Raw genomic sequence first — 421,046 nt, 5'->3', positions numbered from 1 at the left:
CTTTGGTTTTAAAACAGTGGTGAGACTATGAAAGACTGGTGCAGGAGAATTGTCTGTATTCTGTCAATCATGTTTCAAATAAACGCTGATTGGCCAAGCAGGAAATATAGGCGGGAAAACTAGAAAGGAAGTAGAAATGTTGTAATGAGAACAGGAGAATTCTGGGAAGGAGGAAGCTGATTCCTCCCACTCCTACACAGACCACCAAAGCAGCAGGATGTGATCTGCCCCACTGAAAAAAGGTGCTGAGCCAAATGGCTAACAAAGATCAGAAAAATGGGTTAATCAAGATGTGAGAGTTAGCCAGTGAGAGGCTAGAGATAATGGGCCAATCAGCTTATAATTTATGGGGACCTATGTGTGGTTTTCTTTGGGGCTAAACAGTTGTGGGGGACCTGGTGGGAGGACAAAAACCCCAACAACAAACAAGCCAGGGCCTGCTCATGTTACAAAAGACTAAGAAGACTTCTGGAGTTAAACTAAAAACATTTTATGTTATGGTATAGCCACAAGACTGTGGGGGCCAGGGAGCAGAGTGTGGTGGCTTAAATGAGAAATGTCCCCTACAGGCTCAAGTGTTAGAACTCATGTTCCCAGTAGGTGGCGCTGTTTATGGAGGCTGTGCAGTCTTGCTGGAGGAAGTTACATCACTGGAGCAGGGCTTTGAGGGTTTAGAGCCTCACCCCTTCCCAGTTCTCTTTCTGCTTCGTGTTTGTGGTTGTAGGTGTGCTTTCTCAGCTGCCACACCTGACAGTTGGTGCCACGCCTCATTCCCACCATGATGGGCTCCTATCCCTCTAGACTCATAAGCCCAGAATAAACTCCTTTTTTGTAAGTTTGCTTTGGGTCGTGGTATTTTATCACAGCAATAGAGATGTAGCAGAGCCTCTGTAGTCCAGGCTGGCTCCAAACTCGAGGCTGTGGAGTTCTAAGATTACAGGCTTGTACCATGTCTGTCAACCTTCTTTGACTGCCTGCCCTCCCCTGCCCCCGCCACAAAATGTCATGTAGACAATGCTGAGGATGATTCTGAACTACAGCCTCTCCTGTCTCTACCTCCTGTGTATTGCCAGTACAGGCTTGTGTGATCATGCCCCATTTTGTGCTATGGCTAGGAACTGAATGCAGGGCCTTTTGTGTGGCTGCCAAGCTAAGCTATACCTGCAGTTTTGTCCTGAGCCTCACATGTGTGTGTGAATGGTTGAGAGAAGTCTGCACTCAGGACCACAGTTCTCAGATTCTGCAGAAAGAACCTCCAGGGTAGCCTTTTAGCATGTCAAGTGCAAGAAGCAATATGGTTTGCATTTTGTTGTTTGTTTGCTTTGATTTGGTTTGGTTTTGGGTTTTGTTTTGTTTTGTTTTTGAGACAGGGTTTCTCTGTGTAGCCCTGGCTATCCTGCAACTCACTCTGTAGACTAGGTTGGCTCCAAACTCAGAGATCTGCCTGCCTCTGCTCCCCTCCCCGCCCCAGTGCTGGGATGAAAGGAGTGCGCCACCCCTGTCCAGCAACATTACAGTTTTAAGATCTCTTGACTTTCCAGGAGGTTGCAAGTGATTCAGACTGGCAGCAGATCGGAGAGGCAGTGGCTCGGCCAGGTCGCAGGGTGAGAGCCTCCTAGTTCCTTCTGTTCCTCCTTCTCTCAGAACCTGCTCTGCCAGTCCTGCAGCTTCAGGAAATGTAGCTGGAGCCAGAGCCCAGGTGCCTTAACGTGGGCTCCTCTCTTCCCAGGCTGTTGAGAGTTAAAGATAATGTGTGTGAAAGCGCCCCGGGCGGAAGGCGGGTGCTATTATTTGTAATTTACTGATGAAGAAACTGAAGCGCTGAGGCCTTGCTTGAGCCCCAGTCTGGAGTCCTGGGAAAGATGGTTTCCAAAGAAAATACCCAGGGCTCCCTTGAGCTCTGGAAATGCCTTCAAAGGTGACGTTTGGTGGAGCTGCTGCTGTGTAGATTACCTAGAAAGAAGACTCGTGAGATGAGACACAACACTTTACCCCTCCCCTCCACACCCCCAGCTCCTTAGGCACTGGCCTGAATCCATGCACAGGGAACAGAATGAAACAGGGACCCCCAGTGGCTGTCCCTTGTGCACCTACACACTGCCTGGCAGACTTGCCTTGCGACCCTTTGCCTGTTTTCATCCCCAGCTCTTTCTTTATGCCCTGGGTCAAGGGACGTGACCTAGAGGTTCTCAGTCAAGGCCGTTGTCACTTGGCTGTACTTCATTAGATCAAGGCTTAGGGGCTCTTAGGCCCAAGGGAGTGTCCAGGACAGCTGGAATAATATTTCTCCATCTGAGACTATCAACATTTGGAATAGCTAATTCTCTTTGTGGGGGGCAGTGCAGGGAGGTGGGTTCTGCTCTACCCACCAGATGCCAGCAGCATTCCAGTCGTGACAACAAAAATGTCTCTAACCAGGCCTCGCCAAATGAGAATCTCTGACGGAAGAGCTCCTTTTTCCTGCCAGCGCGTGGAAAGGAGGCGTGGTGTTCCCTGTGTGTCAATACGGATTTATTTTACACCTTTTCGGATTTAAATTCACAGCAGAAAGCATTACCCTGGAGTATTTCAGCTGCAGATGGACCAGACAGGGATAGGAATGGGATTTTCTTCTTCACAAAAGGCCACAGAAAAGCCCTGAGAGCTTCAGCCAGGGACAAGCCCTCAACTCAGATGACTCGGGGTGACAGGTGCCCAAGAAGATCCCAGACATGCACAGGGACAGTTCTGGCTGTGCTCCTACCGCTCTTCATTCCAGGGTGGACGGCTCTTAAAAAAAAAAAGTATTGCATGTATTTGTGTGTGTGTGTGTGTTCGCGTGTTTGTGCACCCACATGCCATGTCGCATGTGGAGGTCAGAGGACAACTTGCCGGAGCCCGTTCTCTCCTTCCACTATATAGGTTTCCTGGGTCAGGCTTGGCGGCAAGCCCCTTTGCCATCCTCCAAAAGATCATTGTGGGACTCCCGAGTGGGCCTTCGGTACCCTTTGATGGAAAAGCAAATTTCAGTGGCCAGGGAAGGGAAGACCTCTACTTTGGAAGGAGCATACATCACCCTGCACACATGGAGGTGACAGAAGGAAAATGTGGTAGGGAAAGAAAAATGTCAGTATTTGTTACCAATGGAGTAAAGAAGGGGTTTCAGGCGATTCCTCGTTTGTTTGCTTGTCTTGACGTCCCTCCCCCCCCCCCCCCCCCCCCATTTCTGGCTTGTCGGTGAAGTTGCTTGTAGCCGGTCGTCCACAGAGCTTCTAGGGGAAATCATCACTCTGGTGCCAAGGCCCCTCCTTTCAGATGTGTTGCTGGCTATAATGAGGGTCAGAGTATGCCCGCTGCACCCAGAAGAGGACAGGGTTATCCAGGAGCTAGAGAAGAGAGGGAACCGAGAGGCGACCCCAGCAGGTGATTGCTTGGAGTGCCACGGTGCTTTCCAGGCGGAGATGTCACCAGGAGGGCTTGTCCTGGGAGGACACGGCCCGCCCTCCTCCCCAGGCCGTGAATCCACGCTTGGAGTGGCCTGTGCGGGGATCCGGGGTGTGGCCAAGGACTGCTACCAGTGTGACCCGGGGCCTATGGGCAGATCGGTGGTGAAAGTGTCTTGGGCGGCTCTAGAGCGCTTTACCTGGCTTAGTTTTCCAGGTTCACGGAAAGAGCCCGCACAGCCAGTCATGGCCTCTGGGCTCGGGCAGCGCCCCCTATCGGTCTTCACGCTTTATGGTCAGGGCCGGAAGTCCCACGTCCTGCCCCACCGCAGCAGCCGCCTGCCCGCAGCTCGGCCGCCCTCTGCTGGCAGAAAGCCTGAACGACACACGGCGTTTGCTGCTGTGCCCTTGAAAACAGGGAGAAAGCCGGGAGCCTGAGAGGGTGGATCTTGTTTGCTCTAATGTCCTTGTGGGACTTTCAAGGAGTACGACAGGATGCCTACCCGTCCCAGGGTCCCTCTAGGTCTGTGAGTGGCCTGCTAAACAAGCCCAGCTGGTGTGCCAAGCGCCCTGCAGCGGTGTGTGGGAGCAGGGGTGCATGGTCCTCGTCTGGGATGTCTTCGAAAAAGTGCTACAAACCGAGAGGGTTAAATATCATATCATATTCAAAAATGAGTTACTTCCTAATATCGCTCTCTGAAGGCTCCAGGGAGGGTCACTGGCAGACCCAAATTTGTCCCACGTGACTTTATCCCTGAGCCCACCTTGCGTGTCTTCTCTGTTTGTTAGGACTGTGGTTGTTGCAATAATCAAATATAACTTCATCTGAATTTGATTATCTCTAAAATGTCCCTGTCTCTAAAATAGGTTACAAGAAGGAGGGGCGGGAGTGTAGGATGACTTCCCAAGTCTCACCTCAAACACGACAGGTATGTACCCCATGGACATGGAAAGTGCTGAGGGCGCCGCGGGCTGGTCTGCTCAGAGACAGCACTGAGGGCTGACCAGTGAGCCTGCGCGGCAGTGGGCAGGCAGTACTTGAGGTGGAACCTCGGCAAGGAGAAGCAAGCATTTCTACGTCCTTGTTTGAGGCATTGGCCTACTTAAGGGAGTTAGATCCATCGGCAACTGTAGGCAACGGTATTTCTTAAATTCTCAAAATGAGTACAAGACTGTCATCATTTCTGTTGCTGTGATAAAAACCATCCCAGCCCAAAGCAGTGTAGTCGAAGAAGGTTTTGTTGTTGTTTGTTTGTTTGTTTGTTTTTTGGCTTAAGTCACAGGTTACAGGCTATCATTGAAGTTAAGGCAGGAATTCAGGTAGTGAGTCATGTTGCGTCCACAGCATAAAGCAGAGAGAAGCGAATGAGACCTTGCTTGCTTGCTTGTGCGGTTGAGTTAGGTCGCTCTACTCTTAAATAGCCCAGGGGTCCAGTCTGTGAAATGGTGCTTGTTCGGTCGCAGGCAGTCCACACATTCAAGTTAAAGAACTGGCTTGCACGCTTGGGCCCCTAGCTCCTACCCTGTCCCCAGCTTTGTCTTGCATCCCACCCTTCCTGGACTGCCGTGATGTCGCTTCCCAGCTAAGAAGCAGCTACAGAAGAGTCTATGCTATCTATCCCTTACCATCAACAAAAGGCTGGAATGTTAGATCCCAGGCTGTCCTAATATCCAGAAATGAACTCAAACTGGTATATGAACTGCCTGAGACCCGAGAGAGCTGGTCACAAGGCTGGATCTTTCTTCATCTTTCTGCAATCTGGACCCTCCTCCACAGATGTCCCACGGGCCAACCTTCCTGCAGCTAGGACGATTGCTATCCTTTTGCAAATCCACTTTCTAGGCTGACATGAGAGAGGCCTAGCATGTGGTGACAGAAATCTGTTAATCTCAGCAACTAAGAGGCAGAGGCAGGAAGATCTTAAATAGCTTAAAATGCGACCCTCAGTTAGAACTGGGTGACTCTCTGGGAAGCTGTTATTTTGTTCATGTGGTTTAGAGGAGGAAAATCAGACTCACAGAGCTGAGTCCAGGTGAGCCTGGTGAAGGGTGCCCCAGGTGAGAGAGGTATAATCATGGTAGGTAAATAAGATCATGGCAGAGGGATGGACCAATCAGCAAGCTCCAGAGAGGGTAGACATGGTAACACGGACCACCTGGCCAGGATCAGGGATAAACTGGATACAGAGAGTATTGAGGCAAAGGCACCAAAACCATGTCTTTGGTGGAGCTGGAGAGATGGCTCAGTGGTTAGGGGCTCATGCTGAGGACCAGAATTCAGTCCCCTTGTAACTCTGGTTCCAGTGGATCTGACAACTATAGTGGTCAATTATTTGTGTTTTAATAAATAAAGCTTGCCTGACGGTCAGTTCAGAGCAGCCACACTAGTCAGCCATGCAGGCCAGACAGTGGTGGCGCACACCTTTAATCCCAGCAGCCACACTAGTTAGTTGTAGAGGCCGGGTGGTGGTGGTGCACACCTTTAATCCCAGCCCTAGAGAGGAATATAAAGTGGGATTAGACAGGAACCCGTTCTCTTTCAGTCTGAAGATTTCAAAGAAGAGTCCTCTAGAAGTCTGCCTGCTTTGCTTTTTCTGATATTCAGGTTGAACCCCAATATCTGCCTTGGGTGTTTATTACTCGGGCTACAGATGCCCTTTTCTGGGCTCCAAGGGCATTCCCTCATGTGCAGACGTCCACACTCAGATACGTGCATACCCACAGAATTAAAAGTAAAATCTTTTTTAAAAGAACATTTGTGAATAACCCGTAGGAGCTGAGCTTGTCTTCTGGTAGCAGTCAGGGCAGAAAGCAGGGCTTCACGGTGGCCTGAAGGAACCAGACCAGATGGGAGGTACCAGGTGTGTGTGTACCCAAGCGCAGGTGTGTATTTCAGTTTCATCGCGGCAAATAGGAAAATATCTAAAATCTCATAGGATAATACTTCACAAAACGATAAAGGCCTAAAACAAAAACATCGTTCATATGCTAATTCCCCCAGTTTAGGCTTCTTAATCCAATGTCCAGATTTTAAACAACACTTGCCTGAGGGGGAGGTGGGGCCTTGTGAAAGGCTGTGCTAAACCCTGCTGCTTGTCCTAGGAGGAGTTAGGGGCCTGGGCTTGTAGCAAGGCAAGATCTTTTATAGAAATGAAAACTTAAAAATATGCTGCTGCACAAGATGTTTTGTGTTGAATTTATCTCGAATGCCAAGTCAGGATTTCAGATACCTCCCGAAATAAGAAAGCGACAACGGCAAGATTTCAGAGTCTTTATTTTTATTTATAATTTATACCCTGTCGGCTTCTAAACAGACCAGAGGCAGCTTCCAATAAAAGACGTGTGCACAGTGAAGTTGCTAAAATGGGTTGAGAAAATGGAAAACTGGCACAGAAGGAGGAGGAAGCGGAGAGCGGTGGAGTCTGCATGAGTCAAGATTCCGTTTAGTTGGGAGCTTTGTGGTGGCTGAAGCACGGATGGGAAGAAGAAGCCTGGCCGGCCTTCCATCATCTGAGGAAATAAAGTCCTCAAGCAGGGAGGGGGCTCGGTCTGCAAGGCCTTCCAAGAAGGGCCTCTGAGGAAGGCAAGGGCTGGGCATGCCCTGCCTAGGGTAGCAGGTGCAGGAAAGGGCCTGGCTGAGGAGAGAGACTTGGGTACTCTAGGCTGGGCAAGGGATTCCAAGGGCCCTGCTTATCTGGCTTCCTACCCCCAAATCCTTAAGGCCAGGGCTTTAGAAGCCCACGGGTTCATATGACTGGGACTGAGAAAGGGCACAGAGGGTGGCGAGGGCAGCAGAGGGCTCTCGGAGGACAGGCTGCTGTCAGTACAGATGCGCAGCGGATGATGGAGTCAGAGCCGAGGGGGAGGGAGAAATTGGTCCAGGGTTGGGACCACCTCTGCCTTACCATCATGTCCCCTGGGCCTATGAAGAATATGAGAATTCTTTTTTATCATCCTTATTTAATATTTTAGCATTTATGTATTATTACAGGAACAGGGCGCTGACGTGGCACACACGTAAAGGTCAGAGACAACATTCTGGAGTGAGCTCTCTCCTTACACCTTTGTGTGAATTCTAAGGATTGAACTCAGGTCACTAGGTTTGTATGGCAACCGCCTTTTACCCAATGCACACCCCCAGTCCTCCACACCATACCTGTCCTGAGCCTGACGATCCCACGTCTTAATGTGGTTCTCTGAATTATGATGCTATATTTGGCAAGGAATCCAGCCGAGTATATTGTGCTTGGCAGTGTGTTACCTGGACCTCTAAGAGCAATTAGATGGGCCTGCAGTACCTGGGCCTCCGTTCCATTCTTGCCCTTGGCCTGGCAGATACAGGCATTTCCAGGTCACCTTGGTTCCTTTCTCATCTGCAGGCTTCCCTGTGGGAGAACAGGGCTGCTCTGAAGGCCAGACATGGGCTTAATCTGAGCCACAGCGTGTATTAGATGGGTGACCTGGGACCAGTTATTACAACTGATTTGAATATCAGCCCCGTGACTCTGGAAGGATGTTTTATTTTATTTTATTTTACCTTTTCCAGGCTTTGCTTTTCCTCTCCTTACAGTGATGATGATGACAACAATGTCCACGTTGCGAGACCGTATGGGACAAAACTTTAAAAACAATTCCTGGAAAAAAAAAAAAGAAATAGTTCCTGATCATAGCAAACACTACTCAAGTATTAGTGCTATTCTTATCACTAGGGCCGGCCCCTGAGCGCCCCTCCTATCCCTTGGGACCTATCTAATCGCCTCCAGTGGGACTCAGAATTGCCCAGTCTCCCTGTGTTTGGCACCCTCGCAGCCATACTGTCGTTCAAGCCTACATCTCCACCCAGAGAGCCCAAGTGGAGGCCCCGCTCAGTTACAGCTGGGACATTTGTTCTCCTTTGCTCCCCTCTACCAGAAAAAGAGGGGGCTCCAGGGGGCTCTTGGAGGTGCAGTCCAAAGCCCAGCTCTCCTGTTCATAGCCTCAGCATCCCTTGGGTCAATCCCGCCGGTCTCAGCGCCCCCTGCTGGCTGCTGGCGGTGGTGCCTCGCTCCCTCCCTTGCCTCATTTTGGTGAGAAACACCAAGTTTTTACTGGAGGGCTGTCTAGTTGTGCCATGTCCTCACTTAGTGCCAAACATAATAATTGTGCCTTTGATGGAAGGAGGGAGAGAGAGAGGGAGGGGAGGAAGGAAGGAAGGAAGGAAGGAAGGAAGGAAGGAAGGAAGGAAGGAAGGAAGGAAGGAAGGAAGGAAGGAAGGAAGGAAGGAAGGAAGGAAAATTCTTGGTCAGCTAAGAACGCTTGTGCCTTACCTTCTGGTGCTCACTCGTTATTTCAGCCCCTTCCCCATTGTGTGTGGGGTGCTTGCTGTCAGATCCTTTTGCTCTGCCTCACTGCCTTTAACAAAAGGAGCGTAGCACCGGGGGCTCTGTGGGGGTGCATTCCACAGCCTACACCCTCAGCCCTCAGGTACCAGCCAGTCAGCCCGTCTCTCAGTCACTCTGGCAGGGCTCTGCGCCCTCTGCTGGCACTGCGGGGCAGGTGGAGCTGGCTCCCTAGGACCTAGTAGCTGGGATTAAAGCGACTATTTTGTTATGCTGCCCAGAAAACCAACTCTGGAAGTAACTAAGGCTGGCGACGGATACAGTGACACTAGATTGGTTATTTTCAGGTCCGTGAACAGGTTTTTTTTGTTTGTTTTTTTTTTTGGGGGGGGAAGCAGAATTCAAGAAGGATGAGGCTGCAGTGAGTTTTGCTATCTAGGAAAGTTAATTGTTGGTAACAAGAGAATTTGCATCACGCTGCGCTCCCGGGACGCAGGGCAGACAAGCGAATATTCTCAGGCTCTGGTCACTGCGCTTGCAGTACCAGCCTCCCAGGGTTTTTGGCAGAACATGTGAGCCAGTCATGGACCCCAGAGCTCAAGGCTCCTACGGAAAGACTGTTGAACTCAATTGGCCACTGCCTTGGTGTTATTGGCAAGTTGCTGTAAAATCACACCAAGAGATAGCAAACACAAGCCTGGGTAACTTTGTGAGATACACACTCACTCAGACACCTCCCCAAGTGGACCCTAATTCTGTGTGAATTCATTTTCTCAAAATCACGGACGGACGCAGCACAGACAACGGCAGTGCCCACATTGCCCCTTCCCTCACTGGAGTGAACTGCTGGGAGGGCTCTATTCGTGCCAACATGGAGGGATGCCAGCTCTCCCTTGTGTTTCCTAAGATGCTCCATGGTCTCTCAAAGCTCAACTATATATAGCAGAAGTAAGAGTGCCACCACCGATGCCCAGCTTGCCAGCAGGCATGACTCTAACACACTGGGGAATCCTGACAGCCGATGAAATGGAGCCTGGGGACTGGGCTCTAAGGGAGCTGAAGTGATGGGGTGATAGGCATCCATACAGGATGGGGTGGGTGGCTGCTGGGTGGTAGTGCTAACTGGCCCTCCTCTGCCTCAGTGTGCCAGTAGTGAGGCAGGGGTTGGGAGAGGCGTGAGGTACGTGTTGCATTAAGCATGTCACACACTATCCACTAGTATGGCGATGCAGGGTTTCTTATTCCAATTTCAGAGATGAAGGGTCTTTGATGACTGATTCCCATGACCAAGTCGACACAAACTAGAGTCACCGGAGAGCTTCAGAGTGGGACTGTCTATACCAGGCTAGCCTGTGGTGGATTGCCTGGATGGCTTTAACAGCTGTGGGAAGATCCACCCTGAATATGGGTGGCACCCTCCGGTAGAGCCCAAATGAAAGGACTCGGGAGAAGGAGAGCTGTCTATCCTGTGTGCTGCCTCCGCAGTCGCGGATGCTACAGCTGTCTATATGGTACATTCACTGCCATTGGAACCAGCTTTTCGGGTGTCCAACATGAACTGAAGGCCAGCCTTTCTCTGAGACCACTTGGGCCTTCTGCGTTACAGCAGGACTCCTGAGGTACCCAGCCTCGTAGACTGAACAACTCCCAAGCCTTCAGCTTCCCCTGTGAGAGACAGCAGTTGTTGGTCTATTCTGCAGTATCGTATAAGCCCATCTGACGAGCTTTCTTTTCCTATATACTAATTCTATGGGTTCTGGATCAGCTAAGCTGTGCCTTCAGGTGGAGGAACCTGAGAGTAGGAGGCTGGAGCCAGGGAAGGGAGGTGCTGGTGACGAGGGGTTCAGTGGGACTCCTCACCCTTCCAGGGCGGACTGCCTGGTTCCACGGGGGCTACGTGAATGTGAGGATTTGCCGCCATTTGTGATGAATTATTTGTGATGATTAGCCACAGAGAATATTCTTGGTGTATCGTGGTGTAGACCAGTCTACTGATAGCTGTTAGAAAATGGATGAGGTCTGGAAATGAACTATGTGGTCTGTGACATTTTCAGATGTTTTCTGGGTTAGGCATTGAGGTTTTCTAAGAAGTGCAGCTGAGCTGCTGGAAATGCATTGGCCTCTCTTGGCCTTCCTTCCTAGGTCTCTCTGAACCTCCTTGGGCCTTCCTGGGCCTCTCTGGACCTCCTTGGGTCTCTCTTGACATCCATGGGCCCCCTTGGGCCTCTCTGAGCCTCTTGGGCCTTCCTAGGCCTCTCTGGACCTCCCTACACCTCTCTGAACCTTCCTGGGCTCCTTGGGCCTCTCTGGACCTTCCTGAGCCTCCCTAGGACTCTCTGAATCTTCCTGAGCCTCCTTGGGCCTCCCTGGGTGTACCTGGGGCTGAATATTACCACACAGTAGCAAGTTGCTGGACTCCCAGCCCCAGACCTCCATGTGGTGCAGCTACTGAGCTGCTGACATTTAACTTGGAGAGTGATTTAGAAATTTGGAGCCAACAGGAACAAAGCCATTGCACAGGTCACAATGGCGGCTGAGGACCTAGAAGATACTTGTCCTGCCCTGTGTTTGAGAATGAGCAGGCAAGATAGTTTTAATTTGAGTGCTTACTGCCCAAGCACAGAGCGGGCTTCACACACGGAAACTGAAGGTACATTAACCTGGCAGTTGAACCTTCCTGATAATTCCCACCGCATCCTGGCAGACACAGCTCCGGAAAACAGCTGACCTGGGAGTTTGTCATGCCGTGGAATTAATGTGTGATGGCACTCAGCTGAGAATGATTTAGTGACTTGAAAAAAAGTAAGGTAGGAGGCGGAGGTTTACACAAAGGTGCAAAATGAAGAGTCTGGATGGAATTCGTGGTCTTTCTGGGGCACTGTGGGTTCAAGAGAAGCGAGTAGCTGGTTGGTTTGCGTAACTTATTCCAGGAATAGCTCTGCGTCCAGGGCATTGCTGGGTGCCCTTCTTGATCGTCGGTACTCCCGGGGTGAAGCTTCAACTAAGGCTGTCCGGATACAAAACAGACCCCTCCACCCTGGAGATTAGCAAAGAACCTGAGGCTCCATGTTCTCTCAGTACTACAGAGGGGCAGGGCAGCTTCAGAAATAAAAGGAGGTCCATTTGCTAGGGACACGGTTCTGGGCAAGGCTGCCTCACACCTGGGTGGGACTCCAGGTCACTTGGAAGAACACTGGTCAGATCTTCATCTAACGTGTTCCTTCCCCTTCTAAGCTGGCGAATGTCATAGCAGCTTGACATTTTGAAGCTGGAGTTGGAGATCCCAGTCCCAGGATCCAGGACCCAGTGCTTCAACATTTTGATGCAATTCATTTTCTTGAGATTTTCCAGGCTAAGAAAGGCAAATTTCACGTTTACCTGGACCCGGCTGTACCCTAAGTACAGACATGAAGACCCTGCCCCATCTTCCCTTCCTCTGCCTTCTTTCTTCTCTTTCTCCTGCATTTCTTCTTTCCATGTAATTAATTTGTGATTATAGCAGACTTAGGCCTGACCCTGAGCAAACCAGAGGGTGACGCTCCTACCTGCTGGGTGTGTGGTGTTTCTCTGAGTTCTCCCTGATCCTGGGCTTTTTAACCCAAGCCTTACCTCCCACTCCCGTGGCAATATTCAGAACCCCAAGAAGTTTGGCTACCCTACGCCTGCACAGAATATACATATTATTACTTTCTGTGTTAGTCAGTCTCATTGTTGCTGTCACCAAAACCAGAAGCATCTTGTGGAAGGATGTATTTTGGTTCATGGTTTTAGAGGGTTTAGCCGTCATGGTAGTGTATGTTGGAATAAGAGTGGTCTGCATGTGACAACCAGGAAGCAGGAAGGTAACAAATGCCAGTGCTACTATATCCCCAAGGACCCACCCACTTTGTTCTACTTCCTACACCCCAGATTCACCTCCTGTCTTTCATCACACATATACACTGTGGTACTATTGTGAGTCCATCAGGAGATTATGCTAGAGCCTTCCTGATCTAGTAGTCATCCCTGAAGATACCCTGGCATATACCCATATCTGTAGTCATCCCTGCAGATACACTGGCATATACCCACATCTGTAGTCTCATATACCCACATCTGTAGTCATCAACACAGATACCCTGGCATATACCCACATCTATAGCCATCCCCACAGATACCCTGGCATATACCCACATCTGTAGTCATCCCCACAGATACCCTGGCATATACCCACATCTGTAGTCATCCCCACAGATACCCTGGTGTATACCCACATCTGTAGTCATCTCTACAGATACTCTGGTGTATACACACATCTGTAGTCATCTCTACAGATACCCTGGCATATACCCACATCTGTAGTCATCCCCACAGATACCCTGGTGTATACCCACATCTGTAGTCATCTCTACAGATACTCTGGTGTATACACACATCTGTAGTCATCTCTACAGATACCCTGGCATATACCCACATCTGTAGTCATCCCCGCAGATACCCTGGTGTATACACACATCTGTAGTCATCTCTACAGATACCCTGGCGTATACCCACATCTGTAGCCATCCCCACAGATACCCTGGCGTATACCCACATCTGTAGTCATCCCCACAGATACCCTGGTGTATACACACATCTGTAGTCATCCCCACAGATACCCTGGTGTATACCCACATCTGTAGTCATCTCTACAGATACCCTGGTGTATACCCACATCTGTAGTCATCTCTACAGATACCTTGGTGTATACCCACATCTGTAGCCATCCCCGCAGATACCCTGGTGTATACACACATCTGTAGTCATCCCCACAGATACCCTGGTGTATACACACATCTGTAGCCATCCCCGCAGATACCCTGGTGTATACACACATCTGTAGCCATCCCCACAGATACCCTGGTGTATACCCACATCTGTAGTCATCCCCACAGATACCCTGGTGTATACACCCAGAGGCATGCTTCATCATCTGCTGTTTTCTCACTCCACTCAACTGGGCAATCAAGATTAGCCATTACAGCCAAGTGGGGGTGGCACATACCTTTAATCCCAGCACTTGGGAGGCAGAGGCAGGAGGATCTCTGTGAGTTCAAGGCTAGCCTGGTCTATGGAGTGAGTTCCAGGACAGTCAGAACTACATAGAGACCCTTGTCTTGAAAAACCAAACCAAACCACCAACAACAACAAAAGATATCACAATTCCAAATTCATACATTAAATTCTGATGTCTCCTAGGGGAATGACCTCGTGTGTGGGAGACATTTGGAAAACACAGGTGCAAGGAGTGTCAGTGACATGTCTGGTGGAGCCACGTGCCGGTGAGTTGATGTGCTTTCTGTCCCTCCAATTCTGGACAAACCCAGATGGGGCTCAGTGTGACTCACTGATCTTCCCAGCAAGGGTTGTGTTTCAGAAAGCCAGGATTGCGCGGTGCGACAGTGTGGTTTCTCAGATACCTTGCCACAGTCATTTGTAATAAAGTCTGGACGGGAAGCAGCGCTGCCCACAGGAAGCCGAGAGCCAGGGTTTCTCTAAGCGGCCCTCTCTTCTGGTGGGAGCTCTTCCTTTAGCCTCTGTGGAATCTGCTACACTAGGCTCTTGGCTCTGGCACCTGTCGCACCTTCCCGAGGATCTCTGCAGGGCTCTGGCCACCAAGGCCAAGGAACGTGGTGACCCTCCTGTGTTTTCCAGAGGGGGTGGTTGCTGTGGCATATGGATGCTGCTCCAAGTAGAAATGGAATTTCTCAGAGCAGTAAAATAAATCTGTCCCCATCATCAGCAGAACAAAGGGGCGAGCCGCAGTGCTGGGCCGTTCTGCAACCACTGGTGAGAATTCAATACAAGCCATTTTGTCAGCTTTTTCTTGAGCTGGAGACCGAGACTGAAAGCCCTGAAGTTCACACCTCTTAGAGATGATTTGTCCAGGGTCACCTGATGGACTGCAAGCCTAGACAAACAGTCTCAGCCTGAGGCGGCAAGGGCAGCACCAAGAGTCTCTTCTGTGCTTTTCAGATGAGCAGGTAACAGGTATTATAAACACACCATTTGCTCAGCCTGCCTGGCTCGGCTTCTTGGGAGAACCTGCCAAGGACGGCCTTTCTGGCAAGCGTTTACCCTTATGCCGGTGAGCATACCCAGACAGTCACCTGCCTGTTTACAGATCAGTTATCCATCTCCTCTTTCTTACATGTGCTACACAGCACAGTGGAGGTCGGAGGACAACTTGTGGGAATCTGTCTCTCCTTTCAACACGTGGGCCCGCAGGATCGAACTCAGGTCATCAGGCTTGGCAGGAAGTGACTTTACCTGCCGAATCCTGCCAGCCCTCACTTGCCTGTTTTTTTTTTTTTTTTTTTGTTGTTGTTGTTTGTTTGTTTTGTTTTTTGGTATATGTGGGTTTGTTTGTTTGATATGGTTTCTTTTTAGAATGTGATCATAGCTCATTAAAAGGCAACATGGCAAAGGACTTAATCCAGCTTACATAAGAAAATATAAGTTAAGGTCCTAAGTCACTGTTAATCCTGAAACTATATGCTTCTCCCAAACTGAGTTATCTGCCACCAGATGGAATTTTCTCTGGCCTCATTGTGGTGAGGGGAGCTTGCTTTCCTCTTGGGTTTTCACAAAGCCCCAGCCTTTGACAGTGCTAAGGACAGCAAGAGACTCCAATGGTTGCTGTACCACTCAAAGACTTTCGGCTGGAAGGAAAAACGCCTCAACTGAGCATGATAAAATACTATTAAAATATGAATTGCACCATCTCTCATGGGAAATTTAAGTATTTGAAGAGTTTTCTTTCTTACTTGTACCCCACTCACTGTTTCAAAGAAACACATGAAAATGAGAAAATAAACAATATTCTTTCTGAATTAAACCTAGGAGAGATTAAATTTTGTCCCAAGTGAAATAGCTACATTCAGTGGATTTTAATTATCTTTGTCCCCATCTCCCCCTTAATTTCTTTGTTTCCCTCTGAAGTTGCAATGATTAGTTTGCGACTTTGGTCCACACTGAGTTTGAGATCACATGGATCGATGTGGTGTGACAAGCTTGGCTCCTCCTTTTGGCTGAGCAGGCGGATGAGGATGGCGACAGAAGTCACCATGACCCACCTCAGCTCTTCTGGGCTTAGGGCAGATGCTTGCTCTGAGTTCTGTTGGAATCTGTGTTCCTTCTAGTCAAAGGCTCAATACCTTGAGTGGTGAGCCCTGCCACACACCTTCCCTGCCCAGGGTGTGTCTCTACTCTGAAGTGCTCTGGGTGAGCCAACTGTATAGCAGGGCAGTGCTAACTTCTCGGTATGGGTGTTTTCTGGTAAGAATCCTGAGGTCTGCTCCTCTCTGTCCACCGTGTTCTCTAAGTGCGGCTTTCTCCAGCAGCTGTGGGCTTAAGTTCTAAGAATAAAGCTTAACATGCACGCAACGGAAGCCACATCTTACCGAAAGCCTCCTTAATGTTGGCTTAGATGGGAACGGGAAATGGCTGTGCTAACCATCCTCTAAAGCGTTTCCAGTGCTCAGTCTCCATGAAATGGATTGCTTATGGGGAGATAATGTCTCCTCTATTCCTTTTTAAGTCTGTGAAAAATGTCATCCTGGTTAATAGGGTGATTAAAACCCTTTATGCTCCAGGAGATAAATGTGATTATGTTTTTCATACTCTACCCAAGATAAAGACAGCAAAGAAGGCAGACGTGAAATCCCACAACACTTCCTCTCTTCCGCATCCGGGGACATTCAGGACGCGTACACAGATGGTTCCTCACATAAAGAATAACATTATCTCTTAAACATTTTTCCTTCCCATTAACCAATTTAACAATACGCCTCTGGTAGGAAAGAAACAGACAAGACTAAATCCTCTGGCATCTGAGTTCTGTGGAAAACACTTCAGTGACATCACTCGCCTGTTCTGAGTTTTCATCTCCTTTGCCCCAGTTTTTGCTTGTAAAAGGCAACTGGTGCCCATGCCTTCCTCTTCTAGGAAAGTTGTCCCTGCCAGCAGGTGACCCAAGTTATTCCTATGGGGACATGAAGTGTAAGGACAGGGCTCCAACACCGGCATGCCGCAGAAGCAAGTATTCCGTATTCCGTCATCCTCTAACACGTTCCTTCAGTGCCAGTGGAAACAGCGTGTCCCTTGCGGCCCCTAGTTCCGGCCTTGGCCTGGCTGCCATCTACAGCCCCTGTGACCGGCGCTGCCACATTTACAAGGCTCTACCCTCAAGGAGCTTTCAGAGACTCACAGTTAATAATGGTTTCTCTTTTTATCCCTTCAGCGGATACAGGAAGTCTCATTTTCTCCTATCCAGTGGAGGTCTTTGCGTGAGGGGTTGTAGGCAGTGCCCACTCCACACACCCATCAAGCTGCCTACTTTTCTTCTCTGCATCCAACCAGGACTGGTTAGAGAAGATGGGTAAGGATTTTTTTTCCTACTCCATACTTGCTGATCAAGCTCACAATCTTTTCTTGGATTTTTAGCAGGTCACATGTGAATCTCAGACACCGATTACACCTGTTTAATTAACAATACAGCAATTTTAACAGGGCAATGTGGTCTAGAGAAAAATGTTACATTATGCACTTGACATTTCATTTAAAGAGTTCCTTTAGAACTAAAAGGTTTCACTGTAGCAGATTTTGAATGCACTTTATGGAACACGGTTGCTGACTAATTAGGACCCAGGTAATTCTAAAGGAACTACACTCCTGACATTCAGCCAGAGGGTTTCTCTAGACATATTGACATACTCGAGTTTTTCCTCCTTAACTATGTGCACAATCACTTCCCATCAGCTTTCTGTAAGGGATCACAGAGCAAGCACACAAGGGGTTGGATTCTTAAGAATTAACTTCATTAAGAGGAGGCATCAAAGGCTGGAGAGATGGCTCAGAGGTTAAGAGCACTGACTGCTCTTCCAGAGGTCCTGAGTTCAATTTCTAGCAACTACATGGTGGCTCACAGCCATCTATAAGGAGATCTAGTGCACTCTTCTGGCCTGTAGGCATACATGAAGGCAGAATGTTGTATACATAATAAATAAATAAATCTAAGAAATGAAAGAAGAAAGGAAGGAAGGAAGGAAGGAAGGAAGGAAGGAAGGAAGGAAGGAAGGAAGGAAGAAAGAAAGAAAGAAAGAAAGAAAGAAAGAAAGAAAGAAAGAAAGAAAGAAAAGATAGAAAGGAAAATAATTGGCCCCAGTGCCCAGGTGACTTTCTGGCTACCATGGTTTCAGATAGGCAGCAATTCTGCTCTATTTCCTTTCACCACTGGGATGACATTACAGACGTCAGTCAGAGTACAGGGACTCAGAACCAGTTTCACAACAAAGTGCATTCTACAGCCGTGATGTTGTCATTACCACTTCTGCACAAGTGTTCCTGTCTGGGTCACCATCCTCTGTTGCTGGTGTGTTGTCCCATGTGCAAGGATCTACAAGTCCTTCGAGGGAGGCCCTCAGCCGTGTACCAAGTCGAATCAGACTGTGTTCAGGACAAGCTGCACCCGTTTCCAGTACTGGGTTCACTGTCTTGGAGATTGGTCAATAGGAACACACTTCCCAAGTTCTTAGTCATCTGAGATAAGATAGGCTTTGAAAATTCATTCAATTAGATATACTCAGGTCTGTACTGCTGTTAGGAGTCTGTCTGTCATGACTTTTTTCTTATTAAGAGTTTTCTTTTGAGAATTTCACATATGGGAACTGCTTGCATCATTTTCAGCCCTCCTCTCCCCACTCCACTCCTTCATTGTCCGCCCTTGCTCACTTTAAATCCACAACTTCTTCACTATTGTTACACATGTACACAGGTGTGTACACACAACCTACTGAGTTCCTAAAAATATTTAGCTTTAGTTTTTAATTGTGTACGCATATGGGTGTGTTCACAGGTTTAGTCAGGTGCCCACAGAATTCAGAAGAGGACATTAGATGCCCTGGAGCCGCAGCTCAGGTGGGTTTGAGTCACCCAGAGTGGTGGTGGGGAAATGCCCTGGGATCCTCTGCAGGTGCACTGTGTGCTCTAATCACAGTCAGCTCTCCAGCCTTTACAAAAATGTTCTAGCTTACTGGTTTTGCAAATATGAAACATGGTTTATTGTTCTAAACAGAAATATTTCCTCTGGGACCCCTCCTCAAGGGGAACGTCTCAGTAATTAAATAGTTGTCTTAGCTTTAGGAAAACATTCCTTCCCTGCACCATGGGCAGATGGCTATGGCTGTGGCCGTGGGTTCGCCGGCCATCTGCACGTGTTCCTAGAGAGAAGTCACCCAGTCCTGTTCCGATGGGGGTTTCCAAAGCTGCCATGCCTGCCGCGATTCTCAGGGAGCTGTCCACACCCATCTCACTTAGACTCCAGTACTTCCTCCCACTTAACAGCTGACTCGGAGTTCTTGGGAATCGTTGGAAATATGGATTGCATCTTACTTCGAAAGTCCTTCATCTAGAAGAAAAAAAGTACCAAATGTCAGAAGGAGGGAGGGATAGATGAAGTGCTTAGAGGCAGCATCTTGCTGAGCGGGGGACACCCGGTTCGCACAACTGCGGAGCAGATAGCAGCAGTGAAGCTGAGCGCTGTGTTCAGCACCGAAGAGAACACTGCTCTTCCAAGAGTGAACCTGCTAACTAAACAACAGACAGCTTCACTCCTGGTCTAGACGGCGACACGTGTAACTCAACAGACTCCCAGGATGCGCATCTACAATCTACAGTGCGCATCTACAAGGGGACGCATGGTGGCTTCCATTTATAGAGATGCAGTGGGCAATACAGTTTCTGTCCATCTAAATACATGATTATACTCAGACCATTCAACGTCAGAAGTTTAGAGCTGGAGAGAGAGAGAAAAAAAAAAACTAATGACAAATATATTAGAATATTCTCATGTGCCAGTATGAAAAACCCACACTGAGATTTCACCAGTGAAAGGGGATTAAAGCCAGAGTCAAGGAGGGGTGTGCAGACCTCTGTGCAGGGCATCACTGATGTGGGGGAGGGCAGTCTCCCTGGGTGCACACTCGGTGCATCTGACCCTGCCCCACAGACCCCACCAGCCACACCCAGTCACATCTTCCTCTGGATGCAGGTGCTGTGCTGGTTCACAAAGCTTCCAGGACTCTGCAGCAACCAATCATTTCCGAAGGAGGCTATTGGAGATACAGGTAATTTTTCTTTTGCTGTTGATGATACATATTTATTTCAAATGGAGGTTAAATTTGTACCCTCTTGCCAAATTCAGGGTTTACATCGTTTTCAGTCTTGTAAATTCTAGGCTAGCACACAGCCTCCGTAGCATACACTTGGTGACATGGATGCTGGTGTTGGAGAGCCCACTGTTCAAATACCAGCCACTGTCGTTTTCTCGCCAGCATCCACATATGCAGAAAGAAGACAGCATATACTCGCCTGAAGAGTTGTGAGGATAAGCTGGGCGGTGCACACAATGCACAGCCCCCCCCCACCTCACAGTGAGCACTCAATCTGAGGCCACGGCCACTGTAGCATTATCCAAATGTATATGCTGGATTCTGAAAACAAAGCTCGCATGGGTGTGGACATCATGACGTGTTATGGACCATTTGGTGTGACTATTTTCACCATTTATGGAATCTGTAGGAGGCCAACTGTCTGGGTCCTCTAGATCCACATATCAAGCTTTGCATACTTAGGCAAACACTCTGCCACTGAGCCCCGAAAGCACATTTCCCAGTTCCCATCTTGTGTTAGGCAAATATGAAAACCACTGCTCACAGACACCTGCCAGCCAGACAGGTGTATTCAGCTAATCTTGAATACACGCATGGGCATTGCCTTTCCTTACCATTTTCTCTGGACTGTATTATGATGAGCCTTCATGAGAGACTCTCCGCGAGCACCAGCAACAGTGCTACATCCATGACATCTGTGGAGAGGGACTAGGACAGAGGAGGGGACTCTTCTGTGGTCACAGATGTTGTGACTACCATATGCAAGTGGTCGTAGAGGTGACCCAGATGCTGAATACCCAAGATTCACATAAAGAGCGGCTTGATAAAAACACCAATCACAACCTATGAAAGGAACTTCACAGAGATGTTTGGGTTTGAAAACTCAATGCCTCTCTGGCCACGGTTTGCAGTATGCTGCTCCTTGCCTTTCTGACTGATGTATTTTACAACTTGTGTTCAACTGTCTAGCACTGAAGACCAAGAACAATTGCTTTCCATGGTTCCTCATCAGTGGTAACTGTGGTCAGCTGCTAGGAACAAGGCTAGGAGGCACAGGTGATGCTAGGAGCGCTCTCTCTCTCTCTCTCTCTCTCTCTCCCTCCCTCCCTCCCTCCCTCCCTCCCTCCCTCCCTCCCTCCCTCCCTCCCTCCCTCTCTCTCTCTCTCTCTCTGTGTGTGAGTGTGTATGAGTGCGGGCACTGCTCTATCCCCCACCCCTGACCTCTTTGCCTGTCTCTCAAGCCTCAAGGGCTGTATTATTATTTGTTCCTGAGGTCGTGAGTTCCTAGAAGACTTCCAATGTGGACACTGAAGACACAGGACAGAGGACCCTGCGAGCCCTGTGCCTTCCAACTGTGGGGATGGAAACCCAGAGTCCACTTTATGTAATAAACAGACTCCCAAGTTGCTTCAAATAATGGGGCTCCATGGGGTTCCAAGATGGTATTATTTATATGGACAGTATCTATCAAATATGTATCAGTGAAGGCCATACAAAGGTCAATAAATTATTCCCATTTAAAGATGCCCTTGGAAAAAAGATTTAAGAGTGAGTATCACTAAGTTTAATCCGAACCTAAATATACTAAGGAAAATTCACAGCTACTGCCATGGAACTTTCCCTCAGCCCCCAGAATTGATGACTGTGAGCATGCTGATCACATTACTCCAAAACGAAACTCTGGGATCTCCTCTGCTCTGCTCTTGTTGGTCAGGGAGAATGTTTTTTTATGCTATGGGTTTCAGGGTCACCCTTATAAGCACAGTCTGTGGGCCGCCACAGGCTGTTTCTGGGAGTGTTCTGTGCAGGGATTAAGGCATAAAAGGCATTCCCTAGAGTATCAGGCCCCAGAACCTTGTCCTGAAATACTGCTGTCCTCAGAAGCCATTATTGGAAATACGGACATTCAGAGAAGGGGTCTGACTGATACTTTAGATGTTAGAATTGAACAAAGATTACGCCTCTAATAATGATCTCGTTCCCACTCCAGCAGCTTCCTCAGGGCTATGGAACCAGTATGCCAGGAACAAGAACACCAGCGGTGTGGCTGGTGTATTTATCATTTACCCCTCAAAAATGAGCACCAGACGAGTGTGTCATGCAGTTGGGGAGGCAGGTCTGACTGCATGGCTGTGTCTGCACATCTGCCCTGCAGCCACGTGCACGTGGGTGCTGCCCCCCACTACCATGGCACGTCTGGGCTGTGGAAGAAGAAACTGAAAACCATTTTGTCTAATGCATTATATATTAAAAATTTGCTTAAAATATTCAGGTTCTCTCTAATCGCAAAAATCCTTACAGAATCAATTCTAACAGGCAAGTAGTTGTTGCCACTAAAAGCTGAGTTTGAAATAGTTTTTTTTTGTGTTTTTTGTTTTTTTTTTGTTGTTGTTGTTGTTTGCCTTCTTCGTTGAAAGGCTCATTCTGTTTGTTTCCTGTATAAGCTCTGCTAGTCAGTCCTGCCTACAGTCTGACCATCAAGGCTTCCATGTTCAGTCTGCTTCCTTCCCATCTCCTCTCCCACCCCTCCCCCGCTCTTGAAGCAGCTGCAGTCCACATTTCGTGATGCCTCTAAACAAATATATGTAAAAGTATATTGTCTAATGTATGTAGAGTACCACGTGGGTGCTGGAAACTGAACCTGGGTCCTCGCAAGAGCAGCAGGTGCCACCCTTCCTGTCCCCTTCATAATATCTTAATGGCTCAGGGAGGCCATTCTAAGACAAGGCAGTCTCAAAATGTATCACAAAAATTTTTACATAATTTTATTTTTAAATGCAGGCGTTAATTTGTTTCTAAGACTTATTTTATATATGAGTATTCCATCTGCATGTACACCCTTAGGCCCGAAGAGGGGATCAGACCCCCATTACAGATGGTTGTGAGCCATGATGTGGGTGCTGGGAATTGAACCCAGGACCTCTGGAAGAGAAGCTAGTGCTCTTAACCTCTAAGCCATCTCTCTAGCCCATATGAGTTACTTTTTAAAATGGCATAGGAGTGGATATAAATGTACCAACCAGAATGGACCAGTATGTGTTCTTACGAATCAATTTCTTGAACACCACACCAACAGGCAAGAACCAGTACTTGAAACACCAAAAATACCTTTAATGCAGTCACTCAGAAACTGAAAAGGCAAAGTCACCTGGCAGCTGGATGCCACACAACAGAAGACCAAACCAGAGATCAAAACCTTCAGAACCCCCCGTTCACGCCGCATCCGCAATACTGCATCTGTTGTCTTCGGCATCTTTACAGGGCTGGCCTAAAACTTGATATCTTTCTGAATTTTCCAAAGTGTTTCTGCACTCTTCACCATCTGGGCTTCCTCTGTGGGGCTCAGCTTCACCTTTATAATATCGGAGATGCCATTTTCTCCCAGGATACAAGGCACGCTGAGAAACACCTCTTCTTTTATTCCGTATAGACCTTTAACTTTGGTGGAGACTGGATGTGTTTTCCTGAGATTCCTCAGAATACTTTCTGCAATGTCAGCCACAGACAGGCCAATGGCCCAGGAGGTATAGCCTTTCATTTTGATAATCTTATAGGCACTGGTAATCACTTCTTTGTGGACATTTCCCCACTGCTCGGGGTCTTTGCTAGTTCCTATGGCGGAATTCAGCTCTTTCAGAGGCACCCCAGCGATGTTCACTCCACTCCACACGGGGACACTTGAGTCTCCGTGCTCCCCAAGGACCCACCCGTGGCAGCTTTCAGAGTGAATCCCAAGCCTCTCGCCAAGCATGTAACGGAAGCGAGCAGTATCTAGGTTGCAGCCACTTCCAATAATACGGTTTTTGGGAAACCCGCTCAGTTTCCAGGTTACGTACGTTAAGATATCCACTGGATTGGAAACGACAATCAATTTGCAGCGGGGGCTGTGTTTGACAATACTGGCGATCATCACCTTAAAGATGGCTACGTTCCGCTGGACTAAATTCAGGCGCGTTTCGTCTTTCGCCTGGCGCGCACCTGCTGTGATAACCACTACCTCCGAGTTGGCAGTGACACGGAAATCTTTGCTGCAAACAATATTTGGCATTTTCATGAAGACGCTGCCATGCTGGAGATCCATTGTCTCACCCTTCATTTTTTCTTCATTACTGTCAACAAGGGCAAGTTCATCAGTCAAGCCTTTCGCTATAATGCTGATGGCACAGGCCATGCCGACTGACCCAGTTCCTATAATGGAAACCTTGTTGTGGAGAATGGGCTCTTCGGAGCTGAAGTGCTGGATAAGTTCACCCTTCAGGGTCGACATGGTGGAAGTGGGAGTGACGCTCCACCAGGCCCGGCTGAAGGGCACACGCAGCACCCGACTGGGCCGCAGAGCTAAGCTCAGGTCCCTGAGATCCACTCCAGCTGCACTCACTCTTTTGCTGGCTCGCAGGATCCCCGCAGCCCAGGCCATGGCTGCTCATTAAGGTGGATGAAGTTAACCGGGTGAGGAAGACGGTTGATGCCAGAACGGTAGGTCGTTGCCCTGTAGTACAGGCCCAGACCCTCCTACTGCGGCTGCGCAGCCCCCACCCAACAGCGCTGCGCGTGGGCTAAGCTCAGTTTGGGTCTTCCAGCTCCGCCAACAGCAGGCCTGCAACAAGGCTTAATAAAGGGCTTTTGCCCGCAGCAAGGAATATTGGAGTTAGTTTTACAAACTCCTACTCTCTAATGTTGATATACAGAACCCAACCCTGACCCCTGGAATTAATTGTTTCCTATTCTCACTGTGTTTATGACGAATAGTTTTGGCAACAAGAGAGAAGATAGATCCTTGAGCCACAACAAAGGTGGCCGTGCTGTCTACCAAGAGGCAGCATGGCGGGAGGAACAGGTTCCTCGTTTAGTGTATTCAGCTGGAGATCCTGCTTAGGAAGGATTTTTGCCGGTAGCCTAACTGTGGGGCATGCCTGGACAGGGCAGGAGTGAGAGGCAGAGCGTGCCTCCTCTTTCTCCGGCCAAAGGTCTCGCGATCGAGTCCAGATTAAAAAACAAAGCAAAAGTTTTGCTACAGCTATAAATTCTAACGTAAATATCTGATATGTGAGCCCCAAAGGAGTCATGACGCAGGGGTTGGGAACTGCTATCTAGACTGATGACAACTGCCCACCCCACTGTATATCCCCTCCACCTGGACTCTCCCTGCTAGCCCTCTGCCTTCCCTCCTTTCTCAGGAGTCTAGTCAATGCTCTCCTATAGCAGATCTGTCAACCTTCTAAGCAGAGTGAATCTTTAAAATGCTGTGTTACCACTGTGCCCTGCAGCCATGATCGGTGTGCTACAAACAGTTAAATGTAAAAACCCACGGATGTGCCAGAGGGGGCTACCTTTTTCTGTCAGCACAGCCCTGTCCTCTAGGACATATCTGAGTGCAGGGACAGGGATCCAGTGAGGGCTGTGAGGGGCAGAGCAGGCCAGGTCCTCAGGGAGCTAGAATTCTCAGGGCAGAAGCTAATAAGGTGGGTAGGTGAGGCCCCTTAGGGCCTGTTTGGAAAACTAACATGAAGAAATTCCAGAGGAAGCTAGGGTTAGTTAGGGATGTCTTAGCTACTTTCTTCAGCTAGGCCTTTCCCAAACCTCTGCCACATTAAACTGGAGCAACAGCAACACCCACAGCGCTGGGAGCACAGCAGAACAAAGCGTGGGAGCAGAGAGCACTTCACTCCTTTAAAACTATTTCAGAGTTGAGAACTCTTGAGCATAACCAGCAGAGGAAATCCTCAGTGAGGAAAAGAGAAGCTGAGAGGGCCAGGCCAGCGCTGTAGCGGACCTGGAGGCTGCTGCAGTGCAGTTCCGGCAAGGAAGGTGCTCCCCGTAGAACAGAGCAAGGAGGGTGCTCCCCGTAGAACACAGCAAGGAGGGTGCTCCCCGTAGAACAGAGCAAGGAGGGTGCTCCCCATAGAACACAGCAAGGAGGGTGCTCCTCGTAGAACACAGCAAGGAGGGTGCTCCCCGTAGAACACAGCAAGGAGGGTGCTCCCCATAGAACACAGCAAGGAGGGTGCTCCCCGTAGAACACAGCAAGGAGGGTGCTCCCCGTAGAACACAGCAAGGAGGGTGCTCCCCGTAGAACACAGCAAGGAGGGTGCTCCCCGTAGAACACAGCAAGGAGGGTGCTCCCCGTAGAACACAGCAAGGAGGGTGCTCCCCGTAGAACACAGCAAGAAGGGTGCTCCCCGTAGAACACAGCAAGGAGGTGGCTCCCCGTAGAACACAGCAAGGAGGGTGCTCCCCATAGAACACAGCAAGGAGGGTGCTCCCCGTAGAACACAGCAAGGAGGGTGCTCCCCGTAGAACACAGCAAGGAGGGTGCTCCCCATAGAACACAGCAAGGAGGGTGCTCGCTGTAGAACACAGCAAGGAGGGTGCTCCCCATAGAACACAGCAAGGAGGGTGCTCCCCGTAGAACACAGCAAGGAGGGTAACATGAAAACTAGTTTTAAAAACAATTAAATTAAAAACTGAATTGTGCTGCTCACAGATTCAGGTGATCCTCAATGAGGGTATTTACAAGTCTTAGCCTTCCATGTGGAACACAGGTATAGAAGACCACCAGAAAGGCACCCAGGCAGGAGGGCTGTTTAAGAATTAAACACTAAAAAATGAACTGGCCACTCTTCTGATAAATTCTCCAAATCACATTTTTGCATCATCATATTCATTTTTAAAAAGATTTATTTATTAATTACGTACCCAATATTCTGTCTGCATGTATGCTGCAGGCCAGAAGAGGGCACCAGATCTCATCACAGATGGCTGTGAGCCACCACGTGGTTACTGGGAATTGAACTCAGGACCTTTGGAAGAGCAGTCAGTGCTCTTAACCTCTGAGCCATCTCTCCAGCCCTATCATCATATTCATAACTGCTGATTCAATGTGAAAGAACAACTCAGATTAACCAGTAAAAGGAAAGGGATTTATGACTTTAAGTGTTTGGTTTGTGTAACTATGTACCCAGGGTCACGAAAACATTTCTTAGGGAAAAGGGTGGAGAGGGGAAAGAGTTAAGAAGCCCCATGCTACAGCCCTGAAGAAGCTGGCTGCACTGCAGAGCAGCAGGTGGGGGTGGGCAATTGTGCGTGCTCACGAGTTAGAAGAGACAATCCCGGGCTGTCGACTGAACTGGGGGGATAAGATGATGAAGGCATCTCCTCAATGGGCAAGATCAAGGGAAGAACACTAGAGAACCGGGAACTCTGCCCAGTGTGGGCTGTCATCAGACACTACGAGACAAGTAGGTGAAGATGGTCTGTGTGCATCTTGGAGGAAGGGAGGGGGGGAGTGGAGGACAGATACTGGAGAATGAGAAAACATGGTGGGATGTAATTATGAAAGGCAGTCTGGCTTTCCTTCCGGGCAGCTTTGGTGATGCTGGCATTCAGAGGGAGCGTGACTGATGCACAGGGTGCAGGTTTGGAATAAATGAGTTCAGTGGGGAGTAAAGACATATGACACCTACAGTGTGTCCAAGGTCACCCAGTGCTAGAACCCGACACAAAAAGATGAGGGCCAAGGGAAGGGCTGTGAGCACCACTGTGCGCTCAGTACGTCTGCGCCAAGGCAGACGTGAACAGAACTGCCAGGAAGAGCCAGACTAGAATCCAGAGAAGAAGGAACCTTTTTACAAGTGCAAACAACCGACATTAGCCATCAAGAACAGGTTGTCATATTCAGCACAATTCACAGAATGAAAACAGATGTAGCACATTAAAAGTTAATTTGTTTTTGAAAGAGGGTCTCCTTACATAGCCCAGGCTGCCCTTAAAACTAGAAGAGTCATGTATGGGATTATAGTCATGTGTAATATCATAAAGATTAGCATACAAATAAATGAATAAGGAGGAGCCGAGGGAACGGCCCAGTCCGTAGAGCGTGTCCTGCATAAGCATGAGGCCCTAAGTGTGGTCCCAGCACCCATGGAAAAGCTGCTGCAGCAGGGTGCACCTGAAGTCCCACGACTGGGCAGGATATCTGAGGTTTCCTGGGCAGTCTAGCCAAATTAGTACACTTTAGGCTGAATGAGATGGAGAGAGATTGAAGTTGTCTAACATTGACCTTTGGGCATGCACACACACACACACACACACGCACGCACGCACGCACGCACGCGCGCACGCGCGCGCGAGGCATGCACGCACACGTGCACACACGCACACACATTTTTTAAGTATTCTGGAAATCTCTTAGTTAGGAAAATCCAGTTTGAGAGAATGCTTCATTTTCTGTATAAAACTGAGAAGCTAATAATTACAGACAAATCTATCAACATATGTAATGTTTCAGAACTCTATCTGTAAGAGACTGATCGATAAGAGGTGGCCTTCACATGAAGTGTAAGGGAGGCGACAGTGTTAACTCGGTACCCAGTGCTGTGTTTAGAAAGAAGTGCTCATGTGAACCCAGTGAGCTCAGTGACCAGAACCAGGAAACTCACCCCCCCCCCCGTGGGATCCACGCGGGAGCACTGAGGTGCCTAGGCCTGGTTCCTGTCGGGCTCCGCACACCTCGGCTCTTCCAGAGCCGCTTATCTCCCGTGAACCGGCGCACATTCCCCCGTCATAAAATGCGCTCAGGCCCAATCTTACTTATAAAAAGAAAACGGTACTTTTTTTTAAAAGAAGTACTTTGGAAATGTACTCAAAGAGCAGATTCCCCCTCCCTATACTTAAATACTCCAAGTCATTATCCCCCACTTTAAGCTGAGCAAGACCATGTGATTCAGACCCTCTGTCTCCAAACTGCTCTTCCACATTACATCAACTGCCTCTCCCCAGCTCCAGCTAGGTCACCCGAGCTGCTGCTGTGGAACAGGAAATAGGGTGACGGACGTTCCTGTCACCTCAGACTTCCACGGTGCTACTTCCAATTCATTTTTAAATGACTCCGGGAAACTATTCCTCAATCTGCAAGGCTGACAGAAGAAACAGCTGCCAGGTCGCGATGACTGTGCTGCAGCTCCAGCAGATACTGTCAGAGGCGGAAATGAGGCAGAGGGGAATCAGAACAAGAAACCTGCTCTTCTTCCCAGGGCAGAGCATCCGATCAGGCCACTCCAAAATGGCTGCCATTAAACAATTTGCCAGGAAATTCAGGTTTGCTTTTCACCTTTAGATGAACCAGTGAAAAAATATCCAGCACTGAGAAGCCTATTTCCCTTCTTAGACACCTTCAAAGTTAAAACTTGGGAGTCTTCCCACAGTTTCACGTAACTATGGGCAGTTGTTTCATCTGAGACATCAGAGTGAATGGAGGAGGGGTAAATGCAATAGTGAGCAACACTGGCAGACAGCACACGCATGTCCTGGTCCCTGGCCAGACAGACACAGGCATGTCCTGGTCCCTGGCCAGACAGACACACGCATGTCCTGGTCCCTGGCAGACAGACACAGGCATGTCCTGGTCCCTGGCAGACAGACACAGGCATGTCCTGGTCCCTGGCAGACAGACACAGGCATGTTCCAGTAAGAGACACTGGGGAGACAGACACAAGCATGTTCTAGTCACTGGCAAGTTCTAGTGAGAGACACTGGTGAGTACTGATGAAATTAAAATTAGCAAAGAGGACAAAGGAAGAACCCACTGTAGTTAGTGAAGGCCTCACAATGGCATAAGGTTTAGAAGTAAGCCTAAGATGCTAACATAAAAATTATGTCTCAAAAATAAGAGAAATCAATTTATATATATATTAGCAGTTACAAAAAAGAACTGGAGAAAATAATTTTTTTGAAGCAGTCTTGCTCTATGGCCCAGCTGGCTGGAACTTAACAGCCCAGGCTAACCTCAAACTCCCAGGTACTGCAGGTGTAGGTGTGTGCCAGCTTGCCAGGCTGGGCAAATAAACAGGCCAGAGTGCATCCTCTCCGTCCTAGCAAAAAGAAACCACTTCCCAGGGTCTCTCTGGATAGAAAACAGCTGCAAGGTGCTTCATCCACACATAGAGCTTTTTGGGTTTGAAGAGGAGGAGGCTGGGCTCTTGGGAGAGAAGCAGGCAGGACCCAGGGGACTGTGCAAGCTTCCAGACACAGCTGTCTCCAGGTGGACCTTCACTGCCAGAGACAGCAGATGTTACAGAGAAAGACAAGCCACCAACAGCCCAGGGGCTAGGAAATATATGCGCCCTTAGCTTCTCAACTTCTCAACCTTTCTACACAGCCTCTTAAAAGCGCACATCAAAAACATTAAAAAAAAAAAAAAAAAAGGCCCTTGCTTCAACATTAACATTTTCGGTCTTTACAACAATTTTCTTCATCGAGAAAAGTGCACTAAGATGTATGTGTAACAGGTTCACTATAACACCAGGGAGATGTCAGTCGCCAGGCAGGGCTGATTAAGCAGATGATAGTAGCTAATGGGGTACCATGAAGTCATTAAAAGTGAAGATTTATGTACTCTACTGTGTGAAGATGGCCCCACGACTGTTCAGTGAAAAATAACCCCAGAGTAGCACATGCAAGCAGGAGTATGTTCATCTGACACTATGGATGTGTCCTCAGACGGAGAGGACAGGTCTGATAGGAGGCCCCATGTGATGTGGGAAGGTCATTTGTCAATCTGTTTTGAGTTGATTTCATTGGTTAATAAAGAAACTGCCTTGGCCCTTGATAGGACAGAAAATTAGGTAGGCGGAGTAAACAGAACAGAATGCTGGGAGGAAGTGAGGCAGTCGCCATGCCTCTCCTCTCTGGGACAGACGTGATGAAGCTCCGACCCAAGAAGGACGTAGGCTAGAATCTTCCCTGTAAGACACCACCTCATGGTACTACACAGATTATTAGAAATGGGTTGGGCAAGGTATGAGAGTTGGCCAAGAGGGGGCTGGAAATAATGGGCCAGGCAGTGTTTATATGAATACAGTTTGTGTGTTATTATTTCGGGTGTAAAGCTAACCATGTGGGAGCCGGACAGGACGAAAAGCAGGCCTACCCGCAGCTCCTTCTACACCCATGCTATGGACGCGTCCTCAGACGGAGAGGACAGGTCTGATAGGAGGCCCCATGCTATGGACACGTCCTCAGATGGAGAGGGCAGGTCTGATAGGAGGCCCCATGCTATGGACACGTCCTCAGATGGAGAGGGCAGGTCTGATAGGAGGCCCCATGCAATGGACACATCCTCAGATGGAGAGGGCAGGTCTGATAGGAGGCCCCACTCTACCAGTGATTATAATTCCGTGTGGTGGGGTGGGTGGGCGGGATTCTGTTCTACTTTTTATATGGAACAATAAGTAGTTTTAAAAAACATGAATTATTAAAAGATATTTTAAAAACATAGGCTCTACATATTTGACACACATACATATTCACCCATAATGGATTCCACATGTTCTCCAGAGGTTCCAGGCTAGTGGATGGTGGACACGTTGGGAGGAGGGGCCTAGTGGAGGAGGCCCAGGAGGCACATAACAGAGATCGTGCTTTCATTTCCTCCCAGTCACCCAGACCCGAATAATCACACAAATGCTGTATTAATTACAACACCATTTGGCCAACAGCTCAGGGACATTCCTAGCTAGCTCCTACATCCTAAATCAACCAATTTCTATTATTCTGTATCTTACCACAAAGCTCATGGTTTGTTACCTCACACTCTGCTTCTTGGGCACCTGCATGGCGTCTGCCGGACTCTGCCTTCTTTCTCCCTGCATTCACCTTCATTTTCCCACCTGGCTATATTCTGTCCTACCATAGGCCAAAGCAGCTTCTCTATTAACCAATGGAAATAAAACATATTCACAGCATACAGAGGGGAATCCCACATCAGAGGTCTGCTGGGAAGGGGCATTTGGAATGTGGACTGTCTAGTCTTCCTGTTTCTTGACTTCCTGTTTCTTGACTGGTGGTGTGAGTGGTTCACTCCACTGGGTGTGCCTGCCACGGCTCTCCATCACTCCACAGGAGCAGAGGGCAATGGGGCCACTCAGCCATAGGCTGGGACTTCCAAATCCATGGGCTGAATAAGTCTTTCCCAAAGGAAATGAATGCCCTTAGGTACTCTGTTACAGTAACAGACTGACTCAATATGTAAGACAAAGCCCTCCTTACCCAATAGCAAAAAAAAAAGTAATGCAGTTAAATCTCCATTTATTCATTAATTTAAAATAAAATCTCTGGATAATTTAATTTGCTACAACAGAGAACATTTTCGTTCCTGGTTTTTTATTACAATTGATGTTTAGCTCCTATAAAGGCAACAGCAGTAAACTCTAAATTTCTACCAGCAGGCATCATCAACACATTCCATACAAGCTATGAGAGAAGCCAGTTTCTTAGAAGCACAGAAACATCGAGCCTAAGACTTCTGGCCTGGGAGGAGCATCTGCACTGCCGTTCAGCATGATACAAGATATGATATGAAAGATTCCACAGTTTCACATTCGGCACCGCCAGTTGTGGTGACTGCTGGGCCGAGATGACAATGGCGCAGCACAGGCCACAAGCAGACCTCCTTCTATACAGTATAACTGCAAGAGTCAAGAAATAGTGGGGCAGCTAACAGTTCACCTTCCGAGAAAATAAAGGACAATGTAGTCTAGTTATGAATAAGGTAAGCCTCTCTGAAATCCTCTGACCATCAATTAATTCTCCGTAAATAATAAAAGGAGACTAATGACAAGAATAACAAGGCATGGCATAAGTAACATGCCAATAACTAAATGGCGGTGTGCTTTCTTCCACAAACAGGAACCGCTGCTTATACTGTATCACTCTCAACTATCTGCTAAGCCACCTGCCCTGATCACAATCTAATCACACTGTCCCCAGTGGACTTGTCTGGGCTGGACGGGCAGTCTCATGTAATCATGTGCACAGCAGGTTTAGCCAGGTGAGAGGAACCTACAGGGAAATTTTGTGTTTCCTCCTCCACCACAGTAAACTACTGAGATGAAATATCACCTCAATAATACTCAAATGCTAAAATACTGTAATGCAAAATGATCAATGAACTCACATAGTGAAATCAAGCTGTACTTGCTGGCTCAGTAGTGGTCAGGGCACTGGGGTGGCTGGAGCTGAACTTGGAATGGTTTCTAAGGGCTTAACTTTTAACCCTGAGCAAGGCCAGTGCTTTGATCAGCTATGCAGAAGCTTTCAGAAGCTGTTGTTTTGGCAAATCTCTGATTAAATTCTGCATCACTATATGAGATATTTTTTTTTACATTTGAGGTATTATATGAGTTTCTGTATGATGGAATTTCAAAATACTATGTGCAAATAAATAAAGTACAGCAAAAATATTTTAAGACACTGAAGGTTTGACTTGAGTAATTTGTACATGTTGCCTCTCAGACCAGTAGAGATAGCTGTGAATTAAAACAGGAAGGCAGGCGTTTTGGGCAGTGCTCACAATCAGCCACTAGATGGCAGGCAAGGGGAACTGGGTCTACAGCAGAAAGAGCTCAATTCAAGGTAACTACTGGCAATTTAGAGACAATGGAGTTGATTTTGAATTATCTGCTTTTATCTAGGAATGACCACCTCACCTACATACTGGGTGCAGAGGCGTGGGTTATTCTGCTCACCATCTGCTGAGATTGCCACTTTAAATTGTAGAAAAATGGCACTTCCCCAAATGAGGCTGGACACACAGATCCAAGTTCACCAGCAGTCACAGGGCAGCCTCCTGCCTTCACTCAACAGGCACAAAGGGAGCCTCCCAGTTTTCTAGGGGCCTGGCACCTCTGAATGGGAGGGAAGGTGTTAGCATTCTCCCTTAGGACATTAACACGCAGTGTCAGAGTCCACGTGTTTGTGCATGATCTAATGCTAACCAGAAAACACATTTTCTCCCTCAGATGTTTTACTTAGGTAATAATCCTCTTATTGGTGTCATAAAACAAAGTTGTTCATGATCTAGAAACTAAAATAGCACAATCTAGCCCACGAAGCCAAATCCTCAGGAGTGTAATAACCTACTTCTGTTGGTCTATGAAAATTTAGATTCATTTCTTTTGATGACCCTTATTTTTTCCTTTTATTGAAAATAGACTTTTTTCCTTACATAATCTATGCTGATTATAGTTCTCTCCCTCTGCTCCTCCCAGTTCCTTCTTCCCTCCTCCCCCATGTGGAACCACTCCCTTTCTGTCTCTCATTAGAAAACAATCTGGCTAAGGGATAGTAATAAAATAAAATAATAAGACAAAAACGATCACGTTAAAGTTGGACAAAACAGAAGGAAAAGGGCCCAAGAGAAGGCACAAATCAGAGACTCGCTCATTTGCATACTCAGGAATCCCATAGGAACACTAAACTGGAAACCATAATATATATGCAAAGTACTAGTAGGGTAAAAAGAGATTAAAAATATACATAAATAAAAGTAAAAAATAGTATTTTATTTCTTTTCTTTTTCTTTCTTTTTTTTTTTGAATTTTTGAGACAGGGTTTCTCCGTAGCTTTTGGTTCCTGTCCTGGAACTAGCTCTTGTAGACCAGGCTGGCCTCAAACTCACAGAGATCCTCCTGCCTCTGCCTCCCGAGTGCTGGGATTAAAGGCATGCACCATCACCGCCTGGCTAAAAAATAGTATTTTCTTAAAAGAAAAAGTCCTGACCTTGTGAGACAAGAATCCTCCAAAGATGCTATATAGCATTTGGTTTTTGTTGATCATCCACTGCTGGGCGTGCAGTTTGCCCTTAAGAGGAGTTTGTTTCCCAGGCAGACCCTAAATTCTCATTTGCAAGAACTTATCAATTAAAGATGGCTTCTGGGTTAGGACTGGGGTATGTGTCCGCTCCTCCTGCAGCCCTGGGCTCCATTCAGGCCCTATGCATGCAGCCTCAGTTTCTGTGTTAATCATGTTGAGTTAGGGGACCTTGTTTTCTTGGTGTCTTACATTCTTTCTGCCTCCTCTTCCACAGGGTTCCCTGAGTCCTGAGGGAGGGACTTGATAGAGACATCCCATTTAGGCTGTGTATTCCATGGTCTCCCAGTCTCTGCATAGCATCTGACTGAAGGTCTCCGTATTTGCTCCCATCTGCTGTAGGAGGAAGCTTCTCTGATGACTGGGGAGGAAGGCGCTGATCTATGGGTACACAGAATGCCATTTTATTGCTGTGTTTTTGTTTTTAGAACCACAGCATTTAGTTATATTCTAAGTCCCTGGGCTACTTAGTCTCAGGTTCTTGGTCACCCAAGCAGTGTCAGGAATGGGTTTCAATTAAGGAGTGTGTCTTACATCAAGTCAGATACTGGTTGGTTATTCCCACAAGCTTTGTGTCACCACTGCCCTAGTGTATCTTGCAGGCACATCAGCAGCATAGATCAAACTCATGGCTAGTTCGGCGTTTCCATTTCTCCTTTGGTAGAGTGCAGAGCACTTTCCTGTACAAAGATACTAGCAGGTAGTAGGGAAGGTTCTCTGTAGGCACCAGTTCAGCTTCTCCATGTTCAATGAGTTGTGTAGATGTTGTCTTCAGCAGTGGGGCCGTGCGTGTGATGACGCAGAGCACTCGAGTCCCCCACCTCAGCTCTCACCCCGCTGATGCCTGCAGCACTACACACCAGGGACGCTAGCTGTCAGCACCATCAGGCCATTGCAAAGCATCAATGGCTGTCACTTCCACAGGAGCAGAAGTATCTTCAAACAGACCCCATGCAGGTCAAGGAAGTCTCCTGGGCTCCTAGGCAATTGTGCTTTATTTTTGGTACAAAGTAATAAAAATAAAATCTTACATAGATGGGGTGCATTGGGAGGTAAGAGTAATCTGTGCAGTTTTTAGAGTAATATTGACACTATACTAATACTTCTAATTCTTAGAGAATTATTTACCCACAGTCTATTATCCGTTCACGTATTTCTGTCAACATTCTCCTGCATGGGTTTTCAGCCACCACCCTCTTGTTACACACAGCTGTAAATCTTTTCTTCCCCTGCCCCTGGAGCCTCAGCATTTTACTGCTTCAGACAGTGCCTTAAGACGTCTCTTCTACAGGAGAAAGGCCAGTCTTGTAGGAGACTGACGCGATTTAGAAAAGCTTGTGGAGCTACCAAAAATCATGTGGATCGGATCAGCCAAATCCATCACTCTCTTTCCCTTCCCCTATTTTATTTCCCCTCTTAGCTAGTAGAGGTAAAATTGGAAAACCTAGGTCCTAAATAGTCAGAGCGAAATCCCAAGCTCCAGTCCTCCTGGAAGAGACCTATGTGATAGTAGGCAAGTGACTCAACCTTACCACTCCCCAATATTAGCATCTTCTAGATGGCTATGTCTCCATGGCCCAGTGTCTGAAGTGGGAGAAAATGGAACAAACACCACCAATCATTGACAATCCTGCAGTCCGAGTTTCTGGCTTTTCTAAGGGGTCCCCAATCTGCTGTGAGAAAAGCTGAAGAGGAATGGTGACTGCAGGAAAGGCAGGAGGCAAGAACAGCTGCCATGTCTCCAGTGTACTGTGAGCGCAATGCTCGTCTTTAGTTAAATAAATGTGGAAAATGCTCCGTGTGTAGAAGGCTGCTGTGGCAATTCCCCCAATTCAGTCAGCTACCAATCCTCCCACTAGAAAACAAAACCACCAGACTTCCCTGCTCTCCACTCTTCTAGCTATGACCTCATCATTCTCTTCACAGGGAGCCCAAGGCTTGTCTAGACTTACTGCTTCCAATGTCTCCCTTCTGTTCTCTTCAAATCCATCCCACTGAAGCTTTCTACCCGTGTCCTGACGAAGTCCACAGGCTGAGCTCAGTGACCACTCGGTGTTCCTCCATGTATCTTCATCAGCATGTAACACAGCGACTCTTACTATTTAGCACTCCGCATCACCATGCAGGCTCCCCAGTCCACTCCAGCACTTTCTGCTCATTCTCTGGCCTGCATGCCGCCATGCTCCCCACCATGGCAATAATGGACTAAGTCTCTGAAGCTGTGAGTAAGACCCCAACTAATGCTTTCCTTCATAAGAGTTGCCTTGGTCATGGTGTCTCTTCACAGTAGCAGAATAGTGACTAAGACAATATGCCTATCTAACACACAGCTCAAGCTCACAAGTCCCACACTGAGTCCGTGATTCTACCAAAACCTGTTCCAGCCACAACGTCCCCTTCCATTTTCCAGATGCTCTATCCAATGCTAGGAGAAATCCCACATCCCATCACCCGCAGCCACCCCTGCCGACTTTAAGTATGAGAAAGCTCTTTCTATCCACGCCACTAACACCACCTCTGCAAACCACCACCCCTCCCATCTTTCGGTACAGCCTGGTCCACAGAGCTTCTCACTGACTATTTAAGAAAAAGGGAAGAAACCAGTCATTCCTAGTGTATAGTTTTTAGTTCAGGGTATCTATTTTATACCACGCAAACACGTGTGTGCATGCACACACACACCCTTAGAACCTTTCTCTGAAACGTACATGTTAATAATTTAAGTAATTAATTAAAATGCCTTAAAACTGTTTATGTATATGGATGTCAGACAATATAGAAAGCAGTTTCAAGTCAGTGACTTTATTAAACAGGTAACAGCAATTCATACAGAATGAGCATTAGCTCTGAATCAGTCACTAATTATATTTGAAAATCTTCAGTTACTAGCAACGGGAAGTTTGCTTACATATTGGTAAGAATTTAGTCATCTTCTATGTCATTACTACAGAAGAGAAATTATATGCAAATCTAAAAACCAGAAAGTTTAGACAACACAAAATCAATAGCCAGGTGCCAATCACCAGGCTGGTTACTTACACTGTGAACCCCTAAAGCTTTCCAGACTGCAAAGCTGATCACGCCGACCCCACACCAGGCATAAAGAGATCCCCAGCCCAGGGCTCGCAGAGCAAGGGACGACCCACTCTCTGGTAAGGCAGCCGTGGCCATAGTGCCCTGGAATGAACACAGAGAGCTTGGGTAAAACACTCAGTAAATGTACTGGAAGCGTTTGCAGCAGATTACAGTTCTCCCTGTGTAATAACCTGACCTAAGAGGCCAGCCCAGCCTAAGCTCAAATGGCAGCTTTGCTACCTCTCTAAGCATGTGAGTCTCTGACAGATGGATATTGGAATGTGGGGCACTGTGGTCGTTTATCCTTTCCGAAAAACCTGGAACATTCTATTAGGCTCGTTGGCATTTTCATGAAAACAGCATTAGAGTAAATGCTAATTTGATGAGGAATGAAGGATTTACAACACTGTCTTCCACTTGGAAAGATTATTTCACTTGACTAAAGCTCTTCCTGTTTTTAGAGTGGTCTGTACACTGCTGAGCACACTCAGTGTGGCCTTTTCTATGCACATACTGTGTGACGGCAGGCGCTAGCCCCAGCATGGACGCCACTCTGCTAACCTGCTTGCCCGCAGCCTAACATCAAGACCCGACTGGTGGATTCTCCCTGCTCATTTATTGACACTTTCAGTAGAAATCTCAGACCTAACGGGTTCCTGAAATCCTTCTTTAGCCATTTCCTATTATAAACACAATATACTCCAGTATTTTGCTCCTTTTCCACACTGTGGCAGTTTTTGGGTTTTGCAGGCTCCACTGCACCATGACTTTGAACTGGCCTCAATCCCTACCCAGAAGCAAGGACATAAACCAATATTATTCTGTTAGGATCAGTTCCTATGCTTTGCATTATCTTTTTTTTCTTTTTTTTAAAGAAACAGATCAAATAGCCATTTCCCTCCTGGAAAAAACAGGAATTCTACACACACACACACACACACACACACACACACACACACTTCAAGGTCTACATAAACCCGCATTTATTTTACTAAATCAAATACAAAGATAACCATATGAAAATAACTCAAGATTACATAGCAATATTCACAACAGAATCTCAAATTTTGCCTCAGATTTTTAAGAATAGGTATGCCATGTTTGTGATCAGTCACCTAGTTTGTGAGTTGAAAACATTAATTATTGTCTCCATATTTCCAAAAGTGAATTTTAGTAGAAGCTTGATGTTGAAGACTGATCACGTTTTTTTCTTCTGAGAGAAAATACCAAATGCTGTTCACACTCTCTGTTCAAAATGTTCTAGATAAAGTTGACTCTCTGCAAAAAAAATTTAACTCACCATAAATGGTATTTTATAAGAACATAAGACATAGCTATACACATAGTCAGCGTGTCTTGTGTGCAGGCATATGTGCATGTGTGTGCATTGTGTACTGGCATGAGTGCATGTATGTATACATACATGTTTTTAAAGCTCCATTTCCCTTCACTGCCACATTTTTAAGTTAAAATTAAGGCTTCCATATTTGGAAGTTAAACTGACAAATCACAGCAGACAGCTCTGTAATCTTGAGATATGGGCACATAACAACAGGCATGTATTTTTCATGGACAGCATTACATTTAGTCTCATAGTCATGTGATAAAACCTGTGTAAAAAGTACAGGTTTAAAAAATAATCTTGGAGGGATGGATATAGCTTGTTGGTAGCATGCCTAACTAGCATGTCAGCCCTGGGTTCCATTCCCAGCACTTACATGTGCACAAACATGTCTGTCTTTCTGTCTATCTGTCCCCCATACCTCCTCTTTGTATCTCTTTGATGTATGTGTGCATTAACAGATAAAAGAAACTCAAGGGAATAATTTTTTTACTTTAGTTTGCACTTTGCATTTTCCCCTTTCTCTTTCTTCAAGAAATTGCAAAGAAAAATATATGTTCTCTCAATACTATTCTTTACCAACTTTCATCTTCCTAGTATAAGACTCAGCAATTAGAAAATAAAGCACTAAGGGAATGATTATCCCCCTGAAATAGAAAAAGCGTAGGCAGTTCCCAAATGAAAGGCTGGTCATTTGGAGGTCCTTTTGGGTTGCAATTTGAATGTTTCCAGGGTAGAGCACAGATTATTTGAATAAGAGTATTGCTAAGAACAGTACCATTTATTCCTCAGGGGGACAAAGAGGGAGAGTGCTATGTTAGACTGATTGCTTAACCCAGCATGCCTCCGTGTCTTGCTATTTAGTGGGAACAGCATCCAATGCCTTAGTGGCTGTGTGTGTTAAATGAGTGAGGTCCTTGGAAGAGCGGCTAACACACAGTAAGCATTCAGATGTTAGGAATTAGTACTGTGAACATGACAGGAGACTTCCAGGTGGTGACTGCACTACACAGCCGAAGGGTACTTCTTGAATGGGTGCTCAGTACAAACCCAGTAACTGGATGCTGTCAGGCAACTGTCTGGTAAGTGGGGATTTGCTAATTTCAATGTTTCCCCGTGTGGGAAGCTTACATAATATTTTAGCCACTCTATGCAGTGTTTCTAAAGTTCTTTTATACATGAACCCCAAAGATGTTCAATTATGTGGGTCTTATTAATATTTAACATACTAGAAATTAAAACAGAAATTTATCCTTCATTCATTTTAAAATGCCAAATCTATTATATATTGCTACAAATCCATTTTTATATTTAAATAATTATCTTTCCAACTCCCAAAAAAGCACAAAGATTGCCATTTTATGCTTTTGTTAATGTTATAAATGTCCAGCCTAAAAAGTGGCTTTTCATATCTATAATTGATCTTTTATAAAATGTTTTCTTATATTTTTCATTGATAGCTGGAATATATGAATAAAACTCTGGCCTCACACAGATGTGTGGTTAGAAAAAGAAGTATTTGATTAGCTTTTCTTCTTTGTAATATACCAGTACTGAACAAAAAGCCTTCTGAAGGTTGTCACATAGAGACCTATTAATGGACATTTTTTTTTGTTTGTAACATTCAAATCACTAGTCAGCTTTGCACTGTGAATGGATATCATTCCACACAGAGTGACTGTTCAGAAGGTACTACCTTACTAAATTATACAGATCTTCCAGCTGTTGATCTCATGTGCTAAACAGTATTTTAAAAGCGTCACTGAAATCATAACATCTCACCGGCAAAGCTGCTGATTCTGAGAAGCTGTCAAGCTCATGATGGTAGTTACGAGTCTAAATGTTTTCGCTGACAGTGCTTACTATCAGTGGCAACAAAGATTGACAGCCGCTCTCCTGAAGAGCCAGTTACTCATGTGTTTAAGGAAATGTCTGCAATACCCCACTTTTGGGTAGCTGACAGCCTGTCAGCTGTTCCTTCACGAAGAAGATACTCCTCGGGGAAGACGTGCTGGTTCAGCGCATGAGGAAACTGTTTTTCTAGAGAAAAACATCTCACGTCACTGTGAAGCAGGGGTGCTTCATGCACACTTCCCACCTCCTCATAGGAAACTTAAAAGTCGGGCACATCCAAGTCTCATTAGCGAATATAGTAATTTTACTGCTTCAACAATAACATTTACCTAATGCTGGTTCATCTGCATTTTGTTTCAATGTACTGGGGAATTACAATGAAGGACTTGATGAATGCAAGGACAGTCTTACCATCCTCAGCACTGCTGCCATGATGATGCCAAAGGACGGAGTGTCCGCTTTAGTACACTACCACCCACGGCTCTAAACACGAATAGGAAAACAGTTGTCTCAAGGACCATCGGGACTCTGGGGACCACAGTGTAAAACTGTGTTAGACCACAAAAGGCATGTGTGATGAGCCAATCCCAGAACAAAACAGAGCATCAAGCATCAATACGTAGGAACATGACAATACCTAGTTTTCATCAGATTCTTAAATAGATCCCTGACCCAAGGGTTAGTATAATTATAATTGTGGTTTGGAAATCAACACAACTGTTAAACACCAGTATTGGGTGGGTCTTAATGATATCTGACACAAAATAAATTTCTTCTCTAAAAATACTGCATGATGGAGGGAGAAAACGACCCATAAGAGCCACAGAAATGATCTTAGCAGCTCTATATGCCTTTGGAATATTGAGAGGGAACTGAAAGGCATTTTACATACAGTCTCTTGTCATTACAGTATTCGTAAAGCTTAAGAATGATTATTACAGACAAGTGGGAAGGGAATTGGTTTATGGTTTTTCACGAAATATTCTTCCATAGCACACATCAAACCAACTGCATAGTTATCTGTGTGAATATCTAATTTTATCTCTCACAGCAGACAGTTTCCAGAGGGATAGACATGCTGTTGATTTTTGTACCCTTTCCACCTTTAATAGTAGAGTGCCTGAAACATAAAAGATCCCAAGCACACGTTTGCTGAAGTGATGAAGTAATGAATAAATCAGCCATGTGGATGGGAGAGGAAAAGAGGAAACATAACAAGCAACTACAAATAAATATCAGAGCATTTCCCACCGACCAGGGAAAGTAAGTGCATGACCTCACACAGCGAATGTACGCTCTGGCTCAGAGAATGAGGATCTTCTGTCTCAAGAGGGTTACAGCTATCCATCCAATGCTTTCTGAGCATCTGTGTGCCAGGAAATTTATAGGGACTGAGGGTGAGCAACGCTTGACCCTTGCGTTAAAAAAGACAAAATTTTGACTCATTTTAAAGAATGCTAACATTTCAAAATGTATGAAATAGACTTATTTCTTGCAGCTAGCATCAACAGCTTAAGTGACAGGGTCTCTTGTTATCAATAATAAATTACCAAGTCATGCTGTGAGTTGGAAAGGCAATGGATGCGTTTCCAAAGTTTGTTCTGTTAAGAAAGCACACGAAAAACGTCAAGATTGACAACTTGTATACTTTTAAATCCATAAGATTTTGTGGATGTGCTTTTAAAAACAATGCGAAGGTTTCACTATTTTTTACTATGCAAAATAGCCATCCTTTGTTAAAAATAACAGTGCTGCGAATAGATTTTGGAGTCACAAACCTTATTGAACCACTCAGGGCTTTTCTTTTTAGCTAATGATAATGTTGTTACAAATCCGGCCAGCATTCCCGCTGCTGCTGCAGACCCAAGGAATATTCCACCTGCCAATAATTAGGAGAAGGTATTTAAAAATAAGTTTAAAGTAAAAAAAATTGTCTAAAGGAAGTCTCAGATTGCATTCAAAATGTGAAACATCAAGGCTAAGAAGCTCTCGAGAAAACCTGTGACCTCACGACCTCTGGTTCCCGCGGACACTCTTAAGCACGGCTCTTCAGAGCTTAGATTGGGTGTTTTCCCTCCCCCCGTCCTCTACGACAGTAGTGCGAAGTTGCTCCACAGGAAGAAGAGATGGTGGCAATCAGAAAAGGGCAGGATACCAAGAAAATCTACAGAGAGGGTGGGTAAATACAGCATGGACCGGAAACTAGATCTGCCCGCCCCTGCCCAAGGAGACTTCACCCGGTGACGTATGGGCCCCATGGACTGAGTTCGGGGTAAAGCACAAGACAAGGGCTCTCAGAGCGGAATGACTTCGAGAACATTCCATTTCAGCGCGGGGCAAGCATACCTTTAATCAGGAAGAGCCTATCGTCCGGGGACCCTACAGCCTCTAGTGGAGAAGGCTCGCCAGGCTCTGAACCTGCGGTCTCCATGTTTAAAGTGTCCTCTACGGTGTCCGTTTCCTAAGAGGACCGAGTGGAAGCGCAGGGGAAAGAGAAGAAAGGTTCCGCAGAAGCGTTCCCTGTGCACGCTGAAGATGGGTCCGGATCACCGCGGTGTCCCCCAACACTCGTGAGAGAAACGAGAGGATTGCTCTCTGTGTCCCCAGCCCAGAACAGAGGGCGGCGTCCTGCAAGGAAGCCTCCAGGGGAGCATCACTCGCCTTCTACAAAGTGATGACTTTTTGGACTTTAGAATTTTTGTCTACTTGAAAGAATACTCAGCTCCGACTCTAGGAGGCAGTGAGGGGTCGCAGATGGAGCCAGGAGCCCAATTTCCGCCTGGCGTGGATCCTGGAGCTCAGTTCACCACTAAGCCATACACTATATTAAAGGGTTTGGCCCACGCTAGCATGCCACGATTGTAACAGGCAAGCCTCAGTATTTGCCCCGTTTCTTTCTGAAAAATTTCGGAATAGTTGTTACTTTAGATTTAAGTGACGTGCCCAGTCCTGGAAGAGAACCAGCCTACTGACTCCGATGGACACGCCTTCCCGACGATCTGATTTGCCCAGCAACCTGATTTGTCCGCCGGCAGTGGGCGCGCTGCGTTAGCTAAATGACTGAAAGAATGGTACCAGCCCAGACAGCAGAGCACAGAGGTGTGCTCTCAGGGCTTGATATCACTGGCTCCAAGGCTACCCTGGGGTTGATGGGAGCCATAGCAGCCTGCAACCCGATCATTACAGTCTGGGAGGACGGTGTGCCAAACGGCGATGGATTGAGTAAATGACCATTGAGGGAAAGAGGCTAGTGGGAAGTTGCAAGCGTCTCTCAAAAGTAGACAGGAGACTCATGACATCATCTTTTAAAACAAAGCCAGCTCATTTGCCTCGATCTTTTTCTGGTCACTCTAGGGCATAGGCTTCTTGAGGGTGGAGGTGGGGAATCTATATTCATTTTGTATTCCCCTTCTCTCAGCGTATTATCTGGTCATGTATAATAAATGAGCGTCAGGAGAATGAGAAAAATGAATGCATTGGGTTTTGCAGCAGTTAAATGCATCTATTTAGCTCAAACCTGCGTTCAAAACCCAGAGCACTTCCCATCTGTGCGAACTTGGTGTTATACAGCTTCTCATTTCCTCATTTCCTGCATTTGTTAAATATGGGGACAGTACCTCATAGGATTTCTGTGAAAATTGAATGAAGGTAGATGTGTGTGTATTGTACATTCCTCTCAACAAGTGGATCGTAAGTTCAAATCTAGCCTACGTAACAAAACAAAACCCAGTTCCTTCCTTCCATTCTCTCTTTCTTTCTTTCTTTCTTTCTTTCTTTCTTTCTTTCTTTCTTTGTTTTTTTTGAGGTGGGGATGGGTGTGATGGAGTTAGCACAGTGTCTGTCATAGATAGTAAATGTTCTATTTGCTGTTGCCACTGATTCCAGTAGTGACTTTTAACTTTTGCCCAGTTTCTCCCACTGGAGATTATATCTCTGAAAGTCTGGGACAGCATGAGATTCTGATGCTTGACTGGATTGAGGCACATTGCTCTGTTTCTGTGTGGATGGGATCACATAGAGTGTGTTTGACCTTTGGGTTCCTTGCAAGCCATGTTTCAAAGTCTGGGGTGGCCTGTTAAGAGCAGGAAAATGCTGTGCTGACTTGTTCAAACACGTGAGGACTTATGTATTTTCTTTCCTGTCATATGACAGTGACCATAGCTGATGCATATCGGGTGCTTCCCATATGACCTTACTTTATCTTTATGAATCTCTGTTCAGAGGCGGTAGGGCCTTTGAACTGTGAGGCCTTCTGGGGAGCCCTCATGTCACTGTGAGGCATGCTCAATAGATCCAGCTTTGGCTAATCAAGAGGAACTGTGGGATCACAGCCTCTCCTTCCTTCTGTCCTTATTCCCTTTAAGACAGCATGCAGGTGAGTTCCAGAGCAGCCTGGTCTACATAGCAGGTTCCGGGCTAGCTAGGGCTACACAGAAAGACCCTGTCTCCCCCCTCAAAAAATACATGAGTGGTTTTGTTCTGTTACCTGTTTTCACCATGATGTGGCCGAGCAAGGACCCTTGCCCACAGCTGTGTTTCTTGTTCATTTGCACAGGTGGGATGGAATCCTCCTTATCTGTGCCAACTGATCATGACTGGTGCCCCCAATACTGAGCAATGTGAATGACCTTAGGTGTTTTGTTGTGGCAACGGGAAACTGTCTAACAAAGTACCACACTACACGTAGTACTTCAAATGCATTTAATTCTCTCTATAAACCCTGAAAGAATAATGCACTCAAGTGTACACCGCTGTTGAGGGGGCAGAACCTGGTTTTAAGGCAGGTTCTTACCGATGAGCAGGTGCTCTTCACCTGAGCTTAATCACGGGCGTTCCCTGGAAGGGCTTGGTGATCACAGACTACTGGCCCCATCCCAGAGTTCCTGAACTGGGTAAGGCCTAAAAACTTGCATGTCTACAAATAATTTTCTTTTTCTTTTTTCTGTTTTTTCTGTGTCCCACCAAAAGCACAAATGAATTTTATTTTAAGGACTATATTATTGTTTACCATAAAGACTTGAATGTTGTTGTGGCACATTACTTTAACTATGTAAAGATGTGTTACATCTGTTTATGTTGTGACTATTACTTTAACTATGTAGAGGAGTGTTACATTTGTTTATGCTGCATTTGTTTAATGATGTAAAGATGTGTTGCCTTGCCTGTCTAAGGCACCTGATTGGTCTAATAAAAAGGTGAACAGCCAATAGCTAGGCAGGAGAGAAATAGGTGGAGCGGGTAGGCAGAGAGGATAAGTAAGAGAAGGAATCTAGCCTCTGCAGGAGAGGGTGGGAGAAAGAGAGGGAGGCACCCAGGACTAGCCAGGCAGGCAGCTCCCCGTCAGCCAAAGCTGGAGTAGGACATATAGAATGAAAAAAAAAAGATAAAAAATCCTGAAGCAAAATGTAGGTGGAGAGAAACAGGTTAAATTAAGTTATAAGAGTTAGTGGGGCTGAACTTTCATAATTGATAATAAGCTTAGTGTCTTGATTTGAGAGCTGGTTGGGGGTCCAAGACAGCTGGCTTCAGGAGACTATATTTAAATCTAGGGAACTTGCAGCCTCCTGTGCCCAGAGCCTGTCTCATTGTGTGAGTGCCTTCAAACCCTGTGTGACCCCAGTCTGGGTTTATAATGGTGCTGGCACTGGGGCTGGCTCCGTGACAGCTTTCCAGAACCTCAGAAGCCCTTGAAGATCAAGGACAGGAATTCCTGGCTCTGTGGCTGGGACCACATTCCAAGCATCCCAGTGAAGACACTGAAGGGAAACATTTCTTGAAGATAGTGTTGTTCAAGGTCTTTGGTGTCCATGGTGCACACCATCGGGAACTTCGTGTGCAAGCTGATGGGCTGGCTTTATGAATTTTTAAAATTTATTTTTGTTTTCATTTGATGTATGTACCTGTGCAAGTATATGCTCTGTGTATGTGTGTACGTATGTGTGTGTGTAGGAGGTGTTCAAGGAGGCCTGAAGAGGGTGTGGATCCCGTGGAGCTGGAGTCACGGGTGGTTGTGGGGTACCTTACATGGGTGCTGGGACCAAATGGGTGCTCTAAAAAGCAGCACGTGCTCTTAGCCCCTGAGGCACTCTAGCCTCCGCTTTAAGGGATGTCAGTATCCCACTTTAACTCGCCTCTGTGGGAAGACAGGAGACAGGCTTCATGTAGGGGATTCGCAAGCCTCCAGCAGTCTCTAGTCAGGTGGTAGACTTTCTCTGTACACAGCAAGACAGCATTTCCCTGAGGGGGATGCAGGGGTGAGTCAAAGGGCCTTGGTGCACCCTGATGTGCCAGTGTAACTGTTAGCTCAACGGGTGCATGATTCCCTTTTAGAAACATGCAATGAGATGGCCTGCTGGAGAAGGTGCTGGAAAAGGGAATTTATCCCATGGAAACATTCTTGTTATCCTGGTGCTTGGTTGAGTCAGCTAAAAGTCCACACCAACAGTAACTCTGACCATGCAGGTTCTACTTTAAATTTCAACAGCTAAAAAACTTGTTTGGCATCACTGTTCCCGGAATTTTGGAAGCCTTAGCTGTAGCTAGTCTCACACACCAACGAACTTCTTTTCTTTCTAATCATCAATTTTTAAGACATTTATTTGGAGTTTCAGAAATTCTGTGTATAAAGTCTGAGGCAGAATTATTTTTAAAATAATTCTGTTGTGGTCATGTATTGGCCACAACAGTTTTAATGCTGCTTGATGTGAAATTATTGTCACAACTCTGGGGCAGAGGTCTCTAAAAGTCATTGCCTAATTAAGGGCACGCATAGAGAAAGTCCTGCTGGATTTGAGTCCCCGAGTTTCCTGTGAAGGAAAGGGGAAGTGAGTTTTCTGTCTGTAATGCTGGGCTTTCTACACTTGTAAAATACCGGCCAAAGCAACGTGTTCATGTATTTACTCACTGTTGGGAAACATTGTATCAAGGGACATGCTGGAACAATAAAGAAGACGTGCTTTAAAAAATGTACTACCTTGTATAAAAGACCAATTTTCTGGTTTAAATACAGGCTTCCAGGCTAGCTCATCAAATCGGTCCTGGTGACAACGTTCCTGGAAAGCAAGGAACTGGAAGCAGTGTGTCATGAGGAGGAAGCCTGGGCTGGCTGCTGAGCCCATGTGGTCCTCGCCTCCCCCCATCCAGGGTTCTGGATTCCCAGTATCTGCATGAGCTCCCCAGGGCTGTACCTACCTTGCAGTGCACTACAGCAATCAATACACTGCAACAGCAACGGTAAGTACAGTCCTAATCCCCCCCCTCCCCGGAGTGAGCCGAAGCCAAGGCTCATTATTCATTTCCGGTATCTCCGTGCTTAGCTTTCAGAATCCCATTCTGTAACTCTCCCAGGTCTAGTAATCTGTCTGCTTCATCACGGGAAGTGGAAGTTGCCGTAGTAGAGCCTTGCTTTTCACTTTTCTTTACTGCAGAGTGTGTCTTTCCTGACTCTTCCTGTGAGATGATTTAACTATGACTCTTAATGATCATTCAGGAATCCTCTTGACAACTGTCATATTTCATAATTCACCAGACATTTTCCTACAAAAGAGTGATGCATACCATTTCCTCCAGCTGCTTGCCTTTCTCTTCTGAGAATCTGTTGTGTAGGACTATCTTCCAAGCCACACTGCCACCATCTTCAGTTCTACTGAACCCAATTTCAAAAGATAATTACAGCTGGGCCTGTGGGCTATTTTTATCCCCTCATAGCAGGGAGGAAGCAGAGGCCATTGAATCCTTCCTGAGTATCCAGGCATCTCTCCCAACCAGTTGTATGTAATTTTTCCCTAGTTATGTGTGGTCTTGGGGGAGGAGATAGAGGATGTAGGTGGGGAAGGATAAGGGGACAGGGTTCCATCTATGCCCCTGGGGAAGCCACCAGCCTTGCTGTGTGGCTATTTTAAGGTCATCTGTGCTCCTGCCTATAACCACTTACCCGTTACTCTGTAATAAGCCTGCCCAGTAAACTCACTGATTCCCAGGGTGAACTCTGGTACAGTCAGACATACTTGCTGTTAAAATCTATGATATCAGCCGGGCGGTGGTGGCGCACGCCTTTAATCCCAGCACTCGGGAGGCAGAGGCAGGCGGATCTCTGAGAGTTCGAGGCCAGCCTGGTCTACAAGAGCTAGTTCCGGGACAGGCACTAAAGCTACAGAGAAACCCTGTCTTGAAAAACCAAAAAAAAAAAAAAAAAAAAAAAAGAAAAAAAAGAAAATCTATGATATCAACCACTGTGTCACTAAGAGGTTATTATGTGTATTTTATTTATATTAATGATATATCCTAACATGATATAATAGAGATTATAACCTACATAAGATACCTGGAATCCTAACACTTGGGATGTAGAGGTGTCAGGAGCCATTTTCCAGGGATGATGGCGGGGACTATTGTCCTAAGGATGTTTGCAGAGAGCCCCACACCCCAACTGTATTGAGAACTGTTTGTTGGCAGAGCCCACCCCACACCCAACTATGTTGAGAGCTATCTGTTAGCGGAACCTGCCCCACATTCCAACTATCTAGAGAACTGCTAGTGGTTGGAATCACAAAAGGAATGATTCCTCTTGCATAGAAAACTAGGTGTGTCGACTTGTGACCTCCTGACCGAGGAATCGTGACCTCCTGACCAAGGACTCGTGACCTCCTGACCAACGACTCGTGTCCTCGTGACCGTGACCGACTCATGACCAAGTGCCGGCTTGTGACCATCGCTGCAAGATCCCTTCCTGCCCTGGCCATGGCCCTGCCCCCATCCCAACCCAAATTCCTTATCCAGGGGCTACATAAGCCATAACCATGACGCTAATAAATGGAGGCTTTGACAACAGGTCTTGTTTGGCCTTCTTCCTCTTTCCCGCCCATGTCTTTTCAGATAGCGCCTCTCTGAGACCCTGGAATAACTGACCTGCCAGGCGGGTTACAACCCTACACTAACTGACCCGCAGGGCGGTTACATAGAGGCAGGAGGATCAGGAGTTCAAGGTCATCTTTGGCTGCTAGTGAGTTCAAAGTCAGCTTGGACTACATAAAACCTTAAAATAAAACAAAGCAAGCTTCAGTCTCATGTGTGATGATGACTACATTGTTGACATTGGCGTTGCTTTTCCTGTTCACAGCATGTGTTTTCAAAGCATCCTTTATGGTCCTAGGTTCTGGGTTTGCTCTGAAGTGCAGAAACTCAGAACTTTCCTTGCTGAACCTCACAAAGCCAAGCTTTAGCTTTCTAAGGTGTAGGACTTCCCTAGGACTGCCTTTGTCGTTGATATTGATTTTAATTGAAAGTCTTGTACTTTATACCTCCATAAGTAAAGGTGGTTTGCTCCTGGCTTATAAAGTCTGCTTCAGCTCTGAACTTCAACTACCAGCCATGTGCCTACCGAAGACCAGGAGATGGGTGTGCATAGGTACTGAACCTGTGCTGTGTGTGCTCAGAATGCAGAGGGCACAGCAGGAGAACAGGCTAGCTCCTGGAAGTAGGTGTGGCAACTTGGATCTGCGTCAAATACCTAGAAGCAAGTAGGGCTTCTCCTGTGGGGTAAAGCTCATGCTAAAGGGTCAAAGCAAGAGAAACTGTCAGTCAAAGTACTCTTTTTGTGAGATGAAATAAGATTTCTATATAAATAATGTGGTGATTTGAAAAAAAAAAAAAGGCCCCCAAAGGGAGTGGCATTATTCAGAGGTGTGGCTTTGTCGGAGTAGGTGTGGTCTTGTTGGAGGAAGTGTGTCACTGTGGAGGCGGGCTTTAAGGGTTCATATATGCTCAATCCATGCCCAGTGAGACAGTGAACTTCCTGTTGCCTTCTGCTGGTGTATCCAGCACCATGTCTGCCTGAATACATGTCTGCCATGGTCCCCACCGTGATGATGATGATAATGGACTGAACTTCTGAACTCTAAGCAGCCACCTCAATTAAATGTTTTCCTATATAAGCGTTGTCATGGTCATGGTGTCTTTCCACAGCAATAGACATCCTAACTAAGACAGATAATGTGGTGTCATGGATCCCAGTGCAGGACCACTGGTGTCACATTGGTTCATAGGTAGCAGGTCCCAACCCCTAGGCAGAACTGATGACCTAGAGATGGTAACCCTAGGTATTTGCAAGACTTAAAGCCAACCACAAAGAGCTCGATTCCAAAACCCAGTTATCAGACTTAGAGAGTGGGAACAGAGTTAGCAGACGCTGACACTGGGTTCAAGGCCCATGGGAAACCACACGGGAAACACATGCTGATGAGGACCAGGATGAACTGGATCAGCCTGACAAGAGCGGAGGACACAGGAGATAGAGGGGACAGGCAGGGCCTTTACCTGTACAACCGGCCATTTATTTATCTGCATGACAGAGAGGGGGTATACATGGGCCTGAAATCCAGTTTGCATTCTGTTTGCCAAGTCCTGTACTTCGGAACTGGGGTGCTTGCAGAGAAGGGACACCTTTTCCAGTTCACAAAACAGTATCTCTTAGGCTAGTACTGGCTTTGGGAAGTGGTACATGTCCATTCTCGGGCTAGAAGCTTATTATAAAGTCAACTGTTGGCGTTTGCCATTGCGTCCTGTACCTCAGATATATTTTCTCTGTATCCCTTCCTCTGTGTGTGTGTCTCTGTATCCCTCTCCTTCTCTCTCTCTCTCTCTCTCTCTCTCTCTCTCTTCCTCCCTCCCTCCTCCCTCCCTCCCTCCCTCCCTCCCTCCCTCCCCTCTCTTGATTCTGCAGTGTTTGTGCTAGAGGCTCAGAGCAAATGTTGAGTTAAAGAAACTTGTCATTAGGTCTTAATGGTTTGTATACAATGTTTCTTCTCAAACTACTTGAACTTTTATTATTGGGGTGGAGGACATAAGGTAGCCTTTGGAAAGTGTTTCTAAATAACGTTGGGTCACCCAGCCGACCTCTCTGCATCCCCAGAGAAGTGTTTACAGCTGCCTTCCACTAGGGCTGCCTGCTCCCAGGCCAACAGCGCTTTGTTGCATCTGGACTCCTTTGATTTACTCTCGCTTGTGGAGTGATACCCTCTGAGACTATGATGATACAGCCTCCCAGGATATTTCAGTCCACAGTAAATTACATGCCAGCTAGACACTGGTGTTTTATGTAGGTCAACTGTGCAGGGCCCAATGCCCTTTAAAAAAAAAAAAGTTTAAAAGCGTTTGATGGATTCATTGCTGAGTGCACTATAAATAAATGCAACCTCGAATTCCAGACAGTGAAAATGTGTATGAAGGGGCTACATCAGGGCTAGCTCTGTGGACAATGACCCTTTCAAGGTGACAGAAAAAAAAACAAAAACAAAAACAAAAAACCTGGATCGGTTGTTGGGACTTCAAGGTCAAATCCCCAGCCCTGCTGGAGATCAGGGATCAGCCTGCCTCCATATCTCTCAGTGTATGCTCTATTTTCCTCCTCTGTCATTTGGGGGAAATCACACAGCTGACAACTCTCTCCAAGTATCCTTTGGGGTCATGCCAGTTCCTGAAGCTGCATGTGTTACCTGGAGACACACACACACTCACCTACTTCTCTCTACACCTCACAATGTTTCATAATCAAATACGTTTGACAAACAAAATCTAACAGATTTCTTACTCAGGGCTTCTCAGAACCTTTAGGAGGAGGGTATAGGAAACACGATGATCTCATTAGACCACAGAACCTTTGTCCAGCATCTCATAGCCTTATGTATCCTGTGTGTAGTCCTGGAAAATATAAAACTAGTTGATGGAGCTCTATGAGAGAGAGAGAGAGAGAGAGAGAGAGAGAGAGAGAGAGAGAGAGAGACAGAGAGAGAGACAGAGAGAGAGAGAGAGAGAGAGAGAGGGAGAGAGAGAGAGAGAGAGAGAGAGACAGAGAGAGAGAGAGAGAGAGAGAGACAGAGAGAGAGAGAGAGAGAGGGAGAGAGAGAGAGAGAGAGAGAGAGGGAGAGAGAGAGAGAGAGAGGGAGAGAGAGAGAGAGGGAGAGAGAGAGAGAGAGAGAGAGAGAGAGAGAGAGAACTTCTCTTCTCTTCCTCTTGTAGCTCCTGTCACATCTAATATTCAGAGATGTCACATTCTGCAATTTTTCCTGGTCCAAAAAGGTGGTGGGAATATCAAAGGCCAGATTTCATGATGGGGCGAGAAACTGTCCTAACTTAAAACAAAATACTGTCTCTCTTTCCCATATCCAGTCAGTGAGATTTTAATTTAGAGCCATTCAGAGTCTAAGAAAAGATGAAGTTTTATAGGGGGTGGGCAGGCAAAAATAATCTACTTCATTCCGATCAATTAGGAGCAAAAATGCAGTTCCCAAGGCACATTCTATATAGTGGCACTGAGAGACCAAAATAGACTAACACACGGTAGAATTAGACGCCCTATTTCAAGTCCGGCTGTATGTTTATCCTTATTTGGCTGCTCCTTCCAGAGTTGCAGGACTATGGTAATGGGAATGACCTTGGATCCTGCAGCTGATCATCTCAAATCCAGGAAAGACTGAGCTTCAGTTCCTTTAATCACAAATGTAGCCACAGAGCCAGTATGCTTTGGGAATGCCTTCTACCTTGTACCTCTCCTGAATTCACCAAATGTTCTGCTGAGATGTGAGCAATGCACCATGGGAAATCAACCACACCCTCAGCCTCGGAGGAAAACAACCAGAGACAGTCTCAGTTACTGAGGTCCATTACAGAGGACCGTGGGTCTCATCACACATGACTCACTTGCTCTGGACAAAGCAAATAGATCAGAGTCACCTCCAGACCAAAAAGCAGTCACCTGTAGCATAGCAACTCCATCCGGTGGCAACTGCCTGCTTTGGTGATCCATTAGATCTCTAATGCAGTGTTGTGGCTGTGCCTTCTGTCCTGCAGGTCTATCTGTTCATCTCCCCTGAATACTTCGGTAGTTGTCCTCTGTGGGCTTCTGCCCAAATCTGCTTGCTCCTCTCCGTTGGGGTGGTCTGAATAGTGTGGCCCCAATAGACTCCTGTATTTGAGAGCTTGGCACTATGAGGAGGTGTGTCCTTGTGGGAGAAAGTGTGCCACTGTGAGGGCAGCTTTGAGGTATCATATGTGTTAGCTACACCCAGGTGGCTCACAGTCTCCTTTTGTTGCCTGCGAATCAAGATGTACAACTCTCAGCGCCTTCTCTAGCACCGTTTCTGCCTGCATGCTGCCATGCTTCCCGCCATGGACTAAACCTTTGAAACTGTAAGCCGGCCCTGATGAAATTGTTTTCATTTTTAAGAGCTGCCATGGTCATGGTGTCTCTTCTTCACAGCAATAAAACCATAACTAAGACATTTGGCTTCCAAACTTGCTATCTGTCTTCTCCAGAAATCTCACTGGCCCTCAGGCAATCTTTGCTAGAATGGGGAGACAAACCCTTCCTTGTGTAAATCGCTTGCATACCCACACCAGGTAGGCCCAGGGAAGCAGGCGTACCAGCCATGCCACCTGCTTCCCCTATCACACGTCCTGTGGAAGCCAAGGTCCTCGTGAGGCCAGTAATGGCTGGCCGTCATTTCTCATATTACTGTGGCTAGTTTGGATGCCACTGCTGCGCCACACCCAGTCCTTTGGGAATTCCATTCCCAGAGTCAGATCTAGTCTTTATTTGGCTCTGTGCTCCCTGCCCTACTCCCGAGACAGCACCCAGGATGGACCATGTGATGGGTGGGTTTGGCAACACCAATGTGCAATGGAGTCTGCTCTTCATGTCCTAAACCTCCCTTGCTAACTTTCTAGCACTATTAATCAGGCTGCCTTTGAAGCTAGAAAGCACCTGAGTTCAAAGGATTAACTACAAGTCATGGAAGGGGACACTTGAGACCATGCCACAGTCTCTCTCCCCAGTCATGGCCATTTCAACATGTTATAAGCAGCTGGCACCTAGCGAACTGACTCTGTATCAGAACAATATGTAACTAAATGAATTCAAGTGTATCTGATAGCCAGGCACACAGGGTATTTCAAACCAATGGAGGACATTTTAACAATGTAACAATCAACAACTGTCTAATTATCTAGGGAAAATTTTTATTGTATTTTGTGGAACAAGGAAACCATAAACTAAAGGGGAGAAACCAAGGTGGAATACACCCTTGAACTGGGGGACTTTCCAAGCGTTAACACAAATAAATAAACAATCTAATTTGGTGATATACAAATTTGGAAGGATCTCGCTGGCAGATAGAATTTGAAATCTTCTCCTATTGTTCTCCCTCTTTGTGTCTGGAGTGGTAAGTTCTGGCGGTGGGACACGGCCAGGATAAGCTGGTGCTGTCTCTTCTCTCTGCCTGGATCACAGCCGTGACGGCGAATGCTACAGCAGTCATCTGCTGCCTCTAAGCTGGCAATCAGGAGATGCCAAGAGCGGGCAGGGATGTGAGCCTCCCATTGTCAGCTCTGTGACTCAGCCCAGCAGCAGCCTCTCCATTGGATATTTGCTGTGTGAGAAAATAAGTCCCTCGTTTCGGACAGTAGAGTTGGGCTTTCTGCTGCTTGGCGTCAGATTCCTTCCCGCGCCCCCCACCAGCGATTCCAAACTTGAAGGAAAGCACAAAGAGCAGAAAAAAATGCTTGCAATGTTAAACACAAAAATTAATTTCCTGCAAATATGAAAGCTCCTATAAATAACAGGATAGAGACAGTCTAACCTTAAAGGAGCAAAGGGTATGAATAGGAATGTAAAAAAAAATAAGTAACTCAAACAGTAAGTTCAGTAAACCTCAGCTTTACTAGTTATTAGGAAAATTACAAGTTAGAGCAACAACACTTTAATGGCTTTGCCACCAACTAACACTGCAAACCCGGGAGAACTATACCATCTTCCAGGAAGAAACCTGACAAAAATGCATCAGAAGTTTGGTAATGGCCATCCCCTTTTGTTGGAACATGGTCGCGTGAGGAAAGTCCTGGGCGCTTGTGAGAAAACACCAAGAAATCTAGACGTGTTCTGTGACCTCAGTTTCTTCAGAACACAGAATTGTTCTTGGAATGTGTGTCTGTGCTCCTCCTCCCCAGGTGCAGCAGATAGGAAGGAATTTACTTCAGATCTGGCTATTGTGGGAAAACATGTTTTTGTCACGTGGGCTTTGTCCTTGTGATTGTGTACAGCTTGAACCCACTAGAACTCTGCTCATGGAAAGGTGACTTTTCTTGGCCCTCAGAGTACAAGTTGTCTGAATAAAGTTGGCTATTGCATGAGGCCTCAATTTAGGCTCCACTCTCCCAGGTTCCGCTGCCTTTAGAGGAATGATTACCCTTTGGGAGTCTGTATGAAGTAATAGGTGATGAACTGCAAACATTAGCTATGAGCATATCTTCAGAAGTGCTGTGGGGATATGGGCAAAGAGAGCTTTGCTTAAATGGGTTGCAGAACTGCCCCAAGTGCCCTAAACATGAAGCTTTTAGTCTGCAGCCAGGGTACATTTGTCAATACCCAACAATGCTCATTATTCATTGTTAAGTGATCGGCAGATTGACAGACATAAGTAGGTTATTTTCATTATTGAGTTCACATATTTATGTGTGTCATAAATAGCACAGAAGAAAATATGTTAATATCTTCCACATTATTCCTGGGCTTGGCCCATATTTCCTGTTTATTACCTATATATAAACATGGGTTGCTTATGACTCTTAAGGCTTAAGTGAGTAAGTACTTTTGCCCATAGTTTGACACAGTGGAAGGAGAAAACTCTCACAAGTTTTCACTGATGGCCACATGTGCACCGTAGCACGCATGCATGTACACACACATGCACAACACACACAGATGAATGTGATAACAAAAGCTTTAAGACATGTAACTTTTAAAGCTGGGGATCACAGCACACCCCTATACTAACAGACCTTGAAAAGGGGAAGCAGGAGGAATGTGGGTTTGAGGCCTGTCTTGTTTACAGAGCGAGATCCAGGCCAGTTAGTTCCGCACACAGAGAGACTCTCATTAACAATAGCAGAACATGGATTACTTTTAAATCAGGGAAAACACTCTAAAAGTAGCTCTTGATGACCACAGGGAGATAGGTGAATTCATGGTTTTAGTGCATCTGGTTGAGATAAAGTGAGGTGTTTGGCCCACAGTAAGGATACGAGAATATCCCAGGAGGCTCCTGCAGGTTCCTCCCAGGTGTAGTTAATACAGCATGCACAGTCTGCTTCCCTGTCAGCTTCTGCCCGAAGCGCTCTGTTCTGGACGGTGGACAGTGGTGTGTGCTGTCTATCTGAGGCCCAGCCCTGCTTTCAAGGCGCTCTGCATCTCTCCGTCAGGATCTAGAGCAAATAATTTAAGATTGAACTCTCCAGGAGTAATTTTATTTCTTTTATTTCCAAGCTTGGGCTAGGGGCCATGAGCCTATATATCTCTCCATAGCACCGTAACTCTGGCAGCGGAGTAGGTATTGGGTTCTTCTGGACAGGTAATGAGTACTTTGTCTTAAGAGCAGAATAGGCAGATGAATTTTTTTCCACAGCTGGCTTCTGCCAACCCCTGGGCTGACTTACTGTTTTCCAAATTAGCGTCTTTCCTAATGCATGGAGCCAGGAGCAGGATCGCATCTCGGTTCCTGGATGCCCCACTCTCCCTTCCACGCAATACTGAAAACGACTGTTTCCCTGAAGGCAATCATCAGGAGGACCTTTCAGAAACGACACGTGCCAGCTGGAAGTTCTCCAGGGTTCCTCTTTTCTTTTTAATGAAGGAGAGTATTTTATTAAACTAAGAGCAAGACCGACAGGGAAGTAGGTTGCATGGGGGGAAATAGTGAAATTTATTATAATTACATCTCTCACCCAGGGGCCCAGCAGAAAGTGGAAAACCCCTCAGATAAGTTAACAAGGTCTCTCTCATGAAGGGACCCTTTACAGTGTCTTTGACAGGGTTCAGGGAACCCGGGAGAGGGGTGAGGGCACCCAGAAACTCTCAACTGTTGGGGGGTATAAGTGAGTGGGACCTGAAGGAAACCAGCCAGGGGTGAGACTGAATAGTGACCCCACGTTGTGTCCCTGTTAGAGCTGACGCCACAAAGGATGGCATCACCCCCAGAGTAGGAGCAAGAACATAAAAGGAGCAAGGGGAAATAGTCTACCTCAAGTCCTCTGACCGCCCCCGCTGCTCTTCCATTGGCAAATCCTAGCAGGAAGGAGCAGAGAGGGACCTCATGAGGCTTTCTTTGTAGGGGGAAAGAAAGAAAAACAGAGAAGGGAAGGGACAGACAGGATTCAAGGGGATTTTCCTTCCCAATCAAGGTGACATTTCAAACTGTTCCCTTGTTTGCCATTGTTCCCCCGTGTTTCCTCCAGGTTCAGCTATGTAGGGTGTAAGAATTCAGAATTTTCAAGGGCTACAGAAAAGACCCAGGGGAATCCCAGAGAAACACACTGTTATACTGAACAGTTGTGCCTCTCCAGATGTAGGCATTAAAGTCTTTACCTCCAATATGATGGTATGGGGGTGAGAGCTTTGGAAGGTGATCAGTTTAACTGAGATGGTGAGAGTGGGTCCCTCAGAAAGGGATTTCCCTTGTGGGAATAGACACCAGACAACTGTCACCTCCTTCGCCGTGAGGAGACAGACGTGCACTAGAAGATGGCCATTTTCAACCCAGGAATGAGCTCTCATGAGAACCAAACCATGTTAGTATCCTGAATCAGGCCTTTATCCTCTTGAATCATGAGAAAAATTTCTGTTAAGCCAGTCTATGATATTTCATTATGATAACCCAAGTTGATGAATACATAAGCAGGCATTACTGAAGATGGTAGCGGTTACTATTGATTGAGCATGGGTCTGGGGTCAGTCAGAGTGTCCAGTGATCACCTGCATGGGCTCCTTCAACCCCAGCACCTGCCACAGAGATATTGCTACCCCCTTTGACATAAGCGGGCACTATTGTCTAAGGAATCATTTATCCATCCCCCAAGTCTTGAAGCCATCCAGGTAAAGGTACAATCTTTAGAGGAAATGGTCTGGAAACGACAGTTACAAGTAGACGAGGTGGATGGTATTCTGGAGTTAACTTCAGGTCTCCCGAGGAAGAAACAACGAGATGAGCTGAGGTCCCAGGAATGGGGAGCTGATTGTAACTGGCAGTTACAAATCCAGGGTGTGTGGCTCTTGCTTTCCTCCCATGTTGGTCTTCCTGGAGCTGGCATCCTTCCTCATCATCACCTTGTTTTAACTGACAAACAAAAATTCTATGTATGTATGGTGAGCAATGGGATGTTTTGAAGTATTAGTGTGTGCATACTGTGACGAGGCTGAATCGAGCTATTAATAAACAATTCATATTCATATTCATACCTTGTTATGGTAAGGACTATTAAAATTTACTCTCCGAGAGTTTTCAGGTGTACAGCACCTTGGTCTTAGAGGTCCTCACACAGACTAGCTCTCTTGCACCTGTTCTTCTTGGGTAAATACTATTTTCTTGCCTTTGACCAGCATCTCCCCGAGTCTTCTCTGCCCCTGCATTCTACTGGAAACCATTCTACTGTCTGATGTCAACTTTTTAGCTTCCACAGATGAGGTCATTTGATATTTGTCCTTGGCCAGCATCTCCCCAAGTCTTCTCTGCCCCTGCTCCAAGTCACTGGAAACCATTCTTCTGTCTGATGTCAATTCTTCAGCTTCCACAGATGAGGTCATTTGCTGTTTGTCCTTTTGTCTTTTGTTTTTGAGGCAGGGTTTCTAAACATAACCTTAGCTGTGCCTGGAACTCACTACATAGACTGGAATTAAGGTGTGTGCCCCCATGCCTGGCCATGTTTGTCTTTCTGTGTTTGACTTGTTTTATACAATGTCACCCAAGGATATCCAAGTGCTATGAAGAACCGAATTTCTGCCATTTTCAAGGCCAAATAGTATGCTATTGTGCATATACACTACAGGAAAGCATTTGTCTTTTGATGGACACTTAGGTTCATTTTGTGTGTTAGCTATAACGTCTAGGGTCACAATGAACACGAGAGTGCAGATGTCTTTTTAACATCTATTTCCTTCCTTTACATACATTCTGAGCAGCAGCTGCACTTTTTGGATCGTGTGCTAGTTCTGTGTTTAATTTTTCTGAGAAACCTCCATGATGTTTTCCAATGACTGGAACAAATACAAGCTCAGAATGTGAGTGCCACTAAAAATCAGCTGTCTGGACAATATTTTGACTTCTTGGGGAAGACAACCCAGGCTGTTGGCGTTCCCAATAGGGATGGACAGTATTTCTGGCTCTGTTAGAGTTTAGAATTAGAGGTGAGGCTGAGGAAGTCCTAAATGTTCATACTTTTATGTAAAATTCAAAAAGACACTTGTGGGTCTAGAGAGATGGCTCAGTGGTTAAGAACACTGAATACTCTTCTGGAGGACCTGGGTTCAATTCCCAGCATGCACATGGCAGCTCAGAACTGTCTGTAACTCCAGCTCCAGGGGAATCCAACACTCATGGCAAAACACCAAGGCACACAATATAAAAAATAAGTAAATTTAAAAAGAATAAACTTGCAATTACTGAGACAATCTATGTTTTTAATAAAGGATTGGAGACATTAGAACAAAGACAGGGCTGGGGAGGTGGCTCAGCCAATAAAGTGTTTGCCACACAAGGGTGGGGATCTGAGTCACATCCTTAGCAAAGCTAGGCTCTAGAGCATGCGCCTGTCATCCCAGTGCTAGGAAGGATGGACTGAAGAGTATAGTGATGGTGGCAAGACAAATATGTGTGTGATGACTTGATGGCCAGCCAACCGAGATGAGTCAGTGAGCTCTGGGTTCAGTGAGAGACCCCAACTAAAAAATTAAGGTGGAGAGACTGAGGGAGGCACCCAACATTGACCTCTGGCATCCAGAGCCCTGTATACACACCACGCATGTGCGCATACACAAACACACACACACACACACAGAGAGAGAGAGAGACAGAGAGAGAGAAAGAGAGAGAGAGAGAGAGAGAGAGAGAGAACAAAGACAGTCTACCTTGTGATTTCACTTAAAAGGTGTAATTAAGGAATTGATTTTAGATAGGATTTTAAATTAAATTTAAAATTTGGTTGAATTTATAAACAGTATTGGAATGTTTAAGTGAACTGAGAATCAGTATTGTTTATTGGGTTTATTGCTGATGCTTGAGAGCTGGGAATTATTCTGCTTCTTAGGACAGGCATTTGCCATAGTTCAAAGTAAAATGGAATGTACTAAATTCATAACTGTAGCTTAACATTGACAAGAGGGTTTTAATTAACTGCAGCATAAATGGAAATGATTGTTCAAGGGAGTTTAGTCTGTTCAACTTGACATCACCAGTCATCGATGAAAGAAACTGAAGTTAGTTATTCTTGCTTTACTGCACCTTTAAGTTAAGAGTTATGATTCAGATACCCTAAAGGAGTCACTTCAGGTTTTAAATATTCCATGTTCTGGATCGTGGCTGTGGCTTGGTGGTAGAATACTTGCCTAACATGTATAAAGTCTTCTGTTGGGTCCCCAACACTGCAAAAATATCAGTAAAAAATAAAATTTGTTCGAGTGCTTGCCTAGCACACATAAAGCCCCAGGCTTCATCCCCAGCACTGCACAGACAGGGCATAATGGAACATATCTGTAATCCCAGCTCTGGGGGAGTTAAGACAGGAAGATCCGAAGTTCAAGGTCATCCTGGGCTTTTCATAAAAGAATGAACCTTTAGGATTTCCTCAGTCCTACCTTTAATTCTGAACTCTTACAGAGCTGGAAATACTGCACAACCCTGGAGGGAAACAGCTTCATCGCCCTCCAACAACCTGGGTTGTCTTCTCCAAGAAGTCAAAGGGGTCCAAGGCCAGTTGAATCTACATGAGTCCCTGTCTCAGACAACCAGTCAATCAAAACTGGCATGCAGCATTTCCTCCTCCACATTTGCCTTCAGCCTGTACCCAAGAGGGTGCCCTTCTTTTTGAGGTTAGCTGTGGGGAGCTGCTCAGAAAGGCTGAAGACACTGAAGAAAGGGAAGTCACTGCCTCACCCTAGAAGGCGTGCTGCTGTTTACAAGGTCAGAGGAATGCTGGCTTTGCATCTGGGGAGGATTCACCACAAGAAATCTACACACACACACAGTGGGGGGTAATTTCTCAGCAACAGGGGTCAGCACATTGCTGACCATCATTGGTAGGGCCTGAAATGCATCTCCAACCCCTTCTCCATATTTTTGTTCATATCAACACCTGGTCCTAGAGGAGAATAGCTATTGCTGCTTTCCCAGTGCTACCAGACACTGTTACCATTTCTTAACAATGTTATTCAAAAGCCTGAAGGATCTATGACTATTATTTAAAGGGCTGAATATCACTCATCTGTCAATAATGCATAAGCCTGGAGCCTGATGGAATGCCAGGGTAGACCAGTTATCTAGTTGGAGTAAATAGAAATGGCGAGACATATTTAAGCCAAGGAGTTAAACATCCCCTGAAAGGAAGAGTCGGGGCAGTAAGAATGGTATGGATATCACTTAGTCATCTACCAGGCTTCTCAGCTACACATGTTCTGAACACAAAAATCGCACACAACATATCTGAAGAGATTCACCAGACATAGGAGACAAGCAGTGCCAGCCAGTGACTGACTCAGTGTCTTAGTTAGGGTTTCTCTTGCTGTGAAGAGACACCATGACCACAGCAACTCTTACAAATGAAAACATTTTATTGGGGTGCTTACAGTTCAGAGTTTCAGTTCATTATCGTTACAGTGGGACATGGTGGCATACAGGCAGATATGGTGCCGAAGAGGTAGCTGAGAGTCCCACATCTTGTAGGTAACAGGAAGTGATCTGAGTCTCTGGGCGTGGCTTGAGCATATATAACAGCCCATCTCCCATCACAGTGTGCACCAGATGGAGACAGTGGGTGCCTGGAGCAAACCAGCTGGCTGGACTAGCAGAACTAGGGAACCCTGGGTTCACATGCGAGACCCTGCCTCAGATGTAAGGTGGAGAGAGATTGAGGGCCACACCAGATGTCAACTTATAACCTCCACATGTATGTGCATGCCTGAGCTTCCACACATGCAACCATGTGTACACAAATGCATGCACACCACACAATAAACAAATGTTTAGATAAACAAGTAGATAAATAAAAACCAGAGGGAAATGACAGTAGAGATAACGACGGGGTGATACTTAGAAGCGTTATCCTACACATGTGTGTAGCTCTGTTCCCCAAAGATGATCCGGTGGAGAGACGTGAACTAAGAGCCATTTCCTTTTTCTCCCCCACCCTTCTGGTTTTTTGTTTGTTTGTTTTGTTTTTTTAGACAGGTTTCTCTGTGTAACCTTGCCTGTCCTGGAACTCACTCTGTAGACCAGGCTGGCCTTGAACTCATGGAGATTCACTTACCTCTGCCTCCTGAGTGTTGGAATTAAAGGTGTGCACCACCATTGCCTAGCCTGAGAACCATTTCTCACATGTCATCTTAAGGTAGAAAATATGAGAAGGGGCACTTGATTCAGTGAACGTTTACAGAGTAAAAGTTACACAACTGAGTAACTCCACTCCTAGATCCAGCATTCAGGGACTGCCTTCATGCCTCCATCAGGACTACAATGGATAGTGCTACTATGAACACTCTTGTTCATGGTGTTGATGATTTCCAGGAGTGAAATGTCCGGGTGATGGGATATGGGTGTAGTAAATTTTGAAAGACAGTTTTCTCAAGTGATTTTGTCAATTTGCTTCTACTCCATAACAAAGCACCCAAAATATAGTGGCTTAAACAGTGATTCATGGTACTCTGGGTCATGACAGAGGATTGGATTCATCTAGAATGCTATTCCATGTGTGTCAGCCAATTTGAACCTGCCTTTCAGGTCCTTGGGTAGCTGATGCTCTAGCAAGTCACTGGTTGCCATTAGTTGCAATGGCAGCATAGGTCAATCATCACTGTCTAGATACACTCATCAAACGTACTGGGAGCCATGGCTTCTTCATCGAGGTCATAGGGAACATAGGCTTTCTCGTTAAGGTCATGAGACGCCATGGCTCACGCATTGCCTGGCAGTGCAATCTGGGTCCACTCATATGGTGGTAGTGACAGACCTCTCACGACAACAAAAGGGTGAACTCCAACCTAGCAGCTTCCCCCCGCCTTTTCTTGTGTCACATTTGCACACTTCTCTTGTGTGTTAGTGGCAAAAGCATGTCTCGTGACTAAGTCCAGACTCCAGGAGTGGACAAATAAACCTTATCTAGCTACAAATTAGATATGCTAATTATAGCTGCATATATATTGTGTGGACACTTAGTGGCCATTTAAAAAATTTTGAAAGCATTTTGCATCAACCGATGTTCCCACTGGCCATGATGTGAGATCTGGTCTCCTCACTGAACCATGGCATTGCCACGTCTCTCTCATTTGAGCTATTCCATTGACTGACAGGATCTTTTGATATTATTTTCATTTTTCTCTTGACTAATGCTATCATCCACCCTGTTTGCTTGTGTCCCTCTGCATGTACTTTCTTCAAGAGTCTAATCATGCTCCACTTCTTTATTCTCAATGAGACATTTTCCTTCGCAATTATTTGTAGGGAACACAGACATCATGTGATGATTGATCTTGGTTGCCAACTTGACTGGATCTGGAATCAAATAAAAGGTGGCTAACTGGGCTCTCCTGTGACAAATTTTCTTGATTACATTATCTGAAGTGGGTGGTACTGCGCCAAACGTGGGTGGCACCGTCCCAGGGCAGTCCAGAAGAAGGAGATGGAAGAAGGACATGTTGTGCCTTTTGCCTGCTTGTCTTCGCTCTGGCTGACAGGTTTACATTTTTCATGGCAGTCACTGCTGCATTTCTTCACTGATATTAGTACCTGGGTTGGGCTTTCAATTTGGATAGAAAACCAAGGGTGTTTTAGGAGCCCTCCAGGCCTTCTGTGCCAAATTGGGACTGTTGAGACAACTGACCACATGGACGGATAACTGACCACATGGACTGATAACTGACCACATGGACTGATAACTGACCACATGGACAGATGGACCGCTGGGTTCCCAGTGTCACTGACGTGAGTCAACTGTTGTTGAGCTACCCAGACCCTCTTATGTCAGCCAACCTAGTAAACCCCTTTTAATATATATTCATTATATGGATTCTGTTCCTCTAGGGAACCATGAGGAATACACACATTCTTCAGTCTCATAGAGCTTGTCACATACCATTTCGTTATTCTAATGCTAATCTTTTGAGGAACAGAAGTAGCTTTTAAAATAAGATTTATCTATTTGTGTGTGTGCACACATGTGTGTATGTGTCTGCCTGTGCACACATGGGGGCTAGAAGAAGACATCAGTTCCTCCCCTATCACTCTTCACCTATTCCTTTGAGGCAGGATCTCTCCTTGGACTTAAGCCTGCTGCTTTCTCAGCTATGCTGGAAGCTGGCAAGCTTCAGTGATCTCCCCTTCAGTCTACCTCCCTTGGAGCTAATGTGTGCAGCAGGACGCCTGGCTTGTTCAGTGGGTGCTGGATCCAAGCAAATGATCTTCACAATTGCACAGCAGACAATCATTCCTAATGTTGGGAGCTGTCTTACTCACCATTCTATCACTATGAGGAGACACCATGATCAAGGTGATTGATTATTAGAAAAGAAAGCATTGGCCTGGGGCTTCCTTACAGTTTCAGAGGTTTGGTCCATTATCATCATTGCAGGAAGCATGGCTGCATGATGGCAGGTGCTGGGACAGTAGCCTGATCTGTAGGGAGGGAGGGAGAGGGGATGAAGGGAGGGAGAGAAAGATGTGGGGAGAGAGGGAGGGAGACTACTGTATCTGGCGTGGGGTTTTTAAAACCTCAATGTACACTCCCAGTGACTCTCTTCCTCTAATAAGGCCACCACACCTGTCAATCCTTCTAATCCTTTCACGTAGTGCTACTTCCTGGTGACTAAGCATTCAAATACATAGGCCTAGGGGGCCATTCTCCTTCAAGCCACCACAGTAGCTCTCCATTTTCCCATCTTTTCTTTACATCTAGTGTCTTTGAGTCCCATTTAAATGCTCTGTGTTTACACAAAGGTGGCGAGGCTCTCACCCTCTGTTATTGTCTGGGCACTCCTTTATTCTCCCTTGCCCATGTAAGGGTATGACCCATCTGGAATTGTGCTTTTTCCCTCATTTAGGTCTCCCATCATTTATTGAAAGGATCACTTCTTTTATAATCTTCATTTGATAGAACAAAGGTCTACTTTATGTTCTGTTCATTCATCAACACCGTAGTTAGTTATACTCAACATTTGGAAGTTTTATGCCATATTGGAATTTTATGTGTATAACTGTTTTGCCTGTATGCATGTCTGTTCACTGTGTATGTCTGGTGCCTGCAGAGGTCAGAATAGGGCACTGAACACCCAGGACTGGAGTACAAATGATTGTGAGCTGAACATGTGGGTGCTGGGAATTTAATCTGTGGCTTCTGGAGGAGCAGACAGTGTTCTTAGCCACTGAGCCATCTTTGCAACCCTTTAGACTTTTTAAAATGTACTTATCTTCCAACTTAATTATCTCATCGGCAAGTTACTAAATCCAAGTTCAATTCACTATTCAATTTTAAAAATTAAATAGGTTCCAGTTCTTGGTGAAAACCTCTATAGTTTCATGACCATTCCAATCATATTTTTATCTAAAATTCTAAGCCTCATAAACCCAATGTCTGGATCAAATGTGTTCTCTTTCCATTGTTTTGACTTTTTCCTGTTACTTTTTGGTCACTTGTCATATTTTTTGTTGTGCCTGGTAATAATTTAATTAAAAGCAAGACATTTTGTATAAAAAAAATTACACAGTGTGTTGCTCCCCCTTTTCATGTTAGGAAGTGAACTGATTAAAATTTGAGCTTCAAAGTTTGGTCTGCTTTTAAGAGAGGGTCTTGCTATGTAGCTCTGACAGAACTCACTATGTAAATCAGGCTGGCCTAGAACTCACTATGTAGAGCAGGCTGGCCTGGAACTCACTACGTGTAGCAAGCGGGTCTGGAACTCACTATGTAGACCAAGCTGGCCTGGAACTCACTATGTAGACCAAGCTGGCCTAGAACTCACTATGTAGACCAGGCTGACCTGGAACTCGCTATATAGATCAGGCTTGTCTGGAACTCGCTATGTAGACCAGACTGGCCTGGAACTCGCTATGATCCCTCTGCCTCTGCCTCAGGAGTGCTGAGATGTGTCACCTAGGTGTGACACCAGCATGAGTCACTAACCTTGCTAAGGGTTTCAGGTTAAGCAAGGGCTTCTTATTTATCCTCATTCCAGGCACCAAATCTCTGACAAATGAGATGATGGTTGTTTATTTTCTTGCCTTGCTGACCACACCTGCTTAACTGAAGAACAGGGAATGGCTTGGAGGGAAATTACACAGGGAATGTGGTGCTTGATTTTCTGAGTCCTCAAATCCTTGCCATCAGCTGGCCATGAATTCTGGGCTTTCCCTACCCATCCTAGTAAGAATCTCGCCTGCCATACCATTTTATAATTCATTTGGCTTCCAAGCTCCAGAATATCCATGGAGGAAATAGTGCTGGCATCTCTCTGGTTCACCTCCATGTATTTTCTTTCTCTCCAGGATTTTGGCCCTACTGATGGCTCTTTAGTTACTAATTTTATTTCTTCATTCATTCAGTGTGTGTGTGTGTGTGTGTGTGTGTGTGTGTGTGTTCATCTTCTGCCTTTATGGTTCTATTTGTTGTGGGACTCTGTCTTCCATGTATAGCATGATGACTGCCAGGCTGAAATGAGAATACCGTGATTTCCACAGGAGCCCCTCCCAAGACTGGTCTACTATGGAAGGGAGGAGGGCAAGGAAGTTCATGGAGTCTGCCATTCCCTAGGGGTTTCTGAGGGGTTAAAAAGTGCTTTGGAGTGGGGAACACTTCTTTGGTGTAGCTTCAAGTAAACTGTCCTGGGTCTGGTAAGTAACTCCCGCCACCCTCCTCCTGCTCCTTAAGCAAGCCTGACTAAACATGAGCCAGACCTGGGAAGAATAATATCTTTTGTCATTTTTTTGCCCGTTTTATCTAGGGTGAATAAAAACAGAAAACCCCACAGTGTGTTTTGGGGAGAGGTAACATGTGTGCTAATATTTTTTGTGTGGTAAATATTGTCAACTTGACAGGACCCACAGTGCTTGGGAGGGGCTATCTACATTAGGTTGACTGGGGGTGGGAAGACCCATTCTCCATGTAGTTGGCATCATTACATGTAGGCTCCCACTACCATGGCTCCCCATCATGATGGACTGGGATTCAAAATCACCTCTGTCTTCCTTCTATTGCTTTTCTCAGGTTTGCTGTCAGTAACAGGAAGCAAGTGACTAACACAGTGTGATACGTGCTCCTCACGCACAGGTGGAAGCAAGAGCCCCCATTTGTCATCCTGAAAGACAAATAGTACGTTGTCAGCAGCCAGCATCATGAGAAGGGATGTTCTCTATCTGCTTCCTGTAACAAGGGCTTCCTGCCGCGCCTGTCTTCTCAGCCCTGCAGCTCTATTGGACATGGAGACTTTGACAACTTGCTCACACATTCTGTAGTTTCCCATCAGCCTCTGAACGCATTCCTGGCCCTGGTCTCTAGGGGAACAGAACAGTTGTTCTTGGCTGCTGACAGCTGAGAGCGTGGCTGTGGCAGCACTAGAGGGTTCTGTAGAGAGGTCAGGGGTTAACCTTGACAAACCCACTGGGATAAAATATAGGTCATGTCACTGAAAGCCCAACGAGAGGAAGAGCTCACATAAATAGCCCCCTCTTGAGATCTGGCTGTCGCTGTGTCTAAGGAAATGGTTTCCATAGGAAACGATAATAAAAATAGGATTATTTTTAAGCTGGAAGGAATGACACTTTAGTGTCCTCCAGATTTCAAAATAATTTAAAATATCAGAGGAAATGTTTGGCTATTCACGGTGTCCTTTGTGGTGTCCCTCCTCTTGTGACCAAAAGGAGAAGAGATGGCCCCGCGGCGTGTGTTTGAAAGATGCAGAGACGCTTCCAGCCTCTCCAGGCCACGGCTGTGAATTCCTACTCGGTAACCAGATGTCTCCATCTCAACCTTCTCGGTTGAGTGTCTCCAGCCTTCAACTGTGGAGGCTTCTTTGAGCAGATTGCATTAACAAACTAACACTTGAGTTTTTATCCCCATAGGAAATGATTTGCCTTTAATAAGAACAGTTTGTGCTTTGTGGTACACCTTACATCTTCCTTTCTTTGTATGTTTATGTATATGTATATATATATATGTATATATGCATACATATGTATCTATCTAGTATCTATCTATGTATACACATACACACACACACATACACAGAGAGGGGATTTGTATGTGCAGAGTCTTACAGTGTATCCCAGGCAAGCTTGAAACTATGCTGCCCTCCAACTGAAGCAATCCTACTTCCTCAGACTCAAGAGCTCAAGAGCACTGGGATTACAGCCATCAGCTTCTTCTTCTTCTTCTTCTTCTTCTTCTTCTTCTTCTTCTTCTTCTTCTTCTTCTTCTTCTTCTTCTTCTTCTTCTTCTCCTTCTCCTTCTCCTTCTCCTTCTCCTTCTCCTTCTCCTTCTCCTTCTCCTTCTCCTTCTCCTTCTCCTTCTCCTTCTCCTTCTCCTTCTCCTTCTTCTTCTTCTTCCCAATTGCTTTGTTTCAGTTAGAGCTCAGATGCCACAAGGGAAACACTTGGAGAAAGCAGGTCATCTTGGGGTACCAGGCAGTAGGAAAATGTCTGGGTAAATGGGCTTTCCCATCCGTGTTCCGAGAAGGTGAGAAGCTGAGCCAGTGCTCACAGATAAGGACTTGACAGCTTAGGCCCTCTCTTCTCCTTCTTCAGGGAGATGTTGTTCTGGCCTGTGTTCTGTTGCTGTGATGAAACATTCCGAAAAGCAACCCGGAAATGAAAGGGTTTATTTGTCTTATGCTTCCAGGTCACAATCCATCCTGAAGGGGAATCAGGGCAGGAACTTCGACGGGAACTAAAGCAGAAGCCATGGAGGAATGCTGTTCACTGGTTCACGCGCTGGCTCACACTTGGCTGCTGCTTTATTTTGCCCAGGCGTACCTACCTAGGGATGGTGCGGCCCACAGTGGGTTTGGCCCTCCCACACTGATCAAGCAAGGCAATCTTTTACAGATATGATCACAGGTCAGTCTTGTCTGGAAAAACCCTTAAGTAAGGCCCCCTCTTCCAGGGTGACTCTAGGTTGTGCCAAAAATGACAATAAAAGCTAAGCAGGACAAGAGATGAAGAATTTTCAAACTTGGTGTAGTTGAGAGTAGGTGGAGGTGAATTCTAGTACCATCTGCAGCACGAGACAGAGCTGTGCTCAGAAGTGTCTTCAGGGTGAATTCTGCTGGCTTAGGATACAACCTGACCCCCAGCCGTTTGTTGACATCGAGTGCAAAAATATATACCCAAGGGAAAGCTACTCCTGGAGCCAGGTTATCCTTGCCAGAGCCGCTAGCACTTAGAGCTGCTTTATCATCTGAGGATGCCAGTGCTGGCTATCATTAAGGAATTTCAGTGTCCTGAAGGAAATAAAAGAGAAGATTATAGGAACAAAAGGGTGGGGTGTAAGTGATGCTCTGCTCTTCAGGGAAAGTCTGAAGTCATCTGGGAAGGACTAACAAAGATCAGATAAAATCTGCAGGTGTTTTGCTCTTACGGTAAAAGGCATCCTCCCACTCTTTAATGTGGAATTTTGAATCTATCTCCTTTGAGAAATTTTCTGGTTGCCTCAGACCAGAGTGAACACTGGCCAGGCTTCTTCAGCACCCCAAAATTGCCCTCAAGTGGTATGATGTGATCTCAAGTGAATGGCAGAGCTGTCTAAGCCTCAGCTTCCATAGCAATGAAAAGATTTTGATTCTCAGTTACTTGACTAGGATCAAGAGTAAAAGGAGAGGGGTGGGAGAGACAGCTCTGCAGTAAGAACATGAACTGCTCTTGCAAAGGACCCAAATTTGGTTCCCAAAACTCACAGAAAGGCTTACAAGTGCCTGTAATTCTAGCTCTAGGTAATCTGATGCCTCTGGGGTCCTCAGGTACTGCACTCATTAACACACACACACACACAATAAATGTTTTTAAAAAAAGAGTGAAAAGAGGAGAGTGAGAATGTCTACTTTGAATCGTGTAAAGATTTAACAAAACGAGTCAAGAGAACGTGGGTCTGTTGGGAAAGTATACTGTGCTTTTTCAGAACTACCCAGAGAACAGGAAGGAAAACAGAAGCAGGGTCTGGCACACTTCCCAAGACTCCTCCCCCACACAACCGTTCTGATTAGTTTTTACTGTGTCCTTATCCTAAGGTTGCCCAGCTAGAGGATAGAGAACAAGACAGGAAAGCAAGTACTACAGTGGTCAAGGGAGTTTCTCTCTTGTCACATCAGAGAAGCTTCCCAAAGCGAGCTGTGTTAGTAGCTGCTGTCACCTTATGGTGAAGGAACTGCTCACCATCAAGGCTGCAGCTTATAGAAACATCTCTCCCATTAAGCGGAGACCACAGGCTAATTGACAGATGAAACTAGGATGGGACCAAGAACTTCTTCAGCACAGCGCGTCGGCACATGTTGCTAAGGCGCTCCTCCTAGGGTTTCTAGGGCAACCGTCATCTCTCCACCCTATAAGGCTATTCCTAGCCCGATGATGACATTCAGTTTCTGTACCTGAAGGTCTCCAATTCTATTCACTATCTGTGGCTTCCCTGCCTGCCTTCCCCACTGCACTTTCATCCCATAAACCCTGCCTGCCCCTCACCCACCCGCTGTCCTTCTAATGTTCACGGAGCATGGCGTGACTTTCTGGTGGCCACATGCAACACTCTTCTGCCAACTTCCACATGACTCTTGTCTGCAGTGTTGAGCAGGGTTTAACACCCTGTTCCCTTTAAAGCTTTGCCCTTTCCTGCTTCTTTGCAACTCTGCTCGGGCTTTCTCTCTCTGACTAATGTGTCTCTGTTGGGTTTGCTGGCTTCTGTCCCTTCAATATCACCATTCCCTGAGGTTCTGCCCTGAGCTTATTCGGTCATTGCTCTACATATTCGTCCTACTGAGTCCATTCATTTGCATATATGTTGAAATCATAATAGGCCAAGCTGGGTGTGGTGATGCATGCCTCAAAGGCAGATGGATCTCCGGAAATTCAGGGCCGGCCTGGTCTTTTAAAACGAAATAAAACAAAACAACAAAGGTAACAGGCCAATCATAGGAAAGCTGAGATATACAAGGTTGAAACAATATGGACACAAAATGCTAGACTTAAATGTTAGTCGTCTATCTATGTACAATTGTGCAATTTGGTAAAAATTATATCATCTGTACACATGTAGCAGCTTGCTTTTTATTTTTTATTTTATTTTATTTTTTTGAGACAGGGTCTCACTGTGTAGCCCTGGCTGTTCTGGAACTCCCTAGGTAGAACAAGCTGACTTCAAACTCATAAATACCAATTTGCCTGGGCCTCTTGAGTGCTAGGAATAAAAGTGTGTGCCATTCACACCTGGCTGAAGCCTGCTTTTAAAAAATCCAATAGTGTAGTTTGAATATTTCTTACATTTTCTTTTTATTGCTGTGGCAAAACCCCTGGCCTACCAGCTCAGCGGGAGGGGAGGTTCGTCTGGGCTCACGGTTTCAGCCCATGCCAGGCTGGCTCCAGGGCCATGGCCTGAAAGAGGCTGGACCATTCTTTCTGGAGCCTGTGGTGGAGCAGAACTGCTTCACCTCACGGCAACAGAGAAGTGGAGAGGGGCCTGGGCAGGGACATGTCCTCAGCAATTACTTCTGATCATTCCCACCGCCTCCCAATCTGTGGGGTTACAATTATGGCTACTAATCTATGGATTAGTCTATTGATTTTGAAGGAGTATTTATGATCCAATCATCTTTCAATGATCAGATCCCCTGGCTGAGGACCAAGTTTTCATCCTACTATTTCCAGGGACTCCATAGTCAAACCACAACTAATTCACTAAGAGACCAGTATATCATTGCTGCCACTACTTTGTATTCATTTGCTGGAGCTGCCTTAATCGAACCAAATTCCAGTGGCTGGATGACTTAAACAAGTATTTTCTCATAGATGTAAAGGCTAGAAGTCTAAGATCAAAGTGTGAAGAAACTTAATTTTCAAAGGTCTCTCTTTGGTTTGGCTATCTTCTCCCTGTCTCCATATGGGCTTTGCTCTGTGTATGTCTGAGATGATGAATTAGTGCCCATTATCCTTAAAGGTTCATATCCAAATACAATCACAGTCTGAGTCCCGAGGGCAGAATTCCAATATACGAATTTAATGGTGCTGAAGCCAAAAATCCATCCCATAATACATGCTTTTGTTTAAAGTGAATCTTCATTCATGGTCATTAAAGTCATTCCCCCCTAAATATTTAAACAGTATCTTGCTAGATGTCTATCATCCACAGGGGTAGAATCTTCTTGACTGACAAGAGATTGCATAATGATCTGGGTCAAATGCCAGCCTCCCCTGGGAAACTGCCCACTGGTGCTCATTCCTTCACCTGTGATTCTCGGCCCTGCTGTGGGCACTATCACTGTAGTGACTTTCATTTGTATTTTAATAAATAAAGCTTGCCTGAAGATCAGAGAGTAAAACAGCCCCACTGGTCAGCTTTACAGACCAGGCAGTGCTGACACACACCTTTAATCCCAGTGGCCACACTAGTTGTCGTAGAAACCAGACGTGCATGCCTTTAATCCCAGCCCTAGAGAGGATTATAAAACGGGAGGAAACAGCTCTTAGACACAGTCTCATTCTGAGATTCTTGGAGGCAGGATCGCCATTTTCAGACTGAGGTCGAGGTAAGAGCCAGTGGCTGGCTGCTTTGCTTTTCAAAATCTTCAGGTTGGTCCCCAATTTCTGTCTCTGAGTTTTTATTAATTGGGCTTCAGTGCCCATTTGTGTATTATCCCTGCACAAGAACCCAACGGTGTGTTATGGTTCTCATAAAGTGACAGACACTGGGTCTTACCCATTTGTGCTCCCATAGTTACAACATACGCTCGCACTCTATGGAGATGGGTGAAATCCCACACCAGTCTGCTGTATCCTGGAGCTTAGTGCTTAGAGGGCTTAGCTCTTCTGCCTGTGACATTCAGGCTTCTTTGTTTCTTTTACTTCAGGGCTCTCTTCCATGCTCTTCTGTTAAAACCTCAAGAGACTTTTTTAAAAAAGCTTTACCCCAAAATTTCTGAACATCTGTGTCAATCTAGATGATTGGATCTATGTCACCTTTAAGACACAAGAACTAAGCCGGGCGGTGGTGGCGCACGCCTTTAATCCCAGCACTCAGGAGGCAGAGGCAGGTGGATCTCTGGGAGTTTGAGGCCAGCCTGGTCTACAAGAGCTAGTTCCGGGACAAGCACCAAAGCTACAGAGAAACCCTGTCTCAAAAAACCAAAAAAAAAAAAAAAAAAAAAAAAAAAGACAGAAGAACTAAAAAGTGGAATTACCAGCTTTCCCTTTTGCCAGGAGGATCACACATGTTTAGTGGATGGACGTTGACTGAGATCGAGGAAGATGGAAAGATTTTCTTGTGATGTCCTGACCCGTGGACAGGGCAGAGCATCTCAGAAGACTCACAGTATTTGTGTATAACCACTATACCACTATGTATTTGCTCAAATCCTGTGACTCACCCTGTTTATAACAAAGCAACTGTTCTGTGTCTCAGTAGGAGTACAGGCGTCCTCCAGTAGCACAGGACAAGACCCGAAAGGACGTCACAGATTTCAAGACAAGAAGTGTCGAAAGGGAATTTCCCTTTCATTTGGTGGTTTCCAGAGGGTGAAATCTTTTGTCTGAGATAACACCGTGTTTGAAAACATTTTCACCTATTTCGAAACAAATTGAGGTATGAAAGTAAAGGCATAAATTTTTTAAAAATAAGAAATGTGGCTGGGATTTAACAACCTTAGATAATATGATAAAAATACAATGGTCTCCTCTGTACCAACTATGCATAGTAGAAAAAACAAAACATTATGTTCAATTTAAATTTACAATCTTCTCTTTCATCTTCTTCCCTTCCAGCCTTGCAGAAACAGCAAATAGCCAGAGTTTTATATTTAGCCTCCCTTGAACTTTTTCAGATTTCAGCGTGTGTGTATTTAACCATAAGCAATATATCCTATTATGATTAATATAAAGCATCATAATATATAACTCCAGAAAAATCCTTCATTTCATTGAATGTTATTGAAAAGTTCTTACACTAAAAGTTATTTTGCTTCCCTCATACACTGTTCTACCACGTAAACAAGCCATCATTTTTTTATCTATAATCTCCTATGAATGGATATGCACGCTGTTTCTAGATTTTTTTTGGGGGGGGGCCTGTCTTCCTACACAGAGTGTTCCAGAAGGAGCCATGTGCAAGAGTGCTTCCTCTTCCCTCACCAGGCCTCGGCTTTTCCCTCCTCACCAAGTGATTCTGCGAGGTGGTGGGGAGGAGGTTTGAGGAAACAATTCTCTTAGTCAGTCCAAGCTGCTATCATGAAATATCACCAACCAATGGCTGAAAGAACGTTGGTTTCTCACAGTTATGGAACCTGGATGCCCAGAACCAAGGCACCAAACTGTTGGGTTACTAGCAAGGGTCCTTTTCCTGGACGCCTGGGACCAAGGCACCGAACCGTTGGGTTCCTAGCAAGGGTCCTTTTCCTGGACGCCTGGGACCAAGGCACCGAACCGTTGGAGTCCTAGCAAGGGTCCTTTTCCTGGACGCCTGGGACCAAGGCACCAAACTGTTGGGTTCCTAGCAAGGGTCCTCCTCCTGGACGCCTGGGACCAAGGCACCAAACCGTTGGGTTCCTAGCAAGGGTCCTCCTGGTTTTCAAGCAGTTGTCTTTTCATTGCCTCTCGCATGGCTGGGAGTTTACAGAGGACTTAAGATATAGATATGGTTATAGATAACGATGCTTCCTCATATTTCTTGTTATGCTGCTAATCCATTCATGAGGTTCCACTTCATGACCTAATCCCCAAATAACTATTCATTATATATATTATACATAACAATTGTATATATAATTATATTATATTATATATGATTATATTATATTCATTCATTATATATTATATTATACTCACCAAAAGATCATTCATTATATTAGGATGAGCCTTTCAACGTACGAGTTTGTAAGGGAGGGACAGAGATGTGCAATTTGTAGCCCTTATCCCAAGCCTAAACTGCGCAAATACCTCCCTGAAACAGACATTAAAAAGCCACGTATTAAATTATAAATTCACACACAACAAAGACTCTTGCCCATGGATTGTATTTGGAGGCACATTTAATAAAGATGATGAAAAATTCATTTCCTGTGCTAAATTACACTCAGCAAACACTTATTTGAGTATAAGGATCATACATGTTCAAGCTGACTTTAATAGAAAAATTGCAGCTTGGGTAGTCTGCCATGTCCCCTTCCAAACCCAATTTAACTGCCACCCTTCTACTCCTGACCTGGTGTTACAGCTGAGCTTCAAGGGCCAGAGCTAGCCTCAGCTCCCCTAAGCGTCCAGACCGGAAACTGGTACAAGGCTCCTTCCTTCTGGACAACCAAGAAGGGTCTCCTGGAAGAGGAAAGTCAATGTGGTTGTTCCCTGGAATGGCCTAGTGGGTCCATAGAGCATTTGTAAAGTCTGTTATGTGATTCCAGGCCACGAAAGTAACTATGTGCACGTCTCCCTGCATATAAATGGTTAGAAAACAGAATACAATATAAGAACCAGCTGCTTTTGGATGTTGTATAGCAGCAGAAAGTGAAATGAATTTTCTTTGTCTGGGGGTGGGGTGGGGAGATATTTTGGATCATGGTGCAAGGAGAAGCAACTCTGGCATTCCCTGGACATTCAGCATGCTCCCAAGGACGCCCTCTAGGATTATATTATTCTAGCTTCAGAGTGAAGCAAACCTTCCATGCTCCGGCTACTGTAACCAGTTCATTGTACCACAGAGCAAAGCTGAGGTGAGACGGCTGTGTCAGTGGCTCTAACAGAACAGCCAAGACAATTAACTCAACTGAGGAAAGGCTGGTTTTGACTGTGGTCCAGGGCTGGCTGCCCTGTTGTTCTTGGTCCTGGAGTGAGGCAGTATATCAGACTGGGAATGGCTAGGAGAGCAAGCCTGGAAGCAAAGGGAGAGGATGGGGCCCCAAGTTCTCAGGAGTTCCTGTAATCCTTTCAAGGACACACTCACCTGTTATGACTAGCATTTTTTTTTCTACTAGACTCCATCTCTCAAAGATTCTCTGCCTCATCCCACACTGCTTGTAGCCAGTGACCAGGTCTTCAGTATATGGACCTTTGGGAATACTTAACAAAAGAACTTGAGCAATAACAAAGTCTTGACTCTCAACAATTATGGTGACTATGGTAATAAAAAATTACTAGACATGTAAAGAAGCAAGAAAATGTAACCTTATAAACCAGAAAAAATTTCCAGGGTGGGAACTAGCTGGGAGGTGACTCAGGTGCTGGGATTAGAGACAAGGACCATTAAATAAGCTTATAACCATGATGGAGGAAGGTCATTGGTTAAATAATAAAGAAACTGCTTGGCCCTCATAGGTTAGAACATAGGTGGGTGGAGTAAACAGAACTGAATGCTGGGAGGAAGAGGAAGTGAGTTCAGATGCAGGGCAGCTCCTCTGAGAGACAGATGCCATGCTCTCCTCTCCAGAGCAGATGTGATGAAGCTCCCACCCAGGATGGACGTAGGCTAAAATCTTCCTGGTAAGTGCACCTTGGGGTGCTACATACATTATTAGAAATGGGCTAGTCCAGGTGCGAGAGTTAGCCGAGAAGAGGCTAGATATAATGGACCAAGACCCACGACCCTGAGATTAAGAGTCTCATGCTCTACTGACTGAGCTAGCCGGGCGACCAGGAGCTGGGGCGGTAGGAACACAGCCCGCAGCTCCCCCCAACATAACCAGGCATGGCGGCACTCACCTATTGTCCTAGCACTGGGAGCTGGACCAGGAACTCTAGGTCACACTCTCAGCTGATGTGTTTAAGACCACCCTGAACCACATGAGACATTAGCTCAACACCTTCCCCTTTGCAATTTAAAAAAGGAAAACAACAACAAAAAGGAAGTATATATAAATAAGTTCAAGGGCTTACAGATAGGGTTATAATAACCACATGGGTAGACAAAGCTCAACAAGAAAACCTAGTACTGTGAGACAATGATCTTGTACTCTGTAAAGATTTGTCACTTGTAGTGATTTAATAAAATGCTGATTGGCCAGTAGCCAGGCAGGAAGTATAGGCAGGGTGACCAGAACAGGAGAATTCTGGGAAGAGGAAAGGCTCAGTCTGCAGTTACCACCCAGACACAGAGGAAGCAAGATGAGAATGCCTCACGGATAAAAGGTATCAAGCCACATGGCTAGCACAAACAAGAATTATGGATTTATTTAAGATGTAAGAGTTAGTTAATAAGAAACCTAAGCTAATAGGTCAACTAGTTTATAATTAATGTAAACCTCTGTGTGTTACTTTGGGACTAAACAGCTGTAGGGCCAGGCGGAACAGAAACCTCTGTCAACATCCTAGAGAAAAGCAAAATGAAAAGTTAAGAAATGAACACTAAGCTAGGTGCAGTGGTGGATGTCTATAACCACTGCGCTGGGGAGGCAGAGTTAGGGGGATCATTACAGTAGGTCAAGCTGGTCCAAATATTGAGTTCTAGTCCAACCAGTGTGACTCTGCCACAAGAAAAAACTAAAAATATCTGTCTTAGTCGGGGTTTCATTGCTGTGAAGAGACACTATGACCACATCAACTCTTATAAAGGAAAACATTTAATTGGGGCTGGCTTACAGTTCAGAGGTTCATCCCATTATCGTCATGGTGCGACATAGTGACATGCAGACAGACATGGTGTGGAGAAGGAGCTGAGAGTTCTACATCTTGACATCTGAGACACACTAAGCCTAGCTTGAACTTCTGAGAGCTCAAAGCCCACCTCCCAGTGACACATTTCCTCCAAAATGCCACATCTACTCCAACAAGGCCATATACCTCCAAATAATGGCAGTCCTATGAGCCTAAAGGACCATTTCATTCAAACTACCACAATATATGAAATGGAAAATGCATTAGATTTTTAGTATTATTAGTTACTATTGCTTATGTATTGTTTCTCTCTCTCTCTCTCTCTCTCTCTCTCTCTCTCTCTCTCTCTCTCTCTCTCTCTCTCTCTCTCCCATGGTGTACATAAGGAGGGCAGAGGACAGCTTTTGGGAGTCTGTTCTGTCTTTTCTTCATGGTTCTGGCTCAAGCTTGGGTCATCAGCTCTGCAGAGCCAGTGTCCTTTACTCATTATCCATGTTACCAGCCCTCACTATTTTTCTTCTCCTAATGTCATGAAACAACACAGACATTTAAAGTAAAATTAGTCCATCACATATCACATTTTAAAGTCTTGTATAAATGCAGTTTTATGATATCCATTGTTTTAACAAGGATGAAAAAATTATATTGTTTTGGGATTCTAACATTTATTTTTTAAACTGTCAGAACTGTGGTCATTGTGCATGTTTGAATTCCCAGTGTAACAACTTAAAAACAAGGCAAAGGCAGGTGAAAGCCAGTAGAGGCATTGAGTAGACCCCTGTGAAAAATCAAGAGAAAGCAAGAAAGGAGTAACAATAAGTCCAAACATTAGGTAAGACAAAAACAAATCACAGTATCTATCACATTAAAAGGAAATGTATGAACATCCCATCAAAAACAGACTATCTAATTAAGCTAAAAATAATAGCAAGACCTGCTCACATGCAGTTTTAACGAGTCACCATCTCAGAGAAAATGAAAATCAAATACTGGAAAAACAGATATATTGTGTGGGCAAATAATACACATAAGAACATTAGAGTGGCTGGCATGTTTTGGTTCTAATTGTCAACTTGATGTGTCCACTAGGAAGACCATTCTAATGAGGAATTATCTCACTCAGGTTTGCCCACAAGCATGTCCTGGCAATCCTCTTGACTGTTATTGGATGGGAAGATCCAGCCCACGGCTGACAGGATCTTTCCCCAGGTGGGGTTCCAAAGGCGAAGAGATCGAAAAGGAAGCACAGAAGGGTGGGAGCGCTATTTTCTCCGTGTTCTTGAGTACACGTGATTGAAGTTCCCACTTTCACGGTTCTGGAGCTGTAAGACCAACAAACCCTTTCCGCCCCGATCCTTGCTTCATGTCAGGATATTTGTCCTGGTGACAGAAATGAGGCTCCAACAGGTGGCTAAATTCATACTGGGTGAGACAGGTTCTTTCTCAGACCACCAATGGTCAAAGCAAAATGCAGAGTGGGGAACATGACTCAGTGTTGACCTAGCATACATACAGCTCTGGGTTTGATCCTCAGACACACACACACACACACTTAAGTATATGTAGAGATAACTCATTTAAATGGACAAGAGGAATCACAGACAATTAGAACATACTTTGGATTCTATAACCAATACACAATACGAAAATTTTGAGAGGCATCTGATGTGACATTTGAGGGAAATCTATTGTTTTGAATGTTTCAAACAAGAGAAATGAAAAGCAAAGAGAGAAAAAGAATATATTACAAATAAAAGGGCAAATATAGATGGGATGAAAAACAAACCATAGATTTAGTTAACCAGGCCAAAAGTTAGATTTTCTCTTTTGTCCCCCACTCCCCTCTTGTTCAAGTTCAAGAACGATTTCATTAGAGTTAGAGAGAAACACCAGGGCAGGTGACCGGCCAAGTCTCAGCGGTTGCCCAGTGAGGGAGATGGAGAAAAGGAAGCGAGAAAGCAGCCATGCGTTTTGAGTTGGGGGTTTAACGTGTTCAGCAATAGAGCTGGACGAAGAATGCCCACAAAACAGCTGCAAGCCAGGAGGCATGGGAGGGGGCGTCTCAGAAAGCAAGGAGACAGCATGCTTAGGCTGTTAGCCAGAATCTTAAAGAGAAGAGGTAGAAATGAGGAAAGGAAAAAGTCACCCTTTTCCGGGACTCAGAAAGGCTGGCGGGTTCTGTTATGCTGCCACCGCGCCGCCACAAGCCCCTGTCCCAGAGTTAGGCTTCTAAGAAAATGAATGCAACTGCCAAACCCTAGCAAGACAGAGTAAAAATGTTAAAATTTGCAAGCAATGATCTTACAGACATTAAATGGAAAGTAGGAGAAAATTATGGACAATTGTATAAACATACACCAAACCTAAATAGAACAAATATTGAAAACTGCAACTTGCCAGAAGAAACACAGGGCAAAATTGAATTCCAGAGTAGTTTTTGTTTTTAAATCAAATTTTTTGATAGTAAACCTTAACTTGAAATAGAATGCTAGGGGCCGGGCGGTGGTGGCGCACGCCTTTAATCCCAGCACTCGAGAGGCAGAGGCAGGCGGATCTCTGTGAGTTTGAGACCAGCCTGGTCTACAAGAGCTAGTTCCAGGACAGGCTCCAAAACCACAGAGAAACCCTGTCTAGAAAAACCAAAAAAAAAAAAGAAAAAGAAAAAGAAATAGAATGCTAGGATCAAATGAATTGATTAAGAATTCTGTCAAATATTTAAGAAAGAAAGAACTATCTTATCATAGCTTTTTCAATAAAGTAGATGAGGGATAATTCTTATACTGTTTTATGAGGCCAAACAAATCACAAAACTAGTATTTGAGAAAATCAAAAGCGAGGATATTACTATATAATTATCCTTATGAAAATAGATACAAAATTTCTCCCAAAAAGTTAATAATTAAATTCTAACAATATCTGAAAAACACAGTGCAATTTGATTAAGGAAGGAATATCTAATTGTTGTCACCAAATAACAAAAATCAACTTAGAAAAATAAGAGAACTTTGGCTGATAGTTTGATGGCTACAATACCTCCTGATGGGAGGGCCGGAAGGCAGGGGACTACATGGCAGCAGAGGAGTTTGGTAAGCATTCCTGAATCACGAAGCAGAGAATGAATAGGAAGTGCTGTTTGGCTATCAGACCTCAAGGACTGACTCCACCCTTACATCCCAAAGATCCCCCTCACCCTCTGGGGGCAAAATGTTCAAGCACATGAGCCTATGGGAAGCATTTCACACTCAAACCCAAACATTCAGTAATTTAAATTGTCTTTCAGTACTCAACTCTCAATCAATTCATCATATTTAGAGAACAAGGGAAAACTTAATCATGTCAATAGGTATGGAAGGAACATCTGGGAACAGTCAAACAACCAAACATAAACTCCCAGTAAGCCAGAAATAGAAGACAACTTCCCCAGCTTCATAAAGGGCATCTGTAAATACTAAAAATAGCATTGCATTAATGATGGAGAATTAGATGTTTTCCGTCTAACACTGGGAACAATGCCAGGATGCTGGCCTGTCTGTTTAATGTAGTTGCTACTCTGGCTTCCATGTGTAAGCCCAACAGAAGTTGTTACATCCTAGTCATCCCACCGTCTTTGGCTCAGTTAAAACTTCCCCTCCTGTGTGGTTGTTTCTGATACAGTTGCTTGCTTCTCACTTCCCTAACTCAAACCCCAAAATACCACAGCTTCTAAATGAGCCATACCAGCAACCATGTAAACTGTTTCCCCTCTGCAGGTGTTTTCTGTAAACTAACCTGTCCATAACCCTAAATGCTACTCAGAGGATAAATATGAATAAAGATGTAGTCTCTTTGCTCTCTCTCTCTCTCTCTCTCTCTCTCTCTCTCTCTCTCTCTCTCTCTCTCTCTCTCTCTCTCTCTCTCTCTCTCTCTCTCCTCCCTGTCTCTTTCTCTCTGTCTATATCTGTTCTTGTCTTTTTCTCTCTCTGTCTCCCTCTCTTCCTCTCCAGTTGCTTAAACTCCCTGCCTCTTCCAGACACCCCCAGTAGCCTCCTCTAGTGGCCTTTAGTCTCTCTGGGGCCCTTGCATAGTAAATGTTTTCTGTTTGATGAATATCAGTTTCACTTCCTTATTGTATCTAACTTGCTTGGAGAAGAGCTCAGATGGTGAGGTGTGTGTTTATAACCTTGATGCTGAAGAGGCAGAGACAGGCAGATCACAAGAGTCACTGGCCAGCCAGCCTGGCCTTCTTGTGGAGGGTCCGGCCAGTAAGACTGTGTCAGAATGGTGGATGGTACCTAAGGTTATCCCCTTACTGTCACATGCTGATACACACATGTGCATTTGCCCCTGCAAACACATGAACATATATGAACACACACACACACACACAGAGACAGAAACAGAGACAGAGAGAAACTATAAGATCAGAAACCACAACAGCTGTCTACTATTTTATTTTTTGTTGTTTGAAATAAAAAAGAACTTATTTAATTATTTATCTTTTTTTCTGTTTTTTTTTTGTGGTGGTGTGGGTTAGCAATTCTGAAACCCTTAAAGATATATTTTATTAATGAAGTTTGTTCTCTGATAATTTCATGCATGTATATAATGCAGTCTGGTGACCCTCTCCCACTTCTATTCTTAGGTCCCTTCTACCCCTGCCATCCCCCTTCTTCCTTACAAATCTCTCTCCTGTATTCATTAATAAAGAATCTGCTTTGGGCCTATAGCAGTGCAAAATAGAACAAGGCAGGAATTCCAAACAGAGATAGAAGAGAAAAGTAGGTGGAGTTGAAGAGACACCATGTAGCTGCTGATGGAGACAGATGTTGGACAGGCCCAGAATCTTACCAGTAGGCCACAGCCACGTGGCAATATACAGATTAATAGAAATAGCTTAATTTAAGAATTTAAGATGTAAGAGTTAATTAATAAGAAGCCTGAGCTAATAGGCCAAGCAGTGTTGTAATTAATATTGTTTCTGTGTGATTATTTCAGGTCTGGGCGGCCAGGAAATGAACAAGCAGCCTCCAACTACACGTGTGTGTGTGTGTGTGTGTGTGTGTCCCACAGAGTTTAACCAGGACAGTCTGTGTAACATTGGGTTTGGAACTATTCATTAAAGCCTGATGAGTTTACCAGTCGGTATACAACTAGGTACTATGCCTTCTTCTTCCCAAGAATTTGCTAGATGCCAGTAAATGTCACGGTCCTGTGAGCCCCTTCTTCATCTATATCATACTAGTAGGCAGCCCTAACTTGTGTGGCCTAGCAGGTACAACTGCTGTCATTCATGACTACCAATGTCTCTGGTCTGCTTAGAAGATGGCATTTTCTGTCCCTCTCTATCTTCCACAGCCTTAAGGGAGTGGTATAAAAGTCTTGTTTAGGGCTGAGCCTTCAACTGTCTTTTATTCTCAGTATCTTGTACAGTCGTGGGTCCCTGCATTCACCCCCATTAACAGCAATGAGAGGCTTCTCTAAGCCTCTGAGGCTGAGAGTAGTCCTTGTTTGTGAGTATCCACACAAATATTTGAAAGGTGGTTTGGTGTTGTGTCGATTTAGCAAAGCAGCAGTAGCAGATCCTCCACCTCAGGGTCCAAGATTTCCTTATTCTCAAGTCTTCACTGGTCACAGTACTAGACATGCGCTAATATGAATCAGGCTTTAATTTCAAGCACAGAATGGTTGGTGAGCCCCACAGCAGCTCTGCCACTATTGCCCCAACAGACACATCTTCCCTGGCAGGCTGGTGTTGTAGTTCATAGAATTCATTTTGTATTCTAGGCTTAAGGAAATATATTAAGAATTTTGAGAGGAAAAAAAAATCTACAAACACAGAAAGCAAAAAGCATAGAATACAGATTTGCAGTTTTGAATTATAATTGCACATTAAGTTTAAAGAAATGGCTTTTCATATTAAAAATATATACGTGTGCTCATCTTTGTAGGAAAATGGAAACAGAGAGAAGACATGCATGTATTTCCTACTAAAATAAAGTAGGACCCCTCTTAGAAATGTTAGATGCCAAAGTAAAGACAGGGAAAGTCTAACATAAGCCTGGAAGATGGGGTTGAGTCAGAGAGCGGGAACAAGGGCCACCTTACCGGGGAGTTAGTTGAGGGGCTACTGTTGGTCAAATCTGGAACAACTTAAATATCAAAATAACTATCCATGTTGATAAACTATAACCCACTGAATAAAATCAGTATCTCAGGTCAGTGCTGACACTAACACACTAGAATATACTGACTGTTGATAATGAGACAGCGAACAAATTTCTTTATGGCAGAATGCCAAGAAAGAGAAGCAAGAGTGCAAGGTGAGGAAGGGGGTAGAAAATGGGACAAAGAGTGGAGGGAAGGGGGAGATGAAGAGAGGAGGGAACAGGAAGGAAGCAAGCGAGAAAGAAACGAGCAGGATAGGAAATCCCACGGAGTATGAGATTGGTTATATTCTCACTGGTGCAGCTTTCAATTACAAGGAGAACTAGCAACCTCAAACTGGAAAAACCTTCTTATCCCAGTGTTCAACATGAGTATTATGAAATCCTGGACAAACTGACATCTTTTGGCATGATACTGAGAAACCAGAAGGCATCACCTGGCCCCACACCCCTGCCAAGTGTTTAAATGAGTTAAACAGGGAGGCTGGACGAAACACAGCTTATTGGAAAAAAAAAGTACATCTATTTTATTAAAAAATTGTCAGATCTTTAAAGCCCAAATAACTATGTTGCACTCAGAAATAAACCCAGAAATTAATCTATGTTAGAACAAATCAAAATGCATTCTTATTAAAGGGAAACATTGTATTTACAATAGAAAGCTAATAAATGAAAAAACATAAAAGATATACAATTTCTTTTTCTTAACAAATTATCTATAATTACATGCACCCTTGTATTTTTTATACCTCAGGTAGGAATGATCTTTAGATTTTACTTGCATAGACTTATCAGATGTTTTCAGGGGAGCAACCCATGCAGATTGCCCCTTCTGGATTTTAGTGATCCCATTATTGCTAAGAACCCTGCATGAATAAGTCGGCATTCTGATAAGCATATTAATATTTTCTTTTTATAATAAACATAATGAAAGCTAGTAAATTGAGCACAACAAAAATACAATCAACACCTGCAGGTGAATTTACTGCATACCAGGAACTTCACATACTAAAGACAGAACAAAACATCACAGTTAGTAGGTTTAGTGATGTATAGCTTGAATCCCAGCACTAGCAAGGAGAACCCAGGTGGGTTATTGTGAATTCAAGGTCAGCCAGGGCTTCGTAGTGAGACCCTGTCTTCAAATGATGATGATGATGATGATGACAAATCTACATTCAGCCTTTGAGGTATTCAGTATCAGCTATATAGTCCAATACAATTTCATTCTTGCTAAGTGACAATGGGATGCCAGACATTTCCCAGTCTCCAGAGGACAAAAGAGAAGTGACATGGGTTGCTTTTCTGACTAATTTGAATCCTGATGTCGCAATAGGTGTTTCTCAAAATTGATTTTCTCTTTGAGATAGCCTTTCCATGCAGTCCAGGCTGACAAAGAATTGGCAATTCTCTTGCCTCCTCTTCCCACATACAGGGACTCCACCATGACCAGCTTCTCAAATCCATTCTTTACAGATGAGAGCCGAAGCTTCTAAGATCCACTTTGGGTTCTTCAAGGATTCTCTGGCTAAGCCCAGTTTCTCGAAGGGAAAAGGGTTTCTTTGTTTTGCTTGGGTTCTCTGGCCAGTAAGTGGGTGTGGACTGTGCAGAGCCGGGTGTGGAAACCCAGCACTAAGTTCCGGTTGGAACCTCGGAGCCTTGATGTGTGCGGCTGCCATCTTCCCCGGGCTTGACGTCAGGAGGAGGAGAACCTTCCCTTTACCTCAGAACACGTGATGCTGCTGCACACGTTACAATCTATCAATATCTCCTGGGGCCTTTGCATCTCTGCCTGCCGTGAAAACAGGGTGCATGCCTAGGTCTTCCCGGGGAAGAGCATCTGCATTTGGGGTGCCAGGCTCAGTTAGTTATGCTTGAGCCACACTCGTTTTACCCAGCTCAGGCAGACAGAGGGTAACATACCACACCTTTACACAGGCTTATTCTGAGAACGGGAGGCCCAGAAGCAGCAATCCAACTGGCACAGTACCGTGTACACTCTCAGCAGACCGGGGATGGTTCTTTGCCTACTGCCTGACACCACTTCCCCTGTTAACACAGCTGGAACCTTGTGAGACCCTGCTTCTGCATGCGATCGTGGAGAAACTGTAGGCAAACCCAAATGAATCCTGTTTGCAAAAGCGTGGCCAACCTCTTCCGTGACTCCAAGATGAATGAACTCAAAGGGAGGAGGTATAGTGTTAGGAGGTATAGTGTTCTGTATTAAAGGAGACTGAGTCCGAAAACAAGGTGCAAAGTGAGATTCTTGAGCTGGGAGAAAGAACCCGAGAGGATCTCTGGATCTCTCTCTCTCTCTCTCTCTCTCTCTCTCTCTCTCTCTCTCTCTCTCTCTCTCTCTCTCTCTCTCTCCTCTTTCTTTCACTCTCACTCTTTGGCTTCCATATACGTGTATGTAGTGATATGTCATTTGTATTTTAATAAATAAAGCTTGCTTGAAGATCAGAGAGTAAAACAGCTCCACTGGTCAGCTTTACAGACCAGGCAGTGGTGTCACACAGCTTTAATCCCAGTAGCCACACTAGTTTGCCATAGAAACCAGGTCGTAGTGGTGCATGCCTTTAATCCCAGCCCTAGAGAGGATTATTGAACAGGAGGAGATAGCTCTTACACAGTCTTATTCTGAGATTTCTGGAGGCAGGATTGCCATTTCAGACTGAGGTCGAGGTAAGAGCCAGTGGCTGGCTGTTTTACTTTTTTGACCTTCAGGTTGAACCCCAAAATCTGTCTCTAGGTTTGTATTAATCATACTACACATGTATACACACATGCAGTCACCCAAACACAAACACACTCCAAAAGAAAACATGCAAGATAAAAGCAACAGGCGTGCAATGATTCCATTTTTCTTGCTAAATGGCCTGTGTACATATGTGTGTGTAAAATGAATTATATGGAATGATCTTCATGACTCTTACTTCATGGTGGTGGAATTTGAGTCACCTAATATTCTTTTTTTTCCTAGACAGGGTTTTACTGTAGTTTTAGAGCCTGTCCTGGAACTAGCTCTTGTAGACCAGGCTGGCCTCGAACTCACAGAGATCAGCCTGCCTCTGCCTCTCGAGTGCTGGGATTAAAGGCGTCCGCCACCACCGCCCGGCTTATAGTCTTTCCATTTATGTGTCCTACCAGCTTTCACGGTGCAGCATTATTTCATAAACATACTAAAGCAGCTTTTTGGGGTGAAAGGACAACAAAAATCACTTGATCTAACTTGGTTTTTTATTTACTTTTATTTTGTGCATGAGTCCTCTGCATACACACTTGCATGCTAGGAAAGGGCATCAGATTCTATGACAGATGTTTGTGAGCCACCATGTGGTTGCTGGAAATTGACCTCACAGCCTCTGGAAGAACAGCCAGTGCTCTTAAACCTCTCAGCCATCTCTCCAGTCCCTGAAAAGATTATAAGAAATTTTCACTTTAAAAAGTTCCTGCCTTACCTTGTTTTGTTTCTGTGACATGCTGAGTGTATCAACTTTAAACGTTTTGCCTTTTGATACTAAACGTCTCTAGATACGCTGAGCATGTTCACAACTGTGAGCAGAATCTCTGTGCTGGAAAGAATTAGGAGTCTTATTTTCTTCAGAATTCTATTCAGAATGAAAGGTCTTGTGTTTAGATCAAAATTCTCCAGCGTTCTCCTAGGCCTCTCCCTTTGTCTTAGGTACCTAACCACCCTGAGTGCACATCCCTGCCAGCCCAGAGAGATGCACACAGGAAATCACCAGATCTCCTGGAACCCGAACATGCTGCCTTGCACAGTGAAGAGGGCCTTCTTCCATATTGGCCCCCTCAAGGTATCCTGAGAACCCATGAGGAGAGTTGTGAAATGCTTTGAGCCGCTCAGATGACCTCTGATTTTGTTAATAAAACAACCCTTGTTGCAAGTCCACCAAGTCAGCCAAGAACAGAGAAAGACCACTGGCACCCAAGACACCACCAACAATGCAAGGAAGGTAGTGCCAAGATGGTGACAGCCTGGTGGCTTTACTTGAGGTGGATGGTAAAACTGTACAGTTAACAGACGGGCAGCAAGGGCTCTCAACTGCTGAGTCATCTTTCCACCCCCTTTCCCAGATATAGTTTTAAGACAAACGATTCCTTCCTTTTATATGGAAATGCCAAATATAAAGATAAGCACACATGATGAATAAGAGTGGATCCTCTTACACACTTTGGTAGACAGACTTACCCTAGCGTCCACCCTCCTGAGTTCTCCTTGCAACTTATGATTTGCTTTCTGGCTAAGGGAACATGTACATTTGACTCTTATATAGAGCCTGCTTGCTGGCAGACTTTCCTTGTTGGCTTAAAGAATTCTGGGAAACGCCAAATTGATAATAAACTACAGGTAGCCTCTAGAAGCTGCAGATGCCCTCTGGGAGCTGGGGACAGTTTCCACGGGTCAACCAGCAAAAAGTTGGAGGCATCCTACACATGCATGAAAATGAATTCTGCTAGGAACCCGAATGAGCTTGGAAGTGAATTCTTCTCCGGGTCTGAGAACACAACCCGGGCTCCACCTTGATGGTGGGGGCAGAAGACTATGGACTCGGACACCTGAACCACGGAGGCTGTGGGGTTCACTTGTGGTAAAGGCCCCCCGGTTTGTGACAGTCGGCAATGGCTAATGAAACACAGTTACATTCATGTCGCCACTTTCCCAGAGTTCCCAGAGTTGTTCTTCTGGCTCCTTGTGTGGGAGGCGGAGGCGCTGGAGTGTCTAAAAGCACATTCCAATCTTTCTTCTGTCATCTCGCTCACAAATACTTTTAGCACACATCCCTAGAGGGTGAACTTTTCAACAGTGCCATATGCCAAAAGAAATAAATAAATAAATAAAAAAATTCAGTTTAGTTGAGAATAAGAGTGGGCAAGTATTCTACCACCAAGTTACACTCCTAACCCCCTGGGGGGGCGTTTTCTAATACCAAGACAATAGATACAACAATCAGTTAAAGGATAGGAAAGAACACAAGCTTTTACTTCAAATGCCGGAGAAATGCCAGGTTTTTTTTTGCATAGCTAGCAAGCACTTAGTTGTCTCTGTAATGTTTTTTTCTGTCATAAATATCTCAAACAATTCTAGGGTAATCCCAAATGTCCATTTAAGATCATTTGCTGGATTTGGTGGAACATGTCTCTAATTTCAGTATGCAAAAGGCTGAAGCAGAGAATCGGGACTCGGAGACCAGCCTATGCTACAGGAGTGAGAACTTGTTTCAGAAAGCACACCCATCCACTCACTAAACAAAGAAAAAGCCCTACCCAGCCCCTAAGAATCGCACTTGCTTTTTAACTTCTTGTGACACCACGACCTATCTTAGTACCACTCCTATTCCCACCACTTCCCAGCTGGTCGCGTTCTTTTCCACTTCGTGGTAGCCAATCTCATCTCCCTTTGACACTGCGCACTGAGGTGCGCTTTGTGAGGGAAAAACTGAGCTCTGGGTCCAATGCCATCTCTATTGCTGGACAGCTTTGTAGTGTTGGGCAAGCAGTTTCTTTGAGCTGGGTACAATAGTGTATCGCAGGGTTGTGGTGAGGATTGCCCAGCGAAGGCGGGCAGTGAGCAGGTGCCCACCCTCACAGAGAAAGCACCTTTCCCAAAGCTGTCTTTGTTGCTCTCCAAACGCTGAGCACCAGAACTTCCAGTACCTTGCCTCCCCGCCTTCGTCGCAGGGGATGTAGGGACTTGTAGTTTCAGGTCCCCAAGTCACGTTTCCTCTCAGAGCTGGACAGCGAGAAAAGGAACTACATATCCCAGCGGGCTCCGAAAAGAAAGTAGGGCTCGGAAAATCGAGCATAGCTGCCTGGTGCCTTTTTGCTCTTGGTTACCCTAGTGCACAACCCCAGTAAGCGCTCTCACAGGGCCTCGAAGCCCAGGAGCGCAAAAGCGCGTAGGCGTCTGGAGCTCGGCTTGAGCCCACTGCTTCACCCGACTGTGAGGCTGGGGTGGAGAGAGACGCTCTCCAAGCATCCTCTAGACGTGCGGTCCCTTTACTGTGTGGGAGCTCCACAGGGGGAAGGAGACAGAAGAAAAACGGGAACACTGTGAGCATCAGTGGGCAAAAGTAGAGGATGAGAAGTGGGGGAGGCAGCGAGCCAAACATAGCCTGCCACAAAGGGCTTTTAATCCGAAAGAGGGACCCAATCGGTCGCTGTTGGGGCGGACACAGACCGCTCTTTTTTCCCCTGCCCTTCGAGGTCCTGAAGTCTGGGCCGCTGCTCATCACTCTGTCATCAGGCATTCCACCCCCTCTTCTGGGCTCAGTAGAGTTTCCCCAGCATCTCGGCCACGCGTGGCGCTGGGAAGGAAGAGGACGAGTTGGGGGGCAGGCCAGTGAAGGTCACGTCTCCGCGCCGAGGGTACTCAGGTCCCCGGTAGTTGCAAGAATGGTTTGGCGAGTGGCCGTGAGGATGCGCGTGTCCCGAGGCAGCAGCTGCTGCCAGGAATAGTCCGGAGGAGAAGCCTGTAGCGGACCGAAGTCCGCGGGGAGCGCATGGCGCCTCAGTACAGAGGGTAACGACCCGGTTGCTCCTGGGGCGAAGAATGTCACCGGGAGCCAGGCGTCTTCCTCTGGGTGCGCCAGGCAGGCCCAGTCCCCGAGCCCTGCTCTCTGGCCCGAGAGGACTGGGGCAGGGACCCCGGGGAGCCGGTGCCCCGGCTTCGCTGGCGAAGAGGAGGAGCAGAAGGAGGAGCCCGGCTGTGAGGCGCGGGCGTCGCCGCCCACCCGGCCGCGAGGAGGCGGACCTGCTCGGAGCGGAGCGCCGCGCGCGCGCCGGGGCTGAGCCTTGCAAACAAGTGTCTGTGGTAGTGTCCCCGCGGCCCTCCGGCGGCCCTCGTCGAGCTAGGGCTGGCTCCTCCGAACAGAAGGAACCGAGGAAGCCCCGGGAGCCGCCGCCTCCACCCTCGGTCGGGAGCCCCGTGCAAAGGGCGGCGGACACGGCGTGGCTGCTCCGCTCGTGGACGCGGGGTCGCCGTGCGGGCAGCGCCCGGCTCTTACCGAACAGCTCCCGACAGAATAACGCGCGTGGCTGTCCCCACCCCTGGGAGGGGTTGCCGGTGCCGCGAGCTGCCTCCCAGTTTGCAGCGCTCTCCCCTGGGAGGATCCGCCACCGGGAAGAAGTAGAAGCCACCTGGACGAGGCGCAGAAGTGGCTCTGGAGGGAGCCGGCGTGGAGTCTGCAGCCTAGTGTCCCCTCTGGGCGCGGCGATAGTGGATCCGCGGGCCGGAGCAAAGGCGCAGCCGGGAGCTTGCTGGCGGCTGGGCCAGGCGCACCGCGATTTGGGGGTGTTCTGAACGGTCCCCCGCGCCCCCACGGGGTTCTATAGCCCCGACCCACGGGCTGGAAGCCACGGAGAACCGCTGCCGCGGGCTGAGGACTAGCACCGTACCTCCGGAAAGCGGATTCTGCTATGACAGCTGGGCTCCCCAAGGGGTTAACCTGGGTGTCCTCGGCAAAGTTGTCGCCGACCCGGGAGCCCGTTTAGGGGTCACAGCGTCGCGGCTCGGGGGCCGGCCGGGTGGCCGGCGGCGGCCGTGGCTCGGCGGGACCCGTACGGCCGGGGGGCTTCTGGGGGTGTGCGCCCCCAGCCGGCTGCCCTCGTGGATGCCTCCCGGCGGCGGCGGGCCCATGAAAGACTGCGAGTACAGTCAGATCAGCACCCACAGCTCCTCCCCGATGGAGTCGCCCCACAAGAAGAAGAAAATCGCGGCCCGGAGGAAATGGGAGGTGTTCCCGGGGAGAAACAAGTTCTTTTGCAACGGGAGGATTATGATGGCCCGGCAGACGGGCGTCTTCTACCTGACACTCATTCTCATCCTGGTCACTAGTGGACTCTTCTTCGCCTTCGAGTAAGTGGTGGCTTCCAGATGCCCTGCTCCCCTAGCCTTCTCCTGCCTCTACTTTGGCGACTTTCGTTTTCTGGTGTATATTGTTATATAATGCCAACCCGCTCTCCCTGTTTTCCCTTTAAGGGACTGTTTGATTTTCAGCCCCTTCTTCCTAGGAATAACGCCTTGATGGGCAGGGGTCCTGGGAGTAAGGAAGAGGGGAGTGGGGGCACGGGTAAGCTGTGCCAGATCACAGGCTCCTGAGGATTGGGTAGAACCAGGCAGGTGGATTCCCTGCTCTGAGTTTGGAACTAGCACATCAGCCCAGGTGCAGCCTTCTGGGGGAGGGGTGTGGGAATTTCTTAGATGGGGGGGGGAACTTGACTTATCTCCCCCCACGCCCACCTCCGCCGCTAAGGAAGTGCAAGGCATCTTCTTAAGCCTAGTTGGCTAAATCTTGTAGTCAGTTTGCAGAATAATGAGGACTCTCGGTTGTTTCAGGTTGAAAGTGTGGGTTACTAGCAGTGTCCTGCGGCAATTTCATTTTTTGTTCTTCTTGTGACCCTGATTACCAGCCTGAGTTGAGCGTTTTCCCTCTTAATTTCAAAGAAGTTCCCGTAGAAAATACCCACAACAGATCATTCGGGAACAGGTGAAAGATGTGAGGCCTGGAGAGGAAAATGAGGCACCTCATGGCCCCTCCTGATTCCAAAAACAACCCTTCGGGACTTTATCCTGGGGGTGGGAAACGTAAGTCTTTAGGAAAATCAAATTGGGCGTAAGCAAGATCCTTCTGCCAGCTGAAGAAAGGTCTCATTCATTAGTAGCCATTAGGTAAAGAGTTTAGCCATACTCCAAATCAATAGCAATTGCTCTGATTGCGTTACCCCTCCCCCATTCGATGCACAATAAAAGTTCCAGCCTCTACCCAAACTTTCAGAAAGAGGTATATTTATGGGCAGATTTTCTTTGCGTTGCCCACATCCCATCTATTATAGGCATAATGTTTTCAGCCCTTTCTGCTTCTTCTGGCTAGGGTAATCTAAAACCTAATATGCTAGTTTAGTTTTGTCTTTAACAAGTACTAGGCTCTGATTTTGATGCCCCCAGCTTTCACCTTTTTCTCCCTTTACAGCCCCCGCCTCCATTTCTGATTTTGGATGCCTAGGTGTCTCTTCAGTTAGCTTTTGTGGGTGTTTGAGATTAAACTGATGGCATCTGTTGGGGGGACCTGTGGGCTGGAGGGAAGGGATAAGAGCTTTGTGTACAATGCCAAGAAGTCATACTTTGTGGGGCCCCTGTTGTTTTCTTAGGTGCGCAGTCAGCCAGCTTCTTGTCCCTGCTGACTGGACTGGTGGAAATTGGGGGAAGGGGTGCAGGGGCTCGTAGGGCGCTTGTATTCTACATCTGGATGGGAGTAACGATGCCACATGTTTAACAGAGCACCATCTCCTTTGCAGGGGCTTTAGTTACAGGTGGCTTTAGTTGGAGAGTGTTCAGTATGCCTCTATTGTCATAAAATGCTTCCGGTAGACTCGCATGGGCATTTTAACTCTTTTTTGGGGGTTCTAAGAGTGGAGACAATTAGACAATCTTTGTGTGGGAGTTCCAGAGCTTCAGCTGTGAGTGTGCAGCACGCAGGCTGGTAACTAATCCCTTTTGATGCGCATCCATACTATCACTGTGTGCTGAGGGACCCCCCTGAGTTATTATGCTCTGTCTTCTATTTTCCTGTTCAAATGTAGCTTCTAACCAAATCATCATACATTCATTTTCACTTCTTGATCTCGCTCTGTGTGTCTTTTTTCAAGAGTTCCCCAAAGTCCTCACTTGCAGCTTGTTAAGACCCTCTGCTGTGCCAATGTTGTGCTAGCTGAGAACTGTAGGAAGAACCGTGGGCTCAGGGCTTTTATTAGACCCTATTTGCAGCATCTTTTTATGTCAGCTCTACGGGAGTTGGGGTGCGTATGTGTGCGCATACTTACTCTCCACCATCAGTGTTGCTTCGACTAGACAAGCTGAAGCTTCAAGAAAGGAAGAGGCCCATCCTAGTGTTGTGCTGCAGGTGGAAAGAATCGTAGGTCTGTGCAAACCTCGGCCTGTCACGGTTTGATCAGGCGTTGCCATTGCATTGCATTGTCGTGGGCACTGACGTTGTCTTAGGTTTCTAATCATTGCTAGAGACGGAATGAAATCAAATTATTCTAACCAAGTTAATTTGCATGAGACTCAAAAACCAGCTAGCCTCGCACACAGGAAATGTGATCAAGAGGAAATGCCAATATTATCTGTTCCCACTCATCTTTTTCCTGGTCATCTTTTAATTATTTGTTGAACACATACTCTATGGTTCCCTATTTTGAGTGTTTTCTTTCATGCCTTTGTAGCTTTTCATGTGAACGTTATGTCCGGCTTATGATTGTGGGAAAAGACCCTAGATAAATAACTGAGAGGAAGACAGTGGCTTTTGGCTCACGGTGTCAGAGGCCTCAGCCGCTGTTCATTTGGCCCACCGCTTGCACACCCAACGAGAAGGGTAACATGGCGGCAGGCAAGACCATGTGCTCAAGGAAGGCTGCTTACTTCGTGGCAGCTAGGAGACGGAAGGAAACAGAAATGGGCACCCCGACCTCCTTCCTACGCTGAGGCCCAATCTCCCACCACCTCCCAATGGTGCTGTCATAACTCTGCCCTTTGCCTTCCTCCTTCCCAACCTGGACTGGATGGGTGAGGAAGTGAAGTCCAGAGAAGTGAACTCACCAGAGCTCAGCAACGGGTACTGGTGGTGACTTCAGCCCCCCAGAGAACGGCAGAGGAGAGAGGGTTGTTCCCACAGGAGAGAGGAAGAAAGCAGTCCCAACACTAGCTGTGGGAAGGCTGCTGAGCACAAATCCGACTCTCCTTAGCGTCACACCCATCCTGTTTTCTGCAAAGTGTGGAATCTGCTTAGAAACAGAAGTTTCAGAAGTGCAGATCATAAACTTCTTGCCAGCAGTATGACCCTCAATTAAGTGGTCATTTTAAAATAAACTTTGTATTGGTTAGGGTATTATTATTATTATTAATCAAATTGACACTACCATGGATCACCTGGGAAAAGGAAACCTCAACTGAGAGATTGCCCAGATCACATTGACTTGTGGCCTTGTCTCTGAAATAGTGTCTTGATTAATGATCAATGTGGGAGGGGCCCAGCCCTCTGTGGGTGGCCCCATCCCTCAGGCAAATAAGTATGGGCTATCTAACAGAGAGTGAGTGAGCAGCATCCCTCCATGGTTTCTGCATCAGTTCCTGCTCTGACTTCCCCGAGTGATTGACTGTCATCTGGAAGTGTAAGCTGAAGTAAATCCTTTCCCCCCTAAGGAGCTTTTGCAGTGGTTCTCGACCACCCAAATACCATTGGAAAATATAGCTATTTACACTACGATTTATAATAGTAGCAAAATTACAGTTAAGAAGTAGCAACTCAAATTGTTTTATGGTCAAGGGTCACCACAATATGAGGAACTGTATTAAAGGGTCACAGCATTAGGAAGGTTGAGAACCACTGGGTTAGAGTGTTTTTATCATAGCAACAGACTCCAGGCTATGTCAGGTTGAAAATGAAAGCCAGTTAGCACACCTCAACTTCCAAAATCTACAAAGCGCGATTTGTAATATCTAGCCTTACATGTTAGTATTAAAGGGGACAGTATTCTCAGGATGGTGTCTGGTGTGGAGCAACGTCGACTGCATGGTATGTATTGTTACATTAAACATCCCAAGGAAGCCGCCTACTCCTTGAGAGTCTTGAGGAAGGGTCCATGTGGGTTAATAAGCCAGAGTGTTGAGATAGCGTTATTAGCACGGAGAAACTGTGGTACCGTGCAGTCCCTTATGAGAGCAGCGACCTTTATAAAAGTCCCTCGAGCCCATGTCATCAGTGTCCTGGATCTCACCCCTACAGAGTGGGCGGCCTGCAGGGGTGCTCGAGGAGGTGTCCCATCCACACCCCGATTCTGTCTCCGTTCCGGGAGCTCTCGTCTTAGAACTGTAGACCAGCCAAGAAACTACCGGGAGCAACCAGCTGTAACTTTGCTCTTTCCAAGCAGGTCAGGGCTGCTTATCTTTCGTCTGCCTTTATTGAACATATGGAGCGCTGGTGGAAATGGCAGTGTTTCATAGCTGGCATTTAAGACGGAAGGAAGGGACGCTGATGGCGGCACTGAGACTTCTCCCTGCTCCTTGAAGTTACTAAGAGTCTCCTCCAAGTACCATCATTCCCACAGCCGCAGAATGGGGTTTGAAAAGATCAGTGAACACTGTCAGTTCCTTTGCCTCTGAATTATGCACACATGCATACATGCAGCCTGTTCTGTCATGGCTAAAAATCTGGAAGTGAAAAACCTTTGTTTCTAAATATTGGAATTTCATAGTTACTTCTCACAGGGGTAGAAAGAGGGACCTGAGTAGGAAGCCGAGTGTTTCAGGTTCTCATGTGAGGTGAGGGGAAGCCTGCTTAGATATTAGGCATGACGTATCTCCTTGTGACAGCTTGCAGGTATTGCTGGAGTCCAAATGTGAGAATTTGGGAACACTCTGAAAATCTTTGCTAGAAGCCCATTGGCGTTTGTTTCAAAAAGTGGTGTGGGGCCAGTGAGATGGCTCAGCAAGTAAGGGTGCTTGCAGTCAAACTTGACAACCCGTGTTCGGTCTCTGTGACCCACATAGCTAGGGAGAACTGGCTCCTGCAAGTGGCTGTCCCTCCAGAACACATGGCTTGGTGTGCATGTGCACGCACGTGCGCGCGCACACACACACACTGAATAAACAAATCCTAAAAGTAGCCCACCCTCTTTCTCTCTCTCTCTCTCTCTTCTTTCTCTGCCCACCCCTTCCAGAACCCTCTCCTCTTACTTCTTCCATCTTTTCTTGACTTGTTAATTTAGCTAACCCCCTCTGAACTAAATGAGAGCCATTGGGAATCAGTAGAGCCAGGGTCATGCTTGCCTTAGCAATGGTACTTGGATTCTTTCTTGGTAAATAAAAGTGGAACTTCCTATAACAATGATGTTGTTCTAGGTGGAATAATCTTTATTATCTTGTAAGGTATTACTCCTGTAACATAGGTTCCTAGTTTGTGTTAGGAAGCTCCCCCACCATAGCAAAATGCCTGAGATAACACATGAAGAGAGAAAGTTTATTTTGGCTTGTGGTTTTAGAGGCTCCAGCCCATGGTTTGGTAGACCCATTTCTTTTAGAACTCAGGTAGGGATTCTAAATGGCAGTGGTGGGCAACACATCACAGGACAAAACTCCCCCTTTATGACTGAGAAGCAAAGACGATGAGAATGGAGACCCATAATCCCTTCTGAGAGGATGCCCCAATTATCTAAGGACTTGCCTCAGTCCTGCATCCTGATGATAGCCTCACAACAGTGTTACTCTAGAGACCAAACCTCTAACTCATAGGCCTTTGGGGAGCATTTGGCATCAAGATGTAGCTGAGGCTGCCTTCTGTAAATGATTGCCAGTTCAGTAATGCCTCTGCCATGGATGGGTTAGCTCATTACAGAGTGGAGATGCAGCTCTTAGGACCCCGAGGGACCATCTTCTCTAGCTCCTCCTACATAGAGTGTATCTGGTTTTGTACCTTTCTCTGAAAACATCTACAACAGGTCATATCTTCTTCTGGCCAGATGCTGGTTACATTTGCTCTGCAAAATACCAGAGGACTGAGAGAAATGGCGGCAGTAACCCTAAGGACCTTATAAGGCAACATTCCCTATCTACACAGTGATGGGCAAGGATGTATGTGAATCACAATGGTTCCCCAGGAATCTTAAGTAACTTGAAATCTTCATTATAGGCCGGGCATAGTGGTGCACACCTTTAATCCCAACACTCAGGAGACAGAAGCAGGAGGATCTCTGTGAGTTCTAGATCAACCAGGTCTACAGAGTGAGTTCTAGGACAGCTAGGGCTGTTACACAGAGAAAAACCCTGTCACAAAAAAGCAACAAAAACAAATCAACAAACAAAACTTTATCATAATCTCCTACATGACAAATGCGCACTTCTTTGTGTATGTGGTCACCACATGCATGGTCCCTGAGGGTCCTGTGTGTTCTGTTCAGTGCTGGATTCCCCGGTCCCTACCACAGTAGCAGGTACATAGCCCACACAGCAAATGTGTGTTTAATTAACTAATCATAGACTGGAAAACTTGGAAAACTTCTCTGTGTTTTAGTTTTTGTACTTGAGGAGATTGTATGAATAGAGAAAATGTATAATTAATAATGGATTATAAAATTTTTAACAACTATATTTGATACTTTTAACAACTCTATTTGACGTAAGTCTTCTGAATTCAGAATCAAGCAGCAATCCCTTTTCAAATGTGTCCACTGAAGCCAGAGAGGTTTTCTTATTGGCTTAGGAAGCTAGTCATAGAATCTGGATGTTCATTGGCTTAGACTGCTTTCTAGTATTTCTTTATTTCTGCCCTAAATGTTATAGGCAGAAAAAACCCCACTCTGATATCTATATGTGTGTGTACACACATGTGTGGGGTATTGCACACAAGTGTAGGTCAGAAGCATTGGATCTCCTGGAGCTGAACTTACAGACAGTTTTGAGCTGCCTGATGTGGGTGCTGGGATCCAAACTTGGATTTTCTGCAGGATTAGTGCATGCTCTTAATGGCTAAGCCATCTCTCCAGCCCCAGCCACCCCTGTTTTGTTGCCGTCTGTCTGGGTAGGAAGTGATACTGTGTGTTATGGAGAAGAGATTCATGTAGGTTCCTAAAATAGGGTAGTGATGCTTAATTATTTAATGGACCATATCTGCATATCCTGGAGATTTTTCTTTTATGCAGTATAATCTTGTACATGATTTATTCATGACAGAGTTATTATGTCTTAGCAATAGAATTTAAATGAAGGATTTCAAGGAAGTATGCTGTTCTCTTGTAGCTGGGCTTGATAACAAATTCAGAACTGTTCACATAGATACTTTAAAGTTAGTTGCATCTAGGATATAGGGTCTAATAAAATGTCCGTTTGTTCAGTTGCTCAGGAAAGGGCTAGGAACCCTCTTAGGTTCTTATTTAGTTGTTCCTTAAATGTAAAAGACTGATCCCACTTCAAATATTTTGTTAAATTTGAGTCCAAATCTTATCGTGTGGCACAGGCTGGTCTGGAACTGGAAATCCTCCTGCCTCTGCTTCCCAAGTGCTGGGGTTATAGGTGTGTGCTATACACAACAAGTTCTCAAATATATTTTTCAAAACACTTTTTACTTGAGTTTTAATTGCATTTGTACATTTGTGTCTGTGTGTGGGATTTGCACCGAAGTGCAGATGCCCGAGGAGGTGGGAAGCAGTCATTGGATCCTCTGGCGCTGCAGTGAAGGGTTGAGGGAGTGTGCTTGAGGCTTGTGGTGTGGGTGCTGGGGACTGAACTCAGGTCCTCTGAGAGAGCAGGAAGTGCCCTGAACCACTGTGCCATCTCTCTAGCCCTTCAAACAGATTTTTAAGATCTCTTATAGTTTAATATTTAAGTTAATATACAAAATAATGAATTTCGCTGTATGTTTTTCATTGTACTTTATAAAAATAAATGGGCTTTCTGTATCTCCAGTTATCATCTTTTAAGGACTTACTCGTAGAGAAGATTATAGATAAATATGTGCTCAAGTTTTGAGGTAAAATACTATCCAAAAAACCCCATCCAACTCCCACCCTGCTCAAGAACCACATCATTACCAGTGCTTTTTATGTTTTTAATTAAAAATTTTAATTGACACATAAAACTTACTTATAGATTATCATATAATGTTTTAATTCATGTTAAAATCAGGACAAGTGCATCTGTCACCTTAAACATTAACCATTTCTTTGCTGCCAAAACTCTTCTCATTGCTTTTCTAAATCTTACTGTACTTTCCAGTCTTCTTGAGATGCCTTGGATCCTTTGGCCCAGTCTCAACTCCCTTCCCCGAGGCTGTGGGAAGGAGGAAGCTAGTCAGTTTTAGTACCTGGCCTTTTGCATTCTCAAACCGTAGGATACTTGGTTTCATGTCTCTTCAACCCTCCCTAGTCCCCTTCACACTCACCCCCACCCTGTCCCATTTCTTTCTTTTAGGCCTTAGGCATGCCAGACAGTACCAAACAGGCTACGGCCTCAGCCCAAGCTTTTCTGTATCAACACTCTATCAAGCAATGTGTAGTCTTCCTTTCTGAAACGATAGCGTTGACTTTGTGTCTTTTAAATATAAGGTAGCATCACATTGGATACGTTTACTTGTGCAGATGGCACAACTTTTTAATTTGAAATGATTTCAAGCTTCCGGAAGAGTCGCAAGACTAATTTAGTCTGCTAGACTCTCGAGTCCCATCACTTCTTGATGGATTTCTTGCTCTCCCTTTTCTTCATTCTCTCTGCTGTAATCCCCCCAAACCCCTGAAAATTAAGCTGACATCATGTGCCTTCACTTCCCAGTGCTTCAGCGTGTAATCAGCTTGAAGCATTTTGTTATCTGAGACATGAGGCTCTTGCTAAACAACCCATGTTGGCTTCAAATGGCAGCCTTCCCCTCTCAGTCTCTTCAAACATTGGGCATATAGGCAGGGTCTTTATACTTGGCAACTGTGTAATTTTAAACAACAACAAAAAGATACTTCCTTTTGCCAAAATGGTGATGGTTTCAGATTTAGGAAGCAACATGGACACCACAATCCATTGGCAGTTTGTCATTTGTCCCAGTATAGCCCATTAACTTTGTAATCCAATTGTTCATCTTCCATTTTCCCGGCCATTACTTTGGTTTTTATTTTCTGCCTTCAGCCTTGCTATACATCAATTACATATCTTTAGTTTTCTATTTTATCTTATTTTAAAACTTTAGGCTGTGTTCTTTTGTGCTATCATTAGTGATTGCTTAAGATACTACCGTGTGACCTTTTATTTGTTATAATGCACTTCCAAATATAAGCATTGTACTTCAAAAATAACATATGAATCTTAACACTTTATCATTTCCTTAATCTTTGTACCCTTTGTGTTCTTACTGATCTATCTTTTATATCTATGCATGGTATAAATCCAGTAATAGTATTTTCCAGCCATTAAGAATATCTAAAGGAAATATAAGCCAATGCATAATAAAATGCTTTAGAACAAAACATACTGAAATAAAAACACATGTTTATAAATACGCAAGATTTAAAATGAACTCCGTACTTACCTTTATATGTTTGCAGTCTGGACCACTCTTTGTCTCCTTTATCTTTGGGGCTTTCCTATGTTGGCCAAGCTATATTATCTGTATTATTTCTGTTGGCTTAAAAATATACCACTCCCAAATGGGTAGGGTAGAGTGCTTGGGAGGTAGAGGCAGGTAGATCTCCGCGAATTGGAAGCCAGTCTGGTTTACATAGTGAAGCTCTGTCTCAAAACAACCGCCACTGCCCAAACCAAAAAGAAACCAACAAAAATATCATTTTCTACGTTTCTTATATTGAATCTGCTTTAATATAAAATTCACACATTTCAGTAGATATAGTCTATTGTGATGACATATAGCATGTTTTACTGTGTGATAGCTCTCCAGCTGATTGCCTCTTTATAGGTTGTTCTCAGTAGTTGCTATATGACGTGTGCCTGTGGCTTTCTCTCTATTTATCCTGCGTGGGATTTTCTAGGATTCTCAGATCTTTGGATTGATAACTTTCATCTGATTTGGAGATTTCTCATTCGTTATTTTTTTCAGATATTTCTCCTGTCTTCCTCTCTTTTCTTTCCTATGAGTCTACTTGTGCATCATAAATATGCATTTTATATAGTACAATGCACCTCGCTTTATTTCAGTTTTTTTCTCTTTTTTCCTCTTTGTGTTTTATTTTGAATATTTCCCACATTAATTTTGCTTTGGTTTCCAGTCTTCTGCTGCAGAAACACTCCCCCGGCAAGTCTAGTGTCTGACCTCTGGGCTGGCTATGTCTTTGTCTATGGATTCTGTTTCTTCCTCCTTTGTGGGCCTCATACTTTTTGATTACATGATAGCCATTGTGTGTAAAGGAATTAAAGAAATTGCAGCAATTTACAAAATTTTAATATACTTAATGTGAGGGTTGAGTCAGCCTTATTTGTACAAGTTTAATATCCCTTATCTAAAATGCTTGAGACCAGGGATTTCATTTTTTCTCTAGTCTTACACACAGTCCAAAGGTAACTTTGTAGAGCCATTTTAGGAAGCTTAGGTTTGACCTGGATCCTGCCCGTGAAGTCGGGGGTGGAATTTCCACTGGTGGAATCATGTTGGTGCTCAGAGAGTGGGGGATTTTCGTGCACTCAAAATTTTGGACTTTGGTATGAAGCTTGCTCAGTTGAAATGGTTGTGAGCCTGGGAGAAGCTGCAGTTAGATTTCTTATGTCTGACGTTTCAAGGCTTGGGGGGTCACATCACACTTTCCCTTTAGCTGTGTTTATGATCAGAGCCCTGGTTAAAAAATTTCTTCATATTTTCTAGTCTAGTGCAAGTTTAGTGAACTCTGGGAGATTTGTTTTGGCCTTTTAGCTTGACTGACAGCCTTCTGGTTTTACTTTAGATCCCGCCCCCAGCTTTCTCGGCCTCAGGCCATCTCTTTTTCTTGTTGCTCTGGCCCAGCTCTGGGAGGTCTACAACCACGGCCTGGTTAAGTACCGGAGACTGGCAGACTCCATTTTTAGCCTCTGATCCTAGCATGCCTTACTTTGAGATGGGTCCCAGGGGTCTCTCACCGGTCCTGCCCTCCCCAGCCATTGGTGTGCCCTGGTGTGTGCTGAGTGAAAACCAGCCATTGGTGTGCCCTTGCTGTGTGCTGTGTGAAAACCAGCAGGAAGAAGTTGACAGGCCACGCACACTTCCTCTGAGGCTGAGGCCCTTTGGAGTTCTTATCCATATGACAGTCCACATGTGGCCATTGATGCCAGTTAAAGACTTAGCTGTTTTCTCCTTACTCCTGTCCATTGGCAGATGACTGTCCTTCCTCCTGCTTTGCAAGGCCAAAAGCAACTGTTGGCCCTTTCCTCTAAGGAAGGGCTCTTGGCATTCAGATTTCTCTGCATTGTCAGGTTCCTGACAGATTTCAAAATCTATGCTCTCGTTGCTTTCACAACGTTCAGCCTGTGAGGATTTTAAACTTAATATTGTATTTCTCATATTCCTTGATGTATTGGTTTATACGTACATAATTTACATTTACTGCTGTGATGGTTGATCTGTGTAAACATGCCCTGATTATTCTTGACATTCCTTTGGTTCTTCTCTCTTTGATTCTGATTCTTAGAAATTGCTGACATTTTCTCGGATAGAATACACCAGACTGCCACGTCAGAGATTTTTTTTTTTATTCTTAAAATGTGTCCTGTCTATGCCTATGATATCCAGACAAAAATGCTTCAGTCTGAATTACCGAACATGAGTTTAGCATGGATCCAGTGGTTTTCCATGAATGATAAAGAAAAAATACTTACCCAGTGCTCAGATCCTGTCAATTGATCATTGATCAAAATAGCCTATAATTATCATGAAGGTGTATAGAGCTCCTTACGACAGACAAGGTGCTTTATTCCTAATCTTCACCTTTTACTTTAATGCTATTTTTCTATTTTTTAAAAAATAGGTTTAATATTTTTGCTCATTACTCATGGTACTCATGATACCAGGTCTACTCTGGTTTTGTGCTTCGTTTCTATACAGCCTGTCGTTGTATCTGGTCTTCTGCCCGTGGCTGACTTTGGTTGAAAACCAGAGAGAAGCTCCCCTGATGCGCTGAAGGAGACACATCACTTCCTCTGCCCCACGAGGACCCAGGATGACAGCACTGCCTCCATGCATGTTTCTTGCCCAGGGCTCCATTCCTTCTGTCTGCCAGCATTTTTTTTTTTTTTAAATTTAAACAGTTTAAGCACATCTAAACATTCCGTTAAAAACAAGGATTTATATATAATCACTTCCATATATCTCCAAACTAGTTTTTTTAAGCCAATTACTTCAAAGTCCATGGGAATTAGTATTGTTGCTGAGGACCATGGAAATGTGGCAAGGGTGCTGGGTGCCTGATAGGGGAAGGTGTGGTCCTCAGCGCTGGGGCTGGCGTGCTTAGCCCCGAGATAGCTTTATCAGTGAAGAGATGGTGGTGTAAGTCCCGACCTGGGAAAGACTTTAGCCCTGTGAGTCGGCTCTCTTGTGGTGGTTTCCCCATACTTCCCAAGAATTCAGGGCAACGGTCTATTTTCACACAAAAAATCAGAATCCATAGAAAGCATGAGTCTGGGTGCCTGAGAAAGAATTGCTTCTCCTTACGCTGGCTGTAGAAGTAAGTCCCCCGAAGGTGTGTCCTGGGCCGTTTCCTGGATACGATGTGTCCTCTTCAGTCTCCACTTTCTCCTTCCTCTTAGCATGGGACACTTGGAGGGATTTCTGTTCTCTGGAACTTTTCCTTCCTTTGGCATGCCTAGGATGTACATCTCCTCGGTGTTAGTCTTTTCTCTTCCTCCCGTGCTACATCTGTGAACTTTGTTCGCTCGCCCCCTGCCTTTCTCAGTTCCCCAAACAGCTTTACATCCTTGAGATGGTGGCTCTGTTTTTTTCAAATATGACTTCCAGGTCTCTTTCCTACTCTACTGTGGCACCTGTCCTATCCAGAAGATGCCAGTCACCGAGACCGGGAAACCCAGCGGTCTCCTTTGCATCGGAACCTACTGCTCTCAGTGAAATCTCCTCTTTTTCCTCAGAACTGTAGCCTGGACCTGTCGTCCCTTCTCACCCTCTCTCTCATGTCTTCTTCCATCATCTCCAACAATCTTTTCCTTAATGTCGCTAGACCAGCAGTTCCTAACCTGTGGGTCATGACCCCTTTGGGGTCGCATATCAGATATTTACATTAAGATTCACAACAGTAGCAAAACTACAGTTATGAAGTAGCAATGAAATAATTTTAGGGTTGGGGGTCACCACAACATGAGGAACTGTATTAAAGGGTCACAGCATCAGGAAGGTTGGGAACCATGGCTCTAGGTTGTGTTTATTCTTCCTGTCTCTGAACTTCCAATATACTGACTTTCAAACAGTTTCAGAATTTTCTTTACATTCTTCCTATACCAGCATGGATCCAATCCCTCCTCTTGAATCCGGGTCGCTGTGTGAAGAATGGCATATGGCGTAAAGGATGCTCTGTGATTCCCAAGGCTAGGCTAGAAAGCACAAAGAAAGCTTCTGCCCGCTTCTTCTATGCATGCCCTCCTTTTGTCTTTAGGCACATGCTCCCCTGAGCTCTCAGCGCCAAGTCAGAAGGCCTGGCCACCTAGAAATCTCCTTAGTCCAGAGCTTGTTTAGAATGTAGACCGGACAGAGAGGAAGCCACTTGCTGAATGAACGACATGTCACGTGACTATAATTCTGCTTTACCCTCTAGATGATTCACCCTGAAATTCCCCAATCTCCCCACCCTTTCTTTTGTCCTTTGTCTACTGAAAGCTGAATGCAGATCCCTGCTGAACTCTGCCAAGTTGACACTTTCTGAGTAGAATAAAGTTGTCAATGTTTTAAGCAGTTATGTTTAGGGAAGTTTAGTGTATAACCATAATGACTGGGAAGTTACTATGGCCGGAAGTTCTCAAATGAGATGTCGGGACTGTCTGGCACGTGTCGGGTGGGATGGGGCGGGGTATTTAGTAATCAATATGTAACTCTAATAATTGAAAAAAAGACCTCTAGAACTTCATCACTGTAACTCGTTGCTAGGTATCCGGCCAGCTTTTCTCACTGCCTTCCATTTCAATGGCCATCCATGACTGGGAGGGAAGGAGTCACCACTGATGTGCTCTTGGTCTTTCTTGGAGATGTGGTCCTGGTGGGAAACCGCTTCAGCAATAGTGGCCCTGGCTCTTACACTCCGTGCCAGGAGAGCTGCCTTGCTGCCTCTCCCACTCTGGCTCTGCTCTTCCCTTGCTACGGCTCCTGAACCTCTAAGTTCCCTGCCGTCGGGAACTTGGACACCTCACGTGGGAAGCTAAACCCATGTGACCTGTTTATACCTGGTATTCAAGGCCTTTCTACTACGCTAAGGATTTATTAAGTGTGCTAGGTGAGAAGCTCTGTTTCCTCATGTCTGTTGATTTTGGAGGCGTTTGAATGTCATCATCCATGTCGTAGGCTAGGAGGGCCAGTTTCTCTTGGATTACTGGGCAGCAGGGACCAGGGTTACCTGTCCCTGCAGCTATTACACACTACGGTCTTTTCTGTAATAACCTGTGGTGGCCTCGTGTTCTGCAGAGCTCTCTTACAAGTGTGGATGACCCCCACCTAATGACTCCCAGTGACTTGATCTTTTGAGTGGGCCTCAGATTTGTATAATCAAAGCAATTTGTCTTCTCGAATGGTCCTATTTTAGGGTCTTTTAATGCCACGAATTTCCCATACAGGCTCGATGTCAGATAAGAGCATATTTTGAACATATTAGTCCAAGACCAGTCAGATTCAGCAGCTATATATGGTCTATTTATCTTTCTAAGCAGGGCGAAGAATTCTTTCCTCCAACGGCCTCACACTTAGGAGCTTCATTTGAATCTCCCTGTTTCTCCTTAAGATCACACCCCATGAAAATTAAACTTCGGAATGGTCTCAACACACACATTCAAATGGTGATTGCCACCCTGTTTAGGAGATGTACTGCATCAGTGTTTGTGTTCTCAGACCATTAGCTGTAAGTGAATCTTTCAAAAGGCAGGCTGCTGTCTTTTTTTTTTTTTAAAGGTAAATAACTCCATCCATTTCTCCATCCTTAAATTATTAATCAAGATTAACATGTTTTTAAATTACATTTATTTATTTATGTCTCTCTCTCCCTCTCTCTCTCTCTCTCTTTCTCTCTCTCTCTCTCTCTCTCTCTCTCTCTCTGTGTGTGTGTGTGTGTGTGTGTGTATGTCAGAGGACAATTTTCAGGAGTTGGTTCTCTCCTTCCACCATGCTGGGCATGGGGATCAAAATCAGGTCACCAGACTAGGTGACCAACATACCTACCTGCGGGGCCATCTTGATGCCCCATGGTTTTATACTATAATTCTTATTGAGTTCAAAAAGAAGAAAAATAGAGTCTGGGAGGCATAGCTAATGTTGTAAAGAACGTTTGCCTAGCATGTGTACGGCCCTGGGTTTAATTCCCAGTGTGGGGGAAATAGCATTGCATGTTGAAGGTTAGCTTTGTTGAGTTAGCAAACTGTAATATTCTGTGTTGTTACGTAGAAGCTAGAGCAGCAACCTTGTCCAGTGCCCACTAAGCACACTCTCCTGCCTCTTGTCTGTGGATGTTTATACTGTAATGAGTGGATCCATGAAGATGCTGTCGTGTTCTTGAATGTGATAAAGATTCCTACTTATCCTTGTGCGAACCATCAGTTTGGAGAAGTTGCCTGGGTTTGGATCTGTACCTAGAGTTGGCTCTTTTTTTTTTTTTTTTTCAGTTGAAGTTCTTTGGCTTTCCTGAATAGGACCAGAATCAATCATGTAGAATTAGGCTATGGAAAAAAAGGGAAGCTGCTACCTGTGTCTTCAGTATGGGTTTCCCTTTACAGCCATGAGAAATGACCACAGATTTAGTGGCTGGAGTAACAATGATCTGTGGTTGTACATTCTGTAGGTCACAGCTGCTACTGGTCTAGGCTGATACCAAGATGTCCTCGGGGCTGCATGCTTCTCTGGTAGCCGTAGGGACCATTTTCCTTGCCATTTCTACTTACTACTCTGTGCCTTTGTTCTGTAATCATACGCCCTGGCCTCCCACAGGAGTGGCCCTCCTCATAAATACAAATGAGATTTTCCTGTCCCCCATCACGCAGGATGCACAGGTTCCAAAAGCAGGCTGTGAAGATTTTCAGGGGGCTCATTCCTACATAGCAGTACAGTTGTTCCTTTTACTGGACTTGAGATTCTGAGTATCTTACACAACCTCTGGCCATCTGACCTTATCATGTTACCATGTGGCTTGCTCTGAGGAAGGGCAGACCTTGGTGGTGGTAGCTGTTCTGCTGCAGTCAGTCTCCTGAGAAGGGCTCGGAGAGCTGGCAGAGGCCAGCATTCTCAGCACCTGGGGGCATAGATGTTTCCTTCCCTAGAGCAGAGGCAGCGAGGTGGGACAGAATTATCCATCTGGATGACCACCAGGTCCACTATAGAATGACAGCTGGGTGTCACAGATAGTCAGTCCCCAGGCTTTGGGGAGACAGACCCAGCTGCATAGGGAAGAGTACCTTGTAGCAAGGAGACCCAGACAGACACAAGTGGGTACAGTCTGCATTGTCCAGAAAGATCTGGACAACAACTTGATCTGGTAGAGCTTTGCCTGAACAGGCTAGTCTGTCCATTTAAAGCAGAACCCCCAGGTGCGAGGCTGAGGTTCAGAAAGTACTCGTGTACCCAGGAGGCCAAGAGGAACCAAGAATGCCAGGGCAGGGTGCAGTTCTGAAAGGTGACGAGCACAGCCTCAAATGTTGAGACCATGGTGGCAATGTGGCTAGCAGCACCCGGCATGGTGTCAAGTGGAGAACAGCCCACTGTAGAAGAGCTCCTGAGGGAGGTAGTCTCAACAGTGCTCTGTCTTCCCAGGTCTCATCAAAAGCTTGCTGGGCCTAGCTGCATTTGTGGCGAGAAGAGCCAAGGCTGAGATGGTACCAAATCTAACCTATGACTTCACTTCCTGCTGAGTGTGGGATAGACCTGTTTGCTCCCACAGAAGATTCTTAAATATTGCATTATTTTCCTTGCCTTCTTGTCGAAGACAGAGCAGTGGGTGTTAATTACCCGTGTTGGAGAGGAAACTTGAGGGGCTTCTTGTGAGTCAAGGAAGATGGTGAAGATGTGTTACGAGAACGGTCTTTATTTTAGAGTAGATACCGCCGTGCTCATCCGCTTTCAAGTGTTTGAGTGGAGGAAGGGATTCTGCAGTTAGGATTCCTCTGAGAGCCGATTGCTCTCTGTAACTACACTGAGCAGCGCCCTGGTAGAAGGAGGGCTCTGCTGATAAGCATAATAAACATGGAGTAGAGATTGAATGAATGGCTTGCTTGGTGTAGTAATTAGGTGAGTTTAGCCTCCACAATGGCTTTTCTTAGAGTGATCAAGATGATGAAGCATCTGTGAAACTGGGGGTCTTCTGCTCAGCACTCAATTGACTGAACCCCAGGACAGATCAGACCTCTCCTGATTGGCTGTACTTAGTCCATCAGATGATGTCATCCCTCTGAACAGGAGCCTCATTTTCATTCCTTTTGTGCCACGTGTTTTTCTTGTTGAGTTCTAATATTTTTGCATATCTTTCTGCATGAATCGTTGACTTTTTTTCTTACTTTCATTAGGATTTCTTGGTCTCATGCGTCAAAAAATAGTTACTGAGTTCCATCACATGCTGAGCATATGTATGTGATAAGATATGACACATGTAGCCCCTGTTAATGCCAGATAAGTGGAGTGGCCATTATCTGAGTTGAAGGGAGCATAAGTGTGTGGAGTGTGTAGAGAAACCCCATGCCATGCAGAACATCATGCATGAGCCCTTTCTTCAGATAGGCTTTGAGCTCTCATAATTTGTGCCTTCTATCTCTTGAGAGTTTCCTTTCAAGGTACTAAAGCAGTTGTGATTGTCTTACATTAAATTCTAGAAAGCTAAAGCGTCCATGAGGAAGAGAGATCTGGAAGAAGCTCTTTGGGTTCCCCACCCCTAGAGTGGGGCTCCCTTGCTAGCCAGGACTAATGCACACGACAGCTCTTTTGTATATATATATATTCCTTTTCATATCATGTGGATACCCCCCACCACACCCCACACCCACACATACACACACTGTGGTCCTCTCTCCAGAGACAGGCTACAGGGAGATCGTGATGCTGATGCCACACACAAGTCTGCTGCTTCAAGGGCCAGGGTGGGCTCACAACACCTGCCAGCCAAGTGGTGTCTGGGGCAAGGAGAATTTTGCTCAGCGCCCTTTGGACTGTCTCCATCATGGCTGGATTAAAGCCTTTCAAACCACAAACACTGAAACATCTAAGTGGTCGGCTCCTTACCCACTATCACATGTAGTTTAATACTAACTACATCAAGCAGGGACCTAAGTTTTCCTGTCGCAAAGTCCTGAATACATTTGTGAATGCTGAGGTCCATCCTGGGCAACTTGGTAGAGGTCCATCCTGCGACAGCTTGGTAAAGTTTCATCCTGGGGCAACTTGGTAGATTATCGTTCTCAGCTTTGTTGGGACGGAGCAAGCTCAGCTCAGCTCTGTAAACTTCTGCGACTCTCCTTGCCAATGGCACTTTCTGTGCAAGGATAGGGTGGGGTGGGGTGTGGGTGCTGTCACCCACAGAGCTGCTTCTGTTACTGTGTTTCATCCCCAGAAAGTGGCGATGGGGAGGATTGGATGGCTCCTTGGCGCTCTCCTTCTCAAATCGCCTTTGAACACTTAGAGGATGTTTCACTGAGACTCACCCCCCAGTCCACACAGAGAGGTCTGAAAGTCCTGGGAACCACCTTGACTCTGACTTCATGCAGAGGCCTTTAGTCTAGTCCACTCAGGTGATGCTCTCTGACCTGGTAACTTGATTTCGTAGCCTCCTCTCTACCTCCAAAGCCAAGTTCTCCCACACCCTGTCTTTAACTCTACTGAGTGTTCTGTCCAGCCTCCTACCTGCCTCCAATGGCCACTCATGTTTGCAATTCACACTCAGGCACACATGGCTGAAGAAGGTGCTTGCCTCTGCTCATCATAGCCTGGCTGTGTCTCCTGCCTTCTTTCAGTGACTCTGGCTCTTAGCCACAAGTACCAAGTGGCTGTGTACACTCTCTGGGCTGTGAGTTCTTCGGGTCCATACTCCCTCACGGGTTTGTTCTCCTGTGGGTCCAGTCTGTGTGTGTGATTCACAGTAGGCCCGGAATCCATCTTTATTGAAACACATTACGCCCCAGAGGAGGCGCCAGCCAGAAGTAGCCTTTAAACCGCAGGCATATCCGTTCCAGGCTTCCATGTAGGTGGTCTTGCAGAGGCCTCATCCATTATTAACAGCACGGAAGTAGCTGTTATCTTTCGCCCTGTGTTTGATGGAGAGTTCAAGATAAATATAAACATTAGTGTTATGTAGAATGGACTTCTCTGAACTTTTTGGAAGCAGGATTTGTAAAGATTGTTGCTTTTCAGATGATAGGTTTTTACGTCTTGTTCCGTGTTGACTGCCATCGTCTCTTTTGGTAAACGGTATCTCGGAATTGCGCTAGCTATCCACAGGAACCTTTTCTTTCACTAGAGATCAGATAAAGACAGCGCTGGCAAAAAAAAAAAAAAGTAGTTTCATTTTCTAAGTGAGGAAGCAGAGACCTCGGGGGTTGCATGAGTGACAGGAGACAGCACAGCTGGCTCGCAGTAAAGGCAGGTGAGATGCACGCCGGCCCGAATTTTCTCACCATGCCATCACTTCTCAAAGTATGGAAGAGGACGGATGGACGCTGAATGTTCTGTTCTGACAACGCATCTTGTCACCAGCATGGGATTCTCTTGGCAGCTTCCTGGGTTACGCTCGTGTTTCTTGGGGAAGGTGGTGGGCAGGCTGCTGTTTGAGTTCGGAGTGAAGATATTAATGATTTCAGGATGGTTGAGTATAGGCAGTTGTCTTCTGAACCAGGCTCATTTCCTGGTACAGTGTTGTCTTTTCCCCTGAGGTTTCCTATTTGGCTCTTAGAATTCACAGTTTTTCTTCAGCTCTCTTTAGAGCTCCCAGCCAAGGAAAGGAAAGGTCAATAAGATTCTCAAGAATCTCTCTTGGGTGGCAGAAATGTCTTTGTCTTATTCCAAAATATCATTAGCTGTTTTTGTCACATTTTGTGTGTGTGTGTGTGTGTGTGTGTGTGTGTGCAAACATGCACGTGTGATGGGGATGGAGGGAGGGAGTCAGAGGACAGCCGCTCTTCTCTTCCTTCCACCCTGTGGCTCCAGAGATTAAACTCAGTTTGTCAGCAAGTGCCTTGACCAGCTGAGACATCTCCCAGACTATCATTTTTATATGCTGTAAGGAAGTACACAGTCTGCTGGGTTATAGACCAAAGCCTGCATCTTGTGCCATTTAGTTGGGCTGAAACAGAATAGTCGCTGGTGTATTGTGGCCCCACCCAGCCCCTTTATCATTATTCTTCTCCACATCTTCAGCTCCGAGGACCTAATGCTATTATTGTTCACTGGACTGTCGTATCTTCCCCTGGGATAAAAAGCATTTAGAACCAACCAGACCTTGTGACCTGAGAATGTTGTTTCTGTAGGAAAACTTGGTCTGGATTTCCAACAGTCGACCTGCAGATGAGCTCTGGGGGCTGCCTGCTCGGGATGGAGCCGCTTGTGTCTGTGGAGCTGACGGGCAAAGCAGAGCTCATTCGCTTAGCTCTGGTTAGCCGTCTGATCTCATTAGCCAATGGGACACCTTTAACACACGTGCCCTCAGCCAGCACATTGGCAAAGCGAGAGGCAGGCAGGAAGGCGGACCACGTATCCCTTCCTCCCCTCTGGGAGGCTTGTCTCCTCGCCTTGCCTTCTGCTCAGTGACCGGAACCACATGCAGCTAGACAGGTGACAGAAACAGGCAGCACCCACACAGGTGGGACCTTCTCAGTGTGGCCTGTCCACAAATGTCAAACACCAGACAAGAGGTTTTATCATATGCCATCCTCACACAGTCCAGGACCAGGTGCTGTCTGTGACTGCCAGCCACCAGCTAAGGGCTGACTCTTTCTATACAATCCAAGACTAGGTGCGGTTATTATTGGTTCCGTTTCACAGATGAGAAATCAGATTAAATCATCTAGCAGGAAAGGCTGATGTATACAACCGTTAATACTTGTACAAAGGGACAAAATGACTTCTCTAAAATTAAAAACGTCAAATTAAAACCAGTGTGTGTCTTCCTAGATTAATTTGTTAAGGATTGTTTTTTTTAAAACTGTTGAGATTGCTCTGTGAGTAAGGGCTCTTGACATCAAGACTGATTGATGGCTTGGCTTCCATCTCTGGGACCCACATAGTGAAGAAGAGCACCGGCTCCCTAAAGTTGTCCTCTGACCTCCACGTGTGCCACATGGCGTGGGTACATACTCGCATGCACATCACATGTGTGCGCGCGCGCACATGCACTCACGCGTGCGCACACACACATACACACACACACACACGCGTGCGCGCGCGCGCACACACACACATACACACACCACGTGGCTTACAAGTGGAGGAGGGAACTGTGGAGATGACTTAATTAATAAGCTATTTATTTCACAAGCGTGGCTACCTGAGTTGGGATCTCATGTAGAAAGCACCCATATAAAAAGCAGGGCCTGTTTACACACATCTCCAATCTAGTCCTGGGGAGGCGGAGGCAGGCAGATCCCCGGAGAGTGATGGGTAGCCAGACTGGCAAGACCAGCAAGCTCCAGGTTAAAGAATAGGGCCTGTCTTAAAAAATAAGGTGGACAGCAATTTCAGAAGACCCTTGACATCTAGCCTCCACATGCATGTGCCCACACAGGCATACACAACACTCCCCACAACACAAAATTTGAGTAGATTCCTTATGCATGATTGACATTTTAGAAAAAAGCTATGTAAGCACATTTAAAATCACAGGTGATAAAAACACAGGTGGGTCAGCTAGGCAAAGGTCTCAGAAGTGACAGAATTCAGACTTGGTAGGGAAAAGTGTGTCGGGGGAGAGTATATGGGAATTTTCCTTTGATAATGACTGTGGGTGCTTTGGCCACATGCCCTTGCAGAAGGTCAGAACCAGGTGCCAGTGTGCCCATGCCTGGTGGGATGGCCCCTCTTGCTGGCCGCCTGTCTCTCTATATCCTGTTTATTCCAGGTTGATTGAGATGGAATGCCAGATTAACAGTGAGTAGACTTGGGTGGGTGGGTGGGTGGCCTGGAATGAGAGAGGAAGCCCACTCCTCTGAGAAAGGAAACAGGTGTTTTTGAAGAGAGGTCTCCCATGCTCTTGTACATGCTGCTGTGTTGCTAAGAAATACAAAACCATTCTCATGTTCGTAGATGGCATCAAGTTCTGGGTACCAGGATGAGCAGGAGTGGGGGACGGGGAATGCCTGTGATGCTCTGTTACAGCATCTGAGTTGTATCCTGTGTGTTGGGTCTCCAGTACCCAGGGAACTGCAAGGCCAGCTGAGTCTCAGTTCTGGCCACAGAACCTGTTATTGCTGAAGGCCAGGAAAACATCCTGTGGACTAGCTGTCATAGGGTCAGAAGGCCGTGGGTGTGTTGAAAGCTCATGCAGAGAAGAGGTTGGACATCTGAGGTCAGACTGCGCAGAACATTGGTGGTCCCCAGTGGCCCTTCTGTGGCAGTTTGTTAGGTGTCCTGGTGAGTCCTGCCTTCCAGAGGCTGAAGCAGGGCAGATGGCTGACATCAGTGGCCTGGTCTGTTAGCTGTCTCTCCCCTGGCTGCAGAAGCAATGTAGATACAGTCAACTTACTGTGCTGGTCAGTATGGGGACCACCACACCCTCAAATTCAGTACTCCAAAGATACCCACCGAGTTCTGCCATAAATCAAACACTCGGGTAGAATGTGGGACAAAATGCACACACCATGTCGGGCTTCTGCCTTCACAGGACTGACAGTCTGGGGGAGGGATCAAAGGAACACTTCCTCTCTTTCGTTTTCTCTACCACATCCCATGGAGGTGTTCTTGTGTGGCCTCCCCTTGCTCTGAGGTCATGAGAGGTGCTATTTCCCACCTCTGCTGCTTCTCAGGCAGAGGCCTTCAAGCAACCTACTGTTAGTGGAGAAAGGCTGACAAGTTGCTTGTCACCGTCTGTGACTTGGCCTGGCTGTGCACAGTGGCCTTTGTTTCCCCTGCCCTCTGCCTCATCCTAGGTCTACCAAGCTGCAGTCAAAATATGTATTTCTTTGATTTTACAAACACCTTCCACTGCAGGTGGGAAAAGCAAATGCTAAGTCATGCTCCTCCTGTCTGGACACAGTGAGGCCATGTCTAAAAAAACTGGCCAAATTGTTGTCATGTAGTTTATTTGAAAAGATAGTTCTGACTGAAAAATGTAATTTATTGTGTGTATGTGTGTGTGTGTACATGTGTGTTGGGGTTTGGGGGGGATATTGGTGGCCTGAAGACACAAAACCAATTAGCAGTCACTTTCAGAAGAGCTGGCTGTGGCGTGGAAGCTAGGGTAGTTTTGCATGGAAGTTGAGTCTGAGGAATCCAGGTCCCTCGGGAGCTCCGTGGGAGATGACGGAGGAAAGGAAGCGGTGCTTCTAACACTGCTTGCTTTTCACAAGATCCTTGGTTCCGTCTTCAACACCACAGTCCTCCCTTGGATGGAGAAAACGATATCCGTCACAGAATAAAGGGCAGGGTGGTGATGTAGTGATAGACTCCAGGAAATGTTACTTATTAAAAGCTCTGAAAGCTTTGTGAGTAAGAAAAGCCCGCCTCTAAAGGTTACATGCTGTAAGATGTCATTTATATAATGTTCTCAGAATAACATTAAAGAAGATGGAGAACATGGCTCTCAGGGGCCAGGGGAGGGTGAGCATGTACTGTTTTGGTGGGGACGGGTTTAGGTCTTGAATAATCTCAACATGTGATAAGAGAATCAACATTTATACACAAAGAGAAGCAGAGGATAAAGGAGTGCATTCTGGGAATGGTGTTCCTAGAGAGGTCGGCTGTCTCCTTTGCTGAACTTCACCAGCCAGCTTCCTCTCATTAGGTCAGATGTCACTATGGAGGGAAGTTAGCTGATAGCTACCATCTTAGAAAACAAAGTCTGAAAAGAAGGTTAAGGAAAATAACGCAGAGAAGAGAAAGGAAAGGGCTGAGGGCTGTATAATTTTTTGAGACCTCCCATGAGTCCATGTAGTGATGAGGCGAGCAGGTCTGCTTTTTGTCCCACCCAGCTCCTGCATGGTTAGCTTTACACCCGAAATAACAATACACAAATTGTATTCATTTAAACACTGCTTGGCCCATTTTATTTAGCCTCTTCTTGGCTAACTCTCATAACTTGCTTAACCCATTTCTAATAATTTGTGTAGCACCACAAGGTGGTGGCTTACCGGGAAGGATTCAGCATGTCTGACCTGGCGGCTGGCTCCATTGCATCTGACCCAGAGAGGAGAGGCATGGTGATTGCCCCACTTCCCTCTTCCTCCCAGCATTCGTTCTGTCTACTCCACCCACCTAAGGGCTGCCTATCAAATGGCCAAGGCAGTTTCTTTATTAACCAATGAAATTAACACAAAACAGAAGACCCCCCCCCCACATCAAGTCCATATTTATTTCAGTATGAAAAGTTAAAAAGAAGTTTCCAGGTTCTTCTGATGTGTCACCAATCTAGACCCCTACTGCTGTTGGGATGTGCAATTTAGACCACTCAGCCACTGACAGTTGTTGTGAGTATGAAAGGGGCAGGATCAGACTTGGATTGAGAATACTTTAATAGATGGCTGAGTAATCAATGCACTAGCTTGGAGTAGTCATGACCTTCAAGTCATGGGATTGAAGGTGAGCGGCTAAAATGCGTCTATCAGGGGAGTGTGTTTAACATTTGGTCCCCAGTTGATGGCATTGTTTTGGAAGGTCGCATAACCTTTTGGATGCGAGGCCTGCCTGGAATACATACTTAGGAGGGTTCTAGCTTGGCCCTGCCCTTTGAGTATATACCTGCCTTCTCCATACAGAGGTCCAGGTCTCCTCTTTCTCTCTCTCTCTTTCTCCCCTTCCTGGTTGGCAGAGATGTGACAAGCTCCAGCCACATATCTTGGTGTTATCAACTCTGTCATACCCTTCTCACTACGGTGGAAAACATCGAAACCACGAGCCAAAATAAACCACTCCTTCTTAAGTTGCTCTGGCAGGTATTTGGAAACACCAGTATGAAAGGTTGGCTAACAGCACCTAAAATGGCAGGTAACCAGCAGGGTAAAGGAGGCAGGTAGCTGGTTCTCCTGGTGCTCAGAGCTTGTAAGGTAAGAGCTAACTCATGGCACTGTGGGGCTCTAGGACCAAATGTGCAGAGGACATGAGCGACCCCCAAAGGTGGCAAAGGGGAGTGTGAGAGAGAACAAGGCCCGAAGAATTCATGTTTTTACAGAAGCCCCTGAGGTTTGCTCTGTGACAGTTTCAGATCAGTGTCTGGGAGAAACAGTGGAGTTAGCTTTTGGGGATTGTCACAGAGGCACAAAAGGTTAGCAGCCTCTGTGGAGGTGACAGGGGCGAGCTGAGGAAAACTCCGGCTGTTCAGAGAGGATAGGAGTGTAATCGCTGTTTATAGAGGAGTTCCATACACCCAGAATAGTACCCAGGATGGAGCAGACACCTTTATCGACGTCAGAGGCTTCTTGGAGGTGAGGTATAGCCAATAGCCCGTTAGGTCAAAACTTCACCTTTACAACCGCCAATAACCGGGGGACAATAACTGTAAAACACAGATCTGCTTATGGGTATCTATCTTTGAGAGAGCTCATGAACAGCCTGTCCTCACTCCATGGGTATCTGTGAGAGAGAGCTCAAGAACAGCCTGTCCTCACTCCATGGGTATCTGTGAGAGAGAGAGCTCATGGACAGCCAGTCCTCACTCCTGTTTGGTAGCCTGTGGACAGACCACACTTCCCTGGTTCTGTTTCTTTGAACTCACTGGTGTGATGTCATTGTCCCAGACAATATGCAATTTTCTAGTCTTGAAATTACCTGAACTAGCACATGGCCCTCTTTCTGACTGATGCCCCTTTTAGGTGTCTCTTTTAAGTCAGAAGGCAGCCAAACCGGTTGTCACATTCAGAAAGTTCGTGGGAAGGATGTGTGGGCGCAGAAGAGCTTTCTCCATCGCGTTCTCTGAAATGTCTGTTTCCATCTGAAGTGTGTCTCCATGGAGCCTTGAAACCCTCCTCGACCCACAGATTATCCTTTCCCTTCTCTAGAAAATTTGTGCCTGTGCTCAGAATTGCATCAGCAGTGGGCTTGGGAGTGACGAATTTCCTGGCTATTAATTGTGATTGTACTCTTCCTTCCCCGGAAAAGCAGAGGCACACTGACTCCGTGGGCTGCTAGCCCACAAGTTACCCGGATGTTTCTTTTCGTATCGACTTACTTTTCGTAGAGGTGAATGCATCACTCTACCACAGTGAGACAAAGGTATCAAGTTGCATAGCGACTCTATGCCAGGTGATTGGGAATTTGCGTACTCGGTGACGGTGCAGGAAGTTCTATGCAGATATGCGTGACACTAAGTAAGGAGCATAAAAGGGCAGTGAGAAATTCTATTTTAGGTTCCTTCCAGAATGATCTATGAATTTTTTTTTTTGAGGCAGAGTTTCTTTGTGTAACAGCTCTGACTGTCCTGGAACTTGCTCTGTGGCAAGCTGGCCTCGAACTCAAAGAGATCCACCTGCCTCTGCCTCTGGAGTATTAAAAGGCGTGCGCCACCGCCACCCAGCTCTATGAATGCTTTTATTCATTAATTTCACAAGTGCACACCTGCAATTTCTGTACTAGGCATTAGAAAGTAACAAAAGCAGACAAGATCCTCAAACTCATATGGAGTAGAACTGGAAGAATTAGTTTGGGTCCTTAGAGAAGCAAGTGCTAAGGGATTATATGTGCCCGGATTTTTGGTTTTAGGAGTGTCCCTGATAAAGGGGAGGATCATGGGAACTGGCAACCCTGGGAAAGTCTTTCGACCATCTTAGGAAGGCTGTGTAGAAGCAGCAGCCTGCTTCATGGCTGGGGCTACCCTTGGGAGGTATGGCCTTTCATAAATACCCACAGAGAGATTGCCCAGCATGGCAGGTGGGACCACATCCACTTTGCCTTCTAGAATAGGGGAGCCAGAAAGGAAGCCACAGGCTGCCTCAGGGCGGATAGGCAAAGGTACTGACTTCCAAATGCCGTGAAAGGTGTGAAGAGATGGACTCTGTCAAAGCAAGTGGCACCGTGTTAGATGTAGTGCATCTAATCCAGCTGCCAGTGATCCCTGGGAAGGCACCCCACACTGGAGAGCTGATGTCTGAAGACAGTACAAGCCAACTGGGAGGAGTCAAAGGGTAGGAGTGCTTTCTGGGAAAACTCCTCATAGCCCATTTTAGGAACAGGAAGAGGAGGGCCATGCTATTCTGTTAGACCAGCAATTGGGGAGGGCCCAGGAAAGCATGAAGACGCATACTCTTGAGATGACAATCCTGGCATCAGTGTAGGGATCTGACGGCTGGGGAAGTAGTGGGAAGGCTCTGAGGATGTGGAATGTGGCACAGGAGATGGAGTTGAGTGGGTAGATACGTGGGAGAACTAGAGGGAACTGTACTTAGATAGGACACGAGGAGTGGGGTTGGAGGGAAGGTCCTGGCTTGCAGCATGGGATGGATGGGTGCTAGGAGTGGGGATGCAGACAGAGGAGAAGACAAGGGGGAGGGACTTGCTGGGTCTGAGGTGCACATGGCTTACCCTGGAGTATCTGCGTGTTATAGACAGAGACTACACCTGAGGACGAAGTTTATCTCAGAAAGTGACTATGGGGATACCCCGGGGCTCAGCAGAGGGGGATGAAAAGGATGAAGAAGACGTGGAGAGTGGCAGGAGGAGGAGGGAGAGGAGAAGGAGGAGGGAGAGAGGAGGGAGAGGAGGGAGAAGCACAGGAGGGGAAGGAGGGGAAGGAAGGAGGGGGATAGTGATGGATAATGATTGGATTGCAGCAGGCAAACTAAGGGAAAAGTCTGTGCAGAGGCAGGGTTACCAGTGCGCAAAACAAGCCAGATTTGGTGGCTTACTGCTCATTGTTGACCTTAACAAGAGCTGTTGGGTAGCATGATGGTTGGGGAACACCAGATTGGAATAGGTTGGGCTATGGTGGGGAGCAGGAAACAACAAAGTCTACAAGTTTGGCTGTGAAGGGGAAGCGAGGGGTCATTGTCTAGACGGGAGTCTGAGCTGGGAGGACTTGGGCTGTCGTCATGGTGTTTTGGTCATGTTGTGCTGTTGTTTCCTCTGGGACAGACATGGCTGCTGCTGTGATTACCTGCATGTGACCCCATGAGACTGGGCCTATTAACAGGAGGACCTATTAGCTCATGACGTCCTCACGGGGCCCTTCTTTTCCTGGAGGTTATGTAAGAGGTAACTGGGAGCAATATTTAGTTGTGCAGCTTTCGATGAATTACCCATGTCATGGGTGGGACTGTGCAGTTAGCACTTTACCAACCAACCAAGCTACCTCCCCCGGACCTGGGCTTCTTGTAACATCTCTCTAAAAAAGGTCTCATGACTGGTAGAGACGGAAATAAACTTACAGGGATCAACCGTTCTCAAAGGAAGACTCAGCTCACCTGACCATACAGAGGAGCTAGGAGTAGGCTGGTCCAGAGTATGCAGCAAGCCTTGGCCTTGAGAAGAGGGCCCTTTCTGTGCATCTTGAAGGGAGATTTGGAAAAAAAATCATATATATCAGTTGCTAAAGTTCAAGGCATATCCGACAATGTCAGAAGTCACTTGGAAATCCCCCTGGCACTCCTTGTTTGTTTGTTTGTTTTTTTTTTTTTTTTTTTGACCCGGCTCAGGCTCACATACTTTAATTTTCAGCCTGGATGGGGAAGACATTCCGTGTTGGTACCAATGCATTCCATTAAACGGCCATCAATCATCCTGTGCATTTGGAGGACTGCTACAGTTGATAGTATTTCCTGATGTAGTTAGCCTTAGTGACACAGGGAACAACAGCAAGCCCTTTTTAAAAAAGTCTTTTTAGTTAACCATACTTTTATCTAAACACAATCACAGAACAGTGGCATTGCAGGTGGAACATGCTAGAACAGAACGTAGACATGGCTTTTCACCCAGGGCCCTTCTACCTACTAGCTTAGTCAGAGGACTGGAGCGGAGGTGGGGGTCACTGTTGGGTTTTAAATGGAATGGGGCTAGAGCGATGGCCCAGTAATTAAGACTGTTTGCTGCTTTCCCGGAGGATCCAGGTTCTGTTTCTAATACCCACATCAGGCATTTTACAACTGAGTGTGACTCTAGCTCCAGGGAATCCAAGGCCTTCCTTTGGCCTGCTAGGGTACACACATACATTAAAAATAAAAATAATTCTTTAGATGAATCTAGGACAGGGACCATCGCCCAGTGGCTGAAGCGCTTATTGCACATGCATGAGGACTGGAGTTTGGATCCTCAGAACCCAAGTAAATGTCGGATGGGGTGGTCGCCCCCTTTATCCCAATCTGGACCAAGGTGGCTAGTGAGATTATTCATATCAGTGTGCTCTGGGTTTGATTAAGAGATCCTGCCTCAATCAATAAGGTGAAAGGGCAATGAAGGATGGTTCTGACCATCCACACTTAATGCAAACATGCATATACATGTGTGTGTACCTGAGTGTGCATGCACCATGGGGGAGAATGAATCTGGGACCTCTGTTTAGGCTGTGCACATAGAGTGCTGCTGGTGTCTCATTGTGTTGGCAAAGAGCTTCTACTGGGAATCGATCTGGGTTCTCCTCTCTACCTAGGCTGACGAGACTTCATAACAAAACGTCACTTCTTCTCGCTCCCTTGCTCTGCCCAGTTGTGTACCAAGAATTGAAGACCTAGCAAGTTATCGTCACAGAACTCGGGGTTCCACTTCTTGCTTTTCCTTCCAAAGCCAGAGACGGTTCTAGAAATCATGTGGTTAGCTGAGACATCAGGCTTTGTGTGTGGGATTTAGATTTTGCTTCGTTTCTCTGAGAAAGAAATCCAAAGCAGCTTTAGCTGCCAGGTAGTTCCAGCCTGAGACCAAGTCAGTTCGCTGAAAGAGCCCCGGGTTCTCGTCCTAGCTGCGCATCAACTGTCTGTGTGTCTGCAGCCTTTGCATTCCCCAAGAATTTCTTTTTAATCTTTAAAAATTCTAATGCTCTGTAAGCTTTCCTCTGCACCAGTGATCTGTGTTAGCGAGAGAGTGGGCTGGCATCCCTAATTATGAAATTCACAGTACTTTTCTTCCCTTCCCGCCTATAAGGGAAAAGCCGGAAGGGATGCTTGCATTGGCTCATGTCACTGGGAAGAAGGGAACTTGAGGAGGTGTCTGAAGGTTGATGTTCCCAGGGGGATGGTGTATGATGGAAGCCGAACATCTGGAGTGGGGGTGTCTGTGCCTGCAGCTGGAGAATTTATCCAGGCCAAGATATCTCAAGCTGCGTATGTTCTGGGTCATCCCATCAGGACATTGATGAGTGCTGGAAACCAATTTAGTCTCTATGATGTCAGAGAGCACTTAGCATCCACAAGATCCAGGTGACTGACAGCTTTGGGCAACACCCTGCCCGCCAACCCCTTGCCCAACGTCTCTCCACTATCAAGGTCTTGTTTGGGTAGATACCTTCCTGAAGCCTCTAGCTCATACTCATAACTGTTTGTTTGTTTGTTTTTTCCTCTTTACTGAACCTCTTCAGGACCTGATTAAGTTCTCAATTCTTTTCTTTCTCCCTGCCTGCCTGAATCACACACTTTCTAGATATTAAGTATGAGGTAAGCGCTTCTATACACCTCCATGTTTTTGTCTGGCTCTGTAGTCAAAACTCCAGCTTTACGAGCCTTCTGAGGATCCACGGGCCTAATGAAGCAGATTTCATGTAGAGGATGATTGGAGGATACTGACAGAGAAAGTGGGGCACTGTTAGACTCTACTGAATGACAGCGCCATCCTTCTTACCCCCTTCAGCTTCTCAGTCAACACCTCACCAAATAAACCGGGGACTTCCTGCTGTGTTTTCCTCAGAGTGACTATTAGTTGTCTTAACAATTTATCAATTTTATTATTGTTGGTTTATCGAAGGGTTTTTGTCAGAGGCAGGAGGTTGACCATTCTTCGGGGGATTGATGGAGGTGGGATAGGAAGAAGGGTATTTGAGAACGAGCAGATTCCTCCACTGTGCATACTCTGTAAGGGTTGGTAAGTGGAGACTCCTGGGGCTTGTCGGAAATAAGATGACATCCCCCGACCCTGCCAAGTGCTTTTTAGAAGGATGAACTAAAAGTAAGGCAAAGGTAACTCAAAGGCAGGAATAATTTTCTAATGCAAAACATTTTGCTTGCCTGTTCTCAGCTGTGGAAAAACATTCTCCTAGAGAGACCAATGTGCAATTTCAAAAACTGTAATGCTCCTATACATTAATAGTTGCATTTAAGTGGGAATCTGAGTTTGGTGGGAGAAAGGAAGATCCTTTTCAGGGCTGACACAATTCTCTCACTAATGCTAGTGAAATGGGTTTTCTCCAATAAAAACAATAAAGCAGGATTTTGGCTGTCAAACCACTAAAAGAAAAATTGGAATGGTGTTGGAGAGATGTTTACTCTGTAAGCCTGAGGAATTGAGTATTTCTACTGCACACCGATGTAGAAAGTCAGGTGAGGTGGCACACACCCAGGTCCCTGGGACTTGCTGGCCAGCTAGCCTAGCCAATGAGTGAGCTCCAATCTCAGTGGGAGAACAGTCTCAAAAAAAATGTGCAGAGAACAAAAAATACACTGGATATTGACACCTGAGCTTCATATCTATGTGCCCACACAGAAACACATGCACACGTACACAGAAGAAAAGAGATAAAATAGAGGTGTTTGTGAACAGCAGGCAAAGCTGGACACGTGGGCTGTGATGGCTTTCTACAGAAGGGACATCTTTGTGGCAGCTTTTTCCCGCTCCACACAGCTCCCGATGTTCACAGGAGTGATGCTGCTGCACTGGAGGGTGATGCTAGAACTATCTATACAGATGTGTGTGTAAGAGGAAGGCTTATGCAGGCTTGAGAGCCTTCCATATCCATGTCAGTCAGTCATGTACCTTTGGAATTTTATCTCACACAGCCAGGAACATTTCCTTCAGGAATCTTCATCCTAAACCACCGTTTTACCTCTCCTTCAAGTGAGACAGTTTAGCCCAACTGTGTTAAATGCCAAAACCATTCAGACCAATTTGGCCATTACATATACACTATTAACATCCTCATTTCCTAGAAAATGCATTTATATTTGCATGTACATTTTATCTGCACGCTTGTCTGTGTATCACTTGTGTGGCTGGTGGTTGCAGGAGCCAGAAGAAGTCATCATATCTCCTGGAACCATGTGGCTGCTGGGAATCATAGCCAGTTCCTCTGGAACACTCAGTGCTGTTAAACCACTGAGCTCTCCCTCCAGCCCCATCATGGTTACCCTGACTGCTCCTTCCACCAGTGTATGCCAAAGCCAGCGCATGTCTTCCAGTGGCCTGCAGCACTGATACTTTCATGGCTTGCCACTGGGACCAACCATAGACACGGGAGCTCAGACTCAAAGGGACACCTCCAGTCTCACAGTTTGTGAGCCTTCAGATCACCCCTGTGCCACATTCTGCAGACACCAGGGGAGCAGAGCAAGTGCTCTGTGGAGAAATGTGGCCAGAGCAATGCAGACGATGAAAGACTGTAGTTGTACAGAATGAAGAGGAGGAGATGGGATGAGGGGACGGGGAGAGAGTCCTGGGAGGAAGTGATACCTGAGAGAAGGGAACCAGGGAGGCCAATCTGTGAGAGCAAACCCGGAATCTTAGCACTTCAGAGGCTGAGGCAGGGGATGAATACCAAGCCAACCTGGACCACACAGCAACAATAACCTTTAACAAAGGGCCCCATAGAACCACATCTTTCCTAGAGAAAGCTGTTAGTTTGTTTTTGGCACACAGTAATGTATCAGACCTCAGAGGTTTTTAACCTGCTGAGCCAATTCGAGTTCTGCATCCCCCAAGTGAGGTCTGTGAGTATGCAGGACAGCCTTCGCTGGAGTTCACTAGAGAAGCAGAGGACTCACACAGGACTGATCTGCACCTAGCAAAACCACCCTGGGGATCATCAGAGCCCAAACACTTCCTTACGACTTTGTGTGGTACACAAAAAAACACGTTGTCTGTGGGTGTTTGAAGTGAGTAGGGTTTCGTCCTAACTACATCAAAGCCTCTGCATCTTTCACCTGCATTTCAGCAGCCACAGGCTTTGCCTAACAGCCTTCTTGCATCCAAAACAAACACACAACTTTTCCCCATCAAACACTGCACGCACTGGACTGACTTCTGAAGGTGTTTGAGAGGTGGCTGCTGGGGATAAATTCAGACTAACTTTGTTCTGGTTGAATGTGTGTTGTAAATAAAAAAAAAAGTTGAGCAGGCAGTGTTGCTAGGACGTTGACTCTGGTGGGGCAGTGGGCCAAGGGCAGCAAGGAGCTGACCAATGTGTATGGGACTCACTAACTGACTAAAAAGGAATGAGAACAGGGTACTCGCATCCCACCAGTGGAAGGGGGCATTGACTTAGATGAGTCTGGGATCAAAAACTATCATTGCCCCCTTTTTATCTAGCACAAGTTTGAATCAAGATGAAAAAGAAAAAGGACACCAGGAAGGGAAAGAGCAGGCTCCTCAGGGTCTGTGAGGAAGGTGGTTCTGGTCACAGGTTTTCAAGGACACTTAATCAGCAGAGTCACAGTGCCTCACAGTGCCGAAGCCATGCTCTGCTAGGTCGTGAGCAAACACTTAACTCTCTCTTCCATCTGCTCCATCTCCACACGCCCCGGAGACACTGCCATCAGCAGGATCTAGTTTTAAGAATATTGGGGAAGGGCTATAGGACTTTTGATCAAGGTTTAGGAAATGCTGTAGTCAACCTTGTTCCTTTGACACCTCTCCCTCACCTGCCATCCCCGGTCTCTGTGGAAATATCTCTCAAGTTCATCCTGTTTCTGAATCTCTACCAACACCACCCAGATCCTGGACTCCGAACCCTGACCCAGTTTTCTCCTCAGAACCATGGCTGGGCCGCCTAGTTCATCTCCCACCCCACCTCTATTTTCTCTACATTTTATAGCCATGCTGTAGCCAGAGGAAGCTGCCCATATTAGCTCTAAAATTAGATTGTTCTTCTTTTTTTAAACCATTATTTTTTATTGGGATTACGTTTATAGATTGACCTAGGAAGAAATGACACCATTGTGTTTGTTCACTTATACAAGAATATACGTCAAGTTCTCATTGGCCTCCTCCAATGTGACATAAATGCCCCCTAGGAAGCATGTATGGTTAGTTTTTTTTTTTTTTTTAACTTGATACAAACCTAGGCAGTCTCAGCTGAGGACATGGCTCCCTCAGATTGCTCTATGAGCACAGCTGTGGGGCATTTCCCTGATTGCTGTTCATTTAGGAGGCTCCGCCTCTGTGGGTGGTGCCACCCCCTGGGCAGGTAGTCCTGGGAGGTCCAAGAAAGGTAGCTGACCATGAATCCGGGAACAAGCCAGCTAAGCAGCGTTCCTCCATGTCTTCTGCTTCAGTTTCTGCCTCCAGGTTCCCGCCTTGAGTTCCCGCCTTAGTTTCCCTCAGTGATGGAGTGTGTAACTCAAGCCGTTTCTGATCAGTGTCTTGTCACAACAGAAACCAAGCTAGGTCATAGGCCATAATCTTCCTTACACTGTTAAACATATCATTCTGGGGTGGGGGGGGAGGGCAGAAAGAGAGCTCCGGGGATAAAGGTTTGCATCCAGGCTTGGTGGCATAAATTCAGTCTCTGTGACCCACTTGTTAGAGTAGAGAACCAAGTCCTGCAAACTGTTCTCTGACCTTCACATGTCCATTGCGGTGCGTGTGTACACATGTAGACACATACACACTGATAAACTGTGGTACGTGTGTACACACATACACACATACACACTGATAAATACATGGGAAAGATAGGAGCTTTGAAAAAACTTCCAAAAGAATGTCATTTTGTTGTTCTTGTTACAGATGCACAAAGTCTTGATTCCTACAGATTAATAGGGAGATTTTTATTGACTTTCACATACTAGCTTACTTTATTTTACCTCACTGAATTCTCTCATCTGCTGAGGAGTTTCATGTGGACTCTTGGGTTTGTAAAAATCTTTTAGCACGTCTTGTGCAAACAGTACCAGTTCTAACTCTTCCCTTCTGAGCTCTATACACCTCACTTGCTTTTCTTTCATAAGTGTGTTGGCCAGTTCCTCAAAGGATGATGAGAGGGGACTTTTGTCCTGCTCCTGAATAATGAAATTCTTAAAGCTGAGTTCCAGGGTAACTGTATGCTATTGTGTGGGGGAAACTAGCCATCATGACTTTATTAATCACATAGGTAATTTAAAAAGAAGGCTTGAGACTGCTGTGGCTTTGGTGCTTAAAGGCACTGGTTGCTCCTGCAGCAGACTGGGGTTCAGCTCCCAGAATCCACATGCTGCCTTACAACCACCTGTATGTAACTCTGGCTCCAGGGGTCTGATGCCCCATTCTGGCCTCTGTGGGCATGCAGGTGGCACACAGACATACATTCAAGAAAAACACCCATACACATAAAATAAAAACAAATAGATCAAATCCCCCAAAAATGTTTAAAAAGAGGCAGAATCACATCGCTTATTTTCTTTAACCAGATCTCTTATCTGCATCCTCAGACACAGCACCTGCTGTCCCTGGTCCTCCCTAGCCTCATCTGCCCAGTGTTTCTTCAGCTCCAGACAGATGGCTTCTTTATGGCATTCAAAGCATGCCATGCCCGTGCCCACCCTGGGACCCATGAACACTGTTCATTCCTTTGGCCTAGAATGTTCAGTACTCTGCCACCCCACAGCATCCCAGCTGTCCTTGCCTGACCAATCCTACTGTCTTAGCAAGGGCATTTCAGGAACAGGGATGTGGGGGCCCTTTGACTTCCAGAACTGGAGATTGTTCATATTCTGGGAACCTAGCTACCTACTTTGTGGTTTTTCTCCAGCCTGCATCTGGAACCATGGGGGATGGTTAGTTAGATTCATTCAAGGCTAGGATTTGGCAGTAAAAAAAAAAATGCAGACCCGGGAGGATGGGAAGTCAACAGCACCAGCCAGAGAGAAACCAGTGTGCTGAACTCTGAGGTCCAGGCAACAGAGTGCAGCGAAGGGACCAGAGGCTTATAAGGGGTGTGTGTCAAAATGGGGGAGCCAGGGCTTACCCGGATTTCACTTCAGAGAGGACGGCTATGTCAGAGCTCCTGGTACTATGGGACTAAGATTCTGAAATACAGCAGGAGACTGACCGCTTTCCGTTCACACATAGTGCTAACTTCTCTAGGACTATACAGTCCCCACTACACTGGAGTAATGGGGTTTTAGTCTAGTGATGAAGGAATGAAGGGAAAGTAGGTATTATTAGTGGAGGAACCTCGGGGTCCTTGGAGGCTGCTCTGAACTGCTGCAGGCTGTATTCTCGCACCCTGTTCAGCCTCAACATCGTGTCCTCCAGACAAACTGTTAAAGAGAATTCTGCAAAGTCAATATTCTAATATGACCCAGGTGCTGAACAGCGGCCTTGGTTTTAGGACAGGGAGTCCCAGCCCAGAGCAAGCAAGTGAGAGGGGAAGGGAGGGAGAGAGGGAAGAGGAGGAGAAGAGGGAGAGGGGAAAGGAGAGGAGAGGAGAGGCAAGGAGGGAAAAGGGAGCCTGCCTATCCCATCTTGTGGTGCCTCTGCCTGGCCAGCAGTTCTGCCTGGTAATCTCCGGGCAGCAAACTGGATTGACAAAGCTGGATATTGTCTTTCTAAATCAGTGGTCTGTTATCAGCCCACGAAGACAGAAGATTTAATATGTCATTAGTTAGAACGCTGAGTAATTGAGAGTAAAAATTCCCGTTAAAAAAAAAGAGTCTGTGCAAATAAGGTTCCTTATGTAAAAGGGTGCCATGACTCGGCTTCTTTTTATAGTGGTGCCCCTGAAGGCACTGGCCTGTGGCACCTGTGGAGGAACGCCCCCAGGGCACGTTCAGGCTGGGCACCCCTCCCTGGTGCAGCTTTGCTGAGGTCTCATCCAGGTCTTTTACATATTCAGCCAGCAATCTTCCAGAGATATGCTAGGTGATTAATCAGGTCAATTATAGCTTTTCTTCAGTCATTTGATGCTCTGCCCACACGTTCCGTTGCTTCTCCCTACACAATGCTTGGGCTCTGTGGGGGCCTCTCATTGGTTCCCTGTGTTCTGCTTGTTCGTCACTGCTCTGAGCCCTCTGCTATGATGTCACTCGAGTGATATTTTTAGACATGTACCTGGTCGACAGGAACGTGGGTCACATTTTCTGCACCCTACACCTTTCGGTACTTCCTTCGAGGGCAACAAGCATGCGTTGTATTGGACGTAGTTTATGGTGATCCCTGAAGAGCCCAGGATCCTGAACCTGAGTCAGCTGACCATTGATGGGTAGTGCTAGGGCGCTGTATTGCTTCCTCTGCTCGTAGATGCAGCTGAATACCTGACAAGAAGCCTTTAGGGGAGGAAAGGTTTTGTTCTGGACGATGGTTTGAGGTGAAGGCACCACGTACCATGGCAGCACCGTGTGGCAGCAGGAGTGGTTCTCAGCTTTGAGGTCAGGAGTGTGAGGCTGCTTCTTCATTTCTGGGTGAACCAGGAAGTAGGCAGAGCATAGGAAGTGGTGTTATAAATCTAAAGCTAGCCCCTCCTCCTAGCAACCGTTTCCTCCAATTAGGTTCCACATGGTTGCCAAACAGCACCACTAACCGGAAACCAAATGTGCACACACTAGAGCCCACGGGGAACATTTTGCATCCAAACCATAACTGGTGTGGAAAGGGAGGGTCTAGGATCCACAAAAGCCTGACATACATTTTAGACACACATCTTATCTGGAGCAGAGGAATGGTCACTTCCCCAAAGGCAGGTATCGAAGCTTTTGGGTCAGAATTTTCCCAGCTGAGAGGTTGAATCCATTACTAGGTCATGAAACCAGTTCGTGTTGTTCCTGTTCAGAACAAAGCGTAGAATAGAACAGGGTAGGGATGTCAGCTAGAACCAAGGATAGCACAGGAAGCAAAAGAAGAGTCTCTGTGCTCTTTGGAGTGGCTTAGAGAAATAGAACTGATAGAAAGAATCTCTCTGTCTATCATCTATCTATCTATCTATCTATCTATCTATCTATCTATCTATCTATCTATCATCTGTGCTCAGTCCAACAGTACTCCACTTAAATACAAAATACTGGTGGGTCACTAGTGATTAACAATCTTACGGTAAGACAAACGTGGTAGGCAGAACAGCAGTCTTCAGAGATGCTCGTATCCTACTGTCCAGAAGCTGGCAGAGGGGTGTATGTGTATATGTATGTCTCCTCCATCGCGGATACTTGGTGCTGGCTCTGGCCTTAGCACTGTGAGAAGACAGGAATCATCTCTGGCATGAGACCCTCCAGAGGCTGCCTTCTTATAGAGAAGAATGACTGTTCTGTCGGCCAATGTCCTCACACACACACACACACACACACACACAGACAGATAGACAGACAGACATGGAATTTATTCTAGTGGCTTACAGCTGTGGTCTAGCTAGTCCAACAATGGTTGTTGCCTAAAGGAAAGCATAAGAATCCAATGGTTGATGGGTCCACAAGGCTGGATGTCCCAGCTGGTCTTCACTATACCCTGGAATCCCAAAGATGTACGCTCTAACAGCAGTAAAGGAATGAACTTGCCAGCAAGAGTGAGGTCAAGCAGGCAAAGAGCAAGAGCTTCCTCCATGGCCTTTATATATAGGCGGCCACCAGAAGGTGTGGGCCAGATTTAAAGTGAGTCTTCCTGCTTCAAAAGATTTGACATTAAAGGTGTATCTCCTCAAATGATCCTATCAGGAAAATTTCCTCACAGCTATACCCAGCAGCTTGGGTTTCAATTAATTCTAAGTGTAGTCAAGTTGACAACCAGAATAGCCATCACGATTTCCTTCAGTAAAGCACCAGTCCGGTGTTGTTCTGTGGAGGTTTTATTCTGGTTTCATGTGTATGTGTTGTGTGTAGGCTGTGGTATAAAAATGTATTTATTGCTAGGAAAATCACACTCAGAATTTATGGCCATTAGTTAATGTGCTTTTTGGATTGATAATTCAATTTTGTTTTCCTTGACTCTAGAAGCTTGTCGCATTTATTAGGTCCTCAGTAGTTACTGTGGAAGTTAAGGAAGAAGGAATGAAGGAGGGAGGGAGGAAGGAAGGAGAGAGAAAGGAAAGAAGGAAGGATGAAGGAAGGAAGGAAGGAGGAAGGAGTGAGGAAGGAAGGAAGGGATGATGAAGGAAGGAAGAAAAAAAGGAGAGAGAAAGGAAAGAAGGAAGGATGAAGGAAGGAAGGAGAGAGAAAGGATGAAGGAAGGAAGGAAGGACAGGGAATGAATGAATAAGGGGAACAGAGAGCAAGGAACAAGGAAGGTAGGAAAGAAAGAGAGAAGGAAGAAGGTAGTGATGGAGGAGGAAGATGTGCCCATCTGGTAGATCTGGGGTGCGGTGCTTACATAGCTCTTCATTCCTTAGTGTCATCAGAGGGTCTCAGCAACTTCCTTTTCGAAGTGATCTGAAATTGAGTCAAAACTCACAAGGTTAAGGGGGTGTTTGACAAAGCCCCTCTCCCTAGAGATGGCCAGGGCTTGTGTAATCCATGTTCCAGAGGTTTCCATTGGGTAGTGTGGTGTTAGTGCCATCTAACTGCCGTAAGGATTCCCCACAGCCTTAGTGCAGTGTCTCAGAACGACACAGCTTTCTCTCCTACCTTTCCTACTTCCTTCCTGTCTGTTCCCCTTTGTCATTCATTACCACTGGTGCATTCTGGGTGTTCAGAAACATGCGTTGGGTTTCAGGGGCTACGGTCAAGGTGTAGACTGGACTGTGTCCCTTCTGCTAATGTTAGGGGACAGTCTCCTTCTGTGGGGGGTTTCTGCAGTTGTTAAGTCCTAAAGAAAATCACACAGAGGTCTACATTAGTTATAAACTGATTGGCTCATTAGCTCAGGCTTCCTATTAACTCTTATAATGTATATTAGCCCATTATTCTAGTATATGTTAGCCACATGGCTCAGTGCCTTTTTCAGTGGTGTAGTCACATCTTCCTCCTTCTGTGTCTGGGCAGGACTGCAGAGAGAGCTTCCCTCTTCCCAGAATTCTCCTGTTCTCATTGATCTGCCTCTACTTCCTGTCTGGTTGTCCCACCTATACTTCCTGCCTTGCTACCAGCCAATCAGAATTTATTTAAAACATAATTGACAGAATATAGACAATTGTGCCGCACCATCTTTCCTCGTTCATTCTGACTGCTAGAGCCACACAAAGTCCCATACTTACCTCTCTTCTATGTCCTAGGCTGGCACCATCAGGTAAGATTCTCATACTGCCCCATGGGCTGTCTCTTTACCCCCTTTCTATGCTTTAGGACCTTTATGAATCAGATGGTTCTGACCACTAGTGACCCCCCCCCCCAGTCTTTTATATTTGTGTTGGAGTACCATTGGGCTGGGCACGCATGGTGTGAGCATCTCATGGTGTGACCAGGACAGAACAGGACAGCTGTCCCAGGAGAGAGCCTGGTCTGCTACCTCATGTGGTTGGGTCAGTCATACAGATCAGTCGTGATTTGTTCTAATCTGTTTTTTCCCCAAGGGCAGTCTTCATGTTGCTTATCTGATTAATAAAGCTGTCTGTTAGTAGCAGCTGCCTTTGTCTAGCTCGCCTACCACATCGCGTGTGGCACAGGGTGACAGGTGACAGGCACTGTAGGGGAGGAAGTCCTATCTGAGCTCCTACACCAATCTCTGCTACAGTGACTGAACACCCAGTGGAATACCACCACCTTCCCTGACGAGAGACTCGAGGAGGCTCATGATTCATCTACACACATCACGTGGTTAGTTCGGGACACACCACTGCAGGAACTGTTCTGGCTTCTGATCGCTGGGGATGATGTCATAGCATCACCCACCTGCATAGCAGGGCCATCATTCCCTGTGCTCTACATCAAATACAAGGAGATGTGTTGTTCTTGGAAAGAGCAAAGGAGCCATTCTGTGCTTGTGACTTCTGTTTCGTTTTCTAAAGATTGATGATCCCAGTATGGTGGACACAATAGACCAAGCACCTGCATGTTCCTCCTGACTGGCTTCTGTTGAACTCTTAACTCTAGAGCAGTGGTTCTCAACCTTCTTAATGCTGGGACCCTTTAATACTGTTCCTCATACTGTGATGACCTCCCCCACCATAAAACTGTTTTCATTGCTTCTTCATAACTGTAATTTTGCTACTGTTATAAATCATAATATAAATATCTGCTCTGTAGGATTATCTCATATATGACCCCCTTGAAAGGGTCATCTCACCCCCAGGTTTAGAACCCCTGTTCTAGCAGGTATCCAGGGTATGATAGTATTGGTATTGATGATAGACCAAATAGGTATCCTGGTATTTCCCTCTTTTTTATTGTATTTTAATAAGTCAGAGCAGTAAGTTCACTGGGACATTTTTACACACACACACACACACACACATATATGGTGCTTTGGTCATATTTATCCTCCTGACTGCCTGCACATCTTCCCTCCATTACTTTAATTTTCGTGTTCCTCTCAGGCCCTTGGAAATGTTCAGTCAGTGATAGTCTGATAGCGCAAAGGAGCTTACCGTGGAAAGGAGCAGAGTTTAGCAGCGGTGTTTGTGCTCACCGTAAAAGGTACAGAAGGCACAGTGTGAGGCTTCCGATGTTGCATAGATTTGATTCTTTTTGATAAATGGAAAACACTTCTGGTGAAAGAGAGACACGAACCCCGTCTTACTCATCGTGTCTCTCAGTGCTTGGCCGCTGTGCTGAAAGAATGAGCAGCTTTGTTCACCCTTTATTAGTAAAACGGCATCTGAGTCTGAATCTAGGTTGGATCAAGCGGAGCAGGCTAGAGCCCTTCAGGGATTTAACTGTCCCTAACATGTATTTGTTCATGGTTTTTGAAGGGACATCACTAATTGCATAGAAGTTGTATAGCCGTGGAGGAGTTTATAAGTTCACTGAGGCTTCTCTGAGCAGTTGATTATTTTCCGTCTGCTACCTCATAATAGGAAGTGTTTTTTAAAACCTTTTCCATTATAATTTAAAGTTTGATTTCCATTGTGAGAGAATTTGCCTGCTGAGAGGTAGAACTGTTTTCTACTATTGATCTGCTATTGATCGAATTTGGTAATTTTGTTGTGATCTTTATGAATGACAAGATAACTCTCATGACACTTAAACACTTCCACAGCCGCCTGTTTCGATGGTGGTGACGGCTAACAGCACACGCCATCCAAACACGCGCTGGGAAAGGCGATGTCTCTGGACAGCGCTGGACGCTGTTGACATTTAGACATGTGCAGTTTGGGGGACCAGCTTTATGTTTTGGGATCCAGATGGCTGTTCCCAAAGGAGACAGAGACAAGGCATGAGAAGCAATAAACAAGAGACTGACACCTGAGGTTTTTCTCTGACCTTCACATGCAAAAGAGAGAGACACTTATAAAGTAGTGAGCAAGACAAAGCCAGAGGCACAGGCCCCTGTGATATAACCTTGTGATGTGCTGTTTGGGAGCTGCTAGGTGGGTCAATTTTCCTCCTAGGTGCTGTTTTGTCCCCGTTATGATGGCTGCAGTAGACCAGGTGACGTCAGGGTCTCTCCAGCTGTGTGCTTCAGTGTCTCCCATCCTCTGACTGAGTGACTGCGATTCTCTGAAGAGCAGCACAGAGAAGAGGACCGTGAGCGAGCATGCACACACGCAGATGAGTCTGTTCCTGCATCATGGTTCAACCATGGTCTTCATTGACCCTGGTGAGCATCCTTCTTAAACAGAGATGTCAACAAACCCTGGTGTGGCACGTGCTATAAGCGTAGCAGATGCTTCGACATGAAGCTGGCTCTCATCTTTCCTCAGGGAACCTGGACTTATGGATAGAGAGAAGAAGTGGGCGCTCCCCCACAGTTGATTCCTAGAAGTCTTACATGACCCAGCCAAGTGCACACATCCTAAGTGGCTGCTGACCGTGAGATGTCAGTGATGACACCTCCATACCTGTGCTTTTGATAGTCTGAAGATTCATATTAGGATATTTTAGAAAGACCCAGATCCAAGATTATGCAACCCTTTACAAGAGGAGAATTGGAAGGAAACACAGTATTAGACTTAATTTGTAACTAATTGCTGATCCTTTTAAAAGCTAGTATATAGGACCGGGGAGGTGGCTCAGTGAGTACAGTCTTTCTGTACCTGTCCGAGGACCATGGCCTGTAATCACTGACCTTGGAGTCAGAAGCGGGGGATCCTGGGAGCAAGCTGGCTGGGTACACAAGCTGAAATGCTTAACTCTAGGTTTAAGGGAGAGACCCCGACTCAATGTACAAGGTGGGGAGTGAGCAAGTCAGCAATTAATTATACATTAAGTATAAGACCCTTGATGTGAGCGTCCTGCCTCTACATGTAAGCACACACATGTGCATATACATCTGCAGGCAAATGTGCACCCACTACATGTGAGCATGCATATATAGTTATACATATTACATGCACATATACATGCAAAACAAATATATTTATATAAATATGTATAGACTTATAACTCTGTTTATATGTTTTATATGCTTATGCAGTTCATTATACATTGGACTGTGGAGTTAGCCTTTTGCTAATCCTTCCCATTGGGGGCCCAGATAAGAGCTCCCCTCTACCAGGCAGGTGGGGTGTTCTATGTCAGCCAGTGTGGCCGTCAAGACTGCCTCCTCCTGCATTCTGCTCCAGGAGTCCCCTGCAGGACTCTGTTTGGTAAAGTCATTTCATGTTCACGGTCACTTCCCACCACTTCTAGGTTTCTTCTGGGCCACCAAAAACACACAATTCTGTGAATCATTGAGGCCACAGTAAGAGCTACAGTGGTCCTCACTATAATGTCCTCTGACTACTTTCAAATTGGATCTTCCAACTTCTTTTTTTTTTTTAAAAAAAAAAAAAAACTCAATTTACCAAACGTTTGTCAGTGTGGTTGGGACACATGGGGACAGTCACTGTAGTTACAATTTTTTTCTTTTAATTTAAGAAATGTAGCTCTGGTCCCCTATTGTCATTTTAATATCCAAAGAGCTATTTGCTTAATGAAACTGGACCCACTCCATGCTGGTGAACCCTTCCTCCTGTGTTTAGTCATTGCCCAGTCAAGCTTGGCTGGGGCCTGGGAGGGAGCCCTGCTCAGGGTCTTGCCCCCTGGATGCTAGCAAGGGTTTTAGAGAATGTGACTCCTGGGCTCGTCTTCCCTGGGGACATCCTTGGTCTGACTTCGGTATGGATGGAATGCTAGCAATGAATGCTGGGAGAAGGTTGTCAGCACACACATGTCATCCAGGGAACTGCATGACACAGTCTGGCCTCAAGGTTTCTTGGCCTGCATGGAGCCCCTAAGTCTCAAGAGCTTCACAGATGGGACATGGAAGTCCTATGCCCTATGCAGTCACTGAGTTGGAGGGTGGCTTGAAGGTAGGGGCAGACACTAGGCACTCTTGCACTGGGCAAGCCTTTCTATTCTTGGAGGAAATTAATTGGGAGTGGGAGCTTGGGAAGAAGGCAAGAGGGAAGGAGGCTTCAGGAGTTTGAGCACCCGTGGATGTGTGGATGAGGTGAGTGACATGTCGCTGGAGAGTCTTCGCTGTAGCCACCGTCAGTGGGAGGAACCTTGAACAAGGTTTGTATGCTTGAAAGCAAACATGGCCTGCTTGATTAATGACAGCCTGGCATTGTTTGTAATCTCAGCGAGGCGGGGGGGGGGGGGGGGGCTTGCCTTCCCATCATTCCTTTCTTCGCTGTGCTTGTGTTCATCACCTTTCCTTCACTATAACTTATAGCCGGGGTAAGTCAGCTTATAAAGAGGAAAGGTTTCTTTGGACCCACAGGTCTATGGATTAGAGTCCATGGTCTGTAGTTCGGCAGCTTTGGGGCCTGTGGTGAGCTAACACAGCAAGTTGGACCCGTGTAGAAGAACAGAACTTTTCACCCTGGGGCTATGGAAAAGGGAGGGAAAGAGAAGAGAAGGAAGGTTTCTATCACTTGGGGCAGGAATGGGTTTATTTCTGCCTCTACTTCCACATCATAGCCTATCACCAGTGGAACTCAGGGCAGGAACTGAAGGGGCCGTAGAGAATGCTACTTACCAACTTGCTCAGCCTACTTTCTTACACATCTCCTGACCACCTGCCCAGCAGTGACACTGCCCACAGCGAGCTGGGCCCTCCTATGACAACCGCTAAGAAAGCCCTCCACAGGCTTCACTACAGGCCAACATATGAGGCCATGTTTTCGACTGTGGCCCCTCCTCTTAGACTATCCTATCTTGCATGAAGTTGTAAAAACAAAACAAAACCACAACCAGGATAGTCATGTTCCCACAAAGCCCTTTGAGGGTATCACCCCAATTCCTGAAGACTCACCAGGCTCCCAATTATTATTTTTTAACCCCCCTCCCCATAGTGTCACGATGGAAATGCAGCCTTGACCACACGGGCCTTTGGTGGATAGTCTAGGTCCAAAGTACAGAAGGATTCCTGTACCAGGTGGGCTCAGGTCTAATACATACGGTCCCAATAAACGACTAGATGGGTTTAGACATGGTGGCAGGGGTGTGAGGTGCCCAGGCAGTGCCATTTGCTTGGACTGATCAATGGCCTGGAGGACACTGGGTGGTGGACTTGACAGACAAGAAATATGTGTTTAAGTCACATGATAGGAGCCTTTGTGCCCAGCACAAGAATTTCCAGGTAGCTTTTTTTTTTTTTTTTTTTTTTTTTTTTTTTTTTTTTTTTGAGACAGGGTTTCTCTGTAACTCTAGAGCCTGTCCTGGAACTAGCTCTTGCAGACCAGGCTGGCCTCGAACTCACAGAGACCCGCCTGCCTCTGCCTCCCAAGTGCTGGGATTAAAGGCGTGCACCACCACCGCCCAGCTTCCAGCTAGCTCTTGAACCTAACAGGCATTAGTTTGTGAATTGAGTGACTTTTGTAATGTCTTTGACACTGTTTCTTGCTTATTTGTGAAACAGTAAAGAGAATTGAGGTGGTGTGAAAAGTTCCTAACATATGACCTGTTGATGCCTACCACCTAGGAGCAAAGTAAGTGCTGTCCTTGCTGGTGTGTGTGTGTGTGCGTGCGTCTGTGTGTGTACATGTGTAATGTGTGCACACATGCACATGTGTCTATGTGATATATGCACATGTGTGCATAGGTGTTTGTGTTATATGCATGTGTACGTGTGTGTTTGTGGCAATGCACAGGTGTATGTGTATTTGTGGTATATGAACATGTGAGTATATGTATGTGTGGTGTGTGTGCATCTCTTGTGTGGTATATGTGTTGTATGCACATGTGTGTGTGGTATATGTATGGTATGCACATGTGTGTGTGCTATATGTGTGGTATGCACATGTGTGTGTGGTATATGTATGGTATGCACATGTGTGTGTGCTATATGTGTGGTATGCACATGTGTGTGTGGTATGCACATGTGTGTGTGGTATATGTGTGGTATGCACACATGTGTGTGCGCTATATGTGTGGTATGCACACATGTGTGTGTGTGGTATATGTGTGTTATGTACACTTGTGTGTGTGGTATATGCATGTGTGTATAAGTGTTCAGTAAGTATTTATGTGTGCATGTGTGGACCAGAGGAGGACTTTGGGCATCCTGCTCTGTCATGTCATCTTTCCTTGAGACAGAGTCCCTCACTTAACCTGTATCTAAGCTGACAGCTAGGACGCCCTAGCCATCTTCCTTCTACATCCTGCTCCGTAACTGTGGTAACTGTGGACCTATAGGCGCATGCCGGAGGGCAATAATCTTCCACTGTGTTGGGGAAGAAGATTCTGCCAGGGTCTGTGGACTTCTGAAGCTGCATCTGGACTTTGCTTTATCCCTGCTGCTGCCCCTGCAGAGACTATGCAGGGCACCAGATAGGCTTTCCTTCTGAAGGAGGCCACACCCCCTCAGGAAGACACCTGGATTCCCTCTACAGCCATATTTGGGAATGAATGACAGTGTCCCAGGCAGGCTGGCTTTCTCTGCATCGGGCACTGAGCTGGCATTGAGTTAGTTTCTCTTTACAGTGAAACTCGGGTTCTTAATCTTTTGAAAAGGAGCGAATGAGTTCCCTTTCCAAAAAGCCCTTTGCAAGGTGCTGGTATGCAGCCCTTGGGCCGACTCATCAGGCTGTGGATCCCTCGAAGATGCTTGTCCTAGGGATCCTTCACCGCCCGGACACTTTCTTTTGACGGATAAAAATGACCTTCTATGTCAGGGAGAAATATATATGGTTTGAAAGCTACTACGGTGGTGAGTGACGTCATCTTGGTGGATGTGAAGTCACCTAAGAGGCAAGCCCGCAGGCACACCTTTGAGGGGTTATCTTGATTAGGTCAACCAAAGTGGAAAGGCTCACCCTAAGGGTGGGCAAGCACACTCCCTAGGCTAGGGTCCTTGGCTGTCTAAAGAGGAGAAAGCTAGATGGACTTTTTCTGCTGCTGCCCATGGATGGAAGTAACCAGCATCCTCAGGCTTCCATTGTCGGGACTGCTCTGTCATGATGGACTGTACCCTTGAGCTGTGAGCCAAAACAAGCACCCCTCCCCCCTTAAGTTGCTTTTAGAAGGGTGTTTTGTCATAGCTACAGGAAAAATAACTGAGGCAGTCACTAAGTTTTCTTTACTTCCTTAGTTGATGACTATGGGGTAATATATTTATAAAGAGAGAGCTAGTCCAATGCATGATTCATTCTTCCCCACACGAAATTATGAGATTGTGTAAGTCATAGTTTTTTCCTAAGAAGGGGAAGTTCACGTTGGTTAATTTTATAATTCTGGTATTTCTGCGAAATGGTAGGGTTAAAACAGTCCATTCATGTCTACTTTCTTTTTATTTTATTATTTATTTTGCTTTCTAAAAAGGCACCAAGCTAGCTTGAAAATGGATTCATGTTGCTAAAGGTTATGTGTCCTAAGCAACCATGTAACGTTTTGTTGAGTTAAATTGCACATAGCAGGACATGCAAAACCCTAGCCGTTTTCCAGTGTACAGGTCAGTGGCATTATGAGTATCATGCAGTTTTAATTAACCTGATTGCACAACGTTTCTAAATCTCCCTACCCCAATGCATGAGAAAGTAGGAAACACTGGAAGACAGTGTTTACTTGGGGAAAACATACTCTGTGACCGAATGCCAAGGGGTCACACTGGATTTTCCTGGACATGAAGAAAGGAAGCGTTAGAGATAAGCATGCCTAGTGGAACGTTCCCATAGGTTCTAGAAATAGGATTGTTTTGAAAAAAATGAACTGATTATTTTTATTTCATCAGGCAGTAAGAAAATTTAGGCAAGGTGGCAAGTAGAAGGAGTTCTAGAGATCGGCATCTGGACTTGGAGTTGGCGTCAGAAGTGTGGAGAATTGGTGGGACCTGAGCACAAATGTCCCCGTAGACAAATCTTTCTGGGTTTCTTTCCTTCCTTGAGCTGATGTTAGGAAATTATCTTCACAACTACCTCAAAGTGTAGCACAATGCTGACTCCCCATGGGGATCTGCAAATGTGAAAATCACCATAGCAACATCTATATTAAACTTTCTATCCTAGCGCTGTTAGGGAAAGAGGCTTGTGTGTTCCTAAGACTTTCTCAGTAAATAAACAGTGTGCTCCCTCCCACTCCCCCACACAGTATTTTGTTCCTCTGTATTAGACATTGTTTCTAAAATGCAAAGCTCTGCATGACCTGTTATGGGCAGCCAACACATCAGTGCTGGTCTCGGGGTGTCTGAATGCCATTTCCAGTAGCGGTGGGAGCCAGGGCAGTGGAATTTCTGGGCATCTTTGGTGGCAGAGGACAGCTGGGAAAGCGTCAGATAAATAGATTTGATACATGATAAACTCAGGGTGTTATTTATTGTGAGCCCATTTAGAATCGAGCACTCATGTTGTTAGCCACTCTGCTGTTTATGGAATCATGCTGCCTCTAAAGACTTTATGGTGTGAAGATACTGAATGACTTTTGTTACCTAGAACACCCGTGTAGGTTTGGCAGTATTCCCTATTCAAAGAAACGTTGTCATTTTTTACCCTGTAGAGGACCCATATACCTATCTTATATCCTGTTAAATATTCACATTCCTCATTCTCAGGTCATCTTAGGATCCCCTAGGAAATTACAACTACAATTGTGAAGTGATAAAAATAATTTTTTGGTTGAAAAAAATCAGGCATAGTAATATAAAATTGCAGCTCCAGAACTTGGGAGGGAGAGAAGAGTAGGAAGATCTCTTCAAGGCCAGCCTGGTCAACAAAGCAAGTTTCAGGCTAGCCAGGACTACATGAAGAGATACTATCTCAATAAGCAACCAACCAAACAAACAAAAATGGAACAAGCATTGTTTGAAGGTGTGGGAGGAAGTCTTCATAGATCTTCATGGTTTTTCAAGTCACTGGGATTACAGGCTTGTATCAGTAGCCCTAACTCGAGAGATATTTTCTTCCACCTCAATTCTTCAAGATGATGGTAACCCAAGAATCAATATTGGCCAAAATATTGTGGTGCCAATTGCCTCTGACATCCAGGGCTCCATCACCTCTGACATCCAGGGCTCCATCACCTCTGACATCCAGGGTTCCATTGCCTCTGACATCCAGGGTTCCATCACCCCTAACATCCAGGGCTCCACCGCCCCTGGCATCCAGGGCTCCATCGCCCTTGACATCCAGGGCTCCCTTGCCTCTGACATCCAGGGTTCCATTGCCCCTGACATCCAGGGCTCCAATCGCCTCTGACATCCAGGGCTCCATGACCTCTGACATCCAGGGTTCCATCACCCCTGACATCCAAGGCTCCATCGCCCCTGACATCCAGTGCTCCATCATCACAGGAAAGTTCAGCATTTGCTGATGTTTCTTTGGACCATTGGTGGGTGCTAGGGATCAAACCCTGGCCTGTGCATACTGAGCCTATGGTCTACCATGAGGCTTCACTCTAGACCTCTTTTGGTTTGTTTATTGAGTTCTCAATAGAAAGAAGCCCATAGCAAAGTGCTTAATCTCATGGCCATTTCAGCACTAGTTCTGGCTTTGCTATATGCTTCCAGGTCACCCCACGTAAGGTGCTTCCACGTTCTTTGACTCAGGGTTTCTGTCTGTATACTAGGGCAACATGAGTGACACACCCCCTCCTGGGATGTTCTGAGGAAACCAGGTGTTTGCAGATAACCGTTTGTCCGGGAGTGTGCACATCGTCAGAACACACACAATAGACTGGCCTTTGAGACATAAGAAGAGTGCTAAGTTCATTGTGTTGTTGTTATCTTTTAAACAACAGAAGACTCAAACCTAGATATAAAATGAGTTTAAGGATGATCCATGTACCCTTCACCTAGTTTCCCCAGAGGGCGAAAATCTTACCTAAGCTTTATCTTTGTGAAAATCCCCCACACGTTATCAGATACATATTATCTGCTCCATTTCACAGATATGAAACGAAGGCTCACAGAAGGAAGTTATTAAACTTGCCCCGAGCCACATGGGCTTAGGGGAACTGGGAAATTGACCCTGGCACATATTCAGCTTCTGCATCTTGTTCTTGGGGAGTGGCCTGGAAAGCAAGTCACAGAGGGCAGAGGTCACCCTGCCCATCCTATTCTAACATAGATGGGGAGCCCTCGTTCCTCTGTCTGTGTAAGAACGAGCCTCATCCTAGGGCTTGTGTGAAGGCCAGGCCCAGTCAGCAGGCTGACCTGTGAGGGGCGTGTCTTTCAGGGCTCCCCACATCTTCACACTGCCTCTCTGAGGACCGAGAATTGCACCACACTCCACTTCAGAAGACAGGGGGTGTTGGCCTTGATGGTACTCACAGTCTCCCCTCTACCTTAGAGGACAGATGTCGACAGGATGTGGTGACTGCCACCCCCATGACGGCCGCCATCTCCATCCCAGTGACTTCCCGAGGGACCCCTCCCCGGCCCTCCTTCTGTCCCTCTCTTACCCTTTCCTCTGCCGGACACCAAGAAAGGTCTTTTCAATGGAACCCGAGTTGTTACCCTCCCTTCTCAGAACCACCGGTCCCTCATAGTTGCTGGAAGGTTCTGACACTGCCTGCCTACCGTGACCAGGTAGCCGCAGTTCCCACTTCACCCCGGCCTATCTGCTCCCACCACCTCTAGCTCCTGACCATTTCCCTGCACCACCTCCACTCTCCCTCTTGGTCTATGCACCTCGGTTCACTCTTCTGGGGCTCCTCTTCCTCTAGGTGGACACCTCACTTACTCTCTGGCATCATTCAGGGCTTTTTGTCAAACCTCACTTTCTCTGCAGAGACCTCCATGATGGGCCTGTCTAAAGCAGAATTCCTCCTCTCTCATAGCCTTATTCATATTTTATGTTTATCCTATGATCTCATCAGTATCTAATATAAGACATGCCTTATTTATTTTGCTTATTACTTTTCCAGCTAGGTTATATCCTTAAAGGTAAAAATATTAAGTATGATTTTTTTCCTCTAATGAATCTTCAGAAATGAGATGTAAGTATGATGATGCTCAATTAATACTAGTTAAATGAGCAAATAGCTCATGATAGTCACAATTAGTGTGAACTCCTTGAGGACAGCATCATAAATGCTGGGTGACACACATTTATTTGAGTGTCTCCTATGGAGTCTGTCTGCAAACAGCACACAATACATCCTCAGTAGACATCCAGAGTTCTCAACCTGCTGTTGGCATAGAGAATCTTCTGTCTGGGGAGCCAAACTGCTTGTTGGGAAGTCATGAAAATGGCAGGAAGTGTTATTGGGATTGCTGGGGTCTTGAGCCTTTTTGAGTTGCCAAGGGAACCAACTTGTGGCCCAGATTTTCCTTTCTATCCCTCTTTGGTGACTGTGCTTGTTCTGTGCCTGCAAGTGTGTCACTGGGGTAACTGGAAAGAGGGGACTTCCACCCTCTCCAGGAGGGCAGACTGGGCAGGCAGGTGCAGCAGCCCTTTGCCTGGGTCCTGATGGTGGCTCAGGCCTTTCTGGGCAAGCAGGTCCTCTCCACTTGGTCCTGCAGCTTCCAAACAGGAGATTAGAGATCTCTCCTCTGCTGGAAACCACTTTCAGGAAAACACCAAATACTCATTTCCAAATTTTGGTTAATTTGACTATTTGTTCTCAGTTGCTGTAACCCCACCACTCTCTATATCTGCAATCTGTCAGATTGACAGATGCATTGTGTGGGAGTGAGGAAGGCAAGTTTCCTATGTTAAAGTCTCTCTGATGAGTTCATATGCAAACCTAGGTATGGCCTTTTGTATAAAGAAGAAAAGGAGAGAGGAGAAAAAATTTTGGGGTGTGTGTAACTGCATATAGTATAGGCCACATGTTTCATAGACACTTGTAATAGACTTGATTATCCTCTTCATGTGTACTTTATTAGCAGAGAATGTTGAGTGGAGTTGCTAAAGGGAATGCAGTAGAGATGGCTTCTGCTCGATATCAGCTGTGCACCAGTTACTGACCCTTCTGAGTCCCACTGAGGCTGGCGGCAGCAAGGGCGGGTTGGGTGGTCATGCCAGTGCACCGGAGCCTTTCCGGTGACCTCCAGCAGATTCACAGCGGTGCACCAGTAAGAAAGAACAGCCCCACCCTGAGGGTCTTGGGACCTGGGCAGCTTAAGGAGCACACTGGGCAGCTTCACTTGTGTTGGGCACAATCCAGGAAGTTCAGTAGCTCAGAACAATGTGAGTTTACGTGGACTCTTGCCACACAGGCCGGCTCTTTTGCTGCGGGGCATTGCCTGACTTTATGCATCACCAGATTGGCAGGCTGCGGGAGCAGCGTCGGATTGCTGTCCTCTGACAGGGAAAGGAACCACAACACTGGAGAGAGGGGTACTCTGTGGGTGCTGCGGACGTACCTTGTCTGCCTCTGTTGGCCAAAGGCAGTCCTTTGGCCAGTGCAGACAGTGAACCGCAGGCGGTATGGCAGAGGGCATGGTGTACGCTTATGTCATCTGGGTTGGTGGGAACAGGTCTGACTCTCTGTCTGTCTGTGTGGGCATCACCACCTGTGACTGAGGCAAGGGGTTCGTAAATGTTTTTCACCCGTGTCCTCTAAGAAAGATTTGACACCCTGAGTGTCTGGGTATGTAAATAGGTATACAAATCAAACATCTACTGATAGCAAATCATAAATTATTCTAAAACAATGCCTTGGGCTGTGTGTAATTCTACTGGTTCACATGGAAGCAGATTTGCATGCTAATGAGGTGGGTGTGCTTGCTCATTTTTACATAAAGAATTGACTCTTAGCTGAATACACGATACTTCAGAAAAAAAAAGGACCTTCAAAGTTTTTCAGAGTTGATCGATACTTTCTTTGAATTTGTGATAGGCAAGGCTTAGTCTCCTGGTTTGTATGATGCAAATATCAAGAGTGGCAGACATATATTTAAGGCATTTCAGGAGTGGTTGGAAATTCTGTCCTACTCCTAGGCTAAAATTCATTGTTGAGTTAAAAAAAAAATGAAACCCAAGTCAATAACTCAAAGTACCAATTTGATACTTACATTTAAGGAACAACGATGAGAAAATATGAAAAAATCTATGTCTTTCTTAAGCCATTATGCTCTTACAAGAGCAGAAAACTTGATGTTCGCTGGAGACCTTGCAGTTTAAACCATGCAGTAGCCAGGCGTTTCGGGAGCGTTCCCTGGCATTGCATAGCGTGGAGGCATGCAGAGAGTGAAGTGCACATGCCGAGGGTTCACGTCCAGGGCTGCGGCTAAGCTGCAGCGTGCAGTGCAGGCAGGCTGCCAGAAGGCCCCTCGTCATCACACACTTGATCTTTGGTTTTGAGTCTTCAGAAACCTCGCACTGTCGCTGAATATTTCATGACACACCCCCCCCTCCATTTGGTACAAGCGGTCATAGTTCCAGAAGCCATAATTTAGGCTTTTTAATTTTAAGTTACATTGTTTATTCACTTATTATTATCCAGGTGGGGGCATGAGTACACACAGCACACACACGGAGGACAGGGGATCAGTTACAGGACTCGGTTCTCTCCTTCTGCCATGGAGATTCTGGGGATCAAACCCAAGACGTTAGTCAGACTTGGCAGCAAACTCCTTTACCTGTGTAGCCATCTTGCTGGCCTGATTTAGGCATTTTTTTTTGTCTTGGATTTATGAACACGCTTTATCTGAGATCACAGTTCTTATACCCTAATCTAATCTCCTCTTAGCAAACAGCTTTATGAACCACAGGCAACAGCCAAGGGTGGGTCCTCCCCACCTCTTACCAGACACCCTGAGAACTGGTTCATTGGAAAAGCACAGGGAATATGTGACATTCGGGACCCCTGGGAGATGCATTTCACACCTCGATAGAGACAATAAAACTCTGCTGCCTTCCGATTTAACCTGAGACACAATTTACAGAGCTTTCTGGGGCAGGTGTCTTCTTGAACATTGTAAATAGCTTTACTTATTCCTTTTTAGTGGAAATTACACCAGAATTCAAGATAAGAACTATCAGATAAAATACCCCTTGTGTCCCTGTCTGCCAAGTTCCTTCAGTCCCCCATTCATGGGGTCATTTAAGTCTCCTGTGTGTCTGTCCTTCAGAAGGTCTTTTGTGCACACACATACAACATTGCTTTCATAGGAGAACCTCCTATAAAACGACCCATTTCAGTCAAAATTAAATGTGCTACAAACTGTGTTTTGACTCTTCCAACATGCTTTACTTTTGAGCCTGTCAGTACGAAGATTTTGTTACTCAATATGTACATCTTTTACACATACTTGGGTATATTATATAAACATATACAATACATAACATATATAGCAGATGTATTTTGTGTTAGTATAAGTAAGTCTTCACTCCCAGATTAAATGAGAAGACTGAGTTCATTTAAAAAAGGACCTGTAGGTCCGAGCACTCAGTCTTTTAAACTTTAACCTTGGCATTCCAGTGAAGCCAATGATACTAACTAATCCTTTGTCTTTTGGGAGCTGCTGATGGCTTCACTGTGAAAGGGACCTAACGCTGCTCCTGGGCTCAGCCACAGCAGAGTAGGACCTCTGCTCTCTCTGTTGGTTATTCGAGGTGATCTGGAGACTCGTCGGTCACTTGGAGCAGTGACTTTGGTGGCAGAAGGAGAAGCAGACCCTCATGGAATACACACGTGTTCTCCCTGGCAGTGTAAACACCGAGGTTCCCAAGCCCTTTTCTCCTAGTGTACCTGTTCTCTGGTGGCAAAGTAAATATTTTTATGAACCAAGGGGGGGAAAGCTGCTCACCGCACATCATTTTCTTGGCGCTTGGCCCAGGGCTGTTGGATCTTTGGGCAGAGAGCCTTTCCCGAAGGACACCAGACAATATGCCTTTGTTGCCCCTGCCAAGGTGGAGTCTGAAACCCCAGCAGATGCCACGTTCCTTCTCTTCCAGTTAGCAGGTGCCTTCTTCAGGGCCTCCCCGCACTGGCAGCGTGCCTGTGGGGCTGTTTTTTAAAATAGCAATTTAAAGTCGGCTTCAAGGAAAGTATATCAGAAAACTTGGCCAAAGAAGAGCCCTGGGCAAAGGGAGGCAGTTATTTTCTCTGTTGCTAGCTTGTAGCTAGCTTACAGAGCTCTGTGTGCCTGGGGACCCCAGGTTAAGGGCCTGCTGCCAGTGTGGAGGGCAACCTTGCAGCAGGTAATGCCCAGCATGCTTTTGTCCTGAAATTCTTCCCTCTGCTCAGCTGTAGCCCCGTGAGCCTTGCCATTCATTTGGGAGAGAGGAGCATAGAGTGCAAAGAAACCAAGTTGTGGGCTTTTGTTAAAGCTGGGAACAGAAGTCGGGGGGCAACAGAATGGTTCTCCTGCTGACCAGAGTGTTCACCATTAGTGACGTGATAGTGCCGAGAGAAGCAACAGACATCCACTTCTCAGATGAGTTGTCGGGATTTCCAACTGGGAAAGTCTGCAGAAGATCAGCCTCATGTGGCAGTAATTATGGCTCTTGTTGACCTGAGGCCAGCCCAGGACTCAGTCACCAGCGTTTGCATTCCAGTTCTGACTCTTGCTGGCTGTGTGAGTTTGGGTGGTGTCCACACTCTGGGTTTCAGTTTTCCTCTTTTGCAGGATGGAGATGGCAAAGAGGGTTCATGTTGACTGTCAGCTTTACAGGATCTAAAATCACTGAGGAGAAGAACCTCTGCGTGTGCCTGTGAAGGGGGTTTCTGGATTGGGTTAGCCGAGGTGGGAAGACCCTGAATGTGGGTGGCACCTTTGCATGGGTTGTGGAAAGTCTGGGAGTGAGGAAAAAAGAGACAGCAAGCTGGCCAGTAGTGTGTCCGTTGCCTATCGCTGCCTGAGCATCTTAGTGGTCTTTCTACTGCTGTGACAAGCACCGTGCCCAAGGCAACTTAAAAGGAAGCATTTAATTTGGCTTATGGTTTCAGAGTGTTAGAGTCCACAATGGCAGAGTGAAGGAACTCTGAGAGCTCACCCATTGATCTACAGCACAAGGCAGAGAGAAAGAGAGAGACCCTGAGGATGGTATGAGTCCTTTGAAACCCCAAAGCTAGCCCCCAGTGACATACCTCCTTCAACAAGGCCACACCTCCTAACCCTTCCCTGTAGCATGAATAATAAAAATCCAGAAACAGATATTGGGGTTCAAGCTAAAGATCAGAAAAGCAAAGCAGCCAAGCCACTAGAGAATTCTTATCTCTACCAAGGCTTAGGCAAAGGGGCGATCCTGTCCTCAGCGTGACTGCAGTCTGCAATACTGTCCACCAAACCTCAGACTGCACCCAGACCGCACTTAACTTCTGCCTTGTATAAACTCTAGTGCTGGGACTAAAGACGTGTCACCCTCAGTGGTGGGAACAGAGGTGTGAGCTCTGTTTCTCTTTTAGACTGATTCACGCTCCTGTAGCCCAGGGTGTCCTTGAACTCACAGAGATCCACCTGCCTCTGCCTCCCGAGTGCTGGGATTAAAGGGCTACTGCCTGTCCTCTATGGCTAACTAGTGGCTTAGATGTGTAACTAACTAGTTAGTGGTTTAGTGTGTGTGAGGCTAACTAGTGACTAAGCTCTTAACTAGGTGTATGGCTAACTAGTGACTAAGCTCTTAACTAGGTGTATGGCTAACTAGTGGCTTAGCTCTGCACTCTGATCTTCAGACAAGCTTTGTTTTGTTAGATTACAAACAAAATATCACTATACTTCCCAAACAGTTCCACCAACTGGAGACCAAGTATTCAAATAGATGAGCCAATGGGAGCCGTTCTCAATGTAACCACCACACTGACTGTGGATGTAAGGCGAGCAACTGCCTTACACTCCCACAGCCAAGTCTCCCTTTCATGATGGAGACTGGGAACCAAAGTAAACAGTTCTTCTTGGAGTTGCTTCTTGACAGGCATTTGGCCACAGCAACAAGAAAAGGAACTAAAACTCTGCCTTGTAGAGTTCCGTTTGAAACTGTGTGTTAGCCCACATAAGCAGAAGGGTCTGGCATCAGGAAGGAAGGAGAAGCACACTACACGATGAACCTGGAAAGCTGCTCATCAGGCGCCATCCACTGTGGTTTTGAGACAGGGTCTCTCCTGGCTAGGAGCTTGGCGAGTAGGCTAGCCTGGCTGGCTGGTGACCCTAGGGATCTTCCTGTTCCTACCTCCCCAATGCTGGGGTTACAGCATCACACTTAGGTCCTTGTGGCTGAGAGACAGACAGATTGGAGAGTAAATATTTTCAGCACCTAGAATCTAGAACTTAAGCAGCCAAGGCATGAAATGAATGTATTTCTCCCAGCAAATGCCATAGCATGGGGCCATCTCCTTGGCTGGCTGCTTTTTAACATGTTAGACTCCATATAGCATCCACCAAAAAGACTGAGTCTGGCGTGGAGTACATCAGGGCATTGAAGGTTTTGACAATTGCCCTTTTACTCTAAGTGGGTCAGACCTCTTTTCTCACAGCCTTGCCCACAATGGTTTTTGAGGTAGCCATAGTCTGGACCAAGAAATTTTGTGATCCAGAAATAGTCTTGAGAAACTTATTTTTTTTTACTAACTACTCTATGGTTTTACCCTGTGACACTCAGATCTCTGCAGAAGACATCTGTCCTCTTGGGCCTTCATGCATCCAGGTCCTTCTTTTTCTGGAAACCCACTCAGAGCCATGATCTCTCCTTCCCCCTCTCCTCTCCCTTCTCCTTTCCCTTTCCCCTCCGTGTGTGTGTGTGTGTGTGTGTGTGTGTGCGCGCGCGCGCGCATACGCACGCACACACACACATGTATTATATAAACATGTTCCTGGCAGCGTGTGCACATGCATGCATGTATGAATACGTGGAGGCCAGAGGTGACGGTGAGCATCTTTCTTGGTCACTCTCCCTTATTTGGGGTTAGGGTCTCTCACCGATGCTGGAGCACATTGGTTGGGCTACTCTAGATGGACAGTGAGTTCCAAGGATCTTCCTGTCTCCAGCTCCCCCTGCCAGTGCTGGGGTTGCAGATGTTCTTTGCTCTGCTCAGTGTTTACATGGGTGAAGTGAATCTGAGCTCAGGCTGTCTTGCTTATGTGGCAGACACTTTACTGACTGATGCGTTTCTTGACCCCTTGTTCCTTTCGAAGTCCTGGCGCACTGTATGCACCATCTCCTGGTAACTTGTTAGGTTATGTTGACGTATATGGGCACATGTATGTACATAACTAAGTACATTTATAAACCCATGTTGTCTGGAGGCAATAGTGTCTCCTCTGCTGGGGTTTTATTGTGCACACTACGGCATGGCTGGAGAGGAGGCTCTGCCCAGGCTCTCCCATTGCTACGTGTCGCTTAGTGATAAGAGGAGCCCAAAGGGTGAAGAGGCTAAAACTCACCCTTCTTCTAGAGCTTGCCTGGCTACTCAGGATCCCCAAACTCGACTCACCTTGATTACAAAGGCGCAGGCCTCTGAATACTGTAATCCTTAGGTGTGTGCATCCCTAGCACTAAGCACAAACCGTGGCACTACATGGGGCAGTGGGGTGATTAGCATTTCAGCCTTCAGGTTGAGCTGTCATCATGTAAAGAATGAAGGCAATGTGGGCAGAAAGAAAAGGAAGGCCTGGACTGAGGTGGGTGGGTGGTCCAGGGCTCTAGGAATCCTGGGTGAGAACTGGACCTTCTGAGCTGCCATGCTGGATGATTGTCCAGGAAGGAAGAAAAGCCAGGCGGTTCCGTTTTCTCACCTTCACTCACCATCTTTACATCTTAGACATATGGTGTGGGGGCCTTTTCTGCACACCTGTTGTAGGGGCCAGAAATTTTAGGAGCTTATGTGCACACACACACACACACACACACACACTCACGGATAACTACAGAGCAATGTTTGGTTCTGCCAAACTTTGTGTCTCTGGGGAGTAAATGGCTGTCAAGTCTCAAGTATGGTGGAACAGAGGGGCTAAGAGCAGGTGCTGGATCAGATGTGTAAGGTGAATGCAGCCACTGCACAATCAGATCGAGTGTGTATGGTGAATGCTGCCACTGCACAATCAGATCGAGTGTGGAAGGTGAATGCAGCCACTGCACAATCAGATCGAGTGTGTATGGTGAATGCTGCCACTGCACAATCAGATCGAGTGTGGAAGGTGAATGCAGCCACTGCACAATCAAATCGAGTGTGTAAGGTGAATGCAGCCACTGCACAATCAGATCGAGTGTGGAAGGTGAATGCAGTCACTACACAATCAATTGCACTGCTCCGTGTTCATGTCACCCCAGTGATCAGGGTTTCCACCTCTACTGAATTTGCTTTTGCCTGCATACGCCAACTCCTGCCTCCTCAATGTCATCTTCTCTTGCTACCTGAACATTGTGATCGATGCAGGCACGGGGGGGGGGGGGCGGGGGGGGACACAAACTTGCTTCCTCCTCAGCATCTGGCTGTGTGCTGGGAAGAATGAGAAACAGATGAGGAATTCAGTGAAGCTTTAGGTCTTACAGCTTCAACCATAGATGCTGCAGCGGACAGCTTCTCACGGAACGTCTTCCAGTCATTTCAGAACTCATTGATATATTCAACTCTGCTCATTTATGCTAGTAGTCCTCATTAATTCTGAAAAGGAGACGCTATTATCTTCACTTCCCCTTTTCTGTGATACTCAGAATTGGAGACAGGCAAGAACTCCAATCCCATCTGTTTTATTTATTTATTTATAATTTTTTAAAATTTTATGTACATTGGTGTTTTGCCTGCGTGTGTGTCTGTGTGAGGGTGCTAGATACCCTGGAACTGGAGTTACAGAGAGTTGTGAGCTCCCATGTGAGTGCTGGGAATTGAACCCGGGTCCTCTAGAAGAACAACCAATACTCCTACTAACCGGTGAATCATCTCTCCAGCCCTACTCATCTGTTTTATAAAAGAGAAAAGTGATGCTTGGAGAAATTCAGTGACTTGCCCAAGGCTGCACACCTGCGCAGCAAAGGGCCAGAGCAAGAGAGAAAGTGACCTGACATATGGCTTGTGTTTCCTGACACGCTAGCCTTACCAGTTGCAGACGCTGCTCAGTTGGCAAAGAGAGGACAGACCTAATGATCCTTGACTCAAGAGAAAGTTTGGGCCGCCAAATACATTCGTTTCCTACCAACTGTGGCTTTACCTGAATATGCATTAAAAATAGCAGAGAACGTATGCATAATGTATCATGAAGAGTGTTCAATTTTCTGTTAGAGACCATTTAAAATCAGATTGATTGAGGTCTAATTTCTACCCAACGGGAATTATCACTTGTTTTTCAACTTTAATTTTTGTTTATTTATTTATTTTAGAGACATGGTCTTATGTCTGATGGAGGAGGGTCATCTTTCTATCTGTTGCTTTCATTGGTTAATTAATAAAGAAACTGCTTGGCCTTTAATAGGACAGAAAATTAGGTAGGCCGAGTAAACAGAACAAAATGCTGGGAGAAAGAAGCCGAGTCAGTCAGTCGCCATGATTCTCCCACTCCAGACAGACGCAGGTTAAGATCTTTCCTGGTAAGCCAGCTCGTGGTGCTACACAGAATATTAGAAATAGGTTAGATCAATATGTAAGAGCTAGCCAATAAGAGGTTATAACTAATGGGCCAGGCAGTGTTTAAAAGAATACAGTTTCCGTGTAATTATTCTGGGTAAAGCTAACCGGGTGGCGGGACACAGCCCCTCCGCTCCACCAACATATGTCTCCTAGACTGGCCCTGAACTCACTGGATAGCTGAGGATGACCTTAAACATCTGTCCTCTCACCTCTGCCTGTGGAGGGTTGGGATCCCAGATGTGTGGTACCATTTCTTGTTTATATACAGTGCTGAAAACCAACCCTAAATCTTTGTGCACGCAAGGTGAGCACTCTACCAATGAGTGGCACCTCCGGCCCCAGGATTCTCCTCCTAAGCTGCATGTTCACGACTGGCCAAGTGGGACAGTTGTAGCTGGGAACAAATCCCACAGGTGTCATGGGGACGTCCTATCTTCTTGCCTCACCTCTTGCCCCCTTGGAAGTCAGTTCCTTCCTTCCCCTGGCTTCCAGCGATGGCCAGCCTGCTTTCGGTGTGTTCTGGGCTTTTCTGGAATTCTGTATGGATGGAATTATATGGCGCGTAGTCTATTGTGTCTCTGCGTTCACTTCCTCCCATTCCCGCTTCCTGTCAGTTTTGTTGTTTCAGTGTCTGGGGACATGAACTGGTCTTCCTCTGAATGAGATCAGATGGTGTTCATTTCCTCCTGCGTCATCACCGATGCTAAAATTCATTCAAAAAGTTAGGAACCTCAGCAAGTCACTGTGGCGGCCCCCACACCCCAGCATCCATGGGCTTCGAAGGCAGGATGGGGGCATCTATGGTTTGTATGGAAGCTTCCTGCTTCCTTGGCTTGTGAGCTCTAGCGGTTGTAGTTTCTGCACGTCTTGGTGTTCTTATACAGAGACATACATCATGGAGGAACTTTGAGGACTCCCTGAAGTTTCACACCCCAAACACTTGAGAGCTTCTGGCAGACCATGAGAGATTAATAAGCATGGTGGTGCCATAGGCACAGTCCTATTCTCTGTCTCTTTAGAGGGCTGTGCCTGACACTGAGGGGGGGGGGGGGCGAGATTAAGTAAGCTATTAATTTATGGTATTTCTCAAGACAACCTAATTTGTAGATTTATTCCATAAGAGACTTGGCCTTACCTTATAGTGCTTGGGAGATAAAGATGGTAACAGCTTGGGTAATATTTATAAATATCAGCAAACATGTTTGTGAAGAGGAGGAGTAGTTTGGAATCCATGGGACATACTGAGCTAAGACTTAGTAGGAAGCTGTAGGACTGGAGAGGTGCCTCAGTGGCTGAGAGCATTTATCGCTCTTCTCGAGGATCTAAGTTTGGTTCCCAGCACCCGTTTGAGGTGTCCCATGCTACCTCTAACTCCAGTTCCAAGGAATCTGATGCCCTCTTCTGGCTTCCAAACAAACAAATTGTTTTTTTTTTTTTTTAAAAAAAAAAAGAAAAAGTACACTAAATTGTTTCATGTACTTGGTGAATTCCTCCACAGTCTGTATCCTATCCCTCCACTGCTTTTCGAACTGTTTTCTTTGCGTTCTGAAGGGTCTGGAATGCACCTGGCTGTGAATGGGCCAATTCAGTTTCCTTCAAAAATAAATGATTACTAAGCCAGCTTCTAAAAAAAAAACCTTATGTATTTCCTGCAAGTGTGTCGGTGCTTTTTGACAACTGGATTTCAGTGTTCATCCTTAAATCTGCAAGCTGATAAATACTCACAAGGCAAGACAGACAGGCAAAGATTAACAAACTAAAAAAAAAAAACAAAACAAAACAAACAACAAAACAAAACAAAAAACCTTCTGTTTCACTTAAGCTACCTACGGGGTTCTTGAGTCAGATCTTCTCAATCTGTACTTGTAACTGACATAATTTACAACGTCAGTTATCTCTTCATGTTAAAATAGTTCAGTGCTTTTGTTTATTTGTTTGTTTTCGAATTTCTCCCCGTGTGGGAGAACCTTGACGTGAAAAGTCCAGTACCGTGTCTATCTATGCTGGAGACGCCGTGTCCTTTGAGGTCAGGATTTTACCTCATCTGTGGTTTAGGTGAGATGTTGAGACAATAAGCTACAATGGGAATACCATGCTTTGGACTCCAAGGAAACCAACTCATCTTTGAAGTGTTCTTGAAGGATGCCGACCCTCGTTGCAGCTCCCTTTGATAAATTTAGCACAAATCAATGTCAGAAATAGTAACAGTTTTTTGAGGTGTGTGAAGTGACCTTTGCATTTTCCAGGTTGTGGGATATTCTCCCAGACAAAGAAAGGTGAACTCTGTATCTTATGGCTGACATTGAAAGCCTAGTCATCCCATGACCTTGACTGTGGGCAGCTAGCCTCAGTACCTAGCACAGGGTACACAGTAGGCCCTCTGTTGAATGAACGTTGCTGTAATTAGTGTTTATTCAGTAAGCATAATTTGCTAATAAATGAATGTATGACTCCATTGGGTAATATAATAAACAATTGTGCGATTTGGTAAAAAGAATTATCTAAGAATGTTTGGCTTAGGTAATTCACATTAATTCCTTTAGGGCAGTGAACGAAATCATACAGAAATAAGAAATAAACATCTTCTTCCTTAGACTTTCTGAAAGGCTTGATTTTTGAATAATTGTTATTGAGGATAGCATATGCTTTTGAGGGAAAGCAAGTAATGGGATCAACAGAATAGAAAGTTCCTGCTACAATCATAAGAAATGGATAATGAGCATTGGGGCTGGCAGATGATGCCGGCTGTGTTTGGGTCCTATTTGTTCTAATGAATATGCAGGAGGGATCAGGCCGTGTTAGTGCTTGATCAGTTTTGTATAGTATTGATAGACTGTCATTGAATTCTGAGACCAAATGATGGAGACCCATAGCTCCTCCTTCAACCCAAACTTGACCTTGTGACAGAGTTATACTCTTTGACTAAAGTTATACCGGTATTCCCAAGCTGCACTTTCTGATTTCTTAATACAGTTAGGATTTTTCTGTAAATATATTCTCCTGAGAGGACCTGATTGTATCCATGTGCCATTTAATCACTGGTGTTAGAACTTATCCTTTGGGAAGCACAAGATGTCTCCTCAACAGCCTGGAATCTGTCACCTTCATTTAAGCTTTTATCCTCAGGCAATCGTGTCTGAGAGGTAGAATTCTCTCTCTCTCTCTCTCTCTCTCTCTCTCTCTCTCTCTCTCTCTCTCTCTCTCTCTCTCTCTCTGTGTGTGTGTGTGTGTGTGTGTGCACGCGCACATGTGCGTGTTTGTGCTCATGCATGTGCACTTTTTACATATGCAGCCTACAGGAGTCCAAGTCCTTGAAGGATAACTTTCTCCCCTGGAGCCAGAGCGGTCAGTTACCAGTAGTTCCTCAGCTGGGGGTGGGAGCTCACTGCCCCTCCCTTGTCCATTCTGGAGGTTTAACTGGTTTGATCCTCTGCAGGTCTTGTATAAATAGCCAGAGTGGTTGATGTTTAAATACAGCTACATGCCTTGTACAACCCTGTCACTTTGGGCTACATTTTGGAAGGACTTGCGATACCTTAATTTCCTGTGCTGCCAAGGAAATTTGGACTTAGATTTTATGACCTAATTTGAAAGTAAAGATGCTTGGCAAGCCTCTCATAAAGATCATAGAATATGGGGATGTTCTTTCTAACAAAGATCCTATGAAGACCCTGCAGAGGATCACACAACCCTTTTGCTGTCTCCCCTTCCCTCCTGCTGCCGGTGTTTCACTTTGGACATGACAGAAATCTCCTGCCCTGCAAGCTCCAGTTCTAAGCTGGACTTATTTAGGGTCCCAGTGGGTACTATTGATCTTGGTACCTGCGGGTCCTTCAGAGAGGGATCCCAAAGGGATTCCTTCTTTTCATGTGTTCTCTTTAGATGCAAAGATGCCCTGTCTGTGCATCCCTCATTTATTTTTAAGCGTTGTGAAGCCTGAATGGCAGGTTACCAGTGTGCAGGAAACTTGGCAGTCTGATGGTCCCCTTCTTGTCCATCATAGGATCAAGCTTTCAGTTCCTGTAAACTGGCAGCTCTCCTTCTCCTCCTCCTTCTTCATCTGATGCTACCACTCCTGTCAACCCTCAGAGGACTTGAGTTCTCAAGGTCATTTCACTGCTGAGGATTTCATATCTCTCTCTCTCTCTCTCTCTCTCTCTCTCTCTCTCTCTCTCTCTCTCTCTCTCTGTGTGTGTGTGTGTGTGTGTGTGTGTGTGTGTTCATGTGTGTGTGCTCATATGGAGGTCAGAGGGCATCACATGTTATTCCTCAGTACTGTCTACATATTTTTCTTTTTAAGACCATGTATCTTGCAAAGTTGCTGGCTGTAGCTTGCATACATTCTCAAGACAACCTCTTAGCCCAAGATAGCCGCTATAGCTCCAGCCACTGTGTGGCCACATCATCCACCCAACACTGAAAGGAACAAATAATCATGTGGAAACCGGTGACCCGTGCCCTCTTTGTGCATGGCCTACCTAACTTGCCCTGTCTCCAGATTGACAGACTTGCTTGACAGCACCTGCCAGCCCTGAGGGTACTGAAAAAATATTATCTATTTTATGTATATGAGCATTTTGCCTACGTGTGTATCTGTGAACCATGTGCGTGTCTAGACTAGAGTTAGAAATGGTTGTGAGTTGCATGTTGGTACTGGGGATTGACCCGGGGGCTCTGAAAGAATAGCCAGGTCTTTTCATCACTGAGCCATCTCTCTAGCCTCTGCCTCCTGTATAGTTGATGCTATATGTCACATGCTCTCTTGGCCACAGTGAAGGTACAATATTGGTTTCCGTTGTACCAGAAGTATTCCTTCTGTGGGTGCCTTTGGTGTCTATGGAAATGGGGTTGTTGGATACTTGGGACTGAAAGTAGCCACAGTTTTGGTCTCTCCACTAATTTTGGCTGATGTGTGTGTGTATGTATGGTGTGTGTGTGTGTGTGTGTGTGGTGTGTGTGTGTGTGTGTGTTATGCATGTACACATGAGTGTGGGTGGATGTGCATATGGAAATTAGAGGTTGACATCAGTTGTTTTCCCGTGTTGACCTCCACTTTATTTTTCAAGACGGACTGTTTCATTGAACCTGGAAGTCACTAACTGGCCAGATAGTCAAAAGTCTGGTCTTCACTCTTTGAAGCAGCCTGAGCTGAGGCCGTGTCTTCGGGAGTTCAAGAAACCAGCTGTAGTCTTTACATGGTTGTCTCAGGACATCTGTGGAGCATTCTAGATGGCTGATACTGCCATGGAGTCATTTGTCTGGCTATAACAGTCTTTTTGGTCAAAGAAGCAAAGGAAAACATCTGCCAATTAGGAAGTCAAAATGCATCATCTGCCAATGTATCTGCTTATTTACAGGAAAACGAACATCACGAGCGCGTGTTGATTAATACAGTCTGTTCACTTGACACATGTGTACACATGTGTCTCTGTGGGGGTCGATACACATGCATACAGGTTTCCAAGGAAACCAGAGGTATTGGGTCCCTTGGAACTACAATTACAGGCGGTTGTGAGCCACCAGTATAGGTGCTGAATTCATGAATTCAGGTCTTATGTAAGAGTAGCACACCTTCTTAGCCACTGAGCCATGGCTCCAGCCCAAGGAAAAGAGTCTCAAGGAGAAATTAGCTTGATCACTTTGGCTTGTGGGCATGGCTGTGGGGGTTGTCTTGTGCATATGGCTATGGGGTTGTCTTGTGGTCATGGCTGGGGGGTTGTCTTGATTATTAGTTGAGGTGGGAAGAACCACCCAGAGTATAGGCAGGACCATTTCATTATTAGGGCTCTGTGCTGTAGAAGAATGAAGAGAAGTAACTGAATATGAGCATCAAGCAAGGATTCAGGAATTTATTCTATCTGGACTCTTGACCTTCTGTATAACGCTTTGGCCACCTTAACTCTCTGCAAATGATAGACAGTCACTTGGAGTTGTAAGTCTAATAAACCCCTGTCTCCCCACATTGCCTTTCCTTCGGGCATTTTATCACAGCAACAGAAACTAAGCAAGAACAGTGTGTTTTTGATACAAATTTAAAGAACTCAGCAATAACACTAATGGTGATTTCGGCAGTCCGAATGGTGCTTTAACAGTGCACGACAGCTGTTCCCAGGGCTCCGTCTGCCACAAACAGAACAGGACATTTACTGCAGTATCATTATCTCCCAGAGTTCTCATGGTGTTTCCCAGCCTGCACTAGCAGGACACAGGAGACAACTCAGCAGACGCCTGACGCAGAACGCTGGGTCTTCTTGAAGATGCGTGGTCCATGTGCACAACAGTGATGCTCTGGAGATGCCATGGGGAGGGCAGATGGGTCAGCCATTGTGTCTTAGAGTAGAGGACTGAGGAACTGAAAAGAATGCAACCAGGAAAGGAAGCCTTCTGGTCCTGACATGACCTAGGCATGGGGACATCTGCCAGGCAGGCGTACCCTCATCTTCACACCCAGATGAGACTGGTAAACAACACATGCATTTGCTGGCTTTTTGTAGGGTGAATTTTCTCACCAGCATTTTCCTTGGGATGATGCTTCTGGGCCTTTTCTGGCTCTCCAAGCTTTAGTGTCCTTGAAACCTGCTGCAGATGTTTCTGACCCTTGGCCCTTGCAGCACACAAACCACCGTCCCTCCTGTGAGGCGCCATCTCTGGACCATTGCCGTTTTCTACACGAGGGTGAGAGGGTGAGAGTGAGGATTTTTCTTATAACCAACTGGGAATACAAATGGCTCTTATGAACAAGAAAATGGCCATGGGACACAGCATTTCCCCTCAAATGAGGGAGGCCCTTAGTCCTTGAGAAGAAATTAGGGAAAGAAGCGTGTGGGCCCTTTGTGCTTCTGAGCAGCCCTCCTGCACTTATCTCAGTGCTAAATGACATCCTTTGATTCGGCTGCCACACGCCAGCCCCGCCCCATTAATCTGCCTGGCAGGGAAGGTGGAGAATTAACAGTAGGCTTCAGGGAAGGGGAGAAGGGATGGGAGATTTGCTTTTTTGGCAGAGGCTTTGGTTTCATTGGAATGAAATTGTGTTTGCTGTTGCTGTTGCTGGAGCACATCCTTTGGTTTTCTTTTTTAAAGCATCCTTATTGCCAGAGATGGCTTCTCCTGAGCCCCGCATCCCAGGAAGCCACGGGTGTGTGCTATCCTAGATCCAAGCAAGAAGCTCGTTAGAGCACAAGCAAAGGTGGTCCTAGTAATGTGTCCTCCTGGCCCTCGTTCTCTTGATCCGGCTGATTTGCCTTAATGATGCAGGTGCCAACCACATGGTTGTGGTCCCACTGGCTCTCTCCTTGCCCATGCTGAGCTGAAAACCAGTGGGAAGAGATTGTAGGTTAGCCCCCACAACCCCCACCAAGGCTCTTAACTGTGGTTAGTCACCTTCTGCATGGGGTCATGGGCTCTGTAAAACCGGAAGGAAGTTCACTGTTCGCAGAGCTTTGAGTAACCTAATTTACCTGGCAAAACTTTGTGATCTGTCAAGAATAAAACAAAGGCAGGGTGTTCTCATTCCTCCCCGTGGCAAGTCGAGGTGTAAGCAGAGGAAAGAACCGATGGCCACAGCTACTCTGGTAATCACTGTTTTCTTGGACATTTGCCAAGGCTTAGGAATGGTTTGCAGAATTTGATTGGCAGAATGGTGCATGTTCTCCTCTGCCTTACGTCACTGCGAAGTCAGCTATCATGATGCTTGCTGATGACAGCAGCAGGGCTGTGAAGCAAACCTGGTTGGTACCAGAGCCGGCTGCCAATCAGGACTCAGTGACTGAGAGCTTGGGTTGGGTGAGATTCATGTGTTTTCCACAACAGAGATGGAACCCAGAGCTCTGCTGGAGATTTGGAGCGGTACTGTTAGCCAGTGCTGTAAAATCTGCTTACGCCAGATTAGCCAGTGTCACCTGGGAGCGTGACTTTCCTAGAAGTGGAATATCAAGCAGGAATCTGTTCTAAGAGTTCTAGAGAACTATCGTATGGTATTTTGAAATAGATGGATGTAGGCAGGAGAAATGGCTCAGCACTTAGAAGCACTTTCTGCTCCTACGGAGGACCCAGGTTCTGTTCTCAGCACCCATGTACCAACTCACACACAACCCCCAGTAACTCCAATTCCAGAGGATCAGATGCCCTCTTCTGGCCTCCATGGGTACTGCACACACATGATGCACATAGGCACAGGCAGGCACTTAGATATAACACATAAAAGAAAATAAATGCTGAAGACTGGGTTGCTCTTTCTTCCCATCTTTATCTGCAAGCAAGAAAACACAGATGCCAAGTAACGATTTTGCAACATTCCCCCAGAATCTTACTGTCATGCCCTTTATCGTAGCATATTTTATAAACCTGAAATTATAGAAATGGGACTGCATTGTCAACTGCTGGTAGGCAGTGTGCACCTCAAAAGTTATTTTTCATGGCATTGAGATCAATTCAGTATTGCACACATGTGGTGGCATTTCATTTGTAGTTTAATAAATAAAGCTTGCCTGGGGTTCACGAAAGTAAAACAGCCTTACAGACCAGCCAGTGATGACATACACCTTTAATCCCAGTAGCCACAATGACATACACCTTTAATCCCAGTAGACACAATGACATACACCTTTAATCCCAGTAGCCACAATGACATACACCTTTAATCCCAGTAGACACAATGACATACACTTTTAATCTCATAAGCCACAATGACATATACCTTTAATCCCAGTAGCCACAATGTCATACACCTTTAATCCCAGTAGCCACAATGTCATGCACCTTTAATCCCAGTAGCCACCCTAATTGCCATAGAAACCGGGCAATGCATGACTTTAATCCCAGTGGTGCACACCTTTAATCCCAGCACTAGAGAGGATTATAAAATGGGAGGAGACAGCTCTCAGACACAGTCTCATTCTGAGGTTTCCTGGAGGCAGGATCGCCATTTTGTACTGAGGTCAAGGTAAGAGTAGGGGGCTAGCTGCTTTGCTTTCCAGGTCTTCAGGTTGAACCCCAATTTCTCTCTCTGAGTTTTTACTAATTGTGCTTCACATACACTGATGCCGTCTTGGTTCTGTCTTCTTGGTTTTAGTTACTCCCCGTGAAGTCTCTCCTGCTTCCGCCTGCCTGCCCAACAAAGGCAGCACAGAGAGAGTGCCCACCCTAACCTGAGTCTCAGTTCTCCGCTGACGTGTTAAAGCTAGGGTGCTATGGAAATCTGGCTCTTGAGACACCAAGCGAGATCCAGTGACCTCAGCTTTTTTAACTTCTCACTAGTGGGCAACCAGTCACATCCAGCCCCATCCTGCGTTTCTTACAGCTTTTATAGATTGAGCAAGTTGACCATCTGACAGTGGTCCCTGGGCTCCACGGCACTGAAGGGAAGTTTCTACCATCATTTAAGCAAGTTTACAGATGCAGATGTTGCCATAACCATCAGGACATTCTGTTTTTGGTAAACAGGGTCTTGTTTAATGGGACAGCTGTGTCAGCTGTAGCTTTGCAAACATTTTCTTTCTCAAGATAAGAGGAAAGGGATTCAAGCGAAACAAATCAGGGCACAAGAAGGGAGGACTCACTAAAATTTTAACCCATCCTGCTTCTCTGAAGTCCCGTAGCTCTCAGGCAGAAACGATTAGGCTGTTTTCTTGCAGGGCAGTAGCTGGACTACGCTGGTGCATATTACAACACTAAATGTTTAGCAGATATTTTTCTCGCCTTCTTAAGTGGAGCTGGGCTTCTTTCTGTCTCAGGGGAAAAGCAGACAAAGCAAAACCCACAGCCCCAGGTGTGATGGTTAGTTTATTGTCCCCCTGATGCAAGCAGGCTTTGAGGGAAAGAAGAGGAACTCATGAGTCATCTTCATGCCCCATGCCTGCCCCATCCCGTACACTCAGGTCTGATGTCTTTCTGAATAAGCAAATGTAAGAGCCTGGTGATTGACATTTGTTCAAGCCTAGAGGAGTGTTGAGGGTAGGCAGGAGGGTGACTCTTCAGGGTAGTTTTACATGATTTTAACATCGTCTTTTTCCTTCTTCACAGTTCCCATGGTAATATTTTTTTTGTTCAGCTTAGCATTGATCTTGTGGGTTTTAATTAGACTCTAATAGTCCCCAGGAACAGAGAGTGCTATGATTCGTTAGCATTGAATAGATTTAATGTTCGTTGATGGCTAGACTCAGTTAAATGGTGGAAAACCAATCCTGTTGATATCTGTTACTTGCCTGAGACAATGACGAGACCATCATGAAAAGAGTTAATAATACATCATTTGGGTTTTATTTCTCCTCAGAAGTGGTCATTCAAGATTCCTGTGGGAGTCTTTAGCAGGGGACAGACTCCCTAGTTCCCTAGACTGAGGGCCCCTGCGCCTTGTGCAGGAGAGCTTGTAAGGTCATTGCAAACAGACCAGACTCCAGCTTCATCAATAAAGAACACACTGTGTACCTCAGTACACTGTGGCTTGTGTGTGTCAGGACAGGATTCTAAGCATCCATGAATCCTCATGTTGCCTTATGACTGGACCAACAGAGACACAAGTCCCAGGCCTTTCTGCACACATTACAGATTGACCTCTCCCCATTTTGAGAAGGACTGTTTCCATGTGGTTCAAGATCGCTGTTAACTTGTGGTGATTCTCCTGCCTCGGCCTCCTGAATGCTGGGATTGCAAGTGTGGAACATTGGGTCCAGATTCTATACAATAGCTTTCTATAATGGTTTATTCTCTCAGGAATCAAAAGATATTTTCAACAGTACAGCTGCACTGTAAGGGATGTGCTTTGTGTTTCATTCTTTAAAAGTGGTGTTCCTATGCCTGGGAAGGTCAGGACCATCGCTGCCTGTCACTGTTGATCCACAAGTGACCTTTACAGATATGTAGAAGAGGTTTTTCCCAAGGAACAAATGGTTGATATTCATCGTAACATCCAGATGGTGTCCTTTAGCTCCTGTAACTTCCTTGAAATATTAGAAGTCGACATGGCTGGATAATGGGGGCACCAAGCCTTGCTTGACAAGGATGTATTCTCTTTCTGGTGTCACTTCCTGCTTCTTCCCTCTCAACCTGGAAAATTACCTGACATGATAGGAGAAATGTAATCTTTCCTTTCTGTGTTGGTGAGGGGACACTGTGACTTTGTTGGAGGACCCATGTGAGTTATATAGAGAAAGGCATCTTCTGAGCTGTGATGCAGGGTGTGGGCAGCTTGGGCTGTGCCCAGGTGCCCCCCACTCATAACCATCACCCGTAAACCAACATGAGAAGACCTGGGATTTTAGCAGTTTGCAGCAGAGGTAGCTAGAGAGTGTCTCAGGATCAGAGCCCCCAGAATGAGAAAATTCGGAGAACCTGACAGAGGGTGGTGGCCTGTGTGCACCTGGAGTTGAAAGGTAGCTAGGGGTAATTTGTGAACTTCCTTCATTTGAATTGACCCACCCACACAAAGTTGTGATGTGTCTTTAAAATCCATCCTGTGAGCTCATCCTCCCACCCCCCACCAAGGCTCTGGGAACACCGCCATATTAGAAGGGGCAGACAAGATGGACTAGGCAGAAGATAAAGAGGTGTGTTTCAAAAACACGCCTTCTGGATATGACACAGCCATTGCACTCCTGAGCTCACTGTAACTCTGGTTATCTACATGAGACCTGCGCAGTATTAGGCCCATCAGCATTTCCTCCTGGAACGGGGAGGGTGTAGGAGGCCTCACCCTCCCTGAGGGACTTTTGACAGTTAATGGTGTCGAGGGGAAAGAGTGTTACTTTCTATAGTGATGGAGCCATCAAAATGTTGCCCATATAAGCAACCCTCATGAAACTCTGGGACACACACACACATGCACACGCACACATACATGCACACACACACGCACAGACACATGCATGCACTCACACACGCATGCACGCGCGCGCACACACACACACACATGAGGAAGGGGTAAAAGCTGGAGAAGAACTTTGGAGGAAGGGCTTCAGCAAGGGCTTCAGCATTAGAGGAAGGGGTACAATAAGTATGAAAAGGATTAATTCATTATACATGTTGGACACGGTCAAAGAATTTAGACAAATGGCTGACCACTCCTTTAAGTCACTCTGTGTTATATGTCTATTTCTCAAAGAGTGCTGTTAATGCCTGACTTTTAAAAATGCTTGAATCTAGCAATAAGAACTTTGAAGGAGCTTGCTGCTTGCAGAATAAAGCAATAAGCTCTCCAATGCGGATAGGGGTCATCTGGACCTCCTCTGAGCTGGATTCCTGCTCCAGGCAGAACCCCTTCTGTGGAAAAGCTTCCTGAAAACCTTGAGTGTATGTCCTTCTAGTAGACAGCACCAGTTCCCGACTGTGCATTTGAGCTATACAAAGGCAGAAAATGGTGCAACAAGGCCTGGGGGTGTAGTGTGGTGGCAGAGTGAGACAGGGCCTTGCAATACGGCCCCAGCATAGCGAAAAACAAAATCAAGTCTTGGCACAGGCACACTCCACATGCTTATGGGGGAAATGCATTAGAGACTGGTGGAGGTGTTCACCTGGGCAAGGAGTGCTGGTCATGGGCCTTTTTCCCATCATGTCTGCTATCCAGTTAGTGCAGGTCTGTAACAGTGGGCGCCTTTGGAATCATCCCCCTTTCAATCGATTCTGGTTAGAGGTAAATTGGTGTCTACATGAGATAGAGCACTCCTTTCCTGGCAGATAGCCACATAGGCCGGCTCGGCAAGAGGCAGAGCATGGTCAGTGAAAGCACTCACACGATCGATGTTAGGAGCTCTCATGTCATCACTGTGTGCTCTTGGTTTTGTAACACAAAACCAAGTATTCCTGAAGTAACACAAGCATTCCTGGAGCATGGGAAATTCCCAGGTGGTATGGCCGCAAACGCTTTCTACTGGAATCCTTAAGCTGTGGCTGAGTCCTGTCTTCTAGCCCGGAGCCAGTCAAGGAAGTGTGAGCTATTTGTGGGCAAGGTCTTGAATAGACTTGATGTAAATTTCGGCTCCCCATTGTGAATAATGATTGATACTAAAAACAGCTCTCAAGGAGACATCAGTTATGACTGTAGCAAGACAAAGGACAGGGCAGATGCTGTGGGCTTTGGGACTCTGTGTTCATTGCATGTGCAGTTTGTTGCCAGCCTACCCCATTGCTGGGATGGTTTCAAGGCATTTTGATGGGTTGAACACACACACATACACACACACACACACACACACACACACCCCAAACCCACACAAAACAAGAACAAGGTCTGGGGAAGATGGCTCAGCCAGTGGCTACCATGCACACATGAGCCCCGGAGCTCTCCAGGTATAACTGCATGTGTGTAATGCTGGCACTGAGGAGACAGGTGGAAAGGAAGATCTCTGGGACTTGGTGGCCAGTCAGTCTTGCTGGACTGGCAAGCTTCAGGTTCAGTGAGAGGTCCTGTTTCCAAAAATAAGATGGAGTACAATTGAGGGAGACACCCAGTATTGATCTCTGGCCTCCACCCAACATGTGCACGCACAGATATACACATGAATGCACCCGTATACACACGGGGGTGGGGGGAGGAGCATGCTCCTGGGTCCTGATCCTGAGCTCCTGGTTATTTTTTTATTACAGCTGTGTTTTGGCTCAGTGTCTAATAGACCCCCGTCTCTACCCTTACAACAATATCCTCTTTCTGGGTAGAAAATAAAAAAAAAATTATGAGAATATCTGCTGTGGTTGGGAATTTGTATATATGGAGGCAGAGGTGAAGACTAGAGATGGAGGTGTCAGTGGTGGGTAGAGAAGCAAGCATGTGACCGGTCACTTAGTGGCCCCTGTCTCTGGCCTGCGGGAGTCAACTGGGATCGCATCTTCTGGCAGCACTGACCACAGTGCTGTGGTCTAGGCCTGCAGAAGTAGACATTTGTACCTTGCAAATGTCATCCATGAGGCTTGAGATGTTGATCCTGCCGTGAATTGGGGACCCTTCATGCTTTAGAATAGCAGGAGCCCTGTTGGGTCAGTCTGGTCCTCCACATGACAGCAGCAGCCAGGGATGGCCTTGTGGGACCATCTGACAGCTTCATTTCCCTTGGCACAACTCAGCGCTAATCCCCATCTTGAGAGCATCCCGGAGCATATTTATAGCTCCAGCCTCCTCGGTGCCCTGTGCGATAAGTATCAGGAATTTTCCACTGCCCTGTAAAGTTAGCACTTCCTCAGACGTATTCCGAATCTGCCTCCATCTGCTCTGCGGGGTCTCCCTGGCTCGTGGCTCTCAGAGCAGGGGCCGTACGCATGCGTTCTTTTCGGAATGTGTTTTCCATCGAAACTGGTAGTCTCCATAAGACAGATGACCACCCCTGCCTCATTCTAGGGCAGATCTTGTGGGAATTTCAGCAACAGAATTCCCTGCAAGACTGCCTGATGTTCTGATCCAGCAGGAAAATCCCTTCGTCTCCATGTTGCTGTAGACTTGTCTTTGACCACACCTGGAGGAGATCACAGCACAATGCCTGGGTTTTCAGATATTACTTACAAGGTACAGATCTGGGAATTTTTGGTTAGAGATGGCAGTTTATCCGCTGGCCTCTGAAGACCTCCCGAGAGCTTTTCCAGGGGATCCAGCTCGTCTTTGTTCTTTTCTTCTCAGAAACAAAGCTGCTGTTTGGAGCTCTCCCTTCCAGCTTTGTTCTGATTCTGCTCCTCACCCAGGAGGTATCTATGTTGTCCAGGACCAGAGGAATGAGCAGTGGCTTCTTCTCACAGCCACCACCTGTGGACTGGATTTTAGGGACCCACTGTAGCGTGTTGGGTGCCGAGTGGCTAGGATGGATTTGACTGATATCGCTTAACTACAACTCCACAGCAGTGTTTCTCAACCTTCCTAATGCTGTGACCCTTTAATCAGTTCCGCATGCTGTGATGACCCCCCCCACACACACACCATAAAATTACTTTGGTGCTACGTCATAGCTAATTTTGTCATTGTTATGAATCATAATGTAAATATCTCATATACAGGATATCTACTATGTGACCCCCCCCTAGAGGGGTCGTGACCCATGGGTTGAGAACCGCTGCTCTAGATCCTGCTAATCTGGCCATCAGTATTAAGCATCTCACATGGACTCTCGGAGCTCTGCTGTAAACTATGTAGGTAGAAGAATTTCCCGTGATTTGTCATCGTTGTTGTTGTTTTATAAGACTTCTTTTCCTTGTTCTACTGTGGTTGAAAATTGCCGTAGTCAAGAGTTCCATAGTTTATGCAGACCAAGAATTGCCAGATTGTTCTGATTAGGTATTCTATTTCTTAGTTTTGTCCATAGTGGCATTCAATAAATGCAATTGATTTAGCTAGTGATTTGCCTACTCAATTTATCCTAGAGTTTGACGTCAGTAGACTACAAGTGAAACTAGCATTTGCTCAAATACACAGTTTTTCCCTGAAGATTTGTGGGAAATGATCACAACTCATTTCCTACCTATTTAAATTACCATCATCATTTAACAAATTATCATAAAACTTAGTGGTTTATCTATTTTTAGTTAATAAACTATCGTTTTCTGTTTTTAGTGTGTGTGTGCATGTGTATGTGGTGTGTGTGTGTGTGTGTGTGAGCATGAGTGTACCACAGCACATGTGTGAAGGGCATTGCGGAGTTCTTACCTTCTACCCTGTGAGTCCCAGGGATTGAACTCAGGTAGTCAAGCTCCTCTGTCTGCGGAGCCACCTCCTGGCTCTCTGTTCTCACTATAAAACCATCCTTAATGGCTCCCGCTTTTGCTCCCCTAGTGTTTTGGTTCCTTGGTTTTAGCAGAGCAGGTTTTAGGACTGTTCCGTGTGACTTCCATCCGATGCTGTCACCCCTGGACCCTTGCGCCCACGGCTTCCTCCCTCCTGGGTGCGGTTCCTCGGATGACGGGAAGGAGCACGTGGAGCCCCTCTCATGCTATGAGCCTCCCTGTAGCCAGCTAGTGTTCTCCAGCCTCCAGAACCAGTAATCGGGTAGCAACCGGGTGAAGCTGGAGTTGGCTTTGCAGGTGGCAGAACTGCTTTTACCACATTCCCCAGGCCATGCAGGTCACCAAGGTCAGTCCAGACTCCAGGAGAGAACAATTAGATTTTTATCTCACAGTGGCAGGAGCCAAGAATTTGTAGCCCTTTTATCCCCCTTCCAATCTACTAAAAATAAATTTTTTTTGTTTTTTTGTTGAACCAATGACCAAAATTTTTGAAACCCAAAAGCACATTAATGTTTCCCACTGTGCTGTTCAATATTAAATTATCTTGACTCCTGTTTATACTAGTTTAGTTTAAATCTAAAAATGTCCCCGGAGGGACAGGAGAGATGGCTCAGTGGTTAAAATCACTTGCTACTCCTTGAAAAGGACTGGGGTGCTGTTCCCAGCACCCACAAAATAGCCCACAACCATTCATAACTGCAGGTCCAAGGAATCTAACACTGTCTTCTGGCCTCTGCAGATACCAGATGCACATATGGTGTAAATCCATACATTCAGGCAAAATACATAAAATAAAAATAAGTAAATTTTTTTTAAAATTCATCTGTTAAAGGTTTGGTTCCAGCCAATGAGGATCTAACATCATCAATGGTTTAATCTATTGATCAGTTTACAGTTCATGGGAGAATGGAGGAGCCTAGTTTGAGAAATCAGTTCCTGGGATAAAAGCCTATGAAGAGAATATATTGGCTCATGTGTTTCCTGGCCATTGTGGGGTGAGCAGCTTTGCTTCATCACATGGTCCCTGCGTGTTGTTCTACCACCAGGAACATCAGAAGCAAGAAGCATGGAGCAAACCCTCTGAAAGTGTGGCCAGCATGAGCCTTTCCTAAGTCATAGTCTTCTCAGATGTTCCGTGACCGTGATGAAAAGTCATTAACTAATACCTAAGCTGTCAGAAGCCCGAACGCACACACAGTATCCGAGGCCCCGACTCACTGTTTTTCATAACAGCCGTTCTGAGAATCATATCCTAAGCACCAAACTTTGAGAAGAACGGAAAGTCACAGTGAGAGCCATGAAAGTATCCAAGCCCACGAAATCAATAGCCTCCCCTTAGCAAGGCATTTTCTCCAGAAACCAAAGGGGAAAAAATGAAAGAAAATAAGACAGACTTCTAAGAGCCCTTCATTCCTGAAGGAGCTGGTATGAACCATGGCATCTGGGGTCATTAATCTGAGTCCTTTAGCAAGAGAGGGGAAGGAACGGAACTCTCTCGGGCGTGGTCTCCCAGTCACTGCCATGAGGCTCTCGTTAAGATGGAATGCACAAAGATATTCTCTCCCTGTGGGCACATTGGCCTCTGTGCCTCCATCTCTCCAGATGCCAAACTTGGGCATGTTGAGAGAGGTGGGAAGAGGAGCTTCCAGTGGCCTGGCGGGTAGCCCGAGAATTTGTTCCACCCTGGCCTGATCCTCAGCCACCTGAGTGCCTTCCCACCTAGCTGTGTGAATGCCTGTACCAGTTCCCACAGCAACTCAGACCTCCGTAAGTGCCATGTGCTTGGGACAGCCCAGTGCACACTGTGCCACAGCATCTGCTCTATGAGGACACCAGCCCACTGAAAGAATGTGAACCCATTCCTTGAGGCCGGTCCCTGCCGCATTCCAGGCTTAGGACTCTGGCTAGCACATGGGAGGCATTCAGGAAATGTTTGTTGATTGAGCAGTGAATGGCAGAAGTCCTGTGTGCTTTGAAGGGGGTGAATATGGAATAAGATCCAAAAAACAAAACAGGAAGATTTCAAATCAAACTAAAGCCAATGAAGCCATGAAATGGTTGCCTACCTATGAAATAAGTTGATTGTCCAAATAGCCAAAGTCCCATCACCCTGCCTATGGCTTTAGCCTAGCCTTCTTTGCCTACTTGAATCTGGGAGCTTCAGAAGGTACATCCTACCCATGATTTGTAAATAATGTTTTCACTTATTTTGAGGGAGATCACAAACTTCTAACACTGCCTTATTCTTTTTGGATGGACACTTTAGTGTTGTGCTATAATCCACTTACATTAAAGGTGACTGCTGGTATATTTGGAGTCATATAATCATTAGACCATTTTCATAATTTCCAAAAGAGATCTCATACCCACCATGACACCCTATGTTGTCCCCTTCAACCCTAGGCAGCCACGAGTCCATTTTATGTCTTTCTAGGCTGCCTATGTTGTTGTAAGTGGAGTTGGACACTAATGTGGTCTTTCCTGCCTCACTTCCCTTATCATAAGCAAAGTGTTTTCAGGACCACTTACGTTGGGGCACAAATCAATTCTGCCTTTTACAGCTGAACAATATTCTGTCCTGTGTAGTAAGAGCTGCGGGCCTCTTCCCACAGCCCGGCTCATGGTTGCCTGGCTAGCTTATGCCCCAAAATAACGACACACAAACTCTATTCTTTTAAACACTGCTTGGCCCATTTCTGTTCATGTATGTAGCACCCCAAGGAGCGCTTACCGGGAAGATTCTAGCCTACGTCCATCCTGGGTCAGAGCTTCATTGCATCTGCCGGGGAGAGGGGAGCATGGTGCATGGCGTCTGCTCCAGAGAGCAGAGCTGTCAAGTCTGAACTCACTTCCTCTTCCTCCCAGCATTCTATTCTGTTTACTCCACCTATCTAAATTCTGCCCTATCAGATGGGCCAAGGCAGTTTCTTTATTAGCCAATGACCTTCCTCCATCATTTCCCCTTTTTCTGTTTAAACAAAAAGGAAAGGCTCTAACATAGCAAAATTACATATAGCAAAACAGTTATCAAGTAAGAATTACAGTTACAATATTTACATCTATTTTATCTTTATCATAACTAAAGAAAACTATAACTATCTATCTATTCTTCAACTCCATCAAAGACTCCAGAAGGATATAATATTACCTAAGCAAACAAGAAATAAGCAACTTTCAAACTCTAGAAATGACAGAGACATCTCGCTGCCTTGACAGTCACCCAAAGTTTCTCTGTACCGTTGGGGCATCCATCTTCGGCCTACAGGCCCATAGTTTCCAGAGACATTTCCATGAAGCAGGAAATTTCAAAGTCAGTTCAGTCACTATCTGCTGTGTCCTGCAGAATGTCTCGCAGACTCCTTCATGAATCAGGAACCCCGAAAGATCATCTCACCTTTAGGCAAGTTCAGCAGTCCTCTCTCTGTGGGTTCTCTGTGTCCAGTTTATGCAACAGTCCAGGCAAGAGCAATTTCTTGCCCAAATGGCTATCAAACTCCATAAGGTGCCTCTTCGATGCCCATCTTCTGCTTGAAGTAGATTGGTGCTGCCAGGAGCAGAGTGTCTCATTGTCATGAAAAACCTTAAGTTATTAAAACACTTAAAATGCCATATTTTATAATCTTTGAAAGATATGAAGAATGTCTTTCTAAAATATATCTATGTACATCTAGAAAATCTAACTAACATGACTACAAGCTTGACTATTATTGATAATTATCTATTAACAACCTATATACATTACATTTTTAAGTGAACTACACAATCACAATACCTTAATCAATATCAGAAATACATATACATATAATAAAATTGACCTTAAATCTAAATCACTAAAGCAAAATCCATATCAATGCAAATTATTCATACCTATATCATAACCCCCTTTAAATGTAAAAGAACATTTATAAACAATATATGGGAACATGGGCGCAGTTTTTTCTCTCCAAACTGCTTCCTGCTGAATGGGGGCGCTGTTATTCGGGTCTTTTATGGTATAACCTGTCTGCTAGGTTCATCTCAGTTGGCAGTTGAGCAAAGTAATTTTTTGAAGGTGTTCACAGCAACCCTTCAGGAGGACGTGGTCCATCATACCATATTGGGATAAAGGCAATCCACAGTGTCCCATCCTCTGTGAAAACAAAAGAAGAAACTCTTTTCCAAAGTATCATATCCTTAGATCCAAATTCTGAAGTCAAGGTATTTTGAAAATATCTATCTTGGATTAGTTCAGCAGCATTTATAAACAAATATCTTTTAGCATCTGTTGCTCCTTCCTCAGCATTCAAACAATTCAAAGAGAGCATAATAGCATACAGTATCAAGATTCTCTGTGTATTTTCCATCTTTGTGCAGCTTTATTTTAACTCTATTTTGTTTATTTTTACTTTTGTTTTATATTCTCTGTATATATTTGTCCTGGAATAACTCTGTAGACCAGACTGTCCTTGAACTCTCAGAGATCCTTCTGTCTCTGCCTTCCAGGCACTGGGATTAAAGGTGTGTGCTACCACACCTTGAAGTCACAGAGGTCAATCTCCCTCTGTCTCCTAAGTGTTGGGATTAAAGGTGTGTACTACCACACCCAACTACTTTCTTCCTTTCTGTCTTTTAGCCTGCATATATTTTTTACACACTGTAAATCATTTAGACATTTTGTTTTGTTTTGTTTTTGAGTCTCTCTTTACTGCATATCTCTCTTTTTTTATCTGACCACATGAGCCTTCAAATTACTGAGCAATATATGGGTAGGATTAAAGCCGTGGCTTTGCCAGCAGGTCCAACCCATTCCTTAGCTTTACAGCCTCATGGCAGAGGTACCGGCTGTAGCCATGTTTATCACCACAACTCTGTGGCGTTTCAAGGTCTTTGCCAACAAGCAAACTGCAGCATTACGTCCACAGACAACAATCAAGTCCTCTCTCTGTAGTAGGCCCTCCTGCCTCAAACAGTCAGAGTTTGCCCTGGCAGGATGGCCCAGAAAGCCGGCATTAAACAGCACAACTTTTTTCCTGCTACGGCTGAAAACCAAAAAGCATGCCTTCAGCTTTTCACCAACACCGTTTTAAGTATTTCGTGGCAGGACCTCTTAAATGAGCTGCAAGGTTTCACAGCTGAAGCTGAGTCAGGAAGCCTCTCTTAGATGAGAGCGCTTGCTTGCCTCTAGCAAGCAGAGCAGACCCGAGAAATTGCTGCTACCAAGAAAACACGCTTTACTCTATTCTTTCCCAAGCTTTCTCAGGCTTTCTGTGGATGCAGTTATCCACGTGGGCGCCATCTGTAGTAAGAGCTGCGGGCCTCTTCCCACAGCCCGGCTCATGGTTGCCTGGCTAGCTTATGCCCCAAAATAACGACACACAAACTCTATTCTTTTAAACACTGCTTGGCCCATTTCTGTTCATGTATGTAGCACCCCAAGGAGCGCTTACCGGGAAGATTCTAGCCTACGTCCATCCTGGGTCAGAGCTTCATTGCATCTGCCGGGGAGAGGGGAGCATGGTGCATGGCGTCTGCTCCAGAGAGCAGAGCTGTCAAGTCTGAACTCACTTCCTCTTCCTCCCAGCATTCTATTCTGTTTACTCCACCTATCTAAATTCTGCCCTATCAGATGGGCCAAGGCAGTTTCTTTATTAGCCAATGACCTTCCTCCATCAGTCCTGCGTGTGCATCTGTCATACTGTGTTCAGCCATTAGACATCTGGTTTGTTTGCTTTGTTTGGGTTACTATGAACAACTCCTAAAAGATTAGAACTATGCACCATATGGCCCTTCAGGGACAAGAGAAGAAAACGTTACATCTAAAAAGCTAGGATATGTCATTGGCAGAAAGGTTGAAAATCGTGGCCGTTAGAAGGAGCCTAATGACTTCTGAGTTGCAGAACCTGAAGGACAACACGGAGAAAGAACCCCGAGGAGGGGTTGGGAGGGAACGATGGCTGAAGCTTTGCTGGAGGGATGCTAAGGCATGGGTCCATCTGCACCAGTCTTTCTCAGCCTGCTCATGTAGGAACTGTAAATCCCACTGTATGCTTACATGCATCAGGGCTGAGACAGTGGATTAGCAGCGATGGTAGCACATTCTCAAAAGATCATTTGATGCTGTGCTTTCTCTGAAAGACCCAGCATACAGCATCAGCCCTCCCTACAGCTTCTGCTTCTATGAGTCAGCTTTGAGGCCCTGATGAAGATAGAGAGGAGGTGTGCCTGCCCCAATGGGAAGGAAAGAGGCTGTTTCCCAAGGGTTGCAAGCTACCTGGCATTTTATGGCACCTGCAAACAATAATGTACCTCCAAGGAACTGTGTGCTAGTGATTCTTTGTTCTTGTTTCTGTGGCCCCAAGGACAGAGCAGGGTTTTAAAACTTTGATCTGATTAAAGAACTGGGGAAGGGCTTTCTCTTCTATGGCAAGTCGTAGACTATTGCTGATACCATCTTCACACCTGGACTATTGCTATTACCCCACACCTGGACTGTTGCTGACACTGCACACACCTGGACTGTTGCTGACATCCCCATACCTGGACTGTTGCTGACACCTGCACACACCTGGACTGTTGCTGACACCTGCACACACCTAGACTGTTGCTGACACCTCCACACACCTGGACTATTGCTGACATCCCCACACCTGGACTGTTGCTGACACCTGCACACACCTGGACTGTTGCTGTCACCTGCACACACCTGGACTGTTGCTGACATCCCCACACCTGGACTGTTGCTGACATTCCCACACCTGGACTGTTGCTGACACCTCCACACACCTGGACTGCTGCTGACATTCCCACACCTGGACTGTTGCTGACACCTCCACACACCTGAACTGTTGCTGACACTGCACACACCTGGACTGTTGCTGACATCCCCACACCTGTACTGTTGCTGACACCTGCACACACCTGGACTGTTGCTGACAATGCACACACCTGGACTGTTGCTGACATCCCCATACCTGGACTGTTGCTGACACTGCACACACCTGGACTGTTGCTGACATCCCCACACCTGGACTGTTGCTGACATTCCCACACCTGGACTGTTGCTGACACCTGCACACACCTGGACTGTTGCTGACACTGCACATACCTGGACTGTTGCTGACATTCCCACACCTGTACTTTGCTGACACCTGCACACACCTGGACTCTTGCTGACACCTGCACACACCTGGACTGTTGCTGACACTGCACACACCTGGGCTGTTGCTGACACTGCACACACCTGGACTGTTGCTGACATCCCCACACCTGGACTGTTGCTGACACCTACACACACCTGAACTGTTGCTGACACTGCACACACCTGGACTGTTGCTGACATTCCCACACCTGGACTGTTGCTGACACCTGCACACACCTGGACTGTTGCTGACATCCCCACACCTGGACTGTTGCTGACACTGCACACACCTGGACTGTTGCTGACACTGCACACACCTGGACTGTTGCTGACACCTGCACACACCTGGACTGTTGCTGACATCCCCATACCTGGACTGTTGCTGACATTCCCACACCTGAACTGTTGCTGACACCTGCACACACCTGGACTGTTGCTGACATCCCCACACCTGGACTGTTGCTGACATCCCCATACCTGGACTTTTGCTGACACTGCACACACCTGGACTGTTGCTGACATCCCCATACCTGGACTGTTGCTGACATTCCCACACCTGGACTGTTGCTGACACATGCACATACCTGGACTGTTGCTGACATCCCCATACCTGGACTGTTGCTGACACTGCACACACCTGGACTGTTGCTGACATCCCCATACCTGGACTGTTGCTGACATTCCCAGACCTGGACTGTTGCTGACACATGCACATACCTGGACTGTTGCTGACACTGCACACACCTGGACTGTTGCTGACACTGCACACACCTGGACTGTTGCTGACGACTGCACACACCTGGACTGTTGCTGACATCCCCACACCTGGACTGTTGCTGACACCTCCACACACCTGGACTGTTGCTGACATCCCCACACCCGGACTGTTGCTGACACTGCACACACCTGGACTGTTGCTGACATCCCCACACCTGGAGTGTTGCTGACACCTCCACACACCTGGACTGTTGCTGACATCCCCACACCTGGACTGTTGCTGACACCCACACACACCTGAACTGTTGCTGACACTGCACACACTTGGACTGTTGCTGACAATGCACACACCTGGACTGTTGCTGACATTCCCACACCTGGACTGTTGCTGACATCTGCACACACCTGGACTGTTGGCTGACATCCCCACACCTGGACTGTTGCTGACATCCCCACACCTGGACTGTTGCTGACACATGCACACACCTGGACTGTTGCTGACACTGCACACACCTGGACTGTTGCTGACACCTGCACACACCTAGACTGTTGCTGACATCCCCACACCTGGACTGTTGCTGACACTGCACACACCTGGACTGTTGCTGACACTGCACATACCTGGATTGTTGCTGATACCTGCACACACCTGGACTGTTGCTGATACCTGGACTGTTGCTGACATCATTTTCACAGCTGGACTATTGCTGATACCTGCACACACCTGGACTGTTGCTGATACCTGCACACACCTGTACTGTTGCTGACACTGCACACACCTGGACTGTTGCTGACACCATCCCCACAGCTGGACTATTGCTGACACCTGCACACACCTGGACTGTTGCTGACACCATCTCATACCTGTACTATTGCCGACACCCCCATCTGACTTTTGAATTAAGTCTTAAGAGGGTGCTTGCCTGAAAAGGTAAGTACAATGTATTGAGGACCTACTGTGTGCCAGGGACATCATTAGCCTTTGAAGGACCCTAGTATCTCATAAAGTTCGTGTTTTTATTTCCATTGTTGAACAAGAAGTTTGATGCTCAACTATGGTGGGAAATTCAGGTCATTCATGCTATCTGGCAGAGCTTGCAGCAGCCACAGACAAAGGCTCCAAAATCCAGTCTGTTCCCCAAGGCCATCTCTCAGAAAATGGCATCCCTGGGAGAGAAGAGGTCTCAGTATGAGATGACAGAACCACCTCTTTCTGGTACAAGGTAGCTGTGTGAATTATTTCTCTCCTTGCTGTGATAAATACCTTTGGAAGGCCACCTGAAGAAGGAAGGGTTTTTTTTGTTTTTTTTTTGTTTTTTTTTTTTTTTTTTTTTTTTTTTTTGTTCACAGTTTGAGTTGGTCATGGTAGAGAAGGCATGGTTGCAGGAGCTTAAGGCCAAGTTGAGTTTATGGTGAAAGATAAATCTGGTTCTGAGCTCTCTGCTTTTATTCGGCCAAGGATCCCAGCCCATGAGTGGTACCACCCACATTGGGTGTGGGTCTCCCCTTATCTGAGGGTGGGTACTCTTCTCAGCCTCGCAGACAGGCTCCGAGCTTTGTTTCCATGGAGATTCTAGATCTTGTCAAGTTGACAATCCATATTAACCATCACAATGGCCAAAGGTAAAGTGATGGGGTAGGTAAATACGGCTATACGAAGCAGCTGTCCTCACACCCAGCGCTGCCCACTCTCGAGCTACCATGGGGCACTGACTGGGTTGTATACAATGTCACCCACCCTCCAGAGCCTTTCATGCAAATGGGTGCTTTTGTCAGAAGACATTGCAGGTAAAATTTTGGAGCAGATGCACCCTGGATACCCCTCAAATCTCCTTGTGAAGGAAGCCGATGCTGTGTAAGGAACACAGGCTAACAACGGCTGTTTTGGGAACCCAAACCCTTAGTAATTTAAGATAATAGACGTGTTCTCCTTGCATAGTTACATGAGCAGGGCAGATCTGAGGGTGCCACTTTGGAGTTCTGCTTTCCAGCACGACGCTGATGTGGCAGCTGTCTCCGCAAATGCCTGCAGTCATTGGGGCAGAGGGAGGGGGTGCTGTTGGATCTTACAGTGATGAGATGCTCTGACCTGGAAGTGACTCACGTGGCTGCCATTCACAGCTCAGGGGCCAGAACTGACCTTACAAATTTGCTCAATCACAAAGGAAGCATAGTTCATTGGGTGCCTGGAAGTAGGGCACAGCTGGAATATCAGGCCAGTAACTCTAATGTCTACCACGGGCATCTTGAAGTGCCCCCTGCTTCCCCTTCTGCTCTTTTCTCTTGCCATGAATAACCACAGTGGTCTTGCTCATCCATGGGCATGCTGCCTTTGCAAAATGGGAACTAATGTGCACTCTCTCTCGCTCTGTGTGTGTGTGTGGGGGGGTGGTTTGTGTAAAATAAATTCTATGAAGGCTCTTATAAGAGAGTCTTTGGTCTTTTTTCCCAGCATCCATCCCTGCGGTCCCTCTCTAGGAGAGGGGATGTGGCACTGAGATTTAAAATCACAAACTCTGGAGACCAGCTTTCTAGGCTCCAGCCCCAGCTCTGTCCATAGCTAACTGTGTGATCTTGGGTAGGTTAGTTAACTTGTCTGTGGAGAACTGGGGATACAAGACTTACCTCCTAGGAGTGTTCTGAGGACCCAGTGAATACAGATGCGATTGGCAGGTCATAAGCTCAATGTAGGTGTTTGTTATGGTGTGTCTAAGGATTTTTGACTGTGTTCATATTTCAGCTGGAGCTTCCTGCAGTTGGCAAACTGGTTCCACACACTCAGCCTCCGGCAGAGGGAGTGGAAGGCTCCTTCCTCTCAGGCTCCGGGAGTGCCTTTGTGAGGGGCTCCTACAGAGTTTGCCCCACCCCTTTTCCTTTCTGAACTCCCCGTAGGATTTTACACAGAACAAGCTCAGGTTCAAATGGATCTTTTCACCTTTAGCCTCAGGCATCTGAGCTCACAGCTCAAGCAAGCATCTTGAAACCAGGAACTAAAGAGGCAAGGGGTTGTTTAGCTTTGAACCTGAGCAGGTTTCCAGGTAAACAGGTCAAAGGCGAAAGCTCATCCTTTTTCTGATGTGTAGGAGTTGGGGTCCCGTGAGAAGAACATAATAGACCAGACTCAACTTGGCTTTGTGGTGTGTGTGTGTGTGAGAGAGAGATTCCTTCCTTCCTTCCTTCCTTCCTTCCTTCCTTCCTTCCTTCCTTCCTTCCTTCCTTCCTTCCTTCCTTCATTCCTTTTTTCCTTTCTAGCCAGAGGAGAGGATAGCAGGAAGCTGAGGCTTGTTTGATAGCAGGGACTTCTGTGATTTCCATGTGATTGTCACACAGTGTGACCACCCACCCCTGGGAATCTAAGATGGAACTTTGGTGGCTGGGTCGTATGTGCTCACAGAGTAGAAGGGGAAAGAAGGAAAAGCTGAAGAAGCTCCCAAAGCCTCTAGGAGCTTTGTTTGTGCACAGATGTGAGAGGCCACCTGGGAAGGGGTGGCCTATTTAAGTCACAAGCCGCTTGTTGCTGGTTAGGTGCAGATGATCTAGCATGGGTGGCCCTGCACACCTCTCCCCTCAGCTACTCAAGAGGCTAGAACAGGAGGATTACTTGGGCCTAGGACTTTAAGGCCAGCCAGGGCAGCAGAGCAAGACTCCACCTAAAGCAAACACAAACCAAAAATCAATTGACCTGGTATATAAACTCTGGATGTTGGACTCTGTGGGGAGCTATGTGGGGCCCCTGGAAGTGTGTGTAAGAAAAGGAACATTTTACCCAAGATCTTTCCCAATTGACAGCACAAAGCGGTGCTAACAGCCGCCAGTGTTTTTTGTGGGATGACTCTGCTTGGGTCAGCTCATCCTGAAGATTGCCATGTGGGAAATGGGTTAGGAAAAGGCCAGTTTCAGGAACAGAGTTTGGGCACCACCAGGGACCTCAGGGCAGAGCATCAGGGTACATGCACAGATGACGTTTGAACATGCTCCCAATTATTTATTTATCTGTTTATGTATTTATTCTCAGGTCAGAATCCTGATATGTAGCCATGGCTAGCCCCTGACTCACTATGTAGCCCAGGCTGTCTTTGGGCTCGTATCATCCTGAGTTCTGGGGCTACACGCATGCATCACTATGCTAGACTTTTCCACATCCTTTTTTTTTTCCAGTGAGAAAAGATAGGCAAACTTTCCTTTGTGAAAGAGGCATATATATTCCTTTTCCTCCAGTCTTAAAAATAAAAACATTAGATTATTTTTATTGCTTCATATTGTTTTTTAGTATCAGCCATCAATACCTCATTGTGAAACTAGAGTCACACAGTTGAAATAGGCTCATGGAAACCCTGGCAGTCTCTGGGCTAGAGCACTACCTTCTATTCAATCGGAAAGTCCATCTCTAAAATTCTTCAGATACTTCTGTATGTGCTGTCTCAACACACACAATCACACACACTCATACACACTTATACACTCGAACACATGCACATTCACCCAAATACACACACACACACACACACTCCTACACACTCTCACACTAACACACACTCAATTTTCTGTGTGAAACATCGGAAGACAGTTGATGTTATTATTGTGTTTTTGTAGATGCTCTCTTAAGATAAGAGACATCACTTCCTATAAATGAGCAACTTGTCTCCTAAGGTGGTATCTGCCTTTTTCCCCCTCCTTTTTTGAAAACTGACATAGAAAATTAGCAAGAGATTTGGCAGTTTTGAGCAAATCCTCTGCCCGTATAGAGAAAACAATTGACCAATAAAACAATGGTCAGGAGTGGATAGGACTCCGTCTGCCCTCCTGGCCTCCCCTGTATTCCCAAACTCTCAATGCAGGGACCAGATACCCAACAAAAAGTGACTGAGAAAGAGTTAACTCAGCTCACAGTTTAAAAGGATGCAGCCCATCATAGCAGGACTGCTGGGGTTGACAGTGGCAGGAATGTGGTTGGAACTATGGGCATGTAAGTGGACAGGGAAGAAGAGGCTAGGGTGGAAGAAGGTTGCCTATCACCCCAGGCTCAAGCTCAGTGGCCTACTTCCTGCAATCCAGTCTCGCCTCTTAAACTTTCTACAGCCTCCCACAATGATGCCTCCAGCTAGGGATCACAGGTTCAAACATGTAAACCTATTGGGGACATTTCATATTCAAACAATAATGCCTTAAACTATAAATAACATCTATAAACTATGTGCCATAAACTATAAATGCCTAAACCATAAAGTAGTTCATATTGATGAAACACCTAGAAATGCTTCCCCAACTACTTACCTTTACCCAGAATACCCTGCTGCATCCACCTGAAGCACGCGTCCAGGAAGCTCCCTCTGGGAGACTCCACCGAAGGTACTGAAGCACTCATTCTCAGGTCTCCTTTGTTACCGTCCACTGCTTTCTACTGCAGTGATGAATACTGTCAGAAACAAACCTGGGAGGAAAGGGGTTATCTCGTCTTACAGGTTATTATCTGTGTGTTCCAAGGCAGGAACTGAAGCAGAGACCATAGAGGATTGCTGCTTCTGGCTTGCTCACTGGCTCACTCAGCTTTCTTACACAGCACCCACCCCCACACAGCCCTGCCTAGGGATGCCTCCACCCACAGTGGACTGAGCCTTCCTGGATCAATTAGCAATTACGAAAATGATTCACAGACATGACCACAGGGCAGTTCTTCAGCTGAGGTTGACCTTAGGATTCTGTCAAGTTGAGAGCTGAAGCTGATCGTGATGGTTACCTTCTTACCAGTCACAAATAACTGGATCCCACAGAACAGAACCCCACAGTTTATTCGGCTTACAGTTCTAGGGCTGGGAAATGCCAAGAGCTTGGCATCTGCTGGGAGTCTCCCAACTGCATCTTAACATGGTGATGAGGTGGAGGGAGCAAGCTAGTCACTTTCTACTCCTGATCACCCCTGGCTAGGAGGCGTCCAAGGCCTAAGCGAGTCAGAACCGGTCTATCCAGGACCATGACCAAGGTGTCACACTCTCATGCCCTGCCCCAACGTTAAGGGGAAGGTTCTGGAAAGCTCTCTGCGCTCTGTCACAAAAGAAAGAACCATTTTAGACAGAGGGCTTGAGCCAAAGGTATTTCTCAGTGAGACCGTACTGCTGTTGGGTAGGACTGTCTGTCTGATTGCATAATGTCCAGTCTTTCTTGCCTCAGAACTTAGTGCTAGAACCCTTTCTGCCAAACACTGGGACAGCAGAAGACCCTCTGGGCAGCTCCATGTGATGCTCGGAGGAAGATGCTGGCTCTGCAGAAATATAGGGCAGGGAATCTAGAGAGTGTCTCTGTTCTCTATCCCCACTGTAGCGGAATACTTCCGCATCATCTTCTGTGTGGATCGACGCATTGTTAACAGCGGTTCCTGTATGCGGAGCTAAAAAGCCTTCATTCAGTAAACTCAGTCCTGTGTGATGTGTCCCAGCCACCATGATGGGATGGGTGACAGAGTCCTTCTCCACATGGACATTTAGTTCTGGTCAGTGATGGGTTTCTCAACCACTAAGAAACAAAGTCATTGTGGTTGGGTTTCATCAACGTGACAGATGTCCAAGAGACGCTACCAAAGGGAGGCAGGATTTACTTTGGTTCAAGATGTTGGAGGTTGCAGTCCTTGGTTTGGCAGCGTCATCTCTGTAGACAAAGTCAGGGGGGAGTCATTGTGGCAGGAAGCACCTATGAGAACACAGTCATTTCATGGCGGCCCAGAAAGGCCAGGCAGCCTTCAAAGGCTTGCCCTGCACTGTGGCTGGCTTTCTTTACCTAGGCCCCACCTCCTGAAGTTTCTATACCACCTCCCACAATAGTGCCACAGGCTGAGTACCAAACCTTCCACACATGAAACTGTGGTGGATGGTTTATATTCAAGCCATAACAACTGTAATTATATCTGGGATAAAGGTTATTAAAGCACTATGAAGGGAAATCGGGGACTGTATATTCTAATGTCCCACAGGTACTCTCAGGAAGCATTGTAGACCAGGCTGTGACACAAAGAAGAACATCCTCATCAGAGGGCTTGGTCCAGAGTAGAGGAGGAGACAGCATGTTGAACCCCCCAGGACAGGCTGACTGCTAGGGAATCAGAGGACTGGGCAGCCTGGGGCTTCTGTGTTTCATTTTGAGGAGAAGAACGTGAGATTGCATGAGATTGTCTTGGATAACACCAGTGTGTGGAACGCATTTCTAACAGAGGTACATATTTCTCTGCCTCTCTGCCTCTTCCTTGCTCACTTCAGCTTGCTTTCCTAAGGCTTATAGTGGGTCGGACCAATGCTGTGCACCAGAAGTGAGTAGGGGCAGGCAAAAGGAGAGGTCGGGAAATTCGCTCCTCTATTCTCCCTTTGGGAAACAACCTAGCCACAGATGAAGGTTGATCCTAGGTTCTTGACCAGAGGCCCTTCCTGCTCCAGCAATCTGCAGTGTTGCCAGCCCCGGGTATGTATGTATGTATGTATGTATGTATGTATGTATGTATTTTTGCTGGCTTCTCTTATTTCTGTTTCTGCCTTCCTTCTTTAGACTATCCCTAGGTGCTCCCTTTGAGTACCAAGTATTTCTTGCCATGACTGATCCAGGTGAGGAGAGTCATGTAGGAGATCAACTCAATATTTTGCAACATCTCAGGTGAAAGGTGCTGAGTGGCCAGAGATGTAGTGATGCTGGAGATGGAGGCTGAGAAATTCAGTCCAGGTACATTGCAGAGGTTGGCTGTGTCTCTCTGGGTGTTGTGAAGGTTGGCTGTGCCTCACTGGGTGTTGCGAAGGCTGACTGTGCCTCATTGGGTGTTGCAAAGGCTGACTGTGCCTCACTGGGTGTTGCGAAGGTTGACTGTGCCTCACTGGGTGTTACAAAGGTTGACTGTGTCTCACTGGGTATTGTGAAGGTTGACTGTGTCTCCCTGGGGTAACTATGCCTCACTGGGTATTGTGAAGGTTGACTGTGCCTCACTGGGTGTTGTGAAGGTTGACTGTGCCTCACTGGGTGTTGCAAAGGTTGACTATGTCTCACTGGGTATTGTGAAGGTTGACTGTGTCTCCCTGGGTGTTGTGAAGGTCGAGTGTGTCTCATTGGATATTGACAGTGGCTACCAGCACAGGGGACTGACTATCTGACCAGCACAAAGGAGACGTTTCATTTCCTCACCTTACCTTCCGGCGGGACCATCTAGTGTTCTGTTGAGGCATCATGTGTGTGCTTTCCTCGGTTGTAACACTTCTCTGTCTTTGAACTTGGAGATACTGGCCTTGAAGCACATTTCCATGCAGCTCTGTTATGGTAGTGTGTCTTTCAGCACACCAACCTTTTAACTGTTCGAGTTGCTTTTAGTTTATGTCATTGTTTTAAAAGTAGAGCCGTGCAGGAATCTTGCTTCTAATCTGCTTGCTAAGATGCCAGGGGCGTCTACAAGTCACCCTGGTCACACGCTGAATCTGCTTGCTAAGATGCCAGGGGCGTCTACAAGTCACCCTGGTCACACCCTGGTGTTTTTCTCCGGCCTCTTTAATTTCACCTTGCAGAATCCGGTCGCTTTCAATAATTTCCGTTGTTGGAATTGAACTAGCTCAATACATCTGGGTTCATTGCTCTTTTGTTGGAGTCCCTGTAAGGGCAAAGACTTTATCTGTCTTATTTATTGCTTTGCTGCCAGTCTTTAGACCTGTGCCTGGCTCCTGTTAGGGCTCAATAAATATTAATTGACTAAATATATAAATGAGTTGGCCACGAAGCATCCTTCTGCAGAGGGCTGACCTACCATTTGCTGTAATGCTTGCGTCTGTCCCATAGCCTTCCAACCACAGGTGCTGGCTGGGGTAGGGGACACACCATGAATGGATGTCATGGAAACTGATTTAACAATGGCTAGCACGGTTGTAACCTCATGGCCTCTGAAGCAGCCACGAGAATCTGTGCAGGAAGAGAGGGTATGGTTTCAGAGGACGGATCTCCATGAGCTGATTAAGCAAGACAATTCTGTTGCCATCAGCTTTTAACTGGATTAAAATAGCCAGAGACATTCCCATGGATACGGGCTGACATGACGAAGGTGCCCAGGAAAGTGCACTGTCTTCTGAGAGCTGAGTTTTCCTGGGTTTCATAATATATAAACTTGAACTTCCCCAGTAGCCGATTGGAGATGTTGATCCCAGAGTACAGTGATGGCTTCTAGCAGGTGCTCAGAGCATGGCGGTCTCTGCATTTCATTTACTGTTCTCTCTTCAGAGGTCGCCCTACTGCCAAGCAGATCAACACTCTCTCCACAGCCCTTCAGCGCCCTGGCTTAATTGGCCTGAGCGGTTGCTCTTAGTGTGAACATTTCACTCTATCCCAAAGTCTGAATTTGATGACACCTAACGTTCTCGAAAGCAAATCCAGTCGAGAGGAGTCTGTTCCTACACCCCGAGCCTGCGTAGCACACTGACTGCTTTTTTTAAACACTTTCCCTTCTCTCCAGCATTTTCAGCGTTTCTCTTGCAGGGCTGAGCAAATACAGAGTGAGGTTTGCAGAAGCATAGCAAATCCCAGCCCTTCTTAATCAACTCATTTTTTACAATTTTTTCCCCTGCCCAGGCTCCGTGAGCCTTGCATGCAAGTTCAGTTCTTTATGGGCTCCTGGCATGCCCAGAGAGTAGCAATTCTCACTAGGAACTACGGGCACCGTGCTCTGTTAGGTTTTCATGAAGTTCATCTTCATACGAGAAATGTCCCTAAATTAATCTAAAAACTGTTTCAACTTTATCTCTCATTGCCCAGAAGGTGACACGCTCTCTTTTCTATAAAGCCACAGTGGGAAATGTCAAGTTGAATGGGAAGTCAGTAATAATGATGATGACCGGCCTTAGCCGAGACAGTGCAACCCTTCCAACCATTTCATGGTCATTACCAGTTAATTCCTAAAATCTCTGCTGCGTGGCAATTTTTATTGCTTCTTCCAAAATTACATACAATAAAGAGGTTTGGGAAAACTGACCATGGGTAAAATTCTTCAGTTTCTCATTTAGCCTCCACGTAGTTTTGTGTGCACGTGTGTGGGTGGGTGTGTGGTGTGGGGGGTTGTGGTGTGGCGTGTATTTAGGGGTATGTGGTGTGTGGCCTGTAGTGGTATGGGGGGTGTGGTGTGGGGGTGTGTGGCCTGTGGTGGTGGTGGTGGTGGTGTGTGTGTGTGGTAGGGGTGAGGCATGTGTGTGGCATGTGGTGTGGGGAGATGTAGTTTGTGTGTAGGGAGCTGTGGTATGTGACATGTGGTGTGGTGTGTATTTGGGGGGGGGATGTGGTGTGTGACCTGTGGTGGGGTATGTGTGTGTATGTGTGTGTGGTGGGGGGGAATATATGGCATGTATGTAGGGGGTATGGTATGTGGTGTGTGTGTGTTTGTAGTGGGGGTGAGGCATGTGTGTGGTATGTGGTGTGGGGAGATGTAGTATGTGTGTAGGGGGCTGTGGTGTGTGGCATGTGGTGTGGTGTGTGTGTGGTCAGTCTGGAGGTGTATGACGTGTGTGTGTGTGTCTATGGTGTGTGCTCGCATGTGCACACATACAAAGAGACCAGATTTCTCTATCTTAGATGACTTTACGGCTTATGCATGACTGAGCATTCTCTTCATATATTTTTAGTTGTAGTCTGCCCAAATCTTTCTGTAGAATGAAAAGTAAGAAGACACCTAAGGATTTAAAACGCAAACAATTTAACCCAAGTACAGCCAGAGCCTTTCTGTAAAAACCACTTATTGGGCTTCAGTTCTTGATTGAGGAGCTGACGCCAGTGGGCAGGTCTGGCTCGTAATAAAATAACAGAGATGTTGCAGCCGTAGACTCTCGGGCCTAAAAGTAAACTCGGAGCCCTAACCCCGGCCCATTATGAACTTCTCTAGTGTGGCTGGCAGGTTTGCATGTATGTGGCCATGCGGGGTGGGGGTGGGGTTGGGGTTCTTAGTGTGGAGTATACTGGGAGGGAAAAGCCACTGGGCTTGGGCGGTGCTGGCTTCATTCTCATCAAAGGGTCCTGTCACCCAGGAAGGTCCCCACAAGGAAATGTAGGACGAAGACAGTCTGGGATATCATTTTCCTCGTCCCTCAGGATCCCTTTTATTTAAAATTTTCCCTTCTGAACCTTGGCCAGAAGGTTCTGTTTCTTTTGATTTTATTTATGGGGCTAGGTTTTTGTTTTCATTATTATCCTGGCTTACGGCTTTCCCTGGCTCATCCCGAAATGCATGCACCTTTCACATTGATTTTGTGTCTCCAACAGACGTGCAAATCAACAGGGACTGAATGGGGAAAGCTAAATCTTTTAAAATCACAGTGAGAAACCCACACCCCTGTCCTCCTCTCATTCTCGATTTTTTTTTGTTTTGATTTGTTTTGGAAATTTAAAAAAAAATATCTGTGGGTATATTTCCCAAGGTGGTACCATGATGGCTTCTTCCCTTCCAGCGCCTAGGAAATGCACTGACTGTGCGTGTCCCACATATACTGCTTTCTGTTCCATGCAGTCACATGGCTGAGCAACCCAGAGCCCCTACGCGTCTGTCACCAGAGTCGTCCTGGTGAACACTAAGAGAAAAAAGAGTCTTACGCCCCTATCTGCTGTTGTCATTAGCTTAGCCCCTGAGCTGGCCCCACAGAGGATGTCCTGCCATTCTTCTAGCGGCACATGGGACTACCAGGCAAGGTGTCTCTTGCCCACATCGTCACAGGTAGTCAGCAGGTCTCCTAGTGAGAGATCTTCACCTATTAAGGCAGTGCATGAGACTGGTATCACTATTCCATCTGACTTGGAAGCATTTGCTTATCCTGCTTCTCCAAGCGTATTCCATCCAGCTCTGAAACTGGCTAACCCTGCTCCTCTGCATGCATTCTAACGTCGCAAGTTAGATCAGGGGTCATTTCTGTGCATGGCCAGGGTCACCTCAGCAGGCACGCAGAGAGTATCTGATGATGCGCTGGGACTAGGGTCCAGAAGTAGGAGGTGTCCATCACTCTCCTGAGACAGTCCAGTGGAGGAGCCTGGGGCAAAAGGAACCTGTGGAATGGGCTGGCATCCTGCAGTGGCATTGCACAGCTGCACCCCGTGGATTCCCCAAATGCCTAAGAGAAACTCATTTTGGAGGAGGTCGTGCCAGGAAAGGAACCATGAAAGAGAAATAAGATCCACCTAAGCCAAGAAGTAGGTCAGTACAGGTGAAGAAAGCATGGGCAAAGCCCAGGGAACAGGGTGCATGAGGGGCAGAGAACAGGAAGTGTGGTGGGCTGTAGAACTTGATACCAGGGCGAGGAAGCCACAGGATCACAGCAAGTCCATAGGAGGCGCAGAGGCTGCTACCGACAGCACACTCTGTCCTGCTGGACAATGCGCCAGTGTGAGCATCGTTGTCAAATCTAGATGTGGAAGCTTAGACAACTGGAAGACTTCCTGAAGAACACAAATGTGATCATTTAAAGAGCAGCCTTGAACTTGGGTCTTAGTGGCTCAACCTTTCATCTGTTTGTCTGTCTGTCCCTTTGTGAAGGATGGGGGTTACAGAAACTCCCCTAGTCAGGCTACCATGTGTCAAGGAATATGGGGTTCATGCTGGAGATGATGGAATAGCTCTCAGGGGGGTTTCTAGGCAGGAAGGAGGTGCCACGAGGTAAAGATACTGAAGGGAAGACAACTCCCAGTCAGGGCCAGCCGACCAGTTATACTAGTATGGACGCCCTGGGCAGCTTTTCGAGTCCCACGGGTCTAGTCTTGTGCCTCTCACTTACCTTTAGCCTCTCTCATGGGCTAGGGTATCATTTTTTTTCTGCAAACCTAAAAGAATGAAGGAAAACAGAAAGGGGAAGGGAAAACTGTTGTCCTTATTAAACCTATGCTACGTGGTTTGGTGAGCATCGTGTCCTGAGTCCCTGTAATATCCCAGGAAGCAAAATAACATCCCTAAGGCACAGACTCAGACTCGTCTGAGATCTCCCAGCTAGTAGAGGGAGGTTGGGACTAAGCCATGGATTGCAGACGTCCTTACAGCAGTTAGGGCTCAATCAGAAGTTGGGTATCAGGGATTTTATTGAAAATACAACTATTGTTGTTGTTGTTGTTAGGCAGAGGTCCAAGAGCTAGCCAGGAGCCAAAGAAAGAAATCAGAACCCTGGCTAGCCGCCTCATGACTGGTGGCCAAGGCAGTTGATTGTTCTTGTGTGTGTCCTCCTTCCTCCCTCTTCCCTCCTCCTCCCACCTCCTCTGTCCTCCTCCACCTCCTCCTTCTTCCCTCCTCCCACCTCTTCTGTCCTCCCACCTGCTCCTCCACCTCCTCCCTCCTCCCTCCTCTTCCCATCTTCTCCCTCCTCCTCCCATCTCCTCCCACCTCCTCCCACCTCCTCCCAGGTCCTCATCACAAACTGCCCTGCTTAGAGGAGGGAGGGACACTTCCTTGTGAGCTCCCTCTCCGAGTTACATTCCCTGGGACCCGAGAATCCACAAGAACCCTTCTTGGAGGACAGGTACAGCCCTGCTCATATCTTGCTACCTACATAGCTTCTCTTTCAAACAGAGTTCAGCTGGCAGCTGCCACTTTTTTCTCCATTCTGGGGAGGTTGGAGGGTGGTTTGGGAGATGTGTGTGGATCTTCTTGGCCCACTGTGGTCAGGCTATGGGCTGGGATTCTCCACCAGCAAGCACCTTCCTTCTGGACTTGAACTGCAGCAAGAAGGTCAAGGCTTACTACTATGGGGCTCTTGAACCTGAAATCCACTTTCTCGGCATCTATTCCCCTACCCTAAATTTGCTTTGGTTCTTGGGGAAAGTGCAGACTTATGTCTGCTTGACAAGTGCTATCGTCCCATGGGGAGAGCCAGAAAATTAAATCTGGGATTCAAGGTGTCTGAACAGCACGGTCTTTCCTACGGGCATTTTAGAAGCTTCATTTCCAAATCTCAAACGGAAACCAGATTCCACTATTACAGCGTGTTGCCTGGCTTTGCAGAAGACAATCACATCTTCCTGGGTCATAAAACAATAGTGCAGTCTTCACTACTGGCTAGCGTTTATCTGTCCTGGGCAGATAAGAGTGTAGCCTTTCACAGAGTGGCTGGGAGCGTCTTCCATAGTCTGAGGGTCTCACACATTCTGTGGGCGGTACTCACAAAGGCAGACATAATTACAGGAATGGGGCTATCTGGCAGCCGGCAGAGCATCTTCCCTTCCTTTGTAAGCTGAGCTTCTGCGTGGAGACGCCTTAGCATGGCAGGAGCATCTGCAGCCATCACACCACCAATCCGATTTCCATAAATTAATTGAGCCTGTGTGTTTGGTGAGCGTAGGAAAGAGTTGTGATTCTGTTTTTAATGGGTTGACAAGATGACCCGATACTCTGCTGTGTTTGTTTACTGTTGCTGCTTTATGGTGTTTTGTGTAAGTAAATGGGCTTCTGTCAGCAGAACTCTTGTCTGGAATAGGCAATACGTCTGTGAATTGAGGGTGTAAGCAGCCTGCCTCATCCAGCAATCAACCATTCCCACGAATTCGGGGAATCTCATTGGAGCTTTATTCTCGCTTTTCTCACACAGGAATGTTTAGAGTTGAATTTTTCAGGTGAACCCCACCCCCTGGGTGGTTTAAATTTTAGTGTTACCCCAATATATAAAACAAGACCTGTGTAGCTACCTTCTGTGGGAACACTGTAATTGCAAAAAGCTACGCCAAGGCGAAGCCCTGGTGAGAAACGTTGGATTTTGAATGTTGCAAAAACCGGACAGTTAATTTTCAGTTGCTTCTGTTGAGTGGTTTAAGAGTCACACTTTTATTCTCGCTTCTAAGGTCTTTTGGCTTTTTTGGGTTGGTGAGGGAATCTTTGGTTTTGGTTTTTGAGGTATGATCTCAATTAGCACAGGCTAGCCCCAAACATGTTATGTAATCTAGAGTGATGTTGTCCTCTGACCCCACATCTACTTCCCCAGTGCTGGCATTGGCCCAAATTATCACACGCAGCTCTTAATGCATATGGATTCGGGTGTTGATTGTTCAGGGGGATGTGTTTGTCAAAGTTCTTTAAGCTCTCTCTACCTTTAAGAAAAAAAAACACGCTTAAATAAAAAATATTAAGGGTTTTAAGAATAGGCTGTAAATCTAGTTAAGGCCATGTAGCTTTTGTAGTTGGGGGTAGTTATTCTCAGGTGGGGCTGAAGTAGGTAAACCTAGAAGCCAAAGCACTGCCTCACTGGGCCACTGGACCGAGTCTGTAGCTGACTGTATGGGGGCCTGAGCTCTACACAAAGCTGAGGGAAACAAGGCTCTTTTCCCCCTCTGGAACACAGGGGAGTGTGGAGAGGCAGAACCCCAGACTGACTTGGAGAAAAGGGACGGAGGCACACAGCTTTATAGCATCCATGTGGAGGGCTGGACCACCCCCTGATGTCACTGCACATAGAGGCGTAGTTGTACCTGTGCTCCTTTCTGTCATGCCTTTTCATGGGACAAGTGTCTCATTAGCATGTTGAGGATCTGCTACTGGTGTGATTTTACATGCTAAGTAATGTTATTTGATTGTGTGTGTGTGTGTGCGTGCATGTGTACACGCATGCATGCACGCACACACAAACACAGAGATTTCCAAGTGTCTTTTTCAGTCGCTCTCCATCTCATTTTCTGACACAGGCTTTCTTCTCACGGAGCACAGAGCTCACTGATTTGACTGGCGTTAAGTGGCCAGTGAGTCCCAGGATTATACTCCTGGTTCTGCCTCGCCAGGGCTGGGTTCCAGGCCTACACTGCTCTGCTCAACATTCTCTCTCTCTCTTTCTTTCTTTCTTTCTTTCTTTCTTTCTTTCTTTCTTTCTTTCTTTCTTTCTTTCTTCCTTCCTTCCTTCCTTCCTTCCTTCCTTCCTTCCTTCCTTTCTTCTTCCTTCCTTCCTTCCTTTTTTTTTTTTTGGTTTTTGTTTTTCAAGACAAGGTTTCTCTGTGTAACAGCCTGACTTTCCTGGAACTTGCTTTGTAGACCAGGTTGGCCTTTGCCTCCTGAGTGCTGGGATTAAAGGCATGCGCCACCACTGCCCACGGGCTGTGTTCAACATTTTCAACCTTATATATTGACTCTAGAGAATTTTGGCCCCCATGCAAGGTGATGGCTGGGAAGCAATACAGGGTGAGTGACGTGCCTGGAAATCTGCAGAGCTGGGTACTAACAGGAGGTAAGGATCCTCCGAGGACAGAAGGAGGCCATGAGAGCATCTTCCTAGGAAGAGGTAACGGAGGAAGGTAGAACTGGCAAGACACAGCTGTAGCAGCAGAGAGGGAGAGAGAGAGAGTCAATGGAGCTGTGGGTAGGGGTGGGCAGGTCAACAAAGGACCCTCTGCTGCTTTGCCATTTGCATGGGATGACACGGGAAGACAGAGGAGATAAGGGATGGTTCCAGGCTCCCAGACAGAAAGGGTAGGATGATTACATCATGCACTGGGATGAAGAAGTTTGTGGCAAGGGGAGGTGGTGGAAAGGAGGGAAGCAATGAGATCTTTCACAGGCAGGAAGAATGGCAACAAGATGGCTCGGTGGGTAAAGGTGCTCGCCACCCAAGTCTGGTGACTCGGTAGGACGCTTGGAATCCACACGAAGGTGGAAAGAGAAAAACCACTTGACAAGTTGCCCTCTAACGACTGCCACATGGGTGCTATGCCACATGTGCCACCCTCCCCATAGTAGTAAATAAAACTTTTTTTTTTAAAGAGTATCTTGGGTGTCCCTAAGCACATCTGATTATTCGTACTTCTGTTCTGTTTAAATGCTTGAACTCAAACCAGAAAAATTACTCAAACAATATTTTCCATTAAATATTTGAAATGTGGGGAAAATGTTCTAAGTCCAAGAACACAGTATGTCTGAGATGTGGGGTCAGGGTGGTGACAGAGAAGTAGCCCGTGTGTTTTAGTTTGATGACTATTGCTTTGATAGTCACCATGGCCAAAGGCAACTTGTGGAGGAAATGATTTGTTTGGCTCCCATGTCCTGATCACAGTCCATCATGGAAGGCAGTTGGGGCAGGAACTCACGTGAGTGCAGAGGCAGGAGACTGGAGGCAGGAACTGAAGCAGAGGCCATGGAGGAGTGCTGCCTATTGGCTTCTCTCCATGACTTTCTCAGTTTGCTTTTCATAAAGCCCAGGACCTCCTGCCCAGAAGTAGCCCAGCCCACCGTGGGCTGGGCTCTCTCCCATCAATCATTAATCAAGAAAATGCCCTACATATCTGATAGTGGCATCTTATCAATGTTCCCTCTTCCTAAATAAATCTAGTTTGTGTCAAGGTGGGAAAAACTGACCAGTGTGCCCATCAGCCTTAGAAAACATCTACACTGGCGGAAAAGGTCCCATTAGGGCTACACGAAACCTCAGCAAGTTTTCACTTCTTTTTTTTGGGGGGGGGGGCTTCGACACAGGGTTTGTTTCTCTGTAGCTTTGGAGCCTGTCCTGGAACTAGCTCTTGTAGACCAGGCTGGTCTCAAACTCACGGAGATCCAGCTGCCTCTTCCCGAGTGCTGGGTTTAAAGGTGTGCACCACAGTCGCCCAGCCTAGTTTTCACTTCTTATTATCCAGAATAATTTGAAATAAGCATGTATGACAGTGAGCTTGAAATCTATCTGGGACACAAAGGGCTCATGGCAGAGATAGGCGCATCTGGTCTATGGAGTTCCGTCTCCTGGAAGTGTCTGTTACCTCCGGAGAAGACATGGAGAGGAAGCCCTGGGCTGGAGAGGCGGAGGGCAAGGGAAGAACCACAGGGTGGGGGTAGCGATGAGACCAGGACTGGCAGCTGCCAGCGAATGCCTGGGGGTGCCAGACCTGGGTGAGGCTCTGTAGACACTCAGATCTTAAAATCAGGTCGCACGTTAAGTACCCTTCTTTTATAGATGAGAAGAGGAGGATCAGGGATCAGAGGGGAAGAGAAAGAAAGTGGGAATTGGCAACACAGACTAGGGATGTCAGCACGCCCCGAGGGTCCAACCTGGGCATCGTGGCTGCGGTCATGGCTGCAGTTGCTATATTTCACCGCAAGTCAGAACACTCCTTATTGCTCTGTTTGATGAACACCCCCATCGTCAACCTTGTCCTGTATTGCCCCCATGCAGGGGACATATACATTAATGGAAGGGGAGATGTGTTGAGTGGGTTCAGGCTTATAGTGCTCAAACCACATCCCCATCTCTCATCTTGTTTTTTGGAGACAGGCTCTCATACGGCTCAGGCTAACTTTGAACTCTTTCTACAGCCAGGATAATCTTGAACTCCTTATTCCTCCCACCTCTGTCTCTCAAGTGCTGGGATTATAGGAGTGCACAGCCTGGCCCGGCCACCTTCTTTGCTGGTGGGGTTTTATCTTGCTTTCTGAGTGTTGCCTGAGATCTTTGAGTCAAGGGTAGGAACTGCATTGACTCTGCTCCCCTTAGCCTCTGGCAAAAAGCTTTGTGTATAATGGGTAGTCGATAAATATTTATGGGTTGATTGATTGGCTAAGCCAGTGTTCCTGGAAGTGAAAAGCAAGGAGGGGAATTGGCAAGACTATAGTGGTGAAGCTACAGCAGCTATGGAGTTCGTTGGGAAAGATTTCCCTTTTTCAAAGTCAACTTCTGGGAGTGAGCGAACGCGAATGTCTATAATAACATTCACTCAAACTCAGATGTCAAAGGCTCAGATGAGATGCTCTGACGGGCAGGTACCTGGACCTCCGGCCCCTTTTGGCTCGAGTCCTACAAGGTGCTTTGTTAACAAAAGGCCTTGGTCATCATCTCCTGGAGCAGCTCTGAGTCTATAAACGGGCAGCTCAACAGGGAATGGAGCGGAACTGGGTAGACAGGTGCGATGGGAATGGCAGCCATAAGTGGTAAGCAGATGGGAGGTTAATCCCGAGGATTAGCTGTTTTCATTATTGGATTAGCTCTTGTGCCTATTAGCCCCTTCAGAAGTACTCAGGGACTGTTTCCTCAGAACCAAAGCATCTGCCTGGTGCTTCATTGCAGCTGACTGGCGGGAGCCGAGCTCTCCTCCCTGTGGGACGCCACACTTCTCCACTGTCATGCCAGCACCAGAGTGGATGGCTACCAACCCGAGCTGTGTGTTCATGACATTCGTGCCAGTGTCTGTTTGACTCAAAAGAGAAGCGCAAAGCCCTCTCGCCCCACCTGAACTGGCCATCAGGACCTCCTTCCTGAAAGTGCCTCTGTAGCTAATGATGGTCCTTTTAAGGGTGTGTGTGTGTGTGCATGTATGTCTGTGAGAGCACAAGTGTGTGTGTAGACGTTAGAAGACAACCCAGGTCAGTCCTTGCCATAATTATTTGAGACAGGACCTCTTGTTGTTTGCCTCTGGATGGACAGGCTAGCTGACTCCTGTGCCTCCAGATGGCCTCCCATCCCTTCTCACCACAGGAGCACTGAGATTGTAAAACCTTAGATGCCTGGCTTTGCATAGGGTCTGGGGATTCAAACTTGGGTCCTCACACTTGCTTAGCAAGCTAACCCATCTTCTTAGCCCAACCCTTTCAATATTAACCCCCTACATCTCCATGCTGAGAAGCACTGGGGACAGCTCCCCATTCTTATCCTGCCTCTGTTACCTCAATTTTACCCCCCCCACCCTTCCTTTGTTCTCAGAACCTGGTACTGCTTCCTGCCTCCAGGCTTTTGACCACCAGTTCTGCATGATCCCCTTCCTGGGGGCAGGGAAAGGAGAAGGGGAGTGAGCCCCGAGTGGGGACCCTGTGCCCCTTCTTTTTTGTGTGTGTGTCCCCAGTGTCCAACAATGACCAGCACAAAGATTGAGACACTTGCCCTTGTCTCTTGAAGAAGGGTGGCTTTTGACCCTTCCCAGCCCCAAGGGTTCTCTTCTCTGCCACTTGAGCTGGGATAGGGGTCAGCACCATGGGGTTTGTGTTCACCCATTATGTGTGGTCTACAATGTACCTGTGCCTCCATTCTCTCCTTTTACCCCTTCTCTCTTTGCCCCTGCTTACTATTTTCTGAAATATGGAAACATCCTGATGGAAGTGTTTGTTTTCTTACGTCACCCTCCTGATGTGCGATTGCTCCTTTCTGTGGGGAATCTACCGTCTGTCTGCCTTCTGTGCTTCGTCAAGGTTATGGCCTAAATTAGACCTCCCAGCTGCGCCTGGGTTTCAACACACTCATGATCTTCTGTGCCCTCTGCTCTGCCCTGTGCTTGGAGCAGCTGCATGATAGGAGGGGGAAGACCAGCCTTACTGGGCCTCCACCTTCAGCAGCAAGGAGGCTCGGCAGAAGCTGCCCGGCAGGACAGTGGTGGAGTCCCAAGGTGACAGAAACCACAGGGCAGGGTACTGTGACCATGTGGTCATATACTCTGCAGACAGATAAAATTCAGTAACCACAGGGGTCAGAAAGGGCAGCCTGAGGCCTAGAAGTTCCGGCCTGGATACTCAGGAGCTATCAGAAGAGGGGAAAAGAAAGACTGGGTTACTCTAGGAAGCTCTGCAGAGCCATGCTGATAAGTGTTCCTTTGTGACATTAGTTCATCCTGATAGCTGGTTGTTTGAAATTTCCCTGGAGGAAAAAACACCAAGGATACAGATTTCTGAGAAATGAGTCAACCGTATGTCAGTCCTACCCAATAGCTGAAAGGGGTAACCCAGGAAGGTTTGAACTGTAAGGAAGATGCTGGAACCCAAAACAGCCAGGAGAGCATCTCTGTGTGCCATGGCTCGTGGTCCTCATGTACTTCTGACAGGGAACTTCCCTTCCAACTCCATGATGCTGACCTGTGGGTTGCAAGCCCTTGGAAGTGAGAAGCCATTACTGAGAAGCAGCCTCCTGGTGTCTACCCATACCGAGCCCACCATCTTGAGCCGTGATGGGAGAGCCAACGGAAATCATAACAGTTTCATCTTGTGACTGGTGGAGGTTGGGGGAAGAGTCCTTGGCTGATACATCTGTGTCATTCTGCCACCTCCACCGCTCCTCTTATTCAGTCCCAGACCTTGGTTCTGATTACGAGTCCTCTATTAAGGCATGTCCAGACATCAAAGGTCTGATACTGATGAGAGCTGGAGTCAAAGAGCAGGTTTCATGTGGCTTCAGCATGTGGATCGGGAAGCGGTCCTCTCCCGGCTCTGACTCTGGAACAGCCAGCCTCAGTTGCTCGGACCATGAAAAGAATGGGTTGGACTTGACACTTCAAGGTTCCTTTAAATTCTCTGTCTCTGAGATGCTGAGACCAGCCTCCTGCCGGACTCACCTGTCAGTATTTACTGCACAGATAGGCCCTGCCTGTCACCTATGGATGACACAAGGCAGAAGCTCAGCCTTTTGAGGCCTGGCCCTTGTTGGAGTTTTCCTGTCTTTCTCCCTGAGGTCCTGCAGGTCTTTAGCATGACTCCACAGAGCAGAGAGAATCTCTGGGTCTAGAGGGCACTGGGGTGTGCTGTGGGACAATGGTCTTGTACCTTGTAAAGATTTATCACTTGTATTTTAATAAAATGCTGATTGACCAGTAGCCAGGCAGGAAGTAGAAACAGGGTGACCAGGCAATGAGAACAGGAGAATGCTGGGGAGAGGAAAGGATCAGTCTGCGCTCATGATACAGCCACAGAGGAAGCAAAATGAGACTGCCTCACTGATAATGGTACTAAGCCACATGGCTAACACAGACAAGAATTATGGGCTAATAGAAGTCATAAGAGTTAATAAGAAGCCTGAGCTAGTAGGCCAATCAGTTTATAATTAATGTAGGCCTCTACGTGTTTTGTTGGGACCGAATGACTGTGAGACCGGGCGTGACAGAAATCTCTGGCAACAGGGGTGTTCCATTTCTACCTGGATGATGAGGAGCCCAGGGATTAGGAAGGGCAGCCAGGATAGGGACTAGAAATCAGGCTCCTTCAAAATCCTCATAAGTCCTTATAAGGAGTCATGATCATCTTTCTTTAAAGATTGTGGCCCCTTGGAGAGCACCTATTCTCACATAATATTTTTTTTTAAAAGATTTATTTATTATGTGTACAACATTCCTTCCATGTGTGCCTGAATGCCAGAAGGGGGCACTGGGTCTCATTATAGATGGCTGTGAGCCACCATGTGGTTGCTGGGAATTGAACTCAGGACCTCTAGAAGAGCAGTCAGTGCTCTTAACCACTGAGCCATTACTCCAGCCCTCACATAATATTTTTTGTCTTAATGCAATTCACTTTGTTTCATTAAGGAAGTTTAAATGGAGATAAAAATGTAAGAATTTAATAAATACAAAAAGAGAAATTGTTAATCGCACCTTGTACGCTTTATGGTCTCCAATCCATTTTACTTCCTGAATACATATCCAGCATTTAAATAATGCCAGGGATAGCCAAACCAAGAGTCAAGTGATGAAATCTTGATGGCAACTGGAAAGTTTCTTCGGTTTCATTGGCTACAAAAGAAATATGTATTTCCCTATCTCTAGTTTCCCTAGAAATAATGCAATTTAAAATTAGCATATCACCTTTTAAAAAATATCTTAGTATTCTGTGTGTGGTGTATGCGTGTGTCCACATTTAGTTTTGTTCACATGGGAATGTGTTTGTAGACCAGGGGTATAGAAGGAGGGCCCGCTTGTTTGTCCCGGCTGCCTGACTAGTTTGGCCCCAAAATAATCACACAGAAACTGTATCAATTAAGTCACTGCTTGGCCCATTAGCTCTAACTTCTTATTGGCTAACTCTTACATCTTAATTTAACGCATTTCGATTAATCTGTGTATCATCACAAGGTCGTGGCCTACCAGCAAAGTTCCAGCATGTCTATTTCTGTCAGTGGATCCATGCCGTCTCCCTGACTCTGCCTTCTTCCTCCCAGAATTCAGTCTTCCCCACCTACCTAAGTTCTGCCCTATCAACAGACCAAGGCAGTTTCTTTATTCATTAATGGTATTCAAGCATACACATCACAGGGGTAGACATCAGGCATTTCCCCCAGTCCCCTTCACTGAGGTCGTACATAGACTCTCTCACTGAACCCGCACCCCACCAGTTCAGCTAGACTGGCTGACAGAGAGCTCCAGGGACTCTGCCGTCTACCCCAATGCTGGGGCTACAGAGATGCCCCAGCACATCAGGCTTTTCATGGATGCTGGTGCTCTGAACGCAGGTCCTCTCGCTTGAGTGACAAACATGGTGCTTTCCACCGAGCCATCTCCCAGTTCTCTTATCTTTTCTTTGTGACTGTCTAATGCTGTTACAGCGGGCCAGGGACAGTGTCTCTATAAAACTGTTTTCCTCTCCTTTGGAGATGGAAGTAGGAAAAGTATACCCCAAGGAGATATGCAGCTTTCACAACTAAACGCAGGTGTGATGCAAGCTTGTATGTTCTGGAGCATTTAAACAAGCTCTAATTTTATTGTCCCAGATAACTATGAGTTTTTTTTTTTAAAGAGGTCTAAAATTGGATAGAATACAAGCTTCCCACATTTCCTGTTTTTCTTCATTTAACAAACATTTTTGATGTACATGCACTGGGCAAGCCCTGCAAGCAATGAAAATGTTAACTAGGTCTATTTCTGTCCCTGCGTTCTTTGTAACCAAAAAGACAGGTCATATGTACTTGAATAGCTATGATCCCAGTCAGGGGTGTTGGCTGCCTCCAGGAACAGAGTGTCCTCCCCAGCATCAGCAGGAAGGCAAACCTAGAGGGGCCCAGAGAGTGCAGGGTAGAAGGACCCTCTGAAGGGGTCTATCAGGAAAGACGGTGGGAGAAAGAGTGTCACTCAGAATTGTGGGAAACTCTTAGAAGTCTGGGGGTAATTGATATAGCCAAACTAGGAAGTTTAATATTAGAAAGCAAATTAGCTTCTGTTCCTGGGCGTGGGGAACAATCGGAGGGTTAAGATCAAGGGATCAGCAAATCAGTGCGGGGCTTTTGTGAGATGTGTGTGAGCTGTGTCCTGGTCGTGAGTCTTTTGTTGTTGTTGTTGCCTGGATCAGCTCCACGGAGTCAGAGAAGTTTGCGGGGCTCCAGGCTAGGAAGTGGGGACACTTGGTCGAGCCAGCTGTAGGGTTAAAGAGCATGTGCTGAACAGAGACAGGATGGCGGGTGAAGATGTGGCCAGATGTGTGACTTACAAGACAGGATGGTGAGCAGCCAGTCTCTAAGGGTAACAAGTCACAGCAGGTTCTGCTGTGAGGGGTAAGATGAACAGATTCAGATTCAAGGCTGTAGACAGCACCCATGTGCTTATTAAATCACCATCCTCCCAGGATAGGGAAGGCATCTCCGTCACCTTTGATAGGACAGGGATGACATCTTTGTCTCTTAGGATAGGTACTCCATAAATGCTGAGTGCAGAGCTCGCAGGATGTCTGCAGAGTGCGATGCAGGCAGCCCAAGCTCCTGTCTCCTGGGCCTGATGGGGTAATTGATATAGCACCTAGCATGCCCCTCCCTCCTTCACCTAGCATGCCCCGCCCTCCTCCATTTAGCATACCCCTCCTGTTGGGGGGTAGATGGGCTTCTGGGTTGCTGAGCTAAATAAGCTCCTCTGAAAAATGGCATCCTATAATTTTAAACCTGTGCTTCCATAGGAGTGGGGATCAAAGGAGATTTTCAGTGCAAAACATAGAAAAAAGAAAAGCTTGGATTCTTGCTATTCATCATGAGCCAGGTTTTCAAAAAGACATTTGTTCATGACAAGCTAACCTCTTGTATTTTCTTGTTCTAAACCTCAAAACCCAATTGGAACTCCATATAAAATGGTTGAATTAACATTAATCATCTTTGTAGGCGTGTTTTCAGTGAGTTGACATTTTGTGCGGAGTTCTGGGGTGGGCTCCAGTAACCGCTTAGGCCGTTTTTTATTTAGTTTTTTTTTTTTTTTTTTTCAAAAGAGGGATTGTGGGGACTTTAAAAATGCTTTGTTTAGGATGAGCCCTAAACGTTCACATTGGTTTTTTATGCTTTCTAGGGTCAAGGCACAGCTGTGGCTTTAGCCCTTCACTGTTAAGTGTGGCACATGGGTACTTGATAAACGTTCGAAATATCTGCATGTATTCATCTGAAAACAAGTCACACCTGTCAGCATTGTTTGGCAAATTTGTTCAAACTCAGCAAATAAAATAGCTAGCATTCTTATGAGGTCAAGGTGGGGCTGGCATCTAGCTTTTCCCTGCTTATCTCTTCCAGTGGAGGCTGAGGTTTGAAATGCTATTTTGATGCCCCCCACCCCCCTACAGTCAAGCAGCCTGCGGGGCGAGGCCAGCGCCTCACCTCTCATGGCTGGGACTATGTGTTCTCCATCAAGCGCACCTCCCTCTTGTACTACTTGGTCTTGGAGCCAAGAATCACAGCCCAGGAGCCAGCAAATGGCGGGACTGTCGGCTCTGGCTTCCTAGTATGGTTCCAAGTTCAGCACAGCCCCACCATGCTTCACCTTGACCGAGTCTAGGTTTGGACTAGCATGGGTTCTGAAGCCCTTATAGTATGAGGGTGCAGAAATTCCGCTGTTGGCCAGTCCGTTCCCACCTTGGAGAGAAAGTCACCAAATTGGTTACTCTTCTCATTACTGTGAGAAAACACCCAAGCAAAGCAGCAAAGCAGCGAAGGGTTTGTTTGGGCTTACAGTGTGAGGTGCAGTCCGCCGTGGCAGGAAAGCCATGGCAACCGGAGCTCAGGTGGCTGTTCACATTGCATCCTCAGTCAGGAAGCAGAAACATGAGCTCAGCTCACTTTCTCCTCCCTCCAAACCCTGTATAGGACATCAGCCTGTGGAGTGGTGCTATCCGCTTTAGGGTAGATCTTCCTTCAGCTCACCTAGTTTAGAAACGCTTACCCAGACATGCCCAGAAGTCCACCTTCTGTGACTCCTGATCCTATCAAACAACATTATTATTATTACCATAATTCTTCCCCACTTGTTGAATTTTGACCCTTCCAAAAAATTGACATTGAAGTAGTGACCCCCAGGACCTTAGAATGTGACTTTACTTGTGAAGAAAGGCTCCTCACTGATGTCATAAGTTCACATGAATGCATCTGTGTGGGCCTCAGTGAGATGTGAGTAACAGAGACATACATGCGGAAGAAGAATGACATGAAGAGACATGTGGAAAACGTGGTCATGTGACTCTCATGACACAAGCCAATCCCAAGGGTTTCCAGTATATCCCAGATGCTAGAAGAAGCAAGCAAGCATCATCTCATCCCTTCAGAGTGTGACCATGGCAACCCCTAACTTGGCCTGCCAGCCTCCAGATGCTAGACAATGCATTTCCACTATTTCCAGTCACCCAGTTTGTGGTCCTTGGATAGCAGCCGTGGGAATCTGATAGACACCAGCTTACGTGACCTTCAAAGGGCTGCTCCAGTGGTCACAGAAACCAGACTCAGCTAACCCTTTACCACTTCCTCTTGAGCTTCCTGTCTGCCGTCCCTGTGAATGTGGTGACCTAAAACCTCGTGTGAGGTAGATGTGTTGAGTGTCCCATAGTAAAGCCCCAGCCTGCATGACAGCCATGACTCTGTCCAGGGTGAATTTGGGAGCAGACAACGTGAGGTCTGTGAAGAGCACTGGATGCCAGCAGAAGCAGTGAGGTCTATGAGCATGTGGTGTATGGATTACACAGAGCCAGGGCCTGCTTTCATCCCAATACCAGCTTGTCAGACTCTGGAGATTCTGTAACCCCACGATTTGCCCCCCCACCCCCAGTCATACAGCAGTGAGTTGGATCAGAATCCAATTTCCGGGGCTCACTGCTACCAGCCCTGTCGACAGTTAGGAGTAATTACCCCGTGGCCAGCATCGGGGCACATGTTTTCTCTCTTCTCATAACCTATAACCTAATCAGAGACAAAACCAATGTCCCAACTTGCTTGACAAACACAGTAAAGGCAGAAGCAGGCAGAGGCCTTTCTCTAATCCCTCTATCCAGGAAGCACTGCGTTTTTGAAATCTGTAGTTTATGACAGTATCCATCTTCAGTCTGGCCTTGTTATGTGAAAATACACGGAAAGTTAGAAAATGCATTAAGAATGGAGGACATTCAAATGAGCTGTAAAGCATGCAGACAAGTGTAGACCCGGAGAGGTGATAGCTCCCCCTGTCGTGAGCATCGCCCTGGCAGTGGCCGCTGAAGGGGGTTTGTGGAAGAACACTCACAGGCAGAGGTGGGTGGGACAGTGTGCTCTGAGGAGGGAGAATATTGATGTAGCTGGTCCGTCTGTCTGTCATGGGGATCTTTTTGCTTCTTTCAACTCAGAATTGGGGGTCAAATCCAAGTCAAAGTTACTCAAGTGATTGGGTGCAGGAAGCTGAGTGCCACTGCCGATAATATTTGCACAACTCAGTGCTTTTTATCCGCAGAAGTATTTAAGGCACATTATATCTGGGGTCTTGTAGTAGAAATCTTTTTGGAACCTGTGAGGCACTCGTTAAGACTTACCACTCCTCCTCTGTTTCTTCCTGTGCATAAAAATTGAGATTAAAAAATGCAAACTCAGGTAAATGTGATAGTGTAGCTGAAGAACAGCATAAAATCTGTGTGAATTTCAAGGAGGCTTTAGTGAGAGATTGAAGCTACCTATGGTTTTCGTCTGTGCTGCTCCTGCACTGAATCGGGGACTGTTCTGCGGGAGCAGCTGTGCTGGTGTGGGCCCCATAGACTTCCTGTTAGCTCGATTCATTGGTTTCTTATAGCTTTGGTAAAGTAGGATTATGATTGATACTGGTTTTGTCTGTAATTGGATGATGCCCGAGAGAGTGTCTTGTGTTGTTTATATGAACAAAGACACAATGAATTGCGTGGGGAAAAAAAAAAAAAAAAGGCACAGTCACCTGTCACATCATTCTGGAGTTCAGAAGTCCAGGATCAAGGCCCCAGTGGGTCAGTGTCTGTTCATGGCTACTACTGGTTTGCCTATGACCATGTCGTTATTGTACTGTCACTTGGCCAAGAAAGGCCATTCTCACCTCTTCCCCTGCTTACAAAGACACTAATCCCACTGTGAGCGGTCCACTCCCATGGCCTCACTTAACCCTCGCCACCTCCAAAGGCCGCTCCTCCTAAGACCGCTCTTTAGAGCTAGAGTTTCCATACATCTACCTTGGAGGGCAGCAGCCATCTAGTGTGTAGGAAGCAGCGTTTAGTCTAAGACTAGTGGTCTGGAACTTCCCCTACCAAAATATTTCAACTTTCTGCCTTTCCCAAGGATTTCTTCATAAGGTTTCCCCCAGAAAGAGAGAAGCGTCATGCCAGGGCTCTGTGTCCCATCTTGCACTGATGTTTTGGGTCTGAATTGTCCTCAGATCCAGCCAATCACTTGCTAAGAATAAAAATCTAGAAGAAGAAAGAGGTTGATTTGACTTTTGTAATTTCTACACCTAGTCTCATAGGCAACCAAGAGACTCATTCATTCCTTCAGTAAGTCATTCAACAAATATTTAATAAGGGTTGGGTGTTATTTTAAATCTATTAAGGGATTTAGCAACTACTGAGACAAAAGTTCCTATCTGCTGGCGGCTAGTACTCTAGAATATCAGTCTATAAACAAGTCCGGAGGCACATGTGTAATATACCATCAGGTCATTGTGGATGGCAGAAGAAAAGTAAGGAGAGGAGGTGACGGGTAAGTCATGAGGTGGCAAGATCAGGCTGACTCAGAGAGAGTCAGGGAAAGGCTTTTTGAAGAGAGGACACAGAATAAATCAGAAGTAAGGGATTGGCTTCTTATCTGAGGGCAAGCGTGTCAGAGAGACAAACGCTAATGAAAAGCCCTGGGCTGCAAATGAGCTTCATGTCTTGGGGTACAGTAAGATCATCGCCCCTGCTACATTCCACAAAGTGGGGAGTGGTTGGGAAATGCCGCCAGAGCTGGGGTGGCAGTTCAGCGAGGGGCTTGCCCACTCCAGTAAGGACATTCGATTTGGTCTGACTATACTAGGAAGTCATTTTTAAAAAGTCATATTACGTGCGTGTGCGGAGTGGGTGCGGAGGAAGAAAAGCAGACACAAGAAAATGCTTGACTCTAGCTGCAGGGTGACCATGGACTTGGCTTGGGCTAGCCGTGGCATGGGAAGCAGTTGCAAACGTAAGCCTTATGACCCAACTGTTGCTTTAGTTTGCCTGGGGCTATTTTGTGGCGTGTAGCTTTAAATTTGTTCTCCAGCTAGTGATGCCTGTGAGCCACAGACACAGGAACAAAGTGACCGGCCACAGTGGGACCCACCCTCTCCAGAGGTGAAGAACAACCAGCTGGCAGTGCTGTCTGTCCTTTTAAAGTGCTTCAGTTTAAGAGCTGCGTGTTTCCAGGAAAAAGCGAATAAAGAACTGGCTGACTTTTCTACCTTTTAAAGTCCTGTCCTTAGCAACCCTCGGAACCCTCCTTGGCTAGCAACCGAGTGAGCTGCAGTTTCCAGGAAGAGGAAGCCCATTACGAGGGCTCATCGCAAGCTCATTATCTAGGAGGACCACATCTAGTGCTGCTGCTTCCGTGGGGCCGTTGCCCCCGACAGCGCCAGCGCAGGTAATGCTGGTCAAGAGACAACAATGGAAACTCACATGTTTCCCTCCTCCGAGATCACACTTCATACTCCAAATTATTCTCCTGCGGAAACAATACAGTATCGGCTGGGATCCTCTTCGACTTCCTGTTTCCTTGCCTTTTGATCTGTTTTTCTTTCCCCTTCCTCTGTGTTCACTGATGTTTCCCTCAGCAAAATTTAATAATAATAATAATAATAATAATAATAATAATAATAATAATAATAAATGACATACTTTGTGTGATCTCTAAAGTTTGCAACGACAGCAGTACTGTTTATTGCTTAGGATAGTTTTGAAAATTAAAAAGTACAAATTTGAATGAGATTGGGGTAGAGACCGCAATCATTCTTGGTCTCCTTCCGGAGGAGGAAAAGGATTCCAGGAATCTGTTCTAGTCAGAATTAGTTGTGTCTTGGATTTTGTTCTCGCTGCTGCTGCTGCTGCTGCTGTTCTTCTGCCTGCTCAAGATTACATTTCTAGCCTACGGTTAGGTATATGATATTTCCAAGCACAGGGATCTGAGCCTTGTATCAAACCACAAGGGCTCTTGTTTAGTGTGTTTGGACACAACTGTCACAGAGGGTGTTCACACTTAGAGAGCTGCGACCCACCAGCTGCTCCCATCCTGAGAGTCAGTATTGTTTGATTTTTGGAAAGCAGCAACAGGGCTAGCTCCGGGTAGAGATTCCCTCCTTCTGCTCCTCATTTGAACCTTAAGAGCTCAGTCCGTTGCTCCAAATTGGGTCTCTGTCTCTATCCCGATCCATCGCCAGGTGAAGGTTCTAAGGTGATATGCAAGATATTCATCAGTATAGGATAGGGTCATTTCTTGACTCTAGAGGGGATCGCAGGTGTCCAGGGAGATGTCCCCAGCTGGTACCTTGGGTAACTGAGGAGAGGGAACCAAGGCTACTTGTGATGATAAAGAAGGATTAGGATGTTAAGGAAGGAGTCTTCTCTTTGCATCAATTGAGTCAGACTTGGTAACCTGGTTACATCCTAAGCCAGCTACAGGCAGGACCACTGGAATCCTCTTAGTTTACAGGGAGCCACCTTTGGAGTGGTGCTGAGCTCCAGGAGCCACAGGCTGATGCTGAGTGGGGAAAGCATTAATGATTGCAGAATCAACAGCGACGTCATCAACACAGAGGCAAGAGGGTGCTCAGATTCACCTGGTGTTTCCTGGTATATTTTCCGTTCTCCTAAGCGAGATTTTGGAGCTGCCAAACAGTTTTGACATGCATTGCTGCGAGCGAATTGCCTGAAATTATTAGGAGCCAGGTGGCAGAGAATCCAGAGACAAGCGAACACACTCGTGCTCATTAGCAGCAGGAAAGTGTAAATTAGATCACGGTGACACACTATCCGTCTCCCACATACCGGCAAAAATGAAGAAGGCCGTGCTGCTGAGCACCAGCAGTGAGCTGTGTGGGGAAACAGGGCCTCTCATACCATGAGAGTGGGATTGGCTGCCATCTCTTTGGAAAATGAACTTGGCATTGTCTTATAAAGTAGAATGTCTCTATGTCCTTTGACTCAACAATTCATTTTTAGGTGTGTGCTAGAAATTTTTTGCTATTTATTTAAAGAACGTGTTTAGAATGTTTAAATCAGTACTGCTCACACAGTAATACACACACACACACATACATACATACATATGTGTGTGTATTTAAGGACAGGAGAACAAATAAATGCATTGTTGGTATATTATTACAGTAGAACACTGCACCATAGTAAAAATGAGCCAATATCTATGTTCAACAACACACATACATATTAAAAACTTATGCTCCTAAAAGAGTAAGTTGCTAAAGATGATGAACTATAAACAAAAGTATAAAACATGGTTTGGTTTGGTTTGTTTGGTTTGTGTGTGTGGTGTATGAGTGTGTATCTGTTAATTTGTATATGTGCTCATGTGTGTGCAATTGCATGTATGGGCCTGTGCGTATGGACGCCAGAGGTCAGTATTGTATGTCTTTCTCCAACAGTCTCCACCTTATTCTTTGAGGCAGGATCTCTTACTGAACCTGGCGCTTACCAATTTGGCTAAGTCAGCTGCCTAATGATCTCCAGGATCTTCCTGTCTCCACTTCCCAGCCTGAGGTTATAGGCACACACTGCTGTACACAGTTTTTACGTGAGTGTTGGATATTTGAAATCAGTCTTCAAGCTTGCACGGCAGGCACTTTACCAACTGAACCATCTCTCTGGCACCAAATATCAAGTTAATAAAAGCCAGCACTTTGGGGCAGTGTATTGTATTGGTCAGACTGTTCATCGCTGTGACTAAGTGGCTAAGAAGGTCAACTAAAGGGAGTAAGTTTGAGAGGTTTTAGTAAATGGAGAAAGACCATGGTAGACAAAATATCCTTACCTCCCGGAAGTCATGAAGCATAGAAACACACAGGAAGGTGTTGGGGGCATATATGCCCTTTAGAGATAAGCCCCCAGTGACCTACTTGCTCCAGTTTGGTCCTGTCCTCAAATAATGTCATCCTAATATGAATTAATCAAGGCTTTAATCTGTTGATTAGGTCAGAGCAGTTGGGATCTAACCACTTCCCCAAAGCTACCAGCTAACAAGCAACTACTCCTCTAAAAGAAAACCCTAAGCCTATGTTCAAATCATAGCACAGCTGTTGAGAGACAACTGCCCATGAGAAAATCAAGGGTACTGTCCAGGGAAGTAGGGATTCAGAAGGAACACGCAGTTATTCTCAACAATGTTGGTCCAGAGATCTAGTATTGGTTTGGTGGTAGTATTGCCAGTCAATCTCTGTCTAAACCAGATGTTTTCAGGTTCTTGCCATCTCATTCAAAGAGTTGAAGGGGTATACACAAGTTGCAAAACAACATGGGACTTCATTTAAAAACAACATGAAAGTACAGGCTAAACCCAGCATAAAAGATCAGGGGGTTCTGGATAAGGTCTACTCAGGAGCCCCTGTGTCTGCCTAGAGCTTCCGTCCATGGATCTAGGAGAAGTTGGTTGCTAGGGGCAGAGTGTAGGTGACCTTTTGTTTTAACCAGCAGGCTTGGGTTATATAATCCCAAGTTATTTCCCATGGTGCATTAGATCTTAATAATATGCACAAGCATAAGGTAATAAAACTTTAACAAATAAAGTTTGTTTGAGGACACAGTACAACTTAATATGCATGAGCTATGTGGAGGTTTGGGTGAGAAATGAAATGCTCCCCCCACCCCCGTAGTCTCATTATTTGAATACTTGGTCACCAGTTGGTGGCTCTGTTTGGGAAGATAATGGAAACTTTAGGAGTTGGACCCTTGCTGGAGGAAGTACATCACTGGGGTATGGCCTTTGACTTTTCATGGCCCAGTTATAATTCTGTTAATCCATTCATATTCTCTCTCTCTCTCTCTCTCTCTCTCTCTCTCTCTCTCTCTCTCTCCCTCCCTCCCTCCCTCCCTCCCTCTCCCTCCCTCCCTCCCTCCCTCCCCCCTCTCTCCCTCTCTCCCTCCCCTCCTTCCTTCCCTCTTCCTCCTCCTCTCCCTCCCCCATTCTCCTTCCCCTCCCTGCTCCATCTCTGTGCCTCCTGACTGCCATGCCTTTCCCCACTGTGCTGGGCTGTCACTGGAACTGTGAGTCAATATAACCCTTTTCTTCCTTGAGCTGCTCTCATTTATAGCTTTCTTCACAGTAGTAGAAAGGTAACCAATAAATGCCCCCAACCAGTCTTGGCCGCACTGGCAGACGGTCCCTAATTCTAAGATGAGCTTCAGGAAGTGTTTGGCCACTAAAGGAGAGCTACTAAGATTTGCCAGGGAACTGCTTCTCAGAGTGACCTTTGCTTAGAAAGATGTGTGTGTACAGCTTGGTGATGGTGAGGGTCAAAGCTTTCCAAGTGCTTTGATAAAAAGTGTGTGTAGCCAAGAAGAGATCGGGGTTTCTGATTTTTTTCTTTATTTTCCTGTTTTAATAAAATTGGAAGTGGCTCTTTCATTTGGGGATTTTCTGACTTCTATCTATTAAATAGTACATGATAATTTTTAAAATAAAGGTTCATTGAGTTCTTAAGCAAAAATGGCACCAGTGGCAATCAAGCCATGTGCTTTCTTGTGAAGGAGCCTTTCCCCAAAGAATTAATTAATATTCTATGAGGGAATCAATCATTGTATGTTTGGGGGACCAGGCATTATAATCTAATTAGGCTTTGAAATTCTGTGAGGCAATATCATCAATTATTAAAACCTTGGTCTTACTGACAGTCATAGACAGATTCACCTATGGATAGAAAAGCATGAATTTAAAAAAAGTATTTTAATGTATATGCATGTCTGTACATGGATAGATATGTACACCTGCATGTAGCTGCCTACAGAGACCAGAAGAGGGCGGATGTTCTCAGGAGCTGGATGTACAAGCTGCATAGGTGCTGGAAAATGCGCTTCAGTCCTCTGCGGGGTATCAAGGGCTCTCACCTGCTCTGCCATCTCTCCGAAGCAGGCCTTTTTCTTTGAGTTAACTTTTTAAAATTCAAATGGAATTAAATGAACCTTTATTAATGTATAGAACTATAAACCCTTAGTTTCTGTAGTGACCAGAATCAGCATTTGCCTTTAGCACGGTTTCAACAAATGGTACAGAAGAAAAAAAACCTCAGACCCCTTGATTATAGGTATAGCAAGTGTACCAGGTGGTGAGGCACTAATTGAATGAAGTTTATACACAGACCTAGTCCTGTTTAAGTCACAAACACAGCAGTTGAGTACTACTGTAAATACCACACATGTTTGGAATCTCCACTTCTCATTAAATTATCAGTTTTTGGCATGGACTCTTGGTAGGAAAACACTGTAGCATGCATGACTGTTAACTTCCTCCATGCTTAGCCTGCAATGCAATCTCTTAATGGTTAAATAACAAATGTGTTTCTGGTATCATCTGCCTGATTCAGCACACCCTAAAATTAGGCATTTGTGTGACTCATTTACCGTGTGAATTCCAGGCTGTGTCCCTTGCTGAAGCTTGGCAACCAGAAGTGGCTATAGAGGGACTTTGTGACCTGTCAGGCTGTTTTCCTCATTGGGAAGATGAAAGGGTTGACTGAATTCTTCCCAAGGTCTTTCAGATCCTCTCAATGATTGAGATTATGAGAACCCATTTTTAGGGAGTCAAATGCTAGGAGCAAATTGTCTTGTAGCTCAGCAAACGTAAGACACCCCCCTTGCTCACACTCTGTTATCTGTACCTGAGATACTACAAGCCTCTTAGTCCCCCTTGGACATTCGTTTTCTACCGTCTTTGTTATTTGAGGGACCACTCCCCGAACATGTAAACCATCGTCCACTAAGCAAGGATGAGCAAGCTTCCGGGAGTCTCACCTCATTTGCTGCTGCTGTTGTACATTAGCCCAGACAACGTAACTAGTGTATGAAAAAGTCCATTAACCCTGGGAGTTTTCATATGCCCAGGAAAGACACTTTTAGCTGGGTCCCTGGGGAAATGCTAGCGGGAGCTCTTGTTTGTATTGCAAGGGAAACACCCCCAGGATGTTGGGAAGGGACACCCCTGAGCTTTGAGGAAACACCCGGATGCCTTAGTTCTGAAGTACACGGAGACACTGGTAATTGTCATCTAGAATAGTAGATACAGCCTTTTAATTTATCAGGTCCTATTTTATCAGAACAGCGTATGAGAGTCAACTCAGTGGGTAAGGGCACTTGGTGCCAAGCCTAATGAACTGAGTTCAATCCCCAAGATCCACTTGTAGGAAAGGAGAGAACCAATTCCTGCAAATTGTCCTCTGACCCCTTCACGCATGCTTTCTGGTAAGTGTGCGTTCACACATGCATGCACAGAGTCTGATAAGAATGTGGAAGCTATCATATAGACAGAGTTTTAAGATCCAATTGTTCAAAAAGACTTACAGCCCAGATTCCTCTTCTCTTTACCCCACCCCACTCTCACTCACTTTTAATCCCTCCATGGGAAACACCATCTCTTTACTTCCTGTTCTCCCACAATCCTGTCTCTTCCCCACTAGTTCAGAAATATCTACACCTTCAACCAAATCCCTATTTGTTCAAGAGCATGTTTAATGTGGATATATTGTCCGCATCTCTGTGAGGTGCTACACAATTTCTTACTTAAAATGTCTTGTATTTCCTGGTTATGGTTTTATTTCGGCATTTCTATGTATGTATAGGCATACGTAGACATATGTACAATGCCACTATGAGTCCCTTGCTCTGCTGGGAGCCTCCTCCCTCGGTTCTAACTGGCCTGAAACACTGCTGGGATCCTAAGGTCTTGGATACTATCCTAAGTTTTTTCTTTGCTTGCTTTTGGCTGGATCACCTGGATTCCAGTGCTTGTGGAGTTTTCTTCCCTGTTTCTGGTGACACACCCATGATATCTTTTGGAAGTGGTACCTTTTGAGGTGTTAAACATCTAAACATGTTTATTTTACTCTTTCCCTTGACTGGTATTTGAGTTAAGAACAAAATCTAAACTGAGAATCCCATTCAAACAAAATTATGAAGATATAATTCTGTTGTCTTTTGGCTTCCATTTTTGGTAATCAGAAGTTTGGGGTCATGTACAATAAACTAATAATAATAATAAATAGAAAACATGACTGAATCTAACCTTTTTCTCATTCTGTTTTTGTTTTTTCCAAATCTCTTGGACTTTGTTCTTTATATGTGGCTTCCTGGGAATTCTGTTTTCAATTTATTCTTTCTCATGCTCCGTTCTCTGTTCAGCTTTCACTGCTGGCCTCCTCTTTCCTGATTCTCCCTCACAAAGTCCCACAGGGAATGTTCTAGACTCCCATTCTCAGCCAGTTCTTAATGCTGCCGGGCTGAGTTTGTCCAGCCTGGTAAAACCCGCTTTGACTAAGTCCATCCACCCTGAATGCATGGTCCCTGCATTGTTCTAGAACATTCTTCTCTTGGCTTCTTTGCTGTTGCTCTTACAGGGTCTCCTCGCTCTGTTGCTTCTGCTGGCTCTACTTTCCCCATTGTTTTCTTGGCAGATTGCAAAGGGGGAGCAAACACAGGACTCCTGCAGGCGAAGAGGAAGTGCACTGAGGCAGAAGGAAGGATCAGAGGCAGCCCAAGGTCCTCTGCCTTAGGAAAACCCTGCTTGTCAGTGGTTTTAGCTACCACACCTGGCCCACGGGTTCTTTTCTATGCAACAGCCAATTTCATTTCCCCTTTGTCTTTTATTAGTATTAAAAACAAATAGGCTTCCTGTATCATAATTTGTCTCTGTGGCTTGGACATGGAGACCAGCTGACTCCAGCCCCAGCCAAGGCGTCCTGCCTCTGATGGCAGAATAGAAATGTGAAACAGGAAGAGGCCCCGCCCTGTGCCAGATGTTTCTCTTGCAATATATCCATTTCCTGGTTCCATTGTCGATAAAACACAGCAGATCATTCTGTCAGAGCGGTGTGTGGGGTGGATACGTGGTGGTTAGTGAGAACATGAGAAAACAGTTCCTATGATTGGACTTTGTTGGCATATTTAATCTCCTTGTTTGCTCAGTGCGTCTGCCCGGTGCCTCTGGATTTGTAACTCCCCTCCTGTGTGCGCTGTGTCTTTCTGGAGGACCCCCGGGTGCCTGTTTAGTGTAACACACAGCACAATGTCATAAACAAGTGGGCTCTTGGTAATACTTTAGGGGTTGGTCCTGTCTGTGACAGCTGGGGGAGGCACCAGCTGTCGTCTGCGGCCTTGAAAGGTTAGAAATAGAAATGGATTTGTAGATGACACCATCTGGACAGGGCAGTGGTAACCTGGGGTCTGAGGTGGAAAGCAAAAACAAACGCCCTGCATTGGAGAAGGTAACTCTGGGCATCGTCCCAGCGCCTGCTCGGTGCCACTTCACCCTCGTTCCCTCCTCCAGGAGGTCCGTCATTGCCCTCAGTTGAGAAGGGAAGAGACCCAAGAGTGAAGGGTGAGGAAGGAACTGCACACTCCAGGATTCTGAGCCAGTGTTGTGGTTTGGACGTCCCCTTCTAGAACTTAGGTTGAGATTCACTGGGAGTGAGACCTGTAGAGGTGGCTAGGTCACGGGAACCTCTGGGGCCTCTGCCTTTAGGCCTGGGACAATGCCATCACAAGAGGAGAGAGACTGCTGTTTGGGGATTGGCTTGGGCATAGAAGTAAGCGCTCCCTGAAGGTCCTCACCAGATGCTCAGTGGATACTAACTGCCCAGTGTGTTAGCCTTCCCAGTCTTCAGAACTGTGAGAAACAGATTTCTGTCTATGCACAGCTCCCAGGCTCAGGTATCCCGTTGCAGCAGCTGAAAACAGACTGAGATCCTTTTTGTTTTTATGGAGCTATACATTTTTCTCCACTCCCCTTGCTTCCTCTCCTCCACTCCCCCATGACTCCCATGGTCCCAGTTTACTCGAGAGATCTTGTCTTTTTCTCCTTCCTCTGTAGATCCATGTATGTCGCTCTTAGGGTCTTCTTTGTTGTCTAGGTTTTGTGGGCAGTGGGACACGGGACTATGGAGTGTCGCAGCTGGTGACATACAGATCAGAGAAACTCCTGGTGTCAGGGTCGAACTTCATGAGCCCTGAGCATCAGTGGTTTTCATTTGGGCAAGCCGTGCTAGGCACTACAATCCTAGGAGTCTATTCCAAGGGTTTGGGGTACTAGGATCTGCCACTCATGGGAGCTGTTCTCTGTGGAATCTCCACAGCTATGTGAGGAGCTGAGACTCAATTCTGTAAAATACTTTTGCAAGCATTCACATCAGGTGTCCCACAGGGGTCTAAGATGTCAAAAGAGGCCAGTTTATCTAGTCTGACTATTTTATAGTGGTCTGGATGGTCTTTTTTTTTTTTTTTCGCTCTACAGTGTGTCCTGTGCTAACAAAATTGAATTTGTGGCAGGAAAGTTGCTTGGATGAAAATAAGGAACGGGGAAGACCCTGAGCCATGCATGTGCCCCCCCCCATTGAGGACCACCCTGCAACTGAGCATCTCTCAGCAGTCTGGTGTAAACACTACCAAATTTCCCCTTCCTAACCCTTTGCTTCCTCGCTGGCTTTGGAGCAGAACACAGTCTAACCAAGAATGCCCTAGCTCATGTGATTGCAGTGACACTGTCTGTCCTCATCTCTGACCTCATCAGTCACATGATGGCCTGGGAGCAGGCCAAGGGTCCTTGTTCCCAGTCCTCAGACAGTCTCTTGTTCTTCTGGGCCAGTCTGCTAGCTCCAATGGCATGCAGCAATGTTTTAGTAAATATTTGGTTGATGTTTAATGTACATAGAAGTATACAGATCGTAAGGAAACAGCTTAATAAATGTTTACAAAGTTAACTAACTTTGTGGAACTAGTATCACCAGAACACTGAGCAAGAAACAAAACATTCTTAGCACCCCATAGGGCCCCTCTGCATCCCTGTACCCTCGCAAGGACAACCACTGTCCTGCCTTGTGACTTCATAGGTTGACTATTTCCTATTTGGGAACTTTAAATGAATTTTAAAATGACTTCTTTCCCAAATTTTTTATTTAAAAATTTTACTTTTTATTTTACACACCAACCCCAGTTCCCCCTCCCTCTCCTTCTCATGTGCCCCACCTCCCCCCTTCCTATCTCCCATACACTCCTCAGAGGGCATAAGACCTTCCTTGGGGAGTCTACAAAGTATGGCATACCAACTTGAGGCAGGACCAAGCACCTACCCCCAACCCCATATCAAGACTGAGCAAGGTATCCCTAGGAAATGGGCTCCGGAAACAAGTTCATGCACCCGGGATAGGTCCTGGTGTGACTACCAGCCTCCCCACCAACAGATCAAGCCACATAACCATCACCCACACTCAATGGGTCTAGTTCAGCCCCATGCAGGTTCCCCAGATTTCAATCCAGAGTCCGTGAGCTCCCACTGGCTTGGGTCAGCCGTCTCTGTGGTTTCCCCCATCATGATCTTGACCACCCTGGTTCATATGGTCCCTCCTTCTTCTCTTCAGCTCTCCAGGAGCTCAGCCCAGCACTCAGCTGTGGGTCACTGCATCTGCTTCCTTTTTAAAAAAAGTTTCTTTTTTTAAATTTATGTGTGTAAGCATGTTGTGAATCTGTGTGTGGGTTCATGCATATCAGTGTAGATGCTCGTGGAAGTCTTGAAGCATCGAATCCCCCAGAGCTGGAATTACAGGAGGTTATGTACCATCTGACATGGGTGCTGGGAACCAGACCTAGGACCTCTGGACAGATTACTCTTAAGTACCGAGCTGTCTCTCCAGTTCCAGTGTCGTCTTCTTGCTCATTGCATCTGTAGGATTTCTGTGTGCTACATTCACCAAACAGTGTATTTACGTGGCCATGGTCTGAGATCCCAGCATATGATCAGGTAATTTGGTAATATAGTCTACTGTTCATGGTATCCTGAATTCAGTTTGGAGTTGTAGACATGGGCTGTGGCTGAGTTACAACACTCTCAGGATCAGACTGTGCAGTCCTCGGGGTCCCTGCTACCTGAGTCCTGCCTCATTGCCTCAAGCGAACACTGGGGGAGACCAGATGCTCCCCTAAAATGGGGAGTTACTGTCCTAGTGGGAATGGTGGTTTTTAGACAGTATGATGGGGTACAGAGGCGCTCCAGAAAGCCATCTGCTCTGCACACTCACCAAGCCATGGTGTGAGTCTCAAAGTTCCTGTGGGAATCCACTTCAAGAGGTACTCCTGATCCCAGACCTTCTGCCAGTCTTCGAGCTGCTCAGAGAGTGGGCGGGGCAGCACCCTCACACACACCTTACCTCCTAGCTGGCTGTCATCTCAGTGCCTGTCACATTCAGAAGCTTCAGGCTTTGGGTTTTCCCTCTGCATCTCTATGATAATGCTGTCACCCAGTGATGGGTGCTGCCTGTGGTGCTGTTACTGTGGGCATTATCACCTGTGTTTTATCAAACCGCCAAGCGTCAAACACTGCTTGGGCTAGAAAGGCAACAGAACTGTGTCCCCTTGTGAAGACATGCATGCGTCTGTTTGCTGGGGTGCATGTGTGTGCATGCGCCTGTGTGCACAGGGGAGTGTGAGAATCCAGTTGCACAAACTGGCAGGACCTGGTGGTGACCCTGCTTCCTGGCTCCTTTCTTCACAGCAAGCCGCTTGCAGCCTTGTTTACTTTCCTGGAGTTTGCCTTTCTGCTCCCTTCCTGGGAGGCCTGGTAGAACAAAGACCACCCACCTGCCTCTGCTTGCTGGCAGTTTTGTCTAGCAGAAGCCCTGAGGATAGTTATATTTCAGTGTTGAGGAGCTGACTCCCTGAAGACCTTCCTCGAGCCACAGAGGGCTTTGCCAATAGTTGTTACATTTAAGGGATTTAACCAAGTGGTCTGGGACAGGCTTTCACTTGCCAGCTAGGGACAAGGTCTCAGAAGGACCATGTGTGGGGCCGTTAAGCTTGCTGGAATCATGGGTTCCTGGGGGTTGTGTTATGCGACAACCTGAGATGATATATTGTTGCTGAATGGGACAAGGACGTGTGTGTGTGTGTGTGTGTGTGTGTGTGTGTGTGTGTAAATAAACATCGTATAAGGAAAAGCAAGCAAGCCTCATAAGAATGAGTTGTTATGGAGTGCAGCTGGTCCAGCTCAGCAAACCTGTTTTCAGACTTCGCCATGTCTCTTCTCATCAGCTCTTCCTGAAATGCCTGTCTTCTTTAACTACCCAGATTCCACCTTTGCTTTTCTATCCTGGTTCCTGGGCCTTAGGCCAGAGGTGCCTGGCTTTTGTGGGTTCTCCGCCCCACCCCCACCGTATTGGGTTTGGCAACCATTTTTCTGGTTAATTCTGGTCACATTCTTGTGAATAACACAGACACATTGGTTTTAAGATCCACCCTTTACAAGGGAACCAGAGAGAGGAGATCCTATGGCAGTGACTTTGGCAACAGAGGGGGCAGCCTCACTCCTGACATCTCTCTGCAGGTGCATCAGGCAAGGCTCCTTTTGTGGGCTCTTGTCATTCTTTCTTTTGAATTCAATTTCTGTAGAGCTCAGAAATTCAGGGAGCAGTGGAGATCTGCTTTCTTCATAAACTCAAGTTCTGGTTTTCACATTGCATTTCTCAGAGCCTGATATGAAAACTAGTCGAGTGGCTTCTCTAAAGCAAAGAGCCCAACCACGCTTGAGATTTATCTTTCTTATTTTATCTGTTTTTGCTACGTAACAACGAACTGCAGGAATCATTCCTGGTTTAATACACACCAGCTTCAGTAGTTGATGGCACAGGGGAAATAGATGCATCTCTTGGGGTGGTCAGTAGAGACACGGAGAGCAACTTCTGAGTTGTCCAAAGAGAAGAACTGTGGAAGAAGTGAGGTCCTTTGTGGTTCTAGAAATAACATTTACATGGATTCTGGAAGCAACTTTGTTGTTTTAGACTATTAATGACAAAACAAATGTCTGCTACCCTCAGCTAGGGAATCAATGACAGGCCAAGTTAAGAATACTTGCAAAGCCCAGCTTGGTGAACCAGACAGCTTTATTGGGGTTCCTTTCAGGAACATGACCCAGACAAGCTGCATCACTGAAACCCACCCCAGCATGCTTGACCCCTGGAGCTCACTGTACAACTTACAGGTAACTCAGAGAGTCTCCTGCAAGGAACTCAGTCAGTCTCTGCCTCGCTGAGACAGCTCAGCCGGGGCAAGCCTCTTCTGGGCGGCAGGGCTTCCTGAGAGTATCTCTCAGCACTTATGTACTCTCGAGGAAAGAGGGGCTTAGGTGCATCCACCTGGACAATTTCAGGGACTTCCTGAAACCATCGAGTTGTTTACTTTCTGAGCTTTTAGGAGATGCCCTGCTGAGGCTTGGGAGCATGAGGCTCAGAGAGCCAGGAGACCTTCAGTGTTTGCCTGTGAAAGGTCTCAACTAGCTTACCTCATTGTACAAATTGAGCCAGTGGCTGGCTGAAAGTCTCCTGCTTCCTTGAGTCCTGAGGACAAACAGCTAACCACCTGTTCCCTGGCCCAAGGGACTCAGAGAAACAAGAGAACCAACAATCATGATGAAGCAGAGGGAGGGAGTGAGGCCTGTGGTACCCTGCTGGTTCTCAGGAGGCTGAAAAGTCACTCCAGAAGAATTTCTTAGGACAAGTGGCGCTCTGCCCAGAAGGGATGAGAAGGACATGATAGACTAAAAGACAATTCCCACTTGTGATTGTGGTGCAGGACCCACCTACAGGCTGCACTGGGTCCCCTCCTACCATGATCTGATCTGAGTCAGTGGCCCTGAGATGGTTTCTTTCCCCCTCTGGCCGTAGGGGACCCTTAGCCGCCATGCCCCATGATTCTGCTCCTGTGGGCTTCTGGCTGTTCCTGTTTCTAGGCCCTGTTTCCTTACTACCCCTGCATATGCCCCGCTGGGAGGAATTAATTAGAAAATGCCTGGCTGTCATGCTTTGTACAGGAGTTGGCTTCTGACAGTTTCATATTATTTAAAATTTAAATAATCTAAAACTAGTTTTTTCAAGGTTCTGGAAAGGTAAATGCAGCCTTCAAAAATTATAAATCTAAAATCCCGAAAGAATATTTTTGCTTGTTTTCACAAAGTTTTAAAAAAGTGTCATAATATACGGATAATAGCGATGTTTTATGATAGATAACATTCTGAGCTGCGAAATTTCTGGTGTGTTTCCCAGTGTTAGCTTCAGCACCTACCTCTTAATGAATACATAAGTAGCATTTCCATAAATTATCTCTATTCATAAAAGGCTTTAAATCAAAACAGCAGTAAATATTCAAGTAACAACACAATTTCTGGGTATTCTGAGACATGAAACAAAATTGTTGGGTGTCGATTGCTGAGTCAAAGAATGGCTGTGGCAATGTTACCAAACACCAGTGTTTATGAGGAAGAGACAGCAGTGCCGTGGATGTGATCACTTACTTTCTGCCATCTTGGAATTACGCGATTCTTGATAAATTTTGTTTTAATCTAGAGAGATTTGAACATTAGCACATAAAATAAAGCTATTAGCAATTTTACATGCTAATACTTTGAAATTCGCACAAATTCAAATCCATGTAAACAGCAATCTATGTTTACTAACCTGTAAGTGACTTGGGGGGGACAGATGATGTCTATGTAAAAATGTCTGCATAGAGCTGTACAGTGTGACATTGATAGCACTAAGGGACATAATGAGATAGGGGGACACATCACTCACACACACACTCACACAACAGTTGGTGCAAGGAGCAAGGAGCCAGGGAGGCAGAGCCAAGAGTCCACACAGTGAGTAGGTCCCTTTCTTGTTCTGTGGTTTGGGATCAGGCATTACAACTCAGTTTGAAGTTAAGGTCTTCAGCACAGAACAGCCGTGTACTACAGACTCAGGAAATTCTAGAAGCCGCCCTGACGCGGGGTGCTTGTGGTTTCACTGTACTTTGACTGTGGAGCAGGCATCTTCTGACTTAGTCCCTTTGTGCTGCTTCAACTCAACAGCCTAAGACAGGTGGCTGGGAAGCAGCAGGCACTTGGATCTCATAACCGAGCAGAGTCCGAGGTGGAGGGGAACGCGGGTCTGGTGTCTGCCCAGTTCAGAGATGGTATCTTCTCACTGTTCCCTCCCATGGTGGAAGGAGGAGCCAGCTCTTTGGAGACTTTTGGATGAGGTCATTGGGCAGGTTCACATTCACAGAGACCTCTCCTGCTAATGCATGGTGGTTTGCTTTGAACACAAGTATGTTGGGTGGGGCACAAACATTAAGCCCATACATAGATGTGTCTCAGACTTGCTGCAGGGTTTCCTGGAAATGAGAAAGTCGGGAGCGAGGAGGGAAGGAAGGCCACTCTGCTGGTCTCTGGTTGAACTTGACCTCCAGCCACGCCTTTCCTCAAGACTCAAAAGAGCAGCTAAGGTTCCTGGAGGGACCAGATCAGGTGTCTGGAGTCATAGATCAGCTTGGGGTGAAAAACAAGGCTGTGAAATAAAGGGAAACGTTTGAGATGGTTGCATCATCCAGAGTAACCTAAAATCGCTGTGTACTGAGCAGCCTGCGTACTGGGAACCCACACAGCTCAGTGCATTAGCGTGAGCTTTCCTGTAGACCGGCCCTTTATATACCCATTTGACAATTTGTTCAGTGATTCCATTTCATCATCCCGACTATGAAATTAGTCAGCTAGCAAACAGTAATGGATTCGACCACATGTCTCTGGTTTCATACCTGCTCTTTTATTAAGTGTTGGGGCAATATAATCTTGCTTACAGTTTTATTGGCTCTCCCCGCTTCTCCCTTTCGCGGTGACACAGAAATGACTACTAGTTATGTGTGATGGTGCATGCCTGCAATCCTGGCCCTGGGGAGACTGAAGAGGGAAAGAATTTTATGTTGGAAGTCAACCTGTACTACATATTGAAACACTCTTACAAAACAAAGCCAATCCAGGAGAGAGAGAGAGAGGGAGGGAGGGAGGGAGGGAGGGAGGGAGGGAGGGAGGGAGGGAGGGAGGGAGAAACTATCAATATAGGAAATACAGACTTAAGAAAGGAAATGACCATTTAATTTTTGTTAGTTTATTTTGTAATTTTCTACTTTATATTTAACTTTTTATTTGATATCCATACATGCATGCATGCAAATGTGTTTGGATCCAATCCATCCTCCCATTCCTTTTCCTTCAGTTCCTTCTTCTGCAGTTTAATTTTTGGTGGCATGAATCTCAAAGAAATTGTGCCTTCTCTAGCCTTAAGAGGCTTACCCAAACGAACCATATTTTATCACCGATTATAATTTAAAAGATAGTTTAGAAGTAATTGTCTATGGTTTTGAAAGTCTGCTTCCCTTACAAGTTCCTTGCACATCTACTTGCTTCTCTTCCCTTTTTCCTTTTCCTCATCCCTCTCCTGGCCCTCATGGCTGGCCAGCCCTCCAGGATAGTGGCTCTATTCTCAGGACCCTTCCATCCTGCAGGAGCAGGGGAACCTGTCACTCTGTTGCCTGGAGAGTGTTTGTCAGTGCGAATCAACACATGCTGTTTTGATTTGCTCTTCTTTTCCTGCCTCCCCCTCCCTGGGTACTGTTTGCCTGCTGTGGTTTATGGTGTATAGAAATGTTCTGTGAATTCCAAAGTGGACTTTCTCCAGTCACCCACATTCTGTTTATCATCTTAAGGGCCCCAGGGGAGCCTGGGGTGGTGGAGACCTCAGATGCCTCGCCAGCTGCTACGTGAACCCACTGCAGAGACACCTGCCTCTTTTTGTTCCTTTGTTCCACTTGTGATGTCAAGCCACCCGCACATAAAAGTTGGCAGGGTCAGATTGCCAAAGGGTATGGAGGGGTTTTCCTGGGAGATGTGAGCAGCGTCAGGTGACTGGGGGAGTCCAGTGCTAGATTCCCAAGAGCAGGTGGGAAGGGGGAGGCCTAAGAGACGCTAAGAAGATGACAGGATGGTTTCCTTGCGGTACGCACTTTAGGAACTCCACTGAGAGTCTCGGTTTGTTTGGCAGACTTTGAATAGGCAGCTCTTTGCAGTTCCCAGGTTTCGTCTTCTCCTCCGCCATGTGGCTATGCATAAACATGACTTCTCTCTACACAGTCCTTCCTCAGGTATCTGTGCTTACACATATGGAAAAGTCAGATCATCTTGGTCGTTGCTTCTGTTAAAAAAAAAAATCTCACCACTGCCATAAACATAGCTATTTAAATGGCTGTATTTCAGGTTTCAGTTAATCAATGTCAGAGCCCAAAATAATTAGGGCCAATGTTTCCCTACATGCAGAACCTGCCCTGCCTCCTCCTTGGTGCCCAGATAAAATGACAAATTCATTCACTTCACTGTGATTCCATTCTCACTACAAGAGTATTCCATTTCACTGAGTTCGCGTCTGATAGAGCCATGCGTGTGAGTGAGTGCTTGCTGTGTAACAAATGATCCTGGAATTTAGTGGCTGAAAGAACATATTTCTTTATCATTTCTGGGTCAGAAATCTGTATCCTTTGCATCAGGTTCTCTCATAGGGCTGCAGTCAAATATGGCTAAGCCACTGCTATCAAGGCAGGATAGGGAAGGATCTGTGTATAAACTCATTCACGAGGCTCTTGGTAAGAAGCCACACTTGCAGTATCCTGACACATGAGCCTCTTCATACGTCATGACAGCTGACTTCCCTTCAAAGGCCAAGAGGGTGAAAGAAAGTACATAGGTTGGAAGTTTCGGGAAATTGTGTTAATGCCCTTCCAATGGATGCTCTGTCATCATCCTTGCTTTCTAGAAGCAAATCCCCAGGCTCTCTCTCACTCAGGGTGACTTTGGAGAACAGGAGGCAGAAACCATGGAGCCATCCGACAGACTACCTTCCGGGTTATGCATTATGGTCTGAGTGCGCCCCAACCCCCATGTCGTAAACAGTCCCCAGTGCAGCATCTCCGGGAAGATCAGAAAACCAGAGTGGATCAGACTTATGTATATCTTGTTAGATGTACTCCTTGGTCTTGAACTTTCCAGTCATGAGTAAATGGTTCTACCCTCGATGAACTACCTTAGCTCAGCCAGGCACAGAGGTGTTCCAACACTCAGGAGTCTGAAGCAGGAGGATCCTAAGTTCAAGGCCAGTCTATGACACCTAGAAAGAAGCTTCTAAAAAAATCATTTCCTATTCTCAGGTATTCCATTACAGCAATACAAAACTAATATTTTCCCAATATTCTTTATTTAAAATGGTTCATGGGTATCAGGAGGCCTGGAAATAGCTCTCTCTCTCTCTCTCTTCTCACACAGACTTTCCCGGACTGGCCTTCCTGACTCTTCTAGTAGATGCCAATCACTTTCTGCCTCCTTCTCCTCAACTTTGAGGCTAAACTTTGTTCCGACCCTGTGCCCTCTGAAACAGATGCAGAGCCTACCTAAGCTTTTCCTTTAAACTGTGAGGACTCCTGCAGATAAGGGATCACAGTAATGACGGGAAGGTATCCAAAGTCCACGCAGACTAAGACTGACACTCTAAGAGGAAGCAAGTCTGTTTATAGAGTGACTGGTATATCCTCGGGGCTTAGCTAAGATCTTTCTGATGGCCAAATTCATCAGTTCTCAAAGCAGCACTAAGACGGAACCAGCCTGGGTTGTCATTAACATTATTATGATCTGGCCCATGACAAGACAAGACTCACAGAAACAGAACAAGCTCTGCGAGGTTACACATTGAGTGCCTGAGTTAGGGTAAGAAGACAGCCGGTCTCATTTCAGTGTGGCAGGCCATTCCAGAATACCATGGGGATTTCCAGCTTTCTCTCTGAACCACCCTCCAGAGGACTTCTGGTGTGAAAGTGACTTGGGTCTTAGATATCAGTCTTCTCGGTTCTTCAGACTTTAGGTAAGTCTGAGGACAGGATGGGATGCTTCTTTAAGAAACATATCCCCTTCTTCCATGGTGCCTTGAGCTGTACTTCTCTGTCACATAGCAATCATTGAGTATTTAGGAGTCTGGCCCGGTCTTTAGCTCATTGCTGAGGAGTAGCTTCTCTATCTGCCCCAGGGTTTATACTAGTCTCAAGATGGCGGGGTTGATGACCACAGTGTTAACTGTTATAGCAGGGACACCCTGGAGCCCTCCAGTTGGGCAGATATTGACCTTTGCTTGCTGGTTATTGTGTTAGTTTTCCGTTACTGTGATCAAAGACCCGGCCAAAGCACCTTTAGGAAGGGCTGATCCAGGCTCACCACTCAGGTAGTCTGTCATGATCAGAGAGTTCAGGCAGCAGGAGCCTGGAGCAGCTGGTCCCATTGCACCTATATAGAAGGAGAGAGTAATGAGCCCTGGTGCTCAGCTCACTGTCTGCCCTCTCCATCTCAGCACAGGGAATGCCACTCACAGTGGGTGGGTCTTCCTACCTCAAGGAATGCCACTCACAGTGGGAAGGTCTTCCTACCTCAGGGAAGAGAGAAGAGAGAGAGGAAGAGAGAGAGATTAACCATCATGGCCTTGGAATTGTCCCAAGTAAATTGTTAAAGAGCTAGGGCTTCTAGTGATTGGAAGCATGGAGGAATTTGGAGGGAGCAGATTTAACCATAACCTGCAAAGTGGGCTTTTGGAGATATATGGTTACACATATCTTTGCTAGAAAATAGTAATCCATAATGCATTGAGGGTTAGACTCTGTGGGTTTTCTTACAATGTAACATGAAATGCATAGCTCCTAGCTTTAGCCCTTGCCTGAAGTAAGGCTCAGCCCCTCCTCTCATTGCTACAGCCACTAAGGCCTCAGCTGAAGTCTCAGCACCAGAAACTAGAGAGCCCAGAATAAGGTTATCATCAGCCAGGGACTAACAGCCTCAGACCCTACTTCCTCCCACACTTGAAGGTCCTTCCGGCTCTACTAACTCCCTGGCTCTCCTGTGTCTCCTCAGAAGGAGGGATTGAGTTCTTAGCTGGTTTGGAGAACAGGGACAGTTGATACTTCCTAGATTCCCAAGAGAATATCTCATTAAAGAATTAGTGTTTTCAAAGAATATTTATGTATAGCATATGGTTATAATTTGACGTCATGAAAGTTTCTCCTTTTGTGCCATAGAAAGTACACATTCCATTGATGGAAGAGGCAAAGTCAGAGCCCAAAAGTGGTGGAAAACTTCTGTTGGAGAAGTTTTCCCGAACTGTCTAGAATAAACACTCTTAAGATTTCACCCCTGAGCATGTAGACACTACCAGAGCCTTTAAAACCTTTGTTTCCATAGCTCTAAGCAGTATTGTCTTGTCTCTGGTGTGTTTGGTAGACCTCTGTGTTTTTACTATCTATCTATCTATCTATCTATCTATCTATCTATCTATCTATCTATCTATAATCTATCTATCTATCTATCTATCTATCTATCTATCCATCTATCCATCCACCTACCTATCTATCTATCTATCTATTGCAAATACACCTAGAAGTAATGGCCTTGTGTCAGCCACAGTGACGTCTTCTTGGGTAGTTGTCTCTAAAAATGTCAAAGACCATCCCCAGAGCCAAGTGGCTCTGTTGGACATCGTCCCTTTACAGACTGAAACACCTCACAATGCAGCAGCATGTGGCCAAGATTAACAGGCACTTATCAATAGGAGAGGCTTCCTGCCTTCTCTCCTCCATTGTCTTGTTCTGTAGTTCTTCTCTTCCTTCTCTAGTGTTTGGACCAAGGAATGCAGCGGTCAAGTGACTCACTGTACCCTTGGGGATGGCATCTTCTCCCAAACATTCCATCAGGATGGCCAGGCCAGCCCTCAGTGCCCGAATCCCTCTCCGTGAACTACAGTTAAAGATGCTGCCGAAGCCTCTTCCCCACCACGCGTCCCATAAAGTTATTTCCATCGTTCCCCTAGAATGAATGTTTGTTATTCTTCCCTTTGCCCCACCCCCATTTAAAAATTAACCACATCGTAATTTCAGCTCAGCAGGTCTCAGGATTCCTTCTATTCTGCTGGCAGTTGATAGCTGCCTGGGGGAGGAATAATTCTGCCTTGGGGTCGTGACCTTGGCAGGCTGCCTGTGTTCTAGTGGGTGGCCCCACACCCACGAACATATGCCAGCATTAATTGGACTTGGTGGACTAATTTTAAAAAAAGAAAGAAAAGAGAACACAAAGTTGAAACGGAGATGTTGTATGGGGGGCACGAAAGGAATTGGAGGGGAAACAAATGGGTAAGATCATTTATTTCCTTGTATGCATATATGACATTTTCAGTGAGTGATTTTTTACAAACCAAACTAGAAAGATCCCAGAAGTATTGACTTAAGAGAAAATTCACAGAAGGAAATGAATGGTATGCAAATTTAACAGAAGCAATGGCCCAAGAGACTCGGTTAATTGAAAACTAAGTGGTGGTGGTGAAGGCATTAATGTGTTGTCGTGGTATTTTCAGATCACCCCTCATGAATTCAAAGACTTCGAGAAAGGATATGGCGTTGCACTTGCTAGGACTGAGTTAAAACACTCAGACTCCCAGGGTTCCCTGGTGCCCCAGACCTGTGCTGTCTGGGGTACTTCGTGCCTTACCTGGTAGGAGCGAGCATGAGAGCAGAATTTAATAAGGCTCTACACTGGCTTCTTCCATAAGGGGGACTTTCTGCATCCCTGCCCTCTCCTGATAGGGAGCAAATTACTCCTTGGGTAATTTCTGGAGTAATAATTCCAGGAGGGGAAGGAAACTCATTTTCCCCCACAAGTCAGCTTTTGCTCTAATGCGAAAGTCCCCACTCCTGATATTTGAGTAAAACTTGTTAGCACTGCCTTTGTCTGGCATGATTTTTTTTATTCTTGTGGAAGAATGTTTTGCCTGTTTGCATATATGAATGCCGTGTGCATGCCTGGTGCCCTCAGGGGATCTCTGGATTTGGATTCCCAGAACTGGAGTTATAGACAGTTGTGAGTTGCGACGTGGGTGCTGGGAAGCAAATCTGAGTCCTCTGCAAGAGCAGCCAATGCTCTTTACTGCTGAGCTGCTTCTCCAGTCCCATTAATATGCTTTGAGATAACAGGGTCAGTCTCTACCACTCAGAGTTCAGCGCAGTTTGTGGGGACTCTGAGAACCTAGTTGCCGTTACATAGGAATGGGGAGCTTCTTATTTTGTTATTCATCAAAAGAAGACATGAAGCTGAGCCAAGGAAAGTGCCCTTGATCTTGGCTGAGAAGGTAGTACTCCCTCTTTACACCAAACCAGAGTAGCTGGTTGTTCTGAGTGGCTTCACATCCAGGGTTTCCCTAGAAGTACAAAAAAAATAAATAAATAAAAATAAGAAAAAAAAATAAAAAAATAAAAAAAAATAAAAAAAAACCCAGAATATAATAAGGTCCTTTCCTGTGTACTCTGTACCCATCCTCTTAGGGACAGAGCCCCCTCCCTCAAATTTCTCATTGTCCACCCTGTGTATCTGTGTTCTGTGTGATGCTAGACAGACGTCAGGGCCAGCGCGTTTGGCTATTTTTTTCGTCATCATTAAGAAACATGCTCATTAAGAAACATGCTGCCTGTGACATCTGGGTTTCTTTCTCCCCAGCCTTGCCAGACTCACACATACACACCTATACTTACATGAACACACACACACACACACATACACATACACACACACACAGAGAGAGAGAGAGAGAGAGAGAGAGAGAGAGCCATAATGTCTTTTTAAATTATGGAGTTTCTACTGATGCATACAGCATTGGTTTGTAAAACAGTGGTTGAACTGGCTGTCCTCAAAACTCCCACACACCTGTAATGCATGTGTGGTGATGCGTGTGTTAAAAATAAACCCTCCGATTCCTCATCAATCTCAGGGAACTGCTGTAAAGGGAAGGAAGTACAGACGGAGTCCTTTTTCCCCTTAGCCAGAAGGCAGAAAGGGTCCCCCCCACCCCCAGGCATATGACTTAAATGTGGCATTTGGGTCTGAGAGCTCTGGGAAGAGGTCCGAGCCACTAGCAGAAGCTGTGTGTGCCTTGCTTCTCCCCTTGCCTTGGCTGCCTGGCAACCATACCCTTGTAATGCCATTCACCACCTGCACTAGGGGCCAAGCACTTCAGATGGACTCAACATTTTCCACTAGGTTTAGCTTAGCTGAGGTGGCAGAGCACCTGCGTGGTAGCAGGGGTGAGAGGCACTGAGTCCGGGGATAAATTCTTATTCTGGTTATGGGCTTGCCTTTCCTGAGTATAATGCTTCTGCCAAAAATTACTGTCCATGCAGAATGTTTATCCACAATCATGATATTCCACACAGCATTGCCTCTGACCAAGAAACTCACTTCACAGGCAGAGAACTGGGACAGTGGGCCCAGGCTCATTTAATCCACTGGTCTTACCATGTTTCCCATCACCCTGAAGCAGCCAGCCTGATGTGGTATCAAGCATCACCCTGAATGGTAGAATGATCCTTTGAAGACACAGCCATAGGGCCAATTAGGAAGTACTTGAGTTCTGTTCCTTCAGAGAACCCTAACTAACACTGACTTAGTGTGGCGGTTTGAAAGAAAATGGACCACAAAAGGAGTGGTATTACTAGGAGTTGTGACCTTGTCAGAGGAAGTCTGTCACTGTAGGAACAGCCTTTGAGGTCTCTTTTGCTCAAGCTTCCCTCAGTGACAATCAGTCTACTTCCTGTTACCTTCTGATCAAGATGTAGCCAGTACCATGTCTGACTGCATGCTGCCATGCTTCCCACCATGATGATAATAGACTGAACCTCTGAAACTGTAAGCTAGCTATTTTCTTTATAAGAGTAGCTGTGGTCATGGCATCTCTTCACAGTAATAAAAACCCTAACTAAGACAGAAGTTGGTACTGGAAATGGGGTACTGCTGTGGTGGTCCTGACCATGCTTTTGTTTGAAGAAATTTGGACTTTGAGACTTTGGGTTAAGAAAGCAGTGGAATGCTATAAGCACTTCTTGATGGGTCATATTAGTAGGAGCATGGAAGACAGCGGTGCTGTCATGTGGTTATTAGTGGTATTTCTAATGAATATTTATAATGAAAAGTAGCAAGCTGAGCAAATAAGAGTACAAAATGTACAGATTGAGAAAAGGGGTACCAGAAAGCAGAATAGAGCTAAGTCCTGTGTTCAAGGAGATAAACAGATTAAGAAATAGAATTTAAAAAGTGGTGGCCCCAAAGCAAGATTCCACCCAGCTAAGTTTCCAACTTGTGAAAAGGAGTTAAAGAAAAACTTAGAGCCAGGTATGTTGGCTCATGCCTTTAATCCCAGTACTCAGAAGACAGAGAGGCTAGCAGATCCCTGGGTTTGAGGACAGAGCAAGTTCCAGGACAACCAATCTTAGGCAGTGAAGGAAACCATAGAAAACAGAAAGCTGGTGAAGATGTAACTGAACAAGGGGGCTGTGTTCCACCCCCAGCAAGTAGCAGAATTTGCAGCTTCAGCCACATGGTTCTGGCTCTAGAGTTAAGGGTAGAAGAAATGGGTTATGGAATTTGCCTCCGAGACTAAGGAAAGCTGCTAAGACCAGGCATGTGTCAGTGGTGTTCCCGAATGGGGGCCTAGAGAGGCCATTGCATGAAGCTGTGACGTTAAAGTCTGGATTGCCTTGGAGACACCAAGATGTTGGAGGTGCCAGAGCCACGGGATACCTGCCAAGGAGAGCTGCGAACAGGAAGTGGAACCAGGCCACGAGAAAGAAGTGTGTCACAGTCGATGAAGAGTTCCATATATCTATGAACCAAGCAGGGAAAATTCCTTATGGGCCCCAAGCACTTTTTGGGAGGAGTCTGATAATAAGAAAGTCAGGGCAGATGGCATGCCATGCAGGGCCCAGGAGCAAGGATGTGCCAATCAGGGCAAGGCTAGATTTTAGGTTTCACAGTTGTATGCAGCGACCGAGTGGATGCTGTTGAAGGTAACATTTGAGGAAAAGGCTTGGAGGAGATTCATGGTTATCTGGGGAAAGGGGTAAGTAGGCAGGAATGGATGCCCCAAGAAAAGGCAGGCCTGCTACGCCTCAAAAACCCGAGGAGTAATACAAAACAAGTGGGTAAAGGGGTGGAGGCGAGGATTCAGTCAATGGAATGACAGGAGTCAGCTGGCTGTGTGGCCTCTGAGAGTCCCTGAATTGAGTTGAGTTATGAGCAATGCCATCTCATGGTGGCCCTCCTGGGCAAAACTTACAGGCAGGAGGATTCAGACCCTGATTCCACTTGGGCGGGAAGACTGAAAAGCGTCCGATTCCAAATGTAAAATGGTGCGAGAATATTCTATTTCAAATACACACACAACATTCATACATGATTTTTAAACTGTTATCTCAGTAAGTATAAAATAGCTCTTTCAGTCAGTATGAAGTAAAACCCCCAAGTGATAACCATATTGTCACATTGTCCCTAGATGAAATGTCTTAAAGCATGAGAGGTCTCGGGTTCCATGATCTACACAATCGGAGCAAGACTAAAGCCCCTACAGAGCTGCCAAAATGGAAGTGGGGGAGGTGCACTCTTAAACATCAGACAGGGTTAGAAGCAACCAAGCTTAGAATTTAGTCTAGAGCAGGAAAAGAATTCCAGAGGTCTACCTCGGTCATGCACTGCCATGCATGGGAAGGTCTCCCTGGCACACAACACTGGGCTATTACCATGCTGCCAATTCCTGAGACTGCCAGGGTACCCTGAGAATGAAGCAGAGGAGGTGGTGTCAAAAGACAATACAGTCCTTTGGTTCCGAAGATCTACAGTGTGTGGATGCCATGCCTAAGCAACCCTGTTATGCCATTAAAGGGTCAATTTAGAACACACACACACACACACACACACGTACTTTTGAGTTGAGCAGATGGCTCAGTGGTTAAAGCATTCATTATGGAGGTGAGAGGACCAGAGTTCAGACCCCAAACACCTAGATAAATGTTGGATGGACCTAGTGGCCTGCCTGTAATTCTGACTTCCGAAGGCAGGGGTCAGGGATTCCCCCCTCACAAGCTGGCTAGTGAGACTAGGCATATAAATTTAGCCTTATCAGCCACATCAGGAAACCCTAGGTTTGAGAGACCCCCAACTCAATGAATAAGGTAAAAGAGTGAACCAGGATTATCGCCAAAATCAACCTTGAGCCTCCATATGTATGAGCACACACATGCACCTCCTACACACACAATCATGCCTGTACAATCATCTGTACACACACAGATGGGGAAAAATATGTTTCATTCCTGTGATTCACATACTACCCAGAAGCTTCTGGGTTCCTGGAATTTTAAATGTAAGTAAAATTGATTGACCAAAACATTTTCATACTGCAGTTTTCCCTAACAAGCCCTTGCCATTCTTAATATCTGACGCATAAATTGAGCTGCACAGACTATGAGCCTACGCTTTGAAGACCTGGATTTGCTGCCTAAAAGAGGTCTTTCTGGGTGTTTGGGAGGCCCCAGGTGAGGAATAATGACCCTTTTCCTGCATACTGGGAAGATTTGCAGATACCTGGTGGGGAGAGAACATCCCTGCTTCCCACAGGCCCGCACTGAGTATGAGGGTGGAGCTGGCTCCCTCTAGGAGCTGCACAGAAAGGCAACATGAGCTGTGCTTGAGTTGGCCCCTTTTAACTCCATCTCTCTGGTGGTTGGTAATTTCCTCTTCTTGCTAAGGGGACCTCCTCCTTTCCCTTTCCTCAGCCTGAAAGTGACAGTTGTCAGGAAAGGATGCCAGAGGAGACTGTGATAATGACTGGTGAAATCTGTGGTAAAGATGGTGAAGACTGTGGTAAGGATGGTGGAGACTGTGGTGAGGATGGTGAAGACTGTGGTGAGGATGGTGAAGACTGTGGTCACGATGGTGAAGACTGTGGTGAGGATGGTGAAGACTGTGGTAACGATGGTGAAGACTATGGTAAAGACTGTGGTAAGGATGGTGAAGACTGTGGTAAGGATGGTGAAGACTGTGGTAAGGATGGTGAAGACTGGTAAGGATGGTGAAGACTGTGGTAAGGATGGTGAAGACTGTGGTAAGGATGGTGAAGACTGTGGTAAGGATGGTGAAGACTGGTAAGGATGGTGAAGACTATGGTAAGGATGGTGAAGACTGTGGTAAGGATGGTGAAGACTGTGGTAAGGATGGTGAAGATTGTGATGAGGATGGTGAAGACTGTGGTAAGGATGGTGAAGACTGTGATGAGGATGGTGAAGACTGTGGTAAGGATGGTGAAGACTGTGGTAAGGATGGTGAAGATTGTGGTGAAGATGGTGAAGACTGGTAAGGACGGTGAAGACTGTGGTAAAGATGGTGAAGACTGTGGTAAGGACGGTGAAGACTGTGATAAGGACGGTGAAGACTCTGGTAAGGTTGGTGAAGACTGTGGTGAGGATGGTGAAGACTGGTAAAGACTGGTGCACTTTGGTAAGGTTGGCAAGTCTCTGTGTAGCCTACACAAAGATGCACTGGGTTCATCACCACTCATGAGAATGGACTGTCCCAGGACCTGCCTCTCAGAGAAATGTGCAAGCTTCATGAAACTCTCTACTGGGCCTTCAGGGAGATCTCGGTTGGTAAAGTGCTTGCTCACTGTCCTGAGGACCCGAGTTCAGATCTCCAGTATCCACAGAAAAGCCAGCCACTCTATGCATGTTTCTTACCCTGCTTTAGGATGTAACAGTGACAAAAGGGTTCCTGAGGTTCCCTAGCCAGTCAATCTCATCAATCAGTGAGCTTCAAATTCACTGAAAGACTGTCTCAAGAAGGAAGATGGTGAGCCACTGGAGAAGACACATTGTCAACCTCTGGCTTCCTCATGTACAAACACACACATGCACAAACATGCATGTACATACAAACCTACATGCACACAGAAATACACTACACTACACACACACACACATCTTTGTTTCTTCTGTTCTAAAACAGATTGGATGTTCGTTCTGAATCCACTTTTCTCTTTCTCCCAGTAATGTGTCTATCTTTGCTCAACGTGGTGGATGCATCTCTAGGAACTATGATTAAACCACAAAGCAGGCAGCGCTCATATCCCTGCCTGTGAGGTGGAAATGCATACATTTGTTTCACAGTGACTCATATGAAAAGGAGAAAAGATCATTTTTATTACACCCCTTGCAACCTGCTTCCCCATTGTGCCGCTGCGCCGCTATTATTACAGACGTGTGAGTCATTGGTTCACATTATTGCATTTCATGGTCGTTTGCCTTATTCTATAACCACTTATTATTGAAATGCATCACGATCGAAGAGGTGAGATTTGAAACAATAAGTTACTCTGTGGTTTTTAAAACATGGAAGCCCACTTGAGTCTAGAAGCAGTGAAGCAAGGCCACTTTCTCTTCCTGCATAATAATAAACACACACCCGCTTTTCTATGCCCAAATGGCAGTTATTCTTATGCCAGTGTTTTTTTCTACACAGAACTACAACAGAACTATCATGTGAAGGCCATTTCTTGTTAGTTAGGAGTCATAAACGCTTATTAAAGGAATGTATTGTATGTGTACCTGCAGATAAAATATTAAGAGGTGAATTGTTTTGATATGGAAAATATTCTTTGTCTCATGGTTGTGATATTTCTGCTGTACCTTTTTAATGTTGTCATGCTTTGTTTTGTCTCTCTTAAGCAAAGTTAATCTTTCAAAGACTCATGGTGGGAAAAAAGGGACTTCACTGCTCAATACTGAAATCCAGATTTTGTGCTTGAAATATTGAAGAAACTAGTCTCAAGGCTTTTGTCCAAGGAATTGTCTTTATGTCAAATTCAATCCCAATTGAGTCGACCTATAAACAAAAATGTAGGATCAATAATTCTAGGATGTAAGTAGCCAGTGACAAAAATAATTTTACACCTGGATATAAAGAGAATATTTTTATCTCTGTGAGTATGATGGATATGTGTATGTGTATGAGGACAGGTTCTCTACATAGAATCATTTCATCTGTGTGTGTGTATAAGATGTGCCTGCCATCCTTGGTGGGCATGTGGAGGTCAAGGACAATCTCAAGTGTTGTTCCTCACGTTCTTCTTTGTTGGAAACAGGGTCCTTAGCATATGCTAGCAGTGCTGGCCTGTGAGCTTCAGGAATGGGGTTCCTTCTATCTCTAGCACCTTAGGATCACTAGGATTATGGATGTGTGCTACTGTTCTATTTAATTTGGGGAGATCCCACCTCTCTGGTCCTCACATACAGGAGCTGTCTCCCCAGCCCCTGGCTATGTACTTTACATCTGATTTCATGGTTTCAGATCATATGACACCCGAGAGATGGTTCCAATTTTCATGTATAGCCATCAAAACACACACCAATATTTTCCCAGACTGCGTATGAAGATTTTGCTATTAGAACTGAAAGGGACCTTATGATACTTTGGCAATACTACCCTCTCCCATCTGTTCCGGTGACCTTTCTTTCCCCGCAGTATGCACAGTGACACTCTGTACACAGGTATGTAATCTTCCTGTCCAGAGTCAGACAGCGCATGCTGCTGTACATGACAGGAAGGGTATGCTGTACTGTAGCGGCTTCTCAGCATCGGTAGCATTTGTTTTGTCTGGTGCCAAATTAGCTTATTTCTTTTATGCTCCAAAAAAATGCATGCTTTCCGAGTCTTATTCCCTCCCTCCTGTCACTTTCCAATTGAGCCTTATGAAGACGAAGATGTCCGTCTCCTGTTTTCTGTGCTGCCCTGGGCTGTATGTAGGTCACAATTAAGGAGACAGAAATAGGACTCCGTTTGGTGTTTGTGTCTGGCAGCTGTATCATCATCTTGTATGAAATCCAGGCCCTCGGGGGCGGAGTCTTCGCATCACAGATGGTGCTCAGTGCTGGAGCTCAGGGCACTGTTGCTCAGAATGTGAAGGAGCCTGTTTGTTTCCAAGTGGTCCAAGCTTGGACGGAGAATCTCTATGATGCTCATGGTTCTTTAGTTGCTGAATCAGTGCTGCCAATGGCTGTGAGTTGGCAAGCTGCCCACCCAGTCTCCTTTCTCCTGGCGATCTATACTCACAGTCGCAGTCAAAGGCAGAGTTTGCTGCTGCTTGTCATCAACCAGGACTATTGATGCTCTCGGCTTCTTCTGAACTTCAGTTTGAAGTTCTCTCTAGCACAGATGCCATTGTCTAGAGGTGCGAATCCTGCAGCATTGGTAATAGAGTTATGGGGACTTCCCAAGAGAATTCAGCACTGTCCTTGGTCACATAGAGGCTGGTGGAAGAGGACAGCTGTCACCAAAGCACCCACTATTTCATAACACTTTATTGACATAAAGAGCTCATCTCCTACTGTCAGAGCACAGAGGATCCCAAAGAGCCTGGCAAATTTGTGCAGAATGTGACACATAGTAGTTCAGTGAGCTATGGGATAGTTTCTCCTTATCTCCAAGGAAGCCCAACAGAAGGGCAGCTCCTCAGCTTCCACGTGAAAGGACTTACAGACGTCAACAAACTGGAGGGCACAGAATAGTTGCAATAAGAATAATAACACATATCCATTTTTTATCTAAATTCACCTATAAATATTCATACCATTTTATCTCCCTCTGCCATACTTTTTCTAAACTATTTGAAAGAAGACTGCACACCTCATGGTACTTTGTCCCTAAATTCTGCAATATGCATTTCCTAAGAATAGGGCCCTCTCACATCACAGACGCATGCTGTCAACGTCAGTGAGTTTACTGCTGGTAGTCTTTGGTTGAGTTTAACATGGGTGGCTTATTTCTGGTGGCCACATACAGGCACATTTTCAAGGTGTAACATGACGGAGGTTGCTTTTTAAATGGCAATAAGAGAAACAAAGCTAACATCTGCTTGATACGACACATGCTTTTAATGAGCTCCAAAATCAGAGTCCCTGTCTGATTACCCCCACTGATGTCACAGTTCAAGGTCTGGACTTGAAGTGATTGAATTTAGGTGCCCCATGGAAACACTAAACATGCCCATTGTGGTGGCTGACTTGACAGAGTAGATTGGGAAGAGACTCTCAGTTGGAAGAGAGACATTGTCTAGATTAAGTTGACTGTGAGCATGCCTGTTGCCTATGAGGAATTTATTAATTGGATTAATTAAAGTGGGAAAGCCCACTCTAAATGTGGGCATTTTTCCTATAAGCATCTTACATTAATTCACTGCTGTCTGCTCTTGACTATGAATGTAGCAAGACTAATTGTTTCAAGTTCCTGCCACCTACATGTCCTCATCAGGATTGACTGTAACTTGTAATTATGAGCCACATAAACCCTTTCTCCTTTAGGCTGCTTTGGTCTGGGTATTTTTATCACGGCAACAGGAAACAAAGCGGAGACACCCCCAAAAAGGTATTGTCTGCCATACCCTCTCACACATATGGGGCCTCGACAGATTGTTTTGGGTTCTGAGTCTGATATAGTACTGAGATTTTGATGATTGTTTCATATTAAATCTCTAAGAGGGAAACAGTCATTTCTGATAAAACTTCTCAATTTTCTTCATGTCTCAAGTTGAAATATAAATTCTGTGTTAGACCCCAGAACCCAGGCCCACACAGTGGAAGGCCATTTCAGTAGATCTGCATGACTGGGGTACCAGGGGGAAAAAAACCCTCTCTGCAGGCTCAGAGTGTAAGAGAACAGCTAATGGCTTGGTTATGGAGTCCCTAGTTTCTTAAGTATTTAACGTGAAGCTTTTCAGTGCTTACTATCACAAAATCAAATGTTTTGGAAAAGGTGAAAGCCCACTAAAGAGGTTAATTGCATCCGTTTTTGCCTAAAGCCTCTGGAGAGAAGCACAGACTCTCTTCTCACACAGCAAGACCCACAGAATTGAAGAGGCATGGCTGTGATGTGTGACTCTTTTTCCAAAGAGGTCTGTTAGTCAAGTTCATGAAGTTATTACAGAATGCCCCAGACAGAATGATTTCCAAAGAGCACAGATTCATCTCTGACAGCTTCGGAGGCTGGGAAACCCAAGATCAAGGGACCTCCTTCTAGTAAGCCTGCATCTCCCCTTGGCAAAAGATAAGAGGTGAGATTTTTTTTTTTAAAAAAAAAAAAAAAAAAAAAAGGCCATCAAAAGACGGCTGTCTTAGTTAGGGCTTCTCTTGCTGTGAAGAGACACTGTGACCATGGCAACTCTTATAAAGGAAAACACTTAATTGGGGTGACTTGCTTACGGTTCAGAGATTCAATCCATTATCATCATGGTGGGAAGCAAGGTAGAAGGCAGGCAGACACAGTGCTAGGAAGGGAGCTGAGAGTTCTACATCCCATTACAGCCAACAGGGAGTGGTCTGTCTCACTGGGCGTGGCTTGAGCATATATGAGATCTCAAAGCCCACCCCCACAGTGACACACTTCCTCCAACAAGGCCACATCTCCTAATTGCCCCCTGTCTCCCACCCCTCCTCCTGGTTTGGGAGCCATTTTCTTTCAAACTGCCACAAGGGCTTTGCTCAATTTTACAAAAACCACACTCTTGAAGTGCTGAGCCTCTGCTGGCAATGTCACAGTTGGTAGGAGCAGGGTACTTGGGGCTTAGTTGTTTCTTAAAGCCCCCAAGTCTTAGGATAGAACCCATACAGGGGGTTCTGAGGTTAATGTTTCTTAGGGTTTTTTTTTCCCTGAGCAAGGTCTTCTGTCTCTTCCCACTCTCCATGTCACCTCACTTTCTACGAGTCTCTGTGGGGATGTTCATAGCTGTTCAGATGTCCTGGAGCTGGTACCAGATTAACAATGACCTGGTTGGGTTTTTTTTTTTTTTCTATTCCTATGAAGACACAGCAACCAACAACCCAGTGGGAGTGTGATGAAGCACTATTTTGTCGTGTGGGTTTGCTTTGCTCTTGTCCTGCAGCAGAGTTGGTGAGCGTGGTCATGGAAGCCCTGGAAATGCTCTGGTATTGTGTCTAGTCAGGTGACTTTCCTAGAGACAAGTCCACAGGGCCAGCAGGGAATCTGTCCCCACTACTGACATCTGGGGCCATCCCACCACCTTCTGAAAGGCACGGGGAGTCTCCGGGCTTCTTCATGGCAGAAGATTCTAAAAGGCCTTCCCTCCTTCAGCAAAGGGGTTCCTATCATATGGCCCTTGGGAGCCAATCTTAGCAGTATCCCTGTTGGGCATCCCACCAGAGACCTGTACACAGTAGGGTGCTGGTATCCAGATGGGAGTCACACCCCTACCCACCTCCCGTATCTGAGCAGAGTTCACCTCCTTTTTGTCTGGCTTTAGTTCTTTACTTGAACAGCCGGGATTTCTGCTTCTGAGGACAAGCTGGGAGTGCCTCCCCCAGTGCTATGGAGACACTGTGATCCTGCAATGCCGTGTGTGTTCTCCTACACCCATGACAACACTTAGTGTGGCCACAAGATACTACTGACAGCCGTGGCAGTCCTCATCCTTCACTAAGTTCTAGACTAACTCTTTGCTCAATGTCTCATCACCCTGTGGTATCAAGACACCATGACAACAGGCCAAGGGCCCAGTACTTGGACCTACCCAACCCCACCACACCACAGTATAAGATCAAGGGTGAGGTGCCAGGTCCCAGTACAAACTTTAGTCTGCCAAAGTCCCTTCTCTTCTACCCCCACAGTCCCTGTGGCATAATTCCTCTGTCCACCAACAGTGAACAGGATTCTGTAGCATTAAGGGCAGGTAGTGAAAAGCATCTGATATCGTTCCAACTTCTTGGAATTGCTGAAACGGGAGGATGTCTTTAGTCCAAGGTACAAAGTCCAGGTTGGGGAGCCAGAGAAGACCCATCTCTTAAAAATAAACAGAACAAAAATAACAAGAGCTGGACCACGCTCGTGAATTGATGGCTCCAGGTGCTTCCTGGGAAAGCATGGGGTTGGTGTGGCTCAGACAGTGAATCTTCTCCCTGGCTCTTCAGAAACTCTGCTGCAAGTCCATGTCTATGGCGTTTCAGCCTCCTCTGAACAAGCTGGCCCCCACAGTCTTGACAAATGATTCCTTCGTGTTTGCAAGTGAGTGCTAGGCTGGCCAAAAGTTCCCGAGTGGTTTGGTCCGGATGGGTCAGATCGAAGTGTCTACATTGCCATCATCATCTGTGTTTCCAGAGACGGGTGGGGGCTTTGGGCTGACGAGTGTTAACAATGCAAAGGGTTCGTGTGTATTTATTCAAGCTACAGGCGTTCTAGATCGATTGTACAAGCAGGATTGTGTTTTCTCTTCTACCAGTGTCTCTCTTGTGGAGCTTGGCCTGCCCTGATCAGTGGAGGGGTGGGGTTGTCATGGAGCACACTGCAAACCACCCCAAATCTAATTGTTTTGTTTTGTTTTTTGAGATGGGTTTTTCTTTGTAGCCCTAGATGTCCTGGAACTCACTCTATAGACCAGGCTGGCCTTGAACCCACAGAGATCCACCTGCTTTTACCTCCCAAGCGCTGGGATTAAAGGTGCACATCACTACTGCCCAGTCTAAATTTTCTTTTTTAAAATTTAAATTCATCTCGTGTGTAGGTATACGTGGGTGTGAGCGTGGGTGTGCACATGCCACAATCTCACAAGTGGGGCTTAGAGCACATCCTGGGGCTTTGTTCCTCACTGTCCACTGTTCTTGAGACGAGGGCCTCTTTATTACTTCAGGATGGGATATACCAGGCTAGCTGGCCTCGGAGCTTCTGGGAAGACTCCTGCCTCAGTCTCCCTTCTGTCCACAGGGTTTCTGGGATTATAGACATGTGTTATTTCATAGATTCTGGGGATCCAGGCTCAGGCTCTCACAATCGCTAGACACGTGCCTTACACTGAGCCACATTCCCCAACCCAGATGGGTTTTAACAGAAGTCAGTCTCACTCAGCTAAGTGATGATTTTGCTTCTTGGAAAGTCTGAACAGTGACTGTGGATCCTAACACTATAATCCTCTCTCTTCTCTCTCTCTCTGAAACCTGCTGGCAGCTGTCCATACCTCGCGGTGAACATCACCCCCGCTATCCCTGTGGTCGGCGGCATCCTGTTCTTCTTCGTGATGGGGACTCTGCTTCGGACCAGCTTCAGTGATCCGGGAGTCCTCCCTCGAGCCACTCCTGATGAAGCCGCTGATCTGGAAAGACAAATAGGTAACGCTGAAGCTCTGCTTTTAGCCTGTGGTTACTCCCCTCCAGTGCTGGCTCCAAAGTGGGGGACAGGCCGGGGTGCTCGTGCAGAGGGCAGGGCTCTGGCTGGCATGAAGAGTGACTGGGAATGAAGGAGACCTTAAAGATGACTCGAGTAGAAGGTTGGGATGTGAAGTGGTCGAGGTAAGACTGGGAGCGCTGCAGAGCTGAGACAAGGGGCCGTGGCAGCATGCGAGAAGCCCCCCAGTGACCAAGGTTTGGCATACAGATGTTTCTCTGAAACTCAAGCATCCAGTTCTGCTCTGGTCTAGAACCTTGGTAGTTGAGGCAGTTTCTCTCCTGTGCTCCCGGCTGGACATGGCAGTTTCCTTAATTTCCATAATAAAAGCTGAGTGTATTAGTTTCTTTCCTTATTGTTGCAACATAGTATCTGGTAAAGGGATTTAAGGAAGAGTGGTTTGTATCAGCTCCCTGATGGTACATCCCTCATGGTAGGGAAGACATGGAGGCAGGAGCCGGAGTCAGCTGGTCATGTTGTGTCTGCTCTCAGGAAACAGAAAGATGCAGACTGGTGTCTGGACTTACTTTCTCCTATTCATTCGGCTCTAATCCCCAGCCCACAGAAAAGCACCGTACACAGTTAAAGTCGGTTTCCACTATAACTAATCTACCCTAGAAGTGGTTTTCAACCTGATGGTCGTGACCCCTTTGGGGTCAATCAGCCTTTCACAGAGGTTGCCTAAGACCATTGGGAAACACAGATATTTATATTATGATTCATAACAGTAGGAAATTACAGTTATGAAGTAGCAATGAAAATTATTTTATGTTTGGGGGCCACCACAACGTGAGGAACTGTATTAAAGGGTCACAGGTTTAGGAAGGTTGAGAACCACCTTTAGAGACAGTCCCAAAGGCTTGTCTCCTAGATGGTTCTAGATCCTGTCAAGTTGATGATCAGTATTAAAGCACCATACAAGGCAAAGGTACAGCTTAGACTGTCTTATTTATTCAGCCTAGGATCCAGGGTTTCTTTCGCTTGCACACCTCTGCAATATATCCCAGGGGTGTGTGCTGAAATGAGTAGCTTGATTTTCCTTAAATATTGAAGCCTGAAGCTAGAGTTTGCAGCCATCTACTTTGGAAATTTAAAACAGATCCCAATATCTATCACAACACACTTTAAAAATGTGACCCTTTTCGTGACACATAAATGCTCTCTACAGTGGGTGTGTCTCCTGTAGCTTCGCTGTGACACACTGGTGAGTCTGATAAGACCAGCAGTCAGCCTGTGATGACTCAAAGTGAGCATACAGAAGAGGCCTGGAAAAGCCGCTCAGCAGGGACCTCTTCCCGGGCTTCCTTCGCAGCCTCTGCTCTAGCTGCAGAGATGCCCTTTTGCTATGGCACAAGCAGCTCCAGCTGTGGCCAGGGCTACAATGCTCTTACATTTGCCAAGGACAAAGCAGAGCTCTGTCCCTCTCTCAGCCTTTGCTCCTTCCTCCATCCCTGCCACGCAGAAGGGGACGGTCAGTCTATGGCGCTGGGAGACCATGGTGCCACCTGCTGTTGTGCAGCAGCCTGCTTTCTGGGGCTGAGAGACAAAAGAAGGATGGCAGGGGAAGGGCAACCCTTCTCCAGCCACTGTGTGCTGTCCGCGTCCTAGCACTTTGGTTAAGTTTATCATGGCAGTGGCCATCATGGAACTTTTCTCACGTCTGAGTAACTGAAGATAAAGCTATTCGTGTTCTCTGTTACAAACGAGGAGAGTGCCTCCCCCAAAGAGGGGCTACAGTAAGAGGAAGTACAGCACTGGAGCCCGGTCTCTGAGTTCATGCCCTTGTCCCCTCCCTTGCCTTGTATCCCTAAGGAGAGGAGAAGCTAGGGCCGGTTCTCTTCAGGAGAAGACTGGGTTTGTAGTCTGGGCCGCAACCAGCATGCATCTGGAAAGCCTTCTGCCTCATGCAGACCCGCAGAAGATGACACGGTGTGTTCTGTGACCCTCTGGGCCACTGCAGGAGCCTCTGCCCGAGCACTGGTGGGAGGGTTAGGTTCCTGCCTTCATAGCACGTTTGGGGTGCATCGGGGGGCACTATTGGCTTTCTCTGCTATAAATGCAGATTCCCAGAAGCTCATTCTGTTGAGGTTTAAGTATCTTTTAAAATGAATTGTGCCCCATGACCCCAAAGGTCATGAGGGGGAAATGAGAAGTGGATGAGCATAAACAAGACTTGATTTCCTGTGGAGGGAAGAAAACCAATTAGAAAGCTGGACAAGACTGTCAGAAATGGCCATTAGGTTGGGAACTGCTATTCCCGAAAGTCTGGGGAATGTTGGGTAAAGGCTGGGCATCTGTGGCGTTCTTATCACGTGCTTCTGTTTCCAGGCCCTGTGCCAAAAGTAAAAGTGAAGAAATCCTACCAGGACCTGGTGAACTAGGAGCACCACCATTTCCCTCAGAGGCATGGCCTCAATTCCAAGTGGAGCACCAAACATAGCAATAGCCAAGTTTTTGTCTTAAGAACCTATAACGGCAGAGCAAACAAAACTCAAAGCAAGCAGTGACAGGGGAATTTATAAAGTTTAGAGAGGAAACCAAGGATATAGAAAAGAGGGAAACATGGGGGGGAAAAATCAATGAGGCTAGAAGTTAGTTCTTTGAAGGATCAACAAAATCGGCCCATCTTTTCCTTTGCTGATGAGAGAGACAGACAGACCAAGCAGAATCGTTAAAATCAGTAGTAGACCGATTTCCAAAGATGCTCTATGAAGAGCTGGGTAGTACATGAAAAAGAGGATCATCACCTTTTGTCATTAGGGGGACATGAATTGAAACCACGATGGAGGGCCCACAACCCCCACCCTCGGGGTGACTCTGAGAAAAAGACCAGTCACGACAAACCTTAGCAAGGATGTGGAAACCTGAAACACTCACTCGCTGCTGGTGGCGCTGTGAAATGGGATGCCTGTTTGAAAAATAATGCCTCAGAATTCTTGAAAAAGCTGAACACAGTTACCACATGGCCCAGCAATTGTACTTTGTATATAGCCAAGAAAACTAATCCACTTCCTCATAAAGACTTGCTGTATCCGGTGACCAAAACCTGAGCAGAACCCACGGGTGATTTGATGGCTGTCATGCTGCATATCCTCCCCCACAGAATCCCACTACCACTTTTAAAAAGTCACATGTTACGTATGTTACATGGATGAACCAGGAACCCAAGGCTAAGGGAAAGAAGCCAGATGCACAAGACTGCATATTGTGGTACCCAGAATATCTCCTAAGGGCTAAATTGAGACAAATCTGTAGCCACAGAAAGCAGAGCAGTGAAATCGTGGGACACGGGTAAGATTGCAGGTTAATTAATTATACCTGACGTGAGGTGGAGGGCTGAGGTGACAAAAATTGAGGTGGCTGAGATAAAGGTGATGGCTGCACAGCGCAGCGGATTCCCTAACAATTACCGGGCCACCTAGTGAGTCTGTGAATTAGAGTTCAAGAACGCGATTGTCTGTCTGAGGGAAGGAAGTAAGGGAACGAGAAGAGACTATAGAGGGGGTAGAAGAAACCCCTGGGAGTGGGTTAACCTCTGGCTCACCCCTTCCCCAGCTGCACGACTTCAGACAAGGACATACCTTTCTCAGCTTGTCCCTCCAGGTTTTGTCCACACAGTAGGGGCAGTGATGTGTATCTTGTGAGGTATTCGCCAAGACCCTGGCACTCAGTAAATGATGTTTTATTTACCTGTTTTTTTTTTTTTTAAGTTCTCCTCTTTTTCCACCCAGTTGTTTCTTTACCTGCTGCAGACAAGGGTTCTCGTCAAAGGCAATCCAAAGTATGAAGGGATGAAAGGCAGAGCCGGGCGCTGTACCTCCCCTGCTTGAGGAGAGTTCAGGCCTATGATTTTCTTCCTCATGGCTCTGATTCTTCCTCGGGACTCCCGTATACTCTTGGCTTTGAAAAATGAGATTATGTTTTGACAAAATCTGTTTTATTTTTAGAAAGCTTGGAGTAGAGAAGAAAGGTCGTGTGAGTGGGTCAGGGAGAAGGGACCAAAGCAGACACTTGAGGGGGAAGGGCCGGTGAGAACACCTCTGTAGAGGCTTCTATACTTCTCTATTTTAAGATTTAAGCTATATATTTTTCTCCACTCCCCTCCCTTCTTCCCCTCTACCCTTCTACCTTCTCCCATGACCCCCACATTCCCAATTTAAAAAAATACTGACATCTTGAAATTTGCAGGCAAATGGATGGATCTAGACAAACACATATTGAGTGAGGTAACCCAGACCCAGAAAGACAAATATAATGTGTACTCACTCATAATTGGCTTTTAGAAATAAAGCAAAGAAATACCAGCCTATAGGCCACAACCCCAGAGAACCTAGACAACAAAGGGAACTCTAAGAGAGACTGACATGGATCTACATAGGAAGGTGGAAAAGACAAGATCTCCTGAGTAAATCGATGAAATCTTAATGTTTATTTTGTGCTGACTGGAGAAAGAAAATGAAAATTTAAGTTTAAAAACTTTTTTATTATTAAGGTTATTAATTCTAATTACCTGTTTATATTATGTACATAGAAAGCCTGATAACAGCCACATGAATAGTTTATTGAGGGTTTGGCAAGGATTTAAACAGCCTCACCCCACCCCCACCCCCAGGCTTCTGCAGAGGCGTGGGTGTCCAGAATTGCTTGGGCTTCAGAGCCTGCTCGGAGGCTCTTAAATATGCCACAAAGTTCCTTCTTCATAAAAATGTTCCCAATAACTTAGGCTGCAAAACAAGACATTAAGGAGCAGCAGGAGTTCAGGAAGGTCATGCAAAGGTCATTTCATACTTCCTTGGAAACCCCACAGCTTCAGTTCATCCAAGAACATTCAGATACCAAGTGACTGATTTGGGATCAGAAAACAAACATACGGCTGGCACACTGTCCTTCAAGCCTCAGGGCTAAAGTGATTCATCTCAACTAGGGACAGTCTTCCTGTGATGGAGACAGAGGATTACACAGACCCCTCTCTGCCCTGCACTCCCTGGAGCTATCTCTGCCCACCGTCTCCCCAGTCCCACGGCTGCAAGACCAGGAGCATCTTTGCAGAGAGGAGGTGATAACTGCCGTGTGAACCTGTCCTGTTGATTCCCGAAGAAAGATGAAGAAATTCTCCCCAGGGCACAGTAGCCCAAATATTAAGTCTGAGGTTCACCCATCACTGAGTGGTGGTGGGATCATGATGCGGCGTAATAACCAGGCTAGCTTAATATGAAATAGTAAACTTTAATGAGGAAATAGCTTACAACACCAGGAATCCAGCGAGGAAACCGGAAGTACAAAAGGGACCAGAGGGGCTCACGCCCACCAGATTTATACGTAAACATTATCCCGAGGCGAACACGCCCCCTTGGGCTGGGCTTCCCCTACAGGATCAGATCTAAGGAAGCTTATGGGCTTTAATATATTCACAGGGCTGGGATATAGCTCAGTGGTACAGTGCTTACTTAGTATATCGGATGTTCTGGGGTGAGGAGGAGAAGGAAGAGGGATGGAGGGATATTCCACTGCCTACTGCTGTATCTACACACCCAAGTCTAGGCTCCAGCCCCATTTCCCTCCCTCTGCCGTATTTTCTTTCTCCTCCTTCTCCTTCCAACCCCCCCACACCTAATTTGGCCAAACCGTCCATCAGGTTTTATTTCTATAGGTGAGTATGTTAGGAAGTACACCACCACCCTGAAGCAGGAAGCCCCAGGGGACCAGCAGCCCAGTTCCACACTCCCCTGGGCCGTACCAGGACCACTGAAAGGGCCAGTCATCAGTTTGGCTCGGTGGAGTTATTCTCCAAGAACATTGCCAGTCTGTGTTTAAGAACAGAAATGTTTTCTCAGGAATTTAGTAACACTAACGGATTTTGCTAAAGAAAATACTTTCTGAGCTAGGTATGTAGCCAATGACAAGATGCTCTCTGTCGTGTACAAGAATCTGGATCCAGTCCCCAACACTGGGGTGGGATGTATCTGGGAACACTATTTGCCAATTAAAGATTTTGCCAATTTTCTCTATTGCCATTGAATTGTTTCTAATGCTTTCCATTTACATTTTATTACTTTTCCTAAAGTTATTTTATTGTAGTAATTTATTTTCTGCATAAAATTTGAAACTAAGTTTTTATGAAGGTTCTTTAATACCATGAAATGCCCATTGTAAGTTTTCTTTCAGAATTATTACTTCTTTTTTTTAAGTGGTGTGTGTGTGTGTGTGTGTCCCAGAGCTTATCTCCCTCTGGATGTCCTTTGCCTTATTTTTTGAATCAAGGTCTCTCACTGACCCTGAAGTTTGCTGATTTGACAGGGCTGGATGGCCAGCAAACACCAGGGATCCACCATGCACACTGTGCGCCATGTGACTGGTGGTGTAGGAGGGGTTTTTGTCTATGTGTTACTTTTATTGGTTAAATAAAGAGATTGTCTTGGCCTTTTGATAGGACAGAAAATTAGGAGTAGACTAAACAGGATCTGGGAGGAAGAAAGCAGAGTGAGGGAGAGCTGCCATGAAGCTGCCAGGTCAGACATGCTAAATCTTTCCTGGTAAGCCACAACCTCGTGGTGACATACAGATTATTAGAAATGGGTTAAATCAAAATGTGAGAGTTAGCCAGTAAGAGGCTAGAGCTAATGGGCCAGGCAGTGATGGAGGAGGGTCATCTGTCTATCTGTAGTTTCATTGGTTAATTAATAAAGAAAACTGCTTGGCCTAATAGTACACAAAATTAGGTAGGCAGAGTAGACAGAACAGAATGCTGGGAAGAAGGGAAGTGAAGCAGATGCCATGCCTCTCTTCTCCAGGTCAGACGCGATGGAGCCAGCCGCCAGGTCAGACATGCTGAATCTTTCCCTGTAAGACACCCCTCGTGATGCTACACAGATTATTAGAAATGGGTTAAGCAAGATGTGAGAATTAGCCAATAAGAGGCTAGTGCTAATGGGCCAGGCAGTGTTTTAAAAGAGTACAATTTGTGTGTTGTTATTTTGGGGCATAAGCTAGCCAGGTGGCCAGGAGCTGGGCAGCAGGAACGCAGCCTGCAGCTCCTTCTACAAGGCAACAATTTAATTGATACAGATCTCCATGTGATTATTTTGGGCATAAGCTAGCCAGGTGGCCAGGATGACAAACAGCCCACCAGCCTGGGTGTAAGCCAGTTGGGCGGTGGGACGCAGCCCACCACTCCTTCTACTACAGACTGGCCTTCCCCCTCCCCCAGTTTTTTGTTTGTTTCCTTTTAGGAAGTCTGTTTACTAACATAGCGCTGGCCAAATACTTCCACAACAGCCGACCTGTGTGTGTCTCCTGAGGGTAGACAGCCTTCCTCAGCCATGTCTGTCAGCTTTATGACCATGCTTAGCTTTCTACATGGGTGTTGGGGATCTGAACCCAAGACCTCATGTTTGTATGTATAGTAGGTACTTTACCCATTGAGCCATAGCTGCAGTACCAGAATTGCTGTTTCTACAGAGACAAACTTCATTAGTGATTTAAATTTTTAGCATGTGACTTGGGGAGCTTTGGAGTTCTTTCAGCACTGCTAGTTTTCTGTTGGGCTGCTTGGATCTGATGATAATATCTATGAAGAAATTGGCCTAAAATATGATTGCTTCATTTACATATTTATTTATTTGTGTAATGAGTACTCCATTGGCTGTGACTGATCTGTGGTGAAATCCTCTACACCATGTGCTGGTATTCTGTGTCCTGTATACCAGTTATTCTTACTGTTAGAGAGACACGAATTGGTAGACTCTGCATGGCAGGGGTCATCACATGGCAGGGGTCAGGGATGACTGTTTTGATGAAGGAAATTTTTTTATCCCTCAGATCTCACTTCCCTAGTAACCTCCCAAGCCCCCACAATTCACTCTTCCTGTAGTTTCTGTCTGCAGTAATCATCTCAGCATCCCCCAGACATTTGGCAGGTCCCCAAAGCTTCTGCCTTGAATCAAGTTATGCCTCTCCAAGGTTCCTTTGGCCTTCCTCATTCTCTCTGACCTGTTGCTCTCTGCCCAGCTCTTGCCAGGACCTTCTTCCAGATGCCAGCTGGAAAACTTTTAGACCGTCTCTTCTACTCACCAGCTCGAGCACTTACCTGGGCCTTACCTGAGCCCAGCTACTAGAACATGCTTTGTGCTTGTCCTGTGTCTTTGCACAGCTGTCTTGCCTATCCTGATGAGCAGGAAGATGTTGTTCTTGTACCTTTTCCATTGCCTGTTCCCCTGTGTAGGCATCATGCAGGGGTTTCCCAGGTAGTATCTCAGCTCATGAAGCAGCTGCACCATCATTTCCAGATGACACTAACATCCTCATCTATGGATGAGGAAAAGAAAGGAAGTGACTTGAGCCATGATACCAATGCAGGACCATAAGATGTCACTCCTTACACTCTCAGCTGCCTTCAGGTCCTGCCTCCGTCTCGAAACCATGGAGCCAGGCTAGGTGGGCTTACTCAAGTAGGTAGGACTTCCCTGCCCCTGGGTTGCATTCTCTTCCCTGACAAACTGACAACATCACCCAGCTTTCCTGTCTCCTGAACCGATGTTCTCCATATTTCGTAGCCCAGACATGGGGTGTGGGCATATTAGAGCATGTAAAGCCCCGTGCTGAGGGGGCAGAGATTGAAGGGGCTGAAGGGAGACTCCAGACAATCCTTTTGCCCTCTGGGAGTTGTCTGACGATCCTGGCTGTGCTGTGTGGTAGGACTGCCCCTGCTATGTACACGTTTGTATGATGTTTAAGCAATGCAGAGCCGGGGAACTCATCATATCTGAAATAATTTCTGGGGGAGACAAAAGCCTTTGAAGAAAACAGCACGCTAGGCAGAAAATAGGGGAACATTAGACTCCTTGTTTTGTGGTAAATTCTAGAATGATCTAGTGTGTACAACAGATGCCAGGGTAGGGTAGCAGCCAGTCTCCCACATGAATGCGGGGTGGAGGCTCGGAGTGTCAAAATTCTTGATCGTCTCCCAGTAAATCCCAGCCGAGGAGAACTGGAAACAGATGTCTCAGCTCAGCATTATGGTGTGTGGAGCAAATGCCATGGGGTTTGAAGAGTCTAGTTCTAGAGAAAGATGGAGCTAGAGTTAACTTTACCGTAGACTTGGAAGGATGTGTGGTTTCCGTCCAGGGCATGTGAAAGCCTGCATCATTTCTTCTTTTTCCCATAGACAGCACATACACATGGGACAGAAGCAAGGACTGGAGGTGAACTCCGTTCCTGGTGCATGCGTGTTTGCTTATTTTGAAGGATGTTCTGTGTAATGAGTGTTCAGAGTGGGGACTTCTACTGGATGCTACAGGAAGCCATCTGGCAGCTCATCTCTTTAATGGGTCCTTGTTATGCAATCATCTTCCCCATCATTCAGATAACTTTGTGTGTCAGAGGGCAAGTTGCCTTTCCCTCCGGGGGAACGTGAGACAAGGGGTTCTGTTTAAATAAATGAGATCATGCTCCTGTTCTCACACTGAGCTGAAAAGGCCAAACTCCTCAGTCTACATAGTCATTCCAATAGTCACAGTGCCCCCATCCTGAATCAATATATGTCCTTCCCCTCCCCTCCGCCATTCCCCCTTCCCCCTCTTCTCTGCTGGGGACTGGGCATTGAATCCAGGCCCTCACACATGCTAGACAGATATTCAAACACTAAGTGACATCCCCAGATCTTCTTTTACTTTTTTCCACTCACACTGAGGAACAGTAGGAATTCCCGTCTGAGGAGCTGAGCTGGAGTCATCAGGTAGAAAACAGATCAGAGTGAAGGGGCATCTTGAGTACACCAGCCTGTCGGGATTCTAGTGCCAGTCAGACCAGGGCAGCCAGTATTTCATAAGGGGGTCAGATAGTGACTACCTAACACTGGGAAGGGGTTTTTCTGGATAACCAGACACTGGGAAGGGGGTTTTCTGGATAACCAGACACTGGGAAGGGGTTTCCTGGATAATCAGACACTGGGAAGGGGTTTTCTGGATAAACAGACACTGGGAAGGGATTTTCTGGACAACCAGACACTGGGAAGGGGTTTCTGGATAACCAGATACTGGGAAGGGGTTTTCTGGATAACCAGACACTGGGAAGGGGTTTTCTGGACAACCAGATGCTGGGAAGGGGTTTTCTGGATAACCAGACACTAGGAAGGGGTTTTCTGGACAATCAGACACTAGAAAGAGGGGTTTCTTGATAACCTGGCCTAGCAGGATTCCTGCTAAATAGGAAACAAAGCAGAAATGAACACAGAAGCCCAGCTGTCAGGACCTAGCCGAGAAGAGTGTTGAGAAAAGCTGGCTAAAATTTGGACGGGAATTCTCGTCAGCACAGATGCCCTTGTGCTGCCAAAGCTCACGTGCTCCAGAGTCACTCCTCACCAGCAACCTGAGTCTGTGAGGCATCACATGTTGAGATCTACATCAGCTTTGCCCACACCGAATCTCTGCCACACTCATTGAACTCTAAACCAGTGCTTCCCCAGTGGCCTCTGTCCTCCCTTCTCTGGAGCCATATACTGGAGAGGAGGGCCGCTGCCACTTAGGTCCTGACAACTTCGAGATGAACCCTCTGTGCTTTGGATAGATGAATTCTGAGGTTAAACATTGCCGCCTGAGCACATGAGGGTTAAAGTCCAACACATGATCCCCAGCTGGATGTGAGGACCCTGAGAATCACTGAGTCCAGCACTCAGAGGTAAGAGGCTTCCTAGAGAGAGGGGACACTGAGCCTCAAGGCTGTAAGACCTGTGAACACGATGGACCATCCTGTAAGGGCTAAGGAAAGTGATTCCTCCGTTTAACGTCCAGGGCACCAATGAGAGACTTTGAGCTTATATAGAACACCAGAAGTGAAGTGTTGTAATAAAAGCAGCAGGGCTGCGTCCCCGGCACCCGGCCGCCCGCATGGCTAGCTTATGCCCCCAAATAATTACACGGAAACTGTATTCTTTTAAACACTGCCTGGCCCATTAGTTCCAGCCTCTTATTGGCTAGCTCTTACATATTGATCTAACCCATTTCTAATATTCTGTGTAGTACCACGAGCTGGCTTACCAGGGAGAATCTTAACCTGCGTCTGTCTAGAGTGGGAGAATCATGGCGACTCCTCACTCGGCTTCTTTCTCCCCGCATTCTGTCTGTTTACTCCACCTACCTAATTTTCTGTCCTATTAAAGGGCCAAGGCAGTCTCTTTATTTAACCAATGAAATCAACACAAAACAGAAGACTCTCCCACATCAGTGAAGACTGCTCATATAAAAGCTATAGGTGACCACTCTCTAGGAGGAACTCCAAGCAGATGCATGCCAAGTTATATGCCATCATAATTTGGAGTGTGTACTTTCCTTGTTGGTATATGTATACATTTTGTGTGTGTGTTGGCATACCAATCCAGACTCTCACACTTAACTCTGGGATCAGGCAGGGGAGAGGTCTTGCTCACCTCACCAGGTGGTACTTAGGTATGATACACAGACACATCACTGGACTTGAAGAACCCTCCCCATAAATGTGCCCTTCCCTGTCCCTCTGAAGCTGGCTTGCAGGGCAGAGTTGTCAAGTGCAGACACTCGTTCCCAGGAGACATGAGAGCAGATGTTTCCGCAGACCCCAAGTCACTTGCTGTGTTTGTTCCTCCAACTTCAAGACATCTGCCGCATCCCTAATGCAGCCAATGTGGTTCTTCAATTACAAGGAGTATTAGCCAATGGGGCCACTTGGTTCGTTAGCTTTAGGCTCTGCTGGCTGAGGGAGGAAGACTGGTTTAATCTTCACCATTTTGTGATTCACTCACTCAGCCAACCTTTGTTGAGTGCTTGCTGGGTGGTAGACACCATAATAATAGCTGATTGTACTCTTGACAAGTTTTTTTTCTTTTTGCTTGTATATCTCTTCTGATATTATAAAGTTATAAACAATGGGACTATTTGATGTATCTAAGCAAACTCAATATTGTTGCTCATCAATATGGTTAAATTTCATGCCATTTGATTAGGCCAGTGAGTGGGTTCCAGAACTTGTGTGCAAGTCAGAATCACCTAGAGAGCTTGGTAAACAGATCACAGGTTGGGGTGATATCTCAGGCATGAGCATCTGATTTTAACTACCCATAACCTTTGTATGAAAAACTGGGCACCTGGGGCTAAAAAGAGATGGCTCAGCAGTTAGGAACACTACCGACTTTGCAGGAGAGCCAGGTTCACTGCTCAGAAACAAGGTGGTGGAGTCACAATGTATTTAACACCAGTTCTTGATGATGCCCTCTTCTGGCCATCACAGGTACTGCATGCATTTGGTATACATACACACACACACACACACACACACACACATACCGTATATACACACAAGTACTCACACTCACCCCACCCCAAGATAGGCATTATGGTGAGTACTTGTAATCCCAGAACTGAGAAGACAGAGACAGGTGACTCCTTAGGACTCACTGGCCCACCTGCCCAGCCTGCTCTGTAAACTTAAGACTCTAACATATTAAAGAGAATGGAACCTGGAAACTGACAGCTGAAGTTGTTTTCCGGCTCCACATATGTATGGGGGGGTGTGTCTGCCTCTCTAGTAAGTCTCGCATCTGGAGGCCACACTTCCAGAACCTCTAGACTGATGTGTTCTCCCTTAGAATCGTCTTCCTTGTAGCAAGTGTACAGATCCACAGGCAGTCATGTGTCCCTGAAGAATTAACAACCGCTAGATTCACACCTCAAGGGTCACCTTCCTATAGTTTGTTTTATAAGATACAAATGTTTCTTACAAACAGGCAATCCCCTGCGAACCTTACAGAGGACAATAGGGAAGGAATGACTACACAGCCACATGTCTCCCTGGAGAGGACCAGCCTTGCAGATTATGGCCCCGCAAACCCTCTGTGCTCACTGCTGGTCAAGGGCTTGGTCCTCTGTGCTCTACATCCTCACCTGAGCTACAGCAGGACCCTGCACTGCAACACAACCAGCAGCCGTCTGCCTGAGCATGGTGGCTTCCTCCCATCTGCTGGGATGTCATTGTCTTAGGAGAGACCTTTGACAGAGCAGGCGACAGTTGCAGGGTTGACTTTCAGGGCCCTGCCTCCATTGCACCTATGCACTTAAGCAACCCAAAAGCAAGTTCAGACAATTTGGGCACACCTTTCAACTTCTAGGGAAAAAAAGACTCATTTTCCTTTGCAGGCCCATGACAAGATTCTGGTGCCATCTCTAGTCACGCCCCCATGAATGCAAACAGAAAGGTGGGGTTCTCAGAAAAGGAAATAGAGACTCAATTGGTGACGAATGACCTGCACATGTAATGATGGTCGGATGTCAGCAAGAGGCCCTCTGCCTCCCAGTCACTCTTACCGTGGCACTGTCTGTCCTGTGACTGGACACTCTTAGGTTAAGACCCGTAATGAGACTGCAGAATGCAAATGCTTCTCACTTATGCGGCATTAAAAAAATCTCTAAGCAATAATAGTGGAGAGGGTGCTGAACTGGCCTTCCCCTGGAATCAGGTTGATGACCACCTTAGTTGTCATCATAGAACTTTCATCCAGTAACTGATGGAAGCAGATGCAGAGATCCACAGCTAAGCACGAGACTGAGCTCCCAGAGTCCAACTGAAGAAAGGGAGGAGCAATAATATGAGCAAAGGGATCAAGACTATGATTGGAAAACCAACAGAGAGAGCTGACCCAAGCTAGTGGGACTTCACTGACTCTGGACTGACAGCTGGGGAACCTATAGAGGACCAGACTAGGCCCCCCGAATGTGGATGACAGTTGTGTGACTTGGGCAGTCTGTGGGGACACTGGCAGTGGGACCAGCATTTATCCATAGTGCATGAACTGCTTTTTGCAGCCCATTCCCCATGGAGGGATATCTTGCTCAGTTTAGATACAGGCTGAGAAGACGCCATGGGAAAGCTAGAGATGAGGGGTCCATACTGAGGGCTCAGCTCAGGTGTCCCTGAGGCTGATATGGGGATGGAGGCAGCCAGGGCAGGTTTGGGCTAAGCACTAGGTAAGAAAAGCTGCTTCCTACTGAGGAACCAGCCAGGTGACTCTACTATCAGGCCAGGGTCTGGTAGGTGGCTTGGTCTCCACCCTAGAGTCCTCTTCTTGAAAGACGCTGTCATACCAGGGAACTGGAAGAGTCAAATGAGACACCAGGGACCAGCCTGACCCTGCTTCTGGGTACCCAATCCGTATCATTAGAAGGAGCTTTCTAAGTGTTGATGAAGTCCGCAGAAGGACAAAATGGAGCCAAACCAAGCAGAAAGGAGGCCCCGGAAGAGTCCCGGAAAGGCAGGAGGGGTCAGTCAATGGCTCTACAGCTGCGTATGCTGGCGAGACTGGAAGGGTCATCTGCTCTGATGTCTGGCAAAGGTCATGTGATCTCTGCCATGTGAGGCTGTTCATTTCTAAAGGTTCCCCCAGTCCAGATGCCCATGTATGGACAGACGGTGAGCAGGCAAGGCTAGAGTGGATTTTCACACTTGACACGGCTAAGGAATCCCATGTGTCCAGAGTGGTTGGTTTTAAGAGCTTAGAATGAGAGGAAACTAAATGCTCTTTTAGGGGCAGAGCATCATTTGTTCCCATATGCAAATTTAGTTCTAAAAATAGCCTCGACTTTGTATTTGACGGGTTGTAGCATTCTTCCGAAGGGGGTGTGTGGTCCTTGCCTCCAGTCTTCCTGATGTCATCCCATGCCTCAGAGCCGAATGTGAAAGATCTGGGCTCTGGGCTCAAGGCAAACAGGCTAAGAAGTACCAGTGTTGGTACCACTTTTCCCTACCAGCCCAATCAATAATGTGCAAATACTTATCTTCGTGAATGAATGAATGCTTTTGACTCATTATATTATTTATTTTATATATATTATTTATTATATATTATATGAATTACCTAATAGTGGGAGATACAAATGCTGGTCATACATGTAATACCAAATTTTCTAGTAGCAACATGATCATAGCAGAAATAAACAGGTGAAGTCAATTTTAACAAAATATTTTTATTTAGCCCATTATTCGGTGTGTTCTCTTGTAAATAACCTTACCTGCTCATGTAAAATGTAATCAATATTTATATTGTTGAAATACTTTGCATTCTCTTTGGTTTCAATCTTGGAAATCTCAGATGAATTTTACACTGGACAGTGCACCTCAGTTCAAACTGGCTACGTTCAAGTGCATACGAGCTGTGTGTGCTCCTTGTCTCAGATTCCAGGGCAGAAGCTGCTTATTACTCTGAACTTGTGGCTAGGCAGCCACGTGTCCTAGGCTAAGGCCAGCTGAACAAGATGGCATTTGGGGTTCACTTCCCACTTCAGCCCGCCTTCATTACAAGAGAGAAGCTAACAGGCATTTAGCACTTAGGGAAGCCGCGGATGATCCATTGATTGACAAGAGCAACCAATCCAGAAGGCTGACATCCAGCCACTCCTGACTCTAGAGGAAAACAAAACAGAAATGGAATCCGAGTTTGTGGAGAGGATGAATTTCTAATATAAGAAAGACAACAGCCCATCAATAAGGGAGTATTGGGTTCAGCTACAGCAGTGAAGAACTCAGAAATGAGGTTTGGGATTATTTCTTATGTTAGGATTCTCATCTCGGAACCTGCAGTTCCATTTTTCTGCTCTCAGCACACAGGCTGGCTGTAGGGAATCATCCCCAAAAATAAAAATGAAAAAATATTGAGATGATATTTTGCAAAAACCAATGAGTGAATTCTGAGGGTAAAAGGAATATAGCAAAATTCTGGAGCTGGGTAAACAGTTCAATAAGTAAATTGTTTGCCTCACAAACATGAGAACCTGAGTTCCAGCCACAAAGCCCACTAAAAATTGAACATGGTGGCATGTGCCTATAATTCTCTCACTGGGGAAATACAAACTGGCAGATCCCTGGTGCTGCTGGCTGCTCAGCCACAGGTCCCCATGAGAGACCCTGTCTCTCAAAACAAGATGGGTACCACCTGAAGAAAAGATATTCACGATTGACATCTGGTCCTTGTACAGTGCTTACATACATGGACCTGCATACCTGTGTATGCGCAGAAGTGGGTTGGAGGGAGAGAAGAAGAGAGAGAGAAAGGGACATACAGAGAGAGACGCTGTGAGATTGTTCAGTGCAGAAACCTGACCCTGCCTAGACAGAGATCTGAGGCATATGGAGCAGAAAACATCTGGAAACCTGCAGGCCTGGCTATGCACTGCTGGTCTCTGGCACCTGGGCTTCCTTCCACCCTCCCTGCGCAGGTGGTGGTGAACCTTTCTAAGTCGGATCCCGCTTCATAACCATCCCATCTCAGAGCCCCAGCATGGTGGCAGGGGCTTCTCCAGGCTTCCAGAGACTCCCCTCCCTCAGTAAATCAGTTAAAAGTGCTCTTTCTGGTGACGAATGGTTGTCAGTTTTTCTCTAATCAGTATTTTAATGACTGTTTGCACGTTGGGGCCATGCTAGAGACAGAGTCTGATGGCAACTGCAGAAGCAGATTGAAGAGGCGATTCATGAGTATGCGGCTGGCCATGAGTGGCGAGATGGTCTCTCTGTGACAGCGGTGTCAGCCCTGGCCTGGACAACCTGGCAGTCTTCTGAAGCAGGTATACTGAGACTGTCCAGGCAGAGCAACAGGCAACCTCCCTTGCCCCCGATGCTGTCTTCTCTGAAACAGCTTTGTTCTGCAGCAAGTACACTGCGAACCTCAGCCCACAGCCTGTCCTCTTCAGTATGATTAGCCACTGCGTTTGTTCAGTGAAGAAATTTTGATCAGAGCTGTGCTGCGCACCATTTAATGTCTGTGTTAGTGCAAAGAGCCTGCACCATGTCCACAGGAGAAAGCTAAGCCACATGGCATCTCAGAGGGCACCCTCTCAGAAGAACGTTGCCGAGCATGTTTCGTGGTTGCTTCCTCAATTCCCAGATGAGTGCTGTGTTCAAGTCTTGGCTTCATTGTTCCATTCCCCCACTTTCCAAAGTTGTGGTGCCACGGATGTTATTTTGGAGTTGTAACAATTATAAATATGCTGACCAGGAAAGACTCAAGAAGAAAAGTCCTCGAGGACCTGGGACTCACAGAGGCGAGTCGGGAGTTGCCTTTCCGTGTTGGTCAGGTGTTAGAAGGGAACAGGAGAAAAACAGAAATGACAAAGTGATGGAAAGGTCGCACAGGAAATTTCCAGGACCTCAAGGAAGCCAAACTGAAAGCCTCCCCCAAATAAATAAAAATAAGAATCAGCTTCAGCGCATGGGAATAGGGAAGTGGATCATTGAAATGTGGCATAGCTGTGTGACAGCTGCTTAAGGATTTCACTAGCGTGTTCATGGCTACTAACAAAATAGCCCAGTGGTAGAGTGCTTACCCAGCATGCTAGATGCCCTGTGTTCTCCGGTATTGGAAAAGGAAAAGATCAGTGGCTTTTTAAAGAGTTTTCTAGGTATAATCTTCATAGCACATGCAAATACAAAATACGAAATTGTGTCTGTACTGCATTCGTAAGATATTCAGAAGCCTATACTTTTGTTGTATGTTAGGGCATCTCTTGGGTATATTCCCAATAGTGGTATTGCTGGGTCGAGAGGTAGGTTGAACCCGACTTTCCTGAGAAACCGCCACACTGCTTTCCAGAGTGGTTGCACAAGTTTGCATTCCCACCAGCAATGGATGAGTGTGCCCCTTTCTCCACAACCTCTCCAGCAGAGGCTATCATTGGTGTTTTTGATTTTAGCCATTCTGACAGGTGTAAGATGGTATCTTAATGATATGCTCAACTATGTTCATAGCAGCATTGTTTGTAATAGCCAGAACCTGGAAACAACCTAGATGCCCTTCAATGGAAGAATGGATGAAGAAAGTATGGAATATATACATATTAGAGTACTACTCAGCAGTAAAAAACAATGACTTCTTGAATTTTGCATACAAATGGACAGAAATTGAAAACACTATCCTGAGTGAGTTAAGCCAGACCCAAAAAGAGGAACATGGGATGTACTCACTCATATTTGGTTTCTAGCCATAAATAAAGGACATTGAGACTATAATTCGTGATTCTAGAAAAGCTAAATAAGAAGGTGAACCCAAAGAAAAATATATAAGCATCCTCCTGAATATTAACCTTCATCAGGCGATGAAAGAAGACAGAGACAGAGACCAACATTGGAGCACTGGACTGAAGTCTCACGATCCAAAGGAGGAGCAGAAGGAGAGAGAGCACGAGCAAGGAACTCAGGACCGTGAGGGGTGCACCCACACACTGAGGCAATGGGGATGATCTATCGGGAACTCACCAAGGCCAGCTGCCCGGGGTCTGAAAAAGCATGGGACAAAACCGGTATCGCTGAACATAATGGACAATGAGGACTACTGAGAACTGAAGAACAATGGCAATGGGTTCTTGATCCTATTGCACGTAATGGCTTTGTGGGAGCCTAGGTAGTTTGGATGCTCACCTTACTAGACCTGGATGGAGGTGGGTGGTCCTTGGACCTCCCACAGGGCAGGGAAACCTGCTTGCTCTTTGGGCTGAGGAGGGAGGAAGACTTGATTCGGGGAGGGGGGAATGGGAGGTGGTGGCGGGGAAGAGGCAGATCTTTAATAATTAAATAAATTAATTAATTAATAAAATAAATAAATAAATAAAAAAGAACCACAGTAAAAAAAAAAAGATATTCAGAAGCCTAGAGAAATGACTAGAACAATAAGGAGGCCTTTGTGGGGGGGGGGGAGGTTAGACTGGCGAGTGATTTCAATTGTTTTTGTGTTTCTTTCTCTATCTCTGATACTTTAAAATCTCTGTGAGGAGCATGGAATACTGGTATGGATAATCAGAGGAAAGCTGGTCAGGGTGGTTCCGACTTGAGTGAGTGACTATTTATCACTCACCGCTCACTACTTTCCTAGCCGTGGCAAATTCGAGTTTTGCACAGAAGACTTTCTTTCCTTCCAGGATAATGAGACCGTGGTCCTACTTGATTCTCACAGCATTCTGGGAGTGAGGAAGTAATGTGAGGAACTGAAAACAGCAAAGGGCTCAGGCAAGCAGGACATATGGGCACCATGAGGCATCGTGATGGCCACAGTGTCTGTTTGCAAACTACTAGAGCATACGGAACGAGAAACTGAGCACGCATGTCTGTGTTGTTAAGAATCAGAGCCCACAGGAAACGGAGAATGTGGTGTGGCCAACACTTAGCTACACACTACAGGATGGCATCAGGGGAGCCCAGGTGTGGACCATGGCATGTGAGCAGCCACCAATCACAGGCTTTCCTTTAGGGAAGATGCCTCAGAGCATGTTACTGGCGTGGGTCCCGTAGCTGCTCCTGGAGCTGATGCCCACTCTGCCTCATTCACTGCAGAACTGGTGAGGGAGGTGCCACAGCTGGATGCAGCAGGAGAATCCAGAGGCTGTGTTGAGTTTCATCAATTACCCGTGAGCTGCTGTGTAGGAACTGGGCTGGGGTGAGGATCCCATCCTTAATCCCTGTTGGAACCCCCCCAGGAGGCCTCTCATTTTCATACTATTTGCTTCTTACCATGTTTGATGGTTAGTTTTGATTAATATGTTGAGTAGATTAAAAAACATCTATGGAATTAGCAAGACACATCTGTGTGTGTGTGTGTGTGTGATTGTGTTTCTGGAGAAAATTAGATCCCGAGGCTTTGACTTATTCAATGGATCAGTCCTTTGGAAGATACTTAATAGGGTAGCATTATTAGAAGGTCGTTAAAGTAGAAGGTGGAACCAGGTTTCAGGACATAGCTCTGAGAATGTGTCCCTGGGAGCTGTGTCTGCCCTGGCCTCTTCTTGTGTTCTCCTTCACTCTGCCCATCTTGTTGGAAAAATTAAAAACAAAACCAAAAACCCCACCAGTGATTCTCACTAACTCACACACCCTCAAATACTATAAGAATGTCCCTGAAGGCACTCTGAACCCAGGCCTCTGAGTCTCCTGTCCATCAAGAAGTGATGGTCACATGTTCCTGCCACTGTGATGTTCTGCCCAGATACATGGGGCCGGACAGCCATGAATGAACCCTCCAAGGCCATGAACTCAAAAATCCATTATTTCCCTTAAGTTGTCTTGTCAGGTACACTAGTCAGGTGACAAAAAGTGACACACCCTGCACACTTCATTTCTTATAAACTATACATGTCCTTTCTCTAAAGACCCCGAACTGACAGATGGGTGTGCCACCAAGTGCAGGTGTGCCTTAACATCTAAATGTGAGGCCTGCTGTCCTAGCAGCACAGACCTGACAGTGCAGCTGCCTGAGGGTTGTCAAGGCAGATACAAACATAGCTGACTCAGTCAGAGAGCCTGTGTTTCGCTGTGGGTTACTGAGTTGAACTATATATTGCCTCCCCAGCATCCCAGGAACTGGCTATCTACAGGTCTGTAGAGACAGTGAGAAACACAGGCATATTTATCAAAATAATTTGGGTCCTTCAACTCAAAGAGCTGCCTCCAGGAAAAAGCCCGGAGAGGGCAGTTGGGGGGTGACCAATGGTGAGGTGGGGTGAATGGGTAGGAGGCTCAGTCAGATCTGGCAGCTGAGGACTGGGAAGGTGGGAGGATGAGACGTGGAGCCCCACAGCCCATCTGTGTCATGAGACCTAGGGCCTTTGCCATGAAGGAGCAGGACAAAACTTGGCACTTCAGATACAAAACACATATAGAAGCTTCAAATGGACTCCATGTTGCGGAACCGAAGCTCTGTGTTAGCCCATTGTTCTGCCTCTGGGGTGGAGTCAGAGGCCAAGGTAACCAGAACTGCTGCTGGGATCACCATGTGGCCCCTCTGGGCAAACGTGGGTTAGGGTCTCTCACAGGAGGAGCTACTCCCACAGGCGCGGCATTCCACTTCGCGACCACTATAGGCTTGGAGCCAGATCGCCATGCAAAAATGCTTTCAGTGCAGTTCAGATGTCACAGCCTCCAGCTAACCTATTACATGTACTTTTTGGTTTGTAGAAACTGGTAGCCATTTCAAACTATTTAGTAGAACTGCAAACCTGTTTCTCTCCCTTTTCTGTCCAATATGACAGATATTTACTGAGTGACTGGCCATTTCTGAAAGTCATTGTTAAACCAGTTTTTTCTTCATTACTTCGATGTTTCAGGTTCTAAATATGTGTCAGCATACCCTGCATCCCTATGAATCACAGGAACCTGGTAATGAGCCCCTCATTCTCATTCTCAGTACTTACACTGTGATTCATTTATTATTATTATTATTATTATTATTATTATTATTATTATTATTCACACTGTGATTTAACAATGTGAATAGAGAACCCATGAGTGCCAGTAAAGGCAAATAAATAAATAAATAAATAAATAAATAAATGTAAATTCAATGCTGCCAATCTTATAACCACTTTTAAATGCATCTGGTTTTGGTCTGATTTCCTTTTGAGGACCCAGCAGTGCTGTTGAAGGCTGTCATGGGACCAGCAATGTGTTTATGAGATCTGGGGTGAAATAGCAATGATCTACTGATTGATTTATCCGGGCTCAGCAATGTGTTTATGAGATCTGGAGTGAAATAGCAGTGATCTACTGATCGATTTATCCGGGCTGTCTTTGGAAATTAAGAATGCTGTCAAGGCAAGACTGTTTGGCTATCTTCGTTGTCATCACTTTAGTGGAGAGGTGTTAAGTTGAGATGATTGGCCCAATGTGGGTTTGGATATAGGCTGAGCAGGCATGAGCTGGATGTTTATCTTTGCAGCCCTTCAACACATTCACATCTGTTTGTGAGAATAAGCAAAGACATGAGCTATGAGTGTATATTGGCTAGTTTTCCATCACTGGAATTAAAGGCGTGAAATAATTAGTAAGAGAAACGTTTCATTTTTGGTTCACCACTCTGGAAGTTCCAGTTTAAGATGAGGTGGGACCATCGTTTTGAGCTTCCGGTAAAGCCCCTGATGGCAGCCGTGGGAGCCTGTGTCAGAACAAAACATTCATATCGGAAGTCAAAGTTCAGAGAGAGCTAGAACAGCCAGCATCCCACAGCCCCTCGGGACATACTAATTATGTCCTTGTTGTTATGACGAGGATCCCACAGCCCCTCGGGATATGCTAGTTATGTTCTTGTTGTTAAGACCAAAAGCAACTCAAAGAAGAATTTGTTCTGGCTTATGGTTTAAGTTAGAATTTGAGGGGTCATGTTCCTCCACAATAGGAAAGACATGGGATTAGGTGGGGAAGACATGGTAACAGGAACAGGAAACAAACTACCCCACTCTGTGTCAGGAAGTAGAGAGTGACCAGGAAGTAGATCTGAGCTATAAAATCTCAAGGTCCCATGCCCCACTTTCTCCAGTGCTGTGTCACTGGCTGGGTACCATGGGTTCTGACCCATGATCGTATGGGGGATATCTCACATTTGAACCACAGCAGGTGGATGCCCTCAACAGCCTAAAGACTGATTACAGTTCCCCTTCCTAAGGAGCCACAGCACCTCCCAAGAGTGCACCCTGGGGACCAGCCTTGACACATAGAGTCACATAAACCACAACAGAGAATACAGGCAGATTACTGACTGTTGTCCAGATTAAGCCACACACATGTGAAAGAGTTCAAAGAAAAGCCACTGTCAGTGGCATCCAAAGACTGGGTACCAGAAAAGTCTAGTATTGATGAGAGACTTCTCTCTGTCTTCCATCTTGTACTGACTCTAGTAGGCACTCCGTGGGCACAGAACTTGGACAGTGCGACTCTGTGTCCTGACTGCTGGGGGATAATCCTTCTATACGCCATGAATATCTATTACTCTCATTGGTTAATAGAAAAACTGACTGGCCAATAGCAAGGCAGGTGGGAAAGCCAAATTGAAAATGCTGGGGAAAAGAAGGATGGAACCAGCTGCTGGGGAAGCAAGGTGCTAATAGACAGATAAAGCCGCAAGTCACATGGCAACACCTAGATTAATAGAAATGCATTGCTTTAAGTGGAAGAGCTAATTAGTAGTAAGCCTGAGCTATTAGCCAAACATTTATAATTTATACTCAGCCTCTAAATCAGTTAAGTGGGAGCTGGTGGACAAGAAAGAAACATCTGGCAATACCTGACTCTCAGGAAAGTGTTCCTTGGTGATGTTGCAAAATCTCCTGGTGCAAAATATACATGATCTCTTGGCAAATCAAAGAATGCAATTTCAGTATTATAAGGTGGTTCTCTCAGAGATAAACATTCAGTTGGGTTGATGTATATATGTTTAAGGACTTAAGTTTCTGACTTGGGCCCATACATTGTATATCACAGCATGCCTAGGAGACAGTTTGAGAATCCAAGATCTTGGGGAAGCCCAGCCATGAGTGAAGTGACTTCCTCCTCTGGGCTTCAGGAATGATGTGAGACTCTGGAAAATAACTTACAATCAGACTTCTAGGAAAACGCAGAGAACATCCTCCAGAAATGGTCAATGAAATCTCTGAACTCGTAATTAAATTTCTTGGAGCAGCAGAGTCACTGCCACACCATCTACATTTGTGACCTTCAGGGTACTAAAACAACCTCAGTCTCTTGAGAATATTTTATGCTCCAACTAAACTCAGTTTCAAAAATACTTTTTTGCTCTCTATGAAGCAATATATTTTGTTTGTGGAAAGTTTGAAAAGCATAAAGAAAATGAAAATAGATTTTAATTTAGTAATACTTTAAGTCCGGAGTCAGAGATGTCTGTAGTTAACATTCTGACACATGCTGGTTTTTCTCTGAATGATATATTTTATATAAATATTTGATCACATCATATATAACTATTTTGAAAATGAATTTCCCTTAATATGCTATTTACTCTCCTACTTCATCTTTAATGGGTGCATAATAATTCACTGTATGGCTAAACCATAGTTTATCTGCCCTCCATTAACACTGCAGTTATTCCCAGGTTTTAATAATAAATGGCAGTGTTGTCATCACCATTCATGACATTTTCCTTACATCAAGGACATAACCTCCTATTATACTATTTTCTGGGCCAAGAGATTTATGTATTTAAAGATTTATTTTTATTATGTGTGTTTGTATTTTGCCTGCATGCATGTACATATATGCACTGCATGTGTGCAGTGCCCACAGAGGTCAGACGAGAGTGTTGGTTCCCTTGTAACTGGAGTTACAGATGATTGTAGTCCACAGAGTGCAGTTCCCACAGAGGCCAGAAGAGAGCATTGAATCCCTTATAACTGGAGTTACAGATGGTTGTTAGCTACAGTTTGTGTGCTGAGAACCTAACCTAAGACCCCCATTAAGAGTAGCAAGTGTTCTTAATCGCCAGCCATCTCTCCAGCCCCAGATTGAGTCTTTAAAGTTTTGATAGGCAGCTTCCGTGTTCCTCTAAGGTTGTGTTAGTTTATATTCCCAGAAAAAGCATGTGAACCTCTATTTCTGCTCTTGGCACCAGTGAGCCCTATCACTGAGAACTTTGAACTCACTTGTTTGAATGAGTTGGTCAAAACGCACTGGTTGTTCTCACTCTTTTTTTGTGAATTGCCTGTTCATCTTTCCCCCCATCTTCCTCTCAGAATATTTGTCTTTCTTATTCATTTGCCAGAATTCCTTCAGGGCACTGGACTCTGTGGTTCATGTAAAATATATTTTTCTACTTTATCATTTGCATTTTAGGCAAGTTTTTGACACATAAGTTTTTAAGTTTTTATCGAAAAGCCATCTGTTTTCTTTATGCAGGTTGTCTTGCTATATATGCTTAACACTGGGGCCAGCAAGATGACTCAGTGGGTAGAATACTTGCTGCCAAGGCTGGTCTGCAGTCAGTCCCCAGGGCCCACAGTAGGGAGGAAGAGGACTAATCAGCTGTCCTCGGGTCTCCTTGTACTCACTGTGGTACATGTCCATGTATAGCTAGAAGTATTCTCTGTCCCTCTGCTCCCCCTGTACTGGTTTTTCAATGCCCACCTGTTCTCGAATCCACTTATGAAATAACCACTCTGAGGTTTATTATCAGTTACAATTGTTTGGCCAAAGGCTTAGGCCTCTTACTGACTAGCTCTAACTATAAATTCACCCATTTCTAATAGTTTATATTTTACCATGAAGTTTGTGGCTTGCCGGTAATGTTTGAACCTCTTTCTCCTTTGGCAGCTATGTGGTGTCCCTCACTCCGCCTACTCTTTCTCCCTATCTCTGTTCAGATTTCCCACCTGGCTTTGCTCTGCTAACCCATTAGCTGAAACAGCTTTATTCATCAACCAATAAAAGCAACACAAATGATGGAGGAAGGTCATTTGTTAAAAAATAAAGAAACTGCTTGGTCCTCATAGGTTAGAACATAGGTGGGTGGAGTAAACAGAACAGAATGCTGGGAGGAAGAGGAAGTGAGCTTAGATGAAGAGCAGCTCCTCTCAGAGGCAGACACGATGAAGCCAGCCGCCAGGTCAGACATGCTGAATCTTTCCCGGTAAGACTGGTGCTACACAGATTATTAGAGATGGGTTGATCAGGATATGAGAATTAGCCAGTAAGGGCTAGAGCTAATGGGCCAAGCAGTATTTAAAAGAATACTGTTTGTGTGTTGTTATTTTGGGGCATAAGCTAGTCAGGCGACCAGGAGCTGGGGTGGCAGGAACACAGCCCACAGCTCCCACTACACACAAATGCAGAAGGGTATCCATGCGCATCATCCATGCACACACATGCACATGTAGATCAATAAATCACCTCCTCAAACCTGTACTTTTAATTCATATGTTTTTATTTTTTATATCTGGATCTTTGCTGTATATCTGAGAGGCATGACTCTAACTTTGGAATTCTCTCTCTCTCTCTCTCTCTCTCTCTCTCTCTCTCTCTCTCTCTCTCTCTCTCTCTCGGATTAGCTATTTATCGCAAATCCATGTAGTGATTACCTGTATTTTCCTTGCTAATTTGGCTATGTTTTACCAGGTGATAAATCTCCAGAGCCTGTGTCTATTTAGTGAGTGCTGGCTTTGGTCTCACGGTTCATTTATCCCTGGGGCTCTTACTACTCCTCATTATTTCTCTTTGCAAATATTCTCAGCCATTTTTTTCAGTTGAAGTGTGGCGTATTTATTAAGTCTGTCAACTTTTCTCAAGTCATACTGGAGTGTTAACTGGCGTTGAAATGGATGCACAAGGTAATCTCAGTCAGTAGACACACCTCGAGCACTGGATCTCTCCAGGCTATTGGATAGCTCCTCAAGCTTTTTTGGTTTTGGTTTTTGAAGTTTGGTGTTGTTAAATTTTAGTTTTACTATGTTTTATTTTTCCAGACAAGGTTTCTCTGTGTACCTTGGATGCCCTAGAACTTGCTTTGTATCCCAGGCTGGCCTCAAATTGACAACCATCTATCTGCCTCTGCCTCCCAAATGCTGGGATTAAGGTGTGTGCCACTACCTCCTGGCTTCCTTCAGGTTTTTCTAAATTTTCCTCAAAGACTCCATATTGTTCTATAGTTTGCTACATATGGTACTTCCTGTCACTATTTATTGTGTATTTATCCTGGAGGTTTAGAGGGATTCTAAAGTACATGGAGCAGAGCAGTACTTGCCTTACAGTTTCCAACTGGTTATACTGGTGATAAAAGAATGCTTTAGGGCAAGGCAGTGGTGGGGCACACCTTTAATCCCAGCACCGGGGAGGCAGAGGCAGGTGGATCTCTGTGAGTTCGAGGTCAGTCTGGTCTACAGAGTGAGTTCCAGGACAGCTAGGACTGTTACACAGAGAAACCCTGTTCCAAAAAAAAAAAAATGCTTTTGAAGTATGTATAGAGTATAGAACTATGTACATATAGTATATATAAATGTCTCTCTCTGTGTATATATGTATAGACAGTATATATATATATATATATATATATATATATATAGAGAGAGAGAGAGAGAGAGAGAGAGAGTGTGTGGTGTGTGTGTGTGTGTGTATATATATATATATATATATATATATATATATATATGGAGAGAGAGATTTATACTAATTATCCCACTGAGGATTTTTATTCATTTTAAACAATATATATTGATGAGAGACAAAAAAGGAAAGAGTGGGCCCTCCCAAGTGCACACTTCTGTTCTTTAAAGCATAGCGCATGTGTAAGTAGCAACCCTTGCTTCTGTGACATCCTTAGATCACTTTTCCTCGGGACTGCAGATAGAATTCTTACAATAGCATGTGCCAAATGAGACAGAAGCCAGCCCTCATGCCCAGGACCTCACCAATGCCCTCATACCGCCTCTTGAGCTTGAATAGAGGCATGTCAGATTTCCTGGTGGTGACACCAAACTGTGACCTGCCACAGCATGGTGTTCAGTGCCCACCGCTTTTCTTTGTTCTCTTCTGCTTGTCATACAATAACGGAACACTGGCAAGCTGGACTGATCTTTATCTGTGTACAGGAGCCATCCTCTCTGACGGTGCAGAATCTACCCCCACAGAGCACAAACACAGGCAAATATTTGGAGCTTTGGCCTTCAGAACTGACTTTCCATTTACACAGCACAGCAGTTTTGTGTGCATGTGTACAGGGGAATCTGACATTTGAAGAGAATTAAATTCTACAAGGACAAAGGCACTTTTCTTTCTTTTATATTCAAGGACAAGGTTTTGTATCCAACTGGAAAAGAGTGCCCCCCAAAATAAGATCGTCATTAATTTTCATTTGTTATGAGCATATATTAGATTAGCTTGGGTAGTTAAACTAAAGGGGTTGTCACAACTAAGCACTTTCTTTCTTTCATCTTTAGTTGCAAAAATTAATGATTTTTATGCATGAACATATATACAATATGTATTGTCCTCTGGGATCTGAGGAGCCTCAGAGAGACAAGCCTTTGATAGCTGTGGACATTAAGCATCAGGCGGTATGAATCACAGCATCTCTGAACAACAGGAATCCACACTTGCCTGGGTGTCTTAGCTCCTCTTCTGTTGCTGTGACAGACACCACGACCAAAGCAATTTACACAAAGAAAGGGTATATTGGGCTTACAGAGTCAGAAGGTGAGTCTGTGACCATCAAGGCGGGGAGCATGGCAGCAGGCAGGCAGTCATAGCGTTGGGGCAGTAGCTGAGAACGTCTGTCTTGAGACACAGTCAGGAAACAGAGCTAACTGGGAATGGCACAGACTTTTGAACCTCAAAGCCTGCTCCCAATGACACACCTCTTAAGGGGACACACATCCTAATCATTTCTAAACATTTCCAAGTGGGGACCAAGTATTTAAACATTATGAGCCTATGGGGGCCATTCTCATTTAAATCACCACACTGAGGCCTATTCTCACTAGATAAAAAATAAAAATCACACTGATAGTATTCTGTGTTTCTGTTTTCTGGAACTTAAGATTCCAATATTATCTTTAGAAATATTTCAGTTTACAGTCACCGAATTAATTGTGAACATTGGTATTTCCCACTCCACCAGCTCGCCAAAAATACCACATGTGGGCATCCCATCAATTTCAGAACATATACATGTACAAGATCTCTCACGAATAGGTTGATGTAATAAATACATTCTCACCTAATATTGATAATCTAGACCACAGCTGTAGCCTTCCATGACAGTTTTCACACTGTGTCCTCAGGAAGAGGGTACAGAGGACTAAGACACTGGGCCAATCTCAGTCAACCAAGTGCATCACGCCTGACTGTATTGCATACGGGGAGGTTATCTGTAAAAGTTTTCTTTCACAATATCCCAGACAAAAAGTTGAAAGCCAGAATTGGACTGTTTTGGCAGTGCAGACTTTCCATAACTTTTGTATCAGTTCTTTGTGCAGCATTGACATCTCGGCCAACGGCATTGCTTCCTTCTTCTCTGTCACTGCCATTCTTAGTCAACCGCGTCACCAGCTATGAGTCGAGAGCATTTAGAAAAAGTCCCATCCTTGGTTCCTACCACCCAAGATGAGTATGTTGATGAGTAAAGTTAGTCTCTGTCCCTCGTCCTCTCGCTCCCTCCCTCCCTCCCTTCCTCTCCCTCCTCCCTGCCCCCCTTCTCTGTATAGTTTCCAGGTGAATAAGCTTTTTATGCACGGTGCTTGTCAGTACCTAAAAAGAAGCGAGCAAGGACTTCACCAGGCTTAAGTAGCATATTGTCTGGCCTGCCCGCAGGTTTATCCCACCTACGGAGGAATGTGTCACCAACAGTCATGATTTCCAAACTTTCACGAGTGCCCAAATCACATGGGGATCTTTGAAAATGCAAGTTCCAGATAAGGTGACTTGGGGTAGGCACCAAAATGATTCATTGCGAACAAGCTCCTTGATAATTGCCAAGATGGCTGGTTCATGGACCACACTTAGAGCAGCTTTTCTGCCTCCCTACTATTTATATATGGGCTTTGGGACTCTTGTTTGTGGAGGACTGGCCTGTGCTTTGGCGGGTATTTCACAGTATGCCTGGTCTCCGTGCCAGTTGCCGTGAGCACTCCCTCCTACTTGGGACAATTAAAAATGTCTCCAGGTATTTTTACACTTCCCTGTGGGCAGAATCACCCCTGGATGATAACTACCTACGCCAAGTGATCCTGACCATTGGCCAGGTGTGAGCTGATCTGTAGCGTGACTTGTTTGTGTATTTAAATGATCAAAATCCTATTATCTGAATTGATCTGCCCTCCCTAGAGTATAGACCACAAAGGACAGGGAACATTTCCCGTGCACGGCCCTAACCACAGCACCCAGAAGACTGTTGGGTGGCTCGTGGACCTCTATTGGATATTGAGATTCATTAAATCCATGGCTGTGTTGTTGCAGTGAATGGCAGTGAATGGCTATACTCGACACTGCGGTAGCATCTTGTGGACTAGAGTATGAAGTCCCATTTGCCCCATGCCCTGTTTTCATGCTGACTAAACTCCTCCCACCACTCTGGCGGTTGCCCCGTCAGTAAGTTAATGGTCTGTGAACTTCACGCCAGGGAATGCCACTCCTCCAGATGAACCCTTCAGCTGGAGAGAGAATCTTTATCCACATCTTCAAAGGTGACATTTTTCTCCTGTAGTTTAAGACAGCAGAATCCAGTTACCTATAGCAGTTTGGGGTAGAAATCAGCACTATGGGATCAAATGGGTCCTTCAAGTAAGTACCCTGCTCCCTCAGGAGAAAACGATGGCTTCCCTTTCGAAGACAGGCCTTGAACAAGCAGGCAGATGTTAAGGAACAGTTACCAGAAATACCTGGCTAGCCCAGGATTTCTTTTTCACTGAGACACCTCATTCAATGTTAGTTTCCCATTCCTGAGTACGCGTGGCCACCCTCTCCTTCCTACCCCCACGGCCCTTAAGTCTTTGCCCACTGTTCTGACTGCTAGGCTGGTGCCAGACACGGACGCACAAGTACACATTATCATTTCCACCCCTCTGCCAACAACTCAGCCATTAGGAGAAGCGGCCTTTGTGCTTGTAAGTCATTTCAGGCCTTTGTGCTTTCCTTCAGAACACTTGTGTAAAATGCCCTTGGGAAGGAGTAGTTCCTTAAGCTTACAAAGCCGCTAACCATTTTTACCCCCAAATTCTAGCGCTCTCCAGCGATTAGCTATTGTAGACTTGATTGTTCTTTTCCAGGAACTGTGTTTAAGCCACAAAGAACAGCTCTCAGAAACAGAAGCGTGATTGTTGCACACACACACACGCACACACACACACACACACACACAGTTCCCACACAGAATAATTGGGGATTAAACCAGAACACTGAACTCCACCCTCCAGCCTGTATGTCCTGTACCTGGGGCTGTAGATGCTGCTGAGCTCAAAGGTGTCTTTAGGTTAGTGCTTGAAGCCCCATGTGTCAAGGGTGCCACATAGAAGTCCACCAGAGTTTAGTAAATAAACACAGTGAGATCCCATGGGTGCCAGCCGTTTTCACAAGAGAAGCCTGAACTGGGCCTGAAAGTTGAGATGATCTCCACCCCAGCGCAGGGACCACTGTGCATATGCCCAGCCCTGCAGCAGCTGGCTCCTCCGGAGCACACAGAGGGGCTGCAAGGTTTGCGGCGTGAGCTCCATGTAAGACTGCAGTGGGCAGAGCAACCTGGGGGCTCTGAGGATCCTGTGGACATTTAGAAAGCTACTCCAGGGTCGTTGGGGATGATGAATCCAATTCCAAAGGCCCAGGAAGATGGGACAGGAGGCTCGTGACTCAGCAGGCAGCCACGGGAGACCTTCTAAGCCACCTGAGTCCCACCCAGCGCCTGTGCCGCAGGGTCAGCCCTTTGTAAATACTGTCTCATTGATAATTTTTGTTATTATTGTTTGCTTTCTTCTTTATAGGTCCTCTGATTCTCCTATCAGTCAATGGCATAGTTGGGTTCTGAATTGGGTCTTCCGATACTTCAATTTTTAATTTTTTTATTTCATTATTATTATTACTACTTAGTGTATCAGTTTCTAATTACCTGTTCAATGGGTTTTAGGGTTTGGCTAACTGCTTAAGCTATAGTTTACCGTCTGTTGAATCCTAGTTTTTGGCTCACTTTGTAACAAGTTTCATCTTTCTGAAAGGAGTGCTGTGGAGATATAATATCAATCGGGTCTATTGTGAGGAGCGCTCACAAAGATTCGCTTTGTCAAGCTGCTGTGCAGGCTAAGCTTGCTACATGGTGCTGGTGCTGTGCAGGGCTAAGCTTGCTACATGCTGCTGTGCAGGCTAAGCTTGCTGCATGGTGCTGGTGCTGGGTGCTTTGCCATCTCTGCTTTTTACAGTATTCACCTTGGGGATGCAGCTTCAAAACTTTTCTGGTGAAATTAACACAGACCTTTGATTGAGTTTCTTTGTAACTGACCTTCTAGCTTTTTCAAACTCACGTTTGCTAGAGCTAAATACATCCAGTCCATGTCACAGCTGACATAAACTGCCAGATTATTTTAGGTCTCCAAGCCACGCAGTTGGCATTCACAGAGATCTTCCCTCCTCATCAATGTGCTTTGAGTCTGTCCCTTCCTCCTGGTGCTTAGGGCAGCCACAGTGGCACGGTCCCTGCCTTCTCCGTCCTCCATCCTGACTCCTCTTCCCGCGATGCACACTGGATGCTGCTGGCTTTAGCATCGCTTGATAGGGAGGTCACCAGGGTAGCATGTTGGAGGAGGGTACCAAGAGAGTATCCAGGTTGGCAAGGCAACCAACCCATGGCCCCAAAGTTGGCTCCACGGCTATTTAATGGTTCTAAGAAAGAGGCCCAGGCCTGAGAAGTGGTGAAGGGGTGAACTGTCCTGTTGTTCCCATCATGCCCTTCCTTGATCTCTCCTTCCTCTCTGTTTGTTTGCACCCCGCTGGTGGAACTTTCATTTTCCGCATGTTGCCAATGGAAGCAACAGCTCTAAAGCACTCTCCTTACCACTGGGGTGGGCATCTCACTAACACAAAACCCAAAGGCTACCACACAGCTTCTAACGCATTCTCTCTGTGAGGAGCGGAAGAGTTCAGTTCCCCAGGTACCATCAGTGTAGCTAAGCTTGCATGAGTAACTAAGATGGCTGGGTCTGTTTAGTGGCGTGTCTCTGAGTGAACCTGTGGTTCACCGTGGACTCAAGTTCTAAGGCTTGAAGTACAGGGGTCACTGGAGAATTAGGCAAAATGTAGCTTCCTATGCCGTGTTTTGGATGAGCTGAGAGCCCTCTTCTCTGATGAACTGTTGCGTAAAATAGAAGCTGTGTGGACCCCATGCTATTGTCTGTCAGCCTTGGCTACTGATTAGGGTATCTTGGAGGAGCCTTTTAAATCTCCATGCCTGATTCTGCTCACCCCAATGAAATCAGAATTCTAAGGCCATGTCCAGGATACTGGTAGTTTCAAAACTTTCCAGACAACTGTCTAGACTGTTTGTGTGGAGGGCCTGTGTTGATGATGCCTACCACGTTGGGAATCGGCTAAGTATGCTGGGTATGATAGTGGGTGTGAACTAAAATGAGTATCTACCCTCAATTCACCAGCTCCAGAGATTTCTGGGACCACTCCAGAGTCTTAGCAAACACCCTCAAAGGGTTCTTGCTGTTCTCTTTGGCTCCCCAGATTCTTCTTTGCAGGCTTAGCAGAGCTGTGGGGAGTCAACCTGTGAATAAAGCTGGAACAGACCTTCCACCAGAGCTGGGGTCTCAAGAGTCAGTATGTGATGTGTGCGGGGGTGGGAGTGTAACCGGCTGCCCAGTGATTCTCATGTGCGACCATGGTATGGGACGTCCTTCTGTCTATGTGTTGCTTTTATTGGTTACTGAATAAAGAACTGACCTGACCCTTAGCATGGGAGGAGGAAGGTGGAGTCAGAGAGAGATGCCATGGAGCCACCAGAGATAGACTGCTGAAACTTTGCTGGTAGGCCATGACCTCGTGGTGACATGCAGATTAATGGAAATAGGTTAAATTAATATGTGAGAGTTAGTCAATAAAAAGCTAGAGCTAATGGGCCAAGCAGTGATTTAAATAATGCAGTTTCTGTGTGGTTATTTTGGTTCTGGGCAGCCAGGACAAACAAGGGGCCTCCTGCTACACAACCAGAGAGAAGAACCCGGCTGTGAGATCAAAGGAAACTTAAAAAAAATAAGACTTAGGGGCCAGTTCTGTGGACAAAGGTGCTTGCTACCAAGCCTGACAGCCTGAGTTCGAACCCTGGAAAGGAAAGAACTGACTTCCTTGACTTGTACACACACACACACTCACACATGCATATATATACTCACACACACTTACACACATACCATACATACACACACTCACACATGCACATCCATGCTCACACACAAACATATACACATACACACACAAACATACACATATACACAAACACATGATATGCTCACCCTCCCTCACATACAAATAAATAAATGTAAATTTTGGGGGAGGAGAGATAAATTTGTATTTTATTTTAACATTTAAAAACTGGCTCTAAAAATAATAATGTCAAAAATATACAAGTGATTTTTAAAAAATATGCATTTAATAATTTTTCATGGAAATAGATGTTTGTAAAATGGATATTTCTCCCCTATCATCCCACACTGGTACTTTTTAGGCTAATGGGCAAAGCAGGGAGATGCCTCAGCTGGGTTTGAAGCACTCAGCTCAAGAGGCAAAAGAAAGCTCACTGAGTCCATTGACAAGGCTGGTTGCTGTAAGAAAACCACACCATTCTAGAGTCTCGACCCATGTTTAGTGAATTGGTAGCCAGATCAGGAGGCCCTGCTCTGCAGTCATTTGGGTGCCTCCCCACACTGTCTCCTACACATGCCTTGAAGAGGAAGGGTGGGTGTGACCCCATGGAGAGCGTACTTCTGCTAGTGGATCACAAACCTTCTCAGGCCTCTGACCAGAGCCCCCTCAGCTGGTCTCTGTCCTGCATGAATAGGTTCAGAGTCTCCATTAATCCACGGTTGCCTATGACAACACAGGGCAGTCAAGTGTGGCTGCTGCCCTGGGAATGCTGACCACAGCTAGACCTGGTCCCTGAATCAGGTGACAGGGACCACAGGGCTGAAATGGTGTTCTGAAGGTGTGTGCTGTTTTTCCTTCTTTCCGTAGATATTGCCAACGGCACCAGTTCAGGGGGGTACCGCCCACCTCCCAGAACCAAAGAAGTCGTCATCAATGGCCAGACTGTGAAACTAAAGTACTGTTTTACCTGCAAGATTTTCCGCCCCCCTCGAGCCTCCCACTGCAGCCTGTGTGATAACTGCGTAGGTGAGTAGGGCCCGGATGCTGCGCCAGCAGCAGTGCTAGGGTACTAAATGGAGAGGACCCGCCTTTCATGCGTCTACTAAAGGCTTGGCGGTGGCTGCTGTGCCAATGCGTGTGTCTGTCTCCACTGAACACATTCACCATGCCTGCACTCACCAGTCTGTTTCACGGTAGGTTGGTTTGGGTTTTTAGGTTGATTTTCTTTTTTCTTTTTTTTTTCTTTTAATCTTACCAAGCTCTGGACCTTCTTTCCCAGCGCATGGGACTTTGTTCTCCCTGGAGTCCAGATAAGCAGATGCTTATAATAAAGTTATGGCAGCCCTGTGTCCCTCTGTGCAGCCCCGAGTCCCTCTGTTGTAGCCCTGGTCCCTCTGTTGTAGCCCTGGTCCCTCTGTTGTAGCCCTGGTCCCTCTGTTGCAGCCCCGAGTCCCTCTGTGCAGCCCTGGGTCCCTCTGTGCAGCCCTGGGTCCCTCTGTGCAGCCCTGGGTCCCTCCGCTGCAGCCCTGGGTCCCTCCGCTGCAGCCCTGGGTCCCTCTGTTGCAGCCCTGGGTCCCTCTGTTGCAGCCCCGGGTTCCTCTGTGCAGCCATGGGTCCATTCGTTGCATCCCTGGGTCCCTCTGTGCAGCCCTGGATCCCTCTGTGCAGTCCTAGGTCCCTCCATTGCAGCCCTGGGTCCCTCTGTGCAGCCCTGGGTTCCTCCGTTGCAGCCCTGGGTCCTTCTGTTGCAGCCCTTCCCTCTATGCAGCCCCAGGTTCCTCTGTTGCAGACCTGGGTCCCTCTCTTGCAGCCCTGGGTCCCTCCATTGCAACCCTGGGTTCCTCCGTTGCAACCCTGGGTTCCTCCGTTGCAGCCCTGGGTCCCTCTGTTGCAGCCATGGGTCCCTCCGTTGCAGCCCCGGGTTCCTCTGTGCAGCCATGGGTCCCTCCATTGCAGCCCTGGATCCCTCTGTGCAGCCCTGGATCCCTCTGTGCAGTCCTAGGTCCCTCCGTTGCAGCCCTGGGTCCCTCCATTGCCTGAGAGCTGGCTGCACACATGAAACATATGCTTTGGGCCTCTCCTTCCCCCACTGCTCAGAGCTTCTTCTGGGGATGAAGGGGGCCTTGGATCTGAAGGAGGGAGAGAGGTAGAAACAGCCAACTTCCACATGGGGCTAGAGCTCACAAGGGGATGGGGTGGGCAGAGGGAAGATGTTATCTCAGAGGTCCCTTGTTGTGATTAATCCTGCTACTGACCCAACACCAGCTTCTGCAACTGACTTGGGTCCCAGACCCTAGCATTTGTGGCCAGGCTTCTTGTCCCTTTAGGCTGAGAGCTGGTCAGTTTGGCTATAGTTCATCTTCATCTTAGGCATAGCTCCTAAGAGAGAGTGACAACAAAGACAGGGTAAAGATTGGCCACATTGCGGAAGACTGCAGTTCCCCAGTCCTGTAGCCAAGCCTCCACAGAGGTGAAAGTGGAAAGTTGGCACCCTTGTACCTGGAAGGAGATGGGTACCCTTGGGACAATGTCTCCTTCAGAAACATATTGATTTCCAACGCTCTCCTTGAGTCTCAGAATTTATAGTCTCAATTCTTCCCAAGAAAAATTAAACTTTACAAGGTAACTCCCACTGCACCAAGATACCTTATTAATCTTCAATTCACTTTATCCTAACTTTAATAATCTGCAGTTTGATACAAGAGCTGTTTTCCCTGTCATTTGTCTTGGTTCTTATTAACTTAAATTTCTGTTGGTTTTGGTCCCTTATGGAGAAGCTTGGAATTTTCTTCTACTCTCCTTATGTAGTTGAGGCTGTACTCAGGGCTGTGGCATAGTGTGGCCAAGCACCGGATGCCACCAGTGTGACTTAGACAAGCTACTTAAATTGTGCCATGCTTTCCTCGTGTTTGTAGTGTGATGGTTAAAGATGACACAAACAGAAACACACAGAGCAGTCGGAATAGTGCCGGGCTATGAGCGAGTGTAAGCTACTGCTGTTGCTGCTGTTACTGCTGTTGTTACTGCCGCTGTTACTGTTGTTATTGCTGCTGTTACTGTTGTTGTTACTACTGCTGTTACTGTTGTTGTTACTGCTACTGTCACTACTACTGTTACTGTTGTTACTGCTGCTGTTACTGTTGTTACTGTTGTTGTTACTACTGCTGTTACTGTTGTTGTTACTGCTGCTGTTCCTGTTGTTACTGCTGCTGTTAGTGTTGCTGTTACTGCTGCTGTCACTGCTGCTGTTACTGTTGTTGTTACTGCTGCTGTTCCTGTTGTTGTTACTGTTACTGCTACTGTTACCCCTGGATGTTTTTGAGTGACTTTCTCTAGGCAAGTCCTTGATATAACGCTGCTCTCTGCTATTATGACATCAGAACTCTATCCTGTCCTCCATGCAGGGTTCATGGGGTCTCTATAAGGTCATGTGACTGACTTGGTATGATTTGGTATCCTTTGTGACAATGCCTAACTTGAGGACATTTGGAGCCAGACAGTATGGTGGCTTCGGTGTCATTCAGGGAGCAGCCTATAGGGCTGATAAGCAACCTTGAGAGCCATTTCTTGGGTTGTCATTTTGACCCTTGGGTCTGTTACAGGATGGGATAGTCTGTTACTTCAGCACTCCCGTTAGTTTTCTTGTTCTCTCCTGTGTGCTTGTGTGTGTGTGTGGGGGGGGGTGTTTTCCTAAGGTGTATTATGACAAATAAGAAATTGCTATCTACAAACCCAAAGGATCTACTTCCTTATCATTTGTGAAAAGTTTTTATTCATTTCTACACTTCCTCATTTTCACCAGTTTGTCTCAATACTGTCTCCTGTCTCTGAGCTAGATCCACAATTGTGCTTAAGAAAAAAGCCTTTCCCATCTCATAGTGAATTATGGTTTGAAAATTCCTGTTGGGGTCTTGTCATTTCCTGCAAATTCATATAGTCACTCCCTGGACAGTCCTGCATTGCCCATAGGTGTATGTATCTCTTTGAAAAGACTAATAAATTGGATGCAAGTCCCCTTGCCAAAATTATGTATGAGCTTTCCCAGCTGGTGGCCTGTCTTCGCCATAGTAAAACCATTGGAGGTAGAGTCCCCGCTGGTGGACTCTGCCATTGTGAAAGCTAGAGTCACCAACACACAGCGCACAGGAGGCAAGAGTGGCCCTTCTGAGGACTTGGTCACTACAGCAGCCCAGCAACCCACCTGCAAGCTTGTCAGTCTTCCATGACAGAAACACCGAAGGGAAAGGGAAAAGAGAGGAAGCGGCAAGGTCTGAAACGGAAAAAGAAGCCCAGTCTAAGGGTACAAGCTGATGGGGCGTAAGGTTTGCTCCACAGTCCTGGGGCTAACCTTAACAAAGTCCCTCTGGAGGACAGGTGAGGTGACTAACATAAGTTGGTTTAAAATAAAGCTGTTAATTGTACTGCACATATGTGTGCGTGTGCGCATGTGCACACACACACACACACATGCACTACACACACAGTCTTATCCAGCCTACATGGTTTTGGATTTTTCCAGTTAGTTGTGCAACACTGGCCTTTGGCATGACTGATGAGCAGACCACAGAGCAGACCTCTTCATTTGGGAAATAGAATGGAAGACAGAAGTCTCCCACGGAGGAGTGTAATTGCAAGATTGCTGCTAGTATATTTTTAGCTAGAAGGTTTTTTTTTTCTTCCCGAAACAGTTCTACTTTTTAAAACAAATAAAAAAGAGAGTGTGTGTTGGAAGGCCCGGTTAAAATGCAGGCTCCCTTTCCCTGGTAAGGAGTGGCTTTGGGTCATTACTTCTTAGAGACAGTGGATAATTGCCGTCTTGCATTAGGAGAGTAAAGGTTGAAAATGCAGTTTTCCAGGTTAGCTCGTAAAATTCTTTTTCTTTGTTAAATACATTTTAAATGAGAGCCAATTGCATTCTTAGCTGAGGACGGAAGGAGGTGGTTTTTAAAGACTGGATGCTGATGAAAGCATAGAAACAGTAGGCAGAACCTCCTGACTCAGACCCAGGGCTGTCCAGCTCTTGTCGCTCAAGAAGTTTTCTCAATATTCCCAACTGTTTTCAACTCTAAAGAGCAAGGCGAGCCTAAGAGAGCTTATAAATTTCGTCTAAGGATTAAGCGGGGTCGTGGTGCCCACTAGAGTACCCTGCTCAGATGTGGCATGGACAAAGGGGTCAGTAAGTATCACCACCAACGTTCCCACCCCAAGTTAGTAGTATTGTTCCCGGGCGCCTTATTTAAACAAGATTTGGTACCGAGGGTGGGGACCCTCAGTCAGTGATGTGTTTGGCCCACAAGTGTGAGGACCTTGTTCAGATCCCCAGCACCCGTGTACAGAGACAGGTTCATGTCTCTAGCCCCAGTGGGGCTCACTGGCCAGCTGATGTAACTGAATTGGTGAACCCCAGGTTCAGTGAGTGAGCTTGTCTCAAAGCACGAGGTAGTGAGTGGTTGAGGAACTGATGTTGACCTTTGAACACATCAATGCATCCATCTACACAAAAATGTCTATATACCACACACACACACACACACACACACACACGGTTCATCCTGGTAGGCCTAGGCAGTGCCTTTTTATCCTAGTAGGATCTTGATGGTCTTCAGGAATAGATGAGGACATATTAATATCTTCTCTGTTTCTCTCACATGGTTGCTGTTTAGCTGAGGGCCTGCCCGACTGTCTGTCTCTTTCTCTGAACCTGCCTCCTTCGCTTACTAGTTCCCTGGGTGTCAGCATCCGTCACTTCTGTAAACTGGGATAGAGTACTTGAGACTGTCTGCTCATCCAGGCAATCTTGGGTTTGTTTGTTTGTTTTTTTAACATGTATTTGTGTTGGGGCCATCATGGGGTGCGTGTGTGCCGTGGTATATGTGGGGAAGCCATAGGGCACCCTGCAGGACTTGGTTCTCTGCCTCTGTCTGTGTCACGGGGATTGAACTCATCAGATTTTGCACCTAACACCTTTACCTACTGAACCATCTGCCGGCCCCACAAAACCTTTTTAAACCAGTATCCTGGGCCTGGATCCACCCTTGTTCCCTTCGGAGCTTGCGTTCCCTCAGATCCTTAGGGTAGGGATGATAGGAGGGGCTAAGAAACAAAGCAAAGGCTCATGAGGTCCTCTCAAATTAGAGGTGGGCAGCCTACATCCCCAAACTCTCTCTGCCTTGCCCTGACTGGCAACCCAAGTCTGTTCTTGCCTGGGCTGCATCCGTGTTAGAAGAGCGAGCAGCTTTCACCATTGTTACTGCTGCCTTGTTCTCAGAATTGGCTTTTTATTTTTATATTATTTTATGTGTATGGATGTTTTGCCTGCATGAACACCTGTGTCCCCTTGTGTCCCTGGTACCAGCAAAGGCCAGAAGAGAGCATTGTATCCCCCAAAAGCGGAGTTAGAGTTTTGAGCCACTGTGTGGGTACTGGGAATCAGTCCTTGTCCTCCGAATGAACAACCAGTGCACTTGGCCGCTGAGCCACCTCTCCAGCCCCAGAATTTGGTATTTTTAATACAACCTTAATTTGCAATAATGAGTGTTCCCTTGAAATTAATCACATGCCATGGACAAATTAATAAGGACCTTTTCTAACCATGAAGATGAAGGTTTGTGAGGAAGCCTAGCTTCGCCTAGATGAAGGAATCTTAGCTACAAGCTAAGAATGACTTTTTAAAGATGCCTAGGTCCTTGACCCACTGTGTTCTGGGCTAAAGGACGTTCTCTGTACTCATAGTGCCACAGCTGTGGGGGCTGAGAGGACAAAGGAGGTAGAGCACAAAGCCCTCGGGCTGTGCCAGGCCATGAGAACACCAGGCAGTGTGAGCCTCCTTCACGCAAAGCAAGCCCTGGTCCATTGTTTTCTGTTCCCTTTGTCATTTCTGGCCAGCCTGACGACAGTGCCCAGAAGCCCTCTGTGGGGACTTTGTCTCCTGTTGGTGCTGTTTTAGGTAGGGCTTTCCCACCCTCATTAAAGTCCTTTTGAAACCCACCAAGTTCCCTCCCCTTTCTTTTCATGCTGCTCTCCTGAGCCCTTGGCCACACTTTACCATGTACTCCCTCCTGTCCCACAAAGTCCCCTCTTGTTGCTCTAGTCGCTTGCTCTGTGGCATTAGCTCAGACTGTGGATCTCCGCGTGTGTGGTGTACACTCTTGCTGTGTGCTGACCGCCACCACCATTAGATCCCAGGTATCGCTTCACTGTCGTCCCCAAGGTTTAGCCTGGCAGAGACTTGGCTTGGCAGTTGCCTTTAAATACAAGCAAGTGTTCTGCAGGTACTCCTTAGATATTTGGGTCTGGCAAGGGAGCTAATAATCCTGACAGAAATCGCGCAAGGGGGATGGAGGAAGATGACATTTGTTTCCTCCTTGGAACTCAAGCACACGGGGCTTTACTTTGTGCCTCCATGTTTCCAGAATATCTCTGCATTTCACCAGCGTTTCCTGAACATGTATGTGTCAGGCACTGTGGCACTTTAGAGTCAGAGAGTAAAACATCCGGTCCCCAGAGACAGTATTTAAAGCAGAGCCTCCAGAACTGAAGGCAGAGAACATTGTGTCTTCTCCTACTCACAGGTCAAAAAGTGTCATTGAAAGTCGTCACCACGTAACACTGCATAAAATATAGGAAGTAAGCATTATTTGAAATTTTAAGTATAGTCTGGTATAAACGTGACAGAAGTGAAAAATAACATACCCCTTTTATTTTTATCATTTGGATCAACAGAATATAAGAAAATTAAAGATATTAATAAAAGATGATAAATATGTTGAATTTATTTCTATGGGTTGTACTTGTCATCCTCAACTGTTCATAAAGCATGAACAGAAATGAATCACACTAGGCTTCAAAGAAATCTCTAAATTTTTAAAAGCAGAGAATGTGCCAACCACATCATCTGATGACCCAGGCCCCACCCAATCAACCATAAAGATGCATGTACAAGCAGCCAAACATAAAGCTTTGAAGAAAGCTTTTCATCCACTCTTGGGTGGCACTCCTCGTTGCTACAGTTGTAACATATGTAGAAAGTCACAATGGAAAAACACAAAAGGAAGCTGTACCACTCAGAATTGTAATTTTTAGTAATACAGTATTTATTCCTCGAGAATTTCAAGCGTGTAAACAATGTATTTTGATTTTATTGACTTCCCTTTCTCCCCAGCTTCACATTTTCTTCTTTTAAAGCCCATTGATTCTAATCAGACACACGGGTGTGGGCTCATTTTCGGACTACAAGGGGCCATGACCCCGAAGAAGACTCCTCCCCTTAGCTCATTACCTACTCATCCCGGGCTGGGGGCTCGTGTGCTGCTCCTGCATCACGCGTGAAGGCTGACTGACCTGACACTGTGCAGGATCCACAGCTACTGGGGATTCGTGGACCCAACGGTCCTGTCACGTCCCAAAGACACTGTTTCACAGCAGTTTCCCGGCCCCTGGCTCCACAATCTCTCACACACACACCCTTCCTGAACCTGCCATTCATGCTTCCGAACCTTGGGGATAGTGGTTGTGACATAGAAGTCCCGGTTATGCCTGAGCACTCCACAGCCTCTTATTCTCTACACTGTGGCCAGTTGTAACTCTGCATCAACCCACTTCCGCTGCACAGAGATGCCCCTCTCGTGCATCTGAGAGCTGCACTGGTCCATGGGGGGGGGGGAGTGAATTTTGGAGCAGTTTGATACTGTGTCCGTTTAGCGAAACAGTAGAGTTCATGTGTACACACACACACATGCACACATAGTATTTTTAAAAGGTGTATACCTTGCCAGCCCTGAAATCTCTTCTGAGGTGTTTGTGGATCCAGCCGTGCCCTGTTAGGTTACAGCCATCAATATTTCACAACCCCACACACTGGTGGTAGACTCAGGCAATACTAGGCTCTGAAGTGGTGGGTACTTCCAAAATGAGCGTTTGCTTACGCACTTTAATCTGGAAAGCTTAATACGTATCGATATGTTTAAGAAAGAAAGAAAGAAAGAAAAGCCATGAAAAGAGCTTGGCTGTTGGAATAAGCTGTTTTGTTGTCTAAAAGGTTGAAAGTGTTTGAAATAAAGGACTAAATGAAACGGAAAGATTCTATTTTGAGGAGAGGACGAATGTTTATTTTAAAATCCTATTCCAGACCTGTGGGGATGTAATTATTGTCTTTTCTTGATAAAGACACGAAACGACTCCATAGAAACGGTTTGTAGTACAATGAAGCCTCCGCTCTAGGACTGCCAAGCCGTGTTGATGTGTGGCCATTTACTTCAGAGGTAGTTCTCTGTGAACTCTTTGTCCATCACACACATACAATGGAATTTAAGACAACTAGCCCTGTTTGATTTCACTACCATCTTGCGGAATGAGCTAGCAAATTGCATTTAGTTATGGCCTTGCATGGGACTGGAAGGGAAGCAGCAGACGCTGGCTTCTCCTGGAGTCTTTGGGCCCTCTTAAAGGCTGGTGTGCAAGTGTGATTCCTTGTCCTGCTGTCTCCACCTTCAGCCCCATGCTCACACTCATTCTCGCTCACTGATTGCCAGAGGGACCCACAAGAGCCCTTGATGCTACACTTGGGTCTTGCCACGATTGCCTCTTTCAGAGTCCCGCCCTGTTTCCTGAGGGGCAAGGGACAGACTGCCTTCGAAACACACACTGAGGCATGAACACACCTTCCAACATAAATAAATAAACAAATGTAAAAGAAAAATTTTTAACACACCTTACCGTCATTCTTTTTTTCCTTCCTTTCTCTTCCCTTTCAATCCCAACACAGATGCTCAGCATATAGCTTCTTGAGGGTGGGTGCTGGTCCCAGGACTACCTCAGTGTCCCCAGGGTGGGCAGAACTCGGTGTCAGTGGCCTGGATTAAGCCTTTATTCCAAGATAGGGGGCATGAAGAGCAGTGCAGGGTGTGTAGCTGCCCTCTGTCCTTTCAGGATAAATGGAGTCATCCTAGCCAATGGCAATGTCAGCGCTGTGGAGGCATTCCCTGGTCCCAGATGCTCTTGTCCCCTTCCCTTTATGCTACTCAGAGATACTGGAAAAAACTGGGTGGGGTGGCACACACCTTTAATCCCAGCACTCGGGAGGCAGAGGCAGGAGGATCTCCGTTAGTTAAAGGACAGCCTGGTTTACAGAACAAGTTCCAGGACAATGAAGGCTAAATAGAGAAACCCTGTCTCAAAAGAAAGATGGGAGAGAGAGAGAGAGAGAGAGAGAGAGAGAGAGAGAGAGAGAGAGAGACTTCGAAAAAAAGGAGATCCACACTGTTGGAAACTAAAGCCTTGCTGCAGGTAGTATCATCACAACTGAGAGCCATACTTGTTCACAAGCCCCACACACTATTGTAGTACGGCCATTCCACTGTAAGTTGGCAGAGTTGCTATAGTATTAGAACGTATTCTTGCCTCTTAGCAGTTAAGCTCACAACAGCATATAGCAGAGCGGTGTGCCATTTGTCATATGACAGAAGGAGCCACTTTTCCTTATGCTTGAAAAACTACTTCCTAACCTACCCGATTTATGGGTTCATTTTTCACCAAGGAATTGAAACCTGATGCATTTTCCCCATCTGTAGTCATGCTAGCACCTTGCAGCAGGATTAAAAAGCCACTAGTGTGTGTGGTGCTGGCGCTGGATCAGGGTACACTGTACTAAGAGGGGCGGTGAATACCTGCATGTTAGTTAGATCTTAATACTTTAATTCACATGTGTCCAACATATTTATAGGTCACATCGCAGTGTCAGAGGGCTGGACACGATGGCTTTAAAGAGAGGCAAAGCTTGCATATTTTCACCGCATCACAGCTAATGTCCTGGGTCTGTTGAATATAGCTTTCCATCCAGAACTTAATCCGGAGCAGCTTAACATGGATGTGAGGACCTGGAAGCAGGGAGATGAACCTTGCTGTGCTAGAGTGGAGTGTGATCCCTGCTAGTGCCTGTGACGTCAGGCGCACAAAGGGAGAAAAGAACCAAGGGCAAAAAGTGGATGGGAAGTAGTGGGAGAGGAGGAGGGGAGAAAAAGCAGACAAGGGGGTCGGAGGTGAGAGGTGACGATAATGTGACGTCAGAAACCTAGAGAGCAGAGACTTAAGGAAAACCTGGAACAATAGCACCACGAAGAGGAACCGTTGTGGGTAGCCGGGGTATGGCTCTTTCCATGTGAGGCGGAGACTCTCCCAGAGCTGGTGAGGATGTGCCGTGCCTGAGGGGACGTCCAGAGCCATTGTCTCCCCATCACCAACATGGTAGCCTTGTCCTTTGCTCAGCTGTGTGGTTTGCACAATGCTAGCATCATAAAGAGAATCACCAGGCGTCCAGTGTGTGAGGCAGGCCTCTTAGTTCTCTTAAATAAAAGGTGTTCTAGGTGTGACAGCAGAAAACCTCACCTTCATCCCTCTCCGGAGCAGCATCTTCCTCTTTTCTGGGCCCGCCGAAGGGAACGTAGGCAGACACATATGAAGCTCAAAAATAGAGCCTCTGGAGAAGGCAAGTCCTTCACAAACACCCAGGGTAGCATCCGAGCCCAGAAGCTGGACTCTAGCTAGTGCTTCAGCGAGTATGAGTAGAAAGAGGGACCCTAGGTGCCATGGCACCATCGTGAAACCCTAGAGGAGAATCTAGATGGGCTTGAGGTCTCTTCTCCATGGCGACAAAGAGCATGCTAGCTACTTGGAAGTGTTTCCCATGCCCCTGAGGCTGGATCCTCATGGGGCTTTACAGAGACGGCTGCAGACACTCCCACAGATCCTTACATAAAATCTTTGTGGTTCCGGCAGTGACCCCACCCACCCTTGCCCCATAGAGAGACAGGCTGAATGAACCTCACATGGGACCAGAGTGAGGATTCTGGCCTTGAGTGGGAACAAACCGCCCGCCCCCATGAAGTTCTAATGAGCCGTGTTTTAAGTGGCTGTCACCCTGAGTCTCTGGGCAGCTCCTGGAGTCAGCAATGTAAGAAGGAGCTGAACAGCAAATGCAAAAAGGCAGAGCTGAGCTTGCCCACACTAGAAAGGTAGAGACACACACAGGAGGCTCTAATCTTAGACCAAAGAGCTCAACTTTCGTTGGGATACCAAGAGCAGAGCCATCCCTTTGGGGATGTCTGTACTCAGAATGTCAGTTTGCTCATTTACAGCAAGAGACTATGACAAAAAGGGACCGGCGTTCTCCCTCATGCAGAGCCAGTGCTCCCTCTGTCCAAGGCCTAGCTATCTGGACAGCTATTGCATAATCAGAATACCAGTTACAAGTGTCCACTGGGAAATTCAGTCGTCCATGGAACCAGAATTGCTGACTGCAGGGCGTTCTAGCTGTGTCTGTCATAGTTCTCGTGTAAGACTTGAACCCATGTGCACATGTACTCTTAAAACATGGTGTCTTTTACATTTTTGTTTATGTGTATGTGTGTGCCTGCATGTCTGCTTGTGCACCACATGCATGCAGAAGCCCCCTGGAGGCCAGAAGAGGGCATTAGAGCACCTGAAACTGGACCTTCAGGATGTTGTGAGATGCCCAATTAGTCCTCTGCACGAGCAGCATCTCTTGTGGATGCTCCAAAATGGCTTCCTTAGAGGACGCTAATGATTTAACGTGACACATTTACATTAAATTTTATCTTGTATGGTGTCTTCTATGGTCAGTGCATTTATTCGTTTGTTTGTTCATTGAAGTTATTTTAGACCAGAGAACAAGACTATTAGGGGAAAAATGTTTTGAAAGCATGCATGGCACCAACAGGAATGTCTAAACCACACAATGGAGCCTTGGTTTAGCCTACCTGGGGTTAATGTCTATGCGTAGTCCAGAGAGACTGCTTGTCATGCAAGGCTTGTGAGTGCAGCGGGTCTAAGCCAATAGAGGGGTGACCTCTGGCCAAGTGCTCACCCGCTTTCTCTGGAATTGTCCAAATGCAGTCAGCTTTAAAAATACTTTTCTTCAACACCCAGAAAAAGCCACAGTAATTACTCCGCCGAGGTCTGTTTCTGCTGGCCAGACTCTCCTCCCTCCCTCCTCCCCTCCCTCCTCCCCTCCCTCCCCTGCTGCTGCTTTCTGGGACTTGCTCTGCCCTTTTTATTTATGTAGTCTGTGGCTGTATGTCTCTTTGGAATGTGTGTTCAGCTGTATGCTCAAATCTGTCTTCCAAGCTCCAAGCTCCAGACTTGGTAGATGTAACTGATATCAGACCATTCTGCTTGGGCAGACACAGGCACCCCACATCAGTCTTCCTGGGTAACAACACTGAGTGTAAGTGTTGTTCATGCCTAAGAGAGTCCCAGTGGGTACCACCCTGGCCCATCCCCAGATCTTAGGCATTCACTCACCAGTTAGACCCTAACTGCATCTCTCTCTCTCTCTCTCTCTCTCTCTCTCTCTCTCTCTCTCTCTCTCTCTCTCACACACACACACACACACACACACACACACACACTGTCCTGTCCCAGCAGCCACAGGTTATCCACACAGGAGTTTCCTAGAGAACCCCCAACCCCAATTCCTGCTCCCCACACACCCAGCCTCTGCCCGACACTAGGGCAACCATCCTCAACAGAATCTGAACACTAGTGAAAAGGAACCAGAACACTCCACCTATCCGAAGGCCCATGAGCCCTATGACCATCCCACAAGCCCACATCCCACAATGCCCCAGCCGGGTGAGCATCACGTTTCTCAATGCCTTCTGGCTTCAGCTCTCAGCCTCTGGCTCCTTTCTCTGCTTTGCTTTCTGGTAAGCATGCCTCAGGGAAGCCTCCCATCCCCCACTCCTCTAGCGTCTTTCCATACTCTTCCTCAGCATTAAAGACCTGTGCTGTCATGGCAGATGTATGTGTGGGTTTGTCTGCAGATAAGCTCCAAGGGGGCAGTTCTTTCTCTCTCAGGTGGGGCTTCCCCAGCTGTAATACTTACAGACAACACTAGTTCAGGAGGAGAACGAACTCAAGATTCCTCTTAGGAATCCATCATCACCTCTGTTCTTGTCTTCTCTTTGGGGAACAAGGAATTGTTTTAAAGCTCTCTTGCTCTTCTGACTCTGTGATGAAGTCAGTGCTCTCAACTGGAAAAGGACAAGGTTTTCTTCACCTGATCTAAATCAGGCGAAACCCGTGGCTCTCCCCTCATACCTCTCAGAAGGGCATTGTGTTTCGGGACTAGGAAAGGGGCTCACCGGGCAAGGTACTTGCCACATACCTGTAATCTCCCAGTAGCTTAGGGAACAAGAACCCTGGGGCTCACCAGCCTACCAGCTTCATGTGGCAAATTGACCAGAGAGAAACCCTGTCTTGGGGGGGAAAAGATGGGGAGGAACTGAAAAAGACCCACAATTGACTTCTGACCTCCAAATACGTGAACACAGACACACACATATATGCACACGCACACATGTACACACATATACATGCACACACATACATGCACACACACTCCTCTGCAGACCCTCGAGGTATATATGTTTTTAAATGTTGAATCTGCCGTCATGGAAACTTCTCACAGACTTGTGCCCGTCGCAGAACAACTTAGCATTCATGTGTTTCCTTGGCAAAGAGGTCTTGGCCTTTCCTGCACCCTAGAGTCGTAGCCTTCATCCCTGTGTTTTCCTGTAACTCACAGTAAGAAACACGTTTTTCAGTGAGCGTCCGGTGAGCCCCAGTTCAAAGGCAAAGTCTTGAGAAGTAGTCCTTACTCATGGGATGCCTGGGGCGGCCTCTTGTGTTCTTTTGGGGAGATGGTCTCGACCCACTAACCTACTGACCTCTTCCACTAGTTGACTCTGACCTTTGGTTAAAAGAACCCAAGGTTAAAGGGCAAGCAAAACCACTTTCCTTCTAAGTAACCGGCTGAGTTGTGCCAGGAGAGCCACAGCACTTACTCACCCACCGCTGGACTGTTAAGGCTGTGCCGCTGAGACCCTAAGGATGTCACATTAGCCTGCCATATAGGAAAACAACTCTGTGAAAGGTGCCTGCTGGCCTGTGCGCCTACAGTAATACAACTTTTAAATTAGTTGTTGAAATAAGTTGCTTTAGCTTCTATGATCTACTCTCCTGGGTCTGTCATTCCTTTCCCTGCTATCCAGGAGCAGGACTTCAGGAAATGGTGGGTCGCTCTGTAGGGAGCAGGTTGGTGCAGGCCGATAGTTTCCATCAGATTCTCAAAGCATTGGGAAATGAAAAGCCGGTTAAGAGCCACAGCCCTAGAGTTTAACACAGTTTCCAGCCCTGTAAAAGCAGAGCAGAGGAGAGGCAAGGCAGCTTGGTGTGTCGCTGATCCTTCCTCTGTGGTTTTCCTAACCTATTCCGACATCCTATCCTTCTTCCTTCTCTTGTTCCCATCACGCCTTTGTCCGGTTGGCCTCACCTGGGCTATAACAATGTCAGCAGCCTGAAGTCGCCCGACCCCCAGGACCAGGGACTCTGTGATTGGCAGCATTGGGAGAACTGCAGTGAATTCAGGCTGAGCAGGGAGGGCTTTTCCTGCCTCAGGTTGCCCTGTGGATCTGTTGTAGGCTGCCCTTAGGTTTAACTCCTGCTCTCAGAGTCCTCCCTAGGCCTTGGTCTTACAAGTCCTCCAGGGACCCTTCAGAAACGCCAGCTGGACCTCTATGTGTTCATCAGCTCCAGCTCAGAAAGTCTCATTTCCAGGCCATTAAACCATGACTGGTTTCAGAAGTTTATCATTTGTCTACTCACACAGTCCACGGTGGAAGGCATGCCCTGCTGGAAACATCTCAAAGTTCTGAACTGCTTTTATATAAACTGCCCCATGAATCCATTCCACAGTGGGCCCCATAGAACGTGCAGACCACGAGAAAGAGCCTTCTGCCTGTTCTGCTGGGAGCCTTGATTTAGAGAATTAATTAAGCTCTCCTGCCTAGATCACAGTGACTCAGGGGAGTGTTTGCCAGTTTGACATGATCAACAAAAAATAAAAACAATACCCTGTGTTGAGAGTCTAAGAAGCCTACACAGACCCAAGTCTGCTGGTATGACTACCTTACATGCACTTTGGAGTTCCTGGCTGCTTTAGAGCCACCAATTGGTTCTGGCCTAACCTGGGTCCCCCAGAGCTTGAGTTATTGTCAATTCTTTATTTATAGTTTCTCTGTCGAGGCCCACCAGCACTTCCCCATTTTCTTAGAGCAGTCACAGTTGACTTCAGTTCTTAAAATGGAATTGTGGTATGCGAGCTGGAAAGAACTTTGGGTGACATTACTCAACAGGCAAAGAGCCAGGACCGAAATTCAGGACACTGACTTAGGGACCCGTGTCCTTTCAACAGAACACCACTGTTTGATAACAGCCCAGACCACACACATCAGGACCTCCGCTTGGAATGTCCAGGGTCGTTATGACAAACAAGTCCTGCATAGCTGCAGATGGGTTGGATGCTGGGAGTTGTAGCTGTTGTTATAAGCCAGTTTAGAAAACGGAGCCACAAGGCGGAAAGTTTGTGCACAACACAGATGCAGGTTCTGAAAGGAAGAGAAAGTGAGAGTTGGGGGGTCTTCCTTCAGAATCCCGGCCTGCAGAACTCTCAGCAACACAGAAACACGGGGTGCGCCCAAGGGGAACAGAGCTGGGCACCTTTACCGAGAACCACCCAGGGAACACAGGCCGAGAAGCTGAGATCTCATTTGTATTGGAAAGTTCTCCTGGCAACAGTGTTGTGGACACACCGAAGGGGGCTGAAGGGAAGAGGGGACGGTTGTTCATAAAAGAAGGGATAAAGACACATGGGCTGTGGTGACCTTCAGAAACAGGAATGGAAAGCTAGAAAAGACTGGAAATGCACACCAGCTGTTCCTGTTGACTGCCCAGATATGAGGACTAATCGGGCATAGAGAACAGAAATGAGTATGTGCCCTCCAGTGGGTACCTGGGTGTGCATTGCACTGTAGGCTGCGAGACAAGTTCATGAGGCTAGAAAGAGCAAGGAAGGGGTGAGTGTAGGGAATAGCACTTAGCTCCTGCCAGATGTGACGGATCTGGGCAGTTAGGTAATCATCAACCAGCTGGGAACGTGGCTCACGGTTAAGTCCATCCTTGGGGTATTGACCTGTATTTCAGTATAGGGTGGACTAGAGCCAGGGCTAGAGGTCTGCAGAGTTTAAAAGACTTGGCAAACTGGGAACTGGTTGATCTGTATCTCAGGTCTGGTTCTGCTGTGTGGCTCTATAGAAGTCATTATCTCTCAAGGGGACATGCAATAATTGTCCCTGTTTGAAGAGAGGTGATCTGTGAGGTTCTGATGTTCCTGAGATCTAAGGTGATTTAAATTTAGGACAATGACTAGGGACTTTTGGGTGCCTTTGGCAGGGGTTGTGAGGAGCAGGGCATTTTGAAAGCTGACAGTGAGATAGCTCCTTACTGAGGCTCCGCTCCTCAGCCTTGAACGGGATGAATTAGGCAAGCTCTCGCAGAGTTTAGACAGGTGATCCTTGAGTGGAGTGATCTGCATGCTCGTAGGTAGAGTCTGACCCTCGATTTTAAGACAGGGAAGACAGATACAAAATCAAAACAGAGATAGTAGGCTTTTGTTGTGTTTTTACCTATCAACTAAGGAGTCGGGGGTAGCAAAAATGACTTCTAAGTAGCTGGGACAGCATGACTTGCCTCTGAATGCTGACCTCTCCAGTACCTGCCTGTCTCTTCTCCTTGAGACATAAGTTATTACCAATGGAAATCTGGAGTTAGAAACAGATGACAAACCTAGACAATTTGCAGAGACAAACAGACATGATTTGGCCCAATATATACCTGGAGGGACCATCCTTGTCCATCAGTCAAACTCCTTTAAAACCCATGTACAAAAGAAACCCAGCAACCTGCCAGCAAGCTGGCCCGGGCCCGTGAGATCACAGGGATGGGGAGGAGAGGGACACGTTAGAGTGGACCACACGACTGCCCAAGGTGATGCTGACCGTGAGACCACAGGGATGGGGAGGAGAGGGACACGTTAGAGTGGACCACACGACTGCCCAAGGTGATGCGTAAAGGCACCAATTCTGCATTTCCTAGTTGCTTTTATGTTGGAAAGTTTCACTTGGTTTTTTGTTTGCTTTAAGAAATGGATTTGAAAGCCAAAGAATCTTAATTTGTAAGACATTGGAGAGATGCCAAGATGTTAAAAACCCATACAGGCATAAGACATGGTGTCTTTGGGTTTAAATTTTCCACCCCAAAGATACCTCTGAACTTATCCACCTTTGTAAGTAAATCCCCATCAGAAGCCCTGTAAACCTATATGGTTAACACACGTTATTTCGGCTTTCCAGAAAATTAGATAGAACTCATTTGGGGGAAGAAGGCTGAGAAGAAAAGATATGGGAAGAAATTTCCTAGCTGATGCTTGCTTGGCCCCACACACCTCAGGCTCCACAGACCCAGCTATAGGATCCACTGAACAGCTCTGTCTGTATTAAGATCTTCATCTCCGCAGTGTTCCCCTGACTGAGATTAAGGCTCCCCCTTCTGGGGCTGAAAGGTTTCTCACTCAACTTGTAGACATGGACTGGAAGAAGCACACTGCCCTAGTTCCACACTATGCCACACAAACCGCATTCCTGTGGGTTTCTGGGCCTGGAGCCCACATAACCCTTGAAATGGCGCAGCCAACCAGAAGAGGCAGGCCAGTACTCGGCACACGGACCAGCAGAGAGCTGGCATTAGAGGCGGCAGCCCCAGAAAGAAGACCAGACTTTGGTTCAAGACCTGGTCCCAGGGCCATGTCTTCACCTGTAGAATGGAACAGTAGCATTGGGCCCATTGCACCATATGACAATTAAGTGGTAAGAATGGGGCAGGAGAGATGGTTCAGTTGGTAAAATCCTTGCCTTGTAAGTTGGGTCCCTGGCAGATGTGTAAAGATGGTAGAGGTGAGATGGTGCATGTTTGTAATCCCAGAGCTGGGCTTGTAGAGACAGGAGAATTCCCAGGACTTGCTGGCCAGCCAGTCTCACCTAATTAGTGAGATCCAGACCACTGAGAGACCCTGCCTTCAAAGAAGGTGGACGGAGCTGGGTGGTGGTGGCACACGCCTTTAATCCTAGCATTCGGAAGGCAGAGACAGGCGGATCTCTGTGAGTTCGAGGCCAGCCTGGTTTACAAGAGCTAGTTCCAGGACAGGCTCCAAAGCTACAGAGACAAAACAAACAATCAAACAAAAGGTGGACAGCAGATGGCAGCAGAGAGCATTCCTGGGATGACACCCAAGGGTGTTCTCCAACCCCCACATGCATGCAAACATGCACACACACACATGCACATATACACACAAGCATGCACACACACACACACACACACACAAATAAAAAAATAAATAAATAACACGATTCATACTGAGTGCTTTGTACAGTGCCTGGGTCCTGCACGGTGGGAGCAAAGGCCATATAAAAGTAAGAAGAGTCTCAAAGGGTGGGGCAAGCGTGCTCTTCCCAAGCCTTCCCGGCCTCGAGTGCAATGGGAAGCCACTGACAGATCTGGCCAAGGCAGAAACTCTCAGTGATGGAGACTCTGAGTCAGCTCCATTTCCATCCGTGCCCGTAGGGTTGCTTTAGGGGAGCTGTGTAACCCATAAGGCTAGGTAATGATGCGTGTCTCTGTCTCTCAGCATCTGACCTAAAGCACAAACAAAAGATACCTTACCAGGGGAAATCCTTCTGATTGTGGAGGTGAAAGGGCCTGAGGCTTACAGAAAAGCAATTTTCCACTTTGAATCTTTAAAAACATTTAACTTAATTTGGATGCAATTAAACATTTGGATTAGAAGTTTCTAATCTCCACTGTGGTTCCCAAGCTCTCTGGTGTCACAGAATTCTCAAGTCACTTTAGAGGACTAAGACTGCTCGTTCCTGTGACTAGGGGAGGAGAATTCTACCTGGGTGGTGGCACGAATGCATTTAATCCCAGCATTCAGGGAGGCAGAGGCAGGTGGATCTCTGTGAGTTCGAGGCCAGCCTGGTCTACATAAGCACATTTCAGGCTAGCCTGGGCTGAATAATGAGACCTTGTCTCTAAAAAGAAGCGGGGGCAGGTATCCAGGCTACTCACTTTTCTCAGGGCTCCTTGGGCTATGATATGGAGAACAGGAGAGACGGCAGAGGTCTGTTGTCCACTGATAGGAAGCAATGTTTCTAACTGGAACTATGTATGTGGCCGGAAGCTTCCTGTAATCATTAATAAGTTAAGGCTCCAGTATAGGAGCCTATGTCCTTTTCCCGAGTGATGTCTCCCCGTGACACCATCGGGCGCTTGCTTGGGAGCTGAGGCTGGCGGCTTGGTACCCAGCATCCTCTGGCTCTCGCTATGGAAGAGCTTTTTTTTTTTTTTATTTTTTTTTTCTTGCTGATTTTTTTTATTAATTAATTAATTTAATTATTAAAGATTTCTGCCTCTTCCCCGCCACCACCTCCCATTCCCTCCCCCTCCCCCAATCAAGTCTTCCTTCCTCCTCAGCCCAAAGAGTAAGCAGGTTTCTCTGCCCTATGGGAGGTCCAAGGACCACCCACCTCCATCCAGGTCTATTAAGGTGAGCATCCAAACTACCTGGGCTCCCACAAAGCCATTACATGCAATAGGATCAAGAACCCATTGCCATTGTTCTTCAGTTCTCAGTAGTCCTCATTGTCCATTATGTTCAGCGATACCGGTTTTGTCCCATGCTTTTTCAGTCCCCGGCCAGCTGGCCTTGGTGAGTTCCCGATAGATGATCCCCATTGCCTCAGTGTGTGGGTGCACCCCTCGCCGTCCTGAGTTCCTTGCTCGTGCTCACTCTCCTTCTGCTCCTCCTTTGGATCGTGAGACTTCAGTCCAGTGCTCCAATGTTGGTCTCTGTCTCTGTCTTCTTTCATCGCCTGATGAAGGTTAATATTCAGGGGAATGCTTATATGTTTTTCTTTGGGTTCACCTTCTTATTTAGCTTCTCTAGAGTCACGAATTATAGTCTCAATGTCCTTTATTTATGGCTAGAAACCAAATATGAGTGAGTACATCCCATGTTCCTCTTTTTGGGTCTGGCTTACCTCACTCAGGATAGTGTTTTCAATTTCCGTCCATTTGTATGCAAAATTCAAGAAGTCATTGTTTTTTACTGCTGAGTAGTACTCTAATATGTATATATTCCATACTTTCTTCATTATGGAAGAGCTTTTAAACAGAGTCACCTTTTCTCATTCATCCGTCTCTAACAGTTGATTCATGACACCAGCTGACCACCTTGCTGGCTCAGTGGATTATCCACCCCCGACTTCTCCGAGCATGGCCATATGCCGAGGCCCCTTGTATTTCCCTGTGGTTGACACACCCACCATCTCCCCTTCCACCTTGCTCAAGGCCATCAGTTGCCCACCAGGGCATCCCTAAGCCTGCTACAGGCACTGAAAGTCATTTAATGCATATCTATTACAAGTCTCCGGGGTTGGAGAGGTGATTATAAAAAAAATCCACTGCCCTGCCCTCAGGAATCATGAGGGATTAGGAGGACGGGGTGAGAAGCAAGCCCCCAGACCGCTGCAGGACTGCAGAATGCCACCAGAGGTGCGGTCAGGATGCCCCGGCCAGCTAACTCACTGTTTTACAGAATATTTTCGGGTTTCTAACCACACCACCTGTGCAAGTCCCGGTGATCTCCAGGTATATTCAGTGCTCTAGGAAACACCTATTAGATTGGAGCCTGGTCAATATTTTGACTGTTGAGAACAAATAAAATCCAACGTGGTTTCCGATAAAAGTAGGGCAGAGCCCACGGGACCTGCTCATGTTTGGACGCGGTTGGAGACAGAAGGAGGTCAGCGGTAGTGGATGGGTTTCAGAGTTGGGTAGCGGGCTGGATAGCAGTCTAGAGAGGCTCATAGTTGGTAAAGAGTCACAGGAAGCATCCTAGGAGAAGGCATAGCTGAGACACCAGCCAGGTCTAGCAGACATCTATTGCCTTCAGGTGGAAGATTTGCCCATACATGGGGTCCATAGTGAAGATGAAGGAGCTCGCCGACCCCCTCTAACTCATGGGCAGGGAGAGGGAAGAAGGGGTGCCGTGAGCAGACGTTGGGGTAACAGAGTAGATAGAAGCTCCAGACCCCTTCATGGGCTCTTGATACCATGCTTCCCAGGTCCACAGAGGGGCCTAGGAGCTTCAGATCCAGCAGCCATCGTGAACTCAGCGTCTGCAGAAGACCTGAGAAAGAGACCATGGCAAACAGTTCGGTGCGCCTAAAGTTCCAGTCACACTTGTCAGTCAAGGCAGCTTCCAGCAAGACACATCTCTCAGGGAAATGGCTTCCAGGCCAGGCTTTGGGGGAGCCAGGTGCCAAGTCCCACCCTGAAAGCGCTGGCTTCCCAGAGCCTCCTGGAACCCACAAGACTGGGTCATCCTTGGCCAGCTGTCCTTCTAATGTTAAGAGAGCCCCGCATCTTGGCTTGGCAGATTTAAAGATTTCTGAGCTAAAATTAAAAGGCCAGCCCTGTGGAAATGAGCCCATAGCGTAAAACCTTGTCCTCTGGAGGCTTCTTTCTAGATGCAAATGGCTCCTCTTCACTTCACATGTGGCTTTTGCCGAGAGACATTTCCCTGCAGCTTAGAGGTTTCCTGTCTACACAGACCCTGCAGATGCTGGTCCCACGTGTGTTTATCTGCTCCTGACTTCTCCTCTCACTCCCCTTTTCTAAACTCAGCTGTCAAGCAGGAAATGTGTTGCTTGAAATAATAGCTCTGTAGTCTTGGGGAACGTCTGGCCCGTTCAGATATGTTTTCTTCCTCCTTTTGCGGTCTTCATCATGCAGACCTGCTATTGTATAGATCGCAGACTGATGGCTTGGAGAGATGGTGTTTGCTTGTTTAATTTTTGAGTACCTTGTTTTTAGGATCACAGAAAAATTGAAAGGAAAACACAGGGGTTCCCATGTACCCACCATCCCTTAGACACAGCCTTCCGTCATCCACATGCCTACCAGAGTAAGCATGTGTGTTAGGACTGACACCCCTGTGTTGACACACTGTCAGCGTTCATGGCTCACATTCGAGATTAGAGGCCATGCAGTCTTGGACAAATAGCCAATGATATAATAGATATCTATTGCCACCCAACAGGTTTTCATGGCCCTGAAGATTTCCCACACGCTGCCTGTCTTGCCCACCTTCCCTTAGCCAGAGTGAGGTAGATTTCATGAAGGTGTTGGCTGACAGCGTGTGCAAGTGAGGAACCCCCGGGGCCACACCAGTGTAATCCCCTTCCTTAAGTATCTCTATCTTATGGACCATTGTCTCTGTCACCAGGCCACTGAGCTCTGAAATTTGTCCTGCTACTCCCTCTTCCAAGTGACTGTTTTTGCTCATGCTGCTAGCAAACCAGTGCCCCCTGCATTTCCTAGGCTGCCACCCTCACCCCGGTGTCCTCGTGCCTTTCAGCCAATGGCACAGAGGGGGCTGGATCCACGGCTAGTGGCCCATGGAACTTACCACCTTGGCCACCTCTGTCACACTTTATTTATAAAGTCACACTCGACAACACTTCCCTTTCTGTTTTGTGAAGCCCATACAGAGGATAAAATATGGAAATTAGGTAGGCAGGAGGCTGAGGAAAGAGCCCAAATAAGGGGCTCAGTTGAGAGATGAACATCCCCCAGCTTGCAGCAGGCGGTCTGACGTGAGTGGGTTCTTAGGATGACACGGAACAGTCGGTCTGCATAGAAGATCAGCTAACGAGTAGGAGAACACACTTTGCTGTCTCTATGAGAGGAAGAACAGATCGAAATGCATTGCAGACATTGTGTGAAGTTCCCAAAAGGAGAAGCCATAGGCTTGTCCTTAGGCACAGGGGAGTAATGGCATCCAGCGCCCAAACCTAGCTTGCTGCCATCATGAAGGACCACAGGCAGCAAACATGCTAGGAGATGAAGGACGTCTGAGGGCCTGGCCTCAGGGCTAATCACTCTGATGCTGGCTGGTTGACTGCCCCTGCACACAGTCTCCCATCTCTTCGTGCCTCCTTTTGTATGTCTTTGAGAAAGAATAGTGACATCATTTTCCTGATAGGAATAAATTGGTGTCTGTGATGAGTTTTTGTCAAGTGTTTATAACCGAGATGGGAGAACAAAGGATTGTCCCTCTGTCCTGCCCTAGACCATTATGGCTCTCTCTGGAACCACTTGCTATATCAGGAGGCCACCCAGTGGCATACCCAGCCCCAACCTAGCCCAGTCCTTGTCATCGGATGATGTTGGCACCATTTAAGGGAAAACTGTTCTGTGAACACAAAGAGTTGAGTTTTTACTTCTGAGTCTGAGAATGCGTGCTACCGTTTCTTTAAGTAACCATTTGAGGGGAATTCACAGCTGGTGTTTCCAAACGCCTGCATTCTGTTGGAAGCATGATTAAGTTCCTGAAATGTATCAATGTTAATAAGTACCTCTCTGAGCAGTCTATTTGGAAATAACATAATATGATATTGTTTTTGCTATATTATTGGTGTATTGTGGGAGGGAGGGGCTCCCTCATGTAAGCAGATATTTTATTAATTAAATTCCACTTTTCTTTTCTCTGCCTTTCATTTCAGAACGGTTTGACCACCACTGTCCCTGGGTAGGCAACTGTGTGGGGAAAAGAAACTACAGATTTTTTTATATGTTTATTTTATCCCTGTCTTTTCTGACAGTCTTTATATTTGCGTTCGTCATCGCCCACGTCATTCTTCGTAAGTATGCTGCCGAAATCAGATCCGTACGTAACCGTTTGCCCAACTCGGGCTTTTCTGAGTTGATTTTGATTTATAATTTTTTATCATTTCTGGCTTTCTCTTCCTTCTCTTTCCCTATCCCCCTCCTCGCTTCCATCCTGCCCACTCTGATTTTCACTTTGCCCGTCCCTCCTCATCCCTCCCTCTTTCCTCTTTCCTCAACCCCATCCCTCAAATGGCAGTTTCCAGGTGACCCCTGGACCACCTAGACTGACAGGACTTTCCCCTTGACATGCATGCCCTCTCCAACCTCAGTGATGTCTACTGGGGATCCCCGTAAGGCTCACCCCTCCATTTTGCACAAGGAACTACAATCATAATGACAACCATTGGATACTGAGTCTATTTTCCTTATCTACTGACCCATGTTTGAATATATACATCCCCAGATGAAGAATGTGGCTGGGGACAGATACTGGGTTTTCTCATATGCACTCAATGAGATACTCAATTCTCTGCAAGAATATGAACAAACAACCTCTGACATAGAAAGTGAGATTTGAGTGTAAATGATTTTAATATATTTGCATAAGAAATCAGCTTTTTTTTTTCCATTGCCATTCTGAAGTTCATACTGCATTTCTTTTGTCTCTTAGTTACTCACTTTCCCACAGTGGGAAATGATGAGAAAGGAGCTAATTGGCTTTAAACCACAAACCCAAGCCTTTAAACTTTATTAGCGTGTCACTGCCCACATAAGCGAGCAGCTCTGCCTTTCACCCGGTCCTGAAGCATACGCGCCCATTAGCAAGCACACAGCCTCGCTCGGGTGTGTCTCTGGAAGTTTCTAAGCCGAAAGGCTTTACTTTCTTCTCCTGCCAGCATGGATGGAGCAGGATTAGGCCTCTTTCCCAATTGTTCTGTTCGGGGGACTTTGTCCCTGTCCTGACTGGGGAAGAAGGGTAGAGAAGGGCTCCCATTGGTCCCTGCTCCCATTGGTCGCCATAAGCGTCAGTCAAGGGTGGCTGCTCCATCTGCTACCCTAAGGCTGACAGTGCTCTAAATTGCATCGTCTTGGGCTATGGTTCTTTTTTGTCCCAGTACGCACAAATCTGAAATAGACGCCTGAGAGTCTTGACTTAGTGAGTTCATGAGAAATGACTAGTCCTCATTAGAGTCCTCTTCCACGCTGGTGCTAGTGCCAGCGTGGCTTTGCAGAGACCCTTTTGCTCGGGGTTTTCTGAATCCCAAAATGGCAGAGGTGGAGCCAGGAGCCAGTCTGGATTCACGCACAAGAGCAGCGAAGAGAAGGCCCAGAGTGTTAGGCGATGTTCTGAAGGAAGCAGTCGTTCACACGGACAGGGAGAGCCCACATGTGACGCTCAGAAGTAGTGGTTTAGCCTTATATATTTTTTAAATTTATAAACTTTCTTATAAAAAAGAACCCTTGCAAATAAATGAAAAACATCACACACCCAAATTTAACCAGACCCTAAGTCTGCACAGCACAGCGAATTTCTTCATGTTCAAATCAACATGGCGTAAAATCTACCGTCCTTCCGGAAATTTCTAAATGTTTTCATTTCACACCATTGGATTATATTCCTAGCTTCAGTCCTGCACCCTACAGCTTTAGGGTTTCTTTTCACTTGCTCAGTTGTGCATATAAATCCCAGGAAAACGTGTGCATGCACAGTACAGTTCATCACACTTCATGCTCAGAGCCTTCACAAGCTCTCCCAGTCATACCTGCTCACGTTCCTCCCCCCCATCTCTCTACGCACACACACAAGTCTGCTGCCGTCCCAGGCTTAGAACAGTGCTCATCCCCATTCACCAGTGTATAAGCTTCATTTACCCTGGTTCCTACACGGTGGGGTCTATTTTAGTCTCCTTTTGTTCTGAAGTTGCCTTTACTAGTAGCCTGCAACTTGCCATTCACTAGCTGCACCCTGCTGGATGTGAGGAGAGGCAAGAAGCTCTAAACACATGTCTCCCCATATTAGTAATCAATGCAGTCCCTCTTGAGCCGCCCTCCCCACCACCTAGCTATCCTCATGCCTCCATGGTGAGCAGTAGGCCCACAGGGAGGGAGTTCCTGGAGGAGAAATATGAAGTGGAACAAAGCTCCCTCTTCACCTTCGCACAGTGGGACATGGGTTGACAGTTACACAGAAAGACCTAGGACACTGCCCCTCACTGACCCCAGCCCACAGCTGGTTAATCGGCACCAAGAAGCGACGGCCGCCATACTAGCTTGACAGTTCGCATTCTGTGGCACCGCCTTGTGTCACTTGAAGCACAGTGGCTTCAGTCAGAAGGGCCCAGAATCATCCCCCAAGAGAGCATTGCCAAGACTTCCGCCTCAGAGGTCGGGCTGAAGAGATTGTTCAGTGCTGAAGGGTGCTTGCTGTGCTTCCAAAGGACTCCAGTTGGTTCCAGCACCGACACTGAGCAATAGTGTGTAACTCTAGCTCCAAAGGATCCAACTCCCTCCTCTCACCTCCACAGGCATCCACACATGTATCATAGACACACACACACGAATAAAAATAAATCTTTAACATTTGTTTAAAGTGTGATGGCCATAGATAAAGCAGAATTCCTGTCCTCATCAGATGAAGCTGAAATCAAACCCCTCAGTGTTTTCTTGCTGGACTCGATCACAGGACAAGGAAACACCTTCACCCAAAAGAGTCAGAGAATGAACCTTAGCTTCATTTACTCTGTGTACAAGAAGGAAGACTGTGGGTAGCCAAGTCCCTAAGACCTCTGCTGCCAAATGTTAACAGCTGTGGGCAAAACAGAAGGGATTATGTAGGATTCTATTTTCCTGTTAAAATGAGGAAAACAAAAGAGCAATCAAAGCTATAATTTATGGAAAATATACAGACATACATCTGCTTTCATTGGGAAAAAAATGTCCTGCAGATGTTGGTTCTAATTATGAATCTGCCATCTTCTTGAATGGCTTCAGTGAAATCACGATCTCCCGATCAATAAGCTGGGTGTCCTAACACCAAAGATGATCGTTTAATTGATGTCTAGACACCTATTATTCTTATATAGATGAGAACATTGAGCATGGACAGGCATGAATGTCTGGGTACTAAATGTTGGCTTCATTCCCACAGGTTCACAGCAAACGGGATTCCTCAATGCCCTTAAGGACAGTCCAGCGAGATATCCTTTCTGGTTGCTCTGTGGGGACCTGGCTTGTGGATTCAGTATTTCACCAACCCCTACACTCTTACCTCTTTATCACTCTGGCTTTGGCTTTTCTTCTCATAAATCTCCTTCTTGTTCATTCTGTAAGGCATCGGGAGCCTCACAGAATATTCACTTGTATGATAAATGGCGTCTGAACATGGCATCTCCAGACACTCGCGCAGCCCTATCTAAACTGAAGAGCTCTTTAGCTAGAAAGCTATAGACAGTTTTGTTGGCTGCTCCCTGCCCTGGAAGCCAGCCGTGATTGGTGCTCCATCAGATGAGGCTGAGGAGAAGCAGAGCTGTGATTGGCAGGTGCTACTCGCCGGGGGGAGGGGGGGTGTCTGTTTGGAGCAGGAGGCAGCAGCTGAGGCTCCTGGGCCACTGGAGAGACTTGCTGGGGTACCTTGCAGCACTCTCCCGCAAGTGCAGTGACCTATACTGTCTCTAGACATAGAACTCTCTTCCACAAACCTGAAAGGTCAGACTCAAGCCATTTAGACCAGCAGGGACCACTTTCTACCCTATACATACTCCCAACCATATTTAGATAGATCTGTAAACTATGTGCATGTATTTGTGTGTGTGTGTGAGAGAGAGAGAGACAGAGACAGAGACAGAGACAGAGAGACAGAGACAGAGAGACAGAGAGAGAGAGAGGCTGGTTACCAGGGCATCTTCAGTTGCTAGCTGATAACTCATTAGTGAGTTCTGTATGGTGGAAGGAGACTGGAGCCATACAAATAATGAGCAAAGGGGGGGGGGTGAAGAATAAATTCCACGTGTCCTATCTCCTATTAGTGATCCAGAAAACTGGAGTTAGCAAGAAGAAAAGATGGTTCATGGAATCCGGTGCTCACCTGAGCTACTAAGAACAGGTTCAAGGAGAAATGGCATCCTTTGTTCTTTTCCCCAACACCACCAGGGTGACCAGATCCCCTACAGCCATTTCCTCCATGACCGCCGGCTTTGGTGGATCTTAAGTGAAGCTCACCTGTGTCTTTCACAGCATCAGTCCTGCCTTATGACATTGGTCCTCACCTTTTCTAATGCTGTGACCCTTTAATACAGTTCCTCATGCTGTGGTGACCCCCAACCATAAAATTATTTCCTTGCTACTTCATAACTGTAATTTTGCTACTGTTATGATTCACATTGTAAATATCTGAGGTGAAGGACATCTGATGTGTGACCCCCAAAGGGGTCATGACCCACAGGTTGAGAACTGCCGTCTTACAAACCCCAGCCCTAAGTCTGGACACCAGCACACAGTGGGTGAATCTGACCTGTAATACTGACTGCTTACAGAGCTTTGACTGATGGCAGCGCTGCCTGTAGTTCCCCCTTTCTAGATCTACAGACTTCAGACAGGGCTCTGTTACAAAATGCTTGGCCAAACAGCTCAGGCTTATTACTAGCTAGCCCTTACTTCTAAATTAACCCATTTCTACTCATCTATGTTTTGCCACATGCCTCCTGGCTTTACCTGTGCTCTAATACACCTTGCTCCTCCAGCGGCTAGCTGGCATCTCCCCTGACTCTGCCCTTCTCTTTCTCTGTACCTGTATTCAGTGTGCCTTTCCTGCCTAGCTATATTCTGCCTTGCTATAGATCAAAACAGATTTTATTATCAGCCAATGAGAGCAACATATATTCACAGTGTACAGAAGGATTATCCCACAGCAATTCAGAAGGGCCTGGTCTGAGGTAACAAGCCAACACATGACACATGCCTACTGTTCTCTTCCTCTTTGAACATCTGCAGATCTGGGTGCTTAAGGTCATAGACTGTGCTCTGGTAGGGCAAGGCACAGCATGGTGGGAAAAGCATCATAGTGGGATTCATGGCCTGAGGATGGTGAGAACAAGGAGGGAAACAGTGGTGATTCTGAGGAGGTGTTTTACATTTCCCATCTCTGTGACAAAGTAGCTCCTCGTGGTGAAGTTCACTGAGGCAGGAGTTTGTGGTCGAGTCTCGCCTTGGCTGAACAGGAAACAAAACCAGGACCAGAAGCAGAGCCCTGTCCTTCAAGCCTGTCCTCAGTGGCCTATGCCTGCCACTTAAGCCTCAGGTTCCCCAAGTTCTCAAACCTCCCCAAAGAGTGTCACCAACTAGAAATCAAGCTGTAAGGGTCATTTCACATTCAAAGCACAGTAGAAGATTGTGCCAGGGTGCTGTGGACACAGAGGGTTGCAGGAGACAAGGGAGATACTAACATTGGATAGATTGAAGAGAAATGGTGAGTTCTGGGTTGTTTATAAAGAGAATCTCTGATATCGATTTATCCCTCCCCCCCAATCTACGCACGCACACACACACACACACACACACACACACACGTCTTTGTCACCCCACTGTAACTTCAGGGTCCTCTTTTGTTACCTGTGGGTCCAACAGACAGAGGGAAACCTGTGGAAACTCACAGAAAATACCACCGGTCAGGCCTGCCAGGGAACCACGTGGTAACACTCCTCCCAGACTCCCATTGTGTGCAAAGGCAGAAACCCTCAGGAGCATGTTCAGGGAGACCAGGATGCCCTGGGAATCCTTGAGGAAGCCCCCAGAGAAGGGACCCTGTCATTCACAGTCATGTCAATGTAACATGGCATTAATGTTCCATTAAAGGGATTACAGTCCTTTTTAATCACGGCTTATTATTCAGTGCTCCCAAAATGAAAAGGATTTCCTGTGGTTGGTAAAGCAAATGGCAATTGATTCGGCTTTCCCCTAGAAAGCCTCTTTGTCTCCAATTTGCATTCATTGCGATGCTTACCCACCTAGGAGGCACCCACAGACTAATGGGCATTGGTCTATTTTAATAGAATTTACTAGAAGGTTGTCAGAAAGGAGGGCACCATGTCGCAGAGTAGGAAAATACTGGAGGCAGCATAGGCTTTTGATAGCCCATCCATGCTGATAGGAGTTGATGTCCAAAAGACTACAAGAAAATAGAGACAGATATCCCTAGTGCTGCCTGCAGCTGCCCCTGTGCCAGGAAGTCCAGTGACATCCCTGGTGGCACCTAAGCAAGAACCATATTCTCCTCACACCCGCCCTGCTCCACACAGAAAAAGAGACCAATGTCTCCCCACCACCCCCACCCAGCCAATGGAGCAAAGGAGGCCAGTTACGTTGCATAACGTCACAATGTTGGGGGTGAGTTGATTAATGTTGAAGTTCTAAAATAATTCCAAAAGAAATATGACAGGAAGAAAGTGAGGGTTTCCCTGGCCCTCCCTTGTATGGGACTCCTTGTCAGTTTCCGTATGTCCGTCCAGAAAGTCTTCATGAGGTTGGAATACACACTTGTGTGTGGCTAAGGGGTTGCTTGCGTCTTACAAGGACACTGCTCTTTGCGTTGTTCCTTGTTTTTGTTTCAAAATATTACCTGGAGATAAATCTACCTCATTCTCTTTTAACTACTTTCTAACCCCAGAGTCTGTATAGCCAGGTGTTCTTTGGGTGAGCATTTGCACTTCTTCCTTCATCTTCTGCTCCAGTGGAGAGGTTGTAGAGCCCAGTGCAGGGGCCCACACCTATCCTCCCAACAGTCAGGAAGTTGAGGTTAAGGATGCTCGATGACCATGCAGGCTGCAGGCAGAGGACGGAGGAGAGTGGAACTGGTGTCCAGTGGGGAAATTGACAGTAACATGATTTTACCTAAAGGGTCCCCAAAAGCATCTTGGGAATGCCTCAGAATCAAGCATCTGTTCCCCTACCACTAACTTTGAATTTTGCCCCATCCTTGTGCTGTGAGCCGTGTCGGGACATGTCCCATCCCATTGCAGTCCCTTGTTCTGATGACTAGAAACGCCTCCCCACGCCCTCAGCCCATGGTGCTTTCCCATTGTTCTTGTGCGCCTTGTCATGTAAATGACCTTTAGAGCCCGTCTGTCAGAGTCCGTTTCTTAAAGGCTCTAGTTGGGAGTTTGGTTGAGTTCCTGGTCACTTCCGCTGTGAATCTGGACCCTCCACACGCAGGCGAGAAAGGTTTGAGATCGGGGCTGTGGTCAGATGAACCTGTGACAGAGAACTGTCACTTCCCCTTCTTACGGGATCAGTCACTCATGCAAATGCCACAGTCATGGGTGGGTGGCCAGGTGACAGCACAGCCGTGCTGTTCTGCCTCTAGGTAGAGTTATCCATCTGACGGGTGATGAAAGGAGCCATTCCTGCCAGGTGCACCTGCTTCAGGATAGTCTGCCAGGCAGATACAGCCGCGGGCCACCTCTACGGCCTCTTCCATCTGAAATGGTAGACATCCCTGCACTAATGAGTACTATGGGGTTCACACCTGAAGCCCCACCAAGAGGTGACTCAGGGCCTTGGAAATGGCGGAAAGGACAGGGTCCATGCAGAGCCCCTAAATGTGATCCCTTCCTGGCCCTTCTGAAAACCTGGTTAGTAAGGAAACCCAGCAGCACACATTCACACTCAACCACAAAATAACAGCCAGGTCCGTCTCAGTCTCACCATCTTGAGCACAGAGCCTGCGAGCCATGTGCTACTGCCTCCGCTTGGGGTCTTAGGAAGGAATATGTGTTTCCCAGAAGTCCATGGACACGGCTCGATTCTGTTCCGCTGTGGCTTGTTATGTGAGCCCTTAAAAGCGACTTAGTCTCTGGGCTTCAGCTTCCTGCTTGGAATAAAAGGATTAGAAAAAGCCAGGGCAGCTTGACTCGGGGATGACTCCGGGCTTCTGTGTCTCCATGGTGCAGAGCACTCAGGGGAGTTTTCTTTTAAATTACTGAGATCATAAGAAAAATCGTTTTTCTGGGCCTCTTTGTGAGGAAAGATCAGATGCTGAAGACAGAGCTCGATGGTCTCCCACTGTTTATCATTATCCCCGGCCTGAAGCATCCTTAGCCACCTTCCCTGGCTCTCTCCCAAGTTTCTGTGTTACTTCTCCCCTCGTTCATCTCCCCCCTTCCCTCCCCCATCCCGCCTCCGCAAGCAGAGCCCGGTCCCTGGAACATGGAGCTGGTGCCTGCCCAGCCTACTCTCTGAGTTCACGGGGAGGGCTCTGCAGGGCGTCTACAGGCCAGCACTTTGAACATCACACTTAGTGCAGACTCTTAGAGTTTGAGGGAATCCACAGCTAGCCCCTAGCCAAAAAGGAGCTGCCTGTTTTATTGGCCGCTGGGTTAGACGTACAGAGGCTGGCAGTGGAAATGGTTCTCACCCGAAGCCATCCCTGATTTAGTCAACAAATATCCAACGTCTTATTAAATTGATCCTCAGTGGAATTTGTTTCTGAATAGCACTTCCTGATCTCGTTACTGGACATATATTTTGAACGTCAAGCTGCTGGGCTAGTTGTTGGAATGCCTGTACCTGAACCTGAGCTCAGGTATGAGGAGTAGTTTGCCTTCAGTTTCCACAGATTCCCTGGGCTCTTACAAACAGGGTCCCTATCTCCCTGAACTGGAATGAGGTCAGCCAAGGACCACTGACCTTCAGCGAGAATTAGGAAAAGAACCAGCTGAAGATTCTTGTACTGGCCAGGCAGACTTCCAGCATTCAACTCTCAGCTGTGCTATCATTGTTCTTAGGGTCTCTTGTAGCCAAGGCTGGCCTCCCACCCTGTATCCAAGGAATACCTTGAACTTCTGATCCTCCTGCACCACCTCTGGGTGTACAGCAATATCATAGGTGCGTACCATCATGCCTGGTTTTCCACAATGCCAGAGATTGAATGAAGGCCATTGTGCAGGCTAGGCAAGCACTCTACCCCCTGATCTACTCCCCCAGCTCGGCTCTGTTTCTCTAGCAAATTACTTCCTCGCTTCCAGCCTTGGTATCCTCATTTGTTAAATGGGTGTGTATTTGTTAGTGAACTACGCTCAGGACTGAGTCAGTTCCTGTCTCCAGTGATGCAGCCATTGTTATACAAAAGCTTGCCTGTACCTCAAGATACATAATTTTTTTTTAATTTTTTTATTAAAGATTTCTGCCTTCTCCCCGCCACCACCTCCCATTTCCCTCCCCCTCCCCCATCAAGTCCCCCTCCCTCATCATCCCTAAGAGTAATCCGGGTTCCCTGCCCTGTGGGAAGTCCAAGGACCACCCACCTCCATCCAGGTCTAGTAAGGTGAGCATCCAAACTGCCTAGGCTCCCACAAAGCCAGTACGTGCAGTAGGATAATAAACCCATTGCCATTGTTCTTGAGTTCTCAGTAGTCCTCATTGTCCATTATGTTCAGCAGGCAGCATTATCAGCTGCGTGGGACAGCCAAAGTACCTCGCTTTGTCCCTTGGCAACATGTCATTTTGTGACAGCTCAAAGCTCACAGAAGCACTGTGTTCTATCAACCAGTGAAGAAGTGGCTTCTGAAGCATGGAGCAGAGTCATATAAAAGTTACATTTTTCTAGGCTGGGGAGATGGCTCCATTGGCAAAATGCTTGCCATGGTAGCTTGAGAACCTGAGTTCAATCCCAGAATCCATGCATAGAAGCTGGCACAGTAGGGCGTACTTCTAATCCTAGTACTGTGGAGGCAGAGACAGGCAGATTCCTGAGGCTTGATGAGCACCCAGCCTAGCCTGCTTAGCAAGCTTCAGGCCTGTGAGAAACCCTGACTCAAAAGAAATTTTAGAGGTGAATGGCACAGAATAACTCCCAAAGTTGGACTCTCGCTTTTAAAGGCACATAGGTGTACACACAGAAACACATGCATACATAGAGAGAAACACAGAGAAATACACATGCATATACACACAGAGAGAAACTATACACACAAAAAAACACACATAAGCACACACACTACACCATTTTTGTCATTTCTGTAAACGCCTACAGTTCCTTGCCCACCAATCACACTGCCTCCTAATGGAAGCAGTTAGTAATGCAGGTCACACTGCAAATGGGGATGCCAGGCACCCACAGCCCATTCACCTGCTTCAAATCTGTCCTACTTTAGTGTGGCAGTTTTTGTGGTTCATGTTTGAGCCTTCCTTCTATGTTGATTTCTGTCTGGGCTGTAAACGGCTGGTGATGGACAGGTGTCTCTGAGACTGATGCTGGACTCCCATATTATTCTCTTTTCTCCCCCAGACCGCATCTTTTCCCCAGCTACTGTGTCACTTCCTCTCAAAGTCTCTGATCTTGTCCCTTAGCTGCATAGAGTTCTAACTAGTGCCACTGCCTCTGACTCAGACTCCTTTCCTCGACTTAGCCTCCTCTCTGGTCCCCTAATCTTGCCCTCCTGGACTCCACCTCTGCTTTGTAGCCAGGGTGGGACATGAAGTTTTCCTGAGTCATCTCCCAGCCCTGATAGGTAGGAAAAGAAATAACATATGGGTGCCCTGGCCACTGGGATATATGAGCCATTGTTCCACACACACATAAAGCTCCACCACAGTCGTTTCCTGGAGGAAGCAGAGGGCTTCTGTGTCCCTGGCGAGGGCTTTCTTCCTTCTGTTTCTCTTGTTCTTTAGACCCTCCCCCCAACACCTGCTTCTCTAAAAGTGGATGTTGTGACTTCCTATGTTAGTGACTGTCTGTTCTCCTTTTCCCATTTGATGTGAGACTCATGTCCCAAACAACGGCATCCGTCACCACACGAAGGCACCGGGTAATATATTCATCTCTGTCCTCGGAGGTGAATTATTTTCAACCTGGAGTCATCAGTGGTGACACAGCACAGCCTGATCTATGTCCCTCCATCCATGGTTGCATAAGGAAAGCACAAGGTTTCTTTACTTTCCCCGGTCTGTAATTCATTCCTAGGAGGAAGCAAGATGTATATTTAAACCCAGATCTGCCCCAGGATGAATTGGTTTTTCCTGAGAAACATCTGTATCTTGTAAATAGACTCTTATAAACATCTGTGGGATGGGAAAATTCTCTCATCCTTTCAAATCGCTGCATTCTTGGTTGATCAATGCCATCTGGTGAGGAAGGCCATACTGTTCCTTCCTTGGAGGTGACACATCATATTGAATGCCTGGCTTTCTCGCACTGTCCTCTCCCAGCCCCGTAGCACAGTGTCCTGGGCCAGGGATTAGCTGTGGAGCTGGGCAGGGGTTTCTAAGAAGGAGCGCCCCAGCCCAATTCCACACTTAAGACTCACCCCCCAGTTCATAGGCGTTAGCGCTTCTTACCTGCTTCATAAGTGGCATGAGACCAGATAGCCCACAGAAGCAGGAGCTTCTAAATCTCAGAAACCATCCTGTGTGTTGGGGGGGGCGGGGCGGGTGAGGTGCTTACCGGGGAGAAAGTCCTCAGCATTTAGAAGCTAAAACCAGAGGGACATTTAATATTTAGTCCTTTCATTGAAGGTCTGATCCACTGTTAGCTTCCATCCATCCTAGGTTGCAAGTCAGAGATGGTGAAGGTCAAAGGGGAAATTGCCCACTCTGAAGAGGGGAGTGATCCCCAGAGAGTGAGCAGCCATTCCAGAGCTGTGGCTGCCCCTCTGACTGGGGGAGGAGATGGCAGAAGGTCTGAGGATGGCCACTGGCCTGCAGGAGAGAGGGTTCTGGTTAGGTACTGGGACAGGACAGGAGACTAGAACTGAGCCCAGAACCCACCTGTGGGGTTTCAGCCCCTCACCTCCTGCCACCCCGCCTGTCTGGGAACCACATGAATCCCGTTCTCCTTCTGTCGGTGTCCTTGACTCGCCCACTGTGCTGGAGGCCGTGGTGTGCTTCTTCTCCGTCTGGTCCATCGTTGGCCTCTCGGGCTTCCACACGTACTTGATCAGCTCCAACCAGACAACAAATGAAGACGTAAGTTCCTGACCGTAGCACGTGGGTGTCTGTATGGTGTCTGTCTGCATGGTGTCTGCATGGTGTCTGCATGGTATCTGTATGGTGTCTGCATGGTATCAGCATGGTGTCTGCATGGTATCTGTATGGTGTCTGCATGGTGTCTGCATGGTGTCTGCATGGTGTCTGCATGGTGTCTGCATGATATCTGCATGGTGTCTGTATGGTGTCTGCATGGTGTCTGCATAGTGTCTGCATGGTGTCTGTATGGTATGTGCATGGTGTTTGCATGGTGTCTGCACTGTATCTGCATGGTGTCTGCATGGTGTCTGCATGCCTCGGAGGAGGGAGGGGAAGGGAGAGATCAGGGTCACCTTTTCCCTACATCCCATCCAGCTGTAAGAACCTTGGGGACAGAGGAGGACATGGAAGTCCTGTCAGGGTCCTACATGAATGTGTGGGGCATCTCTGCATCCTCCTACATTTTACCATGTCAGTCCTGGCCTAAGACAAGCCAAGTGACACCCAGTTCTGACCTGGAGAAGGCTCTTCAAATCCTCTTCCATCATTTTGGAGGCAGCTTGTCACACTTCCCCAACCAAAGACAGACCATGGCAGGCTGGCATCATGGGGTCCAATGGCTTCTGGGGGAAATTGTCCTGACCCAACGTTGAACTTTGAGTCCCAGATTGTCTGCCTATGCATAATGCAGGGGAGGAGGGGGACAGGAAACATGTTGGAAACCACTCTGGCAAGTATTGTTCGCACCTGCTCTTCACACCGAGATTTCGTCTGTTTATGCATGTTAAATGTTTCCGAGCAGATCCAAGTTCCTTAAACGAAAGCTGAGGAAAATAAATGATAAATAAATGAAATAGGGAACTGCTAAAACAGCGCATTCAACTTGGTAACTATGACTCCTGGAATCTGCAAGACAGACAGTTTTAACAAGAGGCTGCATTCTCAATCTCAAGTGGCAGTTAAGGAACCCCAGTTAATTTGTTTCAGTTAGCATTCACTTAATTACAACTTAGGGATAGGAAGGCCGGGCTCAATGGATACAAGCCTTTGCTCTGCAATCACGAGGACCTGAATCTGATACCCCAGTACCCACACAGCCACACACTCCTGTAAACCCAGCACTGGGGCAGGGGTGGGGGAAACACAGAGACAAGCAGTACATGTGAGCTCACAGGCCAGCCTGCCCAGCTGAAGCCAGAGGCTTCAGGTTCAGTAAGAGCCTCTGTCGAAGGCAACAGCATCTCTGGAGAGCATCAGGGAAACACACCAGGCATCTCGTTCTGGCTTCCGCATGTCATAGCACATATGCCACACACCTACACCACACAACATGCAATAAACAAATTAATAAGACAGGGAGCAAGATATGAATATGAAAGCCAGAGTCTCCACTGGTTTCTATTAGAACTTTTAGTAGCGCAGTATAATCTTAAAGGAACATTTTTGCCCCCAGAGATTGCTACTTTCTCCCTAACCTAAGCTACTGTCTGAGGATATTTCTAAGTTTTCTATAAATGCTTGTTTTCTGTAGAAAAAGAGTGCCTCAGTTTCTCCCAGTAAAGACTGTTTGCGGTACTAGTGGTGCCACCAGCATCGGGCATGTGCTGGGCAGATGTTCTCCCACTGAGCTATATCCCTTATTTGCATCTCTCAAAGGCATCCCTGGGTCCAGTTCACCAAATCCTTGGCGTCGGCACTCTAGACGTTGTGTTACTGATGCTCCTTCTCTTTCAGATCAAAGGCTCTTGGTCCAATAAAAGAGGTAAAGAAAACTACAACCCCTACAGCTATGGGAACATCTTCACAAACTGCTGTGTCGCCCTGTGTGGGCCCATCTCCCCCAGGTAAGAGTCGGAGAGCAGTGCACTCGGTACAGGTCTCGGGAAAGCTGCCTGGCCCCACCTTCCGGAGCTGGCCACACCCACCGATGACCCCCCCAGTTCCACTGTCTTCGGTGTGCCACTTAGACGCACCCAGTGACACAGAAGCCTGGCTTCGTTTGCTCATACTTCACTTCTTTTTCGTTGTGAACTGATTTGTGTCCAATTGGGAAGAAATTTCCTATATTTCAGACTAGGAAACCAGAAGCATGTGACCTTGCTCATTACTGGCTGTCACTGAGCTTCTGGGATGATCTGGGACCTGTGATTAGCACAATTAGGAAGCCAGAGCTGTATATAAGAAGCAACTAGAAGCCCTATAGGAATAAATGCTAGAAACCATATAGAGATATGTGCTAAAACCAAGGGGCAGGCATGGTGCTCACCTAGTCCCAAGGGAGAGCTTGAGAAAAAGAATAGATGGTGTTGTCAGGGTGACTGTGTGTGTGTGTGCGCGCGCATTTGCCTCCTATGTGCTTTGTATGTATCAGCTTTGAAACACGCATTCCATGCCTATGAGGTGGATACCATTGTCTTCTGTTTTATCATTAGTAAATTGAGGCACAGAATCTAAACAACATTGTGCAAGTCTGCACAGCCGGCAAATGCTGGCCAATCAGACCATCTGACCAGTGTGTACGTTTGCAGGTCAGAATTGTACAAGTTCAAAATACAGCCAGCATTTGGTTGTTTGTGAGTGACACAAGAGTAGAATACTTTTTAAATTTATTTAATTTTAATTTATGTGCATTGGTGTCAGATCCCCTAGAACTGGATTTTCAGACAGTTGTGAGCTGTCATGTGGGTGCTGGGAATTGAACCTGGGTCTTCGGGAAGAGCAGTCAGTGCTCTTAACCTTTGAGCCATCTCTCCAGCCCTGAGAGATGGCTCAGCCATTAAAGGCTAGGCTCACAACCAAAAATATAAGAATACTTCTTAAGAAGACAAGCTTTCATCTACTGAAGCACGATTAATAAAAACTCAGAGCGAGAAATTGGGGTTCAGCCTGCAGGTCAGAAAAGCAAAAGTCACTGGTTCTTACCTCTACCTCAGTCCGAAATGGCGATCCTGTCTCCAGGAATCTCACAATGAGACTGTGTGAGAGCTGTCTCCTCCCGTTTTATATTCCTCTCTAGGGCTGGGATTAAAGGCATGCACCACCTGGTTTCTATGCTAAACCAGTGTGACTGCTGGGATGAAAGGTGCGTGTTAGCACTGCCTGGTCTGTAAGGCTGACTAGTGGGGCTGTTTTACTCTCTGATCTTCGTACAAGTTTTATTTATTAAAACAAATGAAATGCCACTACAATCCACAAATATCCATGGCAGGTGTCTGACTGAGCTTCTAATTGATTAGTGCTTCCTCTGTCTGGTCTCAAAAGTGTAAACAAAGAGAAGCACCAAGGTGGCTGGATAGCCCCCAAGGCTTTGCCCCTTGTACGTGTAGATCTCACAGGCTTGAGCTTATGGGGCGTACTCTCCTTGCCACTGCCAGTCTCAGCAAACCCTCACTAGAGAGTGAGTGTGACTGGGGGGAAGGGTGGACAGCCCTGACGTGTGACCAAGGCCATTCAACCAACCATAGAGTGGGACCACTGGATGACTAGAAATGGGTCCTCTCCCAGCTCTGGCCCAGAACGTTAGGTGTGCAGTAAGTCTCTCTCCTCCTGAATTAGGGAACTCTGGGTAACCCCATCTACTCTTTTTTGTTTTATTTTGTTTTGTTTTTCAAGATAGTGTTTCTTTGTGTAACAGGCCTGGCTGTCCTGGAACTCACTTTGTAGACCAGGCTGGCCTCAAACTCAGATATCCACGTGTATCTGCCTCCCCAGTGCTGGGATTAAAGATATGCACCACCACCGCCCAGTCCCCCTTTTACTCTTTGGAGACTTCTCTTAGGGAGCAAACAGACAAAGCAGGCAAAGCCCAGGATTACCTGGAGATGAGGGTAAGGCCTTCCTCGTAGGCACCAGCCCCTCAGGAAGAGCTCCAGATCCCCCTGGACTGCCTTCTTGGGATCCTTTGGTCAGGAAATACCTTGGTGAGCCATGAATCACTCACCACCTTAGATTGTCTTTCTGTGAGTGTGGTGTTGAGTCCTAGGGTAGGCCATAGAGAGGGCTTGGAGGAGTTTAAGAGCAAAGACCCAAACTGTGGTTCCCTTAGCCAGGATCCATGCTAGAGTCCAGAAACTCCCTGCATCTCATCCACATCTCGTCCTAGTCCTGGTCCTAGATTTGCATGTCGCCCTGTGCATATATTCATAGATCAAAACCTGTAATGACCAAAATGACCTCCCTGACAAATGGATCGACTTGGTATTTGTACTGGCTGGTTTTATGTCAGCTTGACACAAGCTAGAGTCTTTAGAGAGGAAGGGACCTCAAATTCCTCCATGAGGTCTGGCTATAGGCAAACCTACAGGTCATTTTCTTAATTGGTGATTGATGCGGGAAGGTCCAGACCATTGTGGGTGGTGTCAACCCTGGCCAAATGGTCCTGGTTCTCTAAGAAAGCAGGCTGAGTAAGCCATGGAGAGCAAGGCAGTAAGTAGCACCCTCCACAGCCTCTGCAGCAGCTCCTGCCTCCAGGTTCCTGCCCTGTCTTCTTTTGACATGAACAGTGATATAGAAGTGTGAGCCAAACCCTTCCCTCTACAAGCTGCTTTGGTCATGGTGTTGATTACAGCAATAGCAGCCCTAAGACAACTGGGTACTGGGGGTCTATTGCTGTGGTCTAACCTGGCCGTGTTGTTTGGGGGAAGATTGTGAAAGGGCTTTGGAATTTTATGCAAGAAAAGCCATTGAGTTCAATGCTTGATGAGTTCTTCTCTAGGAACCTGGAAAATAAGAACATTGAGGGTAATGCAGACAATAGAGGCCGGGCTTCTGAAGTTTCAGAAGGAAAGTTAAAGACTCTTTCAGGGCCATGTGTTATTTTGAATTAAGGTCCTGTGGTTCTGGGTAACTGGGGCTGAGGAGTCAGCTGTGATGAGCGAGATCCCAGAACTCCTGAAGCAAGCCCTTTGTTTGCTGGGACACTTGATGCTGGTCAGCTGGAGAGGAGAAGTTAGTAGTGATTAAGAAGAGAACAGCGAACAAGAGATCCAAAACTCTAGAAATGACAGAGACATCTCGCTGCCTGGACAGTCACTCAAAGTTCCTCTGTACCGTTGGGGCATCCATCTTCAGCCTTCAGGCCCATAGTATCCAGCAGACACATTTTCATGAAGCAGGAAATTCCAAAGACAGTTCAATCACTTTTTGCTGTGTCCTGCAGAATGTCTCGCAGACTCTTTCATGAGTCAGGAACCCCGAAAGACCATCTCACCTTTAGGCAATTTCAGCAGTCCTTTTTCTGCGAGTTCTTTGTGTCCAGTTTATGCAACAGTCCAGGCATGAGCAGTTTCATGCCCAAATGGCTATCAAACTCCATAAGGAGCCTCTTCAATGCCCATCTTCCTCTTGAAGTAGATTGGTGCTGCCAGGAGCAGACGTGTCTCATTATCATGAAAAGCCCTAAGTTATTAAAACATTAAATGCCATATTCTGCAGTCTTTGAAAGATATGAAGAATGCCTATTTAGCTGAAATATATCTATGTTTGCTTAGGTAATATTATATCCTTCTGGAGTCTTTGATGGAGTTGAAGAATGGTTAGTTATAGTTATAGTTTTCCTTAGTTATGATAAAAGATAAAATAGATATAAATATTGTAACTTTAATTCTTGCTTGATAACTGTTTTGCTATATGTAATCTTACTATGTTAAAGTGAAAGCCTTTCTTTTTTGTTTAAACAGAAAAAAGGGGAAATGATGGAGGGGTTAATTTCATTGGTTAAATAAAGAAACTGCCTTAGCCCTTTAATAGGACAGAAAATTAGGTAGGCGGAGTAGACAGAACAGAAGGCTGGGAGAAAGAAGCCGAGTGAGGAGTCGCCATGATTCTCCCACTCCAGACAGATGCAGGTTAAGATCTTTCCTGGTAAGCCAGCTCATGGTGCTACACAGAATATTAGAAATGGGTTAGATCAGTATGTAAGAGCTAACCAGTAAGAAGCTGGAACTAATGGGCCAGGCAGTGTTTAAAAGAAAAAAATAATAAATAAATAAAAAAATAAAAAAAGAAGAGAACAGCGTAACTGAGGTGAAATCTTCTTGAAAGTGTTTCAACGCACAAAAGCTGTGCTCCAGAGATGGCCAAGGTTGTACCTTGCATGGCAGCCAAACTTGGTATCTCAGAGTCACCCAGGCCACACTGATTTTGAAGGCATAAAAGGAGTCATGGAGAGCAGATGAGGCTTGGCACCGTGAGAGGCCAGGAGAGGTCACTGGTAAAAGTGCAGCCTTGGGAGCAGTAGAAGGTCCAGGATTGAAAGGGTCTTGCAGAGAAGTTGAAGCTTGGCACCATGAGGAGAACCTATGGTAGGCTGTTGGTGAAAGTGCGGCCCAGTTGCAGCAGAGAACCCAGCATTTTGAAGATGCCGGTACCACGGGAGGACCAAGAACAGCAGCAGTGGTGGACTGGAGCCAGCTGGATCCTGGAAGATGAGCTGTGTGTGCTGCAGAGGACGGAGCTGTGAAGTGGCCCAAGCCCCTTGGAGGAGCCCAGAAGACCACTAGTGACTCCCAGATACTAGACATTGAATTATTTATACTGGTGGAGTTTGGTTTTGCTCTGTTCAGATTGTGACTTGCCCTGGGTCTTCCCTCTTGAAGTGAGAAAGTATTTAATTTTTGATTTTTACAGAAGCCCACAGGTGAAAGATTTTGAACTTTCAAAAGAGATTTTAAATTTTTAAGGAGGTTAGATATTTTAGAGACTGAAATTTTAATGTGTTTGAATTTGTAAGGAATGTGGAACGTTTTAAAGTTATATCTTATATCGTGATGTTAACATTAATGTGCCATCTTGGGGAGTTTGTGTAGGATGAGTATATAGACCTGGTCAGCCTTACAGACCAGGCAGTGGTAACACACACCTTTAATCCCAGTAGCCACACGAGTTGCCATAGAAACTGGGTGGTACATGCCTTTAATCCCAGTGGTGCACGCCTTTAATCCCAGCCCTAAAGAGGACTATAAAATGTGAGGAGACAGCTCTCAGGCACATTCTCAGTCTGAGATTCCTGGAGACAGAATTGCCATTTTGGACTGAGGAATGTTAAGAGCCAGTGGCTGGCTGTTTTGCTTTTCTGACCTTCAGTTGTACCCCAAGTTCTCTTTCTGCGTTTTCACTAATGGTGCTCCACCTGATTAGAGGTTAGCTTCAATTTCTGAGGTTGGCATACTGAGCTGTGTTTCATTTTACTTGTGGGGACCAAGGATGCTAGGCTGGAGTGACCTCTACCCTTTTACACCCCACTCCATTGAATCAACTTGACAGAGTCTGGGGAGTCCATAGGGAAAGGCTGGGTGTTAATGGGCACCCCAGGTTTGGCCCCAAGCCAATGAAGGTGATAATGTTCATCTCTGCCCTTCCCTCCTGACTTTTCTTGCCTTTTCTTCCCTCGGCTCTGTGTCCTCACATAGCAGGGCCTTTTCTGTCAGGCCAGCCAAGTCAGCAGTGCCATCCCCCTCAGACGTAGCTTGAGTTGCCTTTCTCAAGAAGTGGGGTAGTCTGTAATGAAGGGGCAGTCTATCTGTGATGAAGGTGTAGTCTGTGATGAAGGGGTAGTCTATCTGTGATGAAGGGGGTAGTCTGTGATGAAGGTGTAGTCTGTGATGAAGGGGTAGTCTGTGATGAAGGGGTAGTCTATCTGTGATGAAGGTGTAGTCTGTGATGAAGGGGTAGTCTAGCTATGATGAAGGGGTAGTCTGTGATGAAGGGGTAGTCTGTGATGAAGGGGTAGTCTGTCTGTGATGAAGGGGTAGTCTGTGATGAAGGGGTAGCCTGTGATAAAGGGGTAGTCTAGCTAGTCAAGCAAAATCAAAACTGATCATGTGCAAAAGGGGCTAGGGAAAAGTGCGAGACAGAGAAAATGGGTAGGGTACCTTAGAGTTTCTATTGCTGTGAAGAGATGCCATGACCACGGCAACTCTTATAAAGGAAAACATTAACGGAGTGACTTAGAGTCTCAGACATTTAGTCCATTATCGTCATGGTGTGACATAGCAGTGTGCAGGCAGACATGGTGCTGGAATTGAGAGTCCTACATCTTGACTGGCAGGCAACAGGACGCAAACTAAGATACTAGGCATAGCTTGAGCATATATGAGGTCTCAAAGCCACCTCCACAGTGACACATTCCTCCAACAAGCAATACCTACTCCAACAAAGCCACACCTCCTAATAGTGCCACTCCCTATGAGCTTAAGGATGCAATTACATTCAAGCTACCACATATGATATGAGGGGCCTGTCTTAATGGTTTTTTTATTGCTGTGACACCATAGCCAAAAACAGCTCAAAGAGCAAAGGGTTTGTTTCATCTTACAGCTTATAGTCATCCAGGGTTCATCTAACAACCTCCCATTGCAACTTCCCTGATATAGGCAGAGCTATTCTCTAAGTGGTCAGGTATACCTATTACTACAGACCTAACCTATTGTCATGAACCCTGTTCAGGACTTGGAGCTCCCTTCAGGGACTCTCTGAAGCTCAGTTGTCTGATACTGCCTGTATAGTACTTCCTGGGGTGCTGTAACTAAGTGTCATGAGAGGAGGGGCTGGAAATAACATGTTGTCAGGGGCTTCTGTCCTGCCTGGTTCCCACAGTAATTAAGTCCTAAAGAAATCACACAGAGGTCTACATTAGTTATAAAACTGATTGGCCCATTAGCTCAGGCTTCTTATTAACTCTTATAACTTATATTAGCCCATTATTCTTGTCTATGCTAGCCACATGGCTCAGTACCTTATTCAGCGAGGTAGTCACATCTTACTTCTCCTGTGGCAGGGTCAGGATTGCAGAGAAATCCTTCCCAGAATTTTCCTGTTCTCATTGACCCACCTCTACTTCCTGTCTTGTTGTCCCACCTATACTTCCTGCCTAGCTACTGGCCAATCCATGTTTATTTAAAATATAATTGACTGAATATTAGCAATTGTCCCACACCGACATGTAGTTCTCACAGTCTGAGATCAGAAGTCTAAAATAAAGGCATCACCAGTCGAGCCGTGTGTCTTCTAAGTAGGAAGTGTTTATCCTTGTTCTGCCCAGCCTCTGGTGGTGACCAGCCATCCTTGGTCTTAGCTTCTATGTTCTAGTCTGTGCATCCATGTTTTGTGGCCTCCTTCCTGTGTCTGTTTCTCCACATGGCACTGCCATCTGTCTTCTCTTCTTAAGGACACCAGTCATAGTGGGCTGAGACCCTCCTTAGTTAGGAATTTATTTCTCATGATTACCTTTGCAAGGTAACCATAGGTCACAAATAGGGTCACATTTACAGGTGTGGGATTGGCACAACTCATTCCCCAGTGTTCCTCTTCAAGCCAGTGTCAGTGGACAGAGGAGTGGGAGAGAATGTGGCTTTGGTGGGGATGGTTTGAAAACAAATACAGAGAGAGCAAAGCAGAGTGCATGCAGGTGTGGTTCGCTCTGGTCTCCCACAATGCACCAGTATGGTGTAGGATCTCAGAAGATATTTCTGAATTGGTGTGATAAAATGATGCAGCCTTGAAACTAGAGAAGAAAGTTGAGGACAATTGTGGCAGTAGGAGGTAACTAAGAGGAAGCTGTTGGGGCCTGTAGCAGGTGACAAACATTTAGAGTGACAAGGGGAGCAACCAATGCCACAGGCCTCTTTAAAAGTAGAAATGACAGGGAAGGATACAATTCAGTGTTAGAGCATGTGTCTAGCATACACTGGTTCAAATCTCAGTGCCCTAAAGGAAAAAGTGACAGAATTTGGTAACTGATTTCATGTGGAGGATGCTTATGGAAAATTCCAAGATGCCTAGGTGGGTTCATCACAGAGCCTGTTTGAATCTCTTTTCTTGTTTCAGGAATAACATGCCCTGATAAAAAACAATTTAATGGCAGAAGGTCTTATTTTGGCTCACAGGTCAAGGGTACTTCAGGACAGGGAAGTCAAGACCAGAGGAGCTTGATACAGCTCATCACATTGTATCCACAGGAAACAGAACAACAATGCTTATGCATACCTCACTTTCTCCTTTGTAGCTGTAGCTGAATATTTTTCTCTGTCAGCTGGTCCCCCTGGACTGGGTTCTTTCCTATTCATGGGTCCCTGCAGCTGCTTATGGAATAACACTCTAAGGTTTAATATTAATCACAATTGTTTGGCCAATGGCTCAGGCATATTACTGACTAGCTCTCACAACTAAATTAACCCATTTCTATTCATCTGCATTTTGCCATTAGGCTGTGGCTTACCAGTGATGCTCTAGCATGTTACTCCTTCAGCGGCTACATGGCATCTCCCTGACTCCGCCTTTCCTTTCTCTGACTCTTTGTTTGGATTTCCTGCATAGCTATACTTTTCCTGGCCATCGGCTGAAGTGGCTTCATTCATCAACCAATAAAAGCAGTGCATATTCGCAGCATCCAGAGGAACGTCCCACATCAGTGTACAGTCCAGGACCCCAGGCTAGGGAATGGTACCCCCCACGGTGTGAGGATTGTCCACAATCAAGATAATCTCCCACAGACATGCCCATATGTAGTGATATACTATTTGTGATTTAATAAATAAAAGTTGCCTGAAAATAAGAGGGCAAAGCAGTCACACTAGTCAACCATACAGGCCAGGCGGTGGTGGTGCACACCTTTAGTCCCAGCACTAGAGAAGCATATAAGATGGGAGGAAACGGGTCTTAGGCTTAGTCTGAGGATTCATGAAGACAGGATATTGCCCTTTTGTTCTGATCTCTCTGGTTGTTGGCTGCTTTGCTTTTCTGATCTTCAGCTTTAACCCCTATATCTGTCTCTGGGTTTTTATTATTTGTGCTATACCCATGGGCTAATCTCCCAGGCGATTCTAGATCTCATCAAATTGACACTTGAAATTATCCACTGTAGAGGGACCCCAGGCCTAGACATTTAAATAATGTTGTTATCATCGGTGAGCTTTTCCTCAGCCTTTCCTTCCTGTCTTCTGCAGCCTCATCGACAGAAGAGGGTACATCCAGCCCGACACGCCACAGCCAGCAGCACCATCCAACGGGATCACCATGTATGGGGCCACGCAATCGCAGAGTGACATGGTAGGAACTGCCTGCATCAGGGCCACTGTTCCCTGCGAAGCCCTCTCTTCTGCTGGCATGCCCTCTAACCTAATAACACATGCCTGAAAAGCAAATGTTAGTAGGAGGGGCATCTGGAACATCCATATGACTGGCATGCTAGCATGGGAGAAGTAAATGACCAAGTCGGACAGTATTCAGGGAGGGACCGTGCCAGCCAGTGTGACTAGCTTGTTACTTAAGATGTGCGCGCACGCATGCGCGCGCACACACAGAGACACACACACAGTATCTGTGCTCCAGTAATATATGGCACGTTGAAGGAAGCCCCTGCCACACAATCAGAGAGCAGTTAAAGGACAGTATCTGCCTTCCCCCCAGGGCTGGACCTGCTTTGTAGTCTTCATCTCCTGTGCTGTCCATTCTCAGGGTGTGATGTTACTGTACTAATGTACCTGCTTCTCTAAGTAGGCAGACCAATGCATCTCCATAATTCCACCCTGAATCTTAACCCGACCTGCAGCCGCTCTGTACAATTTCAGACCCAGGGCTCTGTTATTTACAGTGTAAACCAAACTCTCTGCACGCCTCTCCTGAGCATGCATGCACCATGCCCAGACCACCGTAAGGCAGGAGGTGGGGAGAGAGCAGGAAATGCCTTACTGTGGACGTCTGCAGCCACTGCACATTGATTGTGACCTTCGGAGCCTGAGTTTCCTGAGGTATTTGGAAGCCAGTGGCCTCCCCATTTGCCTAAAGAAGCTTCCAGCTTCCGCAGAACTGAAGTTCAAGCCCCCACCCACCCTGCTGCTGAGTCTCCTACACGGAGTTTCCATGTCATACAGAGGAGCTGGCTGGGGGTAGACTTGGGGAACCCTCGCTGCTGAGCAGAGAGAGCTGCAAGGTGAAGGTTGATGGCAGGCTGTCTCCAAGCCCTGGAGCTAGGAAATCATCCCATTCCCTGGTCACCCGGGCTCAAGCCTGCTGCAGGAGGATTGCTCCAGTTCATTGTTTGCTAGCGGTGGCATCTTGGTTGAGTTGTGTTGCTTCACTAATAAAGTCTCCTTTGAAAGCAATGTGGACACAACGCAGTCTCTGCCACTCTTCTCCATGAACACCTACACATGCCCACACAAGGAACCCTGCAGGCCTCCTACCATATTGCTCAGGGAATCAAGAACGGAGAGAGTAGGATATGTGCTCACAAAAGGGAGGATATTGAATTTATTAGGCAGCAGATGTCCAAGATACTTAACGACCTCATTTAATCCTAAACCAACAGTGGAAAATTATCACTCAATTTTTTTTTAGCTGTAATAGGAGTATAGCAGAATTTCCACCAGCATCTAGTGATTGCTTCTCTGACTGGCACACATACTGATATGCATGCAATCTCCCACCCATTCATCCAGCACCTTCTCAAGGTTTTTGCTGTGTTCTGAATGCTAGACTCCTGGGATAGAAGGCTTGTAGTGCTTAAAAGCCCCCCATATTCAAGGTCCTGGGAGTCAGCACAACATAGAAGCAAGTCCATGAAGGCAGCGTTAGCAACCTTCACCAGATGGTAGTGTCGGTGGCCTTGCATTAGTCTCCATGAGATCCCCTAGCAATGACCCCAGATTGCTCTGCACAGCCCTTAGAGTCAGAAGCTAAACAAGGGCATCTTGCAGGTGCTGTCAGCCACTCTGGACTCTGTAATAGGACATGGTTGGTTGCTTTTACATGGCGTTGATCAAAATACCTGTGAGAACAACGTAAGGGAAGAAATACTTCTTTGGGCGCATGATGCAGCTGATGGTTCAGCTGACAGCTGCTTGGCCCCTTGTGCTCGGGCAAGATGTGATGGTGGCAGGAGCATGCGCGGAGTGTGATCTTCACTTCAGGGAGAACAGAAAGCAGAGTGGGGGAGGGGAGAGAGCGAGAACAGATAGGAAAAGGATGCCTTCTTTGGATAAACACCCAAGTGACCTACTTTCTCCTAAAGGATCCAGAACCTCCCACCACTGGCCATGCCTCATGAGCCTGTGAGAGACGTTTCACAATCAACCTGTAATAACACAGAACTGTGTGGTCATTCCGTGGTCCTGGACACTTGGGTCTGCCATAGGAGCGGTGCAGAGGCTTCTCTTCCACAAGAGGGTACTGCAGAGCCAGCAGGCTTCAGGAGTCCACAGTTACACGGTGGAACTGAAGCCAGCCTGTAGATACCTTGAAGAGGGACAGAGAGGTGGAAGGAGGGAGAACTGACCACAGAATTCAAATAGCCACCACTTACCCCATAAATGAGTTTGAGAAGTTCCATAGCCTTTCCTGGACTCCATCCTTAAAGTGAGAACATTGATGCTGCCATCTGGTAGGGCTTCTGTGAAGATAAAGTAGGTGAATGGAAAGCATTTAAATCTTGCCTGACACAGGGCAAGTACAATGTAAGCCTTTGTTCTTATTATTCCCTCCCTGGAGTTCATGGGTAGCAAGATCTGGAGCAGTTGTAGTCTTGAGAGTACATGGCTGATGAGTGTAAGAGCTACCAGTTAATCGGAGCTCATGCTGCCTCTCTGGTCCTCAGCATTCCTCTTTTGCAAGATAGGAGCCAGGACTTCCTGTGTCTAAAGTCCCTTCCGCCTCTGACCAATTAAGGGTCCGATCTTTGAGCATCACAGTCCCAACACATAGGGTAGCCCCACCTAGAAGAGGGTGGGCCATGGCTCTCAGTTCTTCCTCCTCCAACCCATCACCCCACAATTCCCAAACTGAGTGCAGTCCAGTCTACCTGCCACCCCCCCCACCCCCCAGAGATTTGCACTGTGCATGCCTCTTCTCATTTGTCTTGTGTTTCTTATGTATTTCCAGGGTAAATCCCACTCAGTCGGGATACACAATTATCTTCTTAGGCTGCTTGATTCGCTTTGCTGGTATTCAGCTGAGGCGTGAGAGACGTGGTCTGTGTATTCCTTCTCCTGTAAAACTCTCTCCGTGTTGGTGTCAGAGTGATAACTGCCCTTCTAGAATGACTTCAGAATCGTGTCCTCTAGTCCTTCGCTGAATAAGCTGTGAAAATGGATGCTGTCTTATCTTTGCCGATGCGGGAGAACTCCCCAGCAAGGCCTCTGGCTTTGAGTGTTCCTCCCTCTGTGCTTAGGAGTCTGTTCTGAGTTTCTGTTTCTTGGCCGGTGTCAGCTGTGGGTGTCCCTGTGGAGATGTGTGCGTCTCAGCCATTGCTGTCAATCCCTTCCTGTCTTACATCAGTACTGCTCTATTCTGAAAACCACTAGACGGCTGAAATATTAAATAGAAAGTTCCAGTAACTGGTCAATGTGGGAGGAAAGAGACATAGATGGAGACTTCAGTGCAATTATAAAAGCACACGGTGGAGGCCCGGCCAGATGGCTCACTGGGTAAAATCGCTTTCCATCCAAGGATACAAGTGTGATGACCCGTGTTGGGCCCCCAGAACACACATAAAACTACAAGGAGAAAACCACGTCTGCCAAGTTTTTCTCTGACCTCCACACGTATGCTGTGTTCTGTACACACATACCGCACACAGTCATAAAATAATAACCTTGAAATCATTTTAAAAGCTCTGAGGGGAAAGTTGGGATATTTTTTTGGAGGATAGTCTTTGTTTTAATCTCTGTGGATATGTGTTATGTGTGTTCACACGTGTGAGAACAGGTGCACGCATGCCACGGCACACATGTAGAAGTCAGAAGACAGCTTCAGTTCTTGGTCCCTGACTCCTGCCTTGCTTGAGGCAGTGTCTCTTATTCTTCACTGCTGTGTATGTGTATGCCAGGCCAGCTGGCCCGTGATCTCCTGGTGACTCTCCTGCCTCCGACTCCCATCTTGCTCCTGTGTGTGGATACACACCACCATGCCCAGCTTTATGTGGCTCCTGAGGGTCCAAACTTAGGTCCTTGCACTTGGATGGGAAGTGCTTTACTCATGGAGCTATTTTCCCAGCCTGAATTTTGGTGTTTATTTTATTTAAAAAATACATGTAACTCTCCCAGCTGAGAGAGTGGCACCTCCAGCCAAAGGACTCAACCAGGGCTCACGGATCTTTTCCTGTTTGCTTTGCTCTTTCTCCCTTTGAGTAGCATCAGGGCCAAATATACACACCGGACAGTCCCCTGGAGGAGACACGTGTGGTGAAATTAGTGATGGTATTTAAGAGTGATAGCACAGTTACTTCTTTGGGGCTACTAAAACATTCCTCTCGTGACTTCTAGACTTCCTATAACAGACATCCCAACTACACACCATCACACACACACACACACACAAAGCCAGCCCAACATGACCAGCAGGGTCTGACCAGCGTTTCCCAACAGTTCCCAAGCCATCTGGTGTCTAACGCAGCTGGAGATCGCAGGCATCTCTCCTCTGTTCCTTGGAAACAGAAGCAACTGGCCCAGCTGTTTGCCAAGAAATCCATCACTTTCCTATTTATGGATTTATTTTACAGAGTTAGCACTCACAATCAATTTGAAAAATCTTGTATCCTAATCCTCAATATGAAACAAACATGCAAACCCATTAATAGTCAGAGTCATAAAGTGAACTTGAAGCCAGTTTGAAGCAAAGCCAAGTTGATTGGGTACAGACCCGCACTGCATCAAGTGATTCTCTCTGAGGATCTGTTCTCCTAATAACTTTTTAAGTGCTGTTATTTGCGAGGGCTGTCTCGTTCCGTCCTCACTACAGCTTAGAAGACATCCCCAGGGGTGGTGGTTTGGATGAGAGCAGTCTCCATGGGAGCATTCATCCGAAGACTTGGTCCCCAGTTAGTGGAACTGTTTGGAGAGGACTAGGAGGTGTGGCCTTGCTGACTGTGTCACTGGGAGTGGGCTTAGAGGTTTCAAAAAGCTTACACCATTCCCAGTGGTACCCTTTCCCCTCTCCTGTTCCAGCCACTATGCCCACCTGCTGCCTCTGTCCTACTTGGGACAGTCCTCTTTAATACAAGAGAAAAACACCCAGCGTCCAGAGCTTGTGGCAGATAGGAGTTGTCATCCTACAGATGTTGGAATGGGGAGAGCCGAGGACTCCTAGCACTGACAGACAGAAAACAAGTCAGTATCATCCTTCCTTCAGGACCCCTTCCAGGGACGACACTAACTCAGCCCATTCTGTCTTGCCACCCGCTGTCATTGTTCCATCCTGCAGTCTTCTTATCAACCATCTGTCTTCGTTGTTTTTTGTTGTTGTTGTTGTTGTTGTTTGTTTTTGTTGCCATGGTAAAAACCATGATCAAAAGCATCTTAAGGAGGAAGGGTTTATTTGGCTTACGTATCCTGAGTTACCAGCCATCAAGGGAAACCCAAGAAGGAACTTTGGGCAGGAACTGAAGCAGAAGCCATGGAGGAATGCTGCTGCCTGGCTTGCTCAGCCTGCTTTCCTAGATGACTCAGGACTACCTGCCCACAGGTGGCTCCACCCACAGTAGGCTGGGCCCTCCCACCTCCATCACTAATCAAGAAAATGCCCTACGGACTTGCCTACAGACCAACCTGAGGGAGGCATTTTCTCAATTGAAGTTCCCTCTTCCCAAGTGACCCTGGCTATGCCCAGTTGACAGAAGAGTAACCAGCACACCCTTCCAGTGCCCATAACACACCTTCATGGCTTCCGGGGTCCCCGTGCCGTAAGTTCCAGGCCAGTCGGACTGAGGCCAGAGGACACAGCTGTGTGGCAAGACCGACACTGAGCTCAGCTATCACCCACTCACCTCATTCTATCCATGTCCACTTACACGTGTGTCAGCCATTTCCATGACATAGCAGCTGTGACTTGCCATGGGCTGTGCCAAGCCTGGTGCGTGGATCACTCCTATGACCTCCACGATGACCCCAGGAGATTGGCACTAACATTGGCTCCATTTTACAGATAAAGAAATTGGGTGTGCAGACTTAGGGAAGTCTGCCTAAAGAAAACACAGTTTGACCAGAGTCCCTACTCTGAACTCCATGCTATGTTGTGCGCTGGTGAAGAAACGTGGAAAGTCAAAGTGTGTATGAGTTTCTCCCAGAGTCTCTCAGTCCCCATAGTCTGTCGTCCTCATGTTCCCTCCCCCGTGGAAGCCTACTGTGGGAGGAGATTTGTCATCATCATTCATATTCTAAGGAGAATAAAGTCAGATTTCAGGGATCTATGAATTTCAAGGATTTGATATTTGACTTAGATTTCAAAAGCATTTCAGACTAGGTATGGTGGCTCAAGCCTCTAATTTCATCACTTGACGGATGGAGGCAGGAGGATTGGAAGTTCAAGGCCATCCTCAACTAGATAGCAAGCTAGCTAGCTTGAGCTACATGAGATCATGTCTCAACTGGAAGGACCAGATGGACAGATCATGAATAAGAGCACTTGCTGGGCAGGCATGAGGACCTGAGCTCAGATCTTAACTATGTTAAGAGTCAGGCATGACGTGCACACACGCCTGTCACCGTGGCACTGTGTGATGGAAACAGGAGGACTGCCAAGGCTTGCTGGCCGCCAGCCCACTTCCGGTTTCAATGGCAGACCCTGTCTCAAACAAACAAGACAAGGTGTGACAGAGCAGGACACCCAGCATGGTCCTCTGGCTTCAGCACTAGCACGTACGCCCACACCCCAACACAAGCACTTACACACACATGTGAACCTACACACCTACACCTACACAAAATTTCCAATTGTGTTAATAGTAGTGGAACAACAGTAATAGTAAGTGTGTGTTTCAATGCCGTTGGTTCAGTACTTCAACCCCAGTGTCTACAATAGTCTCTAGTAATTGTTATCAGTAGTGGCGGCTAAGGGAGAGAGAAGGAATGAGGTTGAGACTAATTACTGTGTGTCAATAATTACTGTGCCACTTGACTCAATCCTTTGCATTTATTTACATCTCATTTAATCTTCTCAAAGGTGAGGTGTTAATGAGACCAAGTGAGAGCATGCTAATTGTCCCATTGAGGAGACAAATTCCTCAATATTAAGTGTGTGGCACAGCTAACCGGGGACTGCACTGAGGTTTCATCCTTGGCAATCTGACCCCATAAAAAACACTCTTCTTAACCCGCTATCCCAGGGCTTCTACATGGAGGTGTTTTCCTGATGTTGAGGTAGTCACACCCCACAAGCTTACCCTGTGGAACATGATTCATCTGTCACAGTCACAAGGCCAGGCTGGGCCTGTGTGTGATCCATCTACAGCCTCTTCTGATGTGATCAATACGCCTGTCTGTGAGTGAGACATCACCTCACTGCATCTGGGGTTTCCTAGGGAGCAAGCTTCCAGATGTGTGGTTCTGTAGGGATTGTTTAGCCTCTGGGCACACTTCTGAGGGTTATGTTGGCTAAGTTCATTGAAGAAGACCTGCTAAAGAGAGCAACACCATTCTCCGGGCTTGGTCCTAGACTGCATGGGAAGACATTCTCTCTCTCTCTCTCTCTCTCTCTCTCTCTCTCTCTCTCTCTCTCTCTCTCTCTCTCTCTCCTTCCTGATGGTGGACACGTTGTGTGACCCTGACCGTACTGTCTACCCTGGCATCAAGGTCCATCCAACTGTAAGACCTAATAAAACCTTCCTTCAGTTGCCTTTATAAAGTAATTTGTCTTAACAGAAAACTAATAAACTCACATGCTGGCAGTTTCCACTCTGGCAAGTGGCAGTATTAGTAAATGCAATTACCCACCCTTCTCTGCGTGCCCCCCAATCCAAACTATTTTCAACTCTTCATGCTCGTGTAATGGAGCTTCCTGTATGGACTCAAACCAGATGAACTACCAGGCTGGTCCACAGTGACCACTAGGCTGCTGCCTGGGGTATGTCTTTAGTAACTTTTTCTGCATTAGTCCTCTTCTTTTTCTTCTAGGGCTTCTGATTATATACATTAGAGCATTCAGTATCAGGCCAGAGGATAGGTCCCCATGGCCCTGAGTGTGGTTCTGCAAATTCTCTCAGTTTCTGTGCCTGGGTCACCTCTTCTGATCTTTCTTGATGTTCAGAACTTTTTTTTTTTTTTTGGTTTTTCGAGACAGGGTTTCTCTGTGGCTTTTGGAGCCTGTCCTGGAACTAGCTCTGTAGACCAGGCTGGTCTCGAACTCACAGAGATCCGCCTGCCTCTGCCTCCCGAGTGCTGGGATTAAAGGCGTGCGCCACCACCGCCCGGCTAGAACTTTTTCTTCTAGCATCTCCAGTCCACTGCCAAGCTCCTCCCGGGGGGAATTCAGTTATGATTTTATTTCCATAATTTCCCTTTGGTCCTGTCACACTTGCCCATTTATTTGTGTGTTTATTAATACTTTATTGAACAATGGACATTCCGGATGGCCTAGTGTCTACTTTAGACTTTATGAACTTCTTTTGAAGAATGACCATTCCCATTTTAGCCCGTCGTTGAATTGCTGGTTCATCACCTTGAATTTTCTGGGCTTGTGTCATGTTTGGTTAGTGCAGGACTGTGAAAATCCATGGGGCTTCTCAGGCCCCTCCCAGTGCTGTCTGCTGTAAAGAACTGGTCAGAGTTTACTTTTCGGCTTTGCTAGCATGGTATTGTCTTACCTTAGAACACAGCTTTTTGGTCTTCGTTGTTGTTGTTTTGCAACAGGGTTTCTCTATGTAACAGCCTCGACTATCCTGGAACTTGCTGTGTAGACCAGGCTGGCCTCGAACTCACAGAGATCCACCTGCCTCTGCCTCCCGAGTGCTGAGATTAAAGGTGTGCGCCACCACTGCTTGGATAGAACACAGTTCTTGTTCTTACCAAGGCTTCACCTTGTTGGTGTCTTAACTGATGGAGGGCATTGATGAGACCAATCAGCCCTATCTGTCTCAACTGCAGCATCCCTATTCAACTCTTGACTTTGTTGTAGCTACTGACTTACAGGTCCTGATAGAGATCCCAGCCCTGTGCTAAGAGTTATGGCCGACTTCCTATATCCCGTCCCTGCCCAGCATCCTTCAATGTCCTAACCCTCAGATCCAGCCACTGGTATCCCCATACCTGATCTCTGTTTTTCCACCCAGCAGGGCTGCCATGTTAGGCCTTGGGGAATTTCTTTGGCCATAGAACTTACTCTGTGAGTTACTCTTCCTCAGAATCTACCATCGTTCATTGTCTACTGGCACCACTTGCCACCATATGCATCTGTCGTTCTTGTCATGTTTGTAGAGAGAGTATATACCAGTCACTCATCACTCCCTCCTGAGGGTAGAAGTCTTGTCTCTGAGTAGAGGACCTGAGACAGCGGATGCTCCCACATGCCCAGGTGCCTTCACTACCTGCTCTCCCAGTGACATACGAGATGATCTCAGCATTGGCTACTCTTCTACTGCTGTGATAAAATGCCATGACCACAGACAACTTCTAGAAGGCAGAGTTTATTTGGGATTACAGATCCAGAGGAAGGGTTCATTATGGTGGGAGAGGCACAGCAGCAAGAAGCCAGAGCAGAGAGCCAAACGGAAATGGAGAGAGGTCATAGACTCTCAAAGTCTGTGCCCAGTGACGTACTTCCTGCAACAAAGCTCCACCCCCTAAAGGTTCCACAACCTTCCCAAACATGACCACCAGCTAGGGACCAAGTGTTCTAGGGGGCATTTTAAGTCCAAATAGCCACATTCACTGTTGTAGTGGGAGCTGCAGGCCTGCTTTTCGTCCTGCCCGGCTCCTGCACGGCTAGCTTTACACCAGAAATAACAACACACAAATTGTATTCATTTAAACACTGCTTGGCCCATTAGCTCTAGCCCTTACTGGCTAATTCTCATATCCCGATCAACCCATCTCTAATAATCTGTGTAGCACCAGTCTTAGCAGGAAAGATTCAGCATGTCTGACCTGGTGGCTTGCTTCATTGCGTCGGCCTCAGAGAGAAGAGCTTTTGAGTCTGCCCAGGAGAGGGGAGCATGGCGTCTGAGCTCACTTCCTCTTCCTCCCAGCATTCTGTTCTGTTTACTCCACCCACCTATGTTCTAACCTATGAGGGCCAAGCAGTTTCTTTATTATTTAACCAATGACCTTCCTCCATCACACTGTGACCAAAACCCGTCTCCAGTGCCTGTGACCTTAAAGGAGAAGTATCCAAGGAAGGGAAGTGATAAAGAGAATGGAATCTTAAACTGCAGGAGTCTCCAGCAGAGCCTGAAAAGTCACGAATTATGGGGGAGTAGCTCAAGCAACTTTAAGAGCTTGTTGCTTGTTCGCTCTACCCCGAATCTGCACTTGAGGAGGACTCCGGAAGGTGTGCTGGTCTTCTGACTGCAGATGTGTGCCCTCAAGGCCCAGGACAGTGCTTTGCAGCCTAACTGAAGTCAACCCTGTCCAGCTTGAGTCCTTCTGACAGAGTTGAAGCGAAAGCTATGAGGAATCGAAGCCATTGTACATGTGAATCAAGACTGCCTAGAAAGTTCTTAGCATTTCAAAAATTCAGACTTTCCTCAAAATACTGAGTTTATTTCAGATAAGATGTCAATCAGACTAGAATAGAGTATGTCCCAAGTTTTACCCAAAAATCTGTAAAAATTGAGAGTAAATGATCTTGTTGATGGTTTGCTTTTTTAAAAAAGGTTTTCTCTTTGTTTTACATTTATTTATTTACGTTGTGTGTGCGTGTGTGTGTGTGTGTGTGTGTGTGTGTGCATATCCACACATGCATCCAGTGGTGTGTTTGTGGAGGTCCAAGGACATCTATGGGAGTCAGCTTACTCCTTCTATCATGTGGGGTCTGAGCAGGAGCTTGGGTCTTCAGGCTTGGCAGCAAATACCTCTACCCACTGAGCCAGCTCGTTGGCCCTCTGTCTTCATACTAAAGCACTAAATGCTCATCTAATGTGATTGGCATTAGATCACATCTAACATAATCTAATGACATTAGAACATCTGAAACCATAAATAATTTCTTCACCGTGTAAACATGGACACTGCCTTTGGCCTGTGACTCAGAGCAAAAGTCCCAGCACTCCAAACACAGAGGTCAACTTCTACTCTGTCCCCCTTCAGTATCTGGTCAATTTTTAATATAAAAAGTCCAGTAATTTCATATGCTATAACCAGTGTTTGATTAATTCAGTCATTTTTAAAGGATTATTCTGAAAATGAACATATTGATTTCTTTCCATGTGCTCTTCATGCAGATGAACTGTCAGCATTATAAATCAGGGCACTTTTTCCTCTTAAAATTACATAACCTGTTAGATAAATTCAAATATACCTTAGATGCAGAGCCACCAAACTCAGAGAGAAACACGCAAGCAGTCATAGCGCCCTCTACTGCTGGAAGGTCAAAAGGCCTCAAATGAAAAGCTAGAAAAGCAGAGGGACAGGAAGTGGCTCAAGGGGAGCAAGGAGAGCGAGCATTTGGTGCGTGAGAGAGGGGAAAGGAAGAGAGAGAGAAAGGGAGAGAAGAGGGGAGAGAGGAAAGGGGGGGAGAATAGATGAGAAAAAAGAAAACAAGAAGAAATGCAAGGGGAAGAATCTATCAAAGAAAAACATGGAGGGACAATAAGTAGAATATGTAGGGACAGAGAGTAAGAAAATTAAATACAAATATCAACAAAGGGGGGGCTGCAGGATGACTTAACAGTTAAAGCCACCTGCAGCCAAGCCCCAGTACCCACAGGGTGGAAGGAGAGCATCGGATCGGCTCCTAAACATTATCTCTGTCCTCTCTCTCTCTCTCTCTCTCTCTCTCTCTCTCTCTCTCTCTCTCTCTCACACACACACACACACACACACACACACACACACAAAACAAAAAAATAAATAAATATAGACCGGGCGGTGGTGGCGCACGCCTTTAATCCCAGCACTTGGGAGGCAGAGGCAGGCAGATCTCTGTGAGTTCGAGACCAGCCTGGTCTACAAGAGCTAGTTCCAGGACAGGCTCCAAACCACAGAGAAACCCTGTCTCGAAAAACCAAAAATAAATAAATAAATAAATGAAACTTTAAAGAAACTTTTTTAATCAACAAGAGGAAATAGAAATTAGAAGCAAAAGTTAAAAAAAAGGAAATGAGGATTTTTTTATTGGGCGTCTCCATAGAAACCCTGAAACCACTGGCTGCTTTCCAAACCTATAATAGTCTCAAGTTCATTCACAACCATGACAGTTCATCCAACCATCATCCTTAGAATTTGATAAATAGAGAAAAATTCTGACCTGAAAAAAAGAATAGTGTGTGTGTGTGTGTTTGTGTCTGTATGCATGTATGTGCACACGCGCACAATACAATTACAGTCCTGAATAGTCCTAATTCATTTTATTCAAGGTCTCAAAGGAGATGTTCACGGCAGACACTATTTATAGTATGGAAATTATAAGCTGCAGTGTGCAGAGCCTTCCTGTGATCACTGGTTAGAATCTAATGGGGCCCCACTCTGACCCTTGTTCTAGTCAATAAAACAGGGATATAGGCTGTACTCTGCTGGCAGGGTTGAGTCCTGTGTGCCCCCTGAAGGGGGAATCAGGTGGTTTTCAGAGACATGGGGCAGCAGGATTTCAGCCCCGAGGCTCATTGCCCCAACCCTATGCTTACTGGAACCATACAAAGCAGGGAGGCCTGTGAACACAGACTGCAATCAGGGAGTATTCACAACTATGCCTACCCATCCTTTTAGACGTTTAAACAATGTGTGGGCACTGGAGAGATGGCTCAGTGGTTAAGAGCACTGACTGCTCTTCCAGAGGTCCTGAGTTCAATTCCCAGCACTCACATGGCAGCTCACAACTGTCTGTGACCTTAAGACTGACATCCTCACACAGATACACATGCAGACAAAATCCCAATGTACATAAAGGTGTTGTTTTTAATGTGTGTAGGAGTCAGGGTTAAAGTAGACACTTGGAGAGATGACACAGTGACTCTCTGCAGATGTGCGCACTTGTCCATGCCCATGTGTGTGCAGATGTGTGTAGGATACGGCGGCAGCAGGGTGGGGGTGGATGTGGACTCCAGAGGTCAGCCTCAGGTGGTGTTCTGCCAGTGCTGCCTCCTTGTTTCTGAAAGAGTCTTTCACTGGCCTGGAACTCATCAAGTAGTCTGGGCTGCAGTCAGTCCTGAGAATCCACTGTCTGTCTTCCTAGCATTGGGATTGCAGGTATATGCTGCCACGCCTGGCTCCTTCCTCCCTTTCTTTCGTCCTTTCTTTTAACATGGGTTTTGGAAATCATACTCAGGTCCTACTGTTCGCACAGCAAACATTTTACCAGCTGAGGCTCTCCACAGACCAGATGCCACCAAGGGTCACCATTAAGCATTTCAACAGAATTCCAGTCAGTGACCCTTTTTTTTTTTTAAAAAAAAAAAAAAAAAAAAGTGAATCACAGGAGAGGTCACAGTATGGGGCTGCACTGCTCCAGAGAGCTTCGGTGACAAAAATAAAACATATATGCAGAGAATGTGACCTCAGAAGGATGCAATGCCAGCCTCAGCTTTCTTGGCTTCATGGTGCCACACCTCCACGCCACAGATGTTGTTTAAGCCAGCAAAGTGATGTTTGTATCTTCACATCCCTGCCTCCTTGTTTCTTTGACATTCCATTGGCTGGGATGAAACAAGACTCCCCACCCACAATGCTATATCATCTCCTAGAGCCCCCCTTGAATTTGGCTCTAGCCCTGAAGCCAGAGGCTTTCAACTTTTGCAGCCCTCAGCCTTCCCATCTAGGCTTAGACGGAGGGAACTTGAGAAAGGCGTGCTCCAGGAAGGGTGCGCGTGCAACAGGGGATGAAATAGACATTTGTGATCTCGGGCAGTTGCTCTCACTGCCCCTATTAAGGTTGCTTTGTACGTGTTCCTGTGGGCTGCTTCTGGGTTGCCGGTGCTGAATGGCACATCTGGCTGTGCCAATTGGTAGTACAGGGTTATTAGTGTGTGGTTCTGATCAGGGAACACTGAGCCAGGTAAAGCCAATATTTACCAAGCACCATATGTAGTTGGTGGTTTGCAGTCAAAGGACCCAGCCTCAACACTGGATCCATCTAGTTGTGAGGTCTTGAGTAAGCCCCGCAGCTCCTGCGTGCCCTAGTCCTTCCTATTTAAAGAGAGGAAGTACGCTTGTTCCCAGCTAGTAGTTTGATCCTCACTCATTCTTCTCCTTGCTATTGGGAAGCTGCCTTCTGACTCTACTATGAGGCTCCGGGCAGGGTGGAGTTTAGGGTTCCGTGTTCTGTGCAGTGGCTTCTGGCTTCTCAAGTGTCTACACACTTCAAAGCCAAGGTGGGAAGAGCAACTGGGATCCCCGTCTCACAAACCAGAAATGTGTCTCACTGCTCCGTGACGTCAGCCACCTGTAATCCCAGCTCACAGGGGGCAGATAAGGGTGGCTGGAATAAGCCTGCCAGCTAGACTAATCAAATTGGTATATCCCGGGTTCAAGAGGGAAACTCTGCCTCAGTACATACGCTATGGGGGAAGGTACCTGATTGATGTGGGAGTGATTTCTTTATAATCTGTTGCTTTTATTGGTTAATTAATAAAGAAACTGCCTAGGCCCATTTGATAGGCCAACCCTTAGGTGGGTGAAGTAGACAGAACAGAATGTTGGGAGAAAGAAGCCAAGTCAGTGAGTCACCATGATTCTCCCACTCCAGACAGACGCAGGTTAAGATCCTCCCTGGTAAGCCAGCTCGTGGGGCTACACAGAATATTAGAAATGGGTTAGATCAATATGTAAGAGCTAGCCAATAAGAGGCTGGAACTAATGGGCCAGGCAGTGTTTAAAAGAATACAGTTTCCGCGTAATTATTTCAGGTAAAGCCATGCGGGCGGGCGGTGCCGGGGATGCAGCCCTGCCGCTCAACACAACACCTGATTTCAACACCAATACAAACACATGCACATATATGTATACACTTGCATGCACACCACATACAAATACATACACAAAAACAAAATTTCTCAACCTACAAGAAGCAGTGGTCTCTACTGCTGAGGGTGGGAAAATTCTGTAACTTTTCCGGGATTATTTTTAAATGACATCCTCTAAATTTGGAGTGAAGGCCATGGGTATCACAGCTGATAGCTGACATTGCACCCTGGAAGCCCACCAGTGAGTTCCCGCTCATCAGCACACTGTATTTGACCCCTCAGATTTGTATGTGTCATTTCTCCAGATGCCTACTCCTTGCCTCTGCCTTACTGACCAGTCACTAACGGTTTCTCTTCTCCCACACCCTCCCGCCCCTGTCTCACCCTCTCTTTTCCCTGACTCCTCTCTACCTTCTTTTTGCTGGCTCCCGCTGCTCTCCAGTGCGACCAAGACCAGTGCATTCAGAGCACCAAATTCGTTTTGCAGGCCGCAGCCACTCCTCTGCTTCAGAGCGAGCCGAGCCTCACCAGCGAAGAGCTGCACATGCCTGGGAAGCCAGGCTTGGGTACCCCGTGTGCGAGCCTGACACTGGGTCAGCCCACGCCACCCTCCTCCATGCCCAACCTTGCCACCGAGGCCACGCTCTCAGACATTATGCCCCTGAAGGACGAGCACGGGGGCCACCAGTTTCTGACCCCAGATGAGGCACCGTCACCGCCAAGGATGCTGGGGGCAGGCAGCCCCCTGACACATAGCCGCACCATGCATATGCTGGGCCTGGCCAGCCAGGACTCTCTGCACGAAGACTCCGTGCGGGGCTTAGTAAAACTCAGCTCCGTGTGACCTGCATCGCCAGCCGCGGGAACACAGGTGACAACAGACGGAAAGAAAACAATGGACCTAGCCAAGTGGACATTTTGTTTGGAATCTGCCAGGTGGCCCGGGGAAGGGCGGCTCCTCTGGAGGAGGATCCTGGAATGAGCGAGGCTGCGTGGATGCAGCGCCCTCTGTCGGCTGCTCTTGGGACAGACACGAGGAAGGTTTTCGACACTGGCGGCCAGACTGAAATTGCACTTAATGTAACGCTACTAATTGAAATTGACAGGCCGTTCCATTTGTTCGCTAAAACAAAACACTCCTAACGGGAAAGGCCGACCAGACCTGGATTTGCATGCCACACTCGTGCTACAGTGGTGGTATTACAGAAGACACGCTGCTTTCTCTGTTTTCCTTCCTTTCCTTCTTTTTAATCTTGTGAAACTTTCCAGAGCAACAGACTGAGCACAAAGGGCGATGCCATCCTGCGCGGACTTAGCTGCAGAGGGTTACTGGGGCCCGTCCTGCCAGGGACAGACATTTAACCTTCTGCCAGCGCTTAGATGGGGTGTTGTATTGTGCCACCGTTTGGCAGCCTTGCCTCCTGTGTGATGAATATCCTGTGGACAGCCAATAAAATGACTCCTCTGCTATTTTTTTCGATCTCTATACAATTGTCCTTAACAGCTTATATACAAATAGTCGTTTATTTGTTTGTTTGTTTGTTTGTTTACATTATCTCTGGTAAGGAATAATTCAGCACAGCCAAAATTCAGAGTTTAGGATTGTGGGATTACCGGGTGGCTTCCTGGGTGGGAGCTGAGCTTGCCAATAGTCCCCAACCCTTGACACCCTCCCCTTCAGGGTCTGTTTATAAAACGGGCTTATCAGGGTTTGCTCCACGCTTAAAGCCACCCACACGGCTATCATGTGTAGTAGGTGAAGGGAAGGGTACCCAGGAGAAGGGATGTTGTCTGACTGTCTTCTCAGCCTGTGTGATGCTGGGGTGTTGCAGAACCTCGTAGACACTTCATGGTCCTTGTGAAGCAACGCTGGCGCCATGCTGGACCTGAGCTTACGTAGCTCGTGCTCTAAGCTGAACACACAGGAGGGTGACTCTAAGATGGCTGCTTCGCTCGTATCCTCTGAAAGGGAGCAGCGTCCTAGGGAGCCAGACTGATCTGAAAGCAGCTGCAAGGAGCTCGCCACCGCTCACTCCAGCCTTCTTTTCCAGCGCCACGTCCCATGCCCAATTCACAGAGCCTTGCGGCCATCTCAGAGCAAGGTACATTTCTCACAAATGCAAGAAAGGAGAGAGAGTTTTACTCAGGATTAAACCAGTTCCATCCAGATCTCGTGGTCACAGCTGAAAATGGCTTCCGATGTCTTCTTGGGGCATCTTTGAGTGACCTTTACTATTATACCCCATAGCGGTAGAGAAATTGGAGGTGAATTTTATGTAGCCAGTTTTCATTGTGTAGTTTTCCAGAGCCCCTAATCGTCTGAAATTTAGACAGAGCTTTTCTGAGACAACCCCACACATAGTCAAAGGGTCTGCCTGCAAAGAAAGATACTCCCCCTCAAGAGCCCCCCTACACCTTCTCAACTGCCACTGCCTCATCCCTGCCCCCGGAGGGGGCTAGGGTGATGAGAAAGGAAATCCTGGCTCAGACTCACCCTGATCCTGGGATCAAATGTGGCCTAGTCTTTTCCCAGATTCTAGGGGTGGGGAGAGGCTTGTCTGTGGAGCCCTGCCATTCCTGGCACCCCTAATATAGTTGTTGCCAATTTCCTGTAACCAACCCCTCTTCCAACAGCTCCATTTAAAGAATTTCAACACGCAATGATAGCGTGGCAGATAAGTCACTTAATACAGTGGGCTCTCTGTCTCCTCTTCATCTATGGATTCAATCAACCACTAATTAAAAATACTTGGGGGTGAGGTATCTACCCTGACTTGTGTAGATGTCTCTCCTTGTCATAGCTCCTAAATACGATTCCATAGCACCACACTGTGAGATTCTCAATTCAACTGCACCAGAGATGATTCAGTATCTACAGCAAGGTGTATGCATGCTCTATATGAAAACACTGTGCAATTTTACATAAAAGACCTGAGCATCCATAGACTGGGGGTTGCCATGGGACCCAATCCCATAAGGAAACTGAAAAATGAATATACTTATCAGTTACCCTGTTCTAACCCCATCCTCTATACATATGTGGCACCATTTATCAAATAGAGGTTTGGGGAACTTGAAGAAGATGAATCAAGTCTATTCAGGCTCAAAGGAGAGGTTAGCACAAATGAGACAACGTCCTAACACAAATGAGATTGTAAAACCGACAAAACGTCCACAGCCTTTTCCTCTGTTGCTTGGGAATATTGAAATACGTGACTCTGGCTCTGGGGGCCCCCACTTCAGTAACGGGGGTGTAGTCTGCATTTGCCATTAACTGGGTCCATCTAGTGTGGCTGAGTAGACCTTGGCATTTCTAAATGCTTCTAGAGAGTAAACAATCGATTGAATGCTAGCTAGAAAAAAAAAGATGAATATTTCACTATGCTGTCAGGCTTGGGCCATTAACACACATGGGGGGTGAGGGTGGGGATAAAATTGTATCTGCTTTCCATTCTCCCAGGAATGCTCCAGAGACCATGGGCCTCTCAAGCACTTGAAGGTTGGATTTAGCCAGACCACCCTGGTCTAGATCTGCTTCTGAGTGGACAGGATGATGTTCCACTCTGTGCCGGGAGCAATCAGCACAGTGTTATGCTGCACCCACGTGAAAAATGTTTGTTCCGGCTTTGGTTATGATTCTTCAGCTCTATGCTACGTCCTACCCCGCGCCAGTAAAGTGCCAGATACCTGTTCCCACCCAGCAAGTCTCTCAGGACAACCCTCACCTCCAAGTCTGTTAAGTCTTTGCCTGTGTCACCCAGGGTCTTTGATGGGTTCAATCAAGGTCTAAGGGGTGCAGCATGTAACTGCAAAAGAAGATGCGAACCCCGTTCTGCAAGCCATGTTCCACCACCATCTACGTGGGTGAGCCTTACTGTGCATCTCACCGTGGGCCTGGACCTTCTCTAGACCAACAGCAAGAAATGAATGTATCCAAGTTGCCATAGGTGTCCTGGGTGCAGGACTGGATGGCATCTTCAGGAATCGCTGGGATGGAACCTTTCAGAGGCTTCAGGGGCCTCTCCAACCCAGATTTATGCATGTTCCAGTTCAGAGCCGAGCCTCCTCATCATCCTCTTTGGACCTGGAACACCTATTCCCCAGCGCTGGCTTCAGGTTGGAGCTCACTCGCAGGTGTCAGGGGTCTACCTGGATACTTGCTGGACCTTTCCCAAATGAGCTCCTCTACACCAGAACACACTTCAGCACATTGAGTTCTTCAAGTAAGAAGAGCACAAAGAGAAATAATGTTGGATATATTTTCTAGTTAATACCTCAAAATCATTCTGAAACTGAGCCTAAATGAAATCGATGTTTATGTTTCTACATTAAGTGCTTTGGTTGTGAAAACCTACCACGTTCTTATCCAAAAGGAAGAGAACTATGAATAAATTTGAATTCCCCATGGTCTTCTTCACCTGTTCTGGAGGTCTGTCTTTACGACACCATCTGCTGTTTGCCACGTTAGCTCGTATAAGACTCCATCATTTCCTCAAATCTAGCTCTCCCTCCCCCATTTTCCTTGCTCTTCCTCTCCTTTTCATATCTGCCCCCTAACCCTTGTTCTCTACACAAGCCCTTCCCTTTCTCAAATGCCTCCCCTCTCTCCACTTCCCTTCTGTTCCCTCTTTCCTGTCTCTCCTATTTCTCCCTCCTCTTAAGTTTTCACTGAAATAGTAAATAATGTGTTGTTTTCTCTCAAATAACCAGCACATGCAAATAGCTGGAAAATCCTCTATCGCTATGGGATGTGGCTCTGATGATGCGGCCCCATGAAGTTCCAAAAATAACTGCTTGGCGCATTAATCCAGCTATTAAAACTAACCGAGAGATGGAAGACTGGGATTGGAAGCTGCCTGCTTCTCCCGGGTTGCTGCCAAGCTTTTTCACTATCGGTTGATGAAGTCTTATTCATATGACAGAGGTATGAATTACCAGCTCATAGTTTGTCTGGATGGTTTAAGTCTTGGAGAGAATAAAGGAGTCCTCATGACAGAGGACATGTCAAGTAGACATGCCTTGAAATTCTAGATAAATGGGTAAATTCCAGATAAACAAGCCATCTCACTTAGGCTCCAGAAGAAGAATAAGAAGGCTTAAGTCTTGTTGACCATTTTTTCAGAACACCATGAACATATATTTCATGATAGTCAAATGTTTTGTCATAGAAAAAAAAAACAGTAAAGAACTTAAAACTCTTAGTAGATGCAAAGTCCTGACCCTGCCCATAGCCTGAGGTGACCTTGCTGTCCATAGCCTGAGGTGACCTTGCTGTCCATAGCCTGAGGTGACCTTGCTGCCCATAGACTGAGGTGACCTTGCTGTCCATAGCCTATGGTGGCCTTGCTGTCCACAGTTGTGGTGGCCTTGCTGTCCATAGCCTAAGGTGACCTTGCTGTCCACAGCCTGTGGTGGCCTTGCTGTCCATAGCCTTTCATATTTTCAGAGAGTTGTGTGCTTGTTAAGAGCCTGCCATGAGTTAATCAGTGCATAGAGAACTGATCTTATACCTGAAATGAATTTTAAAAACTGCCAATTGGGGACTGAAGAGATGGCTCAGCAGTTAAGAGCACTGGCTGCTCTTCCCAATTCCCAGCACCCACATGGAAGTTCACAACTGTCTGTACCTCTTGTTCCAGGGGATCTGGCACCTTCACACCAATGAACATAAATTAAAGTTAAATTATATTTAAAAACCTGCCAATTACATAAAATATAAACTTTAATCGTTATGAGAGAGATTGTCTAGACCAAAAAGGAGTAGGAAGAAAAGCATCAACAAACATGCTCTGCGTGTGTGTGTGTGTGTGTGTGTGTGTACTCATCTAATAAGAAAGTGGCTTTCCTAAAGCCTTGAGTCTCAGCTTTTTCATGTGGAAGCAACTGGAAAGCAATGCAGAAATCCAGCCCCACCCCCAGCCACTCACAGATGTTCACTCCTCTGCATCTGCGCATATTATATATATATATATATATATATATATATATATATATATATATATATATGCCCAAATAGTAGTGACTTAGTAAATGAGCTTTCCTCTCGGTCCTGCAAAATAAGTACAGAGATGGGCAATGAAGAGTCAGTGTGATGTCATCAGTGCAACTACAGACCTCCTCCTGATCCCCTTCTGCCTTTCTCAAAAGCTTTCATGGTCATAAGATAGGCTGTTTGGTTCCAGCATCAAAGCCACATTCCAGGAAGAAAAGCTAAGGGAAGGAGCCTGCTGCCAGAGAGAGCGCTCCCAGAGGCCCCTGATTTCTCCATGATCGATGCGAACTCATGTGACCACTCCTGGCTGAATAAGAAACCGGGCCATAGGTTTTCACTGAGTACATTGCTACCCCAAGTCTTGGGATATATATACATCGGTGAGTTCTCATAAGCCACCAGGAAGCACCAGGAGTGATCTGCCAGTCACTGGATGTTAAAATACTCCGCAACAGGGAACCAGGAAGTAGGTAGGTAGTCCACCAGGGTGGGACAAGGCCATGAAGTCATTGCAAGTCCAGGATGCTCACAAGGGAGATTCAGGCATTGATCAAGGAGAAGGGGAGAATTGAGAGTTACGGGTCCCGCACAAACTTGCCACCTCCTTGACACAGAGACAGTGGCGGTAAACAGGGAGCACCCCCTCGGGTATGAGAAATTTTAAGGATTTGTGGGTTTTCACTCTAAGAAATAAAGGAAGGGGGTCTCGCTGAGTAATCTGCTTGTGTAAACAATAACTGATTATAAGCAAGTCAACTCCTATAAGCCTGTTCGTGATTCTTGGCTCATCCCAGCCCCTGCAGAAGACACACGGAAATCTTGCCCAACGTTCCTCCAAAACCATCTCCAGTTTTCCCACCTAAGTATCCTTACTTGGTCAGGACGTCTGCTTAATGGTCCAGACTCTGATCTTCCTGCCAAATAGCATACACAACACTGGAATGGTAAGAATAAGAAGCGTTGGTTGTCTATGTGAAAATGAACTGGGTTGGTTTTTTTTGTTTTTTTTTTTTTTTTGGTTTTTTTTTTTTGGTTTTTTTTTGTTTTGTTTTTTTTTGGTTTTTTTTTTGTTTTGTTTTGTTTTTTTTTGGTTTTTCAAGACAGGGTTTCTTTGGAGCTTTGGAGCCAGTCCTGGAACTAGCTCTTATAGACCAGGCTGGCCTCAAACTCAGAAAGATCTGCGTGCCTCTGCCTCCTGAGTGCTGGGATTAAAGGCGTGTACCACCACCGCCTGGTTTGTAATATATTTTCTAACTAATCTCTAAAACGATCTAATATGCCCACCCTACCTCCCATTACAAAAAGGACCCCGGGAACCAGTGGATCCACCTATAAAGAGAGAAGACTTGCTTTGGCTCACGGTTTCCAAAGCTTGGACTGTGGTCACCTGGCTCCATTGCTTTCAGACCTTTGGCAAAGCAGAGCACAACAGCACAGAGCATCCAGTGGGGCAGGGCCGCCTACCTCAAGGTGAGCAAGCAGCACAAAGAAAGAGGAGGCGTCAGGGTCCCTTATTCTTAAGGGTACAGCCCCGTGACCTAGCTTCCCTCCACGGCACCACACCTCTCTGATGTTCTACCACCTCCCAATTCCACCAGGCCGATGAACAAGTCCTTAGCATGTGTCCTTTAGGGATCATTTCAATTCCAGACCACAACAAAGAGATTACGTTAGGGCACAGAACCAAGATCATCAAGTGCCCAACCTTCCTCAAGAAAAGCAGTTTCTACCTTTTAATTAATATCCCTCCATGGCACATGGGTCTATTTTTTTAATTTTTATTTTATGTGTATGGGTGTTTGCCTGCATGTATGTCTCTGTATCGTGTGTGTGTGTGTGTGTGTGTGTGTGTGTGTGGTACTCTCTGAGGCCAGAAGAGGATATTGGGTACCCTGAAACCGAAGGTACAGATGAGCGTGAGTTGTCACGTGAGTGCTCGGAACCAAACCCGGATCCTTTGCAAGATCATCAAGTACTCTTAACCACTAAACCACAACTAAAAGAAAACTTTACTAGAAAACAAAAATAGGCATATAAAAGTCAGAATTCTCCATGATGAGCTCACTCACATGTGGTACTCCCATCTAACTGCTACCGGAAGTTTCCAAATGTGTATCCTTATCTCTATTTCCCTCATCCTAGCATGACACAGTTCGTGGCTGGTACAGTCCACTTGAGACACTTTCGTTCCTCTGTCCACTCAAAGATCACCCTCACCAAACAGGGGTCTGGCCTCTGCTCTTGGCTCTGGGAGGAAATCTGTAAGCCTGGAAAGTTCTGTCTGATAAGACTATCTTACCTGAGGGCACTGAGTCATTTGGTATCCGCTCCTCTCAGGAGGGAACAGAGGTCAACCAAAAAATGCTCACCACGTCTACAGAACAGTCCACCAGTCAAAACCCTGGACTAGAGAATAGGTGAGCTCTCCACTTTGCGGCAATCACCAGTGTCCCTGGTATAGATGGGTACAGCCTCACGGGGAGAAGTAAAAAAGTTCGGGAGCTCTTCTCTCCAGAACCTGTCCCACCCACCCCTACCTCTGTTGGCTTAATTGGATCCTTCCACTTCCGTGAATCTGTGCCTTGAGGAGCTTTCCTGAGCTCTGCGAGTCTTCTAGAAAGAGCTCAAACCTAAGGATGGTCCAGGGAGCCCTGATCTCAGTTGATAAATTACCAGGAGAACAGATCATGAGACGCACACCGGAATCCACTTTAAGAGTTTATTGACAGAGAGAAGACACGCGCGCAGACCTGAGAAAGTTGGTGCTGGGAGAGAGTGTGGAGCTGGCATGTCCAGCTTTAAAAGGCTGCCCGGGGCGTGTGCACAGGGGCTTACCTGTAGCTGTGCCAGTCATAGATCACATGACCACGCTGCACGTAGATCACATAGGGCTTGAGGGCCCTGGGTGGCTATGTAAGTTGCCTGAACGCTTGATAGCACACGGGCGACCTGGAGCCCACAAGTACCAGCGTTTGCAGTGGCTAGACATTTTGCCAAAGTGCTGGGTGATGGAAATGACAACATTTTGTCCAAGCAAACAGTGGCTCCTGGGCTGTGCTCTGAGGGACCTTAGAATGGCTCCCCAAACCTTCCATCTCCCTCTAAGAGGGCCTCTAAGCCAGTGTTCTCAACCTGTGGGTCGCGACCCCTTCAGGGATCAAACATTCCTTTCATAGGGTGACATATCAGATCTCCTGTATATGAGATATTTGCATTATGATTCATAACAGTAGCAAAATTACAGTAGCAAAAGAGTAATTTTATGGTTGGGGTCAGCACAACGTGAGGAACTGTGTTAAAGGGTGGCAGCGTCAGGAGGGTTGAGAACCACGGCTCTGAGCTATGGTGCAGACACACCAGGCCTTTCTGTACCATGCTTCTATTACCTGGGGGTGATGGGAGCTGTAAACATTCCGATTCTAGTGCTTTTTAGAAACTGGTGTTTAGTGGGGCCAGGAATATCAGGGGTTAAAGTGCTTGCTGGGCAAGCGTGAAGACATGGATTTAGATCCGCAGCACGCATGTGTGGTTCAAACCTATATATTGGGGGGGAGCTGAGACAGGCAAGCAGATCCCTAGGGTTCAGTAGCCAGTCAGTGTAGACAAAACTGGGGCAGTTCCAGGTTCAGTGAGAGAGACCCTGTCTCAAAGCATAAGGTGGAGAAAAGATTGAGGAAAACATCTAGGGTTAACCTCTGACTTCCATATATACTTGCACAGGCCAGCACACATATATACTGCATGTTCACATATATACTGCCCCTCCCCGCCACGAGAGAGAGAGAGAGAGAGAGAATGAGAGAGAGAGAACTTTCTAGTTAACCTAATTTTGCCCAGCAAGAAACTGAGCAATATGTAGAAAGATGGAGAGGAGCTGGCAAGAGAAACCTTTGTAAACACAAGGTCTTAAAGACCCAGACAAGAATGTTAGATCAAAAAGAAAATAAAAGCAAGCATGTTGAATATAATTTGGTTTGCTTTTAATGCTGTTAAATTTGATGTATGTAAAAATATCAGAGATTAGGAGGCATTAAAGAGGTTTGCATCCTATTAATTTTCCAGAGAAAATAATTGAAGTCTTTAGGAAAAAAAAAACAAACAAACAAACCTTGTTTTTAAAAAGAAATGTGAGGATGTGTTCCTAGTTCTGACATTTTAAGAGTTATAGCCCTTCTTAAAGACCCTGTCTCTGAATATAGTCACACAGGGGTGGTGTTTCAACCTACAAATGCCAGGGGACACAACTCAGTCCCACAGAAAACCATTGCATTCTTGTACAAACACTTGACAGCACCACCTAGGGTTCCGTGAGGTCTGGCGCCCCCTGAGGCCCACATACCGGGCCCCAGACTTACCAGTAGGAAGAGATATAACTTCCTAATTATCTTTCAGAATTTTCCAGGGTTGCCTTTGTTCTTTCTGGCTTCCAGAAAGAAAAAAAAATGTGAGCTTGCCAACTGCAAAGTCTTTGGCATTGAGAAATCTGGCCAAGTGTTAAGAATGTGGGTGTTGAAGCCAGGTGGTGGTGGTAGCGCACACCTTTAATACCAGCCCTCGGGAAGCAGAGGCAGTTGGATCTCTGAATTCGAGGCCAGACTGGTCTACAAAGTGGGTTCCAGAACAGCCAGGGCTACACAGAGAAACCCTGCCTTAAAAGAAAAAAGAAAAGAAAAGGAAAGAAGAAGAAAAAAAAACAAGAAGAAGGAGGAGGAGAAGGTGGTGGAGAAGAAGGTGGGTGTTGAACACGCACAGCCCTGAATGCAAGGCTCTTTCGAGTACATATAATCTTCATGACCTTACATGGGGCAGCCTCATCTTTTCCATCTTTATTTTTTTTTATTTTTTTTTATTTTTTTTTTAACGATAGCTTTTATTTGTATTTCTCTAATTAGTGGGATTGAGCATTTTGAAATAAATTGTTAGTAATGTATATGTTTTCTTTGGGACATGTCTATTTAGTTCTTTTGCCCATTTAAAATTGGATCATGGTTTTTTTTTTTTTTTTTTTTTGATATTCTGGCATCAGCAGCTCAAGGCAAGACAGAGATGAGGCCAATTGTATAATGCTCTGCTCCTCAAAGGTCCCCCAAATATTAGGCATGTGTGGGCTGATAGTTATCCCACTAGACTAAGAAGAACACTAGGGGAGAGCTCAAACCATCTCTCACCCAGCCAAGTCCTTAGTTGAACCGCTGCCTTTTCTGTTAGTTCCCAAAGCACATATGCACACACAGTAGCTTGTGATTCTTCTGTTGTCGACATCCAGGAAGTTAGAGGCAGTCAGAGGCACACCGCTCCACCAGGGCCTGTGTGGGCGTCCAGCAGAACTGACCTAACTGGTCAGGTCTGCTAGCCCTGTCCTTAGGGCAGGAACAGAAAATCTGTTGAATTCTGCTCCTGTTGCTGTCCTATACACACACACACACATACATATATATATGTATATATATATACATATATATATATATACAGCTGTTATTACCCCTTCCCTTCTGTGGGTGGCACCTGCCACCTCCTCCTCCTCCCCTTCCTCCTCCTTCTCTTCTTCTTTTGTTTTCTTTTATTTATTTATTTATTTATTTATTTATTTATTTATTTATTTATTTATTTTGGTTCCTGTCCTGGCACTAGCTCTTGTAGACCAGGCTGGTCTTGAACTCACAGAGATCTGCCTGCCTCTGCCTCCCGAGTGTTGGGATTAAAGGCGTGCGCCACCACCACCCGGCTTTTGTTTTCTTTTTGAGACTCTCATATACTCTGCTTTAATCATATCCAATATCATCCCCCAGCTCTTCTGAGACCCTCCCCACCTTCATACCCACCCAACTTCATCTCTTCTCTGCCCTCTCTTAAAAATACATAAAAGTGTGTGTGTGTGTGTGTGTGTGTGTGTGTGAGAGAGAGAGAGAGAGAGAGAGAGAGAGAGAGAGAGAGAGAGAGAGAGAGATCAGTCTGATTGACTTATTGCCTGCCCTGGAGTGCAGTCAGTACAGAAAATGCCACTTAAGTGAAGAAAACTGTCTTTCCCTCACCCAGCCACAATCAAATGCCATTGGGTCCTTATTTGGAGTGGAACTTCATATACACCTCCCCTCCACCATGTTGAGTTTTTTCTGGTTTGATTGTATGCCTATTTTGCCTTTTTAAAAACAGCACTGAGGTCCTTTGTTCCCACGGGTGACTTTGGAGGTATACCCTAACTTCAGGTAGCTCCTCAACCTCTGGGGAAATGGCTGGATGATCAGTTCTAGTTCCTGTCTTCCTGGCCAGACTCAAAGAAGAACAGGAGCTACAGGGGGTGACAGGCAAGTGTGGGCAGGGTGTTAGTAACTACCTAGAAAGATGGGTACAGTGGTCTGAGATCACCCCAGAACGATCACTGTGTGTCATTCTCGATGCCTGAGATACCACAAATGGCACAGCCTTGACTCTGGTTCAGCAGATTACAAATAAGCTTTCATTTAGGACTCAACCCTGTAGTCCAAGGTAAAGAAAGTGAGTGCTAGCTGGGCGGTGGTGGTGGACACCTTTAATTCGAGCACTTGGGAGGCAGAGGCAGACAGATCTCTGTGAGTTCGAGGCCAGCCTGGTCTACAAGAGTTAGTTTCCAGGACAGGCTCCAAAGTTACAGAGAAACCCTGCCTCAAAAATACCAAAAAAGAAAGAAAAAAAAGAAGAAGGAAGGAAGGAAGGAAGGAAGGAAGGAAGGAAGGAAGGAAGGAAGGAAGGAAGGAAGTGTTTACACTCCATCTGGATGTGTCTGGACTGGGAAGAAACCCAGGGCAATGCACAATGCTTTCTTGTCTTAATGCTTGTCCCTTACACTTCTGAGCCCAAAGGTATTGACTGACTTAAAGAGTATTAGTTGTGTCAGTGTGTCTTTATTCTCTTTTATAAAGGTTGTATATCAATGACCTATAAGCAAAAAAACAAAGATGAGGTCTAAAAGCTAGGAGTCTGTGGAGTCTAGCCAGCTCTTACACGTACTTGCCATGTGATGCCTGCAAGAACAGCTCAAATTACATCGAATTGATGAGCAACTTCATGGCTCACAAACCATGGGATGAAGAAATCTTGCATGATCGTTTTGTTTTCCAAGCTGAGTTTCCCAAATAGATGATGAGAGCAGCCCTCATGACCAGATGGGTGGGCCCGAAAACAGAACTACCCTGACCCGTGCTCTCGGGGGATCCGATGCTCCAGGCAGGAAGAGACTCTGCCTTTGTCCTGAAAAATAGTTCTTCCAAGTCAACAGAGAAGCCAATCATTCCCTTAAAAAACAAAAAAGTTGCCAGGGATGCTGGGGCCCCTCCCTAGTCCAAACTAGATGGGTACTCCTCCTCCCGCACTAGGTCTGCAGTGATGAGGCTCATCCTGTGATTTGCTGTCTAATGAGGCAGAGAGATCCTCCTTCATAGTTTCTGTCCCAGTCATGGGTAGAAAGCCCCTGCCCTTTAAACCAGACCTCAAGAATCAGAGGGTGAGGGAGCAAGGGACCAACATTTCAAGCTAACATTTGTGAGGAATACCAAGTGTTGAGGCGATTGCTCCAAGACAAAGGCTACCTGGTCATCGTAGCCTTTCTTATTCGTAATTACAAACGCTCTATATCAAATGAACATGATCCAAGTATGCTATACACATATATGGAAATATCACAAGGAAATCTAATATGTCATAGCACTAATATATGCTAATAAAAAATTTAAAGAGCCCTATGTTCACTGTATGAAGACAAGCACTCTAGCTCAAAACAGTTATTATTGGCCTGAGGCCAAACAGCTGGAGAGTCAGCCACAGGCTCCTGCTCATATTCTTTCTGCACTCCTAAGAGACAAGCTGCAAGAGGGTGATAGATTGGCCACTAAGAGAAGCAACCATTGCCTTGTACCAAGAAAAAGGAAACCTTTTAGGTGGCGCATTTGCTTTGAAAATACTCAGGCAAGCATGGTTTGCTAGAGAGTTTTATTTCCCCCACCCCCACCTCCTTAATGCATTACATTCTAAATTCAATGTCCTGGAAGATATTGAATAGACAGGACAAAAATCCATTAGGCTCCTTGATTTATGGCTTTTCAGCATTTCGAAGGAGCGGCTCTCATGAAAGTGGTTCCACACAACAGCCGCTTTTAGAAATGTCTGCTATCTCCAACAGGTGATTTATGCCATGAAACCCTAATTGCTTCTTTTTACAGAGAGGGGAGCAACATTAGTGTAAAGCACATGCAGTGCCCAGTATCTTCGAGACCCCTTGCTCGGCAGTCTTGTGGCCTAAGGTCACCCACGGGACTGTCAGCAAAGTCCACGCACAGCTGTGCACGCTTCCCCTGGAGCCTATCAAAGCCAAGCTGCTGGGCTGGAGTGGGAGCCAGCTGGTGTCGGTGACAGCTTGAGCAGGCCTGTCTCTGCTTAGCATATGCACCCCCCTCTGCCCTTCCTCCAGAGGTGGGAAAGTAGAAACACCCCCTCCTGTCCCTTGCTATTCCTCAGAACTGTTGCGTTCTCATTCCCCAGATCCGAAGCATCCAGAAGAAAGCAAACTTGTGGTTTATCTGTTTCATTTGTATGCATTGGTGTTTTGCCTGTATGCATGCTTGTGTGAGGGTATTAAATCTCCTGGAATTTGAGTTCCAGACAGTTACGAGCTGCCGTGTGGGTGCTGGGAATTGAGCAGACAGTGGTTCAAACTGCTATCTCTCCAGACCCAAGAAAGCAGATTTGTAACGAATGACCTCGCCTCCTGATAAGTATTTTTGAAATCCCCAGTAGTAGGTTTCTCCCCCAACTCAGTAAGCCAAATCCAGCCAAATTAATAAAACCAGGTTTAATAAACAGAGCAAAGCAACTCCTGGGTGACTCTTGGAAAAGTCAGGAAAGAAATTGCGGGGCAGGTCTAAGGACCAAGGACTAAGGACAGGGTCTTAAATACCCTGTAAGTGTCATATTGAGGATCTCAAGGGGAGGAGCTATCACTTGGCAGGCTTTCTCAGAGGAGGTAGGGTTTGAAGAGGGGGTTGGGTTGGAGCTTCCACCTAAACACATCCTAGCTCCTAGCAGGAGTGCTCACATACAATAGGCACCTCATAAATGTTTTCTTGAGACATTAGATCTCATTACATCTCAGACAAGTGACTGAGGCTGGGTAGGACCTGTTTCAGCAAAGACCCTCCATCCACAGCTGTAGGGACACATGAACTAGCATGGAGCTGGTAGTTAGTCTTGCTTCAGGAGCTTCTGGAAAAGCCCCCCCCCTTTATTGTTCCAGATGTGAGATTTTAGATGATGACCTCTAGAGCCATAGCACTGTGGCCAAAAGTGAGTGCTTTTGGTTGTGAAGGGTTACACCAGGAAATAGTTACCCTTGAGTTCTTTGCCTTTGTCCCAGAAGCCAAAGACTCTGAGATGTATCCTCCCATGACACCTGGGGGTAAGATCATAGTGGGCCAGGTGCAGAAACTTCCAGAGAAAGCCCCTGATGACAAAACTCTGCTGTCTGAAATGAATGGTCTCCCCCAAATTCAGCAATAGCAGGCTCAGGTATCTTGCTGTCCTGGACTGGGCAATTTTGAGGTACTTCTGAGGTTCCATCCTCTTCCTCCTTCCTGGAGCTGTTTCTACCTGGTGCAGCCCACAGGCTTTGCATGATGCGGGCTGTCCCCAGCAGCACCTGCCTTAGTCCACTTCCTGGGTGTGGAGTCCGTTTCAGTTCCTGAACACTGTTCAAGCACCAAGTCTGGATTGGGATATCACAGCTCGGGGTCAGCAACAGCCTGTGACCCATCTGGGCTGAGAGACATGTAGACAGAGATTCTCCAGAAGACTGTCCCTCCCTCCAGATATGCAGCTCTGAGCTCTGAGGACACTGCAGTCATCATGAGAGAAGCCAGTTGGAGGATGCTACTGAGCCTCCAGGAAGAGTGGAGGAAGGAAGGAAGGAAGGAAGGAAGGAAGGAAGGAAGGAAGGAAGGAAGGAAGGAAGGGAGGAAGGGAGGAAGGGAGGAAGGGAGGAAGGGAGGAAGGGAGGAAGGGAGGAAGGGAGGAAGGGAGGAAGGGAGGAAGGGAGGAAGGGAGGAAGGGAGGAGGGAAGGAGGGAAGGAGGGAAGGAGGGAAGGAGGGAAGGAGGGAAGGAGGGAAGGAGGGAAGGAGGGAGGGAGGGAAGGAGGGAGGGAGGGAGGGAGGTTGATTCAAGTTCTTCCTCAGCTCTATAATGAATTCAAAGCCACTTGAAACTCTTTTTTTTTTTTTTTTTTTTTTTTTTTTTTAGGATTTTCGAGACAGGGTTTCTCCGTAGCTTTTTGGTTCCTGTCCTGGAACTAGCTCTTGTAGACCAGGCTGGCCTCAAACTCACAGAGATCCGCCTGCCTCTGCCTCCCGAGTGCTGGGATTAAAGGCGTGCGCCACCACCGCCTGGCTTGAAACTCTTATCTATTAAAAGCAGTTATAAAGTGAGGACATGCTAGAAAGCCCCACAGACCCGTCTTCCAGGTTCAAAGTGTTCCCTGTTCTGGTAGGTAGAGCCTTTCCCGTTTCCATGAAGATCAGTTTTCCTCCTTTACACCTGACAGCAGCATTTTCTACAGTCCCCCGAAGGCTGGTCAGTGTCTGCAGGGGAAGAGGGTCTTGTCCAGGTCTCTTCCAACACTGAGTCTGAGGTGATGCGGCTGCTCTTGCCTGAACAGGAAAGGCAGCCTGGCGGTATTTTTCATCTTAAGCCCTAAGCCACTAGGGATAAATTCTTCTCTGTGCTGTGCAAAGGTCAGCGCTGCTTCTCCGGTAATTACCTTTTCCTCTTTTGGCTGGCATCCACCAAGGTGAAAATCACATCTTTTGTCAGCGAGGTCTGCTAGCCAGCTTCCGACCCACAAGTCCTGTTCCTGTAGGTGCTGCAGACAAAAGCCGAACACAAAGCCTTGTTCTAGCTTGGCTGTGTCTGTGGTCGCAGACAATGCTGGGCCTGCAATTACTTCGTTGCGGATTCACTCTTTGCTCCACGTTCACTTAACTGGGGGTGGGGGTGGGGGTAATTTCTGTCAGCCCCTGGCTTGGCTGTTTGGACCTATTAGGTAACAACTTGCTTTTAGTCACCAAGCGAGACAGAGCAGGAATAAAGAGCTAAAACCTGAGAGGAGGAGACAACTCAGGTCATGTTGCAGGCCATGGCTGCTCTCCTGTTCTCAGTCGGTTTGAAGTTTTGGTGTGTGCCGGGAAGACTACAGAGGGCCCCTTGGATGAAAAGCCACACCCACACGATTCCTACAAAGTCCAGTGCTTGAGGAGTGTTTGCTTGTAGCAGGTTTTCTGTCAGACAGCATGAGCTACACAGTCTGTCACCCCCACCTTCACGCTCCCAGAAGAGACTGAGTTTCCACAACTCGCCCTAGACCCTGGCTCCTCGGTCCCCTCTCATCTGTCTTCATGGCCCTACTTTATATGTGTTTCGGTATTTCTAGCTACCTCAAAACTCTTCGTCGGGGCACGGATGATTCAAAAAAAAATTTTTTTAATAGTCAAAGTTTCCTTAATCTTATGAAATCACATTCTCTTAAGAGAGTACTTCAAAACCCGCATTAAAATAATGATAATCCCCGAGCCCCACGGTGGATTCACGCTGTGAGCTCATCTGTTCAGGTCAGTCCTGCTGCAAATCAGTTTCTCACCATTTAACGTCTTCCAGTTCTGGGTTCTTCCTTCCTGCATTAAATCTGTCTTTCAGGTTCGGCCTCAGGAGCTGTTCCCCCGGGGACCAAGAAAGCCAGCCTCATTGAGACACCTGGCGGGTTTTCTAATTTGCCTTTGAATAAACATTTTACGTGAAACTTATGATCACCATTGGGAAGTGAGCGCTAGGACTCAAGATAGGAGGAAACAGACCTTGTTCCCAACACAAGCGAAAAGCAAGGACGTCTCGCCTTAGGAAGCGTCCCATCCCCCAGGGACAAGCGCCCAAGTGGACATCCCCCTCCATCGGAAATGGTTTCAGTCACACTTCTGACACCAAATGTGTGGACTTTTGCCTCACATCCACCGATTCCTAACGCCTCAGACACTCTTTGGTTCAACTAAACTACAATATTCGCTACCTGGAGTCAGCACAGGTACACCAGCTTAGGGAAGACTTGAAGGAGCCCCCACTTCTGACGCCAGCCGCTGGTCCAGGTCATCTATCCTTCCGAACAATTAGCTGTGAACTCCAGATTCCGTTGACCTGTGTTCAGTGGCTTGCTAGACCAAATTACAGAATTCAGGAAAGTGTTCCGTGTCATGATTGACAGTTTATTATAAAGCATCTCAGGAGCACCGGCAGGAAAGAGATGCGGAGGGCACGCTATGGAGGAGGGACACAGACCTTCTGTACACCCTTCTGAGTAGACCTCTGGGCACTAACCAACACGAAAACTCCCTGGGCCTGTCTTCTAGGAGTTTCTCTGGAGGCCCCATGTAGGCATAGCTAGCTGAATCATGGCCACTGGTGATTAGCTCAATGCCCAGGTCCTCTTCCTTTCCCGGAGGTCCAGAGATGAGCTGAAAGTTGCAATCTCTTGTTAAGTGGTGTCTCTGGGGATCAGCCCTGTCCTGAAGCTGCCAAGGGGGTCCTCAGCCATAAGTCATCTCATTGGCATGCCCAAACTCCTACCACTTAGAGAAAATCAAGGTTATCAAGGTTTTAGGAGCTCTATGATAGGAGCCTGGGACAAAGACACAAATGTGAATTTTGTTATCACACTTGGGGACAAGTGCAGGCCTCCCGCCTGCTCATCACAGCTCAGTGGGTGCAGCTTTTCCTTACACGGAACTGCCTCCAGCTCATCCACAAAATGCCAACGCTCGCCACATCCCGCCATTTGTCAGCAGTGTTGCCCGTTTAGAGTGGTATTGGACCGTCATTCCACGGGAGCAAAAGAAGATAGGGCATAGTTAATCATTACTCACTGCAGCAAATCTCTGAACTGACCCCATGCTGTGGATGGACAGCTTCATGGGGCAGAATTCATCATTCCAGCATACACAAGGCATCTTACAGACGGCACCTGGGGAATGTTTATTCGCTAGAAAAGTAATCTCAGTGGCTCACAGAAATAATCGGCAGTCTCACTCAGCAAACATGAGCGTCTTTGATACCTTCCCCCAGGATTCACTCATACTTTCTTTTCTTCCCTTCCTTAATCACTTATCATTAATTACTTATTATGTATTCATTCATTCATTTTTAAAGATGAAATGTCACACTGTAACTCAGATTGGCCTGGAACTCACTAAGTAGTTCAGGTTTGATTTACACTCATGGTAGTCCTCCTGCCTCAGCTCTCACTCTGTGTATATGTGAGCCATGATGCCTGACTTGAACACTCTCTCTCTCTCTCTTTCCTTTCTTCCTTCCTTCCCTTTTTCTATCCCTTTTTCTTGGTTAATAGTAACAAATGCACCTCTTTTGGAGCTAGAAGTCTGATTTCTCTCTGAGTAATAAGGCGTGTTCCACCCGTAAGGAAGAACTTCACAGATGTTTTTCCAGACACGTAGACAATGGCCAGCAGTGCCACCTTATACCTGTTAGGACAGCCAGTGTTAAAAAAGCAAAAATAAACTCAGGTTAAAACAGGAACACCCTGAAACCTGGTGGTGGGGTCTAAATCAGTACAGTCATGAAAAATAAAACAGAGGTTCCTTCTAAAAACTACTGAAGTGCGCTGGGGTTGGCTGACCTTAGCTATGGTGGTCGGCAGGTCAGTGTGTGTACCGTGGCTGGTTTGTGCTGGCCTCAAGGGATGTCTGGGATGATGGGGGCTTCTCCCAATGAGGTTGCTTGGTCTTTAGCTGGATAAAAGGCTCGCTGGGCTGGAGAGATAACTCAACGGTTAAGATCATTTACTACTCTTGCGGAGGACCAGAGTCAGGATCCCAGGACCCACTTCGGGTGGCTCTCTGCCACCTGTAACTCTCGATGCAGGAGGCTCAGCATCCTCTTCTGGACCATGTCTCATCTCCTAAGTCTCCATTTCCTCCATTTCCTTCATGTGGCTCAAAGAAAGTGTATGGTTAAGATCTGATTGAGTGCGGGAGGGCACTGCCAAAGAAAGAGATACAGGGAGGAAACGCCTTTATAAGTTTTGGGTAGCCCACGCTGGATCTCCTCATTTTAAAGAGAAGGAAACTAACCAGGTAGCCGGTAGGTTGACTTGTCCAAGATTGCCTAAGTTGGAGGAGCTAGGAGTGAACCCAAGCAACCTGACTCCAGATCTGTGTTATAGCGGCTGTGCTGAAGACTAGGGAGACAGCCTGCCTCGCAAACATGAGGATCCCCAGTGTCCACATTAACAACTGTGATACTGGCCCTATAACTGGGGGTTCAGAGTCACGCAGGTCCTTGGCTGAAACAATGAACTCCAGGTTCAGTGAGAGACCCTGTTCGAAAGAACAAGAAGGAAAGCAATTGAGGAAGGCACAGAGATTAGTCTCTGTCTTCTGCATGTGTGCCCCCACACATGTATCTGCAAACACATACATGCCAGAGCATGTACCTATATCATACACAAACATACACGTGCACACAATCACATGACATGCACCTACACCACATAAGTAGCGGACCAGAGTTAGGCTTCGTTACACAGGAAACAGCAAAATTTAAGCAGAAAGTATACTGTGCCTACCGAGTTCTACCGTTAAACACTCCAGCATTCAGCAGCTGTCAGCATGAAAGCATGGCCCTAGAAATTCACATTTCAAGGGGTGGAGGTCAAGTGTCTTTGCCATTGCGCCCTTATTTTGGAGCTCCAGGGGTCACCTTCTCACTTGATTTCTGCTGTTGCTTCTCTACAGAGTCTCTGCCACACTTGCTGGAAGCTGACTCAGCACAATTCAATGGCCCAGCATACAGGGTCCCTTGAGAGAATGTGGGGGCAACTTGGAGTGGGCATGGACCTTTAAAGGAGCTGGACCAGAAAGTCCTGGCTCTTCTGCCAGCTGTGTGGTCTTGCAAATGATACTCAGCTCCTCTGAGCTCTGGCTTAAAAATGGGTATGGCATCTTCTACTTATACTTATTAATTTCGTCTTTCCTTAATCAGACTCACAGCACAAAGGGCTCATTCAATTCATGATTTTTAAACTTGGGGGTTTTTTTAGGGATCACCTGAGATAGTCAAACAGGAAGAGTCCTGGTCCTCACACCCATCGTTGGGTTGCCTAGACCTGAGCGCAAAGGGGCTACATCTCTAGCCACCATTCAGGAGTTCCTGACGTAGGTGGCTCCCACAGAGAGCACGGACAGGGAGTTGTACTGCTGTCGTGGTTGTTGTGGGAGACTGAAGCGTGATGTGTGTCTCATACAATGAGACATTCCACCTTGTTTTTATATATTATTAGCGATATTTCATTAGCATATTTAGTCTGAAGTCTAAAGTATTTCAAGAGCTGTTGGTAAATGCCAGATTTCGGTTTCTTCTCCTTGCATAGATCAACCAGGCACAAGAGCTATAATGGGGAAGGCCTGCCCCAAAGATGAAAGGAGTCTACCTCAGTCTTTGCAGCCAAAAGAAGACTGTTATAGTTACCAAAGTGTCACATTTATAGGCAAGAACCTCTTTCCAACTTGTGTTCCAGATTACTAAAGAGTCAGCCTTCCTGGCTCCATCATTTAGTCCTTCCAAATGACTTTGTGTCCAAGGAAAAGTGGGTTTTCCAGAAGAGCAATGGTGGGCCTCTCTCTTCCCCTCTTCCTACACCTACCTTGTACCTGAAGCTCAGGTGATGGTCTCTAGAAAACCTAACACTATTTCTTAACTCGGTCTCCAGCAGTAATAACCCTGAACTATCTGCTGCTGTCAGCAAAACTAGAGTAGAAAACACATTGCAGAAACTGTAGCTTGGAACAAAAGAGCAGGAAGGAGAAAGGGCACCACAGGCAGCATGTGAGTGTTGAGAAGAGCCTGGGGGAGGGGGAGTGCCTGACATGAAATATTGGGTGGGGTTTTCTGGGAGGGAAACCATTGCCACTTGAGAATATGGTGAGAAGTAGGTGCAGGAGACAATGCTGTCTGTGGTCAACTGCTTATAGCCAGCCCTGGGCTCATCCTGCCCACAGGAGACAGACTCCGCTGCAGTCAAGTTCATGCAGAAGTGTGGTCAGATGAGAGTGATTAGCTGTTCTTTTCCAAAAGGTCAAACCAAGGGCAAAGCAAAATGTAATGAGATGAGATGGGAGGGGACAGAAAACCGGGAGGACTGGGAGGGCCTTAGGCTAAAAGACCAGTGGATCTGGGAGGGCCTTAGGCTAAAAGACCAGTGGATCCCACACCTGGCAGGCTGTCAGAACCACTGATGTCTAGATAAGAAACCAATTCCCAGCACCATCCTGCTTCCCTTCCCCAGCAGTGTACAGTATAACCTGGCTGTTCCTTTGTGTGTGTGTGTGTGTGCGCGCGCGCACGCGCGTGCGCGCGCGCACACACATGCATGGGGGGCCACCCACACCCAGTACTTGGAGCATGCTAGTTGTGGTAATTAATTAGTTCATTTTAATCTTGACAACTTGTCAACTTGACAGCTTTCAAATCACCATGGAAACACACCTCTGGGTATATCTATGAGGGTGTTCCCAGAATGATTTAATGAAGAGAGAAGACCTAGCCTGGTGTGGGAGGTCCTCTGTCTATGTGTTGCTTTTATTGGTTAATGAATAAGAAACTGTCTTGGTCTTTGATAGGGCAAAGAACAGAGCTAGGAGAGATAAACTAAAGTGAATGCTGGGAGAAAGGAGGCAGGGTCAGAGAGAAGCCATGTAGCCCACCAGAGACAGACACTGAGAACTTTACCCGGTAAGCCACAGCCATGTGGCGATATACAGATTACTAGAAATGGGTTAAATTCAGATGTGAGAGTTAGCCAGAGCTAGAGCTAATGGGCCAAGTAGTGATTTAATTAAATAGTATCTATGTGGTTATTTTGGGGCTAAGCAGCCAGGAACCAACAAGTGGCCTCCTCCTTACTACGGTAGCCTAAATGTGTACAGTCATATTCCACAGCTTGAGAGCAGTATTTCCTTTGATTTAGGGTTAATAGTCATTCTTTGGAAGAAGATATAGATCTCGGGAATCTTTAAAAAGTGAAAAAATGTAATTCTCAGGTAATTCGCCATTATCTGGAGTTATGTAAACATTAAATTTTACAATGAAGGGAGTGAACCTATAATGTTCTATTATTATTCTTGTTGACTTTGAGGATTTATTCGTGTGTTCTGAGTTAACTCTTTCTGGCCTCCATCACTTGGGACACTGGCACAGCAACAGCCCTACCCGTGCAGACACTGTGGGGTGAGGTGGCTTCAGAGGTGACCAGATTGAAGCTGATTTCCAAAGCCTGTTAGGTTTCTTGATAGCCCCGTAATGGATTCCTCTATCAAGATATCTCTTTCCTTGTTCTCCATCTCTGTCCTTCCCCCATCTCAACCATCCTATTCCTACTTGTTTTCCTACCTCTTCTCCTTTTCCCCTCTTCCTTCCCTTTTGCCTTCCCTGTGTGTAGTAGGAGGCTGCTCATTTGTTTCCTGGCCACCCACACCCGAATAACAGCACAGAAACTGTATCAATTAAAACACTGTTTGGGCCAGGCGGTGGTGGCGCACGCCTTTAATCCCAACACTCGGGAGGCAGAGGAAGGCGGATCTTTGGGAGTTCGAGGCCAGTCTGGTCTACAAGAGCTAGTTCTGGGACAGGCACCAAAGCTACAGAGAAACCCTGCCTCAAAAAACAAAAAAACAAAAAACAAACAAACAAAAAAAAACCCACTGGTTGGCCTATTAGCTCAGGCTTCTTATTAGCTAATTCTTACATCTTGAATTAACCCATTTGTATTAATCTTTGAATCTTCACTAGGCTTGTGGTTTACCAATAAGGTTCTGGGCAACAACTGGCATCTTTCTCCTTTGGCAGTATGTGGCATCTCCCTGACTACACCTTCTTTTCTCTTCTATCTCTGCTTGGAATTCCCACCTTGCTCTATTCTGCCCTGTCATAGGCCTAAGCAGCTTCTGTATTCATTAACCAATAAAAGCAACGCATGTACAGAAGGACTTCCCACATCACCTGTGCTAAAGCTGGGCCTCAGAAAGAAGATAATAAAGGCCTGGTGTGGAAAAAAACAACAGCAGAGAAAACGCCACAAGGTTATTCAACTCTCTGCTCTTGCTGTTGCTGCAAACCTACGAGGTTGCTCTCCAGGCTTTTGAGACAGGGGCGTGTGCGTGCGTGCGGGTGCGTGCGTGCGTGCGTGCGTGCGTGCGTGTGTGTGTGTGTGTGTGTGTGTGTGTGTGTGTGTGAAGAAACACAGTCGGGAACCTCCTGTGTCTGCCCCCGCCTCCTCTGGTGCTGTGATTACAGGCAGAGTCTGTCCCAGCTTTTCCTGTAGGTTCTGAGACCTGAGTTCAAGTGGTCATGCTCATGCAAAGAAAATTTTACTGACTGAACCATCTCCCTAGCACCCCCCAAAGTCAATTTTAACAGTTTTTGCAGTACTATTGTTAATTTTATGGAGACTAGATTTCTCTAAGGTTTTTAGCCTGCCGTTCCAAAGTGCTCCTCAAAGTTGTCTGCTTTAATTATACATTTAAAGATTTAAATTTAAAAGATTAAATGTATAACTAAATCTTCTAAAGACTGAACTGAACAGGAGAAGTAAAGTGTGTGTTGAATATAAAACCTCTAATATAATCCTGAAATATAGTGAGTGATCAATTTTGATGACAGCAGCTATTTTTCTTCATGTTCCCGATTGCTTCTGGAGGCCCTTGAGTGGTTGAGCAAGGCCCGGACTACACACCTTCTGGCTTCAAGCCAGTGCCTGTGCACATAGCACCCTGTTCCGTGAACTTATCATGATTCTAGTGGCTCATGTCACTCCTTAAATATATCAGTGCAATTTCCAGGTACGATCACCAATATAATTTTAAGACTCAACTCATAGGATATATAATAAAATGCCTAAGAATTTTCTAAGTTGCTGAGAATCCTCCAGTTAGGTGAGAACAAGCAACACTCAACAGAAAACCTGAAAAACAGAAAAACGTGTTACCTTTTCCGGTGAGTATCAAACACAGCTAACTACCCATAGAACCCTTCCTTCTGACACCCCGGCTCCTTGCCCTGTCCCTGAGGCACCTCCATGCTACTGGAAACACAGAAAGGCCCCGAGCTGCCCACACAGTTGCCTCCTTCCCTTGGGTCCTCATGAGGTTACCAATAGGCGTGACGGTGGCATTTCCCGATTCAAACTTAGTCTTTCTGACCTCAAGAATAATGAGTTTGTCAAGAAGCCAAATGGCAACGGCAGACCCAAGAGGGAATAAGTTTTCTGTAAAGCAGAGCAATATTCATCGCCTAGCATCACCATTGCGCCAGGGACAAGCTACGAGTCACTCCATGCCCCTGGTCACATCGCCTGCAAACCGAAAGCAAGTGACGCTTCTCCCAGGATCTGGTGCCTGAGGGGGGTGCACTCTGAGAGACTGACAGGAGAATGGAAATCGTGTGTGTCAGGAGCCTGGGGTACAGCAGGTGCCCCTTAGTAACAGGTCAGAGATCAGTTAAAGCTGCACCCTGGCTCCATCCGGGGTCTGCACTTTGCTCCGTTTTCTCTTCTCCCCTCTCAACTTCATGGCCTTCTTTACAGGTGCAGCTCCCTTGCCCTGGTAGTAAATGCTCCTCTCGCTCCCTCTAGGATTTGCTGAGCCAAGAGAAGAGGACTCGAGTCTTCCCAGCCCTGCTGCATTTTAACCCAGGAAAAGCTGACTAGGAAAGTCTGACATTGCCTCTGTCTGGGGTGACTTCAGCCTTAAGTTTCACTTTCCTGCGCCAGGAAAGAGCAAACCATTAGAAAATCCCGTGTTTTCCTCCTTTTGTGAAGCTAAAGGCGATACTAAAAGGGTTCATTTTAAAGGGAAGAAATACAGGTGCTGAGCTTGACTCTGAAATGTCCCCCTCAGCTCGTGTGATTGACACTCAGTCCCCAGACACCTGCCCGCTCTAGGCAGTTGTGGGACCTTAGGAGGTCGGTCCTCACTGAGGGGTTGGTCGCTGGGGAGGATCCAAGATGGCTATAGCCCAGCTGCTTTCTGTTCTTGGCTGCACATAAAATGGAACTAGTGCCTCATGCTTCTGCCACCACGAAGCTTCTGCTGCCATGCAACTTTCAGCATGCCATCCCTGCCTTCATGTGTCCCCTCTAACTGTAAACCAAGATAAACTCTTCCTGCTGCCTCAACCTCCAATGTGGCTGTCATTATGTCTGTGCCACCAGGCCCAGCAGGACCATGTGCTGTAGAGGATGCTGGGCACGAAGTAGTTAACAAGTAATGGTCCTGAATTTCTGTTCCCAGCAGGACTCTGTGCTGTAGAGGATGCTGGGCACGAAGTAGTTAACAAGTAATGGTCCTGAATTTCTGTTCCCAGGAGGTAGATGTCATATCTCTTTAAATATTAAGTGTCGAGGGGCCATAAGCCTGCCCAGTAGGGCAATCTGTCGTCAGGAAATTATTCTTCCTGCCAGTGAAGAGCAACAGGTAGCCTCTCAGCATTAACCCAAGGAGAGACTCAGAGCCAGGAGTGGAGGTTGGGGTGAGGGGACACCTGGTTGGAAAGAGAGGAGGGGTTTTATCCTGATGGCACAAGGCGAGTGGCAGACACCTCTACAGCTTTTTTGGAAGGAGCCAATTCTGACTATTGAGTAAAGAAAAACATATTTAATGCTTGAACTATGAGCAAGTGTATTCTAAAAACAGATAATGCTCAGTACAGAGCAAATGAGACCAGAAGAAACTGGATAAAACATACGGTATAACATGTGTTTTCACTGGACTGTGTCTACCTCGCCAAAGCATGCCGTATAGAAATTGTTCATGTTTTTAATGGAATATTGCTTATTTATTGTTTGAGAATTCCATACATGTATAACGTGTTTTAGTCAGATTCACCTCCCACAACCTGTTTACCACTCTAGAGGCCATGGGACCTGGGAGAATGGAGCCGGTAAACGAGGCAACTAGTCTCAGGCAGTAGCCAGCTTTATTCAGAGCATCAGAAGAGTCCCCTGAGTAAAGGGTACAATCACGAGGACAGGCTGCATGTGGTAGAAACATGCTTTTCCACAGAGGCATCTAAACAGATAACAATAGCCAGTGTGATGGATAATCTGACGTGAACTCACTCCTGTCTGCCACTCCTGGGAGGGCACAGAAACACATCCAAGAACAATGCCGTGCTTGTGCAGAACCTGAGGTCACAAGACTTTGTCTCGTTTTCTCACAGGTACTCAGAATTCTCCTCACACTACTCCGTTCTTAGACTCTGTACCAACAACACCCTGCTCTATGGAATGCCCACACACACCCATACACATGTACAATGCCCACACACACCCACACACATGTGCAATGCCCACACACCCACACACATGTGCAGTGCCCACACACCCACACACATGTGGACTGCCACACACACACATGGAATGTCCCACACACATACACATGTGGACTGCCACACACACACATGGAATGTCCCCCACACACGTGAAATGCCCCCCCACATACACATGTGGAATGCCCCACACACATACACATGTGGAATGCCCCACACGCATACACATATGGAATGCCACACACGCATACACATGTGGAATGCCCCACACACATACACATGTGGAATGCCCCACACATGTGGAATGCCCCACACACATACACATGTGGAATGCCACACACACATACACATGTGGAATGCCACACACATATACACTTGTGAATGCCCCATACGCATACACATGTGGAATGCCCCCCACACACACACATGTGGAATACACCCTTGGAATGCCCCACACATACACACACTTCTCCCTACCAACTTCATGTTCTTTTCCATTCTTGGCTTTTTTTCTTTTCTCAATTGCTTTTTGCTCACTTGTTTGAGCAAGCACTGAGTCTCATTAGCACGCTCCATACACTTGTGAGCGTGGGGCCATACACTAGTGTGTGGGCAACCCACCAGAGGCCACCACTAAAGAAAACAGCTCCCAGAAGCCATCGCTGTAAACAGGTTCTTTAGTGTGTGTTTGCTGGGGGGTTCGGAGAGGAGAAAGATGGAGAATATATGTATGGGGGCACATGTGTGTCATGCTGTGCATGGGAAGACAGAAGACGCTTACTTGACTTAATTCTTTTCTTCCACCATTTGGATTCAAGAGATGAGACTCAGATCTTCAGGCATAGCAGCAGGCATCTTTATTCACAGGACTACTCTGCTATCCGAAGAAAATTTGTTATTTTATTAATTCCAACAGTGGTAGTAATAATCATGTATTAACATATATTATAATACTGCTTCAAACTTTCAGCTGATCTTCAAATTACAAACTTCTTTTTAAATTATGTGTGTGTGTGTGTGCACACACATGTGCGCGCGTGTATGGGCACATGCACATGTGTGTTCAGGTGTTCTCACCCATCTGAGCATGTAGAAGTCAGAAGTTAATGTTGGCTGTTCTCCTTAGTCACTCTCTGCCCTATTGTTTGAGGCAGGATCTCTCACTGAACCTGAGCTTGCCAGTTTTGCTAGGTTAGCCCTTCCCTGAGACCTTGGGATCCTTTTGTCTCTACTTCTCCCAAAGTACTTGGATGACAGATATGTGCCACCATGCCAAGCCTTTAAGGTGACACAAATGAAGAGAGATACATTGTTGATATTAGAATTCACATTTAAAATGTCTGTACTAACCCCCAAACTGATAGATTCAATGTAATTCCTGCCACAACCACAATGAGATTTTCTATAGAAATGGGAAAAAAGACACTAATATGCACACACACATACACTCCACACATACACTTCATACACACATGAGGGTGCATACACACACACACACACACATAGAAATAAGTCATGAATGACCAAAACAATCTTAATAAAAAGGAACATATGTTGTAGGAGCTGTGGGCTGCGTTCCTGCCACCCAGCTCCCGGCCGCCTGGCTAGCTTATGCCCCGAAATAACAATACACAAACTGTATTCTTTTAAACACTGCCTGGCCCATTATATCTAGCCTCTTCTAGGTTAATTCTCACGTATTAATTTAGCCCATTTCTAATAATCTGCGTAGCACCACTAGATGTGCTTACTGGGAAAGATTCAGCATGTCTGACCTGTCAGCTGGCTGCATCACGTCTGGCCTGGAGAGCAGAAGCATGGCATCTTATCTCACTTCCTCTTCCTTCCAGCATTCTGTTCTGTTTACTCCACCCACCTATGTTCTAACCTATGAGGCCAAGCAATTTCTTTATTAATTAACCAATAACCTTCCTCCATCATTTCCCCTTTTTCTGTTTAAACAAAAAGGAAAGGCTTTCACTTTAACATAGCAAAATTACATATAACAAAACAGTTATCAAGCAAGAATTATAGTTACAATATTTACATCTATTTTATCTTTTATCATAACAAAAGAAAACAGCTATAACTATCTATCTATTCTTCAACTCCATCAAAGACTCCAGAAGGATATAATATTAGCTAAGTAAATGAGAAGTAAGCAACTTACAAAACTCTAGAAATCTCAGAGACATCTCGCTTCCTGGGCAGTCACCCAAAGTTCCTCTGTACCGTTGGGGCATCCATCTTCGGCCTACAGGTCCATAGTATCCAGAGACATTTCCATGAAGCAAGAAATTTCAAAGGCAGTTCAGTCACTATCTGCTGTATCCTGCAGAATGTCTCGCAGACTCCTTCATGAATCAGGAACCCCAAAAGATCATCTCACCTTTAGGCAAGTTCAGTAGTCCTCTTTCTCTGTGGGTTCTCTGTGTCCAGTTTATACAATAGTCCAGGCAAGAGCAGTTTCTTGCCCAAATGGCTATCAAACTCCATAAGGTGCCTCTTCGATGCCCATCTTCTTTCTTCTTGAAGTAGATTGGTGCTGCCAGGAGCAGATATGTCTCATTGTCATGAAAAACTCTAAGTTATTAAAACATTTAAAATGCCATATTCTCTAGCCTTTGAAAGATATGATGAATGCCTATCTGAAATATATCCATGCACATCTAGAAAATCTAACTAACATGACTACAAACTTGACTATTATAGATGATTATCTATTAACAACCTATATACATTACATTTTTACATGAACTACACAATCACAATACCTTAATCAAGATCAGAAATACATATACATATAACAAAATTGACCTTAAATTTATCAATAAAGTCAAATCCATACTGATGCAAATTATTCATATCTATATCATATCCCCCTTTAAATGTAAAAGAACATTTATAAACAGTATTTGGGAATAAGGGCGCAGTTATTTCTCTCCAAACTGCTTCCTGCTGAATGGGGGCACTGTTATTCAGGTCTTTTATGGGATAACCTGTCTGCTAGGTTCATCTCAGTTGGCAGTTGAATGAAGTAATTTTCTGAAGATGTTCACAGCAACCTTTCAGGAGGGTGTGATCTATCATACCATATTGGGATAGAAACAATCCACAGGGTTTCATCCTCTGTGAAAACAAAAGAAGAAACTCTTTTCCAAAGTATCATATCCTTAGATACAAATTCTGAAGTAAAGGTATTTTCAAAATATCTATGTTGGATTAGTTCAGCAGTATTTATAAACAAATATCTTTTAGCATCTGTTGCTCCTTCCTCAGCATTCAAACAATTCAAAGAAAGCATAATAGCATACAGTATCAAAATTCTCTATGTATTTTCCATCTTTGTGCGCTTTATTTTAACCTCTATTTTGTTTATTTTTACTTTTATTTTTTGCTTTTTGAGACAGGTTCTCTGTATATCTTTGACCTGGAATAAAATAACTCTGTAGACCAGGCTGTCCTTGAACTCTCAGAGATCCTTCTGTCTCTGCTTCCCAGGCATTGGGATTAAAGGCGTGTGCTACCACACCTTGAAGTCACAGAGGTCAATCTCCCTCTGCCTCCAAAGTGTTGGGATTAAAGGTGTGTACCACCACACCCAACTACTCTCTTTCTTCTTCTTCTTTTTTTTTTTTTTTTTTGATTTTTACTTTAAGAACTTTAACTTTGGCCGGGCGGTGGTGGCGCACGCCTTTAATCCCAGCACTTGGGAGGCAAAGGCAGGCGGATCTCTGTGAGTTTGAGACCAGCCTGGTCTACAAGAGCTAGTTCCAGGACAGGCTCCAAAACCACAGAGAAACCCTGTCTCGAAAAAAACCAAAAAAAAAAAAAAAAGAAAAAAGAAAAGAAAAAGAACTTTAACTTTTAGCATGCATATATTTTTAATACACTGTAAATCATTTAAAGTTTTTTGTTGTTGTTGTTTTTGAATCTCTCTTTACTGTATCTCTCTCTCTTTTTCTGACGACATGAGCCTTTAAATTACTGAGCAATATGGGCAGGATTAAAGCCGTGGCTTGGCGGCTGGATCCAGCCCATTCCTTAGCTTTCCAGCCTCATGGAGGAGATAATGGCTGTAGCCATTTTTATTGCCACAACTCTATGGCGTTTCAAGGTCCCTGCCAGCAAGCAAGCTTCAGCAGTGTGTGCTTGCAAACCATACGAACCACCTGTGTGAAAGAGTCCAAGTTTGCCCTCGCAGGACGGACCAGAATGCCAGCATTTTAAAACAGCACAACTTTTTTCCTGCTACGGCTGAAAACAAACAAGCATGCAGTCAGCTTTTCATCAACACCATTCAAGTGTTCATGGCAGGACCTCTTAATGAGCTGCAGGGTTTTGCAGCTAAAGCTGAATCAGGAAGCCTCTCTTAGATGAGAGCACTTACTTGCCTCTAGCAAGCAGAGCAGACCTGAGAAATTGTTGCTACCAAGAAAACATGCTTTACTTTATTCTTTCCCAAGCTTTCTTAGGCTTTCTGTGGATTCAGTTGTCCCCATGTTTGGGCGTCATTCTGTTGAAGGAGCTGCGGGCTGTGTTCCACTGCCCAGTTCCCGGCCGCCTGGCTAGCTTATGCCCCGAAATAACAATACACAAACTGTATTCTTTTAAACACTGCCTGGCCCATTATATCTAGCCTCTTCTAGGCTAATTCTCACGTATTAATTTAGCCCATTTCTAATAATCTGCGTAGCACCACTAGGTGCGCTTACCTGGAAAGATTCAGCATATCTGACCTAGCGGCTGGCTGCATCGCGTCTGGCCTGGAGAGCAGAAGCATAGCGTCTTACCTCACTTCTTCTTCCTCCCAGCGTTCTGTTCTGTTTACTCCAACCACCTATGTTCTAACCTATGAGGCCAAGCAGTTTTTTTTATTAATTAACCAGTGACCTTCCTCCATCAAACATAGTTCTTGATTTCAAAATATATTATGAAGCTCTAATAGTAGAAACAGTGTCTTAAGTACTATTCTGTTTCTGTCAAGAAACACCATGACCAAAGCAACTTTTATAAAGAAAGCGTTTAAATGGGGGCTTACTCAGTTTTAGAGGGTTACTCTGTGATCATGGCAGCCAGGCAGGCATGGTGCTGGAGCAGTAGCTGAGAGCTTCTTCACATCTTGATCTTCAGGCAGCAGGCAGAGAGAGATACACTGGGCCCGGCGTGGGCTTTTGAAACCTCAAAGCCCACCCCCAGTGACATAACATCTTCGGCAAGACCACACCTCCTAATCCTTTCCAAATAGTTCCACTAACTGGGGACCAAACATCCAAATATATGAGCCTATGGGGGTCATTCTCATCCAAACCTGCACAAATGAGAACAGCCTAAAGAAAGACAGGATAGAACAGAGAGCTGAGAAGTAAACCTGTGTATGTATATATTCTGATCTTTAACAAGAATATATGATAGTGAAAGTATGGTCTCTGCAACACATGGTATCAGAAAAATTTTATAGTAACAAGCAAGGGGATAAAACCATACCCTGATCTTAAATCACTACACAAAAGATGAGTTCAAAATGGACTAAAGATTTCAATGTAAGACCCAAGTATGCAAAACTCTAATAAGGAAACATGAGGAAATGAGATCAAAGAGATGGTTCAGCCGATAAGGTCACTTACTGTTCCTGGAGAGGACCTGGGTTCCACTCCCACCATCCTCATAGCAGTTCACAACCATCTGTAATTCCAATTCCAGAGGATTTGACACCCTCTTCTGGCTTCCACAGGTACTGCATATACATGGTGCACCCACCTACATGCAGGCAAGCAGTCACACAGATAAAATAAAAGCAAATAAATCTTTACAACAAACAAAAAATCCTGAAGGGAAAACTTTATGGCATTGTACTTAGTTAAGATCTCATGCATGCAGAAACAAAAACAAAAGCAGACAAGCAGGGCTTATTATTCTACAAGGCTGCACAGGCAAGGAAATAACACCAGAGAGGGGAGGCTGCCTACACAAGATACTGTATTTTCAGCCCATAGCTCTGATAAGGGGTTAGGCAACAGCCATAATATAAGGGACTCTTGCAACTCAACAGCAACAATAAAATAAAAATAACAATTTTAAGATAGGCAAAGGGGGACCAGAGAGTTGGCTCAGTGGTTAAGAGCACTGACCACTCTTTCAGAGGTTCAATTCAAATCAAAGTGATCAGGCTCACAGTTGCCTGTATGAATGTTGGATCATTCCAAATGATCCAGGGCCTTCTTCCAGCCTGCATGGGCACTACATGTGGTACATTCATAAAGGCAAAACATCTATGCATGTAAAATAATTTTCTTTAAAATAGGCAAGAGACATGCATTGATATTCCTCCAAGGAAAATATTTAAACAATCAACAGAAATATGAAGGCATTCAATAACATTCACCATCAGGAAAATACAAATCAAAACCACCACAACATATCAACTCACACATATTCAAGTTGCTATTTTTTTTAATTGGTCAATATTTAAGGAGCTGTGGTAAAATCAGAACCTTTGTACACTTGTTAACAAAGGTGGGAAATGACACAGCCAGATTTTCTTCAGGAAATTCCCATTTGAACTACTACTATGTGACTGAGCAACCTGGTGTTTACTTGAGAGAAATGAAAGCAGACTCTCAGGAGTGCCAGCCCTTCTGTGTCTACAACAGTGGTATTCACAATAGCCGAGCCAGGGAAACGATCCAAATGTCAGGGGGGTACTGGAGACAGAACTTGTGTAGACTCTTCAGCTTGGGGAAGGAAGCCCACAGTATGAGACAACATGGATGAACCTGAGGTAAGAGTAGTAAGGTTAGCCTGGATACAGAAAGACAAAGGCTGCCTGACTCTACTACATGATGTATCGAAAATGGCCAAGCTCACAGAAAAAGAGAATAGCGTGGTTTATTGCCAGAGATGAGGGCTTGTAAGGATTTGTTTTCTTTTTTTAAAACAGGAATCCAGTTTCAGTTACACTTAAATAAGTCATAGGCACCTGCTGCCCAACGTTGTTAATACCGTGTACTTGAAAAGTCAAGAAGATGACTCTTCTGTTGAGTGCTGAGGAACGTAGCAGCCTATAAAGAAAACTGTATTTGCTCCTTTTTGTTGTTGTTGTTTATTTATTTATTTTGCTTTAATAAAACACTATGACCACAAGTGACTTATGGAAAAAAAATTTTCTTTTGGCTTATGGTTCCAGAGGGAAGCCCATAATGTCCGAGGATGCATGTCAGCAGGGGGCCAGAACAGGAAACTGAGTTCATGTCTTTAATCACATGCTAAGAAAGCAAATTGGAAGTGGGTCAATAAACTGAAAGCCCACCTCCAGTAACATACTTCCTCCATCCAAGTCCTAAAGGTTCCAGAACCTTCCCAAACAGCACCACCAACTGGGGACCATGTGTTTAAACACCTGAGCCTATAGGGGATAATTTTCCATTCAAACTGCCATGGTGGGCAATTGCAAGCTATGGAATACTGTGTAGGATACGTTCAGACTCCATTCAAGAGTAGAGCATTTCAAGCAAGTGGATTAATTAACAGCTCCACCAGGTCAAGGAGGTAAGACGCCACAGAACAGATCAGCTCTGAGATGTTCGCTTCACCATCACCAGGTGGTTGCCACATCCCGAGATAAGAAACAACCACAACAAAGTCCTCAGGAGAATTAGGATCCACCTCTGCTAAGGGAAAGGCACTCCTCAGCAGCCTCTAAAGACCCTCCAGTGCCTCCCTGGCCACAGACGAGCCCTGTTTGTATTCCTAAACCCACTGTGCCCCTACCATCATTGCCCAGGGTCATTAACGTTCTGGGTGGAGGGCAGGTATGGGAATCTCCACAGAGACAGAGTCAGGACAACAGTGAGAAGGGCGGGGTGGCTACTAGAAACCCAACAAACAGGTCTGCATTGCTTTGAGACAATGGAGTGCTTTCTTGACATTGAGGCTATGCATACAAAATGAGCGCACATCTACCGTGCGAAGAGGGTGCCACCACACCCCAGCTCAGCCTATGAGCTCTGAAGCAAAACTTCTCAGTAAAGGCTGTCCCCATAATTATTCTGACACTTCCATGTCAAGGCGTGAAATGCCAGAGTCAGAACATGAGTAGGAGGAGAAAGGGGGTGGAGAGCCACCCAGACAGACTGACAAAAGGCTGGAGACATGTCTGAAACAGAAAGGCCAGAAACGTGACTAAGGCAACCCCTGCCAACCCCCCACCCAAGCTCCAAGCAACCCCCTCCTCCATATCTAGCAGGAAACATCCTCTCCTGGCCCAACTGTCGTCCAGTCACAACTTCCAGGAAACTGTTTCAGGAAGTGAGAGCATTTCCCGGAGTAACAATCTCAGAGACAGGAAGTGCTGCCCTGCACAGGAAGTGCTGTCAGGGAAGCTGTTGTCCAGGGCAGGTGGCCCTGGCATCCTGAAGGAAATGAATTGCCAGCTGCCCCATGTTCGGTGGCCGCTGCTCAGAAAATAAATAAATAAATAAATAAATAAATAAATAAATAAATAAATAAATAAATAAAAGGTTAAAAGAAGTTCACCTTACCTTATTGTGAACTTCAGATTCCACAGTGGAAGACTTTAAATCCGGCTAAACCACCTGTTTGGAAGGGAGATATCTGGGCAATGCTATTATTATCCTTGGGGCTGCCCAGAGGCCCCGAGATGGTCTCTCCACTGCTCTGAGAATCAAGGGGGAGTCATGCCGTGGAAAGTGACCCAGCGAGTTCCTGCCCTCTGCTTACTGATGGGTAGGCTTCTGGAGTAGAGGGTTGGCCTGCACATCCACCAACTGCTTGAATGTAGGGAGCAGATGTGGCAGCTCTTCAAATTTAGGATACAAGTATAAATGTCACTCTGTCTTGCTTTCGTGAGAAGCAGAGGGGCTCTGATCTGCCTAAAACTAAAGAACAGCTACTTCAGCCTCACTCAAGCTTCTAGTTGTAGTATTAAAAACTGCCCATCCTGGTATTCTTGCTAACCCAAGAGAATTCTTCAAAACACTCAAAGTAACCCATTTCTCTTGGCCAGTGTGTGATATAGATTTGAAGTTGACAAGAAACCTAGCCTTGAGCCCAAGGTGTGGATTGAAGCCTACTGGGGGCTCCTAGAAAGGAGCAGGAGTGGGGGGTCAGAGAGAGAGAGAGAGAGATTGGTTCTCCCTAGCAGCCTCTCTAGTTCCTGAGTGGTAACTCTTTCTCCTTCCGGCAGAGAGGAGAATGCCTCTGGGATATAAGAATCACCCAGACTTTGTTGATGCTTTTCTTTGGATGTGTATAGCCATAAAGGCTATCAGTAGACAGGCAAGACTTTGAGGTTTGCCTTTTTTATTATTTTTATTGAGCTATATATTTTTCCTACTCCCCTTCCTTCCTCCCTTCTCCCCTCCTACCCTCTTCCCTGCCCCCACACTCTCAATTTTCCCAGGAAATCTTGTCTTTTTCTCCTTCCTAAGTGGATCCATGTCTCTCTTAGGGTCCTCTTTGTTGTCTAGGTATCCTGGAGTTATGGATTGTAGGCTGGTTATCTTTTGCTTTATGTCTAATATCTGCTTATGAGTGAGTACATATTATATTTGTCTTTCTAGGTCTGGGTTACCTCACTCAGGATGTTTTTTTTATAGTTCTGTCCATTTGCTTGCAAATTTCAAAATGCCATTATTTTTTTTACCACTGAGTAGTACTCCATTGTGTAAATGTACCACATTTTCTTTATCCATTTCTTTGTTGAGGGGCATCTAGGTTGTTTCTAGGTTCTGGTTATTATGAATAATGCTGCTATGAACATAGTTGAGCACCTTGTGGTATTGTTGAGAATCCTTTGGGTATATGCCCAAAGGTGATATTTCTGGCTATTGAGGTAGATTGATTCCTAATTTTCTGAGAATCTGCCATATTGATTTACAAAGCAGTTGTACAAGTTTGCACTCCCACCAGCAATGCAGGAGTGTGCCCCTTACACATCCTCTCCAGCATAAGCTGTCATCAGTGTTTTTGATCTTGGCCATTATGACAGGTATAAGATGGAATCTCAGAGTTGTTATGATTTGCATTTCTCTAATGACTAAGGAAGCTGAGTATTTCCTTGTGTCTTTCAGCCATTGGAGATTCCTGTGTCGAGAGTTCTCTGTTTAGGTCTGAACCCCGTAATTTTTTATTGGATTATTTGTTCTTTTGGTTTTAGCTTCTTGAGTTCTCTGTATATTTTGGAGATCAGTCCTCTGTGGGATTGGTGACTATTTTCCGATTCTGTAGGGAATTTGCCTTTTTATTCCCCTCAAGGTTTAAAGGAAGAAAATATCCCTTTCCCACTATTTGGTTTAACTCACTGGGATTATAATCACTGGTTTAAGCTAGAATGTGAGAGATCGAAAAGGAATTATCACAAAGATACTGTTTTTCATCTTAAAAAGAAGCTACAACTACTTCAGGGGGTTTTGTTCCTAGGAAACAGTAGAGCTAAACGCTCTTCCTCCTAAAAGGGCACCTTTCATCCTTATTTTGATCCTGTTGTAAGACAGACATTGAAGATTACCCTTAGAGGTGCTGGGGAAATGTCTCCCTGTGCAAGCCTGAGGATCTGAGTTCAAATCCCCAGTCCCCATGTAAAAACCCCAGCATGGCTACACATGTCGGTAATGGGGGTGGAGACAGGCAAAAGCACCAGAACTTGCTGGTCAGCTGCCATATCTCAAAGAAGGCGCTTCCAGGTGAGCTTCTGGTGCAGTGGAAGATCCTGCTCAAAGCAGTAAGGCAAGCGGTGGTAGAGGCAAATGCCTTATGGCTTCCTCTGGGCTCTGTGGCGCACACACCTGCATACTCACATGCGTGCATGCACCGCACACACAGCACACCACGCAGAAGGGAAAAGAAAATTACAGTGGTGCGTTATTTGTATTTTAATAAATAAATTAACCCCAAAACCAGAAAAGCAAAGCAGACAAGCCACTAGAGAAGTCTTACCTCTACCAAGGCTGGGCAACTGTAAACTAAGCAGCCTAAGCCTCTCTCCCCTCCCATTTCATATTCCCTCTAGTGCTGGGCTTAAAGGTGTATGACTCCCTAGGGCTGGGATTAAAGGTGTGAGCCACCACCACCTGGATCTGTTTCTGCTCAACCTTGTGTAGACCAGGGTGGCCTTGAACTCACAGAAATCTGTCTCACACATCCTGAGATTAAAGGTGTGTGTCACCATTACCTGATCTCTAGTGACTTTAGCCTTGCCTCTGGTCTTCAGGCAAGATTTGTTTATTAAACTACAAATAATTTACCACTATAGAAAATTATCGCTAGGAGATCTCTTGAGTAATCAAAGCCTCAGGCTCTGATATCTGGTTGCACGGGGGAGGTAGGTGTAAAGAATTAGTTTGTAGCCAGGTCACTACGGAGTGACCAGGGCTGCACAGAGAAACCGCGTCTTAAAAAAACAAAATGAACAAATGGAAAAGCTTAGTCTGCAAGGCACACCAAGCAGATGTTTTTTTCTTGTGGGACTAGACTTTGTCTCAAGAGCGACCTTTGAGATGAGACATAATCCCAGCTGACAGGGAAGACCGTCCCCAACAGTCACAAACGGTAACAGGACAGGTTATGTTCTGCTTTATAAAGCCGCCCTTGCTGGTCTGGTTGAAGGAGACACCTTAGAAATCGTGTGTCTGTCCTCCACGTATCGCAGAACTCTCCATAAATCTTCATTCACTGCAATCCAGACTGTCACCTCAAGGTAACGATTTTGTCATCATATGAATCCGGTCCTCCTGATTTTCAGGACTGGCTTCTGCTTTTCCAAGGTCTGAGCCCTTGAAAGTAGACTTTGAGGGTTGGAGTCACATCTGTGCTCTGACATCTTCTGCAAACGCATGTGAGGTACTAGATACTCTCTCTGGCAAACCAGTAGTATTCTTTAGAAATTAGACCACAGAGGCTCTGAGCTGGATCCCTAGGGGGCAACATAGTCAAATGCATTGGCAGGATCTTCTTCTAGCCGGTAGAGGGCAAAAGTCGTGGGGACAGGATGTTTCCTCTGAGCTATATACGAAGTTGTGCCATAAGCCAACACAGGCAAGGCTGAGAACCCTGAATGATAGTGCAGCTAAGTCTGATAGTCCTTCCCTTGGATTTCATCATCATGGGTGTGTGTTACACATCTCACATGTGGATCGTTAGTACATTTACAAACAGCCGCCATGCCCAGTTAAAAATACTTGCAATATATTATTTACAGTTCACTGCTTTTCTCATTAAAAGTCAGGACAGTCAAAATAACAATTATGAGAATGAACACTGGTGTAGGAATTCTAGAAAAATGAAGTGCCTGCAATACCTGAACGTATTGTTAGCCGTAGTTAGTGTTTAATCTCTATGTGCTGGAGACTCCGTAGCCACTACTCTCATCCCAGCTTCACACCCATCCCCGGCAGCAGCTACTTGGTGGGACATTGGGGCCCAAGACACACTGTGCGAGAAAGGTGACACTCCGGTTCATCCTCAGGATCCTCCGTCCTCAGCCGCCTTTGCCAGTCACCATCCATGCCTCTTCATTCATTCCACAAACTTAGTAAGCTCCTCCCTGGAAACTCCACCCAGTCCTGGCTGCCAGAGACTCAGTGACAAAAGACACAGATTGCTCTTTGAGGACCCATTCTCCAAAGAAGCATAGAAGCTAACAGAGAGATGGTTAGGTTTTGGTTTAGCCTGGCCAAGACAGAGAAGCGTCTCTCAGTGTGGAGTGTGTTAGCCTCCCAGATGTGTTAGCTTCCTGTTGCTGGAATAAAATGTCAGGCACAAGCAGCCTAAAGGAGGAAGGCTGGTTTTGCCACTGTTGCTTGTGGTGCTAGGGAGAACACAAGGCCTGGACTTCGTATTGCCATGAGGTGCTCTTCCCCCAGCATCAATAGGAAAGGTCTGCTTTGAGATATAATTCCGGGGATCTCTGACAATGCTGAGCTGGAGCTGTTGCCCTGGGCTTTCTCTAGCCCAGGACACTGTGGTCCAAACATTTGGTAGAGGAAGTTTGCTCACGTCACAGAAGGAAAGAAGGTTAGGTTTCCAAATGACCTTCAAGGACATGCACCCAATGGTCTGACCCCTCCCACTAGGCTCCCTCACCTTCCAACAGCACCCCAGGATGAAGAACAAGTTTTTAAGGCCAACTTAGCCAAGGAGTGAATGGGGTCTTGACGGTATGGGGTGGAAGGATTCTAGGTCCAAAGAACAGAATCGGCAATGGAATACTGAAGCAGGAAGGTCCCTGTAGCCAAAGCATGGGTGGAGGAAAGCTGGTGACGAGAAGCACAGACGTTACATGGAAAGCTAAGAGGGAAATGGCAACATCAGCTTTGGAAGCCTTTGACCAGCAGTGTGAAGAATGGATTCAAACCCAGCAGGTCTGAGGATAGGTGCGCCGGGAAGGGAAGGGGGGCTCCTGGTGGAGCAGCCTGACTCCCTGCTGACCCAGGAGATAAATGGCCCACTAACAGCAGCTGGAGACAGGAAGCGTCCAAGCTGCTTGAGGTGCAGGACAGATCAGATATTGACTAAGTGGCCATCACTGAATGGGAGAGGCATGCAGCAGGGATGACTCGAGGATTCCAGCCTGTGTCGCCAGGCAGATGGTGACATCATTTGCCCTCAGTGAGCTTCCTGGCTGAGTCTCCAGCTATGAGCAGTGGCTGTTGGCATGTAGATGCTAAGCATTCTCGGGCTGCAGTCAGCATGAGCACTGATGGGGAAATGATGAAGAATGAGATGGGAGGGAGGGGAAGCTGTGTGTGCACAGCTGGAGTTCAAAGGTGAGACCAGCCCTGGAAGCGTGGACTTGTGACACACTGTCCTTTAGAGGGAGGAGAACAGAAAACAAGAAGGAACCATGGCCGTGTCCTGAGAAACTCCACGGGCGAGAGAGCCAACAACTGAACAGAGTCTTCGAGAGTTTTGAATAACTGGCAAAGACAAAGCAAAACAATAGAGTTGCAGAGTGTCAGGGGAGGGGACAGCCCTGTCCCCTGGGAAGCCAACTAGAATAAGGACTGAAACTTAGCCATCAAACTTATCAAAAGGAGCGGTAGTCATGCCGCTCTCTGGCAGGAATCCCGAAATCCTGAAATCCGTGAATGAAGGGCTGCTGAACTCTAGGAATGATGGGACTGAGAAAGGGCCCAGCTGTTGTGCTGGAAATGACCCAGACAGGCTCCAGAGGACCCGATACTAATGGCTCAGGAAGCCTGTACGCTGGTTGATAACATAGCCATTATTACAAGTTAAATGGTACAAACTTACAAGTTGAATGAGTTGCGCTAAAAAGAGTAGTAATAACCAGCTAAGGCATATCAGTTCCTTACTGAGTATGATTTCTTCTTGCTGATGCTGCCCAGATTATTCGCATGTTCTACCTGTGTCTGCTATATTAACCCTGGGCTACTGTGCATCTCTTCCCAGCTCACTGACACGTGGATAGCTCAACGTTGGCTCTGGTGAAAGTGTTCATTCCATGAGAACCAGCAGACGTACACTTCAGAGCCCTTTCTTTCCAGCCACGGGGTGACACTCGCCTCCTTATTCCCTGTTGGAAGTGTCCAGCAATGCAAGTCAAGTCTGTCCCACAGAAGCACTGACCACGATGGGTCTATAAAGCTGGTCCCGGGTGGGTGTAGCAGACTCACCTCTACCTTAGAGGCACTGGTGTCATGGCTCTAGGTATGGCCATCCAGCAAGGACACAGAGGGCTTTGTGTCACAGAGGACATAGATTCCAGCTTCCTGACTTGACACTGAGTGCTGGGTTGTAGGCCCAGAAGAAATCCAGAGCTGGAGTAGAAACCTAGCTGGTCACCTGCTCTGTTCTTGGATAGGGACAGAGACCTGCGGCAGATGGCCTTGAAAACCTGTTCCCAGGTGATGGGGGCTCCCCAATGTATCCACATGTCCCCTCCACATTGTGTCTCAGCCTGGTCACATAAACCTATCGGAGGATAGGGGTACCAAGATGGAGAAGGTGATGTCTGACAGTCAAGCAGTGGGAAGTGAGACTTATTAAAGAAGAAGAGGGAGGAGAGGGAGAGGCAGAAGAGGAGGAAGTATGGTAATAAGAGCTGCGGCGGGGCTGCCTCCCACCACCCGGTTAGCTTTACCCGAAATAATTACACGGAAACTGTATTCTTTTAAACACTGCCTGGCCCATTAGTTTTAGCCTCTTATTGGCTAGCTCTTACATATTGATCTAACCCATTTTTAATATTCTGTGTAGCACCACAAGCTGGTGGCTTACCAGGGAGGATCTTAACCTGCGTCTGTGTCCAACGGGACAATCATGGCGACTCATTGACTCGGCTTCTTTCTCCCAGCATTTTGTTTTGTTTACTCTGCCTATCTAAATTTTACCCTATCAGAGGCCAAGAAGTTTCTTTATTAATTAACCAATGAAAGCAACAGGAAGGTCATTGGTTAATAAAGAAACTGCCTTGGCCCCTTTAATAGGACAGAAAATTAGGTAGGCGGAGTAGACAGAACAAAATGCTAAAAAAAAAAAAAAAAAAAAAAAAAAGCTGAGTCAGTCAGTTGCCATGATTCTCCCACTCCAGACAGACGCAGGTTAAGATCTTTCCTAGTAAGCCAGCTTATGGTACTACACAAAATATTAAAAATGGGTTAGATTAATATGTAAAAGCTAGCCAATAAGAAGCTAGAGCTAATGGGCCAAACAGTGTTTAAAAGAATACAATTTCCGTGTAATTATTTCGGGTATAAAGCTAGCCGTGCAGGCGGCCGGGTGCCAGGAACTTAGCCTGCTGCTCCTTCCACAACAAGGAAGGGGGAAAAGAAGGATGGAGAAGCAGGAGGAGGAGGAAAGAGAGGGGCAGGAGTGAAAGAGAGGAGGAGAGTCGGGGGAAGAGAAAGAGAAACCAATAAAAATAAGGTTTTTTTTTTTTTTATTCATTGGACAACATGAATCACTGATGTATGAGTCACTTGCTATACCTGAAGGCCCACAAGGGAGAGAAAGACGGGAGGACACAGGGTGGACTGAAGGGAGAGAAAGACGGGAGGACACAGGGAGAACTGAGCACTTTGTCTAGAGAGAATTTAAAGAGAAGAAAGCCGTGCCAGTGACCTGAGTTTGGTTACTGCTTCCCTTGTAGTTCTAACCAATAGCAGCAGCACCTGCAGCCCACCGCTGGCTCAGCCCAGATGTGCAGCTCCGGGCCAGTCCTAGGTAACCAGCTGGCTGTACTGGGGGAGCTGACTTGGGCCTTCTCCTTTAGTTCCTTTTTGTGGTGATAGTTTCGGAGAACTTATTTTTGGGGCACTGGGGACATGTGTCACTTTTCCAGTCAGGGGACAGCTTGTATCAATCGAGACAGCGAATGCTCTCTGCACGATTGGGAGCCAGGCCAGTTCCGAGTTGTCAGTTCCTATTGTGGAGCGCCACCCAGCATCGCGGGAGAGGGTTAAAGGGGGTTTGTGAAAGAGAGTTGAGTATAAAGTAAGAAGGGGTGGTCTGGGAGCAGCTTCCGGGCACGGGAGCAGCGGCCGAAGGAGTGACCTGGAGACTCTGATTCTCAGTGTTAGCGCCCAGCAGGAGCAGGCCTGTGAAGGAACAATACACCTCTGAGCGCTTGCAGACATGTCCCTTGGCATTCGAGGGCGAGAGAACCCTGGGAGAGCCTCTTTGCGCATGTCAGTCAGCTTTGGAGGTGGAAAAGCTGTTTCCACAGCAAGTAACTGTGTCTTCAGAGAGACACGCGAGTGAGAGCTAGAAGTCGGGGAACTGAATGGGCGGCGCAGCGATGAAGGAGCAAAGGGAAAAAGCAGCGTAGAGAGTGTTGATGCCAAAACACAGCCCTCACCTCCAAAGGGATGAGGTGGTCTATCTGGAGCAGCTGTGAGTGCCATCTCCGGGGAACACAGACTTAGGTTGTCCCAAGTTCCACCATGGAAGCAGGTTCATGAAATTTTATAGTCACGGAGCAAAAATAAAGGCACTTTTAAAATAAGTTGGTGGCAGCATTAAATGGACAGTTACAGCATGGGGGAGACTTCTCAGCTATAGGCTTCAGGTTCTACCTAGTGCCTTTTGGTTGGCGGAAAATTAGAGGCTTGTTAATACATTCCAAAGGTTTGTTTGTTTGTTGTTTTCGTTTTTTATCTGTAGTAAGGACGTAAGGTAGGGAAATGGGAAAAGGAAGTGACTATTTAATGATCTAAAGATACCTCGAGATAAATTATAATTAGGATCCGGGCCTGCAACATTCCAAACTCTCCAATCATAGGGCATAGACGTTCAATCAGTTCTTGCAGACACAGTTTCTTCCCAGGGATTCTTCCTCATAAGCTAGGGGTAGAGGAGGACACTCCAGCTGCTGAGCCCAGACTCCAGAGCTGGGCTGGGAAGGAAGAAAGGGCCGCGGCAGAAGCAGCTGTACCGGTGTGCCCTGCCCCCACCATATGCTGCCGGATACAAAGTGTGCCCAGAAGTCTCTTTCCTCTCAGTGACTTGGCTGCAGTTTTGAAGACTGGGTGTCTCTTCTATAAAGGAGGGTGTCAGAAATCCTCAGAGCCTCATCAAATGTCCCAAGGAAACAGAAAAATAAAACACACAAAACACACTGACCTCTTTCTAGCTCACTACTGTATGAGGAGGAAAATAACAGTGGGGTCCACAAGCCTTGTCGGTTGCTGGTGAGAGTGACCCCGTCACCGAAGGCCGTGGCAGCCTCGTAGGCACGGGCAGCTTCCCGGGGGTGAGAAGCTCTCCGAGAGCTGGCTTTCCATGGCGGCCCACATTGCATCATGGGTGAAGAACAGTAGTCATGCGGAAGAGCAGCCCGCAAGGCTACCGCTTCTTTTATCTCTTGGGGTGGAGAGTAAGTTCACGGCAGATAAAGAAAGCTAGAACAGCTTGTTAATGCTGATTCCTCTGCTGCCGCGCTAGGCCCTGTAGGGTCCAAAGTTGTCTTCAGTGTCAACCTTTGTTCTCTCTAATGGAAGGGGAGGCGGGCTGGGCAGCTTCCTCCACTGTGTCCTCAAGAGTAGACAAAAGAGCTCCCCTGTCTTTGCCTCTTCGTCACTTCAGCACTAGCCTGCGTATGCCAAGGAGGCCAAGATGTGCTCTCTGCTCTGCTCCCACCCCACACACAGACCATGCACTTTGGGGGTAAAACAAGCTCTCCTCCCTGAAAGACGATGGGAGGTCGTGTTGACACAGTCAAGAAGCACGACCCTGTGGAAGACATCTGTGCCTCCGACCCACGGGAATGGCAAGGTCTTCCCCTGGTCTGAGGATGGATGTTGACAGAGTTGACCTTCAGCCCAAGCCCACGTGTTCAGAAAGTACCATCCACAGCTTCCTCACCCCAGATGACTGCGGCCTGAAACTGCTCTCCTACAGAGACCACTTACAGGGATCAGCTGGCCCCGTGTCTTCATCGATGCTGCAGATAATAAACACTTTGAGTTTCAGGGCTACTGCCGTCCGTTCTTCATTCTTTATTGATCCAGTCAGATCAAGTCCAAACCGGTGTGGTGGTGTCGGGAAGCCCCTCCCGAAGTGGGGTGATGGTGGTGGCATAAAGACAATATTGATTGACCAGTTATCACCTTTCCAAGCATGGTCCACCTCCTGCCTTCTGAATACTCAGTGATGTGGGGGAGGGGTTGGGGTTTCTCTGACATGAGATCAAAAGGGAGGAGTCTGAGACAGCTGCCGTGTGTTGCCAGGTCAGGTGAGCTCCTAATAAACACATTTTCTTCATAGACCTCCAGACCTTCTCCATGTAGTTAGATAGGCACAGGTAGAGACAGGCCACTGTGGAAAAGGGCCCCACTCCCTCAATTACCATAGGCAAGGTGACAAGGGACCAGTCAGATCAGATCTACTGAAACAGCCAGCAAGAGGTAAACACGGCCTGGGACAGGCCAGGCAGGAAACCGTGAATCTAGTGACTCACTTTTCCTACCTAGAAATAGCAGGTGGGCATCCCTGCTGGACAAACCCATCCTCCATGACTCCTCCCCTGCCTGTGAGCCTGCGTGATTCCAGCAGCAGCTCAAACCACTTCTGATGCCTGCGGGCAGGCTTGACGGCCTGTCTAAGTCACAATTCCTCAAAACACAGAAGTGTGGTAGTGTGAAGAAACAAGACCAAGGTCTCTCTTTGCTCCCTGGCAAATCCAGAAGGCCCCTCAGTGGATCTCTGGGGTGCTCCACAAGCTGCTCAGCCTCACCCCTGCTTATTCTGCAAACATTGTGTTTATGAAGCCCACCTGAGTCTTGGCAGGTGGGGTTTCTAAGGAACTCAAGACAGGAAAGCAGAGGCCAAGGCTCACTGGAGACGCTGGCATACCCAAATGTCAGGGGCGCCACGTAAAGTCCATGCCCACATAATGCAAATTTATACTCACTTTGTATAGGCACCGAATGAAGGTAGTTTTAACTCTGAAATTCTGGGTCTAAAATAGCCTGTTGTGGCATTTCCTATGCCCACACCCTTCTAGATGTGCCCGCTCACTGCTCGGCTCATATTCAGTGGCTCTAATCTAGGAATGACTGTCAGATACAGAAAAACACAATCTCCACGTTGAATCCAAAGAGCTCTTCCTTGATAAAACTATGAAGACAGGTCTGGAGAGAGGACTCAGCAGTTACGTTTGCTGCTTTTCCAGGGGAACTGAGTATGGATCTCAGCGCCACATTAGGGGGCTCACACCTGCCTGAAGATCCAATAGGATTCAATGCCCTCTTCTGACTTCATAGTAGGGAAGTCGCACACACATGACATATACATAGAGAGATTCATATACATACCTATATACATGAGTAAAATTTTCAATCCTTTTAAAAGAAAAGCTAAGGAGTCTATATAAGTTACCAAAGCAGTAACTAGAAAACAGACTTCCTTCTGACCCACCATAAATTGGTTCTTTAAAAAAAAAAAAAAAAAAAGCCTTTGTTATAAATGTGTAGAGGAAGTAGGCTGTAACCACATTGGGGCTAAAAACACTACTGGTTGCTGTATGTGGTTTTTGTAAATCAGTTTCAGTACGTCACGTTTCCACCTCAGATGTCTGATAACAAGACCAAGATTACCCAGGAGAAGGATGTCGGATCCCACGACACCTGCCTGTGTCGTCGGTATTTTCCTTGAGCTAAGAATGAATCACGTGTTGACATGGCAGAGCCATCACGCGCAAAGCACAAAAATTTGCCTCTGTAGTGGGAAGGAACTGGGAATGTTGTGACAGGGGAGTGGCCCTGACATGCCCTCGAGGAGGCCAATTGGCACTAAGACATTCCTTTGCACTCTATGGAATGAAATAACCAGGTGTCAAAAACTTGCACAGCCTCGGCCTTGCACCACGAAGCTGTAAAATGCGCTGGCTGCGCCTAGTAGCCTTTGCAAAATATAATTACAGATTCCAGTGCTTTGAGAGTCTCCATGGAAATGAGTCAAACTAACCAAAATAGTAACAGAAGCTGCTGGAAACCTGGTGTCCATGTGTCGAGACAGGAGGAGCGCCAGGAGTTAGCAGGCCAGCTAGAGGCAAAAAGTGGGTGCTCCTGAGAGGCAGCCTCCCGCCCTACTATCCTCCACAGAGACCTAGATCTGAAATTTAGCTGGCAGATGTGTTCACCCCAACCCCCACCCCACCCTGAAGAACTGTAGAAACTTAGAGTATTTCTTTTTAATTTTTTCAATCGTTTGAATGTAACTGAGTAATTTTCCAAGGGAAAAGGACTTGGACTACATTGAGTTAGCGTACCAAAGCAAAAGCCAAGATTTTCACATCTGCCCGGGGTCCGTCCAGACTTCCTTACAGAAAGGCACATATCTACTCATCCTAGGCAGCAGGTGTATGCTGGCTGGCAACGCGTATTTGTAGCCTTCGGAGCTTCAAACCCCCTAGTAAAAAGCCTTGGGCCCATGAGATGATTGGGAGCACATTTCCCCACTAAAGCATGCGTGCAAAAGCATCTCGTAGAAGCCATGTTTAAAGAGCTCTCACAATCATCACGACAGTATTTACAATACACGTATATTTTACAGAAGATTTTTAATGAAAGAAAGAATTGGTTGTGCATATTGTCCCAATTCAGTGCTGACTGTAGCCTGGTTTGCTTGATCTAGAAGAGTTCATCCTAAGTTGTTTTGAATCCTGACCTCTGGACTCACAGGGACAACTACTAAGTCTTTTGCCCTACTTACAGTAATTACAAGGGGTTGGACTAACATATGTCACCTGCCCCTGTCTTTGCAGTGTATACTAAAGTGCGTATCCTGTCTGGCTTGGCCGTTCAATGGCCTTTTTAGAGAATGAAATGGGACAAATCAGTCTTTCCCATCACTGGACTTGCAGTGTGTCAGCTTGGGTGCTTCCCACATCCATGCCCTGCTGTCTGTGGCTTGCACCGATGACTAAGGAAGCTGGTCTCTGGACCCAAAAGACAAAATCCCCATGGCTCGTAACCAGCAGTGCAGCTGGCCCAGAAGCCTGCATTCAGCTGGGTCCTGGCTTTGTCTCCTTTTTCCTTGTTTGTTTTGCCCGGGGTGATTTTTGTCTTATGACTAAAACAGTCCCATTTTGTGCAAGCTTGTGGCTTAGAATCCTATCTTTCCCTGGGGTTTAGATCCAGGTATTGCTCACATCCAAGCCTTGTAGCTTATGGCAGGCACTGGCTCAGAGCTGTCTGTTGAGAGATGGCAAGGGTGTGAGATCTGGCCCTGTTAAAGCCAAGGGTGTGAGCCTAGCAAGTGTTCTAGCCCCAGTGGCTCATGGTCTTTCCCATTGTAAAATAAGCAAAATCTCAAAATGACCACGTGATTAAATGCAAAGAACTCCAGCAATGGGGTTAGCCTGGGGATAGAGCCCGCTGGGTCACTCCTCAGAGCCCCACCCTCCTCACTGGATCGCTCTGGAAATAAAGACTGTAACTGCGTCAGGATGTGTCAAGTACCAATAAAGACAATAAAGCTTTATTGTTCCTATTGCTGGCACCATTCTGTTGTTGGCCTCTCCTTTTCCTAATGGGCATGAATGTTCTTTGTAATCCACAGGATAAACTCAGCAAAGCCCCTTAAGTGTTGTTTTGTTTTTTGTTTTTTCGAGACAAGTTTTCTCTGTAGCTTTTGGAGCCTGTCCTGGAACTAGCTCTTGTAGTCCAGGTTGGGCTTGAACTTGCAGAGATCCACCTGACTCTGCCTCCGAAGTGCTGGGATTGAAGGTGTGCGCCACCACCACCTGGCTCACAAAGCCCCTTAAGTAAAAAGTGGCTGGATTGGCTGGCCTTGCTCATGCCTCTCGATGAAGGCATTTAGCTCTCTGGCATGAAAAGTCCCCTCCTCTGACCTGTGGGTCTTGCACGAGAGCTATAGAGCAGTGGGAAGCACTTTTTCCTCCTTGAAGGGAAGGGATAGAGCAAAGCCAGAGAGAGGATACTGTTGTCCCGAGAGACAATTAGACTTGTACACCCAGCTGGGACACTTAACCAGAATGAGAATGGTGCCTGCACACACTCACAGGTTTATTCACATGCTCACACCACACACGCACATACACACCACACATACATACACACCATACTCATATACACCACACATGCACATACACACCATACATACATACACACCATACACATATACACCACACATACACACACAATACACATACCACACGCACATACACACCACACATACATACACACCATACGCATATACACCACACGCACACTCTTACACATCACAGACTCACATACACACCACACATACATACACACCATACGCATATACACCACACGCACACTCTTACACATCACAGACTCACATACACACCACACATACATACACACCATACGCATATACACCACACACACACTCATACACATCACACACACATACACACCACACATACATAGACACCACACATATATAGACACCACACATACACACAGAATACACATACCACACACACATATACACACACACACGCACACACACCAGACACAGATACACACTTTTAAACATCTATGTGAAGTGTTCCTTTTAGTATAAACCTCCATTTCTTTTCCTCAGTGGTTTTCCTGCTGGGTTATCATTTTAGAGAAAGATTAATCATCTTTGCTTGATATTTAGTACCTTATTTGGATTTTTTTAGGAACTGAAATTTGCGTTGGATGCAAGTTAAGGGAACAATTTCTGAGAGTTCAGATGTATGTGAATCCCAGCCCAAACCAGGATCCTGCTTCCTCTTTAATCACAAATCATTTTTAAATGGAAATGAAAGGGTTGCTTTGGAGTGACACTACGGACACAGTTAGGGTCTCTCTTCCTGATTTCAGGTCAGAGTTGATCTTTTAAACCTCCTGGACAACTCTGTTAAACTCTGAACTCCTCAGTGGCACTTCGCAGACACCATGGCAATGTGTCACACACGTGTGTGAACTCTCACCGGCCCAGGACAGCTGGTCCCTCCCTCTGTGCTTAGCTCACCATCCTGTCACTAACCCTTCAGCCTCACTGTGAGTCAATCCTTGCCTTATCCACTTTGTAGACTTCTCAAAAATGTTTTCCCCTTTTTTTCTTACCCATATGACTGTTGACAAATATAATGGAAGGGGGGAAAATATGTTTGGAGATAGAGGACCCTGTGGAGACAGAAATTGGGGATAGAGGACCCTGTGGAGACAGAAATTGGGGATAGAGGACCCTGTGGAGACAGAAACTGTGGCTTTGCACTGCCATGACCTTGGAGTCAAAGGCAAGACTCTGACTCTGTTCATATTCTGAACCCCAAAAGCAGTGAGCAGCAACATCTTCAGTTGCCGTCACCACCTCTGTCCTGGGGTCATCAATGGTCAAGTTTCCTTTTTTAAAAAGATATAGATTTTAAGAGGCTCCTCTGTCACTATTTACACCTTGCCTCACTTCCTCTCCACGCCCTGTTTTCTCTGGTGGGAGGAACAGGGAGGAAAGCTGTTTCCTCTTTCCAGTGAGAGGAAACACATTTGCAAAGAAAATGAACCCCAATAGCAAACTCCTCTCGCCTGCTACTTTAAAAAGTAAGCTTAGCTGGGGAGGGTTTGTTTGTCTTGATGACCAAAGTAATGTGTATGTATCAATACCAGTTAGGAATATAAAGGAATTTTAAGACGTACGTAATCCCTTTATGTATGTCCCTTTAAAACCATAGTTAGGCTCAGTGAAATGACTCGGAGAGTAAAGACGCTTGCTGTCAAGTCTGAAGACCTGAGTTCAATTCCTGGGAGATGCAGGGTAGAAAGAGAGCATTGACTCTGGAATGGTGTTCTCTGATCTCTGGATGTGCAAGGTGGCATTCCCCACATTCCCCCCTCCCACCTGGAAAATAACTAACTAAATAAATAACATTAAAATGTGCTTAAAACATAGCTCATACCAACATAAGTGGTAGAGATCATTGGTGAGCAAAATGGTGGCAGGTAAATCACACTGAAATCCCTTAGTGCCATAACCATTTAGAACTTTCTATGGGGCTTTTGGGCCCGGGTTGCTCCAGCAAACGCATTTCTCTTATAGTTAAGTGACAGCAAACTTCCCTTGCATGATTCTAAATTCACAAGGAATCCTTGAATTCATCCCTCTTTTGCCAGAAGCACTTGAAGAGCTCTATTACAATGCATGTACGCAGGAACAAATCAATGTCAGGTACTACTGTCATGGACAGCCGGAACTTAGAAGACCGCTGTGTGTCCTGCGGAGGGTGTGGCTGAAAAGGAGACGCACACCCCTAGAAGGAGCCCAGAAGATCAGGAGTAAATCCTACAAAATTCAACATTGGCTTGTTTACACTGTTGGAGTTTGGTTTTGTTTGTTCAGATTGTTTCTTGCCCTGTTTCTCCCCTTGTGGAATAAGAAAGTATTTAACTTATTTTTGAATTTACAGAAGCCCACAATTGAGACTTTGACTTTAATTTTATTTTTTATTTTAAAAGAGGTTTTTAAAGAAACTGGACATTTAAAATATTTGAGTTGGTAAAGAATATGTAATATGTTTTATATTTGTGATATTTATTAATCCGAGATTTGGGAAATGAACCAAAAAAGGAAATGTATATTGTAGTAAGGGAAATGTTTGTGTGTCAAGTTGGCAAGCAGTCAATTGTGCTCGCTAATTTTATGTCGACTTGATATAGTCTGGAGTCTTAACTGGGGAGGGAGCCCCAGTTAAGAAAATGCCTCCATAAGATTAGACTGTAGACAAGCCTGTAGAGCATTTTTTAAATTAGTGATTGATACGGGCAGGCCACCCTTGGACTGAAGGTCCTGGCTTTCTATAAGAAAGCAGCTGAGCAAGCCATGATGAACAAGTCAGTAAGCAGCACCCTCCGTATCCCCTGCATCAGCTCCTGCCTCCAGGTACCTGCTCTATTTGAGTTCCTGTCCTGACTTCCTTCCGTGATGAACAGTGATGTGGAAGCAAAAGTCATATAAATCTTTTCTTGCCCAGCTAGCTTTTGGTCATGGCGTTTCATTACAGCAAGAGTAACCCTGACTACAACACAATCCGAGGGCAGGCTGGCTCCCTGGCATATGACCTGAGCTGCTGCACGGCTGGGCCCCACACTTTGTTTAAAGGTGTGCTGTTGCTGTATTGCAATACTTCAAAGTTTTGAAGAAGAGGTAGCCCTACATTCTCATTCTGCAATATGCCTGCAAATGACATTACTGATGCAACCGAGGCCTGAATGTTTCTCCACATTTATGTAAAATCTCACTTGGCTGATGGGCCATGGATTCCATGCAAAGCCTCCAGACTGTGCATTTTTTTTTGTCCAGTCAGCAGGTCCATGGTGTCTGAATGTCAAGGGTAGTACGTGGATAAAGTCCTTGAAAGCAGAGCACAGAGCACACACAAACACACACACACACACACAGGGCTCACTGTATACTCTCTTTGCAGACACTAAGGATGCACACTTTAGCAACACCAGCTTTGAGTTCCCTACTTGAGTGAAACAGAAATTTTCTCTATTCAAATTTCATTTCCTTTAATAAGTCAAACTAAAACTTTCCATGAATTAGTCATGGCCAATGGAAAAAAATAAAAATAAATAAAAGTTTTTAAAAATTAAAAAATGAGAAGACTTTAAAAATGAATCATCTGTTTTGTTTGGCTAAGAATATTAGAGAATGCATAAGTTTTAATCTAAAAGAAAGTTAGGATTGAGAAGGTTTAAAAGAAAACTCATGAATACATCTCTCTGTGCTTGTATTTCAGTAAGGGAAAAGAAAATGGATTATTAAAAGTTCAAGTTTTGATTGGGGGGGGGAAATGGGAGGCTGTGGCGGGGAGGAGGCAGAAATCTTTAATAAATAAATAAATAGATAGATTTGGATTCACCCTAAATAAAATAGAATAAAATAAAATAAAAGTTTAATAAAATACTGATCATTTGAAAAATGTCTGTCCTTTCTTTTACTGAAAATAGATTTTTTCATAGAATATATCCTGATTATGGTTCCCCTCTCTACTCTTCCTCATCCCCACCTCCTCTCCCATTGGATCTGCCTCCTCTCTGTCTCTCATTAGAAAACAAACAGGATATGTTATCCCTTAGGAATAGTAAAATAAGATAAAACTAGCAAACACACTGGAATAAGACGAAATGAGCAAACAGAAGGACAAGAGCCTCAGAAAGGGCACAAGGGTCAAATATAGTTGCAGAGACCCAGTCACTCACACACTGGGAAATCCCGTAAAAACACCAAACTGGAAGCCATATATACCCAAAGAACCAAAGGGTGAAAAGAGAGAAAAATATGTATACAGACAAAATAAAAATAAAAAATAGGATAACTTTTTTTCTTTTTAAAGTCCAGACACCACATTGGGACAAGGAATCTCCAAAGACACCATTGAGTTTGTTTTCTGTTGGCCATAGCCACCCTCCCCTTAAGAACAGTGTTTTCCCAGTGAGACTCCCTTGAGGAAAACTAACATTTCGTTTGCTGTTGAAATGGTTGTGTCTGGGTTAGGGACAGGGAAGTGTGTCCACTTCCTTTAGCTCTAGGGCCCATCTGGTGCAGACCCATGCAGGCCCCGGGCATGCTGCCTCAGTCTCTCTGAGTCATATGTGTGGCAGCCCTGCTGACTTAAGGGGCCATGTGTTTTTGGTGTCTTCCATCCCTCTGGCTCTTAAGTTCTTCCACCTCCTCTTCTATAGGGTTCCCTGAGCCCTCCCTGAGGGGAGGGATTTAATGGAGACATCCCATTTAGGGCTGAGTGTTCAGAGGTCTCTCACTCTGGGCACACTGCCTGTCGGTAGGTCTCTGTATTTGTTCCCATCTACTGCAGGAGGAAGTTTCTTTGATGATGGCTGCGCAAAGCATTGACCTATGAGCTTAACAGAAGGTCATTAGGAATCACTTTATTGCTACATTCTTTTAGCCTAACAGTAGTATTTGGTTTTCCTGTAGGTCCCTGGGCTACTTAGTTTCTGGTTCTTGGTCATCCAAGTATAGTGGAACCCATCCAAGTATGGGCTCCATCTCACGGAGCTGGCCTTAAATCAAATCAGATATTGGTTGATTATTCCCACAAACTTTGTGTCGCCATTGATCTGGCATTTCTTGTAGGCTGGACGCTATTGTAGATCAAAGTGTTTATAGCTGGGCTGGTGCTTATTTCTCCTTTGGTACCATAGAGGGTACCTTCCTACAGCAAGGTATATGACGTATGCAGAGAAGTGAAGGATCTATTTAGGCACCAGCTTAACCTATTTATGTTTGATGAGGTATATAGGTGTAGTCTTCACCAATAGGGCCTTGCTGTGGGTTTGTGGAGATCAATATAGCCTTGGCAGCAGCCTGGGTTGTTTGGGTGTTGATCAACAACTCAATTAAATGCAACTCATTCCCAGTACTGGAAGTTTCATTTGGTGACAAGAGATGCACAGATGGGGCTCTGTCTCCCCCATTATTTCATAATTTCCTTTAGATCGCCCTCATATGTATATGTGTGTGTGTATATATATATATATATACATATATATATGTATATATATATATATATATATATTTTTTTTTTTTGGTTTTTCGAGACAGGGTTTCTCTGTGGCTTTGGAGCCTGTCCTGGAACTAGCTCTGTAGACCAGGCTGCCCTCAAGCTCACAGAGATCCGCCTGCCTCTGCCCCCCGAGTGCTGGGATTAAAGGCGTGCGCCATCATCGCCCGGCTTATGTATATATTTTAGGAATTAGCTTCTGTATTAGGTATCCATACTATCTCAAGTGGCCTTTAATTTTAGCTGTCTCTCCCCATATTTCTTCGCTTATCTCCTCCCTTACTTCATCCTCCTGTTCCTGGCCCTTCCCCATCATCAGTAACTATCCTTCCTATTTCTCTTTCCTAGGGAGATCTAAGTGCCCCCCAATCCCTTACTCTATACCTAACTCTGTGAGTCTACAAATTGTATCTTGGTTAACATTGACATAACAGCTAGTATCCACATATAAGTGAACACATAACTTATTTGTCTTTCTGGGTCTGGGATACCTCACTCATGATGTTTTTTTTTTTTTTTCCTAGTTCTGCCCAGTTAACTGCAAATTTCCTGATGTAATTTTTTGTAATGGCTGTGTTAATACTCCATTGTATAAATGTACCGCTTTTCTTTTCCTCTCTTCTGTTGAGGGGCATCTAGATTGTTTCCAATTTCTGGCTATTGTGACTAGAGCAGCAATGTCCATGGTTGAGTGTCTCTGTGGTAGGATAAAGCGTGGTAGGATATATCTTTGGATATATGCCCAAGAGTGGTACAGCTGGATCTTGAAGTAGACCAATTCCCATGTTTCTGAGGGACCACTACTCTGATTTCCACAGTGACTGTAAAAGTGTGCAGTCACACCAACAATGAATGAGTGTTCCCCTTGCTCTACAACCTCACAGAGCTGTCTGTTGCTTTATTGATCTTGGCCACTCTGATAGTATAAGCTGAAATCTCAAAGGTGGTTAAAGATGATGAACATTTCTTTAAGTGTTTCTCAGCCATTGAAGTTTCCTGCTTAGATCTACCAACTATTTAAATTTGGTTATTTTCTTGATGTACAGGTTTATTTAGTTCTTTATATATTTGGATTATTAGCCCTCTATTGAATGTGTAGTTGATAAAAATCTTTTTCCATTCTGTAGGTTGCCACTTCATTAGAAGGACAGCGTCCTTTGCCATGAAGAAGCTGCTTAGTTTCATAGGTCTTACTTATTAATCATTGATCTTAGTGTCTATGTTAATGGTGTTCTGTTCAGAAAGTTGTTTCCTGTGCCAATGAATTCAAGGCTATTCCCTACTTTCTCTTCTATCAGGTTCAGTGCATCTGGTTTTATATTGAGGTCTTTGATCCATTTGGAGTTGAATTTTGTACTGTGATAAGTATCTATCTATCTATCTGGACTCCTCTGCATGTAGCCATCCAGTTTGTCCAGCACCATTTGTTGATGATGCTGTCCTTTTTTTCCAGTGTGTATTTCTGGCTTCTTTATCAGAAATTGGGAGTCCATAGGTGTATGGATTTATGTCTGAGTCTTTAATTCTATTTCATTGATCAACGTGTCTGTTTTTGTGCCAATACCATGCTGTTTTTATTACTATAGCACTGTAGTACAATTCGAGTTGGGGGCTGGTGACACCTCCAGCAGTTCTTTGATTATTCAGGGTTCTGAGGCCTGGCCTGGCACTTTATCCCACTCCTGGAGGGTGGCAATGGGCAGCCTGGGAGTCAGGTTTTTCGGTTTTTTCCACTAAGAAGGAAGGCAGGAGAAGCAGTGCAAACCTCAACAGGATGTGGCGCAGTTAATGGATAATTAGAAAGCACACTCCGCAGGAAGCTGAGAAAGCTAAATATTGTTTTCCTAGGTGTTCTCAGAAGGAAGACTTTATGAGCATCATCAGCTGGTTACTCTCAAGGTGACTCGTGATGTGGCCCCTGACTGGGTGTGTCTCCATCCTCCCAGAGATGGATTCATGAGCATCCTCATGAAAGGAGTGGCCTAGTATGTGGCCTTCCAGGGCCAGAACTGTGCTCAGTTTGTCAGAACAGAATGTAGACCCAGAAGTTGCCTGCTTGATTTACCAGTACTTCCAGTTTGTCAGTACAGATCGGAGACTCCGTAGTTACCTGCTTGGTTTACCAGTACTCCCAGTTAAATGTGAGTTTCAGAGCGGTCTCAGGAAAACAACTTTCATGCTTTGTTTTCCCAACAATCATTACACGAAACATCACTTAATAGAAAAATTATTGGGGCTGTACAAATAGCTCAACAGTTAAGAATACTTGCTGCTCTTGCAAAGGATTCAAGTTCTGCTCCTAGCATCCACATGGTAGCTTACAACCGCCTGTAACTCCAGTTTCAGATGATCTGATACCCTTTTCCAGTCCCCTTCAGTACTCACTACTTACCTGAAGTGCACAGACGTACATGCAAGCAAAATCCTCATAAGCATGCGGTAAGAAAACAAACTGAAGTTGTCTTTATTATCTACTTGAAAGTCAGATTTAATTGAGCCTCTTGTCTTTGTCTTTTTTCTTAACCTGGTAACCCTAGTGTTCCACAGTGCCACATTGACTAGGCCATTTAGAAGCATGACCACCAATTCCTACCCTTGAGAACACACAAATCTGCTGTTGGTGGCAATGTTGTTCCCACAGCCTATACACACTCCTTTTGAAGCTAGACCCTATTAGAGATGCTACTCACCTGTGTTCTAGAATCAAGGCCCTAGTTGTCAGGGCATATCTACCCTGTGCATCTACAAAAAACAACACACCGTTTAACCGGGACTCTCTGAAGATGAGAAGATGCTTGAAAAGCATCCACCCTGTGCTAGAGATGGACCAATCTGATGTTATTTATGGTTTTCAAGGTTAAAAAACACTCAGCAATGGACTTCCCCGTTTTCAATGCTTTATATAGGCTTCCAGTGAATAAGACACAGAGCCCTGAAAACTGGGTGTCCTATGCATACCCCTTCTCAGTGGTCCAGCTGGGACCCCTTCTAGATAGCCATGCTGTCCTCCAGAAGGAGCCTCGGTCCAGCTCATGTGCCTCCCCAAGGTAGAGCGTGTTTACCGATTCCAGCATGGGCTTTCATTTCTCACCAGATTCTCTGGGAAAGGGTGGCCGTGGAAAATGGGTTCTAGTGATGAGAAAGTAATCCAGGAAGAATAAAGCCTTGAGATAATACAGTTCGTGTAGATTGCAACTTCTCTGTTTTCCTTGAGAGAACTTCCCTAATTCTGCACTCTATTAGCAGAAAATATCAGCCTGACTGGCTCAAAGTAGACGTCATATCCATGACAGCAATAAGACCCTGTGTGCGTGCGTGCATGCGTGCGTGCGTGACTACACAGTGGATCAGAATGCCGCACCCCCAAACATGCTGCTTTGTCATAGTACTGTGTTCATTTGAGCCGGAGGCAAATGAAAACAGGTACCACACACAAGACATCCTCCCAGGGCTTCCCTAATCTGATGGAAAGGAGGAAGTTCTGAGACTCACAGGCCACTACATGTTCCTTCTGGAGAAGCCCTCTGAAAACAAGCTCCATGAAAGGTCTGTAAATGAGACTTAGTAAAATCACTTTTTCTGCTATTAGTTTCCCTTTGTTTTCAGTCTGAAAATGTTAGCCTAAAAAAAAAGTCAAGCTCCCTTCTTACCCATTTCTTAACTCCCTTAAGACTTCCTGTTGTGTGTTAGGGTTCCAAACCATCCCCAGCTGGCTAGCTAGCAAGCTCTTTTAACTGCCAATTACTGGCTTTCTACTATGCATGTGTTAGTAAACTGACTGGCTTTTTCTTGCTGGTCTGACTTTTGCCAGTTTGATGCCTAGAGTCACAGGTGAAGATTCTCAATGACAGAGGGAAAACTTTATTGTATCCCTGACAGCCACACATGGAAGCACGCTGCTATTGGATGCTTATGAGACACAGAAAGCTATGCAATATTACCTCCTAAGTGGATTTGGGTAAATTAAAGAAATGCATTGTGATAACTTAGGCTAACATCTAGGACATAAAAAAAGGCAAAGGAAATAAATGCTATTTTTACATGATTTAAGTGTGGAGATATTTCCTGAAAAATAGCATAGAAAAGGAAAATTCAGGAGGGACACCTTAGATTGCGGCAGTTAAGGAACAAATCTGAGGACAGTAAACTTAAACACAAAGCAGATGAGAAAGACAGTTACACGTTGTTGAGAGAGAAACTTTAAGCATGGACACACAGGTCCTAGTAACTACAGAGAAAACTAAGGTGTCATCAGTCTGGGACAAAATGAGCTTCAAGGTGAGGAGTTTTATTGAAGACACAGGAGACATTTTAGGAACACAAAGGGACCAATGCACCAGAAGACACAGTCACGATGTGCATTGCTTCAAACAGCATGGGGCAAAACTGGCCTCACTGCAGGAACACAGGGGTCCTCCCCTCCCACTGCTGGAAGCCTTAACGCCTCCTCTAAAGAACTGAGAGAACTGAAAAGTCCCAAAAAAGCACAAGGGAATTGGTATGCTTCCCTCAAAATAGTTAAGATCAAAATGTTGCAATCAGTTCCTCGTCATAATAGACAGTGATGAAAACCCCGTATATGGCCCCTAGCTGGTTGCCCACACTCGTGTGTGTGCCCCCACGCCCTTGAGTATATAGGAAGAACAAATTGGGTTACTAAAGGGGAAAAAAGATGTAATAAAGTTAAGAATAGTGGGGCCTGGAATATGGGAGGAATTAGGGGAGGGGTCAAGTAATATGATCAAAATACATTAGAATGAAATAAATTCTAATTTATTAGAATTAATAAAATATTTAGTAAATAAAGAAAAAAATAAAACCTCACACCAAATCCCCACAGAGGAGCCATCCTTAAGAAGTGGATATAAACCGGGTGATGGTGGCGCACGCCTTTAATCCCAGCACTCGGGAGGCAGAGGCAGGTGGATCTCTGTGAGTTCGAGACCAGCCTGATCTACAGAGCTAGTTCCAGGACAGGCTCCAAAGCCACAGAGAAACCCTGTCTCGAAAAACCAAAAAAAAAAAAAAAAAAAAAAAGAAGTGGATATAAAATATCAGTCTAAATTACATACTGAGTCAGACATGTCTCCAGATATTTTGAAAGATAGAAAAATCAAAGACAAGTAATTAATTAGAAATCTACAAAACACTCAAATATTTGGAGGTAAAGTACTGTTACAAACACTTCTTGAGTAAAAAAAAAAAAAATCACAGGATAAATTGGAAAACATTCCAAACTGAACTCTAACAAAAATATAGCCTGTCAAATTGATGATCTGTAGCTACAGCAATGACTGCAGAAAATCTTGTCTTTTTTTTTTTTTTTTTTTTTTTGGTTTTTCAAGACAGGGTTTCTCTGTGGCTTTGGAGCCTGTCCTGGAACTAGCTCTTATAGACCAGGCTGGTCTCGAACTCACAGAGATCCGCCTGTCTCTGCCTCCCGAGTGCTAGGATTAAAGGCGTGCGCCACCACCGCCCGGCTCTTGTCATTTTAAATGTGTACATTAGAGAGTCCGGTTTCATCCCATGCTTATTCAGTCCCAGTCCAGCTGGCCTTGGTGAGCTCCCAATAGATCAGTTCCACTGTCACAGTGGGTGGGTGCACCCCTCGTGGTCCTGACTTCCTTGCTTATGTTCTCCCTCCTTCTGCTCCTCATTTGGACCTTAAGAGCTCAGTCCGTTGCTCCAAATTGGGTCTCTGTCTCTATCTCGATCCATGGCGGACAATGAAGGCTGATGAGAAGCTAAGGACAATGGCACTAGGTTTCGATCCTAATACATGAACTGGCTTTGTGGGAGCCTAGCCTGTTTGGATGCTCACCTTCCTGGACCTAGATAGAAGTGGGAGGACCTTGGACTTCCCGCAAGGCAGGGAATTTGGACTGCCAGTACCTAGAGGGAGGGGGAATGGAGTGGGGGAGAGGGAGAGGAGTGGGGAGAGGGGGAAGGGAGTGGGGGGAGGGGCGATGTGTGGGAGGAGGGGGAGGGAAATGGGAAACGGGGAGGAGGCGGAAATTTTAAGTAAAATAAAGAAAAAAATGTGTACATTAGGATGAAGGAAAAGTCTAAAGTAAATTATCCAAGTGTCAAGTATCCACATCAATGAACTAGAAATGTTTGAGTCAGATAAAGTAAATTGAAGAAAAAGAGATTTTTTTTTTTTTTTTTTTTTTTTTTGTCAGTGCAGAATTCAGGGAAATGAGAAAAATAGAGAAGTGTAACCAACACAGTTGCTGAATCTGAAGCTCTCTGTGGGCAGCCTGGTTCTGTGCCCTGTAAGGTGGGGAGGGGCCGAAGGAATCTGCACTGCCGGAGTCCAAGGTGCCATCTCCATTCCAAAGTGCCACGGACCCCCTGATGTTACCAAGTGGAGAGCAGAGGACTTCTTCAGTTGTTGGTGCTCACCTCTCTCATGTTGGAAGCAGGGCTCTTCGTTGTTGTGTATACCACCCTACACTAGGTGACCCTCGAGCTTCCTGGGACCTGTTGCATATGCCACGCTAGGGATCTTGCTGCTAATGAGAGCGCTGGGATTACAGATCTGATGCACCAGCTCTTTCTTAATTCCTGCAAATTTAGGTCCTCACTTTGAATGGCAAGCAAGCTCTTTACTCATACCGTCTCCCCCCAGGATGGTGGTTTTTATGTATTAACTTGACTGAGTCAGATGTTCAGATATTTAATCGAATTTTATCCTGGGTGTTTCCGATGGTGTTTTCAAATAAGATTAACATATTAATCAGCAGGCTGAGTCGAGCAAATTGTTCCCCCTGATAAGGAGGGATTTATCCAAACATTTGAAAGCCTTAATAAAACAAGAAAGCTAAACCCTTTCTCCATCCTACTCCTAGGACAGGATTTCTCATTCCTGATTATCTTTGAAGGGCAGTATCAATCTTCTCCTCCTTAGAATCAAACCAAACATCGGTCCTCCCTGAGTCTCAAGTCTGCCTGCCTTCAGACTGGATTGCCAGCTCTTCTGTGGCGGTTTCCCGGTGCACCCTGGAGATCTTGGAGACTGTGTTGTTACATTAGTCAGCACTCCTGCCTTCCCTTTTCTCTTACCCCATTGTTATAGTTTGGACGTAATGCATTCCCTTCAAATAATTCATTTACCGAACGATTGGTTCTCACCAGGTATGGGGATGTGGCTGGAGGAAGCAGGTTAGTTACTAAGTGCAGTAACTTGATGGACGAGGACCCTAGCCTGTCCCATCACAGTCTCTGCTTTGTGCTCACCACAGTTTGCACAGCTGTCCTCTGACGCATGCTCTTGTCGCCACAATGTTCTTCCCAAGTACATGAGGCTACACGATCATGAACTGAACCCGTTGAAGCCATGAACCAGAATAAACCTATCTGCTTTCAGCTTAAGGGAGGCTGTACACAGCTTTCTTTGGTCATCCCAAATCTAGCTTCATCAGACAGCAGCCACCTCCATGATGCCACCCAAGTTCAACCTAATGTCATGATGATGACATTGCCAAGGCGACTAGTGATCAGGAATGTCTGAGGATGACAGTAAAACTGACCTTCCAGAATAGACAGGCCCAGAAGATGGACTGCCCTCTGCCTCTGCCTGATTGTGAAAGCCCTCAGGGAGCCACGAGGCAACAGAAAGAAGCAGAAAAACATTAAGCACAGTAGAAACGTCACTTTCGATGAGATTGTCAACACTGCCAGACAAGATGCAACACTGGTCTTTAGTCGGAGAACTTTCTGGAACTGTTCAGGAGCTCCTGGGAACTGCATAGTCTGTGGGCTGCAGTGGACAGCTGCCACCCTCATGGCAGCAGAGACAATGCCAGCCATGGTGCAGTGGTACAGCTAACTCGTTCAGAAGCTATGCGAGAACGTATTTCCATGGAAGGACATCTGACAACTAAAACTTAATAAATCTTGCCTTCGTTAGTTATTTTTCATGTGTGTGTGATGTGTGTGTGTGTTATACATGTGAGTGTGTGTGGTATATGTATGTGATGTGAGTGTATATGTGTTGGACGTGTGAGTGTGTGTGTTGGGTATGTATGGTGTGAGTTTGTATATGTGTTGGATGTGGTGTGTGTGTGTATGTGTGTGTGTGTGTGTGAGGGGGGGGAGGAAGGGAGGGAAGAAGGGAAGAGGAGATTATCTGGCTCTCTGGAGATTCATGACTAATTCGGTATCTCTAAGCAATAATAGCTCAGGAAGAGCAAACCTGCTACCATTTCCTACCCCAAATCCTTTTCCTATTGAAACTTGAGATCACCAAAGCCTAGTGACTCTGGTCCAGGGGAATCACTCTCAGAGACAGATTCCTAGTAATTCCTTTTGAGATGCTATTCCATGTCCAAAGACACTCGGATTCTACACGTGTGTGTGTGAATCGTGTGAATTCCGAGCTTACCTATGCGGCTCCCGCAATTGATCATTTCTGACAGTCTGCCTTTGGCTTTGACACACCCCATGACTTGCATTGTCTTACCACTTTTTTCCTTCATCAGCTACACACACTTGTGGCCTGTTATTTTTCCTTATTCCTCCACTCTTTCATTTTCTGTGCTTTCTCCACAAAGAAGTTTCTGATCTTCTTATGTCCTGTAAGTGTAAACATTTGTGAAAAGCAGATCAAACATCCATTCATTAAGTGAGAGTCAGCTAAGCCTGAGCCTTTATACAACACCACAAGTGACTTCCCTTTCATTTTTACTTAATTTATAATCAGGATGTTGCATGCATTTTAAATTATATGGGTAGCTTTGTAGCTGTAACACACACACACATGCACATGGATGGGAGCTTCATTTCTGGACAACAGGGAACATTACAGTATAGCCCTGAGAGAAGGAGGTGGGTACGGGTAAAGAAATGAGCCTCTGCTCTGATGTGTATAACCTCAGAGTCACGTCAAGGGAGTCTCACACAGCCTACCGGAGATTGTGAAAACAGGAAGTAGGTTGTTGGAGGCACAGAGGCAGTGTTGGGACCGGAGAATACCAGCAGCCTAGCTTTCGGTCCTCAGATACCTCAAAGGCAGCCGTGCAGCCTGAGCGTGAATGGATTCAAATTGTAGAGGGGTCATAAACTTTGCCAATATAGGGTCATAAACTTTGTCCTATAGGAGGACAGTGGGCACTCTGCCACCTCTCTGTGTCATAAACTCCTTACATATATAATAGAGGTGACTTGGAAAATATCTCTCTCCTAGGTTTCTTGTAGAATACACTAGCCACTCAACTGATGTCCCCTGTTATTAAGCTTTATGAAACATTATAAAAGGAAATCAAAGCATGAAGCAGGGAATCCTACAAACTTTGCACTTCCCTCTTGAGATCCAGTTATATATATATATTTTTTTTGCCCTTGGGTTCCATGAAATTCTTGTGTTCTTATCTGCTAGTTCTTTCCTATTCAAGCGAATTCAGGTTACTTTCAGTTGCTCACATCTGAAGAAGGTTTATTGATACCAATTTTAAAAGTCATAAAACAGTTGCCAAAACCAAAGATTAAGAAGAGCTAGCTGACACAGTGACCGCATTCAGGGTCAAGAGAGTTGGTGTTTTCCACAGCTGGCATAATCAATCCTCTGGGAACCTCCCACTATCTACTCATGCATGTACACAAAAGTATGGGAACTTGCAATAGGCCGGTCATTAGGAAAGGAAGCCATATGCAAAAAGGTGGGGAAATTTCCACGAATCTGGCTCATATGTGACTGGGTCACACACTCCTGCTGTGAACCTCACATCCTTGGTTTCTGAAACAACATGGCAATGAGTGGCTGGAGAGAAGCAAAATTCCCCAACACCTCTGTCAGAAGGTCCGATTAATATCCAGAGAGCACTCCTCTGAGTAAGTTAAGTTAAAATCCGTGCGTGACATCACGGCAAACAGACACTGGTTATTTATGTCACAGACCAACTGAACCATACGGAGTCACCCAAAATGCCCTCAGAACTAACTGTGTGCTGCCTTCTCTTTATCTGTTAAAAGTATTAGAGAGAGTTTCTGTTAGCCTATCCACTTCTCTGTGCATTCGTAGACTCAGCAGGGACAACACAGATGGAGGAGGGTCATCTTTCTATCTGTTGTTTCATTGGTTAATTAATAAAGAAAACTGCTTGGCCTTTGATAGGACAGAAAATTAGGTAGGCGGAGTAGACAGAACAGAATGCTGGGAGAAAGAAGCCGAGTCAGGCAGTCGCCATGAATCTCGCACTCCAGACAGATGCAGGTTAAGATCTTTCCTGGTAAGCCAGCTCGTGGTACTACACAGAATATTAGAAATGGGTTAGATCAATATGTAAGAATTAGCTAATAAGAGGTTAAAACTAATGGGCCAGGCAGTGTTCAAAAGAATACAGTTTCCGTGTAATTATTTCGGGTAAAGCTAGTCGTGCTGGCGGCCGGGTGCCAGGAACGTATCCCGTCGCTCCACATTACTACAAACACACACACACACACACACACATGCGCACACACACTGCAGACTAGAGAATCAGCAAAGAATAGGTATTGTTACCCTACTCTAAATTCTATCTACTGGCAGAGCGCCCTCTGCTTTGGGAAATTCAGTCTTTTTCTATCAAGGTTCTCAATTGACTAGAAGGCCAGTCCACATTATGGACTTCTGTGTGTTTTACTCAAAGTGTACAAATTTAAATGTTGAAAACACCTAAAAGACACGGCTTCGAAGCTCCAAACCAGGCTGTCATTAGGCCAGATATCAGACTACTACAGTCTGCTGGCCATGCGACTTATAAAACAAACTGCTGGGTAGGGCTTGGGTAATGGATCAGTAGAGAGAGCAAGTGCTTATAAGGGCTGGAGTTTCATCCTCAGCACCCACTTTTAAAGAAATATGGGCCAGGGAAGAGCTCATGAGCCCCCACACTGATATGAGGAGCTATTAACCGCTGATAATTTCTGGAGATGGGAAGTCTTTTTCTTCCAGGGTATGGCACCTGGTAGGTTGACCATCCTCCACTGGATGAACCTATACCCATGAGTTCATGGGTAGCACGAAGTTGACTGAGTTATTGGTGAGCTCCAGGTTCAGTGAGACACCCTGTCTCCAAAAACCAAGGTGGACAGTGACTAATGAAGAGCCCCCAGCGTTGACTTCTGACTTTTACACGCATAAGCACACACCTGCACATACTTACACACCCTTGTGTGGTGGCTTGAATGAAAACGGCCCCCATAGGCTCGTAAGAAGTGGCACTCTTAGGAGATATGGCCTTGGAGTAGGTGTGGCCTTGTTAGAGGAAGTACGTCGCTGGGGGTGGGCTTTGAGATTTCAGAAGCTCAAGGAAGGCCTGGGGTCACTCTCTCTTCTTGCTGCCTAATGACCTGGATGTAGAACTCTAAGCTACTACTCCAGAACCATGTCTGCCTGCATGCAGCCATGTCCTGCCATGACAATGAGGGGCTAAACTTCTGAACTAAAAGCCAGCCCAATTATATGTTTTTCTTTATAAGAGTTGCCATGGTCATGGTGTCTCTTCACAGCAATAAAAACTGTAAGCACCAAACACATATATGATTCATTCTCTCTCTCTCTCTCTCTCTCTCTCTCTCTCTCTCTCTCTCTCTCTCTCTTTCTCTCTCTCTCTCTCACACACACACACACACACAGACACACACACACACAGATTAGCCACTGGCTGTATAACAACAATAGGAAAGACTGTGCTCAGCATCTACAAGGCCCTAGGGTTCAGTCCTTAGTTGCAAACTCCATGCTGCCCCCTCCCCACAACAACATACATTGAGCCCCAGGTTTGCAAAGAGTACAGGAATGGAGGTGCTGGCTCTTGTGAGAAGCAGGGCTCTCTGCACTCCACCAGTTGCACAGAAGGAGACACGCATGCGGCTTTTAAAAGGGCAAATTCTTAGCAGTTCCATTTATAAATAACAGCAAAAACCCTGTTTTTTTTGTTTCCTTGCAAAGGAATTTGTAGGCTCTACAGGAAGTTTCTGTGAGATTTAGAAACAATGAGTCAAGCGAGTGAGGTGTTGTGACTTCACCCAAAGGCATCTCTTGCCTGGTACTTTTCCATTTCCGGTCTTTTCCATGTTGGGTAATTGAATTGCAAGCTTCCCAGTTACCCTAGTCAGGAATCAGGCCTTCCTTCCTGTCTCCTCCCTCTGTCTCATTACCCACATCCAAATAATCATCCAACCTGTCACCACTGACATGTCTCCATCCCTGGGGCCATCATCCTACCCCGGTTCCAGCATCCCTCACTTGGACTCATGCCCAATCCTAGTTGTTCTTTTCTCCTCCATTTCCTTCCTTACCTTGGGACCCTCCTATGATTGCTCTAAGGAACAGATAAGCTGTGCTTTGGGTTGCCACCAACCTGCCTCCCCCTGAGACACCTCGTGTCTCACCACAAGGAAGAAAGAACACAAAGAACCAACTGAGAGTTAGAAACTACAGAACTATGGAACTAAGACTAAATCGACTTTCCTAACCAAGGAGGTAGAAGTAAAGCCAGCGTTCTTCCCGCTTTCCTGGATCAAGTGTTTCTTCACATGCCTGTGTCCTGCCCTGCTGTGCACTTGAGAACCTCAACAGTTGCCTGTGTTCCTTGCCCTTTCCAGTTATGTGATCATATGCACATCTCTGGTCTTTCAGCAGAGGATTACGTCAGCAGGCTCTATATCGGGTTTGTATCATTCCCAGATGTGTAAGAAAAGGACTCGGTATCAAAGCTTCACATACACATAACACACACACACACACAAAGTTGCTCCTGGATGCAGGCTTGGTATTGAGATAAGATTGGTGAGTATCTGTTGCACTAACAGGCACCCATCCCTCCGGTGGTCTGTGAATTGCAGGTTGTATATGAGTGTGCAATATACGTATATTAATATGTATATTAATATTTTATTAGAACTCAAGCTCCCAACAATTAATACAATCATGTTTATATCTTTCATCTGGGTCTTGACTAATCAGATAGACAGTTGCAAGAACATCTGGCTAAAGATTGAGCTGCTCTTAAAAAGAAAATTGTTTTTAAAAGAAAAGACATTAGAGAGAAAAAAATAGGCATTTCTTTTCTTCGTTTTTCTTTTCTGCTCCATGGGGTAAAGTTATTCTTCTTCTCTGCCCCTCTGTTTCTGCACAGGCCATGGGTTCCAGAACCCCTCATTGTCATCAGGTAACTGTAGCAATGACTCAAACCTTCCAGAGAAATTAGGTAACTGTAGAGAAGAATGTATGTGTGAATCAAATATCTGTGAACATAGCACTGGCGTCACAATTTTCAATGGGAAAAGAATGAAAGAAATGCCCCAATATTTCTCTCTAAAATGCCCACAAAGTGTTCAACTCTAAAATGAGTCACATTTTTAAACATATAAAGCAAATCAAGCATCCATCTGTATGCCACTCCGGGCCAGTCTCAGAACCGAGTGGAGACAGACCGATGATGGCCTCTAAGCCTCTGTTTTGATGTGGATGGCTTAAGTCAACTGCCAGACATTTAGTTTCTGAAATGGAAACTCAGATTATCATAGCAACAGAATATTTGGATGATCTGAGAAGGGAGAATTCAGTTTTCTGGCCCAACTTCCCAGACACTTCATTTTGTTTTTGAAATTGACATTCATATGTTCACGGCAGCAAAATATTTAGATGATCTGAAAATTAAAATAATTACATTTTTGATTCAATGTCATGTATACGCCAATCTAAGCAAAATTTTCTTTTTCACTTCAGTGTTGGCAAAGGTTTGACATAGGATATTTTTCGTTGTTGGTTTTTATTTTTTTCCTGAAACTTCATTGTAGAACATGTTGGCCTCAAATTCCCAGCGTTTCACCTGCCACTGCCTCCTGAGTGCTGGAGTTAAAAGGCGCGTGCCGGGACAGAGGATCTGTCTGTCTGTCTGTCTGTTTGAGTCAGGGTTTCCCTATGTAGCCCTGGCTGTAGATCACAGAGATCTCCCCACCTCCACTTCCCAAGTGCTGGGATTAAAGGCGTGCACCAACAATGTCAAAATTTCCAACAATTTCGATGCTCAAAGGTAGAAGACGGGGGGGGGGGGGGGGGGGAATGGGTTCATAGGAAGCAAGGACCTGGAACTAAGATCTCTAAATAAACTAGGACCCAAAATAAGCTCTCCGATCAATAAAAGAAAAACTATTCCTCCAACTTTCCTAAGAAAATAAAAAAGATACCTAACCCAGGGTTCCCTAAAATACTGACGCTCCAAATGTGCACATTCAGAGGGACAAGAGCCATCCTTAAAAACAGGAGAACAGGTTCATTTGTGGCTAGAGGGATGGCTCAGAAGTTAAGAGCACTTGCTACTCTTTCAGAGGACCCAAGTTAGACCACATTGGGTGACTCAAAACCACCTGAAATTCCGGAGAATCCAGATGCCCTCTTCCAGCCTCCAGGGATCCCTATATGTGCATTGTGGGAGCACGAACACACACACACACACACACACACTTCAAAAGAAATCTTTTTTAAAAATAGGACCATGTGATAAGAAAAACACCTATAGCTTCTTTCGAGATGGAAAGAGAAAGTCTAGAAATTTGAAAATTCATTGGTAGGCTAACAAGAGATTAGATAAAACTTACAATTTTTGGATCTTTAAGAAATTTTCCAGATTGCAACACAGACCAATAAAGATGGAAAAGTAAAGCAAGGTTAGATTTGGAAGTCAGGCCAGGTGCGGTGACGCATACTTTTAACAGCACTCAGGAGACAAAGGTGGGCCGTTCTCTGGGTGTTCAAGGCCAGCCTGGTCTACTTAACAAGTTCCAGGACAGTCCGGGCTACATAGAGAGACCTAGTCTCAGAACAAATAAACAAACAAAACCAGAGTGATGAGGGAATACTATTAAGTCTATTCCAATTGATTTGATAACTTAGATGAAATAATGTTTTAAAAAATATAAATACTGCCAAAACTAACTCAAAGAAAATATAAATAAGCCTACACCCACTAAAGAAATTGACATTTTAACTTAATATTCTTCCCCAAAAGACATCCCTGGCTTAGGTCCTTTATCGGGTATCTTTTACAGTATCTAAAACTGTTCAACAAATTGTGCTTACAGATCAACAGATGGCTGGAACAAACTAGAGACCAGAAACAGAACTCATAATTCTATGCTCAATTAATTTTCAAAATTATTGTCCGTGTAGTTCACTGGTATGAGAGCCCTTTCAGTGAATAGAATCCTAACAGTTATCCATACAGCAAAAAGTTGAACCTCATCTTTTATCTCAAACCATACAAACATTATTAGCTCAGAATGAATTATACGCCTAAGCGTAAGATCTAAAGCCTTAAGATAAACGAGAACTTTGTAAAGTGTCTATGCACAGCTTCTATATTAATCCTAAGATGAGGTGGAACGTAGAAGAGGAAATGTGATAAACTAGACCGGAAATTAGACAGTGGAGCTTTTGAGAAATATCATTAAAGATGAAAAGATATGCTAGGCATAGTGATGTACACTAGTGATTCCAGCACTTGGGGCTGAAGCATAAGATTACAAGGCTGGGGAATAAGGGAAGGAAGGAAGGGAGGAGAGAAGGAAGGAGGGAGGGAGGGAGGGGAAGAAGGGCAGAGGAGAGAAGGGGAGAGGAGACAGACAAAGGATCAAAAAGATTCATCTTGGGAAAGAAATATCTTCATTAAGGCATCATGCTCTCCACCCAACCCCAGGAACTTTTAGGACCATCTTTGACTCCCAGATACATGCAAAGGAAAGAAATATATATGAAGAAATATTTAACTTCCCACAGGGCAGGGTACTTTGCCCTCTCTTAGGACTGGAGGGAGGGGAGGGTTTGGGGGGCGGAGCTGAGGCAAAGTGGGAGGAGGGGAGGAAGTGGAAACTTTGACTTGCATTATTTATAAAGTAATAATAAAAAAACAAAGAAAAAAGAAATATTTAGGGATATAGCTATATAATATTTTTGAGACAGGTTCTCTCTATGATGTAGCCAAGGCTGGCCTTGAACTCACAGAGATCAGCCTGCCTCTGTCTTCTGTGTGCTGGAATTAAAGGGATGCTTCCATAGGAGCCTGTGGAGTCACTGACAGCCTGTGCCTGAGCCAGCCTAATGGCCATTGGTATTGGAACAAGTGAGGCTCTTTTAGACGCTTCCTACCACAAAATCCACGGGTCTCTCTTAAAAATACATTAAAATGAGTGAAGGAGAAAATAGAGAGAGAGGAATAAGACTGGGGGAAATTGTGTTCATATCTGACATCCTATTTAGGTCCTTTTGTGAGCTCAGGGTAGGTTGTTTCTCTTTTCCTCTGGCCATCCAATAGGACTGCATTTCCTACCACACTTACGATCACATGAGGCCAAATGCCTGGACACAACCAAAGTAAATATTTTCTTCCTGTATGTCACCAGATGCTGATGATCACGGAAGACCTTTAGACTGCCAAAACCACTGGAGGGAGAGCCAGGATTCTGAATGAGTATATAAAGCAGCGCCTTCTCCAAAGTTAAAAAAAAAAAAAAAATGTGTGTTAAACCACTGAATTTGGGGGTTACAGTAGATAAAAAGGAACTTGAAAAAGAGTAATTACAACAACAGGACATTGACCCAGATATGGAAAACACAGCTAGAGAATAGAGTGAGGAGGCCGGCACCACACCCACACAGGGGTGCAGTGCAGTCCGCACTGCAGATCAGAAGGAAACGACAGCCTACTCATTTAGTGATGGCTGACTAACCCTGTTTGAGAAACTGAAAATGAGTTCCTATCATCCAGCACAAAAACACCCACCGTGGGACTTAGATATCAACACTGCTGTTGTCAGCGACTGATGAGCTGCCTGCGACGGAATTAAACAATGAGGAAGGGCTGGAAGACCATTGGCTAAATTTTGAAAGCCCAGATCCAACCCCTCTGGTGATTGCCCTTCACTTGAAGTTTCTGTCTGACCCAGCCAGGCAGCTGAGGTTTCAGGTGTTAGCTGCAGCTGGTGGAGCCGTCTGCCCCGACCCCACACACTCTGAAAGGCCAAATGGTCTCTCACCACACTATCCCTGGCTTCGAAAGCCTGAGAAAGCTGGGGCCCAATACAAAATCGGCAGGGTTTGAGGAAAGAAGGGCTCTACAAGAAAGATGGGACACCTCAAAAGGAGACAATAGAGCCTCTCCTGGGGGCCTAATGAGGTCTCAAGAATCATCAACCACATCTTTCAAGTCCCTTTTTGGTCACCAGATAATGCCAAAAGAGAAAATTAAACAAATTTAGCCTAAACGTCTTCATTGGTATTTATTTGCTATCCTAGGACCAGATGATATCTCATTTTATAAATTAGAATGAGTGTTTTGACAAGCTGACGTGGGGGTGACTTCAAAGACAGAAAAGGGAAAATGGGCCAAGGAAGGGGAAACAGAACAAAAGACTGATTGGTCATTTTAAGGTCGCTTCCTTTTCGGAGCGTCACGAGATGGGTAGAGACTTCTCAGGCTGGCTGAACCTGTCCTGTTGGGTTTGACCTTTGCTTCTCTCTCTCTTTCTCTTCTTGGAAGGTTGGATCAAGCAATTCGGGCTCAGTGGTGTGGGACTTCGGCATGAATTTCGATTTTACTCGTTGGTTCTAGTATAGCGGTTGAGGCCAAACCATTAGCCACATATAGATTGTATTCGTATTCCAGGTTTCTGGGAGGAACTGTTTCAGGATCGTGCTGTTATAACCCGTATATGAACAAATGTCACAACCACAAAAGAGCTTTTGTAGACCAAGCTGATATCGAACTCACAGAGATCCACTTACCTCTGCTTCCCATGTACTGGGATTAAAGGTATGCGGCACCACTGCCTGACTTATTCTTCACCAGGGTGGGCAGCCGGCTCATACTCTATACCTTTGTCAGATTTGCCTCCCAAAGCACAGGCCCCACCCTTTACCTCTCTTTCTAGCCTAACTATTACACAGCAACCTCTGTCCTAGGAAGCCTGGTTTGCCTGACATCAGGAAATACAACCTAGTTGTTCATTTCAAAGTTGAGTTTTGTCCAAACCATTCCTTCACCTTGAAAAATAATACAAGATACAGTTTTAAATCTACCCTTTCTTAACATATCCTGATGACATCAATCATAGGTGACAATGCACTCTTATGCAATGTGGATCAAGGCTGGCACCACAGGTGTAAGGTTGTACCATTCACTGGGCAAGGGACAAGAGGCTTGATTTAATGTGCTCACACTGTCATCTCAAAATCCCTGTCATTTTTGAATAAGGACCTCCAATTTTCATTTTACTCTGGCCCTCAAGATTGTACCTGTGTCCAGCAGGGACAGAACTTGCATTCTTCCATTAGGTGCCTTGGGCTACACACATGGGATCCTGAATGTTTGAGTCCCCAAGAAGCTAACCATACTCAAAAGCACTTCCCCTTTAGGTCAGTCCACTTAATCTACTACAGATGCACCACGCTGGTTATATACAGGGGACCAATCAGGTCTTTTAGTTCCTAGAACAGTTTTGCTAAAACAAGATGCTGTTTGCATTGGCCTTGGTGGTCAAAGTCTGGACTGGGCCTCAGGCTGCTGGTTAGCGCTAGGGCAGCTGTACTGAAGCTTGAGGTGGGAACCACGTGGTTTGACTGATTCCCCCATTTCTTCTGCTTTTACAGTGTGTGTCATCTTTACTTCTCAAACCACAGGTTCTCTGAAATGCAGGTGCTTTCTTTCTCTCCAGTGGCTCTCATCTCCATAATAGGCCAAGTCTGCTTGTAAGAAGAACAGAGGCCATTGGTTAAGCAAGCAGGGAGAGCCAGTCAGAGCTGTCTCCATGGTGTTGGGATGGGCGTCTTTCTGTCCTTCTTGTGGCTGAAGCACTAAGAGCACACAAAATACAAGCTTGTTGATTTTGACCTATCCACCGCTGGTCTTTGCAGAGTAAAGTCTCCCAAAAGCTGGCCTGTGCATAATGAGATGAAATAAAGCGCAGCTAGCGGGCCAGACTCCCCATCATCAAAGGTGGAGGCCAAGGCTCTTGTATGTATCTCACCAGTGAATGAACACGCAGTTATCAACGGAAAAACCACATCTTTACTTTCCAAGCATTGGCCTGGGCAGATAGCAGGTAGGCAGTGACTATTTCTAAGAATCATGTTTCTGGAGTTATTAATACTTTTAAGACGAAGCTTGGAATTTCTGCAAAGTATAACATTAAACTCACGGCTATTTGAAACTAATGTAAGGCTAGTATTAATTTAAATTGTGAGTTTCTGTGTGTTTATTTGCTTAAAAGAGTTCTTTTAAAGTTTGATATTTCCTTGCATCAGCAATTTTTGTTGTTGCTCAGAAACATGAAAATTGAGGCCAGTGAGATGGTTCCGCAGGTCAAAGCACTGCTGCCAAGTCCAAAGACCTGAGCTGGATCCCTGGCCCTCCCCTGTGCTCTGACTTCCACACTCGGGCTACAGCATAATGTGCACATGAACATGAACAAAATAAATACTCATAAAATTTACTTTTATAACAGAACAGAACATTCACTAAAGTATCTGAGGAAAAATCTAAGGAATTGGAGCAGATTGGGCAAGGGCTGCATATACCGCAGGACTGATACAAAACACAGTTGAAGAAAGGCAAGAATGACTGGAGTGGGCCGGAAAGAGATGCCAGACCTAGGTAGAGGCTGGTGTTGATCTTGAAAGCAAACTCAGAGGACCACCACTAGGTTGTAGACTGGATGCTTGCATTCCCTAAAAAGAAGATTGGAGGAATGGCTATCCCGACATGGTAATGTTTAGCAGTGGGTTCTCTGTTGCCTGGATGCAGTTATTCTTGAATTGGATGGGTGTCCCCTGAAGAAAGAGGCCTGAGAGGGAAACCACTCACTTCTGTTAGCCGATGACAGGTATGACGAGAGCCTAGCTGTCTGTGAATTAGGAAGCAGGCACTTGCTAGATACCAAACCTGCCAGAGCTTTGACTCTGGACTTCCCAGACTTTTGAACTATAAGAGATAAATGCATGTTATGCATAAGTCAGACAACCTAGAATATTCTGTCATAGCAGCCTGACCAGGCTATGGTGAAAATGGGTATGACGGATCAAGATTTTTTTTTCCAATAGTATATCTTTTATTCCATTAATTTCTTAGGACTCACAGGTTTCCCGATCATTGGGGAATAAATGGGTCAACATGAAGGGATTCAAGCTCACGTCGGGGCTCAAAGGTGAAAATGAGTTTCAAGACGAAGACTGTTGAATGCAGGGCCTGGCCATCTGCTCTACACTCAGCAGTGGGCAACAGTTTTGATTAAGGGTCTGAGGAAGAACTCACCTCCCAGGGACAGGGAGTGCAACTCACACTGTGAGGCAGCTAAATCATGGCTGTAATGGCAAATGCCCTCCCATCAGTCTAGTGAGTGATGGCATTAACGTTGACCTTCCACAACCAAGAACGAGAGAGTAGGTGAACCTTCAAGCTTTAAATGAGATTCTCTGTATCAGCAGTTCATGCCGTGACACATAAATTGGCAAGATGTCCCAAATTATTCATTCCTTGTGCCCAATCACTGGACATAGATCTGAGGGTTTGTTCTTGTTTATCCCCAATGATTCAATTAAAGCTGTATCCTAGGACAGAGCTTCAGGATACAGCAGGAATCCTGTAGGCTGAGGACTCACTTGGGAGGCCAACCATTGAGCCAGTCTTAGCATTGCTTCTCTCATCTCATAGATTAGCCTTCCAAACCCAACAAAGCGTGTACTACAGACCCAGGCATAAATGGTGTTCGCCCCAGTTTTCATAGTGGGTCAGTTCTCTGTAGTCTTCATTTCCCTCCTCCAGCTGTTTCTCTGGTTCCTTCCAGGCCTGCTCAGTTCTCATCATCCTGTTCATGCTCCAGACCTGCTAGTCTGTTACTGTTCATTAGCCAGTGTTTCCCAGATAGCGGCCTGAGGGGGGGGAGGGAGGGAGGAAAAGGGAAGAGGGACTCAAAGTACAACAAAAGCTGTCCCCGTTTCTCCCATAGTCAGCTAGCCTGACACCCAGGGGAAGCCGTATGGAAACACAAGCTCTCTCACTCACCTGTCCTTATAACAGTGTCTGCTTGCTTTTTCTCCAGCGGACGATGAACGCACCAAGAGCATTTGTAGTCTATTGTCCTCCCCTTGCTCTGCACGCTGGAGTTCAAAGGGAGCAGGGACTTTTGTCAACAACGCCTGTAGCAGGTGTTACAGGCACCAAGTCAACATTTAATGAGGAGCACTCCCTGTTTATTCTCAGGGTCACCAAGCCTTAGTTACTGTTCAATCCCGTGATAAGACACTATGATCAAGGCAACTCTTAGAAGGATTTATTGGGTGTAGGGACCCAGAGGGTAAGGATTCATAGAGGCGGGGACAGTATGGTGGCAGGTGACAGACATGTTAAGACAGGTGCTGGTGGCGCACACCTTTAATCCCAGAACTTGGGTGGCAGAAGCAAGCAGAACTTTGTGAGCTCGAGGCCAGCCTAGTCTACAAGAGCTAGTTCCAGTACAGGCTCCAAAGCTACAGAGAAACCCTGTCTCAAAAAAAAAAAAAAAAAAGAAAGAAAAGAAAAGAAAAAAAAAGAGTTAATAAGAAGCCTGAGCTACTAGGCCAACCAGTTTATAATTAATGTAGGCCTCTGTGTGTTTCTTTGGGACTGAATGGCTGCAGAACCGGGTGGGATAGAAACCTCTGTCAACAAATGGCACCTACATGGACAACTGCACCCACATAAAACTTGAGAGAGTTTGGGAAGTAATTCTAGACACAAAAAGAACAGGGTTAAGCATGGCTTAACATTTTCTCAGGTGGGCTCTGTTTGCTATAGGCAAGCATGTCTCATTTAAAAAAGGTTCCTGACTAGTTTTAGCTGCAAAAACATTGCAGCCCTTTTAAGAGGCCCCACTACAAAACACTTAAATGGCGCTTATGAATAGCCGACAGCATGCTTCTTGGTGGTGGCAGAGACCTTGAAACTCCATAGAGTTGTGGCAATAAATATGGCTCCTGCCAGTACCTCTGCCTTGAGGCTAGACTCTCAGAAAGCTAAGGAATCCAGCCATCAAAGCCATAGCTTTAATCCTATCCATACCGTTTAGCAAAATAAAGACTCATGTGGTCAGAAAAAGAGAGATATACAGTAAAGATAGATTCAGATGGGGAAAAAAAACTCCAAACAGTTTACAGTGTGTTTAAAAAATATATGCAGGCTTGGGAGAGAAAAGAAAAAGGATAAAGTTCTTAAAATTAAAAAGAAAGAAAGAGAGTAGTTGAGTGTGGTGGCACACATCTTTAATCCCAACACTTGGGAGGCAGAGGCAGGTGGATCTCTGTGAGTTCAAGGTCTACAGAGTGAGTGCCAGGACAGCCAAAGATACACAGAGAAACCTAGTCTCAAAAAGCCAAAAATTAAAAATAAAAATAAAAGAAATAGAGTTTAAAATAAAGCCACATAAAGATGGAAAATATACAGAGAGTCTGGATACTATATGTTATTGTGTTGTCTTTGAATTGTTTGATGGCTGAGGAAGGAGCAACAGCTGCTAAAAGACATTTGATTATAAATGCTGCTGCATTAATCCAACATATGTATTTTCAAAATGCATTGACTTCAAAATTTAAGTCAAAAGGTATGTTATTTTGGAGAAGAGGAAATGAGAGGCTGTGGATTCATTCTGGGCTAAGAAAAATCAGGTTTGATCAAGAAAAACTCCCTGAAGAATCTCCAATAGGAGCAAATGGTCCAGATGATCCAGCATTTCAGAGGACCTCTGTAGGAGTTTCCTCTGAGTTCTACATCCAGAACAGTTTCAGTCTGCTGGCTGAGATGATCAAGCCTTGCAGAATATTCCATTCAGGACTTGACCATAATTAAAAATTTTCTTTAGGTCCCCATAAGATAATCAGCAACCCAAATCAGCAGGAAGTAGCCTAGAAAACTATGCCCACATTCCCCAAAAATGGATTATGGGTGTTTTCCTTTGTTTAGAATGTTGGTTACAAGATGTTGTGGATAATGGTCAGAAGAAAAGCTAACAAAGGAGATTAGATTCAGAGTTCTTGTTTTTTTTTAAAAAGGAGGGGGAGTGCTGTGGGACAATGGTCTTTTATCCTGTCACTTATATTATTTTTAAGAAAACACTGATTGGCCAGTAGCCAGGCAGAAAGTAGAGGCTGGGCAATTAGATCAGGAGAATTCTGGGAAGAGGAAAGGCCAATCTGCAGTCGTCACCCAGACACAGAGGAAGCAAGATGAGAATGCCTCGCTGATAACAGATACCAAGCCACGTGGCTAACACAGACAAGAACTATGGGCTAATATGTGTTATAAGAGTTAATAAGAAGCCTGAGCTACTAGGCCAACCAGTTTATAATTAATGTAGGCCTCCGTGTGTTGGGACTGAAAGGCTGCAGAACCAGGTGAGATGGAAACCTCTGTCAACAGGTGTGGTGGTTCACAACATTAATCCTAGTACTCAGAAGCTCTGAATTTGAGGCCAGCCTGGTCTACAGAGCAAATTCAAGGACAGTCAAGCTTAGGCAGTGAAGGAAAACAAGAAGCTGATGAAGATGTAATTAAACCAGGGGGCCATTTTCTAGCCCTAGCAAGCAGCAGAACTTGGCAGATTCATTCATGTTGTTCTGGCTTTAGAGTTAAGGATAGAAGAAATGGGTTATAGGATTTGCCTCTGCTCTTAAAGAAAGCCACTGAGCCCTGGCATGTGTCAGGGGTGTCCCTGAATGGAGACCTGGTACAGAGGTCATTGCATGAAGCTGTGCAATGATTGCCTGGAGACCCAAAGAGTTTGGAGATGTCAGAGCCATGGGATACTTGCTGAGGAGAACTGCTAACAGGGAGTGGGACCAGTCCAAGAGAAAGAAGTGTGTCACAGTCAGTAGAGCTGAAAGGAGCTGGAGATCTGAAGAGCATGTTGACATTAGACAGGGAGATGCCACGTTTAGAGTTTGTCCAGCTGGTTTTCAATCCTGCTTTGGTCTGGTATTTCCTCACTACGTTCCCTTCCCCACATTTTGGAATGGTAATGTGTATCCTGTGCCATTATTCGTTGGGAGTATGTGGTCTGTTTTTTATTTTTCTTTTATGTTGGAAGGCCTTGCTGGTCAGAGGTTACAGTATCTCATGGCCTGGCAACGTTTTCCAAAGCTCGATGACATGGGGACTCCCTCTCCTGCAGTGAGACTTCCTGCTCTCGACCTGCTCTTATCTGGAGAATGTCCCTGGGCCCAGAGAATTGACCTTATCTGGTTTTGGAGCCTGGATGCCTGATTTATCTTTAGCATGACCCTTGGCACAGTTCCCTGCTAGAAGGTTCCCCTGCTGAACTTATGGTAACTAAGACTTGAGCTAGGAGCTCTGCTCTAGGACCCTGCTGCCACATAGGAAGCCTTCTGACAGGAGTGCGCCACTTAATGCAAATTATGGTTTGTCCCCAGGCTTCCCGACCCTATATATTTCTTATACTCTAGAATAAAGTTGAGCACATTCAATGAAATCATGTCCCAGAGGGTTATCTCGATCATACCCACAGCTGTCTAAACCCTGTTCTCTGCTTCCGCTCCCTCCTCCCTCGTGGACCAATGCACAACGATCTTGAGGAAGACAAGCCACAGTTTTGCAAGGGATTGAAGTCAAGATATTGAATGCATCTCAGAGACTTTGAATTTTAGACTTTTAAATAAGTTTGAAACTGTTATAGACTACGGGGACTTCTGAAGTTGGACTAAATGCAGTTTTACATTATAATATGGTTACAAGACTTAGGGGGCCAGATATGATTTTGAAAGAAAATGGAGTGACACTGTTTGGAGGTGTAGCCTTGTTGGAGTAGGCGTAGTCTTGTTGGAGGAAGTGTGTCACTGTGGAGGTGGACTTTGAGGTCTCATATATGTGCAAGACACATCCAGTGAGACAGACCACTCCCTGTTGCCTGAAAGCCAAGATGTAAGATACCAGACTTCTCCAGCACCGTGTCTGCCTGCACACCACCATGTCACACCATGATGACAATGGACTGAACCTCTGAACTGTAAGCCAACCCCAATTAAATGCTTTCCATTGTAAGAGTTGCTGTGGTCATGGTGTCTCTTCACAGCAATAGAAACCATAACAAAGACCCTCAGTGACACACCTCCTTCAACAATGCCATGCCTCCTAGTCCTTCCTGAACAGGTGCACCACCCAAATGTTCAAACATATGAGCCTATGGGGACTCCCTCCTTCAAACCACCACTGCTGAGTAGTACATCTCCAGAATTTACAGATCCTGCAGATCTGACACTTACACCCTTTGACCACCATTCCCCATCTTCACTCCAGGCCCCTGGTGATCTCCATAAGAGTTTCTATAGCTTATTTGTTCTTAAGGGTCCAACTTTTTTGGATCCTAAAAATAAAAAAGTGAGATTATACAGTATTTGTTCTGGCTTAATTCACTCAGCATAATGTTCCCCAGTTCATCCATATTGTCACAGATGACAGAACGTCTTTTTTATTTTTAAAAGAATCACCTGTTGGCGGACATTTGGATGGCTCCACGTCTTACACACATATGAACTGCTATGAACATGGGAGCAGATGTTCCTCTTTGAGACATGAGTGTAATTTCCTTTGGCTATGTGCACAGAAGTGAGACTACTGGACCATGCAGCAGTTCTAGTTTTATTTTATTCTATTTTTCTGAGGAATCCGCACACTGTTGATCAATTCTCCATGGTTAAATCTAAAAGGTGAAATCTGGGATACAGAAATCACTCCCATAGTACGTTAGGGCCTTGTCACACTTACCAATACCGGAGGTAATTTAAACCATGGTACGTTAGGGCCTTGTCACACTTACCAACACCAGAGGTAATTTAAAGGGGGAATGGCTCTGAATCACGGTTTCAGTCTGAGGTTAGTTGGCTCAGTCACTGTCGCCCCTAAGATATGGTACAGCATCATTGCCAGATGTGCCCGATGGCTCACAACTGTTTGCCTATGGTGGTCAGGAGGCAGATACGATACAACCTTGCTTTTCATTTTTTTTTCTTTTTTCTTTTTCCTTCCTTCCTTCCTTCCTTCCTTTCTTATTTTTTTTTAGTTTTTTGAGACAGGGTTTTTCTGTGCATCCCTGACTGTCCTGGAATTTACTCTGTAGATCAGGTTGGTCTCAAACTCACAGAGATCCTCCTGCCTCTGCCTCCCAAGTGCTGGGATTAAAGGCGTGTGCCACCACCCCCCGGCTACAACCTTGCTTTTTAAATTCCCCTTGTGCTGGTGTTGCACTACAAACATGTTGAACACTCCTAAGACCCACCTGCCACCTGACTTTATACAAGATGTGTGACAAGTACCAGCCCCACAAAGGGACCAACAGCACAAGAAAGGCAAACATGCTTTGTGTGCCCAGGGAAAGTGGTGTCACGACAGGAGACAGTAGTTACAATGGGTCGACTAAGCCCATTTTCCACAAAGGACTAAAACTGCAGGCAGTGCCAAGACCTGAGTGTAAGCCCATCTGCAGGTCTGAGAGAGCACTGCCTGTTCCAAGATGTGAGTCTTGTGAACCGGGAGGCAGGGAGTGACAGGAGGTCCCGCTCTAAGCTGATTCTGTTATGAAAACAAAAAAAATAAATAAATCATGAGTTTTTATTCAAAAAACAAAAACAAAGAAACAAGCATGAATTCCCCAAACCTGCTTCACTGGTGTACTTCTTTCAGCTAGGCCCCACTTCTAGGAATTTCTATTTCATAATAATGTCTTTAAATTATGGAGCCACCAATCCATTAATTGTTTAGCTCAGTGTTCTCACAATCCAATCACCGCTCCTACAACAGGAAATCAAGCTTTTGTCACATGAGCCCTGGGGAGACACTTCCTATTCACCCTATTCACAAGAGGTGGGAGAAGCCGAAACTTGTGCCCCATGCCTAGTTTGAACTTACAGGCAGGTTTGTGGACAACAAAACGTACGTGGGAACTCCTGCAAAGAGGTGTAGCTTCAAACGCTAACGCCACTGCTGTGCCTTGAGTCCAGATGTTGGCATCTTACACAGAAGTGAGTGGCTTTTTTTTTTTTTTTTTTGCTTACTACGTAAACTTTTTTTTTTTTTTTTTTTTTTTTGGTTTTTCGAGACAGGGTTTCTCTGCTACGTAAACATTTTTAATACACATTTTTACTTGTATTGCAAGTAAAAAAAAATGAGTAAAGTTACTTACGCCGGGTGGTGGTGGCACACACCTTTAATCCCAGCACTTAGGAGGCAGAGGCAGGTGGATCACTGTGAGTTTGAGGCCAGCCTGTCTACAGAGCTAGTTCTAGGACAGGCACCAAAGCTACAGAGAGAAATCCTGTCTCAAAAAACCAAACAAAACAAAACAAGTTATTTACTTGTTTATTTAAAAAAATATAAAGTTAAGACGGGAGGTGGTGTTACACACCTTTGATCCCAGCACTCTGGGGGCAGGCAAGCAGATCTCTGTGAGTTCAAGGCCAGTCTGGGCTACTGAGTGAGTTCCAGGATAGCCAAAGCTATCTTGACAAAAACAGGCAAGCAAGCAAACAAATATAAACTATGAATTTAAAATGGGGCTGGAGAGATGTAGGTGGTTAAGAATGCTGGCTGTTCTCCCAGAGGAACCAGGTTCGAGTCACACAGATGATGCCTTAGAAGCCTCTGTAGCACTGGTCCTGGCACTAATAAAATTAAATACCTTTTAGTATATAAACTTATGCTTTAAAATAATTTTTTTCATGGCCCATAAAATCTGGTTAAACTCTGTAAAATTTTCTGGACTTGTACAGCCTATTTCTACGCTCCTCACACAAATGGATGGTACTATCCACAATGTTTTCATCTTTGGCAATACTCTTAAAATACTGTTTTGGCTTTAGTCTCCAGGAGTGACGGATCAATACCAATTCCCTATGAGCATAAACTCTGGAAATGTTCAAGTCCCTTCACAAGACAGCACAACATTCCCATAGAGCCTTTATGTAGCCTCCCATATATTTTGAACTGTTAATAGTGCAAATAGTGGGTAAATAGCTGTTTTTGATGGTTTAGAAAGTAGTGGCAAGAAAAGGAAGTCTGTACATGATGAGTGTGGATGCAGTTTCTCTTTCCAGATGCTTTCAATCTGAGACTGGCTGAATCCAGGGTTGGGGAATGTGTAAAGATAAAGGATTGATTGTATTATCATTTTATGAACCTCCCAGAACTTAATTTGTTTACATGTACCTTACTTATTGGGACAGTCCTATTAACAAGTGTACAGGTGTTTTCTACTTGGTCTTAAAATGCTTTGATACAGATCTTTGTTAGCTTGCCCAAGTCTGACAGGAGGATACATTCCTAGA

At 46.1% G+C, this 421,046-nt stretch overlaps 3 protein-coding genes across 7 annotated transcripts; 1 reads left to right on the top strand and 2 right to left on the bottom strand.

The window, feature by feature from the left end:
- Positions 1-17,225: 17,225 nt before the first annotated feature.
- Tmem242 (transmembrane protein 242) lies at positions 17,226-43,336 on the bottom strand. The gene is made up of 4 exons (XM_057761544.1): positions 43,193-43,336; positions 42,625-42,725; positions 37,615-37,752; positions 17,226-19,166 (listed from the first exon to the last, which is right to left on the bottom strand). The coding sequence occupies exons 1-4, from the start codon at positions 43,275-43,277 to the stop codon at positions 19,068-19,070; spliced, it is 423 nt and encodes a 140-aa protein (XP_057617527.1). The 5' UTR covers positions 43,278-43,336; the 3' UTR covers positions 17,226-19,067.
- LOC130869423 (L-lactate dehydrogenase A-like 6A) lies at positions 23,198-24,346 on the bottom strand. 2 transcript variants are annotated; one of them, XM_057761543.1, is made up of 2 exons: positions 23,947-24,196; positions 23,198-23,778 (listed from the first exon to the last, which is right to left on the bottom strand). In XM_057761543.1, exons 1-2 carry the CDS (start codon positions 24,194-24,196, stop codon positions 23,198-23,200), a joined length of 831 nt encoding a protein of 276 aa, XP_057617526.1. The 2 variants fall into 2 exon arrangements, with proteins under 2 accessions (XP_057617526.1, XP_057617525.1); XM_057761542.1 differs by having other exon boundaries at positions 23,198-24,346.
- A 48,291-nt stretch (positions 43,337-91,627) lies between the features above and the next one.
- Positions 91,628-341,623, top strand: Zdhhc14 (zinc finger DHHC-type palmitoyltransferase 14). 4 transcript variants are annotated; one of them, XM_057754451.1, is made up of 9 exons: positions 91,629-92,718; positions 241,027-241,187; positions 275,731-275,889; positions 299,502-299,540; positions 302,657-302,705; positions 311,361-311,463; positions 313,198-313,307; positions 322,407-322,509; positions 337,725-341,622. In XM_057754451.1, exons 1-9 carry the CDS (start codon positions 92,474-92,476, stop codon positions 338,124-338,126), a joined length of 1,371 nt encoding a protein of 456 aa, XP_057610434.1. In that variant the 5' UTR covers positions 91,629-92,473; the 3' UTR covers positions 338,127-341,622. The 4 variants fall into 4 exon arrangements, with proteins under 4 accessions (XP_057610443.1, XP_057610434.1, XP_057610433.1 ...); XM_057754450.1 differs by having other exon boundaries at positions 91,635-92,718; positions 299,403-299,540; positions 337,770-341,620; XM_057754449.1 differs by having other exon boundaries at positions 91,636-92,718; positions 299,403-299,540; positions 337,725-341,619.
- Positions 341,624-421,046: the final 79,423 nt, after the last annotated feature.

The sequence above is a fragment of the Chionomys nivalis genome, chromosome 2, assembly GCF_950005125.1.
Source record: "Chionomys nivalis chromosome 2, mChiNiv1.1, whole genome shotgun sequence".
NCBI classification, from domain to species: domain Eukaryota; kingdom Metazoa; phylum Chordata; class Mammalia; order Rodentia; family Cricetidae; genus Chionomys; species Chionomys nivalis.
Note: the sequence above shows the minus strand (reverse complement) of the source record. Positions and strands in the feature narration are given on the sequence as shown.

Coding starts and splice junctions, on each gene's coding strand:
- Zdhhc14 (XM_057754449.1), top strand. CDS start 92,474: ATGCCTCCCGGCGGCGGCGGGCCCATGAAAGACTGCGAGTACAGTCAG. Junction 275,890..299,402: donor CCTGTGTGATAACTGCGTAG/GTGAGTAGGGCC, acceptor CTTTCATTTCAG/AACGGTTTGACCACCACTGT. Junction 322,510..337,724: donor CGCAATCGCAGAGTGACATG/GTAGGAACTGCC, acceptor GCTGCTCTCCAG/TGCGACCAAGACCAGTGCAT.
- Tmem242 (XM_057761544.1), bottom strand. CDS start 43,277: ATGGAGACCGCAGGTTCAGAGCCTGGCGAGCCTTCTCCACTAGAGGCT. Junction 42,726..43,192: donor TAGGCTCTTCCTGATTAAAG/GTATGCTTGCCC, acceptor AATTATTGGCAG/GTGGAATATTCCTTGGGTCT. Junction 19,167..37,614: donor AAGCTTTAGGGGTTCACAGT/GTAAGTAACCAG, acceptor TTTTTCTTCTAG/ATGAAGGACTTTCGAAGTAA.
- LOC130869423 (XM_057761542.1), bottom strand. CDS start 24,346: ATGGCCTGGGCTGCGGGGATCCTGCGAGCCAGCAAAAGAGTGAGTGCA.